Source organism: Phalacrocorax aristotelis, chromosome 6 (genome assembly GCF_949628215.1).
Source record: "Phalacrocorax aristotelis chromosome 6, bGulAri2.1, whole genome shotgun sequence".
Classification (NCBI taxonomy): Eukaryota; Metazoa; Chordata; class Aves; order Suliformes; family Phalacrocoracidae; genus Phalacrocorax; species Phalacrocorax aristotelis.
Genome location: NC_134281.1, coordinates 20,081,159 through 20,510,816, shown reverse-complemented (window position 1 = coordinate 20,510,816; position 429,658 = coordinate 20,081,159). Strand labels below are relative to the sequence as shown.

Here is a 429,658-nt window from a genome sequence, read left to right as displayed (position 1 = left end):
CGTCAAGTAACTCTGCTGCACTGATGCTCAGTGTCCAGACTGGGAGGTCAGCACTGCTTTAGATACTCTGGACCCTGTTCCCACACTGGGGTCTTTAAAGGATGTGAAAGGCAGGTTTTGAGAAGGTCTCCACACCTTTTAATAAGTGCTCCAAAATGTGTAATCCACAGACCATGTAAGGAGTTGAAATGCCCTTGCAAAAAGTTTCCATGAAACTTCCATAGGGGACAAGGCTCTGTGAAGGTTGCCCCTAGAGCAGGAGAAAAATACATATTCCATTAAGAGGATAATGCAGCTTTGCCTTCAGTGCCATGACACTAGAATACCTCTGGATTCTTCTATCATAAGCTCTCTCCAAGAGTTCAGGAAACTGAAAGTCTGTGATGGGGTGCTTGGACATAGAGCTGATACTATCAAGGTGCAGTCCAGAGACACAGTCAAAGGGGCAGGTGGGAGCCAGCATATGACACCCTATTCAAAGCAATTAATAGATCACTAACCTCATCACTGGCACAAATGTGTTGGGTTTGATGGGACCATAAATCACAGCAATCGTTTCTTAAGTACTTTAGTGGCACATTACAACTGCTACAGCACAATTCCTACTGCTGGTGGACATACCCTTTCTTAGGTCCTTTTCTTTCAAGTGTCGGGCCTCATCTGTGTTACTTTACCTGACATGGAGGAGGCACAGTCATCAGTGTGCCATGGTGACACAACTCATGCTTCCTGTAGACCTTCCCTGGCCAGTGGTGCTACACAGCGCTCTGCATCACACCACCATTCACCGGCTTAACCACATCTGTGTTGCCTCCTTTTCCACATGCCTTTACTTGTCTCCGATTTTCCCCATTTCTTCATTTGGTGCTTGCTCAGGATACTGTTCCCTGTTCCCTCTGCTTGCTGCTACAGCATCCTGCTGTTGGAGAAGAGAACACAGTCCAGCCCATCCCTCACTCACAGCAGGCACATCTGAACTGCATGGCAGGAAACCTGCAGGCTCTGGCAGGCTGTTTCCATCCTGAGAGGAGGACTCCAGCAGTCATGCAGAGGGGGAAGGAAAGTAAAAAAGAAAAAAAAAAATCAGAAACAGAGGTTCACCGTGTTTTTAATGTCACATTTAATGTAACATTAAGCTTTCTGCTGAAGGACTTGGCCAAGGAGTTACTGGGGAGCCTCATCTCAGAGAAGCCTATTAAGTTTATGGTAGTCCAGCTTCACATTTAGCTAGTATCCTGATACTCATCTTGGACTCTCAATCTGCAGCCTTCTCCTTTCCCCGCTAGAAGGGGCTAAGAACCAGACACCGGAGAACAGAAACAAGGGAGTTTCGTTATTGACAAGGTAAAGGCAATCCTTATTACATGAAGCAACTTGAATGCTTCCTCTGTGTGTTAGGCTCTGTACTAGCCCAATCCAGAAGAGATTCAGTGTCATTACAGAACAAGATCTCTATGCTTGAAAGGAAGGCTTTTTTTTCCTTAACCCTAAGATGAGCTGCTTTGGAAAGGATTACAGTGTCTGAGTGTTGTAATGCCATTGCATAACTCAGCACAGCTCACTTGAAACACTCTTCAGCCTTCAAAACCCCATTCTCAAACACTGGGTGATAGAGATGGGTGCAGCCACCTGGAGAAGGCAGCAGGAAGGTAAAAACAAGGCACCACCTCTTCTAGGAGAAAGTGGAAGGGTTTATAATTTCAGGTAAAGAACAGGAGTAGCAAAGATATGACTATATACAGAGTAACAGGAGGGTGTGAGGACAAAATAGGGTGCTTGGCTCATAGTAGAGGCAGTGGTACATTTAAAGAAACAAAAGTAACAATACAAGAACTAGTGCAAGGCAACACCTTATTAGCAAAGGTCACACAGTTGGTCCTGGCAATCCCCACAGCAGGGTACCTGGCTAAAGCAGGGCTCACCCTTTATAGCCACCTACAAGTACAAAGACTATGAGGCCAGCAGCAAAGCCCACCTACAGAACCCACAGGGGTCTGCAGTGCTCAGACCTCCCATAGAAGGGAACAAAATTAAACCTGCAGCTCCAGCACATCTAAGCGCATCACTGAATCATCTGGAAGACCCATTAGCAAATTCATAGCAAAGTCAAAAACATTTTGAAGTTACTCTTCTTGATCTGCTTAGCCAGCACCACATTCTGTGGTGCAACTGAGAAGTAGGCAAGAAAAATACAGTCTTGAAGTAATACATTACCAGATTCTTGTTTGCTTCCAAGCCCCGTCTTGCAAACCAGACATCTTCACAGTTCCTCCTAGTTTCAGCTCGCTCCTTTTAAGCCCTCTTTCCAAGCCAGTTGGTTAGAGCAGGTGCAGCAAGGTAAGCACAACAACATCCACCCACAATCCATCCCCAAAATGCACTGACACTTTCCTGGCCAGCATGGGCTTTGTGCATCCCAGGGCACTTCACCTACCATGGACAAGAAGAGGGCACAGGGTAAAAAATCACTTTCTCATCTTCCTTAGTAGAAAATAAACCCAGTGCCTGCTTAGGAATGCCCTGCTCCCAGGTGTGCTTTGGAAAGTAGAAGAAGGGACCAAGGGGTTGTGTGTTACCAGCAGACAGCTCCTGGATTGTCATTATTTGAGGTACAACCAACTTTTATGCCACTCCAAAGAGACAAGGGAATCTCCTTTGGCCAAGAGAGGAGCTGGGTCACAGGGCTGGAGGAGGCTGGTATCAGCTCTGCATTTGCCTATAGCTGGGTCTACTTTTCTGTCAGTAGCTGTGGGGCAGAGAAGATGACACAATCCATGACCAATGTTAATAGGTTTTCATTGCCACTCCTCTGTCAGGACCTCCTCTCCAGTGCTACACTAAGCTTTCTGCTGGGGAATTAACTTTGATAACACTCCATACAAGAGTGTTTTCCCCTATGTGATAACACTGTCCCTGTGTTGGGCTGCAGAAGTCAGGGTCCTAGTGGGCTTTAATAGCCCTAACCAGGTGGGGCTTCCACTCATTCCCCCACCACACCCCAGCCCAGCCCTCCACTGGCACAAGGGTACTATTTAAACTCAACCCTGAGCACTGAGTCTTGGGTTATGTCCCATTCTGGTTGTATTGTTGAGTGTGGTCAGTGGACTTGCTTCTTAGATTGGCTTTGACTCTGCCTCATCATCATGAGCTTGCCTGATGATCTGGGTTCTTAGTTAATGTTGACTGCTGTCCCTCAGCGCACCTGGCTCACTCAACACAAGTGTGGTATGAGCACTGACTGATGAGATCCCTGCCCTGCTGCTCCTGGGATCCTCTTGGTTCCTAGTTTCTTGTCCCTTTAAGAGCAGCAGGTACTTGCTATTGATAGGGATGTGAGGGACTATGCAGTCTCTGCTCTTCTCCCTGTGGTTGAAGCTGTTGACCTCTACTTTCAGGTTGTTTGTCAATGAAGACCCTGTGTGTTTACTATGAATAAGGGCTGTGTATGAATGATGCTGATAGATAGGATGACTACACACCAGCTAGAAACAGCAAGGGTTTTCTGTTTTCCTCATTTTGCAACTGCATTTGAATTGTTTATCCTGAAATTTGTTCTCACAGATGAAGATGGCAAAGGAAGGGGTTTGTTTTGGGAGAGGGGGAAGGATGTGTGCAATTAAATGATTAATAATAAAAGAGTTTTTTGTTTTGAGCAGACATACAACAGGTGGAAGTACTATGGGTGTATTATCAAGGTTTGGGAAGATAATTTAGTGCACTTCTCATATTAATGCTGATAAGACCTACATTTACTTCTTCATTCTGTAGACTTATCCAGGGTTTACTATTAATCTGCAGCTATAAAACATGATAGCTAACTTTCTTTTTCCTTTTCAGTATGATTTCTATTCTCTTTGTTCTTCATGTGGGAGCTAATCTTTTGTTCATTGGAACACATGTAATCACTGCAAATTCTTTGATTTAAGCAGCCCATATGTAGGGATTAGTGTTGATTTCACTTTCTATTTATTAGCAGTGATGCTTCCTTTTTTTGTACCACAATCCTGAGGCAACACATCATATGAGACTCCTTGGTCATACATATCACTGCTTATTCAAGCAATGAAGTGTTAGTGTTGCCAGGAGCTGCTCCTTTCCTGACACTCCACCAGTGTCTGTGGTTGTGTCCCACCTGGAGCCCTGCAGCAACGGCCCACTATCCACCATGTAAAGCCTGTTGTACTGGAGGGGTTTCTCCAACACCCTGTGCACTGCAGTTAGCATTTTAATGTTTAAAACTCCATATAACTAAATGCAAGCCATAGCATTTCCTGATTTGTACCTACATTTTCTTTGTTGCTACTCTGATGTCCTCCCTTTTTTTTATTACCAGTAGATATTAGTCACGTTTCTTGTGATGCCAAAACATCATTCTAAAATACTGGTGGAGTTGAAGATGAATGTAGTGATGCTAATGGCAGAAAATGGTGTGCTTAAAATCCGCAATTCATTATGGTCTACCGTCCCAGCATGCCCTGTCTTTGGGAAAGGATCTTCACAGCCATTTTTCCTGCTTCTTCATTCAGTGGGAATATACTGGTATAATTCAGTGCTATCTGCATTCTCTGTCCTCCTGCTGCTGCTGTGGGTGGCATCTGAATTTTGGAATAATCTAACATCATTGTAGTCTGTTTTTCCCCCATGATAGGTGATTTCACTTACTTGAAAAAGAACGCCTAAATAACAACCATTTAAACTACATTAAACAGCATTTCTCCCTTTCCTTGACTCCTCTGGCTTTACAGTTGTTTGTGAGGTTCAGCAGCTTAAGGAAACATCTCTGTTTCAAAGGCACATTTTCATTCCTGCAAAGCATTCAATCTCTGGGGCATGATTTAACAAAATGGGTTTGATGGTGGATGTATCTAAGTAGGGAAATTATGGAATTGTATGTATGAAGGGGGTAATCTTGGGGCTGCTTATAGCATAAAATGTCCCGATGCATCAAATGGGAAGCAAAATTAATGTGTTATACCTTCTCCTGTATGGCTGGAGCCTGGGCAGGTGAATGACCTTCCCTGCTCAAATGCAACCTGATCTGCCCAGCCAGGCCATTGGCAGGACAGAAGGGAGGACAATGCAATCAAAAGGCTGGGCAATTATTTTTGGAAACTTACTGTTTACAGATCAGAAAAGCAGTTAAGATGACAACATACCTGTTGGAAGAGCTTTGGAAACTGTATGGCACTTCTTTTCAGGCTACCAAAGGATTATGAAACAACAAATGGTTGCCTTTTAATAGTCCAGGGACTGGGACATGTGTTCAGCATGTGGGGGAACAGCACCCAGATCCTTCCCTTTCTCTATCTTCTGGTAGAGGAAGAAGTCTCTGGGAGTCCCCTGTCAGGGACTGGAAACTTGTCTCAACATTGTGGGCAGGCAAGTCTCACTACTAAAGCCTGATCACTATGGCAGCTGAATGGAACTGTTTAATCACCAAGGTTGACCCGACAGGAATGTGCACCCCCTTATCTTGGAGTACTCGTCCTCGCGCATATGCCTGGGCCCAAGGTCAACTGGCAACATATGGGGTGGGGGGGAGCCCGGACCCTCTAGAACTTTCAAGCACCCCCTAGTGACAGTACTGGGCATGCACCCACCGCCCAGTGGGAGGCAGGGGTATGCAGAACAGTTACTGACTATGCAAGAGAGCAACCTTATAAAAGGGGAAATCAGCAGAGGCGACGGGGGTCATGTTCTGGAACATCCCCCCCTCCGCCGGCTTCAAAGATGCATCGGACACCTGGAGTCCCCCCACCTGGACCAGACGGACTCCGCAGATCCATGGTGATAGCTACTGCAACAGTTCCACTCTCTCCCTTTCTCCCTCTCATTCCCTTTTTCACCTTTTTTTTTTTTCCTCTCTCTCTTTGCTTTTCTCTACTGTATCTATTTCTGGCCAAATAAAGTGACTTGGCACTTGACTCTGTTTTGAGTCTTAGTTCTGTTTCTGAGAATGTAAAAGGAACCTAGTCACGATAACACATTGGAGTTAATCAGAAGTTAAGCCCAGCCACCCCCAACCTCCCAGAATTATCTGAGGTTGGAAAGCAAGGGGGTTTAACCTCTGCCAAACCATTCAACCCAACAGTGGATTGTGACAGTCCCCTCATCACCCTACATGATGACCCCACACAGGACCCATGTAGATGTCCAAATGTACCCTTTCTGACTTGCAGTTGTACTGTGCCACATCCCTGCTCCTTTCTACCTACCTTCCTCATCTACGTCCCACTGGTGAGAGCAAAAGTGGAGAGTAAATTCCAATCTTGTTTAATATCTTTATCAATGATCTGGATGAGGGTATTGAGAGCACCCTCAGTAAGTTTGCAGACAACACCAAGTTGGGTGGGAATGTTGATCTGCTCAAGGGTAGGAAGGCTCTGCAGAGGGACCTGGAGATGCTGGATTGATGGGCCAAGGCCAACTGTGTGAGGTTTAACAGGGCCAAGTGCTGGGTCCTGCACTTTGGTCACAACCACCCTATGCAACGCTACAGGCTTGGGGAAGACTGGCTGGAAAGCTGCCCAGCAGAGAAGCACTTGGGGCTGTTGGTTGACAGGCAGCTGAATATGAACTAGCAGTGTGTCCAGGTGGCCAAGAAGGCCAACAACATCCTGGCTTGTATCAGAAATAGTGTGGCCAGCAGGAGCAAGGAGGTGATCATGCCCCCGTACTCAGCACTGGTGAGGCCACACCTTGAGTGCTGCATTCAGTTTTGGGCCCCTCACTACAAGAAGGACATTGAGGCGCTGGAGCATGTCCAGAGAAGGGCAACTAAGCTGGTGAAGGGTCTGGAGAGCAAGTCTTATGAGGAGCAGCTGAGGGAACTGGAGTTGTTTAGCCAGGAGAAAAGGAGGCTCAGGGGAGACCTTACCACTCCCTACAGCTACCTGAAAGGAGGTTGTAGTGAGGTGGGTGTTGGTCTCTTCTCCCAAGTTACTAGTGATAGGATGAGACAAAACAGCCTCAAGTTGTGCCAGGGGAGGTTTAGATTGGATGTTAGTTAAAATGTTTTTACTGAAAGAGTGGTCAGGCATTGGAACAGGCTGCCCAGAGGGGTGGTGGAGTCACCATCCCTGGAGGTGTTCAAAAAGCATGTAGACGTGGCACTTCAGGGCATGGTTTAGGAGGCATAGTGGTGTTGTGTTGATGGTTGGACTTGATGATCCTAGAGGACTTTTCCAACATTTATGATTCTATGATTCTAAATTAAGCCAACAGTTTACATTGCTGTCTGTACCCTGGTCTAGACCACACAAAGGACAGTGTTGAAAAAGATTAATCTCCTGAAGTTAATTGGCACTAGGAGGAAGAAGGTATTAGTAACAGTTTTATTTTCAGTTTATTTCTAAGCATCCAAAATAACTATGCAGAAAAAGGCAAATTAATCAGCAAAGTGTCCATGCTGCAGCCAAGCTGCACCCATCCATGGTGAGGGATTGTTACAGATGGCTGAGCCTGGAAACACTGCATAGCAACCAGAATTGTGTGGATTATTAGGAGAAAATTAAAGAGAAAACACAAAAGAAGAGACAGAAGAAGCCAGAGAATGATTGGAATTGCAGTTACTGAGGCTTAGAAATCAGCCAAGTAATAGGAGAGAAGTTTACCAAGCCAAGTTTGCATAAATGTGCCAACAGCTTCCATGGACACAGCGACCCTGGTGTGCTCTGACATGGAGTCACAAATGGACAGGATATGAGGCAGAGGGCTGCAGCAGGAGGTGACAGCCCTGGTCGCTCCTTTGCACAACTGCTTGTTCCACAGGGTGAAAAGCGGTGGGCAGATAAGTTTTGTCCACTGGTACAGACTCCTGGAAGACCACCAGGCAGAGGAGGTGTTTCTGAATGTGGGTACATTACTCCAGGCCTAATTACCATCTCTTAAGTGTGTGTATCCACCTGCTGCAATATGATTGTTAAATTGTGATAGAATGCAAATAATTATGAAATAGGGGCATTCTGGAGGGATAATTTTTGCATTCCCTACTAGAAGAATAAACAAAAAAATTTTTTTGAGAGAGGGTTTTTCTCTTGATTCTTTCTGCTTCAAGTATCCTTCAGAGAAAAAGATCCTTTTGAGGTGTTGGACATACCCCTTGTCCTGTGCACGCTGGAGAATGTGTCACCCTGCAGACACGATCCTACTCCACAGCTTATATTGCTCTTCCTCAGGAAACAGTGTCCAACGGTGGGAATTTGCTCAGTTAGGAATAATCCCCAGGAGGGATTTGCAGCTGGCTGAAGGGGGTTTGCTGAAGGAAGGGCTGTGGCTCCCCTCTTCCCCATTTAAGTGTCAGACGCATCATCCTCATCCCTGAGCTGTGTTTTCTGGGAGGACTCTTTGACTTCACCCTGTGCAGTCACAGCATGCAGGTCTGCAAGTTCTGCTCAGGACTCTCATTCCATCTCCGATTGCTTGATGGTGGGGAACTGCTGGGAGAACTTGTGTCCCAAACCTCTCTTGGGAACTCAACAGTCTCCATTCCATGCAGGCACCAGCTGGGAGCAATCCATTCCCTCTCAGCTCTGCACCCAGTCTGCATGCAAGCAATTTTAAACCTAGGGTGTGGACTAGTTGAATATGACTAAGAAAATGAAAGATGACTAAGAAAAACAAGTTTGGTGCTGTGGAATGTATCTCCAGCCTGAAACAGCTGAAGAGCTGTGCAGTTCTCCTGCAAAGCCCTGAGAAGTGCACAGATCTCCTGATAACATCAAAGCACACAGAGCCAGAGTCCCTGTCTCCAGCTCATCTCCCAGTAGAGCACTTTTTAGATTATATTGTTTGCCAGGTTTGAGGCTTGCATTAAACTTGCAATCTTGTTGCAAGTCAAGTGTACTCAGAGTCTCCAAATGATATACACTTACATGTAAACACTCAGTACTAAAATTGGTATTTTTAGTTTGTTGTTCCTTTGTGTCCAGAAGTGGTAAAAATGTATCTTTCTCAGAAACCTCTTCCATTACAGAGTGGGGGGGTGTGTGTGTGTTACAGAGAATACACTGGGCTTTCAGCTCGAATGATCACATATTTATTATACTTCGCAGTTGCTACTGGACACCTGAACTGCTCCTAACCCCAGCTCCAGAAGCAGAGAGTACGTTCAGATATTTTTCTGGTTATCATTTACCAATGCTGGTTTTAGCATATCGATAAGGATCTGCATCCCAAAACGTATCTGCATCCCAAAAGAATAGACTGCTAAATAACATACCCTGTACTCCTATAAATGAAACTAAATGTTCACAAACAGAGCTCCCTGGAAAGCAAAGCCCATGGGTATGCCTCTGCAGTTGCTAACATAGTGCATGATGCCCTGGGAGGCAATGGAATTTTTCTCCTTTGTGGATTGTCACCAGATTGAATTCCTAAAAATTCAGTGATTTTCCCTTTCCCTTCTGCCCTGTCTTCAAGTGCTTCTGTTTTGTTCATGCAAAGAAATTTATGAAATTTCATTCTCATTATATTCCCTTCCTGCTGACTAGGGCTACAAAGCACCTGGAAGAAAGAAAAGACACTGTCGACTGCATGACCAGGTGAGTGGAAGAAAGAGGGGATGAGCCCTTGAGCTGGTGCTGCCATCTTGACTCAGCATTTTGAGTTGAGCAGCAGAACTAGTCCTTTATGAAGTCACCTGTGGTGGGGGGGATCTGGGTCTGCCACCATTAACATCATGTGCTGAGGCTTGCCTGCATTTCCAAGGTATGTGGGCTTGGTTGTGCTCAGTGTTTCAGTAAGCTGCCCTGAAAAGTTCCTGTTCTGGAGTGTTTCTGGGTCCACAGAAGTCATTTGGGGTGAGGGCAGCACAAAGAGAGGTGTTGCCAGAGGAAGTAATTCCTTTTGTGTGAAAGAACATGAACTGTTTAATGGGAAAGGGAAATGTAGGGCAAGTGTCTTGGGTAAATCCCAGCACAAGCTTCTGCAGCCTGTCCCCCTTTGCAGCTTTGCATTATCTCACTTCAGCTGATGATTTTTCCCATGTAAAAGGCTGCTGAATATGCTGCTAGGACAGCTTCGGGGCTTCTTCCTAGGTGTGGCTGAATTTAAGTGAGAGCAAACTGATCTGTGTTCCAACTTCACAGTGGTCCAGGTTCAAATGTCTTGGTGATTGCAGTGGTACCATGCACACATGGCTCCTTGGATCTGATATCGACAGAGCTTTGAGGGCTGTAACCACCACCACTGCCAAGCTAAAGATTAGGAATACCAAATACTGAAGAAGCTACATATGACAGACATCATATAGCTGTTACTAAGACCCTTGATGGAATCCCTCAGTGATAAACCAGCTCATAAATCCAAAATTAACATGTTTACACACAACTACAGTGCTTTCACCCAATTGTGTATTGTTTTGCCATGCATAAAAACTGTCACATTCAGACACTTGACCCAATTAACTCCTGTAGAGAGAAGTCATGAAAAGAACAGATATGTAACCTGCAGTTAAGGCCTGATAACCTCTCTTTAAAAAGAGAAAAAACCAAAACACCCCCCCACCCCCCCCCACCTCTTAAAAAGGATAGTTGTCTTAAAACCATACTTTTTCCTGGTTTTGTTTAGTCTTTGTTTTTTAAAGCTGCTGCTGTTACAAGTAATCCCTAAGACTCCTGTTGCTGGAAAATATTAGAAGGAATTTGTTTATATTCCTAGTTTGTGTCTTGCAGGTATTTCATGGCATGCTGTGTATAATCTTCCCTTGCTTCCTCCTGTATGAAGAGTTTTCTTTGCTGGTTGAGTGGCTGTTTCCCATAGTAACAAAACAGATAAAAAAGAAAAAACCTTGTTAAACCACAAAAACTAGCAAGAGATTTTGTGTAGTGCCTGAAATGAATTTTTAACCCATTCCCAGTCAGATAAATTAGTTTAGTCAGAAAATGATGTCTCATTGCCATAATGCCACTTTCTGCGTACTTACTATCTCCCACTTTTTTCATCTTCTCTCTTGTGTATTCTGTGTGCAGGGTTTATCTGTGCACTTCCACTCCCCCAAAGATTCTTTTCCAATTGCTGGATCGTGGCTGCATCCCCCCTGGGTAACACACAGCCTATACATCACAGGACACATCAATAACCCCACTTTACAGTGATTTGAGAGAGAGGAGAGGTATGAATATCTGCTTGAAGCTGCTAGATGCCTGTGAGAAGCTGAGCATAAAACCCTGAGCAAGACTCTGCCCAGGACTAGCTACCGTGCAGCGTTATTGCAGTGTGGTCAGGATTCAGGTGTCATGCTACTGCAAAACAAGAGGTTTATGCCAGTGCATGAACCTCTACTTCACACAACAGTGATCACTTTGTATTATTTAACTTTCCTGTTGACTTTTAGCTTGCAAACGCAGATGTGATGTCATTCAGATTCTCAGCTAGGCAGAGTTATGTGCTCTTGGCATCTGACTGTCTGAATGGAGGGTTTTGGCACTAGCCTGTTTGGAAGAAAGCTGTTTGTCTGCTCATATTCTCATTAGTATCTGAGCTGATGAACTACATTCTTCTGCATTTCTATGTTCCTAGATATAGATCTGGCTTCTTTTTTCAGTCTGGGCTAAATTCTCAGCCAAACCATTGCTTGGGGGTGGGGGTGGGGAGCTGGCTGATGAGCCTGTGTCTGCACTGCTGAATTAATGCAAACACTGGGAGAGCCTGAGGTGCACTGTCTGCCTGACTGCAAGTCCTGCAGACCCTGTGAGTGTCCAGAAGAGTTAGCATAGTTGGCCATGACACATTCCTTGATGCTTTCAGGAGTGAATGGCTTCTACTCATTTACAGTGGTGGAATGATCACAGTGGGAGCTGGGTCTCTGCCAAAATGTAGGTCTCTCCCTAGCCCCTCCTCATAAATACCTTAGCTGGTTTTAGCTTGTGTTGCTGTGTTAGCTCCAGCCCAGAGAAAAGCCTGCCCCAGAAACCATGCTATCACTCTCCTCTCTCCCCACAAATAACCACCCTTGAACTCCTTTTGCAGTAGGTAACGTCGCCCTGTTGCCACTGTCCCTCACTCAGTCTCCATCTGGGAAGCAGAGAAGTTTTATCTGCTACAAGAAACATCTATTTGCACTTTGCTTGGCCTTTGCTGCTGGAAGAAAAACCCAAATGCTCTCTCCACACACAGGAAGAGGCTTAGCTCTCAGAAGAGTTGGTATCTCCATTCCCTGGAGCATCTTACACCTCTGCTGCACTTTGTGCATTGCCTCTTCACACTCCATTCATGAGCTGGTCTTCCCTGCCTTACACACCGTCACTCAGAAATAGCAAAGGAGACCAGGCAGAATTTGTCTGAAGGAACAAATTGTGTCTGTACTTCTACATTTTATTTCTCCATCCAGTTGTTGGATGTTTTTGCTCTATGTGCATGCACAGAAATGGCTCCTTCTAAGCAGACCAGCCCCAGATGATTGCTTAATCTGAGCTTTGGGCTATTTTGCTCTTTCCTGTCCTCCCAAGAGGATGCTGGTCTGGTGCAATGATCCTGGTGTGCCATCTAGTGATTAGACTATTCCCTTGTCATGCATCATTTATCATGGGCTCTGAGTGCACATATTTTGGCCCCATTTGCCCACTGTCACCTGGATTGCAGGTAACCTGTGGCAATGCCTGCAGCTCCCCTGCTCTGCTCAGTCTGTCCAGGCAGAGAGGATCCCACTGCACTATCTTCCCCTGCTTACTCTCATTTTCTGTCTCTTTTCTCCCATTTTTCTGCTGTAGTATCTGCCTCCTCTCAGATGTAGGCAAGAAATGGGAGCAGACAATTTGCTGGTATGCTGGCTGCCAGCTTGCAGGTCACCCGCGGCCATAATCTAATCCATCTAGCAATATTTTTGCACAGCATATAAAAATTTAACATTGTATACATGGCAAGCAAGTGCTATTGGGGAGTCTAGGCAGTGTTCAAAGGCTCTGTGGCATGAGGGGTATCATTGCAAATATCAGCAACCACGGTACTGAATCACACCTCATAAAACAACTTCTGAACTGTTCAGGCAGATCAAGCTGGAAGAGCCATAGATGGTACCAAGGCTGGAGCTGAGGCCATTCTGGGAGAGCTTTGTGTCTGCTGCTCACTGCCCAGGTACCCACAGGCACTTCAGGAGACTTGCAGGGTGGGAGGGAGGAAAGCACTCTGTGGAGGAGTGCATCACAGCTGAACAGGTGTGCAGGCATACTGACCTCCACTGCACTCCTGGAAAATGTCCTCCATTCCCAGGTGCAGCATCCCAGACGTCTGACCTCTCACCCGGTTTCTACAGTCTCCTGGGGCATGGGAGTTGTAAACAAACACCCTTCAGTTTACCAGCATCTTAGCAGGGCAGGTTCAGACCCTCCCAAAAGTTCAGTTCCTGGCATTGTACCCTTCCCTTCGTGGTGCCAGGGAGTCCAACTGGGTGCTGTGCATAATTGCAGCAGCACTGTGATACACACAAGTGCTGAGAAGGGACTGAACTCTATTACTGGACTTACTACTCACCTGCTATGAGTCATGCGGCAAAATCATGCTGCAGAGGTTGGTAACTGCTAAGTCAGTAACTACCGTCTCAGCTACCCTACAACAGAAACTCGATTGCAAGTAGAAACATGGTCATGAGCAAACTGACTCCCACAAGCAGATGGGGCAATTAATAAAAAGTGAAGTATAGAAAGTCAATAAACTTTGTCAGTGTAGATCTGTGTTGGACGTCAAGGTAAGCAATTAACTCTCCTGAAAGCCTAAAGGGGTTTTCCTCTCCTTGTAGGGCAGCCATCAGTGAGGAGTCTCTCTGAATGTTGTGACCTACCTGATCACAAAGCTTTTTCTCATTGTCAGAGCAAAGGTCTGTTCAGGCAAGGAGGTGAAGCTGCTGCCTGGAGGCTGGGTCTAGGGATCTCTGCTTTTGTCAGCAACTGTGAGTGGGTGAGGCATCCCAGCCACAGACTTCCAATCCTAGCTGTACTCGAGGCATCCTCTGGAAACACATCTTGTGTCTCCCTGGGTTCTTTTACTGGTGCCATTCCTCCTTTCATTCTACAATTAATTGTCCTTAAGTCTAGAAGCTTAAGTCTAGAAGCTTGGCAAAGAGGTTTATTCCTCTCCTTATAAAGCGGTGATCTTACCACAGTATTGTGAGGTGATCTGGGGTATGACAGCAATGGGGGGAAGGGGTTATTTTGTTTGAGCGAGTTCAAGCTTTGATTCAGCCTCAAGTCATTGTTACTGTCAGTTGACCATCATCTGTGAGTATGTCGTCCTTCTGGCTGGGGAGCCCATGGAGGTGAACATGCAGATATAACCTTCCCCTCCTTGCACACCACAGGCCTCTCTCTGTGCCATCTCTCAGCCACGAGGTCCCACAGGGCAAGATGTGCAAGTTTTCTGCTGGCCTTTTGTTTTTATTGCTCTGCAATCCACAGTGATGTGTTGTGTTTTTTTTTTTTCTTTTCTTCAATTTCACTATTAAAGGAAAGTATTGGTGTGAGGGTGGGGGCTCACTCACTATGTCCAGTGCTCAGGGGGATTTCTGCTGCAGGATTCTCAATGCTGCAGTTGTTATCCTCTAGCTAATCAAGACTTCATAGTCAAATAGTGTAAGTGTGGTGGCAGAATCTGTACCTGCCCAAACACTGCCTGGTGCAGGGGTTTATACAGTTGCAGTATAAGGAAGGGGGTTAATGTGGACACTGTGGGACAGGAAGCATCTCAGCTGGGAATGGTGCCAGTGCTTATGAAGCCCTTCCCTGAGAGGCAGGACCCTGTTTCCTCTTATTTACTCTTACGTATTCTTTTAAGAGAAGAGCTTCTGCCAGTACCTGGGCAATTACTAGGGGCCTGCAGTGTAAGCTGAGGTTTCATTGTTTTTAAAGAGAAGGTAAGTTAAAGGAGAGCTCATACTGTTTTGGCCCTGCAAAGCAAGCCAGTAGGACTCTCACCTGCCCTGTGGGGAACAAATGTGTTAGACTGAGTCCTTCCCAAATATCCCATGAGGCCTGGAAATGCAGGAGCTGGAGGCCTGAGCACTTCAGGCAGCTTGTACAGGAGGCTGTGGCAGAGCTGCAAGCTGTCCTATTCTGACAGTCTGCCAGGCTCTTGCAATGAAGCAGCAGGCTCCAAGACTCCTTACTTGCTCAGGTGAGCCTGTGGACTGAACCCCACTTTCTCTGAGAAGTGACCGTATCTCCAGTGCACCATAGATTTGTCAGGAATTGGAAACCTTAATTTTGTTCCTAGCCTTTTGAACTTAGGTGATGAGGAGATGGGAGTGCTAACCTCTGCAGTCTCTGGAGGCAGAACAGCTCTGTGGCTGGCCTAGAGGCTGCCAGTTGCCTTGCAGGGGGAGAAGAAAGTGCAGCTGTGGATGTGCTGCCTTTCCCTGTATAATAACACTGCAGGCAGGTCTGATACCTTTGATCCTCCAACCAGCCACGGGGGCATGGGTGAGAGGTGTACCTTCTGGGTCTTCCACCCCCTCAGAAACAGTCACTTTGCTGAGAGAATGTAGATATTCTCCATGGGTAACTTAATATGCCAGGGGCAAGGAACAGTACAGATTAACAATTTATTACCTCTAAAAGCACGCAGTGCCCCCCAAAGAGCTGGGCTATTTCTACCGCAGTACCAACAGACAAGGAAAAAAAATCCCAGAGAAGTGGAAGACTCTGCATGTGGAAGGCAAAGAGGGATGGGGCTGTGCAATGCTGAAGGGTTTCTCTGTACACAGAGTCTCTCTCATTGCGTGCACCCCTGAAGCTTCTGCTAGGGGTGTTAGAGGAAAGGACTGGGGAGAGGATGAGCTCTTGCGGCTGGGAGGAAGGGTGGGGATGTGGGAAGAGGAGCTTTCCCTAGAGGCCCAGGAGAGACTGAGAAATGCTTCAGTCCAGTCTCTGCTTCCTGCTGTTGGGTATGGCCCAGGGCAGAGGTGGAGGTGGATGTTTGGCGCTGCTGTAGGGTTCAGCTTCTGCTGCCAGAAACGGTCTCTGTTTAACCGTGAAGAAATAGGACGATGTTACTGTCTTGCAGATAAGAAGAGGAGAAACCACCCTGGAGAGGGAACAGAGGCAGGCATGCTTGTCATCTGAGTTCACCTTCAAGCTGCCCTCTCACTAAAACACCGTGGATGTAAAGTTAAGCAGGTGAACAATGCACGAGTGAACATTCAGCCTTGGGTGAGAAAGTAAGAAAAAGACACAGCTAGCGGCGGTCCCTGCTGTGCCCGGAGGGGCTGGCAGCATTGCTGTGCTGCTATCAGGGCAGACATGCCGCTATCTGGGCTGGCAGCTGTTGCTCAGTGGCTCCTCAGTGCCAGCCCGGGAAAAGCAGAGGAAATAGCCTCGCCTCTCTCCCAGGAGAACACCCCTTCGAGTACGAGCGGCCGCGGCCGCAGCCGCAGAACCCTGGGCTGAGCTGGGCCGAGGGGGCACAATGGCGGCGCCCGCCTGGAACTACAACTCCCATCCTGCTCCGCGGCGCTGCCCCGACAGGCGCATGCGCAGAGGCATCGGCCCGCGAGAACTCCGTTTCCCGGGAGGCCTCGCGCGAGGCCCCTCGCCGCGCCTCCTCCCCCTCCCTCCTCCGCCGCTCTCGCCGCTGCTCCGCGCGCAGTGACGCGGTCCCTCGTGTGCTGTGACGCGCAAATTGTGTGCCCGCCATAGCAATCGCGGCCGCCGCGGGGTGCGCGGGGCCGAGTGCAGGGGCCGGGGACAGCGGCGGCGACCCAGCGGGGGGGCATCGGGCAGGTACGGGGCGCCGGGTGGGGAGCGGGTTTGGGGGAGGACAGCGCCGCTGCCGCTGCGCTTCCCCCGGGCCGGGCCGGTTGGCGGCCGCGGCCTCCACGCTGGGCAGGGGCAGGGGGTCGCCTCAGGGAGCCGCCGCAGGGGGGGTGTGTGTGTGGAGCGGTGGCCTGCGCGGCCGCCCCCGCGCTAGGGGGCGCCCTCCGAAATGCGGCCGGGGCGAGGGCCCGGCGGGGCCCGTCCGCCCCCCGCGGCCTGTCAGCCTGCCGGCGGGGGGGGCGGGCCTGCACCACTCCGCTCCCGCCCCGCCCCGGTCCTCCGCCGGCCGGCCCACCCCGCCCCCGCCGCCCCGGGGCTCCTCTTCCTCCTGCGCCGGGGGAGCCGCTCCGCGCGGGGCTTCGCTGGGCCGGCTCGGGGGGCAGACTCCCGCTGGGGGGGTCTCGATTCCACCCCCGCACGCGGTCCGAACGGCAGGTCCCGGCGGGCAGCCCGCTCCCGCCCGGCGCGTCGCGGCGGGGGCTCCCGTAGAGCTGTCACTGCCTGCGCGCCCCGCGTGCCGAACGCCGGCGTTCCTCTGGGGAGGCAGGGTCCGCCGTTTGTCCTTCCAGCAGCGCAAAGGGGAATTGGTGTTGAAACGGAGCGCCGGATTTTTTACCTCCCTTTGTAGACAACAAAAGTTTGTTCCTGTTTCTTTTTTTTTCTTGTCCTGGCAGATCGGCAGATAGTTCCAGGTTTGTTTTGTAAAAGCAGAAATTCCAGGAAGCTAAGTAACTTCGTGCTTTTCCCTGGCCTTTAAAAATACTCTAACGGAAAAAAACTATGAATTTTTAAACAAATATTTAAAACGACGTTAGGAATATGTTCTGTAGTACCAGCCGAATTACAGCTCTGTTGGGGCTAAAGGGGGAAGTTGAACAAGCGAGGACTTCCCTTAGAGCTTCACTCACATATGATACCAGAACATGATTTTATTCTCAGTAGGTTGTGAAGATTTTGTTAGCTCGTGGTGTACTTTCTTCCATGTCAGTGTTAGCAGTTCATTATGCTTCAGCATTAACTTTGGCATGGTTATTTTGGACTCACCAGGTTTAGGCAAATAGTTGGCTGGTATCTCATCCGTTTAAAGAATAATTGTGATGAGAGGGAGTTTTTTTTAAAAAGTAAGGAAGTCTTTGTGTTAAAACATAAATATGGAAGAACATACAGATGCACTGCTTGGCTTGCTGTGTATTTAACCAGATTCCAGCTCATGAGTTCTTAATTTTGCCTTATGGTGTTACATAATTATGTTAGCCTTCTCATTGGCATTGTGTCCTCAGCTGTACTTAGAATCCTGTTTAGGAACAATATGAAACTTAACTACAATTTGACTTGGCTTAAATAGTCATTAGAATTTGAGTTGGCTCTATACATGCAGATTTGGAAATCCTCCTGTAATTTTTGTCCACCTATGAATTTAGATTTGCAGTCTTTCTATGAAGTTGATTAAAATGGTTTGGTTTTTTTTTCCCCCTATGGTATGATTTTTATGCGGCTCTTTCATTTTCTGTTTAAGTTGTTAAGGTATGGATTTTGTGCTTGTTACCCAACTAGCCAAATAGTTTGTTTTCAGGTTTCATTAATAGATTTATTTTCACCTAAGAGGTTTCATACCTTAAAATGTGTATCTGTGTTGAAGCCAGTGTGTTGAGATCTCATAATGCTTTTCATGAACACAATGCAAAATCAATAAGTGAATGACCTGTAGTAGCCTTGCAGTCAGTGTGACGCTCAAACGTGTCAAGGAACGAAAGGGTGAAGCTGAACTGCTTGAACCATACCCTGCGCTTATTGAGGCTTGCAGTTAGAGGTCAGCGGGACTTGCATTTCTTCGTTGTTCAGAGGTGTCTGACTAAGGTGACTCAAGCAGTAAGGTACCTGAGGTTTCTGAATACTTCTTTGGGTTTCCCTTTTCTGTCAATTTTTTACATCTAAGATCAAAAGAGTAAAATGCTTACAAAATCTTTGCTATGATATTGGAGTACTAAGCAACGTTTCATGTAAATGCAATACTGTGTGCACTGTTTTGTGCTGAAACATGCTTATGTGGATTCAGTGGGGAGTGTTCACAGTGAGTTATAGTTATGGTTGTAAATATTTGTTTTTTGAAGTCAAGTCCTTTAAGTGCTTTATGTTTTGTTTATATCAGTTCTATTGGTTCTAAATATGATATTTTGACAATAGTGGTGTTTGGAAAAAATATTTAATTCCTTAGCTTATTAGCTATTATAGTTGAAATCTGAGTAGACCATTATTTTCAAAACTTAGTAAACAAAAATTACACCACCAGTGCTGCCCCCGCCCCAAGGGTTTAAATCCACAGTGAGATAGCTGCTCCCTGTTCTGCTAGTTCCTGGAGAGCAATTTAAGATTGAATTTGTCCACTAGCTTGTCCAAGGGAAATCGTGAAAGTCAGAGTTGCTCTCACAGGCCTTCCTTTCCAACAGGCTGGGTATATTTCTGACAGTTTAGTTCATACCATTTATGATCTTGTTCTTTCTGCAGAGTTCTTCACTTTGATTTAAGACGGAATCATTGAAAAAAGTGAGCACAGTAGGGATTGCTTTGGTTCTTGTATTTAAAGTCATGCACCTGCCGTGATATTCCATCCCTATATATTTTACTGCTAACGTGCATTAATGTGAGAACGGTGGAAGTAGCTGCTTTGAGATAATTTTTGTTGCTGCTCTTTTCAGTGCCATGTAGAGTAGTCAAATTTATTTGAAGAGGTTGGAAGGGATAAGCATTCAGAATAGATGAGATGCCTTGGAGAGATGTTTACTTTCATTGCTGTGTACCTATAGAAAGGGTGGCATTTTTATGTCTTAACTTTATTTCAGCAAAATAGTTGTGTGTCAGCACCAGTTATTTAGATCTGTAATTGCTTTATGTGAGGTATACTCCGGGTTTTAGATACAGCTGGGATTTTTCTATTTTCACTTTGTTCTGGTATAGCACTGGGTGTCCCAGAGGACAACATGAGTGGTTCTTGTGGTCTTCCTGACTGTAACTTTGTTGACAGGTATTGCTGGACCTTTCTTATTTTCTAGCTGGAATAATAAAGGGTTGTTTGGGGAAGTAAGCTATTCTTCAGATTGCAGGAGTGTCTGTACAGGCCTTACACAAGCTCTGGGGTCACTTTTTTTCTGTATCCCTTGAGTATAGAATGAAGGTGGAGATGTCTGAAGTGGTTGAATGCAGATACCACTATAGCACTTGCATTTTGAGGCTCAGAGTAGATTTGTCTGTGATATTTAAAGGCTCAGAAGTGCTGCTGGCAAGTGTTGTTCAGTTAAAAGGGAATGAAGCTTTATTGGCTTTTCCTTTTTAAAGGTGTTTTGTGTGTGTGTGTACAATCTCATTATGTTTTGTTGCCTGCATTTAGGTAGTATTTTTTTTCCAAAGTGATTTATGCATTTGCATCAAATGTCCCAGTCTAGTTCTACGATGAATGAATAATGAACGCTCTAGATAAAATCATAATTACTTGTAATTTAGAAAACATATTTCTTTATGCTTAGGTAGGTTTTTTGTTAGCGTGTACTCAAGTCATATAGTAGTTATCAAAATGGTGTTTTTCAGGTTGGGTGTCTTGTAGTGGCAGGTTTATTTTCTGTAGCCTTTGGGTGACGATTTTTGGGCGATTTCTGCCAGTTTCATCTTCAGCTGGGTGATCTTTACTTGTCTTCTTCCATTTAACTAACCAGTCACAATACATTAAGTTTAGAAGCACTGATGAGACAGGAGGTAGGGCTCTAGGGTTGTTCATCCATTCCCTGAGAAGAGGTTTTAAACCAATTAGAGGTATCCAGCGCTCAGTTAAACATGGCAATGTTCTTCAGAATGAACTTGCGCTATAAATGCTTATGTAATCTATGTAGAGCTATGGCTCCCTTTATAGTCTGTCATTTGACTGATTCCTGGATACAAAGTTGAGGATTTGATGTGTATGTCACTGTCTTAAACATATCTGTATTTAACACTGTTTTGGAAGGCTCTTTCTCTGGGTCAGTTACAACAAATAGATATTTAATCTCATGGCAGATGGATGTTTGCCATGTTATGGCTAATGAAATGTTGGAATTTTTTGTGCATTTTTGGCCATGAAGGAATTGCTGTTGCTTTGATTTCTCCCCCCGCAACTCTAACACAAGGTCAATTTATAAATTAGGATTGGTTGTTCCTTCCTCCAAAAGTTACAACTCTTCCCAGCAATCACAGTCTGTCAGACTGGAAACTAAGGGCATGGCAGCGTTTTGAGACAGATTGTGTTCTAGTTTGGTCTGTTAATATTTCCAGCAGATTGTTATCAGACTGACAAAAATTGATGCCAGGAAATTTAGAGGCTTGAACACAACCTAGTGTGATAGTTCCCTTCATTAAACAGTACCTTAACAAGTCACTCGGTACTCTATGGGGATCTCACTTTTGAAAGCGGGAAGATAAATCTTCTGTCAGCTGCTGTCTTGCAAGTAAAGGCTGATAAACCTGAAGTAATTGCTCCAGTGCTGCCTCCAGTGACCATTCTTCCCTCTTACTAGAGCTACTGACTGTTCTTGGAAGCGTTGAACAAGTAGTGATATGGTGACCTGCTCTGTTTCCTGACTACCACTCTTTCGGTGCTCCTTCTGCTGCCTGCAGCCGCTTAGTGCTGCTGCCTACTGCCTCCTTGGCAGTGTGAAGCTAATATGATTCTTGGGCATTTTCACTGCTCTCTGGAGGGTGTTAAACTGGAATAATGACACTGATCATAATCTTGCTGACCTAGCTTTGTTCTTTCTTGAGTAAATCCCTGAAAAACAGTGAAGGACTAGCTCAGGTCTGCTTGTGGAATTGAGGTGGAGTGTTAAAAAGCTTCAGTACCAAACACTTGTGGTTAGGTGTGCATGCTTCCCGTCATGGTCAGGGTTGTCATACACCAGTTAAGACTTGGGTTCAGAGTGTGCACATGTTCTCTATTCTTCAGGCAAAGGACCAAAAAGAACCTTTCGACTTTTAAAGTGAAATTTAGCAGTATTCTGTCACTTTTTTTTTTTTTCCCTCCTTGTTGATTTGGATTATTTCAATGAGTATAACAAAACTGTGTGGGATTTCTTGCTCAATTTAATGGTGTGTCCCCCCCCCCCTCTTGTTACCTCTTCTTTAGGCTAAGCCATGACTTCAGGATCTGGGCATGTGGACTCCAAGGCTGAGCTCACTGCTTTGCTTGAGCAATGGGAGAAAGAACATGGCAGCGGGCAAGACATGGTCCCTATTCTCACCAGGTAAGAACTAATAAATAAATTCCTAAATCTGAATATCTGAAGTTACTTGACAACAGCTTTTACCACGATTTTGCTTGAGGTTTTTATGCACCTGGTTACCTGTTGGTAATTAATTTTCTTGGTCTGGAAGTTGAACTATAAGTGTGGTATTTCTACACAATTTCTGGTAAGTAATTTATATTGTGAAGATCTTACACAGACTGTCTCTAAAATATAAATTTAATTCTCTGCTCTGAAATAATAGAAGTCAGGGGAATCAAAAGTTGAAGTAACTTCGATATCTTCACCTGAAACTTGTAAAACGTTGATCAAGGTCGAAAGCTATGAGAATGTTGTTCCATCAGAGTGGTGGCGTGGGGTTTGTGACTGTAGTAATATTGATCAGATTAAATGAAAGGATGAGAGCGACTCACTGGAGGAATCAAGGGGATTATATTGAGAAGATTTAATTGAAGCTCATAGGGCATGTTTAAAGTGAAATTTTAAAACGTGATTAATTTTTTTTTTTACACTGGGTGTTGATTGACTGGCATTGTATTGTATGTGTAAGGAAAATATTCCTTCGACAAATAAATAATTTTAGGAGATGTGAGAGTACTAGACACAACATTAATTATAAGATATTTTCTATGAAAAGAGAGGTGTTTGAATTATCAATTGCACTTGTGGCTTCGCAAGCTAGGTCTCTATTGGGTAAACTGATACTACCCTTGCTTTAGCAGGAGGTTCACAGAAATTCCACCCAATTCCTCCTCATGCCTCTGCTGGCAAACCTGTGACCTGCCTGGTATGTGCGGAAGGACTTACTGCACTTGTATGTTAAGAGCAATCCAGGTTTCTGTACTGCGCTGCTCTGTGTTGTTGGGTCAGACAAGTAATTCTGAGCTGGCACTGGGTGGAAGTAAGAGGAATCTGGTGGAGCTTCTTTGCAGAGATCTGTGCCATGTCTCACCTAGTGAGCACAACTTTTTTTGCTCTTACTGTGTTTTAAAAATAGCAGCACAGAAGAGGGAGATAAGCAGCAGAAAGCCAATCCTAAACACTTGAAAATGAGCAGGTCTCCTGAAAATCATGAGACATGTTTTGGTGTATCTTTGAGTATTGTCTGATTTGTGTCTTGAAGGAAACGTGCTATTTCAAGGCTTTTTATTGCAGGCACAAACAGCAGAAATATACTATGTTCTAAGAAACTTAAAGAAATTTGAATTAAACATGCTTTTTGTTGTGTTTATAGCAGTCTGGCACTTCTTGCTCCTCCTCAGCTCCTTGAGTTCTGTACATTATTTATGCTCAAACAAGTCTTGATAACTCTGTCTTCGTTCTCCAAGGTTTCTGTGCAGCAGGCAAAGTGGTTATGGATGGTGAAAGCTTGGGTGTTTTGGCCTTAGTGGAAATAATACAGACTTATTTAAGGTAGATAGCAAGGGTTCTACTGGCTCTGGCAGAAGTTGGATTTACAGTGCTTCTGGTGTCAATGAAAGCTATATGTCTGTTTTGAGTAGAGTTGTTTAGGCTTAAAAGAATTTGCTGGAAGAGATGCTAGGAGTCCTCACCGACTGGAGCTTGTGCTAGCTGGTGGCCTGAGGCAGAGTAGTGCTGTTGCATGTTGTTTTAGACTTAAGGCAGAGGAAGCTGTGGTCATGCTTGGTGTTGAGTGACGTTCTTCTACTTCCTTCCGCCTTCTAAGCTAAATGGAAGAAAACTTCCCTGTATGGATGGGGGCCTGTTAAATGAGATGTTGAGGCAGCATATGTGAGAGTGCAGTAGTGAGTGTTTCAACTGTAATAGGACAAGAACAGCAACAGTGTGGTTTATCGGCCACAGCTGAGTTGTCTTTTCTAAATAAGCTAGTTTTCTGGATTTAATGAACTCTAGTGCGTCAGAATGTACGAACTGAAGAGCTTGCTTGGAAAGCGTGTCAGCGAACAACGGTTACTTAATACATATGGCTTTCAAAAAAAATTGTAAATTGAAATGATCCTGCAAGAGCATTAGTTCATAGTCTGGATGCAAGTCATGTTCAACCATTCTGGCAAATCCTGGGAGTTGGATCCTTCACTGTATCTCAAGAGCCCCTTTCATAAAGGGAATAAATCAGCAGCTCAACATCACACTTCGTCTCCACAAACCAAGCGTGTTGTGGTATAGGATCCTAGAGCATCTTACACTATTGGAATCTGTTGTGAAAGTTCAGGCTGGTCATTAATGCCAAATGATGGCATAGAGCAGCGTTAGGATGGCTTTATTTTATGCCATCTAGATCAGTGTGAGTCTTCCAAAGTTGACATACATTTATGAATACCACTGTCCCTTCCTTCCCACCCCCAAGGTGAGCTCAGTGAGTGGCAAGTGCAAATGAGGATCTGGCTAGCCATCCAAAGATGAGTGCAAAGAAAGCTGTAAAGAGGAAAAAAAACAGTTAGAAGTGGGGGGAAAGAACCCCTACCCCCATGTAAAACCTAGATCTTGTCTACAAACTCTGAAGTGGCTTGAGAACTGATATAATGCCAAGTGAATGAAGGAAATCTCGAAACCTGAATAAAAGCTCAGTGTTTTTGTGAATTGCTTTTTGTTAAAGCCCTGCATACCACGTGCCTATGTTATGAGGCAGGAATGAGCTTTGTTAGTTATTTGACTCTCCTGTTGCTTCAACTGAGAATTGACAAAGCTGTTAATCTGGGTAGATTAATCCAAGTCACTTCACAAGCCACCTTTGTATGTGTTAGTAAAAGAAGGATATTATAAACAAGCTTGATTTTTTTTCTTTCCTTTTTGAGAGTCAATTTTGAAGAGGCAGTGCTTTTTTACTTTGGTCAAACAATTGTGACTAATTGTCTCAAAACCCTCTGTAAATGGTGATGCACGTGCCTGTTTCATCTAGGCTGTAATAATGTTGTCGTCCCCAAAACCACTTGGCAGCTTCAGCCGGCATGTTGTTTGGCTGCCTACCTAAACAGGCTGGACTGATGAGTATGTTACGCTCACATTCCATGCTTGCTTATCAGCCCTTTCTGGCACACAGTCAAAATGCTGATTATCACCTAAAAAGACCTGATGAGTCTAGGGTGCAGCTTCTCAACTCCCCATTTGTCCGAGTTGTCAGTCAGCAGGCACCCCTCAAGCTATTAGTTCTCATGGAGAAAAATGAGGAGCTGGCAGTGGAGTGTTTAAGTAACTTGCTTTTGCCAGAAATTCTTGAGAGCTGAAGCTGTGCCACCTGTTAGCAAGGGATACAGTTTGCATCTCTTCACATTCAGGCTTACTAAAAGTAAATATTAGAACCCCACAGGATAAACAGTTTGCTGAAAGGTAATTGTCAGATCAGAGACAAGCAGGAGAGTTCTCTGCTCATTCCTGATAAGTTTATTTGCTGTTCCTACAATCTGGACAGGCTTCATAACATCATCCTCTTTATACTGTCAGTTTAGTCCACAGAGGCAGAACTAAGTACATTTTTGCCTCTGTCCCTGGGAACACAGAATATTTTCTGGAAAGCAACAGAAATAGAGTAGAAGTCAGTGGCATTCTGTAAGGGAAATCCCCTGCAAATATTTTTCAAGGGATTACTGCAGCCTTTCAGCAGTTTTCCCTCCGCTATAATAAACTCTGCCTAGATCACTACCCTGAGGTATTAAGATCTTGTTTTAAAATGCTGTGCTGCACATAGATTCTGCAACCCGCTCTAGACCTGAGCAGGGGGGAGGGAATGAGGTTTTCTAGCAAGGAAATAAGACTTAATATTCTAATGTTCTTTGAATACTGTTCTTTATTTCACTTCAAACTGCATATATTTCTACTGTAACACTTCCTGGAGAAAGACATGGATGACTATGGAATTATTTATTGCTTGACCATGAGATAATCTCCCTCCTCTTGATTTTTTTTGAATAAAAATAATAATTCATTCCCTTACTGCTCGTTCTAAATGAATTAGAGCATAGGATTTCTTGTGTTTGCTGAGGTTGCTTCTCAGTTTATGGGAAGACATAACTTCAAAACAACCTTCAATTTTTTTGTCTGATATGGAGGAGCATTTAATGTATTTTGAAGGACTATGAATAGGCAGCTGGCTGAGTTTCTCCTTGTCTTATCCATTGCAGTACCTGACACATGCTAAAAAGTTGAGCTTCAATGGAGTTGATGGGATAAGCTGAATAGAGATTACACAATATTTTATTTAAATATACTTTTATCGTTACACAATATTATTAAAATTTAATATGCAAAAAAAAAAAAATGTGTAGGCAGCTTGAACGGCTTCCCCTGCACAGACTGAACAGGAAGGAGGACTAAGCCACCTGTTCATGACTTACTCTACTGCAAATATGAAGCCCTTTATTTCCTTTAGTTCTCTGTAGTATGTGTTGTAGAACATCACCAGGACTCTAACATGAGTAAATGAAAGGTATTGGCCCATCCAGAGCATCATGCTTATGCATCGCTGGGATGTTGATAGAGGTTGTGTGTTTTGAAGCATAGTGGGGGGATGAGATATTACAAGCAAGTCTCTTTTCTCATCCCTCTATTGTGAACAGTCTGAAATCTTCTGGTGGTGCTGAATACCATTCAAATGAAAGTTGATGAGCTGTTTTATACTACTTTGGCAGATAGGCTATTGTGAGAAGCTGTGTACTAGGGGAATTCTGAGTGTGAATTCTGCTCATGTGTTGTTGTTCCTTCTGCAGGATGTCTGAACTGATTGAGAAGGAGACTGAAGAGTACCGCAAAGGTGATCCAGACCCATTTGATGACAGACACCCAGGTAAGATGTCCTGAATGGTTTTGGCAGTGCCAACTCTGTCACAATGGATACCTTGTAGTAAATATTTAAGAGTAAGCAATTTTTAGCCTGATGGCACCTGCTGTTGATCAAGGTCTGATACTACTTTTGCAGTGGGTAATCATGCTCTGTAGTGCTGATATCTGGCAGTTTTGATGTTTGTTGCAAGATTTTGAGGCCCTTGGTAGAGTTTTGGAAGTGTGTTTCAGAGGCTGATTTATGGCATCAGGGTATGATCATGTTAACAAGTTATAGCTAATGTGATGTAGTAGGTGTTAGAAGGACAGAGAAGACAGTTTGTCTCAGATTATCTTCAATTTGCTGAGGAGTAAGGGCAGTGCTTTAGAATAGTTGCATACAGCCACTGATGCTATCTTGTTATCCTTAGATTTGTTTGTTTGTTTGTTTTGGGGATGATGTATTTCCAAGTTACTGGAACAGTTTGGTTGGCGGCCGCATCTTCACTGTCTACAATACTGTTGGACCACTAAAATGTGTTGTGCTTTGACTGGTTGGAATTCTAGGGAGGTAATGCCTACTAGAAAAAAAAAAATTAAGGCAGTGAATAATTCATATGATTTCTCCTGTAATTTTCCTTCTGAGAAAGGTCCTGCTAACTAGAGTATTCAATGATCAATTTGAAGATAGCAGTTCAGTATTAATCTTTACATCTTGAGGTATGTAGAGAAGTCTTTTCTTGTATCTCCTACAGGTCGAGCGGACCCAGAGTGCATGCTTGGTCACTTACTGAGGATACTTTTCAAGAATGATGATTTCATGAATGCGGTAGGTTTGCTCTGAGATCTGTATCTGTCAATTCCTGACACCACATTATGGTTTTTGTTTACTCTGTGCTGGTTGACCTCAGTGCTTGTTTACTGGTGTAGGGACTTTCTCTTCCATAGCAGTGGTTCTTAGGATGGGTTTAAATGTGACTCATTTGCGAGTGTGGAAGTGACTCAAGGAAAGGGGAGTTCACAAGCTATTCGGGAGTGCTAGAATATGTGTAGTAACAATTGAGTTAATTCTTCTCAAGGTTTATCAGTCTCTTTAAAGAAAATGTAGCTCCTCTAATATAAATTTAAAAGCATAAATTAATACCACTAATTCCAATGCCTTGTCTCTGACTGCTTGGAAATCGTGGACTGCCTGTAGGAGCAGATGAGCATGTCAGCTCTTTAAGACTCAGGCAGAGGATTAAGAGGCGAGAGTCTGGCTTTCTTCCTGCATTGCTATACTCTAACATGAGATAATAGCTAGAATTTTTGTTACACTCACCTCCCTGCAAGCACCTGTATCAGTACACATTACTGCAAGGAGTCTGACAGATTGCTTGCATGTAGCTGTCTTAAACTACAAGCAATAAGCAAACATAGATGCCATTGAAAATGTGCCTTTTTATGTTAATTTTTTCAGCTATTACATTTTCATGTTTACACTGTTACTGAACTGTAATTTTTTTTTGGCATTTTTCTTTACAAATCAGTTCAAGATAGATATTTAGTCAGTGAACAGCAGATCAGAGGGGAATTCTGTTTCTCTGAGAAGTAATTTCAGCTTCTGAGGCAATGGAGGGAGCAGGTTAAAGGCTAGTCATCTTTATATCCAGAGCTTATTACTGACATTCTTTATTGTTTTGCTGCTGTGGGAGTTGTAAGGCTTTCACTGCATTGGTTTTGGTCAGAGTTGAATTTCAAACCAATGCTGTTCCTGATCTTCTCTAGCTAGTGAATGCTTATGTGATGACAAGCAGAGAACCTCCATTAAACACTGCTGCCTGCCGACTTCTTCTGGATATCATGCCGGGACTGGAAACAGCTGTTGTCTTTCAGGAGAAGGTACCATCTGTACTAAGGCTTGTTTTTTAAGCTTGGTGTATTATGTACTCCACAGTTCTTCCCATAGGAGAAACCAGGAAAAAAGCCATATTGAAACCTTGTCCCTGGGAGACAATCTATTCAGTCTTATTAATGGTTTGGGGCTTTTTGATCTTGACTTGTTCAGCTGATCAAATCTTGGGTATTTTGCAGCTTTTAAGTTATAACAGGACTGATTCAAATGGAGGAGCTGAAACTTAATGTAATATTTTGAGAAATGTTATAATTTGAATTATTTTATAGGCCTGTGAAAAGAGCAGGCTGTACAGAATGTAAAGACTTGCTGTAGGAGTCTTGCCCAGTAATCCCCAGCTACAGCAGAGTGACAGCATTATTAGAGCTAAGTGATAAGCAAGTCATACTTTAACTAAGCAGTCTAAAATCCACATGCTTTGTGGGCATTATCTGGAACTGTGATGGACAGCTGAATTGGACTTCTTTATGTTGACAAGTGTGGTTTTCTGAAGAGAGTTGAAAGTAAGCAGAAAGTTGATTTCACCCCTGAGCCATAGTTTCCTTATCTGTAAAAATTAATGTAATGTTTTTCCAAAGTTTGGAAATTGAGTAGTCCCGATTATAAAGTATAAGTATAAAAGTTCTAAATTAGTTTATTTAACATTGGAAATATCTATATCAACTCTAAAGCATGATAAAAGCAAAGAATAATGTGGTCCCTTTTGAATGATTGAATTTGGATAGATAATAAAGATCTCAAATTAAAGGCTAAAGTTGTGAGCCTTTGATCCAAAAAAATTAAAAGCAAAACAGCAATTCCCTATTTGTGGAGGAGATAGCTTTTTTTCAGAGACTAAATATCTCTGTAATTGAAGTTAAAATTTTAAGTTTTGCACTTAAGGACTTTTTTACTTTTTGTCTTGAGAATATATGGAGCTCTGTTATGGCACTTTGGATTCCTGTATGTAGGAGGCTTTAGGATAGTAATAAAGAGGTCCTCTAGCGGCCAAGGCATTTCACATCTCATTGTTTGGTTTGGTTTTTTTAGTGACATAACATTTAAATAATAATGCAGTTTTCTTTAAATATGTAACAGGCAACTCTTTAAAAATCTGTAAGCTGAGAGTTCTCATTGAAATGTATGTCTGTTCATTATTACTTTTAACTGATCTTTTATTGTATTGTACCTATGATTCAAATTATGTGCAAGATTCTTGTCACAATAATGTGTTATTGTATGATGTTTCAAAATACAGTACTGATTGCGAGTAAAAAATTTAATCTTTAATTCTAAACAATTGTCTTTTTAATGGACTGTTTTAATTTTTAGTTAATACTCATCCAGTCTTGTTAAGAAAAGTTGCCTGGCAGGCTGTGTTCAAACACTGCTGATTTTGTTACTATTAAAAATATTAATCATATCTAACATTAAGATTTTCATATGTACAGATTGGTGTACTTGCATGCATTTCTCTCTTCTCCAAATATTATGAATTTCTGACTATGTTGAGAATTGTTCTTTTGGTTGGTGGGTAGTCATTGGTGAAAAGAGTTCCTCTGGCTCCAGGTAGCTTGCTTATTTAGGTGACTTTTCAATTTAGCCCTAGTAAGCTTTCAGTGAAATGTGAGAAATTTAGCCAAACTCCATTCTACTTGGTGTAAGTTCAACACAGTTTCTTTGAAATCTGCTAAACTGTTGGAGATTTATATTAGTGAAACTGACAGGAGCTTTGGGCTTGCTTGTTTTGACTAATCAATTTATACCTGTGGTGTTTTGCTACTTTCTAGGCATTAGGTTGACTGGCCACTTCAGAAGATTTTTGCAGGCGTGCAAATCTTAATTCCAAATATCTGATGCCTGGGAATAGTTTTATGCAGCTTAAAATGCTAGATTTTTTTTTTACCTTCTTCCAAATATTTTTAAATCTTGATTCATACATAATTGATAGGAAATCTAGCTTGTTCATTACTAGAAATAGGAAGAATTGTTACTAACAGATGCTTTCACTGGGACCAAGAAGTAAAAAATGAAGAATAACTGTCGGAACTGCTTTCTTATTTTCTTCATTCTAGGAAGGTATAGTTGAAAATCTCTTTAAGTGGGCGCGAGAGGCTGATCAGCCGCTACGGACCTATGCAACGGGGCTATTAGGAGGAGCTATGGAAAACCAAGATATTGCTGCAAATTACAGGGACGAGAACTCACAATTGGTAATGATCTCTTGATCACTTCCCTTCTTTAGAGGGCAGATACCTTTACCTTTTTTTTTTTTTGTGGGGAGCTCACATTCATGAGTTAATATATGGGTCTTACAGTGTCTATAATATATGTAAGAGTCAGTAGCTCATGAAAAGCTTTCCTTACTTTCCTGATCATGCATTGCATTTGCTGAGGCTACGGCCTGATTATTCTACCAGTTGTGTTAAAAATGCCAATGGAAACCAAAGAAGCCAAATACTATACTTTTAACGAAAAATTTTCAGAAGCTTTACATCTGTAACTATTGCCTGTTGTGACTTACATACAGGACAGAGATTTTTTAAAATGAAAGGTAAATTGGCATGGGGACAACTTAATATGAAATTGCATTCACTTCTGTTATAAAATTTTCACCATTTTAGTGTTTATTCTGTATGATGTTTACCAGAAATTGAGATGACCTTCAGAAGAAGGTAGGATAGGCAAATTTGTCTCCCAGGATGGTGTACAGTGTGCTGAAGTGTAGGGTGAATTCTAATTCTTGCACAGATAAGGCCTTTAAAAGTAAAAACATGTTCTTAGGTTTTGTGGAACTGCAGCTTATCAAAGCTGCTGCTTCAAAAGGGAATGTTGCCTTTATTCTAGTCTAGGCAGAGATGATGGAAGAATGGTGGAAGATGGTATGTTGTTCTGTTAGCATGAATATAGCTCACCTGCTCTTGATGGCTCTTAAGCCACTTCTTTCTTATTCAGGAGACTAGGTGCTGATATTTTCGAATGAAAGTAGCTGAAAGGATTGGGATTTTCTTATTCACTTTGAAATCATTATTTCTCTGGGCAGATGTACACCACAGCACACTTGACACGTAATGCTGTGGAGTGGGTTATATCTTAAGAACAAAAAATATGGTCAATATGAGATGTCTGACCAAAGCAGGAAGTGTATTCTCATGCATTCTTTTCTGAAACAGGTGGCTTTGGTGCTTCGACGGCTACGAGAGTTACAGGTTACTGAAATGACTGCAAAACAAGAAAACAAGCGTCCCAGTCCTCGGAAAGTGCCATCAGATTCTCTGCTGCCTCTAGATGAAGAAGCTGTGGATATGGATTATGGGGAGATGGCAGTAGATGGAGAGCAAGAGGAAGTTTCTGGGGATATGGAGATTTCCTTTCATCTTGATTCAAGTCACAAGACCAGTAGCAGAGTAAACTCTGCTACAAAGCTAGATGATGGGGGACTAAGAAAAAGCAAATCAGGGAAACAGCATGAAAGAGATGGCTTCCGGAAGGCCAAACAAAAGCTGGGTTTCTCTGCTTCAGAACCAGAGCGGATGTTTGTTGAACTGTCCAACAGCAGCTGGTCAGAAATGTCCCCATGGGTGATTGGCACTAATTACACACTTTACCCTTTGACTCCTGCCATAGAGCAGAGGCTAATTCTTCAGTACCTGACTCCCTTAGGGGAGTACCAAGAGGTGAGCATATGAAGGTGGGAGGAAGAACTCTGTGCTTGAATTCTCATGACAAAACTGAGTGGTATTGTGGGGGAAAAACTTGCAGAACTGTTGTATTGCTCTCTGGTGTTTCCTGATGCGATTAAGATCAGTAACCTTTCCTGAGTTGTTGATGACTTTCAAATTGAAGTAATTAGTTTGAGCATTACTTGGTAGGTAATACTCAAACATGAACCTAGCAGGTGTGTGGTCTTGTAGTTGGAGCATGGGACTAGGAATTTTATTTTTTTTATTTTTATATATTTATTTTTGGTAATTGTTTCCATGACACAGGGCAAGTCACTTTGTTTGAAATACATTTTTATTTCCTCTGGGGGATGTGATAGACTCCTGCAATTAAAAGCCGGAGGAAATAACGAACGTCAAGTTCTGAATGAAGTGGTTTGTGTAACCTTTGCAGTAGCTCTGAGAAATGGCAGTACCCATGTGATAGACATGCTTCTGAAAGCTGTTGTTACTTACGTGGACAAAGTAGTTGGGCAGTGTCAGATTTACCAAAGTGTGTTTCCTTTTTCTTTTTTTAAAAAAACATAAAACTCAAGTTAGCATAGGTCTGCAGGCCACCTTTATCTCTGTCTAACCTTTTTTTAGGTGGTTCAACTCTCTCTGAAATAGAACAAAGCAACACAGTTATGCTTTGTTGTATACGTTATGTGTGTGTGCACGTGTGTGCCTTGCTTCTGTGAGAGCCAAAGCAACTGTTACCCCCCAATGCCCTGCATGCTGACTGGATCACTTCATACACCAGCAATAATAAGATATAAAAATACTAATTAATACTATAAAGCTGTTACACAAAGAATTATACAAAGGGTTTTGGTTTGTTGCCCTGCTCTCCTGTTTTTCTCTTCAGTTGTTGGGAATCTATTGCCAGGGTGGTATCTGTGTGGACTTGCCATAGCCGCACTTGAAGGAGAGTCTTAAGATTTCAGTGAGGCAGCTGTCATGCACCTTGCTGCAGTCAGCAGATATATTACAAGAGGTCTGTTAACCTTTATTGCTTCCTATGGATGGAGCTGGTTACCACTAACTCTCTTAACAGGTATCTGCCAGTAGGGGAAAATTGGGGGTTTGAGAGAGTAAGAATGAAAACAGATCTTGTATTTCCAATGAAACATTCAGCTAGTCTCCCATTTTTATTTTTCTCAGCTACTACCCATCTTTATGCAACTGGGATCAAGGGAACTGATGATGTACTACATCGATTTGAAGCGAACCAATGATGTGCTGCTCACTTTTGAAGCCCTTAAGGTAAATTACTTTCATAACGCATAAAATGTACCATCAACATTGTAAAAGCACTGAATATATGTCTGCTGCATGAATCAAAGGCAAATGCTCATCTTCTTAAGGCTTGTGTATCTTGCAGCGTTCCCTGGGATTGGAGTTGGCCTTCACTCAGATACATTGCAGTTTTGTTTTTATAACTCTCAAGTATTTAAAATAAAACAAAAGAGAGGAGAGAGGGGATAAAAAGATCTTAATTCTGCAGGAAGTGTCATTAATTTCACCAGCCATCTGTCTATCTGAAGATGATAAAAATTCCTTTTTCTATTAAATGCTTTGTGTTCCTGCTGCCCTTAGGTGGCATTCCTGAGTTGTTCCACTGCCTGTCATCTCAAGGAACATCTGTGAGGGGGAAGAAGCATAAGTGTCTTACTCCCAGAAGCCCCAGCATGACATCTCTGAGCTTAATGTTTGAAATAAAATAGTTTTGTTTGAATAGTCTTTAGGTTATCTCCCTGAGGTACAAAACGACACAAAATAACCTTATTCAAGCCAAACCTGCTGTGCAGCATCACAAGTTACATTTTTCTGTGTGTTCTTTCACAGTAACTTCTCCACCTCTGGTCTTCCAGTGTCATCTTTCTCTCTGTTTCATTGTTATTTGTCTGAGAATTTATTTCAAAGGAACAGTGCTCCTACAAAAGGTGTAGGTTACCTCACTTGGGAGTGGGGTGGGGTTTACAATGGTTCTTACTGTTTCCTCTTAAGGTGTTGGTAATACAAAATGAAGTTTAAAGGCTATTCTTAAAACTGAAGTCTGCAGCTGCACTGAAGTTTACTACACTTTTCTGTAAGATTCTTCTTGCCACCAATACGGCATATACAAAGTTTGAATGCAAATTTAAATATTTCTTAGTGATAATAGAAAGTGTTAATATGAAAAGAATAAGAAGACAATGTGGCCTGTTGGGTAATTTCTGAGTTGTTCTGCTTTTCTTGTATTTCTTTTGCAAGATGTGTAAAACTAAGTGATAATGCCTTTTTTACTTTTGTCTTTGGGATAAATACTACGTTCTGCAGTTAAACATAATGGGAGGATGAAATAAGGTGGACAAATCATGGAGTGCTTGTTTTTTCTGCTGTCTGTTTTTCTCTGGGGCGGGGGATGGAATTGATGACACTTTGAAGAATTCCAGTCTAATCTGTTTTTATCCTTCATTAGCATTTGGCTTCATTGCTGCTGCACAACAAGTTTGCAACAGAGTTTGTTGCTCATGGAGGAGTGCAAAAGTTGCTGGAGATTCCTCGCCCTTCCATGGCAGCAACAGGAGTTTCCATGTGCTTATACTATTTGTCTTACAATCAAGATGCCATGGAGAGGGTAAGAGGCATCCTTTCAATATAACTGCAGTGGTTCCTGTTGTTTCCAGTGTTTCTACCTGTGTTCAAAACCTGAATAAACATCTCCTAAGCTAAAAAGCTAAAAGACTTTGGTATGTGCAGAGGCAATAGGAAATATAAAAATAATGGTATATTTGAGTGTTTTGTTTCACGGGTGTGGATTTCAGTTCCTAGGGAATTAATAGAAGACCTCTGTCTTGTCAGCATTTTCACAATACTTTCATCACCCTTTTCATGCTAATGGTCCCTCTTTCCCTCAAAAAAAAAAAAAAAAAGGAAAAACTCCATTCTCATCTGTCTTTCCCTTCCTGTCTGTTCCAGTGGACTCCTACACCTGAGATTGCTTTTTCCATGCACAGTCCCAGTGTGGGTAGCTCCAGTGTTACACAGTACCTCAGTCAGATTGCAGAGAGCCATACAACTTCTGTGCTGGTGTTTGAGTGCAGCAGAGGACTAATGTAGGTCTGGTCTGTATTGTGCAGAAAATCAAACTAAATGACTCTAAGAGTTCTCTGTGGCCTGAGCTTATAAATATTAAAACAGCTGATAATGAAGGTAAAGTTCCTCACCTCATATTTTGCCATTTAAAAAAATATCTTAAATCTTCCTCTTAGCTCAGTAGTGTTCCTCCAGCAGGCATCCCTTCAGACAGGTTGATATGGCAGTCCAACCTTAAGCTTCGGTTTCCCAGATACTTTAAACAATGATTGTTTCCTTTTTTTTTTTTGTACTGGAAGCAGCACAGGTGTCCTGAGCCAGATCTAGCAACTGATCCAGTTTATTCTAAAGTTGCTGCTATAAAACAAAACAAAACAAACCCTCACAAAACCAAACTTTGACCTTATGAGCATTAGTAGTGGCATGCGGGAACATCCTTTTCTAAGATTCAGTCGAAGCAACCGCAAAGTCATAGCTGTAAGCCTTCCAATTCTGCTGTGCTTTGAGTGAGGGCTTTTGATTCCTGGCCTGCCCCTGGCATTGTCTAGCACTCTTTTTTTTAAAGCTGAAAGTGGAAGCAGTTAAACTAGTAACTGTACATTTCTGTTTATTCTTTCCTAGTTTTTGATGCTGTCTGAATGTGTGTTGTGATTTAACATGCTTAACACTCCTGAGCACCTAGAGGCTGGACTGGTAGTGGTTGTTTAAGGCTGTATCTGTATGGATTCTGCTGGCATTTCTGTTCTGCAGGCATATTTGTGTGAGCAAGTTCAAAAACCTTTTGGTAATCATGGTTGATCAGGGCTGTCTGTGCCCTTTAATACATCTCCCGTATGAGGGCAAGAAGGGTGAAATAGGCATAATGTTCCCTCTACTTCTTTTTGCCCATTATGCCAGAAATATGGACCCTGGCTGCATAGGTGTTTCTCTGAACTTTGTAATAAGAAAACTCTTTATACTCCCTTCCCCCCGCCCCCAATTCCACTTGCTGCTTGCGTGGTTGTTCAAAAGGAAAACCAAAAGCTGTGACAGGGTGCTGCATGAGGATCCCTTCTGCTTGACATCCTCAGGCCATGTCATAAGACCATGCAGCTGTTTCATAGTGACACTGTCTCATCTGCCAGACCCCCAATATCTACAGACACCAGGTAGAACAGGTTTCTGTGGTACATTCCTCTCTTGTCTTTGGATTTCAGAGAAAGCCAGTTTTGAGAGGCAATCCCTTGTCACTCAGTCCATGCTAGGCCTCGGGTCTTGGGGGTGGAAGCAAGGCTGCAGCTGGTAGCACTGTATTCTCTGAGTATGTCCAACACCAGCAGAGAAGAGGTGAAAAAGTCTGCTAACTTGGCATACAGGAGCTGGTGCCAGTGCTTTAGCCCCCTGTGCTGTTCCTCTTGGTGCTGACCCTTGCAGAGGGTTCTGAGTTCCTCGTTGTTAGAAGCTAACAAATGTATGTAAAATGCAACTCTGAGCACATGGTCTGCATATCTCAGAGGCAGGGGCTGAGAAAAGGAAAAGACCAGCTCAGCTGTCAGCTGAGCTGTTCAGCGAAAGTCAAGCTTTAGATTTGTGTTTGATGATCCTTGCGATCCCCCTAGATTTCAGTGCTACCAGAGTTTGCTAGAACTTCAACCTAGTGTGTGATACTGTTACACTGAGAAAAATTTTTTTCTTCAGTGGAAACTTTTCTTCATTCTCTGCCTCTAGTGAAGCATTCTTTGGATAACTTGAAGTGGTATGGAGAAAGGCTTTCTGGAATTATACTACATTGACTGCTGTACTTACTGTATTTAGGTCTGGGAGTGGACCAATTGCTAGTCCTACACTGCCACATCAATGCCTTTATTACTGTCACTGGGGCTTTCTTTTACTCATCTGGAAATGGGACTTTTTATTTCATGTCTCAGATGTCCCGAGTCAAGCTGGGAGTAACTGATATTTGTCCTCTGTCAGTGCCCCTTGAAGAGCCCTCATTCTCCTTGGACAAATTATCTTCAGTAATCTGTTTGAAGTCCTTCTCAAGAATGTTCTTTTGCTTTCTAGGTGTGCATGCACCCCCATAATGTGCTTTCAGATGTAGTAAACTACACCTTATGGCTAATGGAGTGCTCCCATGCTTCAGGCTGCTGCCATGCAACCATGTTCTTCTCCATTTGCTTCTCCTTCCGTGCTGTCCTGGAGCTCTTTGACAGGCATGATGGCCTTCGACGCCTGGTTAACTTGGTAAGGCTTGTAGTTTTATGTGGTGAACAGGGTTTAGTATTGGGTTTTGCACCCTTTACATTGCAACTGTGGAGAATTCTGTTCTTCTATTTGTTTTTGTTTGTTGGGTTTTTCCCTTCTAAATTCCCAAGAGATGGAGAAGTGGAATGAGTTTTCTAAGCAACAGACATGAGGATGCCTTCATCTTTATTCTTTTTCTTAATAAGATCATCATTGTCCAGGGACTTGCTACCCTTTAAGAGCTTTTTGATGCAACTCTTGGGTTAAGCAGCACATGTTCACTGGTGACTTGGGTAGTTAAAATGCTTCTTGCCATTCTACAGGTGTGGTATTGCCATGTACCCTTTTGGATGCAGATTCATCCAACCTTGTTCCAGGAGAGGTACAGCTGTGTTTGTGCTGTGGTAATCGCAGTACCTTATGAGAGAAAAAAAAAAAATCCGGTACCTTATGAGCAAGAAACCAGTGTGTTCATGTACAAAAGCTGGTATGCCTGCGTATGGTATTGCTGTGCAGTGCTTATAGCTTGGGTTGGTACTTACTCAGGGACATCAGCACAGCAGGGTATAATATAATGCCTAATAGCATTAGGCACAATGTTGCCTCCAGATCTACGTTGATGTAACTTCTGGATTTCTTTCTTCATAGATAATGAAGGAGGGAGAATCGTTGTTTTTAGACTTAATTATTTATCCACACAGATAGCCTTCTCTGCTTAGACAGCTTTCCTCAGCTCTCAGAGTGTGTTTGTATGTCTTGTATAGCAAAGTATGTTTGTTTGAGTTTAATACAAGTGCAGCTGAGAATTTTAGGTGCTTTTTTTCCTGAAGAGTGAGCTGATGAAACTTTTTTCCCCTTTCCAAACTCTTTTTGAAGATAAGCACACTCGAGATCTTAAACCTGGAAGACCAAGGAGCCCTCTTGAGTGATGATGAGATCTTTGCTAGTCGCCAGACTGGGAAACACACCTGCATGGCCTTGCGTAGATACTTTGAGGCTCACCTTGCTATCAAACTTGAACAGGTGAAGCAGTCACTCCAGCGCACTGAAGGTGGCATTCTGGTCCATCCACAACCCCCTTACAAGGTGAGCAGCTTGTTGCAAGGTTTTAATATGGTTGTTGCATTTTTCAAGCAAATCCAAGCTGCAGGAATGTGTGGATGTCCTTTGAAGCTAGTAGAATAACTGGGCAGTGTGCAATGTATAGGGAGAGGAATTTTAATTGTAATTTTTTCCTGCTTTGTGGAATGACACTGCAGTAGAATACAGAAGAGCCTTTGATGTTGATCTGAGCTACATTTGACTAAGGTTCCTGTTCATCTGCAGTGGTTCCGCCTTCCATCTCAAAAACTTAAGTTAAAGGCAGGTTATTTCTGATACTTGTGGGTTTTCCTATGCTTTTAAATCTCTGAAAGGGCAAAGCCTGTATGTATAGAAAAATGCCTAATGTTCAAAAACTTGGAAATAATTTTGATTTGATAATGGCAACTGGAATGTGTCTTTTGGAAACAATAGTTTTTAGGAATTTCCTGGGAGATTCTTGTGTTGGCCATGATTCTTTTCCTACCATCTCACTGCAAAGTGTGGTTTGTTTTTGTTTTAAAAACTCAGTTTTATGGTTGCTTGTTTTGAGGGAGCACATTCAGTTGTGGTTTCTGGTTTAATTAATGATGGTTTTCTAGAAGAGCTGAAATAAGAAAACATAAGGGTTTTTTTGCTTCTGCAAAAATCACTTATTTTCAGTAACTAAAGAAATGTGTATAAGCTGTTGCTGCCTTGTGTAACTTAAAAAAAATTCAAAAAGTGTTAGGAATTTCCGTTTTTCTTTAGTGTGTTTTGTAGTCAGGACTTAGAAACTGTAATTGAATATATTTGCAGCCTTTTTTTAATACTTTAACATACATTTATTTTGAATTATGGTCTAGTAACTACTATAACAGTAGCTTAAAAGCAGAGTAGAATTTTAAATTAAAGTAACTTTTTTCCTTTTTTTAAATAGGCCTAAGCTTTTTAGGATTGCAGAGAAACTTTAAGAATATTATTCTTAAGCTGCTTATTGTATATTATAGTGACAACTGCTATATTCTTCTATATTTGGGGAATAGAACAGAAAGTAACTACTTAATCCGCAAGGAACAGTGGTAGTCTAATCTTTCTGGATGCAGTTTTCTGTTAAATCCCAGTGGTGGGACTTGATGTGCAAGCTTGTAACTCCGTGGTCTCTTTTTAATGCTTCCAACTCACTTCCCTGCAGGCCTGTTCGTATACTCATGAGCAGATTGTAGAGATGATGGAGTTCCTGATTGAGTATGGTCCAGCACAGCTCTACTGGGAGCCAGCAGAGGTTTTTCTCAAATTGTCTTGTGTGCAACTCATGCTTCAGCTCATTTCAATAGCATGCAACTGGAAGACCTATTATGCAAGGTGAGCTCTTTGCTCTAGGACTGTATTTTAGTGTGGTAAGTTGTGACTCTTGGGCAGGACGTTACATTTCTAGATTTTCTACCTCTCTGATAGCATTTAAAACAGGCACATACTGGTTAGTGCTCTTAGGGTGTGTGCTGTGGCTCACAGTGCTTATGAAAGTTAACACCATGGAAAGGAGGACTGAAATCTTGAGGTAGAGAGAGGGATGTCAGGAGATTTCTGAAGAGCCAAAATGCCTCAGGCCTCTGATTTCAGAGAAATTAGCATCATAGTAGAGCTTAATCACAATTCTGTGCCACTTCCTATCTGTCTCAAAATGCGTTTACCTTTTCGTTAGATGGAGGCTAGAAAACATTGAAATTAGAGGGTAAAATCAAGACGTATCTTAATCCTGGAAAGAGGTGGGATATCTGTTTGGATGTAGTAAGTTTAGCTGACTCAAGGGAGGACACTGTATATCACTTCAATTTGTTGGTATTTGAAGTTTACTGAGCAGATATAACTGTGCAAAATAATTGTATGAATATGCAAGAAGCTAGTGTTTGAGAGAGGAAATGACTGAAGATTGTTACTGTGCATTGCTCAGGTTCATGTCCCCAGATGATACACCACCAGCTGTTAAACTCAAAATGTTGGTAGAGGGGCTCACCTTGTGATGCCGCTTCTAAGTTTCTGCCTTGTCTTGGCCACAGACAAACTGTGGAGGCACCATGATATTCTGTTATCTTTCTGTGGCATCTCTTTCCTTCACCTCCCCACCCAACAAAAAAAAAATCAGCAGCATCCTTACTATTATAAAAGAAAGGGAACTGCCACCAGGCTCTCATACGATACCATTAGGATCCTGCCCCCAGCTCAAAAGGAGGATGGGTGCAAAGTTCCAGTGTCTGTCTGTCCTAATGATCGTCTGCTTCCCAGAGTGAAGCTGTAGTCCTCTCTAGAGATACGTTCACTGGTGAGTTCCTTTGCTATAAATAGTTGTCATCAGCTGTATTCTTGTCACCGGGATTCCCTCCTTATTTCTGCTGCCTGCAGGAGCTCCTTGCCTAACTTAACTTAATAGAACTTTGAAATCCATTTTGCTTCTGCAATCCCCTGCCTCCCTCTCTCTCAGGTTGCACTCTCCTGGGTAGGTTCTGTTCTCTTGTTTCTTACTCTGCAGCTGTTTCCTAATTGCTATCTGGGTTAACTCATACCTTTCCATACAGGCTTACAAACTTTCCCCCCTTTTCTTGCATTGTTCTGTTCTTCTACCTCTTGCTTAACAGCCCTTTTCATCTTCCACACAACTGTGTCTCTCAAACTGGTGCCTGAGTTGATGCCTTTTTCCATATCACGATTGTCTGTTTATTTGCTAAACAGTTTCCCTTCACTTCAGAAAAACTTCCTTTCCAGTTTACAGATGACAGTGTTTTAGACAGCAGTATTTTCCAACTAAGGTGTAAAGTTAGAGTAGACAGAGGAGCTTAATTTAGAATGATTTTGTCTTAACATTCTTATTTTTACAAATACAAAACTACAGTGCTTTTAGGAGCTTGTGGGCAAGTGGGATAAATGCTGACAGACTGCAGGCAATGGTGTGTGTGAACATTGTCTTCTGTGGAGACCAGCCCTTTGAGTGGCATATTCTAAAATCAAAAGGCACCGTCAAATACACCAGATATGACTGATTTACTCCTATTTGTTGGAGTAGAGTAGACTGAATACTACTTTATGTTATTGAAACAACTCTGTACACCTCTAAGAAGATCTTCTGTTGTTGTCTTCCAGGAATGACACAGTACGATATGCTTTGGATGTGCTAGCCATCCTGACTGTGGTTCCTAAAATCCAGCTGCAGCTGGCAGAACCTGTGGATGTGTTAGATGAAGCTGGATCTACTGTTTCCACTGTGGGTAAGCTGAATATGGTCCTGATGACTTACGTACGTATCCGTTGTCTCCTGCTACATGTTTTTTCAGTTGTTCAGTCGGCTGTTTCTCACCTACAGTGAGACAAGGGTTAAAGTAATTAATGTATTCAGATTTATTGTCAGAGATGCAAAGAAATGGGAGAGTAGACTGTGGTTAAAATTGTGTCATGATTAGCACTGTGGTTGGATTACAAATTTGAAGGTATGGTCTTTGAGCTTTTCAAGAGCTCATTAAATACAGATGGAGGCAAATCTACCTTTGTAGTCCCTTTGTAATGGGACTATTAGGTTCCCTCAACTTCTCAGAAATTTAGGTCTTCTGGGGATATATTTGAGAATATGGGAGAGGAACAATAACTGCTGTTTGAGTTATGCTCTAACTGGCTACCTGCAGATTCAGTATGCAAATGAATGAGATGGGCCTGCATCAGATCTAAGGCTCATGTATTAAATGGGACATGACCATTGTTTAAAAAAAAAAATAAAAGGTGGGCAGAGTAGCAGATATAGGCAAAAGACAACCTCTTTTGCACAAAACCTTTCTCTAGACAAAGCACCAATTCTTCAGTGAGGGTTTTGATCTTCTGAAGCAGATGTGAAACTAACAGGAACTCTCTCTGGGGGGGTGGGGCACCAAACCCAAAGTTTTATTTTTGCCTGACTCCTTTTGGAAGCTGTGATATGATATTTTTTTTTGTTTCCCTTCGTAACATGGTCCCCTCTCTTCCTCTCTGTTTCTACTTTGTTAGTATTTGTACAAGACAGTTGCTTTCTGCAGTAAGAATCAGAGGCATGCCTGTGCATCTTTCCCTATGCCAGGTATCTCAGATTTTGTGTCCCTGGGCCATGCCTGATTACCTTGTCTGAAAGGCTGTTTGACTCCCTGCTTACTGATGATGAGAAGGAGCATCAGTGTAGGAAAATGTTTTGCCAGGGAGGTAGAAGAATACGTCTTATGCTGGTTAGCAGAACTCAGAAGTTCTCAGAGTGAAGAGAATTACCTATTTTCCTCAAATTTGTTGAAGACTTCCTTACTTGTCCGATGAATTGTGTAAGATGTTTCTTAAGTATTCTAAGATATTATTTCTTTCTCTCACTAGGTGTTAGTATCATCCTTGGAGTTGCTGAGGGTGAATTTTTTATCCATGATGCAGAAATTCAGAAATCAGCCCTTCAGATCATCATCAATTGTGTATGTGGCCCAGATAATCGGATCTCCAGTATTGGCAAATTCATCTCTGGAACTCCCCGGCGAAAGCTTCCTCAGGCTCCCAAGAGCAGCGAGCACACTTTAGCTAAGATGTGGAATGTGGTACAATCCAACAATGGCATCAAAGTGCTGCTGTCATTGCTATCTATCAAGATGCCGATTACAGATGCAGATCAGATCCGAGCATTAGCCTGCAAAGCCTTGGTGGGGCTCTCACGTAGCAGTACTGTCCGGCAGATTATCAGCAAGCTCCCCCTCTTCAGCAGCTGTCAAATTCAGCAGCTGATGAAAGAGCCGGTGCTTCAGGACAAGCGCAGCGAGCACGTGAAGTTCTGCAAATATGCTGCTGAGCTGATAGAGCGTGTCTCGGGGAAGCCATTGCTGATTGGCACTGATGTCTCTCTGGCTCGGTTGCAGAAAGCAGATGTGGTGGCCCAGTCAAGGATCACGTTTCCTGAGAAGGAGCTGCTGCTCCTGATTCGGAACCATCTCATCTCTAAGGGCCTAGGAGAAACTGCATCAGTCCTTACTAAAGAGGCTGACCTACCCATGACTGCAGCATCTCATTCATCTGCCTTCACCCCTGTTGCGGCTGCTGCCTCTCCTGTGACCCTGCCTCGCACTCCTCGCATAGCTAACGGCATCTCAGCCCGTTTGAGTAGCCACACTTCTGTAGGTTCCGCTGCCACTTCTGTCCATGCTCAGGCAAGGCCATCTGCATCCCAAGGTCCACTTGCCCTTCCAGGCCCATCTTATGGCAGCAATTCTCCTCTGATTGGCAGGATTAGCTTTGTCAGGGAGAGGCCATCTCCCTGCAACGGCAGAAAAATCAGAGTGTTGCGACAAAAATCGGACCATGGCGCCTACAGCCAGAGCCCAGCTATCAAAAAGCAGCTGGACAGACACCTTCCTTCCCCACCCACGCTGGACAGTATAATCACAGAGTACCTTAGGGAGCAGCATGCCCGCTGCAAGAACCCTGTTGCCACCTGTCCCCCTTTCTCTCTCTTTACTCCCCACCAGTGTCCTGAGCCAAAACAGAGGCGCCAAGCGCCAACTAACTTTACCTCACGGCTGACCCGCAGGGCAGCCTTTCCGAAGTACGGAGGGGTGGATGGTGGCTGCTTTGATAGACACCTTATATTTAGCAGGTAAGGAAGAAAAATGTTTCTTGATTCCTCTCAGGATGTATCCTGTGCTAGAAAGCCTTACCTGGATTCAGGCTGTGCAGTCCCGTAGTGGAGTATCCTTGGAGAGAAAAGTGTTTTAACACTTTTAACAGTGACAAGTGGGAGAGCCTTGAAAGGCATTTTTAGGAGTTCTAGTTGTTCTGTGCCTCTTGTCCTTAGTGCTGACCCTTAGTGCATAAAGCATGCTTTATTTTCAGTATCATGTTAATTCATTAGCAACATTGATTAATGAAGCTCATAGCTCTTTGTTCTTTGGAAGGTAAGCCTGTAATGCCAGTTTTACACAAGACTGTAGCATGGCCTTGAGGATGGTTGGCTGACAAATGCAGGACAGTGGAATCTGTATTTTGCTCTTGCAGCTGAATCTGCAGCACTGCAAGTTGCTAGACTTGTGTGGCCTTTCTTTGTTGAGGTTAAATTAGAAGATGATGTAAAGTTTATAGAAATAAAGATGACACATAGATGAAAGCATCTTCACAGTGAAACCAGTATCACCTTGGGAAATTAGGATGACAGGAGGATATTTGGCTGATGTACCGAGCCTTCTTGCATTGAGTGTTTCAGAACTGTTAGAAAAATTTTTACTAGCTGTTGGTACTTATCCAGGCATTACAGGTTTTCCATCAATCCAGCTTTGAAGATGGACTGCAAGTGCTTCAACTTAATGACGTGCCTTAACAGAAGCACTTAATAGTGCAAAACAAGCCCTGAAATGTTGCAAACACTGTTGTAACATAGTCGCTTGAGTGCTAGTTGTACAATTGACACTTAGCTTGTCCTAGAAGAAAGCTATAACTTGTACCTATGTGGCATTTAAGGACTGAATTTAATATCACGCAGCATTTCAGTTTTGCTCTCCTCCCTCTCCTCCCTCTCCTCCCTCTCCTCCCTCTCCTCCCTCTCCTCCCTCTCCTCCCTCTCCTCCCTCTCCTCCCTCTCCTCCCTCTCCTCCCTCTCCTCCCTCTCCTCCCTCTCCTCCCTCTCCTCCCTCTCCTCCCTCTCCTCCCTCTCCTCCCTCTCCTCCCTCTCCTCCCTCTCCTCCCTCTCCTCCCTCTCCTCCCTCTCCTCCCTCTCCTCCCTCTCCTCCCTCTCCTCCCTCTCCTGGTTGACTCTTGTATTTCTACCTTCTCTAGGTTCCGTCCAATTTCTGTGTTCAGGGAAGCAAATGAGGATGAGAGTGGCTTTACCTGTTGCGCATTTTCTGCAAGAGAACGATTTTTAATGCTGGGTACTTGCACAGGGCAGTTGAAACTCTATAACGTATTCAGTGGACAGGAAGAGGCCAGTTACAACTGCCATAACTCTGCCATCACACACCTTGAGCCGTCCAGGGTAAGTAATCAAAAACTTGTTCTGCGTTTAGAAGTTCTAAGCCCTGGTATGTTTTGGGCTTGTCTGTATGTGCACATCTAAAATGCACCTACTGTCTGGCCTGCAATGCCTGTCAAAGTACTTGTAAGAGTTACATACACCCTCTCTGTGAGTTCTACAATTATTTTTTCTTTTCTTTCCAAGATGATAGAGAAGATGAACAGTGGCTGTGTGCCTTCAAAAGTACTGAATATGCATGTCTGAAAGTGGAAAAATGCTTAAACTGACTATGTATTTAAGCTAAATGTGAGATAAGATATCAGAGTTCTTAAACCTCCCTTTGTTGGAGATGGAAATCTTTTGGGGGATGATTCTAGGAAGAAATAAAAGGTACCTCATTTATAAGCGAAATGAACTCTGTTCACAGGGCATCAAAGTTCAGGCATGGATTATCCTGATTTTTATCTACTGTTAATATCACAGATTGTTCCCATTGTTTCCCACTGAAAAACTGTAATGTTTTTCTTGGTCTGCTAAGGGCTCTTTATATTATATATAGTATTAGATACTAGACTTTATCCCCATAGGAGTAGTTTAATAAGCGCAAAATCTGCTGTAGTTCCTGAATTCATCTTGTAAGTGTAAGTTAAAGTGTATAAGTGAAATGATAACCTCTGCTTTCCCTGGTAATTCTTTTCCCTTCCTCCTCTTCCACTCCCATCTGGAAATACAGGACGGATCTTTATTGCTGACATCTGCTACATGGAGCCAGCCTCTGTCTGCATTGTGGGGAATGAAGTCTGTCTTTGATATGAAGTAGGTATACTCTGATCCAGCTGTGGGTTATATTGCAGTTAGAGGAACTCTTCAATATAGGCAGAAATCCTAAGAACAAATTCTATGAAAGAACAGTACGGCACAGCTCTCACAATGTCTCTTGTGGAAAAATAAAATGTGCTCCCTAGAAAGGGATGTTTAGAATCTTCCCTATTTTATTGGGTACAGACAGATAGCTAAACTCTAACTACCTAAAGTCCTATTTAATGCAACATAGATCAGCAAAGTCACTGTTATACCTGAAGGCAAAGAAATATGTCTGTATTTTATTATCTTGACAATCTTTCTGCAGCCAGTTACAGAATTTTACTAACATGGTGATTTGCATCTTGAAATTTTCAGACCTGGATCCAAGCTATTTCAAACCTGGATAAAGCTATTTAAAATTGATTTCAATATTTACAATTGCTCCTTCCCACAAAAAAATGAGTGGAAGGCTCCTCATTTTTAAGACTGTTGTCTAGCTTAGTCATAAGCAACAGTTCTGGTTTGACCTGTTTTAGGTCAGCTAGAGGGTATTCTTCAGATAAGTTTAATGTGCCTGAGGCCTGCGTGTGTGTTTAAATATTCATGATGATGTTCATTGCTCGATCCTCTAAATAGTGTTGTGTTTACGGCAGACCTTGTTGTAGCAGTGATTTGATGACAAGTCTGTGAATTTGTTGCTTGTGGTTTTTTTCACTGGTCTGTAACAGATATTTCCTGCAAATGCCAGCATTTTAGCATTGTAGTCTGCCATTGTCGATGGTGAAGGAAAGTCTCTTCTATGTCTTTAGTTTTCTGCATTGTTGAAACCTCTGCTGGAAGTGTTGGGGTAGTGTTTGGTTCACACAGGTGGTTTCAGTCTGCAGTTCCTTGACTTCTTCACTGACTCTATCTACAGGCATTCCTTCCCTGATGACCACTATGTGGAGTTCAGCAAGCACTCTCAGGATAGGGTCATTGGCACAAAAGGAGACATTGCCCATGTAAGTACCAGTAAAGGTCGTGGCTGTGAATCTGTGACAAGAATATTATTCACAGGACATTTACTAACAGATCTGAGTGCTATGATGCTCTGTGTAACTGATGAACTAAGATGCTTTAGAGGAGAGCTTTGAAAGTGTGAAATAACTTCTAAGTGTCTAACGGTATAAACTTGACCATTCCAAACCAACTGTAGCACAAGCAGTGTGCAATGTGCTGCCTCTGTGGTATAGTAGTCTGGGCAATCACAGAATCTGCTTTATTTTGTTCATTTGAGAGAGACCATGCAGGACTTCTTGGTTGGTTTTGGTTGGTTGTTTGGTGGGGGATCTTTTCCCCTGAAGTTGCCTCCTTTGACTTATTTTTCAGTAATAGTAATAATAATGGTAGTTCCACTGTAAACAGTAGCTCAGTCAACAGCTGTGGGAAATGGCCTATTAAGTGTCCTTCTTAGAAGTGTCCTCCTTTTGTCCCCTTCCCCCCTCAAATTTGCAGCTTACTTTTTGGGTAATTTAATTTTACCAATATATTTTTCAGAGAATGCTGTTGCAGTGTTTTATATGAATACCTGCAAATTTGATAGATGTAGGCTTCAGAGTGCTTCTGCTGCTTCTCACTGCTAATTTGCATTCATTATAGGCACTGTCTCTTTTGAAAGAGTATTTGCATTAAATATTGTCATGAAACTGTTTCATAACTTATTCAAATTATTTATTTTACTTATTGCTCTTGTTTTGTTTAAGCAAACCATCCATTCCTGCCCAGTTTTTAACTTGGATTTATGTGAAAGTCAGATCAATTTGTGTATTGTGTTTATCTGGTAGACAGATTTGCTTTCCAATTTTAGAGAATATTTCCTCTCTAAGTTTGAACAAGAGCTAGGCTCTGAGTGGTGTTACAGATCAAATTTATCTGAGAAGATGGTTATAAACCCTTCATGCTAGTTAAAGCCCTTTTTATCTTTTTATCTTCCAACAGGTGGTTGAGGTAAAGCTCAGAAAGTAGCACTTTTATCTAAATGCCAGGAATGTTAACTCATTTTCTATAGTTTCTGGCTTCTTCACACACACACACACACACACCCTCCCCTTACTGTGTGCTTTGAAGTTTTTATGTTTGTAAATACCATCTGCTCTGAAACCAGTTCCATTTCTGAAACAGTTTCTGGCTAAGCGGTACCTTGTGCCTGCAGCTTCCGAGCCCACTGTTCATAATGGAGTTAGCTTCTTTAGAGCTAATCCTGATTGTATTGAACTATATCAGTGAACCTGCAGTCAGCTAATTACTGGCTAAAACATGTGTTGAGACTTGGTTCCAGGTGTGAAAAACTGTTAAAGGACTGGCAGGAAGGGTTATCCTTGGAATGTTCTCTCTTGAAATGAAAAAGCAAAATGGGAGATGGGGTGATTCTGGAAACAATCTAGAAGGGGGAACATGGGGTGATGTTAGGCACAGGTATGTTACAAATTGTGACTAATCTTTCTTTTTCTTTTTAATCTAAAAGATCTATGATATTCAGACTGGCAACAAGCTATTGACTCTGTTTAACCCAGATCTTGCCAACAACTACAAGAAGAACTGTGCCACCTTTAACCCCACTGATGACCTTGTCCTAAATGATGGTGTCCTCTGGGATGTCAGATCGGCACAAGCCATCCACAAGTTTGACAAATTCAACATGACTATCAGTGGTGTTTTCCATCCCAATGGGCTGGAGGTCATAGTCAACACAGAAATTGTATCCTTTGGCCACTGTGGTAGCCGATGAGCTGGGACCTAAAGAATTTGTATTTATAAACAAGTAGCTGCTTGTAGAAGTTATATGAATGATCTGCTGTGTTACAAGTTATGTATGGTCTGTGAATCAGGTACTGTCAGCCAGCTAGCTAATTTAAATCTAGATTCTGCCTTTGATATGGCCTAGAGGAAATACTTAACACTTGGAGAAAGCAAGAGAAATTTTCTTTCCTAATATATTCTGTGGTACCTCTGCTCTCTTCCCACCCCTTACCAAGATCAACCTTGAAGCTACTGCAATAACCTCTCATGACTGGGAATGACATTTTGAGTAAGAGCTTTTTCATTTGGAACATGTGGAAGGGATTGCAGTGCTGGAAGCCAACTCCAGTTCTGCCGTATGTGCAAGAGGGTGGCAATGAGGTTTCCGGAATGCAATTAACCACTTGTTTGCCACTGTTGTAAAGGAATTAGAAACTTTCAGTTGTTCGTTGCTCCTTAGCCTGTATTTTTCCAGTGGGACCTCCGAACTTTTCATTTGTTACACACAGTACCTGCATTGGATCAGTGTCGTGTGGTCTTCAACTATACTGGCACAGTTATGTATGGAGGTAGGACTTCTCAGTCTTATATTACTCTCCTTGGTCTCCTCTGGTTTGAGATAAGTAGATGCTTGTTCAGTGAAATGGGAAGCTTCTGAGAGGGTGTCTAACTCCAGGCCTTACTGGCACGTGTGAACTAGAATTTCTTTCAGGAATTTTATGCTACATGTATTGCTGACAAAGACAGTTTTCTCTAACCTCAGCAATATCATAACTCATTTGTGAGATTAAAAATCAACCTATTGAAAAAGAAAATTACATATAACAGTAGATATGATGATGCTTGAGAAAATAATTTTGTCCTCTCTATTAAATTTCTGTGATCTGCAGTATGAATAAAAGCAGCTCTGGAAAGGTAGCTATTAAATGGGTCTTGCCAAGCTATTAAATAAAAAGAAAATTAATGTCAGAGTCTGATTTGATCTTAAGTTGATTATTGGTAGTGACAAATGAAACGAATAATCTTGTCTTTTATCAGCTATGTTGCAGGCAGATGATGAAGATGACCTTCTGGAGGAGAGAATGAGAAGTCCCTTTGGCTCTTCTTTCAGGACATTTAATGCAACTGATTATAAACCTATAGGTAAGAGAGGAGCAAATAGCTTGGTCTGAAGGTCTGAAGTTTATTGAAAGTTCGGCTCAGTAACATTCATGTTCTCCTCCCCTTTGCATGTATGCCAAAACAGATTCTGCTATCACCTGTTCTGACTGAAGCACGAGAGTTGGGTTTAACACTGAAATAGGTTCAAGTATCATGTCCTATTCAGTGTGTGATTGCCTTACTTACTAACTTGCTACTGTTCAGCAGTTCTGGCTTTATTTTCCTTTCCTCTTTCCAAGTAGGGCATAATCTGAGATAGTAGGTCATTTGGCCAAGATGTCATTGGTCTCATTTCAGGAAGGAAGGGTGTTTTTTTGTTTTTGTTTTTGTTTTTTTTTCTCAATTTTCCCAACAGCACTTCCCCATGCTAGTAGCTCAAAATGCTGTCGGTTTGGTCTTCAGCTTGCAAAGCTCCTGGAGCTAAGCTAATTGCTGCTACAGACATAAACAAATTGAAAGGAGGCGTGGCTCACAACTCAGTCCCTTGCTTGCCACCTATCCTGGAAGGGAAGATTATCTGTTGTGTTGTTTACTGTGCTTAGAGGAGCCAATAAATGTATTATCAAGAGAGAAGGCACCGTGCAGAGTAGGTTAAGAACTTATGTGGCTGTTTTTTATGACAGTCTCCAATGTTTCTGCTCTTTGCAGGTTGAATTAGTTATGATGTTCATTTCACTTTTTTCTGAGCTGTTGTTTCTTGTCCCAACACTTTATTATTTGCTTTAGATACATATTGTTAGATCTTTTCTTTCAGCAAGCATTAAATAATATGCAGTTAACCACTGAGTTTTTGTAATGTTTTCCAGCTACCATAGATGTAAAGCGGAATATCTTTGACTTGTGCACAGACAGCAAGGACTGCTATCTGGCTGTCATTGAGGTAAATGAGCTAAGAATAAACTCTGGTCTCTGTAGCTGTAGTTTGAGTGCAGTGCTTTTTGCTCCTTTTTTAAAACCTTCAGAACTGATGATTCTGGAGGTCCTGTCATTAAATTCATGTCCTAAGCAGTGGTGGTGTTAGTTTTTTGTTGTCCACCCCCAGCAGTCTTGTTTTTCTGCCTCTCATTCCTTAAACTTCCAAACACATTTGCCTCTCTTCTTCAGATGCTTCCCACTTCAGAACATGCAGAGGTTTTCCTTCTCATAAGTATAAAGACAAATGCATTTTTTTCCTATTTATAGCAATAATTGCCTATTAAAATTTGCACTGTATCAAGTAACAGGGAAGTGCAATCTTCCCTTCCCTGGGAGCTTTTCTGTGAATCACTCTTATTGTTCCTTTTTCACTTACCTTCCTAGCAAAATCCCAGAAGCTAAGGATTTGAAGCAAAAAATATTGAGCGAAACTTCTGGTCTGTTAAGGGGGAAGCCACATTAACTAATGGGTCTTGAACCTGACTGTGTAAGTGTAGGGAATAATTTAAAATCCTGTTCACTTAATGTTCTGTGAACCACTGATCCTTACAGACCAAAAAAAGCAAGCCAAGATCTTTTAGTAGGGCAAGCTTCATCTTTAACTACTGAAGTTGGAGTTGTTAAGGCGGTGAGGCCAAGATATGAAAATTTTCTTTTATATGAGTGACTGGAAATGTTACTTCCTGGCATGTGGCAGCAGTGGTTGCTGGGGTATCAGCCTGATGTCTTCTGGAACTCTTGTGATATGACACTATTCTTTCAAGGCATATGGTTCAATGGTATCATAGGGAGGCAAATTTGAGAGGAAGTCATGTGCAGTTAGGTGAGAACTAAACCAAAGTATGTTAAGGATCCAGTAAAGGTTTTGTAAAGTCTGCTATTATTAGTGTAACTTGTGGGTGACAGAAGCAGAAAGTAGATATTTACGTCACTCCTGGGCTGGTCCTTGAAACCAAAAAGGCTCATTTTTAGTGCGAATTGTACTCCTGCTTGCAAATGGGATGGAAGGATTTTGGTAATGTTTCTGTAATTCAGGTCAGATATAGCACTGAATATAAATGCTGAGCTTAATTCCTGGGGCTAACTGCTGTGTGGGCATCTTATCTTCAGAATCAAGGGAGCATGGATGCCATGAACATGGATACGGTTTGCAGACTGTATGAAGTGGGCAGGCAGCGTTTGGCAGAAGATGAAGAGGATGAAGAAGAAGATCAGGTGAGAAGTACAGCATTAACCTGGTTGTTCAGGAGTAGCTGTTAGCCATCTACATGCGAGAGGCCAACAGGTGTTCATTTATTACCCATAATGTACAGATGCCTCATTTGGTCTCACCTAATGTGAAGTAGATTGCTTTACTGTCAGTGTAAACTAAGCCTATCTATGCAGACCCTGTGTTAGCATAACTTTGAGTAAACTGACATGATAATTTATAGTCTGTTAATTTCCGTAAGTGTTTCAGTCTTGATCAGAAACTTTGCTGTTTGTTCCGCTTGGGTATTTTTTTTAATATATTTTGACACCCAGTATAGAGACAATAGTGTTTTGAGGCTTTCTTTTTTTTAAATTCTAAGTCTCATATTTGGGCACAACTTGTGACCAATTTCTGAATGAGACACAACTTGTGACTAATGCAGGGAAAATGCACAGTACCTCTACACAGCAAAACGCTTTAAGAATTTTAAAGAAAGCTGTAGGTTTGCATTGGGATATGTTGTTTTTCCTTCTCAGACCAGCCATTTGATCTCTGGCAACTTGTCAAAAGAGCTAAGAACTGCAATAAGTGGTCCTCAGGGTGCAGTTGGTAGAATACACAGTAGCACAGAATAGTTACTACAGTGCAATGAGAATTCAAGACAAATTTGTAGCTTTTTGGGTGTCAGGTGGTTGGTGGGTTGTTTGTTGGGGTTTTTTTTGTTTTTTTTTTTTAAACAGGCAAAGACCTTATGCTTCAATTCCCTAAAGATTTTAAATGCGTATTTCTCTGCTCTTTGATGTCTGCATTCTAGTAAATCATATATTTGTATCTCCTGTGAGAAAAGCTGACTTCACCTTTTTCCAAAGAATGCCAGAAGGTATATTTTGGTGGGCTTTTTCCAGACTCTGTGGAAAGCTGGATTTCTGATACCCTTTCTGTCTCTGAATCTTCTGTTGCTAGGTTAAAACTTTCATGTTGCAGTTCAGAAGACTGGATAGCAGATCCCAGGAAAGAGTACCTTTCATTGTAGTTAGTCGTTATTGCTACAATTTCACTGTGATTCTGAAGACAAAGCAGTAGTTCTGATTTGTATACACAGTTTGCTGTCCTGTCCTCTCAATGTGCTGCAAGGTTGCAGCTGAAGTCTTGGAATTCTTAGAAAATCATTGGTCACTCTTTCCATCCCTAGATTGGATGGTTTCAGTTTAGGAACTTTTAGAATGGGTGAAGAGTAGGATTCTGTGGAAAGCAATGAAGAGGGGGGGAAACTGCTGTTTCTACTTTCTAGCCATCCAGTGCTTGCCTCAGGCACTAGTTTCTATTTTTGTCTCTGCTTCCACTGTTTTTGTTCACATTCAGTATATTTTAGTAAGCTTATTCACATTTTCATTATAAAATATTAAAAAATAGTTTGTAGCTGAAATTGATTTTTGCATTGTACAATGATTAACTGCAGCTATCAAGACACTGTTTTGTGATGTCGCTGGTAAGTGTTGACTTAAGTGGAGATCTGTATTTATATTAGAGGATGCAGTCTGAATGCTGTTGGTTGCAGGCTGTAACACTAGGTACCAAGCGGAGATAAGGTGTCTATAATCCATCAAATGTGACTGGGAATGCTTCCTGTCTTATGAACGGAGGTGGCTCCAGGCAGAATTTAAGTATGCCAAAAGCTCTTCTGTAAAGCTTATGGAGTATTCAAATAAAGCTGCTTGTGGATCGATGTACAAGCTAAGAGTGACTAGTTAATATTGCATAATTTCTGCTTTTTATGGTCTTAATTTCTAGGGTGTACAGATGTTTCCTAGACAGTAACTTTTAGGGATGGTTACAATCACGTTGCTCTAGTAATAGATATTTGGTTTTAATATAAAGAACGCTTATGAACACAAATTCAATTAAATCTATATATATTAGCAAAACAAACTAAGCCCTCTGTCCTGTAGCTATTCACTGCTGTTCCTCCAGGTTTGTTCTAGTCTCAGGCTTACAAAACATAGCTTTTTGTCTCTATAGAGACATCCAGCATTGAGCTAGAATGAGTAGAGGTTTTCTAGATTTAAGACAGACTCTCTCTGGCACATTTGTCTATTAAGGCTGACAAAGGTAATTTGTTTCCTGATGAACAGGAGTTTTCTGTGTATACATATGCTCACGCATATGTAGGTGTTTATTACTTGCCTAGTTAGTTTCTATGATTTGGGCTTTGAAAAACTGGAAATATACTTCCAAGCTTGTTGGGACTTCTCAGAGATATTCTAAAATGCCTTCTGGATAAAAGAGGAGGCTTTCTGATCTTTTTCATGAAAATGGTGTGGGGGGAAATCCATGTGAATCAGCATTAATCTGGTGTCTCTTTGGTCAAGATTTTTAGAGCAGATATTAATGTGTTTGGCCCCAGTATCCTCATACCTTGACCTCATGCATATATGTATTTTTGTATATGATCTACATGGGTCCACAAGTACAGGTTTTTTTCCTGTACAGACAGTAACAAGTAATCAAATAGAGTTTGATGGGCAAGCCTTGCTTAGAAGTCATGGGATGCGGAATAAAATTGCTTTAAAAATTGTGCTTCAGGCAAGTTAAGAACTGTGGAGAAGAGGATCTGCCTGACATTTTTTACTCTAACTTTTGATGCCTCATGAAGTCAGTTTTGACAAGTGTCAACTGATAGCTCTGTGACAGATATTTGAAAAGCAAAAGTTTGAAAGTCTGTAAAATGAATCTAGCAGGGGTATTTGGCCTATAGATGTCTTCCAACTCCTCTTATTTAAGTGGAGAAACAAAACACTATATTACTCTTCCTTTCTCAGACCAAACCTTGTAAAATCAACTGGTCTGTTACATAAATTGCCCTCAAATTAAGTGATCAGGCTGACTTAGCTGGCTTGTGTATGCTACTGCTACAGTAAATGCTTATGGTTTTGTTTGAGATACTTGAGAGTAGCACCACTGTAGCTGGGTTCTTCCCTGGCTATTATACTAGCCTTTCATATGAGATCTCTGGAAAGCTGCCTCTTCCTAGTTATGGCCAGTAATCCAGAGTTGTCAAGCCTTGTTAAACAGAACAAATGCTAAATGGATATTGATACTCTTGTGGTCTGTACTTACTATGATAACTGAGGAAAACTGAATATGTAACACACTTAGCAAGAGCTGGTTTGTCAGCTTTTTTTGTTGGATGTTTTACTCCAAAAACAGTAGTCTTTCTGCCTTGAACTTTCATGAGTTTTGTGTATTATTTCACTGCTGGGTGAGTATCTAAACAGGTCCATCAGTGACTGAAAGTCTCACTCACAAGTATTTGTAAAACTATATTTAGTCTATGGGGATATAGACAGAGTTTCCTATTCTTCAGTCCTGCAGCAAGATTGTTGTCCTTTTCCTCCGGTATTTGCCACTGTTTTGATATACTCCTTCAGAATTAGACTTGGCAAAAATAAGATGGGCATCTGAAGTACTAGTACAGATGCTGGACCATCTTTTGGTTGATAGCTTGCTTAATTCATTTTCCTTTCTTGGCTGATTAATATCCCCTGTTTCACTCAGTAATCTACTGTCTTCTGTAGTGAGGCAGACAGAAATTTCAGAGGAGATGGTGCAAAGGAAAGTGAATGTACTGATCCGGCCTAGAAATGGCACGTGGCAGTTGCCACAGGCTTGAAAAGGAGACTTCAGAAATATTAAGTGATCAGAAAAGATAAACCCAAGGAAACTGGCTGACCACAGAATAGACTCAAAACTGTGGAATTTAAGTCTGCATGATGTGATCTTCTGAGTGGGTTACAGGGTTTTCAGTCTGCGTTTTTAACTCTTTATTTTAGTTTTCCTTTACGTATTAGTTCTTTAAGGCCTATTTTTCTCTCTGTGGTATATGATATCGATGATACTGCATCTGTGAGGCTCAAGTAGTACTCTGTTATTGTCATGTTCAGAGAGATTTATGGCTTCAGCAGCAGATTGCTTCATCTAGCTGTCCCTGTCCTATAAAGTGTGTTCTACTTCTTTTGCCAGAACTGAAGAACTGTTGTTTATCCTGCAGTGCTTCTGGGCTATCGAAATGGTGATGGTAGGTGTGTAATTTGTCTTTTTGCATTGGTTTAGAAAATTCTAGGTGATGTGAAATGAAAGCTATGAGGATAAGGCAAAAAAGACTCAAAAGACAATCCCTATTCTAACATGTGGTACAGCCAGGTTGGAGAATGTTTTTCCTCAGCTTTCTATGTGGTCTTTGTGAGCCCCGTTTCTACGTTTATTTTAGGACTCTCCCCCATCCACCTGTAACAGCAATTCCACTGTACTTTTATTGCTGTTTTCATGAAGATACTTATTTGCTGGGGAAAAAACCCACTAACCTCAATCCATATTGGCATATGTATTTGAGAACCATCAGACCATGGTGGTGCTTTGCCACTACAAGCTGTCTAGAATGAAAATGTCATCAGGGACCCTTAGTTTTTCAGGAGCTGTTCCTGTAACACTTGAAGGTATAGTTCGTTTTGAAATCTTGCTCAAGATTAAATGCTTTACAGGATAATAGTTGGGAACAAGTATTTTCAGACAAATATCTCAACTTATGATAATAATATGCATGTGTTTCTTGCACACCTTAATAGGAATCTTTGAACTTAGTTGCAGCTGGGGAGGTTAAGTAAAGAGTCGTTTCTATCAACACCCTGTTACGTAACAGACACATCTTCTGAACAGGCATTCTCCAAAACAGATATTAAAAAAAAAAAAAGTTCTCCCAGTACTTGTACTTCTTACCATATTTTCAGATAGTAGCAAATAACTCTGCTTCAGCCTATTCTGCTGTTTCAGAATCTAGTTTCACTACCTGTCAGTTAGTGTAAACGGGAAATTCTTGGAAAGGGAAAAGTAATTGGAGTTTTCAGAAGGCTAGACCTAGTATTACGGAGTAAAGCCACTTCAGCAGAGATAATTCTGCCTGTTCAGAATCAGAACAGAAATCAAAGATTGACTTCCTCTCACCCAACACATCTTTCTAGACTTTCCAGAGTAGGTGGGATCCAAGAAAATAAAAGCTGCCTTAGCCGTGATAGCTGTGATGAGAAATGTCAGTCAGAAGCTTGAGAAAATGAAGGAACAAATTCTCGTCCATAGAGGGAGAGTTCATTCACCTGCCAAATTTTGAAATTGCTTTACACACTATTGTTTGTTGTCATGCAATTAAAGGAATGGGCTTAATTTTGTGAGTGAGAGTGTGAGAACAGTGAGAGAAGGGAAGAGAAGCAAATTCAGAAATTGCACCTAGTTCTGGTCTGCTTATGTTATTTCTGAGCCCTACAGCACAGAGAACATAATAGTCACATTAGAACACATTTATCCCTAGCATTAAGGAATGTATCGACTGTGAAATTGACTTGCACATGCCTCAAAGACAACTGTGACTCTGGAGTTAGATTGATTATCATCAGGTCATACAGTCACATTAAAATGTAAACATTTTGTAGGCAAAACCAGAATATTGGTCAAAAGAGTCCCTACTGAATATGCCCATCCAACAGAGGCCCAGTTACTTTAAAGTTTTTGTTTATCTGTGTCATGGATGCTTTTTCATTCATCATGGGTAAGTAGTCATTGTTAGACAAGCTAAACCTACTACATAGACTAAGAGAATAACTGCTTTTTTATTTCTTCACTCCATGTTTTGCCTCTGACATACTGTATGCTGTGTGCTGTTTCCTGTATTAAATCTGCACATACCTACATCTGCGTAGAAGCCTATGGTAAGATTCCTTGCTTGTTACATGTAGTAACTTCTGCGAATTCCCAGGCTTCTATGTTTTTAGCTCTGTGACCTCATTAATGGCTATGAAGAAGTAGAAATTCTAACAATTAAGTAGCCAAGAAGATAAAAGTAGGTGCAGCCCTGTAGAGTAAAGGAGGTGAATACAATGAAATTAATGGTATGATAAAAGAGGTGAGTTTGGGCTTGCTAGGTGAGGGGAAGGATGGAGACTAGGTAGGTAATCTAGGACGTAAAATTCCTTATGTGCTTGACCCCCTAGAAGGGCTGCTGGCTATACTTAAGCTTTTTCTGCTGCCCTTTTTTTCAGGGAGTGTTAAGAAGTGAGTGGGGGAGGAATCGGATAGAAATTCTTCAGTGACTGAAAACCAGAAATGGTCACTTTGTCAGTCCTGAGAATTGTACAGCAAAGAATCAGAGTACCAATATGCTAAACATGTTTTGGAAGCAAAGAGAATTGTTAGAAGATATGACAAGGGAATTGTTGGTGGAGAAAGATGAATTATGAATACATGGAGAATCTTAGTCCTCTGGAATTTGAACGATCATCATATGTTCTTTTTTTATGAAAGCAAAGCCCCTTCCCATGCTGGAAATAGGTAGTAATTAAAATAATACTGATAATTTGGAAGAGAACAGATTATTAAAAATGAGTTTGCTTTCTTCTAGGAGAAACTTGAGGGAGGAGAGTGAAAGAGGGGGAAGTAAACTAGTAGGTGGTTTCTTGCAAAAGTGAATAAATTTACCAAAATAATGAGACTCTGGGAAACATGAATTTCTTTACAGAAAAGACTAGAGAAAATAAACAGTTTATAGAAGCAGATGTTTACCAACAGATTATTAGACTTAGCTACAAATAGCCAGAATTAAACATGAGCTGAAAGATTTGAAAAAGTGGGAAAAGCTTCATTTGATTAGGTGTTTTGCAGGTAGAGAAAATGCAGGCTCATAGGTTAAAATAGGAATAGTTAAGAGTAAAGTAATACCATATAGCATGATTCAAACTGAGAGGTGTGACAGAGATTGTGCTTTCAGAGGACAGACTGTTGCTGTAAAGCATCTGGAGGTGAGAGGCATTGACTTGGAAGCAATGATGGGAGGTGAGCATGGGGCCGGGGAAGGAGCAGCTCTGAGATGATGCCAGCTGAAGAGTTCATAGAGCAGTAACAGAGGAAGCTGGGCAGAGAACTGTTGATATAAATACTTGTGTTGGACTGTGAATCAGCTCCTAGTAGATAACAGAAAGGGAATGAGGTGTTAGATAAAAAGATGAAGCTTTTTGTAACAGCTGAAACCATGTCAAATAAGCAAAAAATCAGTGACCTGTAAATCTCAAAACTGAGATAAGGTTCCAAGCCTAATATCAACAATCAAAAAAGACCTGTTGGATCTTCCCTTGGCAGCTAACAGCCACCGTAGTGTAAATTTCAGAGATTATGTAATCTGCAGTTGAGCAGTCTAAAATTTTGTTCATCTGGTCATAAAAAAAAAAGTCATTCAAGAAATATAAGAAAATGCTATAAAAAACCTTAAGAGTGCTTATAGAGAAGCTGGTATATTTTTATATACTGCAGATCTGCAGTGCTGTAAGCTGTACTTTCTGAAAGTACTTTGTTACATACATTGATTTTTAAATTTTATTTTATTTTAACATTTTATGTTAACATTAAATCAAAGTTCTGCCTCAGACTCTGCATCAGAGTTCAAATAAGTGAAAGACTGGGGGTTTCCAGAGCCTTTAAATGTTTTTTGAGAGATGAACACTTATTAATATGTTAAGTATCAATAACCTGTACTACCCAAAAAGACAAATTTTGTGTCTTTTTTATGTGCAAAATGAATGGGTAAAGTGAGAGTCTATAATAATGATGGAAGTCTATGCAGTGCATGCAAACGTGCATCAAGGAACAGCATAGAAGAAAATATGTAACGCTTGAACATGAGCAAAGAGTGTTTAATGAGCTCTGAATGGGCTATAAATACTGGCAACATGAAGAATTAGGTCAAGCATTTACAGTGCTGCCACCCTATATATGCCATTCCTTTAGGAAATGTTTAGGTTTTTTCCTTTGTAGTTATAAATGATAAACCAAATCTACTTGGCTTTGTGAGTCTTCATGTAAGATCACAAACTGGTAGTAGAGTTAAGTTACCAGTAATTTGCTTTGAGATAATATTGAGATAATCCTTTGCTTTTCTGATTCTGTAAGTTAATGTCCAGCTCTTCTTGTACTATGACATCTCTGTAAATCTGCCTATGTGCAGGCATGTTAAAAAGCTGACATGAATCACTTTTGCCATCTTAATCATCCTCAATGTAGTTCCAGGGTCATATACTGTGTGTTGAAGCTATTTGTGTTACTGTGTGAATTAGTGAATTTTGGTGAGTGATTATTGAGAGATCTTCTCTAAGATGCACGCTTAAATTAATTGTGCCATTTGGCAATCTTATCCTAGAAGAACTCACAGTTCCTGCATCCTTTATACTTTGTCTAAAGTGTATAACTGATGATAATACACATTACTGATTTACATACTTGAGACTTTTTGAGTTAAATTGATACAAACCCTTTTTATAGATGGTCTTTTCCAGCCTAATCTAGACTTTATTGGTTGAGTCAAATTAACTCTTCGGTTGAGTCAAACAAGTTTTAAGTTAAACTAGAGCCTGTCCATGTGTGGACATCTTTCTTACATCTGTGGATAGCTATTTGGCACTGAAGTAGCAGCTTCCTTTGCTATCCCCTTGTAATTGTAACTGGGGTTTTGAGTTGTTCTCTTGTTCACTTTAAATTGGCAGCTTTGTCTTTGTTCATTGCCTTCTTTTTGCAGTCTTTGCTTTAACTGGGGCAAAATCAGCACCGTAAGTATTTATGCAGAGAAGTGGGGCCAGGAAGCCATTTGTGTATGAAACAGGGTGGGTGTTTTGTAGATTAAAATTCCTTTATTAATGTGTTTCTGAAGAGCAGAAAGAGTTGGCCATCCAGTTATGTTGACACTGTAATGCCCTCTGCACTGCAGCTGTTATGACATCTGTGTGTGCTGTAGATGAAGAGTAACACTGGTACAGTACAGAAGATAACACAAAAAAACCCTAGTATTCATATTCACTATAATTATTATATCATTAATACATTTCTATACAACATATAATTACAAATATGAGTCTCATTAGGGGCCAGTTGGTACTCTATTTCAAACTGTTCTTCTCTTGGCATCTATCAAAGTAAAGCTCCCTTAAGTTAATCCTAAATTTAGGTATCTACAAGCAATTAACATACCTAAAGGACAGTTAACTAAAATGGGTAGCAATGTGACATCCTTAATTCAAAACCTGGGGTCCATCATGTCCGTCTGAGTGTTGCCTACTCTGTTTAAAAAGGAGCATTAGATTTCTTTTTCTTCTTTCCTCCATCATAGCCTCAGGTTGTGATTGTTTGTAATCTTACATGAATTCCATAGGAAGATAGGGTTTTGGTCTGGCTGTATGGTAATAGTGCACCTGACTGTAGAGCAGGCACACAGAAGTATCAGGCAGTGAGTCAGAGTGCTGATAGTGAGGTAAAATGTTTTTCAGAGGGAAGGTTATGGGATGGTTCATTTGATTCTACAGTGCTACCCTTGTGCCTTCTGTAAAGATAACTGGCAGCTGCGAAGTGGCTTCTGTTGGGGAGAGAAGAGAATATTTTCTAAGGGAGCAGAGGAGGAATGTGAGGACTCCATGAACAGCTGAAGTTCTGATCTAAGCAGCTTTTACGGAGAACAATCCAAAAAGAATATCTTTAGGCATCTAAAGGAGTTAGTGATTGCTAAAACAATTCCTTGATATTAAGTCATATGGTGTGTGTTGGTCCATGGGTTCTGTGGATCAGTTTACTCTAATGAGGAAGACAAGCATAGGTGCATGCTTGTTTTGCAGAGAAGTGCATGCTTTTTCTTTTTTCTAGCACCACCTGTGTCATTGCCCAAAGCTCTTGGGAACTACTGATGAATAGGTAGGAGTTTGCTTTTGCAGATTTTTCCTTCAGAAATCCAGACATGATTTAGAATAACTGTTCTGCCTATCTTCCTTTGTGACATTGCACAAGGATTTTTTTTTCCACTGCTCTTACACAAGCATACTGAATGAGTCATTGGGGAAGGCGTGCCATTTTTTATCTGTGTATGGATCCCTTATGTGAGACAGTTGTGGTGTCTGATGAGGATACAGCCTAGACATGCATTAACAGGCTGGATATCACTTACATATGATGGTGTTAGACTCCACCTGGTATTTTCTCACACCTTTCTCAGCTGTATGTTCCACATATTGTTTTTGGGTGCAGAAGCACAGTGTGCTTTCTTAAGAGAGATCTCGCCACATATATGCAAGCCTTGTGTTTCTAGACTGGACTATTGCAGTGTGCCTGCAGAGGTTTGTGCTTGGAGATTGTTCAGAAGCTAGTGCAGAATTAACCTGTTACTTAGCAGAAGCATCAAAGTTGCCAGGTTCCTGTTTGTGTTCTTTAAAACATAAGGTACAAGTTCCTCACTAATTAAGATCACTCCTCTTGAACTGTGTTCCATGTCATTCATTTAGCTCGGTAAGGATGTGCACTGTGTGCATGCCATGCTCTCTATCACATGCACGTGTGACTTCTTGTAGTGTGGCTTTCACGCTATTTTCTGGTTTACCAAGAACAGGCATAATTCAGGTCGCATCTTACTGTTCTTAGGTGGTTTTTAAATGCGTGTGGTCTGATTCTAATTGCCTACTTCAGATTAAGTAATTTAAACTGGAAAGGTGGAAACACTGATTTCAATTCTTTTAGCATTTTGTTGCTATTTGTATTTTCACAAAGGTGTTTTTCCTCACTGGTGGTATAATTCTTCAAAGTTAATTTGCAGCTAAATATACACCCTTTCTGTGTAATTTGGTGCTTATTCTTGTCAGCCAGAAGACATTTTTAGCTTTATACAACTATAATTCATTTCATCCTGTATTTGAAGGATGATATTGTTATATGTGCCTTGCCTTTAGCTTAATGCAAAGGTTGATAAAATAGTATTTCAATCTCCAATGACTACGTTAAATGTGAAACATAATAAAATTCAGTAGTTTTGACACTTTCTTTTAAGTCGTTGTGGGCTAGATATTTAGGAGAAAATGCTTTGAGAAGTTCCACGGATGTGGAAACTAAGAAGGTACCTAACTCATTTCAGAATCCTTTAGGTTTCAACTACAAAGACTCTAAATGAATCTCATACACAATAGAATTTTTCCTAATCACTACAGTTATGAGTCTATCTCCAGACACTGAAAAACTTGGCTTAATTTTTCCAAGCTTTTAAAATAAATTGATCTCTTCCTTTCCAGCCTCCAAGTTGTTCAGAAACTGAAAAAGAAAAATAAACTCTTCTGCCTTTTCAGTTTTTAATCAGTTTTTCAATTCTGAGTAGAGTAATTCTGAATAAACTTTATTAAAGTTTTATACATTGTCTGCAGATACTGCATAGAACAAAAGTAAAAGTTATTAAGGCAAAAGCTTTTATGCTCAATATATTTTCTGGAAAATTATACTCGGTATGGCACTGCAGTTTAAAACTGTGAACTGCAAGTAAGATATTTCCTCTCCCAGTGTGTATACAATTCAAAAAGCAATGTCCGCTCATTTGAGGACTCATTGACTCAAGGTAAGGTTTGCAATTGCCTAAAATAATCATGGGCTTTAATACAGGTTGTTTTAATCTTATACTTAATGTAAGCTCTTTCAGAAGGTAACGCATATGTAGCAAACCAATGCTTTTATACTGTAGTCTCCATTTAAAGAACACAGCCTCTGGTCAGTAGAGGAGACTTGGCTGCCTTTTTCAAGTGAAGAAACAATAAAATTTGCTCATTTGTTTCTTTTGCCTATGATAGATGTTAGATTTGTGTAGGTATGGTGGATTTTTTTTTTTATAGCACCAACTGGAGAAAAGTAGGTTGGGGAGATGACAGTAAGGTCTTTTTCCTCTGTCCTTTTAGATCTGAAAATGCAGCAGTCTAAACACCACAATGTGAGTGTAGTGAGCTTGAGAACCAAATTAACCTGTGAAGTAGGTTGTTAAATATCTGTCTTAACTGCTTCATAATATTGGAAGATGTGTTCACTCCCAAAAGAAAGGGGCAATTAAGGCTGAATGACTTAGAGCTGCCTTCCTACCACATGAGAGCATTCTGTCAGCAAAAAATGATGTCACTCTGAGGAGATGCGCAGGTATATTGAACCCTTTCTTTGAGCCTTGTAGACTTCCTGGAGCTTGGCATGTGATGGCACTTTTTGGGTTCTCATTTGTCTGGAAGAACAATAGGACTGTAACAGCTTCTTCCCACTCAGTTTTATCCACTACATGTGGATTTCTGGATTTGATCTGTACAATGAGAAGTTCAGTTGCTTTATTGAATGCAAATTCTTATAGTTTGATAGAGAAAGACCTTGATCCACAGGTAAATGCCAAAGATGAGACTCGTGAGCTGCTTTGAACAGTTCTATCATCTGAAGTTGAATGATTCAGAGGTTGGTTTAGGCTAGTAGTATCTTTCCCTTATTTTTACCTCTCATCTAAATCAGGAATGACTTAAAGACTGAACATCCTGTGCTGCATGCTGTTTGATGCAAAGTAGAGGTTTTGGTCCAATTGAAACTAAAGCAGTTTGTACAAGACTAGCAACAAAGCCATGGATTAACGGGTGTTATTGCATGTCCTTCTCAAGAGTGCATTGTGGTGACATGTTGATGGCCAGTATTGGAGGGGAGCTTGAGCCAGTGGTACCTGTGTTGCGCCAGCATACTGCAGGATAAGACTTTGCAGGCCTGCAGATGGATGATCTAGCATGTGTCATGTTCTGTAGCTGTGGAGGGAAAGTATTTCTATGGGTGATGGGAAAGTGTTTATAATGTGTGATGTCTGGATATGGAAAGAAGTGAAAACTATAGGTGTTTTCTTCAATTATTCTTACTCCATTTTACATTTCTTTTAATGTCTGCCATGGAATATTTCTGCTGTCTTTATAGGAGGAAGAAGAGCAAGAGGAAGAGGATGATGATGATGATGATGATGATACAGATGACCTTGATGAACTAGATACAGACCAGCTGCTGGAGGCTGAGCTGGAGGAGGATGAGAACAATGAGAATGCTGGTGAGGATGGAGAAAATGACTTTTCTCCCTCCGATGATGAGGAGCTTGCCAACCTCCTAGAAGAGGGAGATGAGGGTGAAGATGAAGATTCTGATGCTGATGAGGAAGTTGAGCTGATTCTTGGAGATAGTAAGTGTGTGCCCAGCTTGGTAACCACAGGTGACCTTGTCATTTGTTTAATGTCCTGACAAATCTGCAACATCTAAGTCTTCCCTGAAGTGACTTAGCTGACTTCCCCCTTGGTGGTATGAAATGTACAAATCATCATGCTTGTTCACCTGTGGCCTCCCAAAGTAATCTATGGGTAAAACAGCTCTTACCTGAGAGAACAACTGTGAGTGCTGGGAAGGAAGGTATCTCCTTTCTTCAGGTGCTCCCAGGTGCATGTGAGAACTTAAAGGCAGGCCAAGAAAGCCCACGTGAAGAAGCCTTGTATGATTGCTTCCCTGTACTGCCCTTCAAGGGGACACCAGTTGAACTGTTACCTCACCTGTCTTCTCTGCCTTATTTTTAGCTGTAAGGACAGGGAAGCATTTTTGCTCCTTGGTGCTATTCTTTATCTTTTGTAATTGCTTAAAGTGCAAAACCAACATGGCATTTCTGACTTCTCTTCCTTTTTTGGACTGTTCTGAAGCTAACAACTTTTGGGATAAAATTTAAATTGTTCTCATTTTCTGGCATTCTACAGATACAGAGACTTGAAGTTAACGAAGTGTGTGTGCGTGCGTGTGTGTAGGAAAGAAAGGTCTGAACTTTTTATGTAGCAATTCAATTTGGAAAAAGGCTTCACAAGAAAGAAGGTGAGTAGGGTAGTGTCAGGCTTGGGATTTGTGACACCAGATTCTGTTCCCTTTTCTTGCAGCACAATTTTTGAATGTGTGACCAAGCCACTTGGTTTTATAATTTCCAAGCTGTAAAATGGGGATAATATAGTTACCTTAAGTTAAAAGGTGGGTAAGGATAAGTAATTACAGTGTGCAAGGTGCTTGAAGTCCTGCAGTGATAGGAGATTGATTCCTACCTCAGCTCTCATGTTAAACTTCTCTGCCAATGCGCTGGAGGATTAAGCATGCCAGGCCTCTGTTTTGGCACTAATGTGGCTGGCAGACTTATTCATGTCCCTCTTTTTTGTTAGAATGCAGCTCAGTCATTTTTAAGGATGTGATCACATCAGGTTGCCAGAGTTATTTGTGGGGCCAGTCTGCTGTTCTCTTGAAGGTAGCAGGTATACAGTGCAGGGCCATACAGGACATTTACATAACTCAAATTCATTAACAGCATATTGCAGTTCAACATTTTGGGATCGCTAGATAATTTCTGCCTGTCCCAGTAGCTGGCAGGACCTTCTTGACTTCACTTATGTTTCCTCAGGGGGTGCAGGGCCAGAAGCTATTAAGAGAGCAGCCAGAGTGCTGTAACTTGAATTGTCCAAGGGGCAGAATGGAGGGGAAGTTCAGGCCACTTCAACAACTATTCCTGTAACAAAACTAGATGCTACTTGACACGTAGTTATTTCAGGTGTGCTCTGCAGAGCACTGCATATTATGAAATGGCCACATCTGTATGCCATTTATGGATAGAACCACTTGATCACCACTTTGATCTGGTATGGCTGTGGAGCTGCGGCCAGCCTATCCTGTGGCTGTTAAGTTGCTTGGCAGAGTCTTTGGGAACTTAAAGCATGGAGTGCAACTCTGCCAGGCTGACGTATGCGTGGTCCTTGCACAGGGTTTGATGAGTGAGGTTCTGTGGCTTCTTCTCTGACTTCATCTTCATCTGGCTTGCTTTTATATTTCACCCAGTAAGAGCAATTAAAATTTCCTTCTCCTTTGCTTATGCTGTTTTCCAGAATTAAAAGTTGTAAGGGCACTGACACTGTTGCAAAGTACAGTTCTGAGGTGTGGTGATGTATTTAGAGTGCTTCCTGCTGCAGACCCTTGCTGTATTTTGGATGAACCTCCGTAAGATACAGTAGGGGTGCTTCAAAACAAAACAATTCAAAGAACAGTTGAAACAGGAGAGTGAGTGGCTTTGGTTCCTCGTGCTTTAAAAAAGGTTTTGTTTCCTTTTCAAGAATAATCCATGGAGAACCTTTTAAGTACAAGTTTGTCTTCCTCCTCCTTTGTCACCATGTTGGGGAGGGTGAATCTGTCCCGTCCAAAGCAGTTTATGCATTGTGCAGATCTTTCAAGAGCTTGTTCCTGGGCCAGTAGGGTGTCCTTTTTGAAATGCACATGTGACGTAGGATAGAAGAAATACATGTAATTCTCACTAGCAGCATGGCTGACTCTTGTTTCTTCTTCTGTAACTGAAAATGGCAACTTCCAGGCAGGTCTATAAGCTTCTGCCAAGCAGTTAACTGCGAACAGGTTTACTTATAGACAGAGCTCAAAATTGGAAAGTTGTGTGGTGGACTGGAGAATGAAGAGTTAGGAGATCCCCTTTCAAAGCTTTCCTCTGGTGGTTTTTAAAACAAAAAAGGCAATAACTTTTCAGCTTCTCTTCTTCTCCAGGGTTTCTGGATTGTTATCTTGCTTGTGCTTCTTTCTCTCTTACTCTGTAAGTGTAGCTGCTGCAGCACTGGCTAGAGTTTTCCAAGTCCCCTTAAATGGCTGTAGTTGTTCAGGAGCACTAATGACCCCTCAGCTTAGGCTCAGTATGATGGAAGGTGAGACTGGAGCATCCTTTGCTGATCCCAGTAGAAGGGCAGCTGGCTCATCTTCAGGGAGGAGGGGTGGGGGAAAGGGTTTGGTGCACTATGCTGCTTGCCTGTGCTTTTTCCCCGCCCCCCTAAGGAGAGCATCTGAGAAGGGGTAAACTTCCCAGAAGGCCTTGCTTACCTTTACAGGCATTTTAGAGATCCAGTATAACTGAGATAGCTAAGAGGAATTCTTGGTGTCTTTTTTTTTTTTTTTTTAATATTTTTAAACACCTAGTTAACTGCAGCATGCAATGAATTCACATAAGAAAAAGAACCAACGTCACCACTAAGGTAAGGCAGGAGACCTCTTGCTGCCAGAGCTGCTACCACTTACCTCTTGCAAACTGAGGGAGGAGAGATCTTATGTTTTAAGATAAAAAACAAGCGTGTGTTTGTGTGTGTGACTGCTTCTGGCAAATCCTTTCATGTCTTCATTCTGTACCACAGTGAAGAAACCCAGGAAAAGCACAATTTTCAGCTCACCTTTGATGAGTGCCATGTGGTTAAATTCATTACAGAAACCTTTGGGTTGCTATAGGAAGGTTCTAGTTATGAGTGTATGGATTGCTTCCCTCTCAGTGGGAAGGTTTTGTGCTGTGCTTTGCAGAGAGGAGTGACAGGCCAGTAAGAACGTAGTCTGGGTCTGCCTTACTTCATAATGAATTATCCCCAGGCACATTATACAGAAGCTGTATTTCACCACATCAGGTTGGTGAAAGTGTCAAGCTTGCTTTCACATAACAGCTGTGAGGAATGACTGCCAGATCTGTCCAGCCCCCAGCATGTGAAGAGCTATTGCGCAGTAAGTTGTGCAGGCAGCTCACGTGCGGGTAACTTACTGCTGGTGTCCTCTACCCATCTTGTCATGGGGAAAAAAACTGCCAGCTAATAGAAACTACACTTGATAAAGCTGCTCTCCTCTTGACCCTCTGTCTTAACCAGGGAAAGAAAGCTGTAGTGCAAAAGCTAACTGCTTTTGATTTAGTTGAAATGCACTAATGTTGCTAGCTGCCTCCGTCATTGCTGGGGAGTTGCTGGTCTTAAGCAGGTGGTGGCCATCTCTTTCAACTATGAATGTGTGGCCTTGCTTAGTAGCTCTGACAGCTGTGTTCTTCCACAAACCAAACATAACCTACATGTCTCCTTTTCAGCTGACAGCTCAGATAACTCTGACTTGGAGGACGACATAATCCTGTCTCTGAATGAGTGAGGAGTGACTGCCAGGTGGGGTGTTCGCAGGAGGAGACGCTCCCTTCCCAGCAGAAGACTGGAGGTCAAATTGGAAACTGATTCTGAGCTCCCCAACCCTTTTTCTCCAGGGAAAGCCTGAGGAACGCCCACCCATCCACTGAGTCAGTTTGAGGCTCGGGGCTAAGTGTGAGGCGCTACAATAAAGAGAGCTGGGGTTAGGCCTCTCTTCTCTCTGCCTTTTTTTTTTTATTTTTTATTTTAGGCTGAGATGACTCTCCTCTTCAAGGAAACTTATGAAGATATTTCACAATATATTTTCTTTGTATAAAGTTCTTTCCTAAAGAACAAAAATAGTTTTATATAAAACAAAAAAAAAAAAAAAGGCAGGTGTTGTAGTAAAGAGGGGATGAACTTTGTATTCCTGTAGTACCTTGTTACCATGGGGTAGGTTCAGGGGAGAAAAATTGTTTAAAATTAAAAGAGGCATTTTTATGCAACTACTAAATGAAATAAGAGGATCATGGTTTCTAAAATTGTTGAGGAGTGAGAATATTTTTATTTTAAATATGATTTTATTTTTTAAAAAAAAGGTGTTAACACCTGCTAGTGCGCCAGTGTGTTTCAGATGCTTTTGTCCTCCAGGGAAGAGCCCCGGGGGTGTTTGGTAACTGAATGTACAGGCTGTTTAAAGCGGAAATTCTTGCTGTGATACCAGCTATATGGGAGGCTGAAATCCTGGTTTGGCCTAGTCAGAGCCTGGTATTCCTGAAAGACATGGGGATCTGGGATAGAAGTTTAAGCCTTCTTTCTCCCCTCTGCCCTTTGTGGTTCAAGTTTTTTAATTCCTCTCCCCACCCCTTGCCCTCTGTGTGGAAATTGCAAATTGAAGGCCTTTTTTCTTTAATGTAAAGTGTATTTATTAAAAAATTAAATACAAATCCTGTCTCTGTTTATGGCTGTGAATTGTAGCCATGTATTCCTCTGCCACCCATGCAAAAGCAGTGCTCAGTGCACCTGAGGAGCACAGCCCTGTGCAGGAGAGCAGCTAGGTGTAGCTAGTGGCCTGGTTGTAATAAGGAAGGGCAAAGTAAACACGGGGTGTGATTTCTGAGAGTGCAGGCTCCACCTGCTGCTCCAGTCCACGGGGTCTCCCATGAGCTGCATGACATTTCGCAGAGCCTGTGCGTTCAAATCTGACTTGCTGGTTTGCCTGACAGCCTTGAATTCTCAGTGGGGTTATGGGTAGCATAGCACTGCATCCTTGCTGTGCTGTGTGGGAGCTGGAAGGTGCTGCCAATGCCATGCTGCGATTTTTGTTTAAAGATGCACCAGAATAGCCACTCTGGTTCAGCTACAGGAAGCGTGGTAAGCTGCAGGGAACTCTCACATCTTGCTGCTGTGTGTCAGGAGGTGGGGGCAGCACTGGGCCTCCTTATCTGTGTGTGGTTTGGCATGATGTAGGCTGCCTTGTGGCTATACTGGCAGAAGGCAAATTAGGTGCTCCTGTCTGTACATGACAAGAGGCCCTGCCCTTAGGACGAGATGAAAAAAAATGGCAGCTGAGTGATTTCACTGCACAGCACACAACTGTGCAGCTCAGTTCTGTGAGTCAGAACTGGAAGGTAAGTGTGCTCACTGCTTGCTTGGACAAGGCCAGTAAATGTGCTATTTGTTCCCAGGTGTTCAGATAACATCCACTCAACTCTTTACCCTTTCTGTGTTTGGCCACTTTCAGAATAGGGTTTGAGGCAGGTTTGAGGGAACTGGAGACTTACCATTCTTTGAAGCTACAGCAAGTTTTCCACCAAAAACTGTGCTCATATCAACTGAAGCTCAAGGTTTCATTGCTTGAAGAGGAAGGATTTTCTTTTTAACTAAGAGAAGGGATAGCTTTTCTTCCTTCCAGCATTGCATCTACTTAATGCACTTACCCAGGGCTGCTTGTTAATAATTAAAAAGAAATATTCTGCTGCAACTTATAATGGATAATTGTACCCTACAGGGTCAATAAAGATGAACGAATTGCGATTACTACTACAGTATTTAAGACCAGCAATTGGAGCAGCATTCTGATTAAATGAGGGGACTGAAAATCGGATATGCCATCCAACAGCTGTGGAAGCCAGCCTTATAAAAAAAATTCTTGTGCAACTTTACCTTAGAAAATATGCTGCTCAGGAGGAGGGGCAGGAAAAAAAAAGCACATACTCAACTAACAGAGAGATACTGTGCCAGATGTCCATATCTTGTTCTGGCATTACACCACAGCTCTAATCATCTGCAACTGTTGCTGTTTTGGGCCTGGCAATCACGGAGAAATTTACCAACTAGTTTTGTGAAACAGAACCAAAACATCTAGAATGGATCTCCTATTTATAAATTTGACTTGAAACTGGGCCACTGCAAGTATATGTGCAATCCCTCCCCTCCCACAGCTTTATTGAATAGAGCTTTATTGAATAGAGCCAAAGGGAGCATGCTTGGGCCTTAGCCTGTGGCTAAGGCAGGGCCTGGCTGCTGCAGCCCACAGGTCACCCACTGAAACCTGCTAGAGCAGCCCCCTCTGCCTGTCCTGGGCAGACTCAGCCTCCCTGCTTATTGCAGAGCTGCCAAAGTTAAATATGCAGCCACAGGGGAGGCTGCCTCTACCCTGTGCTGCCTCCTTTGTTCTTGCTGGGCATCATTTAAGATTGCTGGGGAATAGGGTGACTGTAACTGGCTGGGTGCAAAATGGGGATTCAGAATTGGAAGACTAGTGGGGATTTTTTTGTCAGGCTGTAATTTTTTAACTAGTTGAGGTGAGGGGGAATCTCAGTGTTTGGAAAAAATCACCTCTTCCCCTGGCATTGTGTTTTAATCTATTTAAAAGCAGCATGTTTGGAAAAAGGCCTGTAATATTCCTGAATACACACAGCACATTGGTGATGTGATGCCACACAGTTTCTTCTCCTATGCGGACATTACAGACCTTGGCTTGGGGAGGTGGAAGAGGCATTTATATGTCCTGCCAGCTGGCTAAGACACCTACCACTCTGCAATGGAGGGGAGCTGTTGCAGGAAGGATGCTCTGTTTCCTGCCATGATGTGAGCAGAGACTAGCCCAGCCCCAGCCTGTGCCCTCCTAGCAGCATGGTCCTCTTCACTCTCTGACCAGACCATGAGTAACTGCTTGGCCCATTTGCTATACTGCAACACACTTCCATGGTGCTCAGGCTGTATATCCATTGTGCCAGCACCATGGGAGGCTGCATACATATCAATGCAGCACAGAGGTTAAAAAAAACCAACAAAAATCGCATGTAGGTCTGTGGCTGGGAGAGCATGGTAGAACCCTCAGGGCTGGTCAGTAGTTTAACCTGGGTGTTAGGTAAGGGCAGTAATCAAGATGTGATCAGCTCATCAGCACTAGTCATATGCACATACTGGATACATGGGACTACCAAGGGCTAACCGTCTTGTCTCTGTTTCTGTTGTAGTAAGGATGGCCAATAACTGGTGTTAAAAAGAGGCTTTGTAAGACAGTATTTACTGAATGGCTGTTTTGTTAAAAAAAAAAAAAAAAGTGGCAACTCAGTCTAAACACTAATGTTCTCAGACCATGGAATCTACCATCCTGCACCCTGGTCCCACTGTGCACTTTGGATTCCCCTCAGACAGAGGCCATTACCCTGCTGCAATTTCCTTACTGGGCTGATGATTGTCTTACTGTGGTTCTGGGCTGAAAGGCAACCTCCAGCACCACCTTCCACCATCATGGAGTGTATTAGGCCTCCCATCTGGGGCTGTGGCATTCCTCCCATGCTCCACCATGTATTTTCTCCCCAGAACTGCATCCCATCCCAATTTAAGGGCCAAGTCTTGCAAGCTGTAAGATACAGGTGTAGTGTTATTTTGCTGTAACTATCTATCTACTTTTTTTCAGGCCTGTTTCTCTCAGAAGCAGCCTGGATGTGAGGGGGTGGGGGTCAGGAATTACAGGGGCCTTTGGCCTTGGTACAGTCTGTTCAAGCAAGGTCTGTGGCTCACTTGCATTCTGGGGAGCTAAGAGGCTCAGGGCATCAGGTTAGAGGGCTGATGCTGCTTCTCTCCCAGGTATTCTTTTCCTTAAATGCTCTGACTTCTCATTTATGGCTGTTCATTTTTTTGTAGGACAGAGATCTGTTGGTTCCCTCATGCACGCACTCATGCTCACAAACGTCAGCCACCTCACTGGGAACAGAAATCCCACCATTAAAAATCTTATCCAACCCAAAGCATGACAATGTTTGTCTTCTATAAAACCCCAACGTTATTATTTACTTACCTCAAAAGGAAAATGAGAGATAGGGGATTCCTAGTAGTTTCCTGGCTTTGCCATCAGGTAGTTGCGGCTTTGATCACATATTGATTTTATCTTCTGGTTCCTCACATTCACACGACATAACACACACACGCGCACGTACGCACGTGCACACACACACACACACACTCACTCCACAGCAGCAAGAGCTACAGCTCCCTGCCAGCAAGATGCCAGCCAGGCATTCATTATTGCACTGCCATGCACTCTGCCTCAGACTGAATGGACACCTCCAACATGTAGGATAGTCTGACAAAAAGTTCTAATCACTCTATGACTCTGGCCATAAGGGGTATTTAATAGCACTTGGTTTCAGATAACACTTAACGGTTACAATTGTTGACATTTGGCACTGTCTACAGTACAACAGCATCGGGGACTTGGTCACAAGGTTAAGAGTCAACATCCCCGTAACCGTTTAAAATCGGGGCAGTCCAGCTACCCATGCAGTCATAGTGTCGCACCGGGTACCTCTGCGCTGCCCAGTGCTACCCACTGCAATGAGCCTGGAGACAGACATGGCTTGACTGCTGGGAGCAGCAGCATTGCTCCTCTGCTCCCACAGCAAAAATCAGCTTTCCTGGAGCCCTGCTGCTCCCAGCAAAGTCAGCTCACCTCTCACTGAACTGTGCCCACACACCATGGACAAAAAAACCTCTGTGGCCTTGTAGCTGTACTTGGACCCTTATGGACAGAATTACATTTTCTGGGGTACAGAAGATGCATCATCAAGTGAAATACTAACCCCTCCTCATGATCACACAGATTTGCTTTTAATATAATCACAGTATTAAATGTTAAAAATAAAAAAAACTCAAAACAACCAACCAACCCATAGTTGTCGATATCAATACGTTATTAAATTAAGGAACTGCTCATGCATCACTAGGTGACGATGTCCCTACTGTGAAATTGCAGGGTTAGAAAAATAGAAGAATAAAAGCATCATTAGACTGAGTTACGCTCCCTGCTATATAGGTTTTGATGGCAATCATACCTGAGAGCACAGTTTTAAAATGGCCTTTGGCAGCTGTCAGCAAGTGTCTGCTTGGTCACAGAGACTGATGCAAGACAGACTGGTTCGCCCAGGATTTTTGTTCACTTGCTTACCAGCAAAACCAAAAAAAGAAAACAAATAAACAAAAAACCCGTGCAAATTGAAAGAAACTTTAAAATTTAGTGTTTTTAATCCCACACAATTCTCTGTAAGACTCCTAAAATCTACAGGCATAATTTTTAAAAAGACAAATATCCCCAAACTGAACAGTGTGGATTTTAACTCAAATTTGAACTAGTCACCACATCCTTACATTACTGAGCAATCAGAAGTGCAGATGTCCTGGCCTGTCTCCTGAACAACTGTCTCATACAACAGATAGAAAAGGTGACAGAACAATCCTATCTTAAGATTCAAATTTTGATCTCCAGGGTTTCCTACAGTCATAGACAGGCTACTTGCACTAACATAACACATTTTTCAGACAGACTGACATATTTTTTTTTTTTATAAGCCTGCGAACAAGTTTCAGCTTTAGCAAAAAATATCTTGCCATTTGTCTTTCAGTAAAGGATTTCAGGTAGTGCAACATGATCGACTATGCAAATGGGCACCTACAGTTCACCAAAACCTTTGTGTCCTTTGTTCGCTTGTCCTACATCTAATATAGGCCGAAGACGGTTCCCCCTTACTTTTTTTTTCTCTCCTGCTTGTTTTTCCCCCCTTTTACAAAAACTGGGTATGTCAAGCCTCATTTTTGTTTTACCCAGGAACTTCTATTTGACTGAGACAGGTATTGGGTGTCCTCAAACCTCACAGAATTGACTACAGAGTTTACTCCTTAGTAGCAAACTTTTCACCAAGTATTAGCTGTATTGTTTTGTGTTGTTGTTATATCTAAAAACCACTTTGATTCTTGAGCAGGATTTGTTTCCTTGATAGCTGGCTTCCTGGAAGTTTATATCCTCAAATAGAGAATCAAAAGGAACGCATCCAGACTCAATTTTATAAAAGAAAAAGCAAACAGGACCAAAAAAAAAACCCAGAACCAACCTTTCAGTCTCTCATACAGCATAAAGAAGAACCCCCCCTTCCCCCTCCCACCTTGCAGGATGCGTATAAAGAGATGGAGGAGGTGCAGGAGGGCTGGGGTCTGAGAAACTGAAATGGGTTGGGACCATCACCTTCCAGCTCTTGATAGCACAGGGAACCAGCCCTTCCTGGGCCATAAAAACTAGGATACCGCACAAGTTTAGAAATCCATCAGTGAACAAGGCTTTACTGACAACTTTTCATACAGTTAAAAAATAAAAATACAGAACAACAGTGGACAGTGTCACATATTAAAAACGAATAAAATGGGCTCTATTTAAATGGTATTAAAATTAATTAGAAACTAAAAATCTTACCACTTTGGTCGAGGTGTTTTGAGCCTCCACCAAAATGATCGGCCTTAAAAACAACTGGGTTGTGTGACACACAAGGAAAACATGGAATTTGAAAAGACAGTGTGGGCTAGGCAGTGTCTTTGACTATAACTATCACCATATGTTCTTCTTCTAACTTTCCCAATGTCCTTAGTGCTGACTGGAGGTACTGCTGAGAGAATTCACAAGGAGGGAATGCGTAAAGCATGCCTGTGCTGTCTCTGCCCTTCGCCCCTCCCACGGGCAGGCTGATAACCCCAGCAGCCTGCTTCTGTTTCAAGTAGGAGACCAGATTCCTGAGAAGCCGTCGCTGCAAGCCAGGCTCTACAACAGGGAAGGTCCCCTCAGCCCCTGCCCCTGCCGCAGTGGATTGGGTTGCCAGGAGCACAGCGTAGCCATTGGGGCTGCCTTGTTTGATACGGCGCGTTACTTCATCCAGCTTGGGCTGGTCAAGCCGAAGTCTCTGAGCAATTTTGAGCTGCGTTAACTTCCCGCCAGATGAATGGTCTTTAAGGAGTCCGTTGATGACACCGAGGTCTCCCTCCAGGATGTGCATAGAGGTGGGGAAGCAGCTGTTTTTTAGCACGAGAAGCCCGTTCCAAGCAAGTTGCAGTGTCTGAGCATATTCTGATAAATTCTTTAGCTTTTTGGTCTCAGATTTTGGCTCCTCGTGAGTTTTTGATTCTGATTCACCAGTTCGATGATTGCGTTCGCTGTCCCTTTTTTTAGGCTGGGGAGCATCGGATGCCTCACGATGGGGTTTCTCCTCAGTCGCATGACGATTGTTCTGAAGGGAGTTACTCTGCTCTTTCTCAGCTCCCGATTCTGTAGTGTGATTCTCCTTGCGAGCCCTGTCTGGGCTGCGGTCTAAAGCTGGCCCACTGGCCTTTGTCCTGCTTCTGTCCTCGTAAGGTGAGTGGGTAGTCCTCCCGCGGTCACTGGAAAGACTCCGGCGCTTCCGCCTCTCTTCCCATGGTTTGGGCACACTGCGATCGCTGTCACTGCCCCAGCGCTCTCCACTCCGGCTACGCACTGATCGGCTGTAGCTTTCCAAGTTGTTTCTGCGTTCAGCATTTTTGGCAGGGCTGGCCCAGTCTGCCTCTGCAAAGCTCCTGTCTCTGTCTGAGTACAGGAGATGTGGAGGAGTCCTATCTCGCACCCTCAAGTCTTGCTCTAGGCTTCTGTGTCTGCTGTACCCATCCGCTAGCAGTTCATAGTGCACGGGCAGTGGTGCAGGCTGGTACTGCTGTGGGTATCTTGTCTCTTCTGCTTTGGCAAAATCAACTCGGAGCCTCCTCTCCGGTCCGCCCAAAGGAAAGCCCCTCATCTGCGCACAGGCAGCCTGGGCAGCATCCAAGCTTTCGTACTGGATGTAAGCGAAGCTGTCTCCCTTCACATAGTCAATAGTCCTGATGCTGCCAAAGCGGTCAAACTCCCTTGCCAGGGCAGCCAAGGAAGTACTTGGACCAAGACCACCCACCCACAGCCTCGTAGTAGGGTTGGCTTTCCCATAGCCAATTTTGATAGGGTTCCTGCCAACCACACGGCCCGACATGGCGACCTTGGCCCGATGTGCCATGTCCAAGTTTTGGAACTTGAGGAAAGCGTAAGCCCCGCCTTGGCCCCGGGCAGGGCGCTTGATCACCACTTCTTCAATAATGCCATACTTCTCAAAGGCACGTCTCAGCTCCACCTCCGAGACATTGTGGTCTAGGTTGCCAATGAAGAGGTTGCGGGTTGCTCTCTGATCATCCTCCGGCATCAGGTCTTCCTCAGCCATGATGGGGTAACTGTAAGGACGGCCACGCTCGTCATACAGCCCGTAGTAATCCAGGGCCCTCTCCCGCTCCCGGGAGAGCCCGATGGCGGCTGCTTCCAAAGCAAAGGCGGCAGCTGCAGCGTGAGCATGCCTGGGCCGTGGCTCCCGCAGCAAGGGGCTGGTGACAGGAGAGAGCGATCTCTGCTTGTACTGGTAGGTGCCATGGATGGGCGGCAGGTACCCCAGGGGCTCTGGAGAGGGCGCGGGAGGTGGCGTGCGGCTCCTCCGTCCTCCGCGCAGGTACACTGGCTCCACCTTGAGGGGCCGATCGTAGAGGAGCAGCTGCCGAGCCCGGGCGTGCCGGCGGGCATCGCGGGCGTCCCCAGGGTGTCGGAAGTTGACGTAGGCGACACGGCCGAGCTCGGGCGTGTGGGAGAGTTTGACACTGATGTCCCCAGCTCCCCCCCCTGCGAAGCGCTGGAAGAGGCGGAACAGACCGTCCTCCAGCAGCTGGTCGGGCAGGGCCGCGCTCAGCCCGCTCACCAGCAGCGTCTTGTACTCACAGGAGCCGGGCGGCTCCCCGGCCAGCCCCGCCGAGCCCCCCAGCGGCCCGGCCAGCAGCAGCGAGGGCGCGGCGCCCGGCGGCGGCCCGGCCAGCAGCAGCGAGGGGGCCACCACAGCGCCCGGCAGGGCCTTGGCCTTGGGCACGCCGAGCGCCCGGGACGAGGAGGAGGAGGAGGAAGAGGAGGAGGAGGGGGCGGCCTGGCTGCCGCCACCGCGGGCGCCCGAGGCCGAGCCGCTCCCCGCCGGGCGGTGGTTCGAGTCGCCGCCGCCGCCGGCGCGCTCATCGCCGCGGTGGCTGCGGGAGCTGGAGCCGCCTCCGCTGGTGGTGGTGGTGGTGGTGCCGCCGCCGCCTCCGCCGCCGCCGCCGGGCGTGGACTTGTCCCGGCTGCTGCGGGAGGCGCCCGAGCTCCGGTGCGGGCCGCGCCGGCTGCTGCTCTCGCGTTCGCGTTCGCGGGGCCGCTTGACGGCGGCGGCGCGGCCTCCCCCGGCCCCCGGCGGGCTGGAGTCCCGTTCGCTGCCCCGCTTCATGGCGCCGGGGCCCGCGGCTCAGGAGACGCCTCCGGCGGCCGCCGCCATCTTGGACAAAAGGGAACGAAGGCGGCTCCGGCCGCCGCGCCGCGCGGGCTCGACGTCATCGCTCCGCGTCCCGCCGCATGGCGGCGTCAGGGCTGGAGGGGGGGCGATAGCGCCGCACGGCGACGTGACGCCAGAGCGCCTCCTGCCTGCGGGGCGGCCAGACCCACGTGACAGCGGGCGGCCAACCACGGAAGGGTGGCAAGAACCCCGCCTCCGCGCTGAGAGAAGGGCAGGCGCGCGCGCGGGAGAGGAAACGGAGCCTCGGGCATGTGCACGCGGCGCCGCTCCCGCCGGGGGGGTGGAGGGCGCGCTACGGGTAGAACTGGGGAGAAACGGGGGTCTCTCTGTGTGTTTATATGTGCCCCGCAATCACGTCACACGCTCGCCCGGTACAGACCGTTGTTCTTTAATGAACGTCCCGTACAGCGCGCGCCGCCTCAGCTACCGCCGCCGGGGGCGCGCGCCTCGGCCGCTTCAGCGCCAGGCCCTCCTCAGCGCCCGTCCCGTCCCCTCCGGTCCCCTCAGAGGTCCGCGCGGGCGCCGGCGGCTCGCGGCGCGTACTTGGGCATCAGTTCGTGGATCCTGCGGATGAAGTCGGACTTCTCCGCGCAGCCCTTGCACGCCTCGCCCCAGTCGTCCAGGATCCGCCGCAGCTCCCGGACGCGCAGCTTGCGCAGGTCGGCGGTGCTCAGGTCGATCTGTTTGTCTGCGGGGGGAGAGCAGAGCCGCGCTCAGCCGGGGACACCCGGCTCCGCCCCGGGGGGTCCCGCTGCCTTTCGATGCCAAGACGGTGAGGGGTCCTGCCACTGCTGCGAGCGGTACAGGCAGTGAGTGAGCCAAAATGCAAGAGGGAGAGAGGTGCCGGGCTCCCGGGGGGTGGAAGGAACGTCTGAGTTAGGCTTTTGACAGCAGATAGGGTTTTTAACGCAAAAAGTCATTCTTTGAAGCCAGAAAGTTTGGTTGCAGCTTAGATGCAGGAGTTCCACAATAGCCCTGAAAGCCCCTTTATTATACAAGCAGCAATACTTTAATTCTCTCTTCCACTGGATAAATAAAAGGTAGCAGAGTGATTTCAGAGGAAAGATAAGCAAGTGACAACGACAAAAAGCTTTTTAGGAAGGAATGGAACATGAATATGAGAAACAAGAAGTATAAAGACCCACATTCCAAGGAGCACCTCCTGGGAATGTAAGAGAAGAGACATAGGAAAGAAGTCAGAAGGAGGTATTTCCAAGACTGTTCTTCATATTAGTCTTTTCAGAAAGAGTATGCCATCAAGGAACACAAGAGTTCAAGGATGGTGGTAAGGAACAGAGTGCTGAATGCTCTGAGCAGACACCAGAGGAGGTGAGAATGAAGCGTTCATCAGCTGGCTACTGGCAAAGTAAGACCAGCTGGGACTGCAGAGCTTAGCTAAGGCCATAGTGACACACCTGGCTGTCCCCAGGACAAGTCTTACTGTGTGCTCTTCTAACTACAATACTCCAAATAGCAATTTGAGTGCAGTAGTGCTGATGTGCCTGGGAGTTACTTAGTTCAAGGCAGATCAGTGGCTCTGCAGAAGCTAAAAAGAGTTAGTAGGCAGCAATCTCACCGGAGCATCTCCATAAAATTCTCTCGGATGTTCATGGAGAGCAGCCTAGGTTGTGCAACCTAGTTAGGCTAGTGATCTTGCTACAGAACTCAGGACTGAGTAGTATTAGCATGCTGTTTTATCCCAAACAATCCATAACCCCTAAAAGAACAGGCATTTCCCCTTATGCTGGCAACTCACCGTATTTTAGTTCACAGATCTGACTGTCTTTCTTCTTTAGCTTCTCACAGATTTTTTCCACAGGGATATGATGGCTCATGGGCTTTGATACCTCGTTAATGATTTTGGTGGCTGCATCACTTGTGGCCCCAACATAATAGCACTAGAGGGAAGAAAAGAATGAGGTGGCGACGCATGGAAAAATGCTTCTAAACGGAGAGTTTTCTCTCTCTTCTCTCCAAACTTGGTTTTGCAGCTATTTTTACTGTTACATAAACTTTCCAAGCAACTGCTACAGACAGGCAAGAGGAAGCCCAGGGTACTGAGCAGACATTTCCCCTTACACTGCTTTTAATTCTACTGAGGCTGGTTGCCTTGTTTCTCAACTTTTGAAAAAATTGAATTGAATTAAGAATAAAGCCTTCCTCATTCAAGGAGAAAGACTTCCTGAAGCGTCCCTTCTCTGCATTTGTGATGGTGTGTCTCTGCAGTTTTCTTCTTAGGAGAGTTCAGGGCCTTTTCCTTGGGGCCCTTCATTTGCGGATTGCCTTCTGGTTTTAGTTAGAACAATTTGGTTTTCCTTTATTTAGTTTTCAGCTAAACAGCTGAAGAGCATAAATATTTTAATAGCTTATATAGCACCCCAAATACAGTTTAAGAGACAAGGAAGTCTTGCAGCAAATAAAAGTTTTGTAATCCCCAGCGCTTCAGCAACAGCGAGAAACAAGGTCAGCCAGTAAGAGGTCTGTTGACAGACTCTTTTTTTCCTTTTATTTTTTTAAGGTGAAGAGGTTTAACTCCTCAAGTCTTCTCTTTTAAAAAATACAGGCCCAATTGTGGCCACAGAGCCAGGAAGAGCAGCCCCGGGTAGGCCACATCATATAAACTCAGAAGCACTAGTTTCCCCTTGTTTGCCAGGTATTCAACTTATTCCCTCAGGAGGCAAGTATCATTGACGACTACTACTACTTACCAGGCGGTTCTCTTTGCCTTTTGCTTCTCTGCAGGATTTCAAGAGCTCCTTTTCAATACTGGCAGGTGTGAACTCAACATCGTTGTCCTTTAGAGTCTGGTAGAACCTTCCCAGGAACGTAACACACACTGGAAGGGAAGATGGATGGAGTTATCTGCCACTGCAGTAATCTCGTGGCAGGTCTTAGAGAGCCCTTGTAGGGAAACAGAATAAGGGATTTGGAAAACAGAACTTCTAGAAGCTGTGTTAGCAGGCAGTGACTTCACACATACTTCCATAAGTCTTTCAGAGCACACATGAATCAACAATATGCCCTGGTATTTTTGGTGGATTTTTGACAATCTGAGAAACCAGATCCGTGGAAGTGTCCAGTGGCTTCTGTACATCGTCCTGAGTGAGCAGCAGGATTCAGCTGAGGGATACAACACAAAATGGTGCCTGTGAAAAAATGTAAACTTAATTTTCTGTCTTATTCTTGCTGCTTTGGGAAGCAACTTGTCAGACCACAGGCTTCAAAACCAGTTCTGATTGAAAAACAACTCTACATAATCCAATTACAGACTCCGTGTGTGCTGTTTTTAGTAATATGGTATCACTGATTATCAAGTTGGTTCAGTTCATAGGCAAGTTATTTCCAAGAGAAAAACAAATTATGTGATCACATGCTATGTCCACTTGGCATGTTTCTCCTCTCTTCATTCCCACAAGCTTCTGAATCAGTTTCAGATTGAAAGAGGGAAGAGTCTTAAAGATAAGGGAACTCCCACCAGTGTACCAGCAGTTGAGAGGACAGATCCAAGTTCCTGCCTGTGGGGAGGGCAGGTACAACGAAGTCATTACACTTCCCCTTGGCAGCAGTCACTCCGCACACGTGCCAGACTAAGCCCAGCATGCCCATGTGTTGCTGGGGAGGAGGGCAGGCAGCTATGGGTACCGCAGCCTGCAGGATCTGTGTGACAGGGTGTCGGGGAGAGACACTGCCAGTTTGCAGTGTGTCAGACTTCGCTCATTCTGCTGCTCACACAACTCGCCTGCGAACATCAGCATCGCCTGGACCCAGAGCTCTATGGCCCCACCAATTCCCGCAGTGGGACCTGTGGATTCTCACAACTTCCAGGTGTGAGACAAGTGCTATGCACTGGCCCACCTCTAGAGGAAAGGTACAAGTTATGCCTTTTACATTATTTGTTTATCCCAACAGGAAGGGATCCGCAAATATTATTGTCATTAGCAACTTGTATTCAACTCTGAACAGAAGCCATGGCACAGGAAATGGGCAAATGCAGGAAATCGAGTATGACCATCACAAAGCATAGAAACTTACTCTAATTATTTTAAAACTAGATGTAATTATAAGCTGGGGCATTTAGGAAAACATTTTTTTTTGTACGCATACAACACCATCATTTACCTCACATCAGTTTGTCCCAGTCACAGGCACACACTGATGTCCACTGCGTGCTGTTTGGAAGTGAAAACCTTTGGAAAGAATAAAGGTGCTGCAGGCAGTGGTACCGATGGCTACAGTACAGCTGAAGCAAGTTTCCAACCTAGCGCTGGGACAGCAGCCGAAAGTTTTGATTTACTCTGTTCCCTCCCCCTCCTTCTTACTGTTTCTCTCCCTACAAAAAGGAGGAAGGGGTGAGTATTAGTACCACAAATTCCCAACCGGTTACTACAGCCCCACCTCAAGTTTTTCTTGTTTCACCTGGGGAATCTGTTCTGTTCCACCATGCAAGAGCAGTTTAATTTTGCTGTGCAGCTCAACAGCTTCCACTCCGAAGGTGATACATAAAGCACCCAGTTTGTTTTCGATCAGCTGAACACGGCTTCTGGCTTTACGCATTCAAGAGACACACAATGCTCCAGCGGTCAGTGGACAAAACCGAGGGAGATGTAACAGTGTGGTGGGCGAGGCGGAAGAGTCCAGGCGAGCAACTGCACTCCCTGCTCCGGTCACAGCCACCCGGCTCGGGAAGTGGTCCGAAGAGACCCCCGGGGGGGCTGGCGTTCTCCTCTCCCATGGGAACTCAGCGCTACCGCCAAACCGGCCGGGAAAAGACCGGCAACTTCTGGCCGCGGCGGGGAGGTCCTGGCCCCCTCCCGCGGGACCCGCCCCTCCCGCCGGTAGTGCTGCTCCCCCCCGTGCCCCGGAGACGCTCAGCCACCGCCCCGCCAGGCCGGGGCCGGGACCGGCCACCTCCAAGCAGCGCTCCCGGCGCCCGGGCGGGCTTCGGAGACTTTCCCTGCCCCAGGAGGAACCTCTTCCACCGCCCCGGCCCCATCCCCGACGGCGCAGGGCTGTCACTGCCCTCCGCCAGAGGGGCGATCGGAGGCCGGCCCCAAGGCCCGCGGCGGGGATGCTCCGCGTCCAGGCCCCCCCCCTCACACCAGCAGGCGGGCCAGGCTGAGGGAGGCGGCAGCAGCGGCAGGAGCGTCCTCACCTCACCGCGCCGGGACCGCCCCCCCTCCGGCCCAGCCCCACTCACCCTCGCACTCCCCGTCACGCAGGGCCCGGCCACCATCCGGCAGCAAGAGCAGGGCCAGTGCCGCCCAGAGCCCGTGGGCCGCCCGCATCCCGCCTCACTCGGCAGCCCGCGCGCACTGCGCCCACCGCACCAGCACTACCGGCACCGACGCCCCCGCACCGGCTCCCCCCGCCGCTGCTGCCCCATTGGCCCGCTCTCCGCCCGGCTTCCACGCTGCTCCCTCCCATTGGCCGCTCTGCGGCCTCCACGGGAGAGTTGGCGGGCACTGATTGGGGAAAGACGGCGGAATCCCGGCGCGCGGCGAGTTTCCCCGCCTCCCTTCTCCGCCATTTTTGTTAAGGGAAAAACGTCCTCGTGCGCTTCCTTACGGCTGCCTGTGGGCGCCATCTTCTAAAGGGGCAGATTCTCACACCTGCGGCCGGGCCGGGCTGTGGGGCGCGGTGAGCCGAGCGGCACCTGGGGGCGGTGGCCGGGAGCAGGTGGCTAGCGCCGGGTGCCCCTTCCTCCGCTAGGTCGGGCAGGGTGGCGGTTTGGGGCGCGGGAGAGCGCGCTGAGGCGAGGCGAGGCTGCGGGCGGCTGCCCCGGGTCCTCGAGTGGTGCGGGGCTAGGCGCCGGTGGGAGCTTCGGGGCGTCGGGGTTCTGTTTTTCTGGGCTCCCGTGGGCCGAGGGTCTGTGGCGGGAGGCTGGGCGGGGAGCGCCGCTGTGGGGGGTCCTGCGGCAGGGGTGGGCTGCTTCTCAGCTTTAGTTTCCATGCTGATAAAGCCCTGCACGGGTGGATTTTGGTTATGCGTGTACAAGCTGCGAGTTGAAAGGTTGAATTCTTTGAGGTGGGGCAGCTGAAAGCTGGGTGGTTTGGGTGGTTAAACTTGTGAATGCCTCGTTTCTGGCTTTTTTGATGGTTGTTTTTGTAGGGCCAAGAAACTAAATGAAGGGGTTTTTTGTTTGTTTGGTGTGGCGTTGTTTTTTTTTTTTTTTAAATTCCTATCCTTGTCACTGTGCCTATCACCTGCTCCCAAATCCTTCATAGGGTGTTTTGGCAAGGGCCTTGAAAAATCCCTGACCCTATGAGTTTATCACTTTAATCCTTTTGAAGCTGCAGGCCAGTTGGGGGAGGAGAGCACACTGTTGCATGTTTCTTGCCTTGTGGAGCTGTATGTTTAACTGTGCATGTCTTAGGATATAATTCTAGGAAAAGTAGATAGAGGCAAAATCATATACACCTGTGCTACAGCAAGGGAGTGGTGTCTTAGCTTGGTGGGTTCTTTTGGTACAGAAAGACTGATGAGGCAGCCTAGGTGTGCCTGTCCCAAGCAAAGCCATGGTAGGAACTGTGGGGAATTTTTTGATATCTAAGTCTGAATTTTCTTGCAGGTCATCAGCTGCAAATTATAAGCCTGATGAGGTGGGACAGGCAGGATGGAGAGGAGGAGCAGCCTGGTTCAGCAAAGGTCACGTAGCAGGTGAGTGGTAATTAGGGCACTATATCTTGCCAGTGTGATACATCACATGCGTTTATCAGACAGAAGAGGTGGTGGCTCTCAAAATATGTTTATTAAGATTGGTAATGATATTGTTGTCTTGTTTGTTTTTTAAATCAGTCCATAATGATTCCCAGAATTACTCACTATCAGTGTACTTCAGGAAGATTATCGACTTTTCTAAATTTCTGCTGATGGCCCATTAAAGTCACGCAGTTGTGCAGAGAAGTGGTTGCTTGGATTGCCCTTGTTTCTTATCAGTATAGTGGTGTGCTGGTTTTGGCTGAGAAGGGGTTAATTCTCCTCACCGTGGGGGTCGGCTACCTTTCCATCTTCCCGCACTCCGCCGCGTGGCGGCGGGGGGGCTGGGAGGGGCAGGGCCATGGTGGGGACGGCTGACCCCGACTGGCCAATGGCAGGTTCATTCCATACCATGTGACACCATGACCAATATATTGAGGGCGGGCAGTGGCAGCGCGGAGGCGGCGCGGCGTCGGGTCGGCGGGCGGCGAGCGGCTGCGGCGCGTGCGGTTTGTTCCGGCGGTTCGTTCCCCCTCTCCCCTCCCTTCCCCCCTCCCCCGGGGCTTTGCGCCTCTCGTTGTTCTCCTTTACATTGCATTTCTACTGTTGTTTCTTTTAATTTTAATTATTAAACTGTTCTTATCCCAACCCACGAGTGTTACCCTTCTGATTCTCTCCCCCATCTAGCGGTGGGGGAGTGAGCGAGCGACCGTGTGGGGCTGAGCTGCCGCTAAACCACAACAGTCTTTTTGGCGCCCAACGTGGGGCTCAAGGGTTGGAGATAACAACAGCTGCTGGTCACAGCACCATGTTGTCCTTTTTGCAGTTGGTGTTAAAAATCGGTGTTGGTTGTTTGAGTCTGCTGTGTTCTGCTGTGATTAGTAATGTTTTGCCTACAAGATTTGTTATACAAACACTTGTTTTCAGCTTTATCTGGTATTTGGGGTTTTTGCTGAAACCGTTACTGTACTTCGGATACCACCTTGTTGAGGCAATTAGCAATTATACCTCCTCCTCTGAGAGATTTTATATGGAGGAAATACAGAATAATACCTTTGCAACTTTGTTCTATGATGTCTCTGCCTTTGTTACAACAACGTTTTTGTATCTTGAACATCCTTGGGTGGTTAAGGTGCACTTATTGTTAGTTTTTGGGCATGTTGTTTTGGTTTTGACTAAGCAACTTAAGAATATCACCCAGAAATCTGCCCCGAGGCTTGATAGTTACGAGTGGCAGGGCATGTGGGATAGCATGGGCAAATACCTAGGGCGGTGGGTACCCCCAGTGTTTTGGAGTTTCACCCCCGAACAAGTGCAGAATCCTAAAAAACTAGTAGAATATTTGGAGAAAGTATGTTGTTACGCTGGGAACTCCAGAGAGACACAGATAACTGCAACATGCTGGGGCCTGGCCCATGCATACCGAGCCCTGCTCAACAGTATTCAGTGCCCCCAGGGGGAAGAGAATGTCTCTGGATTGAAATGCAAAGTGACTGGCACTGTAGTCACTCCAGCCCTGACAACAGGCACTGCAGCCACTCAAACCCCCACAACAAGTACCGGAGCTAGCTCAGAAAATAAACCCGTACCATTATCAGTTGCCCCCATACACAAGACGAAATATTGGAAGCGGACATCAACTCGTTTAGAACGGGATGATGAAGAACCAGGGCCATCGCGGGGAGAGGAGGGAGAAGTAATAAATGAAATAGAGACCACCCGATCCCTGTCCTTAAGCGAGTTGCGAGATATGCGAAAAGATTATAGCCGTCGTTCAGGTGAGCACATTGTCACCTGGCTGCTCCGATGCTGGGATAATGGGGCCAGTAGCCTGGAACTAGAGGGAAAAGAAGCCAAACAATTGGGATCCCTTTCTGGGGAAGGGGGCGTTGACAAAGCAATTGGAAAAAAACCACAAGCCCTCAGCCTCTGGAGGCGACTCCTGTCTGGAGTGAAGGAAAGGTATCCCTTTAAAGAAGATGTTACATATCGCCCAGGAAAATGGACAACTATGGAGAAAGGCATCCAGTATCTAAGGGAATTAGCTGTGTTTGAGGTGATTTATGGTGACCTGGATGATCAACGGTCATCCAAAGATCCAGATGAAGCCGAGTGCACACGACCCATGTGGCGGAAGTTTGTACGGAGCGCACCATCTTCGCATGCAAACTCATTGGCAGTGATGTCCTGAAAGATGACGAGACACCAACGGTGGCAGAGGTGATAGATAGACTCCGGGATTACGACACAAATATCTCTTCCTCGCTTGTCTCTGCTGTGGAGAAACTATCCCGAGAGGTCCAGCAACTCAAAGAAGATCTGTCCTACTCCCCACCTCGACAGAGCAGTGTCTCAGCTGTTAGGAATAAGCGTCCTTTGGCTCAAAGAAGGGGATACACACCACGGGCCACCCTATGGTTCTACCTGCGTGACCACGGAGAGGACATGATGAGGTGGGATGGCAAGCCTACTTCGACCCTACAGGCACGAGTATATGAACTGCAAGGAAGAACAGTCACTCAGGGAGGATCTTCCAGGAAAGCTGCTGCTCCAGTTTCCAGCGAGCAAGTCCCCAGACAGAGGAGTAGAAGCGCAGATTTTATTTCTAAGTGTAATAGAGGGACTCCTGATTCACATTTACAGGAAGTGAGTTGTGACTGCCATGATCAGGACTAGAGGGGTCCTGCCTCCAGCGGGTGGAGGAAAGGGATAACCGGGCTTACTGGACTGTGTGGATCCGATGGCCTGGCACGTCCGACCCACAGGAGTATAAAGCTTTAGTGGACACCGGCGCACAGTGCACCTTAATGCCATCAAACTATATAGGGGCAGAACCCATCAGCATTGCTGGAGTGACAGGGGGATCTCAAGAGCTAACTGTATTGGAGGCCGAAGTGAGCCTAACTGGCAATGAGTGGCAGAAGCACCCCATTGTGACTGGCCCAGAGGCTCCGTGCATCCTTGGCATAGACTACCTCAGGAGAGGGTATTTCAAGGACCCAAAAGGTTACAAGTGGGCTTTTGGTGTAGCTGCCTTGGAGACGGAGGAAACTGAACAGCTGTCTACCTTGCCCGGTCTCTCAAAGGACCCTTCTGTGGTGGGGTTGCTGAAGGTCAAAGAACAACAGGTGCCAATCGCCACCACAACAGTGCACCGGCGGCAATATCGCACCAACAGAGACTCTCTGATCCCCATCCATAAACTCATTCACCAACTGAGGAGCCAAGGAGTCATCAGTAAGACCCACTCACCCTTTAACAGTCCCATATGGCCAGTCCGGAAGTCTAATGGAGAGTGGAGACTAACAGTAGACTATCGTGGCCTGAATGAAGTCACTCCACCGTTGAGTGCTGCTGTGCCAGACATGCTAGAACTTCAATACGAACTGGAGTCAAAGGCGGCCAAGTGGTATGCCACAATTGATATTGCTAATGCATTCTTCTCAATCCCTCTGGCAGCAGAGTGCAGGCCACAGTTTGCTTTCACATGGAGGGGCGTCCAGTACACCTGGAATCGACTGCCCCAGGGGTGGAAACACAGTCCTACCATTTGCCATGGACTGATTCAGACTGTACTGGAACAGGGAGAAGCTCCAGAACACCTTCAATACATTGATGACATCATTGTGTGGGGCAACACAGCGGAAGAAGTTTTTGAGGAAGGTGAGAAAATAGTCCAAATCCTTCTGAAGGCTGGTTTTGCCATAAAACAAAGTAAGGTGAAGGGACCTGCACGAGAAATCCAGTTCTTAGGAATTAAATGGCAAGACGGTCGTCGTCAGATTCCAATGGATGTGATCAACAAAATAGCAGCCATGTCTCCACCAACTAGCAAAAAGGAAACACAAGCTTTCTTGGGTGTTGTGGGTTTTTGGAGAATGCATATTCCAAATTACAGTCTGATCGTGAGCCCTCTCTATCAAGTGACCCGGAAAAAGAATGATTTCAAATGGGGCCCTGAGCAAAAACAGGCCTTTGAACAGATTAAACGAGAAATAGTCCATGCAGTAGCTCTTGGGCCAGTCCGGGCAGGACAAGATGTAAAAAATGTGCTCTACACTGCAGCCGGGGAGAATGGCCCTACGTGGAGCCTCTGGCAGAAAGCACCTGGGGAGACCCGGGGTCGACCCCTAGGGTTTTGGAGTCGGGGATACAGAGGGTCTGAAGCCCGCTATACTCCAACTGAAAAAGAGATATTGGCAGCATATGAAGGGGTTTGAGCTGCTTCAGAAGTCATTGGTACTGAAGCACAGTTGCTCCTGGCACCCCGACTGCCAGTGCTGGGCTGGATGTTCAAAGGAAACATCCCCTCTACACACCATGCAACTGATGCTACGTGGAGTAAATGGGTTGCACTGATCACCCAGCGGGCTCGAGTAGGAAACCCCAGTCGCCCAGGAATCTTGGAAGTGATTATGGACTGGCCAGAAGGCAAAGATTTTGGATTATCACCAGAGGAGGAGGTGACACGTGCTGAAGAAGCCCCACTGTATAACAAACTGCCAGAAGATGAGAAGCAATATGCCCTGTTCACTGATGGGTCCTGTCGCCTTGTGGGAAAGCACCGGAGATGGAAGGCTGCTGTATGGAGTCCTACACGACAAGTAGCAGAAACTGCTGAAGGAGAAGGTGAATCGAGCCAGTTTGCAGAGGTAAAGGCCATCCAGCTGGCCTTAGACATCGCTGAATGGGAAAAGTGGCCAGTGCTCTATCTCTATACTGACTCCTGGATGGTGGCAAATGCCTTGTGGGGCTGGCTGCAGCAGTGGAAGCAAAGCAACTGGCAGCGCAGAGGCAAACCCATCTGGGCTGCCACATTGTGGCAAGATATTGCTGCCCGGGTAGAGAAACTGGATGTAAAGGTACGGCATGTGGATGCTCACGTCCCCAAGAGTCGGGCCACTGAAGAACATCGAAACAACCAGCAGGTAGATCGGGCTGCCAAGATTGAAGTGGCTGAGGTGGATCTGGACTGGCAGCATAAGGGTGAACTATTTCTAGCTCGGTGGGCCCATGACACCTCAGGCCATCAAGGGAGAGATGCAACATACAGGTGGGCTCGTGATCGAGGGGTGGACTTGACCATGGATATTATTGCACAGGTTATCCACGAATGTGACACATGCGCTGCAATCAAGGAAGCGAAGCGGGTAAAGCCTCTGTGGTATGGGGGGCGATGGCTGAAATATAAATATGGGGAGGCCTGGCAAATTGACTATATCACACTCCCACAGACCTGCCAAGGCAAGCGCCATGTGCTTACAATGGTAGAAACAACGACTGGCTGGCTGGAAACATATCCTGTCCCCCACGCCACTGCCCGGAACACTATCCTGGGTCTTGAGAAACAAGTCCTGTGGCGACATGGCACCCCAGAGAGAATTGAGTCAGACAACGGGACTCATTTCCAAAATAGCCTCATAGACACCTGGGCCAAAGAGCACGGCATTGAGTGGGAGTATCACATCCCCTATCACGCACCAGCCTCTGGGAAAATTGAACGGTACAATGGACTGTTAAAAACCACACTGAGAGCAATGGGGGGTGGAACATTCAAGCACTGGGATACACATTTAGCAAAAGCCACGTGGTTAGTCACACGAGGGGATCTGCCAACCGAGCTGGCCCTGCCCAGTCAGAAATCCTACATACTGTGGAAGGGGATAGAGTCCCTGTAGTGCACACAAAAAGTATGCTGGGCAAAACAGTCTGGGTTCTTCCTGCCTCCAGCAAAGGCAAACCCATTCGTGGGATTGCTTTTGCTCGAGGACCTGGGTGCACTTGGTGAGTAATGCGGGAGGATGGAGAAATCCGATGTGTGCCTCAAGGGGATTTGATTTTGGGTGAAAACAGTCAATGAACTGAATGGCACAATGTGAACTATGTAATACTGTGTGTCACCTCTGTGTTGTATCAATGATATCAGAGTACGAGCCTCCCAACCCATGGAAGATCAACTATGAAACAAGCCGTGCAGCAGTGATGGAACGATGACTGACTCGGTATGCAGCAACCCACCGCCACACACCATCTCTCCCACCCGGAAAGACCGATACAACAGATGGAGCCCAGAGTCATGGACTAGGTGAACTCAATGGACATTTGAATGGACATTTTACAGGGAAGATCCATGAACTAAGGGAATGATGTCTGTGTATTATGTTAAAGGATGGGAAGGGGAGAGGTGGTGGTTGGTACGGTTGTATTGCATCATATGGGACCTGGGCATGGTGTAAATGGTATGGAATAAGGGGTGGAGAATGTGCTGGTTTTGGCTGAGAAGGGGTTAATTCTCCTCACCGTGGGGGTCGGCTACCTTTCCAGCTTCCCGCGCTCTGCCGCGTGGCGTGGCAGGGGGGGCTGGGAGGGGCAGGGCCATGGTGGGGGCGGCTGACCCCGACTGGCCAATGGCAGGTTCATTCCATACCATGTGACACCATGACCAATATATTGAGGGCGGGCAGTGGCAGCGCGGCGGCGGGCGGCGAGCGGCTGCGGCGCGTGCGGTTTGTTCCGGCGGTTCGTTCCCCCTCTCCCCTCCCCTCCCTTCCCCCCTCCCCCGGGGCTTTGCGCCTCTCGTTGTTCTCCTTTACATTGCATTTCTACTGTTGTTTCTTTTAATTTTAATTATTAAACTGTTCTTATCCCAACCCACGAGTGTTACCCTTCTGATTCTCTCCCCCATCTACCGGTGGGGGAGTGAGCGAGCGACTGTGTGGGGCTGAGCTGCCGCTAAACCACAACAAGTGGCTAAAAGAGCTACATGAAGAAGTGGCTTGAATTAGTTTGAAGTAGGGTTTAAATTCAGAATTAGGAGAATTTGGGAGCTTCACAATAAGGAGGAAGTTTAATTATGCAAGGATTGTAGTTATGAAATAGATCTTCAAACAAAGTAGGAATTTTATACATTTTTATAGAACAGACTGTGTGACAGGATAGGATTTTATTTTATTTGGTTTTGTATTGGGAAATGAGCCTCTCCATTTTTTCAATATAGGATCCTCAGATGGCTCTGAGGAAGACCAATGACTCCTTTTGATTTTTTTTCTTTTTTTTCTTTTTTATGTATAGTTTATTTTCCAATGTTTCAGCAGCTAGGAAGGATTGCCTTTGTTTTACCTTCTGCCTCTTTTTTTGATCCATGGCAAGGTTTTTGGGTCCTGTTCATTGCACACCCTCCAGCCACTGTCTCTCTGGAGTGTTAGGGATTTGTCATTGCACACCCTCCAGCCACTGTCTCTCTGGAGTGTTAGGGATTTGTCATATCTGAAACTTGTTTGCTGGACAGCTTGTGGTGGTCCTTGGTGGTGGTGGGACATTCTGACTGTTACCGTTCTAAGTTGGATGGGTGTTGAAAAAGCAGAAATCTTTCTTTCTCTTTGTTTTTTCTTAAATGTAGTCCTTAATTTCTGTATGTATAAGCACTAAACAGTAATACTCACACAAGACTGGCTAAGCCTCAGATCTTCCTTTAGTGTCGCATGCTCAGGATACTTTGAGTTCTGTCAAGATTCATGGATCCTAGCGTTTATCTCTTACAAGTGACTGGGATGAGGATTTAGTTTTAGATGCAGAAGTTGGTTGTTTTTATTGTTTAGAAGTCCCTCAGTTGTTAGGGAGGCTTTAGCCCTTGTTTTAATATCACAGTTCAAAGTTTGAGTTAAAATTATAGCTGCAGGATATTAATCAATTAATTCCCTCTTCAGAATAAAGAGGAATCTGACGAGAACAAGGAGGGAGATGAAATCTTCTTGTATGTGGGAATTTGAGATGGACAAAATGTAGGTGGAGTTTTGCATTGTTATTAGGAAGATGCAAAGGGTGTAGGAGCCAGTGATGAGTGTTCCTAGTCCTGCTCTAAATTGTGTGGATAGACTGATTAAGCAGAAAGTATTAGCTCTCCTCTGGAGAGGTTGCAGGCTGTGTCCATTATAGTTGCTGTACCTGGCAGGATGCTGCGAGGGATGGGGGTGGTTGTGTTTGTTCCCCATGCTTGTGGAAGTGTTTGGCTGTGGGTTTGGTCATAGTGTTAGCTAAGCCAAATAGTACTGAAGAAGTGAGGTGCTGAGAGGTAGGAGAGTTACTGTGCCAGTGAACAATCACAGATTTAGAGCCTCAGCATGCAGCTGAGTGAGGAGTAAACCTCTAGTGATTTTTGGTCAGTTTTTTGCAAGCTTTCGGAGCTAGTTATGATGATAGCACAGAGTGCCATGAGTATGGATGGGTAGACTGCTAGGAATTTAGTGTTGAATGTGGCACTTCTCCAGGTCCTGGTTGGTTTACAGTGAAGGCTAGGCATTACTCCATTATATCTGGGCATGTATGAGTGAGAGGAAGGTGGGTAATTTAAAGAATGCCTAAATAGAACACACATTTTCAGTTTTGCATTCAGAAAAAGGTGATGGTTAGAGAGGGGGAGCTGTTAGAAGCAGAAGTTGACTTTAGCATTTAAACGGTTTGCTTGTTTTCACCATTGATAACCACCAAAGTTGGGATTGAGGTTGTTTCTAACCAGGCAACATCTATAGCTGAAAATGATCTAACTGCAGATGGTGGTTTTGTGGTGGTTTTTTTTTTTGTTTCTAAAAAAAAAAAAAAGAGGAATCATGTAGCTATAAATGTTTGGTTTTGTGCTGGGGACTCCTGCAGTGTATGGTTTTGGTGGGCTTATAGTACAGAGGGGAAGATGTGAGCAGGGTAGAGCTACCTGGGCAGTTGGAATATGACCAGCTCTTAAATAGTGGTCTGATAAGAAGCCATAGAATCATGGGATGGTTTGGGTTGGAAGGGACCTTAAAGATCATCTGGTTCCAAACCCCTCCTGCTGTAGTCAGGTCCACTAGACAGGGTTGCTCAAAGCCCCATCCAACCTGGCCTTGAACACTTCCAGGGATGGGGCATCCACAGCTTCTTTGGTAACCTGTGCCATTGCCTCATCACCCTCACAGTAAAGAATTTCTTCCTAATATCTAATCTAAATATACCCTCTTTCAGTTTAAAACCATTACCTCTCATCCTATTACTACACTCCCTGGTAGAGTGTCCCTCCCCATCTTTATTGTAGGCTCCCTTTAAGTACTGGAAGGCTGCTACAAGGTCTCCCTGCAGCCTTCTCTTCTCTGGGCTAGTCAACCAGTCACTGCAAGCTAATGGGGCAAGGGCAGCATATTATGAGTGAGCAGGAGTTAATTGGGCTTGGTAGATCTGTGGGGATTAGAGTTGGTAGTGGTGTTGGGAGGTTTAAGTTACGTAAATTGTGGAAGCTGTGTATTCATGGTGACGCTGCTGTGTGGGCTGGACCTTTGCTGGCTCTGCAGTCTGACAAGTCTGTGTACAGCTATTGGAGTGGTTAAAGCGGTTCAGCTTCAGGTGTTAGTCTGTGATGACGATGAATTGTGTTCTGTCAGGGTGGAGGTGAAACCAGGTTAGTTTGGTGGAAAAAATGTAATACAGTACTTCTGTGAGCGAATGCTGAATAGATGCTGAAAAATGTAGTAGAACTACTATTCCAAACTTGGTTTTTAATTTATGTGGGATTGATAGTAAAGCCTGTGGAAAGGGAGAAGTATAGGTGACTTGTCTCACAACAGTAAAGCGAAGACCTGTAGCTAGAACCTCTTAGCACTGGGTCATGTAGCTATCTCCATACACACACATCGAGAGTGTGTGTATATGTATATACCTAGCTCTCCTTCTGAACAGTCTGTGTTGCTGTGTCCATCATTTAAGAAGAGTCTACAAATAGAGGCATATTTATGCAAAGGTATAGAGGGCTGAGTCTTTATCAGCTAGGTTATAGTCCTTTCTCTTCTTATCAGCTTTATAATGAAATTCATACTGAGTCACACAAATCATATATTGAAACTGTGGTGAAGCTTTCTTATTCAGATAAGGAGAGGTATTTGAATGGGGTATTTAGATTTTAATCTGCCTAGTGTGGCCTTAGCTTAAATACAGCATTTACTTGCACTGAAAAAATCGTTCTGTTGGTTTTAACAGAAACAAGATGGTATTGTTAATGCTTGTGTAAAGCTGAGGGCTTCACACGTTTTGTTCTGTCAAATACACTTTTTATTTCCTATGTGTGGTTATGTGTTTAGCTGACTAAAAAAAGTAGTTAACTAAGATTTGGTAAAGTCTCGAAGGGTCTGATGTATACAGCCATTTTTCAGTTGTGAGGTGAACGCTTCAGCTAAATCACATTTTGATATTTTAGGTGCGCTTTGAAGTATTTTGTTACAGTTTACCTCTTCTCAGTATTTGTATGTGGTATGTACTTAATGAAAAGTGTGGATTGGCAGTCTGTACATCCCAGGGCCAGCTGGTTATTATATTTTGCTGCTAAATGTCTTTTGGGACAAGCTTCATGAATTTTTTTGTTGGCTTGTCAAGACAGGGTGGGAGAAGTGGGTTACTTTTTCTGTTTCCTGCACCTTGACCTGGTTTATTAGTGCTAATGGAAGAAAATGCACATCTTTGTGCATGTGGAAATCACTGTAGCTCTTAATTCCCAAATCCTGTGTTCCCACATGTCTTAATTACTATTCTTTCACACCCATTCTTTTAAAATGATTGGTATTTAACTACTTAAAATTGAGAAATGAAATCACTGCCAAAATGTCATGCTATTGCAAAAAAAGTGAAATAAGCCATCACTCATCAAATAGCAATCTACACAGTGAGTGAGGTACATTTTGGAGGAACTAATCGCTGATTCAGTTGGTCTTGCCTGAAAACTGTGTTCAAGTTTGTGGTAGACAAGGAGGTGTCTCAGGCTGTTGTTGGCTGTGTCATATAAATCTACCTAACTGATTAGACTAGCTGTTCGATGTGCCTGATGGTTGCTTTAAGAAGCTGATGTTAAATAAAATAGTGTACTGTCAGCTAAGATAGTAATGTGGAAGTTGTTTCCTTGCCACACAGTCCTTTTGGCTGCCCTGTTCTCCTCACTCTCACAGAAGTGGGAAGCAATGGCTGTTTCTGCATACCTTGTGAACATCTGGAGCTGCCCCAGGATAACCCTGTCTGGAGGGCAGCAATGAACATAGAGCTGTACTGTTTTAATATCAGGTATTAATCTTTAATTCCACATCACAGCAGTCGAGTGAATGAGTAAGGGAAAGAAACCCAAAACAAACGGCAGATATTTACATCTAAAATTCACACCACTTATTTGTTCGTTCTGGAAACATGCTATCACAATATATACAATGAATTACCCTTAGGACACTTGTACAAATTATTTTTTCCTTTTAAATTTGTTTTCCATTATAGATAGGATAGCTGTTTTAATTTTATTTTAAACATGAATACACAAAAGAGAAGTGGTTAGAGGTTTTTGCTTTTTTTAAATAAGCACAGAATGCCAGAGGTTAAAAACACATTTACAGGGCAGAATACCAGTCAGACATCACAATCTATACATTTTTTGCTCAATTTCCTGTACAAATACACAGCATTCAAATGGGGGTATTTACAAAGAAGCATGATCAGAGGAAATTTTAAATATCATATAATTTGTTTCCCAAAGGCTCTTGTTCTCTCCAGCCTCCTCAGTTTTGGCTGATTCTCCTACAGAAGGGATATGCAATATCCCTTACCTAAAAAGGTTAAGTAAGCCAAAAAGCAAACAGAGGAAGAGACGGAAAAGAATCTTAGTCTTGCGCACCATAATATAACCAACCCAACCGTTGACAAAAAAAAATTGTAGGATTCAGAGAAATTGTTTTAATTGCTTTTCTTCTCCTACTGTAGTTCCTTCTCAATTTTTGTTTCAGATGGGGCCAGCAGGTACACTGACAATGGAGAGATTTGTAGCAGAATTCCACCAATTTTCTCCAGAATGCACATGCTATTTTGTTATGCAAAGGAAACCCAATGAAGGCAAGTACATATTAAGTTTGAATTAGAGTTAAGTATAGAATGATATGGTCCTATTCAAAATCTCCTGTTGACGTGGTTTATACAAGGAATCTTCAAATCCTGTTGGGCAAGTGCAACAACTGCTGTTGCTTCCACCTATTCCAGGACTGAGCTTCCTGTTGGAGTTGTATTATGCTATAAGACACCCCACCCTACAGAGAAGTTAGTTCCAAGAAGTATTAGTTCCAACATTCACAAAATCTTAATAATAGGCTTTCCATCTTCTGCCCCCTTTAAGGCAAGCACTGAAAAGGGAGACAAAATATTTGGTAGATATCAGAACAGTAACGGAAATTTAACTCCAGAGAGGCTTAAATTTTGTAAGTTCAGCAATTTATTCCATCCTTCTCTGTGTGGACCTGCCACAAACTGGGTATTTGTATGCATCGTCACATTGATCTTCAAACCCTTACAAATACATAGTAACATCAGGCTCCCAAAATGGACTCACTGCTGTTGTACAATGTCTCTAATCAGAGCAGGATGATATGTTTTGAGACACTGATTAGAGTGCCAGTGGGCAGGTTTTCCAGCTGACTGGGATTTTGTCTCATGATAGTTGCATTCTTGTTTTTGCAAAGCTTTATTTGCAAGACCTGCTGGGTTTTTTTTTTGCAATAAGGAAGCTCAGTAAGTCACTACATTTATCACTTCTAATCTTCCTGCCACAAAAAAAGAAAAATGGGGACAGGGGAGATGGAATTGAATACTTGGTTCTCTTAAAAACTTCATTTGAAGAATCTCAGTCAGATTGGAGAATAGGATATGTGACAATTTTTCACTCATTTCTAAGGAATTACCTTGACTTACCTTTACCAAAAACATAATTTTGAGCTGAGTTTTCATACATGTGTTCTATACCAGAGATCCATCTTGGTTCATTAATATTTAGGACTGTCCTGCTTTTGGAAAACTCTCCTTCCTGCTAGCAATTAAATATCCACCATAGGCCAGTTTTATTATCATTGCCTTAATTGTGAAGGATATAATGGTTACAAGCAGCCTGTGTTAATAACAAAATAGAGGAAGCAAGAGAGATTTTGTTCCAGCCAAATAGGCCATTTAAGAAACAAATCCGTAACTTAGTAGTTTTGCATGGGCTAGAGCTTGAGAAAGAAAAGACACAAATTCTCCTAAAATCCCCTTCACACAACTGCTGAGTCCAGACTTTGTACAGACAGACCATCTTTAGAAGAGTTCAGGAGCAATGTACTCTGCCCAGTCACTGTAGTTCGAGGTAGTGCTAAAGGTGACCTGTAAAAGATTTATAATATCCTTTTTTTGCTTCTTTATGCTATTTATAGCATGAGAAACTGAGTGGTTAGGGCAAGAATTGAATATGAAAGTTAAATGCTATCTGACACTAATTTATATGGTGGCGGTAAGTCTCTTATTTGAATGTACTTCAGCTTTTTCAGTAGTAAGAAAGAAGGTGGTCTGTTACCGTCCTCTGGAGCATGCTTTGCAATTTGCAGGTGGAAAGGGTTATAAGGAAGGCTAAAATGTGTGTGGGTGTAGTAGGGGGAAGATATATTGTTTGTTTATCTAAAAACATTAAATATTTGATACTCTGACTGAAAGTTTTTTGAAAAATATTGAAAATAGTAATAAAGGATTTCTTATTGTTCTTTTCAAAGAACAGATCTTGGCTCTATTACCCACAGAATCTTCTGGTTTGTCATGTACTGAACTAAACAAATACTGAATAAAAGGCTTTGTTTTGTGTTCATGGACTCGCACTGTTTTCACCTCTGCATAGTTCTGTTTCTTGGGTGGTTTTTTAATTTTTATTTTTTGAAAGTGCTTCAGCCCTTTTTTGGAGCTGCTGGTCAATAAAAAAGAACAATAGGTGGGGATGTAAGGGGGAATGCTGTATTGTTGCTGAGGAGAAAAGAAATGAACCTTCCAGAAGAGAAAAAGAAGTGCTTAAAGCTTCTTCATACATTCTAAAGAAGCAAAGAGGAAAGAAACATTATTTCTTTACAGGTTGCCTTTACAATCCCTGACTCTAGGGTGTACACTATCTACTGGGCATTTCTTGACTCTTGAATGTTTTCTGTCTACTGTGAGAGATGGAGATTCTTTCTGCACACCAGCTGCAGTGAGTTTTTGGGTGGGACGGAGGACATTATGTTAACAGGGAATGAATCTCAGCTCCTGGGTGATGGAAGTTGGTATGAACTGTGATGTTCAGCCCTGAGGCAAGGATTGTTGGATATGATGCATTTAAGCCACCTTTTCTTCATTGGCTGGGTCATCAACCAGCTGTGGCATGAGAAGCTCAATTTGGTTGTGTGTTGTGGTTTGTGTAGTGTGGTGTTTGTTTGTTCTTTAAACTGGAATAGAAATGCTGGTGTCAACAGCCTGCCCAAAGTTGGGCACGGGAAAGGCCTACAATTAGGTTGCAGCTCCAATGCCTACTAACCTCCTCTCATCCTGTAGCACAGATGAATTGCGTATGATTCCAATGAGAAAGCAGGTTGGTTTAGCCAGTGAAAGCAAAAGTTAAGAAATCAAACAGTACATAAAAACCAAAGGAGGCAGAGTTTGTTGGAAATGATATCTTGGAAATCAGTGCATCAGCACTGGTAGATTGCCTCAGCACCTCTGAACCAATGCAGGGAGATCACTGCACAGGTATTTACAATCCTGCTCTCCAAAGAGCCAATTTCTTCTTAGAATTGCCATCTTTCCACTGCCTGCAGCTCATGTACTTTCCAGCCTGACAGTTCGTAAAATCCCTGATTTCTGCAATGAGCTTTCACTTCTGTACAGCAAAGAAATATGTCCCTAGTGCAACTGCTTCTACTCATGTGCGTCTCAGAACTGGGAGGAAAGCAGTTTCAAAATCAAGTTGCCATATTCCTCCCTTTTTTCCCCTCCACTTAAAATTGTATTTTTCAGCTTCTGCAAGTCTCTATGGCTTGTGTGCCATTTGATGTGGTTAAGAAACTGCAGAAGGAGTAAACTGTCCACTGCACAGAAAGTTAAAAAACATAACAGAAAGGTGTAAAAAGAAATTAAAAAGGAAAGCAGCAACCTCCCATGCTGGCCCAATTGCTTTTGCGGGCTCCAGACATAAACTTGCGGCAGTAGAAAATTGGTTTGCTGTTCTCCAAGTCTTTATCTCTCTCCTTTGTAGTCAGACCTGGAATGATGATGCAGGCTGCTTACCAGGAGTTGTCCCTACTGCTCACTGATGCCATGCTCCCATGCTACCCTGGCCTGCTCTTCCTTTCCACCACTCACTGGTTGGGATGCTTTACGATGCAATGGGCGGTGTTTCTCATCTTCAATTATCATCCCCTCCTCGTTCTCCATGTTTGGCAGTCGGGAGTGGTAAGGTTTGGGGGGTAGAGCAGGAGGGTCCATGGTGTCCTGAGGAATGACTCCAGATGGAGCAGAGTGGCTTCTGCATGGCTGGGCTTTCAGCGACTCTAGGACATCAGGCTCAGAGAGACTGTACCTGACAGGGAGGTAGGGTGTCTCTAGATCTTCATCAGTGTTCCAGGCCTGACTGGGGACAGAATCCATGGTGTCTGTGCGAGGAGGTGGTTCAGAAGAATGTCCAAAATTGCTCTCACTCAAAGAGGAGACACCACTGCTGGCACTGCCGGATAAAGTGGAGTTGCTGCCATCTAGGCCAGACTGCGGACTGGTGGGTGATGCAGGGATAGGGTGAAGAGGGGACTGTTTGGAAAAAAACAAAACCAGGTTATAACTGACAAAGGAGGCAACACTATATCTTCTGTCTTGTTCCACATTTTAGCTTTTGACAGTGATGCTAACAATGGTGCAGTTCCATTTGTGTGCAAAATGTCAATGATTATTGGTTTAGATGTGCACTTTCCTGGCTTGCATGCAAGTACCTCTTGTGGGCAGAGAAGTGCATGCAACACCACCAGAGCTGTTAAAGAAACAGTAGTTGAGGTGATAATCAGGGTGCCTGAAATCACAGCATGTGGTGCAAAGAAGGAAAGTGGAAATGCCTACAACATGTGTAAGCTATTTGTATAGCATTCAACCCTGGAACTTACACATTTTCTCATGTGTAAGTTAAAAAATAGTGTTTTTTGTATTCAAAAGCTGCCTGGTGGGGGTGGAGCAGGGGGGTTCTTCAGGAGCCTACTTTTTTCCTCCTACAGCCCTCTCTGCTCTCCTGCCACTTCCTTTTTACCTTGCGCAATGTTCGTGCAGGCAGTGCCGGAGGAGCGTCACTGAGCTGGTGATGGAAGGCATCAAAGTGCAGTGAGTAGTGTCCTGGAATGAGACAAGGATCAGAAATGGCAACTTGTGCTGCCTCACTGCGGTGAAAGAGCCTGGGTTTTAGACTGGAATGCCAGGTAACAGCTCCACACGCTGATAACTCCACTCCAACCCAGGGCTTCCTTTCTGATGGATACTGTGGAGTGCATCTGTCACATCACAAAATGCTAACGAGAAGTTAAGTGCAGTGATAGATTTCCACCCACCCCTGTTATCAAGGATCTCAGGGCAAGGCAACAGGCTCATAAACAATGAGTATTTGAAGTTTCATTAAATAGCTTTGTAACCTTAAATTTCCACTGGTGGTGGTTGTTGGCAAGAAGCCAGGCCAAGCTTCAACGTTCACACACCTAATTCAAGTCCCAAAATACATGCAAGTCCATTACTATAAGGGCTGTAAAAATTTTGAAGTTTTTTTTTTTTTTTGGGGGGGGAAGAAAAAAAGTTGACAACTTTGTCCAGTGCTAACCTAGCAGACCAGGAAAGACTTCAGGGTTTTGTTTCTGATTGTTTTCTTAGGGTAAAAGAAGGCTAAAGTCAGCTTTCAGGTGGTCTAGGTTTATCTGTGGGTGACTGCAGGCATTATGCAGCAGGCCTACTGGGCATTTCCTTACCATGGGGCAGGCTTCGGGGAGGTACTGGTGGGGCCAAGATGCTCCCAACGTGGGCAGACAGGAATGGCAGGGCCTCTCTGGTTCCGCTGTCTAGGCTCCAGCTACTGGGTGCTGCTGGCACAGCTGAAGGATTGAAACAGATTTAACTTGGGTAATGTAACAGGGAGTTTGTGGGGCCAGGAGGACTGGCTTTCCAGTGAGCTCTTTAGTAGTAAAGAGACAGATTCTAGGGACTGAGTGGTAGGATTGAAGGCATACAAAGACATCATCTAGTCTACAGTGTGTTACGTTTATAGGTTGCTTTGTTAAGGAAGCAGGAGTTAGGTGATCGTAGTGTTAGTCTGCCCATCGCCCTTCCGTGACCCCCGTGGCTCATTTCTAGCAAATTTGAAGAGCAGTAGAACTGCTAGGGTTGTTTTTTTTTTTTTTGCAAACCAGTAAGTAAAAATGAATCTCACTGATGGACCAGCAATTAGATCTCAGTTGTGAGCTGTTCTGCTTGGTGGGAAATGATGACAGAGCAGAAAGGAATATGTGGCAAAACCCTTGGGAAACACCGGAATGCCTGTTGCTGAACTACAGTGGCAAAGGGAAGACTGAATAAAGGACATGAGGGCAAGTACACCTCAATCTGTTACATAAGAAATTGTGACCTTAAAGCCCCAATTTACTAAGCTACAGCATTGATAAAAAAATTTGATCACAAAATATATAAAGGCAGCAGTTCGGACTCCTTGTATTACAAAGTCAGCTGTAGAGATCAAGGCTTTGATGAGGAAGCATAGAGAGAGTATGATCTTCATTACTTTGTTTTTCATAGAAGTAAAAGCTTCTTTCTAACATGAACAGTTTTCAAGACCTTGAGAATTGTGTCAACCTTAAACATTAAAATGCACCTTCCTTTCTTCCAAACACACTGGAAGATGTGATTCATTCTGAGAAGACAGACATGCAATAAGCTTATGCTAATTTAAAAACAAGTACGGCATTTCTTCAGATTTGCAAAGAAAAGAGAAAAAGGAAAAAGAAGTTCAGTGAGCCTACCAAAGAAAACTGGGATAAAAATAGCTTTTTCCATCTTCAGTTTGGAAAATGGAATTGTGGAGAAATAAACATAGAGTTTGACATCTGAAGAGAATTTCTCCTTAATTGAAATGCCTACAGCCATTTTTGGTGCATTTCTTTTCTAAAATTACTTTGAAAGCTTTCTTTGACTTCCCCCCCCCAGTTCATGAGTTATCTTGAACACAAGCTCCCCAAGACCTAAAATTCCCTGAAGTAAAAAAAAAATCACAAAGGGACAGCTTCATAAGAAGAAACAAAACCCATTAAAAATATAAAAGTAAATGTTGTTTTTAAAGAAAGAGACAACCTTGAACTGAGAAAGACATACAAAGATGATATGAAGAATTTTGACAGAAAACAAGTTCAGACCAAGGCATACATCTCCACACAGGTAATGTGGCTTCCAATGAATTTTCTGAGTACCCATACACATACCAGAGTGCTCCAATTTGCGCTACTGCAATTGGTGTCAAAAGGCTAAAACAGAGTGACAAGATGCATAACAATGCCAGCTACACTAGCCTTGCCTGCAATATACCAGCATCAAGTGAAAAGAACAGAATGAACCCTGATTTGCTTGGGTTGTAAAATGATTGTTGTTTTTGTGTTTGTTTTTTTTTTCCTTCTTTTTAAACACCAAGATGTAGTAGAATAATGCAAAGAAGAGAACGTGGTACCCCAGTGTATAATCCATTTATACTGTCTCCGTATTCCCTCATTCACAGCCTTTTGAGTATTTAGGAGTGCTGGAAATCATCCTGAGGTCAGATGATTTTTGAGAGTGGCTGTTGCTTGTTAAACCCAGTGTTTTATCCAAAACACTTTGGAGAGAAAGCTACCCAGGGAGGTCTTAGTGCTCTGTCCTAGCCCATTTCTCTCTCCAGGACAGTGTTCAGTGGCAAAGTTTAATTAGCAGGGAAGCTGCATTGGACCCATTCTGCTCTGGGCGACTGCTGTCATACTGCTGTCAATGACAATTACTAAGCAGAGCTTCTGACATGGCAAGGAAGGAGGTGAGTAGATTCATGGGGCATGACTCTTAACAAAAAACAAGGCGGATGGCATCCTGACTTAGAAAGAATGAGGGTTCAGGGGCTGCAAAAAACACCTGTAACTGCATTTATGCTACCAACCTGGCTGAAAAGCTGGGATTCCCATCACACCATCCCCTAAGAACAATGACTGACCATCATAATCTGTGTCTTTTATGGCTCCTTTGGGCCTCTGGAGGGCATTCGGTCTTTGATCCCCTTCTCTGCACTATATACTACACTCTTGCATAGTATTGCCCACAAATTCAAGTATTTTTCCTACACAGGTAATAAATACTTACCTACCGTCCTTTCCCAGGTCTTTCTCCTGTCCAGTATAAAGATCTCACCACTGTGATATCTTCAGTTCAAACTAACACAGCTAAAATGGAGCTCTTAATCCCTCATCCCCTAGTCTTAACTCTGTTGTCATTGTTCATTATTGTCATCAAGTTATCATTGTTATCATTCTGCCATTTATTCAGAACTGTACATTGAAACCAAAAGCCACTCTGGACTGCTCTGTAAGGCTGTCTCATTGTTTAAATAGTGTATTCTGATTTATTAAAAATTCTAAGATAAAATTTGGATATTTTTTTTTTTTTCCAAAATGATACAAGTTAGTTCAGGCACAGCTACTGAAACAAAAATACTGATAAAAGTCTAATGGAGTGCATTATGTAGGTCAGAATAGAGAACTGCGATGGTCTTTCCTGGCCTTAAGAATCTTTTTTAAGATACCATTTTTCCTAGCCCTTCACGTGACTGTTGCTTGCTTAGGCAACCTCCTGTCTCAGATTTTGATTCATGAATCTTGTCTGCTTCTGGTTTTTCAAAATGATGCCTTTCAGATATTTTGAGCCCATCACTTTGTCCATGGCACCCCTTTCACAAGATCCTCCTTTTCTGTTACACCAAACTCTTTTTCATGTCTTTTTTCTGCAGGGGCTCTGCCTATTTTTTCCAAAGCAGTTAGTTAAAAAAAGCATATATTCCTACTGATACATAAATAGAAAACTACCTCAGAGAGAGATTACAAGAAATGTTAATACTTCGAACAATAAATGCATATTCAAAAAAGCAGTATATCTCATTATTTAAAAATGCAGTCTTCTTTCAGATGACTTCTGATTTGCTGCTTGGAAGTTTTGCTTGCTAAAGGCTGCAGGATTTATTTCAATAACAAAATGCTAAACTCAGAAAGCTTTCTGAAATACAGAGGTTTGTGCAACCCCACCCTTCTGTGAATGATCTGAAATGACTATAGGTTGGCAGAAGGCCCAGTTAATTAAACCGTTAATTAAAAAAATATGGGAGAATGCACTTTGCCAGGAAATGTGGCAGCCCATTCGTTACTTGCTGTAGCATGACCAGAGTAAAAATATTTCAGAAATCATGCATGCTAGGTAGGAAAAAGAGTACCTTTCTCAGCCACAGACAGGTTGGGATCACTGCAAGGTTTGCATGGTCCAATCATTTGCTGGATGAAGGCGCGCTGGAAATTTGGAGGCTAGGAGAGCAGAAACGTTAGCACAGAAAAGTTAAAAAAACCCAGAAGAGCTGGTGCAGAACCCTGCGGCTTTCTATTTGCCTTTTTTTTTTTTTTTAGCAAAGGAAGTTGTTTAACAAAAACTTCATGGAAACCTTAGGCTGTGTCTACATTAGCAAGTACTGCAGTGCAATGCTAGTGGATGTCCAGAGTGTAACAGTGTGGAGGACCCACACTTCATGCTGCTTGTGTTCTGTGGAGGAGTTATTTCAAACTAGCTCTAGCCTGGTCTTGTGCCCATTATCATCAGCTCAAATGCATCACGTGCCTTTCTGGAGCTTACCTTTTGCTTTGGTTTCATTTGAAAGAATTGAGTTTGCACGCTCTGAGATGGTTCTCTGAGGAGAACTGAAGTGCAGTAAGTGGGCATGATCAGGGCATTCCCTTCAAAAGTGCATGCCAGGGCCAGATTAAAATGCTTATGTGTAGGCACACCCTGAATTTTTAAATTTGTCCAGAGAAAGTAGTAGATGTGGGCACATATTGTATGGAGACCCTGTATCAATATGTTATTTCAGCCTCTCATGGTTTTTGATACCTCTGGAAATCACCATAAAGCTAGTTACAATCAACTTTGAGGCTAGACTGCAGGATGGCCGTGGTTCTAGAAAGATGAATAAATAAAATGGTATGACTACTTGCAGTGGACCAGGGCTTATAGGATAAGAAGAGTCCATTTTCACAACACATATCTGCAATTTTAAGTGTCATTCATTACAATTTGTATCAGTTGACTACCAAAGTGGGTGGCTCTAGGGCGCGATTAATATGAAAAGTTCTGCGTTGCCTTTTAAAATGATCCTAAGTAAGTTGTTGAGCTTTCCAAAAATAAAAAGGGAGGCTTTGAAGTGGTCCAAACTAGTAAAAATAAAGTCACAGTTTCAGGTGGTTGAACTGACATAAAAGAAATGAGATCTGCTACCTGTCCGTTTTCCATGATAGCTGCTGGATACATGGCGCTGCTAGGTCGGTCCCGATGGGTTGGAAGCAACATCATAATCTCCCGAGAGTGGCGGTACTTATCTGGTAGAGAGGGAGAGCCTGTAAACAAGTGAGAATAATCACGTACACATGACAAACAACAGCCATGTCTCCGCATGCCCAGTGAGCTAGTCCTCCTTTGCAATTTGCTCAGACGGATGATCTTACAGGACTCAAGAAAACATGGTGCCGAGCCCACTAAGCAGCTAACTGTTGGTGGGGTGCATAGCACGAAGATGAAATAAGAACTGGCTTGTTATAGACAATTAAGGACATACCAAGTAAGGTGTGTAAGATGTAGATGTCCCTAGTTGTATGTTGCAAAATGCTTCCTCTTAAACAAAAAGTGGGCATCTGTGAGGAGTCAGCTGTGGCTGTGGTGTACAGTGCCTAATGCTCCCTTGCCCCATAAAGTATTGTAGAGTTGTAGAAATGCAATAAAATAGCGCATTTTAGGACTAAATGTGGAAGAAAGGGATAAAAACTTGAGGTACATTGTTCAGTTAAAGCAGGAAGCTACTTCATTCCTCAGTTCTGGTAGTGATAGTCTGAGGTGTTGCCACTTAGCTGGCGATACCTTGGTTAGCTTCCTCTTTGTTAAACCAAAACAAAACCCAATAATAAACAGAATTTTCTATAAATGTGGATGGTACTTTTCTTGTAATGCCGCCAGGTAACCTATTATTACTACTGAGTGCATTGGTATACTGAGCCATTTTATGACAACAGGATATTCACCAATGCTTGGCGTTATATAGTAGGAATTTCCTTGACTGAACTAGTAGTTATCTGTATAGTTGTCATTTAAGATATTGGGGTATTTCATGTAAACAGTCTCCTGGCATGTGGAATTAGTTGGGACTGATGCCCTTCAAGATGAGTGTCACATAACAATATGCCTTCTGATATGCAACAGCTGACAATGGATTTGCCAGAAGGATTCCCATTAGTGACTTCCTAAAGTCTGATACTACTGATACATGCATCCTGTCAGATGCACAATATTAGGCAGGAAATGATGTTCTGAAGCTGCTGGAGTGAGCTGTAATTTAGACTGATTTCTTTTCATTGCATCACAGACACGCACTTAACAGATGGCAGCACACAGCGCATTACAGAGCCATGCTGGCTTTTGGGGAATACATGCCCCCTTTTGCAAACTTTCCACAATCACACACGTTACCTGAACAGCACTCCAATGTATGAGCAAAGGCATTGGTGCTGGTTAATGCAGCTTTTCCCCCAGCAAAAGCAAACATGCAGTTTTTGGGACTGATATTCAGCACACAGTGGAAGGAACAATGTGTCCAGCAGAATGCAGGGTAAGGTCCTACAATTGCAACAATTCCATCGAGGTGGCAGATCCCAGATTAATCTACACCCCCACCCGGACATGAACAGCCGCAGAATATCTGCATTCAAGTGCCGAACTCATTTTCTCCCCAGACATAAAACAGAAACATAATTAGACAACATTATTTGCTCTTACATACAACATCAGCTTGGAAAACACAGTGTTAATGCTTTATGCTGAGTCTCTTACTGACACATCACAGGTAGTCCTGTTTCTGCATGACAAATGTAAGGATGCTGAACTTTTAAGTGTGCCTAGAACTACACCACAGCACAGCCTACGCTGTAAACTTTTTTATTTATCTTGTCATCCTTGCTCTTTTGTATCCAAGATACAAACCACCTCTATGTCCCATCATTTTATATGGGATTACAGTTCCACAGACCTTGCATTGCATGACCTGAAAAATCCCACACGTGCTAAATATGGTGGCAGAGTCTAGTTTACAAAACAGCTCTGCTGTTCAGTACCTTAGATTTGGAAATAACTGTAGCTATAAAGCTTGTAACCAATTATGCCAAGTATCCAGTCTGCAAGCAAAATTAAGTACTCATACCTCTGAATTGAGGGCCACAAGAGGAGTGGCTATAACTGAAGCTTTTATTAATAATCAGGCCTGCTTCCTTGGGCAGAGAGAGAGCACAATCACCATGGCTCCTTTCAGGGACTGGCAAAACTTAAAAAACAAAGTCAAAAAAAGCTTTTAAAAGCTTCCAGAGCAGCCAGTGGCCATATAAACCGCTGCAGCATGTATCAGGGCTTATTCCTTTTAGCTTGTAGCTTGGTACCCTTGATGTGCGCAGCACTGTATGTACTGTTAATGAGAAAGGAAAACCTATGCTGAAGCCAGAGGTAGTTTTTTAATTATGAAAATATTAATCCACTGGTGACAAATGTTAGTTTTAAGGAACAAAATGGAAAATTAATGTAGTTACACTCCAAACTCAAATCTTTTCTCCTGATTCATGATTATCATTACTGTTGTGAAAACAGGTTGCCCATAACTTTTTTGCTCTAAGAAGGAAGCTTTTAATGTAAGTATACAGGTTCTTGCAAAGTGCTAAATAAGACACCAGGACTCATTTTCTACACCTTAAAAAGGAGGCTGTATTGAGAAAGCAGTAGGGATGCCTTAAGAGGAGCATCATCAAGGATCAAGTGGGAGTTGCTTTTAGAGTACATCAGAGGAGTCCCAACCACATTTTAAATGAAATTACTGAAAAAACCCTAACCTCCTCCTAGCACTTTATAAATCTTTTTGCATTACAATTTCTGCTTAGCGAATGTCAGCTTACATAATCTTTTAACTCCAGTAAGGTTAGAGCAGTGCCTCATGAGTCACCTCAAATGAAGCCAAAACAAACTCTGAATTTCTTATTGATCCTTCATATGACAACAGTGTTGCTTTCTTGATAGGGAAGAAGCTACACAAGGGTCAAGCCAGGTGAAAACTGAAAGGTACGTACTTGTTAATGTGAAAAACAGAGTAACTAGTAATGTCTTTATCATTAGCACAGAATCAGAAAATTCTTACTGTATTCTGATTACAATTCTATTTAAGACGTTGCTCTAACTTGTGTCTGTTATAACTAGTGTAAGGTTTGCTGCTTTAATCTGCTGTTCAGTGATGGGATCAAATTGTTAATCTACTGTCTTGATAACTATCCTTTAAAAACATTTTGGATTAATGCCTTTATTATTTCCTTTGGACAAGCCAAATAATTTGCTTGTGTTGCTGTTTTAAACATCAGTGAAAGGGTCATTTTTTGGAAGTGGAGAACTGGAAGTACGATTTAAATTCCTGCTGGATTCTTAATACAAATGACCATGGTCCTTTGGTCATCTATGGAACTGATCTATATTATAAAGATACCCGTCTCCTCAGAACAGTGCCAGTAGCTGAGCTCCAGAAAGGACTCTGCAGTTACACAGAGAAGATGGTATAAATATTTGGATAATGGGACAGTGGTTTATCACCTGTACGTTAATGTTTGAATCAATGAGAGAAGCATTTAAACATCTGATGAAAACCTGGAAATCCTAGATAACCACGCTCAAGTTAAAGCCACAGGTTACAAAGATGCTAAGTTGCTAAATTTAGGTGGCCTGTCCAAAATGAATTGTTGGCCTTTGTATACTTCCCATCTGAAAAGTGGTTAACTGCAGCATTGTGACTATTGTAGCTTTGTTGGCAGTCTCAGCAGAAAGGCCAAGGATTGGATGGGTCATGGTGACTGAACTATCCTCTCACCTCTAGAGGTGGCCCCTCCAGGACAGAGATGAGGCACATTGGTAGGGGCAGCGTGGGAAAGCTTGCACGGCTGCCGCCCATGCTGTATCTGTTCTGTGGATAAATAGAGGGCTTCAGCCTCCAGGGTTGTCAATCCAGCACCTTTCACCAGCACTAAATTAAAAAGAATATAAATAAATAAAAAAAAAAGGAAAAAAAAAGGATAGAGGTGCATTGGCAGAGCTGCACGTGTAATGTTTGTGAAGTACCTTGCTCCAGCCAGTGATACTGGTCTCTCATTTTCACAAGCAGCAAATTCACCCAATTAAAAAACAAAACAAAAGGAAAAATCACCAAGGAGAAAAACAAAGCTGTATTACCACAGTGGAATTTAAGCGTAAGGGCTTTTTCTTGTTACGAACAACTCCATTCCAGACAACAGTATAGTAATAACAGGAATAGTGACTTGCACACTGTGAAACACAGAGAGCATCTGGGACTTTACTAGAAGTGAAATCCCATAATCTGTGGGTAATGTCTGAATGCTGTGCTCACCTAACTTAAAAGTGAACAAAACTTGCAGAGAAGAAATGTTGTATCGTAGGCTATCACAACATGTTAGTAAGAGTGAAGAATAAAATATATATATATATACTGAAGTATTTTTCAAAATCACTACTTCTCTTTTTGTTCTCTCATTTGTGGTCATTTACACTGGCTGGTTCTCATCTCTGGGAGGTGCTGTTGGCTCATCCATCAGCACCATATCCTTCATAGCATTCATCACTTTGGTTTCTAAGCAACAGCAAAGAATACAGTAAAAAGGGAAGTTGGTGATGCTGTGAAGTCATCAAGCTCAGAAAGGCTGGCACAGCCTCTGAGGACTGGACTTTTAAAAGTGGAAGATAGCCTGAAACACTATGAGTACCAAACCCCCTCAGATCCCCCAAAAGATTCAGAGCTCACATGCCAGCTGAGGCACATCCATTCAAGGACATCTTCCTGACATGATAGCCCTGTACTCAGTTCCATCTTCCCTTTCCTGTTATGCCAGTTTCATCTGGTTACCTTACTATTTGAACTGTCATTATTTGCCTTCCAGCCCTTGGTAATTAGTGAAACTATTTGCCTTTATTTGAACATGTCCATTTCTCACCTTCCTACTCCATCTGATACCTCAGTTAAATAATTTTGGTGCATCTGTGCATCTCTGTAAACAACAACAACCAACAACAGCTGGTCAATTAAGATTTTACTGCAAGATTGAGCAAAAAATCCCCAAGCTAGCCCAAGAGAAAGGGCCCTTCTCTGTATTCTCTGTCCATATGGAGACATACAGTTCCCCTGTACGGGAAAACGGGGTAAGATTTAAATATTAGTGTCTCTAACTACATCCTGGATACCTTCTTCAGACACCTGTGAAAAGAGGTGTAGAAATTGTGAACCTGCAACTGAGAATCCAAACTGAGAGGGGAAAAAAAACTTGAACAGAAGTTACCGAAGTCAGGAGATTGCAGAGTGGTTTTGCTTCAGCTCTGAGGCTTGGGAAGAAAATGATTGACAGTATCAAGATGAGCTACTGTAACAGCAAAGGCAATATGAGTACCTCTAGAGTTTGTTTTTACATTTTTCCTTTCTTCAACAATTTCCCAGCAGGGAAGCCCTCTTTAACTCCAGTACTTAAAATTCACATCTTTCAACATTCATTGTATACATATGTATACAAAAGCTTGTATACATAGATTTCTGCCAAACTGCCTCAAGTTCTTTGTGCCATAATTTCATTAAACATGTAAAATTATTTTGTTGCCTTTGTCTTCATGATTTGTCTCTTTCAAGTACTGCACCAAAGACTATTCTTGTTTTCCTCTGTGCTGCCCGTGACAATTTTGTGGCAGAATGATGGAAATCATTATGAAGTTCAACTGCCTGAAACCAGCATGTATTAGAGATACATTCCAAATGCTGCTGAAAAAAAGAATTATTAAATGCATTTCTGGAGAAGAAAAACATTTTTTAAGGAATGATTTTTGAAGAGGCATTTACAGCTCCAAAAGAGAAACAGTGGTATATTTCAGTGTAGGTGGTCTCTCACCAATAAGCCAACAATGTTGCCAGGTTTAGGGGAGACCTGCAGGTCCAGTTAACCCTTCATTTGGGTCCATCCATTCTTACCTCGAGCACTGGAAGGGGCGGAGTTTATCATCTGGGACGGTGCTGAGTGAGTAGAGCTCAGGCTTGAGGTGGAAGGGCTAGCCTGGGACGAGGATAAAACAGAGACGCTGGTGACTGACTGAGCCTTCGTACCTGGAGTTAGGGTAAACAAGCTGCAGGAGGCAGAGAACTCATCAAGAGAGAACTGAGCGGATCAGTGCATTAGATACTTACCTGTCTCAGATCACCTAAGTGCAGCCTCTCTCTAGGAAATAGTTTCAGTGCAGGCCACTATAAACCTGCACTCAGACTGGGGGACTTATTTCACCCTCTCACAAACCAAGAGCAAAACTAACTGCATATGTTGAACAGGTCATATAAATAACATGCTGACTAAAATCTCACTTTTTGAAAGCAATAATATGATCTTGGACCACAGGAGCACCTTTCACTTGTACAAATACAGAAGATTTCTTCCCAAAGTAAACTTAGCTGAAATACTCTCGTCATGTTTCTTGACCAATGCTAGATTCTACCTATTCAGTTCTTTGAGAAAAATATCACAGGACAGATCCAAGCATGTGCATAGATAGATACAGTGTACTTCTCCTAAGTGTAACCCTCCAGAGCACGTTCAGTGCTGTCTCTAACAACCGCTCCTGGCTGTGCTGGAGCTGTACCTGCATGTGGTACATATCCTCAGCAGTCTCCCCCACAGAACTGTCTGTTAGGATAACCAGGTTTCCTGTTTCGCTGGAGGTGTGCGATGACAGAGAGGATGATGAGTGTCGGACTGAACCAAGCAAGTTCAGTGGGCTGGAATAAAAACAGACAGAACAAGGGCATCATCATTTTTTGAACCTGTGTTCTAATTTGTGAAGCCTGATTTTTTCCAAGCTAGAAGTACCTGCAGTTACCTACTGCGTTAGGTCACCTCTAGTTGTCAAACACTTCTGAAAAATCAGGCTGAATAATCTTAAGCAAATCCATAAACGTGAGTAAATATGAAAGAAATGACAATAAAGCTACATGTAAGGCAACATAGTATGTAAGATGTAGAATTTCAGATTCCAAAGCCAGGTTAACATCATGTTAGGTCACTGGATGCATATTTGTTTTGTTTATACCAGAACACCCTGAAACCACTCTCATTTTTAATGCTGAAGTACCATGGTCTGCGCAGCTTAAACAACAAAAAAAACCATTCTAAAGGAAGCCAAGCACAAGACACACAGGTCAAAATAGAGTTTTCCTTACTGTATCTTTTGGACCTCAGCATTACAGTTGAAGGCAACTTTGTAGCTGACAGTAAATAATACAGCCCAGCTGGTGTGCAGGCTTGCACCTGATCTCACTCATGAAATTATTTTTTTCCTTGTCACTCTGACTCACATACACAAATATATATTTTGTACACTATAGAATCTCCTTAGCTTGTCCTAAGAACTAAAAAAGGCTTTACAAAGTGAGGAATTTTGAGGAAAAAAATTTATCACCCAGACACCAATTGTCAACTGCCAAACCACTAAAGTAGTATAAGAGCTACTCAATTTTAATAGTAAAAAGAATGTCACCATCCTAGATTCATGTACTAAATAGTAGACCAAGTTTCTGCAGCTTTTCATACCAGCCTTTAAAAGTAGCTAAGCTATGTGTACCCACCAAGAGAAATAAACATGGAAGAACAATTACAATTTCATCACTTCAGTGACTGTCACTGTTTTTCATACTGGCATGTATACATACATTTTCAAATAAGCAATTTTGGCTGGATAGAAAACCACTGTTTTGCCCTAAAAATCCCAATTTTATCCCCAATCATTGTCTCAGTTTTTATAGATGGGTATTCGGTTTGAATAAGCGTCCACATTTTCAGATGTTTCTGTGAAGGCTGAGCCATTTTTTGGTATTCTGATCAAAACACCTTGTCAGCCTTTCTTATATTTGGGTTCTGATTTGATCAGAATTATAAAAAAACCAATGATATGAACATTTTTTGATCCTTAAAAATGGGTACATACTGAGTTGGGTTAAACAAGCAATAAAACTTTCCTTTTATGGTAGATAAGGACCCATTTATTTGCTGTTTGCATAACAGAAGTAGGAGAATTTGGAACCTCTGAAGTCAGATTGAATCTGGAGATCTGAGTGACAGATGTGTGTTTCTGCCTCTACAGTAAGTAAAGTGATGGAGTAACACCTGGAGGTGTTCAGCATTTGCTGCAAATTGGGTTTCTCAACTTCTTGATTCCAATCCTTGATCAAACTTTAATAATTAGCACTAAATAAAGACAAAAGACACTTCTGCAAAACTCATCCTGCTCCTCCTGCAGTACTTGTTAACCACTTCTTAGATCCTTGAATCTTAATGATCCTAGATATTTCAGAAGGAAAAAACAGGGTACCTGTGTCGATGCACCAGCTTTATACTCTCTGGGCTCATAGGTCCATGTGAAACCAGAACATTGCTGCGTGGTGTACTAGTGCCTGAACAGGCTGGACTCAGCTTATCCAAACCAGGTAACTCCTGCAAAGGAAACATGCTTTAGCTAAGTTGGTAATGGAAAATTACAGGTTTTCTTCTCAGGAAAATCCTGATCTGTTGCCACATTCTCTACCCTTACTATCAGTTATCCTTTGTCTCCACAGGATAAACAGCTTCAGTGCTTTACAACCTTATTCTCTGTTTATTTCCAATAACACTTTCTAGCCACTATTTCAGGAATTTGGGAGGAAAATAGAGGCATAGTGTGGCCCAAATTACAGCCACCTGTATTTTTCAAAAAAGAAATGTGGACTCAAAAATACAGATCTTGTCCAAACTCTCAGGAAAGACAGTGAACTCAAACTAGCAACTGCGACCCATACAGATCTCATCTGCTTTGAAACAGAAAGGCCATATTTTAAAATTCTGGTGCTGTTGTTTCTGGCCATCCTTGCTGTTAAGAGTGGAGGAAAAAGCCTTCAAGTTAGAAGCTGCCTTAGAAAATATGTACTCCAGTTGGAAAGTAAAGCGCTAACACACATATTTCAAATAATACTTTTACATTATAGAAATATATCCTTTAGTTTGGTTGTTATAATGTTCAAGATAGTGTCTAGGTATCCATAAAGATTTCACTATACCAGCAAGAGAATGCACTACAAATTTCTGACCACCTACCCACCTGGTAGCCAACAGGAATTTCTGTCACTGCCTATATAAAAAAATTTCTGGAGGGCCTAATCCATGTCAGGCTCCTCCAAATTATGGCGGTTCTTTTGAAGAGCTCAACATCTAACACTTTCTGTTAATCTTTCTTCCTCTGTTTTACATAATCTTCTACTATGTAAGACAGTAACTGAAAGTTAAGCTTTACAATTGTTTTGTGATACAACAAAGAACATACAAATATCAAAAATCCTAGTTTAAATTACAGGCTAAGTTAACAGACCTTCCAGGACTTCCTTCTTGCACAAAAGTCAATAATTCTTTTGATGATTTGGCAATCCAGTAGGTTCAATCAGTGCTGTATCAGCCCAGTCCTTTCATGAACCTTACTGCAACTGGTACAAGTTTAATCGTAACTCTGAATGATTCAAAGTGGGAAAAATGACTGTCAGCTTACATGGTACAGACTGGATCGCATCATCTGGAACTGGTCTATCAGTTTCTTATGCAGGGGACGCATTTCTGGGTGTACAAATTTCTCATGGACTGCCAGACCCACTCCTAAGACATGTACCTGTTAAAAAGAAAACATAACATCACAAACCCAGATAAATTGTGTCTAAGAGATAGCGTAGAAGCCTGTCCTGCAGTTCTGTCACTGTGCAAGAAAGTAGTGTAAAATATGCCACTGTTCATTTACAAGACTGCTGATAATTAAGCAAGCCTAGGAGACCTGGCAAGTTCACATTACTTCAACAACTACTTTAAGTGTGAGACAAGTACATTTATGTCAGGTTGGATTACTTTTATTAAGAGATAACTGTAAAAAATTACCATATTGATTCTCTCTCTAGAGTGAACAGCATTACATCCTCACACAGATAATTCGTTGTGACAAAGAAAATTCCTTCCACCCAGTGTCAGAGAAGAGGTCAAAGTTGCCAACAGAGATTTCTAAAAGGAGTTTCTGATAATTGAGCTGAACAGTGGCAGTGTGGCAAGCATAGCCACTTTCTGTTGCTCATTATTTATTTTTACAGGCCATTTTTTCAAAGGTCAGACATATAATATTGGTGATTGAATGAGATTATATAAGCTCTCAGATGAAAGAAAATAGTAATGCTAGCAGGCTTAAGACGTATATAATTCCCTACATGATCCTAAGTCTGTACAAACAATAACTAATGCATCTTCAGACATTCTCTTGAGGATTGAAGGGAGATAAGGATTATCTTTATTTTACAGATGGGAAATCTGAAATGTAGTTAGGTGATTTGTTGAAGAAATGAAAGGCAGTCTTGAAATGTGGCAAGATGTCTACTGGATAATAAATGGAGACAACAAAATTAATGTACTTTTAGCTGAGCATCAGCTCATGTCCCATAAGGTGAATGGCTTGTTCATAAACTCATTGGCCATCTCCCCCTCTTTTTTGTTTAAATGTACTTTAGATCTTCTGTACCAAAATTCTTTGCTTCTGAATGAATCAGTTCGATCTGACATGTTTAGACTGACTGCTGATGAATCCAGACACTGCAGGAACGTTCTTTTGCATTGGAAAAACAGTACCTGTTCCTGCATGAGTTCCTTGAGCTGTGTGATCTTTTCTGCATCTCCAGGGTGCTTTGTGATATAGTCTTTATCAAAAAAGGCCTGTAGGAAAAAAGAAAAAAGCTGCCTGCTTACTGGAAGACATTGCATCGTAACTTGCTGTCAAAGGATAAGAGCATAAAGTCCAAAAATCTTAGGAAAACTATATTAAGCTAACAGTAGCAGCTGAATTTTATTGCTTTTAGCACTCTGGGATCCAGGTAAAGCTACAGGACAGTTCTAGCAACCTTGATGATTCTGCTGAATCATGAATCTGACCAAGTCTCCCCATGTGACAGTGATGAGCAATACCACTAAGCCTTGTATCATCCAGTTATTTGTATTTTATATAGTTTCATTCACATAACTGCCTAAAATTAAAGGAATTACGTGAATAAAGTGGTAACTAATGTAAAGCATGCAGAGCGTTCTCTTCATGGCTCTGTGGGGAAGACATGTCCCATGCCCCTGGACCACTGCTGCCATTTTTCAGGATTTCACCCTAGACTTCACTCTAGACTTAACGTTTTGGAATGCAGAGTTTAAGTAACAGCATGCCAAAGATTATGCCAGATAACATACTGCATATACCATCATTTTAGGGTTCGGTGAGTCTGAAATTAGGCTAGCAAAGAAAATGATTGAGTAGCATGAATTAGTAGCTTTTCCTGATTACAGGCCCAATCAGTCTCAATTACTACGAGTCCCACTGCCTCTATTCCAAAATGGATTTATAATGTAAGCAGTATAAAAAAAGCACCCAGGCTGTTTCACTCTTTTACCTGCCAAGTCAGGACTTCCAGGTAAGCCAAGTTTCATTCTTGAGAAACCCCACTGTCACCTGTACCTACTTCAATGTGACATCCCAATTCCATCTTTGGATCCTCCTGTTGATATGTGGCTATGCAAACGCTGATGCAGAATAATGAAGTAGGGGTTTTAACCTCATATTTAGATAACATGCATGGAAATGTCCTACCTTATTAAGTGATACTCTTTTTGAAAGAGAAATGGAAATAAAATTGAAAAAAGTTGATACTAAAATCAGAAGCAGAGCCTGGCTTACCTCCTGGTATCGTGCAATTCCCCCATTAACAGCTGCATCAATCACTCCATTCAGACACATGCTGAGAAGATTAATGTTACCATGCATTTGTTTATGCTGGTACTGGCTTATCAGTGTTCTCAGCTCTTGGTTTTTGTTCTCAACCACTTGAATGGCATTTTCCAAAGGACTTACTTCAACCTCGAAGGCAATAAAATATACTTTAATTCCATGGACACTTTTCTGAGATTTATTACCTTCCTTGTAGTGAAATGATATTCTATGATTGTTCAGTGATCTTAGTTTTTACCACTTTGTAGAAAATTAGCTAGATTAACAAACTTTACTGTTAACATTGCTGTATTTCAGGTCACTGAGCTGAGAAAACATCTTTCTGTATACTGACGACAATGCAATGCAATTGCAATTATTGCAATTATACAACACAACAATGCCATTATTCCATCTTTTTGGCATTCTATCCATTTTACTGTCATGTTCCCTCACATAATTCCTGTGGTTATATTCAGCAATTATTTACACTAAGGGGTGGAAAAGGAACATACTTAATCATTGGTAAACTTCATCATTTTGAACGGCAAGATTTCAGCCAAAGGAGTTTTAGGTTGCCTATCCCATGTCCTCAGTATCATCATTTCAAAACACAATTACAGGAACTATGAATGTTACCAGTTCTCTTCTCTCTACTTCAAACCAGCGAGAGATCCCAGGCAAACTGTGAGTCAAGGTCAGAGTGGTACGTTCAATCCACAAGCTCTGCAAAGAGTAATTGAGGATGTGAGGTATGCAGTGAATCACAATCACATCATCTGTACTCTTACTACAGGTGCTAAGGGGGTAAAGTTCAGAAAAGAATATATTAAGCTCCTGAGCATTGGCGGACTTTGCAGAACGTCATGCTGAAAGTCACTAACAAACCCAGAATTCAGGATGCTCTAAAGCACATTCAACATTTCTATTAATTTTGAAAAGGTTGACCACTAATTCTTTCACAGGAACCAAGAAGACATTGTGGACATACATGGCAGTAAGAAAAAAATGCCAGCCAAAGAAAAAAAAACCATCTTGCTTCAAATTGCATCTTTCCTGGCACTAAAATAACTCACCTTTAAACTGGACAATGCTTTAATCACGTCAGGTGTGTTAACAGCTACTTGTTATTTGAGTTACTACAGTATCCTTGGCCATCAATTCAGGATTACTTGAAAGGCTAGATCAGCATAAAATAATAAGACAGTATCTGCCTTGAAGAGATTAACACTTAAACTTATTTGCTACTTCTACCTTGAATTCATTCTCCTTGTCCTTTGGGCCTTTGTGGAAAGGCCTGTCATAGCGGAACTTCCGGATGTTGTTGACTCGGTAAAAGCTCTTTATTCGATCAGGGACACGGTCCATTTGCAGCACATCTATATTGTCTGGGATGGGAGTCACTGCATAGATCTGTAGATCTGTAAATTATGTAGTCAAAGAAAGCCATGGGACATCAAACAGGGAAGCTGTCTCTAATGTGGAAATAAACAGGACGGTGAATTCAGAAAGTCACATGCCTTTTTGTTTTCCAACACGCTTCTTTTGCAAGTGATCACTTGAAGAACCCTACACCAGAACTACTAGGAGAGTCTACAGAGTTAATAGTACCTCACAGCCAGATTAACCAAAGAGGAAGATAGCTGAGGATGCACAGAGTATGTAGTAAGACAACCAGAATATCTACAGCATGCAAAACATCCTGTTCCTACTAGTTTTAATTAGAGGTAGGTGCCTTTTTTGTGCAGGCATTTTAGTAGATCTTGATGTATTTAGGTACCTAAATATCTAATATTTACCTTTGAGAAATTTAGCTGTAGATGCTTCAGCGTTGTCTACAAACCAAAGTTGTCCGAATTTCATCAATTTACAGTCCAGTTTAATTAAACTGGCTTAACCTCAGTGTTACAGACAAGATCTCTGTAAGCATAAACAAACCAACCAAAATACACATACAAACAACCCCTCTATGAAAATATCAGTGTTCTATAGCAAAGAGGAGTGAAAAGCATGTGCTATGAAAGATGAGTGGGAAACACCAACTGATTTCAGGAGATGCTGACAATGTCCTTATGGCCAATCACAATACAGATTACCAATGAGAAGAATAAGATTCAAAGCCTTACGTATAAAAGAGTTCAGCAGTTTAAAAGAAAGGGAGACTGCAAAAGAATAATAATAATGATGTGAAAAATAAACACAATGGAAAATAACACCTTGGAATTAGTATCTCTTCCCAGCAAAATGTTCTCCAAAAGAAGATATCGCAGATACTTTTCATGACACACAACGTGCATTACAGCAGTGCTGTTGGTAAAGGTTGAAACATGGATGTGACCAAGGACAGCTATTTCCCTTACACATCAAATATGACTTGCATTGCTCCCTGAATAAAAATTGACAGTTCTCTTCAACAATGTGCAATGAACCAGTTAATGTCTACTGTAGATACGTATATGGTTTTGTCCACACCCAGCTCTACCTGAAGCTCTTAGGAACTGAGGTATCCGAGTTGATGACCTTTTCAATACCTTCCTCCTCTGTCCTCTACCACAGTTCATAAATGTGAACATGTGAACAACACAAATCATAGTTTGCCTTTCACTGAAGGATACACTGGGCATCACACTGCAATATAGAGTCATCTGGGTGGTTTGGATGCTGCATTGCAATGGCTTGTGGGAACTCACTCAGCATCCTCTGCTGGAAGGCTTCCAGCCTCTCATAGTCATGGCCCCGACATACATATTCTTTGTTCTGCAAGAAGGACAAGCATAAATTAGTCTCCTCAAAAGTAAGGTAAATTCTATCAGCTTTTATCTCACTTTAAATTTTACTGCTTGAAAAACAAAGATAAATGACAATGTCAGTACACTAATGTGAGAGTAAAATGTGCATTTAACACAGCTGATATATTTTATTCTTTCCTCTTTCTGTACGATGTATTTAATCAAGAAGTGATGAATAAGTAGATGCTTCCACTGATCTCTCAGCAGAAAGATGCCTCTGATCCATACATACGTAGCATTCAGTCCAGTTGTCTTTTCTTTTCGGACAACTGAAAAGGGACTATTTTTTAATTGGACTATACTGCAACATATCAACCAAAACTTAAGACTACATCACCAGCTTGGCTCTTCTGCACTGGGAAAGCTGATGTCAAATACAGTTTAAACCAGATAGATAAAAAGTCCTGAGGATTTCACAGAATAGACGGAGATATAAGTTTATTGATTTATCACTTATCCTTAGAGAGAAGTTGTAACAAACTATTCACAAGAAACACTGTTTAATCATTGCCGTATCGTCATAGCCATACAGTCCACCTCTGATCATGTTGAACAGTGCATCCTCGGGAACTACCCTGTCTATGGTGGGGTAATACGGAAAAGCCTTACCAAGAATTCTCAGTGGCCACTTAACAAATTCCCCTTCAGCCCTAAAAGCACTTTCCTCTTGATGAACAAAATTTTGTTTCTGCTATAAAGGGAAAGCTCACATTTAGATATGCCTCTTGAGGCATTAAACCACCTGTGCAGAGTTCTTGGATCCTTTTTGAGCCATCTCAAATTCTGAACAGCAAGGTACAGGATTTCTAAAATCCTCAGTGTCATGAAGATTGTATTCCAGTGTCTTAACCCTATTACCACAAAACACAATTTTGATTGGTGTTAATGTCCTGAAGCAAGACCAAACCAGGCAATCTCTCTAATTCTGGTAGTTTTAACTTTTACACTCATAACAATAACTAGAAGTACAGGGAGATTTTCACCTTCATAAAACAAAGAACCCCAGCAACAAGAACAGTTCCCCCCTTCTATTTCTTGCATTTAGAGGCTGTAGTATATGCAATGGTGTTTTGTTAATTGCTCTGGAAAAGGGTTCTGGCTGAGCAGTTCTTGATCTTGTAGCAAAATCAAAAGAGAAAGCAGCAAAACCCAACCATAAAACAGAGCCAAGGAGTGTAGTTATCTTTGGCTTTTCATTTCAACTTTACGAAACATTTCTTTTGTTCCAGCTGTGACATATGTCGCTTTGTATCAGTCACAGCAACCAATGAACTGGGAGAAAAATTGCATGATGAGTCTTGACAGTTCAGTCTGTAACGCCCAAACTTCGCAGCTACTATTAAATTTGCAGTGAGTCCATGTTTGAAGGTGAATCTCTTCATGACACTAACTGTACTGTCTATTTTAGCTTTTGATTGCAGCAATCCAGAAAACTGTGATTATAAACAAAGTTACTGTGATTCTAAAAATAATGCCCTGAAAACACCTCAAAGCTAAATTTAATAGACTTTTCAGACAGATACCAACACAAGATTTCACAATGTGGCTTATCAGTCCTTACTTGAACCTCTGGTAAATGGAAGACGGGGACAGTTTTAGTCTACTTATGCAGGAAGGCTAGAAATAGATGCAGAATTCATAGAAACATGAACAATGACTTTTCCGGACAAAGGGTCTTCAAAACCAAAAATGTAGAAAGAAGAGGTTATTTTCTGTCTTAAGCTATATAGCAATAGAAAAATAAATGAGAAAAGGGTATGGAATTATTTGATCACTTTAAATCACTCCCATATCTATTCGAAACATTTAATCCATGTAAATCTTTTTCTTCTCTAGAATAGCTGCTTCCAATCTCTTTACAGTGTGATCCATGCTGATGTGATTGCTAATGGGCTTAGTCTGTGCTTCACAATGTGTATGCTGTATGGATCATTAGAGAGAGAAAGGAGAAGGATGACTTTTAATGAGATTGCTACATTAGTAATCTGCTATCAGAAGTACTGCTACTAAATATAATTGCAGAATTAACAAAGATTATAATTATGTACGCTCATGTTCACTGTTAATGTCTCCAGCCAAATATCCATATTGTTACACCGTTTCACAAAGAGCAAGTGCTGTGCACTGAAAACTCGTGCAGCGTTAAACACATAGGCCATGCAGGATCCAAGATAAAACTGTAGGTTCTGTAATACAATAGGATAAGCTAGATTCACTGATAGCACTTCAAATGTAGGAAGTTTATGTGCCACAATGGCTTTGTTGTCATTCATTTTCTGAAACATCTGTTGTTAGATATAAAAAATAAATTGTCAGTTTTCTCTGGAGATCTTCATGAAAGCGTAGCTACTTCACGATGCAACACTTGTCATTTCCTCAGATTCCTCTGCAGGTGTGTTCTACACACTGATTCAGGCTGCTACATTATGGCACTGTTCAACTTCACCTTTGAATAACGTGAAGCCACCCTTTATCCACTGGTGTTTTCACACTGATTAATTCCAACTTGCCTTTACTTCCCCTGCCCATGTTTGCATTAAAAGAGTGTAATTAAACACCAATGTTTAAATCCTAGTTAAAAAAAACAACAAAACTTAGTAATCAGAGGGACTTTAAGTGCAATTTTCAAAATGGTACAGTTTGGCTTTTTGTAGCTTCCTCCTGTATAACTCAAAAGTGGTGCCATCTCTTGTCAAACCATTTCTTTAAAGAGAACACAAAACATGCACCTCCAGTCCTTGAAAGCATGCTTCAAGTTAGCTTGTCCTGTCAAGCTGGATGGCATCTACCATCAATTTTCAGACAGCTCTTACAGCAGTTGTCAGATTATATTCCTTTCTTGCTCTGAACTAGCAACAAGACGTCGTATGAACCAATAGCCATTTTAAATTTGATTCTTCATTAGGAAAAGAAGATAATTTCACTTTTAAAATGGATTGCAGACATAGCTGATCCTGTACACACCAACAGACAATAAGCTCAAAGCAAGGATGTGTCCAGAGAAGCTGTTAGGCTTTTTGTTGAAGAGAGAGGAAATTTTCACTCGCAGATAGCATAAGAGAATCAGCAGTCTGGTATTAGAATAATTCTGTCATGTGAGACTTTCTAAAGCGTGATAATTTGGGATGATGAAAATTAGTTAATGACCCAATATTGCTGCAATACAGCATTTTGCTTAATATAGAGGCAATTTGTACTGCATCTGCAGATTGTCAAAAGTACACACAGGCACAAGTCAAATTTCTGATCTCTGTTCTAAGAACATTCCCAACAGATCACATCCTTCAGTTCAGCCAGAAAGCTGTTTCCACTTGTGCAGGTGTAAAAAAATAAGCTGAACGGCAGACATCGTATCTCCACAACAAATATACAAAGCCTTAACTGCTACTCTGAGCCTGGTTGCTTTGTCATATTTTGTATAAATCTGGCTTACCCGCAGAAAAAATGGGAATTTCCGACCATAAAAACCAATTCTGAAAAACTCAGGTTCTAAGCGCTGCTGTTCCATGATATTATCATAATAGGTAGCTTCCATTTTCTGTGGAGGAAAAAGATAGCTGCTATCAGACCCTTAAAACTGCACTTAAAACTTTAGGATCTCAAGACATGTTGAAATACTACATTACTCTTTTGCCCCCATAAGTTTTTATAAAAAGACCAAAATTCTTTTAAAGATAATAATTATTAATTAAACAGTCTGCATGGTAGAACTGACTATAGTATCATCATACTAATTTTACATTTTTTGGAGATGACATATGGAAATATTTCTGTTGTATCGCATTTTAAATTAAACAGGTCTTGCACATAATTTTCTTTGCATTGCAGAACTATTGGCAAAGCTGAGATTAAGATCTATGTTGCCTGGCCCACAGTGTCCTAATCTCTCCTACAGCTCAAAATCTATACCACTGTCTGAAAAATTATATCAATTCAATTGGGTTTGTGTTAATTGAGTTGAGGGGCATGAAAAAGGGTGAAACAAAATTAAATCTTCTACAGCTCTGTGCACCAGTAGGTTTAACATAGAAGAAAAAAGGAGTTTGGAAAAAGTAAAAGCATTTTTCTCTAGTTCCGATTAATACTTTTGTGGCACTGTGCTAGCATTTATATCAAGAGTGGGATTTCAAGACCCCTTGCCAAACTGAGTCTCAGTTGAAAGGCTCACAGGAATTTTACTATGGCAACACGAAAGCTCTTTGAAGGGAAGAATCAGTTTGACATCATTGCTTCCACTGCAGGGAACCCTAACAGCAGCTTTGACTTAGAATATCGCATCAAGGGTTTGTTCTTGGTTCCCACATATTATTAACTCCTTTTCTAAAATGGAGAAGGTCCCAAAGTGATTGCAGGAAGAATAAAGGAATGCATTGAATGATGTGAATGGCATAGAGGAAAACTCTTTGGAGGGGGAGAAATTCAAGTCAGTTCAGGTCAACACAGATTTAGGAAACTTGAACAGAAAACATGTAACACACAGGTGAATGAAAGGAGGTGGATTGGGTTACGCTGATCAGCTGAGATGCTTTTTGCCTGCCAGCTGATTAAATTAAAATAATAAAAAGGCAGCAAGAATAGCTAATTTACTCATGTTTTAGGAAAGAAATTCTTGATGCATGACTTGACTAACCTTTTAATAAGTTTGTTTGCTTATCATTCATGATCACTTCACCCATTTGGTATTTCCTGTACACCAGGATAAATTTTCACACCGCTCTATTTTAGACGTCTACAACAAACAAGTGCACAACCACGATGGACACCTGCACTGTCTTTAGGGCCACTTTGAAGAAGACAGGCTCTTCAAAAATGCAGTTTGACTTTTAAAGAGAATCTTAACCACTGTGTATAAGCATTCATCCACACAGCATAAATCTTAAATTTGGATATATGCATGAGATCCCAGGGGACAAAAGCATATGAAGTTATTTTCACATTCATAAAGCTTTTAAATAACAACCAGAACTTTGACTTTTTCTGATTAAAGCACAATGCTGCAAATGTGCCCTGAATTCATCACGTGTTTGGCTTATCTGGAGGACCAGATCCTTGTAAATTTACAAGAATGCCGCAAGTTTGCCTTCTTCATTCTTTCTTTCCTGTTCCTCTCATGTCAACTGAGGCACAAGCTCTCCTTGATATTTTTGGAATTGAAATATCAATATAGAATTTTTAAAAAATAGAAAAAAAGATATTTTATGCAGAAATACATCTAAATATCCAATTGCAATAGCAAGCCCAGCTCCTATGTGTATGTTGTCTCCATGTACTCATTTGAGTTTACTGCTAGCAGACTTCGGAATTACTTCAGTGGACCTACAAAGTCACTGAAATGAATCAATGGCAAAGGAGTCACTGTAAATGCATGGAACTGTATAGGGAATATTATTATATTTTAAATTCAGAATGTTCTGACAGCAGGGCAAAATTCCCTGGGGAATGATGTGAAAGTCTGCAGGGAGAGGAATTGCTGCTACTTACCCGAATCCAGCTGAGACTCTGATAATCATAGAGACTTTCATACTGTATGGCCAGTTCTCTGCACAGCGGGATTCCAAACTCCCAGCTCTGCAAAACCAAAGCAAATCACACTCACAGCAAACACAATGTTTTTGCCAACTCAGTGGAGGGGAATATGGAAACTCAATTTTGAGAATTAATTTGGTATGAAATGCCAGGGATTAGATGTGAAAATGCAATGTGATGAAACAGTTTCCATTAAATACCAGATTAATTCCTCTTTCAAGATGGTGACGGAGGCATATGTTCAATTGAAATTACACACAAATACTGCTTGTTACTGACAGTTCACTCATGAGACTGGGAACTTACTCGGAGAAAGATAATACAACTAACATTTTTTCTTCTTGTTAGACACCCCTTCAACTCACCCCCAGTATCTCATTTACTTTCTGCACTAAACTCCCTGGAGTAAAGAGTTAGGGCTTAGCTCCCTAGCAAAGCTCTCCCCTTCCCAGGGCTGCTACTTCCTAGTGAAAGCACAAAACAGTCAAGCAATAGGAAACACTCAAATACAGAGACAAAACATCCTCAGAACAGACATATCCATATTTGGAACTGAATGCAAAACTAATTTCTTCAATTTACAGTCTGCATAAGATACATCTTTTCTAGCACACCATACTCATCACCCCCAAAGGTAAGAGACAGAATATGGGCATGCCCACAGTGAGAGAAAGACTCCTGTTACCTTACTTAGCTTTTTAGAGTGCTCATTTTACATCCTTGAACTGAAATCTCCTCTCCCATCATCTTTTACCTGCACAGATCGGAAGCCTTTTGGTGGAACGACTGTTTCTTACCATATTTATGTAAAGGATCTAGTACATCACTTGAACCTTTATTGGATTAACTTTTATGCATTACTGGGCTAACTTGGCAGTTGTTTTAACTGGGATCCTGTTGCAGTGAAAACAAAATTAGTGTGTGAGTTAGACTACCACCTTAAGTTTTAAGAATATTAATAGCAATATTGTAAATTATTGGTAACAGTAATTAACAGTAATTTTGTAAAATATTAGCACTTAATATGGAAGAAGTTTTTCCGGTTACATGTACATTCACTTAAAAAAGTGGATCTCTAGACTGCTTGATTTAGTGTATTAGGTACTTTACAGTGCTTCCCTTTATGAACACACATTTGTAGTGTCTGTTCTCTCATCCTTAATACCAGCTATGCTTTTTTTCTCTGAATAGCAAAACTGGTAAGCATAAAAACTTTTTTAATAAAAGAAGGGATAGTTGTAAGAATTAAAAAGGCAAAAATAATGATCCTAGATCTGTTTAGCTTCAGTTAATTACAAAGACTTACATAATAACTTGCTAAATAAAGATTCTTTCAGTATCAATTTGGATATTCTGAGAGTATTAGTTTGGGATGATGGGAAGCCTGAGAATTATTTAGGTAAATACAACACATACAAAAGGAAATGAACTGAAAGACCAGTTACTTGACTACTCAGAACATTACTCAGGTTTTTGTGATCTCAGGTTTTTGCGCTTTGTCTGATGGGAATTAAATTAAGATCATGTAACCACATCTTATTTTTATTTATACCAACTCTTCTATAAGTACCCTGATACTATTCCTGTTGTCCTAACTCAGGCTTTCTCTCTTTGTTTCAGTTAAATCTCCACACAGAGAAATTCCACTGTGCTAGCTGAATATTCTGTAGATAAAAGATGAGATAGAGAAGCAAAGAAACACAATATACAGGTAACTTAGAGAGAAAAGAGAGTTTGCAGGTATTTGAAAGGAAAAGAGAATGAATGGATATCTGAGTCGCTGGGATCCTCAGTTTTAAAATCTGTGATGGTAATGAGTACCATCTTCACAGTGTAGAAATTTAATATGTAATTCTATGTGCTATGCAAGTGTCACTTCCCTCTAAAGCATCATTCCTCCCCCCTTCAAATAATTTCCTAATGTCACCACTGTTAGTTTCCCTCATTACTGCTTTCTGTTTTGCTGATGCCTGATCTGCTTGCATGTTCTTTGCTTGAAAAACACATTCATATGACATTTACTGCAGCTTTCTCCTATGGCACCAGCAACTCTCAGTTGAGTGCTACTGACAGCACACAAGGAGGCACAGATAGAGACAATCGACATTTATGAAACGCAACCTTTCTTTATTCATGGCAACCTTTATTTACTCACATCCCAATGTGCAGATTTCTTTTGGAAATATGATTCACATAAGGGCGCACAGAGAAATTAGTTCGAACATTAGGTATGACGCATGTGATCTAAAAATGAACTGCTTTGGAAATACAGCTTTGGGTCTTTCACAGCACTTTGCTGGTGCTAAGGAGAATATACACTGTGATGCTGTGATGGGAGCCGGTCAGCATTTTTAGTTAATAAAATCTAGCAGTGAACTGGACAGGAAAGGGTTGTGCGGGTTTCAAGCTACTGCTATCCAGAAGCACAATCAACTGGATTCAAACTGTTCCATACTAGTTTTTCATTTAGAAAACCTGAGGTTTAGCAGATAAAAAAATCATTAACTGTGAGTTAAAAACAATACAACAAAACTTTATTTATAGTTATGCACTTGCACACACTGCTGACTGAGCCATAAACCAATTCAAAGCATAGCAGAAATCAGTAGGAAGGAGCACACGACCAGAGTGAAGTCTAAAAGGGCTTTGGAGCACCTCATTCCTTCCCAGCACAGGGCTGCTTCTGACGATCCTGAGAACGGGAGTTGCTCAACTCAGCGCCCCACTGGAGCACTCCAGGCCTGCCATGGGCCATGCCACCACTCTGTGCCCTCCACTGGCATGCCCTTTGCATCAAACTCACAAGACAGTCTTGTCGCCATAGTCTTCCCCCATTCCTGTGCTGAGAAAATTTTCCCATTAACAAATGCAGAATTTTTGCACCCTTTTCACGCTGCTTTGACTCCCTTAGTGGAAGATGCCAGGAGCAGCATGAGAATGAGAATGAGAACTCCAGAAATGAAACTGAAGGACACAGAACAACAAATTCCATTCTTCAGGACCTGAGGAGGGACCCGGGTAGTGCAGAAAGAAACCCAGACACAAGTTGAAGGAAGCAAATTTCTTCCATTCCCTGAGCTGTTCCCTGTTACACAGCAACAGGAAGAGTGCTGAAAAGCAGCAGGAGAATTTGGCTTCTCAGCATCTTTCACTTCCACAGTTTTAGTGACATACACACTGCTGAAACGGATTGTTTAGTCATTCTGCTACCATTTATAATAAATGAGGATTAAAACACAAAGTCAAGTAACTGCAAAAACATCCAGTGGGGAAAAAACCTCAAGAGGTTACCATGCTAATCTGTTAGGAGTTTTATAGCAAAATTACATCCTTCAAGTTTTGAATCCCTTTTTGTCAAAAGTACAGGCTCACTTGTTTTACAGAGTCTATCATCTTTGTCTAGTAAGACAGTACAACTACTGCAATATTTGCACAAGGCAGTAATTTTTTTTAAAGTGCAGTCTGAAAACCCTGAAAATTTCTGAAACTAGAATGAGAACTGTATGCAGTATTATTACAAAAGAACAATTTCTCGTTAAAAAACCAAACTACTTAATTAATCCCCTCCTCATAAATAGAGCATTTCTTCCTACGTACAGGAATCTGACTTCCTTTTGCAGGTTCTGTAGAGAATGTCTCTGCCACGTGCAACATTCTATTATCAGGGCTAGGAAAGAATTATCTGGAATGGCAACCCCATATGAACCAAATCACATTTGTATTTAATGCCACTGTCATTGCCATCACAGGCAAACACAATCCTGAGGCACACATGCAGACATTATCTTCCAATAATATAAGCTGTAGAAATTTTTCTAGGGAAGGGAAAAATTTGAAAATATTCTGACAGATGATATAACTTTTAAGGTTCACCTCTGAAATGTTTCCAAAATGCCATGACACAAGGGACTATAACACCTATGTCTGCAGTAATTGAAAAAAAACCCACAAATTTTCATAAGAGAAACATACCGAATGTGTGAGATTGAAATGTATTGATTTTCTTCTTGTGCAATGGATGCAACTGCACTTTAATTGAAAGCCACTTTAAAATAACAATGACACTGAAAAGACTTAAAACTTTTTAAATAAAAGGACTCCTACAGTGCATTGCCTACCATTACTTCTATAGGTTAGAAACAAAACAAGTCCTAAGGTGAGTCATAACGCAGCAATTTGCATAGCCAACTACAAAATGCAATCCCGCCCTCCAAAAGCTAAGGAACTGGCATTTGTAGAGCTTTCTGCCGTATCAGGTGATCCAAAGTTTGGTTTAAAGGTAAAAAATGTCTTGGTGTTTTTCCTGTTGGCCTACCTAAACTAGTTCCAAATGTCATGCATAATGAAATACCCACATCCATTTTCTTATCTGGTTTTTTGTCCAGAGAGCCAAGAAGCAATCTGTCAAGTTACAAAACCTTTTGACTACTGAACTGAAAGGATAGGCTTGCAAGCCTAAAGTCAGTCAGGAAAAGGGAAGGAAGCTGCTGGAAGAGAGAAGAAGTTGGCATACCTTCCCTTTGTTGAAGTAATGGATAATCTTACGGCACAGACCTTCCTTACGTTGCCACTCTGACTGGGATGGATAATGCAGGAACTCTCTCAGAGGTCTGTCCTCCCACTGAAGCAACTCACAGTACAAAAGCAAAGTAAATGCAGCCTCTGTTGGAAATGCAATTATTGGACACTGCATCAATGACAGCAAATAAATACAGCCAATAGATTGAAAGGTCTCTAGACCTGCTTCTTAAACAGTCTGGAATTTCTGATTTACGATTTGAGAAAAAATCCTGAAGTCTTAGATGATCATTGAATTATTCAATTACTTAAAATAGCAGCATACAGCTGTTTCCTATGAACCTGATTTTTAGGTACAAATCTGTCAAGTTTCTTTTTACTAGCTACTTGATTTAAATGCACAGTCAGATATTCAGATATGCAACTAGATTTGGGGCCTGCAGCTGTAAACAGAGCTTGGACAACAGAATTAGACTCTACACTTTCTAAGTGCTTCCTAAATACTATACTGCAAGGAAATACAGCCGATGATAATAGTCGTTTCGTGATTTTAATCTTCCTCTAAATTTGATTCCACTGTTGTGTTATTTTTGATCAGCCTTCCTTGTAGAATACTTTAAAGTAAAATTCAGAGTGTAATGGAATAGTCATATGGTTGTGTGGGCATAGATGTACATTATTTGACTTGAGGGAATGAGCTGGACCTCAGCTTCTTATCTTCCCAGCTGCCATGAACGAGTCATACAAATTTTTTGCAAAAGAATGAATCAGATGTTAGAGTGTAACACTGGGAGAGTCAAAAATTTTCACCAGGACTTCAAGCAGACCCCCTATGATGTCTTACTAACCTGTATAGTTCTCAGCCTGTAAGTGCATGTCACACAGCTTGTGGATATAGCGTATGTACATCTCTTCCTTGTTAATTTCAGATTTATAGAAATTCTGTGAAAGAAAAAGAGAGTTGTTATTCTTATTGAGACTTTTCCTTTGAGACAATTAGCAGCATCTGCGTATGTATAAAGGTATTGAAAAGAGAATACATTATTAGTGTAAAAGAAAAATAATAATTCTTCTCACGTTCACACTGATTTAACCCATTAATTTTATCATGTCATGATTTTTTTTTTCAAAATGAAGGTAGTCAAAAGCTGAAAGGAAAGGCGAGAGAGGTTGTAGAACCTCTGTCACAGGGAAACTGAGAACTCAGCTGGACAAGGCCCTGAGGAACCTGACCTACTTGGCCCTGCTTTAAGTAGAGTTGGACCAGAGACCTCCAGAGGATCCTCACAATCCCAGTCATTCTGTTCTGTCATCCCAGTGCTCAGATTCTGAAGCTACACTTGCCTGACACAGATTCCTATCCCAATCTTTCCCATTCCAGTTTCAGCAACATTGAACAGTACCACAAAGAGATAAAGGAAACATCTTTACCATAAGGTTAACAGTGCAGCCAATTTTCTTATTTTCTGTTTCATCTCCTTTCATACAGTCCCTAAGAAAACAGAACAATGTTGAATAGTACATCTGCAAAAAAAGTCCTTTTAAAATAAATTTGAAGCTATCTTATCCTCCAGAGTTTCCTTGGATCAGAAACAACAGTTAATCATATACTTTATTTTATAAAGTTCCTCTAAGAAAAATTTCCACGTTATGGCTTAAATGGTGTGAGAACTGAGTGTCCTCTTACATGTCTGCACCCGAGAGCAAGCACCTGAAATGACTGCTACTTCATTTCTTACAAGAATCTGAACAAAAATCAGATAACAGTGGCCAAAAATCATCTGAATGAGATCTACTATAAAAGTAAAAACTATTCTTTATCCAGGTGTAAATGTTTAGCGCTTTCCTAGTCAAAGGATTAGCTTTCATAAATTCAGCTATCCAATATAGTGTGGGCACGCTGAAAGATACAAGCTGAGTAATTTTGACTAGATTACTAACTTTTTCAGAAATTACTAATCTTGACTTTCACATTCATTTGTGAAAGTGACAAGATTTTTAAAGCAGTGACACAGCAAACTGTCTTGAGAACTACTGTGTCAACTAACTGGCAGCTGGACCCCAAGAGATGCCTGCATATTTCCCAGTTTTGATGAAGTTCCCTGTTCTGTTCTGCTCTAGGAATGAAAAAAAAATCTGTGTATTAAAAATCAATTAAAAACTGGTATCTGTTCCTTGGTTAAATGTATATCTGTGTATCAAAGTTGCATTGATAGCAAATTTCATCAAAAAAAAAAAAAAAAAAGCTCCTTGTTTTCCCTTTAAATGTGCCTGAGATACCTGGCCTTGCATAGTAGTTTTACAGCAGCTATTGTCAGGAAACAAACAGGAGATTGGATCAAACTGGTACAGATAACAAAAAGAGCAAACTAAAAAGCACAGAAAAGTATTGGGATTGCAGAATACCCAGCCCAGTCACAGGTTTTAACCTATAATGAGCAGCAGAACAAGAAAAAAATTATTTGAACTCTTGTCAGTACGCTTAAAGATAGAAATATTTGGGGCAGTTTTATATAGCTTCAGGTTGCCTATCATTCCATAAGAACAGCTGTGGGGGGGTGCGTATACATATATGAACTTAAAATATTTTCTTGTAACTGAATCAAAGCTCAGCTGTATTGACGCAATAGTCCTGCAAACTTCAGTCTAAAACTAAACAAAGGATGCCTAGTTTATAGTGGAGTCTTGCACACACGAGTCACCAGCTGACATGTCAGACTTCCCTCAGATGAAAAGTTTTCCAACCCTGCATGTCCAGGTGAGGTGTTCAGCACATCTTGGTTCAGCAAGGCACTTGAGTTCATTCTTGCATTTAGCATGTATTTTGCTGAATTAGGTGATATCATTTCAATGATAGAAGGAATTAATAGTTTAGCAACCTGAATAAACCTTAGTACAAAATTACAAATTAAAAAATTCCTTTATCTTTGCTATTATCAGGAATGAGCATGCAAGAAGGAGAATAGGGCTGTAGAGACGAGGACTTAGGATTTTGCTCAGAACCCAGCAGCAATGAGTTAGGTTTGCTTACGTAATGCCATCAGAGAAGCATGCAGCTTGATAAATAATAAAAATATTCTGTGTAGAGAAGAAATTTGGTACTACCTCTTTACGAACTTCTTATACTTAGAATATATTACTGTTGTTGCCAGATACCTGTAGTCAAGCAGACGCTCCATGAGACGAGTAACGGACGTAACAAAAGAGATTCCAGTCTCCCGCCATGTTTCCTGCTCAATCTTCTCCAGCAAACTGTTTGGACATGGAAAGACAGCAGATGAGGCTTCCATGGTAATGGTATAGGGTATGCAGACAGCTGTGGACAACCTGGTTTCTCCCTCACAAAACTGATTCATAGAATTACTATCTTACCTTGGATAAGGCCCAAAGAGCTGAGTTCTACTCCAGGCAGCATGAAGCAAAGACAAAGAAATTACAGAATTGACAGGAGAAGGAAAAATATGTCCACACTGCCATTTAAAACATACAAAAAAGAGCAATGCTCATTGCAACCGTTGATTCCTACATTACTACCTGTAGCTTAAATACTGCTAACAGCTGTTAGAAGTTGGAAGGGAATCTAAACCTACTGCAAATACCTCTTCTTTGCTCATCCCTACATAAATTTTTGTCTCTAATCAGTACCTAACTTACCAACGTTGAATCAGTTTATTTAAACTGTAAATAAATCAAAACTGAATGCATTTACATGCTTTCTAAGGATAAGCATACAGGATGGGCAGGCTTATCTATCTTGAAAATGAATGTGCAATTGTAAATTCAGAAATACAAGTATTGGTTCTAGCAAAACAAAGGTTTATGCTTAAAACTACCAGCATGCTATTAGGGGCCACATAAAATTGGCTGGAATATATGGCTAAAATTCTGCTAATGATCTCTGTGGCTCACTGGAATATGAAAAGATTTAGGATTAACTGCTCTGGACTCTGAGTTCAAAAGTCCTTTTGAAATAAACCAGGATCAATGGAAGTGAAATTTGGAGACAGATCAGTAATCAAAGATAACTAAGTGGAAAGTCAGATATAAAGTCTTTAAGTTTATCCTTACAAGTATGCATTTTTGTATGAAAGGCAGTGGAAATACAGTGTCATGATGGACTCTGGAGGAAGCAACTTGGTACTGTTGAGCCAACTGAAACACGGTCTTCAAAAATTGGAAGAAGCAAAGGAAAATGCTGAGGAAACTGTCTTTTGCTCTAACAAGGCCTTACTTGCTAGACTGTTTCTCTAAACAATCCTAGGACTGTGATTTCACTTATTGCAATGTAAAAAGAAAGACACTGGCTCCTCTAGCAAATCAGTTTTTGACAGGAGGATGACAGCTACTTACCTGTGCAGCCTTATATTAGATTTCACAGAAAGAAGACGAAGAATTCAGGTTTTTGTATTATTCTCAGAATTAGAGTGATGTATTTCTATTTCACTGAGCCATGTAATGAAAACCTGCCAGAAAGCCCTTTAACTGTTTTCCTTGAGCATCAGCACTGTAGCTGCAGCTGCACAGATCGCTGCTTTGACTCTTTCAATGACCCTGCACAACACAGAGTGAGCAGAAACTGTCATAGCTTACAGTAGGCTGAAGAGTTCCCTGTAGTTCTCATCACCTTTTCCTTCGGATACCAGGCTGTCCAGCTTATCGATCAACTCAGCTTCAACCTGGATGGAGAAGTGATTTGTTACAAACTAGCTGTTCATGTAGAAGACAAGAGCTCCAAACACTAGGAACACTGCAAGAATATTTCTTTTCTCGTGCCTGTGGCTGCTCAGTTCTATGTGCAAGTGATTTATTTCTCTGTGGTTCAGTTGAAAGGACACACTTTTCTCATTCTTCAGTGAAATAGGAGGACTAAAACTAAACTATTCTTTTGCTTATCTGGCTCTAGATGAACATCCCAGGAAAGGTAAAACTGCTTCTTCACAGGAATTTCTGAAGTTTATTCTCTTATCAAATAAATCACTCGGACACACTTTCTGTGAAACAGTATGTCAGATAAACTACATCCTGTACTGTAACAGAATATCCAGGCAGAGAAACTAATTCATGGCACGATCACCACTGGTCTGCTGTGGTGGTTCTGCTGGTGGGTAATTCATTTCCCATCATCCAACCATCATTACACTGGAAAATTATTTGTTCATTAAATCCAGTTTTGTCAAGCCTCTCTGATTCTATGATGCATTTTCTTTTCACACTTTATATAAAGGGCTACAACAGTATCATTGTTTCTCTTCCCTTACAAAGGTTTTGAATATGTATTCATTTCCCCCACCAGTCTAATATGTCCTATTATCAAGTTCGATATCAGATATTCCCATAAAATTGATTCAAGTGCAGAAATCAATGTATCTGACATTAAACAAAACAATTTTGTGTAGCCTTTGAAATCTTGTAGAAAGTACTTTCAGTACTAATGAAGACAGGTTCCTAAAGGTTGAAACTGGAGAAATATGGCTTGTTTTTATTTAAAGACAAGCATAGTTTGAGCTTCTCTGGTTTTCATCTGCCAAATTGCAAAGGAAGTAAAGATTAGAAGGAAAAGCAAATCACCCAGTGGCACACAAATGGAGTTGGTGCTCTTGTTGCTGAAATCATTAAAGGGAGACCTGATTTAGCCCATGAATAAGACTGCATTGTTATCCAGTATCGCTGAAAAAATAACCTTGTTAAAACATGAGCTACTGAAGAAAATAAAAAAAGGGCTTGAAAATTAATTTCCAGGATTTTTGTATTTTCTGACAACCAATTTAGTATTCAAAAAGTAAAGAGAAGCTCAAAATTAAAAAAATCTACCCTCTCTTTGCAAAAACATCTTGTGCTACTTAACTATATATTTCATTCTCACTAATATAGATGACTATTCTGTCTTCAATCTTAGAATTATGATATATACTTCACAAGACAACAGGGAAATTTGCTCCACAGGTAATTTAAGAAATATTCTTGGAGCTCTAATTTAGAATACATTAATGAGATTAAAAATTAAATGACGATTATGAAGTGTTCATCTTGATGCAGAAAGTATAAACAGGTCCAGAAACTTGAAGATGACTGTTGTCGGCACTTGTATGTGTAAACACCAGAGCAGGGACTGCTCTATTGTTATGCTAAAACAAGCAAAAGAGGACCATGATCAATGCTACTGTGACAATAATAGTAGTAAATAATAATAACAGTAATAATCAATTGAGTTGAACAGGAAGAAAAACATAAGCTCCTGGTAATACTCTTCCATACAGCCTTTAATAGGTCACATTATGGAAAAAGGTCTGTTATTCTTCTGGAACAACAGATTAGATCTGGCATTTTAATGAGTTTGTGGATAATAAACAATCACATGAATTATGATCCTTTAAATAAAACCCATTACTATTTCAGAGCACTTATCTGCAGGTATTTGCTCCAGTATTGCCCCAAACACAATGGCAATGAAGCACTGTCACCTGAGGATCCAGTCCAAACCAATCCTTCATTATTAATACTTTGCACCTCAGGGATCTGTTTTGCAGTGCAAATTGTAAGCAATTCTCTGACCATGACTGGGCAACAAAATGATGAAGACTCCTCTCCCTGTTTTGCAGTCAGAGCTCCCAGCAGGTGGAAACTACAGAACTGCTGTTGGGCATAACCATTCCGGGAGAGCTGCTACAATTTCTTAAAAAATACACAGTTGCAAAGCGTGCCAGGACTTGCTATAATTGTCACAGTCACAAAGTCTGCTACAAAGCATGGTCTAATTGTTTAATTATACAATACCACTTTTTAGCTGAAAATTGAAGACAGAGAAGCAAAGACCGCTGTTTCACAAATACTGGCTAAATCATTACATCTCCATTTTTGGTTCTCAGTCGGATCCATTTAACGGTTGGCTAATAATCTAAGGGAAACCAATGGGAGTAGTGAGAGCCTAGCACGTATAAAATTATTTTCTTTTCCTCATCTCCAATGTGATGAACACATTGCTCCTCTTCTCTATGTTCATGGGAAATACGTAGCTTGCTCTGAAGGGCACTGTTTAAATAATCTTGGGAGTCTTATAACAGTTTTGTAAATTATGCTTCAAATTTTTTATTTTTGTGTATTTACATGACAACATCTTCACAATCAGAAACGGATCAACAGATACAAACTCCTTGCTTCCAGCCAGACATTACAGATAGAACAAGGAAAAGAATACTGCAAATGCTTGGGAAGCGACTTCACCTGTTTGAAGTTGCCATTCTTTCTCTGCTCCCAGTCCATCATGTCATGGAAGATAGGGATCATGATATTCCGGACTTCTGGTTGTGGAACAAGTGTAACACCAAGAAAGGGGCCAATCATTCCCGGAATAAAATGAATCTTATGCTCACCTGTACAACACAAAGTAACTGTAATTAAATAAAAGCTTTTGCTACCTGTCTCTGAGAAAATGGGGAACCCCTGCAATAATGACATACACAAAGTAGTATATGTGCTACGGAAGTCTCAATTTCATAATTGACCTTGACTTAAGACCAAATTACACTGCTTCTCAGCAACAGAAACTCGAGGCATTTTGCTAACAATCTCTTCTGAGGCATGCTTACTGCATGGTTGCAGAGAATAAATCAAAATAGCCATATTCAGAACAACATTCCGTGATAAATACCTGTATCTACATATCTAAAACGGGCTTCTCTCTTCTTATTTGAATTTGTCGAGCATAATTTCCTGGTTATTTGATCTCTGTTATATTGGAGAGCCTTCTGTTCTCCACACAGATGCTTAGAAACTGTGATTAAGTCTGGTTGTATCATCTTAGCTGTGCAAGATGGGTCAGGCTTATTCAGAATTTTATAATAAGGCATCTTCTCACTTCTGTACTCATCTTCCTGACTGTTCTCTGAACTCTGCCCAACCTGACCTGGGGTTTGTTTTATTCTGTCTAGTTGGTTGGTTGGCTTTGGCTGAGTTTTGGTTTGTTGTTTTTTTTTTGTTTTGTTTGTTTTTTGAGCTGTAGAAAGCAGGACTGGGCAAACCATTCTAGCATAAAGTGCACCTATGAAAAAATTGTGGCAGTAATATTGTCCCTCTTCTCTTACTCAAAATTCTTACATATTTTCTCAAAGATTATGGTATCTTTTTTACTCATGGCATTTAACAGGTAGCTCCCATTCAGCTGATTATCAGCATGATACATTTGTAGTCTTTGTTTTCTTGAATAGCACTCCTATTCCTACAAATAAAATGTTCATATTTGGCTTTTTGAATAATTGCTTGCCACCACATTATCACATTATCCAATCTGATTCATATAATTCCTTTGCCCTCTTAATGATTCACCTGTTCTCAGCACCTTGTATTATTTATGATCTCTATCAGCAAACATTTTTTTATTTTCCTCTAGAACACTATATGCTTCCTTTGTCCTCAGATGTTTCCGTAGGTATTCATTTTTGGTCCCTGATGGAGACAGGATACTGGCCTAGCTAGATTTGCTCGATGCAGTACAGATGCTATTTGGCTCTTCTATTAATAAGATGATGGATTACCTAAACCCAAGACTGCTGCAGCACACTTCTAAAAGCACAAGTCCTAGATGAAAAATCTCCATTTACGTTTTGAGACCTGTGGCAAGATATATCTTTTCCCATTTTGTAACATGCTTAATTTCTTAATCAAAATATATAGGAAAAGGTCAAATGAATTGCAGAAGTTGAAATTTTATCACAAACATTGTTTTATTGTGGACAGGGATTTTGTGGGTTTTGGTTTGGGTTTTCTGTTTTGGTTATTGTTGGTTTTGTTTTTTTTTTTAATTATTTGTTTGGGGTTTTTTGTTTGGTTTTGTTTTTTTTTTTTCTTTTTAAAGTAGTAATGTAGAATTTGTTACCCATACTAGCTACCTGAAGACACCAAAAAAGAAGCTTTACTGTATGCCACTTCTGGGCTTTATTATCAAACACACATAGCTATGGTTTAGTGCTGGACTTGGCAATGTTAGGTTTATTCTTGGACTCGAAGATTGTAAGTGTCTTTTCTAACCTAAATGATCCTATGATTCTGTAATTTTGAATCACGATAACTTTGGCTTTTGAATCATCTACAATATAATAAAGTTGGTTATAGCTGTGAAAATTTAGATTTCTGCTTTGCAGCCATGGATCAGACGAAAGTCAGTAATAGTGTATCTCCATATGAACCTGATGGCAGCACTGTTGAAGGGATTACAAAAAGCTGATTTTATATTTGAAAATACACAAAAACTGTCACTGATGTGTCAAAACAGCCCAAACCTGCCACTGTCACATTTGAGAAGAACGCATTCAAATTCATAGGAATGTATTATTTCAGATAAAAAAGTATGATGAGACAATGCGGAAGAGAGTTTTTGGTGGGAGAAGTGCTTCCTGGTTTTACAACTCTCTCAAGAGAAACTAACTATTCTATGATGCTACAAAAAGTAAAAAATTCCAACAGATATCCGGGTTACTTTGGCTTTGATTGTTAAGACAGAGAAGAAATAGACATACCCAGGTTCTGCCACATGCTGAAGAGCTCATATGCCATCATCACTCTCATATCACCATATCTGAAAGAGAGGAGATAAACAACTGTATAATAGAACAAAAATTGGCAAGGTAGTGATGTTTAAAAAAAAATCAAATTCACGTGTAAGTCAACATAAGGATATCAAACAAGTCGAGTGATCACTGAACACTGTATTAAGAGATCTACTTTATTTCCCAAGCATTTCCACATCCCAAGTTCCATAATAAATCACAGCGACTCATAGAAAAAGAAGTCAAGTTTCTGAGGTGGCAGGAAAGGCTGGGAACCCAACAAAACATGTTCTTACTTATCCAGAATTTTCTTCCTCTTAGCTGGTGTGGCATTTTCGAGTTGGAGACTTGGCTGGTTTATAAACAAAACTGCCAGGCTGAAATAAGAGTTCCACACCTGTGACACAGGAAGGAAGTTTTACAACATTATACTCCAAGGAGTAAATTTTAAACAAATATAAGGAGACATATGTTCTTTTACATGTAGAATCAGCCTGTTCCTTTTTGTAATGAAGACGTGACTTAATTAGTATGTATCTTCACTATTGAGATACTGAACTCTTAAGGATACCAACAAATTATTTGAAACCTGGTAGGAACTAAAATTAAAAGCCCCAAGAAGGTAATGCCACTGGGCTTTCCTCTTAGCACCAGAGTTAAAAATTAATAAACTTGTTGACCAGCAAAGTTTTAAATTGCTTTGTCTGTAGGCTAAACAGATTTTATCCCTCAAATATCCGCAGAGATTACATTTTATCATGAATGAAAGCCTTATATTTTAGTCAGTTTTCCCAAAGAAATTAGGCTTTTGCCATCATGCTGCAGGTAGACATACCTAGGTACATGGCTGGCAGCTTTTCCTTAGTAACACTGAACTTGTTGCTCATTTTCAACTACATCAGATACAGGGAAAACACTCTCTAAGGTGGTCCTCCAAGTTTTAAGTCAACAGCCAGAGAGACCTCTGGGAGAGGAAGATCATGAGTGCCCCAACTTCAGGAAAAGCATTTCCTGAGTTTACAGTTTATTAGCCATGAACCTGTAACACAGCATGCTTCATTAGCTCCACAGCTTATGAGGATACTTATTTCATTTATGAGGGGCTCAGTTTTCTTGATTTGATCTCTCAGTTTATCTGTTCTACTTCCCCTCAGTTCCACAGCAGATTCAAATTCCTGTCCATTATCAGTTTGGTCATCTTCCTCACAGATACTCAAATAAATGCTGCAAATATTATCAGCTAATGTAGAGAATAGCTCTTGTTCATTTGTTACGGCTAGTTTAGAAAGATGTCATAACATTTTCTGAGTATTAATTCTTACTTTAAAATCAAAGTCTGTTTCCGTGAAATTCTTATGCAGTGCAGAAGACAGGTACTGAACTGTTGTAACTATGATACTGCAGTCAGAAACAAAAAAAGAAAACAAAAAAAAGAACATTTCAATCTGGAGTATAACATATTGCAGTGGTTTGTGGTGCTGATTTTCCTACACGTACAGAGATGGGCATGCTTCATGTAATCACTGCTAGATTAACAGACATCACCTATCTTTCCATGTTTTAATAAACAATTTGTACAAAGTGATACAAGATTAAGAATTTTCATCATTATTGTAACTTTCGGAATTTACACAGGAATTTACATTTAAAATGCTGTATATTTTGCATGGTTGGGCCACATTACCTCCAGTGAAACAAAAGAATACACAAATCTTCCTCCAATCTTAAGCAATAAGATTACCCCCTTGCCCCCCAGAAAAGAGCAACTCAAAATGTTTGAGTTATTTTTGTTCTTGGCCATACAATGGTCCTTTATCTGTCTACACTTCAATTCAAGATTATTTGTGAGTATTTTGCCAATTCTGGATTCCCTGGTATTTTTTTTTGTAGGTGGCTAAATACACCTTAGTGAAAGCAATCAAGGCATGTGATAAATTCAGGAATTAATAAATAGCATGTAGACAAGGCAACAACAGTAGCAAAAGAAACAGCACATCTCATATTCAAATTCAAGCAATACTTCCAATATCACTGCTAAACATACCTATTGGCCTAAAGGTTTATGGCAAAATTATGCCAAAGGGAACCACGTAACCTACAGCATCTGAGGTAACTACTCTTCCATGTGGGTTTTTCTTTTCTTTCAGAACTTCATTTAATCTTTGCACTTTAAATACTGAAATCCACTTCTTTCACTTTTGATTAGCACAGTGAACTGCAGAGTACACAGCTCAGCTGAGCAGTCAGCCTTTAGGAAAACTTCCATGGTGTCTTTGTGTAATGGGAACCCCTCCAGCCATCAGTTAGTCCGTAGTAATTCAAAAGCTAGTTTATCTAAAGAAACTAGTAAATAATTCCAGCCACCCCGTGTTCATCACACTGCTGCCATTCCAAATAAAATGCTGCAATTCCAAACCCATCAGAAGCAAGAAAATTAGATAAAATTAAGCATTAAAATGGTAGATGATAACTTAATTGAGAAATAACTCTGTATGTAAGGCACTTGGTGTCATCGCTAGGGTCTGCTCCTCCTTGTCTAAAATAACTGAGTCCTCCTCCTAGGCAGGTTAAGGAGCGATGTTTATGGGAAGAGACAGATGTTTAATGCAGTAACTTACTGAGAAAGGGAGTCGAGAGGTCTGCCTGTTAATACCACTCGGTGTGGGTGGCTGTTCCTTGCCATGTGTTGTAATAGCTGCTGTGCCACTCTCACCCTCAATGCAGCTACTTCAGCTTTGGGTTTCAACTTTTAACTATTTAATACCTGTACATACAGGTATAGTTTAAGAAACATAACAAATACAGAGTCCCAGTTTGGTCCAGAGTGTTAAAGTAACTGTGGAATGAGGATGAGGATTCTAGAATTCCCGTCTTGATCACCACATCTCAGTCTGATGAAACACACTGCATTACAGGCTTTAACTGCTCAGCTGAGGAGAAAAAACTCCAGTAAAGTATGTCAACAGTTTATACCTCCTTCTCTACTTACTTGCTGGTGAGCAACCTCATCACCATCCAGTCTCGAGGAAAGACACTCATTTTCATCAGGTTCCGAAACACACAGAAAATCTTCAGGAGGAACTCCTATCACACAGGGAAAAGAAGTAAAAAATATCACCAGCAGCTGCAGACTAATCTTTTTCTTGCTTATAAGAAAGACAATTAAGGTCAGCATGCTCCACTTGAGCTATGTGCTACTAGGCCATTCACCTGAAAACATGGAAACAACATATATTGAGATATGGCTCTATTCATTTTGTATGCTTCTAGTATGTACTAAACAAGTTGCAGCTGTCTTTTAAATCTTATCTTCCACAGTGAGATGAAAAACTTCCTTATGTGCATAATTGTATGTGACTTCTCATGTAATCATCAAGAGTTCCAGTGTCAATTTGCAGCTATTTTCAAATATACTGGAATCATAAGCATTTATTTATGCATTCATTTAATTAATGTATCTGTCCAAATTTCTTTGCACTTTTGTCACAAATTTGACAAAAACCCACAAGCCCAAGCCCAATAAAATTCCTACATACGTTTTTAAAAATAGCAACAGAAAACACCATTTTGGGCAATATGCAGCAGAAAAGATCTCGAACACACTCAGCTGAATATTTGCTTTCCAAAAAAATCCCCAAACCTAAAGACATTTCTGGTTTTTGACTACCTGCACCTCTATGTCTATAAAGAACAGCGAGGATAAAACATGCCAAGTTGCTGGCCTTACAAACTATGATTTTATAGTTTTATTTTCCTTCCGCACAAAATCAAGGTAGCACTGAAAGTGGCAGCGCAAGGTTCCTTCAAAACTGTCCTACCATTATTTCTTAATTGGGGGTGAAAAAGATTAATATTTTGTTGCAACCAAGCTAAGAGTAAAGCATCAGAAGCTCCTTGACTTTAGGCCTCATTTTGACCTAGATGTAACAGTGGTAAGTGAACATAATGTCCTTCCATCTAAGAAAAAGTATTGGAAAGATTATTACAGCAATATTTAAATAACAACAACAAAAAAGTAATATATTTGATTAGGTCAACTGGTAGTTGGAAAAAAAAGTTGGGTATAAAATCTTCAGCCTCTCTGGTACTCCTGGAACATCCTTAGATTATCAGATATACAACAGTGTTTGTTCTTATGGGTGTAAAGACAAATTTCAGTTCATTGACAAACCTTTTCAGTGGTCTGACATACGAACTATAGTTTAGATAGTGTTTAAAAATATGTATTAGAAATCAATATGAATTAATTTACCAAATCACTTTCCTGTGAGCAATTCAAAAGATAGCAACCTCAAATAACCATCAGCCTGAGATATAGTGAAGCCTGCAACCTAAAGGTAAGAATTATATCATCCCAAATTTATCTCCCTGTTTCATTCAGCCTTTCTATATGCACATGAAATATTTAGAAGCTGAAAGCTTTCAGGGAGGACTTCTCACTGTTTCTCCATTTCATTTAAGGCAACATAAGTTCCTGCCACATCACATTCTTCTTATTGTCCATATTTAATTGAGTGCCATGCTAATCACAAGCATTTTATATTAAAAAATCTTGTCTTTATTTCTGCAATTATTCTGCTATTTAAACAAACTGTTGTCGGAGATACTCCTCTTTCTGACGGACCTTGAGATAAAAATTTAGTTTCTGCTGTTTTGAGATGTGCCATTTCAAAATGTCAGTGGCAAAAAAGTCACCAGAGAGGTCTGTACCCCATACCAACCCCTTCTGTTCATGCAGAGCCATAATTTAAGTTAATGTTCACAAATTTGGGAAGCATGCAGTAAGTGGCATAGTAAGGTTACTGCTTTCCCCCAAAAAATTTCATCTGCTAGAGACATTTGTGTCCCCAAAAAGGCTTGAAATTCTTGTCTGGCATAAAATCAACAGCCTTCCTAAGTAAGCTCCAATGCAGATTGAACATCTAATAAAATGCTATAGAACAACTGGCTTCACATTCTCAAGATTAAAAAAACCCTGCTCCTCTGACTGTGTTCTATATGGTACAATGACATCCTTTTATGTCTCATAACATCTATCTTGGGACTTTATTTGCTGTTATGAAGATAATTCAGTGCCCTGTGGTCTTAGATGTTTTTGTAACACAACACCTGTTATTATAAAAGTGAAAGGAAGGTCCATGAATAGAGTGCCAGTGAATGGGAATGATTAGCAGAGCAAGTAATGCTGGAGGGATTCCCCTCTGCCCTCCCATTCTGAGGAAATCACTCTACAAACATGATGGTCTGTTGTACCTTTAGTTCATCCTTGCTTTGGAAGTTGTCCAGTAAGTGCTGGAAATGAGTGTCTGACATCTGACGAAGCAAAGATAAAAGGCAGGAGACATATTCTCCCTGTTGACCAAATGAGAAATTCTTTCATTCAAGCGATCTGAAATTTTGTAAATATAACACTCAACCTGGGGTAAGGTATAAAGGGAGGGGTCTGAAATGGCCCCAATGCCTATGAGAGGAAAGCTGGCATGCACAAAGATTAAAATACTGCACGTTAACAGTTCTTGAATTACTGTTAATGCATAGGAATACACCTCTTAAAGGCTCCTCCATAGATGCTAGTTTTAAGGGTCTTTTAACCAATATTGTAGTCTAAACAAAAATAATCTAAAATTATTAATAGACATTAATGAATCACCCTCCAAGCATGCAGTTTTTGACAATCACCTTTTTCAGTTATTTAATATACTATGTCTATCGAAGGTGTGACTGCAGCTCATGCAGACATACCAGGAATTATTTAAACTAATTGGCTCAGATACTCAAAACAGTATAGCGATGACAGCATGGGATCAGTGTGGGCTACAAAAGGCATCTGGATTCTTGTAAATATTTGGCTTATTAGTGTTCACCAAGTTATGTGCTGTCATAGCTACAGTACCAACAGTATTTCAGTAAGATATTCTGAATATAGTTTGGGTAAGCCTACATGAGCTACAATTACATTTTTGGCCTGCAAAGCAGATGCACCCTAACCAGTTACCACAGTATCCCAAAGTGTTTTCCAAAGATGAGCTCCCCCATTTTACATATCTGAAAGCAAAGCACAAAGAAGTTAAACAATCTGTCCAAGATAACAAGCAAGGCAGTGCCAAGGATGTAAGGACTATGTCTTTTGACTGCCAGTCCCTTGCACAACACTGTTTTTTTCTGTGACAATGAGTAATTAATTTGGAAAATATACAAACTACTTTCTAAGCAGTATCTAATAAGATTCCACCTATCACCTTGCTGTGAAATATAAATTCAGGAACAAATACACGGGGATTTTATACTTGGGACTGTCCATTCTATTTTAATTTTTTTCTAATTGGCTCAAGCATCTACCCAGAAGCTTTGACATAGGTTGTTCCAATAAACTTCATAGGGCTGAACATCATTAGGAAATAAAAGGTGTGCTCTTACGTGTGAGATGGCATGGGATAAATAACAGTAAGTTAAATGCCAGGAGTAAAAGGAAATTGAGATGTTACTGGACATTTGCAAGCTAGCACCTTTCTTGTTATGTATCAAAGAACATGTCTGAAAACTACTAAATGCCTCGGTTCTTCATTAGGATTCTACCATTTTTTACTTTATCTGAGCTAACATGGCAAGATACAATCTTTTCTTTTGTGTGAGAAGCGTACCCTAGTGTAGATCTGCCCTCAACAATACCTCTGAGGTTTCAGCCATTTGATAAAAAAGCAAGTCTGAAAAAACGGATGTTCTGAAGAGCAGTTTAACATCATACATTGCGCAAAAGCTGCGTTAGACTCTGACAAGCAAAAATAGACTAAAATAGGCTAGAATAGAAAAGGTCAACAAATCCAGAACAGAAGAAAGCTGAACAGCAAAATTCTCTTCGTTTTTTCCTCTTCCATTGCATGTCAAAGAAAAAATTTCTTCCCCTAGGCTTATGGTGACAGTATGGACAAAGTGGTGGCTTTTCCCTATTCTCCCACCAAGCTCAACAGCTCACTTATGATCTGTTAATTTCTTTTGAAAATGTATGCTGTGTTTCATTTGCATGAAATGAGTGAACCTGGACAGAAGCTCTCCAGGGTGTTAAGTAAAGGGACTTGTCCACTGAGCATTATGGTATTCTCAGCCTTAGGAATCAGAGCCTGATACTCATTGTAGGGGAATAGACAGGGATCGGCAACCGGAAGATCACGGGATGTGATGGAAAGATAGACTCCTCCCCATAGGAGTGGCAGGAACAGGAAGCGCAAGAGCTATATAAGTGTGTGACGCAGTTAAATAAACAGACATTTTGTATCCATCATATTGATGTCTGTGCATCACTGTCCCCAGGGTGGGTAGAGCCCTGTGTCCCGGAGATATGCGGCCCAAGATAAGTTCTCCCATAGAAGCGTACAGCAACACTCATATAGCCCTTGGTGATACCTATTTAAGGGTGAGGCTCTAGGCAGCTATCCAGCTAGCATATGTCTCAAGTTCTAAACAATAACTCTCAATCACAGCTTCAAAGGCAAACAAGAACATAACCTGGAAATCCACAAATGCTTCCTGAGCTCCACTGCTTCCTGCAGACCTCAATACACACAGAGGAAGGAAGGGATTTGTGGCTTATTAAGGGAAAGAGACAAAGCCCTGGGCATTCATGCAGCAGAGATGATAATGAGGTGCCAGTGGTGGTGAGGGACTGAACCAAAGGTTAGAGAAGCAGGAAATAGAAACTGATTGTTAGTTACTAACAGTGATTTCTGCTGTGCACTGCGGGCAACGCTGCCCTCTTACCGCCTCCTGAGACTGCGATTTACTCATGATTGTAAGCAGAGTTTGCAAAAGCACGTCCAGGAGGCTCTCCACCATCATCTCAACCTCCTCCACGACATCTCCCTCCTACAGTAAGAGGTGAGCAAACAGTTAGAAACTGGAGAGAACAGAGTTGGCAAAGACAATTCTGCTGAGTCAGCCATACCACAAACTTGCTTTGATGGGAGCTCTGTAACAGAGGTTCAAAGAAGTACAATTAAATTCATCATTGGTATCAGATACTGTTGTGATGCTAGTGTGTGTGTGTGTTACCTTGTCAGTCTCTGGTGGAAACATCCAGGGTCACAGCCACAAAGGTAATTCTATAATCAAAGATCTGCATACACTCTAGAACATAGTGGGATCAAATTACGTTCAGGAACCTTTATTCCATGGCAGTATTATTTTAGCTAATTACCATGATATCTTTCATCTCACTCTTTTCACACAAAAACATAACTTGCAATTTGAAATAGACATGGGTATGAATTATATTTAGCACCATGAGCTTCCTCCTTTAGAGCAACGTGGGGAAACTTCACCACCCTTTCTTTGTGAGCATTGCTTTAAGTGATCAAGTTACCATTTGAGATCAGAGTATTATGATTATCAAAGCCAGGTGTTTAAACTCAGCTACAATTTCCAGAAGTAAGTGTGATTTCATTGATTGGATAATTTTAGAGTATTCTCTTAACATGAATCACAAAGTGCTAGTTACTGTCTCTTGCAGAACTGCAAGCCCTAGAGCTGTGCAGGGCTTTTGAACTCCATTGACACTTAAGTTCTGGGCTTGGATGAAGAAAATTGAACAGTGTCAAACCTGTTAAATGCATATGCTTTTTTCCCCTCCTAACAGCAAGAACACTGTGTAATCAGAATGCTCTGAGTCACACACGCAAAAGCAGACCCTCATTTCAGATGTTCTCCTGCTGACAGAAAGTTAGCAGAATTTAATTTTTAAAAGAATCTTCGAAACCCCTGTATTAACCTACAAAGATCCCTCAGTCTTCATTTTACTAAATCATTCGTGCGATTAAAAAAAAAATAATAATCCAGCAACATACCAAAGAGCTGGTCTTGATTATGGAGAAGATACTACTGAGGATCCCAGAGCAGATAAGTAGTTCCTTCTGCTGTCGCAGGTGAAGGTGAATGTGGTGAAGAACTACAGGTAGCAGGATACGCCGGGACTCTGAAAGAAGGAAAATCAGGTCATGGGCCTTTCAAAAGAAAATTAAATTTCAACTGTCCCAATCAGCAGCCTTTTTGGTATTCAAACTAGCCTACTGATATACAGCATGTTTGATTAATTGGTGGAACTTCTGCTGTACAGGTTGTAGTACACCACTCTGCCAAGAACTGTATCTAATGAATTAATAGCGCATCTAGCTTCAAAAGTTTATAAATGCAGTACACATGATTTTCTCAACAGTGATACAGCTTGGACACAACAATTGTGAACTGATACTTTCTAATGTTGATTTCCTTTGTGCAAACCCCTCCTCACTTCATGTGGCTCTCCAGCTCTATTGTCACAACTAATAGAGCTTCTCAAATAGATGCCTTTTGGAAGCTGGCTAATTCTTCTCTTTTAGGTGGCTTACAAACCTTAATCTTACTAAAGAAGAGAGAGGAGGCAGCAGCTGCGGAAAACAGTAGCCAAAACAGAAAAGCAAGAGATGGAAAAAAGTGGTAAGATGTCAGCAAACAGACTGATAGGACAGATAAAAGCAAAACAAGTCATCGCTGTATGGGAGGCAAGAAAAAGAGGATGTATCTTTCTTTAACTGCAAGACCTGAAGTGTAGGGAGAGTGGGCAGCCAAAAGACAACTTTGGAAACTAGAGTAATCTTCCCAGTTGCAGATAGGACATGGGAGAGATTGTTGACCTGGGAGTATCAGGTCACGCTTCCATGGGAAGAAATCGGATTGGAGTCTGCCATTATGTTGGATGGAAAGTGTGGCATCTATACAGCCATAACTGCCTTGCAACACTGAAGCTTTCTTTCTGTTTTTTGCTGCTGTAGTGAGATGTCATGGTGCTGTGCAGCAACTAAAAGCATCGTTAGTTGCCAGTATCCTTGTAAAGGAGCAATGAAGGTTAATGGGAAAGACTAAAGCCCTGGACCCTGTGGGTAAAGTTACACCTGGCTTTATTGAGAAGATAGAAGAGGAGGTTTTTGCCCATGAACTGGCACCCACAGAGACAAGTATTTTTATCTGTAGGTGGAAAACACTACAATCAGATAAAATTCACCGCCTGTTTCATAGCTACCTTTGGACTAATCTACTCATTCTCTACATTCTCTCATGTTTTTTGAGATGAATTTAAAATTTAAGGAAAAAATGTTTATTAACAATTACAATGGATGGTTTAAACACGAGTCTGTGTTGTGATCATTCTCACCTTGCACTGAGCAGAATAATTTGGGTGCACTAACTTGAGACCCTCACTACAGGGAAGATTAAACCCAATGGTACTTTTTATCTTCCACTATTGCCTTCATAACTTCTTTCATTCAGACCCTTATGTATGAAATAAACTTACAGTCTTCAACCCTTCTTCATTCAATTAATTCTCAAAGAATAACTAATATGTTGAGCTAAAGAAATATTAAAGCTATCTAAAGATTAAACATACTTTAAAAGAATGCAGTGAACTTCTCACATACTTTATCCCCCTGCTTCTCTTTCTCAGACAACAAGCTTGCTGGAAAGGTTATCTTCCTATCCATGACAACAACAGGAGAGTAAACAAAGTATCGAGTGAGATTTGGCAGTTTTAATAATTGACTTGATTTGTTAATGTACATATTTTTATCAATCTTTAGTAACTACAGTTTATCCACAATGGTTTTATAATAATTTTCTACAATAGGGAAACTTACAAAGTACCCACAGCAAAGGTATGTAACAATGATGCCGCCAAGATAAATAATTACCAAGATTACTGGCATTCAGCAATGAATTGTTTGCAACAAAGCAACTGCAAAATAGGTGTAACGTGTTCCTACCCTTAGTTAGCAGCAAGACTTAGCCTCAGAGACTGCTGTCTTACCTGAGAAAGAGAACAGGCGGCTGTCAACAGTGCGTGCAATAGACTGTAGCTTAACAACATCCATTGATTGCCCAATGTGTACTGTACTGGGCATGCTGCCCAGAGTACCCCTCACAAATTCTGCTACTTCCTGCACAGTGAACATCTGCAACAGCTCATCAAAGATAGCAGGGAAGGAGTTCAGCAAAGCAGCCTGAAAAAAGTAAATGAAGAAACTGAAAATTTTGAATTCTGTAACTGCAGCTAAATGCAGTGAAATAGAAACAACAGTAAAACCGAAGAAGGTCTGCAGAAAGCTACTAAATAATGCACTATGGCTGGTGTTAAGAGTTTGCAATACCTAAAGTTCATAATGAACAAATCATACGTAGTATATAAAGATCAAGCACTGCTGCAATATTAAGGCTAATGATAAGCTGGGCACATACATTCTGTGGAGTTTTAAAAGGTTGTATTTTAGGACACAGCTTATAAACCAGAAAAAAAATGAGGTACCACAGAACAAAATATAGCCCATTTTTGTTGATTCGCTTTTTCAGTAAATAGAAAACTTGCTTCCGATTAGAGAGTTCCATACCAATTTTTTGTACTAAGCAACTACCTAAGACAGATAACACTCTTCACAAAATATTCTGAGGTGAAGAACATGTTGACAGACCCTTAACCATAGCAGTACTGTCATGTGACATAACAATATCTCTGCAACAGTGGAGGGGTGCAATTTCATGTGAAAGAGGCATCACATCATGCAAATAAGTGTGCACGTGATTCTTGCAATAATGGGTATTTCCAGTAAGCTGGAGCTATCCTTGAAGGTGTTTCTTAAAGTGCAGAAACAATATCAGCACAACACAGCAACAACAACCACCAAACTCTTCATCTCTTATTTCACGCTTTTTCAATTTCTTTGCAACAGTAGAAAATTCCATGCATCGCCCTATGCTCAAGTTCCACAGACCCAGTGTCATACCTAACAACTGCCGCACACCTCTAATGTTTTAGAAGTCTCCTCTTTCTTCATCTACATACTACCCAAGGTCCATACCTGTTTCCTACGACTAAAATTCCTAGATGGTTGCTTTCTCGAACTGCTGCACAGTCTGATTTTGTTTCAGCTGCCTTACTCCCACCCACCCATCCACAGCCTCCCCACCATGCACACTTCCCTTCTTCCTGTTTCCACCTCCCTTATCTGAAGCTCTCCACACAAACCACACTGATCTCCTGCAGAAGTTCAGATTTACCAAACTTCATTGCAGATCTCTGTTCAGCTTTGCCACCTATCGGTATTTTCTTCTGTTCTGCAAGTTCTCCTTTTTCTCACAGATTTTTTGTCTTCTCATTGCATAAACATTTCTGTACCTCTCCCAGGCTGGCTCTAACATTTAGCATGCCTCTCGTAATCCCATATAATATACAGCTCCCTTCTTTGCCAAGTCTTTCCTCAAAGAATCTTTTCCCTCAAACAACAGTGATATCTATTTAATAGTCTTTGAGCAAGTCTAAGTTATTTTTACAAGCAACACTGCAGAGCCCATTAAATTATTCTGAATATAAATTTACCTCTTTCTTCTTCATGCTTGTTGTCTCTCTCAACATCTTGTCTTGTTACAATCAATTCAGATTACACAAAAACCTACATAGCCTCCTGGGTGTTGTCACCTATTTGTCGCTACATACATACAATGTACTAACAAAATAAACAAATATGAATCATTTAGATAGTTCATGGTACTCTTGGAAGGCTGTAACAGCCACAAATCCAGTCACCATCTTTATCTTTGGGATAATACAAGTGAAATTATAATGCTGGCCCAACAAATCCTTACAGAAGTTTTCCTGAGCTTATTTCTAACTATTACTATGACGCAGAAGGGCTTCTGTGGTGATTTAACATATCCAGTTGCAATCTAAGGATATGCTTGGGATCTCTTCAGGAAACTTTGGAGCCGCGTTGAGGAACTGCTACATCATTTCATCTGTTCCTTGAAGGACACTTTTCTGTACAACACCTCAAAATATGCTGGAACATTACTCATGTCAAACTAATTGCCTGGAAGGAAGGACATAATCAGTTTTAATCTCATTGCTGGAAAGAACTATATTGAGAACTCTCTAATATCCTGGATAAGAGGACAAGTGTGAAGAAAATTATGTTTGCTATGGCCTCAAGCATTTCTGTAGATATTTAACAGTTGTCCATAATAATCTCCTGCCACATAATCTCCTTGGCTCTCCTTAACAATGTGACATATATAGTCTTGTATATGCCCTCAGTACTGTCTTTTCAGTGTGTGGATGCCATAAGCTGTTCCATTAATTACTGAAATATTCCACATTTCCTAGTTTCAAAGTACCAGCCACTTAAACATTAAATTCCAGTTTATATGCAGGAAAAGAGGGTTTGGGGTAGGGGAAAGGGATTAATTTAGAACATCCATGATGAAATACTTGTGCAGTTCTGGGGATTGTTACTTACAGAATTAAACGACGGCCTTGAAGTACCACCACATTTTTGTGGAGCACATGTCCTGGCTCCGCTCACCTGCCCTCCAGGCTGAGAGGCCTATGGGGCAATTGGGATCAAGGGGCAACATAGTGGCAAGGGGGAAACAAAAAGTAAACTTTTCAAAGATTAAACAAGGACAGGCTCTACAAATTACAAAAGTACAAAGTAAGAAATACCATAGTGAGAAAAAGGAGAAAAAAAAGAGGCAAAGAGAAAAAAGGAAAATAACCCCATCCTCAAACCTAGTGTCCCTCTGTATTTGTGATCAACACAACTGAAAAACAAAGAACCCTAAACAGCCTGCATTCATAAGATGCTGTTTCCATTCACTGTCACTTTGCTTCCAAAAAATCTGTGTGCTGATTTCTCATGTTTGTGGCTGATCTTGTTATACCCACTATAAAGGGTGATTAAATAAAAGACTAGAGCAGCTGTTCTCAAAATCTTTCAGAGCAGCTTCTTAAGAATCACATTGCTGGGAGCTTCCCTAACCAGTGGAGTCACTCTCCACTGGTTGTTTTGCGACAACATTCTCATGTTTTTGCAACTGCTTCTTTGGCAAGCTACAGTAGGTTGTTCAAAACATCTGCAAATAGTAAATTAGTGACTACAAATCACCTTGATATTACCTGGAAGTTCTAGGTGGTCCACTTTGACATTCTCTGAGCTGAGGCACACACAACACATTTGACATTACTATTTAAAACTTTGAAACACAGAAGTATGTAATTGAGTACAGTCGTCTTTAAAATATGAAATAAGACTTAGCAGCATCCTTACTCACTTTGAGTAGTGTCTTAAGCCCACATGAAGTTCTTCATGAAGTCACCTGGGCCATATTCAAAATAACGTATTAAATGTGAGTGTGGGTATCAATGTACACTTGTGGTCAGGCTGCACATGATGCTGGCTGTAATTTTAGAGTGTGCTGGAATTAATTTTATCTGACTGTGAGTACATCAATTGAACTTCTCTACTGTAATGTTGCTATGACCCTAAGTATTGACTTGAGCTACTACAGTTAAGGATGTAAAATTTCTTGTGGCCAACCATAAGACATATGAATGAGACTTGAAAATGTAGTTTACTTTTGTGAAGAGCAAAAATTCTATCATCATGCGACAAGCCACTTTCCTCTTGAGAGTCCACAGTTCAGCTCACCTGTATCTGTGAAGTGGTGCAACCTACTGCCTAATAACATTAATTGACTATGTCATTTTCCAGTATCATCAGCTTGTTAGAAAGGGAAAACTCTGCTAATCTGTATTTAATCGTCATATGCCCATATGTACTACCTGTGCAGTAAACAGCTGCCCTTTGGTTTGCCAGTTAAAGTGTAGAAAATAGCAAACCTGTGTGAAGATGAGAGTCTCAGAGCTCCTGCTGTCCAAGCTGAGCACAAATCTGATGGACTGGAAAAGCTCCTGGATGCTGGAGCGGAACTGTTCCTCCTCCATTCCACAAGTAGCTCTGGAGTAAAGGATCCGAGATTGGACAATGAACTTGAAAAGATATTCCAAGGCCTTAAGGAGCAGGAGAGGAAGGAGATTAAGATAGAGAAAAAGAGAAAAAGAAAAATAAAGGAGCTTTAAAGAGAACCAGGGAAGATTCTAGGTGTATAACAACTAAATTCTTCAGCTTTAGAAAGAAGAAAACAGGTTTTGCAAGTTGTATAATTCAGTTAAGGAAGAGCTACTCATAGGCAAGTACTCATTCTTAAACAATGATCTTTGCTACTAGTATGTAACTAAAAAAAAGTATGCATTTAAGTCAAATAGACAAATCCAAGTTATATAATCTGAGGAAATCTTGGCGAAGACAGACTTCTAGTTTTCTCATGACTTGGCACAATGACTGTAAGTGCCCCAAGAAGCTATTCTCCTGTCTTCATTCAAATTTTACCTTTATTTACCTGAGTTAGCTAATCTAGATTAAGATAAATGGACTGTCAGTGGAACAGAAGGGTTACCTGGGAAAAGGAGAATCTACTTTTCAATATGAAGACAACAGCAAGGTTCACCTTTATTTCTGGCAGCTACATATACAAACAGAAATAAATGCAGATGCAGAAATAGAAGTAGTCAAGAGCAGCGCGTGAAGCCCTCTGGCAGCCCATAACAGTAGCAAGCAGCAGTACGGTAGTGAGCAGCTTTTTGCTTCAAGCTGTGATAAGTTAAAGTGTCTTTCTTTTATTATCACACATGAAACTTGGAGAGCACGCAGCAGAGGGAGAATAACCTGCACAGAAGACGGCATTTAGCACTGCTACACAATGTGTCATAGATGCTGCAGTCCTGAAGAAGTGGCGAATTGGACCTTTTTGCAGTAGAATGATAATTTGCTCTACGATATGCCTAGGTTAAGTCTGAATTTGCAACCTAAACATCTTTAAGTAAAATTTTGTAAATGGCATTATTCAGAACTCCCATTATTTGGCAGCAGTATCAATGAAGAAAAATGCATTATTATATGCAGCCTTTAAGAAGCTTACCAATCTATCAATCCTTCTCACAGATGCTAATATAGCAATTCCACAGAGCAACAAGGCCTTTTTGATCATTTGGTGCACACAACTGTCAACACTGAAATGTACTAAATATCAGCGACATTTCGACTCCACTCCTTCCCTTAATGCTTAACATGATACACCATTAAAGCAGGATTAAGGGAAGACATGATGCATAGTTTGACAATATCCTTAAACTTCAGCACAGGAAACAAACAGTCTGGAGGTTCAGTAATAATAGCCTGTAGAGAAGCATTAGTAATATTCCACTGTATTCACTGGAAAGTATCCTTGTCTTGTTTCACTGTTTGGAAACTGAAAGTTAATTAAAATACAAATTTTGCCCTCAGATATTTCTGCACCCATAAGATGCCCCTCATTGAACACTCCACTATATGCATGAATATGCAATGTTATGTTGTAAGCTTTAGAATGCTACAGCTTTAAGGATAGAGTACGGGAATGTGAAATTCCTCATAAAGCTATCACAGATTTCAAAATGCCACCGATACAGCTTCCCTCCCCCCCCCCCCCCCGAATGATGGCAACTGTGGTAATTTGGCAGTACATAATTTATACTTCTGTACTAAAACATCACCCAGTGAAGCTTCCTTACACCAAAGAACTTCATCAGGAAATAACACTTTATATTTCTGGTTAGTTTCCAGACACAGGTCAATTGGTTCACAAAAGTCAGCTCTTTAAAGTTAGCACCTCTGCTGCTAACACCAAATAACAGCCATTTAAGTGCTTGTACAAGCTGTTTTATAGGTTCGGTATTGACAACCATAATTCTAACCTGAAGGCTCATAACTTTAATGTGAAGATCATGTTTTGCAATGAATCAGGATTTATGTATGAAATTCTATAATTCTCTGTTGAAAATGAAATGGCAGGCTTTCAGAAACACTCCACATCCTTAGCACAGACAACCTAAACTGTTGCCCAGAATGAACCCACAGGGGCAGTTAACTGAAGAATTCAGTGTGTTTGCAGACACATGGCTGAGATGAATAAAACACAAACCAAGTCCTGTTGGCACAAATCAGCAGTTGGACTGACTTTGACTCTTACTACTTACAAAATCACAGATATGATGCATATATGTACCTAAAGTCATAGAACTGCACTGAAATAAATATCAAGCCTTCTATTATGCTTGGCATGATATCAAAAATCAGCACCAAATTAAAGGAAGTTTCTCAAAAATGTAGTCTGTATGCAAGTTGACACAATAGGTGAGCACACACCACTCACCTGTGACCAGCAACCCTAAGTCTCATGGTACATCCCATGCAAAACTCAAATGGACAAACAGCATCATAACCTTATTTCCTCTCAACCAAACAATCCCTACATTCTACCTGTGGTACTCCAGGAGAGATGAGAAAGGAGGAAGAAGTGTGCGTATAGAAAACACATCTCAAAAGAACTTCCACTTACTAATGAGTAACCCTCCTTTCTTCTCTGAGTGACTGTCCATATGCATGTTCACTCTGTGAATACAGGAAGCATATCTCAACTTGCACAGATTACCTGGTCATTGTTTGCTATGTTCCAGGAGAATTAAAACCAGAAGACCACTATGAAAAAGCAGGATCAGTTAGAAGCTTCTGTGATAACATGGGTAAAAATGTGGATAAATTTCTGTGGTTATTCTGCAGGTCTAATGGATAAAGACGCTCCTCAGAGACACTAGTGTCACTTGAGCCTTCAGGGATTATGCTCAGACAAACGTCGTCTGATGGTTTTACTGTAGCACATTCATAAATCCAGTGGGCAATCTTGCAGATAGTGCAGCTGCACATTTGGACTCATCTGCTGTAGAGATGAAGAGTCTGTTCAATTCAAACAAAAGGCAAACCGTACCTGAATGTTCAGAGTATGACCAGATGAATCAACTTTGTATAGGGCTGCTTTAAGAAAAAGCACAGATTAATTTCCTAACTAAAGAAACCCCAAGATTACTTTAGGAAAGAATCTGGAGTATGTAGAATGGGTACCCTTGTCATAAACACAGTGTATTTAAAGAGGTTTAAATCTGAAGGTCTGAATCTCTTTCACTGTCCTAACCAAAGTGAATAAAAGCCATTTTCAGTAGTCTCTGAGTATCCGCTTTGCCATTCAAGAGCAGCCAGCAAACTTCTTCCTGCTACTGTCTATGTGTTTTTTTCCAGAGAACAGCATATTTGCTTCCAGTACAAGAAGCATCTACTATGCAGTTTTAAGAAAAAAAGTGCAAAGGTTCAAGTGAAAGTATCAATTTGAGTTTTGTGAAAGCAGATAAAAGACCTAGGAAAAAGTCCAAGGCAGGCACAAGGAGTTGCGTCTGGATGCAGCTTATGTGGAGCCTGTTATAGGGCATAATAAAGGAACATTATGCTATGTGTTCTAGCACAAGTAGAGACATCCTTCCTGTTATAGTCCCTCCAAGTTTCATAGAAGTTTTTTGAGAATTAAAAGCAGTCTTGAAGGAGGCAAGTAATTTTAGAAATAGTCTAGAGCACTACTTGCTAATGACAAGGTCAAAAACTAGAACCCTATGAGATTTTTGCATATCCATCATGAATGTACATGGGCAGTCAAGAGCCAAAAAAGAGTGCAGAGGTATTTCAACACCTGCTTTAAGAGAGCTAATAGAGAGCTATCCTGTTTTCTCAGCTGAAGAACTACTAATGCAAGGAATGCAGCGAAGACATCCAAGACCACAGAAATTCCCAACAGTAGAATATAGTACAAGTAATGACACAATAGCAATGATAATGGTTTGATACAAACTTGCTCCAAATGCCTGAAATAAAATTTGGAAACAAAGAAGGAAATCAATCACTTTCCTGTAATGGAAGAAGATAAAGACCTTAATTTGGGCCTCCATGGGCAAAGGTCTGCAAGAACTGTAAAGGCAACCATCTGAATAAGATGTGACAGCAGTGTCAGTGGTAGGTCTGCAGAAACTCTGGTAGTAATTATAACTCCTGTGCTTGGAAAGGCTTGGGCTGTCAGTTCTTCAAATTGACCTCACTCGTGGAGGAAGCAGCTACTTTCTAGGAAAGCACCTGAGATTCACAGTAAGCAAAAATGGCTGCCTTGGAATCCTTGAAAGAATATACCTTATTCACAAACAGTATGTTGAATAAACAACCTTCTGAAAGACATTCTAGCATTCATATTTTTAATATTTCTGAAGACGACCACTATGAGGTTCAAAAAATGCAGACCACATAGGGACAATATCATACATCTCTATATGACGCACTGCGTACAGCACTAATGAGTTGTTTGAGAGAGAAGAAAACCTTCTGTAAGTTGTTCCAGCTAGAGATCTTCCTCTCCTCTCAACTCATAATTTTAATAGGTTTCTTTGTAATTAAAAAAAAAAAAAAAGGATAAGTATGGAAACAAAAAGAATGAGAAATTTGATAATTTATTGAAAAGGCATCTTTGCCCCATTTTTACCATTCCCTCTGAATCTGTGGTTGAAAAGTATTACAAAGAAGACATTTCTAAGTATGTAAATATCTACAAAAGACAAAGTAACCACTGGTATAATGCCCTTGTATCAGGTTATGATCTAAACAGGAGATCTTGAAAGCTAGTTGATGGCGGTGATGCCATACCATTCAAATGGAACAAGGATTCTCAAAAATTAAAAATTACTTCCTCAAAAACACTGACTAAAGGAGGCAAAACAAAGAACAAAAATATCACAAGAAAGAAAAAGCTGTAATAACATCTGAAACATATGCCAAGACACAAGTATAAATATATATTATATTATATATATATAAAATATATATATTAAATTATATATTACAAGAAACAAGCTCTGACTTCCCAAATGGTTGCCAGAAATTAAAGGACTAGCACATGTATGCGTATGTGCTTCACCTGTAAGATGCTTCATCTATTTGTACTGACATGAAAAAGTGAGGAAGTGCTCATCTCTGGCACTGCTACAAGATCTGAAAGTGCTTAGACACAAATATTTGGACATAAGCTTATTCAGAGTAAGAGGGTACAGATGGACATTTAGTCGAAGAAAAGTATCTTCCTGCAAATTTTGGAATATCGTATCGTGCAGCTGACACACTATCTTTCTGCTTTATAATTACACATGGTAAAACTAATGCTTTATTTATTCTCTGATTTATCCATAAGAGCACCAAAAATATTCCCTTTGTTTCACACATCATTAGAAAGCTGTGCCTTCCTGTGCAATGGGAGTTGTTAGAATTTCCATCCAGTTAAGGCTCATTTATCTGCTTCTTAAAATACTCCAGAATTTCAACCAGTAATACAGTGAAGCTGTGTCACAGCCAGAAATGAAAATCATATCTGTGATCCACAGCACCTGTGCCTAATACACTTAAAATAACTGCTTCTAGAAGTGGAAGGTGTAGACCACATGTATGAATAGCCAGTGTATATATACTTCGCCTAAGTCCCACTTAAGTTCTTCATAGGGCTTCAGAAGAACCTAAGGAGACATAATTCTATTTTTTTCTCACAAGAGTGAATCTCCCCCTAAAATTAAAATTTTGGCAAAACATTAAAAAAAAATTCTGGTTAAACAAATAAGCCAGGGCCAGATTACCCTTGATTTTATTTACAGCTTCCCCAGCCCTTTTGTAGTCACAGATGGAACAGACACACAACTACTTTTATTGAATACATACCCTCATTGCTTCCTGGATGTGGTCTTGGCGCACAAGCTCAGCTGAACGGTCCATGTACCACTTCAAACATCGGATCAGTTCTCTGAATATAACAAACAGTGAAAAGAAGAGGAACCTTAAGCAGTGTTTTAAAATTAGTCAGGCAATAAACATTTTGGGTTTAGGGAGAAATCTATAAAATAGTCTCATTTCACTGCATTTCAGAGATAAGCTATAGGTGTCCTAGCTACAGAATTTACATAATATAAAAGTTTAAGTTTCAGAACTAGAAAATAATTTCTTCTCTGTGATTGACTTAGACCATGAGGAACACTGAGAGAAGATCAAAAAGATGTTATTAAAGAGATAGCTTTGATAAAGGTGTGCAGTATACTTCTAAGACCAAATCATACTTGTAAACTTTTTTTAAAATAAGAAATTCCAGATCTCCTCTACTAAGTAAGAAGTGTTTAGAAACTAAGATCACAAAGAAAATAAATGCATCTATTTTCCTAAGCACACAATACCATTTGGACTAACTTCAACACTTGTAGTAAAAACATGTTTTATTTCAGACATCAGACTGCCAAAAATAATTTGTTTTGTCTGAAAGTGGTGATAATTAACACAAAGCAGAACACCTTTTTACCCTCTGAACAGGACTATGTCTTCTAGCGTCGTATAGTATTACAGGTTTTTTTACCTGCAATTGACAGAATATTTTTAATAAATTTTTTTAATTATACTAAAATGTGAGCAGCTTAAAATGATCAAAACCAATTATAAGCTTTTTTAATAGTTTACTGTGCACTAAGATAGAATATGCTCAAATATACAAAAGAAATGGTCTAAAAGAAAGGAAAAACAATGCCCTGAATAACTGTTACTGCTTTCAAAATCTGTCTTATTTCTCAGATGCAAAACTCAAAAAAGAATACTAGAAAAAAAGGCAGACTCTTCAAAGTGACAGTGAAAATTAAGTTTCTGATCTACTGAAATTATACATTTACTGTAATCAAATAGAACTACTTCTTCTGTGAATATCTGTCTACTTTGGAAGAAGAAATGACAGTTAGTCCTTTAAGCTTTCACACAAGTCTTTCTTATACCCCAACATCCTTAAGACAGGAAATTTACGTTCTTGGTAGCTTCTTAGTACAGACTGATAATGAGTTGTTGCTGAGTGAGAGCATCTTTTCAGGTAGGAAAAAAAAAAAAAAGTAAGATTTGCCAGTTCAGAAAGGCAAGATAAATTCTGAAGTCTGCTCATTCTTAGCCGCAGGTGACATTCAGCAGCTTTTCTCTATAACTGTGCTGGAAAACTTTCATCTGAGTAGTTCTACTTTTGAAAACCACTGTGAACATGAAGGTCATGATTCTGATGGTGACATAATTCAAAAGCTTGCCAACACCATCTCTTGAAGTGATGGATAAACAAAACCTACTTGTAAGCCAGTGCTCCTGCAAAGTGCTTCTGAATGTAAGTGTCCATCACAGGTCGAAAATGAAAATACTTGCTGTCACGCAGCAGATTTATGATGAATACCTGTGGGAGAGGAAAAAGTGCACCCATGCTAAAGGAAATTGCACATTGTTCTTAGGTTTATAGAATAAACAAGTCACACAAGCTAAGGAACAATGAAATACATGCATTTCTTTAAGCAGTCAGTAGTTGCGTTATTAGATGTTACTGTTTGCTTCTCCCAAGTGATAGCAAATATTGCTGTCCTAGATCTGTTGAGTATCTCCTGCCCTCCTCACCCAAGATTATTACAGAAAACCTAAGGCTGGATCCAGCCAAATACTCCCATATTTCATGGAAGTATAATACTAGCAACATGATAATAAGAAACATAAAACTCACTGACCATGAGATAAAGAAAAGTAATAATTCAGCATCTTACCAAAGACTGAAAGACCAATAGACCATACTTTTCCGTGTTGTCATCCAAAACTACAAACAGTGTGTCAAGAATATCTTGTAGGAACTAAAGTGACAGGAATAAACAAAGAATTTCAAATTCAATTGTCTTCTTAAGAAGGTTATTTCCCCCCTGCTTTAATTATTTCATACATATTGATATCTTTGTGAAACACTTGCCAAGGACAAACCACTTCAGGTTCATCCATATGATGCAACAGATTTTAATTTGTTTTTACTAAGAAGAATTTTTCTCTTTACAAGGAATATTTCTAAACAAAAACAACAGAAAAGCAAAAAAAATAAGAAATATGTACTGCATGCCTGATTTGTAAATGTAACTGAATGTTCCTTTCGCTGTGAGCTGACTAGAAGTGTTGCCTAACAACAGTGGCAAAACAACTTACTTTCATTCTCATATCATTAGTCTATTAGATACTGTTTGTCATCAAATTTACGGCACATTTAATTGGTGCTCCAAATTATGGTTAATATTGAAATTTTTTGTTATGTGACAGACAGTAAAGCTTTTATAACAAGCCTTAATTGGATCAAGTTACATATTGCCAATTGTTTCTTACATTCATAACACTGCAGCTTACTAAATGCTGACAATTCAGTGATTTTCCTTCCTGAACACCCAGTCTTCAGAAAGGATGACTGTGAAGAAGAATGCTGGAGATCAAGACAACTGCACATTCTCTCATGATTTTGAAATCTATTCTAATTAAATTTCTGATGTGGAAAACAAGAAATAAAATATAACAATTTATTAAGTCTCTGGAAGAATAAAATATCTTTTTATTTTTTTTCTGAACGATTGCATTCAGAATGCCAAATGGCAGCTGATTTAGGGAGGGAATCAATTACTTCTCCCCCTTGGAATAATTTAATCTATATCTTTTTATGCTTTTCTCTATAAAAAACAGATACTTGTACTGCCCTGCAAACAAAGTGTACCAAACATGAAGAATCCCAATATAAACAGGGTATTGTCCTCGTCTGTTACTGTTACAAAGTTATCATGAAGATTAACATGCAAGATATAGCAACATTCAAATGAGTTACACTGACGTGCCTTTAATCATGAACTATTAATTAAGTGATGGGATTTCTCTCTGGTTTCTTCTCTTTGGTTGTTTGCCATTGCAAATTACCTCCTTTTACTTCTAGGTTTATAAAAATAAATTCTAGCAGAAGTTCTCAGCACACCTAAAATTATCAGAGGGATATCTGGAATGCACTTTGCTTTTGCTGAGACCATAAGTACTGAAACGCATTTTGAACTTCCTTTGACCTAAGAAAGTTCAGGTCATGCAAAGGGCATGTAGAGCAACAGTGGTTACAAAATATGATGAAATAGTTAGATAGGAGATAGATTACTGATAGGTTAGACATGCTAGAGAGCAACTGGTGCTCTAGGCAACAGCTCCACTTCACAGTGCTAGGACAGGAAAACAGGTTTGCAGGATGGTTCATTGGCCATTGAGCAAAACAACCTTCAAAGTTGCACGTTTCTTTCTCCTCCATACAGACATTTAGAACATATTTGCAAAACAGAAATATAGATCAACTCTACTAGCTGTTTGAGAAGGCCAGGTTTTCTGAGTCAGCTCTGTTTTCTTCACTCTAGAAGTGACCAACCACACTTAATGCTATTTCAGAGAATATCCTTTAGAAAATACTATTGGAACAGATAAGTCTGCACAAAACACCACTACCAGTGGCTATGTCTAAATCAGCAAGTAGTGTGGCTCAACTGGAGTGGGCCTGCAGAGTAGAACAATTGGTGCTGAGGACCTGATACTCACAGCACATGTGGGTGAGGGAATTTTACCAAGGACTAGCTCTATTTTGATCCCAAGGACTAATTATCCATTGATTTTTGGAGTATATCTTCCTGTTCAGTTTCATGTCAAAATAAAATCCCAATTCATACACTCTGAGAATTCAGTGTGAATCAAAAAGTACAATAAGAGGGAACGTTAACAAGTGCACTGAAGGTCTGAATTTACTCGCTATCACAGATACATCCAGAGGCTGTTATTTCATGTCGTACCTTAACAATTTCCTCACCACTGACATGCCTCAGTCTTCCTAGAATATCCATCACACGATCTGGGTAAGCTTTCCATTTCAGTAAGGCAAGCAAATCCACTGCAGAACAGTGAGAGAAAGAGCTAGAATCCATATGCAGAGGGAAGAATGGCAACCCCAGACCCACCAGAGATTCATTACATGTTACGCTTCTGCTCTTGTTGCAGTTCACACTTCTCAGGAAAAAAAATAAATAAGGGAAAAAAAGAAGGAAAATATGGAGTAAGTCCAATACTACTAACAAGGGAATGGATGGAGGAATTGTAAAGTACTTCAAAATGAGTAAAGACTGCATTGTTTCCTATATGGCTTGACATTGTCCTGTGGACAATCCACTTTGTCTTCCCATACTTCAGGGATGTTGCCATAAGAAATTTTTATTTACTTAGTAACTCTGTAAAACCTGAACAGAACAAGCTCTGGATTGTATAGAAGTGCTAACATTGAATTTTTTGTTCTTCAATCATATAATGAAAATTAACTTTGCTTTAACGTATTATCCTTCTCTTGCACTTACAATAATGTATGTAATTTCTCTGCCATCTGTCAATATCCTGTTTTCCTCAAAAAACCAGCTTCTGCTCATTTCAATAGCGTTAGTAAAAAAAAAAAAGCACACATAAAGAAATTACAACAAACGAATATTTTAGTAAAATAAACAGAGCATAAGCATACCCATCCTACCTCTCTTTTTCATAATCGCTGTTGCCTTGAGCTATGTTGAAGGATCAGCTACTTACCATTCTGGGTCAGTTTGGTAGAAGAAAGCTGTGTGGAGACTGAAAAGGTCTCTTTGGTGCTGCGCTGGAAAATGAGGCTCGAAGGGATGTTGGGGCAGCCATTGTAGTCCTCTTTGCAGCAAGGCAGCCCCAGGTACAGTGCGTGATTGTTAAACGTACTGTTCTCATCACACTGCAAGTACAGGATAAGAAATGGAATTGCACCTAGTCTATCTCATTCCACATACTTACAGCCTGACAGCAATTGCCTAACAGTACTTTATCTTTTGGGTGCACAAAAACACTTCTAAGAAAACGCTGTGCTTACCACCTTTGGGGCCTGTGCATACACAAAACAGGCCGAGCTCTAGAAAGTGTGGCGTCCTAACCACTGACTCTTTAGAACTTACCACTATCTTCCAATTGTACAACTTAGTGCTGCTGTCTGAAATTCATACTGAAGAAGTAAACCAAGTTAAATCAGCAGGAAGGAAACAACCCAAACAATCCCCCCAAAACCCCTTGCTACAGGGTTGCCAAGCTGCAGCATTGTAACAAGGTGCATTTGAAGTACAACATAATTTCATAATACAAAGGTATAGAGTAATGCCATAGGCTGGTAAAACTGCTGAATGCTCATAAACACTAGCAAGTTTGAATTCAAAATGGACAGGATTAACAGAAGATAAATCACCGTTATCTGAAGGGAAAAGGTGGTCTGTGCTTAGAATAGAAGGCTGTATCCATACCTAGTCATGTGATTTGGAATCTATAAAATATTGAAACTACTATTAATCTGTTCCTTGCATACTTCTAATGAGGGGCTAAAAAAGATAATGTAATGACCATTACTTATTTTAACTGAAGTAGAGATGAGGAGGTGAAAAGTCCGCAGAGAAGAATTGGTACCTTATAAACATAAAGCTCATGGATATCATCCGATAAGGTAGTGCCATCATCTCTCATCAATGGAGTGAATGCAAAACCAAAGAGCTTCTTTTCTCCCTTGTCTTTTGCTGTAGCAAGAGACAGAAATAAGGAATCATATTTGTACATATTCTGTCTGTCCATGTATTCACTAACTTCTCTGCATGCCACAAAAAAAGCATGCAGGCTATATAAGAATCAACATATAAGATACTATGTATAATTCTATGCAAATGATCAACAAGCCTCAAAGCAAACACAAAACATGCTGAGCACAGTAATATATAAAATGTACATGCTGTAAAGAAAACATTCTATAGGAAAAAACAGCAAAAGAACAGCAGGAGAGAACATCTACAAAATGCTTTGCCCTGCACTGATTGTTCGTAATGTTTTTAATGTGCTGTTTAATAAACTTAGCAACCAGCTAATTGGCAGTGCACCTTCACTGTATTGTAAGTTGGCAGTCCTTTCCTGCTTTCCAGCCAGTAACAACTTCATCCAAATATAAATTGATAATTGCAAGACCTCAGCTTTTTTTTAGATTTCTCTTGGTTACATTTAGCACTCACTGGAGCAATGTCTGAACTCAAACCGGAGGTGAGACCCACGGAACCTGTCTATAGGGATGGGCAACTTGATGATTTCCCCCCATCGAGGGCTGTTATTGTGGTAAAGGACAAAAGAGTGGTATGCACTCCTGCTTGGCTCTCCTGAGCCCAGGCTGATGCAGTCCTGGAACAAAAAACCAAAAACGATTTAAGACTAAGAGACATCACATCACTACAGATGAGTCATTTTATTACATCGTGATAACCTTTATGTAATTCATAGATTTCTGTGGACATAAAGGAGCAGTCAGAAGCAGAAACTCAGACACAATAAAATCAGAATTTTTTAAAGAGATCTTTAAACAGTGTTTTGGGACAAAGGATGAGCTAGGAGACCTCTGATACTGGATGGATTCCAGTATCTTAAGTTATTATTTAAGTTAAGTTTTCTATCAAGCATAAACCAGATACAATAAACACATAAGTCCAAATATATAAAGATGAGTCCAAAAAAACCCAAAGGACCTAATGGGATCATCACTTACAATATTACTTTTCTGAAAATAACATTTAATCAGATTTCTGCTTCAGTATCTCAGTTCAGAAATGATACCTGTAACTTTTCAAGCTCTTAAAATGTTAGTCTTTTGAAACTAAAACTATAGAGCCTCACCTAGTATCCCAGAAAATTCTGATCAAGTTACTTGATTAGTGGTAAGCAAAGAATTTCTGTTGAATAGTCATCACCTAAAAATATAATGGGATCTATATTTCTGCTTTTAGATATAAAAAGCTCAGAGATCTTGACCAATGTATGTATTCTCAAAATACAGAGGAAGAAAACCATTAATTGATATTATTTAGGAAATACAGAAATCCTTGGTCAGAACATAAGTAATGGAAGTTAGGAGAAATACTGAAGTCCTGAAATAAGGAAAGTAAAAGGTCTTTTGTAATGAAGAAATGGAGCAGGAAGAACATTTTTTTTGTATGAGCACTAAACCCATGTTTGAGACCTAGCACTTAGAAAGTGATGCAAGAGATACGTCATCTTCTAAAACCATTCAGAAAAAGATTAGAGATTCTTCACTTTTAGCATCTCCAAGAATAATGAATCCAGGAAGAAACAGAAGCTAAGCAGACTCAAAACAACACGTGCAATATAAATTCTGATATAAAAACACCCCACATGGAATAGTATCATGACAAGAAGAACTACTGGTCATTTTCCCAAGGCATCTCTAAATTCTATCCCAAGAAAATACCAACAATGTGATTTGATATTTTCATCTGTAATTAAGGGACTATGAAGTCAAGTATATCCCATTAACCAGACCCAGTTAGTTCAGCCTGTGGTAATATTCTTCCGGCTTTGAGAAAGTTAAGAATTTGTGAAGGAGCCCAAAAAGAAAGAAAAGATCTCTGGAATTTTGGGATTCAATGCAAGAACAGCCTCCTTGGACAGAGATTCATTGCAAAGGCTCTAGTCCTAACTGAGTGCCTGTAGCGTATACTCACAAAACTTGGTCCTCTCAAGTAAGTCTTAGTAACCTAATGGTATGTGCTACAATCCCAGCACAAAGGTGACTTTTTTTTTAATACAGCAACAAGAATTAACTGTTGCAGATATTAACAGGTTGAAGTGAGAGCAGTGGTGGCAGTACTAAAAGCCAGAATGCCTGCAATACACCAGTTGTAATAAGAGTAACTTGTTGGGCTTCAACGCAGCAATTCCAAAACCTCATTCTGCATTAGGTTCTTAGAAGAAAGTAAAATAGTATTTGTATTTCTTTTCTAAGGTACAGTAAAAATTCAAATTTTATTGTGAGCTTTTTCCTGTTGCCTCAAAAAAATTACCTGCCTTGGCAGACAAATGGTCAGTCTTTGAATGCTATAAACTTGGTGAAGAGTCTTTTCTTCTGGTTGTTAACTGAGTTTCTATGTGTTTATACTACAATCTATAGTCTGAGGAGGGAGGATTGTTTAATCTTTAATTCTGAATTGTGATCTGCAAAATATAAACATGAAACTAGTGTCCATACACCTAGTTACCATGAGACCCCAAAATGTAGGTGAATTAGAGGGCAGAGGCAAGTAAGGGAAGCTAAACTAGAAAAAGTATCAGGTAATAATTTTATCATTTAAGGTATGCCTCGCAATTAGTAAGACATTCCTGCTACTGGAACAGAAAGAATAAGTGAGAAATGTGTCAAGGCTTTTTATTTTTCAGACTATATTGAAAGATACTAACAACTGAGTAAGACCATTTTGAAAAGAAATACTCATTTTCATTTTGAACAGCACTGTATCCTGGGAATAATTTCACTGCTTTCAGTAGGACTATTTTTGGACCAAGATATACTCAACAGCAATAGGGATTTGAGACAGACAGAATATTCTCATTAACGCTGCGTATGGTTCCGCTAAAGTCTTCACAAAGGCATAATTCAGATTTGGATTGTGCTGCTGGTCAGGAAAAGCTTATTTATTCTAATACCAGATGAAAATTTTGTGGCAGTTTCCCAACTGTACCGTGTAACTCCGCACACTTTCTCATTTGGCAGTGTCTGCTCTGGAAAGGCCGTAGGTCAGGAACAGTAAAGGATACTTCTACCAAAACAGTAGTGTTTTGGGGGCAATGACTGAACTTCCAGTGTTCTGCCCGTACTTATTAGCTTCTCTACTATATCACCTACTGAAAGTTATTAAATTGACGTCATAATTAGACAAATGCAACAGAAGACAGAAAATAGCTAGACTTCAAAAGCAACCTCAGGTCACACAAGTGAACATTCAGGGAACCCAAACAAAGCAATTCCCTTCATCAGTACTTCACCAAGCCCTATCCAACACACACCTTACTCTTAACAGATATATTAAAAAGTTATGACTCCTCTTGTTGCAGTCTTCAGTATTTTCTTTTAGATTATGCTGAATGACTGAAAGTCCTGGTTTAGAGGTCTTTTTCCAGCTGCTTCATCTAGGAATGAAATTATATTTTGTCTTTGGGTGAAACCAGATCCCTCCTAATAGAAAATGGCAGATCTTCACATGCTGCTCTAGGTGTCCATACTGAAGATCACATAAACCAGATGGCTGCAGTGAAAAATAAGCCATCTAGGGTTTAAAACTAAATTCTTAATATAGGTAAACCAGTATCCATTTAGTGGCATACTAAAAGACCCCAGACAAACAGACCTGTGTTAAGTTTTAGACAAATGGATACCTAGACTTCCCAAAACCCTTTGCACAGGTGGGATGGTTGGAACTGATGGACCTCTTTGTTCTCGGGGCTCTCCACCTGAAGCACGAGATTTTGAGCACAAATGTTGCCTGTATTTTACAACCAAAATCTGCATTCTGAAACTTGAGACAAACTGGAAATCTAGAGTTTAAGGAGCTGAATCCTTATAATTTTCAGGGCATTTTTACAGACTTAGAGCAGCCATATACACTTAATAGGATCAATTTTTTTCTACATGAAGAAGGATGTTACCATTGAATGGTAAGATAACCCACTAAGTAGTAATTCCAGATGGCTGTCTCATCTACATCTTCGGCAGACGAATTTTCAGAATTTTTAAATCATGTGGAAACTGTGGCAGTGACGAAAAAAGAGGAGACATTATTAGTTTGCAAACTCAATTCTAAGTAGCTGCATCTTTCTCTTATGTGCATGTGATTATTCCTTCAAATTGTCATTTAGCACTTTTGAGCTATGCATCTATATTCAGTTCAACTGATATTCAGTTTTATACATTATTTTTCTAGCTCTATTCTGCAGTTGAGAGAGAACACAAATGTACCTAAGCAGTGAGGAGCTCAAATTAAAGGGAAGGAGAGTTCAACTTCTATTGTCCCTGATGGTCGTTTTCCTCATTTTTCAGTAGATATGCTAGCTTATACCTTGGAGTATTTCCTATGTAGGAAAATGCTAGTGTCTGTGTTCTTGAAATACAATGGATCTTAGGCATCATTAGATTTCATAACCAAAGATCTCCCTGATGTAAGCCAAGTATCTTTATTAATTTCACTGCAACTTTACGGAGGAGCAATAACATAAAACCTGATATAAAGATATTCTTTTATATATGTGGTTTAAATTTAAAAAAACACAAAAGCACCTTTATATGTAAAGATACTCCTTTATGACAAATGTTCACTTGAATTTTTTCTAATCAGATTGACTAGTCTTAGTTTTTTCGTACCATGTCTGTTCCTTGTAAAGCCCTGAAGTACTGTTACAGTAGTAATAACAGGCAAGCATAAGAAAAAGATAACTTAGTATCTGTGAATGACCACTACAACCAAAACCACAGAAGTGGTTAATACTGATGATGTCTAGAAATTATATGGCTTTTATACTTACTCATTAGCCACAGTTACAGTGTAATTAGCTAGCATTAACATCATCATTTGAAGATGCTAATATTGCAGTTCGGAGAGTAAAGACCTACACTGGTCTTTGGCAGACTGCTGTGAAATGCAGCGATGATTAAAAATATGCCACTCAGTTTGAAAGGTATGCCTAATGGAATAAAACACAAAAGGATTGTGGTCTTTCTGCAACAGCTAGGAGCACAAACCAGTTCCTTACAAGAGCTATACTTTACTTCTAATGAAATCACAAGCAATTGTAGTAATAAAGGAGAAGTTCTCCTTTCAATTAAAAAAACCAGACTGTGGCAATGAGTTTGGTACACAAGCACTTTGGTATTGCAGTGGAGGTAAAAAAAAGGTAGGGTAGGTGGAAGTTATGATTATTACATTTTAATCCAGCCATTTCTCCATTTTTGAGAGATGTTTATGTCGAAATACTTTCCATTTACTTCTCTGTCCTTACACCCTCCCACCCCACACAATGCTGACTTATCTACCTTCTTCTCTTCAGTAATACTAAAAGCAAGAACAGAGGAAGAAAGAAAAACTTTAAACATCACCATCCACAGCTGGAATGGAGCCATCCAGGGTGAAAGCCAAGATCTTGGAAATACGCCTACTCCAATTTATTTTCTAAAACTACATCCAGCACCACAACTTCAACAACTCAGACTTAAAAGTCTCTCCTGTTATAACACTTCATCACATTGTATGACACACGTTATTTAATTTTAGATGTTTGTCACATACTCTTCAGTCCTTTCTGACTACAGTTACTCTAAATTTTATTTTTACTATAGCCACTGACATAACATTTTGAAATTATGGAAGCTTTTCAGTTTATTAATATTTTCTCCAAGTCTCCTATTCCCATATAGGGGAAGTGCTCCAAATTCTTTCAAATTTATAACTGACAAGTTCCTTCATCATAATATACATATTTACAATTTAAAAAAAAAAAAGAAAAAGGAAGATCTACTTTTAGTTTAGCATTTCCCTTCCATTAGAGACAACAAAACAAGAGAACATGTCCATGGAACAAGCAGATGGCACCTGAAGCTCAGAGGAAATAAGCACTTACCTTCAAGATTTCTCCATCCGCATAGAGCACATACATGGTCACTTCAATGTTCTTCTGCACACTTTTCCCACCTCTTTCAAAATCACCCTTTTCCAATGTCAGGTATAAGTCATTGCGTATATCGCCTACAGTAGAAGACCAGAGTCACATGCTTAAATTCAACATAGAAGACTCAGTGCCCGTGTGCAACATGTTTTGATTCTGCAAACTATTTTCTGTGTTCTGCAAGACTATGGCTGATGCCCAAATCATTCCAAGCAGCAAGTTAATTGTTAATAAAGATGAGCATTTTAATATCAGTGCATAAAATCAGACCATTGTTAGTAATGCCTTTATTAAGCGTGAACTCAGAATCAATACTTGCTCTTATTATGCGTAAGTGGGGAAGGGAATAAAATCATCTACTACTTTGTCTAGTTTGCTGATTTGGAAGTATCAGGCTAAGCCTGACAAAACATCATTAACATCAGTCTTCATGTTTCACATTTTAAGAAAAATAAGTATTTTTGTGATGATCAGCAGAAAATTATATTCAGTTACCTCAAGTATTTTCTACATTTTCGTAATTTATTTTTATCATAACAACAAAATAAAAGCAGCCTTTTTGGAAATCTGGTTGTAATTCAATTCAGATAGATTAAGAAGGAATTATAATCCCCCCTCCCTCCCCCCTCCGATTTTTGGCTAGCCTCTGGTATCCATATGCATGAATATAAGAAAGCGGGCAGTATGGATACTTGCCAATTTCTCACTACCTCTTTTTGAAGACCTTTCAGAGCAAATGACTATATTCAGAAATACAAACGGTAACTAGCACCTATCTCAGCATCTTATCTTGAATTTGACAGATTCTAGCTCACTTTTGTTTGTTTTCAAGAATCTGATGTAGGAAACACTGTTTTCGAAACTAATGCAGTCAGTTATAAAGCATGTGCCACAAGGAGAGCAGGTAGAGCCTATTTTTCTGTAAGATTTAGTAACTGTCACCATTTCATGATGGCTCACTTACCACTTCCTTTTATTTACTTGCCACAAAGGCAAACATATTGAAGGGCAATACATAAAACCACGAAAAAATTAGAACAATAAAAACTTAAACCCTTTCAAGGCAAGTATTTTGTTAAGCAGCCTCGAGAGACTAAATAATGAAGTAATGGAATGGTTATCCAGCAAGGCAGAGATTCCTTCAATGCCTGATTTCTTCTACTCCAGTACTTGGAGAAGATGATGCAGTTAAATCTGTTTATTAATCAGAAGCACAATGAAATAAGCAGCATTTGCCTTCAGGCGTTGAGGGATATCCTTTTGTGTCTGTCAAAGCAGCACTTCAAATTCTGCATGAAGCCTATAACCCCACAGAATTTGTTCCTTAATCTACTGCAGGGACAAACAATAGAAGCTTTCAGTCCTGTCCCTACTTTCATTTTTATTTCTGGACATAAGTACAACTTTTTAAGCATGGAAAATACATACACAGCTCTGTAGCTTTCTGCTAGGAAGTCTTTATGAATGGGAATCTGCATGCAAAATACCCTCCTTTTTCCATCAACCTCACTCTCGCTGTGGATTCACACAGAGCTGACTGCTTGAAACACCTCACAGTTAGAGGACTGAAAATGCTATGGTTCATTAACGGCAAAAAGATGATAGCAAGAGGCTGGTGAAAGACCTCAAATATTTGATCTGGATTTTTTTCATCAAAGAACACTCATCAAATGCAACACCCCATGGTCCACAACAACAGAGAAAATTATCTTGCTGTTCAAAATCAAGCAAAGCTACCTATATGTTGACTACAGGAATATCAAGGAAATACAAAACAGCGCAAAAAATAGTTCAAGTAGGGACTTTTGTTTTGAAAATCCTCTTGCTTAACAGACTCCATCCTTTTTTTTTAGCAGTCTGCACAATGAGGGAAATAGTTTCAATTTGTATGCTGTGACTCTAAATAGAAATTAATTGTACCCACTATAATTAGCATTTTGGAGCTTCCTATTTATGACCTCTTTTCTGGAAGACACAAAGTCCAATGTCAGATAGCAAATAATTTTCCAGCCTAAATTAAAGGCAGCATTTGGTTATATATAGCATCTTATCTTCCATTAAGCTTAACAGGAGGGATATTACTTCACTAATTAAAAAAATGCCTTTGGGGTGGAGTAGTAGAAGAATCTAAAAAACAGTGGATTTGCATCAAAATGAAGAAAAAAGAAGGGAAAATGTATTTTAGTGAAGTACAATGGTTATTTTCTCTTGTAAAAATATTGTCTATTGAACCTTAAAAAAATAAAAAAGGTAATTACATGTAATAAAAATAGGAAAGTAAGTGTATCTGGAAAAGGCAAAAAGCACTTAACTTTCAGGTAAGGAGCCCATCAGTTTCTTGAAAATCTGGAGTTCAAACTACAAACTCAAACACTTCCATTTATTTCAGTGAAAATAATCTTACAATAAGTTTCTCCTTTTCCCAACATATGCACTAACCACATCTCTTGCTGAGCCATTTTTTTCTCCAACTGCTTGAGCGCAGATGCACTAATGGGCTGCACAGAAACTAAAGCAAATTCTTGAACACAGAGGAGTGTATTAAAAATTTTGAGTATGCAAATTGCAAGGCTAGTGAAAACATTCCGCACAAATGTATGAACAGATAGTGCAGTGCAGTTTCCATGTGACTAAACAAAAAGCATGATCAGTATGATCAAGAAGTGATCCTTGTTGGCCCTAACATACATGACAGCTACTTATCAAGTCAAAAATCTTGGCAGATAGAGCTTTTCCCATATTTAATTCCATTGTAAAATGAAAAATATAAATATAGAACTTGTCTACAAACCAGACGATTCATGCCTGCTGCGCAGCAAACTACTGTAAAACAGTACTGGCTCTGAAGTGACAATAACTTGCATTTTGAGAGAAAAACAGTGTGCTACACTCACATCTTCACAAATAGAGCAGTGCAGATCATAAAACTGGGTTAGCTGTGGCCTCCTATCATTAGTACAGGAATAAAAAAGTGCTAGAAGGCTAGTGGGCCAAAGTATTTACAGACTAAAACCTGCGGATGACTTTTTAAGCTGAGATGTCTCTGTGTTAGATGGCTGTCCAGGATGAACTGAAAACCTAATGAGAGTTTTCAGAATTATATTTCTTTTAAAGCCCATCTGTCTACAATTGTTTTCAATTTAAAACCAAATGTAAACTGCTTCTTAGCATAAAGTAAGTGCAGTTCTAACACATGCAGTTACTAATTCTTTATGAAATGCCTTGAAATACAGTATTTTTCACATTATTAAAAAAGAATTATATTCTGATGTGTCTGAAGCTCTACGTTTACCCTCCCTTCACCTTTATGGGGGATTTGTTTTGTTTGTTTTAGCCTATTTACAAAGCCTTATGTCAAATGTACAATTGCTTAAATTATAAATAATAAATTATAGCTTGGGGGAGGGGTTGCTTCTATTGAAATGAAACCCTTTCTCATATCACCTGAAACAATTTTAATGGCAATGGGGAAAAAAACGAGTGGTGGAAAAGGCTACATGAACCATATATCAACTTATTTATAATATTTAAGACTTACAAACATTAAGTAGTCCAGTGGCCAGTAATTGTCTAGTGTCTATCAGAGTAAGTAGGAGATCAATCCTGATAAGATTTGTAGGTTTTCCACTAGAAGACTAACCAGCTACTTGAACTGGAATGTAGTAACAATTTACAGAAACCATATGCATTTAATCTAACGCTTTTTATTAAGGGATCCTAAAAGATTTTGTACACTGAGAACAAGAATAGTCCCTGTTTTATACAGATGAATACTGTGTAAACAAAAGGTTACATAATTCCCATAAGTTCCTACAGGAGAAAGAGGCAAACAAATCTCTGACATCTTGATTCTAGCAAATTTGTTTTCCAAGAGGTCAATGTTCTATGACTTTGAGAGCCTGTAAAAGAAACGTAATATATCCCTGTAAGCTGGACAAAAGTGGCAACTCGCAACATTCAGGATGTACAGGTCTAGTTTCAAGTAACTCTGTAAAACAACTCTATTTATCCAGAGAATCTTCACTGGATTTTTTTTAAAACTGAAAGTTTAGCCTTTTACCATTTAAACAGCCAAGGATGTAAAAACCCACAATCTATCTATAAAAATTAGCATTTATGTCTGTTAAGTTGTTGAGATGGTCCTATTTACTTAGGGCCCAACACACTGATATCCTGTCTACTCAACTCTCTAACATCACTGGGTTTAGCATCTTTTTGAAAATACTGGCATTTTACAGAGGAGTGCCAATAACCCCCAGAGCATGAATGGGCAAGAAAGGCTGTCAGAGTATCTTCCACAATGGCTTATGAAGAAAAAAACAAAACAAAACCATACATCTAACGTCCTATATATAAATGAACATCCCCCCAACTAGAGTAAATGAGCATCACACCACTGACTTCAATTAAATTACAGCAATTTAAACCACTAAGGGTTTGACTCTGTAAGTGACTCAGGCCAGCAAGTAACTAAAATCTTTGAGACAAACTATAAAATGTAGAATACTTATATTCATGGATAGCGTTACAGTGTGCTTTAGCTGTATTTGTTCTAGCTCTTTGCAATGGTAAATGCTCTTCTTTTTGGCCAAGAGTACTATATTAAACCAGACGCTCCCTTGATGGACAGCTCTTCTCTGCAGTAGCTTTGGAGGCCACTGCACAAGAGCAGGGTGCCAGTGACTGGACTGTGATCTCAAACTGCACGCTACACCCTTACTTTAAGTTCTAACTTTCTCCAAATGAAAACCATTGTGACTACTTCTGAAGTGCAGTAATTTCAACACAGAAGAAGTTAACAGAACGAGGCCCACAATCAGCTTTGTGATCATCACATTACTTCTTCAAAACAAATGGACTAAAGGAAAAAGACAAAGTGCACCATATGGGACATGTCTCAAACACTCTCTGGCCTTCTTTCTGGCTGACCATTATGGACTTGTTCTCATCATGTCTCAAAAGATTAAGAGTGACAGGCCTCACACTGCATGCTTTTCCCTTGCTTTAACAGCAAAGTCACCTTTGATAATGGTGTAAAAACCTGCTGTATTGCCCACTGTATTACTGCTTGCCTGTTAAAATTAAGAAGCCTGGTATGGTCAGTCTCTGGGAATCACATTAGATCCATTTGAGATCCATTTCTCTGCCCCATCACCAGTCAGTCACCAACTTTTTTTAAGGCCTATATTCTTGAAACAGTTATAGTATGCCACTATTAACATGTGAGTAATATTACAGCAGCAAGGGGAAGCAGAGCTTTTATCTACTGCCTGTAGATAAAATTAACTCCCCCCCCGCCCCCCCGAGAATATTATGCAGGTTTAACTCTGTGTGTTCCTCTAGCTTTTGGTGAACAGAACTCAACTGTTTCAAGGAAAAGGAACAAAAATATTTACTAGATTATTTGCTATCCATTGTTCGACTTCTATGTCTAGGAAAGAATTTATAAAATGCTCTTTTTAAATTCAGTGATTTCCCTGAAACAGTTTCCTTTCAGTAGTGCTGAGTTGATTTTTAATATATTTTTTCTTATCTCTTTTTTCTTCTCTCTTAGTATTTTAACTTTCCATTTCTGCAAGTTTATTAATGACAAAAATATTTTTTATTCTCCTTGTAAATGCTTTTTGGGGATAACTATTACATAAATATGTCTTTTAGTCTTGTAGACTTGTCTTCCTGTGAATATTCTGAGAGTAGCTGATGGACTCTGCCATGTCCATTTCTGAATATATTTTTGCCATGCCTCTGTGCTCACTGATAAAACAGATACTGAGATGTTTCTCACCTTTGCTACTGATTCTCCGTTATAGCTACTAAATTTGTCTGAAACACTGTGGTACAAAGACAGACTGATAAGACAAAGTCTATGCCCCTCTCTTACCAAAGTTTCCCTATGATGTCATAGTTTCCTATATCTTTACCAATCCCCAACATTCCATGAGAGACATGAAAATGGGAAAAAGCAAGCAATAAGCAGACATTACACAGAAAAGCAGAAACTTACACCCAACTATCTTCATCTCTGCATCAGAAAGAAAGGGGAGAGAATAAAGGGAAAGGAAAGGGAGAGAAGCCAGGAGATTAAGACAAGGAGAGAGAAAAAAGAGAAAGAAACATCACTCACATGTAGATGATGAAGCATGCACTTTTCATCAGAGGATCAAAGTAAAAGACAGGATCATTATCAGCACATGGGGAAGGGAAAGGATGTCCTTTGGGGAACTGACAAACGCCATGCCTATGCAATAGATTTCTGATCAGCAAGTTCTGTATAGAAATGAAGTTGCAATCCAAAAAGCAAGCAGCACATGCCTCATTGCTTTTATCTCTGGGGAAAGGTTAAATTGTCAGGATCAGATGGACAGTCTTAAACCCAGTAGCAATTTAGAGAAGAAAAAAAAAACAACCCACAAATGAATAAAAACCCACCACACCTCTTCATGAGGCTGGTTTGACTGAATCCCTTCTGATTGAGACAAAAAAGATCATTAAAGTCTTTATGAGCTCTTCTCAGATTACAACACAGTAAGAAACAAAACACATTTTTTTTCTTTAGAGATTAAGACAGGTATAGTTATTTTGTAGGATGTTGATGTTGTTCTGCATAACCATGCAAGATATAAGCACATAAAGACCGGTTTAACTTTATTTCTTTATGATGAACAGCTATCACTCATGTTTCTCATATCTGAGTTAGGGCTTGATATAGGAACTAATGCTACTGTTTAGAAAACAAAATGGGGTAAGAAAACTTAGCACACTAAGACACAGCTACAGAATTTTAATGGTTAAGATGTCTACATGTGAAAGGATTTTGTATTAAAAAAAGGACATAAAAATGTTAAAACCTATGACCAAGAAGATTAATTTGAAATGTTAGAGCTATTTACTTTGTTAAAAATAGATTTCTTGGTTCAGCAGAATGATCACTGCATATTTTAACAATACTAGGTGACCTAGCTTTTATTAATGTATTCATAAAAAACATTTTTATATCACACTGCCTTGAAAAAAATCTGCATCCAATTGCAAAATACAAGTAATGAACTTTCTGTGCTCTTTTCTGAAAGAGGAAATCCTGTCCTTAATGAGAAACAGTTCTGAAGCAAAGCAAGGAAAGGTAGTTTGACAAAGACAATTAAAGCAGCAGACATGGTGGAGAACTACTAACGTGCATAAGAGGGTTGGTTTTTGTTTGGTTGTTTGTTTTTTTTTTTCAAAAATTAAATATTTTCTAACTTTAGATAACACTAATAAAGCTAAACAACAATGATTCTGCTGTAACAACATAAGGACAATGTAAATTGATGGACATTCTTTGTTCATGTAGCTTGGCTAATCCACCTGAAAGATAATTTACTCTACACAAATATTCTATCCTGGACATTGGGTAAGCTCAAACCACAGTTTGATCTATTGTTTTAAAAGCAAGCAACAGGCAAATATCTGCTGTTGCTTGAATAATATCAAACATATTTTCATTGCCAAAAAAAAAAAAAGTAATTAGAATGAACACTGTTCACTGCATCAGTGAAATTACACTGTATTGTAATCTCCTAATTTTTCAGAGATTTCTTTTCTTACCTGGTGTTTAAAGACATTTACAAACTGCCTTTCTCCACAAATGTGAGCCATTTTTTTTACAAATACAAATACCTAAAGCTTTGCATCTAAACTCTATATACGCAGACCTCTTGTAGCCCCCTTTGAATCCAGAAGTTCTGGGTATCCAGCTCCTCTCGAGAGGCAGTAAGCATTTAATAGCAGAATGGTGGTATTTTCACAAATTTCAAAGAATCACAGAATGTCCTGAGTTGGAAGGGACCCACAGGATCATAGAGTCCAACTCCTGCCCCTGCACAGGACAGCCCCAAAATTCACACCATGTGCCTGAGACTTGTGTCTTCTTTGTATCAATCATTATTTTTGGCAAATCTCTCTATATATGAGACCAATTCCAAATTGACTATCACTTTAAAATCCATGTGTTTTCTCCAGCGAGAATTGTCATTCCCACAAAAATGCGATTAGCAAGCAACGGTGGTCTTTTGAAGAGTACCATTTGAAAAACTGATGGGCTGACCAGAGCTGGGAAGATCACTGCTGTACATGTATAGCCAGCCTTCGAGTGGGAGTGCTGCAAACACACACTATGGAACCTGGTTTTAATTTACTTAAATGTCAAAGGTCTCTAGTCTGAATAACACTAAGATCATAATAATATAATTTGGTGGACATCTTTGGCACTGAGGCAGTGTTTTTCCTAGAGTTCTTCATTTGAGAGAGAAAGAAAGTTTGGAAATTTGAATTAGCTGCAATGAATAGAGAATTTTTAAAGTTTAGGGTAGGACCACTTTTTGCATGATAACTGCTACCCTGCCTGTTCAACCCCTGAAAAAAAGCATTGCCAAACCCAGCAGAAGTAGAGGGAAGACAGGCCCGCTATGCCAGCTTGCACAAAGAGGCTACGGCCCAGAAAATAAAAAAACAATTAGGGGGAACATGATGCCATGAAAGTATTCCTTAAGCTTGCTAAAATTCAGCTGTCTAGAGCACTTGAGAGACAGCTCTACACATAAAAATGGAGAATTAAGTGATTCTTGTAAGAGAATCAGTTCACTTATACAAGTATGTAAATCTTATTTTTGATGTTGACTTTTCTAGCTGTGATCTAGCTATTCTAGCTGACACATCCAGCTGCGATCTCAATTACAGCAGCTCACCTTGCAGCAGCTGTGCCTGCATATTAACATGCAATATTTAATCTTTTCTCTATTTGATTGCTTTGGGTTAAGACTGGAACTATATAGTTCTACTGGCTATAAGGTCACTAAAAACTAAAATATATAATTGGCTTTATAGCCTACATCCTCTGCTGCTGTATTATTTTCAAGACCGTTAGTAAATAAAACGCAGTGTTCTAAATCCTTTTAGTTTCTAGAAACTCCTCTAACCCACTCCCTATTTTCACTGTACTTTCTGAAGACCCTCCATAATGAGGCTACAACTACTTTTGATACTGATGTGTCACTGCAGTCTTTCGAGTAATAAAATCTGATACTTTTCCCATTACACCTTCATAAAATTTCCAATGTCTGCAAAGTTATTCTTGGTCTTCGTTATAATGCATAGCAATGAGGTTGTATTTCGAATGGCATACATGCAATATAATTAGTAACACCATTTCTTACTACACTGTAAAAATCAAGACAGTGGAATGCCAGGTTTAATATCTATTGATTGCATGACTGGCTAGGTTCTAGTTTCCTCTCTAAATGAACTCTTGGCTATGCTGAGGCTAGCTCAACTTGTGTCAAAACAAGAAACATCTCAAAGTTGCTGCTCCAGAAGTAAGGAGCAAATGAAGTACAGCAATTCTTCAGCCAAGACAGCTGTTGCATGGACTAGCTGGTCTGTAAGACCAGCTGAAAATCAGACCAGATTTACAGCCTCAGGTATAGTCAACCAATGCAAAAGGATCATCATACTATCTCTGAAAATCAAGGTGGCAAAGTGGAAACTCTTCATCCTGGCTTTACATTGTTTGGAAGAAGAAACCTCATGCATTTTAAAAGAAATATCTCTTCGCTTAGCACACATGAGGGATATCTAATTGGAGGTTCTGGGCAAGAGGAATGTCAAAGCAAACTTTCCAGATCACCTTTTATACATGCGAATTTAACACCTTCTATTACTATAATGTTTGTTGATTAAAATGTTTTAGCATGCCTCCCTGAATCTGGAATTGGCATTTAGTGATAAATAAGGCAACTCTTAAGATTATTAATCATTGAGTAATGCACCCATCCCTGTGACATTTGTCTAGAAGAGTATGAGAAAAAAACCCCACCCAATATTTTAAGATTAGAGCTGTTATGTTTACCTGGCATTATAACGTCAGGAAAACCCAGCTTCCTGGTAACAGAAACGCCTCTGTTAAAGATCATGGGGTTTTCCCTTCGAACCTGCTCCATGTCACCACGTAGAAGCTGAAGAGATATTATAAGTCCTGGGAAAAAAAAATAGTTCATTTTTGCAGATCTAAGAATTAGATGTCTGTATATACAAGCCATGCAGGTAAAATAATGCTTTGCTCCATGGTTAATTTAATACAAATATATTAATACACAATTTTTTCCTCCCTTGGAGTAATTTAAGAGTGAAATGGAAGAAACAAATCTGCTTTAAGGGATCAGTTAAGAGCATAATATTATATAAAACCACAATTTTAAAAAATCAGAATACTTAATTTTGCAGAGATGTCACAGAGATACAGTGAGCTACTTAGCATTATTTCTATTCCTTACATACAGCAAGTTACAACACATGTATGAGCAATGCCACCTCCATCTGACAACCACATCACACAATACTGTAGAACATCTGTAAAGTGCCTTTAATCCCACTTAAAACCATTTAAAAAAATCTCAAAGTGTATCTCTTCCACTTGTTTCTTTAACTACTTCATACAAGAATGTTGGTTTTAATGAAGTTCCCTTCAGTACCTCAACATGTTTCATGAGTACCAACTGGTCAAAGTGACTTCAGAAAACGAGAGTAATAAAGGCTCAGCAACTAGCTCTTCCAATGCAACCCTTTGTTCAGTATACCAGTTGAATAGCTTCACTAGGAATAATTACACAGTTAATCTCAGTCCAACGTGTTGTTTTTAATTTATAGCATACTACACCCCTAAATGAGGATAATGTATTGGTAAAGTTACAAAGTCAAGCTAGAGAAACCAGAAAATGCCAGGAAAAAGCTCAACCATGTAAGCTTAGTCTCATCTGCTGAGCACACACTACCAGCTTCACATATCAACATGAAGTACATTCACATAGTAATTTTCCACAATCTGTATCTCATTCAGTGAATGATAGCCAATAGCTCCTTCTGTCCTCTCTGTTCACTCGCTGGAGGAACACATATGAAAACAAACACTGCTTTGTATGCATATTCTTCCATGAGCCATCAAACAATCTGCTGTTTCCTAAGCTTAATATATAGGCTTTATGAAAAATATTTACTCGCCATTTTGTTAGACAAGTTACTAGGGGAATGAAACCAGTAATATCATGTACTTCCCACCCAGTTTCTGATCTCTTCCCTTGAAATAATTTTCAAGCCTGTTGTTGGGCTTCAGCCAAATTTGGCAACCAAGTAGATACATAGGTAACATGAAGACTGTATAAGTTTTATGAATACTGGGAATTGGGAAGAAAAAAAAGAGCATAAAGCCTTAAAACGAAAGAAAAGATAGGCCAACCAGCCAGCTGGACAGTCAGCATGTATGTACTCAAAAGCTGCCAAAACATAGACTTGCAACTGTCCAGCTAAGTGGGCAGAAGAGCACTGCAAAGCACTGCAGGTAAAACAGAGGCTTTATAACAATGGAAAAAATTCAAACCCTTTGAATACCACGTATGAGTGTACATCTCTCTGTGTGTGCACTACAGAAGGTTTTACAGAACACAAGACACAAGTTCATTAGAAATCAACATTGACTATTTTTGACACAGAAATTTTGTTCATTTTATAACCTCTTTTGCTATTAAAAACAAAAAAATGAAAATAAAAAATTCTAGCATAAAGGAGTGGAGCAAATTTGGAAGTTCAGACGCCCCTACACCCAGCACCCCCAGTACTTAACAAATAGCATCAGAATTAATCTGTTATCTATAAAAATCAGTCACCAGAGGTAATAGAATATGTAATTTTCCAGCATGATACTACATATATTACTTATGTGATACCCTCCCTCATATACTACCACAAAAACTTCTGCCTAGCTTCTTGCTCTCCCCATGAGGTTTGTAAATCTACTCTCCAGTTCTCCTCTTCTACTCAGTCCATCTTCCCAGTATTTTTCTATTCCCTGCAGCAGATCTGAAGGACTAATATTACACAAGACCTGGGAAGGTGGAGAGAGGAACAACCAGAGCTTTTCTTAAAAACAAAACAACAAAAAAGCAAACCCAAACAACAAATAAGACCCCCACACATGTGATGTGAGCATTTTCTCACTGTAAGAGCAGGTCCTGAGAGGCCCAAATTGTATTACTTATGCTTCCATGATGTCAGCCTGAAATACAGCCCCTCCCACCAGGACAATACCTCTGCCAAGTTTCAACCTCCTATTCCAGAAATGCACTAGACCTTAATGAAACGTTTGAAATAATTATTTTTAAAAAGCCAAAGGCAATAGTAAAAAGCTATTTCGCTCTCCTTCTGCTCTTCAGAAAAGCTCATGCTTGGAAAAAATTTTTAGGCAGACACCTAGCATTGGAAATACAGGCAAACAGTCCAAGTTTTCAAAGATCTAAACAATTCAGGAAAATGTTTTAATGAGAAGTGGTGGCTGACCTTAACTGGAACAGGAGGAAGAGCAGGGAATGAGACCAACTTTGCATGTAATAAAATTCCAAACCTGATAACTGTTTTATTTGCTTATTGTTGTGCTTAATATCTTCTATGGGAGTGTGAACTGCCATAGATATTCTACTGTAATATCTCAATATGCAAACAAGTGAAATTAAGACAATATCAGTATTCGGGCATCAGTATGCCAGTGAATCGGGCACTCAGTAATGAACGAGCTGTAATGAAGCAGAGGTGCATCCTGTTGACTGGTTCATTTGGAATAGAATAGTAAAGATATCTCTGGATTAGCGAACTACAGAAATCATAAAATGAGGTAACAATAGGACAAGATTTACCTTCTGTGCTTATCTGCCATCAACTAGGAAAATAAAAATGGATTCAAAGGTCACAAAAACTCTGCCAAGACAGTTATTCTCAACTATGTAATGAAACATTTAGTACTGAAACTATCACAGAAAGTCTTCTTGATAATTAGTTTGTAGGTACAAAAACACTGCTTTTTTTCTGGACAGTCAGAATTTTCTGAACAGTCAGACAAATTTAACCTCTGGCTTTGCTTCTTTTGACTAGGATGCTTGGTATCCTCTGGAGATCAAGCCATAGATGTGTGCTACACCTGGAATTTGCAAGGGAATACAGGATGAAAAGGAAGACAGTTTTACTCAGGGAAATTATGATGAATAAAATTTAAATTCTTCGCTCCTTGTGCAGCCAAGTCTGGTCACAGTAACTTTAAAAAAAAAAACCTTTCAAAAGAGTTCTGCCAATGCTGATTGCTGCTTATGTTGTACCGCCCATAGGCTAGCAGTTTTCACAAGCATAGCATATGCAGCAACTGTAATAGCCAATAAATGAAGACTCTCAGAGTAAGCTAATACTCTAGCAGGTCACTAGCTCTCTCCACTGCTGACCTCTCTTGAGATAAAATCATACTACAGATAAAATGATGAATGAAATTTAGCATGCTAAATTAATATTATCATCAGCTGTATCCGAGAAGGAAAGATATCAGATGCTTTTTTTTTTTTTTTTTTTAATTCCTGGTTAACTTGGCAGACACAATACAGGTTTTCACCTGTGAACAGAACATAAATGAATTTTAGCTAAATTTTTAAATCATCACAAGCAAAGAAATTAGGCTATGCATAATCTCACATCTCGCTGAATTCCTCTGCTGTAAATAATTAGCAGTTTCCTAAAGGACATATTCAGCTGTTATTATGACAAAAATGTACAAGTAAATATTTACCATAGTTTGAGCTGGGTGCTGTGTATTTGGTGCTGGACTTGCGAATAATATTTTCATGGATCTGGCACCATTCATTTTCATTGTTACACCTAAAATAAAAGAACACTAATTAAAGTTAAAAGCTTTCTGCTGAACCACACTAGGACAAGAAAGTCAACTTTGCTGCAGAGATAACATGGAAGGTTGTGGGGTTTTGATGAATGAGAAATCCCACATAACTCTTATTTTTAAAAGTGGAGAGAAACAAAACATTCCCTAATAGTTATCTCATTTTCATGGACACTTTGGAGCCTGTGGATGTGGTCATCATAGCCATTGGTTTACTCTTCATATTATGACAGAACAAAGAAAGCTCTGGACATCTTTAGCTGAATTCTGTGCACATAGAAAATTAATTTTAAGCTGAAATGAACTGTTGCGATATATTACCTTTTTGTGCTTAATTAGGGGAAAAAAAAAGTTTAAACCAAGAAATAACAAGTGAAATTTGAAAGACTAAATAAAACCCTGGTGTTTAGTACCTCAGACATTTACAACAAGACTTTGCTTACCTACATATTTTACAGAACACCTTGAAACATGATGCAACCCCGACCCCCAAAATTGTAGGACAAGAATATGTAACAACACAAAGTATGGTTTTGTATGTATATAATATTCTGAAGGAACATTTCACAATTGTTTATTCAGCTATATGTAATTTTAATAAGCACATGTAAATACTGTTACATTTCGTTTTCAGTTACGTTACCATCTGTAAATCCTCAATAACATTCTAGTATCGAAATGACAATCTATCTTTCCTGTTAGGTTATGCAGTTCAAGGTCTATCATCTTGAACACAAAGGAGAAGAGGAACAATGGCAGGTGGGGGAAGCCTGATAACCTCATCAGAGAAAATGCAGCACCCTGACCCTGCTCACTCCTCCTGTGGCTGCTGCAGGACAATATTCCACAAATTGTCCAGGTGCGAAACCTGCCAAGATGCATGAGCCAGAAAGGCTCTCTGGATCACTTCATTCAAGGAATTCAAGACTGGAACGGGTTACTGCCTTTAGTGATACCGGAGCGCTGGGGAAGAGCATTTTGGGATTGTTCAAGACTTAATATGAATTGTGGGGAAATAGACATTTAAGGGTATAAAATGTCCCAGTCGTGTGTAAATAGGTTGCTGTCAGTATGCTTGTCTGGTCGTGCTCTGTGCCTGAAGTGAGTGTCTAAAACCAGAGACTGGAGGGATTTGTAGTGTATATACGTACGTATACATGTTTTCCACTAGCAAGTTTTCACCCTGACAAACCAGAGAGCAAAACAGGATGAGGCCTTTGGTGCTGCACATGTTTGTTCGAATGTGCACTTTCTGCCTGTGTTGATCTCCGTGGCCAGCTGTATGTGTATGTATTGTGTGCCTGTACGCATGTGGAATACTGGCTCAGCCTCGTGCCTGGCTGGACCTGGGGGCATGGAGCCACACTCTCTGCCACAGCATGATGTTATTCCATCACAATAAAATCAGATTGTGTAACTGTGTAGTGGAAAGTCAAAACCAAAATCTCTTACTGCTCCATTCCATGCTTTATGTATAAATATTTTCAAGTGGAGCAACATTTAAAAAAAAAAACAACCAACCACAAAAAAACCACTCCTCTTTAAATCACTATCTATCTCTATAGCTCTACAGATATTCTTATTACTCTAATGGCAAGATTCCGGAGAGAGAAATTAGGGACCCTGCAACATTTGGAAATTATATTGTGATAGAGATAGCTGAGAACACCAGAAACAGGCATTTAAGTTTCCACTCATAGAGAAATACAGACACTTTTTAATGATAACTTGCAAAAAAAACCATCATGTGATCAGAGAGCCAGCAAAGCAGGAAACAGAACACGAGCACACCTGGATGCTTGCTTCTTTCTGGATCTTGGGCACCTCAGTCAGAAATGCCACACTTCTGTTTAGGATGCAAAGCTAGAGGAAACTTTCTCCAGTGATAAGATATTGTCAGAGCTATATTTTGTAAACTACTGCTTACAAAACATATCAATATTTAACTAGTATTTGTTTATATGCTTCTACAGTCAATTGGGAAAAGACATCATGTAGCAGTTGGTAGTCTGCATCTAGAATACTGTGCTCAGTTTTGGGCTTTCAAATACAAAACAGACAGTTGGAGAGTCCTGTGGTTGGTCAGGTGGCTGGAGCATGTGCTGTAGGAGGAGCGGCTGAGGGACCTGGGCTTTTTCAGCCTGGAGAAGACAAGGCAAGATGGGGAACATGAACAGCAAGGCCTACAAGCAGTTACTGAGACAAAAGCACCAGCCAGATTCTTCAGCAGTGCATAGTGAGATGACATAAAGCAACAGGCATAAACACAAAAAAATAAAGGTTCAGACTGAATATTAGAAAAAGCTTTTCCATGAGGACAATCAAGCATTATTGGAACAGGTTGCCCAGAGAGGCTGTGCAGTCTCCGTCCTTGGATGTTATTGAGACGCAACTGGATAAAGCCCTGAGCAGCCTGGTTTGATCTCATAGCTGGCCTTGCTCTGAGAAGGAGGTTGGACTAGAGAGGTCCCTGTCAACCTGAACTAGGATTCTTATTTATCTTAACATCAAAGTCACACAACTTTATTTGCACTAGCGTATGGAACGCTGTATAACCAACCTGCTAAACTCACTAAGCTTGAATGGAATCATGCCAGGGAAAAAGTGCCATCAGTGCTATATAGCTCGTCACCACATAATGAAGGGATGCACCGTAAGGGTTATGAGTACTTTACACTAGTGTAAGCACAGCTGAAATGACAATTTTACCAGTATAATAATCTGACTGAAAACAAAAAATAGAATCTTTACCACAAACATTGCTATTGGTTAAAAAAGAAAAATAAGGAGGAAAGAAAAAAAGAAAAATCAGTATGTTGATCAAGTCTAATTTCCTTTTAAATTCAATTGTGCTTTATTCAAATGACAAATGCAAGATATCAAGATTCCCCATGAAGTCACCAATTTTTAACTCAGTAGCAATAGTGAACCTTATTTCTCCTGAAGTGCAATTGAATTAAACAATTAAATTAAACTTCTGCCCTGTTGATTCTTAAAGGTTAAAAAAAAAAACAAACACCAAAAACACAAAGGCTATAATCCTTCAGCTCCTAGCAAGACAGGAGTCTTGAGAAATAAGTAATTTTGTAAAACTTCTCCCAGGTATATTAACATTTTTTTCCCCTTTTTTTGTTTCCCCCAGGAGTACATAATGTTGGCAAAATTAGGGTAAGATACAAACCAGCTACTGTGAAGACAGTAGGGAATTTTTTGTGTGCAGCACTATGTAACTGAAGAATAGCATGGCAAAGGGAATTAAGGCTATCTAGAACAAGTAGTAGCTGGTAATTTTCTACAGCTTCAGTATTGCAAAACCATATACTGCCAAGAATAAGGAGATAAGCCACAAAGCCTGTTATGGCACACTTACTGACACCCCCCCCACAAATGTTGATTAGTATAAAAGCAAAAGGAACACATTAAAACTTGGAATAAATTAAACACAAAGTAGTCCGTAAAAAAGGAAAAAAATTGAGAAAAACCATTAAAAGTTACTCCCTCCCAACACGCTATCCAAAAATATTAATTTAATTAAAGTGCTGATCAGGCTGTATTCTTGTATTCCTGGGTTATCTGGTGCAGTTAGACTGGGATCATCCTACCCAAAATCTTAGCTCCACCCATACCAACATTCCTCCTTCTACTGCAGTGGGTTTAGGTATCAGACATCTTGGCTGATCGTTAAGAACAAGCGAGCATAAAAAAACCACTTGCATCTGCTATTGCCAGTGTGGGTAGTTGGGTAGGGTACATGAGCCTGACTGCCCTAAGGTTGTTGGGTTACAGACGTTAGAGTGCACATCTCTGTTCTTATTTGTCTGTTTATGGACCTGTCGTTCATAAACTTGTCTAATCCCCTTTGGACCTTCTAATACTGCCTGACCTCACAACATCCTGTGGCAATAAAACCCAGAAGACCATTATCTTCTTTCCAAAGAAGTACTTTCTTCCATCTATTTTAATGTTACCTCCTACCAGTTTCATTGACCATCCCTAATTCTTGTAGTCTGTGAACAAGTTTACCCTCCGCCATGATTTTGTAAGTCTTGGTTGCATCCCTTCCTACCACCACTTTTCTCTTCTTCAAACTGAAGCCCCCCACCTTCTTAATCTCTCTCATAAAGAAATAACTCTATGCCGTTAAACATTTTAGTTGCTCTACTCCACGCCTTCTGTAACTACTATATCCTTTTTGGGAGGAGAGATCAGATGTGCACACAGTAACTCAAGATAGGTCAGCACCGAAGTGACCTGCCAGAACTTAACAGTATGGCAAACTGACTACATTTGCATTCCCCAAAACAATCTCACAAAACCAAAATACAACAGAGCTAAGACATGAACGGACAGTACAAAACCACTTTCAATAATTGTGGTGTTCTGTGCCAACTCTGAACTTTAACCAATATTCAGCTTACTTGTCAGAAAAAAAAATCTTAGCTTTATTTTTTTGTGAATTTTATCTGCGTTTACTTCTCGCTTGTCAAGATATTCACACTCATTTACCCTCTTGAAAGTAATATTCCCAAAGATACACAGATAAGACAAATCCTATACCATCCTCCATCTTCACAGCTGAGACTACAGAAAATTTCTAACCTCTGATAGCTTTTCAGTTGCTCTACTAGCCTCTGGAGTTTGAGTTAAAACAGATTTCAGCCTCCAATGACTTATGCCTGCAAATTAACCTGGAACAAAGTGATCCCAAAATCAATGGACTGTAAAGATAGCTGAAAGCTAGGTTTGTATCAACTAGGAACGTAAGCTGCACTTCACATTTCCTGAAAGCACAGGAGAATATTCTCCGAAGTTTGAAATGCTGGCCTGAAAACACTTGCCTGTAATGCATTTTAATGTGTTAACATTTTACTTCTCTAAATACCAAACATATTACAAAATATATTTCTAGTTTAAACAAGAATTTTCTCCTGGGCCGTCCATCACCTTTTCAGGTTGGCTGGTTCTACAGTAAATTTACCATTTGGAATGTTTGGCATACTACATCAGACCCTGATGTCAGACAGATGGGGCCAGAAATGTAATGTATGCTCTTGTCCAGCTGGGCAAATAGCAACAACTGAATATCAAAAGGAAAGGCATTTAGGCAATACACCATGTTAAGAGGTAGGAATTTTAAGAGCTAGTGCTGAAGAAGGAGTTAAAAAAAAGGATTGAGAGAAAATAGAACAACAAATAAAACTGAAAAAGATAAAATTAAATACATTAATTTTGGGGGGGAATGGGAAGACTGACACAAAGAGTAACGTCCACTGAGCAAAAAACTCCATTAAAGATAAAAATTCACATAAAATATGAAATTAAGTGATCTCAGAAAAAAAAAGATTGAGAATTTAGTTTCCATCTCCCTTTTAAAGTATTTTGCATGTATATTATTAAAAAGAATTATAAAAGTAAACCTTCATGCTTTTACATAATGAGCTTATAACTAGAGCTGTGGTATTATATCCTCTTAGTAAGATTATAACATGACTGTGGGATTAACAGGAAAATCTGGATTGTGAGAAAGAAGCATTTTTCAGACATAAATCTTCAATAACAATAAGGCAAGCTGAGAAAGACTGATGATGCAAATTGATTTTTTTCTTTTTCCCCATAAGCATTCTCTCTTGTGGATCCAGCAAAACTTTCCAATGAAGCGCCACATGTTTCAGCCTTTGTTAGGTTTTCAGTCTCTCAGATTTTTTCCAGCTTCTCCCCGTGAAAAGGCTTTTCTGTCTGTATGCTGACTGCCTCTTTTATGGCAGCTGTAAGATTTAACTTTAGCCAGATAGCTACTAAAAGAATGTTTTTTTTTTACTGGTCCTTTAAAATACAGACACACCTCCCTCCTTATCACATCTTTGTGATTTTTTTCACTTGGCCTGAGGCATTTTAACAATAATCAAAATGAGAGCAGCAGGTACGAAAATCACTTCAGCATTGTTTAAGCATTCATATACAATTTTAAACTTACAAAGGACAAAAATCTGTCATTTCAATTTTAGTCTACAAAGCAAGAAAAGGTAGGTTAGCTAAAAGAATGTGCAAAGAAAAGATGCAAGCAGATAAACCTGTGAAAACATTCTAGTGTGGAGACCAACAGCTATAAAAGCTGCAAAAGGGATAAGCTGGTGCCCTTTAGGTATATCCATTTTCCCTTCTGAAGATTTTTGTTGGGAGTTTTACAGAGAGCACTCCAAACAGCAGTAGCATAAAATAATGATGTACAAGACTTAATAACAACTCAAGCAAATGATAATAGCGATACAAGTTACAAGCATCTGATTACAGAGTTGAATTCTGTTATGGGCTCTACTTCCTCTGCGGGGAAGGCAGTAATAGGTGTGGGGCATGGATGTTAAAAGCAAAGGGTGTGGGGAAGCAGATGTGAAGAACAGCTGGCAGAGACGTATTAATTTAGTCAGATACAGCTGGTACCTTGGGTGACGTGAAGGGAACGCATATTTACAAAACACTTCAGATTAAGAGGAAGAAAAGGGAAGCTTTCTATCCTGTGATTTTTTTTGATCATAGTATTAGGACTTTGGATTGCTCTACATGGCTGCATGAATTTGTCACTGACAAATGGAGAAGTCCTGTAGTTTATAGAGTTTTTTTGATAATATTTTTCAGTGAATAAGAACCTAAAGATGCATTAAAAGGGCATCAAAACAGAAATTTGATATTCAGAATATTCCTTTACTGTAAATATTCAAAACGTTGCAGTTGCAATATATATTAACACATATCTATAAGGCCAATATTAACATAAACTATATAACCAAAAACCACTGGTTTAGGATAAACTGAAACTGAATGGTGACAAAACACCAAGATTATTCAGTTTCTATTGGCAAAGAGAAGAAAGAAAACCATTTTCTTCCCTCTAACTTGAAATTTTTCCTACAGTTTCATAACTGTTGGCAAAAGAAAAACGGAAGAGCTGACTCTGAGAGCCTTTTCTTTGGACTTACAGATTTCTAATGTATGAAGAGATATCCAAGAATCTTTCAGTGAACAGTGAAAGCCATTTTTTCATTTATAGTTTCCTTTGAATGTCAGATTTTCTGCTGCTGAATGAACTTTTCAAAGAATAATGAAGTTCTATAACACCCCCTCCACCAATTATCCTATTACTCAGATAGTGGCCACAGACCACAAAGTAATGTCAGCTGTACCTCAGCCCACCTGCAAAGCAGATCTTGCCAGTATTTATCCTCACTGACAAGAGATTTAAATATTCCCTGCAGTCTCCAGGCAGTTTGTCTGTGGCCTCTTTATTACAACTGTGAGACCACATTTCATAATAAGAATGTTAGTTCAAAATCACAAAAAACTGTAGATCCTTGCTTAAAAAACATTGACTTGTTTTGATTTTTTTGGTCACACACTGTTGACTTCAGTTGTTTTCTACTTCTTTTGTTCATCACCGTGACTGATAAGGAATAGGAGATGAGGCACAAGTAACTATGCCCATCATCAGGTGAAATACAGCCTATTTCTTTGGTTTTGAGCTTAGCAGGTTTAAAATAGACCATATTAATAAAAGTGCAGCTTTGCGTGTCACACAGATTTGGGCAATATTAAATAATTTCTGAAGCACTTCACATACCTAAAACATCTGTGATCATACTTAGTTTCTATGAGCTTCTGGGATAATAAAGGAGCAAAACCCAGTGCCAACAGCAGTAGTTTACCTTGTGAGGAGGATAAAGCAGTAAGTGCAGTTTATGGCACCATGATACTTAGCATCTCTTTAGTATCTCATCACCCAACATATACAGTGTTTTTCCTAATTCTTTCCCTTCTAGGAGTTACTCACGTGTAAACTTTGAGAACAAAATCCTTCTCTTCTTTTATTTCAGAGATTGACTGAAGTACATCCATGATACTCAATACTGCACAGCCATAGGGGCGGCGATAATGTAAATGAGGGGGCCCTTTTTTTGAGTCGTTGAGTAACATGCGACCTAAAATTAATGGAAATTTAAAACATTAGAGATTCACATGCAGCTGTTCTGTCTATTCTGTTCTATTATCCCTCTGAGTATGCATACCTACAGTAAGTTTCAGCTACAGCTTGCAGTCTTTCCTATACTTCTTGCTCTTTTTTCTTCTTACACAGTTTCAAATCCAGAGGTCCATTTGAACCCACGTGACCCACTGGGCAACTTTGATTAAGACCCATCACCTCAATTAGCTAAGAGAACACTCAAGGGCAAAGTGAACACCATCATGTCTGGCCATCTTTGATTTGCAGCCCCATGACACATATTTGTATCCAAGCTGGGCTGACTACAAATCATCTGTTGAATGAGCCAAGAACACGGCTTGTACTCACCTCTCTGCATTCACACAAAGATTCACTGCGGTTGTTGCATTATAGCCCTGTCCTTATACAAATCTTCACTTTATACAATTGCTTTAAGGGAATGTATTATATATTGTATCCTATCTCATGTTTGTCTTGGAGCACAAAATGTAGAATTCTGAGATATGAAGCAGCTCATTGATTACCTTTCTATGGCTAAAGCAGTTTTTTAATAGAGTGAAAAATACCAAGACCAGAAAAATCACTATAAAAGTCCAAACCACCTTGTAATATTACATTTATAATTTGTCCAGCACTCTTTGCATCAAGGTTAAGAATCTGAGCTTGAACTACATTATGTCTTTCTACAAGTTCATTCATCATCTCAAGTGATACAGAGTAATTCTAACTTTTAGACACTTTATGACCAGTAAAGTCAGATAATGAAAAACAGATCCTTCTAACACATTTGTGAATTAGAAGGCATATTGTTGTTCACGGGACAACACAAAAAAGCTATGGTTTCACTAAGCTGTTTAAACCTGTACTTCAGAAAAGGTATCTGTGGCTGGTAATGGATGCTAGTAGTGAATGAGCTGGAAATACAGTTAAATAACCTTTCATTGCAAACACTAGCTAGCCATTTTTCAGTGAATTGGAAACCTCAAAAACATGAAAGACAGTGCACTAGTCCATTGTTTAGTATTATACAACTAAAGAAACTATCTGTTATTCCTACTATATGTTATTAACATTTTAGGCTTAACTATTTAAATAAGTTATATTTAACAAAGATAAAATATTTACTTGCTAATTCCTCAGTGAAAGCACACACGTTCATAGTTTAGAACCACTTAACTCCCTGTTATTAACTAATTATATCCTTATTAACTGGAGGGTTTTGTTCTGTCCAGCACCTTCCACCTAGAAGAGATTCTAGCAATTTAATTCATGTACCAGAAGTCATACAGTCACTTCACTTAAACACACTGCTGGGATAAAAAATTCCTCTAGCTGTCCATGAAGTACTTCAAGCACTGCACTATACTGTGTAAGACACATCCTAAATTCAACTTCAATCATAAACACTTTCCATTCTTGCTACTGCAAATCTCAAAAAGAATAAATGAAGCCTAGCCTGGCCTACGAATAGTCAGAGAAACCTATTCTATAAAGGAGGACTAGTCAAGCCAATTAGTAAGGAAGGGCTTTCTTCCTTGGGTAGGGTCAGGTCTAGGTACTGCACATCCAGATCTCTCCTTTGGATAGGTCTACGGGAGCAGCCAAGAGGACCTGGAAGGAGCAAGTGTATGCTGCTAAATATTGGGCTGCAAGCTTGAGAGGCTTCCAGCAGGCAGGTACTGCTGCTATTGTTCCTTTTTGGCATCAGCAGGTAGAAAGAACACCCGACATGTGTGACAGCTTCCCTGATCTTATATTTTATAGCCATCTTCCTAAACTCAAGTGTGGGCTCTTGGATGCACTGCAGACTCCTACAGCAGAAAACAGATCTTCATGTATATTTGTCTAACAGCTGCTGATTTACTCCATGTGAAGAGCCAGGTACACTGATATTCTGCCCTGTAAACTAGCTATATATCATCAGTAAAAAGACCTCTTTTGAAGTTTTGCCATGTTAAACAAAAAGCCTTTTAGTTCTTCCCTCCTCCCCCAAATGTGGTGTTTAATCAAATATTTTGTTTTAGACAGAGGCAAAAAAAAATCACTGTTAAAAGAGTCATCAGTAACCTTTTAACACTTAGCTACATATGGTCTGAATATTAATCTCAGCAAATAGGCATGGTCTATGACTGAGTTTTCTAACTGGTTAAATCATTATAATGTCAGTTAAGTAAAACATACATTTAAAAATATTGTAAAAACATTGTATATATTTCAAATAATAAATCATACTGTACCTATTCGTATTACATGGGCAACTATGTACAAATCTCTCTTCATGTCCTTGCTGCTGAGATCCTAAAAGATTGGAAAAAATACAGAGAGTAAAAAAACAGAACACACTGCCCTTCCAAACTAAGTGCCTACAAAATTTCCATGAACAATAATAAGGACTACACAGTATCACTCTCCATTCATTTAGCCCCTGCACCTTTAAATAAGAGAAACTATTATTATTTCTAATTTACAGGCAAGGAAAATAAAGCATAGAAGGATTATATTAGGTTGGAATGTTCTTTAGAAGGAAAATAAATTAAAGATTCTGACTCCACTGATTAGTGATGCTGTACCAAAATTCTAGCAAACATTTAAAATGTTAATTTAATCCTTAATTCAAACACATTATTAGACTGTATTATAAATTTACAAAGTTAATTTAAACCCCTGAGTTACCTCAGCTGAAACTCATTCTGGCTTCCTTCACCTCATTCCCTGACTGCAGGTCACAGACCTGTCCCTAACCCTGTTCCTTTGCTTCTGCTTTCCTTTTCTGGCACTTCTGACTTCTTATGGTGTAGTCTTAGTCTCACATGATGGCTCTAGAAAAAAGTTGCAGCATGACTATCAGAATTTAGATAAAACTTTAAGTGTGTTTTATCTTATGAGTGGATAGGTGCAATTCCTCAGGACAAGCAAAAGCCTGAAAAGGAAAAAAGGTAGGAGACTCAGAGACATTTTAAAGCTTTTAAATGTGCAGCTTTAATTCTGTTTCATATTACACATGTTCATTATACTACGAAAGCAGCAAGGCAGTGTCTCAACCATGCATAGAGCCTACAGGCTCTATCTTTATGAGTTGGTGGGAGCCAAGGGCACCTAGTTCATAGCTAGCCTTCTTAGAACTCCAAAACCGTGGTAGGCTGCATGCATGACTAGAAATGCTTTCTGCCCCTTTTGAACTGCTGAAACATGCCAAGGAACTACGTGGGGAGCATGGTAGCTGGAAAGGGCCACACTTGGCTAAAAACATTCTAACAGTTTAAGTAGCATAGATGGGCGCTTATATTTAGTACATTAGAAACAGTGATAGGGTATTGGAAAAAAACTACAAAACAAACTCACTTTTAAGATTAGGTAATTGCTTAGTAAAACATAGGACCTTAAGATCTCCCAGAAGTTATTTTATGGCAAGCAACCATATACATGAATGAAAACTCTGAAAACCATGTAACAGAATAGCAGGCCAAACTTTTAAAAATGAGCTTGAAGCAAAAAAAAAAAAAAAAAAAAAAGGAGAACCTACAGAAGAACAAAAGGAAAGTTGAAGCTAATGGAGACAAAAAAGTATTATTGCCACTGGCAAATTTTTACTATTAAAGAAAATGAATTAAGAAAATATGTATAGGTTACTTGTCAATAATTCATCACTGTGGCATTTTGCATTAACATATTAGAAGCTGTCTTAATTGCAATTTCCTTGGCATGTTACATTTTTTTCTGATAACCTTATAAACAAAGATCAACTTTTAAGACACTCTCCCCCTTTTTTTTTAAGTTTTAAGAGACATTTATTCCTAAAAACATTAGCATTGTTCTACAAGTTTTCCTTATGTTACTAGCTTCCAAGACAAGATTTTAAACAGATAGTATGTACTGTGAGAATATTCATTCATGTTTTAGACTCTGATACAAAAAGGCTCTTTATGCTCTACAGCAACAGCTGTTGCACCTCTCTCTCTCTCTCTCTCTCCACTCTATTAAGTGCTATCAGCGTATTGTTACAAACTGACTTATGCCATACGGCCTCCAAATTCTCCAACCATAAAGGGCATTGATCCAGTCATTTCTCAGGAGAAGAGCAACTGGAAACACAAGATTATTAATGTATTCATCCTAAGAATATGGGACAGTGAAGTGTATGCGCATGTGAAAGAGAAACATCCAAAGCTCAGTTACTGTTGTTCACACTGAAGCAAAGGACATCAACCTCACATAATTAAAAAAAAATTTATTTTTTGTTTGTACAAAATGTTTTCAACATGAAGCTTTTTAAAATCAGCTCTAACGATTTATATATGACTTTACAAACAACTTGAGACGATAGCTGTGTTAATGTTTCTTCACTTTCTTTTTTACCTTTTCAACTGAATAAAGATATCCACCTCAGCGGTAATAGTAACTTCTAAAAGGCACACTTGTGTGGGCAGAACAACAATGGTGTATGTGCTTATGCACAAATGTAGTTTCATCTTCTAATACTACGTTTTTTTAATACAATGCAAAAATCAACTGGAAAAATCTTAGTGACACACATTCAGATAAAATACTGTGCTTTTGTTTTTAACCCTGCCCTCAACTGGTATTAAAACCACTGTAAAAGGAAGTAATGCAATTTTTTATAAAAGGGGGGAAATTTTAAACTATGGACATCTAAGTTCCGTCATTCCCAGTATGAACCAATTTAGTGAATTAAAAATCATATTTTACAGGAAGCAAAACCATGAACTTTAATTCACAGAGCAAATTTCTTTCCCGTGTGACTTGAGAAATCAAATCTCAACAACTGAGATTATGATGGCAATGCACGTCAATACTGAACGTCAGCTTATAGTGACATATAGCACAATAAAATCTGGACACAGTGACTGAGAACTAGGCATAAAAAGAATTTACTAAGGAGAAGTTTCAGTCCCTTTCAAATAGTGATATATTGCTAAATTACAGGAGACAAGTAATAAATTAATGGCTGTATCTTCTTACTCTGTTTAAAAGGAGTACTGTATTTCCCTGCGCAGCATATGCAGCGAGTTGCAAATATGCTGTTTGGTATGCTTACCCGCTAGCAGATCATGTCTCTCTGAAGCCAAAGAATTAAGCTATATAAATCTTCCTTAGTGTTTTCTCCTCAAGTCTTATTTTGCTGCTGCATGAATAAGGGAACATACTTTCTAGGCTTTCTTCGTCACCTAACATACCAGTGTAGCATATGGTAGGCTTTATCTTGCATGTCTTGAAGAAACTGAAGTTCCACAATAAAAAGGGCTTTGACACAGTTTTAGTTTCAGTAGTGCCTGACAATACATTTCAAAAAGCAAAAAAACTTGGAGGTAGTACTTAATACTCTAGAGAACAATAGATTCTTGAAAATATCTGTGATTTGACAGTGGGAATTTTATTATACTATCAGATTACCAGTTCTAATTATACAGCAATTTGGAGAACTGTTTTTTCAAAGGGCAGCTGTCAAAATATCAGAAAATGGTAGGGCATGCACATATTGATGTGCTCACACTTCAGTCACTTTTCAATTTCACAAAAAAATATACTGTGTCGTAGTCAAAAGACAAAAAACGTGGGCCCAGCTGGCCTTCTATTTCATTTTGTACAGGAGAAGCTTTTTATAAGGGGAAAAAACCCTACTATGACATGGACCAAACAATCAAAAACCCCAACCCCTGTGAGGAATTCTTCAGATAATTTCTTTGCAGAGAATCCATGCACATTTCTTAGGACCCAGAAGAGGACAAACTACATTTATTATTTGCTTGTGTGGAATATAAATAAATCAGTTTCCAGAAAGGTGTTCTTAGCACCGCATCCACTGGGGATTTATTTCCCACATCTTTCTGAGCTTCTTAAGTGACAGTGGTTGATAAACAAAATAATTTCATAGTAATTCTAACTGCATGACGCTTTAGAAAAATCATCCCTAATTTACACCCCCCACCCCAGGTATGGAAAGGAGTTACTCTATAATAATGGTTAGTTCTTTACAATGCTGGTTTCTATAAAGGTATAATTGTATGTTAAAAAAACCCAAACACCACCACCCCCAAAACAGTGGAATCAAGGATACCTGACTGCCACTAATTAATTATTTAAACAGCCTTACCAAACTCAGTTGCCAACCTCATAGCCACAGAGAATATTTAACAGAAATAGCAAGATTATACTGTGTCATTACATTTTAATTCAGACACAGGAATGTTTCTAAAGCGTGCAAAGGCTGGTGTTTGCTTGAGCGAGCTTTAATCTTCAGAGGAAGCAGTTTCTCACCTTTGGTATGATATGACAGCAGATTCAAAAACAAAACCTAAGTAATTTTGATTTCTTACACAAGGAGACAGCTGAACCCCTAGAAGCAACAGAGATAGAAGGAAAAGACAGGGATACCTTGAATTATCTAAGATGTTGGGCTTCTTGCCTCTTGGAAAGATTAGAGTTTTAGAAAGGTAATGCAGGGCAAGGAAATAAATAACTAGATTTAAAGGAAAGACTAACACAAACTTGGGAACAAACCTGAAAATCATAGAGCTATCTTATTTTGGAAGCATTTCATAATTAAGAAATTATGATAGGATAGAACCATTGCAGATAAAATGGTTATTCAAAAAGCTATTATTTGTTGCTCCTTTGCTACATAATTTGGAAAGTTCTTCGAATACATCAATGAAAAATACTATATCAGAAGTGTGCCATTTTTTGCACAGATAACTTCCCCAATTATCGTAATTCCTGTTATGTAGAGTATATGTTCTCTCAGAGGGAGTGAGAGACAAGTCTAAGCGACTCTCAGAGCTGATACTGAGGCAGCTTTGCTATTTTTGTATAGTTAAATAGAAAGATAGGTTGGGAGTGATCTCTGGTCAGAAGAATAGGTTCCTTAGAGTGGTGCATGTCTGCAATACTTGGGGCTGGCCCCACTCATAATAATCAGCAGGTCTCTCCTGGAACTATTTTATGCCCCTGGCCATAGCATATGTTTTTTTCTTTTGGTTTGTTTGGTTTTTTTTTTTTAATTTTTGAAATTGTGTAAAGGCTGGTTTGCAGGTCACCAGAGCGAAACTGTTTCACACTATTCACAACACAGTGTGGAACAGGACAGCTGTTGCATGACCCTAAGTAGAGTGGCATCAGTGTAGATGGGAAAGTTTGATGGTGAAAATCTTTTTAACAATGATGAACCTTGGAGGCCAGAAAGTGCCAAACTTGATACAAACCAGTCTATGCTGCCTTTTGGGAGTAATCCTTAGAACAATTCTTAAACCTACACTCAACCTTTTTGCACAATCCAGATGCCTGTGGTGAAGCTTGCTCACTGGCCACCTTTCTCGTAGAAGAGAAAGATACTTGGTTTTGAGTTACCAACAATGGAGTCATCAGTGCCAATGGCAACACTAAGACACTGTTACCTTTGCTGACATTTAATCAGCTGGTAGCACTTCACCGTCAGTGCCAAAACCAGAACTGCTGCTGCTGTCAGCATCAATGTCAGTGCTAATTTTGGATTGACCTGCACCTCCTATACTCAGACAGAGGCAGAACTGAGCATCGTTACACCTGGCTAGCTATGCTCTGCTCCTTAAGAGCAGAAATACAGCTACCTTCTTAAAGGATAAACAGGAATGGAGCTGGGAACCATGCCTATTTCAGTGTCCAGCCCTGCTTGACCTTAGAGGGTTTCACTGCCAGAACTAAAGATTATACTAAAGCTGCCTGACATTTTTTTCTTCACTGGAGGTAAAAATACTTCTGCCAAATTGCTTCTAGCATGTGCACTAGCTAAAGGTGAGTCACGATGGAAGGTGTTTATCACACTTGGGATCTGAAATTCCTTACAGTTATTCTGTGATGAACTGTTAAGTTTCAGTGTCTCCAGATTTCCATATCTTTTTTGAGAAGTAGCAGATAAAATGATGGTCTGACACATGATGCTGAGGCAATATTTAACAGAACTTAAGACCATTGTAGAATGCATACTAAAGCTTGAGTGTTTTGAAATTACTGTTTTGGTATAACCAAAACTAGAAAATAAGAAGGCAGTTAAGTGAGTGGTGAGTCTGAAGAATGAAAAGGAACTAAATCTTAGTTGGCTATTTCACTCTCAACTGAGGTATCATCTGGTAGGAGCCACAGACAGATATCACTTATCCTGTCTTTCTGGCAAAGATGGTTCAAGACTGCTGGTACACTTGGTCCTATCTGCTTTGCGTCAGGACAGGGTAGCTATTTGCACAGACCTGCTGTAGAAACTTAGGAAGTCACGGTGTTTCCTTTATTACAACCAACCCTCTGTAGCTCAACTTGGCTGCTGCTTCTGCAGCACACCCCAGTCTTTCTGTTCCATCACACACACTGTGCTGGCGACCTGGGAGGCTTCTGCTGCACCATCTACCTTGGGCTGCTACACGGACTCTTGAAAGGGTCATGACAAAAATCTGGAGAATTTTCTCTTCTGTGTGCGTGTGTGTGTTGTTGTGACTGTTTTTCTAACTTTGATTCTGAAAAAAGTGCCTTGCTTTGTGTTCAGGACAACACAGCTTTTTCCTGTGCCTTGTTATCTAAGAGCACAGCACATGCAACAAAAATAATCAATATTTAAAAATATAAGCAGGAACTAGAGCACTTAAAAGGAAAGACTTCAGGATAGTTACTCAGCCATAAAAATATTTTAGAAGTATGTCCATTTTCTTACATTAGCATTTAGTTATAATCATAACACAACTTAGAAACAGCTTCCATTCTACTCAATATATTGGAAAGGAAGAATCGGGTTTTTTCCCTTCAGGGTGACTACATCTACAACCATACTACTGTAAGGGAAGAAGAAAGGGAACAGACACGTACTGTGAAAAGTGCACACATTCGATCTATCTTCTCTGGATTCCTGGGGCCTCCATTCTTGTTTAATCTCACCATAAACCTCTCACTAAAAAGCAAGCAATATTAAAAAAAATAAACAAGAGTTTCATGTACACACTTCAACATAAAAATACAGGTAGATATGTTTTTTGAAAGAAGATGCACTAGGTTTTATAATTTTTAGATTCCCAAAGCATTTGAAACAGTATTTACTGATCTAGACAAAATTACATGGAATAGCATAGAAGACTTTTAATAGCAAGTACTCTGCATGCGAAAACATGTTGATGCATATTCATGATGCAATAACATTAAAATAATATGAATACATGAAGCACAGGATCTGAACACATTATAAGTTCTTCAGGCAAAGGCTAAAGCACATTTGCTGAGGCCTTCGGTAAAACTAAGTTCGTAAGAATCCACTCAAAGCTAAACGTAACAAGAATACCAATGAAGCAATCTCCTTCAACATATACTATTTATAGAAGCAATATACTAATTCAAACACATTAAGATTCAATTGATAGAACTGTTTATCAATCAAACTAAACAGTCCTTTTACCAGCAAAAACAGTGTGTGCATAGCCAGACTGCAAAATGCATAATCCTTACTATGGATGGTGAGCCATGGACATAGATATTATTTCTTAAGACAGAGAATTTACGTATACAAATAAATTAGACGAGTAAGAGTAATTTCTTTATTAGATGTGTGACAACACACTATTGACCAGAATTTTCTTCCTACAGATTAACAGAAATAAAGCAAAAGCACACCATTAAATCTTCTAGTTACATTTACATTGTATCACAGATCCTTTCAATTTTATCCAGTATGACTGTATCAATTCCAGTAACCTTTATTTGACTAAACTGTATTTTCCAGCGTATATCCACTGTTGGCCTGAAAAACATGAAAATGTACAGTACGCACTACTTCCTTTGCTAGCTTGCTCCAAAAGGCTATTCATCCCTACTGTTAAAGCACATGGGTTAACATCAGCTTGGAAATGCCTGGTTTCAGTATTTAGCCACTGCTTTTTGTGATGCTTTCTTCTGTATGTTAAAAAGCCCTTTAGAAAAACTAATTTCTTACAGGGTAGTGATATCAGTCATTAATTACATTATATAATCAAACATCTCTCCAAACAAGTAAGCAATTTAACACTGTTAAGAAATGCAAGAAAAAGTCCTGGAATCATTTTGTAGAACTTATCCATAGGGTGATTTTTCAACACCATTTCAAGAACAGTTCTTAAATGTAAGTTTGTACCAGTCTAGTACTGGTACCACCTACACCACAAATACAAATACACACATATGTGTATTTCGCACAGATGAAATCAAGCCCCTGCTAATTTATCAAACATCACAGCCTTTTTACTACAGCATTACACTGTGAGTTCATTTGAAGCAACCTGTCCATTATAAATACTGATATATTTTCAGAACTGCTCCTTTTGTCAGAATGGTCCCTACTTCTGTAAGCATGGTTCTGTAAGCATCTTGTTATACATCTTTGCATGTTTATTTGCTTAGTTTACCTTGCTAAGCAATCCAGATCATGCTCTCTGGCTGTTTTGCTCTCCCTATCGCTCACTATTAACCCAACCTCCATATATACCACAACTACATTGAGCAATAATTTTAAGTAAGTTGCAGCAGATGCTTATGGGCTCGGAGATTGTTAACATGCCCCAAAAAACCCTACAAGAAACAGGTATTTGATGATTCTTTACCTACAGCTACTTGCTGAGATGCCAATTAGTAAGTTCAGAATGTTTTAGCAAACAGTTTAATGACATGGTATAATCTGATCTTTTAGTAAGAACTTATGATGTATTAAGTGGAGTGCAGCATTATATTACAACTTCAGTACATTGCAGTAACAGTTGCACTACAACAACAATATTATGTCTTCATAGTTACCTCTAATACATAAATCACAAAAAAATGAAGTCAGAATTTTCAAAATAAGACCTATTTTCAATAAAAACACATTAATTACCTTCTTAACCTTTATCATTAACTCAGTCTTGTGCCCATTATTTTGCTGGTAACTAATTAAGGTTGTGAAAACACGTAGTAGCAAGCAATTCAAGACGGACAGCCAAAGCAGTTTCTTCTCCCAGCTGTTTGCCTCAGTCTTTTGTTGGTCCAGCAAAAGGGCCACACGAGCAGGACCTGCAGCACTACCTGAGCAATTACATTGTAGAACTCTAAATATTAACATAAACTGAAACAGGTGTTAGTTTAGCAGCAGTTACAGTTGCTGGCATTCAGCTCTCCCTACGCAATGAATTTCAGGAGAGGAGCAAGCAGGACAGTTACAGTGATGCCCACAGGTAACCTCTGGTTAATACAAGGCATAAAGCAGATGATAACTAACTTTTATAGCATCAATTTCCAAATAGGAATCGTGCTTTATATAATTAAAAATATGTAGTAATTTAAAGAGATAACAACTCATAGGCATGTTCTCTCCAAGCCACAGCAACAAACATCAATATTTCCAATGCCTTCAAAAATACTGTTTAGGGAGACTTGAATTTTAATAAATCCATTTAGTTTTAATCCTTGAATCAAGTTAACTGTACAATCTTTCACTTTGAAAGATTATGAGATAAAATATATTTAATTTCTGGTACAAATATAATTTGTAAAACATATCTCCTTCCATAAAGTAAAATTCCTTAAAGAAAACAAAAAACTGTCATGACCTACAGCACTACAAAAGTTACTTTCATAAAATAAGCATCAGTTCTCCTTAAAGCTGAACTTGAAACAATGATAAATAAATGACTGTTGCTTATTTGCTACATGTAAATTTGCCAACGCCCTCTTCTAGTACACTGAAAAATAATCACTATGCCTTATGCATATTAACCATGTCCCATTTTTAAGTATAAGAGCACAAGATAGGATCCATACCACACAAACAAGATCTCTGGCAAACTATTCTTTCACTTCTGCTGGGAATGTAATCAACGACCAAACAGGGTGCAACAGATGAACACAAAGCTAATACGTGCAGCCTAGGATCAGGAGGAAATTAGACAACAAGCAGCCTGCCAGAAGATTATGAGCAATATAAATCACATCTGCAGGGGAAAATGCATTCACTGGTGCAGATGTTCACCCAAAATCAAACTGTAAATCAAAGCTGGCTCACTTTGATTTCAAATCCCTGGAAGTCATTATACCCTATGTAATAAACACCTGGAATATCTTCACTTTCATTGCAGTGGCAGATAAAGACTGGTTCTATTAATTCGGAGGATGATTGACATTTTGAAGGGAAATCAAACGACCACCAGAGCACCAAGCTCTTCTGCAAGATGAGAAATTATTTACAGAAAGGGAAAACAGAAATTTGAAAATGTACTGCGGAATATTTTCAAATTCTGGGATAAAAGTATAGGAAATATACACTGCTATCCAACATTATAGAAGCTGAAGATACTGGTCCATGGATAAACTGAGTCGAGATCAAAAGTAGACAAATCATAACAACAGCTGTCCATATGAAAGGTCTATCTTACCCTACTATCCCATCTCCAGCAATGTCCAGTAGTCGATAATCAGGGAAACAACAGAAGAATAAAGAAAGCATACAGTAATAGTCTACTGCTATGTACTACCATCTTACACTAAAGTGAAGCTCAAGACTAGCAGCAATATCTGTTGAGTTTAATAGTCCTGGATATATCAAATCTAGGAAAGTATTCCCGCTGTCATGCTTAAAAAATTCTCTAGCCATTTACGGAGTTACTATTAGAAAGTGAACTTTATAGTGTTTTAACATATGTATGTACCATACAAATGCATATATACATTATAACTTATTTTAAGAATTTAAGGACTACAACCCGTTAAATTGAAATTCTTCAAGAAATAACATTATAACTGCTTTTACCTCCATTAAGGTACACTACATATTGTATTTTAAATCTCCAATAAGTTCTATATTTTTGAACTTCCAACACAGATTTTCTTTGAAAAATTATTTCAGCACTAATAAGCATTTCATTTTCATAACTGAAGTTGAATACAATACCATGTGCCACAGAATCTTGTGCAGCCTGTCCCTCTGACAATAGCAGAGAAGGAACTGTCAAGCCTTTGAGCTCAGAAAGTCTACTTATACTTGATTCATTACCAAAAGTTTTATTGCTTAGTCTGCTTTCAAAACATCCAGAGAGATATTCCGGAGGCTCATTTGATAGCCTCTTGCAAGGTTTTACTCCATTAACAAGTGGGAATCTTTTAAAATTTGCAATTCACCCTTTTTCTTGTTACAGCTACAGAGAAAATCTGGTTTCTGTCCCCATATTACAGTGCTTTTCAAGAAATGAAGCAGACCACCATCTTTTTTGCCTGCCTGTTCATCAATTGTTCCCTTATTCCAGCACTACCTCAGTAAGAACCTTTAAATTCCTTCCTTTAATTTCCAGTCCTCTCTTCAGTCCCCTGAGCTTGCATCACTAAATAATTAAGGGGACTCTGAGGCAACTGCAGCACTTGAGAACTGCGAGAACATGAAGAGGCATTCTGTCAAAGGAGAGATCCACTGACAGGACAAGGAGAATGAAAAGATAGCAGTGCTAATAGGCAATCTTAAAAGACTAAGCCATCTCAAGTTCTTTCACCTTTCCTTGCAGGTCATTTCTCCTAAACTTACAGATTTGTTTATCTACTGCACCATTTCTCTAACGTTTGGTATTACTGTTCAAGAACAGTTCACAGAAACTATGCTGAATATTCCACTGAGGTCTCACTAGTGATGATAACATTAGTATATCCTGGAATGCAACTTGCATCTTCTTACACTGTTGACCCATATTATGAACCAGTTAGTCAGATGGTCCAAATTTTACAACTGCAAATTTATTTCTATGTCTGAGGAAACCAGGAAGATGGGGAGACCTTATTGTGGTCTACAGCTTCCTCACAAGGGGAGGAGGAGGGCCAGGCACTGATTTCTTCTCTATGGTGACCAATAACAGGACAGGAAGATGTGCCTGGGGAGGTTTAGGTTGGATATTAGGAAAAGGTTCTTCACCCAGAGGGTGGTGGAGCACTGGAACAGGCTCCCCAGGGAGGTAGTCATAGTGCTAAGACTGATGCTATTCAAGAAGCACTTGGACAACGCCCTCAGAGACATGGTGTGAATTTTGGGCTGTCCTATGCAGGGACAGGAGTTGGACTTGATGATCCTTGTGGGTTCCTTCCAACTCAGGACATTCTATGAATCTATGAATAACCCTGTTTTCAGTCATCTGAAGATCCACTGTCTTCAGCTATCATTATAGCTCCTTTTTCTAGACAAAGATACACACATTTAGGCTTAAGAAATTTAATGGGAATTCGATCAGCTTCTTCCTTTGAAAGAGTTCAGTCTTCAGTGTGCCTATTCCTCAAGCCTATCTTCTGCACAAAGACAAGAGCCTGCATAGAAACTAGACAACATTAATGTGCTGTTTAGTAAGACCAAGATATCGAATCTGAGTAAATGCCATATAGATATAATTGCCCATGTTTGAATCCATTGAGCTTTTTTTTTTTTGTAAATGAATATACTCTAAATGCTTAAAGAAAACAGACACATGCTACTTCGTTAAGAAAAACCTCAAATCCATCAAAAGGAAAATTTAAAAAGCCAGTAGTTACAATTGCCAAATGAGTGGTAGAAATGAAGTATTGGGAGGTACTGACTATTTGATGAAATCTGACTGCTTGATCAAACTACTGTCAAGAGAAAAAAAGTAATTTTCAGCTATTCTGAAAATACACCAAAACCAGTTGTCTTGCTTAAAATCAGAGATAAGAAATGCACCAAAACAGAGAAAAGAATTAATATTTTTACCTTGAGTTCAGACCTAAGACCTGCTACACCAGTAGCAGTATCTTAAACAAGAGCACATTTATTCCTCTTGCTCCTACATGCTGTAAGCCATCTTCAGTTACTCTAACTGTAAGATCTCCTCTGGTGCTAACTACATCATAGTGAAACCACCTCTTGTGTAGCAATAGATCAGATTTTAGAATCACTCACATGATTAGTAATTGCTAAAGCTACTCAAATATAAGAAACATTGCTCTGATAAGCAAAATCAAATAGTTTCTTGTTCTTATGCTTGAAAGGAAGAAAGCATGGTGTCTCACTTCTTGGCTTCCTTTAACTGTCTGAAAAGCAGAACCAGACTGAACTGTTTCTGCAAAAAGGAAGCAAGCAATCATTGGTTTGAGACATTACGTTTTCAGCATGAAGGAAGCAGCAAACAGGGACAAAATTTACTGTTGGGTGAGCAGGAGCAGCATTATGCCTATAGGGAGTTTTTCTTATTGGGGTTGCTTGTTTGTGGGGCTTTTTTTGCATAACATGTACAGATGACAACAAAAGGTCTGGCAAAGAGCTTGGAATGGATTAGTGAGCTCCCTTGTATTAACTCATTGGCAGGTTTAATTAGTGTGGAGTTGTAAGGCAAAAATCCTGACTGTGTATCAATGTATGAATGTAGGTACAGCATCAACAGATGCATTGAGCCAAAGCAATGGTAGCCTATAGAGAACATGCAGAACAATTCTCTGTTTGAACTGGAAACCGATGATAAAGAACACAGAGTTTTTAAAAAATTATTTAACAATGTACAGGAAATTGGTTTTCTGAAGCAGAGACAGTGACAAATTAGGACATCAATCGCCTTAAGCAGAAACCTCACATCTTGTACCTTTCCCTTGCCTTAAATAATGGTTTGGTAGCCATTTCTCCCAGAAACAAATTTCCCCTTCACCCTCTCCATTCCAGTATGACCACTAGAAGGTAAAAGGTACAAATCTGTTCCCTCATTTCTCTTATTTTCCTCAGTGCTTCCTTTCTAAAGAATCACTGGGCTAACACTGAAAAACCCCATCATTTTTGCAAACACCTCAGTCCTTTCCCAAAAACTGTAACTGGGTTTTCAGAATCTAACACTTGATGGATTCCTTCTAAGAATAAACGTTATTTTTGAAATATATATTAGTCCAGTGACAGATGTACTAGTGCATAGTGAGAAGGGCCATATAGTAGCAGAGATCATCATATAATAACTTGTATTTTAGTCCTCGGTCTTCTTTCAGTGTCTCCTTAGGTTTCTTCTCACTCTTCCTGTATCATGTAAATCCCTACCTCCATATAGAATAAAAATTCAGGAACAAAAATCTGAAAATGCTGCCACAGAAGCTAGGAGGAATAAGCTACATACAAAGACGTGCCTAATCAGCACAGATCACCTTCTTTCATCATACTCAGTCCTACCATTTAAGAAATGGTGATGAGCATGGTATTATTTAATTTCTCACAGAAAAAAAATCTCTTCTAGTCTCTTCTTTAAATGAATTATAATATGACTGACAATAATTCTAGAACAAAATTTGAGTTGGCACATGAATATCATATGCATTTTATGACATTACTGTAAAAGCACCATTTTTTGTCCCCAGTAAATCTCAAGAATGAACTCTATGCCCTGCAAGCCCAGGTCAACCAAAATAGACCCCAGGATGAGCTAGCTAGTCATTCTCTGTGACAACAGAAAACTTGCCAACATTTCCCCTCAAAACACTGCAGCCTTGCTGTGCACACCACATTTCAGGCAGTTTATTTCATCAATGCCATGAGATACTGAATTCTTTCTTCCACTGGGTGTACAAGCTCTACAAGGACAACATGCTGACCAAGTGAATGGAATTATGTTAGGAATTACTGGTATACGAGCAACATACATTCCTAAAGGTGAAAAAAAGGTGCTTGCTTTAAAACATTTGTAAGTTAGCAGAGAAACACTATGAAAGAGATTCCTGGGGTTTGGGGTGGGGTAGGAGGGGGAGAGGGGAAAATAATTGAAGTACAGTCTCTAAACATTAGAGTTGCCACAACTAATATTTGCATCAATTAACTTGGGAAACTGTTCTCTGGATCAGAGAGGAAGTACACTGAACCAGTACAGCAGAAGTTTTAAAGCACCAATGCAGCTGTAACAGCTAGTTTTTCAGGAAAGCAATTATTGTTCTCCAATTGCCTATGTGGTGGCAGAGGGAAAAACCCTGGCTGTATTGCCCTGGATTTCCATTTGAGATGCATCATGCAATATAATTAACAATAACAATACGAGGCTTCTCATATTTGCTTGTACGACTTTACATATCAGGGGAAAATACAGAATTTTATTTTCATTCCATTTGCCAAATTCATCAAAATGTTTCTCATGTTTGTCAAATGCAAAAACATTACTATGCTCTGTGATCAAATGGTCACTACGAGACGCACTGTATCCTGATGCTTTTGAGAACACCCTGTAGAAACTTTCTAAAAAGGAAACAAATTCCATGCCAGGAATTCTGAACTTTTATTTCAACCAGATGGCCTCATATTCATGAAGAAAGCATGCATATATATTGACTTTTCAGTCATTTCCCACTGTCATGAATACTGGGTTGATTTTTCTCTTGGAAAATGATTTAAGCAATGGGACAAAGGGTTTCTAATGAAGTACAACTATTCATGACACCTGTGTAAGTATGTGAAGAAATGGAAAAGTAAAGTTATGATCAAAGGGTAAATAATTTTGGCTTCTCCTAAGAGCTGAAGTCTCTTGTAAATACTACTTTGTGGTAAGATCACAAATACTTTTAACAAAACCTCTTTTTTGTGAAAATATTTCAGAATGCATCTACATATTACCATCGTACTTTAACAGTCAGAATTCTTGAGATGATTAAGCAATTTGTTTGCAGTCCATTTAGGAGTATTGTCTGTAAAAAGCTTTTCAAGTTTATTATCTGTTAATCATGTTTACCTTTTAGAGTTGCTAACTTTTGCTCATTCTCTTGGAAATAATCTAAGTCCTTACAGCTGCTGTAAGACTGACCTGATAATAAAATCTCGAAGTGCTCCGCAGAATGAGTTTTCAGATCTCAGTTTAAGTGTACGTCAAAGCATATGTACAGAATGATACTGTCCGTGAAGAACTGAGTTCCCATTTATAATGTAACCCAACAGCATAACCTAGATCCCATTAACAGCGGTATTTGAGCAATCAATCATCAATACGGGTCACTCCCAAACTCCTGAGACAGAAAGATCACCTCTGCTGAACTTTAAGTTTGCATATTGTCTGAAAAATGACTCATGGACTATTTAAAATCATCTTTTTCAGGGAAGTGCTCATGGTGTGTGCTCGGTTCCACCCCACCTTTTCTTTTTTTTTTCTTTTTTTAAAAGGTGGGGAGGGAGGTAGAGAGGGGGTTTTTTAATGAACTGCCTTATCCAGGTGATCTGCACTAACCCCAGTTTCAAAAACAAGTGAAGAAAAGTACGCTGCTTTGGTTTATGGAGTGCATTTTATAAAGACATCATAGAGAAAGGAATGCCAAATCTGTAAAGGAAATTAATCTGGCTCTGAGAAAATTGCTCCAAGCAATGCAGTTTGCTTCCCAGGAAATACAGACTTAATGCTCATGAATTATTAAGTTATCACATTGGCTAGAAGCCATGGGGGAAGATTACAGAGCTTACAGTAAGACTGTTACTGCAAACACTGGGTTTCCATAGAAACAGAAAATAGTGAAGATAAGTACCTGTCATTCCTCTCTACTGCATCACAGAAAACCACCACAATGTTAAAAACATTATTAAGGCTTGCAGGAGAAATGTAGCTAAACACCAATTACATTGTCCTTGGATTCTCATGAGTCTGCCACACTTGAACATTTGACACCATCATTAGTATTTATTTGTTATTTACATCATGTGATTTATATATTTGTGTTCCAGAAAGGAATACTCTCCATTAGCTTGAAAAAGTTTGTTTCAAAAAAAAAGTCATAGAGTGGGATTCCTTAGTCCCTGCCAGTGATCATGATTTTAACTAAGGAAAAGAAAGCCAGACTGACCCTGCCAGATGGTAGGTATGAAATGCTTTCACCATACCTGAAGGGAATACTTCTAATTTTGGATTACAGGTATAAGTATTTTATCACCATCTCTAACTTGGGAGAAGCTAGTGGTTCTGGTGTCTAATACAGCAGTTGTCTCATTTCATTCTTGCTCTACAAACCATATATCCCTGTTGCTTGGCTTTGCACCTGACAATTTCAGTCAGAGACAAAGAACAGGGTTTTGACAGTGAATTTTGCAAAAGAAAGAGCTCAGGTATGAAAAGTAGTATTAATTACACTAGGCCTTCCTACAGACAGAAAATTACTTGTAATTGCTTTCTCTGAGCTATGTAGTTCGCCTAAACATTATAACAATGGGTATTCGCATTCTGCCAGTCAAGACAGCAAAATTTCTTATAGCTGTATGTGTTCATGATACATTTTTGTTCTTTCTGAGAAGGAAAAGGGAAGAACATCATTGAATACCTGCAAGTAATTGATTTCTTCCATTTAACAACTAAAAAAATTGAAATACCCCTGTAGAAAAATCTGCATCCCTGCCTATTGATATGTCCGATCTGATCCCCAACCTGAAAAAAATTTTTTGGTAAGGAGGGTGGTAGTGGTGAGAGATATGAGATATGATTGATTTTTGTAAAAGCTCCTGTTTTATAGTAGTTTCATATTAGCAATTTTGTAGGAAAGAATGAACATCTCTAATAACACCACTTACCTCTCTACAGCAACTTTCATATACAAAGCCAGATAGTCATAGTTTCTTTAAAATATATAATGTTAACAGGAAAGGGGATAAATAGGAAAACCAAGGAAATGCAGATACGGGGCAGAGATCTAGGGAATGAAAGTCAGCCGAAGCAACCGGTAGAGCAAATGAAAAGTTGTTACTCCTCCTTCACCCTTTTTTAAAAATCTACACACATAAAATAAAACCCTTATAAAGTACTCCTTAGGTTACATCTGTCTCCAGTGATGATCAAACCTGTGTTTTCTAAAAGTTATGTATCAGCAAGTCTCTTTGTCCCCTGTCATATGCATGTAGTAGACTTCAGAGACCTACATATTTTCTACATTAACAAAAGTGACCAGAACAAGGGCCATGGCTGTGAACTGCAATATTCCCTAACGTTTGCTTACTAAATGATGTTTTTAAGGAACTCTATCTTGAGCAGAATCAAGAACTGATATTCTCCTTGTTACTAGTGCTGTGGATTACCTATTGCGCAAAAATCAGAAAAATGCTTTATTTGAAATACTAAGAACACAATAAACTAAAGTATAGGAGGAATTGATGGAAGATTAGCTATCGCAACAGATCAGACTGCTGGAAAATATGTAAAAATTAGAAAGATTTTTTTTTTCCATGACTAAGCAGAAGAAAACCTCATTAGTTGGTAAGCCTATTCCCTAGAAAAATTCTCTGAATAGTAAAGAAATAATTCTGAATGATACAAAGTTATTTTTTCCCAGCAGACAAATCATTATACTGACAGTGAATGAGATAACTTTTCTATTTTAAAATAACTAGGAGAAGGCTGCTATTAAAACCATAACAATTGGAAAGTTTACAATGTAATTGCACAATAAAAGTAAAATATAATTTTCTGCTTCCTAGCATAGCAACTGGCAATAGTGGTACACTATAATAGTTTAAAGCAATTAACAGGAAATAAATACACACACATCGTCACAGCACTCCCAGAGCTACTACCTAAAGAGAGAAGCAATGTAGAAAAACGACCTTGAGGTCAGTTCCATACTCTTGGAGAGAATGCAGTCAGACTTTTTTGCCACAGCTTTTAATGTGAATCTTTCCACGTTAAACTACATTAATTTCTTTTTCAGCTATTCAACTTCAACCATATTCATCTACCCAGTGACCTTGTCTTCCCTTCTTCTGAACTTATTAATGCTTATATAACGCTGTTTATTCTCCACCTGTCCCTGTCTTTGCCATTCTCAGCTGCCAAGCCTCCCTCTACCCAAGCAGCATCTGATTTCTCAGATGAATACAGTTTTTACAGCTCTGGTTTGGAGCATGTAGAGTTACTCTGTACAGGTGTTCTCCCATTAAGCATGCTGATCCTGTATATCAGAGCTTTGAGAAGACTCAAACCCCTAACTTATAGAGAACTTGTGGAAAATTTGCTATCACTTTTTCAGAAGTCTGCTTACTGTTTAAAATGAAAGTTCCAGATGATGATAATTGTCTATATTAGGAAGTGTTACAAGAAAATTATTCAAGAACAAATGTGTAAATGGGATGTAATTTTAGCTGCACTGTTCTTGCTAACATTTCTGAGCAGCTGATATACATTCCTACTGACAGTTTAATCAAGAAAATATGACTAAATGATGATGACAACTGTAGAACTAACTGTCACCAATAAATACACAAAGAGATGAAGGATTCCTGTCAAATTTGTCAAGATTACCTTCAGCAACTTGGTATACAGATTTGTATTCTGACATCTGAATTAGGAATACTGTGAGGAAAACTCCTCAAACACAGTGAAAATAATTCCCCTACAAATTCATCATTTCTAAATCCAGTATTTCAAAGTGGTGAATTTTATTCTACTCTATGCAGTCATGAACATTTTCTTTTTACAGCTCCCCCCCCCCCCCGTTACTATTGAGACCTCTATCAATTCAATAACACGTATGAGAAGGAATGGAAGTTTAAAGACACTAAAATGGGACAAGACTGTACAAGTGAGTAAGTAGCTTGAGAAAACTCTTCTAACGCACACATGTGTCAAACCAAAAACAGTTCAATCATGCAGTGGTAATTAACCTGTTTAGGAGGCCAAGGAGACAATAAGTTTAAAATAATGATCACATCATTCTCTAATATTTTTACACCTTTAGTATCTTAAGCTTTTACATGTCTGTCCAGTGTGGGTCCCGCACAGGGCCACAGGTCCTGCCAGGAGCCTGCTCCAGCGTGGGCTTCCCACAGGGACACAGCTTCCTTTGGGCATCCACCTGCTCCAGCATGGCATCCTCCACAGGCTGCAGGTGGATATCTGCTCCACTGTTAACCTCCATGGGCTGCAGGGGGACAGCCTGCCTCACCGTGGTCTTCACCACAGGCTGCAGGGGAAACTCTGCCCTGGCGCCTTGACCACCTCCTCCCCCTCCTTCTTCACTGACCTTGGTGTATGCGGGGTTGTTCCTCTCACATATTCTCACTCCTCGCTCCAGTTGGCTTTTTTTTCCCCCTTCTTAAATATGTTATCCCAGAGGCGCTACTACCATCACTGATTGGCTTGACCTTGGCCAGCAGCGGGTCTGTCTTGGAGCTGGCTGGCACTGGCTCTGTCGGACACGGGGGAAGCTTCTAGCAGCTCCTCACAGAAGCCACCCCTGTAGCCCACCCGCTACCAAAACCTTGCCACACAAACCCAATATGTCATATCACTTATTACCAATAGCAAAAAGCAAGGTTGTGTCTTCTCTCATTTTGCCTATTGCTTTTCCATTTCAACACAAAAATAGACGTTTCAAAAATTACCAAATTCCTAGCACTGTATTGAAAATTGGCTGCTGGGTAGAAGATACATTTCTACGTGCCCAGTATTTTAAAATCACTGTGAGTCTCCATTTTCTCACATTTCTGCACATGTTTTACCTAGCCAACTGCTGAGAAAGAATGTGAAGGTATGTGAAAAAACGTGAAAAGGCAACTCAACAAAACACAAGGAGATACTTTAAAAAGGGATAGATGCTAACCTTGTTAATACCTCCACATACTCTGAGGTAAGAATCAAAGAAGCAAGAGAAAAGAATGAGGCAATGAAGCTGCTTTATGACCTTCAGAAGATATTTTTTCTTTCTTAAAGGAACAAGGACTTTCTCTGTAGTGCACCTAACCAATAAACGTTGATTCACATTAGAAATGCTACAAGGAGTTATAGATTAACCATTGAAGGATAAAGCCTTGCTTCAGAGCAGACACATGGTTCTCTACCCTGTATCTTGTCCTAGGCAAAGAGGGACAGTGTGGAATTTGGAATTCTAGGGTAGAATCTTAGGGGGGGAAAATATTCTCCCAACATATCTTTTCCTTATTACAATCTCTAGTCAAAATAAGCTTCCATCATGATGCTGCCAGGAAACTACCAGCTGATTTAATATAAGACAAAATACTTCTATCTAATGGATTATTTTTAAGAGTAAGTGGGATCATTATAACAACTCAATCTTGTCTAATATGTAACACAGGCCACACACCGTTTATGTTAATATATACCTTTGGGTTTGTTTGTTTGTTTGAAGGAGGGAGACAGAGGGGCCAAGGCAGATGTTTGGCTTATAAAAATATGCGTTTTGTTATTCCTTTTTTTCCCCCCATACCTTCTGATTATTTTTTGTACAAGTATTTGCTATCCCTTTCCTTACATTAGAGTTCAAATGATTTATACCTATGATGCATATCAGGACATCAATCTATAGTACAAAACAATGACATATACTCTGGTAGTACACAGTATTTCAAAACAAAATTTTGGACAGGTATCTTACATTAGAGCAAGCATCTCTTGGTAGCAAATCATGCCCTGCCCCCATATTTGAAAGACTGATCACACTCTCCAGTCATGTCTACATTTATCACTTAAGTAAGAAAAAATAACATAACATGGTATGTGCTCACTGTGTAAGGCTACAGTTATACAGCATAATGCCATTTAGGGAAAGCCCAAAGGCACAATTTAGTACAGAGTGAAAAAACACAGGTGTGAGATGCTAATCAGTCCAGGTTAATAACTACCCAAATTATTACTACACTGTTACTGTGCTTTTCCTACATTCTCCTCTCATTGCAGTGCTTCACACTCCCACAAACTGGCTCTCATGAATTATTTTAATTCCATTACTCTTTTTTTTCCCTTCTCTTCCCCCCTCAGAAATGAGTATTTTGTTTTCTAAATAAAATTACTTTAAATTATAACCAGAGGAAGAAATTCTACTAATTCTATCTGGATGTTTCTCTTATACTGACAACAAAGAGAAAGAATAAAGGTATGAAGAAAGAAAAAATTAACAGTAAATTTTTGAAGGATGGACACCTGCAAAAGGAAATGAAAGGAATGGCTTGAGATGAACAAAAAAAAAATACCTGAAAGGTGAAAAGCTTAGATAACTTTTTTTATTAGGTCCTGGAGAAATAAAATTAAAAAGAAAAAAGGAAATATGAAAAAACTTAGTGGGTAGACTATTGGCTCTGTACTCGTGCACTCAGAGAGGCTTTATAGAAATGAGACCCCTCCAGAAAAGTGCAGGAATTTGCATACATGAGAACTAGTCATAGCTTTCAAGGTCAATAACTATACAGCATCTTTCCTCTCATTTCACTGTACTGTAAGATAAATGGGTCATCAGTAGATAGATTTATATATGCCCTTTAAACCAGACTGTCATCTATGATCCTCAGAAATTTCCCACACATTAAGAGTCTTAAGAGTCCAGTTGGGAAGTACTTAAGCAGAAGGAATATGAGGTTCTGCATTTCCAGGTATATTTATTTATCTGCTTCTCCATAAAAAGTTAACTCTTTCTCCCACCTCTCACTGACAGCATTCATAAATTCACTGAAAGCTGCCCAGACACTACAAAACGGTCAAACAAAATCATGTTGAAATACACAGGAGACAAGATCTACATGATGCACCTGAGGGTACCCTCACATGAGGAATAGACAGTAGTCCTTTCTAACAGTGAACAACCATCCCACTTCCCCACCCCACCCCTCCAGTTCTATATCTTCTCATCCTGGACTTTTCTTATCTTTCTGTTATTTGGACAGGCCCCATATAAGATGTGTCAATTTTATTATTTAAGAAAAAATAATCTTTTATTTGATAAGGATTCTTCCAATTACATTTCAGTAGAATACACACCCATCTTGTTTTGCCTTCTCTATAGCATTGAAAAAAATCCAAGGCATACTTAGCAGCTAGAAAATAACTAAATGGATCAAAGCGGTGCCTTTCGTAATGTTATTTGATCCTTCTTATTTAATGGAGAATCACACTTCTTAGAACAAACTCAGTTTTGTTGGAAAGTGATACAGACAGGCTTCTACTTCAGCCAGACACCTGAATCCAAGTCTCCAGAAGAATTCTCGTATACCAGGTCAGATAACAACAGAGGCTTTGAAGACTTCTTGATGATTATTTCAGGATTCAGAGCATCCTAAGGATTCACAACAGGAAAAAAATGTGCAGGAAAAACTGACAAACGTAAACTTGCCTTTTTACATAAGAAAATAGGGAGTTAGATATAAAGTAAATTCCCTGGTTACCTTTTGAGTGTAGACTTACTCACCACTACCATACTGCATATCCCATAAAACTTTCCCCTGCCAGTGGAAGACATTTCTTTTCCTCTCAATTTCTCTGTCTGCATAGCTTCTCTGGATGAACGCCATATTCCCTCTGCATACCCTACTAACAAAGTGCCGAGGAACCACACAGTCGCTGAAAATGCTACAGTACTCTAAGTTTTAAATATCTGCCACACTTTTGGGAGAGACAAGTGTGGATTCTGTTTACTAACAATAATTTTTACCTAGATAGAATTTATGGATAAAATGCTTAGTTAAAAACACCTGCAGTACTGAAAAAGTTACAATAATACAGATCCACAGAATGCACCATGAAGACCATACTAAGTATTCCCCACGGCTTTGTCAGCATCTCAGTTGGCTTCCACCTTTCTTTGGGTAAACTGAAATCTTAATTTCTGATAGGAACATCTTTGGTTAGGATAGTTGCTGCCGCTTCTTTCCTCTTCTCTGCTATCAAAATTGGTGCATTCCTGTGAGGAAGAAGTCAAGCAAAGGTGCCAGGAGACACACATGGATGACCAAAGAGCTTCTAGAGAAACTCAAATGGAAGAGTGAGGTTCACAGTATGTGGAAAAAGACACTGGCCACTTGGGAGGAATACAGGAATGTTGTCAGGGTATGCAGAGATGTCACGAGGAAAGCCAACACCCACTTGGAATTAAATCTGGCAAGAGATGTCAAGGGCAACAAGAAGGGCTTCTTTAAATACATCAGCAGTAAAAGGAAGACTGGGGAAACAGTGGGCCCACTGCTGAATGAGGTGGGTGCCCTGGCGATGCAGGATGCAGAGAAATTGGAGTTACTGAATGCCTTCTTTGCCTCTATCTTCACTGCTAAGGTGGCCCTCAGTCATCCCAGCCCTGAGAGGGGAGAGAGAAGATCTGGAGAAAGGAGGACTTCCATTGGTTGAGGAGGATTGGGTCAGAGATAACCTAGGCAAACTGGATCCTTGCAAATCCATGGGCCCCGATGGGATGCACCCGCGAGTGCTGAGGGAGCTGGCAGGTATTCTCCATCATCTTTGAAAGGTTGTGGAGGTCAGGAAGAGATGCCTGAGGACTGGAGGAAAGCAAATGTCACTCCAATCTTCAAAAAGGGCAAGAAGGAGGACCTGGGAAACTATAGGCCAGTCAGTCTCACCCCCATCCCCGGAAAGGTGATGGAGCACTTCATACTGGAGGTCATTTCCAGGCATAGAGTACAAGAAGGTTATCAGAAATAGTCAACATGGATTCACCAAGGGAAGATCATGCTTGACCAACCTGATAGCCTTCTATGATGGCATGACTGGCTGGGTCGACGAAGGGAGAGCAGGGGAAGTTGTTTATCTTGACTTCACTAAGGTGTTCGACATTGTCTCCCATAACATCCTCACAGACAAGCTAAGGAAGTGTGGGTTAGATGAGGGGACAGTGAGGTGGATTGAGAACTGGCTCAAAAACAGAACTCAGAGGGTTTTGATCAATGGTGCAGAGTCTGGTTGGAGGCCTGTCGCTAGTGGTGTTCCTCAGGGGTCTGTGCTGAGTCCAGTCCTGTTCAATATAATCACCAATGACCTGGATGATGGGATAAAGTGTAACCTCAGCAAGTTCACTGATGATACCAAGCTGGGAGGAGTGGCTGATACACCAGAAGGCTGTGCTGCCATCCAGCGAGACCTGGACAGGCTGGAGAGCTGGGCCGACAGGAACCTCATTAAATTAATCAAAAGCAAGTGTCCTGCACCTGGGGAGGAACAACCCCATGCACCAGTACAGGTTGGGGGCTGAACTACCGGAAAGCGGCTCTGCTGAGAAGGACCTGGGAGTTGCTGGTGGACAACAAGCTGACCATGAGCCAACAATGTGCCCTTGTGGCCAAGAAGGCCAATGGTATCCTGGGATGCATTAAAAGCAGTGTGGCCAGCAGGTCGAGAGAGGTTATCCTCCCTCTCTACTCTGCCCTACCTAGTGAGGCCACATTTGGAGCACTGTGTCCAGTTCTGGACCCCCCCGTTTACGAAGGTCAGGGAACTGCTCGAGCAAGTCCAGTGGAGAGCTACAAAGATGATCAGGGGGCTGGAGCATCTCCCTCATGAGGAAAGGCTGAGACCTGGGTTTGTTCAGCCTGGAGAAGATAAGACTGAGGGGGGATCTCATCAATACTTACAAATATCTGAAGGGTGGGTGTCAGGACGATGGGACTAGGCTCTTTTCAGTGGTGCTCAATGACAGGACAAGGGGCAATGGGCACAAGTTGGAACACAGGAAGTTCCACCTAAACATCAGAAAAAACTTCTTTCCTGTGAGGGTGACAGAGCAGTGGAACAGGCTGCCCAGGGAGGTTGTGGAGTCTCCTTCCCTGGAGACATTCAAAACCCGCCTGGATGCATTCCTGTGCCCCCTGCTCTAGGTGTGCCTGCTCAAGCAGTGGGGTTGGACAAGATGATCTCCAGGGGTCCCTTCCAACCCCACAGAATCACAGAATGGTAGATCTCCTCAAGGGAAAACTACAGAATAAAAAAAAGTAACCTCTTCTTTTCCTATTGCACACACACCCCTTTTTTTTTTTTTTTTTTTTTTTGTTTAAGTAAGCTTTCTCACGTTTCCTGGGGCACTACAAGGTAATGTGGGGAAGCGTACATTACTGTACTTCCCATCCTTCACAGTTCCTCAAGTAATATTTCCAGAGTACATTTTCATTAACCTTAAACTTTTCTGGCTTTAGGTTGCATGTCTATAATACAGGCTTTTTTACACACCATGTACATTTAAAACCTCTCAGAATACAGTTGTATCAAACTCTTAACAAGGTGTGTTGGGAGCATCATACAGAGATACATTACAATAGCACAGAGTAGAAGAGAAAGCAGTTCTTAAACTGAGTGACATCTACCTATCCATACATACTTTCTTAATTTTTTCTAGCTGATCACTTCTGAGTAAGATTGTTATACATGAAGAAAAAACGCAATATTCTGGAAAACTTCTAAGGAATTCATCTGTTTCTTTGTTTTCAAAAGCAAAATAAAGATAATACCATGAAGACATTGCAAAAATAGGTACATAGGTTTTTATAATTAGGCAGAATGGAATAATAACTGTTAATAATAAGAGTTACATATGCAGGAAGGAGAAAATAGAATGTGTATGGTGACTATGAGACCTAAGCTCTTCTAAGTTAAGAGCTGATTATAAGGCAGATGGCACAAGAGCAGCAAATTAGGAGCAACTAAACTTTTGAGTACTGCTCAATGCAAACCAAAGAATATACTTTCAATGTCTGTCTTTGTGCACATATTACAAAAAAAAATCAATAACAAAATCTTGAATTTCATTACCATGTTATTGTAAATGTTCTTTGCCACCCACCTCTACTGTAAATTTACACCTAAAAATAAGTACAGCCACCTGTTGCTACTACTAAAATTGTTTAAGCTGGAAATATTCATTACTTTAAGAAGTCACTGTTCTTAGTTACCTTTTCCTCATGTCACATCATATACTGCCCTACTGAGCATTTAGACCATGTTTTCCTTTGTCTTCCATTTGCTGCCAATGTACCTACAGAAGCTGTGTGTGCATATGTGTGAGTGCGTATCTTATCTCTCTCTGCATTCAACTCCAGTTGAGCTTTCACTTTTCTAATTCTGTCTCTGCATGCCCAGCCAATTTCTTATTTCTCCCAGATAGCTAATCTGATGCATCTCCTTGACTGTCTCCGTGTTGGAATGGACCATCCTTGTACTCCATCGAATGCAATACCAAGATAAACTGACAGCAAGAAAAGACACTATGCAGAAAGAAACAAACAAAAAAATAAAAAACCCAGATAGTGCTGCATTCTGACTCAACAGACCAGATTGTAAGACCTTCTCATAACGCTATGTATTAAAGAGAGGAGGTCATCAGCAAATGTATACCTTCTACAGACACCGTAGAGAAAATCTGGTCTCACAACAAAAAGGTCTTGAGTATATTCTGTGTGAGAAACATAAGCGTGGACTTCCTCTGTCAAAGCTATCAACACTACCACGGCTACTTACCATATCTTCCAGAATCTCCAGTCATGAGGAGGTCTATTATAATGGGCATGGTAAAGACACAGTAAGTAGGCAGACAGAGGAGTTACAAACAGAAATATGCATGACACTACTTTCCATGCATAAAAACTAATTAGGCCCCAGTTTTTCTGATTAAATCACATCAGAATTTCTTTTTTCTTCTATACACTCTCCATAATTAAGGATATTTCTAGACAACAAGAAACTTCTAAGCCTAAGTGGGATAAAATAGTGTAACTGGTAAAACGGTGCTAGAAACATCTGTTCTAGTTTAAGATATTAGGAAAAATTTCTTCACTGAAAGAGTGGTCAGGCATTGGAACAGGCTGCCCAGAGAGGTGCTAGAGTCACCATCCCTGGAGGTATCTAAGTCATGTAGATGTGGCAATTCAGGGCACGCTTTAGGAGACAGGGTATTGTTGGGTTGACAGTTGGACTTCACGATCCTAGAGGTCTTTTCCAACCTTAATGATTCTATGATTCTAAGATGCAGTCAGAATAAAAAAAAGCTTTACATGTTTAAACATAAATTTTATTTTAAAATTATTGGAATGTTATCCTTTTTCATACTTAGTGGATTCTTCAAGCTCATTTTCAGAAAAAATTGATATGCTTTTGAATGTGTAGTTTTTGAAGTTATGCATTATTTTATGCATCTGTTAGTGAAAAAAAAGCTGCTGTTAAGGTAGCTAAACCTCACTGCTTTACTGAATTTAGTTTATTTCTGCCTATCAGAAATGGTATTTTCACTGCAGCAGGTCACTGACATGTAATTGTCGTGGTTTAGCCGGCAGCTCAGCCCCACACAGTCGCTCGCTCACTCCCCCACCGGTGAGACGGGGAAGAGAATCAGAAGGGTAACGCTCGTGGGTTGAGATAAGAACAGTTTAATAATTAAAATAAACAACAACAACAAAAATGCAATGGAAAGGAAAACAATGAGAGGTGCAAAACCCAAGGCGGGGGAGGGGGGGAAAGGGGAATGAACCACCAAAACAAACCACATGTGACGCAGCTGCTCGCCACAGCTGCCCCCATTAATATACTGGTCATGGTGTCACATGGTACGGAATGAACATCCCATTGGCCAGTCGGGGTCAGCTGTCTTGGCCATGGCCCTGCCCCTGCCAGCCTCCCACCAACATGAACGGAGCGCGGGAAGCTGGAAAGGTCCCTGACTACTACAGGCACTACAGTGAAGAGACTTAACCCCTTCTCAGCCAAAACCAGCACAGTAATACAAAGAGCTAATTACAGCTCTTTGCCCATCAAAGCATTATTACATATATTTAAATATGCCTGAACCACTGTACTACTACTCCTTGTTACTATTATTTTCTTTTTTTTAATCACTGGCAAAACCCCTTCTTAAGCCTTTTCCACTCAATGTTTATATCCTATGCAAACTGCAGCCCAAGACAATTCATCTCCTATTGAAGCAATTTCTGAGGTCTTCCACAGCCATGGCAGCAGCTTGTCCCTTCCTCTTCCTTGCAGGTTTCCTCATCTAAATAATTTGATATTTTGCTGCTTTGTGGTATGAGTTAATTAACTGTGAGTAATTTTGTTTTGTTTTGATTTGTCATTTGCACCTTCTCCTCTTAACAGCTATTTTCTGTTATTTCTCTCAACAGAGGAATTATAGGCATGCCCTCTTAACTACATCAAAACAAGCATTTCTCACTTAGTGGAGGTGAAATAAACATGATGTAGTATCAGATTAGGCGTTCTTGCCATATTCTGCAAAAAATGATGTTCAAGTTTCCTAACTAAATGGTGGCAGACACGTATTTATAAGTCAATACAAATCAAGTCATTACAGCTTTCTAATATAGGCCACTTTTTTAGTGGGATGTATTCTGAAGAGCTACAAAACTGTTATCACTCTACTCTGAACTTTCTTGGATGAACATTATTCACATAATGTTCTTCCAAAGAGAGCAAAGAACATTTTGGGACTTTTTCCTCTGCTTGGAACAAATCTAAATCTAATTTGCTGAAAACTAGGACAATTTTGACCACAGTAGCTAATGTAGTCTGTGCCAACTGTCAGGACAAGCCTTAATCAAAACTCAAGAGTACCCCACAAACATGCTGTACTTTAGATTAGACCAAGCTACACTTACTTAATTTAAGAGACAAAATGCATATACTGCAATACTCTTCTACATATTGTGATGTTTTCAAGACATATGCTTGTAAAGGAAAAGCACAGCACATATCATATTTGCTAACATTAGTACCAATTACCTCAATGTAATGAGCAGCAGTTGTCCTGACTAGACGTAGGGATGAATATGAATTCTTTAGTTTATATTGATAGCAACAGAGTAACGTAAACAAGCTATATTGTAACATGACTAAGGCAAGGAGTGGATGAGAGTTCAAGAGCTTCAATTCAGCACCCAAACAGCAGTCCTCTTTCCAAAACAGTCATACAGCGTGGCCCTGCCATTATTAGTACTTTTAAACAAGAGGCCTAAGAAGGCAGCTATTAAACACTAAGATCTTCAGTAATGTGTGGGGGCCAAGTCAGAAACCTAAGCAAAATTCAACTGTTCTGTGCCTATAATGCTTTGCTTATACGTAAGCACTAAATTTCACATACAATGATTAGTATTACTGATATTCTCAGGTATGTATTGCAGGGCTGTCAACTTATGATTTACCACCTTTCTCCTTTCAGTTGTGTCACAAGAGTAGCTCAACATGTTTTCCTCCAATGTATTTGCTTTGTTTATTTTTTTTTCCTAGGAAGCTTTTTAGTTATTTGATACAGTCCTACCTGATCTGCTTGCCTTCTCGAACATCATATAAAGAAAAAAAGACATCTGTGTCTTCTCCAATTGTATTGTAGGTGAAGCTCTTTAGACTGAGGAAGAAATGATGAGGCACTGGCATACGACAAGCTTCCCCATGACGCTGACGAATTGTATCGACCTGATTAAAAGCAGTGACAATTATTTTTAGTTTTTCACAAATAAGAGACATGTGACCAACTTGATAATTTTAACTGAGATTCTGCTATCCTCTCTCCATCAAGTAAAAGCTTAATCTCAAATATATTCTACCTTAGAGATACATGCCAGATTGTTTTCTTGCTCTATTTTTTCAGCTTTTGATTTGAATAGTTAAGAAATTAAAATGACCAAGTAAATATGAAATAAATGGTTTATGCATTTGAAATCTGTTTTCATCCAGTAAACCAAGTTAATCCTATTTCTCATTGTCTTGATTTTAGTACTGAAAAACTAAGTATAATAAGATGGCGCTAGGGTGGACCTTGATAGTTTCCATTTAAAGCAGATGGACATCAAAGTATTTTTAAGGACAACTTTTGTTATGTTATTTCTTTTCAGCAGCTGCAATTCATTTATGGACGTCATTTAGAACCAGGCTTCACAGGTTAATATGCCCTGCTGGTATAACAAAAATAAATCTTAACAGTTGATATCACAAGCAACCAATAAAGTCAAAACCAGAAAGGTTTACATTTTTACTCAGTGTATCAAGACCTATTTACAACAGCGAAAACTAGGGTGGAGAAAAAAAAGTATAATTACAAATAAAATTATTCTTTAATTTTTATATCCCTTTATATCCATTGTATGCTGATCTTTATAAGCAGGTTGCATGAATATCCTATGCTCACTAAGCTAGTCTCCTCTGAATGTGTAGACAAGTACATACTAACAAAGAATATCTTAACATTTTCAGACTTTGAACCCAGATTTGTACTACTTGAAATGAATTCTGTTCTGGATTTTAAATTAAATCCAAGTAAATCCTCATCCTTTAAAGACAGGTATCTGTGGAAGCACAGTTCTTCTGGAAAGATTAGACCCAGATTCCATGACCAGGAAAGGATTACGATGCTACATAAAGGATACATGAAACAGAAGCCTACTAAGTCACACGTTAGCAGGTGAAAAGATGACTCACATGGGCAGACTGAGGCTTTTGATATTACTACAGAAGTTGATCTTTTAAGAACAAAAGAGCTAAGGAAAAGAGGCCTATACTGGAGTTGAAGAAGGACCTTAATAAGGTAATTACTTGAGTATCTTATAAGGAAGTGTTCTATGGGTAAGGACTTACCCAGTGATCTCCATCATACCTCTACATACATTACCAAACACTTAAAGGCAATAAAAATTTGTATGTAGGTGATGTTTACCTGTGATGTGCTCTGCTGGACACTGTGTCTACTTGACAAATGCTGTGGAGATACAAAATAGTAAAATTTAAACCTTTTTAAAAGAAAGAAATATTTACATTATATTTGTGGAACATTAGAAGATTATTACCCACTTTTCACTGCCTTTTTTCGCTGTAGATCATCACTCACAAGACCACTAGCTTTCCTAAAGGCTTTTCTCAGTTAAGCCATTTCTTAGCCTAACTACTTGAATTTACAGGTGGTATTTACCTTAGCCTGTAATGAAAATGGCTGTCACAAGCTAGACAGAATTTCCAAAACTGTAAAAGCATTTATTTTCAAAAAGTCCATCACCCTATACTGTATAATCTATGTGTTCTCTTCCTGAATGGGGGATACCTCACCACTAATACTCATCTACCAGTATGCTGTCTATGAAAAGGTGCATTTGTTAAAAAACACAGACATCAGAAAGAAGGACGGATTTTAGATTTTGTTTAAACTTCTTGCTCTGATCAAAAGATGAAATCCTGATAAATGGCTAAGGACTCTTCTATAATTTCAGCTGGCCAACACCTATAAAGAAGCATCAGTATAAAGAGCTACATCTCCGAAACGGAATTCGGGGCATGATCCTGTATTTAAAGCCCTTTATGCTAAAAGGAGATGTTATAATCAGAAAATGGACTGCAAGTCTCACTGAACCAATTTAATCTCCAAAGGGAGATTTAAACACTACTCTAAACTAAAAAGGTTTCAGAGAGCTTTAAAAACATCATTCATTCTGCCATGCCTGTTCTACACACATTCATCTTAACATTAGCATTGTAAACTGAAATACTAACATTAATACTACCACATATTAATAAATATTGTCTTCACTCACCCCCATCGCTCTCCTTTTATTACATACCCAGCAATTTATTCTGACCAAACATACACACTGTGTAGCAGGACCAGCATGATCTGTTGATAACCTCATAGCTTCAAGGGAAGTGAAAGTAAAAGATAGTCCACAAAAATGTATTCAAGCAATACTTTTTCCAAACTACACCTTTGTCTTTCACACCGAACAAAAATAAGACTTTTTACCACAAAAGAGATAATCTTCATAATGAGACTAAATTAAGAAGATATCAAGTTAAATGGCATATTTTGACATCTGTTTATATTCACAGTTATAAATACACCCTCCTTCACACCATCAGCAGAAGAAATAATGATCTCCCACTCCATTGTTTATCTAACTACTGTATTGTCTTCTGAACGTTAAAACCCTTTAAGTTTAGGCAGCTGATTTGCCTATTCAACCTTTCTGTCACCTGCAACCACTCAGAATCAGCTGGCATAGGAATGACCAGTTATTTAAGCTGCTCAAGCTCTCCTGGCTTCTTTTGACTAAAATTCATCTCTAAATCCAAGCAAGAAAGTGAGAGATAACTCAACTGACAGATATATGAGAGATAGTTCGGAGACCTACAGTTTCCTCAGCAAATACAGCTTCTTACAGTGTGCATATTTAGGTAAACCTGTAACAATAAGTGACCAAAAATCAAGTTTTAAAATTTTTCACAATCAAAAGACTAGACTTCACTAATTCACTGCTTTTATGCTTCAGGGCTATGCTATTATGATACAGACAACCACTGGCTGAGTTAATTTTACATACCCTTGCCTCTGGCTAGGCAAAGTGTCCAAAGCGTAGATGCTCTCTTGGAAGCCATTTTTGGGTACAGGAATGAGACGGTGACTGAAAATAGCCAACACAGACTTACCATGGGTAAACCATGCTTAATCAACCTAACTGCCCTCTCTAGGGTAAAATGACCAGATCTATAAATGAGGGAAGACTAGTGACTGCTGTCTATCTTGAGTTCAGCAAGGCCTTCACCACAGTCTTCCACATCATCCTTGTACCCAGGTTGTGAAGCTACACCTGGATGGGTAAACTAATTATATTGCTAAAAAGCCCCCAACAAATAGTGGGGATGTCAGGCTCAAAAGGTAGTGGTTGATGGCATGTATTCTTCAGAGGTCTATCCTGAGACCTATGCAGTCTAATAAATTCACAGATGATCCTAAACTGGGGGCAGCAGTCAATGAATTCAAGGAGAAGGCCTCCCATTCAGAGGAATCACAGAATCACAGGTTGGAAGGCACCTCAGGGATCATCTAGTCCAACCTTTCTGGGAAGAGCACAGTCTAGACAGACAAGATGGCCCAGCACCCTGTCCAGACGACTCCTGAAGGTGTCCAATGTGGCCGAGTCAACCACTTCCCTGGGGAGATTATTCCAATGGTTGACTGTCATCACTGTGAAAAATTTCCCTCTGGTGTCCAATCGGAATCTCCCCAAGAGCAACTTGTGTCCATTCCCCCTTGTCCTCTCCATGTGACTCCTTGTAAAAAGGGAGTCTCCATCTTCTTTGTAGCTGCCCCTTAAGCACTGGTACACGGTGATGAGATCCCCTCTAAGCCTCCTTTTCTCAAGGCTGAACAAACCCAGCTCTCCCAGCCTATCCTCATATGGCAGGCTTCCCAGTCCTTTGATCATCTTGGTGGCCCTTCTCTGGACCCCTTCCAGCATGTCCACATCCTTTTTGTAGAGCGGGGACCAGAACTGTACACAGTACTCCAGGTGTGGCCTGACAAGCACTGAGTAGAGTGGGATGATGACTTCTTTCTCTCTGATGGCGATGCCCTTTTGGATGCAACCCAGCATCCTGTTGGCCTTCTTGGCCGCAGCAGCACACTGTTCGCTCATGTTGAGCTTTCTGTCCACCAGGACCCCCAGGTCCCTTTCCACAGAGCTGCTCTCCAGCCAGGTGGATCCCAGTCTGCACTGCACTCCTGGATTATGTTTTCCCAGGTGCATGACCTTATAATTCTTCTTGTTGAACTTCATAAGGTTCTTGTTGGCCCAACTGGATCTAGGCAATCCAGAGGAATTGGTTAAAAGGAACCCTATGAAATACAGTAAGGACAAATACAAGTCCTGCACCTGGGACAGGCTAATCCTTCCATGGTACAGGCTGGGAATTGACTGGCAGGGTGCTGCTAAACAGCAAGCCAAACATAAGTCAGGAGAGCACTCTGGCAGCAAGGAATTTTAACTGTTTCTTTTAAGAGGAATGTAACCAGTAGATTTAGAAAAACATTTATTCCTTTTTAATCAGCATTCAGTAAACTACATTTGAAATACTGCACCCCATTCAGCAAAGGGCCACCAAAGCAGCTGGGAGCTAGAGCACATGCTGTATGAGAAGAGATAGAGGGAATGCAGCTTTTTTTAGTCTGGAGAGGATAAGGGTTGGAGGTCACCTGATGGCAGCCTTCTAGTAACTATGAAGTTGTCATCAGGATGACACAGCCAGGCTCTTTACAGAACTGCACAGCAGCAGGACAAAATACCAAGGTTAAACTACAACATGGAATATCCCAACTTTCCAGGAAAGAAAATAATCCCATTAAGGCAGTCAAGCATTCGAGCAGGGACCCAAACTTTTTTTTTTTTTAAAGAATTTCAAGATCCAATCGGACAAAGCTCTGAGCAGCCTAGTCTAAATTTGGTGTTGACCTTGCTTTGAGCACAAAATTTGACTAGATCTCCCCTGAGGCCCCTTCCAATCTGAAAAGCATTGTGAGGTGATGCAGAAATAAGACTGTTAAGTAGCTATCCATCTTCCTAAAAAAAAAAAAAAAAAAATCAGTTCTACCTTTATTTCTCTCAAAAGACAGTTGCCTGTTAAGATTGTGCAAACTTCAACAGATAAGATGATCCATCGCCATATATCTTTCTCCATCCAAGTGCTTCCTGATGCTTAAACTGAATTCTTGCCATTCTAACCTAGGGCCACCAATTCTTGTCTTGTCCATCATTAGCATGAAAAGACATTAGCATGAAAAGATTAACGAATTAATCTTGTAATTCCAGTATAATACTCAAATCTTCTACAAAACCACCTAAGCTTGTAGCATCCCAACCTGTACTTAAGAAGCAACAATCGGCTGCAGAAGTTAAAACCTTGCATTTGTGATTCTCACTTGTATCTTACACTTTTCAGATAATTTCTTCAATTTTTCTACATTATTTTGAGTTCTGATCCTTTCCTCCCATGTACTACCACTTTCAACCTTGTGGTATTAGCATATTTAGTAAGCATAATTCCTATTTCATCATCCAGTCATTAATGAAACATGAAGCACAACAGAATGGAGGATGACCACAGGAAATTAAACTGATTCATCCCTCCTCCTATTTAACCAATTATTGATAACCATTCTTCACCACTTTCTTCCTGAACATGGGTTTTCTAATTAGCTTTGTGTTTACTTTACAGTAATTTCATCTAGCACTAATGACCTTAGGAGAATTCCAATTAAAAAAAAACAATTAAAATCTTTATGAAAATCTAAATATGGTATCAGCTGCTTTTCCTCTATTCACTAGACTCATTTATGTTCTGAAGTAAATTAGAGCTTTTAAAAATTGCTTATTCTGAACAAGTTCACAGCCACTATTACTCACCTCCTTGCTGCAAATAATTTGATTTTTTTTTCTTTTCCAGCATTTTGTACAAGTTGGGAATGATTACTAGCTGCTCTGTAGAGGAATAGACAGGGATCGGCAACCGGAAGATCACGGGATGTGATGGAAAGATAGACTCCTCCCCATAGGAGTGGCAGGAACAGGAAGCGCAAGAGCTATATAAGCGTGTGACGCAGTTAAATAAACGGACATTTTGTATCCATCATATCGATGTCTGTGCATCATTGTCCCCAGGGTGGGTAGAGCCCTGTGTCCCGGAGATATGCGGCCCAAGATAAGTTCTCCCATAGAAGAGTACAGCAACACTGCTCCTCCTCCTCCATCACTTTTTTTAAAGGTATAAAGTATGCTTGCCCTTTGCCAGTTTTCTGGAACCTTACCCATCTTTCCAGTGATTGTCACTGATGTCCTGGTATGGCTTCTCTAGATATCCCAAATGGTATGTATATATTTCTAAACTCCCTGGAACTGATACCTACTTTATAAACTCCCCCACCGTTCAGGCATGACTCCTTTCACTTTTTCACAGGTATCATTAGTGATTTGACACAGTTTACCACCTTACCAGAGGTTGAGGGGGGTGAAAAGAATGCCATGTTATTTTCTTGCATCATGTACCAATTGGTTTCCCCTAGTATAAAACTTTTTCTTTAGTTTCCCAGTTACAATCATTTTATTTATAGAAAGCTGTTTCTCAATACGATTGACAATATTTGCTTGTTATATCTTAATTTGTACATTGCCTTTCTAATTTTTCTATTTACCCATTTCTGCTATTCTATTATCCTTTTCTATGCTTCTGTTCTTCTATACTTGCTCTTGGTAATCTTAATTTCCCTTTCTTTCACTCCAGTGACTGAAGGCAATGAAAAATTCTTGATTTATCCAACTTGGCCTCTTAGTATCTTGTGGTTTTGGTTTTAATTTACTGAAAGAGCTATCAATTCTCCTTACATCTTTTTTCCCCATCACACTTGCTTCTTATGATATCTTATCTACCAGTATTAGTTTTTATTGTTGTTCTTCCTCCTTCCTTTCCTAACGATGCTTGATAAGCAAATCCTATCATTACCAAGTCAGTCTCAAACTGCTTTCTATCTTCATATTCTCAACTGACTTCTCACTAGGGCTTAGAACCAAATGTACACAAATCTGTCCTCTGGCAATCTGCTTCGTTAAACAAACAAACAAAAACTCGAAGAGATTTTGTGAGCTTCCTGCACAGTTTGTGTCCAGTTGGTTTCCTTTTCTAGCAGAGTTCTGAGCAACTGAAGTCCCTATTTTCAAGTTTTGTAACTACTTATTCTTACCAACCTCATCTTCCATCTGAATAAAAAATAAGCAATTATGAGGTTATGGCAGCATTACTTTGAAACTTGTCTATTTATTAGAAGCTCTGGTAAATGTGGCATTTTTTTCAGATGGTTGAGAGACATGGCTAAGATCTAGCAGTAACAGAGCCAACAGTTGTGCCTTTCATGCACCTCTTAAATTAATCCTGAAGATACATGCATCAATCAATACACTTATAGAATAGCTAGATATATTTAATCACCAGGTTTGAACATTTCTGATTTTTGCAGATGCCTCCAGACGTTTGTGTCTTGTAATCCCTTTCACTAAAAAGCACTATCGAAGTGTTTGTGACTTTGTGATGGCCTTGCGTTGCTAAATGACAGCTTCAATTTAGTGGCAACCTCCAGCACTGAGCTTGGTGGCAGAATTCTGACAACATGTTTTCCCCACAATCTCAAAATGTAAATTTTAAAGAAGTGTTCTATCATATTAGTTAAGATCATGAACACTGCGATACAGAAAGGGCAATTTGGTTTCCCTCATGAGTAAAGCAATGACTTCTGACAAATGCTGTGCATCCTGAAGCTACTAGTATTTAGCTTCGTAATGAGTAACCTGGAGAAACAGGATGTACAAGGCCTCAGAGCACCACAGTTCTGACAAAGAGATGAATACGGTAGTCATACAGTAGTCACAAATATACTTAGCAATGAAAAAGGAGAGGTATAAAAGATTATAAATTTTTAAAATTTAAAATTTACCAAGAAAAGTAATGCTACGTCTAATGACTCTGTATAAAATGCCTGAATTTGTTGTCATAGATATGGAAGTCTAATGTGTTACCTTGTCCATTGTTCTGCTAATATGAGACTGTTTGCTATGCTACATTTAACATTCTACAATCCTGCAAATATGAAAAAGTAATTAGGCTCTCTCAACTACTCCCACAAGATTATTTTACAACATAAAACCTCACTGCTCATTTGAGAACCCATTAAGTATTCTGCCAGCAGTAAGGAGGATTCTGTCCCTGGGTTTTTTATAAAATATTAAAACCAAACGCACACCCACATTAAAAAAAAACAAACCCTAAAACAACAACAAAAACCCCACCAATATCCCCCTCCAATTTCTGCCAAATTTAAGTTAAAAAATAACAAGTTTTTAGTTGTTTTGGTTCCTGAAATTGCCTTCTAACTATGAACTAGATGTGATTAGACAGCACTGTCTTCCTGAATCTATGAACTAAAGCAACAGTGTGTTGAAGTGTGACCTGACTAATGGTCATGTCCCGATACCAGCACTCATCTGAGCAGCAAACCATGCTGTGGACATTTTCTTCAGGACTAAGATGGGTGACATACTACACTCTGACACACTACTCTGATAATTAAGTATTAGCTATTATCTGTACTACAAGTATTCAGAGTAAAAAAAAAAAAATATTCAGAATGAAACAGAGTAATAAAGCAATTCTGTTAGCAACTTATCATGCATTCTCTGAATCATTAGTGATTGAATTGTGTACTGAGTTGTTTCTCTACTGTATTTGAAGGAAAACTGCTATGATAGCACCAAATCCTCCTCGGACTATGGCAAATCAGGAATAAACATTAAAAATTAATACTGTAGAATGATGTACTTCAATATTTCTTATGTAATCATTTTTATTTCTTTTCACAAAATCCACTGTTATATGGTGCTAATAATCCAAAACAGCAAGACATATAGACTGTTTACAAAACATGCCTTTGTTTTAGTGAGAAGTACATCCTGCATATCAAAAAAACCCCACCTAGCACAGACCTATCACTCCCACATCTTAGATAGCTGCATACATAACTTTTATGCACTAACATGACTGTACTAGTCACTAATAATGATAGAAGTTGGAACTCACTGCAGTGAAGGAATTGTACTACTTTTCCTGAAAATCCTAACATTCTTATTCAAATGCACCACATGTGCTTCCTAAGGTACATTGCCACACAACAGAGATGGCCTTAATGTTCAAGGATTAGTTTTGCTTAAATTAACTTATTCACTGGTCTTCCCCCTTTCTCTCCTTTTCTTCGGGCTCAAAAATCTTTGAAACAGGGGAAAGATATTTATTATCTATGCAACTAGTAGAAGCAGACTTTTCACTGAAGTATTCTTCATCTGCAGCCTCCCTTGAATGAGCCAAATAGTGGCTCTCATGGACTTTCTGGACTCACATAAAGTGTTGATGGACTCCAGGCTTGAGAAGCTTTAACTAAAGGAGGAAGTAGGCTGATCAACACTAGATCCTGCAACAGGAAGCAGTTCTATTTCTCCCAGCAAGTTAATAATTGCTGTTTGAAGTAACAATCAGGTAACCCAAAAGCATGCCAGTCTGCTAGCCGCCTTCATCAATAAAATTTGCTAGGACACCTGCCTGGCACATGGTGCTTACACCTCTGCAACATACCACCACAGTGAATCTCTGGAGCTTCCAAGATTTTGTATTATTTCCCATCTGACATAATTCAACATAAGTATACTTGCAAAAGGCAGTGGCAAACTGCAGATTATGTAATAGAATATCTGTAGAATACATGCAGGAGCCAGAGGTCTAGGAAACCTGACCTATAAAGAAGAACTGAAAGAAATGGGGTTCTTTAGTCCAAAGAGGAGACGGCTGAATGAGACAACAAGCCTTCAAGTACATAAAGGATGGTGCAAAGCGGCAGGAGTAATCTACTTCTCTGTGGACACGATAGGAAGATGCGAGGTTTAACTTGCAGCAAGAAAGCTCTTTGTCTAAGACCACCATTAATAAAACTTCCAAACTATGAGAACAGTGAATTGAGCAAAAAAAGATTGCTGGGGTAGGCTGTGGAGTCTTAATCCCTGGAGATTTTTAGAAACAGAAAAGAAATTGTCACAAATGACAGAGGCAGTTGATCCTGACATTAATCAGGAGAATGGACTAGATGACCTTTTAAGATTTTCCAGCCCTATTTTTGTTTAGTTGTACAAATAAATAAAAAAAATATTATTGGAAATTCATTTAATGCTAGCATATTGATTTTAGCAACAAAGACCAAAGTTTAAAAGGATTCCCATTAGCTGTATATGATAGATCTGGGTTTTTAGAACTTCTTTTACTGCCAATAGATTTTAAAAACAAGAAAAATGTAGGAAGAAACAACATTCAAAGTTACCTTCACCAGTTTTCATACCACGTTACTTTGTAAATTGAAATGAAAATATATACAAGCATGGCATTTCCAAAGAAAAGTTGGTTCATTCTTACTAAACTCAGGATACTGAAGACACTGACTATTCTTGTGGTTAGGGTGCAAATGAAAGAGACGTTCACCTTATGATACTATTCTAACCAAGAAAATATGTAAGAGTAAAGAATAAAAACTCTTCCCCTCCCAAAGTGAAAACTCAAAGGAATCTCCCACAGATTTCTTACCATTTTATAAAGATCTGAAACACTGATCTGATCTGAATCCACAACCTCAAAGTCCTTCCGAGGAACTAAATCTAGGCCCAAATGTCTGCAAAAGAGAAGGAAGAACAGTGGTAAGTGTAACATACATTAGTGTGTTCACTATTATCTATTAACCTGTGCTTAGTCAAGGGCAAGGACACAAGAAATACTAAACTATTTAAGTCTTTTTGCAATTCTTAATCATTAAACAGATAATCCTTCTAAATAAAATTAAATTTAAATATAAATCAGAAAACACTATGAACTTGTTATTTTGTGTTCACTGACTTCAGTGGAGCTATAGCAATTAATGCTAGTGGAAGATTTGGGCCAATATGTTGGTGCAGTATCCGGAACAAGTTAATTTCATACACAGAAATGTAGTAGACAAATAAAGTTAGTACTCTGGTTTCTGCTGCAGTATTTGAGTAGGTTTCTTCACTACATAATGAAAAAGTTCCATCAGTAACCCTATTCAAATATGCAAACAGATACTGCACCTTGGAAGCTGCATGGAAATTCCTGGTGTTCATGCAACTAAACCCCCAACTTCATCACTGTATAAACATAGTATTTTTTTCATTATAAACAATAACTCCAATATCAACAAGAATTTTCATCTGTATTTGTAACACATACATACAAAAACCACTTTTAATTACTCTGAATTGAAATAATATTTTGGTTCAAATCAAATACATAAACTATTTTTTAAAAAAGTATACCAGTGGAAAGAGGATGACTAGTTAAGAAATTCTCTAGTAAAGAAGGCAGTTCAGGCCATAGCTGCATGCGAGTGGTAGACAGAATAAGCTGTTTTGCATCCAGACAAATAAATGAACAACTATTAGCAATTAATTAATAACTGTAGACTGCAGAACAAGACAACCTAAAAGGTGCCACAAACCAACTTTTGGTCTGTAGATCTTCAGGTTCTGAGGCATAGACAGTACTGAACATTACAATAAAAAGTTATTCTAAACACACAGATTAAGAGTAAAATTGAAGAAACACATGAATTAACCATTTTCCTGCTTTCATTTTTGATAACTGTGATATTTCATTTGCAGATACTTTATATTGAAATTCCTGAGAGTCAAAGAAAAAATTCAGAAGAGGTGCCCTCATGGACTACCTTTGCACAATTTCTGTCACTAACTATAAAAGAAAAGCAAAACTCTATTTAATTTGTAAACAAAGAAGGAAACATTCTGCACAGACTTGTTCCTGATGGCAAATGAAAATTTTTATCTGAAAAAACCTTTCAGGTACCACAGAATAATGGTGTGGTGCAATAAACAGAAGCCTCCAGGCAATACAGTGTCTCTTTCTGAGCATTTAAACTTAAAACAACAACAAGGAAGAACCAATGACCTGTATGAAGCCCAGTTACTTTGTCGACCACTGTACTTTTAATCTTTTCCCATAAGCTTTTCAACTCAATATTCTTTTCAAAAATTTGCTTAATCAGGATACCCTTCTTTAATCATATTCCTAAACCATCATATCTCAAAAGTATAGCTCAGCCCTGATCTACTTACTTGTGTTAAGCAGTACTCTAACTACAATTAAAATATTGTACTGACCAACTGAAATTTCCACATTCTTCTTTGCCAAAACCAATTATATTTTCCATGGAAAAAGGAATGGCTTTCCTTCTTCAATGCAGTTTTCATGCCAAATGCCAGTTTCTAAACTTTAAGGCTAAACTGTGAAAGTGATGGTTATACATCTTTTACACACTTTGTTTTGATTAAACCTATCAAACACAAGTCATCCCTGGCCCAAGACCAGTACCTGAAAACTGCAGCTGAAAAGATGAAAATTACTGTATCTATTTACCAAATGGAAAAGATTGAAATAAGAAGGCACTAGGTAATCCTTAACCAGAGCTGCCATTTGAGCCTATTTACAAAAGAAAGTCCAAAAAGATAATAGGAAAAAATAATGGTAACAGGTAAAAATAGTAATATGCACAGAGTCCACTTCAAAGTTTTTGGAAAAACACTAATGCTCATCATATTCATTCACGGAAGTTTTCCAGAATCTGAATATCTAAACCTCCTGCAAAATACCTGGTCCCTCATATGTGTACACCCCCCCGCCCCCCCCCCCCCCCCCAAAGTATATTCATAAAGGAATTTCTCCTCAACATACAGATATTAAATTATTTTCTAATGACATTATCAAAACCACTTCTAAGTGCATTACAATTACAAAGCACTATTACAGTTTTACAGAAAAAAAAGTCAAAGCTAATCATAGCCTGATACGGTTGTATTCTCATAATTTCAACTCTAGAGAACTGAGGCCAAACAGTGGTTGGACTCATTACTCAATATATGACAAAGATATTATCTTCTACTTAATAATGTCAACACAACTGCAGTAGCATCCATGTGAATCTTATCTGCTAACCTATTTTTAGTTAAAACCCTCAACGCAATGGATTTCCAGCTCAGAAGATTCTCCTTGTCTAATAGTCCTGGACAATACTTGCTCCCAGCAAATAAAGGTATCCTTTGCTTTAGCACTAACATGCTGTCATTGGTTGTGCACGTGAAAGTTCAGGTCTATGCATTTAATTTGTATCAATTACTTTTTGTCCACGAAGGTCTGACACATAATGCTTGAAATGGCAATGACAGTCAGTGGCCCACTTTCACTCTCTATTATCAAATACTGGGGGAATGTAAGAGCACCAGCTGCCAAGCAGTATTTCTCCACAACATAGCATGCATAAAAATTTGATAATATGCTGTTTTGTTTATTTGACATCTGCTCTCTCCACAATACTTTCTTTTACAAGCATATTCATGAGCTTTTTTTATTCTACCTTAACATCGAACTGCCTTTCAAAAATATTTCCTCAGTATACCTACAAAGTATCCCAAGCCTATCAAACACCTCTTGTTAGCATATGGCTGGGGTAACTCCAGACGGCATTTAGCTATTCCTTCTCTTCCATATGGAAGTCTCTGGGGTGTGGGGGTGGAGGGTGTAATCCACCACCCAAAATCTCTAGATATTTTTCTCTCAAGTAATACGAAGACAAGCCGATAGACAAAAATACTAGCACTTTAATACTGAAAGGTATGAATATAGAACTCTAGTTCAGGTTAACTGGGCTTCTAGAGAAAATCAACTTGGTTTTAATGGTAATTTCAAAGAATGACCTAAATTTCTAATATTTTCATTTATTGATAATACAAATGCTACACCATTTAGAATTTATAAATCCACAAGTCATAACAACTATTCCTAGAAGAACCTTGCAGAAATATGTCATTTGTCTAAAAAATGTCTTTAAGAGCACATCCAAACTTGAACAGAATGGGAGTACTCATCACATCTCCAGGGTGTGCAAGATCTCAACCCCTTTGCTCCAAAAGCTTGCACTTTACTCTTTTCAGCTTTAATTTTGCAGCTATCAATTTTCCTTGTATTCCTTCTCTCACTACATCAAAACCTCATTTAACATCATTCATATTTCTCTTACACAAATACACTTATAAAGGTGGTGAAGGGAAAGGAATTTATCCTGACAGTGTCTCACACGAGCTATGTGCAGACTTAAAAAGACAAGGGAAATACAGTACAGAAATCCATGGAAAATGAAATATGAAAAAAACATGTTTGTGAAAATTAGACTGCGCTAATACAACTTGATACTTTTCTTTGACAGAATTAAGTTATCTTGCACACAAAGAAACTACAGAGGCTGTAATCTACGAAGAAATTATTACAGCATTCATGTAATGCTACACATGAAATTATTTCTTAAAATAAGGTGATGCGATGAAGGTAATCAATTCCTTACTAAGATTACTTAAGGGTAATGGCAGCAAATACTTCTGAGCATGGAAGTAACAGACCACAGAGAGAGGTTATTATGGTTTTCCTCAAAGACTGACATTTAAGAGAGTTCCTTACAGTTTTAATCCCTATTTAATCATTAGTCCAGATAAATTCAGGAGAGGGGAAAAATCTTAAATATTTAGACAGAAATGGCAATTATTCTTTCTGCAACTTTCTTAAAGGCATTTCATTATATTTAAATTGTTCATTCCTATTTTGATCACCTTTGATGCAACAATGACAACTACTGTAATAAGAATTTCTTTCATTCTCAAATTGATTTCCAGATATTACAACCTCATATGCACATTTAATACATATCTTCAAACACATTTTACAAAACTTCAAGCTAATTGTTGCAATGCTACCAGGAAGCAATTATTATTCATTTTGTGTAACAAAAAATGTGACAAGAGGTCAAGTCACTCTAAAGTCCAAAAATTATCTTCTAAGGATGGGAGAACTGAAATTTAAGGACGTTACGAGTTTTAATATTATGGTTACTTCACTGGATCACACTACTCCCTCTACAGTTTTACACATATTACTAGTTAGCGGGTACTAACACTGCATCTGCCACTGGCTTTCCGACTGCAATTTTCAGGCAAAAGAAAGACCATGACTTTAAATCATTATTTCATTTTATTTGTATGACTGTGTGAAAGATTTATTTTTAACATTTTTTCCTGTTTTTCTTTTTAAACATTTATTTGTAACTTTTGGCTATCTGTGGATCTTCCTGTGCAGAATTTATGGCAGCCATTTGGAAAATTTCTTTTAATGCAATGACTTTAATAACATTTTATGTGAAAAGGAATAACCTTTGACTAAAGAGTAACAAAAGCCCACAAACTCATCTTTTTTATGGTTTTTATCTATCTAAAATCTCGGAGTATTGGTGGCTCCCCTTCCCCTACTCTGTTTCTGAGCCTAAATATAGAGTATCTATCCCACATTTATAGGGAAAGAAGTAGCTTCCCTCAGTATAAAAGGGAAAGTCATTGTGCTTAGAAATTTGGATACTTTCTATTAATCTCCTGACAGATATTATATTAATTTGAAATAATCAATCCTGAAAATCATTTAAGATGACCTTTGATTTTTAAGTTCAATTACTTTGAAGAAATCTTCATCTGCCTTTTTGGTAAATAAGGTATGCACGTACTGCTGCAATTAATTTTTTTTTTGCACTGGAGCAGAAGCAGAGTGTTCACATTTCAAACAGAAGCTCTGTTAGGCTTCACCTGTGTTTGATGCAAAAGACCCTAGAATTAAACAGGTTTTTGTTTGTAAAAAAAGTTTAATTCTGGTTCTCCTTTCTAAGCACTAGTAGAAGTTGAAAAACTTATCAATTCATTTTAAAAAGCCCTAAACAAATATTTTAATATCAAGTTTCTATTTTACTTGCAGCATGATTTAAAATGAGATGATAAACTGCAGATTTCACTTTGTAAGATGATTTAAAATAAGATGGTGAGTTGCAGACCTCAGTTTTATAATGTTTGTTTCTTGCTTTACAAATTTTTCCTTGTTATTTACAGACCATTGGGTACTGCCAATAGCATTTCAGAATTTAATAGATCAATACTCCAATAAATTTTATCAGAGTGAAGCATTTAAAAAAAAAACCACAAATATTTGTAACATTCTGTATAAAACCTAGCAAGATATGCAGGAACGAAGATGTGAGAGATAAAATTCTGTTAGCAGAAATACACAGAAGGATTCTTAAAACTGAAAGTCTAAAACCACTAATGCTGGGAAACTGGAAGAGGTAACAAAGCATCACAAACAGGATGCATCCAGGACCACATTTTTGTATTGGGTAGAAAGAATGTGTAAGCAACAGAAAATTAAATTGCTACAGTAAGTGGAAATCAGTATTGCATTATGAGAATGACTAGCAACAATACAAAAGATTAGAAGCAATAGTTATAAAATAACTTATACTCCTACATTTTTAACAGAGCAAAACTTCTTAATATTTAGTTTAAGTTTACAAAAATAAGCAAAAGATGTTCACTGCAGTAGTTCTAAAAACAGTGTAAATAACTTTTTCCACACACAAAAAAAATCTGTATCTATTAATCCAGGGAGTGTATCTGTTCCTTGATTTCCACCGACTCCTACCAGAACACAAGGGACAACTCCTGCCAGAACTGCTGACAGTGTATTTAAGGGAAAACAATACCAGTTCAACAAACTGAAAAAACCTAACTGGTGGTGACAGAAGTTTGCATCTCTCCTTCCCAAATAATACAATGCATTAATGATCAAGGTCAAGATAAGAGTAGCTTTACACTAAATAAGCATACATGCTACATCTTAGATGTGTAAGATTACCGGTTTCCTGAAAGCTAGTCATAGAATGGTCATGTGTCCAAAGCTTGGTCATAGAATGTCTCCTATTAGGTTGTACTATCTTGAATAATACAGACCTGCTCAAGTTGTGTGTATTTAAGTTTCACAGTTAACATTAATACATGTTAATTACAACATTTATAATTTATTTTATTTGTAAATCTCAAGTGTAACAGAATAAGCAACTAACATTATTACATTATTCGAGAAAGGGCAGGACTATGTGAATGTGTATATGAAAATCATTAGGTTTTTTAACTGATTAAGAGATGTGGTCATGAGTTTCATGATAAAACTCAGAGAGATAAAGTAACGAACTGTCTCAGAAATTCTATGGAAAAAAGCGAAGTTGCAGAAAGACCTTTCAAACTCACAGACATTTATAATTAAATACTGCATAACGTACAGATTTAATTAAATATCTTTTCAATCATACACCCTTTTATGGAGTTCCTTTATTGATACCCTCTTCTGTTTAAGCATGTACTCTGATATCATGTACCTTTTTCTCCAGGGAGGCCACTACCTGTTCTTACATAGTAAGAAACACAGATTACCTGCCACCTACCCCCCGCAAGCATCCTGAGCAGATGAATTTAATCATTAACATATTTATATTTACTGATTTCAATGATGATTCTCCATAATTTTCATGCATTAGATTTACCTTTACAGTTTTAATGTACTTTGTATTTAATGATTTTACATTTATTTAAAAAAAGGTATCTTTGAATAACCCACTCCTTTCATTGCTGAATTGCTGTTTACTCTCCTCATCTTTTTCCCCCTACAACATTTTTGCAGCTTCCTGTTGTTAATTTCATCCATAAACTCTTTGAGCAAAAACATTAGCCATAATGTTCAAAAATGATCTTTTGGTTTCCATTTAATCTACTGAGAACGATAACAGAAAATATCTGTAAGTCTGCACTGCAGAACAACGACTTGATGCAATCTATTAGTCTATGCCCTTCAGAGCCTTCTTTCAACAAGAGAGAAATGAGATGCAGCATGGGGGCTAGTTAAACCTTCATGAATGTATTCAGGTATGTCTCTCATAGGGAGTCCTGAGGTAGGTGACTAAGGAACAGAGTCCTAACAAAGATATGTTAGTGAAAAACATTTTACTTTCTTCTTTAGTTGTCAACTTACAGAATTCCTCCCTTCCCTGTATGTTAATTGGCACTAATCCTACTCCTAGCTGAAAAGCAGTTGAAATGCCTGAGGGTGATACTTCCTTTGAAAAGGTCACATGTGTGTCATGCAAAACTTACCTGTCTGATACACTGTATCTCAGAATAAAACCAATCCTGATGAAGTGCTAGTTTTTGTCTAATGGCAGTTTATTACCATTTCAGCTTCTATCTGAATTGCAGTCTCCACAAGTTCTCCATGGAACTGACCACAGAGAATCTAAACCTCTAAGAAATATCAACAGTCCAAATATCACAGCCTCAGCTCCATGTCACTGTTGACTGTGAGACTCTCTAGTTATTGCACCAACCATTAAAATACTACTTCAATTGACAAATGGGTTTTTAGTATTTATGAACACGTGCTCCCAGGCCTAATATTCACTGTATTGATACACAGTAAGTAAATTGACCTAAACCTTTTAGAAGTGTAGGTAGCCTTAGAAAAGACCTACTAATAAGCAAACAGCTCATTTTATTGCATAGTTCTACTATTTCTATAAACTCACTGTAAAAAGTTATATTTGATTTCCAAACAATAAAATGTTCTACCCGTGTACAACAACTACTGGAAGGAAAAAGGTGACTTTTTTTTAAAATAAAAGCTATTTTAAAATAATTAGAACAAACAGTACCCAGCTGGTACCTATACTTACTCATTGCCCCAGTCCAGCCTCACTGTGAGGTGTCTCTTGACCTCTCGCACCTGATCCTGCGTCAAGTGACCTGACAGCAGCTGTCTACGTAGGTCAATGAGTTCATTCATCACATGGCGCAGTTTGTAGAAAAGATCTACCTTATGTTTCTGTAAAGGCATATTAATGGGAGGAGGGGAAAGGGGGGAGGAGGGGAAAGGGGGGGGGTGTAGAGAGAAACAGATTAATAAATTTGGAAAGAGTATGAGAAAGAAGAAAGGAGAGAGAGATTATTAAATTACCAACTTTTCATTTAATTACCCTAGAGGAACATTAATCCAGTTTGTACAAGCTTTAAAAATTTTATATCAAAAAGTAGTGTTAACTGATGCTCTTTAAATGGAATAACTTTACTTCTAAAGTTTAGGCTCAATGTGCTAAGCGGTCCATTTTCTGATGGAATCTAACGTTATAGATAAGAGGATTCATTAAATGCAGCAGGGATCACTTACTCCAATCATATAATAAAGTTTTAGATTTAAAGTAACGGAGAGGTGAAAAGGTTAGTTTTCTGTCAGCAGCTACCTTAATGGTTCTGAAGACTTAGCAACAACAACTCACCACAACAGAAAACCACTTTTAATATTTTTATATTCCAATTACTAAAATTTACCCAGGTATCTGTATTAGGTGGGGGGATATGAATATTCATTATCTGCACTCTAAAAGGGGCTAACACACTTAATGATAAAATCCACCTGCAAAATTACTTTAAAAGAGGAAAATTCCTATAGACAGTAAAAAAACCCCAAACTATCACCACCAGCGCGGGGTGGAGAGGGCAGCTTTAAACAACTTCACAATCTTTTTAAAAGAACTAGCATTCCTCAAATATGAGAAGAAAAACAAAAAGCCAAACCCACCCAAAACCCCGAAAAACACTACCCCAAATCAAACCCCCAAGACACAGACAGAATTTGAAATACTTTTTTACCCTGCAGGAATAACTATATGGAAAGTCTGGTGCTAACCACCAAGGCCACCTATTAGCACCAGTAAGATAAAGAAGCATGTCGAAACTACACCAGTATCTGCTAGATGAGAACTGTGTGTCAAGGTGGCTCGGGTCTACACAGCCATGTCTCATACTACATAAAGTGGTCAACATGCAATGAACAAGGATCCCAAGAAGGGGGAAAGAAAAAAATATCTCCTGTTGCAGCTGAATGCTGGTTTTTTTTTTAACAGCTAAGCTCCACCCCAACCTGTATGCAAAACCTGAAAAGTTTGAATCTCACCTCAGTGAAAACACTGACTAGATGGACTGAAACTGAGACTTCACAAGCTAGGATTGTCTTGATCGCATTTCTGCTTGTAAACAAGTGTTTTGTAAGAGCTCTCTAAATAAAGATACCTGCATTTATCAAGACTAGATCTGATGGACGAACACCCTAAAAACCAAACATAAGTTTCTCCTATTGCAACATATTACCAGAAAAAATGTTTTTCACTTGTTTTACCAAAAAAAGGTAGGATGAGATGAAAAAAGAATATCCATCTACATGAGTTTGTTTTCCTCTAAGATCATTAGATTTCCAATATTTAGGAAAACAGATTTCAATGCACTCCATTTTGATGAGCAATTTGTTAATTTCTCTGAACCTGATTACACGTCTGTTTTGATGAAGCAGGTTAAGCACAGATGGAATCATCTGCTGTTCTTACCAAACAAATTTGAGATGAAAAGATGCACCATCTTTCAACTATGCATTAACACTGATTCTGGTCCCGCCTAAGAAAGTGAAACACAGACACCAAATCCAACAGAAGACATATATTTCCAGGTCTGAAAACACTTATTCTAGGAAGATAATCATAGAATCATTATGGTTGGAAAAGACCTCTAGGATCATTAAGTCCAACCATCAACACAACACCCCCATGTCTCCTAAACCATGCCCTGAATTGCCACATCTACATGTTTGTTTCAACACCTCCAGGGATGGTGACTTCACCACCTCTCTGGGCAGCCTGTTCCAATGCCTGACCACTCTTCCAGTAAAGACATTTTAACTAATATCCAATCTAAACCTCCCCTGAAGCAGCTTGAGGCCACTTGCTCTTATCCTATCACTAGTAAACTTGGGAGAAGAGACCAACACCCACCTCACTATAACCTCCTTTCAGGTCTGTAGAGAATGATACGGTCTCCCCTGAGCCTCCTCTTCTCCTGGCTAAAAAAACCCAGTTCTCTCAGCTGCTCCTCATAAGACCTGCTCTCCAGACCCTTCACCAGCTTCACTGCCATTCTCTGGACACGCTGCAGCACCTCAATGTCCTTCTTGTACTGAGGGGCCCAAAACTGAATACAGTACTCAAGGTGTGGCTCACCACTGCCATGTACAGGGGCACAATCCCTACTCCTGCTGGTCACACTATTGCTGATACAAGCCAGGATGTTGCTGGCCTTCTTGGCCACCTGGGCACACTGCTGGCTCGTGTTCAGCTGGCTGTTGATTGCACACCCCCAGGTCCTTCTCTGCCAGACAGCTTTCTAGCCACTCTCCCCAAGGATGCAAAGCTGATAAGTGTAACATGACAAGATTTGTGTTTAGGTTTTTTCACTAAACGCGGTCCAAAGTAAGTCCTCTATAAGCTGAAGACGACAGTAGGGATAGGAAATACTAATTTTTATATGCTATTTACATGAATAAGAAAAGACTAACTTCCTCTAACCCAAAATGAAGACAGTTGAATTTGGGTCTATCCAATAAGCAAATTGGGCATATCTATCAATAAAACAGTTGGCAGTACATTTCACTGCCATGATCATGAGAATCAGCTCCAGAATCGTCATATTCAGACTACCCAAATAAACCTGCTGAAAGAGACACTCTCACTGTTGTAATGATGGTTCAAGGCTATCAATCAGAAGCGCTTACTTTAAGTACAAATGAGAACTGAGACTGTAGATTACAATTTTGTAAAAGCTAGTCACATTAAGTCCTACACAAGGATCCGAAAAAAATAAAACCCCTCAAACACCTCCATGATCATGACAATATGCCCTTTTCAGCTTTAGTTCTCACACCTATTCTTCAAAAAATATTTCATCTGCTTTAAACAGAATGAGCATGTACTGATAGCTAAACATATGGTGTCCTTTTCAGAAAATACAAGGTCCCCTATGAGGAAGGAAGAAGAGGTCTCAGAAAGTGGAAAGCTAGAGGAGCTGTAGCTGTGATCTCAGGCAAACAGTTATAAAGTGAACCATAGATGGAAGACCCATGAAAGTTGAGGAAAATACTTGTGTGAGAGAAAAGAGAGCTAGAATAGAGTTGAAGGCAGCTTAATTCCAGGCTTGAAGGCAGTAATGGGTTTGAAGCAGTCAAACAACAGTTTAGAATGCCCCACAACCAACAGTTTATAATGCCCCACAAGAGTCTAGTGACTAATAAGCTCTATTTGGGAGGGAGATGCACATACTTTGACTTTCCTCTGCCTTCTCTCTTTCAAGAAAAAAAGACCTTCAAAACGCAACACTAAGCTAAGCTTTGTAATAAGCTTACCACCCCCATGTAAAGACAACTGCTTAAAGTGAAAACGGATGATCCTGGACACCACATTTTCAGAAAAAATAATTTTAAGCATTAGAGCCATTCAAGCAATTTTAGTCAGAGTAGCACCATAAACAACCCTGAAACTTTATCACCTTTTCAGTAGCTAAATAAAAAAATGCCTGTCAATCAGATATGTAAGTATTCATTCTGTTTTACAGTAAACTTTCATACAACCTATAACCTCTCATGTTTCACCTAGATTTGTCACAAGCTACCAAGCAATGAGTGCTTTATCAGTCCATGCAGAATGATCTCCTGTGCACATTTATGAACATATTTGGCAACTATTTTACATCCAGAATATAAAAGTAAATATTTGTGCAAAAACTTCTATGGTAATAATTAAGGTGTGTCAGGGACAAAGCAACTGGATATTGTTAATGAATAGAGGACTCTCTTCTTACAAGCAGCACAAGTCTGTCCTCTAGCACATTTTGTTGCCTTATTTTACTATCCCCAGATACAAATACATTTGTTGTGTTTCTTTGATCTATTACTACTAACAAGTCCCACTTAGCAGTGCTTGGATAACCTTCATTCATACAGCTACACACCAGAAAGTTGAATTCTGGCATTAATAGGGTTTTTTTTGCTTTTAATGACTCATTATTAACCCTATGGAGATCAAAACTCTAAAGATGGTTTTACTGTTGTCGTGGGTGCCAGGCCCCACCCAGCCGCACTCTCACTCCCTCTCTTCAACAGGCCAGGGTAGGTGGGAATAAAAAAAAAACTATCTGTAGGTTGCGATAAAGACAGGGAGATTGCTTACTTCTTACCATCCCAGCAAAACACAATTGACTTGGGGGAAATTCATTAACTTTATTGCCAATTAAAATAGAGTTGGGTGATGAGAAGTAAAGACAAAAAAACCCCTTAAACACCTTGTGCCCACCTCCCCTCTTCCCAGGCCCAACCTTGCTCCTTCATCCCCAATTCCTCTACCCTTCCTCCCACCCAGCAGGGGAATGAGGGGGGTGGCCAGTCCATAGCGGCTCCTTTCTGCTGCTCCTTCCTCTTCACACTTCTCCCCTGCTCCAGTGTGGGTCCTGCCCACAGGCTGCAGTCCTTCAAGATAAAGCTGCTCTGGTGTGGTCGTCCGCACAGTGTGGATGCCTGCTCTGTCACCTGTTCACCTCCTTCCCTCCCCTGCTCCGGCCTAGGTGTTTGCAGGTCTGTTTCTTACTCTTTTGTCCCCTCATCCTCACCACCTGTGCAGCCACTTGCCCTTTCTTAAATGTGTTCTCCCAGAGGCATCGCCAGCTTTGCTATTAGGCTTACCTGTGCCCTGTAGTGGGTCTCTGGCTGGTTCCACAAGAACTGGCCTCTTCCCACAGAGACATCCCCACTGCCAACATCTGTGCAGAGCACCTGACACAGGTGTTTTGTTTTGTTTTAAACAGGTAATCACATGAAATAAACCTGCACTCAGATGAACACAAAGCTGCTTCATGCTTCAGTACAATAACATCAACTCCCTGTTTCATGCCTATGGTGGCTTTGAAATACTAAGGCTTCCTTTGTCATCCTTCTCTAAATAAATACCACATAACATGAAAATATATAAAAGACTGCTATATTATCAGAGATGACCTATTTATAGTCATTTTGTTACCATGACTTCATTTAACACCACTGTAAAGAAGTCAGGATCTTGCCTCTCTCAAGAGCAGTCCCCTTAAGACATTTCCTACAGAACTGCCGTAGGATATTATGGAGGAGAGGGGCACAAAAAATTATCTTCCTTATAAAAGCAAGTGAGTAGCTTTTCCCAGGTTCCTTGTTATGGATTTCGGTTTCTAAATTAGATATTAAAGCCTGCAAGCATCATCAGCACATGAAAGGAAATAGCAAAACTGGAAACAACACAAAACTCGTTCCATTCTTTGCAGTTTTGTCTGGATTTTTTAATTAAGCAAATTATTTTATAGTAAAGCTCTGTTGGAATGTACAGATTTGTGCAATATTCATAGTTTAATCTTACCCAAAATCTCTAATATTATTACCACACAAACCTTAAACACTAGCTATGAAATTAGATAGTATTCATCAAGTGCCCATTGATAAAGGTCAGACTTTACAGGTCAATACAAGGATGTCTCAGGAACAGGGAAAGGAACTGAAGTAAAACTTGTGTGGGAGATGTGGATAGTATGCAGGTATAAAGACTGGCACCCCACAAAAGGTATCTGAGAACACAATTAATACTTGCACATATTCTTGTGTTTTAGATGTGTGCCTTAACATCTAGTCCTGTTTTATTACAGAACTAAAATGGACTTTATTAACAGTTAAAAAATACAGAAAACAAATAGGGAAAAGTACCATCAAGCAAGAAAGCAAAGGCAGAGAAAAACAACAAAATAAAGCCTTGACAAGACAAGCAGAGATGTTGCTACAAGTTTTTCCTTTATATCAGATTAAATTACATCTGAATCACCATATACCATACTTAAGTAGTACAGCAACTTTTTTCTGGATATACTATGTCCATTTGCTTCTTCAAAATAGTGAAAACCTTGAGCTAAAAGCTATGTTGAATTTACATCAGTAACTTCATGAAAGGGTTCCTTGCCACTCTTGGCAACAATACAAGTAGAAAGTACCAGAATTCTGTCTTTCTCTGAGTTGGAAAAAAAAAAAAAAAAAAAAAAGAAAAAGAAATTCTCAAAAGAATTAAACCTGTGATATGAAGTCTGAAATTATACAGAAGCTGATTTTATATGGGCATCCTCATACTAGAAGTATATATGCAAACTCTTTTCAGCATTCATTATTCCCACTATTTCTCTGAAACGTACTAGAAATTTCATCTGTGCAGAACTTGTGCTAATCTCCTCCTCTATTTAAGAGTATTTAACATGCATTACCAGAAACTTTGTACAGCAAAGCAACAATTGGATTGCCTCCAAAATAATTTCAGAACTTCCTCAGACTGCATATTTCTACAAAATTAAAAAAAACCAAAACGATTACATTAAAATCCTTTATGATAAAAAGAAACCAACAGTTATTTTATCTGCTTCAAAACCAGAATGGTGTATATAAATCACAGCTGTCTACCAACAAGTCCAAAAACCTGGTGATATGTTGTATCTGTTGCAAACCAAATGAATACCCTACAGCTTTTCATAGCTATAAACATCACGCCAAGAGGAACACAGGTAACATTACAGCAATAGCAACACTTAAGGTAATAACACAACACAGAGGAGGCCAGATCTTCAATATGTTATCAAAGCTATTTGCTCTTAGAAGGCTGTCTTACCTAAGATCTCCACTACTGTCTATGAAGGTCAGTGGGTAATATTTAAACTTGTCACAATGCTCTGTGTTTAACAAATAAACTCATCTCAAGTTCTGAGCTCTCCACAGAATTATGCAGAAAAATATATTTATAAAGGGTTAGCACCATGCTACCGCCCTTCTTCAAGAAGAGAAGCTTTTTCCTATTTGTTTGTATCACCTCACAGACCTTAAATGTCTAACTTAAAGATGTAATTCAGAACCTATTTTTATTGATGGTAATGCAGTATGTAGAAAGAAAATTATATTTTTAAATTTCCTTCATAAAGAACTTTTCCACTTTAAAAATCAGTTATACCATATATGTAAATAACTCCAAGTTATTATACTCACTAGCAGTCAAGACATGCATCTTGACTCATATATTTTTCTTATTTACAACTTCAGATACCCAAGATGTCTAATACAGCATCTTGGGACAAGTAACAGATTACAACATTTAACAGTTACGGAAACAATTTTAAACAAATCTGACACTGCTTTGGTGTCTGAGTTCATGCTATTAGTACTGATATATTTTTGTTATTTTTAGGTTCTGTATCATAAAAATAAAAGGCAACTTGGCCAGAATAAAACAGGTATTCTGGGTGTAAATTAGTGTTGTTTAGGGGTTTTTTGGCTGTTTTGTTGGTTTTTGGTTGGTTTGCTTAACAGAAAAACAGGGAGGCAATAAAGGGGGGTTGGTCATCTCCAGCAAAACCAAGGAGGCGCTCTGTGGGATAATTACCTTGAGAAAAGGAAGAACTTCATTGAAGAAATACCCTAAAGTGACGCTCTGTCTCCAGCCCACCCCCATCCTGGCTGCCACTGATGGTAGCCTACATAACAAGATTGTGGAAGAGACCACAATTTACCATTATTTTGTTGAAATTCAGTTGAAGATCCTAATCTTTTAGGACTAGCAGCAACATTAACCTCCTTTCATAACATCATGATAAACTTTAAACAAAGCTTAAAGAAATGGAATCAAAGGGGATAATTATTCTGATAAACTTAGAGGTTCAATTCTTCATTCTTCATTTCTAGTACTGTAAAAACAAGTGACATTAAAACTCCCACCCCTTTCTAATACCTATTACATTTACTGAAGCCAGTTCCAAATCCTATGCATATTAAATGTACTTAATTTGTTTTCATTTTGAAATGTCAGAGCATACAATTTAAATTTATTTTCCCTCCTGAGGAAAAAAAATACACATGCAAGGTTTTTGCTATTTAATCAAGGATGATTTCTTGGTTTTTAGTTTCCTGGTGTCTCTCCCCATTTTTGAATGGCTTTATCATGTCATATAACTGTTAAGAGAACACAAGACAACAATACATTTTACTTTATCATATTTCTTCAGAAGTATTACTAACTAAACTAGAGAAATATAAGTCAACTTTCTAAAAGGTAATACAGTAAGGAAAGAGCCTAAGAATATGAGAGAGGCTTCCTTTTTACCAGCACATGGCCCAAATATCTCTCCAAATAAGATCAGCCCAACTAAAACAGAAACATGAGTGAAGGAGAAAGGTCTGTGAACCAACTAAAGGGAAAAAATAAATCTCTGACACACGTATAGCTGGGGTTTGCAGGTGATAATTCTGTTATGCCTCTGGGAGATGTAGAAAGACCTTCTATGTTGAGTATTCACAGGTTACATTTTTAAGACCCTCTCTGAGCTTAAGAAGCATAATTTTCCTTTTCCTTTTTACATGAAGAATAAATTATCCTGATTGTAAGACTGTAGAGTTTGGGGGTTTGAGAACAACTAGAAATAGCATGAAACTTGTAATAACATATACAAATTGAACAACACTGAAAATCCCTGTTCAAGCATGTTGCTAGTCATGTTCAACACCATTCCCTCCTCAAAAGACGGAACCATCAAAAGTGATGCAGTGCCACTTTTGACAAAAAATCATTACCCTCTCACTGCATCACTTACATGGACCTTTAGCTATTCTGTAGCCAGCACAAACAATTACAGAATGATTGAGGCTGGCAGGGACCTCAGGAGGTCATCTGGTCCAATACTCCTACTCAAGCAGGGTCATCCAGAGCAGGTTGCTCTGGACCTCATCCAGACAGCTTTTGAATAGCTCCAAAACTGGAGACTCCATGACCTCTCTGGGCAACCTGTTCCAGTACTTGGTCACCCTCACCGTAAAAGTGTTTCCTTATGATCAGCCAGAACCTTCTGTATTTCAGTTTGTGTCCGTTTCCTCTTGCCCTGTCACTGGGCACCACTACTAAGAGCCTGGCACCATATTCTTTATACCCGCCCGTCAGGTATTTATAGACACCGACAAGTTCTTCCTCAGCCTTATCTTCTCCAGGCTGAGCAGTCACAGCTCTCTCAGTCTTTCCTTATATGTGTGATGCTCCAGCTCTTCAATCATCTTTCTCTTGTACTGGGGATCCCAGAACTGGATGCAGTACTCCAGGTGTGGCCTTACCAGTGCTGAATGGAAGGGAAGGATCACCTCCCTCAACCTGCTGGCAACATTCTTCCTAATACAGCTCAGGGCACAGTTAGCATTCTTTGCTGCAAGGGTCCCTCACAGTCAACTTGGTGTCCACCAGGACTCCCAGGGCCTCTTCTGCAAAGCTACTTTCTAGCTGGTTGGCTTCCAGCATATTCTGCTGCCTCGGGTTATTCCTCCCCAGGGGCAGGAATTTGCACTTTCGTTTGCTGAGCTTCATGAGGTTCCTGCCAGCCCATTTCTCCAGCTTGTCCAGGTCCCTCTGGATGGAAGCACACCACTGTGGTGTGTGAGACACTCCTCCCAGTGTTGTATCATCAGTGAACCTGTTGAGGGTACGCTCTGTCCTATCACCTAGATCATTAATGAAGATGTTGAACAGGATCGGACCCAGTACTGACACCTGGGGTGCTCCACTAGTTACTGGCCTCCAGCTAGACTTTGTTCTACTGATTGCCACCCCCTGGACCTGGCCATCCAGCCAGTTTTCATTTTATCTCATGTCTGGTCCAAATCTCATCAGCTTCTCTGTGAGGATCTGATGCGAAACAGTGTTGAAAAGCCTTCCTGAAGTCAAGGTAGACAGTATCACTGATCTCTCTTCACCTGCCAAGCCAGCCATTTCCTCATAGAAGGTTATCAGGTTGGTGTGACTTCCCCTTTGTGAATCCATGCCGACTACTCTCAATCACCTTCTTGTACTTCATGTGCCCAGAAACGTTTTCCAGGATTACTTATTCTATCACCTTTCCAGGGACCAAGGTGAAGCTGATCAGCCTGTCGTTTGCTGGGTTCTTCTTGCCCTTTGTGAAGACAGGATTGGTATTTGCTTTCCTCCAGTCCTCAGGCACCTGTACTGATGGCTATGATCTTTTAAAGATGATTGACATTGGCCTCACCATGACATTTGCCAGCTCCCTCAGCACTTGCAGGTATATCCCATCAGGGACCACAGACTTACGTACATCTAGTTTGCTTAAGTATTCCCAAGCATGATCCTCTTCCACCAAGGGTAAGTCCTCCTTGCCCGAGACTTTTCCCTGGCCTCTAGGACCTGGGAATATCTGAAGGCTGGTGAAGACTGAGGTGAAGGTGGCATTCAGCTCCTTACCCTTTCCATATCCCATGTTGCTGGTGTCCCTGCCTCAATCAGCAGCCAGCCTACATTTTCCCTCTTTTTTCTTTTGCTGTTCATGTACTTATAGAAGCCCCCCTTGTTGCCTTTGACATCCCTTGCCAGATGTAGCTCCAGGTGGGTTTTTGGCTCTCCTAACCCTTGTCTGTGCATGCTTGGACAGTGTCTCTATATTCCTCCCAGATTACTTGTCCATGCTTCCAACTTGCATGTACTTCCTTTATGTGTTTGAGTTTTGCCAGGAACTCCTTGTTCATCCATGCACGCCTCCTAGCATCTTTGCTTGACTTCCTGCTCACTGGGATGGACTATGCTTGCTTGAGCTTGGACAAGGTGATTCTTGAAACAGCCAAGTATCTCCAATCCCTCTTCTTTCCAGGGCCTTATCCCATGGGACTATTTCAAGCAGGTCACTGAAGAGGTCAGAGTCTGCTCTCTTCAAGTTCAGAGTTGTGATCCTGCTTTTTGCCCTGGTCCCTCCTCTCAGGATCCTTAGCTCTACTATCTCAAGGCCACTGCAACTAAGGATGCCTTTAACCTTCACATCCCCAACCTGCCCTTCCTTGTTTGTAAATATGAGGTCCCAGCAGTGAACAAGCTTTAATAAGCAGAACTAAAATTGGTATCAAATGTTCCCTGCTCACATCATCACCTTCCATTTGCCTTGTAGACTTGTGTCCCCTATTTACATAAAAAATCACAGTAATAGAATCGTAGGATCATTTAGGTTGGAAAAGACCTGTAAGATCATCAAATTCAACCATGAACATAACACTGCCAAGTCCCACTAAACCTTGTCCCTAAGTGCCACATCTACACATCTTTCAAGTGACCTCAAAAGAAAAGGACCTCTGTTATGCATTATTTGAAAAACAACACTTTCAATAACATAGTGTTCTCATAACGTTACTTCACATCCCAAAATATATTTGCTGAATTATGTGATCTTCCAGAGGGAGAACTGATTATCTTGATCCACAGCAAGTGTATTTCTTTCTCCCCCAGGAGTTCTGGTCCGCAAAGCTTGGAATATTGGTAAATCTGGCTGAAAGAGGAGGACTTTCAACCTCCTGCTGCCATCTCTGTTATAGTCATTCATAATGCCTCCTGCAGGAACCACTGCCTTTGAGTGCCACAGAAGCCACTTATCCTCTGATTTATTAGAAAAGGGGAAGCTGTACAGCCTCCACCTGAAAAAGATATAAATCTGGAGGATCTGATGAAGACACTGCATTCAATACTAACTGGCAGCATTTACCTGTCAGAGAGGTAATAAATGAAAACATTTTGCTCTGAAAGAAACTGAAGCAGAATTAAGTGTGGAAGTCTCTATATTTCATACTTTGAGTAGGGTTTTTACCATTATTTAAATGCAAAAGAATTTATAAGCATTCAGCAGAAAGCTTCCCACCCTTGAATAAATGGCTATATTCTTTTGCAAATACAATACTGCCCCATAAATCAGTACTTCAAGGTAATTTTCTGTATGACAGAGAAATTATATTACCTTTCACATCAGTTTTAAAGTAGAGTTAAGTGCTTTTGTTTCCACTTTGAATAAACATGATCTGTATTAGAATACATATTAATAATTAATTCACACTAATTAATGATAGTCAAATTGTCTACATTACAACTTACATGATAAATACCTATCAAGAAATTCAAACTGTATTTAACAAGTGCTGTCAGATAAATATAGTCCCCTTAGCAGTGCCTTAACAGAATTTGGCACACCAGTGAAGTTGAAAAAATAGTTTTTCCCCAAAGCATTTCCATTGTATTTAAGTTAAACATCTGCTCTTTCAATGCTCCTTTACATACTTAACAGGAAACTTCACATCCAGTGGAGCTGAAGTGTATAACCTGATACTTTCACCCTTTTTCTAGCTTCTCTCATAGTGTCACACAGTACACAAAATTAATATTCTTATTCACACATGTGGAGTGGTCTAGAAGTAGTACTACTACTTTAGACCTGACAAACCCAGCAGTAAGAGAAAAAATTTTCAAAAGAAATCGCAGTGTCTGTAGAACTGGGTCAATATATGTAATCTTAAATGTCTCTAACAATTCTTTGTCTCTGTTAGGATGTTCATGTAATATAAGTTCATTATGTTAGAGAAGATTTTGCCAAAAGCCAGGTTTTAAAGTTGTATTAGGAGCACCTAAAATGTTATGGGAAAAACCCACAAGCAAAACAGACACTATTATTCCAATAAAATATAAAACACAGACCATTATTTGCAGACCAGTTTGATTAGTGCATTTTGTAATTATATGATTTTGGTCATAACGCCACCATTTGTCCTGCAACATTTCTGTGAAGCCCTGAAGAAAATGGCTGAATGCGTTCCAACAGTTTTCCAACTACACACTTCTCATGTAAATTTGAAAAAGTAAGGACATTTCAATACTGTTCAACTGCGAAAGCATTTCAGCTACGCTTGTCATAGACAGGTTCCAGTAAATTTAATTCCTCCAAGAGAAACAATTTCACCTTCAGAGGAACAGTTCTAAGTAAAAAAGGGTACTGGTTTCTCATGCCTTAACCTGTGATAGCATCTGTCATTTTGTTTATGATTTTGGTCACAAAAATCTGTTTCAGAGTCAGTAAACAATGTGAAAATTCTGTTTTTATTGTAGAATATTTATTCTGCAAATAATTACTTTGCAATATCTTTAACAACATATACTGTAATCCCCACATTTCTACATAGGTAAGTATTCAGCATGGCTTCCTTAAAATACAGTAAGGAATGAAAAATTACGTAACACTAATTACAAAATCCCACTTGTGGTTCTTAAAATCTTGACTTTAGATTAAGAGTATCATGCTGTTTAGATTGAGATTAATAGGAAGTAAAAGTTTACATTCATATTTTACCTGTATCATTTATTCTGTGCAGTTAGGGCAGTGTAGGCAATACAACGTATCTTTTTTATAGGCTAGATAAACAGAATCCACCAGATTTACGTGATACACTGAAAACCAAGATGAGCTAAGGTTTATAAGACTTATGTTTCTGTCAGGGGAGGACAACTGAACCAATGCTACTGATAAAATCACAACTGCTTTACACACTTCAAAAGCATTAATCCTAACCCTTTTTTTAAGAAGGGGGGGAAAAAAGAGCAAGATAAAAACCAGATTAACTCCCTGTATTATTAGAAAGTTCTAATACTGAGCCTTAACTGAAGAAGCTTCCAAAATCACAGACCACTGTCCAGCAGAGGAAAATACTTTAGAGTAGAAGATTATAGTCCATTTACTTCGCAATTTAAATACAGAATCGATCCATTTCTACTGCTTCACGCAAATGTTTAGCACAAGTCTAATCCACCCTGGAAGTCTTAACTTTGTCTATATAAAACAATTACTTGGCAGAGTTCAGAAAATAACGCAACCTTTTTTTTTTTTTTTTCTCTATAATGAAGACCAGGAGGAAGTGAAATTATTTACACCTTACTTTTAAGTTCAGGATCTTTTTTTAAGGTAAGCCAATCACCCAAGTTGATCTTCTAACTTAAAAATCTTCAGGTTTTCAAATTTTCTATTTCTGTTTTGCATTATAATGCAAATTTTTTTTCAAACACGAGATATTAAATATAATATTGAGAAAATGAAAATCAGAATTCCCTTATACATGGGTATTTCCTTCTCACTGAGAATAGTGATTCTTTATGGTTCTTTGAACTATTTCAATCTATACGAACTCATATGGATGCATCAACATCTTTAACAGTAATGCTCATTTGTGTCTCAGACCTATTACATGCCTCCCCCTATTATTATGAAATAGGAAGATGAATGCAGGAGCCACAGCTCTTATTTATGCAAACCATCTATGGTACTTCTACTTCAGAGCATGACAGAAGGACAAATAAAGGGCAGGTCATGGCATCCACATGCTTAAAACAACAACTGTTATTACTGACTAAATAACTGTCCTTTCTTGTGTTCAAGTTTAGATTTTAATGCTTATACATAATGAAAAAAATTATCCTAAAGAGAAGGATCCAAAGAATATCAGTTGTGTCAATGACTAGTATTGTTTGGCTGAGGCCTCTGCCTCACGTGCCAGGTCAAGGACACAAGGCCATTAAAAGCAGAAGTTGGTTTATTTGGTAGCCCTGCTGATACCAACATCTCTGAACCATGCAGGCAGTGTTGGCCATGCTTAGATGCAGACTACCTCTGTGTTTCAGGGAAGATGCTTCCAGACAGCTAATAGAAATGGAAATGCACTGTATGATCAATTCAGATACCCTGTGACAAGATGGTTTGGGTTTTAGACAGCCAGAAATGCTGTTAAGAAAAGTCTGATCCATCATAGTAAGACTTATATAAACCAGTAATTTCTTCTCCCTTGACAGTAAACGCAGTAAATCCACCACATATGGCCTCAGGAAAAATACTGGTAAAATAATAATTGATTCAAATGCAAGCTAAAGATAAGCTCCTTCACCCTATTAAAGAATGTGTGAAGCAGACTAGCTATAAACTCTGGTACTGAGCTGATAGCCACCTCATAATACAGCAGGACTGAAAACATAAATTGCAATTTAGTAGTTAAACAAAAAGTGCAAAAAAAAAGTAGAACGCAGCAAGTAGGATGTAAATTATAAATAAAAACTGTTTTCAAATACCTACTTTTATTTTTCTGTAAAATATGCAAGCTTTTGGTAAATAAAAAATTAAAACAGTTAAAAGATGAGAGGCAGAGCTGCAAATAAAAAACTAAGAAAAAGCAGGTACAACTCCCAGGATAAAGAATTAATTCAAACCTCTTCAGTTTAAAAATGTTTGTTCCACATATGGGGCAGTAACACTGCAAATATTTGCAATGGACCAGAGGCTGGCAGCTGTTAAAACTGCAGATTTTAAACAAAGATCTCAGTACCATTAGAACAAAACCATGTTTCCCACTTAGGGCATCTCATAACTATAGAAAACAAATATCAAAGCATTCCTGTTAGTGTGGAATATTGAGATTGATTTTTTTTTTCTTCCTATCTATTTTAAATAGCGTCACCTTCGGATGTAGAAGGTAGGTGTTTTCACTAGTGCTTAAAATGTAATAGCATGCTCTATAGATAAAAGCCAAAAGGAAAGGAAGAAAAATATCATTACACAGGCTAACACTCAGCTTAGGTACAATGGTTAAAAGCTCTAGTTAATAAACACCAGGCAAGCATTATATCAGCATTATTTCTGGACTGAAACACAGCACATCTGGCAATGGACTACCCTCAAGTACACTACTGATTCTCAACTGCTGAATCAGTACAGTCTCAAAAGCAGAAGAACTACCTATTGGCTCACCCTTACACCTTTAAACAGCATCTGAACAATTTCTGGTGATCACCCACTCAAAGATATCCAAAATATCTGCTGTTCTCTACAGTGTTTGAAACATAAGTAAGCCAAAAAAAGTATTGAATGTCATTCTTTTCCACAGTTTATACACAAATAGCTGAAAAGTGTGTCTTTGTCAAGTAGATAAAAAGTCATCAAAACCCATAAAAAACATATTTAAAGGGGTACAAGAATTAGCATGTGATCTCTGAAAGACATCACTAGAGAAAGACTCCTAAAGAAGTATTAGACTTTTGCATACAATTCTCTTGCCTGAAAGATATAAAACACATCAGTGCAGTATATCCACTTCATTTTTTTTTGTTTTAGTAATGATGTTTTCCAACACAGCTGGTCCTGACTAAACAGATTTAAAGATTCATCAATTCGAAGACTATAAAGAATTCTTGTGATTATCTAGTCCGACTTCCTGCGGGGCACATGCCATAGAAACTCACTCGCAGATTGCTACAACATAGTTCCTCTAAGATAATGTGGCAACAGATCATTTAAAATACAATCCAGTCTTGCTTTAAAGATATCAGTAATAAAGAAGCAGCTGCTTTCCATGATTAATTTATTGTTAATTACCCTAATTATTAAAGAGTGGCTTCATTTCTATTCTGAATTTGCATAGCTTCAGTTTGTAAATACAGGACTTTGTTATACCTTTTTTGACAGAAATGACAGATTGAGACAGACTTTTGACAGGTTACCTCAGCTAGCAATCACCGACCTGCAATCCTTCTCCATGCACCTATTTGTAAGTCATAAATAGGCTAACTCCTCACTGAAATGCAGTTTGCCTGCACAATTTCTTCACTCTGTATTTGTCAGGCTTCTGCTGGAATATTATTCTCACTTGTACATGTTTACTTCCCTAGATATGTATTTTTATCTATTATACATTGAGAAGGTGGGGGTAAATGGTAATTCTTTAAAGCAATAATGAGAATATCCAGAAGACATTATATATTCTAAATATTATGTTTGACTGTTTGGCTGTTTAGTCTAAAAGTGACAAGAATTAGGAAAATAACTTAAATCAAAAACTTGCAGGAAAGAAGAATGGAATAATCTTTTCTCCTTGTCCATGGCAAGTAGAATAAGAAACAGCTGGCAGTAAGAAGACTCGGCATAGGCTTCAGAAAAAGTCTTTAACAGTATGGGCCAAAAAATACTGAACTTTTTGAGAGGTTGCAAAATATCCATCATTACAGACCTTTTTTTTTTTTTTTAGAGTAACAAGCAAGGCAAGCATGTTGAAAATGCCACTGTTAGAAATTAACTTGCCTTAGAGGAGTCAGATGGATAGATACAGTATATCTTCTCCAGAAGATGTGCCCTGGCTGTCCCAGGCCACCTATCTTTTCTGACCTCAAGGAAAGACAGGTAACCTTAAGATTTATTCTAGGTCCTCCCCTCCCATTCTAGGTTCTCCCTCCTATCACTCCTTGCCTTGTAAGAATCAAGTATTGAAGATAATTTCTGAACCTTTCTAGGTTTTCCACATTTATTCTGAAGTGGATGCTGCAAAATTCAGTAGGAATTGCTCAACAACCACCTCATTTAGTCTATAAAAGAGAGATTTTCAATTACTCTCCTCCTCTGCCCCCAAAGTGGCCCCCTGCTTATAAAAGCAAGACTTGTTATCCTCTTAGCTATCAAAATCAAGACAGAGACTGATGTTGAATTTGTTAGCCATAATAATGTTTCATCATGTTAAGTGTCATTGCACCTCAGGACACAAACACCATCTGTATGTCCTTTCTATATTTGGATGCATTAGAATAGATGCTGTTTAAATGAGCCAAGTATCTGACAGAAAACATGCCATTTCTGAAATAATCATTACTTAACTTTCTAATTCTGCATCATCAGCAAATTTTGACACTGAACCAATTTTTTCTGATTCCTATTATAAGAATAGCAAATAACACGGACAGGAGAACAAATCCCTGTAAGTCCTATTACGAAAGCAGCAGATACGAATAACAATTCTCCATTTTCAACTCCTTTGTTATCAATTCATCTGTTTTTAAGCCATTTAGTAAATGCAATATTTAATTCTTTAATCACAGTGTCAAGGGAGGGTTAGTTAATGCCTGCAGAAGTTCTACATTTATTGTTACCTTTATCGATGCAACTTGTAATCAGATTTATGGATGTGCATGGTTTCTACCTCTGACATGGTTGATAATTTCTGAAGAGAAGGCTCGCACTAGAAAACAGGGAAACTCAACTATACAGTTTGAAGATTTGAGGTCAGAAAAGATAATTGGCCTGAGACAGCCAGGGCACATCTTCTGCAGAATATGTGCTATAAGCCACATTGGTGAAATATGGACTGGAGAAATGGATTGTAAGTTGGGGGGAAAGCTGGCTGGACTGCCATGCTCAGAATGTGGTCATCAACAGAACATGGACCAACTTGTGGCTGGTTCCTAGTGGCAGCCCTCAGTGTACCAACATCTTTACTAACAATCTGGTTACTGGAATAGAGTGTAGTATTGGACACTTTGCAGGTGATACCAAGCCTGGGGGAGCAGACACCACACTGGAGGCTGCTATTCAGGGGAGCTTCTTACAGGCTGGAGAAATAGACCAACAAGAACCTCATAAAGTTCTTCCAAGGCAAATACAAAGTCCTCCCCATCTGGGATAGAATAACCTTATGCAACAAGGGCAGGCAGCAGCTTTATGAAAGACAACCTGGTGATCATGGTGAAGAAGCTGAACATGAGCCAGCAATACTGTCCTTGCCGCAAAGACCAGCCATACACTAAGCTGTATTAGCAAGAGGGTCAAGGGAGGCAATTCCCTGAGTAACTGCTCATTTATTACATTAAAATGTAACACTGTGGTACAGCCAGTTTAATCGACCAGAAATACATGTTGCTGAATAAAAGCAAGTAGTCTCAAACCCCTCATTGTCTGAACCTATTGTCTCCTTTCCATGCACCATGGCTGGCGCTTTTACAGTGAGCCCCATCCAGAATCTAATCTGCTAGAAAAACAGCAATAGAATTAAAGATGGTTAGCACTCAGCCAGATAATTCCCACTGCACAGCCATGCAGACACTAGCGTATACATAAGTGCAATAAGCAGCATACATTATGAAGCCTGGCTTCTCAAAGCTCATTCCTGTCTGAATTACCTTCTGCTTCACAATATGGCTGAAATTGCACTGTAGCCCTTCTTATGGCAGGAGCAATAAAATTACATTTCTTCCCTCTACACTGCCACTTATTTCCAAGAAAATTAATATTTTTTTGGGGGGCTGGACTTAGTTAGAACTGGTAAAGAGATTAAACATAATAAGGCAGGGGAGTAGAAGAAAGAATGAAAGGAAAGAGGATTGTCTGTTCAAAGGGACACCCTTCAGAAGGCCCTGGCCACGCCAACTTAAGGACCTCTAACAACAGATGATTCGTAAAGTATAGCTTTCTCATTTCCTCGAATAAAAATGGGAGAACACCATCAGAAATACAGTGTTTTTCATGGCACAATAATGTTTTACCAAAAAAAAAAAAAAACCCCAAACAACCCCAAAAAAACCCAACAGTATCAAATTTCACATCATCTTGTAACAATACAATGAGATAGTACCACTTTTTGCATCAGAAAGTCACACACAATGTGTAAATGTTTCAGCTTATTGCCCATGTAAGAAAATTCTAGCTTATTTGGTGATGCCTGTGAGCTACCTAGTTATGTATTTCCCAGATCTACCTACAAAACAAACCCTGAAAGATGGTAGTGAAATGAAGAACAAAGGTACTAAAAAATTACATCTTAAAACAGGGTATGGCTTTTCTAGGATAAATAAAACTGACAAGGATAAAGGATTTATTTTAGATTGTTTCACACAGGAGAATTTGTTAAATAAGGAAGTGTGCCTAACGTCTGTCTTTCCTCTTTCTGCAGCTATTTCAATACAACTGTTCTGTGCTTCATCTAACACAGCAATGCCATTGGTTTCAACAGAAATATCAAACCACAATTATATTATTTCTAGACTACTATGCTAGTGGTAATGGAGTAAGTCTTAAATTGAATACTTGCATTTAGATGTGTTTCTAATGTAGATTTACATGATGACAGCCAACAGTATTACACAGTGAGAGCTGCCATGCCTGCAATTATTGTCAGATCTGAGACAGCAAACTCAGCAGCTACTTCAGAGTATGACACCAAAATCCAACAACAAGGCTAACTGGCTCATTAAAATCATCGTCCCAATTCTAAACTTGTCAGTAATATTGCCAGTTCCCCTAAAACAAACTGCCATTCTGTTTACATTCTGTGACACAAGGGCCAGACAAAAATTGACAGAAACCTTACCTCTAGTTTGTATCTTCTTAGCATTGGATTGATTGCAATATTTTCCTCTTTTGAAAGGCAACAGGATTTCCCCATTTCACTGTCTTTAGTGTCTCTCCAAGTAATAACTAAAACATCTCTGTATATCATACTTTTAAATAAAATGAAGATACTAGTAATATCTATACACAATCCCCATAAAGTTATTTGGTTGTTATTAAAAAAAAAACACCACCACCCCCAAAAAACTCACCACAGTGGTTAAGATCTTATTTTCTTCTTCCCTTTCTTCCATCCTACCAAATATTCCATAATTAATGTTTTTATTTACAGTAATTTCATTAACTCATTTAACTCTACCAACACATTCATGAAAACCTGCCATACACCTGTTTGTTTACACCTTTCTTTTTCATTAGTAAACACACAGAAACCATCATTAACAAGAAACCTCTTTTTCAGTTTCCCCAGAAAATAAGTTAACTTTCTTTTAGTATTATAAGCCAGTATTCTATGTGCATTTTAGAAATCCATTACAACCTATCTGAGCAGGTTTCCAAGCACATCCCTCTAATAAGAAAGTAATGAGTCCATTTAATAGTTTTCGTAAAATCACTTAAAATAACTAGATACTTCAAGACTTACAGTAATATAATAATTATAAACCTGCATCTTTGATAAACATCAATACCTTCTAATAGGACTGTTACATTAACTACTGCATTAAACAAAAGAGAAGCTCAAACTCCCCCTAATCAGTGACAGCACAGGAATGCGCAGTGCCTCAGTCCACTCACCCGTTGTCTAAACAACTGCTAGTGTTGCCAGAAAGGACAGGGTAGGAATGGGTCACAGGGTGGAAGGGGACAGGAGGGAAACAAACTGCCTCTTTCTGCAGCAGTGCCCGTTTACATCAGCTTGAAAAGTCCAAATAGATATTAAGTAAGTCTCCCTTTCCTTCTGAAAGGATGCAATCTCAGCTTCATTTCTGAATGCCTGCTCTTGCACGGACTACAGAGCAAGCATTCACAAATTCCCCATCACCTCTCAGGACATATCCTAAAGAATAAACTGAAATCTGCTCCATCAACTGCAATTTAGTTTAGATCAAACAGCTAATGCTCAAATGGCAAAGAACATAAAAGAAATCACTATTTCCCCCACTATGTATAGGTCTTTGAATTCATACTACTGTCGTTCTGCTGAAACAAAACCAAAACAAAACAAAAAACCAACCTTCAGATAAAGAACTTGGGACTCGGGATCTTCCAAATTTATGAAAAGTCCTTTCAGCTCATGGACCCTTCACCAAAAGGGCTGTCAAGCATTGGAACAGCTGCCCAGGGAAGCAGTTAAGGTGCCATCCCTGGAAGTATTGAAAAGATGTGTAGCCATGGCACTTAGGGACGTGGTTTAGTGATGGACTTGGCAGTGTTAGGTTACTGGTTGGACTTGATTATCTTAAAAGGCCTTTTCCAACCTAAATCATTCTGATTCTATGACATTCCAAAATTCACTCACCATGAAAAACACAGTGAAAAGAAAGAATTAGTATAGTTATATTAGCCCTAGAAACCCTCGTGACAAATCACACGTACATGCAATTTTATGCTGAGGATAAAACTTTGAGCAAAAGAGTGAACTTAAAATACCAGATTAAAAAGCAATTCAATTTCTTTGGACCCCCTACTTCCCCCCTCACCCCTAGAATAAGGTTCCTTAATTTCCTGCGTCTCCGCCTTCGCTTGTGTAACAGCCACTCTCAGCCACACACATGCAAGGTGCAGTATTTGGCTGAGTAGTGTTCCTATACCTTTAGCATTTGCTGTCCCTTTTGGAACTATTAGCAGCAGCATGCATCTCTGTTGAAGGAAAACAAACTAGAGACCATATCAACAGGAAGCCACTGATACAAAGAGGTACATGTATATCAGTGGCTATTATCAGAAAAATCATATAATCCTACACTTGATTTATTTTTTCCATTATTTCAGCAACAGTTTTTGCTGTAATATGTACTGGATCTCATCTAAACACATTGGATCTGGAGCTATTAGTGGCAGTGAGTACTGGCACTAAAAAGAAATGGGTATCTGTTTTATAAGCCTTCGGGGTGCCCTAAATTAATTTACCTTTTGGAATTAACTTTCATATCAGCTGATGGATTTTTAACTCTAAGGCAGTATGGTATTTTTAGGGGAAAATGTACAATCATAAAATATCTTCACTACCTGAAGAAGCTTCTACTGTATAGTACAGCAATAGCAGTAGTAGCAGCTAAAGACTTTGAAATCAAACTTGGCAATCAGTATTTTTTTAATATTTAATCAGGATTTGTAACTAAAACCAAAGCTATCTATGAACAATCAGCTAGCACAGGGCTCTGCTTCTAAATTTAAAAAAATGAAACAAAACAAAGCCACCTTAAAATTTATAGGAAGGTGGACACAAAACACAAGAAGTTAACAGTTCTCTCACAGAAACCTCTCCCAATTTCTTACTGTTTATTCGTATTCCTTGTATTTTAAACATTCTTTATGTGTAAAACACAGTATGATAACTTCTATTAAACAGTAAAACTCGGGGAAACAGGCAGAATAATTTCTGAAAGGAGGACACATTTCCCCAAAGGCCATGAATCACTGTTAGCTCAGAACTAAGATGCAATCAATTTAAGAAATTATGCGAGTGGTTTACAAAGATAAAATTTATGTTTCTTCCCCCCTTTTTCATTCCAACATTCACAAAAAACATATTTTATGAGAAAATTACTCAAAGAAAAAGTGAAGCACTCAGGAAAATGAGGATAAACAATAACTGAAATTAGCCCTGGGTCCTGTACATATGCTTTACAAGAGGTTTTTAATTGTATGACCAAATGTGGAACCCCTCTTTATTTTGACCAATTATTGAACAACCATCCAGATTTTCATTACCATTTGTGGCAAAATGTAAGGTTCTGAGGGCTCAGTTTATAAAACTTATTCAAGCCTTTCCACGAAGGCGGATATTCCCCATTCCTAATGATTTCTACGTAACATTCAGCATCTAAGTGCTTCAAACCCACAACATTCTTGTGAAAATACATGCAAGACTAGGGAATATTATCTTGGTTTTACAGAGAACTTAGAGTATAAAAGTGTCCCCTAATTTTCTGCAACTAGCTTGTGATAACTCCTATAATATCAACATGGAAAATGGAAAGTCACAACCCTCTCTGAGGGAAAAATTGCATTTTCTTCATTAAGAGTAGCTCTCCCTCTTTCTGGAAGTCTTTGTCGCACTCATGAAGAAAAAAGGGGGTTTACAGCCTTATTACCATATACCATATGGTAAATGACCACAAAATTAAAGGTCTTACCATAACTCTTACAGAAAAAAAGTAGACTAAACTGAGAATACAGGCATTTCCCTGGTTTTTGAATACTTGCCTTTGCAATCCTACTTATACTTTTCTAACAGTTTTTATTTATCAATTACCTCTACAATATATCCACAATCATGTAGCTGGAAGTTGAAACATGAGAAAAGAAACAGATCTTTAATAATCTTGTTAAATGTTCTACTTTCACCTTAATACTTAATGCAAAATTAAGTATCTATCCATTTGCGAGACTTACCACTGAGTTTTTAAATTAAGATGCATTTTTATTCCTGTTTTAGAAGGACACAATAATCAACCATTACCTCCTGCCCAGCCAAATGCAACAATGCAGAGACTAATCAAATTTGGCAGGGCAATGCTGGCTGCCCACTGCTGTAGCTACCGTGTTCTCTGTCACTCCAGCCACAAGGAGAGTGTGTACACTAATTCTCATAAGGCTGATTTTCTACCCCTCCCACTCATGAAACTGTTACTTACTCCCCTTAGAAAACATAATTGTGTTATAAATAGATAGATCTTAAAATTACAATAATTATTAAGAATTATAATTATTATATGTTTGTTACCTTTTCTTCTCTGTCTTAAGGATAGGAACAACAGAAAGTAACACAAATCAGGCTAAGGCTGAAGGACGCGTCTTGATACCACATGGACAACAGTGCCATACAGGCTGCCAAAAGGACAGATGTCTTTGCTTTTCTATTAAAATAAAAGAAGTCTTCTATAAAATGAAATCCAACAAACTGCCTTTTTAGTTACAATAAATACCCCCTAGGGATAATCAGTCTTTTTCCCTCTAAGCTCTATTATACAGGCACACAAGCTAACTCACTCACTCCAAAAAGCCAGATTGCTAGCTTCCTCCCCTATCCCCCCTTTTTCCCCCTTCTTCTCTAATTTTCTGTTCTTTAAAAACAAAACCAAAACAAACTGCCATGTTTCCTCAAAACACATCTTTGTAAGACTAAACTCAAACAACACTATCATTTGCCTCTATTTCAAATGTAATTCTGTCATATGATCATATTGGGGACAACCCAGGTGAGCCTCTCCAGTCACAGATGAACAAACCCTCAAACTCCTGTCTGGATTTTTGGATTAAAATCTTCTTTCCCTAGCCTAATGTAATTAAGCATTCAGTATGTTTACAGTACAAAATAGTTTGAAAGCATTTGCAGGTCAGCCACTGGTTTCCCCAGAGTAAATTCTGTTCCGTTTCCTTGCTGGTTGTCTGTTCAAAGCTGGCATTAAACCAGCATTCAGTAAAATCAAATTCCCATGTTTTAATATTGCACATGTACTTTATATCTATACTGTTTTCAGCATGCAGTAGACTGGATGTTGTTCTAAAAGGAAAGAGCTCTTTGTTAACTACAAACCAGCTAATAATTCAAAAATGTAAAATTAATCTCAAAAACCCCCACTCCAAATCCCGCCACAATTTGCTATGAATTTCAGTATTGGGAAGGCAGCTATTCTCTTCTATTTACCAAAATAAAAATGCATATTAACCTCCCATATCAATGACTAAATAACATTCTCCTACAAAGTAAGAAATTATAAAAACACCCTGCACATAGTTTATCACAGTAGGATTTGCCAAGGACACCAGAAGGTGACTTACATTTAATTCTGCCTTTATTTTTAAAATATATTGAAATCTAACCATCTCCATGGTAACTCAAAACATATATTCCTCCCATACAGTCTGATTTTTGCAGTTTTTGGTTTATTAGTCAACCTTTTCTTTGTTTGTTTTAAAATACATAGGCACTGTCTAGTTGATCCTAATAATCTTAAATGATACAATGAATCTATATGTGGAAGTAAATGAAAGGTGAAATGTACTGCATATATTGCAGTTATACTTGTATATACTTGTATACTTGTTATACTGTTCCTTAAATCCAATAAAGTAGCCATGAGTTCCATGGTCTTCAAAGGGAAATAATTTTCAAGCCAATGATTGTAATTTTTCAAATTTTAATGATATAAGACTTGCTTACAAACTAATCTTATTTTACTCTCCTAAAACTTTATGCCTACTTCTAATTCCTTAAAGCTCCCAGACTTCCACAAATCACTACAAGAGACCAATTGCATTAAGTCTCTTAAAAATAAGAAGGGAAATATAGTAAGTAAGGGAATGCATTATAATCTTAAAATATGAAGCACTTCAGCAAGTTAGTGCTAATAGGGAGATGTACTGAAATGGACAGCATTTTCTGGAAGTGACCTAATAAATATTAAGTGTAGTTTCTACATTAGGACTGTTTCACCAAAGACGAAATGTAGATGTCATGACACCCACTAAAGACCTCCAGGAAACCATAGCTAATAAATTTATGTAAATGCAAGTCTCATTTTAACAAAGCATGAGAAGGACTTTTACTTGACTTTCCAATGACAACATATGTAAGTGGTGTAAAAGCCTACAATTTTAGGTACAAAAATTTTTAAGTGCGTAAGGCAATGAGCAGACATAAACCACACTGTGACACTTCCATATTGTGCTCTTTATTCTGATCCCCACAATTCAAGAAAGATGTGGACAGACTGGAGATGGTCCAAAGGAGGGCCATGAGGATGATCAAAGGGCTGGAGAACCTGCCCTATGAGGAAAGGTAAAAGGAGTGTGGTCTGTTCTCCCTGGAGAAGAAGGCTCAAGGGGACCTTTCATCACAGTATTCTAGTACTTAAAGGGCAGCTACAAAGAGCATGGAGACTCTCTCTTCACAAGGAGCCACACAGAGACAACAAGGGACAGTGGGTATAAATTGCACTTGGAGAGGTTTAATCTCAACATGAGAGAGAAATTTTTTATGGTAAGAACAACAATTCACTGGAACAACCTCCCCAGGGATGTGGTTGAGTCCCCATCACTGGAGGTTTTCAAGACGCAATTGGACAGGATGCTAGATAATCTCGTTGAGGCACCCTTTTCCACGAAAGGTTGGACCAGATAATCTTCCGAGGTCCCTTCCAACCTGGGCTATTCTACGGTTCTGTGATTTATCTCCAGCTTCCCCTTCCATGACTGAACATACCAAATTACTAAAATATCCACCTTATACATACAACACTGTAGTGTTCATCATTCTGCATTCCCCAAATCATTTTGCATGTACCCTTCAAAACAAAGAAAAATGTTCAAGTATTTTCTAGTAACTAAAAGACAAATCTGTTAAAAGCCACTGATTAGGTTGCTAAGCAATCATGTTTTCCCAGCACACCGTTCCCTTTGAAAAACTGAAGAACTAGATACTATTGGAAGTGGAAATATTTACTCTTAGTTTCCCTTACATTCTGTGCAGCACTTAAGAAGACTATCAGCTGCCTCAAACTTATATCTGAGTTTCTGGCCACTCTGTGAAGAGCCACCCTTCACTCCAACCATAGAAAGATATAAAAATATCCATAATACTGCCGAACATTAGAATACAGGACATGGGATAATAAAGCGATAACTTTTGAGTCTCTCTGTTAGTGTCAAATAGGGCCAGACAAGATCTTAAGATTCTTTTTAGATGTCTCCTTCACAGTGCCTGAACAATCACCCTAAAAGATTTTTCTCTTTGCAGGTAACCTTGAAAACTACTCAGAAAAAGGAAAGAGGGCCACATATAAGTGCAATACTATCTCTGTACATATGTCTCAGAACAAATACCTCATCTCTCTAGGAGTTTGCTTGCGCAGAACTGTAAGTGTGTACAAAATATGCTCAGCCTTGGTTTTCCATACTATTCCTTCAAGAGAGTCCTTCTGAAGTAGACCTCAGATGCAGTGTCTTGTTCTAGATCATATCACACACTTTTTTCTGTCTACAGAGTTTAGAAAATGCATCAGCAGTTCCATGTTTTATCAAATATGAAGCAAAAGGCAACTCACTAAGTAAAAATGTCTCATAAAATATTCCAATACAAGAGAAAACTACATTAGTGAATGGCATTTTTTTTAAGATGAGTTTTGAAACAATGCTTCAATTTTAGGGACACCAAAACACCCAAATCAGCTTCAATTGTATCAAGTTCTTTTACCCACTCTCTTTTACGTGATAAGATTCCCAGAAAATTTAAAAGGAGCCAACAGGAAATTTGTTTCCAACTCAGCTGGCAAAAATTCCATCTATTCCCAATGCCATTAGGTCTTACTCCTAAAACTAAAGGAGAAGACATGTTCTTCCCCTCTCTCCCCTCCTGTATAGAAGTAGCAAATTACCTTTACTGATCTGACCAAATTCTAAATTGGGCAATTATGTTTGGTCTCTCTACAGTTATCTGCTATTTCAACAGAAATAATCCTCACATCACATCTTAAACTCTGAGGAATTTTTTTTACTGTTAAAATAGCTACTATGCTCCAACTGTGAATTTCAGCTATCTCTTTAGCTGACTTAACAACTCACAGGAGTCTTGTTTGACCTAATTAACTAAAGCTTACAGAGAACTTGCAGATCCTTTATTTAGAAGTGGTACAAAAATAACAAATCTTACCAACACATACAGGGTAAGGGAGAAAGTTATCTACCTTATTGGTATTATTCTTCTGTCTCAGTGGAAGTCATACACTGGTCTGGGCTACTACATGAGAACCACACACAGCATTTCACCATAGCAAGTGCAATTTTGCATCTTTGTCCACTTCTGTGCCTACAGAAGTCTCTCCAAGGTTTGTTCTTGCATTTCTGCTCTCTCTTCCTTGTCCCTTTGGAGTAGTCACAAGAACAAACTCAGCTTCCCATAGTGGTATCAATAATAAGCATCTTATTTTTCTTTCCTCTTCCACTCTGGATTAAGTATAATACTGAGGAAGGGAATCATTGGCATCTTTTTGTTTATGAGCTTTCGTAATAGTGAGAAAGGATAAGTAGAACCTTCTTTTAAATTTCTTTGACTTCCCTCGAAACAAAATAGGCATCTTGTCCAAATTAATCTAAATAACAATACAGATTATTTGAGCCAGACAAAACAATAACACAAGATACAGTGACCATAAACTTAGTGACAAGATATGTAGGTATGTGTATACATAAATACACATACATACACACACACACATCTGGCCAGCTATGGTTATCAGAAACCCTACTCACATTATAAGCAAATCAGTATACAGTGTTACATAGTATAGATTTTAAACACTCAGTTCCTGTGAACTCCCTCCCAAAGATTTTGTACAACAGCAGTGAAAAGTAAGAAAATCCAAACCAAGTAGGTTAAATAGAACAGTGGCCTTTTTTGACAGAAAGCAGCCACTAAATCTTACTGTTTCTGCGAGCATCTTAGAAGCCTGCATGCAGGCAGATCAGAAAGGAAAGAACCACTTTATTTTCCAGTGTCATGACACAATAACTATCTGTGTACAGACTACATATTCAAATAGCGGGAAAAAGGTGCTTTTTTGCATCCTAGAACCATAAAAGTCATATCATCTTTACTCCTTTAAAAATACTAAGTATTTAAATTCCTTTAGTGATTAATAAGTAACAAATAAAGGTGATTTTTAGATAAAATTTTTAAGTAGATTATCATTACTACTACAAAAAAATAACCAATATATATAACAAAACTCCTGAAAAAATTTTCTGATAGCTTCCATACCAGCATTATTTGTATCCCTTTCCCGTTCCAATTTGAGAGAAACCTCCTGCATTTTCAGAATTCTTATTGTTTTGTTAGCATTTAAAGGGTTACAATACAAGAATCCAGCTAGTCAGAGCAATACATGATATTACAATAAAGCAAAGAAAACACCATACGTCTTTATTTCAAATTCATTTTAGGCACAGCCCTTCCTTTAGGAACTCATTGCACACAAATGCCTTTTTCTCCACAGTCTCAGCTTCTAGTTCTCCTAAGACTATCGCTTTGCTTTCACCTTTATAGCAATAATTACAAGAATATCACAGCCCTGTGTTACAACAGTGAACTCAGGCCAATCTTTCCAATATATATTTCACAGACCTACAAACTAAAATTGCTGCACAACGTTTATAACTCAAACCTATTCAAGCTTCCCCACGCACAGTTTCTTCCTAGTAATAGAATGGACTCTCTGTGGTCAGAAGGAACTGAGGAAGATCGCCAGTATTTTACATGAACTAATTTTCTATAACTGCCTCTCTCAAATTTGTGCTTCACTTTGCCCTTCCATTTCTCACTGATCTCCTCCTCCCTCCAATTTTTTTTTTTTTTCATCTGAGCTGCTTTATCTTGGAACAGCACAGCATTCCTCTTCAGGCAGTGTTTTAAACACTCCAGGCTCCCTGGGTATTACATTCCAGTTCCCACTGTTTAAGTGAAAGGCAAATACAAACCTTACAACGTATCTCAACAATATTACTACAGCAATTTCTTGGGATTTTTAACTGAAACAAACTTCTTTCAAACAATGACCTAAGTAAGAATTTTGCCAAAAAAACATAAGATGAACATTTCAGCCTGTTCAGAGATATTGAGACATGCTGCACATTTTGTTTGGCAGTTGTCTTACAGTGCAATATTATTAGATAATGAAGTACCTACTATTACCATTTATAGGTATTGACTTACTGAAAACATCTGCAGTAAGAACTAGTGTCTGAACTTTTGCTACGGTAAGAAACTTCTCTACAAAGCTGACTAGGCACAGCAGCATGATAAATAACATTCATTAGATTCCTTAGATGATTCGTATTACAGCTAGGGAATAAAAAATTTCTGCTGGTGCTGAACAAACAACAAGCAAGTATTTCCATTTAGTCTCAATACATTGTAAGATATGACCTTACAGCATAGCTTCTAGCCTAAATACCAATTATAAAATCCTAATCCCACCTCTGTACACTTCCTCAGGCTTCAGATTTACGATTTGTAAATGGGACAAATTTCTGTTACCCACCTAAAAATAGTTTAGAGCGTTCTTTCATGTCAGAAGAGCTATGGTACCACACCAGTAGTCTTGAACATAAGACTGAAGGTAGTCAAACACTAACAGCTCTGTCCAGGGAAGTTGTGGAGTCTCCATTCACAAGAAACTCAAAACCTGACTGGATGCAGTCCTAGACAAGCTACTCTACTTGAGAAGGCGGTTGAAGAAGATGATCTCAAGAGGTGTCTTCCAACATAAACAATTCTCTGATTATTTCTATATTAGAAAATATTTGGGTTTGGCTTGGGGTTGGTTTTTGGTTGTTGTTGTTGTTGTTGTTTTATTGTTGGTTTTGTTGGTCTTTTTCTTTGTTTGGTTGGTTGTTTCATGTTTTGTTTTTTAATAATTTCTGGAGAAACCCACCACAAAACAATTTATTTTCTACTCTAAAGCTCTGCCAATTTCTCCCTGCCATGGAACAGATGTGTCCTTCCAAAGTTCTATGAAAACAGTGAATTCTTTCTCCTGTTATTTAAGAATACAATAATGTTGTGTGCAGTAAGTATAATGAGCTAGAACAGAAAGCAGTCCCAGAAAGAAAATCACTACATGAAAGTTTATAGCTAGAGCTTTCTCTCTCTCTCTCTCTCTCCGCCCCCTCAAGGAACTAGTTTTAACAATAAAAAAGAAACAGATTAGTGGAAGGAAGTGTAACTCATTTGTAGGTAAAATGATTCCCCTTTCTCCAATTTAATACCATTGTCAGTATTACTGTTACCTTCTTCATCTGACACTGGGAAGAGAGAAAAATCTTACAGGAAGAAAACAAAAAAGACCGCTTTATTCACATATACCAGAGAGGTAAGTATTTGAAATGAAAAAAAACCAAGGAGTACGAGGTGTAAGAGTGGTATGAAAGAAAGTGTATATACCATGTGCCATGCCCCCTCCCTGCCCCAATTAGATTGGATGCTACTTTTCAAGAAAATTTCTTCAGAGGCATATGATCCCCATAGAAGAAGTAGGAGCAGCAAAAGTAAAACTGAATTCATAATAGACTTGATTGCTTTTCGCAGGTATTCCTGAATATGGCTGGTTATGCTAGAGATACACTAGACTCATTTAATAGTATCTTTTCCAGACTTATTTCCTACCTACTGTCACTTCACATTTAAAGAAGGAAACAAAGGTGCTGCTCTATGTAGAAGTATTTCTTTAAAATAAGGAAAGAAAGGATATTCATGCTTGTACCACCCTCAGTTCTTGATCTTAATCCTACAGTTATGGCTTGTAATTGCTAATCTAAAAAGCTAAAAGGAAAAAAGAAAACCCAGGAAAAAAATACTTTCAAATGTGTAAGGTTTTTTTTTAGTTGCTGTTCCATGGGATTTGACCATTAAAAGAGTAATAGAATATGAAAGCAGAGGTAGGTGACGTTATGTGGCAGCAACTGAGAATTATATAAAACAGATGAGTACAAAACTCAAAGCATTTATCTTGATTTTTTATTTTTAATAGAGGAAGGAGCAATTGTATGAAAACACTTTTGAGTTCTTCCCCTTTCAAACTCTAGATGCTAAAACAAATGCTCATAGACTGTGCTGAGTAATTCCTTGAAGTCTTTGACAGGACTTAAAGTGATCTTCCATCTTCTACTACTGAACACATATGCTACTTCTTACATATTTAAGAACACTTTAAAATTTGGGGTTTTTTTTTAAACAATGAAGCTTTCAGCTCTGAAGGCAAAACTTAAAAGCTGCTGAAATTTTCAACATAGCCTATGTGAACCTCACACGATCAGTGATTCTGCAGTTAGCAAACCCCCCAGTAGATAAAATGAAACTAACAATTCTTATATTGATTATGATTTTTTTCCTAATGGACTGAAATGCAGGCAATATATCTCCCAATATATTTGGGAAATGAAGTACAATGAGAAGATTGCTGTTCTTACCACATACAGCTGTTTCCAGAGCACTGCCCACTCCTGCAGTGTTGCTGTGACTTCAGTCACAACAGAATCTTCAAGCGGAACAACTGTTTCATATTGCCTAACGAGAAGAGGGGAAAATATCAGAGAAAAAAGTAGAGAAAGAAATAAATGCCAGCATAGTAATTTGTAAAATGCTAGAACTTGAATTTGTTCAACATAAAGGAAAATAGCTTAAGAGCAACACTTTGTCTGTTTTAACACTGAAGCAACTCCAGAGTCATTATCAATTGCTCCTCCACTATATTTCACGAGAAGCAGCTTCTGAGAAGCATTTCCTAGTTACCTGTTCAAAATATATAATTCCACCCTAATCAAGGTCAATGAAAACGCTTTTCATGTTTATAGCATGTTAAATTAACTTTCCTCTAAAGTGGGGTCCTTCACAGTTTGTGTCCCTTCTCTCTAAGCCAGTCCAACCCTTTTTTTTCTCCTCCAATTAATATGTTAGTCAATATCATTAACTACCCAAAAGATCTACCATCTATTAACATTTCCCATCTGAAAGACTTTTCCATATTGGACATGAAACCTGAGTGAACTATCCTGTAATCAAAAAAATAGGAATTGTCCCTTTGTGGTCAAGATCCTCCGTATCCATTAGAGAATCACAGAGTGGTTTGGGTTGGAAGGGACCTCCAAACCTGAGGACCCCTGTCCAACATGACCTTGAATGTTTCCACAGATGAGGCATCTATAGCCCCTCTGGGCAACCTGTTCCAGTGTTTCACCACCCTCATTGTAAAAATTTTTTTCCTTATATCTAGTCCGAATTTACACTCATTTAGTTTAAAACCATTACCCCTTATCCTATTACAACAGGCACTACTAAAAACTCTGTCCCCGTATTTCTTATAAGCCCCTTTTAAGGCCACAATAAGGTCTCCCACAGCCTTCTCTTCTCCAGGCTGAACAACCCCAACTCTGTCAGCTTTTCTTCATGGGAGAGGTGCTCCAGCCCTCTGATCATTTTTGTGACACTCCTCTGGACTCGCTCAAACAGGTCCGTGCCAGCCAAGCATAGCTCTCATCACACTGAAATGCAAGAATGTGATAACTACTATATATGATGTAATACCATTATTTTATCTGAGCCATTAGTACCCAGACTTGCCCTTTATGTTGAATGCTATTACTGAAACAAGTGTCATGTTGATTCTCTGATTCAGCTCCAGTGCCTGTCATGGGGGTTTGAGTACACACAATGCTTGTCCTGGGGGTTTGAGTGGCTGCAGTGCCTATCAGCGGGCTTGGAGGAAATTAAACAGCTGTCTACCTTGCCCGGTCTCTAAGGGCCCTCTGTTGTGGGATTGCTGAGGATCAAAGGTGCCGACTGCCACCACAACAGTGCACCGGCGGCAATATCGCACCAACTGAGACCCTCTGATTCCCATCCATGAGCTCATTCACCAACTGAGAAGCCAAGGAGTCATCAGTAAGACCCACTCACCCTTTAACAGTCCCATATGACCAGTGCGGAAGTCTAATGGAGAGTGAAGGCTAACAGTAGACTATCGTGGCCTGAATGAAGTCACTCCACCATTGAGTGCTGCTGTGCCAGACATGCTAGAACTTCAATATGAACTGGAGTCAAAGGCAGCCAAGTGGTATGCCACAATTGATATCGCTAATGCATTCTCCTCGATCCCTCTGGCAGCAAAGTGCAGGCCACAGTTTGCTTTCACTTGGAGGGGTGTCCAGTACACCTGGAATCGACTGCCCCAGGGGTGGAAACACAGTCCTACCATTTGCCATGGACTGATTCAGACTGTACTGGAGCAGGGAGAAGCTCCCAAACACCTACAACACATTGAGGACATCATTGTGTGGGGCAACACAGCAGGACTTGTTTTTGAGAAAGGAGAGAAAATAGTCCAAATCCTTCTGAAAGCTGGTTTTGCCATAAAACAAAGTAAGGTCAAGGGACCCGCACAGGAAATAGTTCACGCAGTAGCTCTTGGGCCAGTCCGGGCAGGACAAAATGTAAAAAATGTGCTCTACACCACGGCTGGGGAGAATGGCCCTACCTGCAGCCTCTGGCAGAAAGCACCTGGGGAGACCCAAGGTTGACCCCTAGGGTTTTGGAGTCAGGGATACAGAGGGTCCGAAGCCCGCTATACTCCAACTGAAAAAGAGATATTGGCAGCATATGAAGGGGTTCGAGCTGCTTCAGAAGTGGTTGGTACTGAGGCACACGTCCTCCTGGCATGCTGACTGCCAGTGCTGGGCTGGATGTTCAAAGGAAATGTCCCCTCCACACACCATGCAACTGATGCTACGTGGAGTAAATGGGTTGCACTGATCACCCAGCAGGCTCGGGTAGGAAACCCCAGTCGCCCAGGAATCTTGGAAGTGATCATGGACTGGCCAGGAGGCAAAGATTCTGGATTATCACCAGAAGAGGAGGTGACACATGCTGAAGAAGCCCCACTCTATAACAAACTGCCAGAAGATAAAAAGCAGTATGCCCTGTTCACTGACAGGTCCTGTCACCTTGTGGGAAAGCATGGGAGATGGAAGGCTGCTGTATGGAGCCCTACACGACAAGTAGCAGAAACTGCTGAAGGAGAAGCTGAATCGAGCCAGTTTGCAGAGGTAAAGGCCATCCAGCTGGCCTTAGACATTGCTGAACGGGAAAAGTGGCCAGTGCTCTATCTCTGTACTGACTCCTGAATGGTGGCAAATGCTCTGCGGGGCTGGTTACAGCAGCAGAAGCAAAGCAACTGGCAGTGCAGAGGTAAACCCATCTGGGCTGCCACATAGTGGCAAGATATTGCTGCCCAGGTAGAGAACCTGGTTGTAAAGGTACATCGCGTGGATGCTCACATCCCCAAGAGTCGGGCCGCTGAAGAACATCGGAACAACCAGCAGGAAGATCAGGCTGCCAAGATTGAAGTGGCTGAGGTGGATCTGGACTGGCAACATAAGGGTGAACTATTTCTAGCTCGGTGGACCCACAACACCTCAGGCCATCAAGGGAGAGATGCAACATACAGGTAGGCTCGTGTCCCGTGGCGACATGGCACCCCAGAGAGAACTGAGTCAGACAACGGGACTCATTTCTGAAATAACCCCATAGACAGCTGGGCCAAAGAGCACAGCATTGAGTGGGTGTATCACATCCCCTATCACGCACCAGCCTCTGGGAAAATTGAATGGTACAATGGACTGTTAAAAACTACACTGAGAGCAATGGGGGGTGGAACATTTAAACACTGGGATACACATTTAGCAAAAGCCACCTCATTAGTCAACACGAGGGGATCTGCCAATCAAGCTGTCCCTGCCCAGTCAGAAATCCTACATACTGTGGAAGGGGACAGAGTCCCTGTAGTGCACATAAAAATATGCTAGGAAAGACAGTCTGGGTTATTCCTGCCTCGGGCAAAGGCAAACCCATTCGTGGGACTGCTTTTGCTCAGGGACCTGGGTGCACCTGGTGGGTGCGGAAGGATGGAGAAGCTCAATGTGTGCCTCAAGGGGATTTGATTTTGGGTGAAAATAGCCAAGGAACTGAATGGTATAATGCAAACTGCTATATAATATTGTATGTCATCTCTTCTGTGGTTACTGTATGTTTTATCAATTATATCATAGTACAAACCTCCCAGTTCATGGAAAATGAACTTTGATGAAACAAGCAAAGTGTAGCAGTGATGGAATGATGACTGACTTGGTATGCAGCAACCCAACGCCACACACACCACCTCTCCTGCCCTGAAAGACTGATAAGACAGATAGAGCCCAGAGTCATGGACTGGGTGAACTCAATGGACGTATTTATGGACATTTTATATGGAAGGTTCATGGACTAAGGGAATGATGGCTGTGTGTTACATCAAAGGATAGGAAGGGGAGGGGTGGTGGTTGGTGAGGTGGTATTGAATAGTATGAAACCTGGCATGGCGTAAATGGTATGGAATACGGGGCGGAAAATGTGCTGGTTTTGGCTGAGAAGGGGTTAATTCTCTTCACTGTAGGCTGGTAGTAGTCAGGGACCTTTCCAGCTTTCCATGCTCTGCCATGTGGGCAGCAGACCAGGAGGGGCGGGGCCACAGCCAAGACAGCTGACCCCGACTGGCCAATGGGATGTTCATTCCATACCATGTGACACCATGAGCAGTATATTAACCGGGCAGCTGGCGTGCAGGGGGGCGGTTGTGGCTCGGGGACTGGCAGCGTCAGGTCGGCGGGCAGTGAGTGGCTGTGGTGCGTGCAGGTTGTTTTGGTTGTTCATTCTCCCCACCCCGGGTTTCAGGCCTCTCTCATTGTTTTCCTTTTCACTGCATTATTGTTGCTGCTGCTGTTGTTATTTTAATTATTAAACTGTTCTTATCTCAATCCACAAGCTTTACCCTTCCGATTCTCTCCCACCGGTGGGGGAGTGAGTGAGTGGCTGTGAGCCAGCTGAGTTGCCGGCTAAACCACAACAAAAAGTAAGGTTCTCTTTCAGCAATTTAAAAAAAAAATAAATAATAAATAAAACCACGAAACCAACACATTTCTGAAACACACCCCATTGGAACAATTTTCCATAGGTCCTAAAGTAGCACTACTGAAAAAGACTGACTCACAAAAGGTGATTTCGGACAAGTAACACCAAGTGAGAGACAGCCTCTGCAGCACACCTAACAACACAAAGGATACCGATCCCTTCCTCTTCAGCAGTACAGCTGCGCATACAGCTATTTTGAAATTCTCCTGAAGGGAAGCTATGAACTACCCATTCCATAATCAATTTAGGCTATTTCTTCTTCCTTTGTGTAGAGTTAAATGAGTGCTAACAAGTAAACGTGAACAATGAGATGTAATTAATTCAAAAAGAGTTGGGGTTTTTTTGTTTTTAAAGGATAATACATTTAATGATTTTTAAAAAGCCACACACTTTCATGGCAATGTTTCTCTTTTGAGAATTCTTACTATTAATAATTGTCCCACAATGAAGTGGGCAGAAGTAACAAGCGATGAGGAGAGGATGATGAAATTGTCACTGTATGTCTCTCTGTATTCTTGGAGCAGAAAATTTATAAATAAAAAGCTTCACTTCTTCATTTCCAAGCTATCAAAAACTCATATTCACATCAATGACATAAATAAATCTTATGTTCAGATCTAAAAATATACATATATTAGGAACATCACTATCTTAAAGACCTGGCATAGTCATGTTAGGTACGTATTCAACCCACCAAAGCTGGGACTGGAAAGCACAGATTCACATACATACATACCGGGAGATTAAGACAGATCACAATTTTTTTCTATTATTATGCCAATGACCTTGTCATTCCCACATTTTGTTGTGAGAAACTGAAACGCTGACAGACACTTTGCATCTGAGATTGTGCTCTTGGTGCTCTGTTCTACTCCTGCAATGTTTTTGTTTGGATTTGGTTTGGCTTGGTTGTTTTTTAGTGGGTTCCCCCACCTCCTCCCTGACAAATTTGGCCACAGCAAGACTAGGAAATCTCGATTCATGCTTTAACAAATCTCCACAGAGTATGCTTGTAAGCTGAAGTACGACACTAAGAATACAATGAAAATCCCAACACCTGTTCTTTGGCTCATATTCAAAGATCATTTCAATGGTTAAACAAAAATTCTGCATTTAGTATATAACATCAAAAGTTTGCTTGACATTAACAACATTAAAAATGATGCCACAACCACTTCTAGCTGAAGATTCAGTTCCTTTCAGATCTCTGTAAAATGCCACTACAGGGAAGGGATTTGAAACAGTTCAACGTCCCTTTAAGAAATCACAGAAAACAAAAGTATCAAAGGAATCACACAATACACTTTAGCTAATATGGGAGGGGGATCAAAACCAAAGAAAAATGTTCTTCTAAAGATTATTTTTGGAAATGAATTTACAAACCTTTGGCATTAGTGAAAAGTAAAACATTTTGGAAGATTGGCCTTCAACAGTATGGCTAGATTTAAAGAGAATTACAGAACTACATTTAACCATGTAAATATAATGCTTTGCATTTCTATAACCCTGTGCTTCCTCCATTATACCCACATATCAATGACATTACATTGGTTCTATAACTCATAAGAACATTATATACCATGCTCTATTATGCACAAGGGTTTGTATTGGCACTTCGAATATATTCTTAAATATGGGGGCAGAATTTCTTTTACCTAAGCATGAAATAACCATGGTCTCTTGTTCAGAATTGTATTACGTTCTGTTGTACCAATTGGTATACCAGTCTTCGATACTTATTTTTAAAAAGTACATCAGCTTTCCTAGTAAGTATCTAAATATCCTGAACTCATTTCAGAATTTGTAGAGGGCAACGACATCAAGTAGTAATTAACTACAGATTACAGGAAACTGGTCTTCCCCCTAAGGGGAGTACACATTTGGAGTAGTCATTCTATGCAATATATATAATTTTATTACACCCCAAAGTTATGAAGCATCAGTATTTATAGTTGCCCTTACAATCTTTACTCAGCCCCTTTGAGGATAAACATACAATTCAAGACTATCAGAAGTCACATATTTTTTCTAAAGCTACTTCACTAAATATCATTTAATACTTTTTACCTTCCACATTTAATTTGTTGCCTTGGGTCACTATCTGAAATGCCACACTTACAAATCTCCCCACAGTGGCCTTAATCTAGAAAACACAGGTAAAAGCAGCAGTGAAGATGCAAGCTGCTGATTTCAGGAGTCTCAGTCAATCTCACAGGAAACTTTTCAGGTTATAGAGCCTGCACACAGCAAAAGCCCTGACATTATGTTGCCATCGATATCGCTATTCACATTAACTAATCCTACCTCTAGCGACATATGAGCTGCATATAAAGACAGTGAAGGTAAAATATTTCAGCAGAGTGTATTTCCGTCACTCTTTGGGCTTGAGGTGGGGAGAGTTGGATCCTTTTGAAAAGTTTCACAGTAACATAATGACCTTGTCAGCTATATATCAGTGATAAACTGTTGATAAACAAGCTGGGCTGTATACTTGCTGATGCCTCCGTAACAAACAGGAACATACATAATTTTTCCAGTGAGGAACAAGCAGAAACGAAAAATACGAATAGTATTCTCTCAAATGTATGTGTTTCAGATTATATCTCTGAAGTTACAATTTTATGAGCGAAAGTAAACAGGAGTAACCAAACAGAATTGATTCTTGCTATATTAAAAAACAAAAAAACCCCAAAGCTCTACAGTATAACATTGAATTTTCAAACTCTAATACACAAGAAAAGATAAAATAAACTAAAACCACTCTATAAATATTAATAACTATTTCTTAGGTTCCCTTCTAGATGAGAAACACTGCAGCTTCTTAAAAAGAAGGAAAAATACTCACCCTTTGTTACTGACAATTGCCTTTTTCAAGTGAATATAGTTTGCAGGAAAAATCCCCTGCAAGAGGAAAAATAAATCTGTAAGTTAGAAAAATACATTTGCAGTTTTTAGTACTTATATCCTAAAGCACAATAAATAATTGCCAATATATCTAATAAAAAATCCATAATGTTGTGTCAAAGAAGCTGCCACAGTCAAAAGTCACCTTTCAATTTAGTTGCAATTGATAATTTTAATCCATCTTCGAACAGGACAGCACACTGAATCAAACCTCCATCTTGAGAGATCAATTTCTTAATAAGGAAGTTTTGCAGGTCTATTCAATAAAAATATCACACACAGATTCAAGCTGAATATTTTTCATTCCCAAAAGCTCCTGAAGTGTTCAGTAGTATGGGAAATAAGCTCTGGTCTAAAAATCACGGGTAAGTCAACTAGCACCAAATGAAAATGTGTCACTCTAATCCTACACAGCTGCCTTGGAGGGGACAAGATTGATTTAAAAGAAAACATTTAAGTTTAGCCAATTATCTTTTGTCTTCCTACTGCAAAGACTGTGTGAGCCCAATACTCCACTAACAGATGATGAGCAAGCAGGAAAAAGGTGTCACAAGTAGGAAGAGTTTGGAGAATACCTTGGAGTCAGCAGAACGGAATGAGTAGCAAAAGTAACTACCAGGGACATTTACTGGAGAGATGTAAGTTAGCCAGGACAATCAGAAAAGTGGCTATTGTGCAGGTTGCAGCATAACATCAGTATGCTTCCAGACCAGGCCTCTGCATCTGTATGCTACATTACATAAGATGACAAGGACATAGGCTTAAAAAAAAAAACAAAAAAAACCACAAAACCACACCACACCAAGAAGCCCACCACCAAATTTGTGTCTAGCCCCCATATTTTTTAAACCCACTTGGAATAGCTCCAGTTATATGCCTTTTGCTGTTCCCATGACAGTTGGAGTCTAAACTTGCCTGTACCATTGTGTTCCTGGGTTATGAGACATAGGGAAAAGAGGTAATTTAAACCAAACTTCTCACAGAATTGCATTATCTCTGTAAAACACATGGCCCTGAAACCTCAGAGCAAACTCAGTCAGTGTGTAAGAACAGTAAGCCTGCGCTTCAGTGGCGAATATGGGATCAGCACTGGTAATTTTCAGGTTAAAAACCATCTGACAGCTTCTGACAAAAATGTCAGTAATCAAGTGGGGACTTTAAATTTTTAGAGCTTTAAAACAGTATAGTTTAGGAAGAAAAAATTTCAGGGGGGGTTGAAAGGAATACTAAGGAAAGATGATTCAAAATGCTAATAAAAATTCCATCTTTTTCACAGGCAAGACTGAAATTGCAGGAGGAAAAGACATTACTGTAACAGGAGTGGTTTCATCAGGGGAAAAAAAAGTAAATGTGCATGCTTTGAGCCACACAAAAATATGGAAAAGGAAAAAAAATGCTACTTCAGTTTCTTGTTTGGTTCACTTCCAATTAATGCTGTTTACTTCTGTGGTCCTGTGCTGGTTACCTAAGAAACCAAGGAAGGCTTGAAGGGCTGTCTGATTAAAAGTGAACATATACACAAAGCAGACAATATACCACTCAATGAACATAGGCTTTTCCATTAAAAAAATATTACAGTCATGAAAATCTAATACAGGTAATATTATATTTCATAATGCAGGTAAACATGAGGAATCATACTCTTTTCTTAAATACAAGCTATATTTAAACCAAAAGACAATGAAGTGATGCTTTACATAGAAGCAACTATTTAGATGTTTGGATACGTACATTTACAAAAATATACATGCACTCGCAAAAGTCTTATCAGAACAGTTAAAAAAGTTCTCTAAGAGCAAAAAGGGACATGACCGGAAAATAACCAAATGCAGTGGTTAAAGTGTACAAATCTGAAAAAAAAGAACTTACAATATCCTTTTTCTTCACACTTTTTTTCCAAATTTGTCTTAAATTAATAATGAAAATTATTAAATGTGTTCTTTAAAAATACTGAATTAAGCAATGCAAGATCACCCATCTATGCTTTTCTTAGGGGAGTAGGGTGGAAAGAATCAAATTGGATGAGATTTGTAAATGTTGAAAAGATTACAGGTTAAACGTCAGGAAGGTTTCTGATCCTTTGGTTGACTAATGAGTATCATTCTCTCAATTTAGAAAGTAAGTCCAATCCTCCCACAAGTTACAGAAGTAAAATCCTAAAGGTAAGGAAAACAAAGTTTACTGGGTTGCAACAGCAAAACAGATATAATATCCCACTAGATTAAAAAACATATTCACCCTTACCTTTACATTGGGCTTCCTAATGGAAACACCTCTGTACCAGCCTAAAACCAGATAAAAGACACTTTATTAATTTGTGACATTGCTTACTTTACACAGAAGCAAACTGACTGGAAACTATGCAGTTACTGAGATCATCTCAAAAACCAGCTGTGCTTCACACAAGTCAACTTTTTTCAAGGTTGGTTTGGGCAGCTTAGTATACTTAGTCACTGTACTCACTAATCGTTAGCCACCCTGACAAAAATGCATTCAGCGCTTATGCAAGAATCTGTACTGAACACTCTTCTTACACGCTGGTACATGAATTTCTTCATAGTGTTTATCTTAACAAAATCTCCAGACTTCAAAACCTGTCCTTTAAAAGGCAGGAAAAGCCATTATCATACACTTCTAATATTGTTTAAACAAATATAAATCCTTCGCATGTATCTGGTCTTATGTTGTCTGCGAGACTAGAGAACAGACTTTAGCATCTAATTTCACAAACCTAATTACTCTTTTATCCCCCATGAGTAACAGCCCCAGATAAGACAATGAATCAGGAGTAAAATCTGCAAGTTAAACAGAACAACACAATTACTCCCATTTTACACAGGTGAAAGTAATGTCACTCCATGCAAGATTCATCAGGAAGAAGAGTGCTGAAAACATGATCCATTTTAACAATGGAAAAGGAGCACACTTCAGTCGTCATTGTCAATGAGCTGTTCTTCCACTCCGTAAAACACACAAAACTACCTTGAAGTCTTATTAAAAACATGCTGCTCACTTCATATCTGGGTGTACCGCTTCAGCCCCAGAACATAAAGCTAAACCTTAAGACCTGAGCCTGGAACACCCCATAGGTGCATGTGATATATGCTTTTATTTTTACGCAGTATTATGCTATAGGTTATTAACAATGACTTTGGGTATAATATTTCATTTGTAGTTTAGAATAATAGGTAGCAGTGAAATATATCTTAGCAATACAAGTGTGTATCTTAGATTGCAGCAAGGTGACCTACAAGGAATGTGACAAAGAACAGATATATGGGCTCAAGGACGAAAAGGAACTAAGGACGAAGACAAAGAGATGAGAAGAGGGTTGCTACCACTAAATTAGCATTTCTAAGGCCAAAGATTATCTGACATACGGAAGGCTGTAAAGCGAACAACAACCAAGCTAGATAAGACTGGTACTATGGTTTGGCAGATTTGCAAGTCGGAAAAGGTGAAAAGTTGAAGTGAGGAGGACTATTGGCCTTCGTCCCCTCGACCACCAGAGAAGACCCCCAGGATTAAAAGAGTCTGCACAAAAAAGGAGGGACTTTATGTTAATAAGTTCTTGGAATTCTCCACCTTTTACTCTACATATGTATATCTCCTTCATGATTTTGTATTTGTATGTGCATTTAAGTCCTGCCAATGAGTTTTGAGGTATGCACATTAGGAGGAGCGATCCCCCGTGCCTTTTTTACACATTGGTGTTACGAGGTTTATTGCCGATTTCGGTAACACATGAGCAATGAAGAATGCCAGGGTACAAGTTCTGAGGAGGAGGTCTGGCCTTCCCTGGACATCAGAAATGTGTGGGTGAGGTTGGCCAGGCCCAGCTACTACAAAAGCAGTGAGTTCAACCACCTGCATATCACTCTTCCATCTACCAGAGCCCAATATTCAGACACACAACCACCCAAACTTGCCAAACCGCAACAATTTCACATAATCTAACTCCAGCTGCCATAAAACTTCCTATAATTTTTCCAGAAACTTTTTACTTTTAATTTTTCTTTCCTACAGAGGATAGATATAATTTAGTATCTGCAGCATTTAAAAGAGCATTAAGAAAATCTGACTGTAATTTGATATGGAAAGTAGAAAAGAACAGAACAAAGCAACTGTGTATTTTGTCTCAGAGAAAGGACTTCGTATTTGACTGAATTATGACATGAGTCTCATTTAGAGGCTCAGAAGTGGGAAAGAGGGCCTTGATTTTGTTTTAAAGACAGCCTGCTAGTCTAGATTTTTTTTTAAGGAAATCTGAGTCAATATAAAGAAAATAATTCATGAGTTCAAGATATTTGCAAATCTTAGTATGGAAAAAATTTAAACCCCTCTTTATGACCCAAATTTCTCATGAAGATAGGACATAACACAAAGATTATCTTCCCATGAAATTATTGCTTATATTAAAAAAGTATAATGCTGTTTTCAATTTCTTAGTTGATCAAACTTCATGACAGTCATATCAATATAAACATACACACACAGAACTTTAAAATGAGTAATTTTGAAAACTCCACACAACTGTGCCTGCAATACCTGTTTTGAGTAACAGATGCTACATATTTTTACTGTCACAGAAAAAAATGCATTTATCCTGTGATTCATTGTTACCAATATTAAATACAGCATGCTGCTAACTTTTATATTAATAGATTCTGTACCTTAGAAATAGACATACATTTTAAGATAAACAGAATGACAAATTTCTCAGTAAACATGGAAAAAAGTGGGTTTATCTCAGTTCGTGAACAGAAGTGTAAAAGTTAGAACAAAACCCAAGAAAGCACTGTCTATTAATGATTTAGATGTGCAGGGTAGGGGATGAAACATAGTTCAAAAAAATACCTTATTTCTGAGTTTCCTGGTCTTAATCCCAAAACAAATCTTCAAAGCTTAAAAGGTATGTTTACAGAGTTGTAAAGAACAGGAATGGAAGGACCCCTGAGAAATTACTTTGCTCACCCAAGCGGTCTCTAAATCTCTGCTCACAGATGTTTAGCTTGTTTTTAACAGCGTCCAGTAATTTATCATCAGGACTGAATAATACAGCACTCCTTGCCTGAGGAAAGCGACCCATACAACTTCCACAAAACCTAAATTCCAAGGTATTTGTGCACAGTATTCCAAGGAAACAGAGTATATTTCTGCTACTCCACACAGACAATTTCAAAAGTGGTGGTGTTGCACAGGCATCTTTTTAGAAGAAATTTCTTCCGCTGATCAACATCGGCCAAAAAACCTGCATGTAATAGTAATATTTTGGTATAGACTTGAAAATCTAGAATATTTACGTCAAGCGGAGACGGCAGATCCTTACTGGACAGGCTGGTTCAGTGGCTCAGACAACACACATACACTTTATAACCTGAACTTTCCTGCTATATGAATCCAGGATTTTTTCTTTTTGAGAATATGGAAAACATTTTGTGGAATTCCCTTTTGTAGGTACTTTTATACATTTGAAAAGTAGTGTATTTCCCTTTAATCTTGTAGATTGTGCTCTCCAGATCTTAGTTCTCCTTTCTTTTCTCTTTTCTTTTTCAGTGAGGTACATTTTTAGAATCACCTTTCTCTAAGTTTCTTCCAACTCCATGCAAGCAAGATGCAGTAGAAAGAAGAGATAACCAGAACTTGAAAGCACTAAATTGTACAATGTAATTCCTTATTTGCTTACTATGAACACCACCAAAAACTTATTCTGTATCTCAAAATAAAAGCTATGAGAAAAGATACAATGCTTTTTTAAAAAACACATCTAGAAATTGCATCTGCATACCATTATTCACTAAAATGAACGAAGCATTTATTCTAGAATTAGTCTTAAACAGATTAAACATTTAAAAATATGTGATTAGATCAATATTAAACACATTTATTTTGGAGGATTTAATCACGGCAGTCATCAAATCCAGACAGGTGCTTCAGCTAATTGTGATCACAACATGCACCACATGGTTAGACCTCAATATTGATTAATGCTTTTAGATGTTACTGTACTACAAATAACTAATTGTTAATACTTTATAATTATGGCATTAATTTCCTAGTGATTCATGGCCTTTAAAGGGTGCTGACTTCAAGGAAATGCTGAAGAAGGGGAGATTTAAAATTAAGAAACAGAAAAACATGGCTATGAAGTGACAAGAATTTTGCTAATAAGTCAATGCAAAACAACAGTCACAAGTATCCACAATTTGAACAGATTAACTGTCTAATAAGAATTTCAGGACAGATGAAGGTAAGGCATAAGAACACCTAGTAATCTCTACAGAGAAAGACTGCTTCATGCACACAGTGCCTCCCCCCATTTCCTTTACTGACAGCTAAGGATATTCTCAAACAACTTGACCCAGTGGATGACCTAGCAAAAGGAAGACAGATAATTCTGTTCTTCAAAAAATTAATCACTGTACTGGTTCTGGCTGGGATGGAGTTAACTTTCTCCACAGCAGCCTGTCTGGTCCTGTGTTTTGGATTTGTGGCTAAAGCATTTTGACTATTGTTGAACAGTGCTTGTACAACATCAAGGCTTTCTCTTTTTCCCAAAGTGCCACCCCGAGCGAGTAGGCTAGGGGATAGGCAAGAAGTTGGGAGATGACAGCTGACCTGAATCAGCTAAAGGGATATTCCACACCATATAACATAACATGCTATAAGAAAACCAAAAATTAATCTATTACAAGTACCATTCTAAGCAACGTCCTATTCAGGGTAGGAAGGAGAACACTAACTATATCCCAAACAAGTCTGATGAATTTCAAGTATATATCCTAGTCAAAATAAAGTAGATAAAATTACAAAATCATCCTAGATGGGCAAAAATACCTTCAATGATACAAGTGACACTGCAAGCCAACTTTTTTCGTTTTTTCTTGGATCACACAGGAAGATAGGCACAGGGTGAGCCTACTGCTTACACCATAGCACAATAACAACAGAAGAAAGCACTGTTATGTCTGAATATTCGTGAGAAGCTGGAGATGAATGCAGCCAGTTGGGCTGCATCTTGATGTTGCATCAATGTGTATTTCTGCGTGTCATGACAAAACCATGTACTTGATAAGTTTTGATGAATGAAGATGCAAACCTTTTGTTTTAAAGAAACTGACAGTATGATAGACATAATGCCTCAGTAAAACAGAAACTGTCAGTGCAGGAAGTACATGCACTTTCCTAATTAACTGATTTTTAACACTTCATGCTTTAGATTCTCAGTATGCCCAAGACAAAGGTTTAATCCAAGTACTGTAAATGAAAACTGAAAGAATCATATCCATTCCAGTGTGTTCTGGACAAGTCACTGTACCTTAAAGCCCTATTCCAACTTTGCTTTTACATGGACTCCACTGCACAGCGTAGTAGATAAACCAAGCAGACTACCTGAAGCAATACCACCACACTGCACAGTGATACATGCCAGCTAAAGCTACCATAGAGTCTAAATATTATGTTTCTAAGGTGAAACATAAAACCCAGGAAAATACACAATCCTTTGCAGCTGATTTTTTCAATACCATCTAATGATATTTGATAAGCTAAGAAAAGTGAAGAGCAGGCTGATCTACAGCTCTGCCCTCTGCATACCCCATACAGCAAATAACCCCTGGAAGATTACTTCCATGCTAATAAAACTGGAGAAAAACAAAAGGAAAAGTACCCTATTATGCCTGTTCCCCCTGCATATTAAGACCACCACGTGCTCATAACTTCTTCAAAATGCATTGTCTGTACATATATTCACGCTGTAGGTTCTTGCAGGCTAGTAATGAAAGCCAAATTACTTGGCAGTATATGCAAGAATGTGTCCTGGTCCTTCCCTTGTTCCTAAGGCTTCTTCAGCTAGCAGGATTCCTGCTTAGCTCCTCTGAACCCTAGAATTCATCGAAGTCTCTAAAGAGGCAGGACAGAAAAATGGATTGGGAATTTATGTGCCAACATCACATATCCAAAAAAAATTATTAGGTAAATAACGTAACTTTCATCTACAATCACCTGTACATATGAAAATTCAGTGTGGGGAACTTGACGCCATATTACAGAAACCTGTTAGAAAAAGGCTGAAAAACAGTTTTTTCAAAGATGTGTAACACTCTGAAGTCTCAGCAATGGGGCAACCCTAGTTGAATTGCAAAAGGGGCTCTATGGTAGGCCTGCACATCTCAATCTCTTAATCTAAGCTATCAGAAGAGCTACCAATGTTTTTTAATCTTTACTTGAAAGTGCCGGGGACAAAACAAGATATTCTTTACAAAAGCCACCTCGTAACCCTTTTCAGTTCTCCACTGAATCAACAAGAGGTCTGTCACATGGAAAAAGCTCATCCCTTTTGAGCACTCAGTAGCAGAAAAACAAAAGGGTCCTAATTTAAAGGTATTGATCTATTTTTCAGAAAAATAAAGCTAAATATCTGGGTTGATTAAAGTAGGATCAGCTGCAGACTGTAGGAAAAAACAAATTCCAGATATATCATCTTCACAAACAGAACTCTGAAAACTACTTACATAACTATTTATGGTAAGTCCTAAAGCTAAACTTGGTTCTTAAAGAAAGCACTGCCAGTAGAATCCACTACAAGAACTCAAAACTTCTTTGTCCTACAAAAATAAGTATACTTTGCAGTATTGTGAGTAACCCTCAAATCTGGAGGAACGTTATCTTTTGCGTAAACTAGCCAATAAACAATTGTTTGTATCTTTGAATCTGCATACAAGCTGTTTGCAGAGTATCTTCATGCAGAGCTAAAGGTACTCAAAGTGACCCAGAAGAGGGACTGTAACAGTGCTTAGCAAAAGCTTCTTGATGCCAAAACCACTCAATGCCAAGACCACTCTGTCCTGAGCTTGACGCTCTGAACAGCGCAACAGGACAAGCAGCAGATGAATACCCAACCCAGCCTGCCAACACCGTGTCAGGGAACAGCGTCATGCCAGCAGAACCACAGGAATATGCTAATAATGCAGTCAGAAAGATGCCACAACAAAAGCTGAAGAGATAGAATGCGTTTTATCTTGGTGTTAGCCAAATAGAGGGCCATCAAGAAGCCATTCCTATGCTCCAAAAGACTAGCTTGAATAGCCAGGCAAGATCTTCCGCAGCAGCTGTGTGGGTCCAAGATACTTCAGTTCCACTGGCACACTCCACAAAAGGCAAAGAAGAAAGTGGATGAAAAGGGAGAAAAAAGGCATAGAGGAGAAGGGACATCTCACTGGAGACATCTTCCTCAGGGTAAACCCAAATTACTGGTAGTGAATCGTTTTGGCCCAGCCCGCCACAGGAGAGCTCCCGATTCCAGGTGAAAGGAAACCTGCTTCGCTCCCACGGCAATGACGGTTTGAAGCATGATTCCTCACTCACCTGTATAGCATAAATTGGAAGCATGGCAAAGGTATCTCTTCTCAAGCACAATGAATTCTTCAAGAATTTAAGAAAAAACCCTAATTGTAAGCTATATCTGCTGCTTAAGTGTCCCAAATACTGGAAAGCCTTCATTCGACCACAATGACACTGCTGGAATAACAGAAGGAAACTTTAAATATACTACATGCAAAGTTTAAGAATGCTGTTATTAACATATGCATACATTAAAACCACATAAATAAATACTTGTGTGGATACTGGAATATGCATGGGTAAGATAATATTCTTTTAAATGGTGCTTCCGCCATCAACCAGTGTTTCTTTTCTTCAGTGAATATGTAAGAGTCTCAAGGTAATAATTAAAGTCACTGAAGTTGTAGCATTTTTAATCTAAAGAAAACTGCTCCCTAGCAATAAAAATAAATGGCCAACCCAGACATTTTAAATTCACTCTGAATGCCACTATTCACAGCTACTGCCACTGGCAGGGCAATAGCCAAATGACTTGAAAGACAGGGTGTTCTTTAGAACATACAGTCCACACGTATTTCAAACGAGTATGCTCATGCTTTGTTACTTGACAAAAGAAAACTTCATCTTTCAGCATTTACAGGTGGTATACTACTGGCATATCCTTTCACCTCTTCAACACATGGCATGTAAAGCAGAGACCACCACCTATTGTTTCAATTCTCTTTCAGTGGCAAGATCATAAGTGGAAGGGCTCAGGGAGGGGAACAGAGAGAGGGGAAAGCTGTGAAAGCCAAGCTTATGGTACAACTGATAACTTGAAGAATATTTGTTACCTTTGAGTGAGACCAGTCAAGGATCCGAGTCCTTCGTGCAAACAGTAACTATAAAACCAGCCTAGTAACATCACATGCTTTAGAGATTGCATAACATTTGATAAAAACATGGATGGAGCTTTTGGTAGCTTCAGAGATAAAACCGACACTAAGCCCGTACTAATTACTAATTACTAATTGCCATACTAAATTACTTGGGGGGGGGGGGTGGGCAGGGAGTGGGATATTGACGGCAGGAGGCATTTGTCAGATTTAGACATTTGTGGCCTGATATGAAAGCACGCAGAGTAGCAGGCACACAAATTGAAATCCAAAAGTTGTATTTTCAAGCACATGAACAAGATTCAATGAAATACAGTTGTCTTTGATACTATGGATTTTATTTAAAAAATGCATAGACAACCACAATAGAAAAATATTTTTTAAAGTGTTATCAATTGGTATTCATACTTATTAGCCTTAAAGAGACAAATACATGTGTGTATATATATGTGTGTGTGAATGCATATATATTTATTCCTTTACTCTGCAAATACACATAAAACTTAGCTGCAGAGGTACCCAAAGACTTGATATAGGAAATTCCCTACTTCTTAATTCAATTACTCTAAATGCAGCAACTGCTTCTTCCACAAGTCACTACAAAAGAGCACTTGCTCTTTTATAGTAATAATAGTTATTCAATAAGTCGTTAGGATTAAAAATAAGTGCATTCAGAAGTACAGCTAGTATTTGAATCTTTGTCAGCCTTGAATTCTTCAGGGAGTCTCTGAAGTCATTCTTCATGACAGTACAAGGTTTGTGTGTATGTGAATCCCTTTAATCCAGACAGTAAAGTCCCTACTGTAGAGACTTATGCACGAACTTTTCTAAGAGGTGAAGCTGAAACAGCAATGGATCTTCTGTCAACTCCCACAGCAGTGACCCCTATTTGCATGGGCTAATATTAATTTATCCAGTTTGTCTGGACAAACGAATCCCCAGTAAATAATGCAGAAGTAGAAGATGAAGTATGTTTCATTCTAAATTTGCAAGGCAAACCAAGGACTGTGCTAAACCACAACTTAAAGAATGGTTAAATAAGGACTACTTTTTTTTCTTTTAAGACCCTGTTCTGCACATTTAGTGTGCTTTTTTGCATAATTATCACATGCAAGATCTGCAACACAGACCATTTGAATATTCAGATGAGTTTCAAATTGTGGAGTTCCAGATGTTATTATCAAAATTAATATTTTTTTTTAATATGTTAAGTCACCTCAACGAAAATGACAGCACAGAGGGCTTTAAAAACAAAATTGAAAAAAACTCTGTACAAACACCTCCTTCCACCTAGGAAAACACTTTGAGGGACTCTTTTCTCAGCAATTTGATGACTGGTATGAATTGTCTTTGAGGAGCCATCCTCAAAACTACTGGCAAAGGAAATATGCAGAGCCTAGTTATTATAACATTCTGAAGAAACACTGGATTATCCTTTTGCTTTTCGTTAAGCAACCTCCTCCTTTGAGACTGAGTTTTTATTTCCCAAAGTTTTGAAAGTTTCCTTAATTACCAGAAACGGTTGAAAATATCATGACTGCTTTCAGCAATAGAAACTGTTTTACCTTAGAGTTACACTATCCTAACGCAAAGTAATAATTTTTTCCTGAACTTGCACCATGTACTAATTCACGAGACCTGGTAGAATGACTACAATCAACACTCAGTGCTCGACCAAAGCTCAGCCCATTACACCACATGTGTTTTTTTAAAAAACATGATCATTTGCAGGTATAATACCACAGGTATCGTTTACGGCATGCTTCAGGGATTAAACGTCACTATTGCACTGCAAAACTCTCATTCAACAGAAAAATTTTACAGATATAGGCAAAGAAAAATTAGCATGTAAGAGGCTACTTTTTCATTAAGAGTTAAGTCAGTACGTAAACAAACAGAACAACTGAGTACAAGAAAAAGCATCAAGAGCAGAAGAGGGTTCTAGGCATGAGATAGGAAAAGCAGTCTTCTGACAAGCATGCAAAAGGTTTCTGTAGCAACATTCACACTGCAGACAAAAAAATCACTGTAAACTAAATAAACACAAAATCAAACCTACAACTTTGCGGAATGTGAATTTGGAATTAAAATTTGCAGATCTGGTTTTGAATTTCTTCTAACGCTTCAGGATTAAGGTTACATGACTCCACCTCAGACTATAGTGAAACATGATCTCATACTGTATCTTGTCAACCCTACTTCAATAGACATACGTTTTACACGACTTGCTGAGTCTGAACATCAGGATAAAAATCATTCTCCTTTTAAATACAACAACTTCAATCACACTATTCATGTGAATAAAGCAGAGGATTAGGGCATACAATTTATTCACACACAGCCACATAAGAAAGAACTATAGTTGTAACATTTACCATGTCATTTTCCTTTAGGTACAAAAAACGACATGAAGACAAATGCAAAGCAATCCCCCCTAAACCCATATTCCTTACATTTTTTCTAGTATTGCTCCCAAATGATTTGCTAATTTATTTCATAACTAATATTTTTCATGCGTTGAGATGTTTCTAAATAATAAACAGAGACATACTTAATTGAAATGCATAACAGTAACACTGAGAAAAACACAGTAAAAAAGATAGTGATTATATACTTCACATGATGAAAATTCACTGTAAGACCCAATTACAATACAACAATCAGGTCAGGGTTCAAGATTTTCTGGACAGATGGTTAACTTAAAACACACTGACCCTCTAACAGACTGGATTAGTGCCAACAGCACTCAGCCTCTCCTATAAAAAGTGGGTCAGATTAGGTTTTATTCAAGTGCTTTGATTTGATGCATCATGATTTCTAAACAACTTACTAAAATCTGCTAGATTAACATATTTGTATATTCTTATATAGAAAATGGGATTTTTTTTCTTGGACATCACACTTACCTTCACATTTCTCTAGGATCTGGACAGTTTCACCTAGTTCCAGGACCAAGCCTTGCGGCACAGCTCCTCGGAAGCTGCATATCACTAGAGGGTGGGGAAAAACAGAGAGAGACACATATGAGCGCTGAATCTTTGTGTGAGTTTTTCTTCTAAGCATACCACTTTAGCTCACCCTTTACATAAAAATACCTATTACATAGCTGCCCAGAAAACCTGTCAGCCAACTTCTCATCATCAAATATCTTTATTTCGGCCCTTATCAGAAATTAAGCTCAGTGGCAACATAAAAGCTGTGCTTATTAAAAGATTTTTGAATTATGCAAGGCATGTAATCACTTTAATCACCAACCCCTGATTCACATCACATACAAGGATTTCCTTGTCTCACAGTTCTTACTCTACTACACAATTCATCAATGGAACAGACAGTCCTAACTGCAAAGATTATAATAAGAAGTCAACTGCAGAAATTACTTTCCTCCAAGTTGAAATTAGTTCAAGTACTCTCTATGCAACTAATACACTGCAAAAATCCTATATTACCATATGTTATTATACTTAAGTAGATATATATAAAATAATACATAAGAATCTGTACTTTTCATAAGCACTAACTAACATGATATACATCTTAAACATTTTTCTAGGTGTCTTTAGTTTTCATTAGCCAGGCAAAATAAGAAGCCGTCTTAATATTTCAGAAAATACAAATACAATAAAAAATTACTAAATAAACCTCAATTTAAAAAAATATCATAGCATACAATGATATTTGACGATATTTATCAAAATATGATAGGGACATTGCAACAGGGACATGGACATGGGTGGTTGCCTGACACATGACATGTCAAAACAGAGGATGAACTGCAAATAAGGTTCACCCCCCCCCCCCCCAGTCCCGTAATGCCTGTTCATCAGCATTTAAAAACCTCACTCATGCACAGATTTAATCATTCAAGTACCTTGTTCTAAGTAAATACATCCTCAGTCACAGAGTACACCTTATGTGTCACCTACTCACACACCCACACTGGAGCACAAGTGGAATTCTATAATTTGGAATAGTGACCTCCAGTGGGCACGGTCCTCTTTTCCAATTTAAGAGAACACTCCCTTTTTAATGCAAACACTCAAGCTACGGTTAAGATGATGTTCCTATGTGGTGGAGCTGCATTTCATCTCCTCTCTGAATATCTTTTTATGTCAAAGCCACCGAATCCCTTATGACTAAAGACTCTCTGTGCAGATCTTAATGCAGTTAACCAGAAAGTCTGAAGTCCAGGGGAAGAACACCATGGAAACTAAGACTATCATCTGCACCATCTACCAAAAGGTATGTTTCTTGAACCTTGAATTTTCAAGAAATAATAAACTTCCACGAAAATAAAATACAGTTTCAACCATACATACAGATTTCATGAAGGGAAAGGGCAAGAAAGAACAAGCTACATACACCAGGCAAACACCCACACAGATGGGAGTAATATGAGAAAGAATTTGAACCAAAAATCTGAAAGGAACCAAACAGCATCAAATATTTGCTCTTCCACAGTGAGACTCAATGCAGTGTTTCATTAAAGAAGGGAAAACTAGGGATTCCATCAACAAACCTAAACTGTTCTCTCAGCTCGTAGGGCCCAGCAGAAGTCACTGCTGGTTAAATGGAGGTTTCAAATTCTTGTTTAGATCAGAGACAGGAGAAACATAACAGCTGCCTCCAGACTAGGGTAAAGCAAACAACATAATCCAAGAAAAACACCAAGCACGTCAGCATTCTGGATTCATTCTTCTCCCATGATGAAACCATAAATCTGGATTTCAACCAAAGAAAAACTACTTAATGCTTCTCCCAAAGTGCAGGAACACTGACAACTGCTTGCTTAACTGGCAGGCCACAATGAAACCTCTAATGGCTTCTCCTTGCCCCTCTAGTATTTCAGATAGCAGTAGCCTTTAGATACAGAAAGTGGGTCTTTGACTAATAGGCAATTTTGCCAAAACAAGAAGGTACAAACATCTTTTAAGTTGTTTTGCAAAATGCAGTTCTATATTAATGACTTTTCCATTCAGACCAACAAAAATACTAAAAAATTCAAGTACATCTCAAAGATACAGAATTTAAAAAATCCTGGGTGAAAAGCTACTATTGAAAACACCAGAAAAATTGAGAAATTGTAATACAGTAGCAAGATACATTCATTTATGAGAGTAATTCTAGATACATTATTGTTCAGAAAAATATATACATGATAACAGTAAACCCCATTCCCAGGCCATTTTCAACTTCTCTGAACATGCCAAGATTATCATGGCACAAAGACACTGGTCATGGGACACATGAGTATTAGTGGTTGCAGATGAAAGAGTAGTTTGAATTGTAAAGAGATTAACAACTGACTGGTCTTACCCAGCTGAGTCCAACAAGTAATAGTCTGAAAAACATTATTGCTTGTTAACACTGCATTAGAAGTTCTCAGTTAGCAAAGACCAGCTGGCTTCCTATTACAATTTTGTACTATATGAAAACTTCTGAATAAAGGATGCAAAGAAACTGGATTTGATGCAACTACTAGTTCTTTGGTCATCAGATACTTGCCTATTATGTAACAATAAAAAGTAAGCTTGGAATGAAAGCTAAAGGAAAGGTACCAGGAAAATAGAGTACTGGTTTTTTTTCAACTGGTGATATAATAAATTTTAAAAATATGGCCAAGAATAATGACTAATATATTTAGGTTTACAAGAAGTAATTCTAATAGATTGGTTAGTTTGTAGGTGCAAACTCTCCATTTACAAAAGGTTTCTACTGGTCACACAAAGAAAATATAAGGACCCTACTGCATCAATACGTAATAAGCTCTTTAGAATGCAGAGTACTCTATTGATAAAGATAGCCAAAGCTCTTTTTTTAGGTCTACTTCAGTAAAAAAAAAAAAAAAATAAACGAAAATCACAGAGCAGAAATGAACTGATCCCATCAGCTGTAGATACAATCTGGATGATCATTCTCAATTAGAAAATAAGCTCTCACACAAAAATAACATCCACCTCATGATCCTCATTTAATACAGCAGTATGAAATCTAATGCCTTCATCAGTAAATCTGTAGTCATCAATAAATTATGTAAGTCTCTTCTGTTTGACATTCTTAATAATCAACAGAGTATATGAATAGCAATATGGATATTGTCAAAGTAACAGAAGCCAAATCTCAAGAGTAGTGACTTTCTAGGCACATTAAATGAAAATCTGGAAAAATTAAAGAATTCAAATAAACTGACCCAATACACAAAACCATATCTTGTTAAAACTGTTTAACAAGAATACAGTTTAACACCTCTGAAATAAAAAAGAATGGTAAAAATAGCTACTGATTATGACCATATCCCAGAAATTTGAGGCTATTTTATAGTCTGATACATGATTCCAAAGATTACTTCCAAAGTTATGGATGTTACTTGTTCATTAAGCTAAAAATGCACTATGCAACACAATCTTATTTATGAAGTCGCTTTTAGGTACACGGTTCTTCTCAGCAGTATTATTTGAAAAATACTAACACAAATGCAGATGGAAAATATGGAATAATTTAACCATTCTGGAGAAATTAATTTACAGAGAGGATTCCAATAACTGACTTCTGTCCTTCCACAGAGAAATGCTTTATAGCATATGATCTCCTACAAGCTGTCCATCAATCAGCAAGTCTCCATTATTTCTTACAAGAGTCATCCCATTAGTCACCAGAATACAGAAATGCATCATCAAAACAGGCATACAGCAAACCTTTTACCCACCGGTTCACAGATCTGAATGATCTCTCTTGGATTCCAGGACAAACTGCTGAAATATTTCACACATCTACTTTCAGACGTTAAACCTCCTTGCCACCATTCAGGGTTAGGAGGTCACAGTTCCCCCTCATGAAACGTAATTTCAAACCAGCAGTTAAACCCAACATTGTGCCAAAGAGGAATGCTTTGGAGAAGCACCACACGCCACTTTCAGGATTATGTCCAAGTCAGAGGTTCCTTAACTGTGTGTGGTACTTGAACTGTACCAAAGTGGGCCACAGCAAAAGAAAGCCTTCCCTCTGCACCTCCGTAATTTATTCATGAGAAAGGCACAAACTAGTTCACACAGGCAGTTACTCTCAAGCTGTAGCAGACAGTACGAAGGAACTGGGGGTGTAACATATAAGAACAGATGGCATTGAACAAACAGTTTGCCCTTTCCTGGATCTTTGGCTTTCCAGATTCAGAAGTATTTTCCTTGCCTGTGCGCATGCCCTGACAGAGTATAAGCAGCTGCATTGTAAATCACCAGCTGTAAGAGAAATTGCTTCAAAAGAGTAAGGCTACACAGATAAACACGACATCTTACGAAAAGGTCAATGCATCTTTGCATAGCTTACTGATTCCTCATGCGTTAGATATCTAAAGGAGATACCTGCTATATGGCCAAAGATGATCCAGTTGATACAGCCCAGCAGGTTTTACAAAATCTATTCTGAAGCAGCCTGTCAAAAGCTCTTACAGAAACTGAGCTTGGCTGTGATAAAGCAGGAAGGCACTTGCACAGATAAATAAGTAGCAAAGAGACATGAAACAGAAGAAGTAGCCAGTTTTCTTAGCGAAGACAGATTGACCAGAAAGCTCTAACAGCATCTCTGCTGCAGTCTTTTCTGCTTAAAAGTATTTCTAAATGATCCAGAAAAAAGCTGATCATTTAGAAAAGTGAGAAAGTTTGTGAAGCCACTCAAGCTATTCAGGGTGATAAACAATTGCAGATGCACCAAAGTCTGCAAGTAGAACAGGCAGATGTACACCATTTAGTTCATCTGTATGGTGTTTCATGAGGGATGAACAATCCTTATCACATATACAGAACAATCATCTCTCCCCTTGCTATTGCCACACTGAGTGAAACCCTGGAATGTTATTCAGTTTTTGTCATGAGCTCAATGCTCAGCCACTGCCAAGCACCACCCCCCTCACCACCACCACATCACAGCAGAATACTACCTTGGGGGAAAAAAGGGAAGGCACCATTACCTACAGCACTGTATAAAATTCACAATGAACCCCCATGCGCCAGTCTTCCCCTTTCTCTTTTGTCAAAAATGTATCCTTTGTCAAAAAGGACTGAACAGCATAAAGAAAAGTAGAAAGAAGTGAGACAAGAGATACCAAGGACTGCATAAGGGCTTTTACACGATTTATTATGACCCAAGACAGGACTCTTCTACCAGTAAAACTGACAGCTGAAAGGGGTGGAGAGAGTATAGTTGATAAGTTGCATGGAGAAGGTGAACAGGGAACAACTGCTTATCATCCCTTCCAGTACAAAAAGCAGAGCAGCGTCAAATGAAACAGCAGAGGAGAGTTCAGAACTTTATTTAATAAAGTACTTCTCCATACAGTGCACAAACTGTGAAACACCTCTCAAGATACTGTGGGTGATACAAATATATAAATCATTAAACTGCTCAAGTTCAAAATCAAATAGGGCAAAGGAATGCATGCATAACACTGTAGGCTCAGCAAGTCCCTGACCCAGAAAGCAGTTAAGTCTTGGGAAAGCATCACATACGTTTATCTTGCTGTGGTACTACTCTGTAAACACCTGCTCTTGGTCACTGTCAAGGGCAGGAAACTGGATGAGATGGGTATGCAGCTGGACTGTTACGATCTCTCTCACACTGTTATTACGGAATTACAGCCTGAGCAGCTTCTCTTGTTCCTTGCTATCTATGGATTTGTGACCTCATCTCGACACTATCATGTCAAAAGGAGAGGATACAATTCACAGTTAGAGAAATGCTAAATTAGATTTCGTGTGTGTCATTATTAATTTCTGCTGCACACCTACATAACAGAGGTGTATGCATTTTTGCTATAGTATAATTCAAAAATGCATCTTAGTTTTGTAATCCCTTTTCTTATCCCTTTCTAATTCAATTTCCTATGTCACAACTTCCCCACTCAGTCTCACCTGGGTTTCAACATTTCCACAGATCATTTTTCTTCTCAAATGGATTATGTCAATTACACGATAAACATAGTAATAGAAGTGTGTCACATTTTTTACATTAACAGTAGGAGAACCCAAAACAAGAGAAAAATGCCAGACTACTGTCCAGCACAATATATCCAAATAAAGATCATGCACCATCTAGCTGCTAATTCCCGAAACATCATTTTTTCTTAGCATATATAAAAATAAGTGTACTTTGCAGCACAATGAACTGACATAGGTACATGCCTTCTCATATACATCCTAATTTTTGCAACCTATTTCTACGCATTGTAATAAAGTCAAAATATTTTTGTAGGCATTGCATAATGTTCTATTTACAGTATAAAATGTTCTATTTACAGTATGAAATATCAGTTCAGTCCCTAAATAATTTGTTTATTTGCATAATAATTATTTCCTACCCTTTCTGCTCCCACCTTCCAAGATACACCAGTGAAAATTAGAAGTATTTATTTAAACGAGGGCTGAGAAACAAAATCAATTCAAGACGTTTCCATGTGTACCTTGTCCCCTTTTCCTTCTCCAAATCTAAATTATGTTTCTCTAATCATAAAGTTGGGCTTTTAAAAATTATTTATTTCTCAAGTTTTATCTTCTACAATACAAACCATTGCTGCTAGAACATATCCAATACGCTAAGACACATTTTTGTTTTTCTTTATCCCAAGATGTTGGTGATGCCAATATTTCATGAACTCTATGGTTCTAAGGTTAGCTTTGGTGAAAAAGCCAACAACATTTCATATTATCACCTGTGAACAGGCCTCTTTTTTTTTTTTTTTTGTAAGTTTCACAGGGTCTATTTTAGTTGCATAATGTGACAAAAGAAAGAAAAAATTCTTAAACTCCTTCCACTGTAACAATCATAATTTTGCAAGTTTTCAACATATCTCTGTTTACTCATGGCTTCAAAAGATGTATCTTCTTGGCCTTTGTGACAGTTTTTTCCAGTTCTCAACTCACTATTACTATCTGTTTTACTAAAATTCCAGTAACCTGCAATATTTTCAGATGACACCAGCAGAATATAGACGAATGTTTCCGGTTAAAGTATGCCATTTAGTTTTTATAAATCCTTTGTACCTTAGTCAACTTGCAGTTATTCAGGTTATGCATTAATCATGCTCTAAGCATATCTACAAGCAAACTAATTTCAGAAGGGATGGCAAGGATAATGCATAGGAGAGGCACAGCTGCAGTTGTGTTGCTCTATACCCAAATTACTTAGCTCCATACCCTACCCATTTAAAATCACACTGTGCACACACTGAATTGTGTTCTGTGCTACAAATGTCAAAGTTCTGAAGTTTTCTGATGGTGTAACGTATGCTTTAACACATAATCATATTTTAAACTGACACCTCTGTTACACCAGCTATATTTGGTGTTCATATTTACTATGGGTAAACACATGTAACAAATTTCACAGTCCTGATAAAGGAGTATAATACAATTAATTTTACAAAAAATATGTCACATGCCATCATCTGTACGGGGTTTGTGTTTGTTTGCTTAATTTGCCAATGTGATAAGCAAGCTTTGTTTGCTGAAGTGTTTTTGATGTCTTTTTTATTTTAGAACTACCACAGTGGGTCACTCTGAAAATCAGTAACGTCATGAATATAAGTATACTGGTAAAAGCTGTTATCTGAATTCCAGACTATTTTTGTAATGTACAGTTTATTTCCAAACTTGGGGAAGATTCCTAAACACAGTGATGTTCTAAATGATAGTTACCCCCTGCAGCAAAGATCCCTTCCTACCCCAATTCTCACAGCACACAATGAATTACTATGATTTATTAAATAATCTTAAATATACGACTGCAAGATTGTAGAGTTTTAATTTCATATTCAAATACTGCTAGTTATCACTACTACTAGTTAACATGGAATAAATCAATCTCTGTGCCTGAGATTGATTGATATTGATCAGTCCTTATAAAAATAATGTAATCACTCCACACTGATAAATTAACATTTATGATGACAATGTATCTTTCCTTAAAACACTTTTTCATATGTATCCATCTATTAAAAGTGTCTAGTATCAAAAAGTATAAGCTAGTTTTAACAGGCGAATAAGATTAACTTCATTTTCCTGTCTGTAGTACCTAGATGGCAATAAAGGCTCCGTGTAACATAACTTAAAAGTCACTGTAGTAGGTGAGAGCAAAGATGGCTCTAAATCCAATACCTTTCCCCTAACAGAGGCTAAAAACAAGGAGGTGAAGGAAGGGTATTAGAGCAGGGCAAGGGTGTAGCTTTCCCCACCATGAGCCATCTGTGGATTGGGACTTCCTAAAGTAGAAGGTTTTATTAGTATTACTTTTATATATGTATTTAAATGCACTCTCTATACTTTTTCTTCTACAGAGCCACCCAAATGTTTTTGAACGACATCACCTTTTAACAGTTACATCACCCCAGAACTCCATGCCTCACTTACACATCATATAGAGAGCGTTTTTCAGTTGTTCAGATCCTGCGTCATCAATGCCCTCTGGGAATTGTATTAAAATAGAGTGAACAATCAATTTCTATTCTTCCACTACACAGTATGTATGGTTTTAGAATCTTCCAAACTACCTCTTCTTAATAATTTATTTTCCAAGAAGGGTGATGGACTTTAATTCTTTATATTTACATAGGGCAGACAGGGAAAAGCCTCTAAGCCACAGCAATAGGGCTGTGCAAGAAAAAAAAAAAAGACGACACTGATACAAGTTACCACATAGAGGAAAATACAGCTAAGAGTCAAGACTTAGCTTTACCTTTTTGTGAGGCAACTGTATTGCACAATCACGCCTACAGGCAGCAAAGAATTAATACTTTCCAAACCACCATGTACCAGTCTGATCCTCTTTCAGAACTACAAACCTTTTTTCTAGCAAAAACGAGTAGCTTTTGCAAACAGAAGCTCGTGAGTTTAATAATTTAAAAGACTAAAAAGTAGTTTATGAAGGAAAAAAAATTTCACATTTTAATAACAAAATTAAAGGCCAATATGATTATAATTTTGGGGAACTGCTTGATTAAACCTGGCAGCTTCACAGATTGCACAGTTAGACTCTGATGATACTTGACAAGGGAACAGAACCACAAGGAAATTAAAATGAAAACATTCTCATTTTATTCTACAAATACCTAGAAGAATGTTTTCACCTTCACAGTATACCTTCCAAGTATTTAAATTATTAATTGTGGGTGAGGGTTTCAACTGTTAGCCAGAAATTAATTTGAGATATGCAAATTCATTTGCAAGTTCAGGCCACATTCAGCAAGTATGTTTATGAAGAAAACAGGGAACGAAAAGTAGGTCTAATACTTCAAAAACATTCTGCTCTTTAAGCAAGATGGACAGTATAAAGAATTTGGGTACAAAGGAGAGGACCTATTCAGTTACAAACTAAAAACACAACTACCCAAATAAAACAACACAATGTTTTTGCAGCAAGGGGGCATTTCTTGCAGAGTATACTGATACGTATGACAGAACAGGGCTCTAATCCGATTGGAATTGCCAGGCACTAATGTAAAACACACACACACACAAAAGATTATCAAAAGCTGATTAAAAGCAATCCAAACATTACAATTGAAGAGTAGGGATTAAACATAAGACATGATTTAGAAGATGGCTAAAGAATTTTGACCTTATTAATGGTCTTTATGTACTTTTCTGCAATATGTTGAGGAAAAAAAACATACTTCAGAACTGAAAGCAATCTGCTACACTTAAGGTTTTGTATATTACCAAAATTACACTACAATTAAGTGAAGGTATTTCAGGCTGGTCCAGGAGCACTGGCAGTTGCTAGGCAGCATCTGCTCCTGTCAGAGCAGCTTTTTTCTTTGTGCAATACAGAACCTCAGCCAGGAATACTGCCACCAATGGATTATTACAAGGCAGCTTACTGCCATCACATGGCAACTGCAAAGCGCTCAAACCGCTGCCTAGCAACACCACCTCTTTTTACTGAGTCATACCATCACTATGAAAATATTCATGTAAAAAAAGAAACAGATGCCCGAGAAGAAAGGTGATCATTCACTAGCAAAGTGAATTATTGCTAGCATCCTTCCCCTACCCTCGAAGATAAAAATAGAGATTAGGCTCAAAAATCATGAGCTGTTTAAAATAGTTTTGCACATCCTGGTGACATGAGGTAGAATTAAAGAAACAGACCAAAAGCCCAGTGTTGTCCACTACGTTAGCTGCATTAAGGAAGGGATTTTGAGCTTCTAGCTTTGTAGACATCTATCCTAGTCACTCATCTCCTTCCTGTAAATCTATTCCCTCAGCTGTAAGTTCATTCAACCTCAGCTCTGGCATTACAGAAGTCCCTCACCAATACATCATTCCCTCTATGCAGGAAGTAAATGCAGCAGTTTCTTTTTCTCCCTTTCAAGCAGGGAAGGCAGCTGTCTCAGTTTCTGGAACCCTTTTTCCCACTTTCCAATACCTAACCCACAAAGAGAAACACACTGACCATACCACACTCTGCACAGAGGAGCGTGGAGCTGTTCTGCACTTCTGCATTCCACAGATTGCAAGAGTGAGACAGAAATGGCTACGCTTTACTGTTGAACACTAGGAAACAAAGTAAGAAACCAATCAAGTTTTTAATATCTTCAGGGACGGAGATTGCATGACCTCTCCAGGCAACCTGCTCCAGTGCTTTACCATATGCATTGTGGAAATCAACGTCCCTTACTGTAATTTGCCACCCCTCCCCCTCCTCCTCCTCCTCTTTTTACTGTGCAACTCTGAAAAGTGTCTGTCTCTGTCTTCTCCATAACTCCCTAAAAAGTAGCTAACCAGACACTAGACTGCTTCTTTTCCTCCTCTTCTACAGGTTATACCACCCTAGACCTCGCAGACCTTCCTCTCTCATCATGTGCTCCAGCCTCCTAAACGTCTCCTAACCTCACCCCTCATATTGTGCTCCTGATATCTAGATATAGATATCTAGAGATACAGTGCTCTAGATGCAGCCCCAAGAGTGATTCCCCAAAGGAGGAAATGCTCACTTCCATCAACATCCTGGTTATATGGGAATGCAGGCTGGTATGTGGCTAGCTACAAGACAGCACCACTGATTTGTGTTCACACATGCAAAAACATAGGTATCATCCCACAGCATTTTACATCTTACCCCATTTGACACCAACTACATCGTAATACTTTTAGTCCTCCTGTCTAACTGCTAAGTAAGTTCATAACATGCTATGGTTACCTTGGCGTTTATGGTCAGTTTACATTATTCCTGTGAGGAGGAGGAAGGGAAGAATCAGGCAGATATATAGAAGTGTATTTATCAGTATACCAGCTCCTGCATCTTAGTTGAAAACTCTGTATTTCAGCCTATACTGTCTGCCACACAAGAACTTTTTGTGGACACCTGAGAACAGCTTACAAGACCGCTACAGAACCTTTGAACCCACACATGAGAACTTTGACCTTTTTGGTAAACTATTTGCCACTAAAATACTAAAAAATGAAATATTTACCTGGCATAATTGAAGACGCTTTTTTATGAGATCTAAAGCATTTTTAACTCTTCTAATCTTGACTTAAGCAAATATGCATTAAATAAATGCTATCAACATCATGTGAAAATCTGGGAAAGTCCTCTTTTTCTCTTATTGCATCCTCCATCCAGGTTGAAATAATTAACTTTTTTTTTTCATTATTAAAAGAATACTGTCTTGTGCCAGCTACCTGAAATGTAGTCACTCCAGAATTAAAAAAAAAAAAAAAAAAAACAAACAAGATCAGCAGTTGCAGTGCAATTTAGGGCCTTGCTGTGATGAAGAAAGTGAAGAAAGTTAGAGAGGGAAGCCTATTTTCTACCTCCACTTCCCCAGATACAAGAGAAGCTGTTTCTGTAAGACCAATGCTTCAAAAGCAATCTTCCTTGGTGTAAAACCCTTGGATGACAGAGACAACCAAATACTTACCAGGAAAAAAAAAAAAAGAAGAACACAGCAGAACAACTTTGTTCATAATTCCAATCAGATCAATGTACTCAGAAAGGCTGAAACAGAACCGCAAGCAGGCAGAACGGAGGGCTGCAATTACTGTGCGCATGACAGAGTGATGAGGGAGCTCTACTGACAGCAGCAGCACAATCTGTTCCTAGTGGATGCTTAGCTGTGTGGTCAGCAGACAGCAGGCCCAAGCAGATCAGCTCACAGAGCTGGTCTTTCTGTGCCCCAGGCCAGCACTTCCCATACTAACATGTCATTGCCAGAGGAACAGCCAGTCAATATAACCCTTAAACAGAAACATAGACACATAGGTGATTCACCTGGTCACTCTTCTCATGCAAGGTGAGGTGCACAGGTAGCATGCAGCTCCATTTTGTACAGTGTATAATAGCAGATTATATTATAGCAGGGCAAAATTATCTCACAAAAATGTTGGTCTTGCTTCACTAAATGCAGTGAAACTAGACAGTTGCCTCTTTGGTTTATCAAAAATTGAGTTGCCAATTATTCAGCTCATGAGCACTCAGAGAAAAACCACAAAGAAACAAAGTTCAAGCCACAGTTTTCAATAACCGCCTTTTACAGTAATTCATATATTTTTGGATTATTTTTCCCACACTGGCTGACACTTTCTCACTTGTGCCTACACCCTCTGTCCATGTGTATAGTGTAGCCATATATACATAAATTTACATACATTACAACCTGTACCCAGGTGAAGTGGGCAACTTTATGCAGATATTTCCATAGGCATTTTCCTCTAAAGAAGAAGAGATTGGTGAAACAGAAACATCTCCCCCCACCCTCCCAGATCCAGGCCCAGTTACTGGAAAGATATGCAGTGCTCCACACAGGCACTATTTAACACTGGCTGTGATTGTCTCCTATGAAAGGTTTTCTGCTACATTTACAACTTGTTCAGGTAGTCCACACACCCCAGCAAGGCAAAGGACTGTATGCAACCCAATAACCAAACAGTCCTGCAAAAAATTATATATTGCTTTCAGTTGACTTCTGCTTAACAGTTCTCCAGGTTCCTCCAACAGGTGTGTCAGGCTTCATTTATCAGAAGACTGAAAGGGCAGGTACACTAAATTAACAGTTGGCATAAACAACTCATTCATAAACATATTTAGAGGGAAGAAAGAGTCCCCTGCTGTTCAAATACACAGAAACAAGAGATTTCTAGAACAGTAAGCCACCTGCCAAAGCACACTGAACTACACTCTAGCATGCTGGGTAACTCACAGACACAGACATACTCAAAATAAAGAAAATAAAATAATTCACCACTCCATCAACTACCTACTGCCAACACTAAAAGCCTTTGGTGCTTAAGCTTCCTTACATTGTAAGGTCCAGAAATACTTCTATTTTTGTTTCAGAGAGCAACTGGCATCACCTTACCTCTGAAAGCAGAATGACCTGCTTTTAATCACCAAAAGTTAGCTGGCACCACTTGTCATAAGCTTTCCTTAAGGCTTAATATCCGGAAAGACTCAAGAAAAGAAAATGAAGTCAAATGCTGAAGTGGGACAAGAGGGAAGACTTATCCTTGTAATAAGTAGTCACCTCACAACTATACTGGAAAGCACCTAGTCTGCTCAAACCCACAGTTACCAGTCTTTTCTAATACATTCAGTATGCTTTGACTGAAGACCTGTTTAAGCAAACACTAAAATATGTCTAAGAGGAAGGAATTACAGCTAAAACAACTTAAAAGATGCTTTCAGGATCTCAGAATAGATCATAAGTTCATTCTGACATGCAAAAAGCTGAATGGAGGTTTGATTTTAACATCAGTCACTTGAGTAAAATGTTTCATCTCTTTGCCTTGTGGTAGAGAATTTTCTAGACCACAAATTCTGGTAATAGTTCTTACATGTTTCCCTGATGTTTATATTGGACTCTGACTTTTTAAGAAGGCTTTGCAAGATAATGGGACTCAAGTCCAGCCGAGCTATGCCCTTGACTGTAAACTAAGAAAACTACCTTCAGAAGAATTAATAAAAATACCCACTCTTCTGTCTTCCAAACCATGACCTGCACCGTCACGCCACACTCACAGAGCAACTTCCTATGCCTTAAATTGTTCAAAAGATAAACAGCTTTAAAATTTCCTTATTGATTTCGCTCTGAAGACTCTCCCTTTCTGTCCTACAGGCTTGACAACGAATCTAAACCCAAAGCATATACATAAGAAATACCAAAAAATTACCTAAATTTCCCAAGAACTAGGAGCATCCGATGCATGCTGTCAAATACCCTGTTTTTAATTATAACTGACACCTGCTGCATTAGAAAAGAAAGCAAAATAACTTGTTCCTTGAATAAACATGAAAAGCCTTGTTTCCTACCAATGGATATTCACGTTCCCATTCCCTCCATTTCACCAACAGTCCCATGGCACACCTAATGCAGTACCATCGGACTTTTAATCTTTTGGTATCCCCAGTCCTATTCCTGAGCACTTCTGTCTACAAAGCACCCTCAAGGTCACTCCCATGCTCACAGCAACAGCTTGCGGTTCATATTCTCCAGCAAGCAAATAAAAAAAGCTGTATTAGGAAGAGCCCTGATAGAACCTTATTATTCATTCTTTGCAGCAAGTCAGTAGCTACTTATCTGCACTTTTATCCACAGCAACACTAGTAAATTCTTTCTTCATCACCCAGCACTAATTTTCATTAAATCTGTAGGAAATATATTCCCGAGACTGACAACTGTCATCATAAAATGTCACTCATTGCTGGATGAGAGGTATTGTTAGGTGAGGACAGAAAGCCTGAACATTTAAAGATTTCCAACCTTTGGATATTAGTCTAAATAAAAAACCCATTCTACGCTGTGGACAAGGTCAGAGAGGAACCACTTTTGCCCCCACCCTAGTGGCCAGCAGCTGAAGTCCTGAAGGTCTTAACTGAATAAATAATATGGCATAACTACAAATAAATGGAGAAAATTGATCTCAAGACCATCAAAGCATCAAAAGTTAAATCCCATATTGCAATACTATTGCTTGGTACTCTAAGATCACACCTACATTCCCATACAAACAACGCGATAATTTTCTAAGTGTACACATTCGATCCCTTGCCTTTGCAAGCAATCTGAAAAACCGTTTCTCAACATCATTCCTTCTGTATTTAGAGAGTTTTGGCTAATTTCTACTGTAAATGTATTTGTGGACAACTAGTATTTAGATGATCCCGAACTGGTAATATCTTACAGATTAATTCTCATCCAGCTCTGCAGACCAGATATGCACAAGAGTAACCACAACGCTAGTCTTTTCTAGGATAAATGAGAGCAAATATATTAATCTCTTCCCACAGAACAGTATAGTAAATCTCCAAGTTATCTCAGCAACAATAGAAATACAGACTTACACTGGAATGAAACTAAAATTGCCCACTAAATTAAATGACACTTCACTAAAGTTTCCTCTCTATACTGAAAGCCTCCAATCAGGTGCATCTTGGGAGTTGCTCTTTTCCCAAGGCATTTCAAAGTGTGATTCATTTCTCATTCAGTCAAATAACACATATACATTTCCTTCTTGACCCCTGACTGACATATTCCTCTGTTCATTCTTAAGTCCTAAGGACAAAAAAGGCCCTTAGGGGCAAAATACTGAATGAAACTAAAAAGCCTCCAATCCACAGATCATCTAGTTTTCCTGATTAAGGAGCAAGTCCCCAGGTATTACCACCCCCTCCCAAAACAGTGTTGCACAGAAGGTTTAGTACATCCTTCCACATAGCTTTGGTTCCAAGACAGATCACTGAAGAATATCCTTAGTCACCTCCCTCCTGCTGCCAGACAGTAACAGTTTCTGGCAATAAGGTACGAAAGAGAAGATGAAATGTAATATACATCCCATAACGCAGAGCTCAGGTGCAATGGCTGATATTGCTTCCCAGATTATTTTTTTGCAATTTGGGGGAGGGACTTTTTTCCTCTCTCTCTGAAACTTTTCATTCTAAACCTGTAACAAACTGCTTCAGTGATACTGGGAAACTGCAATGTCAATCAACTCAAAGCACTCCTTTGCTTAGTACCTGCCTTCTATGTGAACAGGTAAGAACAGAGTAGTATGTCAAGAGACTTGGTGAGGGAAGGCAGACTTTTCGTAAGTTTTGCAGTCCTGTTTTTCAAAATACAAATATGAATTGGGAAATGTGCAAGCCAAGGTTTAGTGATGGGGGGAAAGGGAGATCAAAAATCAAGATACTGATCAAAAAGCAGAAGCTGCAGTACAGAACTATACCTAGAACATTATGATGTTTCATCCTTTCTTAGTAGGAGCAAGGGAAATATTAGTTACGTGTATTTGTGCTTATGGATTCATTTTTCATTGTTACCAATTTAGTGGTGAAAATAAAGATAAATTCATTTTAAATGAAATAATTAACAGCTTTTAACACTAGTTCTTTGAATAAACTAAGAACAAGTGGTCTTTATGCAGGCAGGCTTTTCTCCTTCTCCACGATTTAACACATACATATTTAATACGATCAGCCATACAAAGTACAGGATTAACTACATTAAGAAGAAAAAAAATCCCCACCTTTCTTGAAAACCACTGAAACATGCTCCTTGCACAAAAATAAAGCAGCAGAAACTGACAGCCTAATGAAATATATAATCAGCTCTCATACATTTGCCAAATTTTAATTAATAGTTATTTACTAAAGAGTTCTCTCTGCTTAGTTTTTTCTTTTAATTCTTTATAATTTAATACTTGGTTTAGAAGACTAATATAACTAATCAGATCACTTTAATAAATATTTTCTTAGAGTCAGAAACTGCTTTAAAAATATTAAAACACTAGAGGGCTAGAGAGCTAGTTATTTTCAATAATCAGTTTAGAAATATCACTAATTGTTTTCATAACTGGTCATCTTAAGCATCTGTGGAAGATCTTGCTGCCTTTCAACAGCAAGTCTAAAGTTTTAAAAGTGTAGTTAGGATTGGAGCCACTGAACATAAGTATTTCTAAATAGAACAGAAGGGAATTAATCACAACAGCTACCAGGTAGTTGCTGTACTACAGTAGCTGCAAAATACAAGCAAGGAAGAACTTCAGTGTTGTTCGGGGAGTGTTTAATTATTTATTTAGAAATAACCTTAGCCATCTTTTAATATCTTTGCTGCAGAAGTATACAATGACTTATATGAGAATTGGGCAATACAATAGCATTCTACAACTGTAAGCTTTGAAAACTTCTTTTAATTGTAGCTAGACAGGCAAAGAGAACTTCAGAACTACCAAAAAGCCACAAACGTTCTCATCAGCAAATCTAACATGTTCTCTTTCAAGAGTCTGTGTAGCTGGAAAGGGGTATCTATAAAGGGCTCCAGCAAGCATGTAAGAAATGCCTTTGTCTTCAACTCTTTGAAAGCCAACGCAGAATACAACGCCCTTCTATACCCACATGTTGAGAGAGGGAACATGGTGTCTTCCTGAAGGAAGAGTTTCTATAAATTCTCTTCTTTGAGCCAACTACCTAGAGAAGATGACGACACGGATCATAATTTACTTTCAGAGAACAGCATCAGAATTAACCTCTTTATATAACACTTTCACCTTCCTTGATGCACATGAACAAGTATGTACGGGGCCTGGGTGCCCAGACATACCTTTCTATTTCAGCAGAAAGCTCTTTGTAGTATTCCAGTTGCAGAAATAACTGATTTTTTTCCCCACCCAACTTACACCAACGGGACTTAAAGCCTGTTGCCTTAATCTAAAGGCACATCAAAAAGTTTCATGGTTTAACAAGAACACAGAGAAAACACACAGAGGTTTTTTTGACAGTCAGTGGTCAAAATAAAAACGAACTACTAAAGCCCAAGGCATAACCTCATACCAGCAACTCATGCCAAGAAAATTATTTTTGCACATATTATTTGTGAAATTAGGATAACTTACATCAGGAAAAACCCACTTTTTTTTTTTCTTTGTTTGTTTTTGCTAGTGCACCTCCTAACAGTAAAACCTTATGTCTACACCTTTTATAGGCTAGTTTCTCCAAAATGCACAAAAATGACCATTCCAGCAAGCAATGACATATCTAATTCTGAAAAATTATTACTCCTCTCCCCACCTGTCATAACTAAACTCCAGACATAGGCAGCATTTTTCACCTATTCTCCCTCTCTGGAGGATTATCAATCAATTTTAATTACAGGAAAAGTAATTAAATCTGCCCAAGAATAGAAAACACTCACCTAGAGATCACCAAAATTCTTAAGACTTAGCCATTATGTCAGACCTACCCACATGTGTGTTGTCTGAAAAAGGAAAATCAACATTACAGGAATATTCTTAAGACTACAGAACATTGGTTGAAATAACTCTTTTTTTCATTCACTACTCTCTCTTCCGGATGCCTCTTCTAGACTTGTTTACAACCTGAATGGAGATTTCCTATCTTTTCCTCCCATATACCTGTGTAAATAAAAATTAGTTCACCTACTTTTCCGTCAAGGTAACATATGTATTTTCTCATTTGAGAACACAGGCCAAACACAAACAAACAAAACTCTGAATATCAAAACCCTGCAACACAGAAAGAAAAAGGACTACATAAACAGAAGAAAAACCAACAAGACTTGAGAAAATAATATTTTTTTTTCAGAAGCACCCTTTACAGTTATACCAGCAAGTTTAGCACTAGGACAGCAGAGGTAGTCTTTCATCAAGAGTTAATATGCAAGCAAGTCTGGATACTTCATACTCTCTGTACATCCAGCTGAGATGTAACAAAGCCTGTTAATTTTATATACTCCCAGTGACTGACAAACATAGCAACAGTATTGTAAGTGACGACTTTCTTGTGTTATTTTATGCCACTTGTGTATATTGCCCTACACTTAGAGCTTCTCATCTAACACACTGTATTTGAAAGCTTTTTTTTTAAACCAAAGTGGATTCCTTACTTTTATTCATTAAGATGACAAATGGAATGTACTAAGAAAAATATTTGTTGCACAAGATGAAAAATTAACAAAGTACTGATACATTTTGTTGTTCATTGACTACATGCTCAGAATTTCTTTGTATTTATACAATATTTCTTTTTATTCTTCTCTTGAATATTAGTGGCAGTAAGACTTTCAACTGCTCACAAGTCAACTGTCGAAACCCCACTTTAACAGGTTAAGAGATCTTTGGAACAAGTTTGTTCATGTTTTTTTAAATATTTGCAGAAACTGACCATCACTACACACTGTGGAACTCAATCAATATGAACAATAACCATAAATTTAATGAAGCATTTAGGGAAGTACACAGGGTAGACTACCTACTTTTATTATTATACATGCCAACAGTTTTTAGAAAATAGAAAAAAAAAAAACGAAAGTGAAGTTAAAGGAAGTCTGTCTTCCTTTCATCAGGCATAACATTTCTGCTTTTAGCAGAAAGGACTGGATGATAAAATTAAAACAAAAAAACAACCCCAAAGCCATCAATGACGACCTCTCAAATCAAAGCAAACGAGATTCAAGATGACAGTAAAACCTCATTTACCATAAGCAACGAAAAATAACGCTACGCATTTACAGAAACACACGAGTCGTTTCTGATGAACGCAATGCGCCACGAACGCTTTAACTCGAGATTATTAACAGTAACAGCCGCTGTACTCCAGAAAAAGACGTCCATTTTCAATCTGATAAACCCGGCCCAGCCCAGAGCCAGGTTTTAGGCTTTCTCTCCTTCCCACGTCGGTGCCGTTCCCGGGGGGCCCCGTGGCTCGGAGCAGGTGCATCACCGACGCCCCCTAATGACACCCCACCGTAACCATTCCCTTCCCATAAACTCCATATAAACAGAATCACCACAAACCACTGATTAAAACAGAGAGAAAAGGAATCGCACGCTTAAGTGGATTAAGGGCTCAGCGACTCGTTTTCTGATTATTTCTGCAATCAGGACCCGAGTGCGGACCCCCAGAGTCTACTTGTATCTCGCCGCGGACAAACTCAGCGCGAGAACCCGAATCAAAACAGACGCAGGCACGCTCCGGGGACGCGCCGGGCGCTGCGGGCAGCGGCGGCGGCTCGGCCCGGCCCGGCCCGGCCCGGCCCCCGCCCGTTCACCCCGGAGCTGCCCCCTTCGCCCGCGGGGCAGCGGCTGCCCTCCCGCCCCGCGCCGCTCGGCGACATCCCCGGGAGAGGGTGGGGTTCCGGCCGCTGCGGGGCGGGGGGGTGGTGGTGCGGGGGAGGGGATGTGGCAGCACCTACCCACGCCGTATTTTTCCTCCTCGGTCGGGCTCCACATGCTGCTGCGGCGGCAGCCGGCCGCGGATTCCCTGGGCAGAGCGAGGCGGGCGAGCGCCGCTCATGGAGCGGGGGCGGCTGCTTCTCCTCCTCCTCCCCCTCCACAGCGGGGGTGCTGCACCCGCCGACCGCGCAGACAGCCCCCGCCTCACGCTCTGGCCGGGGCTGCGCTTAGGGTCCCTCTACCGCTGTCGGGGCGGGGGGAGGGGGATCGTCGTCCCCCGCCCGCCGGGGCAGCAGGAGCCGTCGTTCCCCTCAGCGCCAGCCGGGCGCTCGCCGACGGCCCAGCTGCTCTCCTAGCGCGGCCCCGCAGGCTCCCGCCCTGCCGACGCGGCGGCCCCGCGCAGCTCGGCGGCCTCCAGCCGCCTCCTCCTCCTCCTCGCCGCTCCCGCCGCCGTCGTCGTCGCCACCGGCGAAGGACTCGGGCTGCCGCGCCCCCCGCCTCCCGCTGGAGCACCGGGCGCATGCGCGTCCCGCACCGCCTCCCCCCCGCGCCCCCGTCACCGCGCCGCTGCACGAGGCACGCGCGGGCGCGAGGCGCGGGGGCGGCGGGGCCGGTGCTGGTGCCCGGTTCCTGCATCGCTCCGCGGCAGTGGTGCTGCCGCCCGGCCGGGCAACGCCCGCAGGCTGCTGGCGGCTCGGCCCCGCAGCGCAGCGCGGAGCGGCTCTGCCGCGGGAGCCCGGCGGCGTTTGCCAACACCGCCGCAAGCCTGACCCCGCACCCAGCAGCAGCAGCAGTTTGACAGGGCTGCTGATAAAATCAGCCCTGCGCGTTTTCGTGTGATTCCTCAGCCTCTGAAGTCCCCTCAGAGCACACACTCAAACTTTATCCTCCAATCGGTCAGATGCCTTTTTAAAAAAAATTAAAAAAAGAAAAAGAAAAAGAAAGCTAAAATTCCTTTAAGAAAACAGGGAAAAATTAATCTGTACCAAGGAGGGCGGTTGGGAGATGAGTAGACAGGACACACACCTCAATAATGCCAGCCCGCAGCAGAGGACACTGGCTGCTTCGTACTGCAAACCCCCAGAACCTAGGGTTGGGGCAGCAGCATGTTTTAAAAAACTAGAAAAAGAATCCAAATTTAGTCCAGGTGAAGGGAAAAAAATCCTGTTGTTTGTTTTCATGTTATAAAGCTCAGCGGTGGATGTCCTTCTGTACATACCTGCTGCTGCTGCACACATAGGTGATATTCCCTCTTTGAACCCTGTTGTCCAAATGGGACATTGAGATTTGTAGCTCACATACTGCTTTTATGGAAACCATATCAAACTATTTCAAACAGTGGAAATTAAAGTAAGCATAAACTGTTTAATGAATTATTAGTAAAACCTGTTATTTCTCCAATTTCTTTTTTTTAACCTAAGTGTACAGTGGCAGCATCTAAGGTTGACATTGGAGTAGAAAGAGAAGCAGGAGAGTGCTGACAGCACTCTAACTGTGAAATCACTACCCCTTAGCAAGATCAAAAGTTGTCTAATACTGTGATTTTTTTTTTTTTTTAGTTAATTTCCAAAGCTTCTAAGGAGTTGGCAAAATTTGTACAGGTTGCAGAATGAACAGTTATACAAAATTTGAAACAGTTTTTAGATTTAATCTTTGAGTTCATCTTTCATTTCTACTCTTTCCATAAAACCTAAATCTGAATTCCTAACAGCAAATTAAAAGGTGAAACATGTAATCCAAAAGTTTTCCTGGAACTGAAATTTTGATCGCTGCAAATTTTCTGCCAGACTAGCAATTCTCCACCAGTCAGAGCCTTCCCAAAGCTAGAGGCAGAAAACAACACTTCTTATACAGCATTTTCAGAAACCTTTGTAAATAACTTGACGTAAAGTTTTAGGATGACACTAAACTTTTTAATAATATAGCTTCAGATGTACCCAACACTTTTTATAGAATAACTCTTCTATCATTATATAATAAAGCAGAACGAAAGTCATCAATTTGCACTACAGAACTTAGGTTGCTGTGGAAACCTTCACTATTTATTTTTTTAACATGTGCAACTTATGTTTCAACACTGAACATGGACAGCTTTCTGTTTGCGGTTTTGTTTAGTTTTGGGCTGTTGGGTTTTGCTTTCCCGGGTAGAGTGCAAGCAGAAAGTGGCCAATAAGTAAGCATGTTTGTACATTATTGATTTAGAAAAAACAACCTATTCAATCACACCTTAATTCATATTCACATTTAGGCATATGTATTTACAATAGCTTCATTACTTTCCTTCCTGAAGCACTCCCACAGTACACAGAAATAGCTTCTTGAAGGGACAAAACCTGACAAAGTTACTGAGTTGCATCTGTTGGAGATGGGCTGCCCCTGGGTTTGAGAATTATTTTTTTTAAAATATACGTATATTTCAATAATAAATACCTTTTCATCTCTTACTAGTACTTTGAGAGCAGAAAACCTCTGTAGTAACAGGTATTAGTTAATTCTTCCAGCTCTCCACCTCTTCATTCTGCAGGCTCAGCACTTCATGGATTCTTCTGGCTGTCAAGATGACCAGTAGTGAAATAGATACTTTTCCTGCCTAACAAAAAACACAGCAGAATTTTCTTCAAAATACAACCACATTTGAAGTTGACTCTGACCATTAAAGTAAACATGGAACAAAGGTGAACTTGGGAAGACAAGGTGAGGACCTTGCAAGGTTAGATAAACTCTGAGGAGGACGCCAAAACAGGTGACAGGATGGGACCTGCAAGGAAGTAATAGTATGCAAGAAACATTCTATTTAAAGGGAACTATGTCAATCTGTCTCCTGATCATGGACATATAAATGATGGCATTAACAGATACAGCTACAGTGATGATAGATTACTTTTATTTGAAACACAGTACATATTATCACATATTTATTCCCAACACTCCTCTGCACTGCTGCTGGTGATACCTATTTTCAAACAGAGACAGTCACTAGAGGGACATATGACGCACTTCAGAAAAAAAAATCGGTGTGTTTTACTGTAGAGCCAGTGACATGCAAGTTTGCAAAACTTAGTTACCAAATATATTTACACCTGTTCCTCTGATATATGTATTCACCGGTATAACAAGTCTCCTACCACCTCTACATAAGTACTGATTGCTTTAGTAAATATTCTTAGCTTAAGTGTAGCATAGAACAAACATCTCATCCTGTAAAGGAGCCAGAGGCACTGATCTCCCAGGTATCAAGTAGGTATTCCTGATCCCCCATGTGCAAGAGACAGACCAAAGCAAACAGTGACTGTTGTGCAGGGCTGCAAAACAACTGTTTATTCTGCCTTTTTTCTCTCTTAACAGAGTTCACTCCTGCCAACCTTAATATTCATACTACTCTGTAAAGCACAGGAAAGGCATAGGAGTATTGTACAAACATAAACAAGAAATTCTGAGGGTTATATGCCCCAGGGTTTGGGTTTTGATTTTTTTTGTTTTGTTTGGGGTTGTTGATTTTTTCCCTCTCCTCTGGAGCTGTTTTTATTTTTCCTTGTCATAAAGATTGCACATTCTAAAGCCACCACCAGAAAACTGGAATCCATTGCCTTCTTCATTACTTATTTAAATGGTTTTAAGGTTTTGTTAAGTTTTAAAAATTAACTTCAGCAATCAAACTAAATGTTAATATTTTCTGTAAATATCAGAGCTCCTACAAGAAGAACTTGCATTGGTAGACATCATGGGTCCCAAACACTAATGCTATTCAGAGAAAAGCAGTCTCCCCTTGCAGAAGTCTTCTGAGCTGCCATTCTGAGCCTTTGTCAGTAAACTTCTGTGTTGCACCGTATGGAAATAATGGTAAATACACACTTCAAGACCTTATTTAAATGAACAAGACAAGCCAGAAGGAAAGCACTAATCACTTTGAATAACACCGTTAAAAGTTACTTAACGCCCACTGTGTACAGGAGCTGTTATGTCAGAAGCATTGTGAGTTGCTTATGGTTAAGTTACTGCAAACACAATTGTCCTTATCCAAACAGACTATGCATTAATGTTTAACACAGTATTAATTAAAATATATTAGACAGTTCATCTTATATCATACTATCTTGCCATAATATAGATGTGATCTGAAAGACGGCTGGCTAGGGAATGGAGAGATTTGACAGTTCCTTTCTCTTAACTAGATCAAGGGAACCACACAATCCTTTCAAATGCTCCGCAAGGGACAATGGAAGGTCAGAGTGCAGAAAGCAGATTCTTATATCTCCCTGCAAGCAAATTTTTCTCAGTTATCGCAGCCTTAAGGTATCACGGAACATAGCACCCTCTTGCCCTCACTTTCAGGTAAGAGCATCCCCATATTTTACCCTTTCTCCCCATCTCAGGGCTATACATGCTGGTGCTCCTACTTCCATTATTACTTTAAACTGTTCTAGAAACACGGCCCAGAACACCTGCAATCAGAAGAAAAAAAGAAAAAAAAAAAGGGTGAATTTTAATTCCAACAGTCAATTTATTTAACTTACCACCTTTTCTACCCATGAGGTTCCTATTTTGCATGTTTGTTTCTTTTAAGTTCATATTTTCTCCCTGTTGATAATATGGTTTAAGCCATTAAACAACCTGACTTTCCCATCGCATTATAAATTCCTCACCTTGCAGGGAGAAACAAAAGGATCCAAAGAAAATACACTCTATCACCATCTCCTACAACCTCACAGGTCCTTTTGAAGCACCAAGTGTTTCTCCTTTGTGCCTCAAAATAGGGATTCACATATCTCAAGAACTGAGCTGGTTTCCCTTTGATGAAGTAATCTTCTGAAACATTTAAGAAGGAAGTCTCAGCTTTTGATGTACAGATAAAAATTTTATTCTTTGTCCTATTGCACATGGCCATCTCATGGATTTTTTTTTCCTTACGAAGAAAGGAGCAAACCATCACATTAGGAATCTAAATGAGGCAACTGACGGCAGTTTTTTCCTTTAAGGCATTGCAGTGTTTGTGTCCCACAACTTCATTCACCTAATCATTCTTTCATTGGGATGATTTCAGGATTGGGGGGATTTTAAAGGCCATTATCTAAAGTCTCCTTTTTTAAATTTTTAATTCAGAAGGAGCTCCTTATAAGCAAGTCTGCTCCCAACCCTCAATATTTCTTAGAGTGGCAGGAAAGGAAAGCAGACCCCTGTACACCAGGCGGCACTTCCAGCTTGCAGTTTAGTTGTCACTCCAACATCTATTCCTTATCGAGTGCCTGAAGTAGGAGCTTGTGATTGAATGCAACCAACACACAACCAACTTCATCACGTGAGATATAGGAAATGTAACTTTCTGATAATCCTAGGAACATCTCAGTTACGAAAGTTCTATTGTTTCATTCCTTTAGGACCAAAGTTTTTCCTTCGTGCAAAATGGAAGTCAGCATAAAATATTCCAGTACACCCCCTATTTTTGATGTAAGCTTCTTCAGAGCAAAGGTAATCTGAAGTCATCACGGGTAGAGGAAGAGTTACTTTCAAATGCCTCCAGACCCTCAGACATTTGGAGTTAAGTTTCACCTTAAAAAAAACCCCACAAAACCATCAGCTAAGAACAAATAACACAACTTGGAGTTATAAATATAATTTTAAAGGTTACTTTTGCTCTATCTGTAATATTGCTTGAAAACAAATGATAAAACCTGAAAAGACCAGGACTTGCATAAGGACAAATATGGATCAATGTTGTTACGCCAACGTATCAGTTTGTACGTTTATATGTTGCTTGCCTAGAAAGTATCTGGACTAAGCCAGGACCATGATTTAATATTTTTTTTAGCACAAAAGTAGCGAATGGACTGACAAATTTATTGATACCAACAACATACATCAAGTACAATTACCAAAAATTCACAGAGCAGGTGGTAATTATTTAGTCAGCTGGACCTTTATTTAAAATAATCACAGGTTATGCCAAACAAAAGTTTTCCTGATACTAAAGAAACAGAGTATTTTGTTCTTTGATTAGCAAAAAAGGAAAAGATTCGTTTGAATCTTTGTATTTCATAAAAAATTAGGAAATTGAGAAAAATACTATTGCAGCCTCATTCTTACTTATCCCCAATGTGCTCACTACAGCAAATTACCTATTAAAAGAGTAAAAAAATCCTAGAACATTAATTAGCACTGTTGTGACAAATTCCTGTTAATTTCTTTTAATGTTCTGGATATAAGAAACTCTACAAAAGTAATAATTAGCTCCTGTCTTATTTTTTGAAATGAGTTCAGAAACATTTGTGAACTCTTCTTGTGAGCACGGTTTTTTGGTCTTTTTTAATTTCTGACCTTATGTATTTCTTGTCATGTATTTATTTATAGCCTTGAAAGAGATCTCTTTGATGCTAATAAGTTTATACTATTGAGAGAAAACATGAGAGAACTGGTTTCATCACTCATGGAAATGCAACAGGGTTGCCAGTCCAGAGGCTGCCTTAACTAATTTCAGCTATCACTTAATCCATCCTTAGGCAAATCTCTACAAGTGAATGCAGAGTTTTGTTGGCTTAGTGGGTTTTTTAAAAAGTGTTTCTCTAATGTTATTTAATTCTCTAATTTAATTTTAATTTCTAGTCAATTTAATTCTGTAATGTCCCTGTTTGTTTCATGGACAACTGAACATTGGTTTGTAGAGAACAGTCTAACACACCTCCAGGCAACAGTGGCTGGGGACTGAACAGTTCTACATCCTTCCTTATATACATTGTGTTGATCTGTAAAAACAGAAAGCGAGCAGATGTATTTCATTTTGAACTGGCTGAAAGGTCAGAGCAGGAATACCTTCTCAGTAGCGAGCTTTCACGTACCACCCAGCCTCTCTGTTCCACATGCTGGTCACAGCACCCTGTGATCGAATCAAACACCCCATGGTTGCTATTTTCAGAGGAATCTCTCCTCACCCCGTGCCATGCGGTACACGTGAAGGCACCTCCCATTTGGGAAGGTGTGCACCATGCTGGAGCGCAGCTGTGCCCCCCACCTGAGCCCGGCGCGGCCGTGTCCCACCCACGGCGCCCAGGGGAGCCCCGCCGCGGTCCACCGTGCTGCCGCAGCCCCACGCGGGAGAAATGACAGCAGCTCCCCATGCACCGCTCGTGCCTACGCGTCACGTCACCACTCAGTGACCCGAGGCATTCGAGAGCTCAGAGTCTTCCTCTGTTGTACATCGCCTCAAGTCAAGCTCGGCATATTTATGAAAAGTGAGCTAGCTGGCCACGTTGACCAACCCACAACTCAAGGACCAGCAGGCTGCTTTATATCTAGCCATTACCTTTGGACCTGTACAGAGAATATGCTGTTATCTGGAAATAAAACTAGCACTAACATAAACAATTGGAAAAACTGGAATTTAGACATACTGAGGTGGATAATTTGAAGTCATGCTGGACTTATCTACATTTTAACAGTTTGACTCAATCATCCTAAAGGTTTTTTCCAACCTAAATGATTCTATGATTCATCCAATTTTTTTCTTATAGGAATGCTAGTGCACATAGTTGAGCTGTGGGCATACTATTACACTTTAACTACCAGGAAGAATGATTACAGGAATATACAGTCATGACAAGCTGCTCAATACCCAAGAAATGCTGTTTAACATTTCCTACTATTGTACTGTCCATATGAATTACATATTTATATTTAAAAGGATGAACAGCCTGTATGCTTAACTGTAAAACTATTTGAATATTTTTATTTAGATAAATTCAGTATTGTATATATGTAAATTCAAAACAAAGAATGTATTTTGACAGTATATAAATATTAGAAAGCTTAAAAAAATTGATTTTGTTAAGACTAGAACAACTGAAATGCAACTATTTCAACAGATAGCCAAATCAAGTATCTAACTGCTAGTGTCATGTGCCCAGAGTGAGATTCTCCACTTAACAAGTAGAAAACAGGTAAGCCTTCATACAAGCTTCAGATTCCAAAATGAATTTCAAATATAATCCCTGTGAAAAACATTAAAATATTCTTACGTTTAAGAGAAAGAGATATCTTCTACTTGTGTTCCCAGCATGCCAAAACCACTTCAGTCTTCTATAGAGCAAACTTCTGAAATTTTGTCTCAGGTGTGCCTAAATCACAGCTACAGCCAAAGACACTCACCTCTGTCACTTAGGTTAACTGGGAAAAAAAATCACCAGAAATTTAATTGAAGTGCTTTGACCTATGTAAAGAAACCAAGATCTTCTTGAGCAGAATAAAAGAAAGTAATATATTTTGTTACCTGACACAGCAGAACAATTAGTCAAGCAGAACAATTACGCAGGCTGTCTCTGAGTAAAAAGGATGAAGTTACTGGTAATCCATCCCAAATACTTATATCCAGCTCTGAGAGTGAATCAGCACAGTGACCAGCAGCTGATTCATCTAAATAACAAAAGCAGGAACACCTCATCAGCTGTCACCACAAGAAAGTAATCAATAATTACACAAATACACTCTCCTGCCATAATGCAATACCATCAAACTGGCAAAAAGTTCTTAATATATCCAGCTATCTTCTACTCAGAAGCAGAGAAATAGAGTTAGATGACATCCACAGGTCTTCTCAAGGGTGTTGAATATTCACTTCTCCTTAATGGTGTTCTTGACACTTTAGCAATAAAATAAGTACATTTCTGATAGCAAAAAGGGTATGGATTCAAGTCACTCCTCCCCACCCCAGCTCAGTGAACAACTCTTGTGTAAACTCAAGCAGTAACGACTCAGACTAGAGCTCCTCAAGGTACAGTCTAGCTGTTCCAGACATGCAAACAGCTCAGTCTGTATGAGAGATACTTTCCTGAAAACCAGCAAACCTTATGTCATGAAGTGACTGAATCAGGTGACTGAACCAGTCAACAGGAGAAAAAGCCCAATTAAGCAGGCTGGCTTCCACGTGGAAAAAAATGACCATCTAAGTTTGTGCAGGTGCTATGTAAAGGCAACGACTATGTTCTTTATCTCCTGTTAAGTTATGCAATAACATTTTAATTTTTGTATGTTGCCATTAGCATACTAAATTAATTCCAACATTAATCAACATAACTGTCTGTCAGAAGCAGAAGAGCAGAGTTCTCCACAAAAGCTCTCACAGAAACATTCCATCTCAAGGCAGGCCACTGAAAAAGGAAAGTATACCTATACTACAAAGGGGTCAATGACAGGCACAAAATCTCACGCACTGGAAAAATAATGAAGAAAGAAGCTTAAAATGATCAGTCAGAAACCAGCTATGACCCAGGTAGTGTTTCAGCCACAGACGTGTAAGTTTGAAGACTTTATTAAACCTTCAAAGGAAAAACTTAGAGTTTGCAAAAGCTATTTTTCACAGGCATACTTTTACCTACAAGGCATGGCACACAGTAAGGGATAGATTTAGTTAAAAGATTTGTTTTGCATTTATGATTTATAAATTATCCATCATCAGGTGGATTACCATCAGGTTTCAGATTGGCTATGGCCACTGCAACCTTCCTACACAGGACAAACTTATTAGTTTAGTAGTACTAAACCCAGCAACCAGTATAAAAATATAACATGCCTCTCAAGCAAAGTCTGAATATACCCTGCAAACAGATTGCGCGACTAATTGAACCTGTTAGGATTATGAAAATAACATTAGACAATTTTTAATAATTATTTTTTCTCCCTATTGGTAATAGAAAAGGATCTCCAGGATCTGCTATGAATGTTTTACTATATAGAATTAGAAGAGTGCAAATTTTGATGCAATTATTACATTTTCCTATCAATATGGGGGTTTTTTTGGTGTCTGATACATCTCTCCTTCCCTACTGCAGTTCAAAGTACTGTTTTGTTCTCAAAATGCTTGACTGTATTAGCTTGAGTTGAACCATGACAGCTGTTCCATGTCACCCTCTAGACAGGATGCATTGAGCAGAGATTTAAGATCTCAAGCCGCAGTCTGAAGGAACTAATAGCAGGTTTTCTAGAGGACAGGTAATCTTCCACTAATACTAATTCTGTTGCAACCTGGTAAAATCTCTTGTTGACCCACTAAAATAAATTTACTATTCATTACTAGTTAGTTTGTAATACATATTAACTGTTTCAGTTTGCAAATTGCTCATTCTATCATAAATAATGTTTTATTAAATCAACTCATGTAAGTTTGAGGGAAGAAACAGACACATTTTTGGGCGCACAAGCTGCTGAAGAAATACTGTTATTAAAACCACTACCAGTGCATATAAAGAAGCAAAGACTGGAATTTATTACACAAATATAATATTTTAGGGTAGGAATTATGAAATACCACTCATTCCTAAAGAATAAAATATAAAAAATAAAAAATACTAATAAAAGAAAAAAAATAAAAGGAATATACACCAATATGATGCAAGTTAAATATGATACTGTTGTCTGTGAGATTGTTGTCTGAATAAATAATAATTAACCTATATGTCTAATACATACTTTAAAAGACTGATGAAAACATCTAATGATAATGATAATGAAAAGTTATAAAAAGAAATCACAGAAATAAAGTGCAGAAATACAGATACACTAGTGTTATGAAATGAGATCATAGGTTAAAGAAATGTAGGTAGCATGGACAATACAGGATTTGTCTGAGCCCACATAATTATGGGGAACGATGACCAAACAAATCAGTTGGCTCAAGATTTTCAACAGCATTCTAGGATTGGATTTAATTAGAATTTTTTAAAATTCTATTGCTTCTAGAAATGTACCAATATGGGAACTAACTTTCCAGACAGAGGTGGTAAAATAAATGTTCCTGTTAGTGGTAGCATTCATATACTCATTAGTGTGAGAGCTGACAAATTTGGAAAAGAGAGATCTTTTCCAAATGTTTAGCAAATTCACATGAAGTGATACTATTGTGAATGTGATTTTGATCTGCAACAAGGACATTAACAAAAGATTTGATCAAATAACCTTGAAGTAAATGCACATAAGATGATTCAATTTAAATTAAATTGAATGGTAAAGAGACATTGGGCTCAATCTTGATTTTATAAGAAGAATCTTTGAGTAACTATGGTAACTATTTACAGAAAATAATTGGGCCAAAAAACTTATGAATGTGAAGGTCTAGAATTTATTTAATCTGCAAATAGATTACTATTTCTAAAACTTAAATACCAAACAAAGAGACTTCAGTAAAAAGAGGCTCCAAAGGAATAACCACCCCAAAGAAAGTTAGCAGTGCAAATGGAAAACGTAAAATGGCTTTAAAAAGGTGTGAAGCAAGAAGAGAGATGTATAACTTACAAGTGTAAAATGTGAAGGGAGAAAGTCAGACCCTCAGAAATCAATCTGAACTAAATCATAGGAAGGACAGTGAGATTATTTTTTTAAAAGAGGCAACAAGTGGGACTACATTGCAGTGAAAATAAGACAGAGATTTAAGGTAACCTAGGAAAAAAACCCCTTCCTTTTTCAACTTTCAGTAAGGGTATGCGGCAGGTTCACACACTGACTGGCAAATTAACACCAGTCATTTGGTGTACACGTGCAAAGAATCCTGTGTGGGAGGCTAAGGTCAAAAAGTTCACACAACCTAATTGGGAATCTCATAGTATACAGCTCCAAATTCTAAAATATCTTGATAATTTAGTGTTCTGTTCTGAAATCAGAAATTTGTAATATACTTAATCTTTTGATTCCAGTCTTAAAATGAGACAGATTCAGTACTTGCATTTAGAAGGTAGAACAGGTGATCCAAGCAACTATTTCCCAATTAGTCAAACGTCTGCAGTATGCAAAGTTCTCAAATGGTTTGAATGAAATGCTAAAGGGAAAACAGAAAATGTGACAAAATACAAGCTTTATTAAAATACAAACCACTACTTTTCTAGATACAAGATAATTTACAGGTAGCCCTAGCTAGAATTCAATGAGACTAAGCAGTACACAAGGTAGAGAAAAAAAGATCCAAGGGAGCTGACTACTTTAGAGATGCCAGTGGGAGTGGAGGTCCCCAAGGGTTCTTTCTGAGATCATATTTTCACACAGTGTTTATGCTTACAGCATTTCCACAAAAACCAGAAACTATATTAATATAAACTGACTGCAATGTGGAAGATAAAGAGTATCTTGGGAAGAAATGGACAATTTTAATGACAGAGCAATCCGTATGGGATACATGCTAACAGTACAAAGCAGATGATCATGGTCTCAGAAATTACATGTCAGCTATAACCTTAAGATTCATTGGTTGAAAATTACTGAGGAGGGAAAAAGCCTGTGTGTGGCTGATCACAGGACAGCTTTCAGCCCAATCTGTTGTGCAACCAAGGGGAAAAAAGCAAGCATGATACTAGGATGAAACAGGATGAATCTTTTCATTGAAAACAAACCACCCATCTAAGCCTCAGAAAAAACTCTTAGTGAAAACTTGTGAGTACTTCATTTAATTATATCACCCATCTTCCAGCAAGATTAATATGAGTGCAAAGCAAGGCTATTAGAACAATTAGGGAAATAGAAGATCTATCACATGAGAAGAGATGAAAAGAAGAAACTTCACTTGACTAGCTGAGAAAAAAGAAGAGAAGTCACAGAGAAGGATGTGTTAGAAGATCACTGCCAGTCCAATATCCGTTAGAAAGGCCTTGTTATACAGTAAAAAGGTTCATCTTGGATTAGATTGCTATTGTAATAAAATATTTTATTCAGAGCATTTCCCCCCCATTTTTTTATTAAATACATTTACCACTGATTTCTGTTGGAGGGAGGAGAAGTTACAGGTAATGTAGCCATGATAAAACCAGGCAAGAAGCAGAATTAACCTGCCTGTGGAATAATCACTGGAGGAGACTTAGAAATTAAACTTATGATTTTAGAAAAGGTACAGCATGGAAGAAGCTTTCAGGTGGAGTGCAGCTGATATGTGAGTAATCCACTCCATGGAAGTTCCCTAGTAACCTTAGATATCGGCAATGCCAGGAGAACTTGGCGTACTGACTCTAAGAGGAGTTGTCCAGAGGGTGGAGCGGTGTGGAGGCATCGCAGCCAGGCTCTGTGATAAATGGGAACTCGAGGTACCATGGAGCTGGTACACTGCACATTTGCTACCCTGGGCCAACAGTCCATCATGCTTTTGACTAAATCCTGTCCTTCTGGTGAACTTTGCATATTATAATATCATTATAATACCAAAACACACCTCCATCCCAAAAGTTACCCACCTCTAAGATGCGACCACCCCTCACTGGGCATGCACTTTGAATTTCTTCTAGCCTACGCTTTTAGAAGTAAAGTGAGGAAATTTTACACTAATCATAATAAAGGTATGTATGACTAGAGTCACTCAAGCTCCACCTGAAAGATAAAAAATAGTGTAAAATGTGTGAAGAGAAAGAAGGTGTTAGGGAAGATACCATCGCGTACCACTCTGACTTCTGGGAGTAGTCGATGGGCTGAGCCTCTTTTTCCCCCCCAGGACACCTTTGGGTAAGATTAAAACATTTGGTTATACCAAGTGTTTCCCCAGGAAAACTTGGAAACCTCTATAGAGTCACTTTAAATCCCTAACGTATTAGAGTTGCTTTGCTTCATATTAGAGTTGCTTCATATTTGCTTAACGCACTTGTAGCCTAGCACTGTTACTCATTTTCTTAGTATTTATGTGTGTCTTGTAACCAGCAATCTTATCACTAGCAATCCAAAGAACCTGTGTATCTGTTGTTTAATAAATTGCACTATTCATTAATCTAGCCATGATCGTTCTCATTGAACGCAACCGGCCTGGACATCTGTCAAATTAGTTACTAACGACATATACCCTGATGAGTGGTTACTTCTACAACCCTTAGAAAATAAACCGTTGACCAAGTCTGAGACTAAGACTGGACTTAGCCACACCTAGATTCCTTTCAGAGAAGGAGTTTAGAAAGCAAGGGGGACCTGTCTGAACCACGTGACTCAATAGTAGGGTCTCTCCCAAGCCACTCCTCAGATTCCTACCATTAACACACCTGCGTGACTCTTTGCTGCTGTAACCGGATATGGATTAGGCCCAGGAGCAAAAACATATATCAAAATGTACATTAAGCAAGTTGTATGGGATCCTACTTGTTCTTCCCAAACACAGAACGTGACTGATGCAAAGAATACCCTCTTACAGATGCTTTAGGAGAAATTTAGCACAATATTAGAAAATAATTCTGAAACCAACATACCACCTACTGATCATAGCCAGAGCAGTTGTGAGATTTTCCTAATATTACAAATATTATACTAGAAGCGATCCTATGAGTGATACAGTGTACTACAAGAAATATGTACATAGTATGTTAGCTTGCTTACAACGTGGACAGACAGACGGGTTGAGCTACCTGAAGTTAAGAAGTCACATTTTCATGTTTTATTCTAAACACGTGTTTATGGGAATTGCAGCCTAGAAACTGTATGAATCAAAGGCCAACCAAGGCCATATGATTTACTCAAGATAGCCATGAAATAGTCATGAATCCTACACAGGGAACTTTGCATTCTGAAGCTGTAAGACATCTCATATACCTTCAGAAATTACTTTCACTAATTCAGATCTTTACAATCCACAGATGCTTAATTTCACTAGGATTATTTGCTGAAATATTAAGAAAGTGTTCTATTTACAGTGAATATGAATCATAGGAGGCTTCCTACTTAATGTAATGTAAATGTGTTAGCTAAAATGCTTTTGGGACAGAAGTGTTATAATATTGAAAAATATAATGGTAATTGTAATTTCTAAAATACGATTGATGTGCATCCTGGGCATTACAGATCTATTAAAGATTAATACAACACTCTGAAGATTTTACTACTGTTACTAGCAGTAGCTCAGTCCAGACAACTTGAACGAAGCAATCAGACCATAATCAGCTGTATAATTAATCATAAGAAACCTCATACTGTTATAAGTCTCAGTGAGAGCAACATGGAGCTTGGATGGATTCAGATGAAAAGGGAAACAGTTATTTCTAACAATTTGCATTAATCTAATTTTACCACAAATTTTGCATCCCCTTCATATTGTAACATACTCTGCCAACTTCTGACATCCACCTTTCCCCAAAAGCAAAACAGAAAAGGTTCAGGTAAAATAGCCAAAATTGTAATTTGAGGTCTGAAGAAAAAACCAAAATCTTCCTAATATGGAGATTTAAAGAGAACAATCTCTTCAGCTCAATCAAAGCGAAGTGCATGTGGTAAGATCAGTGTCTATAAGCATATACACAAGGAGATTTCTGATAGCTCTTTAAATCTAGCAAAGGCATTACAAGATCAAAAGGCTCGAAGCTGATGACCTATTCAGACTGGAACAGATGCAGATTTTTAATCATGGGAGTAAATTGGTACAATTTACCAGAAGATGTAAAAGATTCTTCGTTGCTTCAGCTTTTCACTCTAGGTTGGCTATAATTTGAAGAAGCATTCATTAGCTCAGCCAGAAAGTACAGTCTTGAGGTAATGCTTGGGTGAAATTGGACTCACGTTTTTCAAGGTAGGATATTGTTACTATTTTCCATAGAAAAAATTATTAAGTACGTGGTCCTAGCTCAAATTTATTTTCATTATTGGAAATTAAAATATATTTATATGAATATACTAGCACATAAAGGTCTGATTTTAAAATTACATCACTAGATGCTTGTGGTTTTATGATGTCTATTTTATGGAAACAAACCTTTTTAAAAAATTAAAAACATGGTTTTATCCTTTTCCATAAAGAATTTCATCTACGCATGAGTCCAAGGAGAGAAGCTGCATTATATATTGCCTGAAACAGTCCAAAGATCAAAAAGATCACCAAAAAACATGACTTCTTTGGAATTTTCACAGCCAGGAAAGATTTTTTTTAGCTGTTAGGATCCTGTAAATTTTCTTATTTTTGTAGTTCAAAAATTCCTTCCAGGCTTAAGAAACCAAAAGACGTGACAACACTCACTGGCATATTGACAGACTATGCTTAGTCTCAGTGGGCAATACCATCTACATTTGGTGTTAAAGAGAGAACTACAGGTTTACCTGTTCATTTAAGAAATGCAGCTGTCTGAATCTGCTCAGAGATTTGTAATGGCTGAATAAATCCTGGAAATGATGGCTTAGCAAGCCAGGTGTCAATAAAATGGTCTATAATGACCAGTGACATTCACAGATATTGGCAGTTATAAAATATACAATTCTAATGTCATCTACTTAACCATTACTTATATTTATTTTGTTATCCAGCTGTTCATACATTTGCTCTTTCCTCTCTACCTATCATCAGTCCTCAGTTTGACTCCCATGCCAAGGGGCGTGAGGCTGACGGGGCCCCACACTCCTTGGCATACAGTTTGTAGTCACATTCCTGTCTCCCTGGTAGAACAGAGTGCTGGGCAGGAGTGGCACACAAGGACTCTCAGCCTGAGCCTCACTTCCAAGCAAGGGGATAAATTATCCGAAGGTAATTTGTCTAAGAAGTAAGAGGAGCATGCCTGCTCAGAAGCCTTAACTGAAATTGTTGGCAAGATCCTCAGTTCCCTGAGCACAGAGCAGGAGCAGAAACTGAGAAGAGGAAAGACAGTAATGAGCAGAGCTATTTGCTTGTCCATCTCCAATGAACTTACCAAAACTGGGGCAAGCAAGAGCCTTCTCAGACCAGAGCACTGTTTTCTGCTCAAGATTTACATGAATACTATCACCTCAGTGTTCCTGCACTGTGAAGTGAGATAGGAGAACACCTGCACAGGAAAACAGTTGGTGCTGAGAACCCAGCATGTACAATATACGTCACTTTGGATAAGCTCCAGTGTGGACACAGGAACTGATGTTCTCCAGCTGCTGAATGGACATTCAAGGGTGTTCTGGGAGTGCAATTCTAGTTTAGTTTTAACCAGAAGGAATCCAGTTCATGTGCTCTGACACTGCTCAGTGATGTGAGGCAAAGTGCATTAAATGGAAATAACTGAGAGATTTACTTCAAAATTGCATCAAAGGTAGATGTACTCTGTGGTAAAAACTGCATCTCAAGCTTTACAATAGATGTCATCTCATCATAGACCCTGAGATTAAAAAAAAATCAAATACAAATCAGAGAACACTGAGCAGAAGTAAAATGTGAACTGGCTCCAACTTTCTTAATAAGGTGTAGAGAAATAGGCTTTGCTTTGAAGGCAACTTGATAGATATTAAACAACTGACATGAACCTTCATACAGAAAGGTACTTCAACCACAGTGAAGGGTGTGCTAGAAAGTCCTGCACTGTCTTGAAGAGTCAACACATTCCCCTGTTCTCTGGGCCAAGATCAAGAATCAGTGAAGTAGGATGACAGGTTGCTTCTGTATCCTCCTTAGATTGCAGAGCCACAAAGCATAGATATAAGATTTAGCTGTCCTAGGGGCAGATCTAATAATAATTGAGTAGGGCATTTATCACAGAAAACAGAATGGTAAAATAGTAATTTACAATTAGATCCAAATCAGGTTAGAGATAAAAATATCAAGCTAATTGGCTTGCCAGGCAATATTGAGTGGGAGGACCGTACAGGATTTCTGGAGCCTTGGTTTCCTGTGACTCTGTTGCTTGACAGAATAAAGCTGGTTTATATGAAAAAGGGCCTTCAAGAACCTCATAGGAAGGAACAGATACAAAGGAATTCCTCAAAGAAAAAAAATCACAGCTTTACTACTACTGGGACAATCATTCAAATGGCTAAAGAGAAGTGCAGTTTATTTAAGCATGGCTGTGTTTCCAGACTAGCTAATAACAGGAGACATTTTGGGAAGAAGTTCCTGTGAAAAGGCAATTTTCAGAGGTTGTGGTTCTGCTCTAGCAATTTTACTCCTGCTGTGAACACTGATATTTAAAAACCTATATATTATATACTGAACTTGTATAACTGAATTTCAAAATACATGCACAAGTATGTAGTTCACAAGGAAAATGACATTTAACCTCAACAGCTTTAAAGAAGCCTAACTTTTGTAATTTAATCTCAAAGCTTGTTTCAAAGGCAATGTCTATTTTTCTCTTGTTATTCCAATTCTAGCTTTGCCATTGCTTGTGATCTTTGCTGGCAAGAGACCCCGCAACAGGGATTCTCAGAAATATTCACTTCACTTCTGACCTATCTAGAGCATAGTTACATATTTCAAAGGGATTCCTCATCCCCCAACTTTGAGAGAACTTGAGAAAACAAAACCCTAGAATTTTCTGAGACAAACTGTGTGGCTCGGCACCAGCAACTACGGCCAAGTTTTCCAAAATGCTTAGCTACTCTGCTGAATATCCACTATGCTGAACGCTTAGAGAAATGAGCATTTATAGTGCTTGCACAGCAAACAAGCTTTTCAGAAAACTTGGTCTGTGACTACATAAAACTGATTGAATCAGTGAAGACTTTTCAGAACTGAGGCATATCTGTTCTGTTACCTGAGGCTGTTGTAAGAATTAATTTAATTAAATGGCAATAGTAGTGTATAAATGAGATGTGAATCACTTTTTTGGGGAGTATCTAAATGGGAACCTAAATAATTATGGTTTATGTGGAGATGGAGAGAAGAAAATGTAAATTATACTAATTTAGATACACTACTGAGTTCGTCCTGATTAAAAAAAACTTTTAGAGATAAAAAGACTTTTAAGGTGCAACTTTAAGTAATGCCTAAATCTCATTTAAGGTCAAGAGAATTGTATGAATACATAGCTGTTTAAATATTTTGTCATTAATTCAGATCAGGCTATCTGAAATATTTTTAAAATACACTAAGTATATGGTATATACTTCAGATCGCTTTAGCTCTCAACAGATTAAAGAGGAGTTGCTGCTGTTACAGGCACAATGCATGCACATATATGTGCAGAAACAGTTCCTACCCCAAGGCAATTACAATCTAAACAAATATTGAGACATAAGCTAGAGAGAGTGCTGTGATATGTAAACAAAATATAGTTGTGGAAAATATCACAGCAATTCCATTGTATATAAGGATTCATTTAAGTAAGAAATGACTGAATAGAACAAGAATTGAAAAGACTTGGGATATTGATGGAAGTAGATGAAGGGTACCATATGGAATAAATATATTTGAGCCACAGTAGTTGCTACTGCCACCCAGGAGAAAAAGATACCCACCCAGAGCTATAATTAGAAGCAGTGTGATGACAGGGGGACACCAGGAAAGGACAGGATTCAAGATATGGAGAGCTGCTCTGAGGTGTCAAAAAGCCTCACTATAGCTCAGGAGAGAGTGAGGGTGAGAAGGGAGCAAAATGAGCTATTATGATACAAACTTTAGTGGAAGAGAATTTCAAGGATAAAATCAGAGGAGATTCCACTGAAAGCTTGGGACAGGAGTCCCCATAGTGTCCCACTGAGCCAGAGCAATCCATGTCCTGTGTGCATGTGCATGTGTATATGGGGTGGGGGAAAAAAATCTATGGTTTCATCAGTGGGTATTAACACTTCAACTTGCACAAAGCCAGAGTCCAGTGACACACATGTAGAGTGGTTTTGAAACTTTCAGAATAATTAAGTAAATATTGCTCTATTTAGGGCAATTTTTTGGAAGAGATGTTTCAGCACTATACCTAGAGATCACCGTTAAAATTCCACATAACTATTTATGAAAAATGACTGAAACAAAGCAGTCTTATTCCATCACTATAAATGTGTGTATGAGGCAGTATTGTAGGATTTCCCTCCTTTGTTTTCTCTTGCAATAGCTGTGGTCAGAAGCTTCACTGTATTGCGTATGTCTAGACCCTGACCAATTGCTCTTTCAAACAGCCAGCTACCACGTGATTCAAATACCAAATGCAAGATTAACATGTTGCTGCAATAAAAAGAAAACCAAACCATGTCATTAGTGGCCTTTCACTGACCTAATTTAATCAATTTGCAGCTTCAGAAGAAATGAATATAATCCCCAGGACATTACCAGAAAGCCTGAGCTATGTACAGCGTTTGGAAACAAAAGGTCCATCACCTTCCTCTGGTGATGTACTAATGCTTTGATTTCCATGCTGAGGATTAAAATTCCCCAAATTTCCCCAGGTCACCACACTCTGCACGCATCATGTTTATTTGTTAACACTTAGTAAGAATTACTGATAGTTTTTCCTCTACATTTAGAAGCTCTTCTAAAACTATAATCACTTCAGCCACTTCGCACTAGAATTGCACTGTTCCCTAACAGAATCAAAGTCCTAAGCAATGGGTTCTTCTCGCTTGCCTGAGCTCCTATGTATGTGCAAATATGATGAACTCCATTGCAGAAACAGCAACACGGCTCACAGATCTGATTCTGAAAGGGTCCATCTGCAGGCCCTGGAGTGTTAGCTGTACTGTGAGGAGGTACAGAAAACAGAGTTGAATGTCTTTTGGTGCATGAGTTTAGAGAGATTTAAGAGAGTTAGAGATCCCAAAGTCAGTCTTTGAAGACTGGCCCAAACACTGTTAACTGTCAGATGCTTTGGTTTACAAACAGGGGCTACACAAACTTCAAAATATCACCATTTTCAAGAGGCAGTACAGGACTGAATTTGATGTGCATACAACAAGGATTTTGATCCAAGAAGTTTGACAAAATTCTAGAATTGAAAAAAGCCATGGTATGTAAGCAAGGACCCAAGGTCTTTAACCCTGGAAAATTTCAAAAGTAGAAGCATGTTGGCTCTTTCTATTCTTTCCTCACCACATTGTTTTGTTGAGAAAGAACAGAAACATTTCACAACAGCATCTTTTTGCATGCATTTGCCTGGTGTATGCATTTTTTGATGAATATATTTTTAAAAGTTTCACTCCATGCACATTGGCAATGAAACAAGAAAAGATTTAGAGAGGCATAAAGGAAACAGAAAAAGATCTATAGATTGTCCTCCTTCTGGGGAAAAAAAAAAAACCCAGCCAGTTTGCTATTACTTGCAGTTATTCCCATTTTTTTTTAACTGTACATACTGCATGACAGGTCCATTCTGTGGGACACTTTCCTTTAATCACTTAAGTTGTTACGCACACATCTTGCTTCCCCTGTCCTGAGAGATTCTTTCCATTTGGAAACATGTGAAAACAATATCACTGCATTTTTGAACAAGACTTCTTCAGCATATCCAATTCTTGTTCTATCAAGGTCTCAGTCAGCACATTTCCTGCTCATCAGTCTCCTTCAGACAGCAGCGACACATACATTTTTGGTGCAAATTACTTTAGCTCCACCTAAATAATTATCTGCAGAGGATCTGGCCTAATATCAGTAGATATGTTATCTTCTATCAGACTACAGTATCTTCAAAGCTATAAATTATCTGCAAATTCTACAGTACAAGCTAAAAGTCTCATTACATTGAGTCTGAAATGAAATTAAGCTTACTTAGGTCTAGGATACATTTAATCAAAGAATCCCATCCCCAACAAAAAAAAACCCGAAACGAACAAACAAAAAAAACCCAACCAACCAAAAAAAAAGACATAAACATCCAAATTTCCCTTGCTGTACAGAATATTTAAAACTTACTGAAGACTTCATGCAGACATAATGTTCTGTTTCATTGCAGAACTGAAGTGATTGAAAGAGAGAGCAAAAAAGGAAAATCAGAATTTTTGAATTGTTAGAAAAGTACATTATTTATTTACTCAAGAGACTATCTATTGGGCAAAACTTCTGTAAATCATACATAGAAAACAATTAATCTATACTGAAAAAACATATTAAACTTGTGTCCTTCACCAAACATTACTGAATTTTTCTCAAGGTAATATTTCTTCTCCTGCCATTTTTGTGTAATGTGAAAACAGTTTTGCATACAAACCAGTCTGTTCATTAAGGCAATTTAAATATAGATAAAAATCTTATAACTGGCACTATCATCTGTTAAGTACAGCCACCTGCCTGTACTGAAGTCTTCCTGTATGCCATACCTTCCATCATTCCAAACAATTTCTCCATCTTCTATTTCTTATACAAAAATAAAACAAAAATACAAGCAACGTCAGCCCCCAGCACTCTGGGCCCCAAATCCAAGTGCCAAGCTTTCTCGTATTCTTAGAAGTGGCCCCCTTTGAATCAGGCAGCCAGTGGGTTTATGTGACTGCACACATTCTCAAGAGACATGATGAAACACAGATCATGCTGCAACCATATTCACACCAAAGCCTTGTCATGTTACCTTATAATGATGGATTGGAAAGTTAAAAACAGGATTATTCAACTAAAATGAGAATTTGCAATGACAGAAACATAACACGCGCCTTCCTGTTAAGGAAAAATCTGGGACTTAGATCAGCACAGGAACAGAAGGAGAAGAGGCAGTCTTCTAGCATAGATAAAACAAAATGGTGCCAGCAGTATGTCCTCAGACACAAACACGACTGAAGTAGATGACGACAGCTTGGTAGCCAGAACTGTGAAAGATATTACACACAATCTTACCCTAGTAATGGGGGGAAAAATGTTTCAGGGTTTCTAATCCTCCTGGACAGAAAACTCTTATATGCAAAATTCAAGTAGAAACATGAAAATAATAATCAAGGAAATGCTATGCAGTTTAGAGTATCACACAAATACAGCCAGTATGTGAAGATAAATTTCTAGCACTGCTAAAAGAGCTACAAGAGCTTAAAGATTCACCAGAATACAGCAAAAGGGCTATGGAGAAAATACTTGCATATGTGCATTCCTTTCAGCATTGAACTGCCTTTTCAGACTCTGTGTTGTCTTAGCTTCCAACTTGATAATAAATAGTAAAACAAGCAGGTTCAAAACTGTGAAGGCGCATCACCCCATCAGCCATAAAATTGTCATGGATTCAGAATCTGAGAAGCAGACAAAGCTATTCTGGCTGTTGAAATAAATAAGCGAGACTCCACTGCAAACAATTGCAAGAAATGGTGATATTTTGTGTAATAAAACCAAGACACTTGGCCCTCTGCCCTAGAAAAGATCTTAAAGAGTATGGTGCACAGACACAGCTCCAGTTTTGCAGCTGTTTTCAGAATTTTTTTAACAGAGAAGAACATAAGATCTTTACGACATTAGTCAAAGACTTACTCTGAAACTGCTTAAAGCACTGGCACAGATAAACATTTTCTAAACATATACTACTGGAGAGAAATGCTTGCATATCACCATATGGATTTGTAGGAGATATATATATGTATGTATTTTGCTGTTGCCTTGTAAACTACAATAAATTAAAGCATGCTTAATCACCTTCAGTTACAGCTTCTGTCTGGAAAGTAAGCTATACATTTGCCTTTAGCTCAAGACAGGGATTAATTTTGCTTGTAAAATTCTGCCCAAAGCTTGCAAATGAAATCTGAGAATAATGTTTAGGGATGTGTTTGTTTGGTTTAGATAAAGTCGATATTCAGTAATTAATTGTTTATATATTTCCCTTAGCAGACAATCTTTTTATATAGCTACCCTTAAGGTTTCATCACTTTTTGATACAGTGAACATGGTTACGCTGATCCTAAGCTTCATTCTTGGCGTGTGAGAATGAAAATGGTCTTGTTCCTAAAGAAAAAAGAGAAAGCAAAAATTTCAGGGAGAGGGACAGGGTCCTACATACCTTCTAAGGAATTATGTTTTTAGAGAAGAATCACCCACACTAAGTAGCAACCTCTTTCACTGTCAAACTTCTTTTATGTTGTAGCCTCAAGGAATAACTTTTTATTCAAAACAAACAAACCCAAAACTTATTTTAGCAAAGCAAACAACTAGAAACCCAGGAGGGTCTCCTTTTGCACTTCTTTCTAATCAGAAAAAGGGAGAGGAACTGGTAAGGAGAAACACAAAGTAATATCCCTGCATCTAAAGGGCTGCTGAATCATGTGATAGGCAGCCAGCTCTTCATTCTTGTCTGTTTTGTCCTGTCACATTTGAATTCAGCAAGAACATCATATGGTACTAAGATCAATATTGCTGGTGTATTTTCATCTCCCCAAAAGCAACACATTTTCCACAGTTTTTATTTCAAATCTGACTGAATTAGTTATTCCTGTAAGTTATCATCTTTCTAATAGCAGCAGACCTGGCAATGGTGTTGTAGGAGCTGTAGCATATTATATGCTATTTTACTCTGTTAGCTGAGGAAATCCATTCAGACTTTTATGCTGAGTAGTGCAATACTAACACTGGAGACATTTAAACAGTACAAGAGAAAAACTTCAGTTCTCACTTTCACAGATATTATACAGACTCTATTGCCTTCTAGGACTCACTGAGGAATCTGCTATAAATGTGCAAAAGCAGAACCAACACTATTCACTAAAGTTGCCCTGACACTTGACATCAGGAGACTCAGCTTTCCGTTAGTTATAATTTTGCCAAACTTTATCTATTTAGCCTGAACATTTTGATTCTGAAAGTCACCTGCAGGGGAATTTGTTTTCTTCCCTTATAGACAGACAATTTAGCTGATTGTAACAACAAAGCTAGAGCAGGGAAAACATGTTATTTTGCTAACATAAGAAATAAGTTCTGGCAACTTCTGAAAAGCAACTGATGCAATTTTCATCAAACTTTCAGTGCTAGGAAATGGCTACATTGCTATGGAAATTCACATTCTAAGTCCATCCACTTTCTAACATCTTATCTGGGAAGCTTTCAGAAGACACACCCCACAGGCTTCTCTCTGCTTAAAAGAAAACAATGAGCACCTTGGCATACATTTAGCAAGCAGTCTCAAGACAACTGGAGAGAAAAAGTCCAAGAAAACAGGCCTTCACTGGGCTCCAAAGGAATAAGCTAAAATCCCCTCCTGTTAGTTTTAGAAGAATATAAAGGCTCCAGAGCGAATGCAAAGGAATGGTCTTCTAGTCAAAATGGCTCTAAACTGGAGTTGCAATAATTTTTGATGCATTAAAAAACTTTGCATAAAACAGAAGTCAACAGACTAGTTACTCTAGTTATTCCAGTCATCTTTATGCATAAAAAATTACCTCTTTACTGCACTTTTCTGCAGGAATATTTTCATTTATTTTTTATAAACTAAATTTGATTTCTTATTGAAAGAAGCCTTCCCTGTTTTCTCCATACCTTAAGCAAAATCAAACAAAATAATCCTGCAGCTATTCTTTATTGTTCCTTTATATTATTATTGTACTTCCTTCACACTAAAGTTCGAATCTAATCATGTTCAAGCTGGGAAAGAGAGCAGAAAGCAAGACTTCCTCTGGACTCCCATCAAAGGAAAGGAAGTCCCAACCACCTGTTGTAAGACAGGGCTGGAAGGTGCCATTTTGAGCCAGGTGGAAGCTGGGACGTCACTGAGAGATCAGAAGATGGACAAGAAAGTTTGGTCTGCCCAGTTACTGACTGTGCAGAGACAGAGCCAGTGGGTTGGAGAAAGCCCCAGCTGAGAACAAGCACTGTGCCGAGGCAGAGCTAGGGTAAACTGGGGTGAGTGGGATGGAGCTGAAGGGAAATCTCTGTAGGGAGACAGAACTTTCAGGTAAGGCAGTCTGTGCCTTAATACATCAAAACAGGCTGTTTTCCCAGGGTAGCAAGATTCTCAGACATGCTTACAAAAAGGGAAGAAGTACTACTAAAAAGGCCTTTAGGTATTTGTATTTTAAACTCCTGGAGTCAGAATTTAAGGAGAGATCAGTTGTGCAGCTAGAAGCCAACGTTTCATTAATATTCAAAAGAATCTCTGAAGTCATATTACACCCACATAATGGCCGTTACACGTGGTAGAAGGGTTAAATACACCTCTGTGAAACAAAGGGGGAAATTTCACTACTGTCACTTCTTGCCTTGTGCTGGATATGCTTTATTCTGAAAATAGCATGCAGCTAACTGGCAGTACTTGCCAGCACAGCTGAATTAGTCAGAAAAGCTGCCAGGGAGGTGGGAAATCTCCAAGTCTCTTTGCTTGCTCCACCATGGCACAATTACAAATACACAACTGTAGAATCTGCTGTGCTGCTAGTTCTGAAAACAAAAGTTCAGGGTCTATTTTCTTTATGAATTTCACTCAGCACTCCAATTAAAGCTGACAGGAGCCGCACACATACTGAGCGAAGCACAGACTCATTTTTCTCCCAGGTAAAAGAATTTCTTTCAGACAGCCCATGCTTAAAGACAGAATAAGTTTTTCAAGCATGCAAGTTTCAGACTTACTAAAGCTGTCTGATTCTTTGAAGTCACTGTTCATCTTCACTGTTTAGTGATAGTAATAAATTTATTATTGCATTATAGATAATTAATCTATAGATTAATAGATAGACAACATTTAAATCTCTATCAGAATATTCACAGAAAGGATGGGTAGTTATAGCTGGGAAGCCTATTAGCTTGCTGGTGGCCCTGTGACTTCTCAGAAAGGTGGCAGTGTCAGGCCAATCAGTAATTCATAGCAAGAATTCAAAGATCAGTAATGAAGCAACGGAAAAGGGATTCAGCAAATGAGAACCACAAGGTTTGATTTAAGATGGCCCTCTGAAACCTTTAATCACATATGCATAGTCTCTTCTTACATAAACTATTTTGCATATGCTTTACATAATATTTGCATCAAATGTAAAAAGAATTTGTGCTTTAAGATATGGTGGCTCCCAGACTTTTATTTAGCAAGGGCTCTTGGGGATCTGCTTAAGAGAGAAAGGAAGAGCACATGGGAATAACTGTAATGAGAACAACATGAGCATGGAAAGAATAAGCTGATGCGATTACTAGACAATGCTATGAAATTATCATTACTGATCATGGGTATTCTTCTCACTAGCTCTGTCAAAAGTCTGGTATTATAACATTACCAGCACAAACCACTCACATAGCCTGTTCTTCACGTTTCTGGAACTAAATCTTTTCTGATTCACCCTTAGGATTTTGCACTCTGAAAAGTAGATCATATTGATAATCCATTACACCTGAGCTCCAGCAGATCTTGATGTCATGAGCATAGGTCCTGAAGCAAATGACACCTATAAAACACAAAGGTTCTCTGAAGGGAAAATGCATCTAGAATGACCAAACAATTCTGGAGGCTACATATATTCCTTCCTTCTCTTCATAGCTCATCCAGAAGAAAAAGGTGAAATATGAGTTAGTCCTTTAGCCAGCGTGGTGGGCTGACCCTGGCTGGATGCCAGGTGCCCACCAAAGATGCTCTATCTCTCCCCTCCTCAGCTGGACAGGGGAGAGAAAATATATAATGAAAAGCTTGTGGGCTGAGATAAAGACAGGGAGAAATCATTCACCAGTTATCGTCACAGGCAAAACAGGCTTGACTTGGGGAAATTAGTTTAATTAATTACCAATCAAATGAAAGTAGGATAATGAGAAGTAAAACCAAATCTTAAAACACTTTCCCCCCACCCCTCCCTCCTTCCTGGGCTTAAATTTACTCCCAGTTTTCTCTACCTTCTCCCCCAGAGCAGTGCAAGGTCATGGGGAATGGGGGTTGAGGTCAGTTCATCACACGGTGTCTCTGCCACGCCTTCCTCCTCAGGGGGAGGACTCCTCACGCTCTTCCCCTGCTCCAATGTGGGGTCCTCCCACAGGAGACAGCCCTGCATGAACTTCTGCAATGTGGGCCCTTCCTACAGGCTGCGGTGCCTCACAAACTGCTCCAGCGTGGCCTTCCCACAGGGACACAGCTTCCTTTGGGCATCCACCTGCTCCAGCATGGCATCCTCCACAGGCTGCAGGTGGATATCTGCTCCACTGTTAACCTCCACAGGCTGCAGGGGGACAGCCTGCCTCACTGTGGTCTTCACCACAGGCTGCAGGGGAATCTCTGCCCTGGTGCCTTGACCACCCCCTCCCCCTCTTTCTTCACTGACCTTGGTTTCTGCAGGGTTGTTTCTCTCACATATTCTCACTCCTCGCTCCGGCTGCAATTGCAGAGGTTGTCTTTTTTTTTTTTTTTTCCCCTCTTCTTATATATGTTATCCCAGAGGTGCTACCACCATCATTGATGGGCTCAGCCTTGGCCAGCAGCGGGTCTGTCTTGGAGCCGGCTGGCACTGGCTCTATTGGGCATAGGCGAAGCTTTTAGCAGCTTCTCACAGAAACCACCCTTGTAGCCCCCCTGCTACAAAAACCTTGCCATGCAAATGCAATACAACCAGGCTGATTAGTCTAATTGGATATGAGATCAGGCATGCTTTACTATACCTAAGACTCCACTGCCTTATACCAGATAACAAAAGCAGCGCTACAAAAATTACAACCCCAAGTTGCCATAAGGTGATCCAAATCAGCTTTTACCATCAGGATTAACAGTTTCTCCTTCAAAGGGTGTAATACCAGATCCAATACATTTGTTGAGGAACTCCTACTTTATGCCTATCAATAGCTAAATAATTAGTCTTCATTGGCTGGAACAGTGGATGGGGTACCTGACTAAAAAGAATCTGGTTTCTTATATTCCCCCCGAACGAGACAGTGCCTTATTAAATGAGACTAGAAAAGTCGGCGAGGAGCACAGCGGCAGCAAGGGCAAGTCCCGTGGCTCAGCGCTATATTGGGGCAGGCATGGCAGTTCCTCGAACCCAAGAAGCCCAAGGGTGAGCAGAAGAACCCGTCAGGAGCCGGCAGCTCTCGCGAGCGAGGCTGACATGCAGCTGATGTGGTGTGGGGCGTTGCCAGAAGCAATGGCGGGAGAGTGAGCGACCAGGAGCGCGGCGCGGCAGTTTGTGCAGGCAGGGTGAGCAGGAGGGACGCCACAGCCCATTTGCAGGTCTACAGTTCAGGCAAGTGCTTTGGCCTCTAGTGAAGTGGTGGGCACCTGCCTCAGGGCTAAAACAACTGTTCCTACAGAGAAAGCCCCTGAGATGTCAGGCTCATCCACCCAGACGGGTCTGGTAAGAAAGGAAACATCAGTACAGGCAGTGGGCTGCAGCAAATGCCCAAACCCCTCTCCCAATGAAAAGGCAAGTACCTGCACAACGTGCGCGCAGGTCAATGACCTGTTACGTCAGGTGGCTGAACTGCAGGAAACGGTTAAGAGGCTGCCCAGTGTTAGAGGAGCTGAGGCAGAGATAGACAGGTGGCTTCACAATCACGTTCCTGTGGCAGACACCGCTGAGAATGAGGCACTGTGGACCCTGGTGACTCACAGGAGCAGGACTCCACATCAGCCTGCACCCCCCACCATCACAATCAGAAACAGGTATGAAGCCTTAATGACTGAGGATACCCATGAGCAAGGTCTGCAAAGTCCCCTGCAAGGGAACACTGTACCGGACATCATGAAAAGAAACAACAAGAGCTCGTGGTGGGTGACTCTCTGTTGAAGGGTACTGAGGCACCCATCTGCTGACCTGACAAGGAGTCACAAGAGATATGCTGCCTTCCAGGAACCAAGGTCCGAGACGTGGCTGAGAGGGTGCCACAACTCATCAGAACAGAATACTATCTGCTGATACTACTTCATGTAGGCATGAACGACACTGAGAGCCACAACCTGGGTAAAATCAAGGAAGGCTTTCAAGCCCTGGGGGAGCAAGTGAAAAACATTGGCGCCCAGGTGATCTTCTCTTCCATTTTGCCAGTTCGAGGGAAGGGAGCAGCCAGAAACAGGTGCATAATATATATCAACTCCTGGCTATGCGGCTGGTAAAAGGGGTAAAAGGGGTAAGGGAATCTTCAGCAGTAGGCTGGCTAACTTGGGGAGGCGGACTTTAAACTGAAGGACTTGGGGGGTGGGATCCGTGGCGAAAACACTCACACCAGCACGTCCAACAGGGGAGTAAGTCAGGCCAAGCAGCATGGTGATAAAAGTTCTTTAGCTGTCTCCCAAGAGGTGATACAGAACAGTAATCACCTCAAGTGTATGCATACAAATGCACGCAGTCTAGGTAACAAACAGGAGGAACTGGAGCTCTGTGCCCACTCAGAAGGGTATGACATCATAGAGGTAACTGAAACATGGTGGGACAACTCAAACAACTTGGGGATCACGATGGATGGTTACAAGCACTTTTGTAAGGACAGGCAAGGTAGAAGAGGTGGAGGAGTTGCACTCTACATCAAGGAACACCTTGAATGTATCGAAGTCAACTATGGCGATTGCGACTGCTCTATCAAAAGCCTCTGGGTTAAAGTCAAAGGGGTCATCTCCAAGCAGGACCTCACAGTGGGCATCTGCTATCGTCCTCCTAACCACGGTGACGAAGCTGATGAAGTGATATTTGGGGCACTAAAGCAAGCTTCTGGCCAACAGAACCTGGTCCTGATGGGTGACTTCAACTACCCAGACATCTGCTGGAAGAACAATACGGCAGCTCGCCTGTCATCCACCAAGTTCCTGGAATGCACAGAGGACTGTTTCCTGATACAAATGTTAGATGTGCCAGCCAGGAAGGAGGCGCTGCTGGACTTGCTATTCACTAACCGAGAAAGCCTGCTTTGTAGTATCTCTGTTATTGATAGCCTTGGCTGCAGTGACCACAACATTGTGGAGTTTGGGATCCTGCTGAGTGTGCTGAAGGTCACCTCTAAGACAAGGATTCTGGATTTTAGAAGAGCACGCTTCAGTGCATTCAGGGGTCAATTGGGAGGGATTCGATGGGATGCTGCCATGGAAGACAAAGGAGCTAGTGAGTGCTGGGGGTTCTTCAAGAACTCTCTATTGGAAGTACAAAGCCAATTTATGCCCTACAAAGGAAAGGGAAGTAAGCGGAGCAAGAGGCCCCCTTGGCTCAACCATGAGCTCCTGGGTCTACTCAAATCCAAAAGGGAAGCACACCAGAAATGGTGAAGTGGAGGATTATCCACCGAGAACTACAAGGGCATAGCCAGAGTATGCAGAGATGCAGTTAGAAAAGCAAAAGCCCAATTTGAATTGAAATTAGCTGTAGACATAAAAAATAACAAGTAAGGGTTCTTCAGACATGTCAACCACAAGCAGAAGAAGGCGGAAAACATAGGGCCACTGTTAAATGGAAAAGGACAGTCAATCACCAATGATGCAGAAAAGGCAGAGGTCCTCAACACCTTCTTCACCTCTGTCTTTACCAGCACTGTAGGGTCCCAGGCTTTGGGAACAAAATTGCCGATTGAACCAAACACCAACCCACCATCAGTGAAGGAAGAGTAAGTACAGGAATTACTACAGGAGCTTGACCCCTACAAATCAATGGGCCCTGATGCCATCCACCTGAGGGCATTGAGAGAGCTGGCTGATGCCATTGCAAGGCCACTCTCCATAATCTTCGAGAAGTCATGGAGAACGGGGGATGTCCCAGAGGACTGGAGGAAGGCAAATGTTACCCCTATCTACAAGAAGGGCTTGAGGGCGGATCCGGGTAACTACAGGCCCATCAGCCTTACTTCAACCCCTGGGAAAGTTATGGAACGAATCCTCCTGGGGGCCATCACAAGTCAAATGAAGCACGCGATTGGGAAAAGCCAACATGGCTTCACTAAAGGCAGATCGTGCTTGACAAACCTGGTGGCCTTCTATGACAAAGTGACTTGCCTGGTTGACATGGGGCACATGGTGGACATTGTTTACCTGGACTTCTCCAAGGCCTTTGATACGGACCCCCACAGTCTCCTGGAGAAATTGATGTGTTATGGCCTAGACAAGTGGTCTGTGCAGTGGGTGGGGAACTGGCTGACAGGCCGCACCCAAAGGGTGGTGGTAAATAGCCCTTTCTCAAACTGGCAACCTGTCACTAGTGGAGTCCCCCAGGGATCGATATTGGGCCCAGTGTTATTCAACATCTGGACAACGGCATCAAGTGTAGCCTGATGAAGTTTGCAGATGACACCAAGTTGAGTGGGGAAGTAGACACTCCAGAAGGCAGAGCCACTCTGCAGGAAGATCTGGATAGGCTGGAAGGGTGGGCCAGCAAGAACCTTATGAAGTTCAACAAGGAGAATTATAAGGTCTTGCACCTGGGAAAACATAATCCAGGCATGCAGCACAGACTGGGATCCACCTGGCTGGAGAGCAGCTCTGTGGAAAGGGACCTGGGGGTCCTGGTGGACAGAAAGCTCAACATGAGCGAACAGTGTGCTGCTGCGGCCAAGAAGGCCAACAGGATGCTGGGTTGCATCCAAAAGGGCATCGCCAGCAGAGAGAAAGAAGTCATCATCCCACTCTACTCAGTGCTTGTCAGGCCACACCTGGAGTACTGTGTACAGTTCTGGTCCCCGCTATACAAAAAGGATGTGGACATGCTGGAAGGGGTCCAGAGAAGGGCCACCAAGATGATCAAAGGATTGGGAAGCCTGCCATATGAGGATTGGCTGGGAGAGCTGGGTTTGTTCAGCCTTGAGAAAAGGAAGCTCAGAGGGGATCTCATCACCATGTACCAGTACTTAAGGGGCAGCTACAAAGGAGATGGAGACTCCCTTTTTACAAGGAGTCACATGGAGAGGACAAGGGGGAATGGACACGAGTTGCTCTTGGGGAGATTCCGATTGGACACCAGAGGGCAATTTTTCACAGTGAGGACAGTCAACCATTGGAATAATCTCCCCAGGGAAGTGGTTGACTCGGCCACGTTGGACACCTTCAGGAGTCGTCTGGACAGGGTGCTGGGCCATCTTGCCTAGACTGTGCTCTTCCTAGAAAGGTTGGACTACATGATCCCTGAGGTCCCTTCCAACCTGTGATTCTGTGATTAAATATAGTATCAGCTTTATACTTCACCTTCATTACCGGTATATTGATTTGTAGATACACTCACTTGAATTATTTAATAGTTTTGGTCTTAGTTGAATCAGTTTAGCTACCACAATTTTAATCTTTGAGTAACTGAATTTATTCTTATTCTGTTTTCAAATAAACCTATTAAAAGCATGGAAGACAATACCTTTCCTAGATTTTATGATGGGCTATGAATATGTTGGCATAGGCAACCTCAGATAAGAAATCTTTAAGGCATTTAGCTTTGCTTGCAACTTAAAATTTATTTATATCCAAGGAAAGTTATGACCTGAAAGCAACAGAAACAGTCTGCACATTTGTAAAACAGATGATATAGAACCATATGAAAAATAATGGAATGATGAAAATCCAGAAGAAGCCAATATGAAAACCCATAAGCTGGTTTAAAAAAGATTTGCTAAAACCTGACAGTAGGCTGTTCTGAATGGGAAAATGCTGTGCATGAAGAGGATCACTACTGGTGTTCCTCAGCTTTGCATCTGGGACCATTTTTATTTAGTGTTCTAATTAATAGTGTTGGTACAAAAAGTAGGAGAGCACTTGCGGGAGTTCCTGATGACATAAGGGAGGCATAGGCAGCATATGCAGAGGCTAGGTTTTACACAGGAATTTTATTTGTGGGTGATCTTACTTAAGAGAATAGTCAAAACAGATGAAAATTTAGTAATACACAGCTACTAGTAATAAAATAAAAAGACTACTATAAGCCTTGGCCTTACCTGTGGCAAGTGACAGAGGAAAAAACCCTTCTCTTCATTCATAAATCTAAAGCTGATCCCAAGTCACCTGTGTAATGTAGTCATGAACATGGTAGTGCAATGCTAGGACTCAGACAGAAAGGTAAAGAGGAGGTAGAGAAGCATGAATACCATCAGGTAAGAAAAGGAAGTAGAGTACCCAATACCATTGGGTAAGTTACCTCCTTTAGAACTCTGGTAATGAGTTTTTGTAAGTAACAATTTCCTGCGCCAACACTGGTTTGAAGGACTACTATAAAAATATGAGGAATTGAAAGCCTGTCTTTTGGAAGGAGGGTAGAAAGTTTGGCTTGTCTAAATAAAGGCTAAGAGAGAATTACCATTTGCTTTAAATACTTCAGGAGAACAAATACTCAGACAAGTGAGGAGGAAAGGAAAAAACAATGATCCAGGCTAAATAAGATTTGCATAATTAATCAATGGACAGAAACTGGTTGTAGTAAAATGAAAGCTGGAATATGATTCTTCCAAGAGGAGTTTCAGGGACAACTTACATTTCTGATACTAAGCCTAATCCATTTACCAAAGGGATTTCTACTGATATGATTACTTATGGTAGAAATGGGTTAGAATCTTGACCCAGGAGGTCCCTCTTCTCGTTATTTCCTTGGAGATTTAACAGAGAGTGGATTTTCTCAGGCCTAGCGCAGTATCGGTGCATGTTATCAGACAGAAGACAATGTGCTACATCAAATCTGACGGCACATGGCTAGAATTTTAATTATACACTGCAATTTTAGAAGGCTCTTAAGCTGCCTCCAAAAGTCAGGCTGCAGTTTTAAAAATGGATTTGAGAGATTTGTCAGAAGTTAAATATTTCAAAATAACTGACTACCCAGCATTCTTTAATTTTTATCACAAGATCACTTTAATACCAGTTAGTTGGTAAGTCCAGTGAAGATTTTCTTGCATTTTGGTTTTCCCTTAAGCAACAGTTAGCAAGGTTACATTCTATCACATTAAATTCACTTACAGTTTTATCCAAATACAGTATTGGTCATGGTGTCCTCCTAATATAAGACACTGAGCTGATAAACATCAAATCACCTTATAAATATATGCATTTGAAGTAGGAATTAATATTTCACTTGGCAAACCTTCTGGTTTTTTTCAGAGAAAAAATATATAAAATGTAATCTCTCCTATGATTAGTATATCTTGATATGGGGTGCAAAACATAAGTTATGTGCCACTTGCATTTTCCCCGGTGTATCAGGTCATCTTTCTGCATTTTGGTATTGAGGGACTTACAAAGTTACAACTCCTCCATAGTTTGATTTGAAATTGAGTTTTCATGGTAACTGTAAGAAAAATAAATTACATACATCTCCTGAAATAAAGAAATTTATGAAAGAAAATCACACTTGTTAAACTCTGGTTGTCATAGACATCTATTCTCTGAGAAACTGCACAGAGTAAACAAACCATTTTCCTGTAAAACCCTCAGCAGGCTACGTTAGTGAACAAAAAAAAGCCAAAGCCACTTTCTGTATCTGTAGCTTAGGAAATTCACTGATGTTGTATATTCACATTCATTCAGATAATTAAAAAATTCCCAGGGGAGATAAAGAAGTCAGATGATTACCAATATCATTACAGAGATAAATATACATTTTTGAGCTTGAAAAACGTAATTTCAAATGGAGGTTTTGGAAAGAATAAAACCATGTAGTTTCCTGCTAGGCATAGTTTACTTGTTCTAAGTTCAGAGCCTCCTAAGCATTAAAACAATAAAATTGCCTTTTTGCATTTTTATTGAAACAGAGAAACAAACACACACATTAAAAAATCCCAAACACAAACTCAATTCAAATCTCAAGTTATGGAAACATAACGAACAGGTGTTTTTAGTCTGTTTTCCCATCAAAACAATGAACCATGAAAACAGATTTTGCTTGAAACAATACTCCTATCTCTTGTCTTTTCCTTTGTTCCACCCACAACCTGTTGGTTGATTTGAGGAGTAATCTAGATCCTATAAATTTACAAAATAGGCAGGCAGAAGGGGACACACTAATGTACATGCCTTCTTAGGAACAGCAAACCTAGTCCTGATAAACAACACATGCAAAAGGAAAAATTATATTTTGAACCTGCACCATATTAGATACTGTGGTCACTCAAGCGAGATGTGAATGCATAGGAAGATAACATTTTCATTAATACTAGTGCTTTCAGAACTACTTCTCTGATGTCTCAGTATAAATTAGTTTTTCAGTAAAATATTTATTTATAAATCTTTAGGTAATTGCAAAACCCCATACTCCATTGTGTAATAGACAATGCAGCCACAATTTAATTCCTGCAGAAATAATTTACTGATTTTACTCTACCAACAGGAGAGATGCCACTAAAAGTATGTAGGCAACTGGACCCAGATAAGGAGAGCTCTGGGGGGGATGTGGAGGGTCACCACACCTGCCTCCCACTTTGAACCTCGTAGCTCACAGCTGGGATACAGTTTCCGGCATAATTCACCCAATAAAAGTCAGGCACCCAAAAGCAGGTTTCACAACAGACAATACGTAGAGTGGTTCAATACTTAAGCCAATCAACAGTGAAGACTGAAGATTTTTTCTCAAACCATATCCACCCCTGGTATAACACACCCAGTTACAAACATCCATTTCAACCCTGAGAGATCTGGATTAAGGTTATATCTGCACTGCACAGTGGCCTACAGCATTATCAACAACTAAGCTAGTGCTGGAGCAGGAAACAATTAGCTATGTTAGTCAAGGGCTGCATGAATATTAATTAGTTTTGATGGTGGCAAAGTGGTTATGTATTTTACCCAGTAAAGAAGGCACAAGATATCTACAGCCCTGGGAACTGAAACTGAAACCTTGCATAAATGGCCTCCCTAAATTTTTTTCTCCCTCTTATTCATCCTCTCCAGCTCCATAGATCTTGACTGTTTTTTTTACTAGGCACCCGCAAATTTCTAACCTCATGGCAAGAGCACGTCCCTGGCAAATGAGTGACAGGTTTGAAGTCCATGGAGCCCAGAAGAGACAAAGAACCTAGATCTACCACTGCCACAAGGGACACTCATCACCACTGATCTCCCCTTCTGTTTTCATACTTCTTCATGCTGATCTTAATGTTGTCTGTGCGTGCATTCCACTAAGGTCAGACACCTAAGAGACCACAAAGAGAGCTGGGTTTCTTAATCCCAAAGGGAGACAAATATGTACCAGGGCACTAGGTAATTATTTCAGATTTCACGGAGTTCTCTCAGGAGGTGAGAGGTCAACTTATAATGACAATGCCCTTCCCCTACTCTTATCCTTCTTTTGTAAGCAGTGATTTCTTAGGAATGCTGGTAGGTAACTGGTTTTTATATGCATTTACATTCTGAACATGCAATGCAGGAAATCGGGGAATCAGTAAAAACTGTATTCTATAAGTTATACAGCTCTTTTACCAATTTCCAAAAAGGAAACAGTAGTTTATAGAGGAAGCACTCTCTTATGTTCGTATTAATTTCCTGAAGTTGTACTATATAATATTCTTGGATTAGAGCTCAAAGAATATTCAATGTCATCTTCTAAACAATGGTGGAATTTGGGTAGATTTCTTTCTCCAGATAATGCATGGGAGATTCAGGTTTGCTTTAAAAAAGAAATAGCTGTACGAATTTACACATGCAAAGTATAAAAACACATGAATGTATGCCACAAGAAGTGTCCAAAGAATCCAACTTAATAATTAAATGGGAGTTCTGGAGGAAGGAGCAGAAGGTGTCATTCCTTCTACCTGCCCCCAAGCAGCCCCCTGAAGCCAATTCTGCCCTCATGCGTGTGCAACCTCACCTTCCTCAGTGCAGCAAAATAGAGTCCCAGGTTCAAGTTAAATCCGTTCAGGCAGAAGAAAGAGCTATTATTTCTAGTGATCAGGAATCTAGTGCCTTTGAGTACATCTCAGCTACTTAATGGATCTCCCATTTCTCCCTGAGCGTGTACATACTTTCAACACTCTTTCCTAGTAAAATGTTTACAATGGAAACACAACTCTTAGTTGAATTTAGGCCTACAGTAACAAAGTAACTTTGCTTTTAGTAGGGCCCTTAAAAGCCATCCCTAGACTCCCTAGAAATCTCCAGATCACAAACTGATAACCACTATGAGTCAGAAAATATGGCCTCTTCTCTACCTCTAGAACCCACAGGCTAGAGACCTGGAGACTAAAAATTACACCAAATTATTTCCTTCCTCCTCATAGAGCCCTTCCACTTACCCACTAATTTTAACATCAAATAGTTGCTTTGTTGCTGGGCTAACTTCTACAGAACACAAACTGGCCACTATATTGATACTTCACAGTGTGCTCTGAACAGAATGTGGAGTGCAAATAATATCTATAAATTTACTATCAAATAAAGGATTTTCTTACTTTCTGTAAAAAACAGAATAAACACAAACAAGATGGGTTCTTGTTCCACTTGGCTGTTTTTCTCATGTCTGTTCTTATGAAGGTCTTCCAGTGGTTTTCACTGGAGGATGCCCTATGCCAGGCTGCACTTTAAAAGAACTGGATTTGGTTCTAGTGCTCTTGCAAGTTAGGGGACCCCAGACTTCCAATCCTCACACTTCTTGTCTCAATTGCATTTCCTTTTTTACATCATCCCACTGTCCTCTCTCTTAGTTGACTAAAAGTTGAGACCTATCAGTTCTAGATGTAGAGCTGTAGAGTTAGCTCTACATTCATACACCATTTTTCATATTTTCCACCTTATGGTATGAGAGACAGGATATGTGGTACACAATAGGTTTTTTCTTGCCATTTGGACTTTAGTTAATAACACAGGATTTAGACCATAAAATGTATTTAAGAGTTTTCCCTCCCCTCTCTGATTTACAGGTGCAGAACTGTTTGCCTGTATGTAGAAGAAACACAGATAAACAAAGTTCAAACATACGTGAATCCTTTTTTCTCTTTTATGCTACTTAACTGGAAGAGATCTTGTACTATTTTTCAGAAACTACTTGTGAGAAACTACATTTCATCAGAAACCTCTGTTTTAGATTTGTGAAATTGCAATGAAACCAACATGAATAAAGGAATTCTGAATACCCCAAGCCCTCACTTTCCCTGGCATAAATCAAAAAAAACTCTTAAGGTTTCAAGCAAAAATTACACCAGAGGGAACCTCTTTAATGATAATCTTAATTTCTCATGGGAAAGAAAGGATGAGCAGATACTAACATCACCAGCTGATTTCAATAGGTAGTAGAATCATTAACTTTTGAGTAAAAATGTTACTAGCTGAAGTGAAAAAAAAAAAATAATCCAAAACCTGATTGTAAAAACTCCATATAGTGCACAGCAGGCAGAATAAAGGCTGATGATTTGTCACTGGACACATGACTGAACTCTAAGTTAAAGTCCAGTCTAACCCAGGTTTTAGTCCTTAGGATCCTGTTTTTGAGAGCTCTTCACTTCAGGGACAGGAAAACTGGCAGTTCTGCAGGATCTGAGCTCATCATAACCACTGTTGCTGTTGCAGCAGCTGCAGGAAATGTCCCCATCTAAGGGTAATGGCCTCATTAAGCAAAGCTTCTGGAAAGGCTCATCAGCTAGTTAAGAATTGCGGCTGTGTCCAGCTCTAGCGTATTTTCCAACAGTTTTCACTTAATATTGTCACTGTCACAAAGCTACCTCTTTCTGTGCTGAATCAGCACTTCCAGAACAGACTTGTGTTTGGTATGTAAACCCATCTGACAAAGGTCCTGGTCAGAGGTCCTGCTTTTTGAAGAATGCAAATGCAAAAGGAATTTATGCAGGGAAGAAAGAAAAAAGAATACAGGTTGGAAAAATAAAGATAAGGAGGCAGGAAATAAAGATGGAAGTGCTACCTAAATCGCAAAATGGAAGGTTAGGAACAGATTTCTAGTCCTGGTCTACACACCAAACCTCTCCCAAGGCAAATCACTTAATTCTTCTAATTTTGTTTTCGTCACCAGTGTACAACTTGCCTAACAGGAACTCTGTAAACAACTTACTGCTCCTCAAAGTACTTTGAAGCAAAAAAATGCTTATTAATAAGGATGAGACTGAGATATAAAGAAGGAGGACAGAAAAGAATGAGAGAAGATAAATTTAGAAGAATAGTTAGAATAACATGGAAAAGATTTTCAGAGACTGGAACTATGGTGCAGGAATAAGAGAAAAGCCAAATAAAATAGATTCAGAAAAATATAACAGCAAAATCCTTCCAGCCAAAACTGTCTACAAGAAATGACCACGAAGAGGCTTGTAGGTAACCTACTTGTGACCTTTTGGTCTTTATTACTCATGATAAAGGGTTGCTTTCCTAATCCAAATTCATTTTCAAGAACAGCAGATTAACAAGAAGGGGTCACTATCAAGCTGAGACTTCCAGATAAGATCTTTGCTAGCTCTAAATAATCACTGAAAGAGGAGCATAAAAGGAACCATAATAATTTATTTTTAATGCTGTTGATGGGGAACATGCAGAAAGCTAACACAGAAAGGTGCTAGAATGCTGTATTTTCAAAACAATTGGGGGTTTTATCCTAAAATAAAACAAGTCAAATAAAAATAACCTTATTTATTTCACCCTACAATACTATCCACATATAGAATTATTCAAGATAAGGGGAAAATTATCGGTTGTCTATATAGCTAGTTAAATCAGCTTAAAATACTGTATGAATTTTAAGCAGAACTGTTCCTACACACACTTATTTCAGGAGAATTTAATTCACTAAGAGAGAATTAAGCTAAAAGAACAAGACTTATTGAATCCTCAGTAACAGGGTCCCCAAATTAAGCTATGCTGTGTTTTATGATTATTCAAATTTGCTTAGGCCCTAGAAGTCACCTTATTTTGCCAAACATTGAACACAGAATGCTCATCTGCTGTGGCAGCTTATACAGCGGTTAACTCAGTTCCTTCCAAACCCAAATAGGTATGGCAAGCATTCAAGCTCCCAAATTTAAATATGTGTACATATGTATGCATACATATAAACACACAGTTTCCTGTATTTTACGGAGGAAAATACAACACAATCTAAATCCACACTCCTAAAGTCTTAGAGATAGAAATTTAAATCATAAAACGAAAAGGAAAACTTAGCAAATATTTTACCTTACTTCATCAGAGGAAGTTAAAAAGCACAGGATGTTAAGAGGAAGAATACTGCTCATGTTACACAAAGAAACACCTGAAATCTGTGAAAAACAACACAAAAATATACTGGCCATTATCCAAATCTATGCACGTGTTGGCAACAGACATTGTATCTCTTAGTCCAGCATAAAGATCTCCTGCATCATGTTTGCACAAATCTTATTAGCTGCCCTTCAGGACTGCCTGGTGGTTTTTAAATTTTTTTTTTTATTTAAAGGAACAGTGTTAGTTTTAGAGAATTTAGACAACATGGGATGTCATCTTTCTATTGCTCACAACATAATTCTCATTCATCAGTGCAAGTTTTCTTTCCTGCAATGATGAAAACAGTCCAGCAGACTAAAGCAACTCTCCATTTGATTCACTGGTTAAACAAGCTTTAGAAAGAGGAACTGGCAATATCTTCTGTTTCTAGGTGATGCTGTAAGATCACTGCTTAGTGTTCATAAGTATGCAGATAAATCTTCCCCCTTCTGGCACAGAGGGAAAAGAGTGAACCAAGCAGCGAGAAGCCTTCCAACTTCACATGTCTACAAGACTAACTCAGCAAATCTTCTTTGCTCCCTCAGATCTATTAGATATTATTTACAAGATTTGTGTGCTACCACTGCCTGTCCTGTGATGTTTTATACTCAGATGGTCATCACTGCATTGCCTGTAACACAGAACTTCAGTCTATGAGCAGGCCAGGGAAGAAAAGCCGTTCTAATCAGATAAGACAACGGAAGCATGACAGACTCATGTATTTTCAAGCATGGCATAAGAATTAACTTCAGAATATTGCTTCCATCAGTAATTTTACCCCAAATCGAATGAAAACTAACACCAAAATAAAATTAAAACCACAATAAATAAAATAACAAAAAGTAATTTTGAGCTTGAATACAACTGAACTCTAAAAATATCAATGTATTTCATATGAATCAAAAGCAAGTGACTGACATAGGAGTTGCAAATAACAATGAATTGCTATCACAGCCACTACCACTGACAGTATGCCTAGCGCTTCCCCTCAGTGCTTACTGTCAGTGTCATCACCTCCCCACCTCCCCCCACCTCTTGCAAGCACGTTTCTAATCCATTAGCTGGGGAATACATGTATGTATACTCTCTTCCTGGTAATGACATTCTGCTGCTACACATGCTGCACATGACAACAGGATTTGCCATGTTGGAAGCGGTGCGTGCCTCCCTGCCAGAAACTGTTCTGCACAACTTTCTATAGATGCTCCCTGAAATGATTGCTGTGTCGTCATGCTCCCAAGGTCAATGTTCATAACTGAATGCTGACTTTATTTTCCCCTGATGCACACCATGGAAATGCATTATATATAAATATTATTCCCGAGCAAAAGTCACTGTGGTACTTTACCCAAGCAACCAGCCAGCCAGTCAGTTTAGGATTGATTCAAATCCCCCCTTTTTTATTTTTCCTTCTAACATCTGAAGATGGTACCTACTTTTGCAATCTCTTTTCTTTTAAGATTGATTTATGGTAGCAATTTTCTTCCATCTGCATATCCATAAAAATTTGGGACCCAGCAGCAGAGCATAAGCTTATTCTAAAAATAAGAAGGCTTCACAAAAAAAATGAAGTCATATAAGATCACCCGTGGTGAGCTACGAGTACATTACCCAAAGCACAATAGGGACCTTATAGAACGCAGCAGCCCAAAAGTATTCTAGACACATTTTTATCCTTAGCAACCAGATAAAAGATTATTCTTAGTTTTTAAATCTCTGAAGGATGAAAAGAAATTCACCTTAGATTAGGGTAAATACCATGTATGAAAAGAGACAGACAAGAGATTTCTCTATGGGAGTAATTTTTCTCATGAAGTTATTCTGATATTTCTGTGGGTTTCTGTTAACTCAAATTAATGATTCATGACTGCTTTAAACATTTGCACTACTAACTTACTGGATCAGTAACAAGGAATTGAAACCTCCTTTTGGGAAAGTAGACAAAAGATGACCCACCAGCATCTACATGGAGGCTTTATAAGTTTTAGATTTTGTTTTGGGTTTTTTGGGCATGTTCTATGGGTAAAGCATAAATAATTGTCCGGACAAATTTTTAAAAAACATACCAAATATCTAGCTACTGATAATAAAGTGAATATTTAAGTGCTAATCTAAAAGCTATTAATACAACTTACTTTTTAAATGGAACCAGACTCCAAACTCCATGTATACGTTTGCCTATGAATAAGGGAAAAAGTTATTTAGGATATAAGTGCATTCCCTGCAGTGCAAAATGAACATGACCCAAACCTAGTACTCCTACAGCTGTCACCCCACTACAAGGTAGTTTTAAATTCTGTTGTAGAAAGCTCATGATTCAGGTCCTGTATCACCGATGCCATGACCACAGACGATATGGTTAGATGTGGAGTTCAGACACTGGAGCTGTCAAGTCTGCTTCTTTCGCAAGTACTAAATTCACATGGACTAAATTAATTTTTTATTTATTTTTAATACAGGCAAAATGTTCCTGGAATTTCACATTACCAGGAACTGATGAAGCCCTTCAGAGGGATGTGTGTCTGTTAACACAGCATGCACAGGCCGGTTATTTAAAAAAAACTAGAATAAACACCATTAAAAAGTTCCCTAATCTCAGAAAGTTCATCAGCATAGTTTTAAGTTCATGATTAGACATGGCAGAGGTTATGTAAGTGTCTACCATGAGAGGAATGCAGAGCCTGGAAGGTAGTTTGGTTGGTTTGTTTTTAATGTATTGTGTATGGTTACTAGCTAATGAAGAGTACAAAATTCAACTATTTGCAGAGATGCTGCAGTACAAAGAGTTCGAGAACAGTGATGACCTTGGAAAGATTGTGTTGCCCAGTCTATTTTAATGTTAAGAAATAGCGATTTTACCTTTTGCTATCTCCATGCATAACTCTCACTGAACTTCTAAGAGAAGGCAAACTGCTGCAAATGTCACAGTTGTGATCCCTCTGCACCCCTTTTATCTCTTTTATTTGTGAACCTGGACCTAAACATGCATCTTGGTTAAATCCACAGGGACAGAGGAAAGAGTGAAGACAGACTGCCTTGCTAAACTTGCATGCCAAATAATTTCTTCACGATAAGTCCAGACCAGTCTCTGATAATATTTCCTCTAACTTAAAAAAAACCCCAAACAAAACCCAAAAAACCTAAACAAACCCCAAACCCCAACACCACCCCCCCCCAAAAAAAAGAGAAAACCAACCAAAAAAACCTCAATTTAACAAAAAAAAAAAAAAAAGAAGAAAAATGCTGAGAATTGCTGCAACAATGCTGGCAGTTTGCTTCCTCTGCAGCTAAAATAGGAAAGTTCTATTAACTTTCTTTCCTACATACCTAGTGCATAGTCTTCGATTTCTCATGGAAAAAGTAAGCTTATGATTATTGGAAAACTCCGGTGAACTAGTAAGTCAAATACTTTTACAAATAAAAATTCTATGCAAGGAGGGGGACACCTAGAGGAGCACCTTAGGCCCCTGCCATCATCTTTGTAAACAGTAAACCACAATATTAAACTGCAATTACTAGACACTGACATTCACTTGGCTCAAAATATATTTTTTTGTAATGTAGTGTCAGCTGAAACTTTATAGTGCAGGCATAATTTCAGTCAAATGAAAGGGAGAAATTATCTGAATCAGTACTCTGAATTCACTTATCTGCACCCCACTGTGCCAAGAGGGCCCAATCCATGCATCTGTTTCTATTTACTCTAAATGCTCTGGGTAGACTCAGATGATGTTTCAGACTGTTATTACTAAAGACCCTTATTCCTTTGGCAACAACTTATTTCTTCAGCTGTGCTGTTGTTACATCATTACAGTTAGCATTTCCTAGTCAACTTGCTCAGAAGAAGGACCAGCTGCAAGAAAAGAAGTGGGCATTCACATTAGTCTTGGCAGCTGAACCATAGAAAAGCAGCTCAAATGTGTAATAATCTGAGTCGATCCCAACTGGAAATCTGTAGGATCATGGTCTTCTGATCCCTCAAGCTTCCTTCCTTTCTGTTTCTTTTTATTCATTCCAAGTTATTCTTCCAATTTTTTTCCTTTCAATCATCTAAGAAAGCCAACCCTTTTGATCTGCTCTGCAAACCTTCTGTAGATGCTCATCCCTTCCCAGTCTTCTAGCGTCCCAGAACAACAAATGGCATGGTGAGGCAAATACGTCTGTATTGCCCTGAGAGGAGAAAAAGTGAAGACAGGATCTGAAAAGCCTTAATGCAGCAACAGGCTCCTTAACAGCCCTGTGTCAGAACTGCAGATTAAACACGGAATCAGAGAGCATTTCCCTTCCAATTCAAAACAGTAAGCGGCACCAGCTGCTTCTCTGCAAATGCAGTGAATGAATTTCCACTCCTGAGGGTTGTTGGGGCTCTCAGCCACACTCTTGCTCTCTGGAGAAGTAGGTGACGCTACTTCATTGCACAGAGAAATGGGAGGATTGACCTTAGACTGTCTGCTTGGATACAAACCTTAACTGCTCAGTTTGACTTTAGTTTATAAACTATATTTTTTTGCCTCTTGTACTGACATAAATACTACAATGTTTAGTTTACAAACATGTCAAGGTTAAACTGGTTTTGCCCTTGCTCTACATTTCTTTCTCTTCCCAGTTTAGCATCTTTAATACATTACTTTTATTCATATTATAGGATCTACTTTTTCACATAAAATATTTTAGTAATTTGCTGGAATTCATAGGCTTGTGAGTGGGCTTCATATCCCACTGTTTAAATGTTCAGCATTAAATAAATTTATTTATATTAAATAAACAATTTGCTATTAAAAACATTTTAATGCTACTGCTTTGATTAATGTTTGCAGGGCTATTTTTTTAAAAAAATTCAGGCTGACAGGGAAAACATTTGTTGCTGCTGTTTATAATTTATAAAGTATAGAAAAACTCACCTCTTCTGACATTTGTTTTTGTTCCATCAGACTACTCCCTCTGCACACCTGCTTTCTATCTCCATTTGTCTGATTAATTATTCTAACTTCTCTACAGGCTTTGACAAGTTCTTCCTTCTTATGCTTCATCCCCATTTTTTTGCCTCTTGTGGCTTAAATCTCCATCCTAGATATACTGGCTTCTCTCAAAATGAAACAGCTCAGAAACTACCAATAAACAGTCTTAAACAGAGTAACAATAAATAGCAGAACATCTTGGCTATATACTAATTTTTGGAGAATTTATAAATTATGCCATTTTGAGAGCAGGAGCTGGCTGGTTTACGTTTCTGTGTGATATGTACTCCCATGGAGAAACAACCATATCCAGAGAGGTCTTTATTACAGCATTATATATTTTTTTTCCCCTAATTTACACAGTTAGAAATTATTATCAATTCAGAATCTAATACAAATGCTGAGCACTGTTTTCTGTATGTCCAAGTAGCACATAGGTGAGTCTCAGTTTATTTTTTTCAATATCAGAGTTGCCTGGTAGTATATGCTATAATTAATTCTTCTCAAGATTTCCACAATTATTATTCCTCTTTTGTTCTGCTTTCAGTTTGTTGAACCTTGTCAAAACATTCTGCTGTTAAGCTAAAACATACCTGTGCTTTATCACTCGCATAGCTTTTAATACAGAAACTTTGTTGATTTTTTATTAGTAAACAATTCAAAAGCAGATATGTAATCTTCACAAAGATGGGTCTGAGGTTACGGTAGAGAGGACCGAGATGGTCTGTCACTGTGACATCTAGTTTTGTGTTCAGTTTCCTTCTCTGCCCAAAATTCTTGTAACCTTTCCAAGTCTTTCAGTTCCAGATTCTCAAAGGTCAGTAAGTCCTTGAGTATCTTTGAAATCAGAACAGTGTCACTATTCTACTTTCACCATTTTGTGAGACTGGTAATAGTTGAAAAATGATTATGGGATGGGCATTTTAGAAAAAGCACAGAGAGTATGTTTGGCAGCATACAGAGGCAGAGATATAACAGTGTTATCCACTTATGTGAGGCACACCATTCATTCTCTTTGTCAAAGAGGCAGGGAAGAGAAGGTAGGAAATTACTTAAAAGTAACTTTGCACAGTCATTTACAAGCAATTGCATAGTCTTACATTATCACCAGCCAACCTTTTCTTTCACGCTTAGCTAAAACAACCTGCACTTAGATGCCCATTTGATTCTTTTGCCCTGTGGGGTTTGGCTATCTTAACAACTGATCCATTCTTTCATTTATTCATTTAACAGAGAGCCGAATCACACTTGTAGGTATGGAGATGTAGGTGTCCTGACAGAAAGATTTGGCCTCACATGTCCCACCTCCAGTTATTTCTGGTTTTGTTTTTTTTTTTCCTCCGAGCATGTCATTACTGCCTATGAGTCATTTCATTAATCCGGAGAGAAGGCTAGAAAACAAGTGAATAAACACCCTGCTTCACAACCTTCTGTCTGCACTCTCTACTTCTCTGCTAATGAATGAACAGCTAAAAAACAGACTTATCCTAATTGGGGACATTCAAAGGGACATTATCTCCTCTTTGTCAATAGCTGCTGCCTTGGTCTGCCAGCGATTACACTACATGGTCAGAGGATGATCTCTGAATGTTCACTCCCAATGACAGTGTAGATATGATAGAAAAGTCCAGGAAAACAGTGGAAATGAGCACACATGCAAATCAAAACGAGGAGCACAGGAATCTTTTACATAACCACACCTTTCCAATTAAAAAAGATTTTAAAAAGGGTGACAAACATGAAACAGCTGTGCTGTCGGACACAGCACCGTCTCCAGCACCACAAGGTCAGTTCTTTTATATGCACTGTGCTGGAATTCAGCACGTGCTTCGAGTTCTGCAGTTCACTCTGTGTGCATGGATAGAGCTGCTAATTTATCACAAATATGGAAGGCAACTGTCTGAAATGTCCTACTCCCCCTGTAGAGCTGTCAGAGTGATCTTATCTCTAGTGGCATGAATAAAGATAGAAGATGAAGGACTAAATGAGAAACAAATTACTCTAGCCTCAGTTTTGTCCTCCAATGGAGGAATTAAAGGAATTCAAGGTCTAACTTCTGCTATCATGGAAGCCTGGGATTTACTCTTCCTTGCAGTCCTACAGCTGCAGAGACAGATACAGATCAACTGATGCTCAGTGCAGCCCACTTTTCATCCCAACTCCTTTTGGACTCACAGAATCAACTTTTTCTTGCCTCTCTCAAAAGCATATGGAGAGTTAAACCTTAGGACTATTATTTTAAACTCTGTAAGGTATTTAATAAGTCCCGTTCAACTTTCAAGTATAGGAATATTGCAGTTTCTTCATAAAACAAGCATTTAATGATCATAGAAAATGTTCTAAGTAACATTCAGATTACTATGAATTATTTTCAAAATAGGGCATGACGCTAAGGCTGCTTGTGCACTTTATATCCTCTTTCCCCTTTGTTAAGATGCTAAGATGTGCTCAGATTTTTGGAATTTAGCCTAACATTTATACTTCTGCACTTCAGTGCATAGCTGAACACACTCTTCTCTGATCTGCTTTCAAAGAGGATCTATTATCTTCTATATCAAGGAGGGCTGATGCTCAACCCCTGAGCTAAACATACAGTCCAACAGAATGTGAAATTCAACATTTGGTCATTCCCTCATGGTTTCTTTTCATGCTCCCATCATACAAAGGGACAGCAGCTTGTGCATGTCCCCATCATGTGAGTGGTGTATTTCTACTTTTGTGATTACTGGTCACATATGAGGTTTTGTCCCAGCCAACCGTCACACAGAGGTGCCTGATTTAAATATGTTCAAATGCTTGTGGTAGAAACTGCTGTGTACCTCCATGTGTCCTTCTAGATGAGAATATGTTGTCCATGCTGTCTGGGCTGGACAGAATGGCTGGACATCACTGGCCTATAACACTGACACAACACATCGTCTTGTGTCACCTGGAATTCTCAGGGCTTACAAAGATGGGCAGACAGCCTCCACACCTGCTCTGAGCCCTGACAACAAACATGCTGACATCTTTGTGGCTGGCAGCATTTCAGATCGAGAGTTAATATTTTACCAGGCTCCTTGATAGCTTGCAACACATAAAGCAACACAAAATTAGCATTCAGCAAGTAAAATAGCCTTTCCTTAACTCTGTCAGACTCTTCCAACAGAACACAGCTTTCTACTTATAAATCCAGTTGTATCAGGAAAACCAGAAAAAAGCCCAAGAGCATGAGTTAAAAGTGGTCAGCCAAATGCTAACCACCACTCCATCACAGACAGGCTATTTTCTCCCTCATCTGCGACACAGTGCAGTAGACTGTATGTGGGGAGGGCTTCTAGTAACCCTGGCTGGAGGACCATGTTCTTGCATCCAGATGCTGTGAGTATGAGAGGTCCAGCCCTCAGAGCTGCTCACTCCTACTCACCATTCATATTACAGGACAGGTTCTCATCCTGTGCTAATACCTCCTCTCCTCTGACATGCACCTACTAGGACTGGGTCCACTCTCAGGGAGAGGATGATAGGATGTGATCCGCCAGGCAGCTTCCCACAAAACTGAAGTTTCCTATAAAGCTGAGGTACAGATACTGAGCAATATACGCAGACAGACAAGTAACTCTATGTCCTTTATGTCCTTTTAGCTGACCTACCATGCCTCATCTGCATGTATAGAATAACAAGGCAATTCCAGCTAAAGCTCTTCCCCACTGCCTCTCTCCTCCTCTTCTATGGACTACGCAATGTCCAGTGGCAGCTGGGAAAGAGATGACAGAGACACGAAACCATACCACATTTACTGACAGTGACAACCTTACTTTAATGATGCTGTGGGAAGAAAAAAAGTGAACTTAACAAAAGCTCAGACTGAAGTTTTTGAGGCTTTGTGCCAGAATGTATCTCTCTATACATGTAAATATGTATTTGGTTTGTACTTCTGAATTGAAAGCATTTGGGTCATAACACCTGAAATACTTTATGAGTACTTAACTTTAGGATATGTAACTTGAAAGATGTAAGCACGTAAAGTCACTCTTGACACAGAAATCATAGTCATACCAACAGAAGACTAGTATGTCTTTCTTTAAAAAAAAATATTCACTTTGACAGAATGGTATTTCTGATTAACCGAAATTTTAATTCAATTTCTCCTTTCATGTATGCAGTAGTTAATTCCAATAAAGCAAGCTCAAGGTTTTCAGTTGCCTGAATAGGACTAATTAGATTCTTCTACATTATTACTTTTACCTTTCTAAATTTTCACTGGAAATAATTTTCTGAAGTTGGGAACAAAAATCTGCTCCAAAGGGAAATATACAATCTTAGGAATCCTACAAAGAAAAGTTTCAGGCTTAAAAGAAATGCTTTAAAATTAATTTGCTTAGTACAGAATACCACCACCATATAGGTTTCACATAGAAATGAAACAACAACTCTTCATATTAGACCTAAGCTATGGGGAGAAGGTTTGATGCATATGTGTATGTGTGTGTGAATGACTGTGAATATGCTATGAAGGCAAACAATATTAAGAAGCAAAAGTAATCACTTCTTATTACTGAGTTCCTGTCAGCCAGGCATGTAATTGTTGTAAGATGTGAGATGACAGAAGCTGCAAGTGATAGCACCAGATGCTTTATGACACAGATCCATGTACTTTTAGAGGTAATGATTGCTTACTAGACAGTTGTTCCAGGATCCTCAAGGAACAGCTTAGAAACTGACTTGTGCAGGAATGACAAAGAAATCGAGAAAACATAGCTCTACCAAGTGCCAGCCAAGGTTTGAGCTGGATGCAGAGAATCTGTTATGAAACACAGAGGCAGACCTAGCTGAGTCACTTAAAATCAGGAAATTCAATTCCTTCCTACTCCTCAGATTTTAAACATCCTATAGCAAAAATCTTCAAGAGGGTTTTTTTTTTATGTTTAGAGAAGAAAGCTAAATACTGCAGTCAAGTATCTCTAAAGGAAGTACTCATGACTTCCAAAAAATGTAAAATACATCAATCTAAAAAAATTAAGGAGAAGAAAAATCAAAGGATTAAAAGGAAGATAACTAGTCCTCATTTTACTCTTTGTGAAAGTGAAGTATTCCACACAAAGACTTAAAAGCCAGTAAGAGGAAATAAAAGTATTTCTGCTCTAAGTGGCTACTTCTCAGCAAGATAATGTACAACCAACACCAAGAGATTTTGGAATAACAGTTCTATGACCCAGGACACTAGCATGGTGCTTTACAGAGCTGACTGGAAATAAGCTTAACTTCCATGGGAAACAGGATTTTAAAGTAACAAATTCTTAAGAAATGTAAACATGTTTATTCTGAATAAGGCTGAGAAACAGCAGAGGTTAAAACATCCTGTGTGGGAGCTGAAAGGGCTGATGGCTTTACTTACACCCCCCCTCATTCACCACAGCACCTTGGGTATGAGAAATGAAGTGCATCAACCTCTCGAAGAAGCCTGAGTGAGGCAAGCATGGCAGAGCTGCCTGCCATACCATCATGCAGAGGACTTCTATGACTGTGAAGGGACACCAGCATCCTTTTGGGTTATCTCTAAAGGAGGCACTCATATATACTGGAGAGTATACCCAGAGCCCATTCTCAAACACTCAAAAAAAATATTAAGCTCTAGTTGGGTTCGTTTCTTTGCAGAGGTCTTCTGTTACCCTCAGAGGGATATCTTTCCGACTATTACCCGTTGCTTGGAACTTTCCTCCTTAGCATTTTACATACAATGTAGCTTCTTGTTTCCTGCCAGGTAGTGGGATTCCTTGAAAATCTTCCAGTACTTTACACCACTAAACCAAGTTCAGAAATAAGAGACGAGACAGTACAACTGTAATTAAGCCAACAAAGAAAAAAACTCCGCATCATAGAAGGTTACTTTTGAAACAACTAATTAGATTTTTACTCAAGACTAGTGTGAAACACACAGTGATGAACTGCAAGATAGAAATGCAAATTGTCTGAAAGCAAAAAAGAAAGTTAACTTCACCTTGACAAGATTTCTGCAAGCAGAAAAGGGCTCACTCAGGCAACTTCAGGAGAGCAGAACTTAATCTGCAAAGCATATTTGTTCCATTATTAGTTGCTCTAGAAAAAGGGCCATTTATTTGGTATACTAACAGCATTTACTCAGAAGTCTGATTTATAAGCATCAAGCTGAGCCTTGCTTTAGACTACCTCAGAAAAAAAACACGGAGTCTGTATTGCATATCTATCTTTAGGGAAACATAATTATTTCCGAATTCAGAAACTGCTCTAGGTTGGAGCAGTAGCTAATATCCTAACCAGAATTTCCTTGATCATTACTCAAGTGGTAGCATTTTTATTTTAAAAAACCTTAATCCTCCTCCCCCACCAGTATTTCTCTTCTAACACATCCATTCTAATTTTAGTCTTTTGAGAAGTTTCTTTTCCAGATCAACCCACTCTTTTTCACATTTAAATAATTTTCGTTTTTTTAAAGAGCTCAGCTTTAGCAGGTGTTTCAGTAGCTAAGCAATAAGAAATGTCTTGAGAACATCTTCCATGTTTCCCAAACAAACCGCAAAGTTTTGGGAGAACAATATTAGGCAAAATAACCTTGCCGTTTAATTTCAAAACTGCAATAAAACTCCTAAGACAAACAAACAAAAAGACACCCTCCCGCAAAAGAAGCACTTATGCCCACTGTTAACAAATAAAGAAGGTGCAATAAGAAACAGTCATTACACTAGCAATGCCAGTAATTAACTTGAATGCAGTAAAATTCAACAGAAATAAATTTAGAAGCTTAACATGGAAGAAAATGATGCAACTCCTCCATTTTTTTAATTATTCAGGGTCAGTGCAGCCCCAGGACCAAGGCTGCTAAATGGTTTGCAACCATGGACCAAATAAGTACATTTCAGTGGTTAACAGTGGAAAAAACCCAGCATGCTGTCAAAACAGCAAAGACTAGTAATTTCGGCCTGCAGCCCCACTCAACTAAAACACGTTTATTATCAGATCTAGAAGCTGAACTAAATTGAGGTCACGATACCTGTGCACTATCTTCAGGTACCACCCCTCCTCAGACCAAAGATAGCCTGGCCCTTTGATGTCACCTCCAGCTATTTGAAAATTGCATTTTTTTCTCTGTTGGCTCCTGGAAGCTAAAAACACTGCAGTACATTTCAGCAATCGCTCCTTTTTGCAGTCTCAAGTAGTACAATAAAACTCACTGACAATGATGCCTCTGTGCCTTTATGCAGTTAGAGCAGACCTATGAGGTCTTGGCACCTGGCAGATTCATGAGGCAGGAAATTCTGAAATAAAGTTAATACTAGGCATCATTTACAGATTTACCCAGACAAGTGTTCAGCTACAGTCTCAGGGTTATCTTCCACACTTCCCTAGAGTGCAGGAACCTCTTCCTCCTCCAGCAGTAAAAAAGACTAACAAAAAGCTGAATCTATCCTGCTATGTCTATACAGAGGTAGCACCTGCAGTAAAAGCATAAGTTGGAATAGAATACAACAGCAGACAGTTCTTATCTTATTCTTCAACATGACATATCACCCCCCATTTCTATTCTCTTTGCCCCATTAAATTCTTCTAATCACACAGACTAAAAAGAAATAACAGAATCACAGAATCACAGGTCGGAAGGGACCTCAGGGATCATCTAGTCCAACCTTTCTGGGAAGAGCCCAGTCTAGACAAGATGGCCCAGCACCCTGTCCAGATGACTCTGGACAGGGTCTGCCCAGACCCTATTTTAAAGCTGTACTTAATACTCAAAAAACATTTTCTTTTTGAAAGATTTCAGGGAAACAATTCTTCAGCAAATGTTATTGCGTAGGATTGCTTTAACCTTAATTTTCAAGACGCGAGATGTGTTTAAGTATATACCTGAAGTAAAATTGCTTGTTAGCTTGCAAGAATTTTTAACAATATTTTTTTCCTCTGAGGTTTTGACTACATGTTCTCTGTCTTCCAAGTTTGCTTCCTTGTCTTCATCCTGTTTAGGCTTTCTAAAAGAGAATTAACTATGTTCATTCTCAGCTATGCCAGCTCCACTACTGAAAAGAGCTAGGTGAAGAGGAGAAATACTGGAACCTGGGGAAAAGAGAATTCTGGTATTTCCACAAAAAAATCTCCAAACCATGTACTTTTGGAAGAAGGGAACTCTCCCACATGTAAATTAATCCCCTGCTTGCCTTCACTCCCTTTGTCCCTGTGGTTTGTTAGTGAATGTGAAAGGGCACTGGTGAATGAGCTGGGGTGCGTGGGTGCATCCTCAAGGACACGTTTTCCTCCCATTAAGTACAGCTGAGCTGGTTCCCATGGCTGGCATCATCCTTAAGCTAAGCACGCAAATATATCAAAGCAGCTGGACATAGAATAACATCTCTTCCCTACCTTTAACACAGATTTAAAACAGTAAATGCACTTATGATTACCTGCAAGTAATTAAAAGCTTCAGTTCTCTCCTCAATAAATCTTCCTTTTCTCAAAAGTGTTTTTGTCTAAACATGGGCTAGTCTGAATTGAAAAGAGGACGGGAAATTAGATCAAACTGAGTATGTAGCATTCTCATTATCCCTCATGTCAGACAAGTCAGAAGCAGTTACATAATTGGGCCTCTAGATTCTAGGCAGTGAAGTGTTAAGAGAGAAAAGCAATCCCAGGACTCCATGCTGAGTTTTGACAAATAGAAAAACACAGAAGTAGGCCAAAAGCTTACCATTAACATTAGTTTTTAATTGTACCATGTCAAAAAAAGGTTTATCATATGGCACATGTGGTTAAAGAGGCAAGGAAGTATGTACTGCGAGAAAGGGAAAAGTAAGGGAGGAAATTCTACCTATGCTTGTGTACACATTTGTGTGGGAATCAGAAGTGCACTTGCCAGTGAGCAAGCAAGAATGCGTGTGTGTGAGGAGGACAGTGCAGAGAAATACAAGGGGAGGCAGTGGGCCATAAGCAATTGCTATGAAAAGGAATGGGGGTTGGGAATTGTGCACAGCCCTTTTTTAGCTTCTGCTGTAAAAAATAAATAGACCTTTTAATCTGTGTTCTCCTTGAAGCCTTCTCTATTGACCATTCATTTCTTCTTTCCCTTCCCAGCTCTTTACCTCTTCTATATGGCTGATGAATATGCAAATGCATAATCAGTTCTATAATAGCCTTTCTAAAAACAGGCTATAAATTTGGATCCTAAGCAGCAGGTTCTAAAGAGACTATTATACTATATGGCTAGGGGAAGAGGCAAGACCCAAATACCACCACTAGCACACCAGAGCTCTTTATAGTGTGTGTGAATGCAGCCAGAAGACGGGCCCTTCTTATAACAGAGCTAGCAGCCAGAAAGGAAAGATATTCTGCAAAACGTAGAAAGGAATCTCACCGCAGGCTCCTGCCGGGCACAGCGCGCGTGCTAGCAACAGGCAGCGCTCCCTGCAGGCTTTGGCAAGAGCACTGACGTGACACAGACCCCTAGGTGCCGTAGGCTTTAGTCTTCATCGACGCCAGCTACCGGAACCGTGGGAGCTGTCGGGAAAGCCCGGTGACCTCGATGCCGACGGAGATGTTCCGGCGGCTGCGGAGGGGCGCGGCGGGCAGCAGGTGGCGCGGCGGGTCCGGGGCGGAGGGCGCCCGGAGGGTGCTCGCACACCCCCTTCCCTGGGTGGGTGGAGGGGTACATACACGTCCGCAGGGACACACAAACACAACCGCCACCCTCACAGCTGCTAGGGGAACGTCGGCACCCCCAGTGAGGGGTGACAACAAGCACAGCCCCCAAATCCGGTCCCTGGCAGATTCTTACAGCTCCGGTTGACTCGAACAGAGTTAAAACGAGACCAGAGCTCTCACACCCTGCTCCCACTGTATTACAGAAGACAGCTGTGTTACAAGCAGGACAACAGTTTGAGGGTCCATACATTGCACATCAGCTGCTTCCCAGCTCCCAAGGAGTCACCTCCTTTCTTCTGTAAAATACGCACAAACACTTCTGTACGATACTTGCATACACTTCCACGTCTGCCATTTTGAGGCCCTCCTCAGGCTCCCACCGGGCTTTCCAGTATTCCTGGCTGTTGTCACTGCAGGGTAGAATGCCAGAACTATTAGTCCAGATTTAATGAGATGGTTTTGTCCTCTATACAGGGACTGAAAGCTGAAGGTCCTGTGCCCAAGTGCATCGGTTCATCACTCCAGCTTCTGAAGTGCACTGTGGTAAAGACTGGACCCCACAGGAAGGAATCAGGTCCAAATGTGGTTTACAGTTGCCCATGGAAAACTACTCAGGAACAGATACATGTCTTCAAGCTCCAGACTGAACTGACAAGCAAGGAGGCACCAGATGGAAACTGAGAGCTCCTGCTCAAACTTTGGGCAAGACAGGAGTAAAAAAGTATGTTGCAACAGTTTTGATTCCTTTCTACCAGCCAGGACATCACCATGGTATACACAGGTTGCCTAATAACTGGGGTAGTGGGAGCATGCATCACCCTGATGGGGCACAGAGATGGGGAGGTAAGAGTGATGTACACAGCACCCTCAAAAATTTGGATAAAGGGACAGAAACTTGGATCTGTCTCTAATCCCAACTGTTGTACCTTCAACATGTCACAACTCTTCATTCATTGTATTACCATTTACAGGTAGTGAATAATATTTGTGAAATTCAGAGGAGTAATATGATAAAATAAATATATACAGGACATATAATCATGGAGATACCTAGATAAATATGAAATAATTTTAAAATACGTCTTTGCAGAGATTGGTATTTAAAACCAAACCCTTGTAATCTTAAAAAATGCTCAAAGTTGGGTAGTCTTTGAATGTGGACATCATTGAATGCTTTCCTCCTCCCTTTTCCCATCACCTTCAACACAGATGTACCTCGCAAAGCAAAACAAACTCTGCAATATCTCAACAAAAACAGGGGTGACGGAAGGAATGTTGTAATGCGATTTATTAAAATCACTTTATAAAACCCTAGGACCAGTTCACAAAGAAGAACGGAGGTCTCATCCAACACTTTGAAGACGGAATAGGGCTCCCCAGACAAGGCCCAAAACCTTGAGCTGATCTTTGTTGGAGGTAACAATACCTACACAGCAGTCAGATTTGATGATTCAGATCCTCTCTGGAGCCTTGTTTTCCTTTTTGCTTTTTAACATTCTTCCAAGCCTATTAACACACCAGTACTCTGTGTGCCTACCACAAAGCAGTGTTTGCCTGCCTTACTGGAAGCACATAATTTTCATCCTAGACTCTTGATAATACTTTCACAAATATTTGCTTCACCTCAACTAGAAAAAAAAAAACAACCAACCCAAAATACAGTGAGAGGAAATATCTTGATCACAAAGTAAAACACATTAGCAAACCAAAGCTAGGAACCCATTAAACAAGAATTAGAATAGGAAAAAAACAATGGGTGGATATACTTATAGGTAGTCTCCCTTAGGTGGTGAAAATCTTTGGATCCAGAAACACTGTCAAAACACTGCAATTAAAGTAGCATCCTCCCTGTCCCTGACCCCAGTAAACAAGCTAAACCCAGGACCCCAAAATTTGCTGTCAGCACATCTTAGGCATAGGACCTGGAGATAATTAACAGAAGGGATGTTGGCCGACACCTGGGTCCATTCAGAAAGCATATATTTGCCACTTATTCCTGAATTTCAGAAGTCTGTCTCCTAGAGCAGTCTCTTGTATACAACTGCATGTCCAGTTGCATGCCCTAGAGGTTGTGGATCCAAGAACAGCAATATTCTCCGCAGGACACTTTCAAGTAATTAAATCCTTATTAAAACGCTTCATATAAAGTGCCATTTAAATGAAAAACATTACAAGAGAGAGATCTGACAGTTGCATAGATGTGACATCGTGGTTACTGTTTAGAAAACTTACATGCTATCAAATGAGAATCCATGACAAACCCAAATCTTCACATGAGACTACATGAAGTCTTTTATGAAAATGGAAATGTATAGATGCTTTTTCCTGTAGTAGGAATAACTGTTTACTATTTAGGTAATATTCTGTAACTATAGGAGGTAAGTTTGGAAACACTGACAATTCTAACATGAAGTGCTGTCCAGATGCATCCATAATAGAACTGTACCTGTGCTACTCGTATAAAGAACAATGACGTATTTCTCCTTTCTCAGTACTCATGTTCAAACTAGTAAAACACTCCTAGCAGAACACTTGGCATTTTTTCTATTCCCAAGTTTAAAATGGTAGCAGAAGTTACTCTTTTAGATGGCTGTTAAAGCCTCAGTGCATTAGTATGCTGAGACTGCCTCCTCTCTTCTGATACAGTTAAAGGCAAAACAAAAACCCATAACATTTCTGGTATTACTGTACCTTCCCTAGCAATATGCAACAGAATCATGTCATATACATTAGCTTTTAAAAGCAAAGCCCTGATTCAAGTTATAAAAATGTAATCTTTCACACGGCTCCCTCTTTACAGGATAGCTTCTTCACTGTCTCATTGCCTTTGTGGTATGGACCGAGTTGATCATACTGATTTTGAATTGTTCCTTTTAACTTTTACCCTCCACCCACAGGTCCTTGGCTTCTTTTCTCATTGGTTATTGCACCCTGGGGCTGCAGAAGAGGTGCCTGCCTGCTTCTGCTTCTTACGACGTTTGTTCAGGAGGCGGTTGTTGGATGTTTTCAAGTCTTTGATTTTCACCTGATCATAGTCCACCCTCATGGTAGCCAAAGCACTGGTCATCTCCTCCTGAAACAAAGGAGGCAATTTATTGAAAACCCTGAGGCAGAGAGCGCACACCCACCCCACACTACTGCCAGATGAGCGTACAAAAAGGAACCCTCTGTTACACTATGGCCAGAAATAGCTGAGCCCTTTCTGCTGCACTGAACTATGACTAAAGGCTTTGTTCTACTCATTGACTCATTCAGGAGGAACTATTCACACAGTGTTTCATATATGAGCACGTAGAACCACACTCCGCTGGCCTAAATTCCACCATGTCCCCATGCCCAGGATTTCCTACTGGCTGGCTCTGGGCCTTCACCAGCTGTTGAGCCTGGGCTTCTTTTACCAGAGTCAGAGGGCTGCTTTCCTTGCTCTGTTACCAAACTAGATTTAGCAGGGACTAGAATAAAAAGTCTGCACCTTAGTTTGAATTAATGTTTAAGTGCAGGCAAATTTTAAACTTCTTAATAAGGCTTTGAGCAAAAATCTGTTTAAGTAAATGAATGTCTACACATTTAGTTCAGGAAAGGAAAACCAGTTAAATACTATGGGGATGCTGGTGGCCCAATGGAATACTTCTGGGATGTACACAAAGCACAAGTATAAGAACTTCTCAGAAGCATGGAAATGAAGAATGCTAAGTGAAACTGTCTGTTTGATCTCTCTCGCTTGGGAGGCAAATGTTGCCTAGATCCTATGAAATTTTACCATTACATAGCTCAACAGCATCAGTAATTTAAATAAAATCAGTAATCAGTAAAATCCACTACAGGAATGTTGCAATTATCAAAATGCCAAGCATTGCAAGTGCAAAAATTCAGAATTAATTGTAAAAGCATGCCAACCTGATAAAGGCCAGCAGGAAAGAGTTAAAGCTTGCAAACAACTTTTAGTCTGCCCTATTGTTTCTTTTTGCAGGAAGCATTCAACTGTCATCAGTACAAACAGTAGGTGAGGCACCTGGTTAGATTAAAGGAAAGACAGATATATTTTTATCTCCCCTCGCCAAATGTCACAACAAGACAAGGCTAAGGTTATTTAATGTTGTTTTACAATACAAGAACAAGGTAGAAGACCTGAATGCAGCTCAACCCTCCCACCCCATCCCCCTACACCTTCACCATATTCTTTGCTTCACTGTAATGAACTTCAAGCTCCCTCAACACTGTCCCTTGTCCTCTGTGGTTACACACAGTGGCTCAGCAGGTAGCACCATTAATAACTTTGATCATAAACATCATCTTTGTTGGAATTTGGCACAACTGTAAGGCTGTCAGATGAAGCCCAAATAGCATTCTTTTTTCAACAGTTATCATATACACTACTGTTCTAACCAGGACTGTTTATGCTTCCCTTGTTTAACAAGGTTGTATTCAAAATAGCCATCATGTCCAAGGAAATAAGCGTATGCAGAGAAGCCAGCCCATCTAATCTCTTATTGGACTTGACTTCAAGATACCTGAACTATGATTGACTCACTTTAACTTCATCCCAGTGGTCTTTATCCTCTTGAAGGACACGTGCAGTATGAAGAGGAGTTGGTGGCACTGCCATTGATCTCTGAGAAAAGTGAAAAATACCAAAAGAAGTGTTCTGCAAAATCACGATTGGGAAGTGACTGCTTGCTCTTCTATGTGTATGGAAGGCATAAAAGTTTATCTAATATCCTTCAGTGGCCCTAATTATTCATGCTTTCAATCACTCCACAAGCTAATCCATGTGCAAGGTAGAAAAGGACTATAGTCCCCACACGACAGTATCTTTAAAGAACAAATGGAGATAGATCAGTACTTTGTTTCACTCTGCTCCCTTCCAGTCCAACCAATAACCTTGTGTTGGATAAATTTATATGTACATTTTAGATTTTAACTGTCATTTCACTATTCATTAGTCAATGTTTTCAGGTGGTTAATTTGACCTTTATCTTCTAGGATCTGTTGTAGGAGACATTTTCTTGTACATGTACATTAACAGAGATTACAAGTTTATCAGAACATAAGTGTGCCCCAAAGAGGAAATTACACTATTATTCAGAGTAAGGCACAGTTCAGAACACAGTGCAATGCTTGAGATGCTTTTCCACATAAAATTGAGATATACGCTCACCTGCCCTGTAAGATCAGTAGATACTGTAAATTAGAACAAGGTAAAATTTCTAAAGCATGAAGCACAGCTCCCTAGCGAAAATCAGCAAGAATTATAGTATTTCTTACCAGTCCATAACCCAAACTATAAAATCATATTCTATCATGCTTTCTACTCAAACTTGCTGTCTACTGCTGTGGCATCCTACACCAGACGCAACTGCATGTCAACAAAGTCTAAGGAGATCCCTGTACATGTCACTGCAAAATAAGGATTACATTGGGAAGCAGTGCTTATACTCCGCCAAGCTAACAGCACCATTGCAGTAGTTACAGGAGTTGAAGCAGAAATCACGAGTCCTGCATCCTCTGGAAAAGGACCCTAGCTGGCCTGGGGATAGTTTTATCAAGTACAGCTGGGAGGAAGAAAATGGAAAACCCGCAGACTGGCTTTAGGGATGTCCCTGAGCAGGTGTTGAAGTTGCCCTCCTATCTGATGTGAGCAACTTCTTGTTAAATAAATCTTGTCTACAAGCTAAGACGAGGATTATGTGCTCCTCCTAAACTGACGGTTTTTGCACAGTCCACAATAATACTTCTGCCATCCATCCATCTAATAAAAAAATACAAAAAAACCACAAACAAACAAAAAGGAGAGAGAAATACCCTCCCTCCACTGCTTGTGTGAGGCATCTCCCCATCCATGTTCCCGCTTAGGGACTTAGGAAAAGAAAATGAAGAACACACATATTCACTATATTGTTCTTCCCTCCCTCTCCCTCATGGGAACAATAGGTTCAACAGAAAAAAAATGCCAATCCACAGCTCCTAGAGCATTCTTCCAGGAACAGTATTCTAGCACAGCTCTTTGGTGCAGCAGAGTCTGTAGACCTTGTCTCTAATCTCCTCCTTATTAATTGGTTATACGCATATTTCGAGTAACATGTGTCACTGTAGGTGGTAGTTTCCTTAGCTATTAGGCACTCATTCTGTGAAATTCATCGCCTGCTGACTTCTGGAACACCTCCTTCCTGGGGCTTCAAACACTTAAAGCTGAAGATATTTATTCTGAACAGTGATTACGTTATTATTTGGTTAAAAAAAGACTTAGAAACATTGTCTAGGTTCTGTTCCAGTTCTACAGAATCTTTGTAAACTCAGCTTTCACAACTCTAAATGAAGACATCTATCTACTTCATCAGGATGTTGTACAGCTATATGATTCTCTACGATTCTAAGGGCTTTCAGACCTTTAAACAGGCATTACAGAAATGCTGACTATTGGTCATGCCCATTTCTGCCCCTTCCTCTGAGGATCAGCATAGACAGAGAAAGCACTACGAGATAATAGGTCATTCTAAAGTACAAGTGATTCTGTTCCTGGCTGATGATTATTTGGGCAGCAAGAACAAGACTGGTGTCCTTTTAGGCACAAATGGGAGAGGTATAACCTATTATTTTAAGTGACACCTACAGAGCAGAGCAGATATCTGGAAACTCAGCCTGGTAACTCCTGGGATTCTGGTCCCTTGTTTGAAATAATTAATATTGTATTATCTTTTTTTCTTTTTCCCAAAAAGTAATTTTTGCAGGAAAAGTAAATTCAACCAAGTCATAGAATGAAACCTGAACTGGGATCATTAATAGCTCTGTGTACTACCCTATCTGGCAACCTCTTACAGGGCACTAAGCCAAGACCTTTGCTCCTCCCGCATGCACTTCCAAACTCTGCCAAGGATAAGAGTTCCCACTAAGCATAGGACTGTGCTAACACTAAAGCAGATATGCACAGTGGTGCCTGAGACAACTAATAATAGCTCTCTCTAAATCCTGCACTGATGAAGTAAGTACATACAGTTTATTTTTGTATTTTTAAAGAGAGTAACACATGCATATGCTGCAGAGTCAACAGTGACTGCCTGCTCACAGAAGATATAGATACATTTGGCTATTGTGGGTGTCTCTCTGTGTGTGTCCTCTGGTAACACCAAGAAAAATTGTGGTTCTATGGGCAGATGACCCTCAGTGGAGGGCACAGTAGATTAATTAAGTTATTAACAGTAATCACCATCCTCCTCTTGCTGTGTTATGTGGAGCTATATATAAGTTCCGCAGGTAAGAATTCATTTTGCTCCATTGTAAAAAGAGATATGAAACTCACGTTAATCCAAGGGTGATTCATAAATTGAGAAACTGTCATCCTCTCTGTTGGGTCAGTCTTCAGTAAATGGCGAATCAGTTGTTTGGCTGAAAAACAGGACCAACATGGCATGTTGTAGTCTACTACTGCATTTCCAAATAACCTTGAGAACACAAAGACCTTCTGAATGAAGATAATTCTGCAGAACTCGAAACACCTACCTATTGCTGTTACCATGTTAAGAAGCCATGTACAGTGTGGTAGGTTATTATGCTTAAAGAGGCAGAACATGAAAAATCCAAAACAAGAAGTAAGAAGGAAAGACAAAGGACTGGGGATTCCATCTATGCTATCTACATACCAAACCAACTGTTTTGAAAGCAAGAACTCGAGAAAAAGAGGAACATAGGAAAAGAAAGCTGCCAAGCTGCCTGTCTGAAAGATGGCAAGAAGTTTGGCTTTATGGGCTGAATGAATGCATAAGCTGATGTTTTGACAAATGATAGATGACGAAAACTAACACAGGCTGTGGGGAAAAAAAGACAATAAACTTCTCTTTGAGAAATGAGAGGCCACTAAAAGAACAACAGTCAAAGAAATGGGTTGCACAAACAGGCTTCGTAGCAGCTTTCTGTGAACATGGTATCTGCCAAAGCAAGAGTACTAAATAACTGAGATATGAGATGATGACAGTCTAGACAAGAGTTTCATTAATGCAGGAGGACAGGCAGAAAACACTAAATCCAAGGGACATTATTTTGAAAGACTTAAACCTAACTTCCTTGGGGGAACCTATAAAAAGTTCTGAATAATAGTCCTCTTTTAGAAACATTGAATGCAAGATGACTAAATGCTTGTAAGAAGCTGCCAGAAGTACAGGTTGAGATTTTAGTTTGTTGAGAGAGGCTGATTTACAAAAGGAAGTTTACAGTAGAGATTACCTGCAGTCTAAAACAAGAAAAAGGGACCACAAACAGAGCCCATTAAGATGATTACAGGAAATTGGTGGGGAATTTAGAGAAAGCCTCCATAGATGATAAAATGAAGGAATGATTAGATAAAGAAAACCATAACAAGAACAGTATAAAGGGGGGCAAAAACCAGCAGTCTGCAGAAGGTGTCTGATCAGCCTAAAAGAGTGCACATAAATTAGCTGATCTTGATAGGTTCAAAGGTAGGGAGCACCTATCTTCATTCAGGCAAGTGTACATAAACGCTACAGATTTTCCAAGTGAATGTTCCCTCACCAAGCTCCCCTAGCATTTTAATAACTGCTGTAATATAAACAAGACCCAAGAAAGACAAAATATTAAGCCAGCAACCCATAGGTAAAACCACTTCCTTATTAACGTTCAGTAGTCCATGCTGCACACGCAATCATGAGATCCAATGAGGGGTTAAAGTGCCACAGACCACAGTATTATCCAATGATAATTTGTTATTGCTAAACAGCAGAGCATAACAGGATGCTAGCAACAGCAATATAAAAAACAATGTCTGACAAAACAAAGTGCCCAGAGGTTGCTGACCTTTCTCTCTAATATGACGGGCAGGTGAGACTTCCAGCTTACAAGACCGTCAGAGGGAATCAAAAACATCCATTTTCAGGACCCTGGTTTGAGCCCATCCGGGTCACAGCTGAATAGCAGCAGCTTTTGGTCAATGACTTATACAAAATAAATTGTTGACCTTGATTTAAGTGGTGGCTGGCAAGTTCCCACATCACAAAAAGCTAGCATGAAAACTTGCTGTCCTTGCTGGCTGTATTGCCAAGGAGGGCAAAGACTGAATGAGTTCTTAAGACAGTTTGCCTTTCTTCCAGCTCAGCTTGTATTGCAGCTGTCCTGGCAGTCTCCTTTCTCAGGATTAAAGACTTTTGTTTCCAGTGGGTTTAATCTTGGCATTCACTAGCACTAGCTGGAATGTGAAAGAAAGTTTTCAGCAGTCATTTACTTTCTGCAGTACTTAGGTTGCTGGCTAGTGTCTGAGTTACCAGTCATTCTCTGTACCACTTCAGAAAATTTAATTTAAATTCTAAAAAAAAGGGAAACAAAAACCAAGACAGCTTTTTAGAAACAGTCTCTTGTAAGCACTCTACCACTGTACACCGTGCACATTCTCATAAGTGGCAGTGAGTGTTGTTACCTTCCTCTGATACTTCAGCCCACTCTGGATTGGGAAACCCATATTGCCCCATCCGAATTCTTCTCTTCATCCCTGGAGAAATGGCTTGACCAGTGTTTGAGTAGAATGGAGGGAACCCACATAGGCTGTAAGAGTGGAAAAAAGAACTCTTATAACTAAGGAAGTCCTTTCATGTCTTAAAAAGTCTCATACAAGCTAATATTCTTCTGCAGGTTACATGATCCGAGTGACTAATTACTTCTAAGTGCAGATTTAATAAGATGTGTCCTTTTTCCATTCATTGAGCCTCTTTCCAAATACTTACAGAATATATGTAATGACACCCAACGACCACATGTCACATGATTTGTCATACTTTTCAGGACCAAGGACTTCTGGGGCTGAAAAAGATTAAAACCAGAAGTTAACAAAGTACCAGATATTTCCTTTCATCTCCATCACCTTATAAGTAGCAGCACACTTCAACAAATATCAGAGGCATTAAAAAAATGCAACCCACTGCAGGAACTGGGTAGTATTTTCTATTGACAAGTTCCTAAACACATCTAATGTAGCTTTCAAAAGGAGGAATGGAGCTGGCAAAATGCCCTACTCTCCACCTTAGTGTCTCTCTGCTCAAGAGAGTATTAAGATTATAGAAAAGCAGAAGGAGCTATAGCTAAATGTGTACAGGGAGACACTGCAGTGAAAAAGTCAGAAGCATATGTTCCAGAAATCAGAACAGAAAGGACCTGCTTGAGCTGTGACAAAATTTTGATCAGTACCTGGGTAGAGTGTGTTTAGCTCCAGCAACTACAGAGCAAAGTATTTTTCTTTGGCCTCCAGAGTGTTACTTTTTTTCACTAAGTAACAACATTATGGAGAGAGACATTTAGAGGGGATTTTTTTTCTTCCCTGGGGCAGTTGAAGTGGCAGGGAGCTTGATTTTTAAGGAAAATTATTCTCTAAATATATGAACAATCACGCTTCTTTACAAAAAGGTGTTGAGAAGGGAAATGTCAGCCTGTTTATGTACGAATATAAAGGCACAAAAACATATATGTGTACATTCCTTAACATTTTATCATGAATCCCAGCTTACAAAAATATATAAGAAAGCTTCAGAAAAAAAATTGCTATCATAATTCTCTGATAACAATGAAAAATAGTATCTTTCCATACAAAAAACCGTAAAAACTTACATCGCAGAAGAGAACTACTTCTTCCAAAAAATTAAACCCTTTTTCCTCCAAAGAAATTCCAAGTGCAGACTGCCTCAGTCATACCATATGGTGAATGACTATTCAAAGACCAAAAGGGACGCACTCTAAAATGAGTGCATAAAGGACTGTCTACTGTGGCATTCATTACACGGTGCCCTGTCTTTGAACAAAATGCAGGCAAAAATTCAGTTGTGATTAAGTCACATTGGTGTTTTATTACTAATTGCTCCATTTGCAGGCTTTAAGAAGCTTTACAGCTGAGACAATACTCTCCCTGTTCTCTCCTATTGCATTAGTTAAGCTAAGGGAAGTTTTGCAAGGAAGCACCCAAATAATCATGAAACCGAGTTCAGATTATGGCTTCTATTGCATCGCTCAGAGGAAACATCAGGATTACTTCAAGTGTAATCAGAAGCAACATGTTGTCTTTCCTTGATCCTCATTTGGTTCCCCTGTTAAGGCTCTTTCCTCTGCAACCAAGGAAGAAAGCAGAAGCACTGAACTGTACTGGAACCAGACTAGATCTAGGTGCCAGTTTAAATTCTGCAGGCCACCTCTTTGCATTACATCCACAACAGAAGATTTCCCATCCATTCCTGCAGTCTACAGGCACACTATAAGGGGAGGGATGACAGACTGAAACACAAAAGAAATGCACACCTTGGATAACTTACCCACATAATAAGGTGTGTAACAGGGAGTCTGCAGTGGATTTTGTACAGTGGTTTCTTTGGCAAAACCGAAGTCTGTGAGTTTGAGTACAGTATCCTTCTCTTTAGACGTGTAAAGCAAGTTTTCAGGCTGAAAGGCCAGCAAAAGAAAGGATAAACTGGACAATGAAAAGATGTCTCTAATGAGCTGAAAGGTCAAACCATTCCCACTTGCCTCGATCACCACCAGCATTTGGGTCTTCTTACTTCTCTCACTTCCCCATCATACCATGCAGAAAGTTCCCTCCCATCATGTAGCATTTTTGCTCAGACTAAGGATCAACATACTTCTCAACATGGTATTTAGGAGAACAAATCACAGGACTCTCATCAGGTCCAATGGGCATCAAGTCTGGCTTCTTGAACCTCCTCTAGTTTACTGCACTTACTCAGATTGTTCTGTCTGATCAACACCAGTTGATCTGACAGCACTCTGTACCGTACTCAAGGTGCTTAGGTGGAAGACAAGAGAAGTCATCAGCCAAACTCTCTGCAAGCAACCAACATAACTCCATCAGACTTAACTGATACAGAAAACAGTCCCCTTCCTGCTCACCCTCTCCTCTGTCTCCTGAAACCTGAGTTAATCCCACTCTTGCTCCACACTCCTTAAAGGCTCTCCAAAACCAGAAGTAGTACAGAGGAAAGTACAAGCTCTTGTGCACAAGAACAGGGAAAATGACACGTGTCCAGAATCTGCAACTGTTTGAACTTGTTTTCCAGTTTCTCAGTCATAAGGAAGCTATATCCTCTCTCATGTTAGTGTTTAGAGACCTACAGAAGAAGGCAGGGCTTGTAAGAAAACAGGATTTAGGATCTACTAACCAATTTGAACCATTTCTATCTTAGTTCACTGAGTGTGTGTAGAGGGTGTTTGGGGCTAAGCACTTCATTTTCTGTGCTGGTGATAGGCAATGGCTCATAGCTCCACAAAAGTGAATAGATTTTTAGTCTCTGAACTGTTAAGTCATTCTCCAGTTCCTACCTAAAGAACCCTGAAACATACCCCTCAGTGATACCAAGCAATGACAGTTGTCCCTCCAGCTAAATACACAGAAGCATCTATAGAAAAGTCACAAACTCAGAACTGTGGAATCAATCAGATGCCTCAGTCATCTTTATGTGACCTGCACTTCAGCACATTCCACCAAAGTGCTGTAGAGCTGCACTAGAAGTGCCTTGGTGCACCTATCTTGTCTTTGCTTATGCTGCATGGTCTACAAAGAGAAAACAAAATACAATACTACAAACCCTGTCAAATCACTACAAGATCTGGGTACAGACTCCAGCTAACAAAACACACTGTTCCACGTGATAGCATCTGAGAACTTCCCATTTTCCCAAATATTTACATATACTATTGAAGTGGGTTGGGCATGTGGAATTGGTGTTATTCCTCCCATATATGCAATTTCTCCTGCTTCTGAAGGGGGTTTTGGTGTTTGTTTGGGTTTGGTTTGGTTTTTGTTTTGTTTTGTTTTTAGGCAAGTATGATTCTGAAAACAATAAGTGGCAAAGACTGTACATGGAGGTATAGTGTCTAGTGTAAGTTCAATTCAGGCAGTGTTATTTTCTTGTAAGTTAACTGGATTGCAAGTTGGTAGTACCTCATTAATTAAGCATCTGACTATCACCAGATTCTTCTGCCTTCTGTACACAACTGGAAGGCATCAGCACACATGAATATTCTGACCTTTGACTAGTTGCAAACTAGTTGTGAACAGATTCCTTCTCACTCTGGCAGAGAAATAGGAACACTTTGACCATCTAATTGTGCTCCTAGTTCTATTTAAACCACCACTGCCCCTTTATTTTTCTGCTTTATGGTCTTTTCTCCCTGCCCACACACCTTCAGACCTCACCTTGACATCTCTATGGGCAATGTTCATTGAATGCAGGTACTGGATGGCTGTTCCGATGTCTCTCATTATCTCAGAGGCCTCTATAAATACAATTTCAGAGAAAGGTCACATTAACATTCCCACTGTAATTCAGGGACATGCTCGGGAATGCTTATGATTTACAAACAGCTTGTTGGAATACAGGGCTAGCATCAAGACTAGAAAACCTAAAATTAGCCATAACAGCTGTGTTTTGGTTTTGCAGGCAATCATACCCCCCAGTTCCCTGGCTGCTCAGCCCTCCTCCTGAGCAGGCACTGCAACTGAATGGTTGAGAGTCCTGCTTCTTATGAGCTTGTAAATTTGTGCTTTAATTTGCTCACCAGAAAAGCAGCAGGAGCAGAGCAGGTACACAAGCAGCATGCAAGACTGTGGTGAAAGGAGCCTCAACAACCTCTGATTGTCCAGGACATGTCCTTGGTTGTCCAAGACAGAAGTTTAACTTTCAGCTTCTATTTCAGGGGTAATAGGAGGATCTAACAGATTTTCTAAAAATAGAGCAGCGTAACAATATAGTAATTTTAGGATAGGTCACATCTTCATTCCTCACTGTCTTCAGAAGTTTTTCCTCAGGAGAAACAAAATCAACAGTTCTATTCTGTAAAGCTCAAACTGCCACCTTTGAAATAATATGGTTCTAAAATTTAACATAACCCCAGCGGGAAATTCTAGTGGTTGGTGAGCTGCCTATCAACAGCAGTGCTCTTCAAGTCCGGAAGGGTTCAGTTACATAGGGAGAGCTTTCAGAGCAGGGAGGAGTAATATTCCCATTGTACAAAGAGAGCATTATATTACATCTCCATTGACAGAGAAACAGAATTAGCCACTTCAACCTGATACTGTGTTTTCTGCATAGGTAGAAACCTCAGCTGCAGTAGTGAGAGAGAAAGCCGGAATTACTGTACTGTAACCTGGAATCCTTTTTCGCATGGCTTGAGATTGAAATTACACAATCTCAGTCAAGGACAATCAGAAGGCAGAAACACTCATCATCTTCGGGAAAAACCTTGCACACCTTCCTCCTTCCTGGCCCAGGCCAAAACCCCTTGCTCCTAATGGGAAGTTGTGGCTGATATAAACAGCCAGGGAACCTGGGGTATCCAGTGGAACAGGGCTAATTTATCTCAGGGGAGAATGAAGGTGGGTTTTTTTGTTTAACAATCCCAGATGATTTCTGAGTAAGTATTTAGAATGTTATACAATGATATTTAATGTAGAAAAATCATGTTTTTAGCAGAGTGGAGTCACAAATGATCATGGAACCAGTTTCCCCCTGGAATCTTGTATTTTAGAGAAGAACAAATAAAGTTCCTGAAAATGCTCGTTTTTCCTACCCAAGTCTCTAGTTCCACTTAAAGGATTCATCCCAGGCTATGAAACAAAGGATCTCAGGATCAGCAAAAGCCTGGCCTCTATACCATACTTGCAAAAGAGTCACAGTAATTTACAAGCTCAGGTATAATTTTTTCTTCTTCTAATCATTTTGTCAGGATGGTAGCTACAAACACAAAATCACAGAATCACAGTTGGAAGGGACCTCAGGGATCATCTAGTCTAACCTTTCTAGGAAAAGCGCAGTCTAGACAAGATGGCCCAGCACCCTGTCCAGACGACTCTTGAAGGTGTCCAATGTGAACACTAACATTTTTACTCGTGAGCAGAAGCAAGCTCTTGTCTATTGTGAAAGGGCAAGGAGAACCACAGTCAAGGACACCTGTGGTACTCTGCAAATAATAAATAGCAAAGACAATAAAAATGGCAAGGCTATTCTATTGCAAGCTCTGTCACTGACTCATAGCAGGTCTTTAAACTTGCACATAGTCCCTATTAGAGATGAGCAGGCTTGTTTACAGTGTGGCTAATAACACTTCCTTTCAAGTAGTACTTTAAAACCCTTGAATAAGAGATGTTTCGTTAGATGTGATTTGCTCTTTATATTCATCACCTAACAGTATTGCTGGGCACATATACTGCTTGAGGGACAGCCAGAAGAGAAATCACAGTAGGAGCTGCATTGATCATGTTAAAGGTAGTCTGGCAGGATACCAGGGACTAGAATAACAGAGGCTGCAGTGGTTCAGAAATGAAGAAGCCGAGCAGATTTGTATGAGGAATTTTCCTCTAAACCTTCCCCATTGTGTCTGAACTTGGCCAGTCCTGGTAATTCCTGATTTCCAGGAACTTTTAAAAATAACTGCTTAATACAGAGTTGGATAGGAAAAAAAAAGGTAAAAATTACAAACAAAAATCAAATCAAAGAAAAATTCCTGTAAAGGAACTAAGCAAGGGGACAGAGATAGGGGGAAGCAATCTTTCACAAACTTTAAATTTAAACTATTGATTTTTCACCTCTTTCAGTGAAAGCTTGATCTCCTCTCTCCTGGATCCTGCTAAACAGCTCTCCTCCCTCCATGCTGAAACAAAGAACACACAAAAAAACCCCACCTTCCATGAGCAGAAAAGGTCAAATTAACACCTGACTGTGCATCCATATAATTGCACAGAACCATGGCAGGAACAGATTAGAAGAGGTTCCTGGCTGCTTCCTATGCCAATGCTTCCTAAGCATCACACTCATTTGAATCAATGCACAAAGCCATTCTATATGGAATAACAAAACAAAACAAAACAAAACAAGACCATCAAAGAAGTTTTGATGTTTTCAGTTTAATGTACTCTGTCACAAGGAACATGACACACATAGCTGGGGAGTCAGATATGCTGGCACTGGGAGGCTGACAGTAATCTTGTTTTATGTAAGGGCTGGAGATGAAGAAAAAAGAAAGACAGAAGCAAAGGTAGTGGATAGAATTATTGACTTGTCCCCAGTGAAGAAGACAATAGCTGTGGTATTACAGATCAAGGAGAGAATAGGAAGAGTTAGTCAAAATAGTAGCAAAAGGGATCACGTCAGATCATAAGATTTACACCTCAAGTTGGAAGTCATTCACAATCAAAGCGCATCATATTTCTAGAGACACATCCTTCAAGATTGTATTAATTAGACAATGTTTTAATGAGGACAATTGTCATGGAGTACAGGGAAAATTTATTTTCTGGTTAGGGGTCATCTTTCTTCCATCACACAAGTTGGCTGGAGCCGCTATACATTTCCCTACCACTTCCATGAAGACAACAAAAGGTTTGCTATGCAAACTAAAATTGTGCTGCTAAGAAAGCTTACCTAACTCTCAACTAAGCCATCATATTCTCCCACACCCTCTACCCCCTCAAAGAGTAATGCTTGGCAAGGGGCTGCTGCTGGTCCATACCATTCCATCACAATGAGGAGGCATCTCTTTCCATGATGTATATTCTCATAAACATCCAGGACATGGACAATGTGGGGACACCCTGATGCTCGCCAATGATATTCTACTTCCTGACGGGCTTTTGCATTGTCATACAGGAGCTGTAAAGAAATAGGAGAGAGCAATGTCATTGAGCCAGCATCATTCTGCTTTAAATTGGCACCTACATGCATTTGAACTCAAAGATGGTTGCAAAGGCTACTTTTAGCACTTTCTCCAGCCAAAGGATGCCGATCCTTCACAAGACTTGCACCATCTCTCGGCTGTCCAACTTCCTAGGTTAAGGAATACAGAAACAACTGATCCCTTGGAACTGGAAGGACCTTGAGTGGCAGTGAGGAGAGATTTTTAATCTGAGATGGAGACAGACCTATCTCACCCACGTCTGGATGGGAAACAGCAAATTTTTTCCTACTTGTTTGCAGTACTTGCAAACAGAGGAGAATCCCTCTGCTAAGGACAATAACCTTCCCACCTGTCCTCCAGCTGTTGGGAGAAAACACTTTTAGGTGCAGTGCAAATCCTTAAAGTTCAATAAGATTCAAAACAATACGGACTTTCACACCAGCTCTGAATGTGCTTCTTAAATACTACACAACTTTCTGATCCCATCAGAGTCAGAAAGGGACCTTTGACTATCTAGATGCTTGAACTTCTTTCTCTGTCACATGCAAGGCCAGTTTATTTTAAAGGTGCTAATCTCTAGAAGGGAGGTAAGAGCTCATCTTTCGTGATCCTGTAACCTCGTACACAAGAAATGGGCACCTTTCCATTTGAAGAACTGCTCTGTATCAGGCTTTGCAACTGAGGTTTTGTGCAATAGAGGCACATTGCTGAATAATGCCTTTTCTTCTCTGCCTCGTCTCTCTAGACACCACTAACACTTTGTGACAGAGACTTTCTTTACTGCACATTTATACAGTTCTTACACAATAGGGCTGTGACCTGAGTTTGATACTTTATGCCCTGTAGTAATAATCATTGTAATGATGGAGTGGCAACAAAACTGATGCTGTATAAAGTATTGTCAAATGCACTGAAACAGAATAAAAAACAAGCAAAGAACAATCACCTGTGATCTATTTGCCTTAGAAAAGGACAACAACAACTGTGAGGGAACTGTTTTCAAACCGGCAAACAAAAGGTATCGTTCCTGCACTATTAGGCCTTAGCCTGAAGCTCTTCTCACTCATATTTGCTATCAGGTCCTAGTCAAAACACAACTGCAGGATAATTGCTGAAAACAAGTATTAACATGTAACCTGTCATTAGGGAACTATGAATCAGCCCAGGAAAATGAGATTGTTTTTCCATCCAATTGCCAAGCTAAGGCACCTCACCTAGAGGCACCTCTCAGTGTAGGGAAACACATGATTTAAAGGTCAGAGGAGGAAGTCGCAAATTTTGATTTCTTTATTGACTCCAATACAGACAATTTGCAGCACTGGAAAAAAGAAACCTTACACTAATTTGGTGCTTCAACATCCCTTTCAGCAAAGCAGACACAGTAACATGACAAGAAAGGCCTGTAACACTTTATGAAATGTGGGGGAAGTGCTCGGGAACCACTGGACAGAAGGTAAGAGGCTTCTCTTTTTTTCTAGGCTGGGAACAGGAAAGGATGACAAATACTCCTCTGTTGAGTGCACATTTTTATATTTTTGTGAAGGACAGAAAGGTTGCAGGAAGGGACAAGTGGCCTCAGGAGTGCTGCTGGCTCCTTAGCTGAACGGGCAGCGAGCATCACCACTGTGACCACCCTCCAGGCTCCCTCAGCTCTGCTCCAAAGGCTCCAGCATGACACCAGATTTTCAGCAGTGCAAGGAGCTGAAGAAGCTTTCTTGCCAAGTTCAATGCCCTTGCAGCCAACCTACTTCCACAGCTGTCGTTCTGCACCCAGAGAACACCCTTTTGAGATAACTAACTATCCGCCTCTTCCTTCCTGCTCCAGCCTAGCTATGGCCTGATTTCCAACACAAATAACTTCCTAAAGAAAGAGATGGCTCCAATTTGGACAAAAAGCGCATTAGCGAGTCCAAGTGCAGTTGCTTTACTTCTTTCAGCCATCAGCCCATTCAGCAGCTTTTCCTTCAGAGCCACTGTGTTCTAGCTCAGTAGGACTGTCTATCAGCATTTTCCCCTCTGCCCTTCTGAGTTTGGGTTGTTGCCTAGAGGTCTTTTTAAAAGCTCATTAAATTATGTGTGCAACAATAAAGCCCGAATGCCCTCAGGACTAACCATGACGTTTAGAAAAGCAATACAGGGCTTACTGCTTGGATATTACTGGATTAATGTCACTTCTGAGCAGGACACTTCAAAAACCTTCTCACCTATCCTGTGCTACTAATTAGACATAACCATTCTCTTCACTAATGTTAACTGCAGTATAATCTGTGTATCTTGTGCTTGCATAGTGTGCAGAGATGATGCTTTTCATGTCTGTACCAAGTGCTTATGAAAATTGTTTCAAGGAATTGAATTCTCACTCTCTAAAGAGCTTTTTCAAGGCATTTTGATACACACAAGGATGGTGCAGTTTCACTTCTCCACACCTACAAGCAAGTTTCATATAATCCTTAGTGCCAAGCTTGAACGTACTCATGTCAAGATGACACCTGGAGAAGCAGAGAAAAGGAAATGCAAAAATAAAGAGCAGATACACATACCAAGCAACATCTGATATATCAACCAACTGTTAACCTTTGGATTTCTCCTTCTGAGCCTTAAAAATAATTTAAATCTTTTCCTTATGTCTAAAACTGGAAGCCATAACTGTACCTTTTAAGATATCTTAGAGATGCAGACACCTATAAAATGAATTCCAAGCAGGGTTGAAAGCACCAATTTCTACAAAATTTAGGTGCTGATTTAGAAACACAGACTGAAATTCTAGATGTATGGTTAAATTTAACAAACTTGCAAAGAACATATATGGACATTCTGCCATCTTCCTGAGCCTGAAGAGAGACTACTTCTGTGGCTGCAATAGCTTTGATAAGACTATGATCAGGTTCCCCTGACATTCTACAGAAGTACAGAGGTCATTGTGAACAAACCCATAGTTTCAGATAAGTTTTCCAGCACTGCTGGTTCACACCGGTTTGAGGAAAGAGCAGCTTTGTCAAAATGTCAGCTCAAGGAGCCCCCAGTCATCCCCCTCGAGTTCCCACACAGTTCAGCTGAGTCACAGCTTGTCACGATGGGGTGTGGGCAGGATCATGAACCAACCTCACTTCCAGCCAAACCCAAGAAACGTGCCCCATCTCCCAATTTTTCATGAAGCCAGATCAGTGATCCAATATGCAATGCACAGCAGCCTCTGCATAACAGCAAGGGGATGCCCATGTGTGCGATCAGGCACCACAGTTTGGAACAGGAGCACAGCAGAAAGCTGTATTTTTCTGAGGTCAGCATTACCAAACTACTGCCTAAAAGAAGCAGATGAAGCAAGTATTGACAGTTACTCACAGAGAGATTGCCAAAAACAGAGGCAGTGGAAGGCAAGAAAGTACAAGAGCTCTAGAGCCCTAACCCCTAGGGATTCATACAACTCTGCGATATCTGAAAAAGCTGGAGAGGGAAGGGAGATGTGCCATGGGGTGCGCTCTGCCTGTTTCAGAGGAATAACAGGGCAGATGCCAACAAACACTCCAGGATTTCCTGCTAATTCAGGGCCTGGTGGTGGAGGGAGACCTGAACTCTACATTCTGGGGTAATGGCCTAAGGTGTTTAGCAAGTACCTGCAAAACAAAACAAATTCTAAACTGCAGCTTTGAAGGCCAGCTCTGAAATTTCTCCCTGTATAGCTCTGAAATTTCTCCCTGTACAGAATTTCTTGACAGAAAAAAAAAAAAAGGAGACTAAAAAGTGACACAGTATCTTCTAATTGTTTTTGCACTGATTCAGTGTTGTGTAAGCAAGGAAGGATAGCTGGAACCCTCATACCTTAATGGTCTGATCTATATGGGAAATAGACTTCTAAGGACTGAAGGGGATGGCAAGTGATTTTCTGGACTCTGAAATTGTAACAACAGAGAGAAGATATCCATGGGCACAGGTATGAAACAGGCTGAGGACAGGAAGCTATGACTTCTTTGTGACTTTCTCTTTAACATGCACTAGCAGATTACACAGATTACTATTACACCTGCTATCTGTCCCCTACATAAGGGATTAAGACCACCCCACACATCCCCCAACATATACCTTTTTATTTATTTCAAACTTCAGCAATTCCTCCTAGTTCCAAACAGTTGTGGTGCCTGGATTAGACCTGTTACAGGCCCAGTTCTCATCTACTGCATGTGCCATGTTAAAGCATCATCTGACACTGCAAGCATCTTTTACTTCCTTGCACCCATCCCAGAATCTGAAACTCTCCTTCAGTAGACCATCAGCTTTATAATCTCTATGCCATTTTCCTCACAGGAAGGCCTCCCATTATTAAAACAGAAATGGGACTAGCAGAAACTTTCAGTCCCAGAGGTCCTCAACATGTAATACTGATATAGAGGCACTTAAATACAGCTTTATTTATTTTTCTAGCTGGGAAATAAAAGTCTCAGCTCCGACATAAGGGGGTAAATGTCTAACTTCTTTTGCTTTCTTTCCTCTTTGCATGTAGCTGCTACAAAAATGCTGAATCCTACAAATAAACCTTGGAATCTAAATTCATGCTGATGCACAGAAACTTATACCATTTGCTGCAGAGCAGCTCTTCCAGTCCTTCTTTATTCAAGAGGGGTTGATGGTAAAAGAAGGCTTGGATAATGTTTCTTTCATCTCCTCCCTCCCCTACGCTACAAAAAGAAGAGGGGGAAAAAAGAAGAAAGAGCTATCACTACAGCTTTGGACATTTTGTCTTTTATTACATCCTGATTATTTGCACTACATCTATTAATTCAACTTTAACAATCTTTATCTGTTTCCAGATCTCTTCATAAGGGATAAAGCCATCCTTTTTGTTAGAACGCTGAGGAATTGAAATTATCAAGGTTTTCTTCTTCATGTGTCAGTGCTGCCAGTCAGTCAAGCTGCTGCAAGAAGCATGTGGTTTTTTGCAATGGCAGCCCAGCAAGCAGGGAAATCCATACATGCAAATCTCAAAGAAAGCACTGAATTTTTTCTTAAAATAAAAAATAGAACACATTTCTGCTTGAATTATTTAGTACTGAAGCATCTGTCTATAGAGAAGGGATAAAACCAGGATAGGCACAGGTGGGTCATCACTAAACCTTTCACCTTTCTGCTTTTATTTCAAATCCAGCTTAGGCTGTTAGGAATTAAACCTGCATGGAGGCTTCACTGAAACAAACTGTCATCCTGGTGCCTGCAGAGCTGTCCAAGCTGCTACCACAGTTGGCATTAACTGGCATCTCCGTCAGTGCTCAGCTAGACAGCCAGTCCCGGAGGTGAGCTTCTCCAAGTTAATAATAGAGTACAGTCAAGTAGCACAATTCTGCAGCACTCCTGCCTGTGGTACATAATCCTTTCACTCAACCTACTTAGTATCGGGGTTTTACTGTCTGCACTGAGGGACCCTTCTCTATCCATTTCTTCCCTCCAGTCTTCCAATTACTACTTGTCTTATCTTTTGAAATGGCAAAAACTACAACAGATCTTTGGTATCTAGGCAGTGTTAGCAAGAATGAAGAGGACTCAGAGAGGACTGCTTTCATGTGGTGTCAGAGTCACACTCTGAAACCAATTTCCTGCTGACACACAAGGCTTCAAATTTCTTAAGCACACATTTTAAAGGGTAAACAGGAGGAAAGAGTAGAATGGAGAAGATAAAAAGAACAAGTTAACAGAGAGATGTGCTGTCTTGTAAGAGTTTGCACACTGGACATACTGTAAATCCGCTGAAGAATCTAGCTCTCTGAGCACTCCTGTTTCTCCAACCCCAGAAAGCGCATACCACACAAATATTATTTTGCTCCGAGCCTCTCTCCTGCAGTGAATCAACTAGGTCTCTCAAAAATAACTTTGGTGTGGTTCTGAATTTTATGTATTGTAGCAGTATTCAAATCACCACCAGGCACTCAATATGACTCTACACCCTGAGGTAAATAAATGAGACATACCACTATTAATTATCTAATTACACATGCATCTAGCCATTCACTCCGCAAAGGTCAACTGTCTTTGTTCATAAATGTTAGTGGAAACATGGCAAATACAACTGAAATGGCAAAGCAGTGGGCCAGTATAGATTTCAAAGGCATCCCCTTGCACACTTGAGGTTAGCATAAAAGGCAGACACAAAAACAAGCAAAAAACGCCCATGAAGAAAAGCTACTGTCCTGATAAATATTCTGGTAATATTACATGAATCTATTTGAACTGCAGTGCCAAAAGTATGCAACTGTACATTCAATACTATGGCGTATATATAGATTTAAATAAAAAGCACACTATGCTTTTAGCTACATCCATAAGATTACTTTGCATTTTAATACTGTGCTTGCTCTGCTGTGTGGATGGAAAAATAATTCTTACTGGCACCTTAAGATTCCTGTTATACTCAGTTGTGACAAGCTACAAACCAGCTATATGTGGCTTCTTTTTTATTCAAAATATTGCAGCTGTAATTTAAAAGAAAAATAAATCACCAACAGCTACTAACGTGCTGCTACCAGACAAGAACACCCTCAAATCCTTGTTTATACAAAAAGGCCTACAGATAATCTCTCTCTACCTTCTCCTTTTGCAGCACTTTTGCTGCCATTTAGCCAGAACTGCATTCAATACCTGCACTTAATATTCAGCATCTGGGGAGACCTTCTGCAAAGCCTTTTCCAAAACCCAGACACACTACAAACAGCCTTTCTTTCCTTGATTCTTTAATATGCATATTACGACCATCTGAGATGAAACAAAATTGGAAAGTGCTCTGGAGGTCTTTTCACCCTTTGTTTTCAAACCTCCCATTCTCTGGGAATAGGCAGAAAAGCAGGACAAATAGGCAGGATTTGTGTTCACACTCTTTCAATGTCTGATCTTTGGTCTGTAGTACCTCGATATGGCTTTGTGCTGTGCTGAGATGCTCTTTGTTTTTCTTTAAAAAAAAAAACCATCACACAAAACCCCCAGCAACATACCTAATTCCTCTAGTAGTGATAGCCGTTGTGCTCTACACACATTTTCCATGGGAAGAAGTGGAAAGAGCGAAGATCACAGATGTTATTCAGAGCGCTTAATCCTCATTTCAGTGCTAACCACCATGAAACTCACCTGTATAGCTGTGTGGGACAGCAGGACAATGATACCAAGATTAGTGAGGCATGGCAAACCTCTGTTAGAGCAGGATGTGGCAGAAGGCACAGACCAGAAAAAGAAGTACTGAGAAGATCTAAGTCTGATATTCTCTTTCCTAGTCTTCATGCTAATAAGCAGTAACAAAATTAATGGAGAAGTGATAATACTGAACAAGGTAGAAGCAAAAATTAGCAGCATGTTTAATCTCATTAAGCACAGATAACAGTAGCTCCAAGAGGAACCTGTGCAACCCCCCTTTCTCTTTATTTCTTGCATGTGTGACTACAGTCATGACGATAAAATCATTCAAGAACTGCCAGGAAGGATCTGACATCCTTCCCCAATACATAAAGGCTCTTCAGGGTGCACACCAGATTTGTGCTGTAGGCACTTTCCATGCATCTGTCTTTTCACTCTGCTCTGCATCCCAGCCCCACTTTTTGACAGGTTAATGAGCTTCCTTAATGAGCTTCCCCCTGAAACTACAGCTATGTTCTCCTCTACAGCCCCACCATTTGGAAGCAGAATTCAGAATTCAGAATGAAGACAGTGTCCTCTCATACCACTGCCCAAACACCTCAACTCCCTTTTAGCTGACTTCCCATCCCCTTCCATATCAATTTAAGACTGTCATCCATGCATGCAAACCTTGGCAATATGCCACCCCAGGCCAGTTCTTTCTCATATATTGCTGTCCCTCCTCTTCTTTCACATGTCCTTTCTCTACACCCACATTTGTGCTTTACGTCACATAACCTACCAGGCCAAGCAGTATCTCTTCTGTTGCACCATCTATCTCAAGTATTACTAAATCATCCAAACAGAACCCGGAAATAGATAAAGAACTCTCAAATCTCCCTTCTCCCATTCCACAGGGCTCATCTACTCCTTTTATGCATTACCTTAAGGGGAGACTTGCTAAATCCCAGACATCTGTGGCACTGACAGCAACTGTGCCTCATGTCCATTACAGAAGAGATACTGAGATTTCACCCAGTTCTTAGGAATCTAACTGGAGTGGCTCTGGGCAGCATAACATCAAACATTCACTCCCGCAAGCTGTCAGCTGAGGGAACTTGTCTTCAAAAACGAAACAAAACCCTAAAATCTTCAGCAAGGACATCTGTAAGCTTTCTCTAGTTCTTCAAATTGCTGCTATATATGTTTTCACACTCACATTTGTGCAAGTTCTGCTGTTGGCATTTTCAGGCAAAGAACTGTATCTTTTTCTAACTTCAAAACTCAGTAGATAGCTCAGTGGTTGACGGTTTAAAGGTCCATTGGGCATGAAGATCCCTGGAACTGCTTGTAGCATACAGCAAAGATATGACAGAGAATGGTATGAATGTGAATGGAAACAAAACCATGCAGTATTCAGCAGAGGCTAGAAAAGCAAAGGAAGCCCTTAAGAGAAAGAAGAAAGTAAACTGCTCTCCCAAGACTTCTTGTGCTTATTTTGTCTGGATATATATTCTAAAGCCAAGTAAACTATTACATAGGAAAGAAAAGAAATAAACTGGGGGAAGGTGGAATTCAACAGGTGGAGTCAATATAAGCAAGTGACAGTGCAGTAAAACTGTTATTTATGTTGCAATTCTCATTGATTCATTTTGCTCGGTGTACTAGCCACCCAGGGTTACAGCTCTGCTTCACCAGAATGGCATCAGAATCCAGCAATCAAAAACATTACTTTTCTCCCAAGCGCTACAGCACAATCCTGGAGCAGCTAATGGCTTACAGCACTCACTACTTTATTAAGTGCTCTTAAAAATAAAATACTAAAATAATAAAATCCAGGACTCTGGAAAACACACACTTCCTAGAATACAGCTGGGAGCTGCCAGTTCATATACAGCCTAACAGTTCTTCCCAGTTCCTTTCAGAAACCTCCAAGAAACACCATGCAAGCTGCTTTTAAGGAAGATCCTAACACCACACAAATGCTCCATCCTTCTCATATAAAATCATCCTGAGCCACAGCTCCCCCTCTTCATCTCAACCTGTTCCATTATTCACCCAGCCCATCCAGTGTCCCACCCTGCCTAGTCAAGCACCAAAACCCCGGAGCCTCTCCTTCAACAGCTAAGAACCTCTGCTAGCCCCTGACAAGTCATAGCTCCCAGCTACCCCATGCAAGCAGACTCTATTTCCCCTAAGCTCCAGAGGGCATGGAACATCTTTCCATTTTGCTGCCCACTCTATTTCAGTTTTTAGCCATCTAGCCTCTCTGAAGATTTTCCCTATACCAAGATACGCTGTGGAGTGAGAGGTGGGAGCAGAGGGCTCCCTCCCCAACATCCATGTGCCATTTCTTCGACAGATGTTAGAGAGAGCTGCCTCATGTTCCCTGCAACCAGATGACAGAAAGCAGTCAGACAACACAAAGGTAGAACAGAGCAGCTTAAATGGAAAGGTGTTTTTTTGCCAAAATCAAGAGCATTTCCTTCACATTCCTGAATAGGTTTCCTCTTTGCTCCTGTGTTGTGTTGGCTGCCTTATGACTACACATGCAAAAGGAAGAGGAGGAGGATCCCAAGAATATTTGGAAGTCTAATGTTTTGATATCTCAGCTAAAGCAGCACCATGCTGAGGACTGCACAGGGGTCAGAAAAATGAGATGTAGCAAAAGCACTGCTGAACAAAAATAATTCCAGGAATTTCAATCCTCTTCATCTTTCCAAGCTGAAACATATATCTGTTTCCCTCTCTTAAGTCACTGTCCTTTCCCTCCCTCTCCCTGCAGCAGTATCTGCTTGTGGTACACTGCAATGTTGGCTCATTTCCACGAGTCAGTGCACCTGAAAGAGAGAAGTCTGGGCTTGAGGAATGGGGAGGAGGGAGTCAGGAAGCTGGGACAACAGAGAAAAGGGACTCAGAAGACCTTTCTGGCCTAAAGTCACCTGCCTGATTCCAACTAACATTAGTAGCGTGGAAGCAGCTGCCCCACAAAAATGTTAATGACTTCTGAGGTGATGGTTTCACGGAAGCAATGTGCTAGCCGGTATCATTCACTTAGACGTGACACATCAGGGAATCAGGAAAACATACCCACACTAAAGCCATGTTAACAGAGAAACAGACTGTCTGAGCTGTGCAGCTGCTGGCCTCTCAACAGGGCTGATTCAACATTTCACAGCAGGCAGTGGCAAAGGGAGAAGGCACTCAGCCATGATGCTCTTCACATCAGTCGGGAAGACAGATCCTCAACTGGAGAAAGGAAGGGTAAGGGAAATTTGCAGATTTTGAACATCATGCAGCATTCCGTAAGACCTGATTGATACCTGCTTAACATGCAGGATTTTGTCCAAGACCTGTCAGGTGGTAATTTCAACTTTCATGGGTTAATCCTCCTCATATCACCAAAAAGGCCTGTGCATTTATTTATATATGGCCACATAACACTTTTCGAAGCAGTGGCCACTTTGAAAACCTTTAGAAACCATTTCTTGGTTTGTCTTCACCATTTGAAAATCATGTGTCATAAGGTGGAGGGGGTTACTTGTCCAAATTCACAGGCACACTTGCAACCCTCCTGCCCCCCATTAGTTACTACTGAAAGTTATAAGAGCTGCTCACAACCAGCAAGAGAACAGCTCTGAAGAACACCCCAGCACCCCTACCACTGCAAGCTTCTTGAATCTCATTGCTCTGTTTTGGATGAGGGAGAAGAATCCCTGAAGATCTGATGAAAGATCTTCAGGACAGTGGTACATCGTTCTCATTGTACAACTATGCAGTACAAGCTCTACCAGGTCAAATGCAATCACTTTCAAAACACTTCTAATACTAGATGATGACACCAACTATTGCAGAATCTGGGGACATTTTTCAAACCTTAATGCATTAAACCTTAAAGCTCCTGAAGTCTTGGTTTTTTCTTAGCAGCTGACTATTCTAAACTAAGAAGCTGTGATATTTTGAACATTGGGGGGTGCTCTGCCAGAATTCATAATTATTTATCACTGGCTGTATCTCTAACTGCAAGATTAGAACTATTTTAGTCAAAACTAAAAGTTTCTACATTAAAATATACAACAGATTGGTAGAATAGCATTCTTAGGTCCTGGAAAGACCCACCATTCAAAATCACCAAAGACCCTGCATTTACATATCAGATAATCAACAGCTGATTTGCCTATTAAGTCTGGGTGCAGAAATCCACTTCCAGATCCCTGCTCTGCCTGAATTAGATCAGGGTCTTCCACTTCACTAGCTGAGTCCTTACAGGGAACTCTCTGCTTGTCTACAGCACGCTATATCTCCCAGTTTCCACTATGGAAACAGAAGTTAGCAAAGTAGGGACATAGCCCTGAATTTCTCAGGTCCCAGCTGAGTGGGAACCACTCTCTATTTTGGGTTGGGATGGCTATTCTCATTTCTTATGAGGAGTTTTAAAAGTTCCTAAGTCCTCCTATAATATACTCCTGGGGAATACAAATTTTGGAATTGATAAAGTGTTCATGAAGTCAAAATAGCATTTCCTGTTCAGTTTTAAGGGAGGTATTTCTAAAAACAATTATCATAAAAGGACAGACCCTTAGCAAGAAAATAGCCTCAGGGGTACACGCACTCCTTACAGGCAGCCTGAGGGGGATTCAGAAGGGATCCCAAGAAAACAAGAGCACCCCTAAGACAAGTTTCATGAATGCTGCAGAACTGGAGAGCTGCACACCAAGATTCTCACAGGGTCTCTGGGGGATACCACGCAATATCTGCACTTAGTTTCTAGAACATACACTGACATAGCAAGCACTACTGGAAAAATACTATTGCTCGTTTCCCAAGAACTGTTACATAAATACCTATGCCTGTTTCACTCATTTATCCCTGTGAGCCTTAGGTGAAAAGACCACAAGAACCTGGGACTTGGAATGTGGCAGCGAAGCCTTTTCATAGCTCTGCAACATGCTTACCAACGCAATTTCTAATGAAGGGTTTTTCAGCCTCTGTGTCGGAAAGAAAAATTCTCCTGCCTTTTGAGAAAGATGGAATAAGGCTTGGCTGCAGAAACATGACTGAAGTTTGGATGCTTATGCAAATGACTAAGCGCTTATTTTCTGTGACCACAATTCTGGCTACATCACAACAGCACCAAAAAAAAGCAACCAACTTTATTGATAGGTTCAGTGTAGCTAGAGAGAAACACATGCTCACCCACAAGTTACCAGTCTGATGAAATGTTATGAAGCATACAGCTTCAGATTTGAATAAAGCAATTATTTAGGGAAGCTAAACTAAACAAAAACCAATCAAAAAATGTGCATCAAATGAAGTGAGCAACAGAGCTCACCTTCTTCCTTTGGAGACACGTCTGGAAACTTGAAATTGTGACTTTTAGCCACGACCCATAATCCCACCTCTTGGTCTGCCCAAAAAAAGGCCTGACTACAACTTTTAAAGCTGTACAGCCTACAGGTCTTAGGAACCTTGTAAATAAATGCTACCCTCTTTGAGCTCTGTTCCTCCTGACAACCTTGCTGAATGAATCTTCTGCTGTCCAAATTTCATCTAGGCCACATTTGATAACATCATCTCCTTGGACAACACAAACCTTCCAGAAAAACATTTATTGTTGCCTGTCGCAAAATTCAGTACACTCAGTCAATAGTCACATTCCTCTTCCTATCTTTGCCAACCTCCATGCTGTTAGCCTGTAAATATTGTTGCCATAGATTCCCTTATTATTATCTATTGGATTCAGTGTGTGTTTATTATTTACTGTACCACTAGTTCAGACATCCTCTCTCCAAGTTTTTATTATTTGGGTAAAGTTAGCATGGAAGCTTACTGTGGTAGTCCTACCAATTTAACACATGAAAGAAAGCAGACATGACATGCACAATGCCCTGTCTTCCCTCCCTCTGTCCTGGCCCGTGTGTGGAGCCTCCTGTCTCTCCCACAATACCCTAATATGGACTCTTTTCACTGCTTATAACACACAGGGCTATAGGTTTAAAAACTCCAAGTAACATTTGGATTTTTCTGATACATTAACATTTTTTTACATAGCTAAGCTGTCAAAGCCATGCCACTAAAAATTAAAAGGGAAAACACAGCCTATATAGCTTATTTTCCCACCAGGTCCATTTGCAGTGTTTGTTGTAATTGCTTCGCACACCTAGAAGCACCTGTGAAAGAACCTGCATGGCGGCTCAAAAACCTGAAGTTCTGATCCAACCTAGTGTGCTGGTTTTGGCTGAGAAGGGGTTAATTCTCCTCACTGTGGGGGTCGGGGACCTTTCCAGCTTCCCACACTCTGCCACGTGGCGGGGGGGGCTGGGAGGGGCAGGGCCATGGTGGGGTCGGCTGACCCCGACTGGCCAATGGCAGGTTCATTCCACACCATGTGACACCATGACCAGTATATTGAGGGGGGGCAGGTTGCAGCGCGGGAGTGGCGCGGCGTCAGGTCGGCGGGCGGCTGTGGCACGTGCGGTTCGTCTCGGCGGTTCGTTCCCCCTCCCCCGGGGCTTTGCGCCTCTCGTTGTTCTCCTTTACATTGCATTTCTATTGTTGTTTCTTTTAATTTTAATTATTAAACTGTTCTTATCCCAACCCACGAGCGTTACCCTTCTGATTCTCTCCCCCATCTACTGGTGGGGGAGTGAGCGAGCGGCTGTGTGGGGCTGACCTGCCGGCTAAACCACAACACCTAGGCAAATGAGGTAACTTTTGTAAAACAAAGTGAAGAAAAAGAAATGAAAGCTGAATCCTCTTTGCATATTCCTGACCAAAAAAAAAAAAGTTAGCAGTAAAGCAGACAAGGCCCAGGTTGCAGTTTTCTCTGAAAAGGCTTCAGTGAAAGAGAGGAAGAATAGTGACACTTTATTGCAAGTGATTGATAGTAGAAGTAAAAATAACCCTACCAGCACTTGAATTTCTAAGAAGTGTTTATTGAAAGCTGTTGTGCGATACAGTCTTCACATGTTGTGTGGACTGCAAGTTTGGTGCAGCTCATGGCCCTGGAAAGTGCCTGCAAGATAACACCATGGATTGGATTTTTCTGACAGAATAATTTACATACACCTTTTGCCTATATGAACTGCTATGGCTTGGTTAAGAGGCTATGCTCTTGCCATTAAGAGACTGGATGCAGGAATCTCAGATCCTTTTCTATGTCACAGACTACTTTTGGGACAAGAACTGTCTCTGGATGTCATTTTCCTCACATTTTACTGCAACGGGGTGCTTTTGGCACAAATTGTTTGAGAATGTCCAACACAGAGATGACAGAGGCTGTAGTAACTCCTGATAATATAAATTCTGTGCATATGGCATAACTTAGCAATTTCATCGTTCTGTTGTTTCTCTAAATTGTTTTCTCTGAACAATTTAATACCCCCTCAATAAATAAGTAACAAATAAAATGTTGCAGATGAAAGAAGATCCATTAGTCTATCTTGTTCTTGCTATCAACAGGCCTCTGTGGTAATTAACAAAAACAAAATACAGATTTCATAACATGGTTAAAATTGCCCTTTTAGACTTTCTAACATTAGTGAATTCCAGGATTAAGGCGCTTGAGTAACCTGAATATTGCTCCCATTGTATATATGTATTAAACACAGTATTATTATACACTATTCCCCCATCTTCAAATTCATCCTTACAACAGTCAGAGTACAACCTGAACCTGATCGGGATGCAAGTCAGAATGCAGAGTAACAGGAACAGTTATATGTAGCCTTTCCCATCTCCTCTTCATTTTACACAGAAACTGGAGAGTGTAACATAAGAAAGAAGGGTCTTGTGGTTACCACAGCTGAATGCTACTCTCAGAAATCTCCATTATACTCCTGTCCCTTTCTGATGTCTTATGCAATGCTCAGGGAGTCAACTGACCAAACAGGTAGTCACTAATTGTCATACCTCATTTCTTAGAAGCCTGAACTGCAGCCTCATTCTCAAAAGTCCTGGGCACTCCCATCTGGAACAGAGCTTGGGTCTAAAAAGCTTGGCTTGAGTTGAAGTACAATCTGTTACTCAGTACACTGTGGGGTGGGGCGTAGGTGGGGGTGAGGTATGTATATGTGTGTGTGTGTCCCCTAAAAACCAAGCCATCTTCATCTGAGATATTTCAAATGGAGCTCCCAAAATTCAGTGGATACTTTTACTCTTAGAAGTCTACTCTATTCCTCTGCTCCCAATATGTGAAGCAGTGACAATATAAACTTCTCTTAAAGCAACATTGTGAAAAAAACAGTGATCCAGCCATTACAGTGAAAACATCACAAAGCACAAGCAGGAAGAAGTGAAAAAAACTGTTTTCAGAGTACATCTAAAATAAGCTGAAGTGAAGAAGCCTTGTCCATATGCTGAACAACGACAATGAAAGCTGCTATTGACACCAATCATTTAACAAGCTAATAATTTAGTCTGTGCACTGAAAAAAGCTGAAGTGTGGTAGAAAATACAAAGTGCAAGACAGTCAAAATATATACATAGCATGGATCCTGACATTTACTACATCTGAATGCTCAGTTTCCCACTCCAAACCTGCTACTTCAGGAAGCTTTGTGTATGTGAGAGAGATTGTCTAGTTTTTGTGGTGTGGTTTGGGTTTTTTTGTTTTGGTTTTTTTTTGTTTTTTAGCAACAGCAAAACAACCCTGCAAATGACACATCCCCTTATACATCTTCATACTGATATCCCTCATGACTTATCTGCAGAGCTAAAGCTCACATATCTACTGCACAGACCTCTGCCAGTTAGCTAAAAAGGTAGCTAATGACAATAACAGAACATAACAACTGCGGATAAACAAGAGGGTGTAAAACATTTTACATCAGTGAGTTTTACAGCTACTTGAGGACTGGAGAGAAACAAAGAAACTTGGAGATTCTGGGATGCAGTCCTGCCTGGTTGGGTGAGCACTATGCTACGCAGCTTTTTATTTATCTTTGCGGGGGGGGGGGGCGAGGGGGGAACCCACAACCAAAAAAACCCGACACCAAAAAAAACACCCCAAACCAAACAAAAACCCAACCCTCCTGCTGGTCCCATCTGCACCTCTGACCCCTTGCCTTAATCCCATCACCCTCTCCTACCAAGCCTTATCACCCAACCAGCTCTTGAAACAAGTACCAGAGCCCTTACTTGGTCAGCTCTTCCTTGGTTCCTGTGGACTGTTTCTCTACCTCCAAATCCCAGACCTAAGCTACTTCTCTTCCCCCTCACCATTCTGCGCCCCTGTGTTCACTGTCTCTGCCTCGCTGTCAGGGCTCCTCATCCAAACCCAGCCTTAACCCTCTGCTCTCCATCCATCATCTTATCGCTCCTGTCTCTGCATCCTGGCTGCTCCTTCACAGCAATGCCTCCTCAGCAGATCTCATTCTCCACCACCTGAGGGGGGATTTCATCAATACCTATAAATATCTAAAGGGTGGGTGTTAGGACGATGAGACTAGGCTCTTTTCAGTGGTGCCCAATGACAGGACAAGGGGCAATGGGCACAAGTTGGAACACAGGAAGTTCCACCTGAACATCAGAAAAAACATCTTTCCTGTGAGGGTGACAGAGCAGTGGAACAGGCTGCCCAGGGAGGTTGTGGCGTCTCCTTCTCTGGAGACATTCAAAACCCGCCTGGACGCGTTCCTGTGCCCCCTGCTCTAGGTATGCCTGCTCAAGCAGGGGGGTTGGATGAGATGATCTCCAGAGGTCCCTACCATTCTGTGATTCTGTGACTTGGATAAAAGACTTTCTTACTTTATTAATGCCTGCTCAATCCAATAATCAAAACTAGGCATTATCTTTATTTCACTGTTATATTACACAAAATTGTGCCGCTATATTGCTTTAAAAAAATAGGTAATTTTCTATCACTGATTTTGGATTTTTTTAATTAAAATCAATAATCCTTAGACTTGTTTATCCGACTACTCTCCCCTTTCAGCAATGGTCATTATCTCTGTCTTTCAAACCCAAAATACTTATTAGTTGTTTTTATTCTCCTCAGTTCTACTGGGCAACACTAGACCATTTGCATGCCTTATTTCTTACAAAGTCTACAGATAAGCAATTTGCTGCCTCCTATTCTTTCATTTCAAACTAACAATAAAATGGGTGAAGTTAGAGGACATTTATTTCACACTTCCTTACTTTTGGGGCAATTAACAACAAATTACATTTTATGAATAGAAGAGAATTTAAAATAAATGTAGTCAAGCAATCTCTTTAGCAAGGCCTGCTGTGACAGGACATGGGGTAATGCTTTTAAACTAAAGGAGGGTAGATTTAGACTAGAGTTGAAGACATATTTTACTATGAGGGTGGTGAAACACTGGAACCAGAGAGGTTGTGGATGCTCCATACCTGGAAATATTCAAGGTCAGGTTGGACAGGGCTCTGAGCAACCTGATCTAGTTGAAGATGTCCCTCCTCACTGCAGGGGGTTTGGACTAGATGACCTCTAAAGGTCCCTTCCAACCGTTCTATGATTCTATGTAACAAGTACTTTGGCCAAAGAGTGGAAGTAAACATGGCTCATATCTCTTTCAAGTCTCCCATAAGACCACTTCAATCAAACAAAATAACTAGGTAAAATTTGGTATATTCTGCTGAGTAAAATCCTCATATATCCAAATTTTTCTCCTCACACATTTGGCAGATTTTAAGATGTAAATTATAATCCTGTGTGGATAGACAGGAAAATGTAAATGTTGAAATTGGAACATAGGCTCAGGGGCCCAGTGTTAAATCACAGAAACTTGGGTTATTGTAGGGTCACCAGAAGCATAAATGCAGTACAGTTACATTGAACTGCAGCAGTAGCATGCCATCAATTTTGGGAGTACTTCTTCCCTATATCCTTGATTTATATTATGCATGGCAGCATGAGTATTTCCTGAAAACAACAATGTTTACTGACTCGTATTTTCACAGTCAGTGAGAAAACAAATGTAAGGCCAAAACCTAATTCCTAATTCAAGCCAGACCCCAACAGACTTTTCAAGAAAAAAAGGCAGAAAGGAATCTAACGTTATTGGTTTAGTTACTCATACTCCAAGTTTAATTTCGTTATATGTTTGTGGTTGCTGACAAGCCTCTAATGGGCTACAGTTCCCAGTAATTAATATTTATTTGTTCCTCTTTTTCTAAATAATATAAATTTTGTCTCTTATGTTCTCACACAAAGATGTATACAAACATGCAAAAAGGGCAAACCAATGTACTTTATTTTGAGCTAACAAGCTCTATGATTTCAGAAAACAGGAAACATGCAAATAATATACCACAGCTTACATTTCTATATAACCAGTTAAAAAAAAAATCAGGAATTGTTAAAATTGGGGAGCATATCAACTGTGAAGAAAAAGCAGAGTAGTGAGATAATACACTTCATTTGTACTTTTTCTGAGGCCAAGTAGAAAATACTTGTTTTATTTTTAAAGCAATTTTACTATTTTCTTCTTCAATATATGCCTTATTAAATTAAAAATTAGATAATGAAAAACTCCACATTTAGTAGTTTGGAAAAAGATTAACAGCGAATTTAATCATACTTCAGAAGTACAGTTTCTATTTATTGAATGCTAAATGGATGTGAGAGAAGAAAAAGGGAAAAATTGCAAAGAGTAATGTCTCACAGATTACTTCCCCTCATACAGTTTTTAATAATAAAATGGAAGTTTTGGGGTGGAAGGGAAAATTGACATTTACTGACATTTAGCAGTTAAAATGTAATCCTTCCAGAGAATGAATAGCAGAAAAAGATGGAGGTGGAAGAGAAGGGAGTCAACTTCTGCCCTGATTACACAGAAGAAAAAAAGTTTAAAAGCATGGAATAAACTGACTGAAAGCACAAAACCACGGAGCATTTGCACATGAAGTTCTTCTAAGCATGGAGAAAGATGTCAGAAATCCCAGGAATACTGATTTTGGGCTCCCTAGAAATATTTCCTACAAAACAAGCAGTGAGCTACAAACTACTAATGGTAATCAGTCATACTGAATTGGAAACAAGATCATTGCTCCTAATGTCTCAGTGGGAGCAATTAGTGACCAATGCACACTAACACAGAGCTCAGAATCTGCATAGGATTCTATTTATTTGTTTAGGAAAATGCTTTATAAAATTAATTAACCCTTTTTTAAAAAGCAAATAGAAAAGAAGAAAATCCCCATGATTTTTGTAGCAGGGACACCAATCACTCTATGTAGATGCAAGCTGAAATGTAAAACCTCAGCCAAGATTTCTGTATGATCATGCAACAAAACATGCATGGGAATCTAAAGACTGACTACAGTCCAAAGGTATGAGGTATTCAGATTAATAACTTGCAGATATAGATTAAATGTCGTATGAAAGTGTACGTTATCTTGATTAATCTTTAATTAAAAAAATAAATTAACTTTAAGTATTATTTGAAGGCTTGAACAGACATCTTAAGACAACTCAATGCAGCCTGATCTCTCAGTAGGGTCACCACACTAGAAAAGTCATTCCTCCCTTGAATTGTTTCAAGTTAAGTAGTTGAAATTGAAGGAGCTCTACTCTGGTGAACTCTTTTATAAAAAAAACCTGATGCAGTAGGGAGCTTTGAAAGATACCATCCTTCACAGAAGGTGAGGAACCTTTGGGTAATAAGAAGCAATCATAAAACAGAACCTTGATTCACATTAATAACATATTAACAGTGCTAATCGCAACCAAAAAGAGTAAGCATTTAATGCCCTTGTGCACATAAAGTAAGGAGTAATGACATGCAGTTGTCTACTGGTAATCCCCTATGCAGCAGGAAACAAAGTGAAGATGGAACACATCAGTGTTACTCATTTTTAATATAAAACAGTGCAATGTTCCTCATTGATGTCGGTGGTGTGTTGCGCACATGAGAAGATGGTGACTAGCAGTGATATTAATAATACCTTCCCCTACGATGTCATCCCTATTTTAACATGCTCAAATGCAGGTCAGTAGATCAGTTTTAAAAGACAGAAATGACCATTTTGGTCTGCTAAGTCAGGGCATCCTCAAGAAACAGAGATGAATAAATCGTATCTGAACACGCAACTTGTGTTAGAAAACGGTTGTTCAGCACACAATGCGAAGTCACAGCACACTGAATGAGCCCAGATGTTTGAGTTTAGAAGGTTTACATAAGCAAAAACAGAGAACACCAATCTCCTCAGATCTTTGGTGTCTGGGATAGATGGGGAAGATGGCATGTGAAGAGCTCCACTTTCAGCAGTGTCACCAATGCCTTCCCATCCTATCCTTAGAGGACCACCACACAGACCTTTCTCGCACCAACTCTACCCAGGCTCCTAGCTCAAACCATTCTCCTTCTCCAAAACTGCCCTCCTGCAAAACATGCTCCTTTGCTTGTAGGATGCAGACAAACTGCTGCTTTAGTTTTTAAATTAAACAGTCTTACACTGTTATTAGCTCATATTGCCAAAAATCAAGACTGTCACAGATACCAGGAGCCAGTTTGGGGTATTTTGATTTAACAAAAAACTATTATTGCTGTGTTGGATGTTTTATTGAACCAACACTTGTGAGAACTTTCTCCATATTTCCCCTGTGAGACTTGGCTCTTGTGCACAAACACACAACATTGCAGTCACTCACCCTCCCTCACACCTCCACAACAGTGATTCAGACAACAGAGAGGTGGGAAAGACTCAGAATTAATTGCTCTTATATAAAAGTCTTTTATCAATAATGTACATTGCTGGTTTCTGCTCCTCCCTACTGCATAAGATGTTAATTTTTGTAGATATTGAGTGTCATATCCCATTTTTCAACTGGAACAGGCACATAGCCCCAGCCCAAGTCAAGGCAGTCATGCTCACCTGCTAAAACAGAGGCATGCCTGGCTATCAGTGTTTCTGAAATGCAACTGGAGCTAAAAGTCACTCTTACACTCCCTCCACCCTCAAGAGGCCTTTAATCACAGCATCTCCACAACAGGAAAATGCTATTACAGAGCTGAGAGACTGGAGGAAAATTCCACTTGATACCAATCCACCAGAACAGAGACTGTTTCTAAATTAATTGACCTTTCCTCAACCACCACTCTCACTTTGTCAGTCTGCTTCCTTGCACTCTGGTGCCAGAAATCCTGTGAGATGCTACATTGGAGGCTTCCAAACAAAGAAAATCAATTGAAAACCCACCCAACTAAACCTGTTAAACCTGGCAAAACACTCAATTCCGGTAGACAAGACACAGCCATCCAGAGATTTTGCCCTTTGTAAGAATAACTTGTGTACCACGAACTCCAATGCAGAGTCAGATACTTGTTAAGAAAGCAACAGAAACGAACAGTAAGCGTACACCAGCTATCAAAAGCAGGTCGTGATCCTATTCTAAGTTGTAGATACAAAGCTTAGTCTTTAAAAGCCATTAATAGGCATCCAAAAATTGAATTAAAACTATATCTGCATTTGGGTCCATGATTTCATCATATATTTGAGCCAGTTTAAAGAATTAACTTCCCATTTCTCTAAAGTTTCAGCTGTCTTCAGCAGTTGCTTTTTACCATAATTTCTATTAAAGGTGAAAATAAGCATCAGAACGTGGCTGAAGAGAAGTTTCAACATTACTCTATTTGCATTTCCCTGGGCCAAGTCTAGTAAAAGTGCTTTCCTGCCCTGCCCTTCATAAGAGATTAAAAAAAGCATCTAAGTATGAATACTGATTGTGAAAAGTCTATTTCACTTTATGTTTACACCCTAGTTTAGACAAGAACAGCTTGCCCAAGAAGACACACCCTTACATGAAACTATTATGCAAGTGATGGGCATAACCCAGAGCTACAGTCATCTGCAAAGCTGAGACCAAAGCTCCACCTCCCTCCTCTCGGAAAGGAGGGTATTTTACACCTGCAGCAGCGATACACAAAAGCAGCAGTAACGGGCCTTCTAAAGCTCAAAGTTTCATTACTTATCATGACAGTTTTGTAACTCTAAGTTGTAACGACAGGATCTAGAAGACGCAGCTGAATTTGTACGTTATATTGAAACTAAGAGGTTTTTCTTCACATTTGCAACATTCAGAGAAGCACTGTTTTCTCTCATGATCTTCACAGCATCATTACCACTCAGCTCCTGAGGCAATGGATTTCACAGGTTAACTATGTATTAGAAAATCCTTTTAAACAACGCAATTTTCCAAGGTCAGTAGGAGCGAGGCTTAGTTCGCACCCTAAGGGGATTGCTGCCTTAGAAAACCCATCCAAGCAAGTTTAATTGGAGCAGGTTTCACACTAGTGGGCAAGGTAAAAGGACTGATCATTTTTCATGTTATCATTCACAAGCAGACATTGAATATGGGTCAAAAAGGATAGTGCTCTACTCTCCTTTATCACAAACTTACTGCCACAGGTTATGCATGCATTCAAGCACTATTTTGTTCACAGAAAAACTCTTTTAAAAAGCAGACAACAGAGCAGGGCTTGAAAGAACAGGAAGCTTCTAAGCATCAAAGAACCATCAAGCCTCTTCACCCTCCAAAGTGTCAAATTTTGACTGTAAATTGATTGGAAGGGGAAGAGTGGACCAAAATGAAAGGTTTTTACTCCTCACAAAGACAATGGAGACGTTGTACTGTAGTGTGGCTACAGCAAGGGCCTCTACTGTGGCAAGGCAGCTGAGCTAAAAAATGCAGCCCCCTCCCCTCCCTACCTTGGAGCACTGACATCTTTGGTGTTAACAACTCTGTTGCTGAGGAAACCAGTCTGCTTTTGACAAAGCCACATTGACTAAAAGCAACATGTGGGAAAATGGAATAAGACCCTGAGAGAAATTAATCCTTTACAAGAATAAATCAATAAATTAATTTTTGGTTAAAAGTGGAGCAAGCAAGGGATAGTACTTCCCATCATCAGAGCTACAGGCGAGGAGAACACTGGTAGCTATGGCAGTACCAAATGCCAGACCTTGTGGCACTGCAAGTGGGATTTTAAGGACTCTTCATCCCTAAAATATATGATAGATTTGATGTTAAGGAGTACACATAAGTCCCACACACAACACAGGTGTGCAAGGCAGCTGCTCCCTATCTAGGTTTTAACTGCTCTCCTTGAAAACAAAAACCAAATCCACCCCACAGTATAACAGAAACCAACTGCAGTTACAGATCACTGCACAAGTGCTTTCATAAGAGCTTACAGCTGATTCACACCTAGGCAAGTTCCTCACCCCAGCCAAAATTTCACCACACAAGAAACTTCAGTGGATGAAGAGCATGAGTCACTCCACACCCTGCCGTTTCCAAACAGTTTATATATTTTAGAAGTGCCATCCAAAAAATCAAATGAAAAGGAGTTTTTCCTGAGCTCTCTTTTTACAATAGGCTAAATGCTTAATAAATCTGTCCTTTGCCCTAGCTGACTCAGATCCCAGGAGCTGCCTTAGGGCCTGTTACTTGGATTGCCAGTGTACTTAAAAGAATATTCAAGAAAAAAAAAATCCTGGGAAAGCGCCCATGGAGAAGAGCCAGAGTTTGAACTGGCAAGACTTCAGATCTGTAAACAGGTGCAACTTTAATAAGATGGCTCCTTAGCCAGAACATCCGAAGTTACTCGTAAAGATGGTACATTCAGGGTGGATTGTTTTGGTTTGTGTTCTGTTTTTTTGTTTTCTTTTTTTAAGGAAGTTCAGTAAGCAAACTTTTCTGGAGGAAAAATTAATTTTACATAAATTTAATATTTGCTTTTTCTCTTAAAACAGGCCATGAACACCTCAGTGCAAAATGCCTTATATTACAAAGATTCAGGAACTAGGAGGCCACGCGTAATTTACATGCTGAGCAAGAATTCTCTCCCCTTTCACTCCTGAGGTATTAAAATACGAGAGCATTATAGCTTAATCTCAATTACAGAACTTTGAAGCACCTTAAATACTTAGGAAGCCTGTGTAAAATACCACAGTCCATGCAGTTTATACACTTTGACCGGACCACCAACTTTCACTGGTGACAATGGAAAGAAGTTCTCCCAGTTTTCTAATGAAGTAAACTTGTCATCTACTCTCCACCTCTAACACTGGCCACAACTCTGCCACTTTCCTTTTCATGAATATTGCTGCATCTTCTTCCAGTATAAGGGCCACAATGCAAACAGTTCAACTAACTCTACCGTACCCAAAGAAAAGAGGATAGCTACACAGACAGCTATACTGTTGCTATTAGAATATTACACACTATCCTAAAGTCTGGCATTCTAAGGATATACTTAACATGGAAAAACTTCCATAACAAGGAAACATATGCATATCATATGAGAAATGGAAGCTTTTTCAGGGCCAAGTAAGTAGTAACTGCAAAAACATTTAGGCATGCAAAATGTTGCACATGATTATGGAAACAAATAAATGATTGTGTCTTTTTTCTTTTTAGAAAAAAATAATCACTGTACACAGTTAAGAAATTAACACAGAACAGTCTTTATATGCAAGGGATTAATGTATTAACTTGCTCAAGTAGTTCACGTTGACTCTTGCTTCCAATGGTAGTGACATCTTCCTTCCCTTTGCTTCCCATGAATTTATCACAGCACCAAGATAATCTCTTTTTTCTGTTGAGGCTTAACTACTGTCAGCAAGCTATCATGAGAAGTAATTTATTCTCATAACAGGCTGCTCTTACAGAGGGTGCTACCACAGACAGAGAAAAATATACTAAGGAAAAAAGATCACAGAATCACAGGTCGGAAGGGACCTCAGGGATAGTCTAGTCCAACCTTTCTAGGAAGAGCACAGTCTAGGCAAGATGGCCCAGCACCCTGTCCAGACGACTCCTGAAGGTGTCCAATGTGGCCGAGTCAACCACTTCCCTGGGGAGATTATTCCAATGGTTGACTGTCATCACTGTGAAAAATTTCCCTCTGGTGTCCAATTGGAATCTCCCCAAGAGCAACTTGTGTCCATTCCCCCTTGTCCTCTCCATGTGACTCCTTGTAAAAAGGGAGTCTCCATCTTCTTTGTAGCTGCCCCTTAAGTACTGGTACACAGTGATGAGATCCCCTCTAAGCCTCTTTTTCTCAAGGCTGAATAAACCCAGTTCTCCCAGCCTATCCTCATATGGCAGGCTTCCCAGTCCTTTGATCATCTTGGTGGCCCTTCTCTGGACCCCTTCCAGCATGTCCACATCCTTTTTGTAGAGTGGGGACCAGAACTGTACACAGTACTCCAGGTGTGGCCTGACAAGCGCTGAGTAGAGTGGGATGATGACTTCTTTCTCTCTGCTGGCGATGCCCTTTTGGATGCAACCCAGCATCCTGTTGGCCTTCTTGGCCGCAGCAGCACACTGTTCGCTCATGTTGAGCTTTCTGTCCACCAGGACCCCCAGGTCCCTTTCCACAGAGCTGCTCTCCAGCCAGATGGATCCCAGTCTGTGCTGCACGCCTGGATTATGTTTTCCCAGGTGCATGACCTTATAATTCTTCTTGTTGAACTTCATAAGGTTCTTGCTGGCCCACCCTTCCAGCCTATCCAGATCTTCCTGCAGAGTGGCTCTGCCTTCTGGAGTGTCTACTTCCCCACTCAACTTGGTGTCATCTGCAAACTTCATCAGGCTACCCTTGATGCCATTGTCCAGAACATTTAAAGATGTTGAATAACACTGGGCCCAATATCGATCCCTGGGGGACTCCACTAGTGACAGGTTGCCAGTTTGAGAAAGAGCTATTTACCACCACCCTTTGGGTGCGGCCTGTCAGCCAGTTCCCCACCCACTGCACAGACCACTTGTCTAGGCCGTAACACATCAATTTCTCCAGGAGACTGTGGGGGTCCGTATCAAAGGCCTTGGAGAAGTCCAGGTAAACAATGTCCACCATGTGCCCCATGTCAACCAGGCAAGTCACTTTGTCATAGAAGGCCACCAGGTTTGTCAAGCACGATCTGCCTTTAGTGAAGCCATGTTGGCTTTTCCCAATCGCGTGCTTCATTTGACTTGTGATGGCCCCCAGGAGGATTCGTTCCATAACTTTCCCAGGGGTTGAAGTAAGGCTGATGAGCCTGTAGTTACCCGGATCCGCCCTCGAGCCCTTCTTATAGATAGGGGTAACATTTGCCTTCCTCCAGTCCTCTGGGACATCCCCCGTTCTCCATGACTTCTCGAAGATTATGGAGAGTGGCCTTGCAATGGCATCAGCCAGCTCTCTCAATGCCCTCAGGTGGATGGCATCAGGGCCCATTGATTTGTAGGGGTCAAGCTCCTGTAGTAATTCCTGTACTTACTCTTCCTTCACTGATGGTGGGTTGGTGTTTGGTGTGTGTGAGCCGTGACATTCAGGTGTGGGCTTGATTCTTCTCAAACTATAGAAGATGCTATCAGGTTTTTCCAGTCTAGGCACCTCTTTAGACATGAGGCTGAAGTACACTTGTCTCATAAACGAACTTTAAAATTCTTGCTTATTGCTCCCTTGCACTAAAGCTGATTTGCAAAATCCGGTTATCGGTAATGAGACTCCCAGCTAGCATGATTCAGCAAGGTTTTACTTTAGTTAAATGGAATAGGAGGATTTAGATTCTAAAGGGAGGAGGGAGAGACAAAGAGAAGGGTCTTCTAGTGCAAAGAGGGTATGAAGTGATTAGTGGTGCCTGACTGATATGCACATGTGCTCTCCCTTTAAGCACCTTCCTCACAGTTGAAATAAGACACTTATCTATAACACTTTCTCAGATCTTTGAACCTGGGTGAAGGCCGGGGAATGTACCTTGATCCTCCCGAGCTTTGCTGCAACACAAGTCAGGGTATAACTTGTGCCAGCTAGCTAGGAGACTGGAAGAGAACACAGAAGGAGTAAAGTTGCATCAACATAGTTTTAGTTTTTCAGGAAGGCTTAAAAGTTTAAAGCGTTTGCCTTTATGTTTGCACTTTATAGGCTCAATGAACTGCCACTGAACCTAGTAAGAATTTACTACACATGGTTTTATTATTTCAGACCAAGCCCATCATTATTCTTTTTTTAAATTATTTGCTGTATTTCAAATAAGAAGACTAGTCAAGAATATCAGATCTTCAATGTAAATTAATAAAGTCCACCTTTTTAAAATTAACTAGTCCAACTGATGCTCTGGAAGGTGCCATTCTGGCCCAAATATGTACAAAGTACTGAAAGACTCAGGTCTTGAATGACTCACTCGTTTAAAAACAATCCTTGCAGCAGTAGAAACGACCCACTTTTTAATCGACTGAATGTTATTTTAGGTATTTTATGCATATTTACGTAATACTTACCAAGATTGGCACTGAAAGATAAAATTCAAGGACCAGTCTCATGCTATTGGTATTTTAGGTACTCCTCCATACACTGGGGGCTGCCATTTAACTAGAACTTTTCTGAACTCATATTCATCCTATGCTGTATCCGACTTAGATCTACAACACATAGCTGCTGGAGTTTATTACTCACACTCAGCTGTGTTACTGACACTGAATTTACTGTAGCATGCTATAAACCAGTATAAATAGGGTGCAGGAAACATGATAGGTAAGAGTGAACTACAGAATACTTCACTAGAAAGTGCTAATTTCCTCCTGAAGAATACAATCACTCCAGTAAAGCAAGAGCTCGTTCATTCTGCATAAAACCTAACCAACAGTTACACTTGGTTCCCCTGAATTCCCACCACAGTTCTATCTTAGTACAACATTATTCTTCCTTATTCTAAAAATGTTGAAGTGTTTCATTCCTAATCTGGCATAATTTTCTTCTCTTCTGAAAATGCAATCTATAGCATTTAAGAAGCTTGTTCACATTTCCTATTCTACAATCAACCATCAGCCTAAAATAACCTTCACTTTCACTATATGCATTGCCTTCTCCACTGCTACATTCTTTTCCCTGACCATCATATTATTTCAGGCGATAAGCAGGGTATTTTAAAATTATCAGCTATTTAAATAACTTGCAAAACAAATACTTTGGGCTGTACAGTCTCCCATTTGTAAGCAATCATGACCTGATTTCAGGGTATACTAACTGAAAACAGACTATCCAGCAATTAGCTTACATGATGTAGTATTATTTAACACCATCAGAAACGTTAAAATTGAGTGAGACAGAAATGTAGCTCAAGACTAAATTAAGGTGGTACAGAACGACTATCTTTATCCACAGCAACTCCACTTTGAAAAACAGAACAACATTCTCTATGTAGCCCTATGTGAGGTTTCCAAAAACCATTTTGGGCACGATATTTTTTTTTCCCCAGATTTCTTCCTCCATTACCTTCTTTCCTTCCTTCTGAGCACAAAGGTTTGCTAATACTCTTATGGATAACAGCAGAGCCTTCTACTCTATGATTATCATTTATATCATTCACCAAAAGTTCCTTAAATCTAAAAGGCAAGGAGCTTGTCCATTTTTGTGTTTGCTTTTTACTTTATTTAACCTTCAGCCTTCACTTATTTGTCTCCAAATCAGCAAGTCATGTACACTGTATTGTTGGCACTTACCAGCACAGGACATTAGCCATGAGGCAGGGTCATGGCTTACCTCACTGTTTACTGTGGAGGATAAGACCGATGAACTAGCAGGTCCATTCATATCTAGTCCACCTTAACCTGGAAGTCTCAGATGACTGGAAGGGAGGCCCAGTATACAGCACATATACACTGTGCTTAGCAGAGAACTTTACAACTGCTATACTGCTATTCAGGAGAGTTTTCATATCATGGAATGGCCTGAGTTGGAAAGGACCCACAAGGATTACCAAGTCCAACTCCTGTCCCTGCACAGGACAACCCCAAACTCACACCATATTTCTGAGGGCATTGTCCAAGCGCTTCTTGAATATTGCCAGACTTGGTGCCATGACTACCTCCCTGAGGAGCCTGTTCCAGTGCTCCACCACCCTCTGGGCAAAGAACCTTTTCCTAATATCCAATCTAAATCCCACCTGGCACATCTTCCTGACATTCCCTTGATCCTGTCATTGGTCACCATAGAGAAGAGATCAGGGCCTGCCCCTCCTCCGCCTCTTGTGAGGAAGCTGTAGACTGCAATGAGGTCTCCCCTCAGTCTCCTCCAGGCTGAACAAACCAAGTGACTTTAGGTATCAAAAGTACCAACATGCTCACAACCATTGTACTTTGTTTTCCTGAAGTTCCAATGGTCTTTGTTTTGCTGCTATGCCTGAATTGTCCGTCCTTTTCTTCTCCTGGAAAGGAGCAACATCTGTTTACTGAAGGTAAATAGTATGCCAGCGACATGTAACACTGTTTTTACACCCTGTAGCAGCCACTGAAATCTTGAAGCTGCAGATGCAGAGAAGTCCCAATACCTCAGCAGAAGGCCCTCTAGCTCTCTTTTCTTGATCCCAACTCTGTCTGAGCCCTTTCTAACTATCTTTCACAAAAATAAAGTAGGTCATCAGATCCATTGAAATATTATTTTGACACCACTTAGCAAGAATTTGTGCCCAAAAAAAAAAAAGTAGTGAGGGGAAAAGAACAAGGAACTGGGGTTATTTTAATGGGCAGCAAATCCCAGGAGTCCACATTTATCCTTATAGGCAGTCACCTATTTTGGTCTCCTCCTCTCCCTAAAAACAGGGAGGAGTGTGAAAAAAAGCAGAGAACACTCAGGCTCATGGTAGTGTTAAAGGAGTGGAGGTCAAATTTTAGCCCCAAAAGGTAAAGCGAACAGAAGGGGGGCAGGCTGGCAAAGAGGAGATAGAAATAGAAGAGTGACTAGACTTCACTTGACTGCTATTTCTGGATCAACTATGGGAAGAGATCCGAGAAGATTTTCTATTTGCAAGGGAGAGAGACTAAAACATAATTGCCTTCTAGAAGGCCACAGTCCTGCACAGCAGTTTTGTTTATGCTTCTACTTTTCTAAATCCCTGCATTCTCACTATTTGGAAACAGTGCTGTTCAGCCAAAATGTCATTATGCATCTAAGTGAATAACCAGATTAGATTTTCTGGAGCAGGACAGCATTGCGTGTGGCATTTCAATCTAACAGAAACAAAGCTGACAGCACACTGTAAGTGTGGAGCAAAACAGTGCCAAGCAGAGTAAACTAAGCCACATAATACTTTAGGAAAATCACCAAAGCCCTGCAGTACCTCAGAAAGGATATCTGGTGTTTCCCACTCTAAAATGATGAGAGAAATTCTAACTAGTTCCACTTACAGACACAGACTAAAGAAAGCAACAAGGACCTCCCAATTAAAGTATGCAGTGCTTGACTGACACATGGCTCTGGTGATGACTGTTTCTGCCTGTTTGAGCCCTTTCCTCTTGAGTACCTCAGTTAAAATCCCTTCCATTGAGTAATTTCTGTCCAGATCCTGGCTGTGCTGGCTTTGTTCCCATGTAAAAGAAAACCTGCAGGCAGAAAGCAGTGCCATCTGCCAAGTCAGAACCTGCTTTAATGGGCAAGTTTGGTGTGAAGGGGAACAGACTATTATGCTTTATCCTCAGCGGCAGGAGCGATGTTTTTCCTTTCCCAGGAGTAGTTACAGTGAGTACTCTCACACCTTAGAGTATTTGCCCACAAATACATGTATATCTCAATGGATACTGCATGAGCAAACTCCACGGGGAAGAAAAACCCCAGCATCCCTTTTTCCTGTTCAACTTGCAATTCAATCTTTACATTTCTCTTTACCTGTCAGACCAGGTTTTTTTTTTTTTCCTGTGACAGTTTCATCAGCCTCCACTTTCTATTCCTCTAAGTGAATGATAACCCCACCATCACACCTAGGAAGCCCAAGCAGTGGCAAGGTGGAAATGCCAAGGCCCTATTGTCCCTACAAAGGGAATTCTGCACTGGAGCTGTTTCTGAACAGGTGTTTTTCCAAGTTTCTTGTCCCTTTTCTATAACTGCTTTGACTGGATGGTTTGCTCTGAAGCCTCATCTGGAACAGTTTGGAACTTGTGTGGCCCAGTTCAGGTTTCATGAGAAAGAACAGAAAAACTTCCTCTGAATATTTTAATCCTTGCAAATATCTTCAGGGCTAGGAAAGGACATTTCTATTCTTGCCCATTAACCAAGCACAGTTTTTATCTTTCCTTGTTGGGTAATCTTCTCATTAGAATCTCTCATCTTTGGAGAGAACAGTGGATTCTTTCTGGGCTGCTGGCAGTTTTATTTAATTGTATATTTAACTTTTTATTCGGCACTTAAACTCGTAATGATGAGAAATACATATATGCAAGCAGCAAACTATTACCTGCCATTTAAACTCCACAGAGAACTCATAAACATCTTAATTTTTCTGTCCCTTTCAAAAGAAAAGTGCACACATTCCAAAGCGGGGGTGAGGGGGGTGGGGAAGGGAGACGACAACACATACATAACATAATTTCAGTGATATATTATCCATTACTGACAAAACTCCAGTTTAGAAATGGGGAGGGAGTGCTTTGGTCCTTAAAATATTTTGAAAGTTCTGAAAAAAATCAGCCAACTCAATCATTACTAAACTGGTGTTAGAGCATCTACTATAGGTTCCTCCTCCCTGTCAGGCAGAAGATATTTTGTCAGGGCACTGCAACTTTACCTTTCTTCTCCCCTTTCCCAACTGAATGCTGAATTAAAAATACTTTACATGCACTAGAATCCATAGGAATGCATTTCCTATTTGATTCCAGAGCTACAGAATTTGCTCTGGAACACACTTGTTGCCACTGGATTGTGCTCTGGAATGGCAACTTCTATTTCAAAATGCTTCCAGCCCTTATGACTGCAAAACCTTTGAAGTATGAATGGTATACAATCTACAACAAAGCCGCTGAACTCTTCAGAAACAGCAGAACAGCTTCAGTATTAACTATTATCCTTCATCACAGTATGCTAAGTATAGAACTAATGTTGATAGCACTTAAGAATGATCCGATTAATGGATCACTTCAGAGTTGTAAAAGCCTGACATTCTCCTATGCAGGCACAAAACCCCAGTACTTTCAGTCTGTTTGCCAAAACCTCGAATTTCCCCCATCATAAACTTCTGTGTCAGCTACGTGAAGCTAATACAAAACACAGTGTGATAAAGAAAATGAGTGTGTTGCAAAAATGTGAATTAATCGGCATGTTATTGTATTATAAGCTTTTCTAGTTTCTCTATTAAAAATCTTTTCAATACAGTAAAGCTATTTCCAGTCTGTTCTATCAAAGCACAAAGGCTTTGCTGGAGATGGCAGTTCTAGCTTGGTAAGACCGTATCCAGACCTTGGCAGACCTTCCAGCTGACAACTAGCAAATTTGTCTGGCTGCCAGCAAACGTGGAGTGTGAGGTTTAAGAAAAGGAAGGGGACCTGAAAGCCTTCTAGACATCCCAGCTAATCAGATTAATACCAGCAAGGACTTGGTAACATTCTTAATTAATTCTCATTACAATTACTTCAGCTGGTTTTCAGTCTTACCATACAGAACTATACTGGTTCTCATTTGAGCTGATTTTTTTTCCCTAACAATATGGTTTAAAAGCATCAGGGAAACCTTCAGGTTTAAAAGCTGCAGAGTGTAAGGCAGGTAAGCTTTATGTTCTCTAATGAATTGTTATTGCTCCATTTATTTAAATGATACTTATCACCATAAATATCTACTAAGCTTACTTGCCAATATTGGCCTAATCGGTGCTTTCCCAGGTAATACCCTTCTGTAAATGAATCACAAAAATAAAGAGGAGAATAAGTGAATAAACAATTAGAAATGCCCCTTAAGAGAAGTCTTCTAAGGGAGGAAAGCCTGAAGACCAATGAACATTTGAATACTTCCTGGTTTAGGCCTATTTCATTGCACAAGATCCAAAATAGTTTCCTTTCCAAGTATTGCATAATATGTTCATTCAAAATCTAGCAAGCTTTCTCACAGAACACACCAAGACACTGTTCTCTCCCTCGCTTTTTTGTCTTTTAAATATGAACACGAGAATTTCACAGCTGATAATATTCTTCTGCAAACTCACACAGAATATTCTGGAAAAGAGTCAAATTTAGACTACAGTGTTGTAAGTAATAGCAAATGTCTCCACATACTCAAATTCTTCATGCAGCACACTCTTGAAATGTAAGCAACAGAACAAGTAGCTTTTACAGAGCTTTGGAATTGAACTCTGGCCTCCAAACCATAAATACGGAAAAAAGGAAAAAGCCTACATACCTTCAAAGCACATTTCTGGCCTGTCTCCTTGTTGAAACACTCCAGTACTTTGCCATTGATTCCTAACCCTAGCACCCGTTTGGAGAGTTTGTAGTCATCCGTAACTGCATGTTTTTTTATCTCTAGTTTGACATGGGCCAGTCCCCCAGGCAAGGATTTCACGCTGCTCTTGCTATCCACTTGACTCTCTGGCTGGGATTCCTGTTCACCTTCACTTTGTTCCATATCAGGGAAGAGGCTGAGATGACAGAGATACCCAACAGATTCCCTGTGGGGTATCCTCAGCAGAGTCCCTCCTCTTAGGCAATCATACCCTGTGCTTCAAGCAGTCCATTTGCTTGCCATTTAGTCCTGAGTAAAAATGTAAATGAGTATTAGTAATTAATGTGAACCAACCATTCCCTCACCTAACCACTTTTCTCTCTTCCTTTCTTAAAAAGATCGCCAGGTGCTAGAGACACCAAAAGTGGAGGTTCACCTCAGGAAAGCACACTTTGTTTAGCTTTACAGACCAGTCACCCCAGTTCCAATATGTACAGCTATCAGTCCACAGTTACAGATTATTGCTTTTACTACAAGACCCTGTGCTGAGTCTTGGACTAAAGTCTTACTCAGCTAAGCTCTATACAACAGAACAGAGATGGCTTCAGCTTCAAGGAGCTTATAAACCTGCATCAACAACTTGTTGCCTCAACATTTTGTGTAGAAATCTCCACAATGGTGTCTTGCCTTGTCCTGACGCTCCAAGTTATGCAAGAAAACCATAGCTGGATTAAATCCCAGAAGGGTACCGCCTGGGCAGGCATCAGACCTGATGCTGGGCCAGCACTTACCAAATTGCCCTGGTCCAGAGAGCAAGGGGCAGGTGCGGCATTACTTAGGGGACCATCGAACCACCCAAAAACTCGGGAGATGCAACGGCGTGGCTCCCAAAGTCAAGGAGCTGCCTGACACCACTGGGACCAGAGGCCCTCTCAGGAGCACAGCCCCGGGGCAGGTACCGGTTCCAGGGCCCCCGAGCCCCTTAACATGGCTGAGCCACGAGCAGGCAAAGCGCCACGGGGAGGCTAAGAGCCGTTCCTCGGGCCAGGGCGAGGTCTGCCGGTCCCGAGGCCTGACCAGCAGACAGCCGCCCCGGGCGGGGGAGCAGCTCCCTCAGGCCCCCCGCACTGCAAGGCGGAGGGCGGGAAAGCCCAGAGGCGGGAAAACCCTAAGGTGAGGTGAGGCGAGGAGAGCCCCGCCCCACGGCCCGCAGGGAAGGGAGCGGCGTGGGGGGAACCGCCGGGGTGGTAACGGGGGGCTCCACCGCCGTGCCCCGCCGGAGGACGGTTACCTGTGGCAGTGCGGCGCGGCCCCATCCGAGGCTTCCCGGTGCGGAGTCCCGGAAGGCGGGGTCTGCCTAAGCCCGCCCCGCCGCCTTGGGCAGGTGCGCGCCGCCTCTCCCCTAGCGCTGAGGGGAGGCTGCTGCCGGCGGCACCCGAACCGACCCGACCCCGGGGGAACCGGTAGGTTCCCCCGGGGTCGGGCCAGGCCGGGCCCCGCATGGGCTGAAGGGGGAGCGATGGCGGGGAACGCCTTGGCGGCTCCCAGCTTGTGCCGCAGCGCGCCCGCGCGGTGGCGTGGAGGCCACGATCGCTGCTTTTAGGAAGGGGAAAGGATTGACGCGTTCACCCTAAAACCTGTTTTACACAGTAAGGCTGTTGCTACGGAGCAAAGCGTTGAGACCCGATACTGGACAGACTGTGATCCTTTAGGCACTGTGGCTACCGAAATAGTGGGTGCTGTTATTAAAAGCGACCTTTTCTACCGAACAAGCGGTCAGTATTTCTCTGCACTTTTGTATGCACAGTCAGGATATTGAAAGTGATGGTTCCCACAGCAACTGTCGCTCATTGCTGATGCACAGAGTGTAGTTCCAGGGATGTGAAATGCTGAGTTTTTTCCTACATGTGAAGATGAGTCATGCGTTGAAATGGAGCTGTATTTGTATCACTGGAAAGAGCTTGAAGTTCACATGCTTTATGAGTTAAAAATACATTTGTCATTTTATATAACACAATGGCATCTGGAGTTCTAGCAGTTAGGAAAATAATTAAAAGGGCTAATGAGTCCTTCCTCCAAGGGATAAAAAGTAGTTCAGCTTAGCACAATGCAGATCTGCAGTACCTCACCATGTGATGTGACGCTACAGCTATTCTGCCTCAGGTTTCCCTTCCAGGCTTTCAGCAGTTCAGCTGCTGAAGGCCCTGGTCCTCTGATTCAGTTCACCTATTCTGGGCTAATCAAATCCCAGAGGAACACAGCTATTTCCAATCTTTCCTTCTCAGGTTTACCTTCCAGTCTTCTTAGGCTTTGCATCACCTCCCACTGTGGCAATCTCAGGGAAATGTATACATAACTGTAAGCTCCCAGGTTGCAAACCTTCAATAACACTCTTCTGTAGCCGGCAGCCTGCTCTTATTTTCCTTCCTATGGCTTCTGCCTGTATTTGCTGTTTTGTTTGTCCTGGATGGTAATTTCCTTCTCTTTGCAACAGGTAACTATAGTCTTCTTCCCAGCCCTCAGTCACTGGGGGCCAGGCCCTTCAGAAAACTTCTAAATCTCTCAGCCCTCTTCTGTATTCTATAATTTGAGAAATATACTCACTCACACTGATTTGTAGCTCCTATTCCCAGTCCCACTTCTGATCTTTCCATGTAACTCTTACACAAAAGTCTATTGCTGAACAAAGCAAGCAGAAGTTACAATGGCTAGCACATTAATGCTGGCAGAAGGCAATTTATGGCCCTATTCTGGGAAATATTAAACATTGCAAAAATTCCAAACAGATGTCTCCTGAAGGGTTTGCTATATTTTAAAGAGTATGTCAGAAGCAAGGAATTTCATTAAGAAATTATGACTTTCTAAGTATTACAAGAATGAGGTTCTACAAAATAAGCTTTGCGTGGAAAGAAAGGAGGAAAGATGAGGGAATAAGACAGGATTCTTCTGTGTGAAGTGAGTTGGTTTGACATGTCTCTGTTACGAACAGTGTCCCACTGAGAAGAGTTCAACTGGTAGGATACAAAAGACATTTTTCAAGTCCCTGTTTGAAACAATACCTTACTGAAAGCTATGCTTGTTTGGGTACGCTACTTGATGCTGTCTATATGTGCTCTTAACAAAGTTCACTGTTTCACCAACAAGCAGTAATAAGTTTAAACAGGGCAAAGACCTTAAAAATCTAGTGTGAACTGTGGTTAATAAGGCCTTACACCAACCTTCTGCTAATTTCACCCACCATAAACTCCAAGAAAACCTTTCCAGCACCAGTCCAAGTATCAAATAGTCTCACTGTACACAAGGATGACCACCACTGAGGAACAAAACGCAAATACATTCCCTTGCTTTTTGTGTTCATTTTTTGTCTTAGGTAGGCTGTCTGGGCACAAAGCGTATCCCTACCCCAGGCAAAACAATAGTATCATGTGCAGAAAGCCTTTAAAACCAATGAGAGAGACAGTATTTCCCAATATCTAAAAGTCTTTGCAACAAAGTGTTTTCACAAGTAACAAGGTTGCAATCTGATACCGTAAGTAACAGCCAAAAGTGTCACATGCTCTTGTACTAAACTTCTAAATCTCTTCCACCGGACATCTCCCCTGATTTTGCTTAGCTGATGCTTGTTTTTCAATGTTATTCCGACCATGCTCGGCAGCCACAAAGCAGCCCAGTCTGGGTGCTGCACTAGTGAAATGACCCTCCTCTAGTGACCTGGTGTGGTGTCTCAGGCGACTGTCCCTGCAAACCCGCGTCGGGTACCCACGCTGAGATTCCTGCACTTGTAAATCCTGGCCTTTGCAATCCACATGCAGTTTGTACAGAGCTGAGAATGTTCATTTGTGCAATATCCTTCTCTTAAGCTGCTTAAGGTTTTATAATTTCTCTGGCAAGCGGCACATATCTTGGAGTTAACCTGGTTAACCATTTAGCCCCAACACCTCTGAAACCCTAAAGGCAAGCAAGCGCAGTGCAGTCCCCTTGGCTGCAGCCATAGCCCTGTCTGGCTCTGGGAGCATTTCTCATAATGTCTGCATTCAAATGCCAGTTTTAGATCTCCCTGGAAATTACATCTCATAGGATCAAAAACTTACACTGCAGATCCTGCCGCTTCTCTTTGTGCTCGTGTCAGGTTGAACCGCGTTAGCATCCTTTGGAGGTACTGATGGAGGACACGCTGACAGGCCCACTGCAGCTTAATGTGCTGGGGGACGTTTTTCATTGAAAAAGATGTTTTTATTTATTTATTGATGTTTGCTTTTTGAAGTTATTTTTAAAAAACAGTATTATTACAGGATAAGAGCTCACTATGGCAAAAGTTCTTTCATCCTCACAAAAATCCCTAAAACTGTAAATTAAATATTAATCTGGTTTTTACCAAAAATCCCCAACAGCAACAACACAAAACAACTTATTTCAAGAGAGAATTTAGTAGCTCAGATATGCCTGCCTTTCTCCAAACTAGAAGAGTAGCTTATAGGAGAAAATAACCAAACAATAAGGCCCTAATCTTGCAATAAGCTTTGGGGCAGCAGCCCCGTCTCTCTAAGCTAGCGTGTTAATCCTGTGAAGCTTCATACTTCAGCCAGCAAGCAGTTCAGATATGCTGTTCCTACTTTTGTCATGTCTTGGATATCACAGATACCTGGTTTACATGCAGAAAGCACTGCTGTTTGACTACAGAAGGTTGATTTTGGCTCTCCCACTGGGTATTGTCACTGCCCTTTTGCCATGCTGTAGCAATTCAGTAACAGTAATATCTGGGATCAAAGACATGTGAGACTTTAAAATATCTCATTTCTTAACAAAACCAAAATGAAATATCTGAGTTTGCTCTCATCTGGAAAGCTAGGAAAGCTGATATCATCAAATGTTCTTTGAGGGATGGCACATTTTTGAGGAGTGATACCTACCCAAATGCTACAGTTACCTGAGCTTATTTATATACAAAATTGATTTGCACAGAGGTTAGTCCTCTGATAGCAATGTCTTGTGGAAATCAATATTAGCTACAGGAGAGAAAATACCACCATCAGCTGAAAATATAGTGATGTGTTTTTTTTCTGAAACATTGCTTCCTCTGAGTAACAGCTATGTATTTTTTCTGGTGTTATGAGAAATCCACTCTCTGGGATGCATTACATAGATGTCACCAAAGAGAAAACCCTCTGCATTGTCAGGTTGAAGGGAGGACACAGCTTTGTCTGACTGGGTGGTTACAACAACCTTATTAAATCCCCCAGGAAATTCTTCAAAAACTGCATTTGTGATATTAAAAGAAAGAAAGGGCAGCTCTGCAGCACAATATTGTGATATGAAGGAGAAGAAGGACCTTTAGTTAGTCTGCCATGTACACAGTGGTCTGAAAGAGAGACTCTATACATGTTTTTTTGCCTTTCTTTCAGTTCTGCTCTGGCAGTGTCTGTCTCAGACTTATCAAAAAGAAAAGAAAAAAAAAGGAAAAAAAAAAAAGAAGAAAGAAAAGCCCAACAAGAAGCCAGAAATGGAAATAGTTTCTATTACCCATACAACTAGGAAAGCTCATCAGCAAACAGCCTGGCTCTTTTCTCTCTGTTGCTGAGGAACAAAAAAC

General features: G+C 40.0%; 5 protein-coding genes and 1 long non-coding RNA gene across 23 annotated transcripts; 2 read left to right on the top strand and 4 right to left on the bottom strand.

Annotated features, from left to right (window-relative positions):
* Positions 1–16,584: 16,584 nt before the first annotated feature.
* DCAF1 (DDB1 and CUL4 associated factor 1) lies at positions 16,585–70,304 on the top strand. Of its 3 annotated transcripts, XR_012661096.1 has the most exons (25): positions 16,585–16,709; positions 21,889–22,006; positions 26,692–26,768; positions 27,499–27,572; positions 28,511–28,624; positions 30,692–30,829; positions 31,790–32,293; positions 33,482–33,583; positions 34,782–34,940; positions 37,442–37,621; positions 38,498–38,707; positions 39,876–40,045; positions 41,819–41,943; positions 43,061–44,321; positions 45,494–45,692; positions 46,405–46,487; positions 47,392–47,476; positions 48,979–49,212; positions 49,729–49,822; positions 50,292–50,396; positions 51,221–51,294; positions 52,440–52,544; positions 56,542–56,596; positions 65,335–65,590; positions 69,314–70,304. XR_012661096.1 is itself a non-coding variant. In XM_075096448.1 (24 exons), the coding sequence occupies exons 2-24, from the start codon at positions 21,897–21,899 to the stop codon at positions 69,370–69,372; spliced, it is 4,518 nt and encodes a 1,505-aa protein (XP_074952549.1). In that variant the 5' UTR covers positions 16,585–16,709; positions 21,889–21,896; the 3' UTR covers positions 69,373–70,304. The 3 variants fall into 3 exon arrangements, 2 of the variants coding, with proteins under 2 accessions (XP_074952549.1, XP_074952550.1); XM_075096448.1 differs by lacking the exon at positions 56,542–56,596; XM_075096449.1 differs by lacking the exons at positions 16,585–16,709; positions 56,542–56,596 and adding an exon at positions 17,353–17,434.
* Positions 70,305–74,443: 4,139 nt separating this feature from the next.
* RBM15B (RNA binding motif protein 15B) lies at positions 74,444–79,072 on the bottom strand. Its single transcript, XM_075096450.1, has one exon. The coding sequence runs from the start codon at positions 78,965–78,967 to the stop codon at positions 76,205–76,207; it is 2,763 nt and encodes a 920-aa protein (XP_074952551.1). The 5' UTR covers positions 78,968–79,072; the 3' UTR covers positions 74,444–76,204.
* A 328-nt stretch (positions 79,073–79,400) lies between these two features.
* On the bottom strand, positions 79,401–84,406 carry MANF (mesencephalic astrocyte derived neurotrophic factor). Its single transcript, XM_075096451.1, has 4 exons — positions 84,231–84,406; positions 81,742–81,869; positions 80,790–80,931; positions 79,401–79,721 (listed from the first exon to the last, which is right to left on the bottom strand). The coding sequence occupies exons 1-4, from the start codon at positions 84,316–84,318 to the stop codon at positions 79,537–79,539; spliced, it is 543 nt and encodes a 180-aa protein (XP_074952552.1). The 5' UTR covers positions 84,319–84,406; the 3' UTR covers positions 79,401–79,536.
* A 170-nt stretch (positions 84,407–84,576) lies between these two features.
* On the top strand, positions 84,577–97,582 carry LOC142058739 (uncharacterized). Its single transcript, XR_012661095.1, has 4 exons — positions 84,577–84,670; positions 85,602–85,690; positions 96,688–96,799; positions 97,507–97,582. It is a non-coding gene; the product is annotated as an uncharacterized LOC142058739 (long non-coding RNA).
* A 238-nt stretch (positions 97,583–97,820) lies between these two features.
* Positions 97,821–319,499, bottom strand: DOCK3 (dedicator of cytokinesis 3). 14 transcript variants are annotated; one of them, XR_012661094.1, is made up of 56 exons: positions 319,023–319,388; positions 298,735–298,818; positions 287,856–287,896; positions 285,553–285,608; positions 278,177–278,273; positions 245,794–245,942; positions 237,708–237,792; positions 228,436–228,477; positions 227,044–227,198; positions 203,908–203,989; positions 197,298–197,358; positions 194,890–195,037; positions 186,960–187,048; positions 183,213–183,338; positions 173,285–173,409; positions 167,845–168,007; positions 167,255–167,361; positions 166,367–166,538; positions 165,589–165,686; positions 163,513–163,596; positions 163,054–163,154; positions 161,630–161,711; positions 155,800–155,970; positions 151,939–152,131; positions 149,945–150,072; positions 148,821–148,967; positions 146,361–146,459; positions 144,097–144,191; positions 142,430–142,505; positions 141,404–141,504; positions 141,078–141,136; positions 138,787–138,935; positions 136,156–136,241; positions 134,938–134,964; positions 134,722–134,817; positions 132,997–133,057; positions 132,414–132,507; positions 131,561–131,709; positions 127,003–127,089; positions 124,955–125,059; positions 121,348–121,489; positions 119,987–120,153; positions 119,372–119,458; positions 118,703–118,882; positions 117,616–117,699; positions 116,504–116,620; positions 115,301–115,422; positions 113,576–113,711; positions 112,917–112,998; positions 110,763–110,915; positions 107,099–107,217; positions 106,050–106,137; positions 102,532–102,654; positions 101,829–101,911; positions 100,077–101,341; positions 97,821–97,896 (listed from the first exon to the last, which is right to left on the bottom strand). XR_012661094.1 is itself a non-coding variant. In XM_075096433.1 (55 exons), exons 1-55 carry the CDS (start codon positions 319,057–319,059, stop codon positions 100,838–100,840), a joined length of 6,294 nt encoding a protein of 2,097 aa, XP_074952534.1. In that variant the 5' UTR covers positions 319,060–319,388; the 3' UTR covers positions 98,303–100,837. The 14 variants fall into 14 exon arrangements, 13 of the variants coding, with proteins under 13 accessions (XP_074952534.1, XP_074952535.1, XP_074952538.1 ...); XM_075096433.1 differs by lacking the exon at positions 97,821–97,896 and having other exon boundaries at positions 98,303–101,341; XM_075096434.1 differs by lacking the exon at positions 97,821–97,896 and having other exon boundaries at positions 98,303–101,341; positions 107,099–107,199.
* Positions 319,500–375,425: 55,926 nt separating this feature from the next.
* MAPKAPK3 (MAPK activated protein kinase 3) lies at positions 375,426–425,613 on the bottom strand. Of its 3 annotated transcripts, XM_075096431.1 has the most exons (12): positions 425,360–425,613; positions 424,027–424,377; positions 390,662–390,801; positions 389,739–389,803; positions 387,351–387,430; positions 385,453–385,579; positions 383,881–383,956; positions 383,577–383,701; positions 381,453–381,538; positions 378,687–378,767; positions 378,053–378,167; positions 375,426–377,228 (listed from the first exon to the last, which is right to left on the bottom strand). In XM_075096431.1, the coding sequence occupies exons 2-12, from the start codon at positions 424,249–424,251 to the stop codon at positions 377,185–377,187; spliced, it is 1,164 nt and encodes a 387-aa protein (XP_074952532.1). In that variant the 5' UTR covers positions 424,252–424,377; positions 425,360–425,613; the 3' UTR covers positions 375,426–377,184. The 3 variants fall into 3 exon arrangements, with proteins under 3 accessions (XP_074952532.1, XP_074952531.1, XP_074952533.1); XM_075096430.1 differs by lacking the exon at positions 378,053–378,167 and having other exon boundaries at positions 425,360–425,521; XM_075096432.1 differs by lacking the exons at positions 378,053–378,167; positions 378,687–378,767 and having other exon boundaries at positions 425,360–425,455.
* Between the last annotated feature and the right edge of the window lie 4,045 nt (positions 425,614–429,658).

Bases quoted from the DNA above. Each gene is read 5' to 3' on its own strand.
- DCAF1 (XM_075096448.1), top strand. From the start codon at position 21,897: ATGACTTCAGGATCTGGGCATGTGGACTCCAAGGCTGAGCTCACTGCT. The intron at 27,573-28,510 runs GTAGGTTTGCTC...GATCTTCTCTAG, and splicing joins ATGATGATTTCATGAATGCG to CTAGTGAATGCTTATGTGAT. The intron at 38,708-39,875 runs GTGAGCAGCTTG...ACTTCCCTGCAG, and splicing joins ATCCACAACCCCCTTACAAG to GCCTGTTCGTATACTCATGA.
- RBM15B (XM_075096450.1), bottom strand. From the start codon at position 78,967: ATGAAGCGGGGCAGCGAACGGGACTCCAGCCCGCCGGGGGCCGGGGGA.
- MANF (XM_075096451.1), bottom strand. From the start codon at position 84,318: ATGCGGGCGGCCCACGGGCTCTGGGCGGCACTGGCCCTGCTCTTGCTG. The intron at 81,870-84,230 runs GTGAGTGGGGCT...CTTCCCTTCCAG, and splicing joins GCGTGACGGGGAGTGCGAGG to TGTGTGTTACGTTCCTGGGA. The intron at 80,932-81,741 runs GTAAGTAGTAGT...TCTTCCCTCTAG, and splicing joins AAGGCAAAGAGAACCGCCTG to TGCTATTATGTTGGGGCCAC.
- DOCK3 (XM_075096433.1), bottom strand. From the start codon at position 319,059: ATGTGGAGCCCGACCGAGGAGGAAAAATACGGCGTGG. The intron at 121,490-124,954 runs GTAAGCCAGATT...TCCTTCTTGCAG, and splicing joins AATTCCCATTTTTTCTGCGG to AACAAAGAATATGTATGTCG. The intron at 112,999-113,575 runs GTACAGCTCCAG...TCCTCGTCCCAG, and splicing joins AGGATATGTACCACATGCAG to GCTAGCCCTTCCACCTCAAG.
- MAPKAPK3 (XM_075096431.1), bottom strand. From the start codon at position 424,251: ATGGAACAAAGTGAAGGTGAACAGGAATCCCAGCCAGAGAGTCAAGTG. The intron at 389,804-390,661 runs GTATGGACCAGC...TCTTTGTTTCAG, and splicing joins CTCCTCATTGTGATGGAATG to CATGGAGGGAGGAGAGCTGT. The intron at 378,168-378,686 runs GTGAGTCAATCA...TAATCTAACCAG, and splicing joins ACCACTGGGATGAAGTTAAA to GTGCCTCACCTACTGTTTGT.